The sequence below is a fragment of the Pinus tabuliformis genome, chromosome 9 (assembly GCF_031772625.1).
Source record: "Pinus tabuliformis cultivar Carrire ecotype Pingquan chromosome 9, CPIR1, whole genome shotgun sequence".
In the NCBI taxonomy this organism is placed as follows: domain Eukaryota; kingdom Viridiplantae; phylum Streptophyta; class Pinopsida; order Pinales; family Pinaceae; genus Pinus; species Pinus tabuliformis.
The window spans coordinates 1,515,745,080-1,516,321,795 of record NC_142307.1 but is presented as its reverse complement, the minus strand read 5'-3'; the positions used below and the strand labels follow the sequence as shown (position 1 = coordinate 1,516,321,795).

Below are 576,716 nucleotides of genomic sequence, written 5' to 3'. Positions count from 1 at the left end.
TGTGTTCCTCCTCATTTGAAAAAAAAAGAGAAAGTTATAAGCAAACAGATAAGCGAGTTGTCAACAGTATAAGTGAGAAATCTTCTCATAAATCAGTTGAGGATGTCACTTGTGATATGGAAGCTTCTTTCGCTCCAGAATCATAGCCATTGAGTTACATTGAGTTTAAAACCACAAATGAAAGCTTAGAACCTGAAACATATTATCAATTGATGCAAGATAATTTTGTACCATTAAGTTTTGATTCATTTCAGTTTTTAAAGAAACATTTTGATAATATCTTTGAAGCAAAGAATGACAAGCGTATAGAAAATCATGTAGTCCCATTGGAACCCATGTATAACAAGTTGCAGCATTCTTCTCGGGTTCTCCATGATCCAATAGCTGATGTTTTGGATGATATCTATAGTCAAAGTCCTTCTCCATTAGCTAACTATGAGCTTAAAAATAGAGATGATAAAAACTTGATCAGACAATCAGCTTCATTGTCATGTTCAACAGGAGTTTCATTACAAAGCTCATTCGAAAATGTGCAGTCATATCATGACAATTACAAGTTAGAATTGCATGAGAGTAAGGATGAAACGAAAGTTTACATTCATGGTATAAAGACCACCTAGAGTAGAATTACAATCTGTTGGATGAGCTAAACCTCAACGCACATTTGTTTGAATATCCTTCTGCTAATTTGTTGCAGTCATATGGGAAGATAAATTTTTTTGTATTTATGTATCATGAGCACATGTTCAATGGACATTTTGAGTTGCCTACGTTTTGTTTTCCCTGCCTGCTCAAGGAATGTACAAGCAGGATTCAAGTAGCCATTTGTTGGATTGGTTACATTAGAGGGATCATATCGCATGCTTGTCTATATATCTTCAACAAGTGGGCAGTTATCATCAGAAGTTTGAAGCCCTAGGAGAAGGGCATAAGGCTTCTATGATCAATTGTTGTTTCCTTTTTAAAGTTGTAAAGTTAGTTTTTCGGTCAAGTCAAGTTAGTTTTAGTTTTACTAAATTTTAGTCAGTCATTCAATCAGTTAGTCATTTCAGTATTGAGTTTGGCTTTTTATTTTTTACTCCATCGCCCAATGGATGAGGCTACCTGGTCTACGGTGTTCTTGACACATCCTAAAGGATCTTCCATCCCCAACTGAAGCCAATGTTAGCGTCTGTCAGTCCTATTAGTCACCAGTGGTCAAATGTACTCTTTAAAATTTGTTAATATGGTTATTAGGTCAAATTGTTATATTTTCAAATAAATTTTTGAATAAAATTTGATCATTGGTCAGTTCTAGGTCATTACTACTCTCTCCATTATCAAGGTCAATTAATTCCATCATGTTCTTGTCATCTTTCCTTGTTAATAAATAGTTTCTTGGTCACATCATCAATGAGTTATATAGGGGTCATGTCATCACTTTATGTCATCATTATGGGAGTAGTAATTAGGGGAAAAAATGTTCAAAGAGATTTGATCTTGTTTCAAAATCGTCATTCATATTTCATATCCCTCCCTCAATCTTCCCTCATAAATCCCCTCATTCCCTCTAAAACCCATTTTTCTCCTTTGGAAAAACTCATTTTTAACTCTAGCCTTAATACAAAATCCCTTTGTATATCCCTCTAGCCGCATTTCCATTTTGTTTATACATTGAAACTCTAGCCAAAATCCATTTAATATTCCAACTATAGTTGTGTTCCCCATTCCCCTTTGTTTGTTTTTCATAAAACATGCCCCATTCTTTTATTTATATATATTGCATTATATATAACATAAACCCTGCACTGCTCCCACTACAATAAATCAAGCCCACAGGCCACGTGTCACCATATCATAAGTTTCAATACCATCACGGCCAAACATTTTCCCTTCATCGATTGCAATCACAATCTCATGTTTCACATGTCAAGTCAAATGTAGATCCCCTCTCTGTTTGCGATGAGATCAAGCGAAAGTTAGCAGATGTGATATTTTATACGTTGAATTTGAAAGGTTTCCAGGTCTGGGTTTATGGTTCCACTCCCAATGCAATAGACTCGGGACCCACCAGCCACGTGTTATCGCAATCGGATATCACACGATCCCTCTATCGCATATCACACGATACTGCTATCGCATATCATAAAGTTCTATGTCATAGCCCTTATAACTCCTTCTCATTCCACCAATTGCGATCACAATCGCAATTCCTATACGTCAACAATCTCCGCCAGCCCCCTCCAATTGTGATTGTGATGGATCCAAAATGATTTTATGCTATATTTTAAAGTATTTTGCATCCATCCATCCTATGCCCCCATGTAATACACAGGCCCCTCTCCGATTGCGATGTGATAAAGCCATCAGACACGATATTTTGTATATTGCGGTTTTTGAAGTTTCAGGTCCAACCCATTGGAAAAATAGGAAAAATCATGGTAAAAGGCCCATCCCCTATTGTGATTGTCATAATACAATGGCCTAGATCAATGACCCAGATTTAATCAACCCAAATTAGTAGGCCCAAATCGACAGTTAATAAATCCTCCTGGATGGTCAAATTAGTTCATTTTCTACGCTCTCAACCACTATTTCTTGCTATTTTTCATGTAATTTCCTAATTGAATGATTACGGCCTCCATTCACAGAGCACCAAATCATCCATTCCACCTCCACTCAAAGGACAATGAGGATATTTTCGACGCATATCCATTTCCTCATTCACCACCAGAATGCCTAGAATAGCGCCAGAAACTCAACCGATTGATATTATTAGCAGTAATGATCTATTTTTATAATTTTTGTAACAAATCTTGAATTCTATTTCAAGATATTTATTTTGTAAATAATTGTATAAATACTTCAAATTTCGAAGTATTTTGGGTTGGATGTTTGTGAATCATAGCTTGGATCTAGTGTACATTTTGTAGTAATATAACAGGCAGTTGTAGTTATTATCTTCGAATTCTTGTGGTATGTTTCCGTGACAATGTTTTCTTTGATATTTCTTTTTCCTACCATCTCTATGTTTTCTTGTGATCATCTCATGAGTTCTAAACAGAGTTCATAAGTTATGTGCTCTATTTTGATGATATTTTGATGATAGTGTTCTTTCTTCTTAATGAATGAATTCATGGTTACATGCTCATTCTAAACCTTTTACCTTTTCATCTCTGCACCACCCCGACAACCTATTTCTGTCACTGATCATGCCTATCTTGCCCCATTATATCTCTGCAATTGATCATTAGAAACCTTATCCCAGACCTAGATATATGAGCTTCATCCATCAAACCATAAAATTAAACACCATTGAGCTTAATATCTAGCCTAACATCTTATTCCATGTCCAATCACTTCATTGGCTGTGAGACCTTTAAGAGAGCCCTCTCTAATTTGGTAGGGCTAGCTGCCAGATCTAAATATTGGTTTGAGGTTACCTCCTTGGCTTCCTTTCTCAACCATGGGACATTGAGGAGTGCTAATAGTACCTATGTTATTAAAAATGTTCTTTTATATGACTTCATTATGACTATAGTTAACAACATGTAAAATAGATTATATGTGAAATGCAGTGAAATTCATGGATGTTTATAGAAGTGCTTAATATTTTTGAATTCCCAATGCTATTTGCTTATTGTATTTTTCTTAAAAATAAAAAATAAAAAATAAACAAAAACAAAAAAAACACAGGGTTGGTCCCTACAAAATTCCATGAAGTTTTCCATTTGTCCTTACTAAAGAAGTATGTTAAAGATGTTGATCATGTGATTGACTGGTCTGTATTACAGGTGGAACCAGATGGAGAATTCTAGTGAGAGGCTCAATGTATATTTCAAAAAAATGTTCTCATGCTCTGGAACCAAGCAATCGAGCAAATTAAAGTGCAATGGAAGCATTTTGGGCCCGATGAAGCTACATGGGATATGGCGGATCAGATGTGGGCTATGTATCCTTCCTTGTTTGCCGGTTAAGGCAAAGTAGTTTTGGCTTGGTGTTTTGCTGTGAGTTTGGTATATGCTTTGGTATATGTTTTGATATATGTTTGTTGATGTTGGTTTATGAACATATGTATACAAACTTAAATACCACCATGAGCTATGTTATAAAGCTCCAATAAGCGATATGGGTGCCACGTCATTATGATTTTATGTTGTTATGTTTTCATGTTAGTTTGCTTCTCAATAGGTTGATCATTGTAAATATTGCATGGAGCTAAGTTATAAAGCTCCATCGGAAGTATATTTTTCTTACAATATTTTTGTGGTTATAGGTGTTGTTGAACACCGAGGATGGTATTCCCCTAAGGGGGAGGGTTCTGTAACAGCCCTGGTGAAAATTTCATGTAATATAAGTAAATAAAATAAAAATAATAATCATGGATGATGGGACACTTATTCCAAGCTGAATGTTCGGCAAAATCCTAGTGATGGCAATCACTTGTGATTGAATATGGCTAAGGAAATTGGCAAAGGAAATGTCTAAGACTTTGGAAAGACAAATTGTCATTTTGGCACATTTATTTATGAAAATAATGGAAATTATGAGAAAAGGAGGTGAAAGGTCGCAGGTTGCATGTGAGGAGGGAAATGAAGGAAAGTAATGGAAAATGAAGAAAATAGAGGTCTCATTCAAAGAAAGGCTTTTTAGGATGAGTTGGTAACCTTTTATTAGTTAATATTTGGAACTCTCACATTATTCTCTCTCTCTCTCTCATACTCTTGGTGACTTAGAGTTTTCTTGGAGCACTCTTGGAGGGTGTGTCATCCTTGGATTTTGGAGCAAGAAGGTAGAGGAAGAGCAAGAAACCGCAAGAGGGCATCGGGATTAGTAGCTACATCATATTTTCTTTAAGGTACCGAGTTGCACGTATGTTTCCTTCACTAGTTTTGGCATGCATGGAATATGCATGTGGTTTATTGGTTGTGTTCTTTCATTGGCATCGAGAAAGGCTAGGATTGATAGTGGATTGCTTAGCCTTTCCATTTCTTGGATAGCCATGGTGATTGTGGGTTTATTTTCATTGTTTTATTTTTGGTTGGTTCTCATGTTTCCTTAGCTTAGGTTGAGTTACTAGTCTTGGAGCCTTGGTTGGACAAATGCTCTTGAGCCCTGGAACAGCTTGGGTTGAGTTACTAGTCCTAGAGCTTTGGTTGGTCAAACACTCTAGAGCCCTGGAACAACTTGGGCTGAGTTACTAGTCCTAGAGCCTTGGTTGGGAAAACTCTCTAGAGCATTGGAAGGCTTGGATAGAGACTGATCCGATGATGATTTTGTGATGTCTTACCGTGAAGTGGAATCATTTTTTGATGGGTTGAGGTGGATGGCCTCTGGAAGCCCTGGATTGTTTTTTATTGCTGTGTTTTATGAGATCCCACATTCATGCTTGGAATATGGCATGGGGGTGAATGCCTGAAGATATATTTGGCTCAGCCATCCTATGGCCAGGTGGAATGTGGAAGTCCCATCCCGGGTTTGGATTTTGCATCATTAATGAAAGGTTATTTCTCCTTGTATTTCTATGAGAATTTTGATGGATTATATGTGGTATATATGGTTATACTTTCATGAGTATTTATGCTACTATTATCTTGGTTATGTATGTGTTTTATGACAATAGCCATGTATGCATTTCATCATGTTTTTACCTGTAATTTAATGATAAATGTATCTATGACCTAATGGATGGAATGGTAGTTGATGTGTTGAGGCATCAATGGTTCTTAGTGATTCCTAGCTAAGTATGAGACCCCTATGCTCAAAACTGTTATTTACACCTATAGTTTACATATTCATGATATGTTTGATGAAATGCCTGTCATGGCTAGTATAGGTCCAGTTAAGGTTTCATTCAAGCATCTATGTTAGTATTGTTATTTCCATGTTATTTTACTATTCTGAAGAGATGGTTCAACTCTGGGCAGTGACTTGGGCTCTGGGCCTGAAAAAGTGGCTCAAATCTCAGGGACATTGGCATAGCACTGAAAAATTTAGTCTTTGGTCACTGGCAAGCAATCCTGTGAGAGAGAATTTGGGTTTTTGGACATTGTCATGGCTATGGCCAGAGAGAGACTGAGGCTTAAGTTGTCCAAAAGTTCAATGGGACCCAAGGGCAAGTTGTCTGAAGTATTGGATTGCTTCTTGAGGGTCCTGTGGTTGATGTTGAATGTTTGTATGGTGTGTTTCCGTCAGTTCCATTTCCTTAACATGACTTAGGAGGTCGAATCATATCATAGTGGCCTCTCATCGCATGTTTACCCCGACTGGTCGATTTCTTGGGTAGATGTGGGATGAGAGAGTTACATGAACATACGTGGTTTGCATTTATTAAAGACGCATACACATGCATATTGCAAGAATAACAATAGCGTATATAATTTTGAATGTCAAATTGGAAGTTAAAGTTAATTAAAAATATTGATTCGCCCCCCTCCCCCCATCTCAGTATTTTTATTAACAATTGGTATCATAGGGGATCACTCCAACAAATGATTAACTGCTTGAGAGTGGATCAAGGAGAATGGGAAAGAAGAAAAAGAATAAGGCAGCTCAAATGAAGAATTCAATTCAAGAAAAATGTGGTACTGGAATCGATATATCAGATGCAGTGACAGTTATAAATGTCAGCAAATATTCAACTATATGAACTGTTTGGTAATTTAATTATTACTTTGATAAATTATCAACCGTGGCTAGTAAGTTGATGAAGTGTAAGTGCATTGTATGTGATAGAAGTCCTTGGTTATTCACGCCTCTAAATTAAACTGAGTTATCGAAATATAGGTTCTAAATTAAGTTATTGGAATGCACATGAGTAAAGCAATTATTCCAAGAAAATAAAACGATCACATTGTTTTATCAAAGAATACTTATGGAAAATCTCACACTCCGCTTCAAAAGAAACTTTCACAACTCTGCATAAAAGTAAATCAATCCCACACCTATGAAAATTAATTACACTATTATAAAAATTATATCTAATTATGAAATCCACAAAACCAATAGAAATCTCAGAATTATAAATCAATCTCACACTTGTAAAATGAAATTTAGCTCTAAAACACACACACACACACTCTACTATATGTCTGAATTATGCTTTGAAAGGAACTCAATTTTCTAAAGGAATCAACGTATCTATCATAATAACACACTCTTGCATGAAAAACCAAAATGAATTGAAAATATTTTCTCACTTGCTCAAAATAATAAATCACTCTTGCTTGGAATAAAACCTGTAATTAAATCATTTCTTTTAAGAATTACAACTTTAATCTAAATTCAAACTTCCACTATTGTTATCATTCCTTATTAAACTCAATTCATGTTCTCCTGAATCAATAAATAAATTTAGTTAATAAGACAATCATACTACTGCTATTTAACTCAAAAATCAATAAAGGAAAACATTCTGTAGGATGCATCCAGCGAATAAGATTACGAAATGATATAAGGAAATTCTACTTAAAACCATAAAAGAACCTTACTACTTGAGGGGGGCCTCCACAAGAAGATGGTCACGAGATCCAATTTAACAACCAACCACATATTGAAATAAGAAGGATTCTTTATAATTGAATTGAAAGCAGAGTTTTAATTCTCGCTGCCACATAACAAAAGTCAATGTGTTTATGTTTTCTTACGAAGTCCTTTTATAAAGCTTGCATCATTAAATGTTCAGAGCTTCATGCCTAGCTTCACTTAACAAAATACTAAAAATAACTATGAAAGATATCATAATTAAATTCTCTAACGATTTCCTATTAACAAAGAAAATTGTTAGGCATATATATCATTCCTCACTTGCTTGTTATAGCTGATAGAGTTGACTTTATCTTTGACCGCATAACTGGAAGCTTCCTTTGCTAATCTGGTTCATGAAGATAGGAAGGAATCCTAGAGTTCATTGATCTCTATCTTTCCATATATTTCTCGCTCCAGCTGGCACCTTAGAACCTATGGAACAATGGACTTAGCCAGAGAATCAGACATTCGCTGCAGAATCATCCCAATCTAGTAGCTAAAACAAATATATGACTAATAATAAAGAACATTATTAACTTATGAAATACAAGACTTTTATATACCTGTCTTGTTATAGATTCTATGATTTGTTTCCCATAAAGTGATTATGATGATAAAAAAGGAGTAAAATAGGTGGAAAAGGGGTTTCAAAAGAAAGAAATTATGAGGCTTAATATTCCCCCACATGGAGGTCATTGCATGTCCTCACGCAAAAATTCAAAACTAATAGTATTTCTCTATTACCACACTTCTTCAGAAGCTTGAGCTAGAAAATCCAAGTTTGTTTTCTTTACCTTTTTCTTAGAAATTACCATCCTGGGCTTCTTCATCAAAATTTTGTATTTCAAACTTATAACCTTCCTCTTGAGAGACTTGTTCTTCTCCTTTAACTTTTTTTTCTTTTCATACCATAATCCTAGGTGCAATACAATGTTATCATTTTTGGGTCTTTGAATCTCATTTTGCATCTTTAATGTCTCATGTTCTTGTTTTAAATGTATGTTTAATGTGTCTAATTCAAGAATTTCTTGCTTCAAAGTATTCACAAATAGAGGTTCTTCTGGGCTGTCAGACTGATTTTATTTTTGAATTGAAGAAGAAGATACATTTTCAGTAGCCTTTTTCTCTTGAGACTCAATATAGTCATATATCTCCTTTTGTACTGGATCAATTTCTGGTGTTTTTCTTGTCGGACTAGAGATTGGTGTAAGGATAGTTTGTGATGGAACCTCTGGTTCCTCCTCCTCTTCCAGATTAACAAATTCTATGAATTTTTGAGATGACTCCTTTACCATTTTGTTAAGTCTTGCACTTCTCCTTATGGTAGATGAGAGAGGAGTTTGTTTTTTAGGTTTCTTCTATTTTGCAGTGGCCTTCTTTGTTTCCTCTATGTTCTCAGATTTATTTTCTTCTTTTTCATTGAATTTCTTTCTTCTAACAATTTTTTTCTTTATATTTCCTAAACATTTGCAAGAGGAAGTTCATTTTCTGAATGTTGCTCTGGTTGAGGTGGGTTATCAGTAGGATTTTAAGACAATTTTCTTCTGCTTCTCCTTATCTTATTGCCACTTGGTTCTTCTTGCTGAACGTATTTAAAATGATTTCTAATTAGGAAATTCTCCCAATTATCTCCTAGACTCTCAAGATGGGCTTCAATAAGCATCTTTACAAGGCCATGATGATATAGAGTGTTATCAGTGGACTAGATTTTTCTTTGAGTATTTCTAGACATCTTCCTCGAGCAATTAAGTAGAAAATAGGGTAAATTTATTTCATTTCGTTCAATAAAGTGCATCATTAAATGAACATTGTAGAAAAACATGCTACCAAATATACGCTCACAAATAATGAACTTCTGAATAACTAACAGTAAATTCCTCCATTTACTCTTTAGAGATGTGCTCATAATACCCTTTTTAAAAATAGTGGTATCCATACCTAGAATTTTTAGAAATGCCTTCCATTCATTCCCTTCAATACCCCTATTTTTGAACCATCTTTCGCCAATTCTGGGTAGTCCAGTCACCTTGGCCATGAAGGACTCTGGCACAACAATTTTGATGTCCCCAACTTCTGCTTTATTTCCATCAAAGGCCTAAGAAAAATATTTGGTTACCTCTTTGTCACAGCCATCAATTTTTTCTATAAAATCTATCCACTACACTGACTCTACTCTAACAACGACTCCCAAGTTGACAAATTCTCGCTTCACAATTTCTTCTTTGATAGGGTTTTGGAATGGTATTAGGTTTAGAAATATGAGTATGGATAGGAGAGTGAAATGGAAAATGGAGATGAGTGAAATGACTCAGGGAAATGAGTAAAATAGCTCTTGAGAAATAGAGTATAATGGATACGAGCAAGTAGAATTATCAATGAAGTAGGGTTTCGAAAATGAAGTGTTTGCATGATGATGAATGGAAAATGGGATTTTCGGGCTAACTTCATTGATATAACATGATATTTATAACTCAATCCAAAGTTAGAACATTAATCATTATTTTGAATGGCAGTACAACGTCTATATTATTTCATAATCCTAATGTGTTTACCTTTATTATTAAATCCAATATTTGGATACCTTCGAACTTGTGATTCTAATACTTGATTGTTCTTGTGAATTGTCCTCATGTTCTTCCACTGTGTACTTGATCATTTCCTTCTACTAAAACCTTCAATCATCCAGTCGATGATTCCTGTTAATATTAGCTACAGAATTTCATCAAAGGTGCAAATTCTCAGCAATTATGTAGCTACTTATACTGAAAAGAAAAAGAGGGACATAAAGAAAATGGGAATTAAAATAAGATTGAAAAATAAAATTTAGGGTACCAAAATTACTCGGTTTTCACCCTAAATTTTCTGTATAAACATGCCAACAAAGTTGGTTTTCATGTTTATACAATTTTATATATATATATATATATATATATATATATATATATATATATATATATAGATATACGAAAACAAGTAGCTTTACAAATCAAGTTAGAGAGGAAGGAAAATCATTTCTGGTCATCTTCAAATGAATATTGTCTTGTAGGTTTTTAACAAAATCTTCCTTTGTCAATAGTTTGTGATAAATTCTCAATCGATGACCATTTACAAGGAAGGTCACTCTTTCTTAATCAATGGTTTTGATCCTAACTGCACCATTATCAAAGACAGTTTCAATCTCATAAGGCCCAAGCCAATGAATTTGAAATTTTCCTTGAAAATCTTTAAAATTTGAGACAAAAAGGAATGCCCAATCTCCTGACTGAAATTTTGTTTCCTTTATGTACTTTTCATGCCACATGGATCTTTGTTGTTGAAAGATGTTGTTTCTTTTAATAGCATCCTATTTTATCTCATATAGTTCATTTAGCTGCTCCATTCTTTGTTTCCATTATTCAAATAGATGAAGACCTAATTTAATTGTTGTCTTGAAGGCCTTTACCTGGAACTAAATAGGAAATAAGACTTGCTTCCCATAAAAAAGTTCATAGGGAGAATGTCCTGTAGTGTTTCTCCATATGGTACAGTATGCCCATAAAGCTTCTAGAAGCTTTTCTACCTAGTCTCTTCTATGTAGATGCACAATCTTGGTAAGAATTGCTTCAATTACTTTATTTGTGGATTCCACCTGCCCATTTGTCTGTGGATGATATGGAGTGTACTTCCAATGTTTGATTTTGCATTCCTCCATTATATTTTGTACCAACTTGGATGTAAATTGAGTTCCTTGATCTGTCACAATCTCCCTTGGGACACCAAAACAAGTAAAAATATTCTTGAAAATAAATGAAACTATAGTATTTTCAGTAGCAAAAGAAAGTGTTTTATCTTCTACCCATTTTGTAACATAATCAGTGCAAACAAGAATATACCTTTTTTGTTTGGATGGTGGATTAATTAGACCAACAAAATCTAGAGCCCATTTTTTAGAAGGTTTAATGAGTACCTGAGGTTGCAAAGACATTTCATCTTAAGGAACATGTTTCCCCATTCTCTGAAAACTATCACATCTCTTTACATATTCTTTGGCATCATTGAAAAGGGAAGGCCAATAATATCCTAAGAGAAGAATTTTTTAAACAGATCTTTTATCAGCGAAGTGTCCTCCACATGGTTCATCATGACAAGCCTTTAATATTTCTGGAACTTTTCCTTCTCTAACACATCTTCGAATAATCAAATCTGGGCCTATTTTGTACAATTATCCATTTATCCATGAGTAGGATGCACTAATTTGAATTACCTTTCTTTTCTCTGGAGGAGACAAATATAATGGTAACTTCCTTGTAGCCAAATATTTAGCAATATCTGCAAACCAAGGAGATTTAAGAGATACTCAAAAAGATATTCATCGGGAAAATTATCTTCTAGTTTATCATTATTATCATTTTGAATCCTAGACAAAAAGTCAGCAACTGTATTTTTTTTCCAAGTCGATCCAAAATAGTAATATTGAATTCTTATAACAACAATAACCATCTTGTAATTCTGCCATTAGTAATTGGCTTATTCATTAATTATATAATTGTAGAATGATTTGTATGTACAAAGGTTTCATAGCCAGTGATGTAATGTCTGAATTTTTTGATGGCATGGACAAAAGTTAAAAACTCCTTTTCTGTTACAGTATAGTTTAACTTTGTATGAGTCAAATTTTTACTGGTATAGTAAATGGCATAAGGAGTTAAATCTTTTTGTCCTAGTACAGCTCCTAATGTTTTATCTAAAAAATATGTTGAAATGTGAAAAGGTAATTTCCAATTTGGCCCTCTTAGAATGGGTGCTTCAGAAATATTTTCTTTTAATGTTTCAAAAGATTTTTGCCAATCAGAACTCTAATTGAATTCACAGTATTTTGTGAGCAATTTGAAAATTGGAGATGCAATTTTTGTAAAGTTTTCTATGAATCTTCTATAGTAACCATTAAAACCAAGAAAACTTCTAACATCTCGTTGACAAGTTGGAATTGACAATTTAGAAATAACTTCTAGTTTAGATGTGTCCACTCTAATTGCATTTCCTGAAATATGGTGTCCTAAAATAATTCCCTTAGTAAACATCATAAAACACTTTTCATGGCTTAATGAGAAATTTGCTTCCTTACATCTAATGATAATTTTTTTAAAAATTTTAAGAGCTTCTTCAAAAGAATTTCCATAAACCGTAAAATCATCCATGTAAACTTCCACACAATCATGAATTAGATCAAAACAAATTCCTAAAACTGTCTTTTGGAATGTTGCAGGTGCATTACACAACCCAAAAGGAAGTACTTAGTAGTCATAGGTTCCCCATGGATGGGTAAAAGTGGTTTTATCTTAATCTTCTGGAGCTACCTAGACCTGGTTAAATCCACTAAAACCATCTAGAAATGAGAAATATTTATTTCCTGCCAATGTGTTTAAAACTTTATCTATGAAAGGAAGTGGAAAATGAATTTTTAGGGTAGATTTATTAAATTACCTATAGTCAATTAATACTCTCCATTTTCAATTCTTTTTAGGAACAAATACCAATGGTGAAACCCACTGGCTATCTGATATTGGATAAATGAAATTCACATTTAACAATTTTTGCAATTCCTCTTTAACAATTTCTCTCAAATTTGGATTCATTCTTCTATAAGGTTGTCGGATTTGTTTAACATTTTTTTCAATGTAAATATGATGTATATAAGTATTAGGATCACTTCTTTTCATTTCAGTATATTCCCATGCATAAGGAAATGAATGTTCTTGTAAAATCTTTATTAAATATTTCTTTTGAAATTCTTTCAGATTATTGTTGGGTGTGGAGTATGATTATCTTATTTATTCAAAGGTATCGCTGCATTGGACCCCAGTTCATAATGGGGCGACAATGCCGCCCATTTTTACGCACCTCTAGAACGGTCCAGAGGGGGCCATGATGATTCCTTAGAGCCCCCCCCGCAAGGGATCGAGGGCAGTGCCTGTGACGCTAAAAATAGATGTAAAATTTCCTTGTAAAATGTTGTAATTTCGTAGTCATTCTGGGCCATTCATTAGGCGGAAATATAAATATAGAATTTATGTTTCATTTAGGGTTTTTTTCCCTAAAATACAAGCCCTCGCTATATATGAGCAAATTGTACGGCGACTATGTAGATGTGTATTTTGAGCAAGAAATAGAGAGGATATTGTGTGAGAGAAAAGAGGGAATTACATAGGATCTGTTGTAGGTTGTATCTCTTCATTTTGTTGGATAATATAAAAGGAATGACTAGTTGTTCTCCATGGACGTAGCCCAAATTGGGTGAACCACGTATATCTATGTCTCTCTTGTTTTATGCGTTTTATGTGTTTATATTTCTGCAATATTTTTATGTGTTCCATTGCTCTGTAATATATAATTTGCTAACAATTATTATTGATATTCAAGGTTTTTTCTGCGAAGATTTCTATAATTGCCATTGTTTCCATAGAATGTAAAGATAATTGACGAGATGATAAATATTCAATATTGTATTGTTCTTGAAAACTTTGATTAGATTCACAATATGAGGAAGAATCATTATTTTCCATTAAAATTCAAAATATGATCTTTTTAATCTATTTGTGAAGTAACAAAGATTGGTTGTATATCAATATCATCATCTATCCATTCTTCACTATCTACTTCTATTGTTGTTTTGCAGGAGTATATAATGTGAATTTTTTTGTTGTACTTCCATCGGAAATAAATATATCACCAGACCTACAACTTATAAAAGCATTAGTTGTAGCTAACCATGGTCTTCCTAGAATCAATGGATGTCCTCCTAAGTTACTCTTGGGTGTTAGAATCATAAAATCAATGCGATACTTCCAAGAATATAAGGATACAAATATGTCTTCTAATACACCATCAGGTCTAATAACAGATTTATCTGCTAATTGCAAAAATGTGGGTGTATATTGAAGATTGAAAAGTTTCAATTGATTCATAGTTTGTTTACTCATGACGTTTATAGTTGCTCCTAAATCAATCAATGTATTTGGAATTTCAATACCATTGATACTTGTTTTCACAATGGAACTTCCTGGATCAATGTATTTCTGAATTGTTGTTTTTCCCATCATGATATCTACAATTTTTCCAACTAACTGAATTCATTTTATTTCTTTTCTCTTTCTTCCTGGTCTTTCAATACTCAACTCCATAATTGTCCTTGGAAAATTGGTATTTCCTTAATGGCTTGTAGCAAAGGAATTTTTATACAAACATTCTTCAGTTCATCTAACATATCATAATCAAGAAATAAAATATGTTTTTCTACCCCTTCATCAATTTTTAATCATTCAGGAAAAGGTGGTTTTGAAACAAATACTAAAGGTTGTTCCATAATTGGAGTTGGAATGTTATCAAAATGTGTAGGGGTGACTTGTTTTTGAATTTTTTCTTTTTAATTGAGAGGTTCATCATTTTTAGAGACATTTTCTTTTTCAGATTCCTGAATAACAACTAATGGTGACTTCTTTTCCAATACTCTATCAGATCCAAGTTGAACATTGTTTAGATCTAATGGAGTTATCATGGAAGTTTGGAAATTATGTCCTTCCATATTGTAAACAGGTTGTGAATTTTTATTATTATTTTGATTTGGAAGTGGTTGAATAGGAAATTGATTTGGTCTTTACAAAAATAGTAATGAAAGTTGTGGATTTGGATTCTAAGGTCAAGTTGGTTGAACATGTTGAGGAAAATATTATGGTGGAAAAACAGGACAAGGTTGTTGATATTGAGGATATTTGCCATAATGATTTTTCCATCCTTACGCCCAAGTTTGAGGGCAATATTACCAAGGCATAGGTGCAGTCCAATTGTTTTGTGATGGTTGTGCAAATGCTTGAGTGTTAAATCCCTGAGTCATATTCAATTGTGAATTTTTCCATGGTCTCTTAGTAATAAAACAAAGGGGATCTATTTTATTTGGTATTATTTCCTCTTGATAAACTTCTTTAAGACCCGGTATTGAAGGACATTCTTTTGTATCATGATTTTCTACACATATAACATAGGTTTCTACACTTTTTAAATCAAGAGGGAATTCTCTCAAGGCATCTTTCTTTCTACATTTGGGACAAAAGATTGACAACGCAACATTTTCAGCATTTTTCTTGTTGTGCACTTTAAGGGTATGCATTTGTTCACTAATACTTCCCAAAATTTATGTTTTAAAGTTGTCAATCAAATTACCTATTTCAACCCTACTTACAGTCCCAACTACAGATTTATTAATCCTAGACATGAGGGTATCTCTTGGATTTTTCCTAGTTCTTGCCTTACCTCTTGAAATGTATATGCACAACTCACAAATTTCTCCAAAGATAACTGAGAAATATCTCCCTTACCCATCAAATTGAGAAGATCAATCCACTCATCTCTGATGGATTTTAATAAAGAGATTTCAAGTTTTCTTCATCTAGTTCATGCATTTTAGCCATTTTAACGTTATAAGAAAATATTTCAATGAAATATTCAATATTTTCATCTTCTTTTTGCATCATTTTAAATATTTCATCCTTAAGATTGTAGGGCATACAATAATCCTTATATTTCTCTAAGAATGTGGTTTTCATTTCTTCCCATGTTCTTATAGAATGTAATCCTAAGCCCACAAACCATTTTAATGCTACATCCTTAAGAGTGATGGAAACAATTTCAACTTTTGAGGGTCAAGCAAGTAATCATAATATCTACACAAGACTTCAAACTCAAAGAGAAATGTTTCAAGATCCTCACTTCTTAATCCATCAAGTTTTTGAAGGATATAGGGTGAGATGTTTTTCATTGTGGCTGTTGTACCTTCATCAAGGATAGGAAATCCAAAGGGTTCTGTATCTCCTCTAACTACTCCTCTCCCTCTTCTGCCACCTTTGTCTCCTCCTCTATTTCCTCCTCAAATCCTAGGTTATTTACAATTAACATTATGTACCTCTCTTTCCCCTTCTCCAGCCATTGTAGATTCTTCAGAACTAATATAGGGTTCCAAAATTGGGTTTTTTGGTTCTTTTTCTAGATCTTCAAGCTTTGGTTCTTCTATCAATAGTAAGTTAAAATAAGTTTCTTCCTAATCCTCTTCACTAGGGATATCTAGCTCTTGTCCTAGAAGTATTTCTCCCATTGAATATAGGAACAATACTCCTTCTGTTGGGGATGTAGGATCTTCTTCTTCTATTACTGCTTCGGTTGATCAGTTTGGTGAATCTCTAGGTTGGATTTCAGATCTAAGTACCTCAGGAAATTTATGTTTTCCTGCAAATGATGGAATATGAGTTTGAGTGGGTGGTGTGGCACTACGAGGTCGCGGTGGGGTGAGTGATGATGTTGGATTTAAACTTTTTCCTCTACCTATAAATATACCTCTAGAATCTCTTTCCCTATGCATATCATTTTTGTTTTTTATATATATAAAAAGAAAAGACTCCTATTTACACTTCCCTCACAACAATGCCAAAATGTTTGGTAATTTAATTAACTTTAAATTACTTGCATAAATTATTGACTAGGGTTAGTAAGCTGATGAAGTGGAAGTGCACTATATGTGCTACCAAATTAAAATGAGTTATCAAAATATAGATTCTAAATTAATTTATTGGAATGCACATAAGTAAAGCAATTATTCTTAGAAAATAAAATGGTCACATTGTTTTATCAAAGAATACTTATGGAAAATCTCACACTCTGCTTCAAAAGAAACTTTCACAACTCTGCATAAAAATAAATCAATCCCACACCAATGAAAATTAATTGCACTCTTATAAAAATTATATCTAATTATGAAATCCACACAACCAATAGAAATCTAAGAACTATAAATCAATCTCACAATAGTAAAATGAAATTTAACTCATAAAAACACACACACACACACACACTCTCTCTGCTATATGTTTGAATTATGTTTTGAAAGAAACTCAATTTTCTAAAGGAATCAACTTATATATCATAATAACACACTCTTACATGAAAAAAAAAAAAAATTGAAAATATGTTCTCACTTGCTCAAAATAATAAATCATTCTTGCTTGAAATAAAACCTGTAATCAAAACCCCTATTTTAAGAATCACAACTTTAAGCTAAATCCATACTCTCACTATTGTTATCATTACTTATTAAACTCAATTCATGTGCTCTTGAATCAATAAAGAATATTAGTTAACAAGACAATCATACTACTTCTATTTAACTCAAAAATAAACAAAGGAAAACGTTTTACAACACGCATCCAGAAAATAAGCTTATGAAATGATATAGGAAATTCTACTTAAAACCATAAAAGAACCTTACTACTTGATGCCCCCCACCCACAAGAAAATGGTCACGAGATCCAATTGAACAATCAACCACGCATTGAAATAAGAAGGATTCTTTATAATTGGATTGAAAACAAAGTTTTAATTCTCACTTTCACATAACAAAAATAATTGTGTTTATGTTTGCTTATGAAGTCTTTTTATAAAGCTCATACCATTAAATGTTTAGAGCTTCATGCGTGGCTTCACTTAAAAAAATACTAAACTTAACTATGAAAGATATCATAATGAAAGTTTCTAATGATTTTCTATTAACAAACAAAAACGTTAGGTGTATATATCGTTCCTCGCTCGCCTGTTATAGCTAATAGATTTTACTTTATCCTTGACCACGTAAATGGAAGCTTCCTTTTCCAATCTGTTTCATGAAGATGGGAAGGAATCTTGGAGTGCATTGATCGTTATCTTTCCATATATTTCTCGCTCCAGCTGGCACCTTAGAACCTATGAAACAATGGACTTAGCTGCAAATTTAGACATTAGCTGCAGAATCATCCCAAACTGGTAGCTAAAACAAATATTTGATTAATAATAAAGAACATTATTAACATATGAAATACAATACTTTTATATACCTGCCATGCCATAGATTCTGTGATTTGTTGCCCATTGAGTGATTATGATGATAAAAAAGGAGTAAAATAGATGGAAAAAAGGTGTCAAAAAGAAGAAATTATGAGGCTCAACAGGAACATCCCACTTTCTGGTGATCAAGAATGAAGATAGTGATGAAGAATTATGAGGTACTGGTTTTTATTTTAATTGTAGACGTGATGACTATTGTATAAGTGATTGTCCATTCCCTTGCTTGTCTAGTGATGATGATAATGATTCTACTGAAATTTATCTTATGGGTAGAAGTGAAAATAATCATTCTACAGAGGAAACATATTCAAACATAATTTACCTAGATGCAAATATTAAAAGGCTCACAGATGAAAATAAAGATCAATGAAATCTATTGCAACAGTTTCATGAAAAGGAGTGTGCCTACAAAGAATATATTGTCACATTAAAAACCCAATTGAAAGAAGGAATAAGAAAGTAGTATAAATAAAAATAAGATCATTGTCAAATACTGGATTATGAATTCAGAAAGAAAAGTTCCTAGCTACAACATGCAATTAAAACTAAAAAAGATGCAACAATCAAGAAACTTAAGGAAAGAATCAATTATTATGAAGGATGTGAAGCCAAAATAATCTCTCTCAAATCTGATCTTGAAAAATCAGATAAGTGATATGAGGAGATACTTCAAGTATTTGAAGAATAGAAAATGTGCTCAAGGGAGAGATCATTGAGTTGATAAATAAGCTAGAAAAGGCAAAAAGAGAAAAAGAGGATCAGGGAAGTATTCTAGAAGGTAAGTTAGTAGAAAAGGATAAGAAATTAATATTTCAAGATAACTCAATGATATTGGATAACCTTATTAACATTCAAAGATCTCCCTCTATTAAATTTGGTCTTGGTTTTCATGAAACTGAGAAAGGAGAATCGAGCTCACAAGCTTGTGCAAGAAATCATGCGATTAACAAAGAAAACTTTGAAAAAACTGGGAAAGAATCAAGAAGTCAACCGAATTGACAACCAGAGAAAGAAATTTTTCAAAGGAAATCATTTTCTCCCAATAATAGAAACAACAATCAGTTATTTCCTTTGAACAATGACATTGAATGTTTTATCTGTCATAAATTTGGGCATTTTGTAGCCAATTGCAGAAACAAATTCACAGGAATATCATCAGCTCCCAGGTACTCAAAGCTCTTTAAGGGATATTGTTTTTCTTTAAACATGTTAGGTCACAAAGCTATTAATTGCAATAGAAGGAATATGAAACAAAAGTATTATGATTCTTTTTCTCCCTTCTCTGGTCACGTAAGATGTTATACTTGTAACAAGTTTTGGCATGTAGCAAAAGAATGTAGGAAAAATTCAATGGATTCACACAGACAACAAGTTGATTTCCTCCAAGGCAAGAAATCAGACAAGAATATTGCTACCAAAAGACCTAAGAAATATGGATCCACCAATATTTCTCATATTAAGAAAAAGGAAGAAGAACCAGTTAAATGTGGCCTTGTTCTATGCTCACTTTAAGAAGAAGATGAATGGTACATAGATAGTGGATGCTCTCATCACATGTCTAGACATAAGAAGAAGTTTGAGTCTCTCAAGAAAAACAAAGACGGTAAAGTTATTCTTGGAAATAGTGCACCAGCAAAAGTTCTAGGAAAAGGTAGAGCCAGCCTTGATAAGAATACAAAAGCAACTAATGCATTATTAGTTCAAGGGCTAAAGCAAAACATTCTAAGTGTAGGTCAAATAGCTGATAAGGGACACACAATTTTGTTTACATCAACTAAATGCAAAGTTATAGAAGAAGACACTAAAAAGGTTATAGCAAGAGGATTCAGAAATGCAAACAAGTTATATGTGCTAAAGAAGAATTCAGGGAGAAATAAGAAGTTTAGTTCCTCTTCTTCATATTCAGAGTAAAAGAAGACGGTCCTCACTTCATTTTATTTTATTTAGTACATTCTTCTAACAAAGACTGAAGAAGTTAATGTGAGGTACATAACCTCATGAAGAATAGACGATGACTATCAGGTTCATAGGAGCAATGGTGTATGATCTCAGGGGGAGCTATGCATGTGTGATCATGATTTCATATTTTGTTATTTGTTAGTAATGTTGCATTGATGAAGAGATTGTGTACAAGAATAGACATGACATTTGTACATGGTTCTTGTGAAAGATAGTAGCATGTATGCGTGGTTTTTGACTTAGACAATCATGTATGGTTTCCTATGGTGATAAATGAATGACACATATTCAGGGGGGAAGCTTCTCATATGCTTCCATCGATTCATTATTGACATTTTGGATCTGATATTGATTTTATAGTCTAAATGTATTAAAGGGTATTGGTTCATGATGATTTATGCATTGTTGCGGGTTTTATTACTGCTATTGATTTCTCTCTTTGTTGATTGGTGAGAAAGAAATGATATGATCAGATTTGATGATGAAAATTTGACACGGGTTTAGGGGGAGCATGTGTTATGCTTCTAGTAATTCATTGTTGGAATTATGGTTTCCTTAATACTCCTTGTTGTGTTATGTTGACTATGATTGCTAGTGATTTGATATATGGTTTCCAAACACCAAAGTCAAATGGGGGATTTTGTTGGAATTACGGCTACATTATGGCTAGTGTGTTGTCCTTGATGGCAACCTATTTGAAAAATATGTACTTAATGTCAACTTGATTATAATATGATGATTATTGAACTAATCCAAATGAAAGGAATATTAGTACAGGCATTACAGAAGATGTGGAAAAGAAATGGCAGTTCATTTACAGGTGGATGAAAAATGTGATGTATGAGAAGTATACGCGGTTCCTATGAAGAAGGGTAGCATACAAACGCAAGTTTTGTGAACAAAAGTCATGTACGTAATATGAACTATGGAAAAATGGATAACAGGGGCCATTACCATGGTAATTTCCCATATTAATTGTGGAAAAAATGTCTATTTGATCTCATCAATGAATACTAACAACTTTATCAAAGGATTTTCTTGAGGTATTGGCAAAGGAAATCATTATATAAGGATATGGAGATCAAGGAGTTAAGTGTGTAAGCAAATGGATTACTCATGTGTAATTTGATCTGGAATAGGTGTACACCAAGAAGGAGATGGTTCAGATCTAATAGATATGAGAGTATAATGAAGACTAATGAATACAATTGCTTGATATATTTATGTTTGTAGCTAACAATGTTAGATTTGGAGCTATGATGATGGTATGATATTAATGTAGTGATGTGTGATTGTAACAGTATGTGTGTCAAGATCTTGGTTTAACAAATGTTGTGATTTGCAGTGGAGATCTGATTCAATAGTTCAAGATCTATACACAAGTTTCCTTCAATATGATTGCATACATACACAAATTTGTTGTTGTTTAGTCGCACATATATTCTGAGATAAGTGTTTGGGTATATTTAAATTTGTACGCAAGTGTTGCACATGATAAGTATGTATATACGCAGGTCTTCTTAGTAACAATAATGTATATATCTTGAGTTACATCTAGTTAGGGTTTTCAGTGTTGTTTGATGATGAGGATTGATGAGTTTTGTTTTATTTGTTGTTGTATATCAATGATGTCTTAATCAGGTTGGTTTATATCTATTGTGGTTTGGTTGTGCATTGATTTTATCTAGTTACAGTGGTTGATTCAGTATTCAGTAGCTTGATGTTTCAGTGATTTAGTTGGTTTACAATGCTTCAGTGATTCAAATTTTGAGATTCAGCATTTCAATTTGGCATTTTGGTTTGGGCTTATTGTTGGTGTGGGTCCAGTGTGAAAAGTTGATTAAAGGTAGCCTACATGTTTTGATGTGTATTTGAGACGAGTGAATCTAGTATGAAATATTATGAAAAGTGGTCCATGAGAGGTGTTGAGGGTTGGAACCTCCAGTAAGGGAGTTTAAGCTTCCTTCCAGTTGTAGTTGGTAAATTTGTTCAAGGAGTAGGTTCTCCCTTCTGGTAGGAGCTGATAAATGAGATCAGGGGGTTGTAGCTCCCTTCCAGTGGGTGCTAGAGAGAAAGTGGAGGTTATAGCTTCTTGTAGGTGAGGGTCTACGTGTTGGTAAGAGTCTACATCAGTACAAGATGTAATGAATATTATCTTTATATAATAAGAAAAAAGACAGAGCTAATGACAACAGTGGTTTTCTCCCACATTGGGTTTCCACTTAAAATCATGGTGTTCATATGTGTTGATTATGTGCTATTATTTATTTGTTCTCTATTGCATACTAGATGGCTAATGAACTAATAATGCAATGATTAAGTTAAACATATGATGGAAGTTCTAAAAAATTAAGTAATCTGAACATACACGGTTTGCATTCACTAAAGATGCATACACATGTGGGTTTCATGAATAAAAATAGCATATAGAATTCTGAATGTGAAATTAGAAGTTAAAGTGAATTAAAAATTTTGATTCACGCCCCCAGCCCCCCCCCCCCCCCCCCCTAGTATTTTCCTAACAATAGGTTGGTGCATACAAAGCAACATAGAGTATTAGTGTCTCCTGTAGGTTGGTGCCTATGAAATAACAAAAAGGATTGGTGTCTCTTGTAGGTTTGTGCCTATCAAATAGAAAAGGGGATTGGTGTCCCATGTATTTTGGTTCCTACAATGGTGAGGGGATTGGAGTATCCTAAAGCAAGAATTGAAGGATATCTAGGTAGAACATGATAAGCTAATCTCAATCATCTATGACAACACAAGTGAAATAAACATTTCAAAGCTTCTTTTTATGCTCCTAAAGATGAAGCATATTCCCATCAAATACTACTTCCTAAGAGAACAAGTAGCTAAATAAGGTGTCAAACTAGAATACATTGGAACCAAGGAACATATTGCAAATATTTTTACTGAACCCCTTCTTAGAGAAACATTTGAATATCTCAAACAAAATTTGGGAGTAAAATCTCTCCCATCTCGTCAGTAAAGGGATGTACAAGCTCATGGCGAGAAACCTTTTTCCACTGATGTCAAAGGGGGAGAAGTTGTAGACAAGAAAACAATTGCATATAGAAGGAGAGTGGTAGACAAAGGGAGTACTACAATATTATTGCAAAATTGACTGAGGGTTGCCATAAATAACAAAGGGGGATATTGTTGGAGATATTGTTTTCATTGACATCAAATACATAGTAAGATTATAGTTGTCAAAGACAAAGATTAGAAGATGAAGTTTGTTGGAAATATTGTTTGGATACCCTGTTTGTTTTATGCCTAGTTTGGATACCATATCTTTGAAGGCCTTTACTCTAATTAACTAACTAAAATGGAAACATAGTGTATATGGCTAAAAATCCTATTTTGATAAATTTCCAATGATAAGTTTCACTCCCTCTAATTAGATAGAAATGGGGATATATGAAATACTCTTCCAAGTCAGCCTAGCCAGGAAGTACAAGTCGACCCAGCTAGAATTACATGTTACCCCTATAAGTCAACATAAGAATAATATAAATAACAAATAGATGAGTGAATTTGAAGACCATCCAAGAAAGACGATATTTGAGGTGTACAAGATAATTTGGGGAATACTCTTGGGGTTTTAAAAATGGAGTAAAATGTGATTTGTGGAGTGAATGAACAATCTTGACATTTCTCCTATAACTTTTCTTCTATGATGTTTCACTTTATGAAATTTTTAGGAGAAGGAAATGGGATATTTATGTACATGTAGTAAAAATCTCAAACATTGGTTCTCTATACTTTCTGAGATATTCCCTATGGAAGTTAGGGTTTATGAATATTCTTTAAATTAGTTTCACATTTTTTCCATAATTGATTTTTTATAGTGTTTAGACCGTGAAATATCCAGGGACCTATGGAAAAATACAGAAGTACCTCAGGTAAAAGTGGTTAGACTTTTGTTTCCTATAATTTCAAAGATATACCCTTTGGAAGTTATGGGCTCTAAATAGTTCTTAAATCAATTTTAGATGGGCCAATTTGACATTTTTGTTGTAACTTAATTTCTAGGATTTTTTAGACCATGAAATTTTCATAGACCTATTAAACATATAACAATACTTCAGTAAAAAAATTAAAATTTGACTTGTTATACTTTTGAAGATATGCCTTGTGGAATTTAGGATTTCTAAATGATCCTAAAATTAATTTTGAATAGGTCAGCTTGAAATTATTCCTATAACTTGTTCTTGGGTAATTTTAGTCTATAAAATCTTCAGGTATCAAGGAGACATACAGAAGTGCCTCAAGTAAAATTTTTAGAATCATATTTGCAAAATTGGATATGTGGTATGTTGTACAAGTTCTTCTTGATAATAATGGCTATTGATATATATATTAATTCCTAGTGGTCCACTTGTATTGGTTATCCTTCAAATACATGGGATTGGTGTCCCATGTATTTTGGTTCCTACAATGGTGAGGGGATTGGAGTATCCTAAAGCAAGAATTGAAGGATATCTAGGTAGAACATGATTAGCTAATCTCAATCATCTATGACAACACAAGTGAAATAAACATTTCAAAGCTTCTTGTTATGCTCCTAAAGATGAAGCATATTCCCATCAAATACTACTTCCTAAGAGAACAAGTAGCTAAATAAGGTGTCAAACTAGAATACATTGGCACCAAGGAACATATTGCAAATATTTTTACTGAACCCATTCTTAGAGAAACATTTGAATATCTCAAACAAAATTTGGGAGTAAAATCTCTCCCATCTCGTCAGTAAAGGGATGTACAAGCTCATGGCGAGAAACCTTTTTGCACTGATGTCAAAGGGGGAGAAGTTGTAGACAAGAAAACAATTGCATATATAAGGAGAGTGGTAGACAAAGGGAGTACTACAATATTATTGCAAAATTGACTGAGGGTTACCATAAATAACAAAGGGGGATATTGTTGGAGATATTGTTTTCATTGACATCAAATACATAGTAAGATTATAGTTGTCAAAGACAGATTAGAAGATGAAGATTGTTGGAAATATTGTTTGGATACCCTGTTTGTTTTATGCCTAGTTTGGATACCATATCTTTGAAGGCCTTTACTCTAATTAACTAACTAAAATGGAAACATAGTGTATATGGCTAAAAATCCTATTTTGATCAATTTCCAATGATAAGTTTCACTCCCTATAATTAGATAGGAATGGGGATATATGAAATACTCTTCCAAGTCAGCCTAGCCAGGAAGTACAAGTCGACCCAGCTAGAATTACATGTTACCCCTATAAGTCAACATAAGAATAATATAAATAACAAATAGATGAGTGAATTTGAAGACCATCCAAGAAAGACGATATTTGAGGTGTACAAGATAATTTGGGGAATACTCTTGGGGTTTTAAAAATGGAGTAAAATGTGATTTGTGGAGTGAATGAACAATCTTGACATTTCTCCTATAACTTTTCTTCTATGATGTTTCACTTTATGAAATTTTTAGGAGAAGGAAATGGGATATTTATGTACATGTAGTAAAAATCTCAAACATTGGTTCTCTATACTTTCTGAGATATTCCCTATTGAAGTTAGGGTTTATGAATATTCTTTAAATTAGTTTCACATTTTTTCCATAATTGATTTTTTATAGTGTTTAGACCGTGAAATATCCAGGGACCTATGGAAAAATACAGAAGTACCTCAGGTAAAAGTGTTAGACTTTTGTTTCCTATAATTTCAAAGATATACCCTTTGGAAGTTATGGGCTCTAAATAGTTCTTAAATCAATTTCAGATGGGCCAATTTGACATTTTTGTTGTAACTTAATTTCTAGGATTTTTTAGACCATGAAATTTTCATAGACCTATTAAACATGTAACAATACTTCAGTAAAAAAATTAAAATTTGACTTGTTATACTTTTGAAGATATGCCTTGTGGAATTTAGGGTTTCTAAATGATCCTAAAATTAATTTTGAATAGCTCAGCTTGAAATTATTCCTATAACTTCTTCTTGGGTAATTTTAGTCTATAAAATCTTCAGGTATCAAGGAGACATACAGAAGTGCCTCAAGTAAAATTTTTAGAATCATATTTGCAAAATTGGATATGTGGTATGTTGTACAAGTTCTTCTTGATAATAATGGCTATTGATATATATATTAATTCCTAGTGGTCCACTTGTATTGGTTATCCTTCAAATACATGGGATTGGTGTCCCATGTATTTTGGTTCCTACAATGGTGAGGGGATTGGAGTATCCTAAAGCAAGAATTGAAGGATATCTAGGTAGGACATGATTAGCTAATCTCAATCATCTATGACAACACAAGTGAAATAAACATTTCAAAGCTTCTTGTTATGCTCCTAAAGATGAAGCATATTCCCATCAAATACTACTTCCTAAGAGAACAAGTAGCTAAATAAGGTTTCAAACTAGAATACATTGGCACCAAGGAACATATTGCAAATATTTTTACTGAACCCGTTCTGAGAGAAACATTTGAATATCTCAAACAAAATTTGGGAGTAATATCTCTCCCATCTCGTCAATAAAGGGATGTACAAGCTCATGGCGAGAAACCTTTTTCCACTGATGTCAAATGGGGAGAAGTTGTAGACAAGAAAACAATTGCATATATAAGGAGAGTGGTAGACAAAGGGAGTACTACAATATTATTGCAAAATTGACTGAGGGTTGCCATAAATAACAAAGGGGGATATTGTTGGAGATATTGTTTTCATTGACATCAAATACATAGTAAGATTATAGTTGTCAAAGACAAAGATTAGAAGATGAAGATTGTTGGAAATATTGTTTGGATACCCTGTTTGTTTTATGCCTAGTTTGGATACCATATCTTTGAAGGCCTTTACTCTAATTAACTAACTAAAATGGAAACATAGTGTATATGGCTAAAAATCCTATTTTGATAAATTTCCAATGATAAGTTTCACTCCCTCTAATTAGATAGGAATGGGGATATATGAAATACTCTTCCAAGTCAGCCTAGCCAGGAAGTACAAGTCGACCCAGCTAGAATTACATGTTACCCCTATAAGTCAACATAAGAATAATATAAATAACAAATAGATGAGTGAATTTGAAGACCATCCAAGAAAGACGATATTTGAGGTGTACAAGATAATTTGGGGAATACTCTTGGGGTTTTAAAAATGGAGTAAAATGTGATTTGTGGAGTGAATGAACAATCTTGACATTTCTCCTATAACTTTTCTTCTATAATGTTTCACTTTATGAAATTTTTAGGAGAAGGAAATGGGATATTTATGTACATGTAGTAAAAATCTCAAACATTGGTTCTCTATACTTTCTGAGATATTCCCTATGGAAGTTAGGGTTTATGAATATTCTTTAAATTAGTTTCACATTTTTTCCATAATTGATTTTTTATAGTGTTATACCATGAAATATCCAGGGACCTATGGAAAAATACAGAAGTACCTCAGGTAAAAGTGTTAGACTTTTGTTTCCTATAATTTCAAAGATATACCCTTTGGAAGTTATGGACTCTATATAGTTCTTAAATCAATTTCAGATGGGCCAATTTGACATTTTTGTTGTAACTTAATTTCTAGGATTTTTTAGACCATGAAATTTTCATAGACCTATTAAACATATCACAATACTTCAGTAAAAAAATTAAAATTTGACTTCTTATACTTTTGAAGATATGCCTTGTGGAATTTAGGGTTTCTAAATGATCCTGAAATTAATTTTGAATAGGTCAGCTTGAACTTATTCCTATAACTTGTTCTTGGGTAATTTTAGTCTATAAAATCTTCAGGTATCAAGGAGACATACAGAAGTGCCTCAAGTAAAATTTTTTGAATCATATTTGCAAAATTGGATATGTGGTATGTTGTACAAGTTCTTCTTGATAATAATGACTATGGATATATATATATTAATTCCTAGTGGTCCACTTGTATTGGTTATCCTTCAAATACATGGGATTGGTGTCCCATGTATTTTGGTTCCTACAATGATGAGGGGATTGGAGTATCCTAAAGCAAGAATTGAAGGATATCTAGGTAGAACATGATTAGCTAATCTCAATCATCTATGACAACACAAGTGAAATAAACATTTCAAAGCTTCTTGTTATGCTCCTAAAGATGAAGCATATTCCCATCAAATACTACTTCCTAAGAGAACAAGTAGCTAAGTAAGGTGTCAAACTAGAATACATTGGCACCAAGGAACATATTGCAAATATTTTTACTGAACCCCTTCTTAGAGAAACATTTGAATATCTCAAACAAAATTTGGGAGTAATATCTGTCCCATCTCGTCAGTAAAGGGATGTACAAGCTCATGGCGAGAAACCTTTTTCCACTGATGTCAAAGGGGGAGAAGTTGTAGACAAGAAAACAATTGCATATATAAGGAGAGTGGTAGACAAAGGGAGTACTACAATATTATTGCAAAATTGACTGAGGGTTGCCATAAATAACAAAGGGGGATATTGTTGGAGATATTGTTTTCATTGACCTAAATACATAGTAAGATTATAGTTGTCAAAGACAAATATTAGAAGATGAAGATTGTTGGAAATATTGTTTGGATACCCTGTTTGTTTTATGCCTAGTTTGGATACCATATCTTTGAAGGCCTTTACTCTAATTAACTAACTAAAATGGAAACATAGTGTATATGGCTAAAAATCCTATTTTGATAAATTTCCAATGATAAGTTTCACTCCCTCTAATTAGATAGGAATGGGGATATATGAAATACTCTTCCAAGTCAACCTAGCCAGGAAGTACAAGTCGACCCAGCTAGAATTACATGTTACCCCTATAAGTCAACATAAGAATAATATAAATAACAAATAGATGAGTGAATTTGAAGACCATCCAATAAAGACGATATTTGAGGTGTACAAGATAATTTGGGGAATACTCTTGGGGTTTTAAAAATGGAGTAGAATGTGATTTGTGGTGTGAATGAACAATCTTGACATTTCTCCTATAACTTTTCTTCTATGATGTTTCACTTTATGAAATTTTTAGGAGAAGGAAATGGGATATTTATGTACATGTAGTAAAAATCTCAAACATTGGTTCTCTATACTTTCTGAGATATTCCCTATGGAAGTTAGGTTTTATGAATATTCTTTAAATTAGTTTCACATTTTTTCCATAATTGATTTTTTATAGTGTTTAGACCGTGAAATATCTAGGGACCTATGGAAAAATACAGAAGTACCTCAGGTAAAAGTGTTAGACTTTTGTTTCCTATAATTTCAAAGATATACCCTTTGGAAGTTATGGGCTCTAAATAGTTCTTAAATCAATTTCAGATGGGCCAATTTGACATTTTTGTTGTAACTTAATTTCTAGGATTTTTTAGACCATGAAATTTTCATAGACCTATTAAACATATAACAATACTTCAGTAAAAAAATTAAAATTTGACTTGTTATACTTTTGAAGATATGCCTTGTGGAATTTAGGGTTTCTAAATGATCCTAAAATTAATTTTGAATAGGTCAGCTTGAAATTATTCCTATAACTTCTTCTTGGGTAATTTTAGTCTATAAAATCTTCAGGTATCAAGGAGACATACAGAAGTGCCTCAAGTAAAATTTTTAGAATCATATTTGCAAAATTGGATATGTGGTATGTTGTACAAGTTCGTTCTTAGGAAGAGGACAAAAACATTAATTTTTGGGAGAAATAAACATGGTGAATGAAAAAGTAGTAAGAAGGCTTGGTGAATGAAGAAGCAACTAGCAGAAATGGTGAAGGAAGAAGTAACAAGAAAACTTAGGAAGTAGGTTCGTTCCTACAAATATTTGTAGCACCCAAGATTGATGTCTCTAGTAGGTTGATGCCTATGAATATTTGCAATAGTGGGGATTGGTTTCTACAGTAAGTTGGTGCGTATAAATATTTTCAATAGTGAGGATTAGATTCTCCAATAGGTTGGTATCTATAAAGAATTATATAAGGAATCTTTGTGGTTTTCTCTTGAAATGGTTTTCATGTAAATCTTGTGTTTCGTGTTTTTTAGCTAATAGATCTCATATTTGGTTATTTTCTTATTATTAATAAATGTTTAAATATGTAAAAAATATATTATATTGATTCACCCTGTCCCCCTCTCAGTATACTTGTGTGCTCAATAACCCTAACCAAGTTTCTAAGCCTACAATGGTTGAGTTTTCTTCTTTGTCCCAATTTCCTTGGCATCGGTAGCAAGTGTATAACAATTAGTCTTGGGATATAGGATGAACACCTTCTATAACAACTCACACAACCAGATCAAATATCATAACACCAATATTTTTATGTAGTTTAAATCCTCTAGGAGGGAAACACTCCATGCCCCCATCCAACATAGCCACTTGAAGAAAAATTATTAAAACAAAAGAAAATTTGTACATAAGAGAGTTTTTTATCATCAATAATGACGCTCCATGTTATTTAAATAGATATTGTGGACCACTAGGAATTAATATATATATCAATAGCCATTATTATCAAGAAGAACATGAATTGTTGGATCTCTTTATGTTTAGAACATATCGTGACAATCATATTACAATACAACTAATCCATACTAAAGAAATAAACTTCAACCTAAAGACATTATATACCAAGTTGATATTAATTGACTCCTAAGTGTCTACATATCCTAACAACCACCCCCATAAGAAAAACTTAGGATAGGATTGAAGAATTTACAAAAGTGACACAATAGGGGAAAGAAGGAGGCATTAGAGCCTATCTCCTCTTAATGAAAACTTCCTAAACTCCTAACATAGATAAAATTTTAGAAAAAATTACTCCTATACGAGACTTTGAAAATGTATGTAACTTGATCATTTGTAGGGAAAAAGAGGACTTCAGTAACTCAATCATGAATGAGATTTAAGATGAAGTGCATTTGTAGCTCATTTTTTTTTTTTTTTTTGCATTGATGTTGAATTGGATATTTAACGAGCTTGATGGTACTCTAATTGTAGCAACAAAGGGTCGTGCAATGTTGCTACTTGATCTGGATCTTGGTGGGAGGCCCCCAAGGTCTGAAAAATTGAAATGCCAGAAAAAAATGATAACACACAGTTAACAAAATCATAAGAATTTTTTTATTAAAATAGAGAATAACTGTAAAAACTATATTATGGTGGAAAATCTATCCTTTTACAAAATGTGCTTACTACTTATAGCATTTTTTGGTTACAATACCACAGGGAAATTCCATGGGTGGGTAAATACCATGGATGAATGAATACCATGGGTGGATGTCACTTACGAAACCATGGGTAAATTCTATGCGTGGATAAATATCATGGGAGGATGAATACCAAGGGTGGATGCCACTTACAATGCCATGGGTGAATGAATACTATGGGTGGGTTTCACTTAAAATAACATAGGTAAATTCCATGGGTGGATAAATACCATGGGTGGATGAACACCATGGGTGGATAAATACCATGGGTGGATGAACACCATGGGTGGATGCCACTTACAATACCATGGGTAAATTTCATGGCTGGATGAATACCATGGGTGGATGTCATTTTCCATTCATATCATTCCTCCCTCCTTTAAAAAAAAATGGTCCCCATTGCATGAAGATCCCTCCTAAGAAGCATTTGTTGAATATGAAGAGCCACTAAAGAGAAGATTTGTGTGGTTAACCCATAACCATGATGATAGAAGATCCAAAGATAGAGATATCATGCAATGGTTGTGACCAATTGTGATACTAACAATGTGCGGCCTAGAAAATGGACTTCGATGAAGCGTGGGTTTGTGAATAACCCATAACCATGAAAAATGAAGATCTGAGGATAGAGATATCCTGTAATGTTGGTGACCATATGTGATACTAACCGTATCTAGCCTAGCAAATGGACTTCAATGACAAGGGTTTTATACGGTTGACTCGTAACCTTGATGTTGACTGTTGATGAAGTAGCAGGTGCCTACATAGCCTGGGGTGGGAGGGAACATCTCCAAAGAACCCTAAATGGATGTTGTTATGCTGAAACTGATGAATGTGAAGAAAGATTCTACTAAAGTGGGGTGGGAGGGCATGTCTCCAAAGGGAACCCACTCTGAAGGTTGCTTGAGATATAAAAACTCATGTATCATGGGTGGGGTAAAGAACTAGGCCACACCAGAGATGTATCTGAACTATAAATGCATTGCAAAATTGTAACAAAAGTGGCCATGGGTGTTGTATATTCTCCTACCGAATGAGATGTTGTAAAGGCTTATTCCACATTATAGATCTTTTGCTACAAATTTACTGATAACTTTTGCTACAGTGATGAAATTAAATTCTGTCAAAGACCCATTTGAGGTATTGAAGAGATATTTCCATTGAATTTCATGACTTTTGGAGTGAGAAAATGATTCCAGAAATGCATGGTACACAGCCACACAATGTTCCATACATGTGTAACTCCAATTGTTCGTATCTCTCAAACAGAGAAACAAAATCAAATTCCGTAAAAAACCCATTATGAGATAATAGAAAATTATTTCAAATGATACATTTTGCATCTTCTAAATATATTTATGGAGGGTGTAACACTTGCATGAAGTTTATTGAAGATTGTTGTAAAATATTGAAACTAAAATATGCTTCAAACCCTCATTCCCATGGAGTCATACCCTGAATCTGATACCACTGATCCAAATCTTGGGGAGAGGCACCCAAAATCTGAAAAATTGAAATGCCAGAAAAAAGATGATAACACACACTAAATAAAATCATAGGAATTTTTTTATTAAAATATAGAATAATTGTAAAATCTACATTGTGGTGAACAATCTATCCTTTTACAAAATGTGACTTGTTACTTATATATTTTTTTTGTTACAATACCACAGGTAAATTCCATGGGTGAGTGAATGAATAAAATAGGTGGATGTCACTTACAATACCATGGGTAAATTCCATGGGTGGATAAATATCATGGGAGGATGAATACCAAGGGTGGATGACACTTATAATACCATGAGAAAATACCATGGGTGAATGTCACTTACAATACCATGGGTAAAGTCCATGGGTGGATAAATACCATGGGTGGATGCCACTTACAATACCATGGGTAAATTCCCTGGGTGAATGAATACCATGGGTGGATGCCATTTTCCATTCGGATCACTACTAGAATCAAAACTTTGAAGGTATCTATCAAGGATTATTGACTTGCACTAACCATTTCTTTGTACTCTTCTTTTGTTGAAAACAGAGAAAAATCCTAATGCTTCTTATAATCCCAAGTCATAGGTCTTGAACTAACACTAGAAACATAAACTACAATATACTTTCAATCATTGGGGTCATAAATATAATTGGAATCAATGAAACCAACCAATACATGAATCCCCCTTGAACTATAATGTGTTCTAATTGAATTGTACCACATATATACTAAATGTCATTTTTGTTTCTTAATAGTGACTAGCATTGGATGTTTGCATATGTCAAGAAACAAGGTCAACAACAAAGTAAGTATCAAGACATGTATGAGTAAAATATAAAATGTTATTGACTACCTAATTGTACAAAGTGGCATTAACGTAGTGTAGGTGACAATAATTTTGACTCCATACTAAGAGGGAGAAGAGTCTTATTTACAATCTTTCATGTGAAATTGGAAAACGTGGTCACATGCATTCTCGGATTGGAAAATTCCTTACTTGGTTTGCAATACTTGGAGGTTGAGGAAATAATGCAAATATTATAAGTCGGTCATTTCAAACTTCTTGTTAAGGCTTGATTTCACATGGGTTTAAAATTTTAGGGTCACTACTAATGAGGATAAGGCCATCAAAATAAATAAACAAGGATTATGATATTTATTCCTACTTTCTTGGTGCAAACATTAGATTCAAACTGACATCAATAAAAGACGATGTCAAGAAGATAATAAAAGATTATGGAAAATATAATGACTAAAAGTTATGAAATTTGTACAACCCAGTAATATCATCAACTATTCTAGTGCTATGACATGCTTAGGATCTTTCAAATTCTTGATTACGACTTGGTGAGGTGAAAAATATATTGTTTTACCATCACTTGAATGGGTGTCCTAATAGATCAATAGAAGTTTGCAGGAAAGACTTGGAACACACAATACATCATTGAAATGACTATTGTATACTTAAATGTTGTAGACCCTACAACTCTAAGAAATATATAATCACTAACAAATATTTGTTTGATGTTATAATCATTAAGAGCATAAAAAATGGATTTATCCTTATCCATATGGTAAGATTCTCTACAATCAATAAGCAACTCACTAAAAGAAGAAGTAGAATTTACATTAAAAGAGAAATTAAAAGAAAAAAGTGCATATCCATGAGAACAAGTATTAAAAAATGAATAATCAAGGCCTCCAACATTTTAAAATGTTTGGACTATGGAACATCAACCTTCCCACAAAAATTTCAATCTCTATCAATCTTCTTACTCTTTAATTTTGGTCTTTTATCACCATTGGGAGTAGAATTTGGTTGAGAAGGTTTGGGACCCTCGTTTTGCTTGTATTTGTGATGATGTTTCTTCTTTAAATGCTTGGTTTTACCTTTATTTTGGTCCATTAAGGCCTTGTTATATGTACCTATAGTGCTAACCACTCTAATTTGCAAGAGTTAGTCTTATTATCTAATCACAAAGTCAAAAAAGTGTGGTTTTTATATGTATCCCTAGTGGCATAAAAGGTGGATATCAAAACATAATTTGCACAACCAAGCTTGGAAAGGATAACATATAATCATTGGTTATCCTTCAAATCTACTTGACAATCTTTAAGTAAATGTTTAAGTGTTTTGAACTTAGATAAATAATCTTCAATATAAAATAAATGAGCAAGACTTAAGGTCATTATCTAATTTTCAAGTTGAGGAGATCTAATCACATTAGGCTCACCAAATATCTTTTTTATTTTTTCATAGGCTACATCTAAGGCATTGATTCCTCGAATATGAAATCACAAATCAAGAGAAATGGATATTGTAATTAATCCATGTAATTTGTCATTCTTATTATCCCATTTGGCCTTTTTATTAACATCAATGGGGGATTTTTCTTTTAGCAAGGTAATTCATTATAATCCTTTACCTTTTAGTACATCTCCCATGTGTGATTTCCATGAGAAGTAGTTGGTACTAGAGGAAAAAGTTGAATCAAAGTGGCCATATTAAAGCATTTAACTAATATAGATTCAAGAGCCAATGATGATCATCTTGATGGAAAGTTGTGGAACAAATAGGTTGTTAAAAAAAAAGGAACTAAAAATAAACTTCGAATATCAAAGTTATGCCATTTAAAAAAAAAAAACATAAATGATAATATAGAGCCACATGGTAGGTAGAATTTCCCTACGCATTGATGAATGTTTCCAAGAAACAATTTACTTTACCTCACTAGCTTTACCTAGAAACTCACATTTACAAATAAATTATTGTATGGCGTTACCCACTTTTATAAAACAAGTGATTCATTTTTATAATGAAATTATTTTATAAGTGAGAACTGCATGTGAAAGTATCTCATAAAAATAATATTAAAGTTACTCTATAGTGATTCACTTTTATAATACAAGTGAAATGTAATTTACAATAAAGTTACAAAATGGTTTAAGTTTGTATTAACTCTTTCAAAAAGTTTGAAAATAGAATACTTGAATTAAATGCCTCTTAACAAGTCCAACATAGATCCATTTAAACTTCATGTTTACCAACCAACGAGAGAGATCAAATCTCTCAATCTTTAAACATTTTTCTGAATGCAAAACTTGAGGAAAGGTTTGCACCTTTAGAGATTTGATTCCTCTTATCACTTGCTATATCCAAAGTTAAAATGGATCTATGCTAGTTCTTAATAATATTATTTATATTATATATAAACCTCACATATCTATATATAAAATATACTTATTTTTTAGTTCTTTTAAAACCTTGATAATACATATAATTATATTGGCATTTTATAATTTTATAATTTATTTTTTTAATATGATATGCATAACATGTTAGAATATTCAACAATACCAGGAAGGGGGCAAGAGTTGAATTAGTCATAACAAATTTTATCTTCAAAATCTTGTAAATGCATTCACAAATATAAAGCAAAGCACATAAATATATTGAGCATAGAGACTTTTTACACGGAAGCTCAAAGAAGGAGAAAACCACATAATTCTTTTCTTAATATATATTAAAACTAGATTCAAATTTATTAGCACCAACTAAAAGGAAGTATCAACTCCATGATTTATCAGCACCAAATCCCTGGATTATCAACACCAATTGAAAGGAACAACCAACTCCTTAATTTATCAACACCAAATCCTGCACAAGAACCAATATTGGTAAAGAAATTCTACCCTCATAGTATCTACTCCTTTGTTTTTTACACAAGCACTCAATTTCCCAAACATGACCTTCTTGACAATATAACTTCCCTCAACAAATGATCCTTGAACTCGACCTCCTTAAACTCAACCTCAATAGAACCCAACCCAAGAGTAAAACCTTCAAAAAGTGTGCCCAAAAGCTTTCCCAAATAAGAAAAAATACATTTCCAAAATAAACCACAAACCCTTCAAAAATGTGCCAAAAATCCTTCCTCACAAAGTCTCACCAAATAAACTCCTCTTCACTTCTAGTTCATAAGGTATGAACCATAGAATTCCTTCTTTTCTTCTCTTTTTTTAATAGATTTGAATTTTCTTGGGTGAATGATTTGAAATGCTCCTTCTCTCATATATTTATAGTCCATTCAGGGTCTACACTGGGTAACTTGTCCATTAGTCGGGTCTACTTGTCCATTGGTTGGACTAGCTTGTGCAATTGGAAAAATGTATAGTGAAAACAAACCTTATCCCATGCCACCAAGGCCCACTTTATTTCCTTGGTTAAGCCACCCCAAAGAATAATTCTCTAAAGCTTGTGGATTCTTTTGATAATATTCATGGGAGATGCCAAGAGAGAGAGAATATGTATAGAAGCGTCAAATGAATCACTAATGTGATCAAGATAATTCTACCCAAGAGAGAAAAGAATATGAAAGTCCATATTGAAAATGTTTCCTCCAGTTTTGTCATCAAATCCTCCAGAGATATATTTATAAGAGATTTTTCTAGTAGATGAGGCCCTTAGGTATTTTGAGGGGAGGGTTCTCTTTTGGAAACACAAGATTCAAGTGATGTGCCACTAGATTGAGAGAAGGGATTTAAAGAATAAAAAATTGGATTGGACAAATAAATTAGGATCCCTAATCCTTACATGAACACATCCAAGATATACTTTAATGCTTTGGCCTCCTTGACTAAGAGCTGGCCAAGGAGAAGAGGGTCATCAACAATTTGGTGGTGGGATAGGCGGTGAATTGAGGGATGAAGAGAAACTACTTTGAGGAAACCCTAACTTAAGGCCTTTTTCATGAAGTTCCTCAAACCCTTAGCCAAAATGATGTAGAGAAAAGGGGAGAGAGTGTCCCCTTAATGGATGTCTCAAGACATGAAAAAGGTTTGGGAAGGGGAATCATTCACTAAAATAAACAAAACGTAGGTGAAATCAGATAATGGAACCAAAGGATCCACTTGGGAGAAAAATTCAAATGATTTGAGAACACTTGTTGGATAATATACCAATTCACCCTATCACATGCCTTGGACATATCTAATTTGATTAAAAAACCATGTTTCTCTTATCCATCATGAGAAAATGGATTGATTCAAGTGCTAAGATGATCTCATCCAAAATTTGTTTTCACTCAACAAAGCCACCTTGTTCTAAGGATATGATATTATTCAAGATGGGTTTTAATCTATTGGTTATAACCTTGGTGATGATTTTATAAACTACATTGCATAAAAATATGGAAGAAAACATATTAGCCATATTAGTTTTACAATCTTTCAAAATCACAATGATGAAAGTAAAACTAAAAGCTCAGATAATTGTACCTAAAAATCTAGATTCATACACTACATCCCAGACATTTTGGCTAATAATGTCCCAATAGGTCTGGAAAAAATATTTTGTGAACCCATCAACCCAAGTGATTTCCCCAGTTCCATACCTTTAATTGTGCATTCCACTTCTTCCATTGATATAGATCACATCAGGATCTGATTTTGTTTAGGGGAATCACATTAAGGATTGTTCCTACAACTTTCTATATGGCTAGTTCACAATTCTCCATAAACTCTATCCAAAGGAGTGAGCTAGAGTGATTTGTCAACTCTTTTTTATATGCCTTCTAAATCTTCCACTTCATCACCTATTGGTGTTTTCAGGGAGGTAATCATGTTCTTGTTTCTTCTACTACAAATGAATTTATGAGAAAAAAAAAAAGGTGTTATGACCCTCTCTTTGAGACACTTTATTCATGATTTTTGTTTCCACAATATTTCTCCCTACTTGTCCCTTTGGTGTATTAATGACTTTCATTTTTTCCCCTTCATATTAAGGTTTGTAGATCTACCACTGAGGATGATGATCCACAACACTGATTCCATATCTGACTCTAATTTCCCCCCTATTGAAATATATTCCCAAAGACCTCTTTATTTCACACTTTAATCTTGGTCTTGAGATGCTTTTATTTTCGTTGGAGCTTACACACCTTTGTACCATAAACATCAGAGTGTTCACACCATCATGTTTCAATATGCTAAAGGAAATTTAGATGTTACATCGAAAATTTTTCAAACAAAATTCTTTTTTCATGGCCTAAGAAAACTTTCCCATGAAAATAAAATGGCCAATGATCTAAGCTTGTGAATGGAATGATCTCCACCTAGATGGCATGACTCATTTGGATCAAGGTTTTGAATACTAGGAAACAATCCAAGTGGAATGCAATTTGGTGGATCCCCCTTCTTCCATTGTTCTAGGTAGACGAGCCAATACATGTGGGTATGTCTATGAGGTGTATATATCTGATGGTATTTGTAAAGGCTATATTCATAGGATATAACACTCAGACTCCACCCTTCTTCTCGTCTAAGGAGATAATTGTGTTAAAATCCCTATCATGATCCTAAGACACTAATGCATGGAGGAGCCGACCAAGTGCAACAAGTATATAAATTCCCCTTTTAGAATTGGGATTGGAGAGCCATAGGCATTGGTGATATAGCCTCATTATATAGCTCCTTTAACCTTATATTTGGCATGAATTATTTTGCATGAATTATTCGAAGTGTGATCATCTAGTTTTTCAATTGCACCTTTTTTAGTTATGTTGACGGTGTTGGACCCACAAACATTTAGGGGATCTCCCCGATATGAAGTCCTAACTAGACCTCACACTGTTTAGAGTAGGAGTCCCAACAGTGGGTGATAGTGTAATTCCTTGATCTCGGTAGCATGCAAAGATAAGTATGATAGCTTTGGGTGATAGTAAGTGTGTGACCTTGTGGAGAGTCAAGTGCAATTCATGGAGGTTCTAACACAGGAATGGGAAAAGAGCATGTACCCCTTGGAAGCCTGTAATAGTAAGCAGCTTGAAAGGAACACATGAGCGAAATGACATCAAAAGCTAAAATGCAAGATAGTCTACAAGTTAAAGTGATGATGTAATCCAACAACACGCATTCAACAAGATTCGTACAAATGAATACAAAGTAGTTCATAAGAATATGTGTAAGTTAAATAACATAAATTTCCAACAACAAGAGTAGTCCTACTATATTAACAACATATGCATGAAAGCATGTTGGCTCTGGTTTTATTATTATAAGTGAAAGTTCCATCCATACATACACCATTGATGACCACTAGCCCCAATAGTGGAACATTATAGTCATGAACACCTACTCCTCCAAAGAAATATACTCGCTCTATGCTATGGAGAAGCCAAGGCTCTTCACAATATCCCCAAGTCTTTTCTAAGCCTAAGCCTAGCCAAAATCTTGGCTCTCCAAAATCTTGTTACACGAGTTATGAGGTTCTACTTATAACAAGAGGGGGAGTGACTCCTCAACTCCCCTTTGTGACCTTTGGAATACCTTCATGACTCTTTAACTTCTTCATTAGATGACAAATTACATTACATGGTGACTTTTCATATTCCAATATTGACAATCGGAATTTCACTTACAATATAATTACAAATAATATTACATTTTCCACATGTACCCATATAAGACAAAATAGGGTAGAGACAGCCTAACAAGACAAAACACTATGATTCTAAAGCTTGGGGAAAGTCCACCTCGACATCTTCCACTTGTTGTTGCTCGGTCACATTTTGGTGCTAAGCTTGGTACTGTGTGATGGTATCCCCGAACTACTTGATGGTGTCTTTCTAGAAGCAGACTCTAGCCTCCATGGCATTCGGGTACACTGTCTTGGAACCTGTGTCCAACTCATTTTGAAGCATGCGCAACATTTTCTTGACCTTGATAGGACCACCGATGTACTTTTGCTTGTTGTGTGTGTTTAGATCCAAGTCTTCTCTGGTGGCTTCTTGTCTTAGTTATTCCAAGTACTTATCAATCTCTAATTGACCCTAGTTCTTAGGTTTAGCATCAGTGAGGGAACCGATTGATTGGATCTGATGCTTTATCACCATGACATCCAAAATAATATACAACTGCACATATGAGGCCTATTTGTTGCTGATGAATGAGGCGAGTTGCTCATTGTTCTGAATCAACATTTGGACCTTCGCTTCTCCAGCTCTGCCTGTTGCTTCATCTTCTTCACTAATTTAAACGGGGCCCCTTTATATCGCATTGTCCACTCTTGTACATGGGCAATAACAACATGTATTTTTTTGATAGTTTTAACAAACTCTTTTCTCCGCTATTGTAGGCCATGTAAATGAACAATTGTTTTATGCACAGTGACAAATCCGCCATAAAGCTTTCGCATGGTTTCTACAAGTGATGATACTTAAGAAAGTATCGCTTTCCTCATCTCCCCCATTGTGGAAACTTCATTCTACGTTGTTGCGCGGAGTTTTTTGCCTCTTACCTTGTAGCCTCCAAGTTCTTTGCTAGTTTCTCATTCTCGGCCATCAAATACTTAACATTTGAGCTTATTTCTCCTACATAAGCCACGTTGGCTTCAACAATGGTAGTTGGATGCTTCCTAGTGTCCAACACTATCACCCTTTCCTTGATGAATGCAAGTGATGTGCGATCATCCAAAAAGTGCTTCCTCTGTGCCTATACAATTCTCTTCTGGAACTCATAAAATGATAGATTGTACACATCCATGACCGGATCATTATCAAGGAGAAGAGCATCTCTTTGCTTGATCGGGACTGTCTTTGTTGCTGGAGGTGGTTGAGACTGAGGGATTCCCTGTGGTGCTCTTAGCATCAGTTCAACATATTCATTTTGTGGCTCTTGTTCCAACTCCATGTCTATCACTTCGATATATTGCTCAATCTACTGAGCAAGCTCTTGAACCTGCATCTGCTTACCTTCCTCCTCTATTCCTAGTTATTCCAACTCTTCAACATGTATGGGTTCATTTTCCTCTTTCACTGCGCCTTGCCTTTTCTTCTTCCTGATTCTACTTCTCTTCTCGTTCTCTCCTCCTCAACTCCTATTCTTCCTTCAGCTTATTTTCTGTCTCCTGTAGCTTCAATTTTGCTTCCTGCATCCTTTTCTTTTCTCTCTTCCTTCACTCAGCTCTCCTGATCCACTGCTCCCTCTTTTCTTCCACTGCTAAAGTATCCTTCTCGAGGATAGGATCTGCCTTCATCTTGCAGATTTGTTCTCCCTCTTGATTATTAGCAATCTTCCTCTTTCCCTTGTATTGCACCAGATTGTTGCCTTCTGTTGTTGTTGTTGTTGCTTCTGGAGTTGTTGTTGTCTTTATAGAAGACTTCCAAGTTCTTGCTATACTGACTGGCTCATTGAGTCTAGAGGCATTGTAACAGTACCTCCAAGGGTCCTCCTTTGGCCAATGAAATGTCCAGTGGATCCACGGAAAGTAAACTCTCGTACAATAGTCCTTGCAAATACAGTGAGGATCATATGGATTAAATTCCTTCGTGCCAAACTCGAATTTCACTATTTCCTTAGCCTCGGCATCTATATCTTTCAACCTCTTGATCTTGTATAGTTCGATCCGGAAAGGAAGAGAGGGCCATGGTGCTTTCTTCTTCATATGCAGTATTGCTGACAACGTTGTAGTGAGGTGGTATGAAACTTCTTGCATGACCAGTTTTTTGGTGGCATACCTTTGTAGCACATCCGGAGACTTCTCTCCGCCAAACACTCTGATGAAGGTGCCACCTGGTGAGACATAGCAATTTGCAGTGTCTACTGTTGCCTCCATTGCTTCTCGAGATATGCAAGGTGGATCCTGCTTAAATATAAGATTGTATAATGGGATGATAAATTGGTTAGTTAGCCTTTCCATCACTCCTCGATAACTATAGTTGGAAATAAACTTGCAATAGATGTTCACAATAGAATCATGTGGTGCCCATGTCCATTTCATGCCAGGGAACTGCTGCAGTGCACAGATTGCATCCAGTAAGTATGCAGACATATAAAACCTTGCTTTCTCATTCTTGGGCAGATTCCAAGCCTTAGCTACATGGGACTTTAACAGTTGAGCCAATAGATCTGACCAGTTGAATGGCCTCCCATCATTACCAACTGGTCCAGTAAGAATTCCCACCCTTCAAGAAAGGTTTTTGTGCTCTCTTGACCATATATTCTGCAGGCAAAGATGATCAATAACTGGTAAGCCTTCCTGAGCGAATTTGTCTTAGAAACATGGGTGGGTGTCTGTCTAAACTTCGATGACTCTTTCACTCAATGCTTGAAAATGTCTCTTGCCTTAACATAGATATGGGTGGCATAAAAGAGTGAGTCCATGCGCTTCACTGACTTGGGAAAATGATACATCTGCTGAAATTATTCTACCCCGAAGGTGGCAAGATTCTTCTCGTTGGAACTGCTCAATGTCATAGTGTATTCATCTGTATGCGAGACAATCCAGCTAATGATGTCCGCACACAGGAAGGCGGGATACATCCATGCAACCTTGTATAACCTTGACTGTTGCATACTAACATATACTTGTCATTCTTCCATATCATCCTCAAAGTCTTTTGAAAGATGTCTTTAATCTATTGCCATGTCAGTGTTGTTCCCTTCTCAATAAACAACTGAGTATCTACATACACTAGTAAATCAACTGATATCTGCTCAATTTCTTCCCCATTACTTCTCCTAGAGGCTTCCTTTGATGCAACTCTCTTGGATGCCATGTTAATTATGACTGTTGGAGAGATGCTCAACAATTGTTGTACTTGCAGGGTAGAGAGGACACTCATGGAAAGAAAATGTCGACTTAAAAGAAAAACAACATAAAGGCAAATTCAAACAGCAAGTCGTGCTCTTTCTGGGAAGGATTGCGCGATTTTGACTGATAGGGGTGACTGAATGACTGTGGTAACTGCACACTGCATATTCCCAGCAGTCAAGGTGGAAGCTTGATCACTGGAACTGTGCAATATACAGTTTAGTTTGGGGCAAGGCCCAGGAGAGACCGCGCATTGCGCAATCTCAGTGGCCAAGCTGGGAGACTGGCTCCTGGAACTGCATAGTGCGTAGTTGGAGCCAGCCTAGGCCATGCTCTGTGCAATTCCAAAGGCCAAGCTAGAGGGTTGAGCCTCCAGATTTCACAGTGCAAGTTGTGCATAGTGAGATTCAGGCAAGGGAAACCCAAATCTTCCCGAGTGTGGAAAAACAAGAAGATATAAAAGATAGTGTGAATTTGAGTGGAGATCTAACTAAGTTTAGATGCATGCATGTGAAACAAGTGCAACAATTGATTAAACAAAAGGAAAACAAAGCAAGGAGAGATACTGCAACAGCAACCGTTGGTGCAAAAACAGGAAAACTCATGCAACAGTTGGGAAATACAATATATAACTTGAAACAACACTTCTACAAGTTAAAAAAAGGTTAAAACACCAACTACCATGTAGAGAAACAAGTGAAATAGTACTCACACAAGCCAAACAACAAAAAGTGACAAAAAAAGCAGTAAAAGAGGACAAAAGCAAAACTCACTCAGAAAAGTGACAATGATTGCATTAAGGGCTCCTTGATCTCCTTGGGAATGCTAGAGCTCCAATATTGAATGTGTAAATAAGCTCTAGCAGCATTGATTAAATAGATTTGGACAAATTAGGGTTTATGACGTGCATGCCTAAAATTAAGGAAAAAGCGACAGTTGTTGGAAGTTTCTAAAAATAGCAGAAGTGTCTCCTTCGGGATGCTAAAAATAGATCCCTATTTTTTAGGGATTATTTTTACTTTTTTTCTTTTTCTAGGGAAAATTTCCATGCACACTGCCGAGGAAGAGAACGTAGTTTTGGGAACTGGGCAAATTTCTGGCTCAATGCACTACGCAGTTTCCGAGCTCGATGAGGGTTGCGCAATTTCTATGCTCAGTGTTGGGCTTCCCCTTCATGACTATGCATTTTATGAGCTCAAGTCCCACTGGTATTTAGGACTGTGAAATTCCCAACATAAAGGCTAGTTTCCCTCAAGAATTGCGTAGTTTCTGGGGGCAAGTCCAAAACTATTGTGGGACCAAGTCATAAGATCAACTTTTGGCGTAGAAAATAAACTAAGAAAGAAAAAACAAGCCAAATTGAAAAGATATGTTGGGTACCTATAATACTAGTGACTACCCCATTACTATTGTAGTTGTACCCCTATTATCCCCATATTGTTATTACTGTGCCCCATAGAATCCCTCTATTGTTATTTTTGTGGCTTTCTATTATTATTGTTACGTTGGCTGGGTTATATTGTGACTCCTTAGACTCCTATATATAGAAAGGAGGTTTTTCATTTGAATCATCCAAGAATTGTTCATTTATGTAATGTAAAGGAGGTTACCCCCTCGAAGAGGCTTAATTCTAAGGCGTTGATCTATCTTTTCTATCTTTTTCTTGAGCTGGTTTCATAACATTTGGTATCAAAGCTTTGGATTCTAGGGTTTTGCTGCTCCAAACAGGTCATCGTGGAATTTTCACTAGAACTTTTTTTCTACGATGTTTCAGAAGCTAAAAAAAAAACCCATTTGAGAAGACATCGCTCAGAATCTCGGGTCCAAATTTCAGAGCTTTTCACGCTATATTTGCGGAGATATGATCTGAGGAAGTTGGTCTTTTTGCAAAATCTTGAATTACATTCCAAACAGGTGACCTGGGGAAAATCGTCATAACTTTCTCTCTGAGCATCGGATTGAAATTTTGTAAGAAGCTACAGAAAGAGGACGGACTGTAGCTTCTTATATATCTTTTTCATAGCCAAAGGTCGAAACAGGGACATGTGGCACGTCGTACAAGTTCACTCTACTGAACTAGTCTATAATCAGGTCACTGTGAGAGATTTGACATAACTCTTCCTTGGAGAATCCAATTGGGATCAGACTGGTGGCATTGGAAACAGGACACAGAGGGCTACTACAGGTCGCAATTTCAGAATGGGATGATAAAAAATTACAAAGATACATTAGAGGCAATATCGAGCTCCTACAAAGTGAAAAAAGATGTGTAGATTTTTTTAAATTTTTGCTTAAGCTTGGTTTGAAAAATTATTTTGAAGGAATTCAAAGGGCATAGTAGAGCATTGTTATCAGTAAGTGATGCCCAGAGGAAGGAAAATGCAAACATCTAGTAAGCAACCTAAAAGCAGTAGCATGACTCATGAAGAAGAGGAAGAAATGCTACATGATATATCAAAATTACAAGACCAAGTGCAACAAATGTCAGTCTCACAAAAGCTAAAAGAAGCTAAGATAAATGGCATGGAATCTAAGATAAATGGCGTGGAAGCTAAGATGAATGGCATGGAAGATAAGATGGACAATTGGAAGACAGATTCGAAGACAGACATGGAAGAATTGAAGATAAATATGAATAAGTTGCTACAAGAAATTGTCACTAATGGTGAAAGGGTAGTAAAGGAAACTCATGATGAGAACAAAAGAAATGTTAATCATGATTTCATAGACCCTAATGTTGGATCGAAGACCCACCATATTCCAACAATCGATATGAGGAAGTTTGATGGCAAGGATCCCGCAACATGGATATTACAGATGGAGCAATTTTTCGATCTCAATAATGTGCAAAACACACAAAAGGTACGTATTGCAACTTTATATTTGGAACCAAATAAGTTTGTATGGTATCAATGGCTTTGCTCTCGTAAACAAATTATCACTAGGGAAATTTTTACGGAAGAATTGGCAGCACATTATGAGGATACAAAAAGAAACACTTTTTTTAGCCAATTGATAAGTCTCAAACAAAAGGGTTCAATAATGGAACACATTGAAAAGTTCCAAAAATTGAACATAAGGGTAAAAAATATTCCAGAGAAGCATAGGATTGATGTGTTCATAGGGACTTTAAAGGATAATATCCAACATGATGTTTGCCTTTGGGAACCTGATTCATTAGAGAAGGCATTCAAGTTAGCAAGAAAAATGGAAAGCAAAATTATGGAAACCAGGAAACATACCACTCACAACTATAAAGATGGAAGTGTTGTTGCCCCTAGTCTTCCACAACCTATAAGGTTGACACCACAACAATTGGAAGAAAAAAGAGCAAAAGGACTTTGTTACAGTTGTGATAGCAAATACACTAAAGGTCATAAGTGTGCTGAGAAGAAATTATTCTACATAGATTGTGAAGAGGAAGAAGAAAATGAGCAAGAAAGGTCAAAATAAGAGGATATACTCCAGGAACAAAGCCTAGATAAAGAAGAAATGAATCCGACCATATCTTGTAATGCATTGGCGGGAATTACCACTTCTCGAACCATCACGATAGAAGGACAAATCAAGAAGAAAAATGTAATAGTATTGATTGATTCAGGAAGTACCCACAATTTTATTCATTGTAAGGTAGCAAAAGAATTGAATTGCTTCTTATATCCAGCACCAGAGTGTCAAGTGATGGTTGCAAATGGAGGAACAATACAGCTCGGGAAAGTGCCATAATATAAAGCTATCCATGGGAGAATATGTATTGACTAGCCCAATGCTTTCTATTCCAATGGGACGTGTTGATGTTGTACTAGGAGTCCAATGGCTACAATCCTTGGGTACAATAGCTTTTAATTTTCAAGAACTCTTCATGAAATTTTCTGTGGAAGGAAAGGAAGTTGAATTAAGGGGTATTGCAGGGAAACCGGGAAAGATAATCAGCTCTAACGTTATGACAAAGCTTCTAAAAAAGGAACAAAGAGGTGTAATTGCACAATTATGTTCGCTAGATGTTTCCACATTGGAATCGTCTATTTCTCCAGATCTCCAAAAAGTCTTGGAAAATCATTCCAAGGTATTTGAGACTCCCAAAGGTCTCCCACCTATTCGTGATCATGATCATGCTATTCATCTGATTCTAGGAAGTGTTCCTCCAAACATCAGGGCGTACAGATATCCCTATGCCCAAAAGAGTGAAATTGAACGTATGGTTGCAGAAATGCTAGAGGCTGGTATAATTCAACTGAGTCAAAGTTCTTTCTCTGCTCCAGTAGTATTGGTGCACAAGAAGGATGGATCATAGCGCATGTGTCCGGATTATAGGGAGCTCAACAAGCTCACTATTAAAGATAAGTTTCACATTCCTGTCATTGATGAATTACTGGATGAATTGCATGGATCAATTTACTTCACCAAGTTGGATCTTCGTTCAGGATATCATCAAATCAGAATGAAGACTAAATACATTCTGAAAACAACATTTAGAACTCACGAGGGTCATTATGAATTTTTGGTCATGCCTTTTGGCCTTACCAATTCACCTTCAACATTTCAAGGTTTGATGAATTCAATTTTCAAACCATTCCTTACAAAATTTGTGTTAGTATTTTTTGATGATATACTAATCTACAGCAAGTCTTGGAAGGATCATGTTGAACATGTTGACAGGGTGCTACAACTATTGGATGAGAAACAATTATATGCAAAAAGATCCATATTTCTTTGGAGTACAAGAGGTGGAATATCTAGGTCATATTGTATCTCATGAAGGAGTTAAGGTAGACCCTAGCAAAATTAAAGCCATTAAGGAATGGAAAATTCCCACATCCATAAAGCATCTACGAGGATTTCTCGGGTTGACAGGGTATTATCGCAAGTTTGTTAAGAATTATGGGAGAATAGCAGCACCTCTAAAAACATTATTGAAGAAAGATGCATTTTCATGGACTTCAGAAGCAACAAAGGCATTCAAACATCTTAAATAGGCAATGTGCCAAGCACCGGTCTTAGCTACACCGGACTTCACTAAAACCTTTATTGTGGAATGTGATGCTTCAGGAAATGGAATTGGTGTTGTTTTAATGCAAGATAAAAGACCCATTGCTTTTGAAATTCGTCCAATCAAGGGAAATTTCTTACACAAAGCTATTTATGAGAAGGAAACGTTGGCAATACTCCATGCACTTAAGAAATGGCGACCCTACCTAATGGGAAGACACTTCAAGGTAAAAACAGATCATGATAGCCTTAAATACCTTTTAGAACAAAGATTGTCCTCTGAAGAGCAAAAAAAGTGGGTCACAAAGATGTTGGGTTATGACTTTGAAATCATCTACAAAAAAGGGAAGCAAAATGTGGTGGCAGATGCACTCTCAAGAAAGGATGAGGATGTGGAAGCATTGTTGTGCGCCATTTCTATTATCCAACCAAATTGGATAAACGAAGCAAGGGAGGAATGGAAGAATGACGAAGAAGTGTGGGCACTTATTCGAAAGTTACAACAAGATTCCAGTATGTCTGATACATTTAGCTGGAAAAATGATTCGTTATGGTACAAAGATCGCTTATACCTCTGTAAGAATTCCTAGCTAAAACAAAAGATTCTTATGGAATTGCACACTTCTCCCTTAGGAGGGCACTCAGGATTTTTAAAAACTTACCACAGGGTTAAGAAGGAATTTTTTTTGGATGGCCTTAAATCAGATATTCAAAAGTTTGTGGTGGAATGTTTGGTTTTCCAACAAAATAAAGTTGAAACAATTAAGACACCGGATCTATTACAACCTTTATCCATTCCAAGCCAACGTTGGGAGGAGGTTTCAATGGATTTTATCACAGGTTTACCCAAGTCTGAGGGAAAGAGTGTCATCGTGGTGGTAGTTGATAGACTTACCATGTATGCACACTTTTGTGCATTATCACATCCATTTAAAGCCGGTACAGTTTATACTGCATTTATGGAAACAATTCAAAAGCTACATGGAAACCCAAAGATTATTGTAAGTGACAGAGATCCCATTTTCACTGGAAATTTTTGGACAGAATTATTTTCTTGTCTTGGTACTCAGTTAGCTCATAGCTCATCTTATCATCCTCAATCTGATGGGAAAACTGAGATAGTAAACAAATGTTTGAAAGGATATCTTCGTTGCTTTGTATCTGATAAACAGACACAATGGGTCAAATGGTTGCCTCTGGCTGAATGGTGGTATAACACTTCCTTCCATATAGCAACAAAAATGACCCCATTTATGGAACTTTATGGGTATCAGCCACCATCCATCACATCATATTTAAGAGAAAATTCTAAGGTTCAAGCAATGTAACATCACATCGAACATCAACAACAAGTCCTCCACCTCTTAAAGGATAACCTCGTGTTGGCACAGAATAGAATGAAACAACAGGCAAATCAACATCGTAGCGAAAGAAGTTTTGATGTAGGTGATTGGGTATTCCTACGGCTACAGCCATATAAGCAAATATCCCTCAAGCAAGCTAAGAAGGATAATAAATTATCACCAAAGTATTATGGTCCATACAAGGTGTTGCAAAAGATTGGTACTATGGCATACAAATTGGAGCTTCCTGCAGCTTCTCGATTGCACCCAGTTTTCCATGTTTCATGTTTAAAGAAGGTTATAGGTGACAAGCTCCCAGTTCAAACAATATTGCTAGAACTTGATGAGGAAGTAAAAATTATATTGGAACTAGAAGCAGTCACAGAAACAGGAACTCGACAGCTACGAAATCGATCAATTTCAGAGTATCTTATCAAGTGGAAGAACTTATCCGCTGAAGATTCCACATGGGAGGATGAGAATTTTATACAGAAGCATCCAGAACTTCTCAAGCGTTGAGGACAAAACTTTTTTGAAGGAGAGGGGCATGTTGGGTACCTATAATACTAGTGATTACCCCATTACTATTGTAGTTGTACCCCTTATTAATATTTTTGTGCCCCTATTATCCCCATATTGTTATTATTGTGCCCCATAGAATCCCTCTATTGTTATTTTTGTGGCTTTCTATTATTATTGTTACGTCGGCTGGGTTATATTGTGACTCCTTAGACTCCTATATATAGAAAGGAGGTTTTGTCATTTGAATCATCCAAGAATTGTTCATTTATGTAATGTAAAGGAGGTTGCCCCCTTGAAGAGGCTGAATTCTAAGGTGTTGATCTATCTTTTCTATCTTTTTCTTGAGCTGGTTTCATAACAAGATAAGTCGGAGTCGAAGCATGAACACCTGGGATAGTGTGAGATGAGTTTCCAAGGTTAAGATGGAAGGCTCCAAAATCAAAGCGTAGGCAAAATTTTGGAGGGTGGTTGTAGTCGCTACAATATTGGCGACACACTAGTATAACATCAGCGCTCTGTATGGACCTTGTCTCATGCAAAGTGAGTCTAACTCTTCTAGAATTATTGTTCAACTCTTCGATTATCATAGCTTCTTCACTTAGCTTGAGTTAAAGATGTAATCCCCACCATTCTCTTTATCTGTAGCACACATACCAAGCCAAGTCAAACTGAGTTGTTTTAGTTAGGGATGAGGGGTATATAGATGCACAAGTAAAATAGACTGTCGAGGTTTTAGTTTCATCTTCAGTGTTGCTTCGCTGCCAGCAGGCCTGGATAGTACCCTGACATAATCACTTCAAGAATGCAAGCATTTCTCTGCTACCAGCAAGCCTGGACAGTACCTCGGCAAAGTTACTTGTTTGACCTCTCTGCACAGGAATTTTTTCTATTCTTTCACCCTTTATTCCTTTTTTTTCATTTTTCATTTTATTTGTTCAAAGAACTGTGCATAGGCACTTATTTATTTAATGTGGCAGAAAAGGGATCCCGACTTATTGAGAGCAGAAGAGTTTGTCCCTTCAAAGAAGGATATTTATATATACCTCTGAAATACTTGTTAAGGTTCCCTCCCTCTCCTTACTCTACTAGACTTAGTCGACAAGGGTTAACCGAAAATAGAAGACCTATTAGAGTAGGCGATACTAGTTAAAAGTGAAAGCATCATGATTTGGCCATGACTCTCTTTGAAAGGAACATATTTTCCATCAGGGTATCATCGACTAAAAGAAATGAAAGATTCACATAAAGAGAGGGAATAGACAGATAACCAAGTGTTGATAGAAGTACAAGTTCCTCTTGAACTTCACCTTTCTTGTCAAAGAAGCCAAACACAGTTTCATGCGAAAACTAACCTACAAGTGCAAAAGAAAACAAAGGAAGGAAAGAACCAGGAAAACCAAAACAAAGTAAAGAAAATCAAGAAAAAAACAAGAAAATCAAAACTACTCCTACTCCTAACCTAAGCAAAACATGAGCTAACTCACGTAAAGTGATACTTCCAAAAACTACTCCTACTCCTAACCTAAGCAAAACATGAGCTAACTCACGTAAAGTGATACTTCCAATGCAACCATTGGTGCATTGGTTGACCCATGTAGGCGAGAGCATGAATGTCAACAAATATATAGAAGAAAATCATCAAACAAGAAGGATAAAACAATGCAAACCAGAACGTTCAAAGTTTGAATGTATCCGCAGAAAAGTAATAATGAAAGGCACATGAAAGGCACTTTATGGATGTAACATGGTGTCCTAACACATAGGGAGTGGAAGACAATCATGTACACACTTATGAACTTGAAAAATGAGCAAACATGAAGAAAAAAGAAAACTTTCGGTTTGCAATAGTGCTTGCGACTTACGACTCCTCCAATGATTGAATGATAAGATCATGTGATATAGGTGGAGGATGCGAAAATGGTATGATAAATTAATTTTCAATGTGAACAACATAGTGATGAGGAGCTTGGAGAGATTCAATAAATTTATCTGAAGTAGAACTGACCTCGAGGCTACGAAAACTTGACATAACCATCATCTCGGCTAAAGTGTCTCAACAACTTGGGGAGGCTCCAATTCATCATAAGATGGATCATCAAAGACCAGTGGCTTAGAAATATCGATAATGGACAAATCAGAATCGTGATCGAATGAATGAATGAATGAAAAGAGCATGACAACCACGATCAGAAAGTTCAAGATCATGAACAAAGACATCCTCATGATCTGATGAATCGTATAGAGGGGATAATGTAAAATGAGAAATTTCACCCTCTATGTTTCTGGAAAGGTAAGATGAGAGATTGAGAGGATCCGGGAAGACATATATTTCCTCTCCAAGTTCAAATGAAAAACTGGCATTCCATGTATTCTGCAAATGATCGGAAGTAGAAACATTCGAAAATGAATTTTGACAAGATTGAACAAAAATAACAGTATCATGGAAGATGTCAGCGTAAAGTGGATGAGGTGCAGAAAGAAGGAGGTCATCCTTTACTGCAACTTCTTGTTCAGACTCCCACACATGCTTATAAAAAATAATATCGCACGGTGTTTGTTCAACACCAACTCCATCCAGAGATTGATCCTCGTGAACATCACAAGAGAGATCCAAGATGGATGAACACAACACACCAAAATTCAAAGGATTAAAGGGATTGAAGGAGGAAGGATGAGGAGATATAACTTCAACACAGCCATCGGGGTTACAGTCCACATTTGCATAGAAATTATAAGTGGGGTAGGAGGAGAGGGTGACAAATCAACAGGTGGATTCCCAAATTCTCCCACCTTGACCTGTGGAGCTAGAGTTGTTTGATGAGAAGGGGACATAGGGTCACTTGGGATAGCAACCTTGTGCATCTAATATTTAGGAGCTCTAACATCGAGGTATGTTGGGAGAGGTTCTAAAGAGTCTAACACGTGAATTTTCAGAAATGTGAACAATATATTGAAATATTTCATCCAAGAATTCCTAGTTAAGTTCATCTTCAAGAAATTCAAAACAGTAATGAACTAAACGATCATGAAAATCTTGAAGAGATTCTTCAGATACTTTTCCCAATTTTAATTTTATTTATTAAGGTCTTTTCGGTCATAAAGAATGAAATCACGACATGATTCACCAAAAAACTTCTTGAAATAGTGTATAGAGGTTGCGGGCAATGTGTGACACATTTCTTTGCACGCCCTTCGAATGTGAGAGAAAACAACCCACGGGAAACATCCTCAGACTGGATGGCATGCCTGTCAAGGAAACCAAGAAAAGAAACTATGTGCTTGAGCAACGTTATTCCACCCTCACCATTTAACTTAATTATAGACAAGTCATTTAAAATGCTCGTCATAACTTTGGAATGTGCAAAGCTGTTATAGACATTTTTGTGCCTTGCAGCTATAAGCATGAAATGTCCATAAACCAAGGGATCATAAGTCCCTAAAGATGTTGTTCCAGCTCCTAAAGAAACAAGGTCAACAAATTACAGCTTCTCCCAGAAGTTCTCCACCAGAAACTGCTCAAAACTAGTCAAATCAGGATCAATTCAGATGCTCCACTAGCTGCCTGCGTTGCAAAGCACCCAAATACACTGGATAGGTGCATTGCAACGCAGGTGAATGCACTACCAGGGTGCGTTGAGCGGGAAATGACGAATGGCAAAGTCATTCAACGAGGTGGAAAGACAATGGAAGCTTCTAGAATCTTCTCCAATGACACTTGCCTCACTGAATTCGACCAGTGATGAGTAAGAGGCTCTCAGTCTCCAAGTGGAAGCAAGAACTGACAGAGAGAAGCCACAAGTCAAAACATAAGCTGACTCATCCTCTCTGCTTACATCTATATATGGATCCCTCATCCCAGAGATCCAGAGGCTGGAATTTTGTACTTTGCAGAGAATTGTTGTTGGTTTGAGATTGAGATTAGAGTATTGGGTGATTTATGCTTTGTTGGAGGTGAGGAAGGGATTCCTTGCTGGGAGGTAGATGCTGGATCGGGACTCACTTGGTTGTATCTCCTCTTGGACTTTCTTATCATATCAATAAAACTATTTGAGTTTCTCCTACATGCTGTGTATCAATGATGCTTTGTTATATTTGCATGTTTAGCTTAAATCTGATCCTAAGCTATTTATGAATGTAAATCTATGTCTTTTGTGTAGTTTTCCTCTTCTGTGATCTTGCAGGAACTTAGTGAAGCTGGGCAAGTAAGGGAGCAGGCAGCGGGAAGCGAACAAAGAGGAGAGCGATTGGATCAACAAACTAGCACAAGACACAGGTTAGTTACATCCTTCCTCTTCGTTTACATTTCATAAAGAAGAATACGAAAGTAGTTTTCCTTGTTTGTTGCTAAGGCACTGTCACACCTTAGAGTGGGATAGGGGCGTTCTGAATAGATACTTTTCCCAACAACAAAATGGCGACTCTACTGGGGAACGTGTCTAGTTAGTTTATTTGTGTTTCTATTGTTGTTCATCTCATAAACTCAAGAGTGGCGAATCGAACTGCATTTGCCATTTACAAATGCAAAGTAGAGATCTGCTACTCTAGTCCATTTACTGAGCCTCTTTATGATCTGAACACTTGATTCACAAATGATCTGACAGCCCTTTGTGATAGCTCTTAGTCCTCCTTTAAATCATCCCTCTGATTGTACCTTACTGATTGCTTTTATCCGGCCAAAAACCATAGATTAAACTGCAAACCGTGACCCAGAACCCAGAGACAATTCTCGTTTCTGCTTCAGCGCAGGCTCTGTGAAGAGGTTCTGCATTTCAACGCAGGTCCCGAGAGGGATACCTGCGCTGCAATTCAGTTTCTCTGTACAACAGGTGCGTTGATCAGCCTTTGCCCTGTGCAGCTGAGGTTCTTTGCTTCATTTTGTTCAGTTTTATCTCTGTTTTTTTGCAACCTGTTATCAGTGTGTGTACCTATCTAAAAACCCCTTTTCTTTGCCTTAATTCCGCCTCAGTTGTATAAAAGAAATTGTATTTGTTTTTGTGTATTTGTTACATCATTTACAGTTTCCCATTGCAAAAGTAAACTGGTCATACTGTCGCCCTTAGATCTAGACCTGTCGTAAGTGTCGTTTTGATCTTAGGAGAAAGTTTATTTGCTGTTGACAGTTGATTGCGCTTTTACTTTTGCCTATTGACTTGAATTTGTGAATTTCTAGTGTCGAAACAAGTGTTTACTTCAAAATCATAAAGTGTCGTAATCTTCTCTACCCTTTTGATTTCGAAAGAAGCTTGTTTGTGTTTTTCACTTGAAATCGAATTCAAATTTGTACAACAGCTTTCTTTTTAGGCATCAATATTAAGAAAGCGAAAAACAAATACATGCATATGTGCATTTGCATTTTGACAGTTTGTATGGTTTGATTTAGGAAAAGTGCATTTACAGTGTGCTCTTTGCTCTTTGAGAAAAGATTGTGTCTTTCTTTTCCCCTTGTAGCTAGGATTTTCATTGTTGAAAAGAGATAAAAGCTTGCTTATCATCTTTAGACTGCATTTAGGAATTATATCTACATCTCGTGGTGATCCAAAAAGGCAAACTTCTAAGAAAGATCAACCTAAAATAAATTGAATGAACTTAACAATGCTTTGTAACTTAACGCACAACATAGAGGTCTAGGCTAGAGACGTGTTCCGACGTCGTAAAGCCTGGTAACTGTTGTCCTCACTGTTGGTTGGGTGATTCCTCCACTGTGAGACGATAAGTGCCAGTACGGACTGTGCTCCCACGTACCGTCGAGTATATATTGGGAGACCCCTATAGGCATAAAACCTTTATCCATAGGAAACCGTGTCGGTCGCCCTACTGATCGCAATGCACTGAACACAGCATTCGGGAAGATTGACCGCCCGTACCCTAAAAAGTATTCTGCGGTTTTGCGATTGGTTTGGCACACCCTCTACCTAGAACTCCAGAGCAGTCCCTTTCGTTCCTTTTCAGACTCCTTAACGGAAAAGGTCCATCTGAGCACTTGTCACTTCAGGCTCATTAAAAATCGAAGGAGACTAGAGTCATCTTTTGTTTTTTCTCGACTCTTTAAAATTGAAAAAACAAGTTGTGTCCAAGCGTCGTTAAAATTTATTTTAAACGGAATATTCATACCCTTTTTCCTGCGTTGATCTTTAAGTTGAGAAAATGGAGCCTACCAACCAAGGAATTCCCCTTGGTGGAAATCCTAGTCCCTTCTCCTCTTGTGGAGATGTTGGTGCGCCCCATATGGCCACATTGTCGCTTCCAGGATTGACAATAGGCTTGCCAGTATGGCTCTTCTCGACCAATGTCATTCAGAACACCACTATTCCTGAACAGTCGAATCAACAGTTAGACGAGTCCAAAGTTTCCCACCAACCTTCTACTTCCTCTAATTCTTCCCCTCTTCCTTCCTCTTCGCTTAACGGGACTGGTAAAGCTAAAAACCAAGTTCTTAAGGAGAAGAAGGAAAAGAAGAAGAAAGAGAAAAAGAAGAAGGAGCCAAAGGCAAATAAGGGAAAGCAAGTGTCGTCTAAAGAAAATCCACACACAGCACTGACCAGGCCTAAATCGCCATGTGTCATTTGCAAGGGAGACCACTTTCACAGAGATTGTCCTTGCATCCCTCGGATACTAAGGGACTGGTCTCCCCGTTTGCACAATCCGGTGTCGTCAACCTCTGATGGCCATGTTGAAAGCACACCGTCAACTAGCGAAAGTGAAGTCCCAGGACAAAAAGGGAGAGCTAGACCTCCCTGTAGACTGTGCGAAGGCGACCATGCCCTCCACCGTTGTCCCTTCTTAGACGAAGCTAAAAGAGTTTTGGATGATCGTCCGGTTTCACCGTTACGACTTCCTCCTGGATATAAAAAACTCTTGCCGAGTCCTTCGTTAGTTGAGAATCCAGCTGGCCCGCTCAAGTGGTTGGTTGAAGCGCCTATCATTGAAGATGAACCAGCTGAATCCACACCTGACGAAAGTCAAAAGGTTGAGGCAGCAGTCGACCCGGTCTTGCCTTCAGAAGTTTTATCTTCGAATGACACAGTCACTGAAGAGGATAGGGATGACACCATCCAAATTCTCTTCATCAACACAGACTCCGACGAACACGGGGGCAATCCACCCATTCCTTTATCGCAGGAAGGAAGTTCATCAGAGCCATACCCGGCCGTCTACTCGGTCCCACCACCAAGCAACCTAGTTGTATCCTTCGACTGGAACCAACTAGGCAGACCCCGTTTGCCAGCAAGCATACCATTCCGAATTATCGTTCAAATATACAGAATGGTCATGGCTGGCACCATCATAGATGAGGGGGCATCTGTGAGTATCCTTTCCTCTATTGCTTGGAAAGCGCTTGGTTCGCCATCGCTTTTGCCTGAGATGAGAAATCTGACAGGCTTTGATAAAGGAACTAGTCGACCTTTAGGGATCCTCCCCAATGTACCCATAACATTGAAAGGGAAGACCATTCAAATGAACGTGATGGTCGTTCAAGGACCCTTGGATTATAACCTACTCCTTGGACGAGACTATATTTATTGCATGGGAGCCATCGTCTCCTCACTCTTTAGAGTAATGTGTTTTCCGCACGAAGGAAGAGTGGTCAAGCTCGTGGACCAGCTTTCATTTCCCGGATCACGCATCGCAAATAGTCATATACCATCCCTAAATGGTCTCTTCATGCAAGAAATGTCTCAACCCACAGTCCATCCTCCCGATGAGCGCGAGTAATCCGGAAGGATATGACTGAAACCCAGGGGGCATGCGTCCTGGTCTGCTTCGGCAGGAAAACTTTGGGTATAGGGTAGGTTTCCGCGGGAGAATATGACTAGTCTGTACCCCGCCCATGCTGGAAGAGGGTTATTCTAGAATAAGATTCTCTTGTCAAAGTTATGTAAGCTGGGTCGGTGCCGCTTACCTTTGTTTATCTCGGTAGACATCGTCGAAGAAGCGTTTTGTTTGCACCACAAATAAAACAGCCTTTGAATAACCTGTAAGAGGTAGGCCTTTCCTGGTAGAACAAATGTTTTATCTGCAAATTGAGGGGTAACCTTGAAATCGTACTTTATACCTGGGGGCATGCGAACCTTTTGGAATGCAAGCAAGGGGTGGCTATTTATTTTTTTAAAATTTTTAGGTCCTCCCTTTAAACCTGTAGGCTAACCCTTTAAACTCGTAGGATTAGTCGTCACCAAACTTGCATTAAGAAAGGATGCGGGGCAAAGCTTTGTAAGGTGCAAGCTCCATAAAAAATGGCATCTTCAATGAGACATTCTTATCATATGACTGGATTAATCGAGCAGTTTTAGCACATAGTTCATGCTCGTTAAAAAATAAACATAAGATCGAGCAAGTGTTTCAATCCGCGTTTAAGCTCGTTAAAAAATGAACTACCCTCCGGTAAATAACCACCGTGAATGTAACATTATCAGCCATTAAAGCCTTGGTCGTGTTTGCACCGTCACCTCCACTTTTCCATTGGCCGATCATTCACCTCCATTTGATTGTTTACCCATTTTGAGGAACAGCTGTGAAGAGTGATTTCACTAGCCATCCTTGTGACACTGCCGTGCTTAGAGAATTTCAACCCTTACCTGGAATCTGCTGCTACCCATTTTATCACTCGTTCCTCAAAAGATGAGTCTTCTTTAAGCTCTTTTCATCTGACTCGTAAAATATGAAAAGATTGCCGAGTTTTGGCCTTCCAGCTCGTTAAAGCGACCGGAAGTGCTATCCCTCCTCTAGATTTTAATCTTTTTGGACCTGAGGGATTATTGCACAAAAAGATTGAGCGCTTGTTTTGTTCGGCTCGTTAAAACTATCGAAAATTCATCCCTTCTGTATTATTTTATACTTTTTCGGACTTAAGGGATTAGATGACGAAAAAGGAATTCCGGAGTTACCTTTACGTACCTTTTCAGACTCTCTAAAAATGAAAAGGACCGAGTTATCTTTGTCGTTAAACTCGTTAAAAACATTAATAGCGACAAACTTGTCTTTAGACAAGAACGAGTTTCACTATCGCTAGGCTCGTTAAAACGTAGCGATGGGTTTGCCTGAAGGGAAAATTATAGAACAAGCATATGTTATCCTCCTCAAGCTTGACAAAAATAAAGAGGTACTGGTCAGCAATGACTGGGGAAAAATTGGGAAGAAACTCAAAGAATTTTTATTGGTAGCAAGTCGCTCTTGAACATGACACTTCCACTCCGTGCCTGAGTCAGGTTGGGTTGTTTCATTCACCGGTCACATCGCCATGGTCTCGCCATACCATCCACTTTTGGGGTAAATGCTACCAATCCATCATATAAGTGTCGCCGACATGTTCAAGAGAAGTCATCCAGAGAAGTCACCCGTGTCCCATCCACTACCATACATTATACTTCATTCTTTCATGACCGCCACCCTGAACCATATATCATCAGATCGTTTTCACCTCCATCAAAATCATTTGCTCCGTTCCGTGTCATTGATGTGGGATACATCAAGGCCCTCCTTTGACGGATCGCTTCTTGTCGACATCAACTCATTATCCAAGAAGTTGATCTAGGAACACCCCTTCAGTACTTTGAAGCTTGCATGCCTCATTGGCAAGTTTCTCACTTCCGGCGACAAGTATACATCAATGACCTTCGATCGAAATATTTTGCGTGGTGTTCGACGCCAAGTCCTTTATTCACACCACGTGAATTTTACTGCAGTACCTTGAGGGTCATTATCATTATCGGTGATTCCTCTTGCGCTTGTTAATAGTTTACATCATTGACTGGTAATCAAGCGATGTCTTTCCATGTTCGACTTCAAAGCATTTCTCACATGGATCGACTTGTACTTCGAGTGAAGATCGGACGAGATTGAAGACCCCGGATCTAGTTTCATCCATTCGGGCTGCGATATATATTCAGGAAAAATAAAGACATTGAAATGTACAGCATTGCAACACAGATAATCATCCTACCAAAAGGATGATGACTTCATCAGAATCATCAGTCTACCATCAGACGATTGTCTGTCTTATGTACATGAAAATGAATTTATAAAGCTGAGCATGGGAATGCCCGCCTCAGCTAGATCATGAAAACAATATGAAAATAATGTATTGTATTGTATCTTATTACAGGTCTCCTCCCAGCATTGAAAGAACTTCGGATCCTCCTAATAAAGCATTTCACCCGATAAACGGCCTCATACTTTAGGGGGCAACTGTTATAGACATTTTTGTGCCTTACAGCTATAAGCATGAAATGTCCATAAACCAAGGGATCCTAAGTCCCTAAAGATGTTGTTCCAGCTCCTAAAGAAACAAGGTCAACAAATTACAGCTTCTCCCAGAAGTTCTCCACCAGAAACTGCTCAAAACTAGTCAAATCAGGATCAATTCAGATGCTCCACTAGCTGCCTGCGTTGCAAAGCACCCAAATACACTGGCTAGGTGCGTTGCAATGCAGGTGAATGCACTACCAGGGTGCGTTGAGCGGGAAATGACAAATGGCAAAGTCATTCAACGAGGTGGAAAGACAATGGAAGCTTCCAGAATCTTCTCCAATGACACTTGCCTCACTGAATTCGACCAGTGATGAGTAAGAGGCTCCCAGTCTCCAAGTGGAAGCAAGAACTGACAGAGAGAAGCCACAATTCAAAACATAAGCTGACTCATCCTCTCTGCTTACATCTATATATGGATCCCTCATCCCAGAGATCCAGAGGCTGGAATTTTGTACTTTGCAGAGAATTGTTGTTGGTTTGAGATTGAGATTAGAGTATTGGGTGATTTATGCTTTGTTGGAGGTGAGGAAGGGATTCCTTTGCTGGGAGGTAGATGCTGGATCGGGACTCACTTGGTTGTATCTCCTCTTGGACTTTCTTATCATATCAATAAAACTATTTGAGTTTCTCCTACATGCTGTGTATCAATGATGCTTTGTTATATTTGCATGTTTAGCTTAAATCTGATCCTAAGCTATTTATGAATGTAAATCTATGTCTTTTGTGTAGTTTTCCTCTTCTATGATCTTGCAGGAACTTGGTGAAGCTGAGCAAGTAAGGGAGCAGGCAGCAGGAAGCGAACAAAGAGGAGAGCGATTGGATCAACAAACTAGCGCAAGACACAGGTTAGTTACATCCTTCCTCTTCGTTTACATTTCATAAAGAAGAATACGAAAGTAGTTTTCCTTGTTTGTTGCTAAGGCACTGTCACACCTTAGAGTGGGATAGGGGCATTCTAAATAGATACTTTTCCCAACAACAAAAGCTAGAAAAACAAGTCGGGGTTATGATTTGAAAAGAAGTCATGGAATATGTGCAGAAATTCAAAATAGACTTCATGGGTTCGGCTTGTCATTTGTCCCTCCTTCTAGTGCTAGAAATGTTGACGGTGTTGGACCCTCCAACATTCAGGGGCTATCCCCGATATGAAGTCCCAACTAGACCTCACATTTTTTGGAGTAAGATTCCCAAGCATACGTGAAATTGTAATGCCTTGGCCGCGATAGTGCGCAAAGATAAGTATGATAACTTTGGGTGAGAGTAAGTGTGTGACCCTGCAGAGAGTCAAGTGTGATGCATGGAGGTTCTAACACACAGAGAGGAAAAGAGAGTGTGCCCCTTGGAAGCATGTAATAGTATGTAACTTGAAAAGAACACACGAGCGAAATGACATCATAAGCTAAAATGCGGAATAGTCCACAAGTTAAAGTGATGAATTAATCCAAAAACAAGCATTCAAAAATATTCGTACAAATGCATAAGAATTAGTTCATAAGCATATGCATAAGTTAAATAACATATATTTCCAATAGAACAGGAGCATTCTTACTATATGAACAGCATATGCATGAAAGTGTGTTCGCTTTGGTTTTATTATTATAAGTGAAAGTTTCATCCATACATACACCATTAACAACCACTAGTCCCAATATTGGAACATTACAGTCAAAAACACCTGCTCCTCCAAAGAAATATACTCGCTCTATGCTATGGAGAAGCCAAGGCTCTTCACAATACTCCCAAGCCTTTTCTAAGCCTAGGCCTAGCCAAAAGCTTGGCTCCCCAAAGAGGGGGGGTGACTCTTCAACTCCCCTTTGTGACCTTTGGACTACCCTCATGACTCTTCAACTTCTTCACTAGATGAAAAATTACATTAGATGGTGCCTTTTCATATTCCAATATTAACACTTGGAATTTCACTTACAATATAATTACAAATAATATTGCATTTTCCACATGTACCCATATAAGACAAAGAGGGTAGAGACGGCCTAACAAGACAAAACACTATGACTCTAAAGCTTAGGGAAAGTCAAGCTCGACATCTTCCACTTGTTGTTTCTCGGTCACATATTGATGCCAAGCTTGGTACTATGTGATGGTATCCCCAAACTATTTGACAGTGTATTTTTGGAAGCAGACTCTAGCCTCCATGACATCCAGGTACACTGTCTTGGAACTTGTGTCCAACTCATTCTGAAGCATGAGAAGCAATGCCTTGACCTTGACAGGACCACCGATGTACTTCTGCATGTTGTGTGCATTCAGCTCCAAGTCTTCCTTGGTGGATTCTTATCTTAGCTTCTCCAAGTACTAATTGATCTCCAGTCGGGCTTGGTTCTTGGTTTTAGAATCAGTGAGCGAACCAATTGATGGGATTTGGTTCTTTCTCGCCATGACATTCAAACTACTATAAAACTGCATATATGAGGCATGTGTGATGCCAATGAATGAGGCAATCTGCTTGTTGTTGTCAATCAACATTCAAACCTTTTCTTTCTCCAGCTCTACCTGTGGCTTCATCTTCTTCACTAAGTCAAGTGGGGCCCCTTTGTATGGCATTGTCCACCCTTGTACATGGGCGATGATAACATGTATGTTTCTGAGAGTTTTAACAAACTCTTTGCTCCACTGTTGTAGGCCATGCAAACGGATAACTTCTTTATGCACAGTGATGAATCCGTCATAAATGTTAGGATATTCCGACACATAGGAAATAGTTAAGTATAACTTGGTCTAGTATAGAGTTAGGTAAAGTGTGTTTCTTTACTATGTATTTTTGTAACTTACAATCCAATGGTCACGATATGTTCTAGACATGAAGTGATCTGACGGTTCATTCTCTCCTCAGTATTACCGACAATTGATCCGTGGCTTAACACCCGATTGGTCCATGATCTCTATTTAAAGGGCATGGAGGGTCATTTGTAAGGTGATTGTTCATGAGAAAAGCTTATGTAAATTTTCTTTCTTTTATTAATAAATTGCCTGAAGTTGCCATGTTGGCTCAGGCCGTGGACTGTTTCCCTCTTTGAGGGTTTTAACCATGTCAAGAATACTGGTGTATTGATCTATGATTTGTTTGTGAGCAGTGTCCTTTGGTGTTCTACCTGAGGAACTTACCCTTTAAATTCCTACATGGTATCAGATCTATTTGAGGGCCGCATCCATTAGTGATCCAAATCCGAAGCCGGTACAACTGCATCTGACTGTCATTTCCTAGTTCTCTTGTTTCTTACTAATTTCGGGCCGAGAGGACTACTCTATTGTGTTAGGAGCATATGTTCCAGTGAGGAACCCCTTTCATTTCACACGAAAAGGTTTCTAGTAGACCTAGCTACGTTATTTTTAAGATCTGGAGGTATACAATCTTTATTTGCAGTTCTAGTTATTCATCTCTCTGTTTATTTCGGTTTATTTATCTCTCTGTTTTTTATTACCGGATCTATACCTTTCATTTATGTGTATGCTCTTTGTCCCGCGACTCTGTGCGATCTGGGAAAATCAGAAACAAAAAGGAAGGATTTTTCTCATGTGTATGCTCTTTTCTGTCGCGCCTTAGTGTGGTCTCAGAAAATTAGAAACATTGAGGAAAATATTTAGTTTCCAGTGAAAGCTAACTTCAAGCCATAAGGTTTGGTTTTTTTTGCATGTCTGTGTTGGGTTGTATGGTTTTTTTTTTGTACGAAAAAATAGCTTTTTCAAGTAAGCACACACCCCAAAGCTTTAATGACTACAAAAAAAAAACCTTCCTCTTTTCCAAAAATTACTAACCCTTTAAACTAACTCACTTGGTCCAAAGTTACTTTATGAGAATAGAGGCCTTGGGTTCAAGTTTTTCTTTTTGTTGAGTTATTTTTCCAAAAATCACATGTAACTTATGTTTTAAAGTTACTTGATGTAAAAGTGTTCTCACCCATTATAAAAAGTGAGCCACTTATCATTCTAAAGTCCCTTTATCTTTTATTTAAGTTACAATTTAGTGAGTAGTTCATAAAGTACCATTGTAAGAGTGACTTTCACTTATTTATGATAAAGTCTCTTTATCTTTTATTTAAGTTACAATTTAGTGCGTAACTCATAAAGTACCATTGTAAAAGCGACCTTCACTTATTTATAAAAGTGGGTCACAGATTTTTTTTAAGTGAGCTAATTAAATTAAGTTTGGAAGGGGGTGGGGATTTAAATATAACATTATCATTCACTTCCGCACATTCACGCACTTCGTCTGCATCTTCAACAACTTTTTCTCAAAAATCCATAACTTCTTCATACGGAAGCCGCTTTCAGAGCCGTTTTTTTAATCGGCCTAATTTTTCGAGATCTTCCCATTGGAACACTTAGTTTCAGCATCTACAGCTTCAGTTTTTATTAAAATGGAAAGTCCATGCCAAGTTATTCTTGACAGCACCAACTACTTCCAATGGTGGTCCTACATTGTGGATTTACTTAGAAATAAAGATCTTTACAGAATAGCCTCAGGCCAAGAAACTAAACCTAAAGATGAAGATAAGGCAGCCAAATGGGAAAATAGACAAGATCAAGCACGTGGGTTAATAGGGATGTCTATTTCTCCAGATCTTAGATTCCATATTGCAGAATTTGATACCCTAATGAAGCAATGAAACAACTCACTAATGTTTTTAGAATTAAAAAAGAAATTAGAGCTCATCAACTCGAAAATAAGTTGCTTACGTTGGACCCCAATAATTTTTATTCCATTGAATATTTTTTGTCCAAGTTCAAGACCCTTAGACTTCTCTTGGAAGGTGTTAAGGTTAAGAAAGAAGATGGTAGCCTTATTTATTCCATTCTTACTAAGTTAGGACCAGCCTACTCTATGTTTGTTTCCACCTGCCATTTTACTAGAGAAGCCTTCATTTCGCAAGGACAAGACTACAAGTCCCCCTCTTTTGATGCCTTTTGTGATTCTTTAATAAGAGAATAAAAAAACTCTTACATCTTGGTCTTCTTAATCTTGGAAACTCTTCTAAGAAAGCCTTAGCCGCCCAGCAACAACCAAATTCAAATAATCCTAAGAAACAGTATCCTTAAAAGAATAGTCATAAACCAAACAAGAGTCCTAAGCAATTTCAGTCTCAAAATGAAAAATCATTTCAACAAAATGATAAGGCAAATAAAAACAAAGGGAAGAATACTGATAGACATTGCCGCTTTTGTAATCTAGATGGCCACTTAGAATCCAAATGCTTTAAGAATATGGAAGCCTTGGAAGCAGCAATGAAGAATCATAACATCCATTTGGAGCACTCTTCAACTTCATCTTCAGGAATAGCACCTTCTGCATGTGGTTTTCAAGCATCTCGGTTTGGTTATGCACTAAATGTGTCTTCTTCTTCTCATTCTCATGAGTGGCTCATTGATTCTGGAGCTTCTTATCACATGGCCAAAAACAAATCCATGTTTTCTTCTTTAAATGATTGTAACACCAAAAATATATATGTTGGTGATGATAGATCTCTTAGTGTTGTAGGGACTAGAATTGTTCATCTATGCAATGGTCAATTAATGATGTATTATGTGTTCCAACCTTATCCTGCAACCTTCTATCTATATATCAGATAACTCATTCAGGTGAAGGTAAAACTGTTGAATTTCACCTCATGATGTTGTAATTAAGGATACTAAACAAATTTTACCTACTGGCATTGTTGATGATTCTAAAAGGTTGTATAAGTTTAACAACTTTGGGTCATCAACTCTTCCATCAGTATTTGTTGTCCATAATGATGAAGTGAGCAAACTTTGGCATGAGATATTTGGTCACTTAAACTATTTCCCCCTTCAAAATCTATGTAAAGAAAATATGGTGACAGGTCTTTCTATGGTATCTTGCAGAGATGGCATTTGTTCCGGATGTGTACTTGAAAAACATCATCGAGATAGTTTTGAAAAACGTGCCTCTTGGCACACCTCAACCCATTTACAACTTGTGTGTAGTGATTTATGTGGTTCTCTTTCAGTTGTTTCATTCTCTGGCTACAAGTATTTCTTAACTTTCATTGATGATTTCTCCAGATGCACTTGGGTATACTTCTTAAAACTCAAGAGTGAAGTATTTAACATGTTCTTTGCCTTTAAGGCCTTTGTTGAAAAACAATCTGGACATCAAAGTCTTACGCTAATGATCCGGATTTAAACAGGAACGCAACAAATTACAGAGATAACCATATACACAAAGATGCAGCGGAAATAATCCTTCATTTCATTAATGGAAAATACTGAAATATGCTTACAAACAGAAATGGAAATAAACTAGCTAGGGCAATGGTAGCTTATCTCTGAGAAGAGATGTGATGGCTACATACCTCTGAACTGTGTTACAATGAGGCTCGAAGGCCTATTTATTGTTGAGAAACAATGGAAAAAACCCTTATCATTCCAAAACCTAACCCTAGGAGATGAAACGCCAAACTGTGGGCCCCGTTTGGGGGTAAGTTGGTACATCAACTTCCCGGGGTCGTAACTTTGGCATATGATCTCCGTTTGACGCATACAATAGCTCATTAGAAAGATCTATCCGAGCACTATCATTGTTGGAACAGGCAACACCAGTCCATTCCATGGACTCGTGTTGCCCCCGGATTCCCCAAAAAACGTCGTTTAGGGCCTCAAAACGGCTCCAGAAGTTCAGGACCCGAAATTGCTAAAAATAGTAAGTTGTGGTACAATTAAGGAAACTGAAAATGCTGAGAAAGACAATGGTGGGGGTCCAGGTGGACTTGGCAGGTGGCCACCAATATCCACCTGGATCATTCCTCCCCCCTTAGGAAGCAATGGTCCCCATTGCGTTGAGCTCCTCCATGAGATGAGGAAACTTCTGCTGAACTTGTTCCCTGGTGAGCCACTTGCCCTGCTGAAGGAGTTGGCCCGCTTTGACAACTCGATACAGTTGGATATTCTGTTGGCGAGTGTTCTTGATCTGTGTGTCCATGATCCGATCAGTTGCAGCTTGTTCCATGCAATCTGGATTTAATTCTGTGGGTTTGAGTTGTTCTGCAATGTCGGATGTGTCTAGCAATGGTGGAAAGTATGGCCGAAGGCGGTCCACATTGAATACTGGGTGCAGGCCAAGGAATGGGGGAATGCTGAGCTCAAATGCATTGTCTCCCATAGCCTTAGTAATGGTGTAAGGACCATATCGGAGTGGTCTCAATTTCCGATAGGCTCCAGTAAGGCGTTCCTTTTGCAAATGCAACCAGACTTTGTCGCCCACCTGAAACTTGTGTGGCACCCGATGTTGATCATGTCGCTGCTTGTACTTGGCATTTGATTTCTCAAGAATGTCATGGACCTGCTGGCGAATATGTTGGATGCGCTCAATGAAGCTGGTGGCCTTATCTGTTTCGGACTTGACATGAGCTGAATTCATATGAGTAGCTGCAAGTGGCATGGCCACATCGCTGGAATCCCAAACCCACCTGAAAAGGGCTATGGCCAGTGGAGCTGTGAAGAGCTCGGTTGTAGCTGTGCTGAACGTAGGGGAGGCTCTCGTCCCATGTGCGTGGATGCTTTGAGTTATACATGCGCAGAATGTGCACAATCATCCTATTAACAACCTCTGTCTGGCCATCAGTTTGAGGATGGAAGGCTGTGGACTTCGTGAGTTTGGTGTCCAGCATTGACCAGAGACTGGACCAAAAGGTGCTGAGAAACCGACTGTCCCGATCTGAGATGATAGACTGTGGGATCCCAAAGTGCACCCACACTCGTTCAAAGAAGAGTTTAGCAGTGGCTTCTGCTGTGATATTCTTCTTGCAGGCCATCATAATGGCCATCTTTGAGAACCTGTCGACGACCACAAAAACACAGTCATTTCCATGCTTAGTGGAAGGAAGGCCTGACATGTAATCCATGGAGATGGATTCCCAAGGTCAACTAGGGGTAGGCAATGGGGTATAGAGGCCTTGCTTCTTAATGTTCGGTTTGGCAATGGCACAGGCAGTACATGATCGGATGTACTTCCCAACATCCTGTCGAAGATTCGGCCAATAGAAATAGTTTTGCAGTACTGCCACTGTTTTCTCGACCCCGAAATGCCCAGCAGCCCGACTGTAGTGTGCTTCCCAAATCATCTTGGCACGCTCACTTGAAGGAACACAAAGGTGACCGAGGTGGCATAACAGGGCATCCTGGAGGTGAAAATCTGCAACCTGCCGACCCTCCAAGAGTGTCTGGTATGTGTGGCCGAATTCTGGGTCGCTTTTGTAGAGAAGTGGCCAATCAGAAGTCTCGTGCCCGCAAGAGTTGAGCACGGTGGTTAGCGCCATGATCGGTGGTCGACTGAGGCAATCTGCAACATTATTGGTGCTGCCCTTTTTATACTTGATATTCAAGTGAAACAGTTGCAGGTATGTAGACCACTTCTGATGGCGATCATTCTGCAATTTCCCTTGGGTCTGTATGAACTGCAGAGGTCGGTGGTCTGTGTGGATGACCGTTTCCTTCCCCAAAATGTAATGCTTCCATTGTCGGCAGGCTTGTACAATGGAATACATCTCTTTATCATAAGTGGGGTACTTCCGGACTATGTCTGAAAGTGTTTCACTGTGATATGCCACTGGATGTCCATGTTGAGTAAGGACTGCCCCAATAGCATAGTCAGAGGCATCTGTCTCGACCTCAAATGGTTGTTGTAAATCTGGTAACGCGAGCACTGGTGCCGTGCAGAGGCGATCCTTCAACTCCCTGAATGCCTTCTGTTGAGATTCAGACCAAAAGAATTTTGCTTTCGCCCCGCCCTTGGTGACTTGACTCAAGGGCTAAGAAATATGAGAAAATCCCAACACAAACCTGCGGTAGAAGTTGGCAAGACCTAGAAAGCTGCGGAGCTCTGTTATAGTGGTTGGAGAGGGCCAATCCCGAATGACTTGGACCTTGGCTGGATCAACATGCACCCCCTGTTCATCAATGATGTATCCCAGATACTGAACCTCGGTCATGCCAAAAGTGCATTTCTCCAAATTGGCACATAGCTTGTGTTGCCGCAGTGTTTGGAGAACCTGTCGGATGTGGTGGAGGTGCTCTTCCCAACTCTGGCTGAAGATCAGAATGTCATCCAAGTATACTACTACAAAGGAGTTGGTGAATGGCCGCAAGATGTCATCCATTAGCCTCATAAAGGTTGCAGGAGCATTCGTCAATTCGAAAGGCATGACCAACCATTCGAAGAGGCCCTCCTTGGATTTGAAGGCAGTCTTCCACACATCTGAGGGTTCAATTGGTACCTGGTGATATCCTGACTTCAGATCGATCTTGCTGAAATATTTCGCCCCCTTTAGTTGGTCTAGGAGGTCATCAATCCGCGGGATCGGGTACCTATTACGGACAGTGATCTTGTTCAGCGCCCGATAGTCAATACAGAGTCTCCACGTCCCATCCTTCTTCTGTACCAACACTATCGGGCTCCCACAGGGCGAAGAACTCGGACGGATGTGCCCTTTCTGCAGGAGCTCCTGAATCTGCCTCTTGATTTCATTGTTCTCCAGAATGGAGCGCCGATAAATTGGTCCATTGGGTAGCGGCGCACCTGGGGTCAGATCGATGGAGTGCTTGACTTGACAGTGCAGAGGAACCCCTGCCGGGGAGGTGAAGATGTCTTCGTACTCCTCCACAATCTTGTCCATCTGTAGTTGCCGTGCAGAGGGACCCCGTTTGGAGGCCGCGGCCACTGTCTTCTTCTTCCCTTGAGGGCGTATCATCAGGAAAACAAATTTCCTGGTTTTGGAAATGATCTTACTGCATTGTTTTGCAGTAATCAAAGAGATGGCGGCAGGTGGTGCTACCTCTGGTATCCTGAACAACTTATTTCTCAATGTAATAATAACAGCACGGGGCCTTGATTCATACACAGCATGTCGCTTCCACAAGTATGGTTGTCCTAGTAATACATCACAAACTTCAAGGGGAGCAATGTCACACAATACCTCATCCGTGAAGGGCTTGATGTTGTATGGAAGGCGACACTGCTGGCTCACGCGAAGATCTCGCCCTTGGTGAAGCCACCCAATGGTGTATGGTTGTGGATGTGCTGTGGTCGGTAAGCCCAACCGCTTCACGACCTCTGCCAAAATGAGGTTCTTTTGACTCCCGCTATCAACAATGAACTGTATCGGGGAGCCCTTTACCCACATCTGGGAGTGGAAGAGACGCTCCTCCTCCTCTGGATCTTCGGGTTCATTTTTCTGGATCTTTGCGGTAGCAACAGTGGCGCTGGGATCCGCATCAATGATCTGCTTCCCTTTTTCATACCCCTTATCGGGTTCTGACTCAGAGTCGGAACATGCATCTGATTCTGAAACCTTTAGCTCAGCCACCAGTGACTGCTTGGCTCGACACTCACTTGTGTTGTGAGTGGAGCTCTTATGGAACTCGCACCATTTTCCAGTGTCCTTTCTCGGCTTCGCGGCGTTGCTCTTTGCTTGCAGCTTCGGCTGGTTGTCTTGGGCTGTCCCGCCTTGGCTTTGTCCTTTGTTCTGTGGTTTAGGGGCACCTTTCCCCTGCTTTGGATTCGCAGATCCAAAGTCTCGCTTCTTTTGTTTAAACTTCTGCTCGACCTTGACGGCATACCGGTACCCTGCGCCGAGCGAGGGGATGTTTAGGAACTGTATTTCTTCCTGGATGTACTTGTGCAGGCAGCCACGGTATTTGAGTATCAAATGTTGCTCCGAATCCTTGATACCCAACTTTGTGCGAAGGGTATGGAAAAGATTGGTGAACTCCGGCACGTCTTGGTCCCTTCCCTGCCGCAGCGTGGTCCACTTTATGTATTCATCCTCATAGCTTCCGACAGGGTAGTACTGCTCCTTGATGGCATCCCGGAACGAATCCCAGGTGGGTGCGGCTGAAAATAGTGAGCCAGTACTTTCATCCTTCTGCTCGCAGTAGGTTTCCCACCAGTCCTTGACATGGGGGGCTGCTTTGAGAAGAGCAAAAACAATCTTTTCCCGACTCGAAAATTCATGAACAAAAAAGTAACCCTCTAGCAGATTTAACCATTTATCTACGGCATCGGCGTCTATCTGACCCTCGAATATGGGGATTTCAAAATTAACTTGTACCTTAAAGGGTGTGGCGTTTCCAGAGGAGCTGCTGGAAGCCGATGCGCCGCTTCTGGGTAGCCGCTGAAGGATCTGCGCAAAGCTATCCATCATCGCGTTCCGTTGTCGCTCGAGTGCTTCTTCGAGCAAGATTTTGATGGGATCTCCTGCCCCCTCGTCTTTCTTCTCGTCCGCCATGGGAGGCCGTCGGGATTTGCGAGGCTGGTCTTGCAAAGGTTGAACCAGTTCAAGCCCTAACTCCTTATATCCCGACCTTGTTGGGGACATGCAAAGAAAAACAGAGAAAAAGCAGACCGCTCTGATACCACTGATCCGAATTTAAACAGGAACGCAACAAATTACAGAGATAACCATATACACAAAGATGCAGCGGAAATAATCCTTCATTTCATTAATGGAAAATACTGAAATATGCTTACAAACAGAAATGGAAATAAACTAGCTAGGGCGATGGTAGCTTATCTCTGAGAAGAGATGTGATGGCTACATGCCTCTGAACTGTGTTACAATGAGGCTCGAAGGCCTATTTATTGTTGAGAAACAATGGAAAAAACCCTTATCATTCCAAAACCTAACCCTAGGAGATGAAACGCCAAACTGTGGGCCCCGTTTGGGGGTAAGTTGGTACATCAACTTCCCGGGGTCGTAACTTTGGCATATGATCTCCGTTTGACGCGTACAATAGCTCATTAGAAAGATCTATCCGAGCACTATCATTGTTGGAACGGGCAACACCAGTCCATTCCATGGACTCGTGTTGCCCCCGGATTCCCCAAAAAACGTCGTTTAGGGCCTCAAAACGGCTCCGGAAGTTCAGGACCCGAAAACTGCTAAAAATAGTAAGTTGTGGTACAATTAAGGAAACTGAAAATGCTGAGAAAGACAATGGTGGGGGTCCAGGTGGACTTGGCAGGTGGCCACCAATATCCACCTGGATCAGCTAAGATCTGATAATGGCGGAGAATATGTTAACAACAAATTCATCAACTTTTGCACTGAGCATGGAATTCAAATGCAACATATTGTTCCATATACTCCACAAAAAAATGGTGTAGCTGAAAGGAAGAATCGCACCTTAAAGGAAATGGCTAATTGTATGCTTCAATCTAAAGGACTTAGTCTTAATTTTTGGGCAGAAGCAACTAACTGTGCAAATTAGCCATCGCACTCCTACTAAGGTTTTAAATAATATCACTCTGGAAGAAGCACGAAGCTCAATTAAACTAGATGTAAGTCACTTTCGTGTTTTTGGAAGTGAAGCATGGGCCCATATTCCATATGAGAAACATAAAGATTTAGAACCTAAGAGTGAAAAATGTATTTTTGTTGGATATTCAGAAGATGTCAAAGGATATAGACTTTTTTTAGCTAAGTCCAAAAATGTTATCATTAGAAGAGATGTAAAGTTTGTTGAAAATATATTGGCCTACGAGGCTAGTTCGGTGGATGTGCCACCTCTCTCTATCCCTTCTACTTCTAAAAATATTTCTTTTTTCGGATGATGACAACGAGGATGAAAACCCTCCCCCGCCTTCTCAGGGTCCTCCTTCAGCTCCTCAGCTTCCAAAATGGGTCAATGTTACTCAGGATGCAGGAGGTGCTCTTGCAGGTGATCCTACAAATCAGTGACATACACATTCTTAGTTCGATAGAGCCTCTTCTTTACTAGCTCAAGCTTCAACGAATTGTGATCCTAAAACCTTTGTAGAAACTTCAAGCCATCTAGATTGGGATGCAGCTATGAATGAAGAATATCGTTCATTATTGGCAATTGATACATGGGATCTTGTTCCTCTTCCAAAGGGACGAAGACTTGTTAGATTCAAATGGGTTTACAAAACCAAGTTTGGACTAGATGGAAAAGTTGATAAACATAAATCTCATCTTGTTGCTAAGGGTTTTTCAGAAGTTGAAGGAATTGATTATATTGAACCCTTCTCCCCTGTTGCCGAAATGAACTCTATTCGCCTTGTTCTTTCCCTTGCTACCTCTTTCAAATGGTAAGTCCATCAGATGGATGTTAAATCCACGTTCTTGCATGGGGACTTGCATGAAGAAATATATATGGAACAATCTCCTGGCTCTATACAAACAGACTCCAGCATTGTATGTCGGCTTAAGAAATCCCTTTACGGTCTCAAGCAAGCCCCTCGGGCTTGGTATGCCAAAATGGATAGCTTTCTTTTAGATACTGGCTTTTCTAGGTGTCAGTCTGACAATAATGTCTACACTAAGAAAGTGGGTATGTCATTTATCATTCTTGTTCTTTATGTTGATTATATTATCCTTACTGGTAGTGATCCCAACCTTAAAAACCATGTGAAGTCCAGCCTTAAAAAGCAGTTTGAAATGACAGACTTAGGACACTTGCATTATTTTCTTGGTCTTCAAGTCTTGCAATCCAAGGAAGTATTTCCATTTCCCAGTCCAAGTATGCATGTGATCTTTTACGCCACTTTCACATGGAAGATTGTAAGCCAGCCCCTTCTCCCTTTCAGTCTGGAGCCAAACTTTCAATCACTTGTACTTCACCTGAAGTTGATGCTACCTTATACCATCAGCTTGTAGAAAAACTTTTGTATCTAGCCCATACTCGTCCTGACCTTTCCTTTTTTGTTGGCCTTATTTCTCGGTTCATACAAAACCCACATGAGTCATTGGAAAGTGGCTAAAAGAATACTTCGTTATGTTCGAGGTACAGTTTAGTTTGGATTCATTACAGTGTAGAAGCATCTCCTCTATTAGTTGGTTTCATTGATTCCGATTGGACTGCTGACCCTGATGATCGGAAGTCTACTGCAGGTTATGTCTTCACTCTTGGTTCTGGACCTATTACATGGGCTTGCAAAAAACAAAGTGCCATTTCTCTTTCTTCAACAGAAGCAGAGTATCGTGGCACCGTAGAAGCTAGTAAGGAAGCCCTGTGGCTTTGTCAGATCCTGTCATAGCTTGACTTTCAGCAGCAGCATCCGACTACACTTTGGTGTGATAATAAAAGTTCCATTCAACTATGCAAAGATCTAGTCCAACATCAGCACAAAAAACACATTGAACTACATATGCAATTCATCAAAAAGCTCATTCATGACCATGTTCTTGAAGTGCAATATTGTTCAATTGATGATCAAGTTGCAGACATCTTTACAAAGGCTCTCACAGAGGTGAAGTTTACTAAACTTTGATTTATGGTTGGAGTTCAGGAAGTTGTCACTAAGGGGGGATAGGCTCTAATGCCTCCTTCCTTCTCCTATTGTGTCATATTTGTACATCCTTCAATCCTATCCCAAGTTGTTCTTAAGGGGGGATGTTAGAATATTCTGACACATAGGAAATAGTTAAGTATAACTTGCTCTAGTCGAGAGTTAAGTAAAGTGTGTTTGTTTACTATGTACTTTTGTCACTTACAATCTGATGGTCACGATATGTTCTAGACATGAAGTGATCCTACGGTTCATTCTCTCCTCGGTATTACTGACAATTTATTCGTGGCTTAACACCCGATTGGTCCATGATCTCTATTTAAAGAGCATGGAGGGTCATTTGTAAGGTGACCATTCATGAGAGAAGATTATGTAAATTTTCTTTCTTTTATTGATAAATTGCCTGAAGTGGCCATGTTGGCTCAGGTTGTGGACCGTTTCCCTCTTTGATGGCTTTAACCACGTCAAGAATACTGGTGTATTGATTTGTGATATGTTTGTGAGCAGTGTCCTTTGGTGTTCTATCTGAGGAACTTACCCTCTAAATTCCTACAATATATCTTCCACATGGTTTCTCCAAGTGATGATACTTCAACAAGTATCATTTTCCTCATCTCCCACAATGCGGAAATTGCATTCTGCGTTGTTTCTCAAAGTATTCTGCCTCTTTCCTAGAAGCCTACAAGTTCTTTCCAGTTGATCATTCTCGGTCGTTAGATACTTCACATTTGAGCTTGTTTCTCCTACGCAGGCCAACTTGACTTTGGTAATGGAATTTGGATGCTTCCTAGTGTCTGACACTATCACCATTTCCATGATGAATGCAGGTGATGCATGATCATCCAGAAAGTGATTTCTTCATGCTTGTACAATCCTATTTTGGAACTCATCAAATGATAGATTTTATACATCCATGACCGGATCATCATCAAGGAGAACAACATCTCCTTGCTCACATGGGACTAGCTCTAGTGCTGGAGGTGGTGGAGACTGAGGGATGACCTATGGTGCCCTCATCATCAGGTCAACGTCTTCATTATGTGGCTCTTGTTCCCACTCCATGTCTATTACTTCAATCAATTGCTCAATCTGTTGAGAAAGCTCTCGATCTTGCATCTTCTCACCTTCCTCCTCTTCTCATTATTCTAACTCTTCAACATGTATGTGTGTGGTTTCCTCCATCATTGTGCCTTGCCTTTGTTCTTATTCTTACTTATGCTTCTCTTATCGTTCTCTCCTCTTCAACTCCTTTTATTCCTTCAACTTCTTTTCTATCTCCTGCAACTTCAGTTATTCTTCTTGCAGCCTCTGCTTTTCTCTCTTCCTCCGCTTTGCTCTCCTTATCTGCTACTCCCTCTTTTCTTCCACTGCCAAAGCTGCCTTCTCAAGGATAGGATCTTCCTTCATCTTGCAACTTTGCTCTCCCTCTTGATTGTCAATAATCGTCCTCTTTCCCTTGTCTTAGAATGGATTGCTACATTTTGTTGTTGTTGTTTATGCTTCCAGAGTTGTTGTTGTATTTAGAGCAGCCTTCCAAGTTCTTTCTATACTAATAGGCTCATTAAGTCTGGAGGCATTGCAATAGTACCTCCAAGGGTCCTCCTCTGGCCAATGAAATGTCTCGTGGATCCACGAAAATTAAACTCTTGTATAGTGGTCCTTACAAATACTATGAGAATCATATGGATTAAATTCCTTGATGCCATACTCGAATTTCACTATTTCCTTAGTCTCGAAATCTGCATCTTTCAAGCTCTTAATCTCGTATAATCTGATCCGCAAAGGAAGATCATGCCATGGAACTTTCTTCTTCCTATGCAGTGCTGCTAACAACCTTGTAGCGAGGTGGTATGAAACTTCTTTCATGACCAATTTGTCAGTGGCATCCCTTGGTAGCACATGCAGAGGCTTCTCTCTGACAAACACTCTAATGAAGGTGCCACCCGGTGAGGCATACCAATGTACAATGTCCATTATCGTCTCCATTGCTTCTCGGGACATGTAAGGTGGATTTTGCTCAAAGATAAGCTTGTATAACGAGATGATAAAGTGGTCCATTAGTCTTGCCATCACTTTTCGATAACTGCAGTCGGAAAGAAACTTGAAATAGATGTTCACGATGTTATACTCCTATACCAATAGGTGTCATATTTCATGATTGACCTATTGAGCTCTGTAATATGTTCATCCCTTTCCTTGTTGCAAAGGTTTTCCATATTATCAAAAAATCAAAAAATATAAAAAATGTAAAGAGGGTATGCCCTAAAAAAAATCAAAGGGTAAAAAGAATAAAATGGTCAAAAAAGTGAAAGAAATGAACCCCAAATAAATAAAGACCAGGAAAATGTACAAGTCCAAAATGCCACTACTTTTCATTTTCTGCAAATAAGCATTGTGTGCAGCTTGTTAATTTATGCCACAATGAGTGAATGGCCAAACAGCTTAATCTTGACTAGTTCAAGTTTGAATTTCATGTTTTAGAGATAGAGAATAAAATCTGACCAAACTGTTTAATCTTAGTAGATAAGTAGATAGGTAGAGAAGCAAAGGAACTCGACAGTTCAATCTGAGCCCTTGGATGTTATAAGTGCAGAATTAGGTAGGCTTACCATGAAAAGAAAAGTTGATGAGGATTTGCTAGTCCAAATGCACCCAAAGAAAGAAGGAAAAAATGCTAGGACTAAGATAGGCAGACTAGGTAGATGGTGTTGCAGAATGATACCTGTGATGGATTGTGTTTCTAAAAAGTGTTAACTTTCACTTCCATCACAAGTGCGATGGCGGACATTATACTTGGAGCAGTTCAAGCGATGCAAAGTTTCATGACTAATTCCCCTTCATACTTTTCCCTAAATCATTTACTAATTTCCCCAAAATATTAAGAATATGTTCTGAATATCACTAAAAACACTTATCTCATTTCATAAACGTTTTCCTAAGTGAATTCCCATTTTACTTAGGAAAATACATTATATCACCTCAAAACCCCCTTTTATCTTAAGCCTAAGTTTATAACTTAGCACTTTCATTTACATTTTTTTCATATTAACTATTAACTCTTATTATTTAAATCCCATAAAGCATTACCCTTCCCATACTATGTAAATATAATAAAAAAAACCCCAAAAATATTAATATTCCCACCCCCACTTAAATATAACCATAGCACCGTTTTAACATGGAATTGATAAACTTATTTGAATTTTATTAAGAACCATAACCTTTCCCCCGCCGCTCAAAGGGTTAATTAACTACCTGGTGTTAGCGCTTGAAATTTCACCTCAGGCTGAAAAAGGTAAACTCCAAGGCAACATCAAACCACTTAGCCTCGTAGCTAGCCCTACGGGGCAGGAGAGGGCTCTCTCCGGTCTATCTCGATAAAGATCTTCAACGGGCGAGATAGCCAATGAGGAAACACTGATTTTAGGCTAGTAAACTAATCAAAAGGTTTAATTTGGGATTTTTAGGGTTTTGGTGGAAAGTTGGGGAAGGGCAAATTTTGGTGCGGGGATTGGACACAGTTTTTGTAGGGGGTTCTTTGGGGCGAGGTAGGAAACAGTATTGATGCCTTTGATAGAGGTGGATGGATGAGAATGACCGGTGAGGAGTTAAGGAGAGCAAGCAATAACCTTGAATTCCCCTTAAACAGTTGAAAACATTGATATTAAGCAAACTTAAAAGCAGAGCATGACAGTCATGAATTCTACTTTAACACTTCATTTGCCTAATTTGCAGAAGGAAAAGTAAGGAAATGATTCACATAACACACTTACAAGTACAAAGAGAAACACACCATCAACACATGTGACCACAAGAATCCCAAAAAGGACTGCAAAACCCTGGTCTTCCTTTGCCAAAAATTGCAGAGATACAGTGAGTAATACAATAAGAGCTTCTCCCTCAAGAGTCCAACCATGAAAATGAGCAAGAAAGTACATAATATAGGCCATCTAACATCTTTCCCTGCCTTTAGGGGTCGAGCTCACTATCCTAGGAGCTGTTTCAACCAATTCTAAATTAAGCACTGAAAACTAGGCAATCAAAACAACTTGCCTCTATAAGCTAGGAAACCAATTCATTCATTAAATTTTTGTCTATCTTACGAATGAATCTTCTAGAAGAGATAAATAAGTGTCAAAATATCATAAAATTACATCATTTACAACAAGGAGGATGAAAATCAACTCCAAAAGGTCAAATCCAGTCAAAACTGCGTTTTGCTGAGCTGTAGGTTGAATTCCTGTGCAAACTGCCTGATGGGTCGCGTGCCTTTGGAGGCACTTTTGAGGCACTTCCAGGTGTCCAAATGAGGCAAAAGTGGGCTTGTTGGAAAGGTTTGGATGTCTAATTTCCAACCCAAATGGAATTTCTGAATTTGGTGGTCATTTGCCCCTCCAAAATTGCAATCTCCCAAGACTGCTTCCTGTGTGTCAAAAATGTGGCAGAAAGTCATTTTTTGCTTGTTTTTTGACTTTCTGGAGGCCCAAAACTTGGTGAAATTTCTTGGCAATGGCTGAGAAAGTGTAACTTTTCATGACAAATCCAGAAATGCTGAGTTTTCCCAAAATGGAGTTGCCAAACGAAAGGGTCGCGCGCGACCCATTGGTGGAGAAAACCTGTTTTTTGCCAGAAAAATCACAATTGACCCAAAATGCTCAAATTTTTTTGAAATTTGTGTTGGAGTTGAGTTATTTAGTATCATGCTCCTTCAAAGAAGCCTCAGCCAAGATGTGGAGGGGGTCGGGCCTTTTCCTTCGTTTTTGTGCTTTGGCCAACCGTCTTTGGAGCACTTTCATTCTTGCCTTGCATACGTGCATCCGCGCCCAATAATGATTTTTCATGTTCCTGAGCAAGTCCTTATCTTGGTTGGCCTTGGCCAGCAACCTCTCCAAATGAGCATTGACCCGAAGAAGCATAGCCTCTCGCTCAACGGGTACCAAATCGCCGGGTCTCTTTCGAGCCAAGTTGCGGTCCTCATGGATCCTCCACAACTCATCTAGAGTGTGCTCCTCCTCAAGTTGCTTGTTGCGCTGCTCCAAGTAGGTGATGGTCCAATTTGCCATGTCCAATCTTTGCTGCAATGAGTCATTTTCAGCTCTAAGGTGCTGAATGATCTCCTTTGACTCTAGGCTAGGAGAAATGATGTCAAGATCAACAACCTCTATGCCTGGAACACCTGATGGTCCCTCATCAATCTTGGGCTGTTTGCCTCTCTCTGGTACCTGTGCTGCTAAAGAAGGCGAGGCCCCTTCCACCTGGTGTGGAGATAACACTCGCTGAGCTGATGAAGACGGCGAGACCCCTTCCACCTGATGTGGAGAAAATACTCGCCGAGCTGCTGCAAATAAGGCCCTGTGGCCTCTCTGGTATGTGACCAATGGAGGAGAGCTGACATGTCTGGTCTCAGGAATATCATGCTGCTGTGAAGGCCCTCCCTCCTCATGAACAATCTCAGGATGTGGTGGTGGTGCTGTGAAAAACTCACGAGAGATAAACTCCTCCCATGGGATGCCATGCTGAGCCAACTGATGCATGACCACGAGCTGGATCAAACCATAATGATAGAGGCTCCTATATTGTTGTGCTGGGCTTTTCCTCTGCATCAAGGGCACCATCCTCTCAATATTCTGGCACAAGAAAACAGGGATGTTCATCATCCGTACCCGTGTGAAATGCATCAACAAGCGAATATGGTATGAATACACACGTGAAAATCTGCCCTCACAGGTGAAATAGCGCATGATAAGCCTCATCAAAGGAGCATACTCATTCCTCAAAAATCTGAAAGGAAATACACCTGTCAAGTGTCTCATAAATGCAGGTTTAATGTAAGGCTCGTACTGAAAACTGTCCAATATTTTGTGCTTGTTCCACACTTCTCCAACATTAGGTATCCCTGTTGCTAGAGCAATCATCTCGGGTGTCAATGTAAAATCCACCCCTGCAAGGTTCACATGCCCATCATGCAAATGCAAAACAAACAAGCGAGCCAACTCCCTGTGATGCTGAATCTGAGAGATCCTCTCGCAAAACTCATAACATGACAGATAGCGGAAACATGTGACTGCAATTGGACAAGCCTGCAAATCGGTCAAAGAGGTGGGCTCCTCTCTCCTATGGTGACCGCTCTTACCACCCCTGTGAGGCCTCCTATGTACCTCAAACTCTGAGGCTGACTCATGGTCATCACTTTGCTCATAATCGGTTTCGGTTTCTGACATGGTTTCAGGAGCAAAGTGACTGAAATGTACTGTTGCTTCTGCTTTAAAATCTGCTGTTTTAACTGTTTGAGATGTTGTTTCAAGGGGACAAATAGCACAAGGGAAATGTTAGGGAAGGGAGACTTTGAAGGGAAATTGGGAAAAATATATGAAATAGGGATTTAAGGGGAAGAATCATGACATATACATCATCATACAATTTCATTTGCAAGGATGTTATGGGAGGTAGGGTTTTAGGGCTTGATTCTTGACTTTTTAGGAATAGGGGTAGGGTTTTAGGGCTTTTAGTATTTTTGGTAGGGAAATTAAATAAAAATGATAAGGGAGTAAGAAATGGGATGTAGGAAAATGTAGGAAAAACTAGGAGTGAAAAGGATGACCTTAAAACAGCAAAACAAACCCTAGCACTTTGACATTATTAAGCAAATGCACATGGAGTCCTTATTTTGCAAATGATGGCTTTTTTTTTAAATATTCTCATGCTATTCTCAAGCTCTAGCAAATAATAATCTTGATGATGGGAGGCCTACCTGCAAGCTTGAAAAATTCCGGGGTCGTTTGGCAGCTCACTGGCAAATTTCTGTGGAGAAATCCCCAACGGGTCGCGTGCACTGCCCAACGGGTCGCGCGCCCGTGTAATTTTTGCACTGGCAAAGGCACTCTGATGGGTCGCGCTCACCCAACAGGTCGCGCGCCAGTCTCAATAGGTCGCGCGCACTCAGACTTCACAAATTCGCCCAAATTCTCTTCAACACAATTCTCTCTACTGCTTTGAGGCACAATGAAGACTAATAGAGGGAGAGTGAGGCTTTATATTCTTGTTTTAAATTGATTTCATTTCAAAACCCTCTTTCTAATGTTTATCATGACACTTTTTCAAAATTGGAATGCTATTGACTTTATGGTTTCCTTTTGTCCTGAAATTGGTTGAACTAATGTTTTTTCTTGAAAATTTTTGCAGGGATAGCTTCTGAGGAATCTTGGCAAAGGGGACCAAGGCTGCATGCTGATTTTTGAAGACTTTGAATTTTTACAACTTTTTACAAAAATGAGAAAAATGACCTTGTCTTTAAAAACAGGGTTTTTAAATCCAAGGTAAAAATTAGCTGTACAAGATGAAATCTTTTAAAGAAACACTCTGATAATCATCCCTCTGACCTGCTGGGCATTTATTGACTTTTAGAGACATGACCTTGAAGACAAATTGGACCTAAACCCTAGACCTAGAATTTTGACCTCAAGACAAAACAAGTAACCTTGAAATAGTTTATTGACTGAAACAACTTGATCCAGCAGTGCCAAGAGGGGAGTAAAGACACCAGCTCCTCCATCAGGGTTATGGCATGCCTAATGGAATGCAATAAGATGACACTGATGAGACACCTACTTATGCAAATGCAAAGAGTTTTGATCGCTGACGGAGGGCTACTAGACTGACTCTAACACCTGGGTTAATTAATAACCATCCCGCAGACCAATAGAAACGCGCCCAAAACTATTAAAAACGTTTGAAAAACACATCGGCCCCGCAGGTTAACCTCCCGCCAAGTTCTAAGCCCATCCACCGTTAGATCTCCGCCTATGCATCCGACAATCGATAATCAATATCGCGCCACCCTTCATCACAGTTGTTTAACTCGCGGGGACAGGGTGGTTTTGGCGCCCGTACTCTACCACGCGTCGCTCTCCTGCTATGATCGCTTGCCCTCTACCCGAAACCGCTCAGCCCCAAAAGTGGTGCGGGCAAAACTGCTTACCACCGCCCTCCGCTGACGTCAGCTGTCCTTTGCTGATGTCACCCACCATGTCACCATATGTACTGCCATGTCATCCACCCTTCAAAGCGAAAAATCCTGCCAAAACTTCATTTTGTCAGAAAAAGGGGGTAAAAAGGTCATTTTTGCTATATTTTTCTGCGTATCGCGCTCCAGGCATAAAAAACGACTGAGTTCTCAGTTCCAGTTTCTCGACCTGCCGCCCGACCATAAGTCTACATCGACGAGCTCCTCCGTCCATCAAACCGACCCTCTAGTATACGGTTTTTCTCCTCAATTACAGGTACCTTTTTAGCTATCTCAAAAGCCATGAATTGGTGCGCCGATTGCCGGAGCTTCTCAGCAATCTCCCCAGAAAGATCCAAATGTTATGAATTAGAATGCATAGAACAACCTCCAGTGTCCCACCAATAGGTGTTTATCCATAGCTGCGTTGTTATCCTTGGAAAAAGGGAAATTTTGGGGCTAAATATTAGACGGAGATGAGCAGGAGTCAAAACAGCAATTAAAGAGTATCAGTTCATCATTAAAGAGTATCAGATCAGCGATAAAGAGTGTCAGAGCAAAATTGAAGAGTAGCAGATCAAAATTAAAGTGTATCACATCAGAATTAATGCATCAGTTAAGACAGGCAGCTAGCGCAAAGTTATTGCAGAAGAAAACTGCAAGTCGAACCCTGAAGTCCTGCCTCTAGCACTACATCAGTTAGTTGTTTCTATTTTACTTGTAAATTATTATTAGTAAAAATCTAGATATTATCTCACAACTGTTATGAGATATTTGTTGTACATATTTTGTTGTATAAATACCCCCTCCTGTAGAGTATTGGGGTGTGGTAGATATAGCTAGACTCTGCTATAAATTTGAACTGATGGAATAAAAAAGTTGTTGGAATCAACTATTGTTTGGCCTACTGGATGAAGAATTGAAGCAGAGGACTTATCACAGACTTCTTGAATCAACCACTAGATCAATAAGTCCTCTATATCTTGTGTTTTACAGTTTTCCTTAGTTTATTATATCATCTGTGTTTCATAAATCTGAATGATAAAGAAAAGGTTAACTTCAGAATATGCTTGACTGCACTCTGTTTTCAGTCTTTATTGTTCTCTATGTTTTCTTTAGAATTAATATAAACAGCGAAATCTTAATTGCTCCTGCTTCCTGATTCTTTCATGTTGATTATTTGCTAAAGAATCTTAACTACTCCTTATCAGTAATCATCCATTTTCCCTCTTTCAATAGGTTGAAGGATTCTTAACCGCCCTTCACTCATTTGAGCCCATTCCATCTGTTTTCAGTCTCTATTTGTCCCCTGTTTGACTACCTTGCTCTGTGAAACCATCCTCTGTTAAGAAACCAAATCTAGAAAGCCTTTTCTTTGACTCCATCATGCCTAATGGACTGAACTACTCAGTTTTACCTCTCTGTTCTATCGAATCTCACCACCCAAACTCAAACAAAACCCTTGAACTTCATAACTAGCCTAATACATTTAAAAACAAAGCTAAATCATAAAGAGAGAGCCCTCTCTGGATACGAATTGGCTAGATTTTGTATCTAAAATATTGGTCTGTGGTTACCTCGGCATCCTTCCCTTTCTTACAACTTTGGGAAAACCTGAATGATAACATCATTGGCGACTCCACTGGGGATCTGAATAATTGTTTGTTACTATTGTTTATTTCATAAGCTACAGACGGAGCCTGAAGTTAGCCAGGTAGCCTTTAAAATGCTTTTGCTTTGCAATTGCAGAAGTAAATAAATGTTATTTTCAGTCTATCTCCGGTCTAGCTTATAGATTGGACAGTTGGTTTCAAATACTTGATCAGTTCCTCTTTTCAAATAAGTCTGAAGGAAGTTCAAAATTCCCACATTTAAAAACTTCTTAGAAGAGACTGTTAAAGTTGTATTGTCAAAACTATTTCAAGAAAAAACCAAAAACATACCTAGAAACTGGCTTCAGAAAGGATTCATTACACCAGATCACATCCCGATCCTAATCCCCCACCTGTGTTTGAAGATCCTAATTTGATTCCTAGGATTCTTAGAAGACAAGAGAACCAAGAAAATTCTACTAGTTCTCGGCCTCTATACAGACTAAGATCCTGTCCTGTGAAGTGGACCTACCCTGAGGACGAACCTTTTGATAAATGTTTTGAAAACCCTTTATTTAAGACCTTTTTAGAATATGGGTTAACCCACACAGTTCAAAATCCAATATTCATTGAAAATTTGCAGATTGAAGTTGTTACTTCACACCTTGACAGACATTTGCAGAACTCCATTCAATCTTAGCTCACCTCTGAAAAAACACCAAACCTTTCTGTGATTACTACAGCTTCTTTCAGTTCACCATTAGCACCTCAAACCACCCTTTCCACTCATCCATCTACAACACACATTCCCATTGTTGTCCCTACTCCTCTAGTTGTCACATCTATTTCTGCAACCATGGCAAACCGATATACTCCCCTAAACTTACCTGCCAATCCAAGGGCTATGCCCCAAGACTATCAAAGTAAAATCCCTTCTTTTGAAGGTACTAGCACTTACACAGCTCAACAACATACCAATAAAATGACCAACTATTTTGAAAGTTATGAGATTGATGATGATGATGTTAGAATGAAAGTATTTGTTCAAAGTTTAACTGGAGATGTTAGAACCTGGTTTAGAGCCCTCCCTGCAAACAGTATCAATGACCCACAAGCTCTTTATCAGACCTTCTTGAACAGATGGGAAAAGAAGAAATATCCTCTCCACATTTTATCAGAGTATGAGAACCTAAGAAGAGGAACACAAGAAACTGTCCAAGATTACTGTACCAGATTCAATAATGTCTACAATACTATTCCTCAGAATCTCAGACCTCCTCCAGATTTGGCCTTGATTAAATTTCTTGATGCATTTGATTCTGATATGGCATAACAACTTAGGGAAAGAGCTCCTCGAAACTTGGAAGATATGCAGAGTATAGTTGTCAGTGTTGAAGCCAACCTGATATCTAAACGATCTAGAGCCAGAGCTGAAAGAAGAACACCTTGCAAAGAAGAACCTTCTGCCTTTGAACAGAAATTATATGCATTTATTAAAGGAATGGATAGACTTGGAGATAGAGTAGAAAAAATCGAGAGAAAATCCCCTTGGGATGGCCAACCAAGCAATACTGGGAGAAATCCAAATTTCAGGAAAAACCAAAATCCTAACACTAGAAAGACAAGGCCTGACCAAAATATTAGGCCCCCATTTCAAGAAAATTATGTTGAAGCTTCAACTTCTGATGAACTAACAGAAGACACTCAAATTAATCTGATGGGACTCAGCAATAAACAAGAAGTTTTCTTGACTCAAGAGGATCAAGAAGTTCACATCCTTAAACCATTTCAAACTCAGTCAAGTGAATCATTTGACTTTAGGGAGGGATATGATACAGCCGTTTATGAAGTCCACAAATAATACAATCTGAGGAGCAGAAGGATAGATGTCCCTGAAACTAGTAAACAGAAAGATACCAAGCAAACTAACAAAGGTAAGATCAGTGCCCCCCTGTACACATTCTTTCTAAAACAGATCCTAACCCTAATAACCCAATCGTTGAAGATATATTAGACAATAGCCACCTAATAGACAACCTTCCACTGCTATTCCTTCTAAAGGAAAAGTAGGAGAGCCTCTAGAACTTGATTTGGAAACAACTTCAGCCCATAATCCCACTCCTGAAGAGGAGAGAAACACAGAAAATTCAGTTGTCCGAAATACAAGAACTCAAACCGAAAAACCTTTTAATCTTGAGACAGAAGTAGGCAAACTAAAGATAGTTGTTCCATTATCAGAATTAGCTAAGCATGATGTCTACAGAAGTCAAATAAGTAGATCACTCAAAATTTCTGTGAACAAAGATTCAATAAATGTTTTTGATGACCAGTCTGAATTGATATTTGGCCCTGGAGTAAATGGAAAACCAGTGGAGGGAGAAGTTCCTCATTTCTATGTAGGTTTAAACATACATGATAAAATACTTCATAATGCCATGTTTGATCCGGTGCTTCCCATAACTTAATGCCTAAATCTGTAATGGAGAAGCTTGATCTTGACATCACTAAACCATATAAAGACCTTTTCTCTTTTTATTCAAGTCAGGCAAAATGTTTGGGTTTAATCAAAGACTTATGTGTATAACTAGTCCAATATCCTGCTAAAACCATCTTAATGGACATAGTAGTAGTTGATATTCCACCAAAGTATGCCATGTTATTATCTAGATCTTGGGGTGTAAAGCTTCAAGGATCTCTACAGTTAGACATGTCTTATGCTACTATTTCAGTGTTTGGTCAACCCTAGAGACTATACAGAGAAACCTTAATGAAGTATGTAGTAAGTAGTCAAGAGAAACCTCAAAATTTCCCTATCTACTCAATACATTCAAATATGGATTTTTTTATCCTTTACAATGCTGAAATTGATCCCCCACATGCAATAAAAGTTTTAGCAGATAAAACGGAAGAAATAGCAAATAAAAAGTCTAGTGTTCGAATCCAAGAAATTTCTGAAAATCATGAAACATGAGATAAACCAGAAAAAACTGAAAAACCAAATCTCCCTATTAAACAAATCCCTGAAACTTCGGATACTAATTGTGAACATGAAATCCTATGGTACTTAGAATTTGATGGTTTTGTGAACAAATTAGGAGTAGGAGCAGGTGTCTGGGTGCACAATCTTGAAAACAATCATGCTGAAGGCCATGCCTACAAGTTAAACTTTAAATGCACTAATAATATGGCTGAATATGAAGCTCTATTGCTAGGTCTTAAACTGGTCAAAAAGTTGGGAGCAATTAGGGTGTCAGTCCTAGGAGATTCTGATTTAATCATTCAACAGATAAAAGGGAAGTTCTTAACAAATGATCCCAGATTAAGAGAGTACAGAGGAATAGCTATAGAGATCCTCAATACATTTCTAGAAATTCAGCTTGCCAAAATCCCAAGAAAACATAACTGAAAAGCTCATAGCCTGTCAATATTTGCCAGCACCTGTAAGTTACCATTTGAACCAAATCATCAATTCACAGCTGAAATTAGACATAGGCCAACCATACCTGATAATGTAAAGAACTGGCAAGTGTTTGACAGTGATAATCAGATCAACATTTTTTTAATCCTACGAGAAGAATTTTCTAGTACTAACATAGATGGAGATACAGTTAGTGAGTTTGATCCAACTAATCGGATAGAAATAGAAATTTCAGCAAAAAATGCAACTCAAATGCTTCATCCAACGAAATTTACCAAAAAGGAAATACATGATCTTAAAGAAATAGATGTTGATGAGATTATTGAAGGAGAATTCGAAATTATCAATTTGAAAGACAATCGTTTGCCCAAAGGATTAACTCCTTTGGAAGATCTCTTTGATTTCAACGATATTCCAAAGAAACCCCAGATGGAACCTCTAAAAGCAGATATTGAAGAATACAACATAGGTACTGAAGAGAATCCAAAAATGGTAAAATTGTCCAAATCTTTGCCCCCTGATAAAAAACTTAAGTATGTAGAACTAATCAAAGAATTCCAGGATGTTTTTGCCTAGAGCTATGAAGACCTGAAGTCTTATGACACCTCTATAATTTATCATACAATACCCCTCAAGGAAAATCAAAAACCATTCAAACAAAAGCTCAGAAGAATCAACCATGTACTGCTTCCTTTAATAGAAAAAGAAATCAAACGAATGCATGATGCAGGGATAATTTCTCCAATCAGATTTTTAGAATGGGTGTCTAATTTAGTGCCTACCAGGAAGAAAACAGGAGAAATCAGATTATGTGTTGACTTAAGAAATGTAAACAAGGTTTCTTTGAAGGACAATTACCCTTTACCGAAGATGGATCATATTTTACAAAGAGTAGTAGGTGCTTCTAGGATCTCACTTTTAGATGGGCTTTCAGGTTTTAATCAGATTCTGGTTCATCCTGATGACCAAGAAAAGACTGCATTTACAACACCATGGGGTACATTCAAATATGTTAAAATGCTATTCTGACTTAATAATGCAGGCGCAACCTTTTAGCGAACAATGGACATAACTTTTGCACAAGAAATTCACGATTTTCTGGTTATATATCTAGATGACCTCACTGTGTTTTCTAGATCAGATCAACAACATTTAGGTTATTTGAGACAAGTGCTTTTAAAATGCAGAAAGTATGGTATTTCATTAAATCCTAAAAAGTCTTTGTTTGGTCTAGAGGAAGGCAAACTGTTAGGCCATATCATCTCCAAAGATGGCATCAGAATTGATCATGTTAGAATAGAAGCTATTATGCAAATACCCCACCCCATAAATGTCAAAGAACTTCAAGCTTTCCTAGGAAAGATTAACTTTTTGAGAAGATTCATATTTAATTTGGTTGATATATTAGATTGCTGACCAATATGTTAAAAAAGGATTCAAAGGTTAGATAGACAGTAGAAGCCAAACAAGCATTTGAAGAAATTAAAATGGCTTTGACCAGAACACCAGTCTTTACAAGTCCAAAGTTCGATAGAGACTTTATAATTTTCTCATTTGCATCAGAACACACCATATCAGTGGTTTTACTGTAAAAAGATGATCAAGGATGTGAAAAACCCATAGCCTTTTTCAGTAAAGCACTCAGAGAGGCACCTCTGAATTACAAAATCATGGAAAAACAGGATTTTGCACTTGTGAAAGCTATTAAAGACTTTAGGGTCTATATACTGTACTCCCATGTAGTAGCTTATGTACCAAATGTTGTTGTCAAAGACATCCTGACTCGGGATGGAATTGAAGGCAAACGAGGTAAATGGATAGCTAAAATATTGGAGTATGATATTAAAATAAAACCTACAAAGCTTATAAAAGGACAAGGATTGGCTAAACCCATGACTGAAACAAACTTCCAAGCCATGGATATTAATGAACTAGATAATGAATAGGAGATGGTGACTCCACAAATTAGCCAGGCCTTCTTAGAATCACCTTGGTATGCTAATATAACTCGTGTACTATTGAACCTGTAGGCTCCTCCAGGGTTATCCAAAACAAAGAAAAGGTTTTTAAAGATGAAAGCTTCAAAATTCTGTATTTTAGATAATACTCTTTTTTGGAAAAATCATGAATGTATTCTATTGAATTGTTTAATAAAAGAATAAGCTGACAAAGTTATCAAAGAATTTCATGCAGGGGATTGCAGTGGACACCTTTACTGGAAATCAACTGCAGACAAAATCCTAAGGGCTGGATTTTACTGGCCAACCTTGTTCGCCGATGTAAAGAAGTTTGTCACTACTTGCCACAAATGCCAAATTTTTGAAAGAAAAAGGAAACTGTTACCCTTACCCTTGAGACAAATTTCCACTGAAAAGCCCTTTCAACAATGGGGTTTGGACTTCATTGGAGAAATACACCCTCCCTCTTCTGGCCAACATAAATAGATTCTTACTGCCACAGACTATTTCACCAAATGGATTGAAGCCATTCCTTCTAGACAAGCCAATGATACAGTGATTATAGGATTCTTAGAAACTAACATATTGTCTAGATTTAGTTGTCCTGAAAAGATCATAACTGATAACGCTGATGCCTTCAAGTCCAAGAAAATGATAAATTTCTGTAACAAATACCATATCACTTTAGGCCATTCCACAGCCTATTACCCTCAAAGTAATGGTCTAGCTGAATCCTCCAATAAAAGACTGATCAATATTATTAAAAAATTGTTGGAAGAGAACAAGAAAAACTGGCACAAGAAACTCATAAATGCACTATGGGCAGACAGACTTACTACAAAGAGATCTATTAGAACTAGCCCTTATGAGTTAGTTTATGGCATGGAGGCTGTGTTCCCTTTATCTTTAGGAGTTCCTGTAATGAAATTGTTGCAAGAAGCTCGGGTGGAACCCAATGACATTCAAAGGAGAATAAATCAGACCATCCATTTGCAGCAGACCAAAGAAGAAGTGCACAAAAGATCCCAAGTGTTACAAGAAAAACTCAAGAAAATATTTGATAAAAGGACCAAAGCAGAAGACTTCTACATTGGAGACAAAGTTCTAAGGTGGGATTCCAGGAGAGAAGACAAATGAAAACATGGGAAGTTTGACTTCCTATGGAAAGGGTCATTTATCATCCATGCATTGCAAGGGAACAATACTTACTTTCTGAAGAGCCTGGATGGTACAGAAACAGAAAAAGGACCAGTGAATGGTCGAATGCTAAAACATTACTTTGATTTAGTTTTTTAATGCATTCTGACTCTAACATGTACATACTATATCCTTAATACTGTCACAGTTTGGATTGGATAATACCTTGCTGCAGTTGAAGCCCAAAGAGAAAGCCCTAAGCTTCACAAGTGTGCTATCATACATACAATAAAGCAACCAACAAAGGAAGATTTCAGAGCACAGCAAAAAGTTATTCAAAAGGCCATCTGACCTACTGTTCTTGACTTTCCACCAGGGAAAGCCATCCCTAAGTGGAGCCACTATTATACTCCTATACCAATAGGTGTCATATTTCATGATTGACCTATTGAGCTCTGTAACATGTTCATTCCTTTCCTTGTTGCAATGGTTTTCCATATTATCAAAAAATCAAAAAATATAAAAAATGTAAAGGGGGTATGCCCTAAAAGAAAAATTAAAGGGTAAAAAGAATAAAATGGTCAAAAAAGTGAAAGAAATGAACCCCAAATAAAGAAATACCAGAAAAGTGTGCAAGTCCAAAATGCCACTACTTTTTCATTTTTTGCAAATAAGCATTGTGTGCAGCTTGTTAATTTATGCCACAATGGGTGAATGGCCAAACAACTTAATCTTGGCTAGTTCATGTTTGAATTTCATGTTTTAGAGATAAAGAATAAAATCTAACCAAACTGTTTAATCTTGGCAGATAAGTAGATAGGTAGAGAAACAAAGGAGCTCGATAGTTCAATCTGAGCCCTTGGATGTTATAAGTGCAGACTTAGGTAGGCTTACCATGAAAAGAAAAGTTGATGAGGATTTGCTAGTCCAAATGCACCCAAAGGAAGAAGGAAAAAATGCTAGGACTAAGATAAGCAGGGTAGATAGATGGTGTTGCAGAATGATACTTGTGACGGATTATGTTTCTAAAAAATGTTAACTTTCACTTCTATCACAAGTGCGATGGCGGACATTATACTTGGAGCAGTTCAAGCGATGTAAAGTTTCATGACTAATTCCCCTTCATACTTTTCCCTAAATCATTTACTAATTTCCCCAAAATATTAAGAATTTGTTCTTAATATCACTAAAAACACTCATCTCATTTCATAAACGTTTGCCTAAGTGAATTCCCATTTTACTTAGGAAAATACATTATATCACCTCAAAACCCCTTTTTATCCTAAGCCTAAGTTTATAACTTAACGCTTTCATTTACATTTTTTTCATATTAACTATTAACTTTTATTATTTAAATCCCATAAAGCATTACCCTTCCCATACTATGTAAATATAATAAAAAAAACCCCAAAAATATTAATATTCCCGCCCCCGGTTAAATATAACCATAGCACCGTTTTCAACATGGAATTGATAAACTTATTTGAAGTTTATTAAGAACCATAACCTTTCCCCCGCCACTCAAAAGGTTAATTAACTACCTGGGTTAATTAATAACCATCCCGCAGACGAATAGAAACGCGCCCAAAACTATTAAAAACATTTGAAAAACACATCAGCACCGCAGGTTAACCTCCCACCAAGTTCTAAGCCTGTCCACCGTTAGATCTCCGCCTATGCATCCAACGATCGATAATCAATATCACGCCACCCTTCATCACAGCTGTTTAACTCGCGTGGACAAGGCGATTTTAGCGCCTGTACTCTGCCACGCGTCGCGCTCCCGCTATGATCACTTGCCCTCCGCCCGAAACCGCCTAGCCCCAAAAGCGGTGCGGGAAAAGCCGCTTACCACCGCCCTCCGATGACGTCAACTGTCCTTTGCTGATGTCACCCACCACATCACCATCCATACTGCCATGTCATCCACCCTCCAAAGCAAAAAATCCCGCCAAAACTTCATTTTGTCAGAAAAAAGGGGGTAAAAAGGTCGTTTTTGCTATATTTTTCAGCATATCGTGCTCCAGCCGTAAAAACGACCGAGTTCACAGTTCCAGTTTCTCGACTTGCCACCCGACCATAAGGCTACATCGACGAGCTCCTCCATCTATCAAACCGACCCTCCAATATACAGTTTTTCTCCTCAATTACAGGGACCTTTTAAGCTATCTCAGAAGCCATGAATTCGTGCACCGATTGCCGGAGCTTCTCAGCAATCTCCCCAGAAAGATCCAAATGGTATGAATTAGAAGGCGCAGAACAACCTCCAGTGTCCCACCAATAGGTGTTTATCCATAGCTGCGCTGTTACCCTTGGAAAAAGGGAAATTTTGGAGCTAAATATCAGACGGAGATGAGCAGGAGTCAAAACAACAATTAAAGAGTATCAGTTCAACATTAAAGAGTATCAGATCAGCGATAAAGAGTGTCAGAGCAAAATTGAAGAGTAGCAGGTCAGAATTAAAGTGTATCACATCAAAATTAATGCATCAGTTAAGACAGGCAGCTAGCGCAGAGTTATTGTAGAAGACGGCTACAAGCCGAACCCTGAAGGCCTGCCTCCACCACTACATCAGTTAATTGTTTCTATTTTACTTGTAAATTATTATTAGTAAAAATCTAGATATTATCTCACAGCTGTTATAAGATATTTGTTGTACATATTTTGTTGTATAAATACCCCCTCCATTAGAGTATTGGGGTGTGGTAGATATAGCTAGGCTCTGCTATAAATTTGAACTGTTGGAATAAAAAAGATATTGGAATCAACTGTTGTTTGGCCTACTGGATGAAGAATTGAAGCAGAGGACTTATCACAGACTTCTTGAATCAACCATTGGATCAATAAGTCCTCTATATCTTGTGTTTTACAGTTTTCCTTAGTTTATTATATCATCTGTGTTTCATAAATCTGAATGATAAAGAAAATGTTAACTTCAGAATATGCTTGACTGCACTCTGTTTTCAGTCTTTATTGTTCTTTGTGTTTTCTTCAGAATTAATATAAACAACGAAATCTTAATTGCTTATGTTTCCTGATTCTTTCATGTTGATTATTTGCTAAAGAGTTCTTAACTGCTCCTTATCAGTAATCATCCATTTTCCCTCTTTCAATAGGTTGAAAGATTCTTAACTGCCCTTCACCCATTTGAGCCCATTCCATCTGTTTCCAGTCTCTATTTGTCCCCTGTTTGACTACCTTGCTCTGTGAAACCATCCTCTGTTAAGAAACCAAATCCAAAAAGCCTTTTCTTTCACTCCATCATGCCCAATGGACTTAACTACTCAGTTTTACCTCTATGTTCTATCGAATCTCACCACCCAAACTCAAACAAAACCCTTGAACTTCATAACTAGCCTAATACCTTTAAAAACAAAGCTAAATCATAAAGAGAGAGCCCTCTCTGGATACGGATTGGCTAGATTATGTATCTAAAAGATTGGTCAGTGGTTACCTCGGCATCCTTCCCTTTCTTACAACTTTGGGGAAAACCTGAGTGATAACACACGACAGTCTCTTGTGGTGTCCATGCCCAGTTCATGCCAGGGAACTATTGTTGCGCACATATTGCATCCAGTAATTTTGCGGACATATAAAACATTGATTGCTTATTCTTGGGCGAGTTTGAGCCTTAGCTACATGGGACTTCAACTATTAAGCCAATAGATCCGACGAGTTGAATGGCCTATAATCATTCACCAACTGGTCCAATAAGACTACTCACCATTCAAGAAAGGTTTTTGTTCTCTCTTCACCATATATCCTGTAGGCAAAGATGATCAAGAACTGGTAAGCCTTCCTGAGGGACTTTGTCTTGTAAACATGGGTGGGTGTCTATCTAATCTTTGATGGCTCTTTCAGCCAACACTAGACAATGTCTCTTGTGTTCACATAGATATGGGTGGCATAGAATAGTGAGTCCATGCACTTCACCAGCTTGGGAAAATGATACATCTGTTGAAAGTCTTCTTCCCTGAAGGTGGAAAAATTCTTCCATATGGCACTACAATGTCATAGTCTGTTCATTTGAATGTGAGATAATCCAATTGATGATGTCTGCACTCGGGAAGGAGGGATACCTGCAGGAAACCTTGTATAACCCTAACTGTTGGATACTAACATATACCCATCAGTCTTCTAGATATGGCTCAAAGTATTTTGCAAATATGTCTTTGATATGTTTCCATGTCAATGTTGTTCCATTCTCAATAAATAACTGAGTATTTGCATACACTGTTAAATCAACTGATATATACTGAATTGCTTCCCCAATACTGCTCTCGGAGATTTCCTTTGATGCAATTCTCTTGGATGGCATGTTAACTATGACTATTGGAGAGATGCTCAACAATTTTTGTACCTATGAGATAGAGAGGATACCTCATGACAAGCAAATGTCATTTTAAAATAAAAACAAATTCAAAACAAGTTCAAACTGCAAGTCGAGCTTTTGATGGGGAGGATTGCGTGATTTTGACTAATAGGGGTGATTGATTGACTGTGCGAACTATGCACTGCGTAGTCCCAACAGTCAAGGTGGAATCTTGATTACTGGAATTGCGAAATGCGCGGTTTATTTTGGGCCAAGGCCTGGGAGAGACTGCGCATTGTGCAATCTCAGTGACCAAGCTAGGAGAATGGATCTTGGAACTACCTAGTGCGTAGTTGGAGCCAGCCTAGGCCATGCTCTGTCCAATTCCAGGGGCCAAGCCAAAGGCTTGAGCCTCCATATTGCGCAGTTCAAGTTATGCATAGTGAGATCCGGACAAGGGAAACCCAAATATACCCAAGGGAGTATGGAAAAAAAAGCAGATCTGAAAGATGGTGTGAAGATGAGTGCATATATAACTAAGTGTAGATGCATGCATGTGAAACAAGTGCAGCAATTGATTAAATGGAAGGAAAACAAAGCATGTGAGGAGAGTCGCCGCAATGATGACCATTGGTGCAAAAACATGAAAACTCATGCAACACTTGGGAAAGAAAATCAATAACTTGAAACAACACATGTACAAGTTAAAATGTCATAAACCATGCAGAGAAACAAGTGAAACAACACTCACACGAGCCAAACAATAAAAAGCGACAAAAAAATAGCAAAAGATGACAAAAGCAAAACTCACTCGAAAAAGCAACAATGATCGCACCGAAGGCTCCTTGATCTCCTCAAGAATGCTATAGCTCCAAGATTGAATGTGTAAATGAGCTCTAGCAGTGTCGATTAAATAGATTTAGAAAAATTAAGGTTTATGACATGCATGCTTAAAATCAAGGAAAAAGCGACACTTGTCAGAAGTTTCTAAAAATAGCATAGGTGCCTCCTTTGGGATGCTAAAAATAGGTCCCTATTTTATAGGGATGCTTTTTGCTTTTTTCTTTTTGGTGTAAACTTGCCATGCACACTGTTAGGAAAGACAACACAATTTCGGGAACTGGGCAACTTTTCGGCTCAGTTCACTATGCAATTTCCGAGCTCAGTGAGGTTTGCTCAATTTCTAGGCTCAATGTTGGGCTGCTCCTTCATGACTATGCATTTTATGAGCTCAAGGCTTAATGGTAGTCAGGATTATGCAATTCCCAACAACAAGGCTAGTTTCCCTCAAGAATTGCACAGTTTCTAGGGGAAAACCCAGAGACGAAGTCATGAGATCAGCTTGTGGGTTAGAAAATAAACTAAGTAACCGAATACAAGCCAAACTGAAAATATAAGTCTCAATCGAAGCATGAATACTTGGGACAGTGTGAGATTAGCTGCTAAGGTTAAGAAGGAAGGCTCCAAAATTGAATCATAGGCAAAATTTTGGAGGGTGGTTGTAGCCGCTACAACAAATTCCAAGGCATTTCCAAACCCCCTGAGGCACCATCTACCTATACCACTATTACCTCACTATTTTTCCATATATTTTGAACAATTCCTACCATGCCTACTTTATCACACTTTGTTTCTTGCAACATCAGAATGTCTCTCCTAGTGGATCCTTTAACATAGGAGTCTATGTTTGGATATTTCAATGAAACCCCTAATGTTCCAAGAAATGAAATTCATTTTAAACCTTGCGTTGGGAAAAATAATTTTATGGGATCCCTATGGTCTATATATATTCGACCAAAATATATCCCACTTCTTCATTTGTTTGTGTAGTAGATTTACACCCCCTCCTTTTTTTCATTTATGATTGTTTTTTTTGTAGTTTCAATGGATTGGTATTAAACCCTAATATCCTCTTATCCTTCCCTTGCTAGTTGGAAATGCTTCATTTTCCTTTGTTTTTTATGACCTCCCAATGCAACTATTAATGTTGGTCTTCCAAAGGATCACTTTGATCTAGGTGGATGTTAGTGACTTACCATGGTCAATAATTGTTTTCCACTGTAGGTGGTTTTCAAGCCAATGGTTTTGGTAAACTATGTTATCCACCCATGGTATTTTAAAGGCGGAAGAAAACAAAATAAAAATATAATCATACAATTAGCTTTTACTATATACAACCATTCACTAGTTTTTACCATAGCGATTTATGGTATTCACCGATGGTTTTTTGTAATCCATGGCAATTGAAATATAACAAAAGTTCATGGTTGTAGGTGAAAAAACACCTATAAATATAAATACGCACCTTTGACATTGTAAAAACCATGAAGTTTCTCTTGAGTTAGTCTTATGACACTTTTACCATTCAATAAAAATAATTAATCTCTTTTCCGGTTATTTTTTCCTCTACATTATTTTTTTATGAATTTGTGGCATTTTCTATTATCAATATTTAGTCTTATTCCTCAAATGGCCTCAATGAGTGGTATTAGAGAAATATATCCTTTTCATTTCCCATCACATGTTCTTGACGAGGTTAGGGCATAAAGAGTTGAATCCTAAGCTAGTTTCACTTGATGGAAACCGCTCTCGCCAACCCAATTGATCTCACATGGTGGAAGAAAATAGAGATGAGGAGCAAGAGATCATATCAAGTTGTTTCTCAGGGAAGCACTCGTGCAATAGAGGAATGAGATGATGGAAAATTTTGCCCAAATTCTTTGACAAATACCAAAAACAATTGAGGCACCTTAACAAACAAAAATTTGGGAGGTGCGACACCTTTCGAGGTACACTTTAAATTTGACATCCCCTTATTCAAAGGCCAAATAGATGAAAATTCTTTGGAGAAATGGTTAAATATATTAGAGGGTTATCAATAAATTATATACCTTGTGCTCAAAGTTGGGTATCAAATACTTTGAGCAAAACCTAGTTTTGAAGAACCACAGTGGCCTACATGCGTCCATCCAAACAAATATGGATTTACTAGATATCTCACTAGGAGTCACTTATCGATATGTTGTCAAACTAGAGAAGAAATTGAAGAAAATGAATAAGCAAAAATTTGGGTATGCAAATCCACTCCAACAAAATCCTAAAAAAGGAGGCCCTAACTCACAAATAAAGGGGAAAAGTGAGGAGATCCAACCTCAAGATAACCAACCCAAGTCATAAGAAAAGAAGCATAATGTGAAGTTGTGGAAGGACACTGGAAAGTGGTACGTTGATTTCAAAAAATCCCCTGGCACAACACTAATGAATGTTTCTTGAAACAATCATTGTTAGATGAGATTAAAGAGAAAAAAATAGACTTTAGCTCAAATTCTAATTTAGAACAACATAAAGAAAAGTTTGTCATCGATGCAAAACCCAATGTTGCCATCACAACTACAAAGATCCAACTAGAAGAGTCAAAGGAACCTAAGGAGGGGGATCACGTATTCAATTCACATATGTGGGTGAAGGGAACCCCACTACATTTCATTGTTGATAGTGGGATCTATAATAGGATCATCTTAGCTGAGGTCATAAAGAGATTGAAGTTGCCTGATAGTGTCACATCCCAAACCATACACCCTTATTTGATTGAGCCATGGACGAGAAATTTATGTGAGCTAACAATGATGTTTGTCCTATGACATCAAGCCCTTCAAATATGAGGTACTATGTGATGTTTCCTTGAATAATTAAGAGTCTCAACTTTGTAATGACATCATCACTCTAGGGGATCAACTACACATGATACCAGAATTAGTACCAATTATGGGGAATTCATTAATCTTGGAAAAAAATAACAAAATTTAGTTTCTCATACATCCAAGTTTGTCCTCTTCATGGTTCGAATAGAAGGAGAACAAAAGGTCACTACAACTTCAACACAATTTCTCTATACAGAACATAAACAAGGTACACTTTCACTTTGACATCCCCTTATTCGAAGGCCAAATAGATGAAAATTCTTTGGAGAAATGGTGAAATATATTAGAGGGCTATTACTCTATCCAAAAAATTTCCACAATGAGAAGATCACCTTTGTGCTTTTGAAAACCATTCCCCATGTCAAAGATTGGTGGGAAGGTCACTGTGAGAGACATTGAAGATAATTTTAGGATGTTCAATGCAGGCCCCAATTGTGATTCTTTTATTAATTCCCTCAAGGAGGATTTCTACCCTATAGGGAACTATGATGACCAATACATGAGATAGACAACTCTATGACAAGAAAGAGATCAAAGAGTGCCATAGTACACCAATAAATTATATACCTTATGCTCAAAGTTTGGTATCAAATACTTTGAGCAACACCTAGTTTTGAAGCACCACAGTGGCCTACATGCGTACATCCAAACAAATATGGATTTACTAGATATATCACTAGGAGTCACTTATCGATATGTTGTCAAACTAGAGAAGAAATGGAAGAAAATGAATAAGTAGGAATTTGGGTCTGCAAATCCACTCCAACAAAATCCTAAAAAATGAGGCCCTAACTCACAAATAAAGGGGCAAAGTGAGGAGATCCAACCTCAAGATAACTAGCCCAAGTCACAAGAAAAGAAGCATAATGTGAAGTTGTGGAAGGACACTAGAAAGTGGTACATCGATTTCAGAAAATCCCTTGGAACAACACTAATGAATGTTGCTTGAAAAACTCATTGCTAGTTAAGCTTAAAGAGAAAAAAATAGACTCTAGCTCAGATTCTAATTTAGTACAACATAAATAAAAGTTGGTCATCAACGCAAAACCCAATGTTTCCATCACAACTACAAAGATGCAACTAAGAGTCAAAGGAGCCCGAGTAAGGGGGTCACGTATTTAATTTACATATGTTGGTGAAGGGAACCCCACTACATTTCATTGTTGATAGTGGGATCTATAAGAACATCATCTTAGCCGAGGTCATAAAGAGATTGAAGTTTCCTAACAGTGTCACACCCTAACCATACACCATTATTTGATTGAGCCATGGACAAGAAATTTATGTGAGCTAACAATGATGTTTGTCCTATGACATCAAGCCCTTCAAATATGAGGTACTATATGATGTTTCCTTACTTGAAATTTGTGATGTTCTTCTAGGACAACCTTATATGTGGAAACATTATGTTATTTATGAGTCTCAACTTTGTAATGTCATTATCACTCCAGGGTATCAACTACACGTGATACCAGAAGTAGTTCCAACCATGGGAAATTCATTAATCTTGGCAAAATAATACCAAAATTTAGTTTCTCATACATCCAAGTTTTTCCTCTTCATGGTTCGAATAGAAGGAGAACAAAATCACTACAACCACTACAACTTCAACACAATTTCTCTATACAGAACATAAACAAGTGAACAAACTTGTAGAAGGGTCTAGAGACATATTCACCTCACCTACAAAGTTACCTCTACACCTCCAGGTCAAACATCCACATACATGGGATGACAAACATTCCATATGCTCAACATGGCTACAATAGATCTCTCCACAACCCTATTGGCCATGACACTTTTCAAACATGTTTTGGGTTCCAACTTGTTATCACTCCGTAATTTTTGATGTTGTGGAAAAAATCACAGAGGTAATCACAGAACCATTTTGGAAACTGGGAATCTAGCTTGTCCAATTTCAAAGAGGGATCTCTCTTTATTTTTTAGCTTTGTTTGACTGAAGGTATTAGACTAGCTATTAAGTTCGGGTTTGGGTTTTTTGTGTTGTTGGGTTGAAACTAGGAAGAAAGGTCATTGAGAAAATGGAGTCATATGTTTGGGATGATCAAATGCATAGTTTATAGGCTAAACTTACAAGGCAGTTTAGGCAAATTCATTGGATCCTTTAAGATCTATGGTGTGAAGGAGAGGAAAAGATTTAGAAATCCAATTAAAAACATAGCAGTTAAGAATTCAGATTTTAATCTTCAATGGAAAATATAAAAATTATTATTAAGCCAAAAACAGAGTGTACATTCAAACAAATTATGTTCTTTATATTCTTAGAATAATTCATATTTTAGAATCACATATGAGAATAAAAATAAAACAAATTGACAAAGAGAGATGCACTCCACCAATAAAAATGATACAAGAATCTTGTAGTGATTGTATTACTGAAAATATGATCAATGATGGCTATGTGAGGTGCTTTACAATACAAGTTTTTTCCTTCAAAAAGTCCCAACCACTTATAAGTCTTATTACAACATGTTTATAAATTTTATGCTAAACTAATATCAGATTCCAAAAAGGAATTGATTTACAAAATATTCTCTAATAATTTCTCGAAAAATCTAAATAAAATTTATTACAAACAATATCTACCAAAAACATGTAGATATTTCCAAAATATAACTAAGTAATAGGAATTCCATGCTATTTATGATCTTTCGTTCACACTTTAAAGTGAATAGTTATTGATTGTGGCTATTTCTGGATAAATTCTGCATAATAAATTAAAGATAAAATAATATCTCTAATTTATCTGTTGGAAACTTTGAACTTCCTACAAGTATTGTGCATTGAAATTCTGCATAATAAATTAAAGATAAAATAATATCTCTAATTTATCTGTTGGAAACTTTGAACTTCCTACAAGTATTGTGCATTGAAATATGGAATTGGTTCACTAACGGCTGGAAATTTGTTGTTTGATTTTTAATCTCCTGATTTTTTTATGTTGTCTCTCAAACTGATATTCATGCCCTTATTCATGCCCTTGAAATCTGGAAACAGATTTGAAACTGTCTTTACAAAATCGGCTAATTACCCTCTTAAATCTGGTTGCTTTGGTTGGTTATGCTCTTGGTGTTTGCTTTGGTTGGTTATGCTCTTGGTGTTATAGTGGCAGCGTTGAGGTTTGATCCTGGGTCTCCCTTAGATTAGGCCAGGCAGTTACCGATTCACCATGTTGTAAAAAAAAAAAAATCTGGTTGCTTTGCCTTTGAGTCTATTTCTGTCATTTTTTGGTTTTCATCATCCTTTAAATACTTTATTTTGTAACAAAATATTTGGGAAAAGAAATATATTTTTGAATAATATTTCCAAATATTTTGATGAAATTCATAATTTAAATTTCAAAGTATTTATTTTGAATGATTTATAAAACCAATTTTTAAATCAATGTGTTGATTCTAAAATCCATGGCTTGGTTTCTAAATCCATGGACTTTGAAGCCCATGTGTTATTTTCAAAAACCATGTGTTGTTTCTCCTTTCACCTTCCTTTCATACATGTAATAATATTTGAATGGATTTCCAAAACCATGTGTGGTTTCTCCTTTCACCTTCCTCTGTAAATTCATTTCACATGTACCTGTAAATTCTATTTACACATGTAAGTCCTGTTTTATTTACCCTTCCATCGTAAAAACTCATTTACATTAATGTCATTTTCACTCAACTTCTCAGCCATAAAAATATTTCATAAATGTATGAAATATTTCTTTATATACTTTCCAACTCTGTAAAATTTTGTTTTCACTCATAATTTTCACTCAACTTCACATCCATAAAAATATTTCATTCTGTATATACTTTCCAATAAAATTTTGCTTTTACTCGTAACTTTCTTTACGGGCAACTGTAAATTTACCTGTATAGCTTAAATCCAATTAATTGAATGGCAAATGAGCTTCCCGCCATATATCATAACAATAATTAAATTATTGTGAAAATGGTTTTTCGGAGGGGTAGGTAGGAAGTGGTTTAGGAGGACCCTTAACAAGAGGGTGACAGCTATAAAAAAAAGAAAGTAAAAGTGAAAACAACTTTTTCGGAGCCCCATTCTTGGTTTAATGTCGGAGGGGCTAGGGATTTCTTGGTTTAATGTCAGAGCAACTAGGGATCCTAAATATATTCACAACCATTGCTTTTAATTTGCACCTATCTCCAAGCCTTTTAACATTGGGAGAAAATTAATGCATGAAGTGTGGGGTGGGGCCCTAGGTTTTCACTTTGTGTTTCTAAATAGTTTGTATTTATTTATTATTTTTTAATTTTGATAATGTCAATAAATAATTTCCCATTTAGGCTTACTTTGCTTGTGGTTTTGAGGAGCAGACTTTATCTTGATCTATTTTTTTAATCCGGAAGTTGATTTGAAGCACCAGATATACCCTCTGAGCACTTTACCATGAAAACAATTGCCATATGATCTGACCAGAATTTATATGCAAAAAATCTCCCAAACATCCATACTTTGACTTCAAGAACTAAATGGCTCCTTGGACAAGCAAATGTTTAGGCTATGACACCTAGTGATTCATAGTCTAAACTTTACCGACAAATTTCCAAAATAGATAACTGAACAAACACATTACCTATATTATAAGACCCTAACACAACTAATAGCCCCCATGGATTTCACCGTTCTGGTTGCATCTTCACCTATCACAGATTCCAGATTCCTCCTAAGGTTAGACTGAAGTAGATCGAGTAGCCAAAATTGTTGAATGAATCCAACACCTCTTCACCTATCACAGATTCCTCCTAAGGTTAGACCGAAGTAGATCAAGTAGCCAAAATTGTTGAATGAATCCAGCACCTACAACAACATGTTCATGATGTCTTGCAAAAAGCCAATTCCAAATACAAATAGTGACATGAACAACATCAAGTTCCACACAAGTTTCAGGTTACATTGGATAAATCATGGACACTGAAATAAAAGATATCCATCACTATAACACACAATTCTTCTAGGTTGTCAAAGTAAGGAACCTTTTTCACTAATGAAAATGGCTCACTAGGAGCCAAATTTAGAAGAATTTTCCCCATGTGATGAGGGAACTTAATGTAATGGATACCATTTCTTCATGGGGGTGTGGGGGGAGTTGATCGAGGTGGATGTCGGTGAATCACCATGGTCAATAATTATTTTCTACTATTGGTGGTTTACAAGCCCATGGTTTTGATAAACCATGGTATCCACCCATGATATTTAAATGGTAGAAGAAAACAAAATAAAAATCCAATTGTACAATTAGCTTTTACCATATACAACCATTCATTAGTTTTTATCATAGCGATTTATGGTATTCACCCGTGGGCATGACTCTATGTGAAAAGGCACCCATAAATAATATAAATTTAGGCTTTCACTGTTGTAAAAACCATGGAGTTTCTAATGATGTAGTATTATGAAATTTTTACCATTTAATAAAAATAATTAAGTTCTTTCGATATTTTTTCCCTCTACATTATTTCTTGTATGCACTTGTGACATTCTCTATTATCAATATTTAGTCTCATTCCTCACGGAGGTATCACACTTAGTCCCTATTCTCTATGGATATCCACTAAATTGTGAATGTTGTAATCCTAGTCCTGCTAATCCATATCTTGCATTTCCTAGCCTTCCTCAAGAGGGTGTGGAATCTCTAATGTAGGGCCTCCTAATTACATCTTTGTATTTTCGGTTGGAAAGGTAGGGGTGTCTTGATCGGTGATAATTTTCAGATTCTTTTGGTTATCAAGATCTTGTTTCTCTATGGATATCCATCTTCAACTCTATTTGATATTTTGGATCGACTAGGTTCTTATGTTTTTAAAGCTAGGATTTCAAAACTACTTGTGTTCTTCTCCTCTTGTTGGGTTCCCAATCCATTGGGTTTCTTTCTTGCTTTACTTTTTGTTGATAGCATTGTTAAGCCCTTGTTTGTGACATTTTTGACACCTGAATGGTATATGTTCATAATCCAATGTCTAAACCCACTCCTCATCTTTGTAGGAAATTTCTATTTAGTCTAGTAGTGCACCAACCATGTTCATATTGTGAAAAATTCATTCTATCAGAGCCACAGGAAATTATTTTCCTAATTGTTAATTTATTTAACAATTTATTTGCAGTTTGCTACAACAAATACCAAATAATTCTCACTGTGATTTTCAAAAATAAATATCGCGGAAAAAAAGTAGCACTAGAAACTGAGAAAATCTAGCACACACACACACATAAAAATAACACCATTATTTTTTTCACAATTGTCCCTGGAAAAACCCAATGTGGGAAAACTAATGCAGCAACTAAGGGTTTTATTATTATGTACCAGTGAATTTTGAGTACAATCTATGGATGCCCAACTAGAAATCTAAAAAACAAGAAAATCTAGTCAAAATTATGTAAGTGAATTACCCTTCTTCCACAAGCTACCCCGACACAACTTTCCTTCATAAAACTCATCCTCCTCGACCCTCTGCGCAGTGCTTGTGTAGGCCTTATGGCGTTTAGCCTTTGAACTGCCTTGTATGAAGTTTTTTTTCCTGTCTCTGCTAAGGAAACTGATTCCTGGCCCTCTAGAAGACTTTCTTGGCCTATGGAAGTTGAATCGATTTTTCCTCCAGCCAAATCGAATTTCCCTTCTGAAGCAACTGCGCAATCCTCTATGCTACTTCACTAAGAATAATTTGGCCTCCTTGTTTTTGCCTCTCTCGATGTGTAAAACTTCCTTCGGATCATTGTTTATGCCCCTCACTATCTCTGCTTTGATCTTTGGTTCTCCAACAATTGTTGTTGCTCTCTAGAAATCGATATGCCAAGGAAATCGAACTACTAAAGTGTGTTCTCCATCACCACATAAATCCCTTCTTATATCTTCCTGTTGGGACTCCAACGACCAAGATTAAATCTTAATCGATACCTCAAATCATTTATGCATCGATCGGTGTAGGTTTCTAGAGAATTCTCACATTGACTTAATTAATTCTGATTATTGAATTTAAGCTTCTGTGATCCATACCAAGTTTATTGAGAAGATTTTTGGGCGGAAATCACATTATAATACTTTTGTCGACGCATTTTGAACCAACAAGTGTGGTTCATCATCATGACAAGTTAAAGAATCAGATCATCGCTACATGTTAAATAGGGAGAGAAGATCTTCCAACAGCTATATTTGACTAGGAAACGACTAAATTTGACTGGCCAACTTGACTTGACCGAGCGAAATGGAAAGTTATTTTTGTTATAATTATTACCAAAATTATTGTTATATTTATTACCAACATTTGAATAAAGGTAAAGTTTGTATTTAAAACATAAGAGAATGAATAAATTAGTTATTACTAGGCCTAAATGGTTAGTTAATTATTATGAAAGTTATTTTTTGTTATATTTATTACCAAAAATTGTAATCACTAAATCAAACATTAATCATTAGTAACCTAAAAATAACTAAAATGGAATACTAATTAAATATATATGTATATTATGAAATAGCTATATATCAAAAACCTTAAGTCATTAATATAATATGGAATAATATGTAAATATATACTTTCCCAATTAAATATAAATATATAAATAAATAGTTAATTAGTTATTATGCAAGTTAGTTTCTTGTAATATTATTATCATAAACAGAAATCTCACAAGACCCTAACCTATTAATAAACCTATCTAAAATAAAAACAAAAATCAATGATATATATATATATATATATATATATATATATATATATACTAAAATGGAATACTAATTAAATATATATGTATATTATGAAATAACTATATATCAAAAACCTTAAATTATTAATATAATATGGAATAATATGTAAATATATACTTTCTGAATTAAATATAAATATATAAATAAATAGTTAATTAATTATTATGCAAGTTAGTTCCCTGTAATATTATTATCATAAACACAAATTGTAAGAATTAACTCACGAGATCCTAACTTATTAATAGACCTATCTAAAATAAAAACAAAAATCAACTATATATATATATATATATATATATATATATATATATATCCTAGAGGCTTATTAAAATTAATAAGTTAAATAAAGGACCATTAATTAAGATTAAGGAATCTAGAGAAGAGGCAAAATCCTTAAAATCCTTAAAGAAGAATAGGGTAGGTTAATTCCTAAAAAAGCGAGGCGAGGGGGAAGTGGGGAGGGGGATTTACTAGTTAAAATCAATGTCTAGGAACAAAAAGAATGTTCATAATTCATATGTTCATACAATAAGGTAAATGAAAAGGATTATTCATCTGGAGGGAGTGAAAGAAACTAAAAATAGAGAGTCGAGAAGGGAAAAAAGGAAAACGATTGATCAAGGTGAGGAGGGGGAAAACAAGGAAGAACCGGGCTAGGGGAAGGGGGAACAAGGAATTAACTATAAATAAATAGTTAATTCTGATTAATTAACCATATTCCCTAATTTTAGACTTAGGAAATATTTAAAAAAATCGATTAATAATCTAACTAAGCCATTTCTTGGTGGAATTTTGCGAAACAATTTTTGTGTTTTGGAGATCTCATATATTCTAGCCTCTCCGCCAAATTTCATGGCTATAACACATCTGATGCTACAGAAGCTAACAATCCCTCTTAGCAAGGACTGTGTTCCCTCTAGTGTTGCACATCTCACCACAACACCCTGTCTCTGTGTCACCACCTATCACACTGTTGATGTATGGCTGTTACTGACCACCAACTATTGCACAACTCTGATTCATCTGCCACAACTCTATAATTGAATCTTTGTTGCGTCTGTGTTGTTGTTGACACTGCCATACTATTACCAACAGTGCATCTCCCTCTCATATATTGATGTTGCAACTGCAATTACTATAACTGAGAAGCATCCAAAATACTGAATCATTTGTGTTCAGTATGATGCATATGTCATCTCCCTCTCATCTATTGGTGCTGCAACTGCAACTACTACAACTGAGAAGCATCCAAAACACTGAATCATATGTGTTCAGTATGATGCATCTGAGTCTTAACTGCTACTAACTACTGCACTGTGTAATGAAGTATCTGTGTCGTTGTTGACTCTCCAATGAGCCACCTACTATGTTGTCAACACTGCGCTCCTCGGCATCTGGCTACTGCTAGTCTACAACTATCACTCTAGTACTAACTGCATCAACTGCCACTTATCCATCATGCTATTAAATATTGTGGGCATCTATAGCAAGGCATTGATCCATGAGGAGGACACCTCAAGGATCATGCCCAATCTTTGCAACTCTGACCTCTGATCTACTCATACTGTTGTTGCTACTGCTCTATTGCTGAAACTACTACAATAATTATTTTGATCTCCCTAGATCATAAAGTACTAGCTTCCATAGGGATAATCCCTCTGAAACTAGACTCCCTCTGAGTCTCGATCTCCTAATGGGATATCTCTCTTCTCCCTCCTGGAAACTCGCACTATCGTCCAACATTGAAAACTAGACTGTGTAGTTATGCACTGGGAATCTCTTGGTTGGAACTGCACTTGCATACTGCAATTGGGCAATTCGCATTGCCTATGTCACTGCATCTAACTCTGCAACTGTCTCTCAGGTACTGACTGCAACTATATTTACAACTATCTAATGACAAATTGCATCTACTAACATTGAACCTGCTATTAAGATATTGTGGGCTCCTGTAGCAAAGGTGATGGTCTCACTACAACAATCTGGAACTTATTTGACTGATCTCCTCGTTGCAACTGCATTGGACCCTACCCAATATGACAAACTGGAGTCTTATACTCCTCCTAGATCTAGTGCCCCACTATCTCCTTTCAAGCTTATTCCCTAGCTAGTGCCCTTCCTTTCTTTGCAACTTGCACTTCCTTTGACACTCGTTTCGAGAAACTATAAGTTGAACTACTGCCTAGATTTGCATTTTGGCTAACTCGCACGGCCTCCCCTAGTAATCTTGTATGGTCATCCCTACAGAGCTAGAAAATCTGGAAACTCAAAACTGGAGAAAATAAACCTGTAATTTCCCTCTCTTCCTTGCTCGGTTGTTGAATCTGCTACTCGCACTCCCTTCTGGAGTGAAGAAATCTTCTCACTCCTACTGCCAATCTGCCTAGAAAAATCAAACTTTTGAAACTCGAAGTCCCTTGAGAGAAATTTTCCCTCGTGTGTGCTTCTCTCTTCCACCTAACTTTTATTCTGCTGCTGCAAAACCCTTTGCGTCCAACCAAGGAATATTCTTAGTGAAAATCTGAGTTTTCGCTGCTCCCTCTAACTGTTGGAATCACTAACCCGAGCAACTCGACTTTTCTGCAACCCTGCAACTAAAAATCGAATTCCTACCCCAGAAATTTGACCTACATGTCTAAGAAATGCACTACCCTTAAGATTTCAGCGTGTTGCTCCCTCTGAGCAACGAAATTCTTCCCTTCACTTTTGAGCTTCTCAGCTAATCACTCACGCTCTAATACCATGTGAAAATTTCATTCCGTCATGACAATTGAAAATTATTTTCCTAATTGTTATTTTATTTAACAATTTTATTTTAGTTTTCTATGGCAAATACCAAATAGTTCTCACTGTGATTTTCATAAATAAATATTGCGGATGAAAAATAGCACTGGACACTGAGAAAATATAGCACACACACACACACATAAAAATGACACCGTTATTTTTGGACAATTGTCCCTGGAAAAACCCAAAATGGGAAAATCGGTGCAACAACTGAGGGTTTTATTATTATACGATAGTGAATTTTGAGTACAATCTATGGATTCTCAACTGGAAATCGAAACAACAAGAAAGTCTGGCCAAAATTATGTAAGGGAATTACCCTTCTTCCATAAGCAACCCCAACACAACTTTCCTTCATAAAACTAATCCTCTTGGACACTCTGCGTCAACCTTTGTGCAGTGCTTGCGCGGGCCCTATGATTTCTAACCTCTAAACTGCCTCTAATGAAAGTTGAAAAATCTAGGGCAAAAATAAGAGGTGATTTCTCTTGAATGATAAGTACTTGTGATGCAACTTTACTTAGTCTTTTATTAGATTCTTTCTTTCACTTGATTATGTTAATGTTTTCTATCATCAAATAACTACCAAATCATAAATAGGAATGAGACAAGGAACACAGATGTAGGTGATCAGCTAGGGCCAAAACCTCTCCAACTTGAGAAGCAAACCCAAATAAATTCATCTTCTTATAGAATCTACAAGTGATGAATTCCAAGACCAAGACCCTTGACCTACTAACCTCTCCAAGACCAAGTCACAAGGCTTCCTTGAACGAATTCTTCTTCCTTGAGTCAATGCTAGTTAAACTGCTTGCTTCACCTTAGATCTTAGCTTCCCTTCTGATTTCGGCCTATTGACTCAGACCCGCAACTCTCGGCCTCCTCAGAAACCCTAGTTGCAGCACGTGTGAGGGATCAACATTAATCGTTATCCCTTGATTCTCTTCGCTTAGATGTAATCTCCTCCTTTGGTAATTCGACTTGTAAATTGACATGTTTTTCTTCCCTAATTTGGTCTTCTAAGATGATTATGATGACTTTGTATTCTTCTGCAGTAGATGACACTAGTTTTCCTCACACGTGTGAAAGGTATTTTCTCAAAAATAGAACAAAACTATTTCGGTTTCTTTCCCTCCTTTCTTTGCTTGATGATAGGCTTCTTCTTTTGTGTTTCTCACACTTGATCTCTTGTTTTTGGATTGATCGAATGGAATCCAAGTGAGGCTTATTAATATATATATATATATATATATATATATATATATATATATATATATATATATATATATATATATATATATATATAGTTTACCCATGAAATAAGTCAACGTGTGCAAGTGTGTAGGCCGACATCCTCTTCTCAAATGATCTTCATCTCCTTTTGAAGGCCGACTTGATGGAGTACTTATGGCAAGGTCTTGGAGGGTTTTTTACTCTTCTAATGACTCAAAGAAATTGTCTTTTACAATATGTAAGATGCCCAAATGGGTATTCAATACATAATATTGACTTAATATACTTTATGACTTGATGACCAAACCTAATAGCTAACAATGGGAGCTTCATCTATAAAATAAAATTCCTTGATCATGAAAACCATGATTCAAGCATAAATAATTTTATTTTTCTTCTTTACATCAATTACATAAAATCATGATTACGCATGTGATTATGAAGACCTAACCTAGTTACATATTTCAACACTCCCTCTTAACTAGGGAGGTATTCATGAGATACTTGGACATTCTCAATTTGAAGAATTCTCATAAGAAGGGTTGGATTGATAACCCATATGTTTAGCATCATATCATCCATCAATGTCACATAGCAATGCCTTGACTAACAAATCTATCTCTCCACAAGATCAGAGCCCAATTCTGGCGAGACTAATGATTTATAGACACCCTCATCATTGTCTCTCTCAGAACATACCCCACCCGGGTTCTCTCAGAGTATGTTCCACCAGGACTATTCTTATCTTGGATTCCCAGTCCTCAAATAATATCGGTCCTCTACGACTACTCTTATCTTGGATTCCCTACCACATCCTCAAAGAGTATCGGATGCCAGATCCTTACCCAATCCTCCATTCTATCTTCCCATGTGAAGACAAGAATGATGTGTCTATCTCTCCTCATGGCTTTCATTAATACTTGGTTACTAGTCCTGGTCTAGTGCATGACACATGAAGTAGAGAACCATATTTGTCACTCCCTCTTAACCAGGGATGACCAACCCATTCCATAAAAGGAATGTACCCAAGCTCAGTCTTAATCAGTGTCTTGTCCAAGCTCCCTCTTGACCAAGGACTTGCTTCCAGTAGTTATTTGGGTGGAGTCATGGGACAACCATCTACTTGAATAGCTCCTCCTTTCGATGTCATGGACTTCTTTTTTTATTCAAGAGTCTCCATCTTTTTGGGACTTCTTCTTAGGGCATTGGCCATCCATCACTTTCATTCATTAATCATGTCAATCATGTCATCCTTTCTTTCATGGAAAGTGATCCATTAGTACATATTTGACCTTTCCTTCATGCCTTGCTACCTTATTCGCATCATGTTTCCTTTAGTATTTTTCATCTACCACATGAGTGTTAGTTGTAGATGACATCTACATCTCTTCCTTTGGTAGCTCTGCATTAGTGAATCAAGATATTATTCAAAAATAGAAAATGAACATCAAATCAAAAATACCTTTGTGATGGTCTTTCATCATGACATCTCCTTGTTTGTATCAGCTTCTTGCATATATATTGACACATCTCCAAAAAGATATACAACGTTAAGGGCCCCTTTATTTTTCATACTTTTTCATATCTTTCCCATGGAGATATCATAGTCAAATCTTCTAGTCCTTGGATGTTGATTTCCTTCTCCATAGTTGCATTTTTCATGATCTCTTCCTTTCTTTATTCACACATTTCCTTCCAGTGACTTTCAATCATAGTTCCTTCAACTTTGTCAACCACCTCATATTTCATATGAGGACATATTATGTTGATTTCATCTAGTCATTGTGTGAACCATGCCTTCATGCATCCTTTCACAGGAGGAGATCATTTCTTTTGATCATGCTCTTGAGGTAGATCTCTTATTCATAATATCTGCAGCCATATGACATGACTCTATTTTATCAAGTACGAGCATACATACTTCATCTCTTTCATTTGTTCATCTAGAATTCCTTCGACAACTTCCTTTATTGAAAGAACTTCAATCCCTTGACCTACTACACTTATTTTTGACATCATATCGTCATCCCATGAATCCCATACAAGTTGGAATTCCCAGTGAGACACTTGCTTCTTCCAGAAGGTGAACCTTCCAATGAAGATTCCAACGGAGGATCTTCATCATCCTCATCCTACAAATGCTCCTTTTGAATGATGTATAATGAGCTTTATACTATATGACTTTATTTTTCCCATAAGTACTACTTATGCTTTTAATGAGGTTACCAAGAACTACATCCTTCAATAGTAAACAACAATAGACTTCTATTTCAGTTATCTTTCATGCTTCTTTATGATGATGCCATGAGCTCTTGCCTTCAATCATATGCTTCTATGATGCTATGACGCATCCTATCATGCCTTTAATGATTACTATGATAGTTATATTTTGAAACAAAAGAACTTGAGACATAAACTTGAAAATAATTGGGTGAGGAAGAATATCTCAATCATAGTAGAGATATTTTACTTCCTCTTTCTTGGATTTCTTCTTTTCAACTTCCTCCACGTCTTCAGTGATATGGTCTTCTTACCTCCCTCTTTTTCGTTGTCCTTCTCAAGCTTAGGAAAATCTCTCTTGTAGTGCCCATATTCTTGATATCCATAGCATTGAATCTTTTCCATATTCTTCTTTCATTTTTGAGGACCAAAATCCTAAATTTCTGTTTTCTTTTTGCCATGGCAGCATATGCTTGAGTTTGTATATTTGATCCTACATCAGATTTTTCCTTCAACCTAGTTTCTTGAATTTTGCATAGTGACCACAGATCATTAAATGGAGTAGCTTCCTTTTTCCCATATATACTTGATGTGAAGTTGCCCCATTCTTCTAGTAGTGCATTGAGCACTATGGTAGTAATCTCTTTGTGAGACATTATCTCTCCCAATTCTTGAAGTTGATCCCTTATTTCAGATATCCTCATAAAGTATGAGGCTATTCCTTCTTCTTTTGATATCCTCAACTTGTAGAGTTCTTATCTTAACAATATAACTTCTCCTACACTTCTTACCGAAAAAAACTCTACAAGTTTGTCATATATTTCTTTTGAAGTTTGAAGCTTAGATACATAGGGAATGAGGGGATCCTTGGTGGATTTTATGAGAATCCTTTGAGCCCTTACTTCCCCTTTCATATACATTGCAAGTTGGAGGTTGGTGATGGAACCCTTAACATGTTCCATGACCTCATTTTCTATGAGGTTCAGATCTATCCTTTTCTTCCATTCTAGAAAGTTTGAAGCCCCAACCAACTTGTTGTTTTCCTTGCAAAAAGACATTTTGACAGATTTAGATGTAGACATAAATATACTTACTTGTGAAGATGCCCCTTCAAATCACTGCCTTCTTGACTTTTATGATGATATTGATAATAGAAAACTTCTTCTTGATGAAGATAGTTTTTCTTCGAAAGTGATCCTTGACTCCAAAGAGAGGGAGATCACCTTCGATCTCTTGATGATGATGACAATGTTCTTGATCTTGCCTCCCTTAGATAAGTAGACTTCAAGATACTTTGAACCTTTTATTTTAGTAGAGAAAATATTATTTTGAGGTCTCCTTCCTTGTGATGATGTGATGAGCGAGGATGCCAAGAATGCTTCTAGTGTAGGCCTTTCCTTTGATTGATCTAGGGTTTTAACACTTTTCTTCAACGTGGTGTAACCCTTTGTCTTCAAAATTCCTTGAAGATGAGAGGATCATCTTGATTCTTTGATGCCCTTGATATTCTTCTAGAACCTTAATTTTTGAGAGATTGAGTGTCCCTTATTAAGCTGCCCTTCCTTGTCTTGTCACCTTAGCTCTAATACCATGTTGAAAAATCAAGGGAAAAGATAAGAGGTAATTTCTCTTGAATGACAATTTCTTGTGATGCAACTTTACTTGGTATTTTTATTTTATTAGTTTCTTTCTTTCACTTGATTATGTTAATGTTTAATATCATCAAATAACTACCAAAACATAAATAAGAACAAGACAAGGAACGCAGATGTAGGCGATCAGCCAGGGCCAAAAACTCTCCAACTTGACAGGAAAACCCAAACAAATTCTTCTTCTTATAGAATCTTCAAGTGATGAATTCCAAGACCAAGACCCTTGACCAGCTAACCTCTCCACGACCAAGTCACAAGGCTTCCTTAAACGAATTCTTCTTCCTTGAGTCAATGCTAGTTAAATTGCTTGCTTCACCTTAGATCCCAGCTTCCCTTCTGATTTTGGCCTATTGACTCATACCCCCAACTCTTGGCCTCCTCAAAAACCCCCAAGTTGTAGCACGTGTGAGGGATCAACACTAATCTTTATCCCTTGATTCCCTTCACTTAGATGTAGTCTCCTTCTTCTGTAATTTGGCTTGTAAATTGACTTGTTTTTTCTTCCTTAATTCGGTCTTATAAGATGATTGTGATGACTTCAGCTTCTTCTACAGTAGATGACACTAGTTTTCCTCACATGTGTGAAAGGTATTTTCCCCAAAATATATCAAAAATATTTCAATTTCTTTTCCTCCTTTCTCCGCTTGATGATAGGCTTCTTCTCTTGTGTTTCTTGCACTTGATCTCTTGTTTTTGGATGCTTGATCGAATGGAATCCAAGTGAGGCCAAGCCCTCTATATATATAATAGTCTACGCATGAAATAAGTTGACTTGTGCAAGTGTCTAGGCCGACATCCTCTTCTTGAATGATCTTCATCTCCTTTTGAAGGCCGACTTGATGGAGTACTTGTGGCAAGGTCTTCGAGGGTTTTTGACTCTTCTAATGACTCAAATAAATTGTGTTTTACAATATGTAACATGCCTAAATGGGTCTTTAATACATGGCATTGACTTAATAGACTTTATGACTTGATGACCAAACCTAATAGCTCACAATGGGAGCTTCATCTATAAAATAAAATTCCTTGATCATGAAACCAATGATTCAAGCATAAATACTTTTATTTTTCTTCTTTATATCAATTACATAAAATCATGATTACACATGTCATTATGAAGACCAAACCTAGTTACATATTTCAATAATGAAGTCGTTCAGCTTGTCTTTGCTGAGGAAACTGATTCTCCTTCCCTCTAGAATACTTTCCTGGTTTGTGGAAGCTGAATTGATTTTCCCTCCAGCCAAATTGAATTTCTCTTCTGAAGCAACTGCGCATTCCTCTACACTGCTTCACTCGGAATAATACAACCTCCTTGTTTCCACCTCTTCGGATCTAGAAAACTTCCTCTGGATCACTGCCTCTGCCCCTCGCTATCTCTACTTCAATCTCTAGCTCTCCGCCAACTGTTATTGCTCTCTGGGAATCAATCTGCCAAGCAAATCGAACTACTAAAGTGTGTTCTCCATCACCACATCGATCCCTTCTTATATATTCATGTTGGGATTCCAACGACCAAAATTAAATCTTAATCGATGGCTCATATTATTTCCTGGATCAATCCGTGTGGGTTTCTAGAGAATTCTCACCTTGACTTAATTAATTCTGATTAATTAACCGTATTCCCTAATTTTAGACATAGGAAATATTTAAAAATCGGTTAATAACATAACTAAGCCATTTCTAGGTGGAATTTCCAAAAATGATTTCTGGGTTTTGGAGATCTCATGTATTCTAGCATATCCACCAAATTTTGTAGCTAGAACACATTCGATGCTACAGAAACTAACACATATAGACACATATCCTAGCGTATAAGGTATCTATACCAATCCTGGTTACATATAATATTTTCACAAAGCTTTTTAAAGTATTTCCTAGTCCCATAAGGATTTCTTCATCCCAAAATTCTTGTGGTAGGGAATACATTTAGATCAATACCAGGACTTGCATGAAATCTTCTTTTTCTAATGAAAATATTTTTGACCTGTATCAATATTCAATCCATGTGACTTAAAAAAATAAAATATGACCACCCCTCAAATACACTCTCCTAACCCACTATGCTTACGAATACTACTGTTATAACAACCTTTGTAACACAATTTCAAATCGATCCTTTCTTTTCTTTCGGTTTCCATTGTATCTTGATCTAAGTTACCTAACTTTTTCATAAGGTTATATGCCCATGAACTTTCCAATGATAGTGTAGTCTCTCTTGATAACAAGGTCTCTCCTAAACTATAATTACTATAAACAATATGTAATACATTCAGATCCATATTGAGGCTTGCGTGAAATGTTCCTTTTTCTAATGAAACTCTAACTAGTATCAAAATTCAATCCAACCAACTCAAAAACGAATATTACCACTTGCAAAATACACTCTACTAATTCTCTATGCCCCTATTCCATCTAATTACAAATTGATATTTTCTTTTCTTTCGTTCCTATCATATCTTGATCCAAGCTTCTCGGTTCTTTATGCCCCTATTCCATCTGATTACAAATTGATATTTTCTTTTCTTTCATTCCTGTCATATCTTGATCCAAATTTCTCAGATATTCAATCTAAGTGACAGTATTAAACTGCTAGGAAAATATTTACTTTTCCACATTCTTGTTCGAGCTAATCTAAACCACATTATTAAGCCACTAGGAGATAAAGAAAATGCTTATTTACATTTATTTTAACAATATGATTAATCTCTTATCTGAACTTGTGATGTTCCTTTTTTTGGTTTCCCTTATGGCATGGTTAGGATGGAATTCCAGGGTTTGAGGCACCTAGGTCACAGGAGCAGGTTTATTACATCAGTAGGCCCACGGGCTTCTAGAGGGGTTATGGGTTTTTGAGGAGTTTCTATGGGATATGATGGAATTCGCTCGACATATACCATCATTTGCACAACTTTCCTTTTGTTCTGTTCCATTCCGACAACTTTTGAAAAATGAGGTTATTATTGGCCCTAACTCAATTAATTACGATTAAGGTGGAATTTCGAGAGGAATAATTGATGGAACACCTTAGTGTAATAGCTCGTTGGAACCAAAATAAGAAGATCTACAAGATGGGATGGTGATAAGTGACTTTCAGTGGCCTAAGGAGGGATGGTGGCAAATTTACCATTTTCCCAAATTAAAAATGTATTTTATTTAAAATGAAAGAGGGAGAAATTACCGAGTGATTAAAATAATAACAAAAGAAAGGCTTCTCGAGGGGTCCATCAGATCTATAAAAGAGGAGGAGACCATTGGATAGATCCTTGAGTTAGACATTTTTCTTGTGGAGAGGTTTGGAGAACTGGGAGTTCCCAACTTCAGCAGTAGCCTTAGGACGGAAACCCTCAAGTGATTCAGTGAGAGTGGGTGAGTATCCATCTCTTCCCTTGGTGAATTCATCCAAATTTCATAGGTTGTACTCATCAATTCAGTTATTTTTGGAGGTTGGGTTCAGCTTGTAGCATATATTTGTGGGAGGCTATTCTCTCAGCCATTTCCAACATTTGCATGCATTATCTATATTAATAAAATAATGTTGAGTTCTTCTACATGTTTATCATGTTTATTCTTCAGTTGTAGAATATATTTCCAATTTTTGTCATTAATTTTATAGTGCAATTTCCGCGAATCGTTTATTAAAATTGACAGCATAAATTTTGAAGCAATATCCAACAAATTTATCATTTGGAATATTACAGTAGTATCATAGCCAAGTTCGTACAGTCTGAGGGTCTTAATTGCATATTGTTCGAGGCTTTTATTTTGAATGTGCCAAATTGTTTTGCCATAGAATCCAACTCGTTACTGAAGAACACTTTTATGGCCCGGGTTTATCAAGCTCACATTGATTGCAAATTTGTCACACATGTAGTAAATGTCCTACAAATTTCTAACAACTTGTTGCAGACATAATGATAATTTGACAGATTTGAATCGAATGTTATTGTCGATCAAATTATTAAATAGGGGTGCATCCATTACAAAAAAAATTGTTGGATCCTTTGGCCCAATATATTTTGATTATAAAAGGGACCGTGGGCATTCAAAGTGATTCTGTGAAGGGCGTAACCTTCAAGCAAGAATGAAATTACATGATTTAGAAGGCCGAGAAAATAACTGGAACATTGACCGTGGGTTAAACACCAATTGCACAAAGGCGTTTTCTATCATCGCGCTCAGACAATAGTTTTAATTTAAAAAATCAGAATGCTGGAGTGATTGAATTGGTTTTTTTTATGGTGGAAATGGATTTAGCGAATTTTTAAGGCACACAAAATCCTGAAGTTTGAAAATTGTAACCCAGATTTTCAAAAAAAATTACCAGATTTTAGCATAGTCTTGCCAGAAGTTCCATTATTTTTGGGGTTAATTTGTGAGTGTTTTAGACTATGCTTTGCACAAATCTCTTCTCATATTCAACAGTCCATCATACCTGTGCTTTTTATGTTATAGTTTTGGACAATTTGAGGGTGCACGAGGCCAAGCGGGCATGACATGAACGCAATTCGTGGGAGTGAGCAGTGTTGTGTTTCATCAAGCCGCCATTGCGAAAATAAGATCATGACCAGGCTAAGCATGCCATGACGAGTCCAACGAGTCCATTGCCACATCAAGTGATAAGTTGTTTTTTCCTTCATGTCCATTCGATTGAGATTTTCGGACGGAGCCACGGTCCCAAAATTGCGTCGAGGGCGAGCACCAGTTGCAAATGGTGGGATATTGTGGTCACTTCTAGATTTGGGTCAAGCCAAAACAAAATTTCAAAATAAAAGATCGATAGATGATTATGCCAAGAGCTAAGTTGCATGCATCAACAAGGTTGAGAATCATAGCCATATGAATATGTATGTTGGTGATCTGATTGCGTGTAGAGTGATTGGTAGAGTCCACGACCAGTTCTAACGTGGGTGCACACACAAGATCGAGTTCGTGGAGACTGGTTGCAGTGGTCGTTACCAGATTTGATCAAAGAAATCAACCCATAATCATAGCCATCTGAATATGTATGTTGGTGATTTGATCGCGTGTAGAGTGATTGGTAGAGTCCACAAGCAGCTCTAACGTGGGTGCACACAACAAGATCGGGTTCGTGGAGACCGGATGCAGTGGTCGTTACCAGGTGTTGATCGAAGAAATCAACCCAGATACCATTTGCATTCACCAGTTCAATCTGCATACAGATTGAAGGGTAATTTGAATAGTATCGAGGATCAAATATAGTGGTTATTAGTTGTTGTTGGAACTTGTGTGAATGGTCTGAACAATATTGTGTGAATTAGCCCAGTGTGTTTAAGGCGTGTGACCTGGGAATGCGATGTTGTCTACGTAAAATATTGGTGTTAATTCTCTGGAGTCATGCTTGATGGTCGGAGATATTTCTATTGGGGAATGAGGCCATTGAAAGGGTTGAGTTCCTATCGCAAAGAGGCACTTACCTCTGCCACAATCCATGCAGGAGAATCACACACAGGTCGAGATTCCAGTGACAGTGGTATCAACGTGAACAACTATTGTATTGGAACAAAACCTATTCTATGTGGGATCTTGATCCATCCTCAATCCTAGAACATAATCTACAGGCTTCAACAATTGTATCAGTTTCATGTCCAGTCAACTGAATCCGAGCAAGCCAAAATGTCATCACATTGCAAAGCATTTCCAGGTTCCCTTTCTAAATTCCATTCTTTTGTCATAGCCTAATTTCCAAGTTGGTGGTTTCCCGGTGCTACATCTCATGAAAAATTTGTGCCACAAGTTTTTTGTCGATTTAATACATTTGTAGTGTTGTAATCGTCTTCACGCATTGTTGGGCATATTATTGTCATCATCAGAAGTGTTGTTTGAGTTTGACAGTATTGTATATGTGTTAACAAGGTATGAATTTGGTTGTCCATTGTCTGGTTGTGTGTCCAAAGTCTAGTTTGTATTGCTGAAGGTTTTAATGAGCAATGTAATGGCATTTTACATGTTATTGTTATAAATCATCATTGACGCCAAGTCACTATAAGTGTGAATTTGTTCTTGAGTTGTTGCAGAGAGCATGCACTCACAAAAGGTTGTCACCATAAAGCCTTATATTCAGCTGGCCATGTCATTTGCATAGCGAGTTTGTCGAGGTATGAGTATTTGTTGCTAAGTCAAAATGTTGACCTAGAATCTAATAGTTGGATGCATGTCTAAGAATAGATTTTGTATATAAAGTGTCCAACTATTGTTAGTCTAAGAGGTTTTGTCAGAACCTTGAGTCAGAGTTTGGTTTCGTATAAGCACTGTAAGCCTTGTTGTATATGTTGCTAAAACATGGATCTATAGATTTTTACTGTAGATTCAATAGGTTATGTGATATGCTCAAACACAAGACAAGAATCTACTCTACTCTTCAGCAGAAACAAAAATTGATCAATGAAAACAATAAGGAGAAAAGGAAGAATATCAATCGCCCATAATACAATATTTCTCTGGGGAAAGCAACTGCTAAAAACCCCGACTATCCATATTGCATTAACCAAAAGATCTAAGAAGAAAATACAATGCTTGTTCAACCAGAACAATTCCTGCACAAGTACAATCTATCTTTTTCTCCTACGCTGACTCTGGCCAACACTTAGCCAATTAACTAGCCATCCAATCCCCTACTTCCTTGCACAATTCCCGAGATAATTAGCCCATATTTAATTGGGAAATCTACTCTCCATAACTACACAATCCATCCATAGGCCCTAAACTAATTGCATGCACTATTTGTACAATTCGGAAAATTATGTAACTGATAGTACACTGTCCCTGAACTTTAATCTCAACTATGTCTTCCTCTAAACAGACATGCATGAGTTATTTATGAGTGAATCTTCAGTTAATTGGTGTGGTACTAGTGATGCACTAGTGCACTACTCCACTACTAGACCTCTATTAGCTCCTCCAACAGTTAGAACTAGTTTAAGTGAATATAACTCATGTAGATTGAGTTATCTAATTACAACTCAAAAGAACTCAACCTAGGTCCCTAAAATTTAGGGATCACTCTACATGACTCTATATAGACTTCCAACTCGAATTTCCTAAGTCAATTAAGTAAATTTAACTTAATTAACTATTACAAGTTGCTATGATAATAGAATTTCGATTTAATTCACAATATAATTCAAGGACAAATTAAATTAGAATTTCTAGATGTTAATTTTAACATTTCATGTTGTTATTTTCAACACTCCCTCTCAACAAGAAAGGAATTAAACTCTATCACGATTCGGTACCTTTGGAATGTTTTGCATGCAACACTTGTCACTTTTGTTGTTGCTACTACAACATCTACAACTAAAAAGCATCCAAACTGAATCAGTGTGATGCAATTGTTGCCGGAGTCTCTGACTGCTACTAGCTTTGCCTTTGTCGACTGAAAACTTTGCGCTTTTGCTGACTCTACCTTTGTGCCATCTTCACTGTTGTCAACTTTGCTCCGTACTCTCCAGTATCTGACTACTACTAGCCTCTGCCTCTGTCACTTTGATATTTGACTGCATCAACTGCCACTGATCCATGCTGCTAATGTGTATCGTGGTCTCCCATAGCAAGGTAATGATCCATGAGACAAAACCTCTCAATGGGCCCTGCCCAAATTTCTGCACTCTTGGGACTATTGCTTCACATCGCCCCACCTCTCACCTGGAGGTATGGTTGCATGTGCTTCCTCTACCCACTGGACTCAAAATTCCCCCCTACTGGAGGTCTCTACTTGAGTGGATGTCTCCACTCGGTCTCCTCTCTACTTCTCTAATTTTGGCTGCTCCACAACTTTCTGAGGTTTCTTCTTATCTACTTGAGTGGATCTCTCCACTCGGTCTCCTATCTGCTTCCCTAATTGTGGCTACTCCAAAACTTCTGAGACTGCTTTTGAGGCTGCTTCTGGGGCTGCATGTTGAGAGGTATATCATGCTCCCTCTCAACCACTAAATTTCCAACATTTTCCTTGCTCCTCAAGGCTTTTCATGCATGTTGTATCTCAAGTGCATACAGAGTCATGACTAACACACCAATATGTTTCATATGTCCCACCGTCAAAAAATTTTCTGAAAAAAGTAACTAATTTTAAATCAGCGATATCTCCCTCATTTGAATTTCGATTAGGACGCTTTTTTTTTTTTAATTTGGGTATTGTTTTGCAATGAAACCTATCTGCTATTTGTTTTTAAAAAATTACCCAAAAATTTTCAGATCTGCTCTGCAAACTCGTCGCCCAAAAAATTATTGTTCCGATACCATGTAGATTTTTATTGTAAATTTAACAGCGTATGTGATATGCTAAAACACAAGATAAGAATCTACTCTTGTTATTTTTAGGTATGTCCGATGCTAGAGCAATTTATTTAAATTTTCACAGTTAGCAATCACATCATCATTAAAGTAAACTGTAGATAGAACATAAGTATAAATTGCAAAAGACATGCCAAGACAAGAGGACACAAGATGTGGTGCTAGCCAGGGACAAACCCCACAATGTGTGAGGAAACCCTTGATCAATTCTTCCATTACGTTCTTCAAAGTTCAGCAGAGAAAGAGAGAGAGAGATAGTACATTTACAACAAAAGTCAACACTTTGACTTATCTAGATCTGAGCATAGATCATCTCCTATAATGATGAGATCAGTTGAAGACATTCTGCTTCAACTGATTCTCCAAGGTGACTCCTTCACCTATCATCGTGTTGCATCAGGTCCTCTAGTTGCACCACTGCATACTGCACCATGCTATACTAATCATGATTATCATCATGCTGCCCATGTCCATGATCTTATCCATCATCATGCTACTCAAACTAATGTGCATCATCATCATGCTGCGTCTTCCATGGTCTTATTCATCATCAAGCTGTCCATGCTCATATCATTATGTTGTGCTGCACCCAAATATCACTGAGCTGTTCGGATCTGCACCCATCTGATGTATACTCAATGACTGTTATGCTGCTCTCATCATACAGCATCACATTGCTACCCTAAATCAACAAGTATACTGAGAATGATAGATTCGGTCTTCTCATTGTAATATACTCCTATGCTGAGTTATTACAGCTGTAGGGTTTCATAGATCTTCTTTGCCACAGGAATACCACCTTCAGATCTTAGATACGAGGCTTTTAACTTACTGCATCATACAGGGTTTCATTCACTGCTCCATCTCAAAACCAAACCAGGTGCAGTCAGACCTTACGGCAGCTTGCCCTAACATGGGAAGATCTCAGAGGTATTTGCAAGTTCTGTCCCTTCTTGCTTGCGGATCTTTGCACCCATATTCACATGAAATTACAAGGATGAAACCCGAGTTCTAGCGTATACATGTGCTCATATATGCAAAGTTCTGTGTCTCCTTTTGACAGCGAGAACAGGTCTCCTAGCTGTGCGTAGATGTCTCCATTGACTGCGTTGAAGGAGTCTTCATTAACTGCATAGATTAGGGCCTGTGTGCCTGTGTATATATGTCTTCAGGACAACGTATGTTGATGCGTATGTGTGTTGCCAGATCTATTATGGAGAGTGTCAACCATACCCTACATGCATACATTGATTGCTGTGTGCCATGACTGTGTAGTTACCCATGTTCTGTGTAGTTACCATGACTGCGTAGTTACCGTATGTGACTGCGGTCCAACTGCGTTTCAATTTCATATATGATTGTGTTCCAACTGCGTTCCAATTTCATATATGACTGTGTTCCAACTGCGTTCCAATTTTATATATGACTGCGTTCTACAGCGTGAACCATGCTGCTAGATCTAGGGCTTGCATGATATATATGTGTCCACGCATATTTGCTTGAGTCCTGACTGCGTTTCAATATATATTGCGTGATCTGTCCTTTCCATCATAGCGTATACCTGTACGTGGATGACCTGTGTATAATCTTTCATGCCCTGCGTATATTCCTTTGCCAGCGTTGTTGCTGCCATGACTGCGTTAAGTTTGCTGCCTTGTATGGACTGCGTGGTAATGTCCTTCATTACAGCGTTGAGTCCACTGCGGCTACCCTTCACGTATCATCTCCATTGCTTGTGGATTCATGGTTGTGTTTATCCATTAGGGCATCATCATATTAGGCCAGTATAATTCATAGTGTATCTCCTTCTCCAAAAACCCAGACGTGGAGAGGAGATCACTTGAGGTGAGTTGCCAAATGACTTCAAATCCTCTTCTATTTATACTAACGTGTAGATGATGAATAGACACGACGTTTGGGCTTCTAGAGCCTACGTAAGAGCTGGTCGGCTTGATAATAATTAAATAACCAAAATAAATTCATATCTCCATAAATACTTATCGAAATCGGATGATCTTTAGATCAATCCTACACCTCTTGATGAGAGGGATCCAATAGAAATATCAACTGCCATAAATAAGCTGACCCACATGGAGTTTGGCCCTAGTTCCCAATTTAACACTCCCTCTCAACTAGGGAGAACTCCATCTGGTGATCCATAAGTCTGACTGTACTATCTCTGCCATCAGTGCCATGCACTGCTCTGCCCAACTCTGCTCAGCTCTGTTGTCTCTGTTATTCTTTGCTGGCTCTGTTAGCTCTGCTCTACTCTGCTCAGATCTATGAAGAAGAAGAATTGATCGAGAATGTCTCATACCATTCTCCACTGACCCGAAGTCAATCTCAGAGTGCATACCACTGGTCCCAGACCAGTCTCAATTGACCCAAAGTCAGCGTCATAGTGAGTACCACTCCTACCACTGGTCTCAGACCAATCCACTGACTCAAAGTCAGTCTCAGAGTATGTACCACTGGTCCCAGACCAGTCTCAACCGACCCGAAGTCAGCGTCATAGTAGGTACAACTCCTACCACTGGTCCCAAACCAATATTGCAGGCTCAGAGAGTGTACTACTGGCCCTAGACCAGTCTCAACCAACCCAAAGTCAGTGTCATAGTATGTACCACTCTCACTAGTCCCAGACCAATCCTACACTGACACAAAGTCAGTGTCGGAGTATGTACCACTGGTCCCAGACTAGTCTCAACCGACCCGAAGTCAGCGTCATAGTATGGTACAACTCCTACCACTGGTCCCAGACCAGTATCATTGATCTCAGATCAATGGAGGTCATCCTAGCATAGGGAGTACGGTAGATACAACAATGCATCCATCGGTACTACTATGGTTCCTAACTTCATTTCCCTGCTCATTGATCAAATGAGAGGTACTTCACATGAGTCCCAGACTGCATGGGTAGGATGCCTCGATAGGAGAACTAATCAATCCAGGCCTCACAGGAGAACACATCAATCCTACTACAATCGCCATGGAGAACACATCGATCCAGGCCTCACAGGAGAACACATCAATCCTACTACAATCGCCATGGAGAACACATCAATCCAGGCCTCACAGGAGAACTAATCATCCTGCTACACAGGAGAGTGAATCATCCTGTTCCACAAGAGAGCGAATCATATTGTCCCACAAGAGAGCGAATCATCTTGTTCCAGTGCACACCACCAGGGGAGGGTGAGTCACCCTGTGGTCGTATGTTGCTCCAGTAAGAACCACAAGCCCCCCAGACCTCCCAGAGCTCAACGTATGCAACATGTAGGACCCTTGTACAAGGGTCTCTTGACAAATCCAAGTCGTTCGGGAAAATCACAGATTTGATCTTTCCCCTGGGGCTTTAGCGACTTGTACATCATCTTAGTGCGATGGAGCCTCCTTGCTCATCGACTTACCATATCCCAGATGATGTCTATCTACTGGAGCAATTGTCGAATACGAGATTCCTCAATAATCGGGTCCCACCTTTGGTTGTTACAGAGAATCACAGTGGTATTCATCATGTGTACAAACAGCTCACTGAAGAGCTTCCCAAGACACAAGACAAAAATCTACTCTACTCTTTGACGAAAACCAAAATTGATCAATAAAAACAATAAGCAGAAAAGGAAGAATATCAATCGCACATAACACAATATTTCTCTAGAGAAAGCAACTGCTAAAAACCATGACTATCTCTATTCCATTAACTAGAAGATTTGAGAAGAAAATACAATGCTTGTTCAACCCGAACAATTCCAACACAAGTACAATCTATCTCTCTACTTCCTAGGTTGACTTTGGCCAACACTTAGCCAATTTACTAGCCTTCCAAGCCCCTAATTCTTTGCACAATTCCTGAGAGAATTAACCCATATTTAATCCATCCATAAGCCCTCAACTGATTGCATGCACTATAATTCAAGGACAAATTAAATTGGAATTTCTAGATGTTATTTTTAACATTTCTTGTTATTTTCAACAGGATGAAACCTTCACAAATTCCCTTAATATGTTCGCAGAAACAAACAACAAACCCTTTTCAAAGGGGATACATGTTATTTCTCAATAAGAGCAGCCACATAAAAAACATGAGATGAGATCCAAAATCTTTGCACATGGGACATATTTGAGATTTATAGGGTTTATAGTAAAAGCTCTTCTCAAATTAGAAAAACTTGCCTCACTCATTTCCAAGGTGGACCAGTCAAATGGGAAGAGCTTGATTTGGGCTCTAAAACCAACCATGTTTTCCTTAGTACCACATATGTATTTGGAGCACCCTTGTGAAGGGATGAAACTTCTGGTTGCCTCATATCTTAGCAATATCATGGTGCTAACCACTCCTTTACCCCCTTACAAAGATGGCATTATGAGGAGAATCTTTAGACTGATCGAAGAGACATTTCAGGACTTGGATAACAGTGAGGGCCCTACTTATGCAAAGAAGCTATAAATTTTATAAATCACGGCCATGGTTAAAACATATGAACTCATGTTTGATCTAGAGTGTGATGGTTTGGTCCGACAAATGTTCCAATGCTTCTTTCGCATTAAGGAACATCATCCTGACACGGTTAGAACAAACATGTTGTCCATTTTGTCTTCAATTATGGGAGGTCGTGATGCAATTTGCAAGGAATTGTAGCCTAGATTGTTGGCCATTTGAAGGAGGGAACAATTGGTCTCAATCGTTGCTTATGAACTAGCTGAAAGGTTGGTTGAGCACAACATTGGGTTGTTCAAAAGACAATTGACCAAGAAAGAGCTACTTGAGTTTGGTGGACCATGCAACAAGAATGAGCTAAGGAGAAAGGGTCTTTGCTTCATCTATAAGGAAGCTTGGGGGCCTAACCAATCGTGTTTGGGTGAGACTAAAGAGATGACAAGGGTAGATCAGGTGGAGGTTCCTTATGACTTTCAGGATGTGGATTATTCTTCTATAGTTGATTCCATGGGTTTTTACGAGGATACATTTGAGAAGCATGAGCGGTCATACGGAGTCACTGACAGCAACTTCGGTATGCATCTATGTGAGATGGTGTATGATAAGCAACAGATTGTTTCCATGGGGGAAGACAATCAGGAAGTAGACTAGAAAGATAAGTGACTGATGATTGAGCACGAAGAGCACATAGAGGAGCATGAGTCAGTTGAGAAGGATGATGTGCACAATGTGCATGATGAGCCATTCTTGGAGAGCTAGGTGGAGGCTCATGTGAAGCCCATGATGGAGGAGGATGAGCAATCATCTTTAGGATCAGTCATTGATGAGAAGAAGACAGATGCATAGGCAACTAGCATAGTTGCAGTACAATCAAGCAACAACCCTCTCCAAGAGTACATAGACACGACTTACAACACAACTTGCCCATTTTCGCCCATTATAGAGAGGGGCAGGATTTCTTAGACAAGTCTTGTTGAGTGACTAGGTAGAACAACATGAGTTAGCATGGACCAAGTTCAACATAGTATACTTGTTCCATACACAAGTGTCCATGAATTTGATTCTTTCCACAGGATGGATTGGTGGGAGATCATGAGTTGGTATCCTATTGATGGTGTGATATTCTTAGTCAAGTGCATAGTACAGCAGGGACCCTTAGACATGAGGGATACTACATGCTCTAGTTGGCAGTGTGATTCAAGCCGACATCTCTTCAGCATTGCATCCCAACATCAATAGAGTGGGATTGGCATTAGTTTGTGTTTGGGGTTAGATTGGAGAGAAGTGATGAGTTGGTATTCAATTGAGGGAGCAACATCTAGAGATGGAGACATAACACAACTAGAGCCATGGGATAGGAGTGTTCATAATTGGCTATGGTGGCAATGGGATCCAGGAGGATCTGTTGATGGCAGGACGAGTAAAAGTTTAGTTTGGGATCCAAGCATTAAGGGATCTGTTCATGGTGGGGTGGCACAGAGGCATGGTATCACCCGATGGTTTGTATGGGATCCAGGTATTGGTTCTTTGTTGCATTGGACCATTAGATTGGTCGACATATATGGATTACTTGAGGGCAAGAAATCTTGGGGCAGGAGGATTTGTGATGTTCCTTTTTCTGATTTCCCTTATGGCGTGGTCAGGATGAACTTCCAGGGTTGGAGGCAACTAGGTCACAAGAGAAGGTTTATTCTATTAGTGGGCCCAAGGGCTTCTGGAGGGGATTTATGGGGTTTTGAAGAGTTTCTACGGGATTTGATGGCATTCGCTTGGTATATTCCATCATCCGCACAACTTTCCTTCTGTTTTGTTGCATTCCGACAACATTTTAAAAACATAGTTATTATTGGGCCTAACTCAATTAATTATGCTTAAGGTGTCATTTCGGGAAGAATACTTGACGAAACACCTTGGCGTAATAGCTTGTTGGAACCGAAACGAGAAGATCTATAAGATGAGATGGTGAGAAATGAATTTCAATTCCTTGAGGAGGGATGGTGGTTGATTTACCATTTTCCTGAATTAAAAAGATATTTTAATTAAAATGAAAGCGGGAAAAAATACCAAGTGATTAAAATAATAATAAAATAAAGGCTTCTAGAGGGGTCCATCAGATCTATAAAAGAGGATGATGAGACCATTTGGAGACATCCTTGAGTTGACCATTTTTCTTGTGGAGGCCCTTGGTGAATTCATCCATAGTTCATAGGTTGTACTCAATTTTTTGAGGCAGAGTTCAACTTGTAGCAGATATTTGTGGGAGGCTATTCTCTCACCCATTTCCAGCATTTGCATGTACTATCTATATTAATAAAATAAGGTTGAGTTCTTTTACATGTTTATCCTGTTTATTCTTTAGTTGCAAAATATATTTCCAGTTTTTGTGGTTAATTTTATAGTGCAATTTCTGCAAATAGTTAATTAAATTGCAACATCCAGCAAATTTATCATTTGGAATGTTACAAAACTTTTACTTTCGCTGGTGTTCTATTTCTAGTTTCTCCATCCTCCTCATGAATAGTTCATTATTTCGTAGTTTCTCAATTTCCTTCATGGAAAGTTCATCATTTTGTTAGTTTTCGATGGTTATTTTGATATTCTCTTTTTTTTTGGTCAAGTAAGAGTGGAGCCTTCAATTAACCGATAAAAAGATTACATATGGTGCACGTTTTCACAAGTGTAAAGACCAACAAAGACAGACCCGTTGATGATTAACAGTGAACAGGGTCAACAAAACTCGAAACCTTACACATAAACCTCTGACCATTATACAACCCGATAGCCATTCAATAAGAACCCCAATGATCCGATGGTCCTTAAAGAAATCGCATCGGAAACTTACGCGACCCTTACCCGCTTTACAGAGCCGACAGAGAAAATAAACTAATGGTGTATAAAACTTCGGGTCTGCTCTTGGACTTAACCTCTTCCCATTTTGAAACCCGATATCCTTTCCATCAAGATCTCATATGATCCGACGGTCCTTAATGATGTCGCACCAGAAACATGCACGACTCTTACCCGCATCACAGATCCGATAAGGATTATAAGCCGTTGGTCTATAAAAATTCGGATCTGCTCTAAGACTTAACCTCCGATCATTTTTAAAACCCGATATCCATTCGATCAAGCCCCTTTTGATCCGATGGTCCTCAATGATATCAGATCAGAAACTAGCGCGACATTTACCCGCTTTACGGAGCCGATAAAGATTGTAAACCACTGATCTATAAATCTTCGGGTCCGCTTATAGACTTAACCTTCGATTATTTTCCAACCCGATAGCCATGCGATAACGAAGGCCATCAAAACCTATGGTCAGCGGCCCTTCAACTAACCCGCTATTTACCATGTACTCCTCCCCTGTAGTTAGCTTTGACTTAAGCATTGATTGTGGGATCGACGGTTAGGATTGACTCCTACTTCCACTCTCTCCTGCTTCCACTAGTCTTCTTCCTGCTCATTACTCATGGTCTAGAAGTACTCCATGTCCTTGGCCGCCTGTTGTTGACAATCATCACGCAATTTACCTGAGGGCGTCGAATCCCAAGCGTACCTAATATAACTTTTCTTACAAAACACTCCTTCATTCACCAGACAATCAACTAACATATTGGCTTTTCTTCGCACATGAACGAAGCTGACAGTTCTCAGGGTTTGCAAGTGGGAATGAATACGCTGAAAGACCTGCGATAGCCTCCAATGCTTTGACACTTTTCCAGGTGTCATTCCATTACATATCTTCTTGGCCGCATTAATGACAAATTCAGAGTCTGCTTCAATGATGACGTTGTGTAAATTTGACTCCATCAGGATTTCTAGGCACTGCTCTAAGGCCATGAGCTCTACCATGTTATTAGTGGTAGTCCCCAAATGACTATGAAAGATATCCTTTATGCGCCCCTGCTCATCTCTTATGACCCCGCCAAATCCAGCCATCCCTGGGTTGCCCTTAGAGGCTCTGTCTATATTGATTTTCAAAAAACCATGAGGAGGAGGCTACCAGATATCTTTACCAACAGTTGTTTGGCTCACACCCTTGTTTATGCCCTGGGGAACTAGAGAATGGAGACCCAACTACAGCAGTATGCGAGCATCCTAGGGAAAAGGAGGGTTCTTAGGAAGTTTCCACATAAGGGATCCAACTATATCTTTGAGCTGTCGTAATATTTGTGCAATGATGTTCTGGGTCGAGCCTGTTTTGTTCTTGAAAATCCTACCATTGCATTCTTTCCAGACATCCCAGATAATAAAGCCTGGAACCAGAGTCCAAGCTTTGTTGATGATTTCATTGCCTGAGAAGTCTTTCCTCCAATTCTTCAAGATGTTGGTGACGCTGAGTCTATCCCTGTCACTTTTCCTGAAGACTGAGGCGACCCAATCCCACAAGGTAGAGGTGAATGGGTAGAGGTTGAGTAAGTGTTCCATCGTCTCCTCCTGTAAGCCACATAGATGGCATTTGGATGGGCCAACAAATCCCCTTTTTAGAAGATTCTCCCAAGTTAGAATTTTCTTTTGTTGAACCAACCACATAAACAACTTGATTTTCATCCAATGTAGGTTCTGCCAAAGGTCCTTCCATACCTGATCAGGGTTTTGATAATCAAAACCTAGGGCCATTCGTTTAGCGTCTTTGAGGTTGAAGGCGCCTACGGTGTTTCTTCCCCATCTCAGTTGGTCAGACGAGGATGACACCAAAATCTTCCTCTATTCCAAGTCAAGAGCAAGAGAATCCGCCTGGGCCTTCAAAGGACTCTCTTCACTATAACCAAGATCCTTCCACATTCTCCATTTACCAATGTCCCTTACCTGATCCCAGAAGTCACTTACCATAAGTAAACCTCTGTTGTCAGTGTCATTCTTGAGAGCGGTTAGTTCTTCCCTAAACAAATTTGGTTCCTGCTGCTAGTTATCCTCCCAAAACCGTGCCAGATTCCTAGCTCGAATCTCCCAGAAACTATGTTGCTAGACAATGGCTCTATTCTCCCAAGCAAGGTTCCAAATGTGGGAGCCCTTGATGAGCCCTGACATTCGGATATGATCCCTCTCCTACCAATTATTTGCATATTTTTGTTTCCAAAGCTTGGCCCAAGGGGTTGCTGATTCCTTAAGCCACCTCCACCAAATTTTAGCTCCCGAAACTTTGCTGAGGGTTTCAGGGTCATGAAGCCCCAAACCAACATGGGCCTTAGCTTTGCAGAGCTTGTCCCAAGCTACCAAAGCTGTAATATACCTAATTAGCCATGGCTAATTAGAATATTCAATTTTGCTCAATTTTGCCTTCTATAGTTATTTGTAAATAAAAAGGTAAGGAAAGGGGGACATAACTCACTTTTATAATAAAAAGTCACTTCCTAGTAGCAGAACGTTGTGACTTAAAGGGAAGCCAAGGGGACCAAAGGACCACGCAGAGATGGGGCCCACGCAGACACTTGGAGAGACTGCGCAGATGGAAAGGGAACACGTGGAAAGAGGGGATTACGTTGGAGGAGGTGAGCCTTAGGATTGGGAGAGGCCAATGCTATAAAGGAGAGAGGAGCCCCCTCATTTTGTCATTCGATTATGAGCATTTGAGCTAGTCACTTCGAATTGGAGCAGTTGGCTGTTTAGCTTGTCTGCAGCACTGTTTAGTGCACTAAGTGTCTCCGTTCGGAGATCTCACCCTTAGCCCTGGGGGACTTCGAGTGCCTACTCGGGCAAAGTATTTTCAGCAGTCTTTTTGCAGTAGTTTTGATCTTTTGCATTGAGGTGGAGTTGAGCATTGGAAGACTACGCAGTCTTGAGAGAGAGGGATGCAGTTCTTCTGGGAGCAGTTTCGGGTTGAAGGATTTGTGGAGGAGTTGAGCTTGGATATTGAGCAAGGGATCAGCTCTTGCATATTGGAGGGATTTGGCAGAGTTTCAGGCAGTATTTTGGAAGATTCTACTCAGTGGTAGTGCAAGGCCTTGAGGGATTGCGTGATTCCCCAAGGGGGCAATTTTCGGGGGTCGGCCATTTCAGAAAAGCTTTCTGGGTTTTTCTGGGTTTTCTGAGTAAGGGCGGATTCCAGAGTTTCAGCATTTTATGAGGGGAACAACTCCAAATCATCATTTGATTTCCAGCAGTAGCAACAGCACGACAGTTTTCCAACAGCATCCACGCAGAGGCCATTCCTTTGTTATTTTGAGTGTATTTCTTCACTTGCCTAGTGCAAGTTGAGGTGCCATCCTTCTGATCACCTCCTGTACTCATTCCATTACTTAGTATAATAAAATGGCTTAGCATTTCTCTCTGCATTTCTCGAGTATCTGCTTATATTTCATGCTTATATTATTATATGTTACACCACTGTTATTATTATCATTTTGAGTTTCCCGGTTATTATATTATTTGTGCGTATTTGGTTGGAGTTTACTGGGGTAAAGGGGAAAATCTTTGAAACGGGATATTATAGTTTTATCAGAGCATAGATCTAGCTCAGCCTGTGGAGCTAGAAATCTATGACACCGGGGGAAAAGCCCTACATCTGTTACAGAGGTAGGAGATACAGAGATGCTGGGCATAGGTTGGAGAACACCTACGGAGAGGGAGACTGTGTTCCGGTGGCGGACGCAGAACAGGAGGAGCCTGTGGTGGATGCAGGACAGGAAGAGCCTGTGGTGGACGCAGAGCAAAAGAATCCGATGGCAGATGATGACAGGAGAAATTTGCGGACATGCTCCTCAAATCAGTGCAGGATTTGTCGAGGCAGATCGAGGTGATGGGGCAGAGATTCACGGCAATGGAGGCTAGATAGCGTGAGAGCCCACGAGTTTTTCAGGTTGGAGAGGGATCAAGTGCATCTCACCATTTGCCATAGCAAGGTGCCACTCAGCGTGATACTACTCAGCAAGTGGCCTTACATGCCCCTATATGCTCTACCATGCCCACTTTCCTAGGAGCAAATACAGGGGCTGGAGCACAGCAGGAGGCAGAGCCCGATCATATGGGCGATTATTTTGCAAAGTACCAGGCCTATGGGCAGGAGTTCAGGGATGCTCTCTCATTCAAAGACTTTTTTCAGCGCCAGCGAGATAGTAGACCCCGCGACCATCACATAGGATATCGGCATTATCATGATGGAGACAGTCATCGCACTGCTAGTAGATTTCACTTGGCCACGTTTAATGGCTCATCAAACAGTTCGGCAAGGTCTTGGGTGGAGAAGCTGGACATCTATTTCCAGCTTAACCAGATGTCGGAGACAGAGACCATCAAGGTGGCGACATTACATTTGGATGGTGAGGCCTAGGATTGGTGGTTCCATGGGATGGTTACACTTGGGCATTCCACAGTGACGACGTATGCCAAGTTCACTAGGAGATTGATGGAGAGGTTTGACCGGAGGGATCCAGAATAGCACTTTGTGGAGCTGACGAGGCTCAAACAGACAGGGAGCCCAGAGACCTACATTGCGGACTTTTTGAGGGTTTCAGTGATGGTGCTAGATCTATCCACGACACGGAGGATCTACATGTATGTTGAGGGGTTAGCAGAGCCACTTCGGGGTCTAGTTAGATCAGCTAGACCAACCACCCTTCAGGATGCTATTAGCAAGACCCGGGACTTACAGGATGTCTTACGCAGGACCCGGACACCTTACCCCCAGCGACAGGCTTTTCAGCCTAAGGGGAAGAATGTGAGGATTTTGCCTCCGAAGGGGAATCCAGGACGAGTACAGATTGATGATGATGCCAGGAGGGAGTTGAAGAAAAAGAGGTTGTGCTTCACCTGTCAAGAGCCGTGGGCACCAGGGCATAGATGTGCTGCTAGCAAAGCACATTTTATTGAGGTCTTCTCTAAGAGCAGCAGGGAATAGGATGAGGAGGATGATGTGGAGGTAGGAGATAGTCATGCCATGCAGGGTCCCTTGCCGCCTCCACCACCAGCAGCAGGTGGTGCATCTTTTGCACCTACCGGAGGAGCCCTTGCAGCATTGCGAGGAGTTCCCAAGTATTTGACGTTGTGTGTACGGGGGATAGTACGTGGCTAGCGAGTATTAGTTTTGGTTGATGGTGGGGCCACCCACAACTTCATCGATGCACAAATGGTCGAGCGAAGAGGTATACCGACAGAGAGCTTCGATGGATTTTCAGTTTTGGTCCTAGGAGATCAGACCATGGTGTGTGTTCGTTATGTTCCAGAGTTATCAGTGACGATGGGCACCTACACACTGACTGACCACTTCTTCGTGGTCAATATTTCGGACACCAACATAGTACTGGGTGTTCAGTAGCTCATCACTCTAGGGAAGGTCACTACAGATTGGAAGGCCCTAGAGATGGAGTGGGATGATGAGAAGACAGGGAGGCATGAGAAGATACGGGGACAGCACACATACCCACCTCGACTGTTTCAGCTCATCGGATGGAGGCAGTCTTCCAGAAGGGAGACATAGAGTGGGCAGTGGAGCGGCGTGCATCAGAGGCAGGGACTACAGGGCAGACGATGCACCAAGGATACAGGCCATCCTTGACCAGTATGCCACAGTGTTTGGGGAAATTCCACCGGGACAACCACCAGATCGGGGGTTTGAGCACACCATTGAGCTTGAGCAGGGCATACAGGCAGTTATTACTACTGCCTATAGGCATCCCATGGCCTATCGGGATGAGATTGAGCGGGCCATTCAAGAGTTGCTGGCTCTTGGGCACATTCGGCCGAGCACGAGTCCTTTTGCTTCTTCCGTGGTGTTGGTGAAGAAGAAGGACGGCACATTGAGGATGTGCTTTGACTACAGGGCCCTGAACAAGAAGACCCTCAAGAACAGATACCCCAAACCCAGGATCGATGAGTTGATGGATGAGTTGAGAGGAGCACGGTCCTTCTCAAATATTGATTTGAGATCTGGGTACCATTAGATTCGCGTGAGGGAGCAGGACATTCCCAAGACTGCCTTTAGGTATCACTATGGGCACTTTGAGTTTTTGGTGATGCCCTTCGGGCTAACCAACGCCCTAGCTACATTTCAGTCTTGCATGAATCACATCTTCCGCGGTCACTTAAGGAAGTTTGTGTTGGTGTTCTTTGATGATATCCTCATTTACAGCAGGACTTGGGAGGAGCATCTCCAGCACATTGAGACAGTATTGCGCATCTTGGAGGAACAACAGTTCTATGCCAAGCTCTCCAAATGTGAGTTCAGGTTGACGGAGATGTTATACTTGGGACACATCATAGTAGTGGACGGAGTGAGGGTCCATGAGGAGAAGATCAGGGCCATCAGAGATTGGCCGGAGCCGAGAAACGTGACGGACCTTCGAGGATTCATTCGCATTTGTACTTACTACCGGAAGTTCGTCAAGGGTTTCTCACAGCTTGCTGCACCCCTGACAGATTTGACGAGGAAGGGGGCATTCAGTTGGTTGGATATAGCGCAGCAAGCCTTTGACAGGCTCAAGGAGGTTATGAGCAGCTACCCAGTGCTTGCATTGCCAGATTTTACGCAGCCATTTGTTTTGGAGTGTGATGCATTGGGAGAGGGGATCGACGCAGTGTTGATGCAGGGAGGTCACCCTATAGCCTTTGAGAGCCGGAAGCTCCTTCTGCACGAGAGGTTGTATTTTATATACGACAAGGAGATGCTGGCCATCATGCATGCATTGGCTAAGTACTGGCAGTATTTGGTGGGTAACAGGTTCAGGGTGAGGACTGATCACAACAGCCTCAAGTTCTTTTTGGAGCAGAAGCAGCTATAGGAGAGGCAACAGAAGTGGATCAAGCAAGATCCAAGCATATGACTTTGACATTGAGTATGTCAAGGGTAAGAACAACGTGGTAGCAGATTCCCTTTCACGTAGGCCAACCACGTTGTCTCTTATGAGCTTGGACGCAAACTGGAGGGATTGACTCTTAGTAGAGTACTCCAAGGACAAATTTGCATGTGAGGTTCTAGATGGGCAGGTGGCGGATGATAGGTACAGGGTGGTCGATGAGATCATCTACTACAGGGACCGGATCTTCTTGGCTGAGGGGTCTCAGCTCAAGAAGAAGATACTTTAGGCGTCACATGATTCACCATTGACAAGTCATCAGGGGTTTACCAAAACCTACAAGGCCATTAGAGAGAGGTTCTCATGGAAGCGCCTCAAGGAGGACGTACTCCAGCATGTCCGGGAGTGCGATGTTTGCCAAAGGAACAAGGGGGAGATGAACCATCCAGCAGGACTATTGCAGCCTCTTCCCATTTCGAAGGGGAAATGGGAGTGTATTTCGATGGACTTCATCACAGGGTTGCCCATGGTACAAGGCAAGGATTGCATCTTTGTCGTCGTTGATCGGCTGACAAAGTACTCACACATTTTCGCCATATCCGCACACTACACAACAGCGTAGGTGGCCGAGCTGTTCTTCAAAGAGATTTTCAGGTTACATGGTCTTCCCAAGACCATCACCAATGACAGGGACAGTCGTTTCATGGGCGGATTTTGGCAGGAGCTTTTTCTAGTTGGTGGGGACGGAGTTGACACCGAGTACCAGTTATCACCCACAGATAGACGGGCAGACAGAGATAGTTAACAAGTGGCTGGAGGGCTACTTGCATAATTATGTCAATGGGCAGCAACGAGCATGGCTGAAGTGGCTGCATCTGGGGGAGTACTACTACAACACTACACATTACATGTCCATCGGTATGTCACCATTCTATGCTTTGTATGGATATCATCCTTTATCTTTTGCTGATGTGATGTTTGGTGCTAGCAAGGCTCCGAGAGCCAAGATTTGGATCCAAGAGAGTCAGGATATTCTCCGAGCTCTCAAGGATAACATGGCTAAAGTGCAGAACCAGCAGAAGCTGCATGCTGACAGGGGTTGGGTGGAGAGACATTTTGAGGTAGGAGACTTGGTCTACCTACGATTACAGCCATACCGCCAGTTGTCACTGAAGCAGGAGGGGGCTGAAAAGCTCAAGCCCCACTTTTATGGGCCATACAGGGTGATACGCAGGATTGGACAAGTAGCATATGAGTTGGAGCTGCCCCAAGGTAGCAAGATTCATAACGTTTTCCACGTATCATGCCTGAAGAAGGCGTTGGGACAGCATGTGACAGTGACAGATGAGCTACCACCCACGGATGATGAGGGGCATTTGGTGTTGCAGCCAAAGGTTATTATTGATACCAGGGAGAGACAGCTACGGAGCAGGACGGTCCGAGAATTCTTGGTGAGGTGGAAGAATTTACTGGATGAGGATGCCACTTGGGAGAGTGAGAAAATTTTGTAGCATCCATCACTTCAGTTGCTTAAGGACAAGCAACATTTTGCCGGGGGAGACTGTAATATTCCTAATTAGCCATGGCTAGTTAGAATATTCGATTTTGCTCAATTTTGCCTTCTATTGTTATTTGTAAATAAAAAGGTGAGGAAAAGGGGACAACTCACTTTTAGAATAAAGTCACTTCCTAGTAGCACAACATTGTGACTTAAAGGGGAGCCAAGGGGGCCAAAGGACCACGCAGAGATGGGGCCCACATAGACACTTGGAGAGACTATGCAGATGGAAAGGTAACACGTGGCAAGAGGGGATTATGTTGGAGGAGGTGAGCCTTGGGATTGGGAGAGGCCAATTCTATAAAGGAGAGAGGAGCCCCCTCATTTTGTCATTCGATTATGAGCACTTGAGCTAGTCACTTCGACTTGGAGCACGCTGACTGTTTAGCCTGTCTGCAACACTGTTTAGTGCACTGAGTGTCTCCGTTCAGAGATCTCACCCTTAGCCCCGGGGGACTTCGAGTGCCTACTCGGGCAAGGTATTTTCAGCAGTCCCTTTGCAGTAGTTTTGATCTTTGACATTGAGGTGGAGTTGGGCATTGGAAGACTGCATAGTCTTGAGAGAGAGGGACGCAGTTCTTCTGGGAGCAGTTCCGGGTTGAAGGATTTGTGGAGGAGTTGAGCTGGGATATTGAGCAAGGGATCAACTCTTGCATATTGGAGGGGTTTGGCAGAGTTTCAGGCAGTATTTTGGAGGATTCTACTCAGTGGCAGCGCAAGGCCTTAAGGGATTGCGTGATTCCCCAAGGGGGCGATTTTTGGGGGTCGATCGTTTCTAAAAAGCTTTCTGGGTTTTTCTGGGTTTTCTGAGTAAGGGCAGATTCCAGAGTTTCAGCATTTTCTTAGGAGGGGAACAACCCCAAATCCTCATTTGATTTTGAGCAGTAGCAGCAACACGGCAGTTTTCCAGCAACATCCACGCAGAGGCCATTCCTTTGTTATTCTGAGTGTTTTTCTTCACTTGCCTGGTGCAAGTCGAGGTGCCATCCTTCTGATCACCTCCTGTACTCATTCCATTACTTAGTATAATAAAATGGCTTAGCATTTCTCTCTACATTTCTCGAGTATCTGCTTATATTTCATGCTTATATTATTATATATTACACCACTGTTATTTTTATCATTTTGAGTTTCCCGGTTATTATATTATTTGTGCGTATTTGGTTGGAGTTTACTAGGGTAAAGGGGAAAATCTCTGAAACGGGATATTACAAAAGCCCACTTCTTTTTCTGTTCCCCTTTGCCCCAAAGAAAATCTCGTTGAATACTCCTGATCTGTTGCATAACTCCTTTAAGAGCAGGAAGAGCTGAAAACATGAAAATGGGAATAGCCTACAGGGCAGCGTTTGTAAGCACAAGACGCCCCGCCGAATTCAAAGACATGCAGGTCCATTTCCTGACTTTATCCTGAAGTTTATTAGTTACTGGCTCCCACACTCCCTTGCTTAGAGGTTTGTCCGTAAGAGGCATTCCAAGGTACTTGGAAGGTAACTGATCCCTTTGAAACCCGAGAATTCTGGTGAGGTTCCTCTGAATAGCAATGTCAGTGTTAAAAAAGAAAACCTTTGATTTGTCAAGGCTTACCTTTGTACCAGCGGTCAAAGCAAAGTTGTTCAGGATTTGTTTAAAATCTCTGGCTTCCTTGACCGTGGGAATACCCTGCAGCATTGTGTCATCCACAAATTGTTGATGAGTAGAAGTAGCACCATCCGGGGTAAGTTTCAGACCCTGGATTCTTCCTTCAGCATTTTCCATTTTGATCGCTCTGCCTAGCCCTTCCATCATGAGAACAAAGAGGAAGGGGGAGAGTGGATCCCCTTGTCTAAGACCCCTAGAAGGCATAAAGGTTCTAGAGGGAGAGTCGTTAAGCAGAATGGAGAAGCTAGCCGTGGATATAAAGGCCATAACCCATCTTATCTAGTTGTGGTCGAAGCCATAAGCTCTTAGCACTGACCTAATCTAAGACTAGCTTAGCTTATAATAAGCTTTCGCTAGGTCAAGTTGCATGATCATACCAGCTTGCTTATTGCTCTTAAGAGAGTGTACCACCTTGTGAGCTTGTATGATGTTATTGAGAATCTGTCTTCCTTCCACAAAACCAGTTTGCTCCTCTGAGACGAGAGCTGGAAGAAGGGGCTTTAGTTTGTTAGCGATCACTTTGGAAATAATTTTGTACACCACATTACATAAGGCTATGGGTATGAATATGTCCAGTGTCATAGCTTTTTCCTGCTTTGGAATAAAAGCTACGAAAGAGGCATTAAGAGCCTTCAAAACCGTTTTGGATCTTCTAGAGTCCTCCACAACATCAAGGATATCTTGTTTGACTGTTTTCCAACAAGCTTTGAAGAAGTCCACATTGAACCCATCCGGGCCAGGAGCTTTCCCATTTTTCATCTCATTGATAACTTCACTGACCTCCTCTTCAGACACTGGCCTGTTAAGATTGTGGTTGTCTTCCCTGGTTACAAGCTTAGGAATGTACTTTGTGAATTTGTTAATGAACCGAGATCTGTCGATGAGAGGCTCCTCTGCTATGCTAAGGAAGTGTTGAACTAGGATAGATTCCATTTCTTTGTGAGAGATGAGCTCTTTCCCTTGAGAATCTTTAAGTTTTGAAATTCTGTTATGTGACCTGTGATCCAAGGTTGATTTATGAAAAAACTTCGTGTTTCTTTCTCCTTCTCTAATCCACTGCACCCTCGATTTCTGTCTCTAGAAAATCTCCTCTTGCATGCACCGATCTTCCCATTCGTTCTAAAGAGAGTCAGCTTGAGTTTTTCATTCCTCGGTAAAACCTTCTGTGATGATGATCTGATTAATCCCCTGGAGTTTCTGCTCAACTTCTCTTTTGGCTTTAAAAATATTACCAAACTCTTTTTTGTTCCAATCTTTAAGCCTAGATTTGATGTGTTTAAGTCTTTGTTGTAACATGAACATTTTAGTGCCTTGAATGGGCATATCTTCCATCCACCATTTGTCAATATTGCTAGTGAAGTCAGGGTGAGAGAGCCAGACATTTTCAAACCTAAAAGGTTTGTTCCTCGGTGTACCCATAAAAGTAGCTTCAAGCTAGACAGGCCAGTGGTCTGAGCCTCCAAAGGGAAGGATTAAAGCTGACATATCAAGGCCTGTGAGAAGGAGGTCCTCTGAGATTATGAATCTATCTAGTTTAGAGGCGACTTGAGAAGCCCCTCCCCTCTTATTGTTCCAGGTAAAAGTGCCATTTATTGTTTCAGTGTCCACTAGCCCCATGTTATTTATGAAGTTCTGGAAGGAAATGGAGTCTCTGCCTAGTTTTCTGGTACTGCCTTTTTTCTTTGTAAGAGATCTGATCATATTGAAATCCCCTACCAGAATCCAGGGCATATCAAGAAATCTCTCTCTCAACTCCTTAAGGGAGCTGAGAAGCTTGAGTTTGTCTTCTAGTTTTTGAGGACCATAGACGTTTATGATCATGTAGATCTCCTTATCACCCAAAGGTTGTGTTGACCTCTACTGGTCAACTACCCATGCAGTGCATCCCGTTTTTTTTTGACAGAAAGAAGCAGCACCTGATCAGCATGTCCGTGCCATCCTGCCATCATCAACAGCTTGATCATTTTTGTTGTAAACCCAGTCTGCATGTATAAGTTGTAAATAATCTAAGCAGATCAGAGTCATGTATGTAAAGTTGCCTAGGTGGACCTAACTTTCTAATGATGATCTGCGTCCCGGGAGGTTTTTCGTCTCACCGATCCACGGATCGGCAGAGTTTTCCTTCAAACCTGACCCCAAAGCCGGGATGGATTTCGTCATCAGAACTTTAGGAGAGTCTTATATGTCAATCTGCTAGATTATAGTTGTGTCGCAGAACTGGGTGTTCTATGAGGGTCTGTATTAAGTGGGTTCATCCCTTTGAGATGTAAATTGTAAAAATCATGATGAATTGTGTCTTGAGGGTTGAAAATGTTGTAAATCCCCTCATGAGTCCTAGGTCCTAGGTGATGATCCAAACGGCTTAGTTTGATGATCCATCTTAAAATAAATTAAAAAATTAAAAAAAAATGAATAAAAATAATAAAATAATAAAAAATAATAAAAAATTAAAAAATGAAGCAAAAACCCTAACTAATAAAATAATAATATTTTAAGTTAATAAATCGACGGATGAGATCAAGAGATGTCTTGATCCTCATCAACGGTCGAGATCAGTTCTACATGGATCACCCAAAACTAGCCGTTGGGATCATTTCCTTTATATAGGGTCTTAGGGGGTCATTTCAGATCATCTGATCTGTGAGTCTGTACTGAAAGCTCTCTTGTAATCTGATTTCTGATTAATAAAGAAGACTTTGGGGTTCAAACTGGCTGGTGTTACTCTCTGGAATTGCTGTGAGATTATTGCTTTTCTGCATGTTTTAGTTTTCAGCAGTTAAAATAGCTGGTTTTTCAGAGCATTGTGAGTACAGGTATCTTGCTCACCTGCTAGGGTTTGAGGGCTGCTAGGGTTTCTGAAATAATGGCAGGTATCTCCATTATTTCCTGAGATCTAGCAGCTTTCTCTCTCTCTTTGCTGATGGTTGCTTGAGATGTGCAGGAAAACATTTTTTGAAGGAAATTTTGTGGGCGTTCGGGGAAGTTCTCGGCTGAACCAGCCAACTCCCGCAAGCACTTTCTGTGCAGAGCCCAGCTGATTGTGCCCTGGGTTAATCATTAAGAGTTTCTTTTCTGTTTTACATTGAGAGATTTTCTGTCTGTTCACAGTGAAGTTCAAAAATTTCTGATATATTGAAAAAATTACTGCAATTATTGTCAAATCTGGCTGTTAAAGGGGCCAAATCTGTACATTAATTAGCTAATCTAGGGTTTTGAAAATTTTGCTTTAGGGTTACAAATTTTTCATTAGGGTTTTGATTTTTGTGTTATGTACATATTATTTTTTGGGTGATTTCATCGTTTCAAGTTGCAGGATTTCTTAAGTATCCAAGGGTTTATCAAGGCTGTTCTGCTGTCCTGGCCAGATCTGAGAAAAGTTTTACGCTGATTCTATCAATATCAGTTTCTGAGATCTGCTATTGTTCATACTATCAGTATCCATCATTGACAGACAAATTTGAGCTTCACGGTCCCTGATCAGCGAATTTGAGCTACAGCACTGAGCGTTTCTGGGCGATCCATTTGCATATCGCTGAGCTAAGGCCGTCAGCAGAGGAAGGCCAGAACCTGCAAATCAAAATAAAATAAAATTAAAAATGATGAAATGTGGCTGACCGCATCAAAGCCACCAGCTTCAGTCCTCGGCATACATTTTTGGGTTTCATCATTCCTCTAGACAGCAAACACGCCTCTGTCGAGGGCACCCGCAGACAAAGACGCTCAGTGTGAGAGACCTCAAGCAAATAGAATAAAGTTCTGACATAGTGGGCACACTGAGAAACGTCAGGCAAACAGCGGCTCCAGCGTGGGCAAAATTCATTGATTCACACTCTGCATCGAGTATTACGTTCTGGTAACCCATTGATTTACATTTACGCACATCAGACAGTGTAATTTCGATCCACTGATAGCAAAGGCGTGGTGAAGCGTGGTGATTGCTTGAAAACTGGTTTACGATTCTGCGTCATCGAGCATAGTGCTGTGCCATATCATTTCGAAATCATTTCTGCCTGTAGTCTGGGGTCTATACGTGAAGCCGCCCGCGTTTCTTGGGGTATCAACGCTGCTGTATCCATGTAACTTCGTCCGCCGTCACCTGCATCTTTTATGAGCCCAGGTATCGTATTCCTTGAAAGCACTTGCAAAACCTGCGTATGGGCATCAATGAGAGGTTTAGCGCAGTCAAATATCAGATAACGGAGGCCAGGTAATTCACGCTCAGCGCATCATTGTAAAATTGATCCGTAGACCCCCGTCATTTCCTTTCACGCACTCATCGAAATTGTTTTTTTTTCCTGCCTGCGGTTTTATATGCTGTCGAATGAATCCATTTAACGTTTTGGTTACTTTATGCATAGCGTAGTCGTTCATCTGGTTACGGTTTAGTTAGATTAGATTTCCATTAACTTTCGATGTTAATGCCTTTTGTTTTTATTTCTTAGGTTTCGATTTAAATAAAAAATAAATAGTTATGATTTCATTTTTTAGTTTTAGTTTCATTTGGTTAAATGTACATATGCCTTAGGGTTTAGTTTTTTTAGATTTTGTTAATTGTATTTTGAATATAAAATAAAATAAAAATAAAAAAAAGGGGCTAACGTAGATTTTTATTTATTTATTTAGATTTAAATTTGATTTTTTAGGTTAGTTTAGATCCTAAAATTTGTATAGTTTTATTTTTTAGATTTAATTTTATGTTCTAGATTTAATGTTAATTAGATTTAAAATTTTTAGATTTTTTATTTTTTCATTTTTATAAAAAAAAAAAAAAAAAAAAAATTTGCGGAATTTTTCCTTTTTTGTCAGATCCAGTTATTTTTCGGGAATTGTCTTTCATGCTGAAATCTGAAAATTTTCAATTTGAGATACGAAATATGATATCTGGTTAATAATTTACGATTTTCGTGGTGGTTTTAAGCATTTATCTTTTTGAAGCTTTCAGTTGCTGGATATCGTTTTGAGCATTGTGATCTAGCTGATGGTAGATGATTACTTTTCATGGTTCATTTTTCTGTATCATTTAACAAGTAATCATTTAAATAAAAATCTCTTAAGGCACTGGTCTTTTAACTTCAAATCCATTTTAGTGCTATCGTGTCTCGTGTCTCCCAACCAACTGGTCGACAGTTGGTCTCATCATCTCGCAGGGTCTACCCCCCTTAGCCGCGGGAGACAGGCTTAAACGGAGAGACCGGGGATCAGAGTGACAGCCCCCGGTCTGAGCGTTGTCGTGTCAATCCGCGCGACAACATTTTTTGGCGCCGTTGCCGGGGATAGAGTTTTTCTGTCCTTGGTGTTTCAACGACTTTCAATCATTCATCTTCTCATCTTTCTCATCTCTCGGGTGAGCTGGCAGATTCAATATTTTGGCATCTTTTCATCATATATCAGCTGCATCTCTTCGGTTTTGTTTCTTGTTTGGGTGGCGACTCCACTTTTCTCATTTTTCCCAGACAAGAATCTTTCCTCATATCTGCTTGTGGTTTCTTTTTGGATCCTAGAATCAGATTCGTTGTTCAAGTGGCGACTCCACTTCTCTCATCTCTTAATTTTCTTGAGCAGAAATCTCTTTCTATCATCCATTTGATCCCTTGTTGTTCATCATGGATTATTCATGTAAGCCATGTCATTTTACTAATAATCTCCATGATCTTCCGAGAGAGGCCATTTCTAAATTATTAAAGTTCTCGGGTGATGATCTGGTCGCTGTTAAACGTCATTTAAACATATTTACTTGTGTAAAGATCTTGTATTGTAGATTTCCTCAATATAATCATGAAGACTTCAAGATGCGTCTATTTGTCCATTCTTTAGAGGGTGATGCCTTGAATTGGTTTAATAATTTTCCTAATGATTTTTTCACTTCTTTACAAGACATTCTCGATGCTTTTAAAGATAGATATGATAGTCCAAACAGCTTGCCTTCTACCTCTAAAACTGTGCAAAAAGAAGAAAGTAATCATATTAAAGGTCAAGCTGTTGAAGAAAGAGTTCAAGATCAAAATGTGTCATCCACCGAAAATATTGTAGATCAAGTTCATGATAGTGAAAAATCAGGGACAAATAATAGTGAAAGGCAAGAACAAAAGCAAATTATACAAGATCTAATGATGCTGGTAAGAAACATGGAAAGAAATCAAACTAGTCTTGTCAATGATGTTAAAGCCTTAGGCACCCACCTGGAAAAACGTAATAGGGAGTTGGAGGTCACGCAAAATCAGCATGCTAAGGAAATTGAGGCCATGAAAATTAAGTATGAAACAGAAATTAGAAGCATGCAAAACAAGATGTCAGTCTTAGAGGAAAATATGGTGACCATGAAAACTGATCATGATAGGGAAATTGACTCTATGACATTCAATCATAACAATCAGTTGGCTGACATGCAAGCGAAACATAAAGAAGAAATGAATTTCATGCAACATTGCTTGATGGACATAGAGGAAAAGAATGATAAAGTGATAAAACACATGAAAGAACACCATGCCATACAAATCAGTACTATAAGGGATGAATGCTCTGGTCAGATGGATGCCATTAGAATACAAGTTCAAAAGATTCAACAATGGTCAGATGATAAGAGAAACCAGGAGCCTTCTTATTTGCCGCAACAAGTTCCATCTTACTATGAGGAGGTCATTAGGTGGATAATTGAAGGTGATCCAGATAAGCTTAAAAACGATAAAAATCAGATGCACGACACAAAAGAACTTAGCATGCATATCTTACACACTTCATCTGATAGTTTCGAAACAGAAAGTTCCAGATCATCAGTAATTCATCCTGCCAGAAAGAAGAAGCGCAAGAGGAAGAAGATTAGACGAAGATTTGATGCATCAGACGGCCGTGAGCAGCTTGATTTTCGGATAGGAAGGAGTCCTACCATATGCAAAATTGGACATGGCACATCCGACAAGCAGCCCACAGATTTGCCTGAAAGCAGGCAAATGCTCAGTATGCACTACATTGAACACATCTGATGCCGTAGGGCATCCTTTTGTATCGTATTTCTAACCCTACTCCTTGTTTTTTCCGCATTTTCGTTTCTGTTTTAGATAGTTAATAAATGAAGAGCTTTTATCTTTCCTGTGCTTAATGTATATGCTGATTTTTTGGGATGGACGCTACTTATTTTTGTGTTGTATGGATGCAGATTCTGGATTCTCACATTCCTGCAAGCAGCAACGTGTCCCCAAGTAGAGCCAGAAGTTGACCTCTACTGGTCAACTACCCATGCAGTGCATCCCGTTTTTTTTTGACAGAAAGAAGCAGCACCTGATCAACATGTCCGTGCCATCCTGCCATCATCAGCAACTTGATCATTTTTGTTGTAAACCCAGTCTGCATGTATAAGTTGTAAATAATCTAAGCAGATCAGAGTCATGTATGTAAAGTTGCTTAGGTGGACCTAACTTTCTAATGATGATCTGCGTCCCGGGAGGTTTTTCGTCTCACCGATCCACGGATCGGCAGAGTTTTCCTTCAAACCTGACCCCAAAGCCGGGATGGATTTCGTCATCAGAACTTTAGGAGAGTCTTATATGTCAATCTGCTAGATTATAGTTGTGTCGCAGAACTGGGTGTTCTATGAGGGTCTGTATTAAGTGGGTTCATCCCTTTGAGATGTAAATTGTAAAAATCATGATGAATTGTGTCTTGAGGGTTGAAAATGTTGTAAATCCCCTCATGAGTCCTAGGTCCTAGGTGATGATCCAAACGGCTTAGTTTGATGATCCATCTTAAAATAAATTAAAAAATTAAAAAAAAATGAATAAAAATAATAAAATAATAAAAAATAATAAAAAATTAAAAAATGAAGCAAAAACCCTAACTAATAAAATAATAATATTTTAAGTTAATAAATCGACGGATGAGATCAAGAGATGTCTTGATCCTCATCAACGGTCGAGATCAGTTCTACATGGATCACCCAAAACTAGCCGTTGGGATCATTTCCTTTATATAGGGTCTTAGGGGGTCATTTCAGATCATCTGATCTGTGAGTCTGTACTGAAAGCTCTCTTGTAATCTGATTTCTGATTAATAAAGAAGACTTTGGGGTTCAAACTGGCTGGTGTTACTCTCTGGAATTGCTGTGAGATTATTGCTTTTCTGCATGTTTTAGTTTTCAGCAGTTAAAATAGCTGGTTTTTCAGAGCATTGTGAGTACAGGTATCTTGCTCACCTGCTAGGGTTTGAGGGCTGCTAGGGTTTCTGAAATAATGGCAGGTATCTCCATTATTTCCTGAGATCTAGCAGCTTTCTCTCTCTCTTTGCTGATGGTTGCTTGAGATGTGCAGGAAAACATTTTTTGAAGGAAATTTTGTGGGCGTTCGGGGAAGTTCTCGGCTGAACCAGCCAACTCCCGCAAGCACTTTCTGTGCAGAGCCCAGCTGATTGTGCCCTGGGTTAATCATTAAGAGTTTCTTTTCTGTTTTACATTGAGAGATTTTCTGTCTGTTCACAGTGAAGTTCAAAAATTTCTGATATATTGAAAAAATTACTGCAATTATTGTCAAATCTGGCTGTTAAAGGGGCCAAATCTGTACATTAATTAGCTAATCTAGGGTTTTGAAAATTTTGCTTTAGGGTTACAAATTTTTCATTAGGGTTTTGATTTTTGTGTTATGTACATATTATTTTTTGGGTGATTTCATCGTTTCAAGTTGCAGGATTTCTTAAGTATCCAAGGGTTTATCAAGGCTGTTCTGCTGTCCTGGCCAGATCTGAGAAAAGTTTTACGCTGATTCTATCAATATCAGTTTCTGAGATCTGCTATTGTTCATACTATCAGTATCCATCATTGACAGACAAATTTGAGCTTCACGGTCCCTGATCAGCGAATTTGAGCTACAGCACTGAGCGTTTCTGGGCGATCCATTTGCATATCGCTGAGCTAAGGCCGTCAGCAGAGGAAGGCCAGAACCTGCAAATCAAAATAAAATAAAATTAAAAATGATGAAATGTGGCTGACCACATCAAAGCCACCAGCTTCAGTCCTCGGCATACATTTTTGGGTTTCATCATTCCTCTAGACAGCAAACACGCCTCTGTCGAGGGCACCCGCAGACAAAGACGCTCAGTGTGAGAGACCTCAAGCAAATAGAATAAAGTTCTGACATAGTGGGCACACTGAGAAACGTCAGGCAAACAGCGGCTCCAGCGTGGGCAAAATTCATTGATTCACACTCTGCATCGAGTATTACGTTCTGGTAACCCATTGATTTACATTTACGCACATCAGACAATGTAATTTCGATCCACTGATAGCAAAGGCGTGGTGAAGCGTGGTGATTGCTTGAAAACTGGTTTACGATTCTGCGTCATCAAGCATAGTGCTGTGCCATATCATTTCGAAATCATTTCTGCCTGTAGTCTGGGGTCTATACGTGAAGCCGCCCGCGTTTCTTGGGGTATCAACGCTGCTGTATCCATGTAACTTCGTCCGCCGTCACCTGCATCTTTTATGAGCCCAGGTATCGTATTCCTTGAAAGCACTTGCAAAACCTGCGTATGGGCATCAATGAGAGGTTTAGCGCAGTCAAATATCAGATAACGGAGGCCAGGTAATTCACGCTCAGTGCATCATTGTAAAATTGATCCGTAGACCCCCGTCATTTCCTTTCACGCACTCATCGAAATTGTTTTTTTTCCTGCCTGCGGTTTTATATGCTGTCGAATGAATCCATTTAACGTTTTGGTTACTTTATGCATAGCGTAGTCGTTCATCTGGTTACGGTTTAGTTAGATTAGATTTCCATTAACTTTCGATGTTAATGCCTTTTGTTTTTATTTCTTAGGTTTCGATTTAAATAAAAAATAAATAGTTATGATTTCATTTTTTAGTTTTAGTTTCATTTGGTTAAATGTACATATGCCTTAGGGTTTAGTTTTTTTAGATTTTGTTAATTGTATTTTGAATATAAAATAAAATAAAAATAAAAAAAAGGGGCTAACGTAGATTTTTATTTATTTATTTAGATTTAAATTTGATTTTTTAGGTTAGTTTAGATCCTAAAATTTGTATAGTTTTATTTTTTAGATTTAATTTTATGTTCTAGATTTAATGTTAATTAGATTTAAAATTTTTAGATTTTTTATTTTTTCATTTTTATAAAAAAAAAAAAAAAAAAAAAAATTTGCGGAATTTTTCCTTTTTTGTCAGATCCAGTTATTTTTCGGGAATTGTCTTTCATGCTGAAATCTGAAAATTTTCAATTTGAGATACGAAATATGATATCTGGTTAATAATTTACGATTTTCGTGGTGGTTTTAAGCATTTATCTTTTTGAAGCTTTCAGTTGCTGGATATCGTTTTGAGCATTGTGATCTAGCTGATGGTAGATGATTACTTTTCATGGTTCATTTTTCTGTATCATTTAAATAAAAATCTCTTAAGGCACTGGTCTTTTAACTTCAAATCCATTTTAGTGCTATCGTGTCTCGTGTCTCCCAACCAACTGGTCGACAGTTGGTCTCATCATCTCGCAGGGTCTACCCCCCTTAGCCGCGGGAGACAGGCTTAAATGGAGAGACCGGGGATCAGAGTGACAGCCCCCGGTCTGAGCGTTGTCGTGTCAATCCGCGCGACAACAGGTTGAATCACTAGCGATAGATAGTTCCTAGAAGCTTCAACATCTAGGATTCCAAGTTCTTGACGATCCCATAGCGTAAGAATCGCCCCCGTCGAGTTGTCCACTTTAACCTCTAGATACACATACTTGATTAACCATTTGTTGTGTATCTCTCTGATCTTGTCCATCGAACATTTTGTTTCCTGAATAAAAACCATATCTGGTTTTTCTTCTTTTATTCTACTGCTAAGATTTCTTTGTTTCCTTTTACTTCCTACACCCCTAACGTTCCAGGTTGTAAGCTTCATTAAGAAAGGTTTGTAAAGGAGTAACTGATAAGATCTCTCATCTTACCTGAGTTAATCATGAGTTTCCCACATTCGGTCAACAACTCATTCTGTTTTTTTTCTTCCTTTTTTCCTACCTGGGTTCTTGGAAGAATGCATCAGTGTATCCTCCATCGTTTTCACCCCTTTATTCTCCTGGCTATCACGGTTTCTTTTGACTCTAGAACTCTCAATTGTGATCTCTAGAGGAAGAGCTATTGAACCCTATTAAACTCCTCTTTTGGCAAAGAGTCTACCCCTTTGGTGATTCCCTGCTCCAGAAACTTTTCTAGATCTAAATTCTCCCTCTCTAGAATCTCCTGCAGTCCATGGCCCTCCGTTCCAATCTCACTTGGGCTCATCTCATGGTCCCTACTGAGCTCCATAATGCTCGACAGATCATCCTTTTGTTGTTTGTTCTCTAGTATATCCTCCATGTTAGCATCCCTTTCCTTCTTAGTGGGATTATTCTCCAATTCCTGGTTTGTCCCATTATTTCCAACTTCTTCTTCTAAGATCTTGAAACTATTGTGGCTCAGTTGTCCGTCCTCATTAATTTTCTTTTGGTACCGCTTGCCTCCTTTCCCTTTACCCCCAACCTTAGTAAAACCCTCGGGATCTTTGCCTGTAGTGTCTTTCGTGTTGCTCTCCAGTTTGTTCAATGGGCAATCCCTGTATAGGTGCCCGTGTTCATGGCACTTACGACACCTAAATGGGACATGTTCATAGTCCACCGCCTGCACCCATTCTTCGTCATACACTTCTAAAATGATTGCATCCAGAAGTGCCCTAGATAAATCCATTTCCACACATATCTGGGCGAAGGAAGTGTATTTGCCTCTTAGAGTAGCATCTGATATCTTTATAAAATTCCCTAGCTTGTTGCTGATAGCCTTTAGAGACTCCGACAGCCAATAATCTAAAGGAAGGGAGTAAAGTCTTATCCATACCGGTACCGATGTGAAAGTTTCTCGTTCTGGGACAAAGTTCATCACCCATGGTCGCATGTAAAGGCCTGCAGCAGCATAAAAATAGGGTCCTCCCTCGAACACTCTGTCTTTATCCTCTAAGCTTGTGAACACCACCATGAAGAAGCCCTTGGACCCAAGGTGAAGGTTGATTTCCCCCTTTGGTTTCCAGTGGTTCCTTATCCATGCTTGCAAAGCCTTCTCCATTGGCCAAATCCCCATAAATTTGCAGATAACCGCATATTCCGCCATGTGATCTCTATGCACCTGTAGTGCTGGGTCACTTAAAACGACCCGAGGAATAGTGGTCGACTTGGGTTTACAAACCCTTGTTGTACTCATAGGAGCAACTTTCTGACTGCTAACCTCTGTCCTCTTCTCCTTACTAGCTTCCTCATGATTCTCTTCCTGTCCATGAGGTCTGATATTTTCCAGTTTTTCTGTGTTAATAGCCTCTGTTGCCACCTCCGTTGGTTTCTTGAAGCGGTGCGATCCAGCTCCCTTCTGTCTGCAACCACTTGACTGTAGGAGGGAGCAGAACTCCCTCCTCCGTGCCCCACCATAGTGACCAGCGACAAAACCCTAACGCAAAACCCTAGTTCAGATTGCAGAACCGAGTCGAACCTTCTGTCCTACATATCCTGATAGGTCTAACTTTCAGAAATTATAAATTATTATTCGTTATTTTGATATTCTCTCTGTTTAGTTACATGTGCTATTGTACTTTTGACGTTTTCCTCTTTGGTATATCATTGTCATATAAAGTGTGTACATATTGTAAAATAACTTGTTTACGGTTAACATGATAGAAAAATATATATAGTAATAAAAGTTCAGTAGATTGGTTTATTCAATTTGAATAGACTGTATCAAGGGGGAGATTGTTGTGACGTTTCTCGTTTTAAGTTTGATTCAGATTCAACTTTCACCAAGTCCCACTGGAAAATAATAAATATATAAATAGAGACGATGTACCCTGCCTATAGTCGGCAGTCAGTAATGGAAAAAATGCATGATAAAGATAAATTCCTATTAAATGACATTTTCTGTGACCCTAAATGTATAAGTTTTATCTACCTTTTAAGCGGAACATCGTCCCATATAATTAATTTCACAGATCAATTCAGAGATTTTACATGGTCATTTTAATCACTGGATTGCAGGAGTCCAATATAAATCATTAGTTCCCCTGCAATAATCACAACTTTCTCCCGACAAGTAGATGTAGCATGCTAGTCAAGGTTGGTTGAGCGTTGCCAATACTTAGATGTATTGACTAGATGGCTGTGTATTGAAAAGAAACAACACATTACATACTGTCTCCCACAAACAGACTAGATACTAGATTCTATCTTCATAATTGTGTATTGGATGCCTCAAAAAGAGAATTAAAAGAAAATTTAAAGTCAATGTCATCGTATACATATTTTTACATTGAAACAATAATTCAATGAGCATACAATGCAAGAAAAATAAGCCAGAAACTTTAGGCAAATAATAAGATACCTTCAGGTAAATCTAGAGACAATCAAACAATCAAGATACCTTCAGGTAAATATAGAGACAATCAAACAATCTATGAAGGAGTTCCCTCCGAAGACCTCTGAAGATCTAACTCATGCTCAGCAACCATTATGCAAGAATCCTTCTCCAAAGATGAAGCAGGGTCTGAATCATCTGCTGCTCCACTTCTTACAGTTTTTACCAAGTTTGAATCTATCTTCTCTGGGCTGAGTATGTCTGGCATACACTGGACATCAGGTGAAATACCTACTTGATCAATTTCATGCATCGCTGGAGATATATACTTTGCTACAGTCACAAAGAGAGCTGATCCATCATGTAGCTCGGTTACACTCTGCAGATAACAAGATGATTTCAGCTGCTTAATCAGTAAAAATCTGTTTTTCAAGTCATCACTAACGTTAATTGAAGAAAACCTAGATTCTCACCCACTTGAATGTCTCTTAGGATACTAAGATCACCTGAATTTTTCCTTTGCCAAAAGTCTTATGACCGATAAGTTTGGCACGTCCATTGTCATGCAATGCCCCTGCTAGAATTTCACTTGCACTTGCACTACCTTCATTAACCTAGACAGCACAGTGTTTTCAATAATATGGCTAATAGAGGTGCCAGATCCATTATTTCACTTGGATTGAAAAATTCCATTTTTTAGATACCTTGTCTCTGACAATTAGAACATAATACAAATTTGAAACAATTGAATAGGAATAGAGATCAAATTTCACATGGAAGTCTCAGAAATCAAATGCTGCTACATAAAGACCTCCTCTCTCCTTCCACAAAGGGGAAGAGAAGATAAAGAATCCATGCTAATAGAATATTTACCAGAACAACAAGAGGATCGTGAGTCAAAGCGCGCCCATTAATCATGTTTATGGGCAACATATTACCATCTCGATCAATGGTGTTAACAAGAGTTTCATTTCCATCCAACCATATCTGTGCGACGTCAAGTCCAGCCTTAACTAACCCTCCCTACTAGGTGCAAAAAAAGTAGCGGATAAGAATTAGAAACCACAGTTTCAAATGGACTTATAATGTAATATAGTTGTAAAGTGCGTATAAACTCACAGGATTATTGCGTAAGTCCAAAATGTATGAATGAACATCTTGATCCTCCAATGCAACGATGACATTTTCCATGTCTGTTGCAGCAGTCTATTGCAAACGTAAACAACACATAAGAGTGATTTCCCACACAAGGTTATATCAAAACATTTGATAAATAATAGAAATAAACTTTGCAGAATGATTACAGTAGAAATTTTTTTGCAAATCACATTAGAAGCTTGTTTGGCAAAATTCACTAAAATGCCAAATTTCCTTCAACTCAGTCAACCTTACCGAAAAAAGTCAATAGAATACTCTGCTAAATTAAAAAGGGATGATAGAATATTATATGATCCACGTGTGCAAGATGGCCCTGAAGCTGGTTAGAAAACTTCATGACTAAGTATTCCAACTCCTTGAGCTTTCAAAATATTATAGTCCATCAATTTAATGTACAAGTTCATGGCTATATGTGGAAGTAAATGTCCACAGCTGAAGAAATTAGTCTGCAGTAGATATTGGTCCACAAGTTTTAGTGTAACGGATTGGCTTAGATGTGAGGTTGATTAACTGTTTTTGGTTGTAAATTGTGACAATTAACCTTCGTATGTTAAGTGAAAATGAGGCAATGAATGGCTAAGAAGGTACTGATTAGATGGATAGACTGGTAAGGCATTATAAGAGGTGTTGTAACATCCCATTTTGATCTCCTCTTTTGTATATATTTGGTTATCCAATATTGGATATATGATGTGGCATTTTGCTTGGATCACTAGACAAAGGGCTATATACATGAGGACCCTAATGTAATTATTGTAAATGAGGTCTTGTATGAGAATCGGACTTGTATAGTCACATACACCCACCCACTCAAAGGTACAGTGTGCAGTCCACTCTTTTGATGCATTCATGCATGACCAGTCCAATACAATACCTCGCAAGATTGTTATTCTATGCTGGAGCTAGAGTTCCCCTACATTAGCCTAGATGTGTGACCTCTAGGGATGTCTAGCACTTAGATAGGACCTTTGACTTCCTTCTTTCCTTGATCCCTAGCCTTTGGTCACTAGTTTGTCTCACTTTGACCCTCAAGACATTCATTTGGGGTATTTCCTAGCATTGTAGGTTTAGTTGGGCGAGCAAACCTCCATGGGTCCATCATCACTCAGGATCATTCATTACAAGTCCATGACTACCCAAATCCATTTTGGGTTTCTATTCATCGAGTCAATATGAGTCAAACTTTTGGTGGAAAGTGTGCTATGAGTTTCTAAGAGTCTACTGCATTAGTGTTCAGCAGCATGCATAATGAAGAGATGATGTGGACCTAAAACATGTAGCATTATCTTAACAAAACCATGGTACTAAGTCAACACGCATGGCATCGAGTCAGCAAGCACAATACGACTATTTTGTATGACTTCGACCCTCCAATGGCTAACCTATTATACACCTACACCTTGAGATTACTCCAATGTTCCACCAAGTTTCCGGGACAAGGAGGCGAGGGAGCGGGGATACACAGGAGCGGCCTATGCAAAAGCTCCCCACCAATTTTTAGGAAACGTGGGGGACGTCGGGGTCTTAAAAACTTATAAATATAAAATATAAATCAATGAATCATATAACTAAAACAAATTTAAAATGAAAAGCATGATCATTGATATCATTATCATATAAATTATAATCATACATCATACATGTAAGTTTGTAATTGTACAGTGTAACTACTAGTCTACTAACTTACTAGCAATGCACAATGAAAATAAATTATAAAATTATAAATGTTTAAAGTTTTAAACTTTAATCTTTAAACCATATTGATGTTCCATTTCCAACTATGAACATTGAATACTGAATAATATAAAAATCAAGTCTGATACATCAGCGGCAGCGTTCTGTTCAACGAAGGAGCAGACAAAAGGCTACTTGGTGATGGCATCAGTGTTCAGTTCAACGAAGGAGCAAACAGAAAATGAAATGTGAAATGCACATAACGTAAACCCTTCCCGGTTGGTCAACAAATATTAAAAATTATGATTTTTTTTGTTTCATAAAAAAAAAAAAAATTGTGAATTTTTTCTAGGGAAACTACCCCTCAAGACCCCTTAAGACCCCTTTCGCCTAGGAAACGACCCCAAAAATGGAGGAAATGACCCCTTTCAAGTTTCCTCGCGTACCCTATTTTTTGGGAGCATGGGAAAACAACCCCTCTCGTCCCCTAGTCCCCGGAACACGAGGGAGCTAGGAAACTCGACCCCTAGATGGGGGGCGCAACCCCATGGAACACTGGATTATTCCCTTGCCTATTTATACCATTCAATTCCTCTTTGTAAAGTCCCTTGGAAGCTTCAATCTTTCAAACCCATGCTAGATTGATTTCCAATCTATCTCTCTTCCACCTCTCTCACCCTCTTGGGTTGCCTACACCTATCGTCTTCAACATCTCTAGAAGGATTGTTAGCCCTAATTTCAAAAGGGGTACATATAGACATTTTTTTCACTTTACGTAACACCATTGTAAGCCCATGGATGCAATTTTGAGCCTTGTAGGCCATGTGAGTCTTTGTATTGAGATATATTAGGCCTATTATGGTTGGCCATCATGGCTGCTCAGTTTGGTTCCCGCTCTCAGCTCGTTTTGTCTTCGATAGGATTGGATGAATTAGAGTGAATCACATTGGGACTCATGGTTTATGGCAACATCTAGTTATGTGGGAGTGATCAAAGTTGTAGAGGCTAGCGCAACCCATGTCATGTGCACCTATGTCTTACCACATGGTCATGTGTCATAGAGTCTGCATGCATCCTTGGACTTGGTGTAGCATTTATCATCTAGTTCTCAATATCGCAATCTCATAGTTTTCAGTCATTCACTTTTCCTGAGGTAGTGCACATTTCCCAATGTGTGTGATCCCAAAAGTAAAAAAGTCAACTTGGTCTCAAATTGCTCAAAATAAAACATAGATGACATGTCACGTGGGAAATTTTGCAAAATATGAAGGAATTACTCAAAACACGCAGTTAAAAACGGTCCAGTGACACATGGGAGTTTCAAGTGGTGAAACAGGATCAACTTTGGGCATGAAGAGACAATCTTTATGTCAAAAGTTATCTAAAAAATTGGCTGACAAAGCTCAAGTGGTAGAATCCTTAAATTCCTGGGACGTTGTGTTGAGAAATCTTAAAGGGTAGTAGTTAGGATGATTTATCTTTCTATGATAACTGCTTGTGATATCTTTTTACTTTTTCTTACTTATTAGCTTCTTCTTTTATTATTATTCGTCCTTATCATCAAGCAACTACCAAAACAAGAAGAACAATAGTACACAAGAACACAATATATAGGCTGCAAGCCAAGGCCAAGACCTCTCCACTTGAGAGGAAAACTCGTAAATCTCTTCTCTTCTTATAGATTCTTCAATTGATGAATTCCAAGACCTCTAGACCAACACTGACACCCTTCCAAAACCAAGTCCAACCTTCTTGATGATGTGCTTTCCTTGTCCAAGTCAAACCCAGTTAAATCTCTTCTAGCAACACAACTTCAACCCCTAGCAACAAAATTTCGATCTCTACTACATTTATAAAATTTTCTGAAATTTTTGACCCTCCCAACAACAGTTGCTTCCATATGTGTGAGCATATTTCAGCTTTCCAAGACTTCATCAGACCTTCGCTTGAATTTCTTTCCCTTCTAGGGCTTGAATGAGCCCTCCTTCGATCTTCTTTATGCAGTTCTTCCAAGTTTGATCCTGTAGGAGCAAAACCCTAACCCAACAGGAGAAACCCTAGCTTCCTTCCTTCGCAAGTGTGAAGAGAGAGAGAGAAAGTAGCCCAAACACTTTGATCCTCGTCCTCCTTCCTTCGCTAGCCTCTTTCTTCTTCTTCTTCTTCTTCTTCTTCGCTCACTTGATGAGAGAATGAATTGTCTTTAGGAGGTCGAGTTCCCTCCTATATATAGGCTTCCAAGGAGGATGAAGTTCCTCAAATTAGGTCAACTTCTTTGTTGGCAAGCCGATTTGGTCTTGGAGGGTTTCTTGACATTTTAAAATACAAAAATAATTATTTTTCAAGTTACAATGTGCCTGAAGGGGTCTTCAACATATGAAAATGACTTTTTTGACTTCTTGACCTAGGACAAACTCTAGAAGAACTTAATGGGTGCTTGACCTCTAAAATAAAAGACCTTGAGCATGAAACCCATGCTCCAAAAATAGCAATAATAATTTTTCTTTCATTTTACAAAATACAAGAATCAAAAGTACATTTCATATTTATGAAGATCGAACCTACTTACACAATTTTCAACACTCCCTCTTAACTAGGGAGGTATTCATAAATGGTACATGGACATTCTCAATCTGAAGAGATCTCATAAGAAGAGTTGTATTGGTAACCCATCTGTTTAGCATCATAACAACTAGTATTGTCACATAGCAAGGCCTTGACTAACAACTCTATCTCTCCACAAGATTAGAGCACAATGCTAGCAAGACCAATGATTTATAGACACCATCATCATTGTCTCTCAAGGCACATACCCCACCCAGGTGTTCACAAAGTATGTCCTTCTTGGACTATTCTTATCTTGGATAGCTAGTCCTCAAAGAATATCGATCCTTGACTACTCTTATCTTGGATGCCCTACCTTATCCTCAAAGAGTATCAGATGCCAAATGTTTACCCAATCCTCCATTCTGTCTTCCCAAGTGAAGACAAGAATGATGTGCCTATCTCTCCCTCTCAACTAGGGAGGATATATCAACCAGACCAAACTTGTCTCTCAAATACATAAGCTTCTTATTAGGAAGAGATTTTGTCAATATGTCAGTTACCTGCTCATCGGTGGAGATATACTATAGTTGCAACACGCCATCATGTACTAGCTTTCAAATGTAGTGATACTTGTTGTTTATATGCTTTGTCTTTCCATGAAATACTAGGTCTTTAGGCAATCTTATACAATTGGTGTTATCACAATGTATCACTATAGGGTCCATTGTTCCTTCAAACAAGTCAGATAGCACCTTCCTCAACCAGACAACTTCTCTGCTTACTTCATAGGCTGCAATATATTCAACCTCAACACTACTCAAAGCAATCGAATCTTGCTTTTTGTTCATCCATGAGACCATGGAGGATCCCACACTAAAACATCCTCCACTAGTGCTTCTTCCATACTGCTCACTGCCTCCCCAGTCAGAATTTGTATATCCAATCAAGTGGACATCATTCCTCCTTTCATATTTCAAGCAATAGTGGATTGTACCTTGCAGATATCTCAGAATGTGCTTGGCTTCTATCCAATGATCATGCTTCGGCTCAACTTCGAACTAACTAAGAAAATTTACTGCAAAACATATGTCTGGTCGAGAATTCACCAAGTACATCAATGAGCCAATCAATTGTCTATACTTGGTCGGATCCATTGGGCTCGATTCAAAACTCCATAGTATTCCCAAGTTTGTGATCATCGGGGTTGTCATTGGTTTGCAATCCATCACGTCAAACCTCTTCAAAATCTCGATCACATACTTCCCTTAACCTAGATAAATCTCATCATGTCCTTGCCAGACTTCCAGTCCCAAATAGTGGTGCATCAACCCAAGATCCTTCATATCGAATTTTGCTGCTAGCTACTTCTTGCATTCTTGGATTCGACCTTCCACACCTGTGAAGAGAAGATCATCCACATACAGAAGAATAATCACGAGCTCACCTTGTACCACCTTGATGTAGAGATTTGGATCAACAAAACATTTTGTGAAGCCCAATCTTTGTAGGTATGCATCCATCCTAGCATACCATGCCCTTGTGCTTGCTTAAGACCATATAATGCCTTCTTCAACCTGCAAATATAAGCCTCCCTATCTTTGACTTCAAATCCAAAGGTTTTCTCTATATAGACTTCTTCATCAATTGTGTCATTCAGGAATGCAGTGTTGACATCCATTTGATGTATATTCCATCCCATCAATGTTGCCAAAGAGACTAGTGAGCATATAGTTGTATACCTTGTTGTTGGAGAAAATGTCTCTTCATAATCAATGCCATCCTGTTCAGAGAAGCCCCTAGCCACAAATCTTGCCTTATACTTTTCAATACTTCCATCTGTTGCATGTTTGATCTTGTAAATCCAGTTGGAAGTTACCACAGACTTATCTTCAGGCCCAGGTACGATCTCCCATACCCCATTCTTCATTATCGATTGGTATTCTTCATTTATATCATCTTTCCATTCTTGATGATTGATAGCTTCTTCAAAAGTGGATGGCTCTATTTCTATTAGTTTTGTCATATATACTGCATACCCAGAATAACTCTTGGGCTTCTTTCTTTCTCTAAATGTTCCTTTAGCTGCTCCATGTCGCTCTGCATCTAGTATAGTATATTTCAACCAGTTAGGTCTCTTTCTAGTCTCAGGGATTACCTTCATCTTAATGATTTGATTCTTCTTCCTCCCTAGTAACTACCTCTTCAAATACCGTAAGTTCTTCATCATCAGAGTCCATAGGGAGATCCTTTGATTTCTTGAATGCAATACTTTCGTCAAATATCACATCTCAACTAACTTCTATCCGGTGTCCTTATTTTACGTAGATCCTATAGGCCTTAGAAGAATTATTGTCGCCCTTCATGCTTGATGGATCCAATTTCTTTCTCTTGTCCTTTTGTACATGAATACAGACGGGACAACCAAATATTCAGAGATGATCCACACTTGGTTTCTTCCCAATGAATGCTTCTTCTAGAGTCATGTTATCTAGTGACCTGTGGGGACTTCGATTTTGTATGTATACTGTCTTCGTAGCTTCACCCCACAGAAATATCAGCAAATCTTGATCATGTAGCATAGCTTTTAGACTTTCTTTAATGGACTGATTCTTTTGTTTTGCAACTCCATTTTTCTCTTGATTATACGGGACTATCAACTCCCTCTTAATTTGAGACTCCTTACATAGGGCCATAATTTCCTTGGATGTGTATTCTCCTCCATTATCAGAGCTTAATATCTTGATTCTCCTTTCTGTAAGGTTCTCTACTTCAGCTTTGAATTCTTAAAATTTGACAAAGACTTCATCATTGGATTTCATTATGTAAACCCAAGTTTTCCTTGAATGGTCATCTATAAATATGACATAATATAGATGACCTCCAAGTGACTTTAGAGTCATAGGACCACAAACATCGGATTGAATAAGATCCAATATTTATTTTGACTTTGAAGCAATGCTTCCAAATGGTCTCTTAGTGTTCTTACCCAATGCACATCCCTTGCATACTCCTTCACAAACTTATTTTAGTTCGGGGATGCCATTCACTATTGAATTTAGGGTTGGTAAGACTTTGTAGCAAAGATGACCAAATCTTCTATTCCAAAGTTCACATGGGCTAACTTCAATGTGAACCAAAGCTTGAGCGAGGGGAGTTAAAAATCTATAAAGTCTTCCTTCACGGATCCCAATCATTCTTGCATCTTCTATGCTTGAGTTTTTACCCCATACTACCACCTTTCCATCAATGAAATAAACTCTATCACCCTTGTCTTCTAGACATGAAATGGAAAGTAAATTCTTGTGCAAACTTGGAACAAATAAGATATTGTTGAGATGAATGTTTCCTCCATTCTCCAGCTCGAGTGAAGTTGATCCAATTCCTCTCACAGGGTAGCTTTTATTGTCACCAAGCTCTACGGAGTAAGAGGACTTTCCTTTTGATAATGTCTTTAATTGCTTGTGTTGACCAGTCATATGTCTTGATGCTCCACTGTCGATCACCCAAATATTCTCATCTTGAAATGTGCCAGTGAGTGTTGAGAATAGTCCTTCATCCTTTGTAGATGTCTTGGTCACTTCCTTCTTAGAAGAAAATAGGAGATCCCATACTTCTTTGATGCCCTTCTTGAGTTGACTTGCCACCTTTGTACACTTCTTTAGGAACTTCTTTAGTGTAGTAGAGATCTTCATTATGCCCTTAGCCAACCTTATCTCTGATACCATGTTGAGAAATCTATAGGGCAGTAGTTAGGATGATTTCTCTTTCTATGATAACTGCTTGTGATATCTTTTTACTTTTTCTTACTTATTAGCTTCTTCTCTTATTATTATGTTTGTTCTTATCATCAAACAACTACCAAAACAAGAAGAACAATAGTACACAAGAACACAGGATATAGGCTGCAAGCCAAGGCCAAAACCTCTCCACTTGAGAGGAAAACTTGTAAATCTCTTCTCTTCTTATAGATTCTTCAATTGATGAATTCCAAGACCTCTAGACCAAGACTAACACCCTTCCAAGACCAAGTCCAGCCTTCTTGATGATTTTCTTTCCTTGTCCAAGTCAAACCCAATCAAATCTCTTCCAGCAACACAACTTCGACCCCCAACAACAAAATTTTGGCCTCCATTGCAGGTCTGAAATTTTCGGCCCTCCCAGCGACACAACCTCGATCCCTAACAACAAGATTTTGGCCTCCACTGCAGGTCTGAAATTTTTGGCCCTCCCAGCAACATCTGCTTCCACACGTGTGAGCTTATTTTGGCCTTCCAAGACTTCTTCAGACATTCACTTGACTTTCTTTCTCTTCTAGGGCTTGAGGATGACGTAATGAGCCCTCTTTCGATCTTCTTTCTGCACTTCTTCCAAGTTTGATCCTGCAGTAGCAAAACCCTAACCCAACAGCAGAAACCCTAGCTTCCTTCGCACTTGTGAGGAGAGAGAGAGAAAATATCCCAAACATTTTGATCTTCGTCCTCCTTCCTTCACTAGTCTCTTTCACTCACTTGATGGGAGAATGAATTGTGTCTCTAGGAGGTCGAGTTCCCTCCTATATATAGGCTTCCAAGGTGGACGAAGTTCCTCAAATTAGGCTGACTTCTTTGCTGGTAGGCCGACTTGATATTGGAGGGTTTCTTGACACTTTAAAATACAAAAATAACTCTTTTTACAAGTTACAGTGTGCCCGAAGGGGTCTTCAATAGATGACAATGACTCTTTTGACTTCTTGACCTAGGACAAACCCTAGAAGCACTCAATGGGTGCTTGATCTCTACAATAAAAGACATTGAGCATGAAACCCATGCTCCAAAAATAACAATAATAAATTTTCTTTCATTTTACAAAATACAAGAATCAAAGTACATTTCATATTTAGGAAGACCGAACCTAGTTACACATTTTTCAACACGTTGGAGATCCACATTCCATGCATGATCATTGAGCATGAAACCCATGCTCCAAAAATAACAATAATAAATTTTCTTTCATTTTACAAAATACAAGAATCAAAAGTACATTTCATATTTAGGAAGACCGAACCTAGTTACACATTTTTCAACACGTTGGAGATCCACATTCCACGCATGATGATGTCGTCCATAAATTCCACATGGGAGTCAAGAGATGGTGTAGAGGTCAAACTAGCCATTGGGGTTGTAGGAACATTGAAGATGGTCAAAGATCCCAAGAATAGTCAAGCAAATGAGTCAAAATAAGACAAGGTGTTGGAGATGTAGCCTCATGGACCAAGTCGAGCCCCTTCTAGTCGTTGTTGGAGGTCAATATAGCGGAATGTTTAGTTAGATGTGAGTCAAAGTGGGACGTTAGAATTCTTGTGTACAAAATGTAGTCGTTATGAAGTCAAGTCATCCTCCTTTCCATCAAAGCAAACTTCCTTGGACCAAGTCAAGTTTCTCATGGACCAAATCGAACCAAACAAAGCAAGTCGAACTACCTCATCTAGGTATTGGGTCATCTTGAGCTAGAGGTTGAGCATTCTTGGGCTATTATTCAAAATTTCGTGCCTCTTTGGGGTTAAATCAAATGGAATGTTGCACTTCCAAGGGTCAAATCAAGCCAAGTTGAACTCTTCATGTGGGCAATCTCTATAATAAAAATATTTTATCTTTAATTTATTTAGTCTCTAGGTTGTTGATGACAAGTAAAAAATATTACTTTGAGAGTGAGGTTCAACTAGTTACTAAAGAAGTTATAAAATTCTCAAAGTAAAAAATATTACTTTGAGAGTGAGATCAAATGCCATAATAGAAATTTCATTTGTAAACATTTTGTGTACAATTTGTGGGTTGACTTTTTCTATTCCATTTTTCTTGTCTCTTGTTATAATAATGCTTAATAAGATAGCACTGGTAAATCCCATTTACACAAAAATGGAGGGACAATCCAGTGAGGGCTACATAGTCATGTGGAGAGTTCAACCTGTGAAATTTTTTGAATCTTTACAAACATAAATCCTACTGTTGTTATTGGTTTAGCATCTCCTACTTGTTATTTCATTCAACAAGTTATTTAATTTATAAATAGTGATGAAAAACACTACTATAGACTACACTGACATACAAATCATAAACTGAAACAATATATGAGACAAACACACAAGGGACACTGTTATTTTTGAACAACACATCCTCGGAAAAACCCAATAAACCGGTGTAGCAGATAGAGGGTTTGTATTATTAAGCAAGCAGAATCTGAGTACAACAGGTTGCCTCTCACACTGGCTAACCTTACAGAGAAATCACGACAGCAAGAAATACATACAAGGGTTTACCTCATTCCTCAAGTCACAGCTGATCCAATGAGCGATCTAGCTCCTCCCAACAGATACTGCGAAGTCCCTATGCAATCACTGCGAGGGCCAGCATCTTGCCTCCAGAACACTGTGTCACCCCTTCTCCTGGATCGATTTGCCGGAGGAAGACTGTTGTTTAGCTCTCCTAGCTCAGAACCTCGCTTCTCCAGCAAAATCTCGGACTTCTGACGAATACTCTACACTGCCACTGCAAGAAACCCTCTGGCCTGCGTCAGCTCTACGTGAACCCCTCCTAGGTTGCGTAGGCCTCTGCGTTACCTCTCTGATGCTACCGTTGCCTCTTTGCCACATACTCTTTGGCTCAGAACTCTTTTTCGATCCAAATCCCTGCTTCTGCCCCTCACTGCAACTCAGATCACTGGTTCGATTTTCTTAGCAAATCACGCCCGAGAAAAATCGAACTGATTGATCAACTTGGTGTATCTCCAACTGACCCTCAAGCCTCCTCTTATACTTTTCCTGTTAATGAATCAATGACCAATATTAAGTCCCTAATCAATGGATAAGATTAAACTAGACTTGATTCTCGTCACTTAGAAGCTTCTCACCCATATTTTTATTAATACTCATTAATATTTTAATTTTCCTATGTTTAGACTTAGGAACCCCATTAAAAATATTAATTATTATAATAACTCACAAACCGGGCAGAATTTCACCAAACGATTTCTGGGTCTTGGAGATCTTATGTATTCTAGCCCCTCCACAAAATTTCAGAGCTAGAGCACATCCGATGCTACCCAAAATCAACACTCCCTCTTAGCGAGGAATGTGTTCTAGCAATACTTCCCAATAAAAGCATCACACTGATCCGTGGCATCGATCCTCTATGCTGCTAATGCTTGGCCTGCTGCCCTTCATCCACTGCACTACTGCAACCTGTACTACTACCCATGGAATTTCCATTGTCATTGCTACATCTATACTATATCTCCCTCTCAATATGCTACATGATGTTGCCCATAGCGTTGCCACTGCTAACTGTTGCACTGCAGCTCAGTAACTGAGAAGTAAGCAACTGAAATAGTCACCCAAAAGCTTACATGTTGTTCAGTTCTAGATACCCCGTGATGTTGAAGCTACCTCAGCTGCTAATCTATGCGAACCCTATGATGCTACTGCATTATTGTTGTATCTGCTCTGTACCTCCTGCACTGCTCAACATTCTACTGCGCTACTTCAAACTTTGGCACTCCAGGTCTGCCACTTTCGCTCCATCATCCCTCGCACCAACTGACTCCCGTCATTTTGTGATTGTCATTAAGGGCTCTCATAGCCGTATGTGATCCAAGAATTTGGGCACCTCAAGGATCCTGCCCCTCATGTAGTCCTCCAGACTACAGCTCGATATCACCCCACCTCTTCTCTAGAGGTGCATGAGCACTCATGGCGCAATCCTCATCATTGTCCTCCTTGTCAGCTTTCGCTGGAGCAGCCTTTGAGTCAAACTTCTCTTCCTCGCCCTTGTTTCGAGGGCACTGAGTGGCGAAATGTCCTAATTGCCCACATCTGAAGCGTCTAACTTTGGTTATGTCTTTCTTTTTCCTCTTCTACTGCCCTTGTTGTCTCGCTGATGCGAGAGTTGCATCCTCCTCTTCCTCCTTCTTGACTCTCACTCCTTTGCCACTACTCCCTGCCTTGGTTAACCGCCTGATCTCTTCCTGTCGAAGAGTTGCCCACATCTCCTCCCAACTAGGGAGAGAAGCCCCGTCCGAGATGCTCTGGACAAAGGTATCTTAGTCTTCAGTGACTACATTTAGGGTAGTCCTGACCATGAACTCAAGATCTGGTGTAGACCCTTAGGAAGTCAGCTGGTCTCGAATCCCTTGCAACCTGAGAAGGAAGGGATCGATTTCTTCTCCCTTCTACATCTGATACTATCTTAGCTGGTTCTCAAGCAACATCTTCCGTCAAACGGAAGTTCCCTCATACAAGGTTGTCAAGGCCTCCCACATCTCCCTTGTTGTTTCCTTTTCAACAATATGTGGGACCACATGATCCTTGACCCTGTCCAAGATTATGCACTTCGTCTTTGCTTGAGCCTCCTCGTATTTCTTGAGAGGATTAGCATCGACCAGTACAACAACCACTTTCAAGGCATAATCCTTGATGTGATTCTTGTCCAAGACTGCTAGGATCCTGGCCTTCCAGATGACAAAGTTGGATGCTCCATCCAATCTATCCTGATCCCTCAGTCCATTGGCTACCATCTTTGCTCAAACAAGTATAGAACAGGTTCTCTTCTCCCTCTCTCGCTGCTACCCCAAGGCTCGAATCTAGATTTCTTTGGCGCTAGAAATCCTCTAAGGAACAAGTTCCTTCTGGACTCCATCTGAGTCTTGATTTCCTTCACAGAAATCCTCCCACCAAATAATTTCGAATCACCCCTTCTCCAATCCTCCTTTGTTGTTGCTTAGCAACCCGAACCTAGATTTCTTTGGCAAGAAATCCGTTAAGGCAGTGACTCCCTCTACCTTGGTTTCATCTCCACAGAAATTGCTCTGCAACAATAACAACAACGTCCCACCAGCACCACAAATCGAATCTGCAATGCTCCTACTTCCCTGACAACTAACTGACCTGAGCCCCTCAAGCTCTGCCCTAGCCCAGAGAGCTGACACAATCATTGTGTGAGCTCCTTTTGGCTACTGCGTCTCCTCCTCCTGGTTCAGAAAGTTGACACAGGCACTGCGTGAGCTTCTGCGTCACTCCTTCAGTTGTTCCTCTGGCTCTGAAACAACACTGTCACTCGGGACCGCTGTCTCTTTGCAGTAGATTCGCTGGATCTCTCAGCAGATGGCTTCAGTGTCCTATGATCTGCAATGCTCTGATACCATGTGAAAATTTCTGAATCTTTACAAACAGAAATCCTATTGCAGTTACTGGTTTAGCATCTCCTACTTGTTATTTCATTCAACAAGTTATTTAATTTATAAACAGTGATGAAAAAAATTACTACATACTACACTAGCATACAGATCATAAACTGAAACAATAGATGAGACAAACACACAAGGGACACCATTATTTTTGGACAACATGTCCCCGGAAAAACCCAATGCGGGAAAACCGATGCAGCAGATAGAGGGTTTGTATTACTAACAAGTAGAATCTGAGTACAACAGGTTGCCTCTCACACCGGCTAACCTTACAGAGAAATCACGGCAACAAGAAATAAATACGAGGGTTTACCTTGTTCCTCAAGTCAACGCTGATCCAATGAGTGAACTAGCTCCTCCGGGCAAATACTGCGAAGTCCCTACACAATCACTACGTGGGCCAGCGTCTTGCCTTCAGAAGACTGCATCACCCCTTCTACTGGATCGATTCGCTGGAGGAAGACTATTGTTCAGCTCTCTTGGCTCAGAACCTCGCTTCTCCAGTGAAATCTTGGACTTTTGACGAACACTCTGCATTGCCACTGCAAGAGACCCTCTTGGCCTGCGTCAGCTCTATGTGAGCCCCTCCTGGGTTGCATAGGCCTCTACGTTACCTCTCTGATGCTACTGCTGCCTCTCTGCCACGTACTCTTTGGCTTGAAACTCCTTTCTGATCCAAGTCTCTGCTTTTTCCCCTCTCACTGCAACTCAGATCACTGGTTCGATTTTCTTAGCAAACCACGCCCTAGAAAAATTGAACTGATTGATCAACTTGGTGTATTTCCAACTGACCCTCAAGCCTCCTCTTATACTTTTCTTGTTGATGAATCAACGACCGAGGTTAAGTCCCTAATCAACGGCTAAGATTAAATTAGACTTGATCCTCATCACTTAGATGCTTCTCACCCATATTTTTATTAATACTCATTAATATTTTAATTTTCCTAAGTTTAGACTTAGGAACCCCATTAAAAATATTAAATATTTTAATAACTCACAAACCAGGTGGAATTTCACCAAACGATTTCTGGGTCTTGGGGATCTTATGTATTCTAGCCACTCCACAAAATTTCGGCGCTGGAGCACATCTGATGCTACCCAAAATCAACACAACCAAGGTGATAGTCTTCACTGCAAACTTATTGGAGATTAGATCTATCAGATCCAATGGTTGGACAAACCCTTATTGGGGATATTTTCAACTAGTTGAAGATCTCTTCTAATCCTATCATCAACCTGAAAATCAAAGATACTTCGCTAGAACTCGCTCCTAGTTGAACTTGGGAACATGTGGAGCTATCTTAGACAAAGTTGGGGGCAACGCAATGTTCTTCACTCCGAGCTCATCTCATTGTCCAAAGGCAAGGCCAACTTAAGAGAGTTTGTGATTCACAACCCAACATTTGAGGATAATAATGGACTCAGCAATCATCTTATTCTAAAACTCAAAATCTCATTTTCCTATTTTATAAAAAATAAACATAAAAATATTTACTAGCTTGCACCTTTCAGGATTTTATCTCAGGATTAGATAGTTAACCCTTGTCTTAAGCTATAATTTTTAAATTTTATCCAAGGGAAAGATACGATTTATTTTGGGGCTTCAAGCAAACATATTTCACAAGGTATATTGAGTTAGTATTGCATATCTGCATTAATTTGCAGCAATACATACTTTAGATACAACAAAATTCAAGGCACAAAGGCATTTTCCAAATAAGTATATATCCATAAATCCCTTGCATCAGTTTGAGATTTATTTCTCAAGTTTATATCACAGTTATTGGACTATTTATACCTTATTCCAGTAGTTAGAAAATTAAATTACGAGATGGAATACATTTCTGGGTGTTCACACAGTGGGGATTTGACCCCTAGACATCTGCAACAAGTTTCTAGCTTGCTAGAAACACAGATTTGAATCCTAGGGAGAGTTAAATCGGTACACCATTTGGTGTCCTAGCTTCCCCACCCCTAGATTGTCAATCTAGAGTGTATAGACACTTGTAGGTGGCCATGAAAAGAGATATTGTTTGCTTCTTTCTTTTGCGTTTTTTCAGATCTATAGTCACAAGACAACAAGTAGAAAAAAGCAGGACATCCACTTACCAAAGGCATACTTCAAGAACAACTATTATATTTAGTAAATATATTAAATTTTTAATCTTTTAAACTATTTACACATTTAATATATCAAATTTTGAGTAAATTACCCTGCTGGTCTGCATCGCTTTTCTGCTTAATATCATCTCCTTATCATCTTAATAAGAAAAAAATAACTCCTCTTCACCCAAGACACCACTTAAGACACAGTCTACTAATTTTTGGGTGAAGCATTTGATATAGAGAATCCTCCCATAGCCATTCAAGTAAAAGTTGGGCTTAAAGAGTGGGGACTCATGTCGAGGTGGCAGTGGGAACTTGTCGTGTGTGTGCCATCCTGACAGCTTGCAGGAACCTTGGCAAGCTTGCTAGTTTGGGTGGTAACATCTTTTGGTGTCATTGCCAAGGAGGAGGCCATCTAGCACTAGCTATATAATTACATAACCTTGGTAAGCTTACATTTGTATTTATATTTTGATTGAGATTATTGTTTATAGTACTCATTTGCAAGATCTCATTTGGTGATTCCAATTGAACCCTTAACATCAAAAAGGTACTATTGTCGCAAAATATAGCAGGCCCTCGAGAGGAAAACCCTACAAGGTATGAACTAGACCTATAAGCAACAATGTGGTAGAGGCCCACTATCACCACAACCAAAACCCTCTTCTCTTTATTGACTTTCACTGATTGGAGGAGTCCCAATAGGGAAGAGATCACTTATAATAGGTATTCTAGTGTTAAAGCACGAAATGATCTCTCTAGGAGGTCTTCAAGAAAGACAATTTTGGTTCAAGGCTTCACAAGGAAGCAATTCACTTTCTATGAAGAATCGTAGAAACAAGGTATCAAGACCTAAGGTTTGATTGATTCAACAAGTGTTGGAGTAGCTCAAGGTCAAGGCAAGGAGAAAAGGTTTCTTGTGTTGTATATTAGCTAAGCCAAGGCTCATGAAACCTTCAAGAAAGCCCATAAGTTGAGGGAAGAAAAAATAGGTTTTCCCTCTTTGGGCAAACACCTAGGGCAAGAGAATTTATGGATGAAATTGAAGTGGATGCCCACCAAATTAATAGGTTTTGTGGCAAACCCATCAACTTGATGTTTGGGGTCTCCAACCACCAAAATATTTCCTCCCGAGAAATTCACACCAAGCCCTAGTTCTTTTCACTAGCCTTGAAAGGACCGAATTTAAGATAGAGAAAAGATGGATGAAATATGAGATTTATCACCAACAAGCTGGAATAGTGCCTTGTTCCTTGGGAGAATGGAGTCTAGGATGATTTATGTTAGCTAAACTTATTTTCAAGGAGGCCGAAATTTGATGCCATAGCAAAGCAAATTTCAAGCATTTACCCACTCAATGAAAAATGGATTTTATGGGAGAGCTACAATGATTTCACCACTAGAACTATTCAATACAAGTTATACATGAGTAATGTATGTAATATTCATCTAGATAGCAATTCCATTAATTTTCAATAAATTAGGGAACAATTTTACCAAGATCTAGAATAAATAATTCCATACATTAGACATAGAAAAGTAGATATTCAATCATAAAGAGCAATTACAAAACAACATGCAAGAATTCCTTCAACTATCCAAAGAATAGCTCTAAGAAATATCCAAAAGATCCAAATCTTCCACAAGAGAACAATAGTGAATTCCTCTATGAGGCCGAAATTCTAAGTGTGATGATGATGAGAGATCAAATGAGTGATTTCTAATATATATGTGCTCTAACATAACCCATTTTATCCTACACGCCCTTATAATCATAAAATAATGTGCAAGTAATGGCCTAGGTCACAAGTTGTCCTAGTAGCTTTTTGCAAAGTTAACTTTATCTCCAAAAATGCTAGCCGGAATGTTGATCGTAAGAGCAGTGTGGTGGATCGTAAGAGCGCGTCTGGGTGTTGCTTCTCCTTGGGATTTGCCTCTATATCTTGGATGAGCAGGAAGTGGAAATCGATTGCACTAAGCACTACCAAGGCCGAATACATTGTTGCGAGTATGGCCTTTTGTGAAGCAGTTTGATTGAGGAAGCTCTTCAGTGAGCTATTTGAGCACGTGCTAGATACCACCGTGATCTTCTACGACAACCAGAGTGGGATTCGTCTATCAAAGAATCCCGTGTTCCATGACCGCTCCAAGCACATTGATATCAGGTACCACTTTATCCGAGGTATGGTACAATAGGGAGCAGTTAGGCTCCAACACATCAAGATAGATGAGCAGGTTGCAGACATTCTCACAAAGCCTCTCCGGAAGTTCAAATTCTTAACCTTCTGAGAGAGACTGGGAGTTGTGGAACAACCCTCTTATGAGGGTCCTATATGAGTTGGACACAGAGTTCTGGGAGCTCCTGGGGGCATGGGGTACTTCTTGGAGCTAGCTATGAGCGACCATACGGTGAGTGGTTCACCTTCCTCTAGTGGTGCGCTGGATACAGGGTGAGTAGTTCACCTTCCCCTGTGATACCCCATTATGGTTGACATGTGTGTAGGGTGAGTTGTTCACCTTCCCCTCCTAGACACATGTATGTAGGGTGAGTGGTTCACCTTCTCCTATGATTGACATATGCATACGATGAGTGGTTCACCTTCTCCTGCTGATGCCCCGACACACATCCTACCATAGAGTTCGGGACTCATGGGAAGTACCTCTCATCTGACCAATGGGTTGGGAAAAGATGGTTAGGGACCATAGCACTACCGATGAATGCATCGTGTACTACTGTACTCCCTATGACTAGGATGCATGGTGTTCAACAACTTGATCTGGGATGAAGGACCGACTTTAGTCAGTGGAGAGTGGTATGATAAACTCTCGATCACTTCTTCATTATTACTTCATGGTTCAGTAGAGCATAGCAATACAGGTCAGTGATGACAGGGATGGTACACCATATAGGATGACAAGTTGACATGATGATGGATTGGCAGGTGGAATTCTCCCTAGTTGAGAGGGAGTGCTAAATTGGCAAAAAGGGCCAACTTCCACCTTAGGACAACTCATATGATGGAGATGATTATTGCATTGGATTCCTCTTTCGGAGAGGTACAATTTTGATATAAAGATCATCTCATTCTGACAAGCAGAAATGGAATTTTGAATTTATTCTTTCTCATGGACAAATTGTCAAGGTCGGCCTCAATGAAATGTAGGCTCATGAAGCCCAATGGATGGGTCTCCTCACCCTCAATGAATTGTATAAATAGGAGTGACCCTTCTCTCATTTGGACACTCACTCATCTCATCACATCATCTTCTCTCTCCTCTCTTGATTGGTTTGTACAACTTGGAGGCTCTTTTCTCTTCGCATGTGTGGAAGGAAGACTATTTTTGTTGGCCAAAATTCTTTGTGATTAGGGCAACATTGACTAGTGTCGACTTGGGTACTTTGACTGCAGCATTGACTTCTGTTTTGGGTGAACTTCGATCCTTTTAGGCCGCATTCTTTGGCTCACAACGAGGCATTTGGGGATAGTTTGACCATGTTGACTGTAGCATTGACTTTCTATTTGACTACAAAAATTACAGCAAGCATTGTTTGGGTTGACCGAGCTGTTTTGGGTTGACTTTGACCCTCTCTTGAGGCCATACTATTCTGCTGTTGACCGAGCTGATTACAGTTTGATTTGGGGCAGCTTTGACCATCGTTGAATTTCTAGTTAGCACTACATTGACTACTAATTTGGAAGATTTGTTTTGGGCTTGTACTTATGATATTTGTATACTCTCTCTACTAAACTAGTGAAGAATAATAAGAAGATTTGATCAAAGGGTTTCCCCACATTGGGGTTTGTCCCTAGCATCCGCCACATCTTTTGTCCTCTTGTTTTGGCTTTTCTTCTGCATATGATTTTATGTTCTATCTGCATTTACTATCAATGATTATAAGTTAATGTGATTGCTACTGGATATAATTGGAAATTGTCATTGGGCTACTAAAGGAACATTGAAGTAAATTGTGCTTAAGCATAGAACATACCATTGTTATCTAAAATTAACAATGCAGCCCAAACAAATCTCTGTTAAGTGTTGAACAAGGGTTGGAAATAGCCCTGAACTTCAACATATGGAAGGTGCCTATCCTATGAAGGAACCCATAGCTGTTAGAAGCGCTTAAGTGTTGAAAATAGGGGTTGGATTGGGACTAGTTTCTTGCCCTAACGAGGTTGTGGTCAACAACAGTGGAACCTACCCCAAACATTGAGCAATTAGGTGTGTAAATTGCCTTGTGTTGGGTTTGGAGTTAGACCAATTTGGATCAGTTGTATTGCAGCCTGTGGGAGCCGTGAATTGAAGTTGACTTGGCTGAAAAGAAGACTTCAATTAGGAGCAGATTTCACAATGATTGGATTGGGCACTTAGTAGTTGGTGAAGGACAACAAGAAAGTGACCAAAATAGCCCTAGACAAGCAAGCTTGAAGTGACGAAGATCGCTGAAGATTGGGTAAAGTTTGTAGCCTTATGAGTATCTCTTTGATGGATGAAAGAGGCTACTAGAAGGCAGATTGGAGCTCAGATATTGGCCAGCCTAGAGAGTAGATTGGATCAGCCCATGAAAATGCCGCAGAAGTGACTTGTAGCAGTGCTAGGTGGCAGCGCTCCTAGAGTCTCTATGTGCTGTCATTTGAAGGACTAAGGAGCAGCTAGAGAGCAGTATGGAAGCGAAGGACTGACAAGACAAGATACGACATAGAAGCTGCAACGAAGATTGTCATTGTATCTTGTATTCCATAGACTGTTGTATTATTCAGATTGGTTTAATACAACGAAGATTGGGTTGTACATTATTGTACAATATTTTGTTAAAAATTGTGTATACTTGTGCATATGTGATTTACTCATTTATATTTTTTGTTGTGCAAGGTACTTCTTGTTGAGATTCTTGGTTTGGTAGCGTCAAAGATTCTAAGATTCTAACCGAGACCCAAGATGGTGGAAATTCAACATGGTATCAGAGCATGTCTGAGCTATTTTGGAAGTCAGTGAATCCAATTTGTGCACAACGAAGTACAACTTAAGAGGGAGTTGGTCACATTGTAGGTGACAATGTCGAAGTTGCAGGTTGGTATCCAGTATGACAACAGGTTGGATAGGTTGTCCAACTATAGTCCATGGAAGGAAAGGATCAAGTTGGTCTTGCAGGTCAACAGGATCTGTGAGTTCATCGAGAAAGCCATCAAGAAGCTAGCTGAACCAAAGAAGCTGGAAGTGTACAAGGATTTGGATACGAGGGCGAGATTGATCATCCTTGATGGTGTGAAGGATTCCCTAATACCTCATTTGTCCGGGAACAACACAGCACATGAAATGTGGATGGTTCTTCAGAATTTGTTCGAAAATAAGTACGAGAATCGGGTATTGGTATTGGAGGATAAGTTGAAGTCCACCAAGATGATACAGGGTGAAGGAGTGACTTCGTATCTTACGAGATTGTCTCAGGTTAAAGATGAGCTTGCTGTCGTCAGTGTGACTATTTCATATTCAGATATGGTGAGGATTACTTTGAAAGGGTTCACCGAGGAATGGAAGATCTTCATCAAAGGGATTGTTGCCAGAGGGAAGTTACGAGACTGGAGTTGGTTGTGGGACGACTTCATTCAGGAAGAGTTGCATGCCGAGGATCTTCATCTGAAGAAAAGGGCTTCAAAGGAAGCCATGGCACTTGCAGCACGAAAAAAGGGTAAGCAGAAGAAGGACTTGAGTAAAGTCAAGTGTTTCAACTGTGGCAAGATGGGTCATTTTTCGTCGAGATGTACAATGAAGAAAAAGGGAGATGAAGAGAAGAAGAAAGCGAAGCAGGTCGCTGGTGTTGCCACTTCTGTTGAGATAGATGCTCTCACCAAGAGATTGGAGGAGGAGGACTTTTCTATGATCTCTCATTTCTCATAGGGTACTATCAATGAAGATGGATGGTACGTGGATAGTGGTGCGTCAAAACATATGATAGGGTCACATGAGGTTTTTGAGACTCTAGCTAAATGGGACTTGAAGTTGCACATGGTGTTGGGCAACAAGAGTCAGAGGGAGATCCAAGGATCGAGAGTCGTGCCATTCAGAATGGAGACATGACGTGTGATGCAGGTCCAGGATGTATTGTTTGTACCAGGACTCAGATATAGCGTGATATCTGTCTCAATAATCAAGAAGAAGGGGTTTGAGGTCTTGTTCCAGGATGGGAAGGCAAGAGGCTCTAGCTTCGATGGGATTGTGCTTGGAGTTAGAGTGCATGGTGTATACAGGCTGATGGGCAAGCCTATGGATCATGGGAAGAAGCAGGTGGAGCAGGTGCAGATTCCAGAGAAGCAGGCTTCAGAGGTACAGGTACAGGTTCCCGAGAAGAAGATCTAGGTTCCAGAGGCTCAGAGGGAGTCGAGTTCTAGCAGGAGCTTGCAGATTCAGAGAGAGACTTTGTAGACCAAGAAGAGCGCGTGCTCAGTGGGAAGCAAGGGTGCTTCCACATCTGGAAAGGAGGAATCATGGAGGGGTTGGAAAGTGATACAAGAGAAGAAGAAGAAACATGATGCTTCCAGTGACAGTGACACTTCTGAGAGAAGCATAGTTCATGCTTTAGGGATTGCTGCAGTAGCAAGTGCCAGAGTTGGGCAATTGTTTTGAGTAGTGATGATGATGATGAGTTACTTCCTAGTCTTGGAAGTACCTCTCTCACTAAGAGGGAGTGTTGATTTTTTAGTAGCTTGGGAGGTACTCCAAGCCCTAGGGTTTGGGGTTTGGAGGAAAAAGCGCCACAAGAGTCACTTGTGGGCTTGGAACTCAAGCTTGGGGTTCTTCACCCATCATGATTTGGGCCAAAACCATGAGCCCATTTTGACATGTGATGGATGAGGATGATAGCTTTCGTCGAGACGAATCCGACGCAATGAATATCACCCGATACCTAGTTGTAGAAATGGAGTTATGAATTTTTGAAGTTATGGAGTGGGTTTGCACCATATGTGTCAAGGTCGGCTTGACTTAAATAAGCTCCCTAATAGTTGGACAAGCCCTTGTTGGACGTTCTGAGAAGCCCTTCTTATGTGTATATATAGAAGGTGATGGAGGACACTTAAGGGCATCCAAAAGTGCAAACATGACAAAGAAGGAGCTCGTTGAGGAGGACATCTCTTTGTTTTGGGCCACAGATAAGAAAGGAGAAGAAGGTTGTTAGGAAATGTCTTTATGACTGTTTAGGGACCGAAGTTATCTAGTAGCAGGGCCGCATTCAAGAGAGGTAAGTCTGGACTGTTTTTGGGTAACTTTGTGTGTCAATAATCCTATAAAGGTAGGTTGCAATTCTGTACAGGATCCTGAAGGAGGGACGCAACCCAAAACATAGGTTTTTTAGGTGTTGAACAAGAGTTGGAAATAGCCCAGAACCTCAGCATATGAAAGGTTCTTATCCTATGAAGGAACCCACAGTTGTTAGGAGGGCGTATGTGCTGAAAACAGGGGCTAGATTGGGACTAGTTTCTTGCCCTAACCAGGCCGTGGTCAACAACAGCGCAACCTACCCCAAACAGTGACCAGTTAGGTGTGTAAAATGCCTTATGTTGGGTCTGGAGTTAGACCAGTTTGGATCAGTTGTATTGCAACCTTTGGGAGCCGTGAATTGAAGTTGACTTGGGTGAAAAGAAGACTTCAATTAGGAGCAGATTTCACAATGATTGGATTGGGCACTTAGTGGTTGGTGGAGGGCAACAAGAAAGTGACCAAAGTAGCCCTAGACAAGCAATGTTGAAGTGACGAAGATAACTAAAGATTGGGTGAAGTTTGTAGCCTTATGAGTAGCTCTTTGATGGACGAAAGAGACTACTAGAAGGCAGATTGGAGGTCAGGTATTGGCCAACCTAGAAAGCAGATTGGATCAGCCCATGTACAAGCAGCAGAAGTGACTTGTAGTAGTGTTAGGTGGCAACCCTCCTGGAGTCTCTATGTGTTGTCATTTGAAGGACTAAGGGGCAACTAGAGATCAGTACAGAAGCAAAGGACTGGCAGGACAAGATACGACATAGAAGTTGCAGCGAAGATTGTCATTGTATCTTGTATTCCATGGACTATTGTATTATTCAGATTGGTATAATATAACAAATAATTATTGTACAATATTTTGTTAAAAATTGTGTATACTTGTGCATATGTGAGTTACTGCTTTATATTTTCCGCTGTGAAAAGTAGTTCTTGTTGAGATTCTTGGTTTGGTAGCGTCAGAGATTCTAAGATTCTAACCTACACCCAAGATCATGGAAATTCAACAGATTTTACCATCCATAAGAAGTTCCAACCTAGATGCTTATCAAATCCCTCAGACTCCATTCTTTCTTTATGGCCTTCACTGAGACTTAAGACTGTTAGTCCTAGTCTAGTGCCTGACCCATAAAGACAAGAACTATCTAATATCACTCCCTCTCAATCAGGGAATAGATATCCACCAAACCAAGCTTACCTCTCAGGTACTCAAGCTTCTTATTTGGTAACGCTTTAGTAAGTATGTGTTCTACGTGTTCATCTGTAGGTAGATAGTGCAGTGCCACAACCCCATCTCGTACCAAGTTTCTGATGTAGTGGTACTTGTTGTTTATATGCTTTGTCTTAACATGAAACGTCAGGTCTTCTGTCAATCTCATGCAACTGTGATTATCACAATGCATCTATGTAGGGCTAAGTAGTCCTTCAAACAACTATGATAGTAACCCCCTAAGCCAAACTGCTTCCCGACATACCTCGCTTGCAGCGACATATTCAGCTTCAACACTACTCAATGCAAGTGTATCCTGCTTTTCGTTCATCCATGAGACCATGAAAGATCCTAGGCTGAAGCATCCACCTGTTGTGCTTTTTCTATCTGTCTTACTACCACCCCAATCTGAATTTGTGTAACCCATAAGTTGGATTTCATTAACAATGTACCGAAGGCAATGATATATAGTCCCACATAAATATCTTAGGATATGCTTGGCTGCAATCCAATGATCATGTTTTGGCTCCATCTGAAACTGACTTAGGACATTTATTGAAAAAAAATGTCCGGTCTAGTATTTACTAGATACATCAAGCCCCCAATCAATTGTCTATAGCAAGTAGGATCCACCAGACTAGATTTTGAACTCCTCAATTTCTTTAAATTGGTAATCATAGGAGTCATGATAGGCTTGCAATCCATTATGCCATCCTTTTGAAGCATCTTGATTACATATTTGCCTTGACCAAGATATATCTCTCTTGGCTTCCGCCATACCTCTAGTCCCAGATAATAATGCTTGATCCCAATATCTTTCACATATAATTTTGTTGCTAACTGCTTCTTACATTCATGAATCCGATGCACCTGTGACTAGTAGATCATCCACATACAAGAGTATGATAACTGGTTCATCTTGGACCACTCTGATATATAGGTTAGGATCTGCAGTACTCTTGGTAAAACCAAGTCTCAATAGATATGCATCCATCCTTGCATACTAGGCCCTAGGTGCTTGCTTTAAGCCATATAGAGCCTTCTTCAATCTACAGACATGAGTCTCCCTCTAATTTATTTCAAATCCTTGAGGTTGCTCAATGTAAACCTCCTCATCAATGGTCCCATTCAGAAAAGTTGGTTTGACATCCATTTGATGAATGTTCTATCCCATAATAGTAGCGGCCAACGAAACAAGCAATCTTATTGTTGTATACCTAGTTGTGGGAGAAAAGGTTTCCTCATAGTCAATTCCTTCCTTTTGTGAGAAGTCTCTTGCTACAAACCTTGCTTTGTACTTGTCAATGTTCCCATCTTTAGCATGCTTTATCTTGTAAATCCACTTTGAAGTGATTGTAGATTTGTCACTTGGCCTGGGGACAATTTCCTAGACATCATTCTTCATTATGGATTGGTATTCTTCCTGCATAGCACTTCTCCACTCTTGATGCTTCCTTGCATCCTCATAGGAGGAAGGTTTTGTTTCAATAAGCCTTGCCATGTATGCAGCATATCTAGAATACCTCCTTGGTCTCTTACTTTTCGTGGATGTCCATGATGTTGTATGTTCTTTTGCCTCTTGAAGAGTAGTTTTTAACCAAATAGGCCTCTTCCGATTTTATGGAACAATTACTTATTGTATAGGTTCACAAGGACCTTAAACATCTTCTTGAGCAGGTCCTGGTTGTTGATTTTGGGTAACATCAGATGTGCTCTAGCCATGAAAATTGGTGGAGATGTTAAAGCACATGAGATCTCCAAGACCCAGAAATGGTTTGGAAAAATTGTACTCGATTTGGGAGATATTAAAATAATTAATAGTTTTAATGGAGTTCCTAAGTTTAAACTTAGGAAAAATAAAATATTAATGGGTATTAATATAAAACTGGGTTAGAAGGTTCCAAAATTCATGGATCAAGCCAAATCTAATCATAGTCGTTGATTAGAGATTTAATCTCGGTCGTTGAAGGACCAACAGGGAAAGTATAAGAGGAGGCTTGAGGGTCAGTTGGAAGATACACCAGAGTGATCAGTGATTCGATTTGCTAGAGTGGGGTTGCTAAGCAAAGTTGAATCTGTGATCAACAGTGAGAAGCAGTGAGTACTAGATAGAGAGGCAAAGATAGTTCTGAGAGACCAACGCAGAGGCAGAGAGCGAAACACAACAGCCAGAGCAGGCCACGCAGAGCCCAACAAAGACAGCGCAGAGGCCAGAGGGCCTGCATCATCCACGCAAAGGGCAATAGGAGTGGCGTAGAGGGTCCCAGAGGCTGTGCAGTGCCTCAGAGGGCCGACGTAGAGGGTTCTGAGGCTAACGCAGTGCTTCAGAGTTGTTGGAGAGGGTTTTGTGGGATAGATTTTTTGAATACCTGTTTCCAAATAGAGAGGTATTACTGATGATTGTTTTTCTTTGTCGAGTGAGCCAATTTGGACCCAGTTGTACTCAAGGATATACTACATAATAATAAATCCTCAGAAATGCTGCACCGGTTTTCCTGCATTGGGTTTTTCCAGGGACGAGTTGTCCAAAAATAATAGTGTCACTTGTGTGTTTCTTTTCTTTCAACTGTTGATCTGTAGATGTTGAGACTGTATTGTGTTTATTTCGTTATTTATATGTTTTAAATAACTTGTTCGAAATTAACAAGTAGAAGAAATAAACTAGAAGAATACAAATTAAATTTCTAATGAATAGACTTAGAAATTTCAACATGGTATCAGAGCGTGGTTGCAGATCACAGGAGAGCTAAAGGCATCAGCTAAGCAGAGCATTTGCAGCAGAATCAGTTGTCCTGAGTGACAAAAGTTGATCCTTGCAGAAAGCAACAGAAGAAGGGTTGACGCAGAGGGACTGCGTCATCAGTCTGGGCCAGAGAGAGGCCAGCACAGAGGCTGAGGAAGGTAGAAAAGGGCTCACGTAGAGCCACGCAGAGACCACGAGGGTTGACGCAGTTGGCTGAGGGAGCAGTTTTTCCAGTGCCGGGATTGCGCAGAGCCTAGAGGCTCAGTCCTTCAGTTGTTGGGGCATAGGAAGTTGTGGGCAGTTTGCGGGAGCGAAGCTGGTGGGGTACTATGGGCAGAACAGTACCTAACAGGGCAAAACCAAGGTAGAGGGAATTGCTACTGAGGTGGAATTCTAGCCAAGGAATCCGGATCAGCATTGCAGGTGCACAAAAGATCAGAGAGGTACAGCTTGATGATTGGAAAGAGGATTCTAGAAGGGAAATCGAGACTCAGAGAGAGTCCAGTAGAGAACTTCCAGGCGGGAAGTAGAGAGACTTAGCAGGAGTCGAAAAGAGAACTTCGAGAGGGAAGTAGAGAGACTCGGAGGAGTCGATGAAAAGAGCAGAGAGATGGCCATGAATGGGTTGAGGGATCAGGACAAGTTGTACGGGGCATCCAACTTTGTGGTCTAGAAGGCCAGGGTCCTGTCCATTCTAGATAGACATCGCCTCAAGCCGAACAATGGCAATCCCAGTTGACCAGGATGATAATGAGAAGTATGAGGAGGAAATGGCCAAGGCGAAATGCATCATCCTTGATGGGGTTAAGGATCATGTGGTCCAACATATTGCCGAGAAGGAGACGACAAAGGAAATGTGGTATGCCCTAAAGAAATTGTACCAGCATACTTCCGTGCAGAGGAAGATGTTACTTGAGAATCAGCGGCAGTCATACCAGATGCAGAAGGAGGAGCAGATAGATCACTTCCTCGGTCGGTTGAAGGAGATTCGGAACCAACTGACTTCCCAAGGGGCCATGCAAGATGAGGAGATGTTGGTGAGGACCGCATTTAACGCAGTCTCCGAGGAGTGGGAGACATTTGTCCAAAGCATACTAGGTAGGGCAGATCTTCCAGATTGGGAAGAATTGTGGGCAACTCTTCGCCAAGAGGAGATCAGGTAGTTGAACAAGACAGGAAGTAGTAGCAAAGGAGTCCGGACCAAGAAGGAAGAGGAAGAGGATGCAGCTCTGGGCCCTGGCATCTGCGGGAAAGCATGAGAAGAGGAAGAAAAAGGACCTCTCCAAAGTCAAGTGCTTCAAATGTGGGAAACTGGGTCATTATGCGAACCAGTGTCCAAAGAATAAGAGTAAGGGAGAGGCGTCTGACTCTAAGGCAGCGCCAGCAAAGGTAGAGAAGGAGGTCAAGGAGGATGACGATTGTGCCATGAGTGCTCATGTACCTCTAGAGAAGAGGTGGGGAGACATCGAGCTGTAGTCAGGAAGACTACAGGCGATGAGGAGTAGGATCCTTAAGGTACCCAACCTTTTGGATTATACCTTGTTACGGGAGCCCCAAAGAGAGTAGTAGGACTGGCGGATGTCAGTATAGACCGATACAGATGAAACAGCAGAGAGTGCTACAGTGTAGGAGTCCCCGGGCAACGCGAGGCTAGTAGGTTAAAACAATGCGAGAGGCACGGAGAATGTTGCAACAGTGCAAGATGGCACAAAGAGGTTTGCAGCAGTGCGAGATGCAGGGAATTGTTGCAGCAGTGCAAAGGTCAATAGAGGGAGCACTTGTTAGCGATAGAGAGAGCTTCAGCATCGGGAGTGTTTCTAGCCTGACAGGGATGTCAGAAGTTGGGTGGATCAGTTACTTCTCAATAACTGAGTTGCAGTGCAATAGCAGTTGGCAGTAGCACAATGCAACATGATGAGAAGGGGTTGCAGTGCAGATGTAGTGTTGGGAAAAAGGACCAGCAACAGCACAGATGCAGGGGCAGTAGTACAGGATGCAACAGTGCAGAGGATGTTGGGCGGGGAGGCCTAGCATCAGCACAGGTACTGGTGTCGAATAATCAGAGTGATGCTCAGTAAGGAGTATTACTAGAGCACAATCCTCGCTAAGAGGGAGTGTTGATTTGGTGTAGCATCGGATGTGCTCTAGCCATGAAAATTGGTGGAGAGGCTAAGGCACATGAGATCTCGAAGACCCAGAAATGGTTTGGACAAATTGTACCCGATTTGGGAGATATTAAAATAACTAATATTTTTAATGGAGTTCCTAAGTCTAAACTTAGGAAAAATAAAATATTAATGGGTATTAGAAGGTTCCAAAAATCATGGATCAAGCCAAATCTAATCTTAGCCGTTGATTAGAGATTTAATCTCGGCTGTTGAAGGACCAACAGGAAAAGTATAAGAGGAGGCTTGAGGGTCAGTTGGAAGATACACCAGAGTGATCAGTCATTCGATTTGCTAGAACGGGGTTGCTAAGCAAAGTCGAATCAATGATCAACATCGAGGGGCAGTGAGTACTTGACAGAGAGGCAGAGATAGTGTCGAGAGACCAACGTAGAGGCAGAGAGCAAGACGCAGCAGCCAAAGCAGGCCACGCAGAGCCCAGCAGAGACAGCGTAGAGGCCAGAGGGCCTGCGTCATCCACGCAGAGGGCAGCAGGAGTGATGCAGAGGGTCCTAGAGGCTCCGCAGTGCCTCAGAGGTCTGACACAGAGGGTTTTGAGGCTGACACAGAGCAGCAAGAGGTTGACGCAGTTCCTCAAAGTTGTTGGAGAGGGTTTCATGGGACAGGTTTTCTGAATACCTGTTTTTGAATAGAAAGGTATTACTGCCGATTGTTTTTCTCTGTCGGGTGAGCCATTTTGGCACCCAATTGTACTAAAGGATACACTGTATAATAATAAACCCTCAAAATTGTTGCACCGGTTTTCCCGCATTGGGTTTTTCCGGGGACGAATTGTCCAAAAACGGTGTCACTTGTGTGTTTGTTTTCTTTCAGTTGTTGATCTATAGATGTTGAGACTGTATTGTGTTTATTTCGTTATTTATATGTTTTAAATAACTTGTTCGAAATTAACAAGTAGAAGAAATAAACCAAAAGAACACAGATTAAATTTCTAATGGATAGACTTAGAAATTTCAACACTGGTTCTTGACCATCATTATCCCTAGCGATATTCTCAAAGATAGGTATCTATTTATCATCAGAGTCAACCAGAACATCCCTTGACTTCTTGTAAGCTATGCTCTTATCAAAGATGACATCCCTGCTCACCTCAATTCGACGATCCTCCTAGATATAAATTCTATATGCTTTTGATGAAGCACTATATCCCACAAAGATACCCTTTAGACTAGTAGGATCCAGATTCTTCCTCTTGTCCTTGGGTATATGAATATACACAGGACACCCAAATATTTAAAGATGATCTACACTTTCCCTTCTTGTAAATGCTTCTTCTGGAGTCATGTTGTTAAGAATCTCGTGAGGATTTCGATTCTGTAAGTAGATAGTTGGCATGCATGCCTCTCCCCATAGAAATTGAGGGAGATCTTCATCATGTAGCATAGCCTTGACACATTTTTTAATAGTACGGTTCTTCCTTTTTGCCACACCATTTCGTTCAGAATTATAGGGAAAAATGAGCTCCCTCTTGGTTCCTACTTCCTTGCAGAAAGCTATTAACTCTTTGGAGGTGTATTCTCGGTTAGGTTTTTCACTTCATTCTTGAATTCCTGAAATTTTTTGAATACCTCATCCTTGTTCTTGAGAAGGTATAACCAAGTCTTCCTTGAGTAATCATTAATGAAGGTTACATAATACTAATGCCCACCAAGATACTTTATAGCCATAGGTCCACAGACATCCGAGTGTATGAGATCTAAAATTTCCTTAGATTTGGTATCATTACTTGCAAATGGCTTCTTTACATTATTTCCTAGAGAACATCCCTTGTAGATCCCTTCATGATCTTCCTTTATTTCTGGGATGCCATTGACCATTTGACTCAGAGATGGTAGAATCTTACAATGAAAGTGTCCATACCTTTTATGCCATAGTTCAGAAGGACTCACCTCTAAGTGAACTAGGGCTTGGGTTAGAGGTGTATAGAGTCTATACATGTCTCCTCATAGGTCCCAATCACCCTTGCTTCGTTAATACTAGAGCCCTTACCCCAAACCAAAATCTTTCCATCAACAAAAGAAACTCTATCACGCTTATCCTCTAGGAAAGAAATAGAAAATAAGTTTTTCTTCAAACATGGAACATATAAGATGTTGAGGTGAATTCTTCCACCTGACTCGAGCTCCAATGATGTAGATCCAATGCCTTTCACTGGATAGCTCTTGTTGTCTCCAAGTTCGATAGAGTGAGATGAGTTTCCCTTAGATAGGGTTTGGAGTTGATTGCATTCTCCCGTCATATGTTTGGAGGCACCACTGTCAATAACCCATACATTCTCGTCCTTGAATGTGCCGAATAAAGTGGAGAACAAGCTTCCATCTATTACTTCCTTTGCGAGCTTGGAGATGATCTTCAATAGACAATTCTTGATAGATGTAGCGATATTTCCAAGAACCTTGAAACCCTTCCTTATAACCCTTGCCATAGTGCTAACAAAGATGTGATCTTCAGTCTCCTTGCACCTTAGCTCTAATACCATGTTGGAAAATATGGAGACTTGTAGATTAGAACTTATTTTCCTTATCATGATAATTACTTGTGATGTTATTTGGTTCTTTATTACTTCTTTAGTTTTGTTCATCAAACAATTACCAAAACAATGAAGATCACAGAGAGAGAGTACACAAGATATAGGCTCCAAGCCAGGGCAAAACCCCTCCAAGGGAAAACCCAGAAAATGTTTCTCTTCTTCTTTAGAATATGCTCACAAAAGAGACTTACAAGCCCTAAAGACCAAATCCAACAAACCCTCCAAGCCCCAAGCCAGCCTCCAGCAAGATCTTCCTTGAGAAAACTTCCAAAACTTCGATATTGCTACTGTAACTTCGACCACTACAACAGAATTTTGGCCCTGCAACTGCTACAAAATTTTGTCCTTCTACAATTGGTAGCTTCACAAACCCTAGCGAGACGAGAAAAGCTTCCTTGACAAAATTTCGACTTCTGCTCTTCTTCTTTGTCCTTCCAGCTACTCTTCTCTCCTTCGCTATTGCATATCGAACTTGCTTGATATGTGTGTCCAAATGAGGTCGAAATCCCTTGTATTTATATTCTTTCTTGAGAGTTGAATAGCCCTCCTCTAGGCCGACCTAATCTTGCTCTTGGGCCGACTTCGTGTTGGGCTTATCCATGGCTTTTCCTTGTTAAAATAAATATTTTCCTTCATTACAATGAGTCCAAATGGGACTATGACACATGACCAATATTATTCATTATCCTAGAAAGAACTAGAAAGACATAGAAGACCTAAAAGCACGAAGAACATGCTTTTGACTCAAACTTGAGAATGAAACCCATACTCCAAAAATAAAATATAATTTCCTCTTCTCTTTCTTTCTTTCTTTATAAAGAATATAGAATGTCATTATTACAATTACATCATAATGAAGACCGAACCTAGTTATAATTTTCAACACAAACATGATAACTTACTGTGATCTATCCACATTTACAAATGATAAGAAGAAGGCGTGTCACAACTGGATAACTTGGGAATTTTGACAATGGAGACCGACTAAAGTAGGATGAACATATTAAGCAATGAAAAATCAAAGTCTTAAAAACAATATCTCCACAACATGAATGGTGTTAAAAATTACAATCCTATTTAGCCAATGTTCAACTTCCTGATAAGGCATATCCAAAGGTAACCTTACACATATTATCCATGTCCCATATCAATAGATTGTTAATTTTTCTTATAGATATATTGTTCTTTGCTTTGATAATTGCATTTCTTCATTTACATATTAAATTCACCTCACACTATCATAACATTATTCAAATCTACATCATTATTCTCACACTATCATAACATTATTCAAATCTACATCATTATTCAGCAACATATGCAACTATGTAGAAAGAACAATATCATCATCATCAATGCAGCAGAACATAAAGGAATAATAGAAGAAAATCATTCACACGTAGAGACACCAAGATTTCTTAGAGACCAAGGCAAAACCCACTATGGGGAAAACCCTTTCAAATTCTTCTTCTTATTAGATTGTCATTGAATGATTCAGTAAAAGAGAGTACAATGATCCATATATTCATCCATACAACTATCTAGCAAAAATCAACTAAACAATATCCATGAGATGAACCCAATCATACTTATACTCAAAAACCCTAATTCTAAAGCTTGCAATGAACTGTAATTGTTTGCGATCAACTGTCGAACACTGGGGTGAACATGCGAAAACTTCGGATAACTGAAAAATCAAACTGTAGATGTTGGTCGGATGGAGGACATGTTGTGCGTGCCACTGAAAGGCTCAGTCACACAGATGAGCCTGGCAATGAACGATTGTAGTCAGGATCTCTCTATGGCATGCCTGCGACTGAGGCCCAAAACCCTAAAACAGATATGCGAGCTTCAGACCCTGCAATTTCATCTTCGTGCGAACCCATTCCTCAGCGGATCTACCTCAAATGTGTGCAAGCAAAAAACAAGAAAGAGAATAGAAGAATGATCCAAGATGATGTCCAAATGAGGTTGAGGTCACTTGTATTTATAGCCTTCCAAGGGTGTCCAATTTGCTTTAGGGCCGACCTAATCAAATATGCACATGTGGGCTCATAATTCAAAAATATACTTTCCCTTGTCCAAATTAGATGATCTTTAGGTCGATTTTGGTCCTCTCAAAAAGAGGAATTCAATGCAATCATCATCTCCATCAAATGAGTTGTCCAAAGTGGAATTTGGACCTAGTTGCCAATTTTAACACTCCCTCTCAACTAGGGAAAATTCCACCTGCATCATGTCATGTGTATCTTGTCATCAAATCATATCCAATCTCAAGTATCTCATCATCACGTATCGTCGCTGTTCATCTCGATTCATCTCTTGCTTATTCTTGCTTATCTTTTGATTGTCCCTGCTCATATGCTGAACATTCTCGAATCTAAGAGAAGAAGAGTTTGACATTGGAGGGGGGGCCTAAGCTACAACCCTCTATTCATCAGGGAGCCACTGCTACCTCCCACAATCTCTTTCTGCGAGGAGCCCAATGCTACCATGTGAGAAACATCAGTGGGGAGCCAATTCTACAACCCACATCATCATCAAAGAGCATATCATTAGGGAGCACATCTCAATTTGGAACCACATCGGGGAGCACATCTCAATTTGGAACCACATCGGGGAGCACATCTCAATCTGGAACCACATCGGGGAGCACTTCTCAACCTGGAATCTCATGGGGGAGCTAAACCTCTATGACCCCATATCGAGCAATAGGTGATATAGGGGAGCACATCTCAACCCATCCTATTGCCTACCAATCTTCCCAACAATGACCCTCAAGAGTCATGTGGTATCATAATCCGAACTTGGGTTAGATACCCGACTTACCAAAAGGTAAGGATCACATGCCCCAAGCCTCCTCAACCCATTGACGAGACGGGGAGGGACAATCCCAACAAGCCCGACTTGTGGGTATGATGCTAAGAGGGGTATATGTAACGACCCAACTAAATTGATCCATTATATAAAGTTTTAAACTTTATAATAAAACAAATGTGATGAAATTTAAATAATAAATATGTTAAGTTTTATAAATACAACTTAAATTTATAAACATATATAAGTTAAATTTTATAAAATATATAATTAAACTTTATAATATATATATATTAAATTTACAAAATATATAATTGAACTTTATAAAATAAATTTTATAAACTATATAATGGAACTTTATAATATATATATATATATATTTAAATGTTATAAGATATATAGCTGAACTTATAAATATACATATGCTAAGCGTAAAACACAATCATATGCTATATCATACCTAAAAATCATTACAGGATCCATTAAAAGGGGGCGCGTCCAACCAACTGAAAATTTATAACAGAGCGCCTTTTGCCAGGAAAATATCTGAGGGTTAAATTGCATGGAGGGCGTGTCAAGTCGAGGGAAGGCGGTGGCTGTAGGTAGGAGGGCGGCCACCGCCAGGCCCGTAGATAAAAACCGGCAGCCTGGATCGAGAGGGGGGAAAAAAAAACCAGAGAGGGGCAGAGAGAACCAGAAGCAGAAATTCACCAGGAGAAAACCAGGAGAAGATAATTATCCATTGGAAGAGCCTTAAGCCGTCTGAGGTTCTGGGCACGGAGGGACAGAGAGCTTCTGTGAGCAGCTTTCTGGATTGAGCAGCTAGGTTTGCTCAGTCTGGTTGGGTGGTATTGGTCTCCCGGAGATTGGATCAACATAGCCACGGCATCACCAGCAGCAAAATCACCAGTTCAGTAGCAGAATCAACAGCAGTTAAGGTAAGTACAAATTAATTCTTCAGGCTTCTGTATTTCAGATTTTAGTTATTGTGTGTGAATGGTTATTACAGATGGTATCAGAGCCAATTTTTAACTCTGCGGTACCTTATTGGCCCTACACCTGTAAACACACTCTTAAGGTTTATGATTCTGTTCTGTTTTAGAAAGAAAACATTGTCGTAGAACACCTGTAAACACACTCTTAAGGTTTATGATAGTTGATTTCCATTTTGTGTCTCTGGTTCTTACATAAACCCGCGACCTCCTATCCAACACCCTTCATATTCATTCGATGCGGTGGAAATGGCGGATTCAATGAACGGACTCTGAATCCTCGGTATTCAATACGAAATTTTTCCGTTTATTCCGCATTTGGAAATGATCCAAATTTGGCTGATGTAAATTTGAGTACATCAGCGTTTTTTTTGTTTTAGTATACACTGCCCGATTTCAGAGGCTTAAGAAAGCTTCAGAAGGCAGCCTAGAGTTTCTGCACATTTTATTTAAGTGCCAAAGAATTTAGGCCGGGTGACTTCTTAGTTTTCTTCATCTGGAGTCTTTTACCCGTTCAAAAATCGGGGTCGCTTCCTCAGACATGGCCGCACTGCCCTTGTCTACACACAAATTTAGAAAGTTGTTACCGCTTTCCCTCTATTGGAGTTGTGGTGGTGGGGATTGAACTTGGAACTTTTGTCTTTCAAAAACCACATTCCTCTATTCATGAAACTACTTTCCTTTCTGTTTATTTATTTTAGCTGACGCGACCGATAAACATACGTGGTATAATCGAACACGGTGTGTCGAGCTTCATTTTTATCTGACGTGTACAGTAAGACCTGGTAACGAGCCACGTGTTCAAGAAGCGAAGTGTTCGATGTGTTGGTTTATTCGTCTGACGTTTACGGCAATTGGCTAGATCGAGCCTCAATAAATGCGAGCTACAGCAAAGAAGTGTCACTGTAATGTGTTAATGTGATGCAATATTAACGCCACAAAGCGATGTCATTGTAAATCCAAAAAGTGACCCTACAAAGTATGACGTGCCACAGAGAACCGATTTCGATGTCACAGAGTACATGATGTGTTGTTACGTTTATTACGCTGCCAGTGTGTCGTTGTAATTTCTACTAATCATAAGAGCGATGACAACACATCTAGATAAGAGTCGCTTTAAAATGTGATCCATTAACAAGCCACAGTGAATATAATGTAGGTCATAACAAAATGCAAGCTACGGAGAACAGAGCGGACCACATATAAATGCAAGAACCACAGGAATAATATATGTGAACCATAGACATAAAGAAATGTGAGCCACAAAGCGCGAATTACAGGGAATATAAGTAGGAGCCATGGTGATTATCAAATGTCAGCCACAGATCATGAAACAAGCCATAGTTTATAATATGGAGCACAGAGATCATCGAGCCTCAAATATGTGAGTCATTGTAATGCAATAAAAGCAATCCATATCAAAAGAGTAGAACCAAGCCACCATAGTGAACTATATCGCAGAAGCATGCTACAGGAGTATAGAGCGAGCTTTCATATCGTGGAGTTACGTTTTTTTCTTGCATCAGTATAGATAGCAGTCTATTAATTGAGGTAGGAGATCATATGCCCAAAATTCAATAAAAACCAGAGAGAGATCCAATTGACAACAGAATGTGATCTTCAAGCCTCTTTCTTCAAACCTTTGCTCTGCAGTTGCTGGCATGGTATCTCATTAAATACCTGGGAACCAAGTTAATGATTCTGGGGACATCATTTATTATCCTTATTTTGCTTGAGGTGAATTGCTTTTGCTAAAACTGATAAGTACCTACTCCTCATTCTTTGCACCAGACTCTCTTAAAATAAGACTCAGTAGCTCTTTGGATTAAATCCATATCCAAGTAATATATTAGGGAGATAGATATATATGACCGCCCTTAAATGTAATAGTCAGATTGAGGTATGACAAGTATGTTACCAATGAACATTATAAACGAGACATCTAACATTTTCATTTTGTGAATGTTATTAGGTAAATAAACTTTAGATGTCTTACCTTAGGAGCTAATAACCATACACTTCTGCATTAGTCATATTAGGATAGAATACCCTGCATTAGGACAAGGAGGTCGTGAGACCACCCTCCTTGATCTCGGTACCAGTAAGATCCGCCTAGCGGGTAAAAATAGCAAAACTATACCCGTTTATAAATGTGAAGTTGCAAAGAAAATTGTGTGTTAAAATTCGGTTATCCACCTCAAATTTTTTTTTATATATATAAATTTTATTGTGTGTTCAGGGACCATTACCATGGTAAGGACGTATGAGCGACGACGACGTGACCGGGCAACATCATCACCATTAATGCCGCCACCGTCACCATCATCATCCCCATCACCTTCGTCACCACCAAGACCACCGTCAACATCAAACGCTCCAACGCCAGAGTTGACTGTGATAATGAACTCTTTGGAAGCCTTATTGGAGACATTAAAGGAATCAACTAAGGCTAAAAACAAAGAGGAATTTCAGCATGTAGCCACCAGTTCAGCGGAACCAAATAATTTGGAGCCCAGAAGATCGAGAGAAGACATCTCTAGAGAGCTTCAGAAGATTAGACTCCCAGAATTTTCGGGAGGTCGAGCTGGTGAACGCGCTGAGGCATGGTTGGAAGGGATGAACCGGTGCTTTAGGTTAAGAGAATATTCGCCTTCAGCAAAAACAAAGATTGCCGTGTTTCAACTAAAGGAAAGTGCCTTGATTTGGTGGGGAAATCTGGAAAAGCAGCTGCACCTTACATCGGATAATGTTTCTTGGGAACTATTTGAGGAAAGGTACCGTCCAAAGTATTTACCTCCATACTTTCAACAACAGCAAGCCAGAGCCTTTCATACACTAATTCAGGGAAGTAAAACGGTGGAGGAGTACGAAATAAGGTTTATGGAGCTGGTAAAATACATTCACTACTTAGACTCTGATGAACGTCAAGCTGAACGCTTCATATTTGGGTTAAATCCTCGCATCAGAGCCTTGGTAAGTATGTGGAAACCATCATCTGTAGCCGAGGTAGTCGAATGTGGCCGTTATGCAGAAGAACACCTTGGAATCAAAAAGGATATGGGGCCAGCAGGGCCTTTACAATCAGGATTTCCAGGGAAGGCTCCCCGGAACTTTTCAGAGGAGGTAGCTCGAGGCCACCTTACGGTAACAGGTTTACCCCAAGTGTGGGGACAAGAGTTCCCATGGCAGTAAACACTATAGCCGCGGAATCGTCCAACACCAGACCATGGGCATCGCAAGGGACTACCGGTAGAGGAAGGAGTGCGAGAGGAATCAACATGGGAGGACGCGGCTCGTTCTCTAGAAATTCACACCTTGATTCAAGAGGATCAGCGCAGCTCAATTGTTGGGGATGTGGGGGGCCGCATTTCCAGCATAACTGCCCTGAAGTTTCATCAAATATATTGCAAAGGACTGGGAAGGAGCCGATATCAGCCAATCGAAGTAATCATAGAATTCATGCAGTAGTCAACCACGACCAAGCAGCCCATCAATCCACTGTAGTGGAATCTTCAGGTATTATCAATGGCATAAAACTCAAAATCTTATTTGATACTGGTGCCACAGATAGTTTCATTTCGTCATATGCATTAAACAGATGTGGGTTGGCAGCTCGTAGACAAAATGATTTCCACCAAGTAGAAATGGCCTCAGGAGAACTCCAAACCGTGGGCTTGAGTGTGGATCAATGCAAAATTGACCTAGGGGTCTGTTCGACTAAACTAAAAGTCTATGTCACAGCCTTAGGAACGTATGATCTTATCATAGGTATGGATTGGCTGGAAGCTCACCAAGCTTGGGTGGACTGTTATGGAAAAAGGATTTTGGGCATAAATGATGAGGGAGAAGTAATCCAAATTCAAGGAATCAAGAGGGAAGTTTCTTTACGCTACATTTCGGCAATGCAGGTGAAGCGTTGTTTAAGAAAGGGTTGTCAGGCTTATGCAATTCACGAAGTAAGCCAAGAAAAAGGGCCATCCTTAGAACAATATCCGGTGTTAGCCGAGTTCCCGGATGTATTTCCAAAGGAACTACCTGGATTACCCCCGGTAAGAGAATTGGATCTCACTATTGAATTAAAGCCAGGTACCCAACCGATCTCTAAAACGCCTTATAGAATGACAGCTCCAGAACTTCAGGAATTGCAAATCCAGTTGAAGGAACTACTCGATATAGGGCATATTCGGCCCAGTACCTCACCTTGGGGCGCTCCTGTAATTTTTGTGAAGAAGAAAGATGGATCCTTAAGATTATGCATAGACTATCGAGACTTGAATCGAGCTACAGTAAAGAATCAATACCCTATGCCGCGAATCGATGATCTTTTCGACCAAATGAAAGGAGCTGCTGTCTTTTCAAAAATTGATCTTCGATCAGGGTATCGTCAGCTAAGGATTTCTGAAAATGATATCTCTAAGACTGCATTCCGGACACGTTTTGGGCACTATGAATTTACTGTAGTACCATTTGGGTTAACAAATGCGCCAGCCGTATTCATGAATCTTATGAACAGTGTTTTCCGTCAGTATCTTGATAAATTTGTACAAGTCTTTTTAGATGATATTGTCATCTATTCCAAGAATGAAGAAGAGCATGAAGATCATTTGCGGATAGTATTGACCTGCCTTAGAGAACGTCAGTTATATGGAAAACTATCCAAGTGTTCTTTTTTTCAGGAAAAGATTCATTATTTGGGTCACATCATATCAGGTGAAGGGATTTCAGTAGATACTGAGAAGGTAAAAGCGATCATGGAATGGCCAATACCGAAAAATGCACATGAGATACGAAGCTTTATGGGTTTAGCAGGTTATTACCGGAGATTTGTGGAGGGATTCTCCAAAATCGCAAAGCCAATCACAACCCTCCAGCGTAAAGGTGTTAAGTATGAGTGGACCGAGGAATGTAATAAAGCATTCTCTGAACTCAAAAGACTACTCACCAGTGCACCAATCCTAAGAGTCCCTGATATGGGCAAAGACTTTACGGTATGTATTGATGCATCCAAGCAGGGGCTGGGTGCAGTGTTGATGCAGGATAAGGGAGTGATAGCTTATGCTTCCAGAAAGCTAAAACCTCATGAAGAACTCTATGCTACTCACGATTTAGAATTGGCCGCTGTAATGCTAGCTTTAAAGATCTAGAGACACTATCTGGTGGGACGAAATTTTACACTTAAAAGCGACCATCAAAGTCTACAATATTTGTTCACCCAAAGAGACTTAAATGCCAGGCAAAGACGATGGAATGAATTCCTAAGTGAATATGACTTCGGAATATCATATATTAAGGGAAAAGAAAATGTAGTAGCCGATGCCTTAAGCAGGAGACCCCGGATATTTTCTCTCATACCCATTAAAGTGGACTTAAGACAACGAGTACTGGATCGTCTTATAAAAGACAGTTGGTATTTAAAGGTGAGGGCAAGTCTTGAGGGAATTAAGGCAAAAGAATCTAAATTTGAGGGTTATGAATTAGAAAACGATGGGATCCTACGATTCCATGGAAGGATGTACATTCCTGATGATAAAGATCTTCGAGATACCATCCTTGGGGAAGCTCACAAAGCAGTATATTGTGCTCATCCTGGAGTAGGGAAAATGTATGCGAATACCAAGAAACTCTTCTTTTGGGCAGGCATGAAGCGTGATATCACTCAATTTGTTGCAAAATGTTTGGAATGTCAGCAAGTAAAGGCAGATCATTGTCACCCAGCGGGCCTCTTACACCCCCACGACATTCCTATGTCTAAATGGGAGACCATTTCTATGGATTTTATCACTGGACTACCTCTTACTTCTCAAAGACACAATGCCATTCTGGTAGTGGTGGATAAATTAACAAAAACCGCCCATTTCATTCCGGTACGAGATACTTATGATGTTGCTGACGTAGCTCGAGTATTCATAAATGAAATTATCAGATTTCATGGAGTACCTAAGAAGATTATATCCGATAGAGATTCGCGATTCACTTCCAGATTCTGGACTTGCATGCAGACAGTCTTAGGTACTCAGCTAAATTTAAGCACTGCTTACCATCCTGAGACTGATGGGCAAACTGAAAGAGTAAATCAAGTACTTGAAGACATGTTGCGAATGTATGTAATGGATCAGCAATCACACTGGGAAAAGTATTTACCCTTAGTCGAATTCGCATACAACAGTTACCACAGTTCGATTGGGATGCCTCCATTTGAAGCTTTATATGGCAGACCTTGCAGAACACCGTTAAGTTGGGACAGGTTAGAAGATCGAGTGGTAATAGGACTAGAATTAATCCATGAAATGGAAGCGCAGGTCAGACAGATTAGACAACGATTAAAGGAAGCCCAGGATAGACAAAAGAGTTATGCTGATGCTCACCAAACTGATAGGAGGTATGAAGTAGGGGATCAGGTCTTCGTCCGCATCAAACCAAATAAAAGTACTATTCGATTCGGAAAAGGGACAAAGTTGTCACCCCGATTTATAGGACCGTTTAAAGTCGTGGAAAGAGTTGGACCTGTTGCCTATCGTCTTGCCCTGCCACCTCACCTGCATAGAATTCATAATGTATTTCATGTTTCTGTATTAAGACATTATATAGTTGATCTATCTCATAACATCCAGTGGAAAGAATTGCAGGTATCGGACGAGGGAGTCATAACGGTCGAACCATTACGTATACTGGAACGTAGAGTTCGACAGCTGCGGAACCGTCTGGTGGACCAAGTTAAGGTCCAATGGGACAAGTATAGTCCTGGATCAGCAACTTGGGAGAATACAGAGGACATATGCCAGAGATACCCTAATTTATGTCCATTTTGAAGAACCTTACACTATGTTTAGTATATATTTACTTCACTACAATCAGGCACTCAAAAACATTTTTGAATGATTATGGATAAACATGAAATTTTGTGGCATAATATATGTTTAATTCCTGCTGGTACATGGATACCAAAATAATATATGTTTAATTCCTGCTGGTACATGGATACCAAAACAATATATGTGATTTATTTTACTAAATTATAAATGTTGAAGTAAAGTTAAGACAGTTGAATAAGTTTTCTTCTGATAAAAATTAAGATATTATAGATCTGATTTATTTTATTTTAGTATGATCAATGGGATAGAAATCAAGAAGTGAATACATTCTAGATGAACGCCAAAAGACGTGCTTGGAATATGGCAAAATATGTTATGCTGTAGTGACATATGTAAATAATACATGAGTTATTTTGAATATGCTGATGCACATTTTACAAATGCATGGGTAAGTGTATGATTGCAGATAAATGATCCAATTTCCGAGATGACCACGTGATGACAGAACCTCATAACAATTAAAGCTCAAAGTGATCCTATGATAGGGTAGTAGCCCTAATTCTACTGGGAGGGGTGGAGGTGTTACCCACCGTTTATCCTCCGAACCCTGGAGTCATGGGAGGACTGTGCGAGTCACGCTCCCCTAGACGTGTGATGATGACTGCCGGATGCCTACTGGGAATCAGGTCGGTGTAACCGACGCTGTCACCTTAGTGTTTATGAATGGTTAGGTCAGTAAAATTGACGCCATGGCATACTCCAGTAGAGGACGGATAGGATGGGAGCAGAAGAGATTAGGGAGGATAGGATGATTTTGAATAGCTTGGGGACCTGGATAGAAAAGGTCATGTCCATTAAAACCTTGAACCTAAAACTCTAAACTTCGGGACGAAGTTCTCAGAAGGGGGGGTGTATGTAACGACCCAGCTAAATTGATCCATTATATAAAGTTTTAAACTTTATAATAAAACAAATGTGATGAAATTTAAACAATAAATATGTTAAGTTTTATAAATACAACTTAAATTTATAAACATATATAAGTTAAATTTTATAAAATATATAATTAAACTTTATAATATATATATATATATATATATATTAAATTTACAAAATATATAATTGAACTTTATAATATAAATTTTATAAACTATATAATGGAACTTTATAATATATATATATATATATATATAGTTAAATGTTATAAGATATATAGCTGAACTTATAAATATACATATGCTAAGCGTAAAACACAACCATATGCTATATCATACCTAAAAATCATTACAGGATCCATTAAAAGGGGGCGCGTCCAACCAACTGAAAATTTATAACAGAGCGCCTTTTGCCAGGAAAATATCTGAGGGTTAAATTGCATGGAGGGCGTGTCAAGTCGAGGGAAGGCGGTGGCTGCAGGTAGGAGGGCGGCCACCGCCAGGCCCGTAGATAAAAACCGGCAGCCTGGATCGAGAGGGGGGAAGAAAAAAAATCAGAGAGGGGCAGAGAGAACCAGAAGCAGAAATTCACCAGGAGAAAACCAGGAGAAGATAATTATCCATTGGAAGAGCTTTAAGCCGTCTGAGGTTCTGGGCACGGAGGGACAGAGAGCTTTTGTGAGCAACTTTCTGGATTGAGCAGCTAGGTTTGCTCAGTCTGGTTGGGTGGTATTGGTCTCCCGGAGATTGGATCAACATAGCCACGGCATCACCAGCAGCATAATCACCAGTTCAGTAGCAGAATCAACAGCAGTTAAGGTAAGTACAAATTAATTCTTCAGGCTTCTGTATTTCAGATTTTAGTCACTGTGTGTGAATGGTTATTACAGTATACTCAGCAAAGAACAAGCTAGGGGAGCAACATCTTCAGCCCTATGGGTAACAGATAGTGGTGATACCCTATTGTCCAGAGATCCCTCAACTCCAAGAGCCCCCCATCTCAATTCCACACCCTGGGAGCTCAAACAGGGTGGAAGAGCTGGCTCAGTATCCTCGATCAGCAATGCTCTCTTTAGATCAACAACATATCATCGCACTCATATCTGGTAATCATCATGTCTCAATAGAATTTATCTCTTGTTCATAAAAGACATAAAATCAAATACCATATTAGAACAAAAATATATATATCACAAAAAGGATACCATAGTCATTCTCCCTCTCACGAAGGTACAAGCCTAAGCTTGTCTTGTAGAGCAGCACTATCTCAATATATGAGGGCATCTCAGTCCAGCTATATATGGGATTCTCTGCCAATCAAATCCCACTCAGTATTATCGCAATGTATCTGTATCATATCCAGAACTTGTTCAAACAACTCTCCACAAAGCTTCTTCATCCTGCTTCATAGCTAGCCATGCTAACAACATCGTACTCAACCTCGATCGTCTTAGAAGCTATGGACTTCTCATCAAAATATCATGGCAGATCTCATGCTAAGCAGCACCTAGATGCGCTCATCAATAATAATCCAAACATCATCAGTACATCTATGCAGACACATATCGTAGGATGAACATCTTAGATCAAAAATTGATTGTCTCATGTAAATATCTCGAAGGGTGTTGGGCGACAACTCAATGTGTATGAAGTGGCTCAATCATGAATTTGCTCAGGATCTATGCACAACATATATATATATATATATATATATATATACAAACGGGTGTTCAAACGGAATATCAGTGCTTCAATCAATTGTCGTTTTCCAAATCAAGTTCAATAATATTTCTTCACAACTTCTTGAAATTCAATCAGAGTGTCCAAGGATTTGCATTTCCACTTCCAAAACCTTTTCAATAGCTTCGCAATATAGATTTTTGTTAATTTAAGATAACAATGGTATGTTTTATGCTTAGAGCAATTTTACTTCAATTTCTTTATTAGCCCAATATCAATATCCTGTTTAAAAATCACATCAACATGATAGTAAAATGCAGATAGAACATAAACAGTAACAGTAGAAGATAATCCAACACAAGAGGACACAAGATATGGCACCAGCCAAGGACAAACCCCAATGTGGGGAAACCCTTGATCAATTCTTCTTATAATTCTTCAAAAGTTCAGCACAGAGAGAGTACAATGTACAATATTCACTTGCGCAATCACAGTGAAATCTGATCAGTCAAACAGCAGAAACAAAAATCCCTAACTGGAAAGTCAACATTGGTCAACAGGGCAGATTTTGACCTCCAAAACAGCTTGGTCAAACTCAGTCAACTCAGCCTCCAACAAAAAGTCAAATCAGCCCAAAAATAGTTCGAAAAAGTCCAGTCAAATCTGGTCAACAAAAGTCAACGCAACAAGCCCTAGCACAGTCAACGTTGGTCAAACAGAGGTCAAGCAACCTTGGATTTCGTGCCCAAAACTGTGGCCTACCCGAACAGAAATTCCTCACACAAAACCACAGTCAAAGATGGTCAACGATGGTCAAGACAACTTCTTGCAACTTTCAATCAACACAAGGAGAGCAAAAGAACAGTCCCTTCTTGTTAACATTGGAAACTAGGGCCAAAGTCCACATGGGTCATCTTATTTATGACATCTTATATTTTTCTTGGATTCCTCTCTCCAAGAGGTGTAGGATTGATCTAAAGATCGTCTGATTCCGACATGTACAAATGAAGTTATGAATTTATTTTGATTATGGACAAATTGTCAAGGTCGGCCAGCAGACTTATGTAGGCTCAGAAGCCCAACAATCACGTCCTTTCATCCTCAACGTTTGCTATAAATTCATGATGCCTGAGCCTCATTTGGACATCACTCATTCACTCACATCTCTCTCTCTCCTCATCTAATTGGGTACGCATTTTCTGGGCAGCTTTCTCTCTCACACATGCGAAGGAAAGGAGGATGATTTTCTGTTTTAGGCATTGACCAGTTTGACCGAATTTTAGAGGTTGTTTTCTTGGGCTGCGTTGACCAGCGTTGACCTTCCTTGACTGCGGATTTGGGTGAGGAATTTCTGTCCTAGCAGGCCGCAGATATGGGCACAAAAATCAAGGCAATTTGACCTCTGTTTTGACTAGCGTTCAGTGTACTAGCGCTGACCGCAGGGTTGACTTTTGTTGACTAGTTTTGACTAAACTTTTTCAGACTGTTTTGGGCTGATTAGTCTTGCTATTGGAGGCCGAAGTTGACTAGGTTTGACCAAGCTGAATTGAGGAAGGATTCTGCCCTATTGACCAGCGTTGACTTTTCTGGTCAGGGCTCTTTTGCTGTTGTCATAAATTATCGGATTTGTAAATTGTACACTCTCTGCTAAACTATTGAAGAATATAAGAAGAATTGATCAAGGGTTTCCCCACATTGGGGTTTGTCCCTAACTGGTGCCACATCTTGTATCATCTTGTCTTGGCTTGTCTTCTACTGTTTATATTTATGTTCTATCTGCATTTTACTATCATGTTGATATGATTGCTAAACTGGCTATTGATATTGGGCTAATAAAGAAATTGAAGTAAAATTGCTCTAAAGCATAGAACATACCATTGTTGCCTAAACTTAACATGGTATCAGAAGTGAGGTGAAGACAAAAACCAAGCAAGAGTGAAAGCGAAATCACCAAAGATAGTTGGACAAGGACAAAAGGCTCAATGGGTTCCTCATCCCACTTCCTAGCTGAAGAAAAGCTCTTGATTTGACTATCATGGATGGAAGATGTCTCTTGATTTGACCTTGGAAGAATATGAAGTGATGGATTATGTGAAGGGTAAAATTCCTGAGCCTCCTTGAAATGCATCGGCTGCTACGAAGACCAAGTACAATAGGGTTGAAGTCAAAGCAAAGAAGATTATCAGAGATTCCATTGACAAGCGTCTGGTGGCCTACATCTCCGAATTGAAGACCTCCAAGGAGATCAACGACAAATTGATCAGCATGTTCAAGGTTAGTAATGCTAATCAAATTTTATTTCTCAATAATAAGTTGAAGGATATTAAGAAGGGCAAGGACGAGGATATTCAATCCTACTTTTTAAGGATTACTGAGATCAAGAATGATCTACTTTCGATTGGAGAGGTCATTCTTGACATGGAATTTACTCTCACCACCCTTGGAGGACTCCCACCTGAGTGGTATGTATTTAGAACCACTATACTCAACAATGATAGAATTCCAGGGTTTGAAGAATTGATGTTGAGATGCATTCAAGAAGAAACAAGAATGGTGGAGCAAGAAATGCCTTCTAATAGGAGCAACGCCACTGCATTCTTTGCTCATGCCAAAAGGAGAAATAATGCACGGGCTAAAGGTCATTTCAATGGAAATCCTGGATCCAAGGGAGGAAGGAAGGGTAGGTGCTTTGTTTGCAATAAGTTTGGCCACTATGCAAGGGAGTGTCCAAATAGAAGTGACACATCGCATGATGATGATCACAATCATTCCAGGGGCAACTTCAACAACAACGATCAAAGGAATGGCAGGTCCAATGGCAAGGGAAAAAGGAATGCGGGACATCAAGGAAATGGTCGACCCTCCAAGAAAGCAAGGAACTCCAGGTATGAAGAATCAAATGTTGTTAACAATAAGCAAAAGGAGTACTATCTTATATCGGCCCTCTCCACTACCTCTCCACCGAACACTTTGGGGAATTGGCTAATTGATAGTGGTGCCTCAAGGCACTTCACCGGATACAAGGAAGCTCTCTCTAATTTGATAGAAAAGGAGACAAACTTGGAGATCATCCTTGGAGACGATGCCACCTATCCCGTGAAGGGAGTAGGGAATGTTACCCTTCAATTGAATCAAGACAACACTATTCATTTACTTGAAGTACTATATGTAACTGATCTCAAGAAGAACCTGGTGTCCATTTCGACAATGGAAGACAAAGGATTCAAGGTGGCATTCATTGATGGAAAGGTATGTGTTTGAAAAAGAAATTTCAAAGATGCGTTTACTCTTGGGTTCAGGGTTGACACTTTGTATCAAGTTGGAGGAAGTCCATTAGGAGCCATGTCTTGCGACACATCTCTACAATTTGAACTATGGCACCGAAGGTTTGCTGATATTCATTATAAGGCCCTACCCGATGTGAGATAGATGGTGACAAGTATGACCAAGTTTAAAGTAGAGCATGAAGGTGTATGTCCGAAATGTGCAGAAAGAAAACTTACAAGGGGACCATTCCCCTCAAGTAATAGCAAGACCACAGATATATTGCAATTGATCCACTCCAACATATCTGGTATGATGCCCGTAAACTCTTTGGGAGGATACTTATATTATCTCACTTTTACAGATGATTATTCTCGCAAGACCTGGATCTACTTCTTGAAAAAGAAGGATGAAGTGTTCCCCTGGTTCCGACACTTCAAAGCCTTGATTGAAAACCAATCCAAGAAGAAAATCGAGATATTGAGGCTTGATAATGGGATTGAGTACAAATCCAATGAATTCCAAGATTATCGCAGAGAAGCTGGCATTAAGAGGGAGACTCCAATGCCATCCACTCCTAAGAAAAATGGTGTGGCTGAAAGGAAGAATCGCACTATTGTAGAAGTTGTTCGTGCCATGCTTCATGATGAAGGGCTTCTGAAGTTCCTATGGGCTGAAGTTGCAAACACTGCCGTGTATGTTCAAAACCGATGCCCTCATCAAGAATTGGACTCCAAGACTCCCGAAGAAATGTTCACTGGTAAGAAACCCGATGTATCTCATTTTAGAATTTTCGGAATCCCCGTATATTTTCATGTACCAAAAGAGAAAAGAAGCAAATTGGGTATATCTGGTAAGAAAGGAATCTTTGTGGGCTATAGTGAAAATTCTAAGGGATATAGAATTTATGTGACTGGTCAAAGGGAAGTTGAGATAATTCATGATGTCACCTTCGACAAAGATATAGCCCTAAACAAGATCAACAACCTTCCTATCCCAAGGAAGGACAAAGAAGCTAACATCGGAAAACAAGGTGCTAAAGAAGATGAACCAATGCTAGATATTGATGAACCTATGGATCCTATTGATCCTCCTCCTCAAGAGCCCTCCTCCTCCAAGAGGAGACCCTCATGGCTTAGGGAGACTCTTGAAGATGCCAAGAGAAATATTGCACCAAGGGGGACTTTCCATGAAAGCAAGAAGCCAAACAGGTATCAAGGATACTTGACTGTCATGAGCACTATCATTCAAAATGAGCCTTTATCATTTGAAGAAGTCGTGAAGCAACAAGTACGGAAGGATGCTATGAATGAAGAATATGAGTAAATTATGAAGAATGATGTTTGGGATGTGGTCCCTAGACCCCAAGACAAATCAGTTGTCACCTCTAAGTGGCTCTTCAAATCAAGCATGAAGCTGATGGAAGTGCAAAAAAGTTCAAGGCTCGCTTTGTTGCTCGAGGCATCTCTCAAAAGGAAGGAGTAGATCATGAGGAGATATTTTCACCTGTTGCCCGATACACCACCATCTGCTCAATCATAGCCCTTGCCACCTCGCAAGGATGGAACCTACATTAGATGGATGTCAAGACCTCTTTCTTACATGGTTCAATCAAAGAGGAAGTCTATGTGGAACAACCCGAGGGGTTTGATGTTCATGACCGGGAATCTCATGTATGCAGGTTGAAGAAAACTCTCTATGGTTTGAAACAAGCACCTTGGGCTTAGTATGAGAGGATTGATAGCTATCTGATGAAGCTGAGATTCACTAGAAGTGAATCTGATACGAACCTCTACTTTAAGGTTGAAAATGATAAACCTCTCATTCTAGTACTTTATGTGGATGACCTCTTTATGACAGGTGCAGACCCTCTCATTCACAAATGTAAGAGGGAGTTGGCTTCTTAATTTGATGTGAAGGAACTAGGACTGATGCACTACTTCCTACGGTTGGAAGTTTGGCAAAAGCCAGGAGAAATTTTCCTATTTCAAGGAAAATATGTTGTGAAGATATTGGAAAGATTTGGGATGGTAGACTGCAAGCCTGTGACTACCCCGATGGAACTTAACTTTAAGAAGTTATTTGGTAGTGTTTCCAAACCTGAATTGGGAAATGCTTCTGAGTATCGTCAACTCATAGGAGCACTAATGTTCTTGGTGAACTCCTGTCCGGACGTATGTTTGCAGTTAACACATTGAGCCAATATTTGGTTGAGCCTCATCATATACATTGGATTGGTGCCAAGAATCTTCTAAGATATCTTCGGGACACAATCACTCATGTACTGAGATATACTACTGGAGATGTGAGGCTGCATGGTTATTTTGATGCTGATTGGGCTGGCAGTGTGGTGGATCGCAAGAGCACTTCTGGATATTGATTTTCTTTGGGTTCTGCTTTGATATCCTAGATGAGCAAGAAGCAGAAATGGGTTGGCTTGAGAACTGCTGAGGCCGAATACGTAGCTGCTAGTATGGCCTACTGTGAAACTGTCTAGTTGACGAAGCTCTTCAATGCACTGTTTGGACATGTGCTGGATACCACTGTGATCCTCTATGAAAACTAGAGTGGGATCCAATTATCAAAGAATCTTGTGTTTCATGATCGCTCCAAGCATATAGATATCAGGTACCACTTTATCCGGGATATGGTACAACAAGGAGCAATAAGGCTCCATCACATTGGGACTGATGAGCAGGTCGTCGATATTCTGACAAAGCCCCTGGGGAAGGTCAAGTTCTTGGCCTTCCAAGAACAACTTGGAGTCGTGGAGAGTGTTGATTTTTGGTAGTATCGGACGTGCTCTAACCATGAAAATTGGTGGAGAGGCTAAGGCAGATGAGATCTCCAAGACCCAGAAATCGTTTGGGGAAATTCCACCCGGATGGAGAGATATTAAAATAATTAATATTTTTAATGAGACCCTAAATCTAAACTTAAGAAAATTAAAATATATGTGTATTAATATAATATGGGTGAGAAATTTCTAACTAACGAGGATCAAGCCAGACCTAATCTTAGTCGTTGATTAGGGACTTAATCTCGACCATTGAATCGTCAACAGGAAAAGTATAAGAGAAGGCTTGAGGGTCATTTGGAGATACACCAAGTTGATTAGTCAATTCGATTTTTTGGGGCTATTCAGAAGAGAGCTGAGAATACATAGCAAAGAGACAGGGAGAGTGCCCAAGAGACAGCGCTAAGCCTAGGAAGGCTAACGCAGAGGCTGAGGAGGCCAGCACAGAAGACGCAGAGGGCAAAGAGGCTGACGCAAAGGCAGTAGAGGCTAACATAGGCAGCGCAGAGGGATCTAGAGTTGACACTAGGCTGAAGAGGCAGCATTGAGGAATTTTTGTGGGGTAGACTGGGAGCTGACAGGCAGATGCAGAGTCGTAGAGGGTTACGCAGTCCTTGGAGGGTGACGCGGTTCCGAAAGGAAGCTTGGAGCAGCTTTCGTTGTCCAGTTGAGGAACAGTCGAGGTCACTATGGGGTTCATAATCTGGTTGCCGATTCGCCGGAATATCTGTCTCTGAAGAAAGGTACTTCTGCCAAGGAAAATCTATGAAGGGTGAGCCATTTCTGGCACCCTAGTTGTATTCAAACACTGCATAATAATAAAAACCTCATCTGTTGCACCAGTTTTCCGCATTGGGCTTTTTTGGGGGCGATTGTCCAAAAATAACGGTGTCCCTTGTGTGATTGTCTTAGTTATTTCAGTTGTTGATCTGTTTATGTGTGAAGGCTACATTTGTGTTTATTTTGATATTTATATTTATAAATAACTTGTTAATGGAAAGAACAAGTAGGAGATAATAAACCAGATAATGCAGTAGGGATTTCGGATGTGTTAGACTTAGAAATTTCGATAGAGACCCTCTTATGAGGGTCCTGTATGATATGGACATTGAGCTTTGGGAGTTCCGGGGGGCTTGGGGTACTTCTTAGAGCGATGAGTAACCATAGGGTGTTGATTTGGGGTAGCATCGAATGTGCTCTAGCCATGAAAATTGGTGGAGAGGGAAGAGCACATAAGATCTCCAAGACCCAGTAATGGTTTGGACAGATTGTACCTGGTTTGGGAGATTTTAAAATAATTAATATTTTTAATGGAGTTCCTAAGTCTAAACTTAGAAAAAATAAAATATTAATGGGTATTAATATAAAACTGGGTTAGAAGGTTACAAAGTCATGGATCAAGCCAAATCTAATCTTAGGTGTTGATTAGAGATTTAATCATGACCATTGAAGGGCCAACGAGAAAATTATAAGAAGAGGCTTGAGGGTCAGTTGGAGAACACACCCGAGTGATCAGTCATTCATTTTGCTAGAGTGGGGTTGCTAAGCAAAGTCGAATTAGTGATCACCAGCGAGGGGAAGTGAGTACTGGGCAGAGAGGCAAAGACAATGCTGAGAGACCTGCGCAGAGGCAAAGAGCCAGAGCAGGTCATGTAGAGCCCAACAGAGCCCAGAGGGACTGCGTCATCCACGCAGAAGGCAAAGGGAGTGACGCAGAGGGTCCCAGAGGCTGCGCAATGCCTCAGAGGGTTGACGTAGAGCAGCAGGAGGCTGACATAGAGACCAAAAGGGCTAGTGCAGAGCTTCAAAGTCGTTGGAGAGGGTTTCGTGGGATAGGTTTTCTGAATACCTATTTCCAAATAGAGAGGTATTGTTGCTGTGTATTTTTCTCTGTCGGGTGAGCCAGTTTGGCACCCAGTTGTACTCAAGGAAATATTGCATAATAATAAACCCTCAAAATAACTGCACCGGTTTTCCCGCATTGGGTTTTTCCAAGGACATTTGTCGAAAAATAACGGTGTCACTTGTGTGTTTGTTTTCTTTCAGCGGATGATTTGTAGATGTTGAGACTGTATTGTGTTTATTTCGTTATTTATATGTTTTAAATAACTTGTTCGAATTTAACAAGTAGAAGAAATAAACCAGAAGAATACAAATTAAAATTCTAATGGATAGACTTAGAAATTTCAACACAAGGTGAGTGGTTTAGCCTTCCCCTAGTGGTTTGTTATGTACAAGGTGGGTGGTTTAGCCTTCCCCTGTGATACCCCGTGATGACATGTAGGTAGGATGAGTGGTTCATCCTTCTCCTGCTGAGACATCCTACCCATGCAGTCTAGGACTCATGGGAAGTACCTTTCATCTGGCCAATGAATAGGGAAATGAGGATAGGGACCATAGTACTATTGATGGACGCATCGTGTACTACTGTACTCCCTATGCTAGGATGACCGTTATTGATCTAGGATCAATTGAAACTGACTTTGGGTCAGTAAGAGTGGTATGCGACACTCTCTTTTGATTGGAACTGACTTCAGGTCAATAGGAATGGTATGAGACACTCTTTTATTTGGGACTGACTTCGGGTCAGTAGAGAATGGTATGATACATTCTCGATCACTTCTTTTTCTTCATAGTTCAGCAGAGCAAAGAAGAGCACTGCATTGATGGCAGAGATAGTACAGATTGGTAGATGGATTAGTAGATGGAGTTCTCCCTAGTTGAGAGGGAGTGTTAAAATTGGAAACTAGAGCCAAACTCCACATGGGTCATCTTATTTATGATCGCTGATATTTTTCTTGGATTCCTCTCTCTGAGAGGTGTAGGATTGATCTAAAGATCATTCGATTCCGACATGTACAAATGAAGTTATGAATTTATTTTGATTATGGACAAATTGCGAAGGTCGGCGAGCAAACTTATGTAGGCTCAAAAGCCCAATAGTCACGTCCTTTCATCCTCAAAGTTTGCTATAAATTCATGATGCCTAAGCCTCATTTGGACATCACCAACATGTTAGGGGATCTCCCTAGTAAGAAGTCCCAAGCAGACCTCAGACCATTTGGTGTAGCAGTCCTAGCAGTGGGTTGTACAATATCGCCTTGACTGCGGTTGCACGCAGAGGAAAGTAAGATGTCCCTGTTGGTAGCAAGGTTGTGACATGTGCAGCAAGCCAAGGAAGGTTCATGAGCGGTTCTAACACATGGAAAGTGAGGTGAGTGCGCCCCTTGGAAACCTGTGGAAGCATGTGGCTTGGAAGGGAACACACGAACGGAGATGCATCACAAACTGGAAAGCGAGTAAGCTAGCAATCCAAAGTGATGGTTAAACCAGCAACACATCTCAGTAAGATTCATACATACTTATATAGAAAGATTCCATACATGCATGCGTAAGCAAACAGATACATATATCATTAGCGTAAACAAGATAACTAAAATACAATAACAACATGTGCATGAGACATACTAGCTCTATTATATTAAGAAGTGAAAGTTCCAATCATACAGTACAACCATGACCAACCACTAGTCCCGATAGCGGAATATTACAGTCATTGCCGCTTGCTCCTCCAAAGAGATATACTAGCTCTGCACTGTGGAGAAGCCAAGGCTCGTTACAATACTCTCCAAGCTTTCTCTAAGATACTCCTATCGGAAGCTTGGCTGACCAAAAAGCCCCTACAATGTGTTATGAGGTTACTATATATAGCAAAGGGTGGGGTGACCCTTGACATTCCCCTTTGTGACTATTCGCCTACCCTCATGACTCTTCAACTACTCTGACTGTTACATTCAACTATCGAGACTTGAACTTCCCCTTGACAAGATGTTACATACAATCTGCACATGTACCCATGTGAAACAAAATAGGCTTGGGCAAGCCATGCAAGACATCACTAACACTCGGACAATTGTGGTAAGACCAACTCTTCAACATCCTTGCGATGATCAACGGTGGCGAACTGATGCCAAGCTTGGTCGTCCATGATGGTGTCCGTGCGCTTCAATGGTGACATCTTGTTGAAATCGAACTCTTGCCTCCGTTGCATTCGGGTACACTGATATGGCTCCTCTGTCCAACTCGTCTGATAACATGCGCATCATCGTCTTGAGTGTAGTTGGACCAACAACATACTGATGCATAGTGTCTGTGCTGATCTCCGAGTGTGTGTTGGTGACCATGCACATCAACTTGTCAAAATACATGTTCAGCTCCAGTCGGACTTGCTTCTTGTCTTTGCCTCAGTGAGTGTGCCAAATGGGTGGGATCGCATGCGCGCGTATAATGACATCCATGCTCGTGAATACCCTTTGCATGCTATAGACAACACTGCTCACCCTATCTTCTCCATGCCGGCTGTTGAATGGATCTATAGCCTGTATGGGTGCAGTTTCATCAGTCTGTGGATGTTGCGCCTCCTGTTGTACCTGTTCCTACTGCAACTCCTTCTCTCGTCTGTGCAACTCCTATTCTTCCTTGAGTTGCTACTTCAGCACCTGCAACTCCTTCTCTGTTTCTCTCTCTGCCTTCGCGCGATCCTCTTGTTGCGTCATTGCCTCATAGCCTCAATCTCCAAAGCTGCTTTCATCACAGGTGGATCTGCTTGAGCTTGCAACTTTGTTCCGCCTCTGCATTGTCAACAACCTTCCTCTTGCATTTGTCGCATGCAGGTGTGCTACCTTCTGCTGTTGCTGATGGTGCTACTCGCTGTGACGCCACTATTATTTCATCTTGATATCCTTGTCCATGAACAACTTGATGTCTTCATAGATAGGCAAGTTCATAGACACTTGATCGATTGCATCCCCAGTTGTGCTCTGAACGATGTCTTCAACTCTGCTCTCCTAGAAGCCATTGTACCTGTGCTGCTGAGAGGCAGACAAACACCTGTGATACCTGGAGACATAGCAACACTCATGACAAGCAATCTATCAGTCGAAAACAAAAACAAGTTGAAGGACTGACATGCAACATACATGTGTGACTGTCTGTGAAGATTGCACAATTTTCACCGGGACGCTGGGAGACTGACTACGAAAACTGCGTAAGGCACAATCTGGGTTGTCGGGATGCTGACTGACTACTGGAACTGCGCAATGCACAGTCCAGCCTGGCCTGCTGAGGACTGAAACTACGCAATGCACAATTTCAGTCAGCAGTGACATGCAAACCAGCAAACTGCATTTCGCAGTTTCTGGGGCCAACAAGGCACTGCCTCCCAGAATTGCGCAATGCAAGCCTGGAGGTCAATACTGGGCCATATTTGCGCAATTTATGGAGGGAAGGCAGAGTCTTCACTTCCAAAAATGCGCAATGCTAGCCAGGCAAGGCAAGGTCCGGGCTAAGGCAACCCAGACCCACCGACGGGCGACTGAAAACACGAGAAGTTTGAATGCATGGTGAAGTTGAGTGTAAACAAGAGTGAATGATCATGCATGCAAACAGCAAGCGCAGGATTCAGAAACCGGGAAAATATGCATGTGTGCAAGACGGGTCGCCGCAACGACGACTGTCGGTGCAAAAACAATGTCATGCATGCGACAACAGTGAGATGCGAATGAAAACTAAAACGATGCTTCTACAAGCTAACATACATTAAAACAACAGAAAACGCTCATTGAAATCAAGCAAACAACACTCACACAAAGCGAAACACAAAAAACGACAAAAACGCAACGCAAGACATGAAAAGCAGACTTACCCTTAAACAACTAAGCTGAAAGTGTCGAAGACTCCTGGATGTAATGTGGGGTGTGAGAGCTGCAAGATTTATATGAGGAATGAGCTCTGCATCATCCGGATCATAAGTTTTGATAAGATCGAGGTTATGACGCGCATGCCAGAAATCTAGGAAAAGGCGACACTTGGCGAGAGGTTTCTAAAATGAGCTTTGCATGCAACCTCCAACTGCTAAGAATAAATCCCTAGATCTAGGCATGCCTTTTGCATGCTGCCTTTTGCTATTTCAGAAAGAGCAGCCCATGCATGCAAATAAGTTTTGCTTGGTCCCGGAGGGACCCAGTCAACCTAAAGGCACATGCAACAGCCTACTTGACTAAGAGAGGGATTTGCGCAATTTCTGAGAGGAACTGCGCTGGTTGTCCCAGAGGGATTGTGCAATTTTTGGGAGGGGTAGTTGGCTGCTGCCTAGAATTGCGCAATTTCTAGGAGGAGCAGGTGACTGTTGCCCAGAATTGCACAATTTCTGGGCTGAGCTGCAGTGCTGGCCAGATTGCGCAGTTTTTCCAAGGAAGCCTGTGTGACTGCTCTGCCCAATTTTGGAGCTCAGTAGTCTGCCCAACTAATTTTTGCAATTTCTGGACTGAGCTGCAGTGCTGAGCCAGATTGCGCAATTTTCCCAAGGAAGACTATCTGACTACATTGTGCAATTTCTGAGCCCAACAAGCTACCCAACAGATTTGCGCAATTTCTGGATGGAAGGTTGGTTCCCCTCCAGGATTGCGTGATTTTCTGAGGGAGTTGCTCAGCCAGCAACTAGCTCAAGTCCTAAGTGGCAACCTGTGAGGAGAGTGAAGCAAACTAACATGCACAAGTTGGCAAGCTGCTGAAAAACCATTGAAGCCTATGTACTTGACAGTGCAAGACATGCTATGAAGATGGTTGGTAGGGAGGCTCCAAAATGAAGCTAAAGAAAAATTTTGGAGGGTGGTTGTAACCACTACAACACGTCATCATTAATGCAGCGAAACATAAAGGAACAATAAAAGAAAAACATTCACACATAGAGACACCAGGATTGGTCGGAGACCAAGGAAAACCCACTATGGGGAAAACCTTTTCAAATTCTTCTTCTTATTAGATTTGTCATTGAATGATTCAACAAAAGGGAGTACAATGATCCATATATTCATCCATACAACTATCCAACAAAAACCAACTAAACAATATCCAAGAGATGAACCCAACCATGCTTATACTCAAAAACCCTAATTTCGAAACCTATAATGAACTGTTACTGTCTGCGGTCAACGTGCGAAAACTTCAAATAACTAAAAAACGAAACCATAGATGTTGGTCACATGGAGGACATATTGTGCGTGCAATTGAAAGGATTCTTTTGCACGGATGAGCCTAGCAGTGAGCGACCGTAGTTGGGATCTCTTTGCGGCATGCCTGCGACTAAGGTCCAAAACCCTAAAACAAAGATGCGAGCTTCAGACCCTGCCATTTCATCTTCGCGTGATCCCATTCCTCCATTGATTTGCCTCAGACCTGTGCGAGCCACAAAAAAGAAAGAGAATAGAAGAATGATCCATGATGATGTCCAAATGAGGTTGAGGTCAGTTGTATTTATAGCCTTCCAAGGGTGTCCAATTTGCTTTAGGGCCGGCCTGATCAAATATGCACATGTGGGCTCATAATTCAAAAATATACTTTCCCTTGTCCAAATTAGATGATCTTTAGGTCGATTTTGGTCCTCTCAAAAAGAGGAATTAAATGCAATCATCATCTCCATCAAATGAGCTGTCCAAAGTGAAATTAGGACCTAGTTTCCAATTTTAACATAGATAAATAAATAATTTCATGCTAAAGGAAAATGCTACAATTGCTATAAAATTGTTGCTCAAAGTTCAATAATAATGTTGGTTAGATCAACTCTACTGCTAGGTTCCAAATTTGTCCAGCTAGCATAAAGTTGCATTTTGATCCTAAATAAAACCCATTTGCGCCACAAAACAACTATAATCCTTTTCAATGAAGCCAGAGTATATTTATTGTCTTTAGCTTTTGTTATTCCCAAAGGATAACCTAATGAACTCCTACTTCTTATACTCACGATGTTTCTCAGATTACTGCTTGCAATCAAACAATGGATAATATGACACACTCATATGAGCAACTGCAAAATTCGAAGTGTTCACAACAGAACGTAGGATTTGCAAACATGAAGTGAAAGAGAATGGAAATAAAATAACCACCTGAGAGAATGCAGATAGTCGGACATATCCTGTCTTCATAAGCTGACCATCTTTTGTTTTGTGAGGGATTATGGAACTGGAAACAGGTGAAAGTAAAATGGTCTCCCGTGATAGATTAACCTTCCAAAAAATTATTCCGTCAGAAAAAGTTTATAAAGAGCCAATATATATACCATAAAGAGAAGCCTATTCATATTAACCTTCCAACAAATATTTTTTCAGGAAATATTTATAAGGGCCCATTAATATACCATGAAGAAAAAACGCATAAATAATCCTTAGGGCAAAAGCAAGATTCCTTCAGGCAATATATAGTCATCCCTCTCATGTATTCTGAAGAAGCATTATTGGGCACAGACAAGAAGCAAGAAGTATTTTCTGATGCTTTATGTTCTGAGACAAAAAAAAGAGGACTTATAATTCAAAAGCATATATTATATTACACACCAAGTCATTAGGAGTTCCAAGTGAGTTATAAATGACTGTGCTATGACTTGTTCTTCTTAGTACAATCAAAATAGTAAATCGGTAACTTATTTGCATTTAGATAGGGAGGCCCATTTATGACCTTCAGACAATAGCAGTAAATAGATTCCGTTCAGTAGGTAGCATTTGGCAAGTACCCATCATATCAATCCCTATGAACAAAGCAATGAAAAGATCACAATCCTAGGCTTCATATCAAGCAGCACGCACAATATACCTAAAATACTCTCACCATACCACCTTGGTGGACAACAGGGGCACTAGAAGGGTCTACACAGAGGGAAAGAACTGCAAGAAGGAAGAAATAAGGTCCAGATATATCCCACTCATCTAATTATTACCCACAGGGAAATGGTTTATCTGAATTGAGTAACAAGAACACGATGATGATAACTAAAAAGACAGTGCGGGGTAACCAGAAATACTGGGAATTTGGGGTAGCATGACAATAATTAACAAGACAATGTGTGGTAACCAGAAATATTGGAATAACAAGCTCAAGCATGCTTCATGTGCAGATCAAATCACAAAGAAATAAGCTACAGCAAAGAGCCCACTTGAATTAGTATATGGGATGGGTGCCACTGTTCCTATACATTAGAAGATTCTGGTATATCAGTTATTCCAGCACCTCATAACAAATCAATGAGCAGTTTGAGCAAGAGTGAATCAATGGGTGGAGCTCGATAATATATGAAAGAAAGCATTCGATCATCGGGTGGAAAATCAAGAAACTTCAAAGGAACACTTCACAAGGCATGTTAAAGGATTCGAAAGAAAGAAGACCTAGTCCTTATGTGGAACAGAAAGAAAGAAATGCAAGGCAAACATGGTAAATTTGATAGCCTATGGTTGGGCCCGTACAAGATTGAAGAGGCTGTTGGTTCAAACTCATTTACCTCAGTCATCTGAATGGAGAAAAGCTATCACTGCCTGTGAACGGGCAATTTCTGAAGTTATATTATTCTAATGGCATTTAATGCCATAATAGTATAGAATGAATCAGCTCTAACGAGCATTAGAATAGGAAGAATAAGCTCCTTTTGTGCACTTGATTATAAGTACTCATTTCATTTCTGATTCCTTTTAGTATTTTAGCTCATGCCTTGTTTTAGAATTGATTTTAATCTATTAGACTTTATGGACATAATATTGGTTTCATCATTATATTCTATCTGTGGTTATGGGATGAAAATATGGACCTATCCGGCCACATTTTCTCACCTTTCATTGGCAAACTTTTTGCAAGTACATGCAGACTCTGGAGTTCTCAAGCACTCTTCATAAAGTGTTTGCCTCCATATGGAGTCAAGTGTTACCCCCTCATGTAGCATGAGGAATGTCTAATTTTAAGACCCTCCCAGAGTAAGTTGTATTTGGAGAGTGTTTGCTTTTAGGCATGTTAGCCAGCTAGATACATGGGTAACACTAGGAGAAAATTTTCCCCTACATTTTAGCTTGCCAGCTAGCAGCACTACCATGATCCACATATAGCCAGCCTCAGATGCCTTTCATCCTTTCTCCAGTCAGTGTATTCATTGATCTAGCTTACTTATCCAATGAAGGTGGGTCATCTATTGTAAGGAACTTTAACCATTGTTGCATTCAATTTCTTTCATTTAGTGTTTGAGAGACTCTAGTATGGATCACAGGTTGAAATTGGATTATTGAATGCTATCAATTGTGCACTTGTTCCCTTACTTCACCTTAGGGGTTATCATGTCTTCATAGTCTAGTGTGACCTTTATTAGAGTCTTTCTTTCACTGTTTAGGAGGCACAAAAATTGGAGGCTCTAATGGTGGTAGTGCTCCATGTGCTTCATACGTAACACTTATCATCATTCCCCTATTTCCTTTATCCCATCCTTTTGATTGGTTGTTGTTAGTCGCTCATACTAGTTCCCTGTCGACCTTTCCCTATGAGAAGAAGGGGTTGATGCAGTTGTAAGAAAAGAAAGAAAATAAGCCAAATGTTAAAATGCAAAAGAATGGAAAGGGATGTAAAGCAAGGAAAACCCAATTCTAACTTGAGCTCTACCCCCTCTTGTGAAAATTTCATCTATTGTAACTACAAATGTAATTATGTAGTTTATTTGCTATGGCAAACAATGAATAAAATCACAACTGCAATTTTCAACATAAAAATACTGTGGAAAACAAAATACCAAAAACTGAGAAATTCTAGCACACACACAAGAATTTTGACCCCATTATTTTTGGACAATTGTCCCTGAAAAACCCAACTTGGGAAAACCAGTGTAGCAGATGAGTGTTTTATTATTATTCTTCAGTAGTAAATCTGAGTACAATAATTTGGATGCCAAACTAGCAATCCAATCTGAGAGAATCACTGGCAAAATTATTCCGAGTATTTTTCCTCACCCCACAACTAATTTCAAATCCCGAGACTGACCCCTCAGCAATTCGTACTGCTTTCTGTGTAAACCTTTGTGCGGGCCTTGTCGCTACTACCATTGGAAACTTCTGATATTTATAGCTCTCCTCCATGGCTCTGGAACTGATTCACTATTCCTAATCAAAATCCCAACCACCAGCTACTGAATCGACTGCTCCTCTAGCTAGATCTAACTGCTCCGCTATCGCTGCCTGCGCAGTCCCTCTGGGCAAACTCACACTCCCTCAATCTGACTCTTCTGATACTGAGAACCTCCACCCGAATTTTTCTTTGTGTTGAAATTTCTAAGTATTACCCATTAGAAATTTTATCTGTATTCTCTGGTTTATTTTGCCTACTTGTTTAATTACTAACAAGTTATTTAACCATATAAACACTAAAATGAACACAATACAGTCCCAACCATCTACAGATCAACAGCTGAAAGAAATAGACAAACACACAAGTGACACCGTTATTTTTGGACAATCGTCCCTGGAAAAAGCCAACTTGGGAAAACCAGTGCAAAAATTCTGAGGGTTATATTATTATGCAGTCTTTCTGAGTACAGTTGGGTGCCAAAATGGCTCACCCAACAGAGAAAATAATCTGGCAATAATAGCTCTCTATTCGGAAGTAGATATTCTGAAAGTCTGCCCCACAAAACCCTCTCTAGCACAATCTGAAGCTCTATGTCAGCCCTCCTGGCCTCCGAGTCAGCCTGAAACCCTCTGCGTCATCCCTATAAGGCTCTGTGCAGCCTCTCTGGCCCTGTGCGTCACTCCTGCAGCCTCTGTGTGGGTGATGCAGGCCCTTTTGGCCTCTGTGCAGTCCCTACTAGCCTCTGCGTGGCTCCCTCTGGCTCTACGTCTGCCTCTGCATTGGTCTTCTAGCACTATCTCTGCCTCTCTGCCTTGTACTCACTGCCCCTTGCTACAACTCTGATCACTGATTCGATTTCTCTTAGCAAACCCCGCTCTAGAAAATCGAATGATTGATCACTTTGGTGTCTTCTCTAACTGACCCTCAAGCCTCCTCTTATACTTTTCCTGTTGGTCCTTCAACGGCCGAGATTACATCTCTAATCAAGGCCTAAGATTAGATTTGGCTTGATCCATGTCATTTAGAACCTTCTAAACCAGTTTTATATTAATACCCATTAATATTTTTATTTTCCTAAGTTTAAACTTAGAAACCCATTAAAATATTAATTATTTTAATATCTCCTTAACCGGGTAGAATCTGCCCAAACCATTTCCGGGACTTGGAAATCTCACGTGCTTTAGCCTCTCCACCAATTTTCATGGCTAGAGCATATCCGATGCTACCCCAAATCAACACGTCACTCTGCCACTTGCTACTCGATCTCTGGCTCAATTTCACCTACTGAATTACTCTGCTACTGGAAAATCGATCTACCTAGATCACTGAGTGTCTACTCTCGTGTATCTTCTCCAAGTGCCCATCGACTTCTTCTAATCCTCTGTTGAGACTCCAACGACCAAGATTAAAACTTAATCAAGGGCTAGGATCATCTTGAAGTCGATCTGTGTGAGTTTCTAGACTATTTTCACCTTGACTTAATTAATTCTAATTAATTAACCAATTCCCTAAGTTTAGACTTGGGAAATATTTAAAAACTGGTTAATAATCTAATTAAGCCATCTCTAGGTGGAATTTCCATAAATGATTTATGGGTTTTGGAAATCTCATGTATTTTAGCCTCTCCACCAAATTTCGTGGCTAGAACACATCTGATACTACAAAAACTAACACTCCCTCTTAGCGAGGACTTTGTTCTCTCTAGTGTTGCACATTCTGCCACAACACCCTGTATAGGCATCACCTACTGCCACACTATTGATGTCTGGCCATACTGCCCACCAACCATTGCACAACTCTAACGCTGCATTTGTGTTGCTGCTGACACTACCATACTGCTGCCAACACTGCATCTGCACTACAAACTCCTCATCTGTTGTTGCTCCAACTGCAACTACTGCAACTGAGAAGCATCCAAAATAATATGTCCTTGCTGCTAAAATGGGTTCTCCACCATACCCATATGTTCTCTAAAATAGACGAACTTAGCTCTCTCTGGAGCTTTTGCGAGTATATCTGCAAACTGCTCTTCTGTGGGAACATATTGTAGTTGCACCGCACCATGTTGTACACAATCTCTGATGAAAAGACATCGAATATCTATATGCTTCGACCTATCATTAAACATTGGATTCTCAAAGAGCTTGATGCAACTTTGATTATCACAGTAGACATTGGTCGCTTCCATCCTTTGCCTAAACAAGATTACTAGTAGCTTCCGAAGCCATATAGCTTCACATGTAGTTGTGCTTGCTGCCATGCTTCTGCAGAGCTCAATGCTACTGACTTATGCTTCTTGCTGCACCACGAAACCATCCCTGATCCAACGGTGAAGCAATACCCAAAGTACTTTTCCTGTCTACTAAATTGCCTACTCAATTTGCATCTATGAACCCACATAATCTGACGTCATTCCCTTGGGTATATCTCAACTCATATTTGACTGTGTTGCGCACATACATTAGAATATGCCTCGCTGTTGCCCAATGTACCCTCTTCGGCTCTACCATAAACTAACTAAGGGTATTGACTGCGAAGCAAATATCTGGCCTAGTGTTGACCAGATACATGAGAGACCCAATAAGCTATCTATACAAGGTGAGGTCGACATCCTTGTCATCTGATGCATCTATCTTCTTCCAGTTGGTGATCATGGGAGTAGACATGGGTCTACAATCCTACATTCTAAACCTCTTCAGAATATCTGTGTGTATCTTCCCTGCCTAAGGAATATCTCCCCATCCTTCTGCCACACTTCCAATTGTAGGAAATAATGCATCAACCCCAAATCCTTCATATCAAACTCTATTGCCAGGTTCCTCTTGTAGTCCTCTATGAGCCCTGATGATCTTGTCAATAAGAGATCATCCACATACAATACTAGGATGAGTGGCTCACCGTCTACCATCAAATAGTAAAGGTTGGAATCTACGTCACTCTTGAAAAATCCCATCTGCTACAAGTAGTTGTCAATCTGAGTCTATATAGATTTTTCTTCAGTCTCATGAGTTTCAAAGCCCTCTGGTTGTTCTATGTACACTTCCTCCTTTATCACCCCGTTCAAGAATGTTGCTTGATGTCCATATGGTGAATTTTCCATCCCATTTGATCTGTTATGGATATAACTGACCAGATAGAAGTGTATCTGGAAACTGAGGCGAAGGTCTCCTCATAATCTATCCCTTCTTTCTATGCATACCCCTTTGCCACAAACCTAGCCTTGTACTTTTCCACACTGCCATCTGCAACATACTTGATCTTGTAGATCCATCTAGAACCTACAACTGACCTGTCTTCAGGCCTTGGCACCACCTCCCAAACATCATTCGTCATGATAGAGATATACTCTTCTACCATGGCATCTACCCACACCTGATGCTGTGACTCGTGAGGCCTCCTGAAAGCTGGAAGGTTCTATAACCTGAGCCACTAATGCTTGGTACCTGTTAGGTTGTCTGTGTTGTCTCTTGGTCGTCCTAGGAGTTCAAAGAAACTCCTTTGCATCTCTCAATGTCTAACGAACCTCTCTACTAGCTCGACCACTAGTGGTGGGAGGTTCAACTCAATTTGCTATGAACTCCCAAGATCTCCTTCACCTGAGGAAATACTGGTACTAGTCACTGTACTCGATCCCTGTGATTGTCCTACTGTCGATCCCACTAGCTGCCCCTGTGGCTGGACCAAAGGGGGTTTTGCTGACTAATTCTGATCACCTACAGGCATCTCACAAGATCTCCTAAAAGCTCGGTCCTCCATGAACTCTTGTCTCACCACAATCTTCCTACTACTAGGAATGTAGATCATGTATTCCTTTGAGGTTTCGCTATCCCCAACAAGAAACCCCTTCTCTGCAGTCTGATCCAATTTAGTACACTTTTCATCTGGCATGTGGCAATAAGAAACACTGCCAAAGATCCCGAAGTGACTAACTTATGGCCTCTTCCCAGTGAAGACCCCTTCTGGCGTTTTGTTCCCCAATGCTCTATGAGGAGTCCTGTTTTGAATATACATTGTCGTGTTACACGTCTCTGCCCATAAAAACCTGGGCAATTCCTGGTCATACAACATAGCTTTTGAAACCCCAACTATGGTTATGTTTTTCCGCTCAGCTAACCCATTTTGTTGTGGATTATATGGAGCTATCCATTCTCTTCTTGATGCCTTCCTTCGCGCAAAAATCTCTTAAGTCTTTATCAATATATTCTCCACCATTATCTGAGCGAAGCACCTTGATCTTCTTCTCTGACGCATTCTCCACGAGAGCCTTAAACTCTCTGAAACGATCGAAGACCTCATCTTTGGTCTTCAAGAAGTAGATCCAGGTTTTCTTGGAATGGTCATCAATAAAGGTGACGAAGTATTTGGCACCACTGAGAGCTCTAGTGGACATCGGGCCACAAATATCTGAATGTATAAGTCCTAATATGCCATCTGCTTTGTTGTCACTTCTTGGGAATGCTGCCTTAGCATACTTCCCAAGTACGCATCCTCTGCATACATCATCGTGTTCTGTGCTAAGTTCTGGAACCCTTGTTACTGTTTCTCTGAGCATATTGAGTGCCCCATGGTGTAGATGTCCCATTCTTCTATGCCAAAACTCATTCATTTCCTTTCCACTGCTACTGTCACTACTTATTAATGCCATTGGAGAGTTGAGTTGCAACCTGTACAATCTGTTGCTTCAAACTCCAATCTGTCTTACCCTCTTCCAGCTTGAGTGTTTGACAAACACTTTCTTCTTACAAAGTGGATATCATATCCCTTATCCTATAACCGGGATACTGAAATCAGGTTCATACCCAATCCTAGCACATGCAATACATCTATAGCGCTGGTGTTTGCTCTTGACTCCCTCTGAAAATCGATGGTACCTCTCCCTACTGGAGTACACTTTGTTCTGTTTCCCATCGTAATCTAGAAGTCCATCCGCTCATCATTGTAGCTAGAGAAATATTCTCTAACCTCTGTCATAAGAGCTGATGATCCACTGTCTATATACCAGACACCTGTGAAGTTGATCCTGACAAGCAAGCAAATTCGTCCTCCAACTTGGAAGACAAATTTGAAGCCTCCTGAATGTCAATTTTGTCCATGGTCATACTGAAGAATTTACAATGTGTTATTCCTCTTTCCACCCGACGTTGATTCTGCAACTCCAAACTGCTGCAAAACCCTTTGTGTCCAACCAGAAATTTGCTCAGTGAAAATCTGAGCTGCTGCTGCTGCTCCCTCTGATTGTTGGAATCACCGTCCTAGGGAAATCGAATTTTCCTACCAATCCTACAATGAAAAATCAAACTCCTATCTCAGCAATTCAAACTGCTTATCCTGGGCTCTCGCAATCTCTTTGGGAATTTCGATCTGTTGCTCCCTCTGAACAAGGAAATTCCTTTCTCCACTACTAAGCTTCCCGGCTGATAACCTGGCTCTGATACATTGTGAAAATTTCATCTATTGCAGTAACTAGAAATTATTCTCCTAACTATAAATTTAATTTTGCAATTTATTTGCTATGACAAATAATGAATAAAAGCACAACTGCAATTTTCATCATAAAAATACTGCGGAAAACAAAATACTGGAAACTAAGAAATTCTAGCACACACGCAAGAATTTTGACACCATTAGTTTTGGACAATTGTCCCCGGAAAAACCCAACTTGGGAAAACTGGTGCAGCAGATGAGGGTTTTATTATTATTCTTCAGCAACAAACCTGAGTAGAAGAATTTGGATGCCAAACTAGCAATCCAATCTGAGAGAATCACCGGAAAAATTATTCTGAGGATTTTTCCTCACCCCACAGTTGATTTCAGTTCCCAAGACTGGCCCCTCAAGAATTCATACTACTTTCTACAGCAACCTTTGTGCAAGACTTGTTGCTGCTGCCATTCGTAATTTCTGAAATTTACAGTTCTCCTTCTCTCTAGCTCTAGAACTGATTCATTGGTCTTGATCAAAATCCTTGCCACCAACTACTAAATCGACAATTCCTCCAGCTAGATCGAAATGCTCTGTTGCTGCTACCTATGCAGTCCTTGCGCAGTCCCTCTAGGCAAACTTGCACTCCCTCAATTTGACTCTTCCGATACTGAGAACCTCCACCGGAATACTGCTTCACTCCTCTATCACCTGCTACTCGATCTCTGGCTTGAATCCTCCTACTGAATTACTTTGCTACTGGAAAATCGATCTGTGTAGATCACGGAGTGTCTGCTTTGGTGTATTTTCTCTAAGTGCCCATCGATTTCTTCTTATAATCCTTTGTTGGGACTCCAACGGCCAAGATTAAAACTTAATCAAGGGCTAGGATCATCTTGAAGTCGATCTGTGTGAGTTTCTAGACTATTTTTACCTTGACTTAATTAATTCTGATTAATTAACCATATTCTCTAAGCTTAGACTTAGGAAATATTTAAAAACTGATTAATAATCTAATTAAGCCATCTCTAAGTGGAATTTCTAGAAATGATTTATGGGTTTTGGAGATCTCATGTATTCTATCCTCTCCACCAAATTTCGTAGCTAGAACACATCTGATGCTACAAAAACCAACACCTCTTATATAGTCACTCAACCCTGACAGTATCCATCAATATCATGCCTAGGAAAGTAAAAGGAACTCTCTGTAAACATCTTGACCCTGATGAAGTGATAAACTGTCCATCATTAGAAGGGGATTGTATGATCATTATCACTTGATAAATCCATAAAGGTTGTTGAGCAAGCCATATCAAAGCGAGAAAAAAAAAAGGCAAATTTGGGAGCTTAGAAAAACAAAGGTAAGGGAAGGTAATTGAAGCAACTAACCACTCCCTCTACAAAGGCACTAATTAACAATGGTTTGCATAACCTAGTATAAGATTATTACGTCTTTCATGAAAAAAAACCCAAGTCATAACACCTTTAACTTGCACCTATCATTTGAAAGGGTCGACCTATGAATTGTTCCTCCCCTTGGGGTTGGAAGCACCTAATAAGGTCATATGATAAAACTACATAATTGGTAACTTGTGCACAATTTAACATTAAGATGATGCTTGTGTGAAGTACCATTAAATATGGTCCACCTCAATGCTTTTATGGTTCTTGTACCCATGATGTTGGTCTCACTTGATTCCTTAAGTATGTGTTAGGTGACTCACAAGTGTGGCCAAAATCCCTTGAGGGATAAGTGATATTTCTTCAATGCTTTATAGAGCATCTCCATCCCCATTCCATGATGATGCAAGACACTTGATGAAGGATGTTGGAGACCCTTTGAGGAGTGTTGCCATTGATGATGTGACCCTCATACAACTGCAATACATTGGATGCTTATCTTTGGTGTCCAAACATTGACTTAAAAGATGGTGCAGCTTTGATGTGACCGGACACCCCCAAACTAGCTTTATACTTTCTTGATGGAAATTGCACTTCTCTTGATGATGATTGATGGTCTTGATTACTTGGGACCCTTTGGAAGGGTATATGCATCCTCTACCTTGATGACATCATGCAATAACTTGAAGACGGCATCCTAGTTTCTTATTTGATGATGATGTGAGCCTTTTTGAGGAAGGCATAGGATTTGGAAGGTCATTTTGGTGATATTCCACCTCTTCCTGAAGATCCTTGACTTATGGGATAACATAGATCCCTTGCGTTATTCTTTGCACTTTTTCATGGAGAGACCATAATATCCCTCCTGAAGGGATTACGCACAGGATGCAATTCTTAGACAGGGATTTTGGTAAACACATGAAAGATTTGTATTTCATAACAATGTTGCAGTATTCATCAATCTATTAAATGGTGAGGATATTTATTGAATACATAAGTAGCATAAAAAAGGATTCAAACAATAGTTGATTCCACAAGTAACCACTATAAGTAGGGTTGATTCAACAAACAAATCGCAGACTATAAAGATCAATAGTCTCCCAATAGGATTATCATAACATAGTTTTTATGTTTACAAATTATAGTCGTCCCCCTTGTTGCCACAAAATCATATTAACAACCCTCATTATTTCCTTGTACCCTTATTCACCCTTGCTGGCTCAATCTCTAGTGAAGCCAACACCCTGAATTTTCCCTTAAACCCTAATTGTCTCCCAATCGTAGCCCTTTAGGCCACTTGTTACCTCAAAAGAAGGCTTCTTGGCCTTTCACTCCCCCAAAAAGTCAAATCTCAACCCTCTATTGCCTCATGAAACATATACCAACCTTTTGCTACCTCAAAAAGGTGAATTCCAGCCCTCTACTACCTTTGGAATATATACCAACCCTTCGATGCCTCAATAAGGTAAATGTCATCCCTTCGCTGCTTCAGGAAGACAAACTCCAACCCTTCGCTACCTCAGAAAGGTAGATTTCAGCCCTTCGCTGCCTCAAAAAGACAATATCTAGCTCTCATTGCCTCAAAAAATAGCCTTTATTGCCTCAAAAGGTTAATTCTCTAGCTAAAATTTAGTATTATAACAAGAAAAGATAGAAGGGTTGGCTAGGGTGGAATATTTCACCACCGAAAGCAATCAGGAAAAGGGGTCTTGAGACCCTCCGAGGAAGAAGGGACCAACATCCGAGCCACCAATTTTCTGCATGTCCCAGGATTATGAATGAATCTGATTTCAGTGTCCCAGTTACAAGAGAAGGGATACGATGTATACTTGATAGGAAAGAAAGTATACGTCAAGCATCCAAGCTGGAAGAAGAAGAGACAAATTGGGACTTGAAGCAACAAATTATATAGGTTGCAGCTTGAGTCTCCAATGGCAGTGATAGGCAACAACTATAATGGTGAAAAGGAACGAAATGAATTATGGAACAGGAAAATGGGACACTTACACCATGGAGCACTGAGGATGCTCAAAGAGACTGTTACAGGAGTACCAACCCTTACTAGTCATCATGATGTCTTATGTCGAGGATGCGTGCCAGGGAAGTATGCTAAAGAAGATTTTTCCAAAAGTAAAAATAGAGCAGAATGTGTATTGGGATTGATACACTCAGATATCTGTGGTCCAATGTCCAGAAGATCTCTTAGAGGTGGCGAATACTTCGTTACCTTTATTAATGATCACTTTAGAAAAACTGGATCTATTTCTTAAAGACCAAGGATGAGGTCTTTGGTCGATTCAGAGAGTTTAAGGTCCTCGTTTAAAATATGACAAGGAAAAAGATAAAGGTATTGCGTTCAGATAATGGTGGAGAATATACAGACAGAGACTTCACAAACTTCTACGCAAAGGAGGGCATCAAAAGAGAGTGGACAACTCCATATAATCCGGAGCAGAATGGAGTAGCAAAGCGGAAAAATAGAACTATTGTTGGGGCAGCCAAAGCTATGTTGCATGATCAAGATCTACCTAAGTTCTTATGGGCAGAAGGTTGCAACCCAAAGGAGTCTTCATAGGGAAGAAGCTGGAAGTCAGTCATCTCAAGATATTTGGAAGCGTGACATATTGTCACATTTCAGACGAGAAGCGCAGTAAATTGGATCAGACTGCAAAAAAGAGGTATCTCATAGGATAAAGAAAGACCTCAAAGGCATACAGAATCTACATTCCTAGAAGCAGGAAGATTGTAGTGGGACAAAATGCAAAGTTCATGGAGGATAGAGGTTTCAGGAAATCTCGAGAGATGCCAGCAGAAGGTTAATCACCTGGATCGAGTACAGTGACCAGTACTAGTATTTCCTCAAAATAAGAAAATCCAGATAGTTTTCAACAGCTAGGAGGACAAACACCTGGATCGAGTACAGTGACTAGTACTAGTATTTCCTCAAAAGAAGGAAATCCAAATAGTTCTCAGCAAATGGAACGATAGGATCAGGAGGAGGAGTTGATTGAGCCTCCCACCACCAATGGTAGAACCAGCAGAGAAGTACGACAGACAATGAGGGACGAAGAGGAGTTTGTTGGAGCTCCTAGAACTGAGAAAAGGCAGCGTAGACAACCTGACAGATACTAGGAATTGGTAGCTCAGGTTGGAGAACCCTCTAGCTTTTAGGAAGTCATTCAACACCAAGTTTGGCTGGATGCCATGGTAGAAGAGTACACCTCTATCATGACGAACGTTGTCTGGGAAGTAGTAACTAGACCATAGGATAGATCAGTTGTAGGATCAAGATGGATCTACAAGATCAAGTATGTTGCAGATGGTAGTATAGAGAAGTACAAGGCCAAGTTCGTGGCAAAGGGGTACGCACAGAAAGAAAGAATAGACTATGAAGAGACCTTCGCCCCAGTTGCCCATTATACCTCTATCAGATCCGTTATATCCCCAGCAGCTCAAATGGGATGGGAGATTCACCAGATAGATGTCAAGACAAAATTCTTGAACGTGGTCATAGAAAAGGAGGTGTATATAGAACAACCCAAAGGCTTCGAAACCCATGAGAAGAGAACTCATGTATGCAGATTAAAGAAAGCCCTGTATGGGCTCAATTAGGTAACCAGAGCATGGTATGGTCAGATTGATAGTTACTTGCAGCAGTTGGGATTTGTCAAGATTGATGTTGATCTCAATCTCTACTAATTGATGGTAGAGAATGAGCCACTTATTCTGGTATTATATGTGGATGACTTGTTTATAACAGGGTCATTCATGCTCATACAGGATTGCAAGAAAAATCTTGAAGCTGAATTCGACATGAAGGATATGGGGTTGATGCATTATTTTCTAGGGTTGAAAGTTTGGCAAAAGTATGGGGAGATCTTCCTTGGGCAAGGAAGATATGCTACATGTGAAAATTCTATCACTACAACAACTGATTTATTTTACCTACTTATTTCCCAATAAGTTATTTATGAAAATCCTTCAGTAAACATTAAAATAAATTCTGCTGTAGATATCACATCATAATACAGAAACAAACACATGCACAAGGATCAACACATCGACACAAATATTTTGGACAACAGTCCCCGGAAAAACCCAATGTGGGAAAACCGGTGCAACAGGAGAGGATTTTATTATTCAACAATTCTTCAGTACAACTGGGTGCCAAACTGGCCTACCCAACAAACAGAAAATTCTCTAGCACTTCTCCCAATCTCAGCGTCAGGCTAGCTGACCTCTGCGTAGCTCCCAGATCCTCTGCGTCAACTCCTGCCTCTCTGCATCAGCACTGGGCCTCTCTGCATCACCCACGCAAGCCCTCCAGTGACTGTGCAGTCTGCTCCCTGAGCGTCTGCCTAAGAGGCTCTGCGTCTACCTCTCCAACCTCTGCGCTGGTCTTCTGGTGTTGTTCCCGACTCTCTGTTCCATACTTGCTACCTCCTACTACTATCCAGACCACTAGTTCAAATTTCTCAGCTAACCCCGCTCCAGAAATCGAACTAACTGATCTCCCTCACTGTGTTGTCCAACTGACCCTCAAGCCTCTTCTTATACTTTTCCTATTGGACCTTTAATGGCCGAGATTAAATCTCTAATCAATGACTAAGAGTAGATTTGGCTTGATCCATGACTTTTGGAACCTTCTAACCCAGTTTTATATTAATACCCATTAACATTTTATTTTTCCTAAGTTTAGACTTAGGAACTCCATTAAAAATATTAATTATTTTAATATCTCCCAAACCAGGTACAATCTGCCAAACCATTTCTGGGTCTTGGAGATCTCATGTGCTTTAGCCTCTCCACCAATTTTCATGTCTAGAGCACATTCGATGCTACCCCAAATCAACACTCCCTCTTAGCGAGCACTGTGCTCTAGTAATACTCCTTACTGAGCATCACTCTAATTATCTGGCACCGGTACCTGTGCTAATGCTAGGCCTCCCTGCCTAACATCCTCTGCACTGCTGCACCCTGTACTGCTGCCCATGGCTCTACCTCTGCCACTGCTGCATCCGTACGGCAACTTCCTCTGCATCCTTACTGCTGCTGGTCCTTTCTCCCAACAATGCATCTGCACTGCAATTCCCTCTGCATCCATGCTATTGTTGGTCCTTCTTCCCAACAATGCATCTACACTACATCCTCTTCTCATCATGCTATTGCATTGCAACATCACACCCATTTCTACTACTGAAATGGATTCTTTATCATCCTCGTCTTTTCCTTGAAGTAATCAAACTTTGTTCTTCCAAGGGCCTTGGTGAGGATGTCTGCACCTGTTCTTCTGTAGGAGTGTAGCTCAACTGTACAGCTCCTCGTTTGACACAGTCTCTGACAAAGTGACACCGGATATCAATATGCTTTGACCGATCATGAAATACTGGATTCTTAGAGAGCTTGATGCAACTCTGATTATCACACATGATCCTATCGCCTCCATCTTTCTTCCAAATAGGTTCACAAGCAATTTTCTAAGCCATATGGCCTCACACGAAGCTGTGCTCACAACGATATATTCTGCCTTAGCTGAGCTCAGAGCCACGAATTTCTGTTTCCTACTGCACTAGGAGGTCAGTCCTGATCCAATGTTGAAACAGTACCCAAAGGTACTTTTCCCATCCACTAAACTTCCTACCCAATCTGCATCAGTAAATCCACTCAATCTGATATCCTTACTCTTGGCGTACAAGAGTCCATAATCGACTATTCCCTGTAAATAATTGAGAACATGTTTGGCTGCTACCCAATGCGCCCTCTTCGGCTCCACCATGAACTGACTGAGGGTGTTGACAGCGTAACAAATGTCTGGCCTGGTATTGACCAGACACATTAGGGACCCTATGAGTTGCCTATATAAGGTGGGATCAACATCCTTGTCTTCTGATGCATCAATCTTCTTCTAGTTGGTGATCATTGGACTAGCCATGTGTCTACAGTCCTCCATCCTGAATCTCTTCAGGATTTCTGTAGCATATCTCCCTTGCCCAAGGAAGAATTCCCCCTTTTGCTGCCAAACTTCCAACCCCAGGATATAATGCATTCGTCCCCAATCCTTCATGTCGAATTCTGTGGCTAGATTCTTCTTGTAGTCCCTGATGAACCTGGATGATCCTGTCAGGGAGAGATCATCCACATATAATACTAAGATTAGAGGCTCATTCTCTGCAACCAAATAGTAGAGATTTGGATCTGCATCACTCTCGACAAATCCCATTTTCTGCAAGTAGCCATCATTTTGACCATACCATGTTCTAGGTGCCTATTTCAGACCACACAAGGCTTTTTTCAATCTGCATACATGAGACTTCTTCTCATATGTCTCAAAGCCCTCTAGTTGTTTAATGTATACCTCTTCTTCTATCACTCCATTCAAAAATGCCATTTTGACATCCATCTGATGAATCTCCCATGCCCTCTATGCTGCAAGAGATATCATGGTTCTAATAAATGTATACCTGGCTACCGGGGCGAAGGTCTCTTCGTAGTCAATTCCTTCCTTCTGAGCATACCCCTTAGCCACAAACCTGGCTTTGTATTTCTTAACACTGTCGTCTGCAACATATTTGATCTTATAGATCCATCTAGAACCTACCACTGATCTGTCTTAAGGCCTTGGCACTACCTCCCAGACATCGTTTACCATTATGGAGTTTTACTCCTCTACCATCACATCCAACCAAACCTGATGTTGAGCTGCCTCCTGAAAGCTGGCAGGTTCCCCATCCTGAGCTACTAATGCCTGATATCTATCTCGTTGTTTTCGCTCCCTCTTATTGTTCCTTGGCACACCGATGAAGTCCTTTGCATCTCGCAAAACCTGACGAAGTTCCCTGCTCATTCTTCCTCTGCCAGCAGGTGCTTCTGTTAGCTCCTCCTCATCCTGTGATTCTTCCTAACCCGGGAAGAATTCTTTTCTTCCGTTGGTTGAAGAGGTTTGACCAACAGCTCCTCGTTTGATTGCTCCTCAAAAGGCATTTCTCGAGATTTATTTTACCTACTTATTTCCCAATACGTTATTTATGAAAATCCTTTAGTAAACATTAAAGTAAATTCTGCTGCAGATATCACATCATAATACAGAAACAAACACATGCACAAGAATCAACACGTCGACACATATATTTTGGACAACAATCCCTGGATAAACCCAATGTGAGAAAACTAGTGCAGCAACGGAGGATTTTATTATTCAGCAAGTCTTCAGCACAACTGGGTGCCAAATTGGCGTACCCAACGGAGAGAAAATTATCCAGCACTTCTCCCAATCCCATCGTCAGGCTAGCTGACCTCTACGTAGCTCCCAGATCCTCTGCGTCAGCTCCTGCCTCTCTGCGTCAGCATTGGGCCTCTCTGCGTCACCCATGCAGGCCCTCTAGTGACTCCGTAGTCTGTTGCCTCAGCGTCTGCCTCTCCAACCTCTACGCTAGTCTTCTGGTGTTGTTCCTGACTCTTTGTTTCGTACTTGCTGCCTCCTGCTGCTCTCAGACCACTAGTTCGAATTTCTCAACTAACCCCGCTCCAGAAATCGAACTAACTAGTCTCCCTTAGTGTGTTCTCCAATTGACCCTCAAGCCTCTTGTTATACTTTTCTTGTTGGTTCTTCAACAGCCGAGATTAAATCTATAATCAATAGCTAAGATTAGCTAACCCAGTTTTATATTAATCCCCATTAATATTTTATTTTTCCTAAGTTTAGACTTAGGAACTCCATTAAAAATATTAATTATTTTAATATCTCTCAAACCATGTACAATCTGTCCAAACCATTTATAGGTCTTGGAGATCTCATGTGCTTTAGCGTCTCCACAAATTTTCATGGCTAGAGCACATCCGATGCTACCCCAAATCAACACTATAGAGATTCTGAAGAGATTCAAAATGCAAGATTGCCAACCCATCGCTACTCCCATGATCACCAACTAAAAGAAAATAGATGCATCAAGAGACAAGGAAGTGGACCCCACCTTGTATAGACAGCTCGTTGGGTCGCTCATGTATCTGGTCAACACTAGGCCAAACATTTGCTTTGCTATAAACACTCTTAATCAGTTCATGGTGGAACCAAAAAGGGTGCATTGGGCAGCAGCTAGACACATTCTTAGGTATGTGCGTGGAACAATCAGAAATGGGTTGAAATACTCACGAGGGGAGGACGTTAGATTGAATGGGTTCATAGATGCAGATTGGGCAAGTAGTTCAGTAGACCGAAAAAGTACCTTTGGGTACTGCTTCAGTGTTGGATCAAGGATGATATCTTGGTGCAGCAGGAAGCAGAAGTCGGTAGCTCTGAGCTCAGCGAAAGCAAAATATATGGTAGCCAGGAAAGCTACGTGCGAAGCTATATGGCTTAGAAAATTGCTTGTGAGTTTGTTTAGAAAAAGGGTGGAAGCAACCAGGGTTTACTGTGATAATCAAAGTTGTATCAAACTCTCTAAGAATCCAATATTTCATGATCGGTCGAAACACATTGATATCAGATGTCACTTTATCAGAGACTATGTTCACCGTGGGGCAGTATAGCTGCAGTATGTCACCACAAAAGTTTAGGTAGCAAACATACTCACAAAGGCTCTAGTAAGAGCTAAGTTCATTCAGTTTAGAGAGCAGATGGGTATGGTAGAAAGATGTTTCAATAGCAGAAACAGGTGATTTCTCAGTTACAGTGGGAGAGGGAGTTGCAGTATAGATGTAGTGTTGACAAGTGGCAGGGTCAGTAGTAGTATAGATGCAGTGTTTGCGCAGTAGTTGGTGCGCAGAATGTCAGACATCAGCAACAGTATAGATGCAGTATTTGTGCAGTAGTTGGTGGGCAGGATGTCAGACATCAGCAAGCGCAGCGGAAGATGTTACAGAACAAGGTGATGCTTTCACAGGTTGCATTACTAGAGCACATTCCCTAAATATAGGGCAGAGATCAATATAGACGCAACAAAATCTATGTGTTGGGTATATAGATGAAGTCGCAGTGCAACGCAGTCATGGTCCTGGAGATACTTACACGGAGATAATGGAGACACATTTATATAGTGTTCATGGTTACGTTCATATGTTGGGTATAGACTGTTCATGATGAAGCCGCAGTTGGAAGGAGCACTGTCACCGTTATACCCATGGCATAGAGATAGTTCAAGAAGACTCGTTATCCGCAGTGAATACGCTGTACAAAGGAGGGCTAATGAGGAGCCCTAATCCGCCAAGATACGCAATAAAAGGAACGCTGCTTGTAGAAGCCTAATCGCAGTCCTCTAACGCAGCTAATGAACCTGTTCACGCAATCAATGATGGAAGAACCGCAGTGATAATCGCTGTCAAGTGAGGTAACCGCAGATCATACATGAAGGAGCCAACATAACTGTAGAAGTATGTGATCTGGGCACATCTATCTTGGATAGATGAAGCATACTTCGGATAAGGATACAGTGAATGAATCACCCTCAGTATACTTGTTGCAGTCTTGATGTGATATGATCACAACAGACATCTTGGTTTCGGTTGGATGAAGAACCTTAGTATATGGATCTCGGTGACTTACATCTTGTACAGCAGCGACTTAATATATGTAGTCACATAACAAGGATCATAAGCAGTAATGTCTATGATGATTACAGTCTCAACATCTTGAGAATGATAAGGATGAACAATTATGGTGTATAATCCTCTCATCAAAGCCTTGAGGTATGATGATGAATGAAACAGTGGACATGATAAATAATGAACAGTAGGAGCAGCTCAGTTATCAAGGTTCAACACATGTGACAGTACAACATGGTGCTACACGGTAAGGTGTAGCAAATGGACGAAATGGATAGGTGAAGTCGTCACCTTGGAGAATCAGTTGAAGCAGAATGTCTTCAACTAATCTCATGTATCATCGTTATAGGAGATGATCTATGCTGTAATCTAGATAAGTCAAAGGGTTGACTTCTGTTGTAAATGTACTATCTCTCTCACTTTCTCTGCTGAACTTTGAAGAACATAAAAGAAGAATTGATCATGGGTTTCCCCACATTGTGGGGTTTGTCCCTGGCAAGCGCCACATCTTGTGTCCTCTTGTCTTGGCTTGTCTTCTACAATTTATATTTATGTTCTATCTGCAGTTTACTTTAATGCTGATGTGATTGCTAATCTGGAAAAGATATTGAGCTAAGTATGAAAATTGAAATAAATTGCTCTAGCATAGAACATACCTAATCTTAACATGGTATCAGAGCTGAGGTGAAGACAATGCCCAAGCAAGAGTGAAAGAGCAACCACCAAAGACAGTTGGGACAGGACAAAAGGATCAATGGGTTCCTCATCCCTCTTCTAATTCACCAAGGGTGAAGTCGAAGTAGAGAATATTATCAGAATAGCGCAGCGGAAGTTTCTGATGGCCTACCTAAAGATCACTTCATTGGGAAGTTCGGATCTCAGGGTGGAAGGAAAAGTAGATATCTTGATTGCAATAAGTTCAGCCATCATGCGAAGGAGTGTCTGAATGGTAGTGACACTTCTCTTGATGAAGATAAACAAATCATTCTAGGGCCAAGAGAATGATAGGTAATACAGTTCATCAAGGAGAAATGGTCGACTCTTCAAAAAAAAAAAAAAAAAGCAAGGAACCCTAGGCACTTCATCGGATAGATGGGTGCACTCTCTAATTTGATAGAGATGGAAACAATCGTGGAATTATACTTGGAACCAATGCCACCTATCCCAGAAAGGGTGTAGGGAATGTTACCTCTCAATTGAATGAGGGTAACTCGATTCATTTATAGAATCTCTTTTATGTACCTGATCGCTAGAAGAACCTGATGTCCATTTCAATAATGGAAGTCAAAGGTTACAGGGCGGCACTCATCGATGGAAAGATGATGACACAGATGCCTGAATTCAAAAGGAGCATGAAGGTACATGTCTGAAATGTACCGAAGGAAAATATTATGAGGCAGACCATTCCCCTCATGCAGGAGGTCCACAGGTTTGAAACAACCCGAGGAGTTTGAAATTCATGATCGGGAATCTCATGTATACAGGTGGAAGAAAGCCCTCTATGGCTTAACACCTCGGGCATAGTATGGGAGGATTGATAGCTGTCTAATGAAGCTGAGATTCACTAGGAGTGAAATCGATCCAAACCATTACTCAAAGGTTGTGGATGATAGACCTCTCATAACAGCACATATGTCTGACAGGTGTAGACCCTCTCATTTGTAGGAGACAGAGGGAGTTGGATTCCAAATGTGGAAAGATAAACTACAAGCCTGTGACTACCTCAAGGATCTTAACTTTCAAAAGTTACATGGTTGTGATGTCGGACCAGATTTGGGAAATGCCTCCGAGTTTCATAAACTCATTCGCGTTGATATGTTTTGCAGTTAGTATGGTGAGCTCATATTTGGTTGAGCTTCACTGGAGGTGCCTAGAATCTTCTGAGATATCTTCAGGGCACAATCTCTCATGGATTGAGATACACTGCCGAAATATTTCAAATTATGAGTGTGCAGGCAGTGTGGAGGATCACTAGAGCACTTCTCAGTGCTGATTCTCCTTGGGATCTGCTTTGATATCCTGGTTGGGCAGGAAGCAGAAGTCGGTGGCTTTGAGCACCGCCAAGGCAAATTATATTGTTGCTAGCATGGCTACCTAAGAGGCAGTATGGTTGCGGAAGCTCTTCATTGAGTTGTTTGTACACATGATGAATACCACTGTGATTCTCTGTAACAACCAGAGGTGGGATTCGATTATAAAGGAATCCTGTATTCGATGATTGCTCCAATAGATAAACATCAGATGCCGCCTTATCTGGGATATGGTAAGTCGATGAGCAAGGAGGCTCCATCGCATTAACACTGATGTACAGGTCGCTGACATTTTGACAAATCCCCGAGGAAAGATCAAATCTGTGATTTTCCCGTATGACTTGGAGTCGTCGAGAGACCCTTGTAAAAGGGTCCTGCATGTTGCATACATTGAGCTCTGGGAGCTCTGGGGGCTTGCGATTCTTACTGGAGCAACATACGACCACAGGGTGACTCACCCTCCCCTGGTGGTGCGCACTGGAACAAGATGATTCGCTCTCTTGTGGGACAAGATGATTCGCTCTCTTGTGGGACAGGATGATTCGCTCTCCTATGTAGCAGGATGATTAGTTCTCCTGTGAGGTCTGGATGATGTGTTCTCCATGACAAAATGTAGCAGGATGATTAGTTCTCCTGTGAGGTCTGGATGATGTGTTCTCCATGACAAAATGTAGCAGGATGATTAGTTCTCCTGTGAGGTCTGGATGATGTGTTCTCCATGACTATTGTAGCAGGATGATTAGTTCTCCTGTGAGGACGGGATTGATTAAATTCTCCTGTCGAGGCATTCTACCTGTTAGTGTCAGTCTTTCCAGCCTTCCTCCAGTGATCAAATATGCTCTTACAAAGTGGTCTCAGAGTGTCAAGGTCAAATTTTGTCATTTCAAAGAGTCTTCAAGCAAAATTTGGTCACTAGGCATTAGGTCTAGAGTTTGCTTTCACTCCTTCTAAAGTTGTCCAAATGTCGGTCCATGTCATCATTTAGCTGAGTCTATCATCATTCATAGGGTTTTCCTCATCATGTGAGTGTCTAATGAGTCATTTTACACCTTGTTCATGCTTCAGTTGCGCCTAGGCAAGGTCATTTCCCTCTCCTAGGGTTTTGAAGGCAATTTCTCTTAGACGGTCAAATCATCAGCAAAACTTATATCCTGACGTTCATACACCTTCCCCTATCCTTAAAGTACCTTATCAAACACTTCCCATCACTGAGATTCCCCAAATTCCTCATTTTTGCAAAAACCCTAGTTTCTTGCCACAACTTGGCAATTTTCTAGGCTAGGCCTGTGTTTTGCCCTTTTGGACCCCTTCCCCTCGCTCGATCTCTGAGATTCCACTTTCCCCTGCTTCCTAACATCCCTCCCTACTTCCAAAAATTTCCCCAAGAATTTAGAAGCCCCTTATCCCCTTCATTTCGCTTCATTTCGACAAAATCCCTTGTTCCACACATCGGGATAAGTTTCACTCAAAAGATGTTTCAGAGAAATCAAAGATGAATTTTGGAAAACTGAGAGAGGTTTTTGTCCACAACATGCCAAAGAAGAAAAACCTCCTTCACTTTTTACACAGGTGTCATGGTTTTAGAGAAATGTCAAAAATACAATCGCCTCGGGAGAATTGATGCACCTCTGAAGTGACCTTGGGAAAATCAAGTTTTCTCCTAGATTGGTTGGCCAAATGACTTTCTTGATAAGTCAAATGATAACTAGACAAAAATATCTTTCCAATGAGCTATCATGAGCTCAATTTGGAGTTGAGGAAGGCATTCAAAATTTGACTGCAACAGCACTCTGCCTTGAGGCAGCCTCATTTGGCACATTTTGACCAGTCTTGGGAGATTTGATTTTTGACAAGGAAAATCAACTCCAAATTGAAAAATTCCAGTTGTGTTGGAAAGTAGACTCAAAGACCTTTCCAACGAGCTATCCTGCGCCCGATTTCGACACCAGGAAGGCCTCCAAAAGCCTACTGCAAAATGCACTATGTAGCTGGCTGCACGCTACGCATCAGGGTGGGCGCGCTACGCATCAGGCCACACTTTGCAGTGTAATTTTGCACGGGCGCTACGCGTCAGGGGCGCGCTACGCGTTGGGTGAGGCGCGCTACGCGTTGGAGTTTATGCCTAGACTTTGCCCGAAACATATTCAAACACCTCTTCTCATGCATCAAATCACAGATACAATTGAAGAACATGAAGAGGAGGCTTTGGAGGTAGACTTTGCTAATGCATACCTTGGAGGTGGTGCACTTAGTATGGGAAAGGTTTTCAAAATATGAAGGATATGCTTCAGGATTCCGTTTGCTGGTGACTATGTTGATACAAGGTGTCATGATTTCTGTGGTAGGCGAGAAACAAGGATAGTAGCAATTGATGCATTAGGTCATCCTGGGGAGGGACAATTCAGATATCAAAAACTTATTCGAAATTCATGGCTATTCAAATTTCATCGATAAGTTTGGTATTGACACATAGCAACAATCTTGGAGCTGAAGAGGATGAAGAATGCTCAGGCAGTGACAAGAATGCTATCAGCAACAGGTTCAGTCAACAAATAGAAATTGCAGATGGTTAAGTGGGTGATCAACTACTTGGAGCAGCGCAACAAATAGTTGGAAGATGAACACACACTTTATAAGCTGCGGCAAATCCGGGAAGACCGAGGATTGGCCCGCAAGAGACCCGGTGATTTGACACCTATTGAGCGAGAGTCTATGCTAATCCGGGTGAACACTCATTTAGAGAAATTGTTAGTCAAGGCAAACAGAGACAAAGATATGCTCCGCCATATGAAGAATCATTACTGGGCCCGCATGCATGTTTGCAAAGCGAAACTGAAGATCCTTAAAGGGCGATTGAGCAAGGCACTAAAACGGAGAAAAAGGCCCGATCCACTCCAAATTTTGGCCGAAGCCTCTTTGAAGGAGCATGGTACTTGATGAGACACCCCCAGCTCAAATTTCAAAAAATTTGAAGTTTTTGTCAATTTTGAAATTTTTGTATTAAAAACAGGTTTTTGCCCTAACCGCGTAGCGCGCCGCGCGCTACCCTGAAGATGGGGAGGTCCAATTCAAGAAAGGTTTGCATTTTTGGATTTGTCATGATGAAATACATCTGCTCAGCCACTGCCAAGGCATTTCATCAAGTTTTGGGTCCCCAAAAGGTCAAAAAACATGCAAAAAATGACCTCACTGCCCCTTTTTGGACACACAGGAAGCAGTCTTGGGAGAATGCATTTTTGGAGGGGCAAATGGGCACCAAATTGAAAAATTCCACTTGGGTTGGAAAGCAGACATCCAGACCTTTCCAACAAGCCCACCTGAGCCCAATTTGAATGCCGGGAAGTGCCCCAAAAGTGGGTGGAAAGGCGCGCTACGCGTAGGGTTTTGGCGCACTACGCATCAGGATATTTTCCAAAATTTTCATCTTCAGCTCAGGAAAACGCAGCCAGTTTGACCAGTTTTGACTTGTGGTGGGATTTTTCACCCTCCTTGATGTAATTAATGAAATTTTATGTTGACATGACACTTATTTACCTATTCTAGAAGATTCATTCATAAAATAGCAAAAAATTAATGAATGAATTGGTTTCCTAGCTTATAGAGGCAAGTTGTTTTGATTGCCTAGATTGTAGTGCTTTGTTTAGAATTGGTTGAAACAGCTCCTAGGATGATGAGCTCGACCCCTAAAGGCAAGGAAATGTGTTAGCTTGCCTATATTATGTATCTTCTTAGTCATTTTCATGGTTGGACTCTTGGGGGATAAGCTTAGACTGTATTACACATTGTATCTCAGCAATTTTGGCAAAGGAAAAACCAAGGTTTTGTAGCACTATTTGGGATTCCTGTGGTTATTTGTGTTGATGGTGTGTTACTCTCATGTACTTGTAAGTTTGTTATGTGTATCATTTTCCTACTATTCTCTTTTGCAAATTAAGTGTTAAGGTAGAATTCATGGTTTTCTATGCTCTACCTTTAAGTTTGCTTAATATCTATGTTTTCATCTATTTAAGGAGAACTCCTGAAAGTTTCTTGCTCTCCTTAGCTCCTCACCAGTCATACCTTTCCATTCAATTCCTTTAAAGGCATCAAAACAATCACCTACCTTGCCCCAAAAAGACCTCTGCAAAAAACTGTCTCATCCCCGCACCCAAAATTGCCTTGCCCTGTTGTCCAACAAAACCCTAAAAATTTGAAATCAAACTTTCCATATCAATTTACTAGCCTAAAATCAGTATTCTTTATTGGTCATCTCAGCCCCTTTGAAGACCTTTTGCCGAGATAGACCCGGAGAGAGCCCTCTCCTGTCCTCGTAGGGCTAGCTACGAGGCTGAGCTTGGTTTGATGTTGCCTTGAGTTTTTGCCTTCCTTAGCCTGAGGCAGATTCGAGCGCTAACATAGTGGCGACCATACTGGGGAAGAACAAATGGTTTACTTGTTGATGTCATTTGTTTTATAAGCTACAGACGGAGCCTGAAGTTATGCCAGGTAGCCTTCGAAACGCTTTTGCTTTGCATTAGCGGAAGTAGATAAACGCTGCTTCAGTCAATCTCCGGTCTAACTTGTAAACGTAACATCTAACTTGTTAATTACCCCAGTACATGTATCAAGTGCAGATCTGCTTGTTGATGGTGGACAACGATCAGACACTGGCAAGGCTGAAATCATTCACCTGGCGACTCTAAATTAATTTTGAGATCAGATCTAAAGACTCCACTGGAGGATGCTCCCGATCAGCAAAAACATGAAAGGACAACATGGACAGATCAGGTATTCAGGTTGGAATTTCATCCAAGACATTTTGTTCTTTGTCATAAATTATTTCTTCTCTTTTCCCAAGAATATCAAGAAGGCTTTGCAAAGTATACTATGCTTGAGAAAAGATCCTCGGCCTGCAGTTGATTCTTTCCCTTTGAAGATTGTGAATACCAAAGATTTGCATGCCTTTGAGCTTGATCAGGATCATTTTTCCGAATTTTGTGATGACCATCTTCAAATTGATGAACCTCAAGAGACCAAGACTGATTCTATACCTGTTGTACATACCCCTACACCTTGTAAAATTCCAGATCGATATAAACCTCTTGTTTTACCTTCTGTTCTTCACGCTTTCCCCCAAAACTATGATCTATACTTGCTGAGGTTTGATCGTGAAAGTAAGAATGTCAACGCTGAGCAACATGTGCAGAATTTTGAGTCTTTTCTAGACCTTTTTGAAGTTGATAGCGAAGATGTTAGTATAAGGCTTTTTGCTCTTTCTTTGCAAGCCAAAGTGAAGAGTTGGTTCAAAGCCCTGCCTGATGCAAGCATTTCAGATTTCCAGCAGTTTGTCAAAGTTTTTCTCGACAGGTGGATGATCGGGCAGAACCTTTTCTTGATTGTAGAAGAGTATAACTAGCTGAAAAGATTGCCAGGGGAGACAATACAACAGTTTTCAGCCAGATTTAACCAAGTTTATTATTCGATGCCAGTTGATATAAGACCTTCTCCTAGATCTGCTCTCTTGCACTATCCGGGTGCCTTTGATCTGGAGATGGAGTTTCAGCTGAAGAGAAAGGAATATTGCAACACTTCACGAGATGCAGAACAGTGCAGTAAATGTAGAGGCTCATCTGCTGATCCGAAGGGCAAGGATGAAGGAAGAAGAGATGAAAAACATAGATCCGGAAAAATTGACATCTCTAGAGGTAAAGCTTGACATTTTGGTAAGTGCAGTAGAAGAGATGATGCAAAGGATCACCCCAAGGAATGATTATAATGTTCAAGCTCATGGCACGCTGATTGAAGAAGAACAAGTTGTTGATCCAAAACATTTTGTTTCTTATCCTAGTTGTCATAGATCTGATAATGATTGTTTTATAGATCACCTTGGCGAAGAAAGAACTGTTGATATGACCTGCATGCTTGATGATATGTTTTATACCGATGATTTGCCTCAGTTTGATCAGTATGATGATGATTATGTTCTCCAAACAGAAGTTACTATTGCAGACAAACCAGCAGCTAGTTTGTGGGAGGAAGAGGTTCACTTACAGCAGCTCGAGTACAATGATCAAATGATGCATATCAGCTATGACATTGACGAGGAAAGTGTAGCAAAGTTTGAAGTAAGTGAAGGATCTTTGCCTTTTTGTTTTGATTCGTTTCAGTTCATCAGAGATAACTACCATGCAATCAGAAATCAAATGTCAACAAGTCTTGATTTGAATCATCTTGAGAGCAATGAAAATTTTGTTCAAGACTTCTCATATTCAAATTTGCAACCCCCAAAAGCCATTGATTGTCAAGTTGCAGCTGAAGACTTGGAAGTGGACACACATGATTTAATGATTCAAGGTGACTCCGTACCATTCTGTTTCGAATCATTTCAATTTTTGAAGGGTAGATTGCATAGTAAATCTTCAAATGAACAGCCTATAACAAATCAGCAATCTCTCAGTGTTAATGTTGAGGATGAGACAGATAACAAAATTCTTGAGTAGCCTGTAGCATCAGATTTGCAACCACCAAATGAAATTGAAGGGCAGATTACAGATGAAGCTGTGGAAGACGGAATACATGATTTGATGATGCAGGAAGATTCTATACCCTTTTGTTTCGAAGCATTTAAGTTTATAAGGCAGAATCTTCATAAAATCTCTCAAGAAAAAGATGAACAGCTAGAAGGATGTCATACATTTTCAATGGATACATTACAACAGTCTTTTCAAGTTTTTCATGATCCAATAGCTGATGTTTTGGATGAGGTTTGCAGTCAAAGTCTTTCTCCATTGACTACATGTGAGCTTGAAACATGTGCTGATATGAATTTGATCCGGCAACCGGTTTCTTTGTCATTTTCAGCAGAGGTCTCGTCACAAGGCTCAGATCAAAGTTTGCATTCATGGTATGAGGAAAAGAGAAGTAATCCATTGGATGAGCTAAGTTCCAGTGTGCTTGAATTTCAAGATCCTTATGCAGTGTTTTTGGAGGTGGAGAGAGAATTCATATCATTCTACGGATCTGTTCCCAAGTTGTCATGGGAGTTTCCTTTGAGTAGTTCTCTCTTGTTGTTCATAAGTGAGCACTTGCGGAGAATTCGAACAGCAAACGGGATACTTACTTGGTTGCATTGGTTGTTTCATTTCACTTGATTAGGTGATGAATGAAAACTGTTAGAGTAGGTTTTGATGAATAAGCTCCACTTTGAGCATCATTTCCAGTTTGTCAGTTGTGTTTCAGTATTGAGTCAGTTTTTAGTTGAGTGAGAGTCAATTTGTGTTGTCAAGTCATCAGTTTTCAGTCATGCATTTCAGCTTGAGTTTTTGACTCCATTGCCCAATGGGTAAGGCGTTGGTCTGCTCTCCCAAAGATCTGCCGTTCTTGGCACCTCCAAGGAGCTACCATCCCCATTGGAGCAAATGTTAGTGTCAGTCTTTCCAGCCTTCCTCCAGTGATCAAATATGCTCTTACAAAGTGGTCTCAGAGTGTCAAGGTCAAATTTTGTCATTTCAAAGAGTCTTCAAGCAAAATTTGGTCACTAGGCATTAGGTCTAAGGTTTGCTTTCACTCCTTCTAAAGTTGTCCAAATGTCGGTCCATGTCATCATTCAGCTGAGTCTATCATCATTCATAGGGTTGTCCTCATCATGTGAGTGTCTAATGAGTCATTTTACACCTTGTTCATGCTTCAGTTGCGCCTAGGCAAGGTCATTTCCCTCTCCTAGGGTTTTGAAGGCAATTTCTCTTGGACGGTCAAATCATCAGCAAAACTTATATCCTGATGTTCATACACCTTCCCCTATCCTTAAAGTACCTTATCAAACACTTCCCATCACTGAGATTCCCCAAATTCCTCATTTTTGCACAAACCCTAGTTTCTTGCCACAACTTGGCAATTTTCTAGGCTAGGCCTGTGTTTTGCCCTTTTGGACCCCTTCCCCTCGCTCGATTTCTGAGATTCCACTTTCCCCTGCTTCCTACCATCCCTCCCTACTTCTAAAAATTTCCCCAAGAATTTAGAAGCCCCTTATCCCCTTCATTTCACTTCATTTCGACAAAATCCCTTGTTCCACACATCGGGATAAGTTTCACTCAAAAGATGTTTCAGAGCAATCAAAGATGAATTTTGGAAAACTGAGAGAGGTTTTTGTCCACAACATGCCAAAGAAGAAAAACCTCCTTCACTTTTTACACAGGTGTCATGGTTTTAGAGAAATGTCAAAAATACAATCGCCTCGGGAGAATTGATGCACCTCTGAAGTGACCTTGGGAAAATCAAGTTTTCTCCTAGATTGGTTGGCCAAATGACTTTCTTGATAAGTCAAATGATAACTAGACAAAAATATCTTTCCAATGAGCTATCATGAGCTCAATTTGGAGTTGAGGAAGGCATTCAAAAGTTGACTGCAACAGCACTCTGCCTTGAGGCACCCTCATTTGGCACATTTTGACCAGTCTTGGGAGATTTGATTTTTGACAAGGCAAATGAACTCCAAATTGAAAAATTCCAGTTGTGTTGGAAAGTAGACTCAAAGACCTTTCGAATGAGCTATCTTGCGCCCGATTGCGACACCAGGAAGGCCTCCAAAAGCCTACTGCAAAATGCACTATGTAGCTGGGTGCGCGCTACGCATCAGGGTGGGCGCGCTACGCACCAGGAGCGCGCTACGCATCAGGCCACACTTTGCAGTGTAATTTTGCACGGGCGCTACGCGTCAGGGGCGCGCTACGCGTTGGGTGAGGCGCGCTACGCGTTGGAGTTTATGCCCAGACTTTGCCCGAAACATATTCAAACACCTCTTCTCACGCATCAAATCACAGGTACAATTGAAGAACATGAAGAGGAGGCTTTGGAGGTAGACTTTGCTAATGCATACCTTGGAGGTGGTGCACTTAGTATGGGAAAGGTTTTCAAAATATGAAGGATATGCTTCAGGATTCCGTTTGCTGGTGACTATGTTGATACAAGGTGTCACGATTTCTGTGGTAGGCGAGAAACAAGGATAGTAGCAATTGATGCATTAGGTCATCCTGGGGAGGGACAATTCAGATATCAAAAACTTATTCGAAATTCATGGCTATTCAAATTTCATCGATAAGTTTGGTATTGACACACAGCAACAATCTTGGAGCTGAAGAGGATGAAGAATGCTCAGGCAGTGACAAGAATGCTATTAGCAACAGGTTCAGTCAACAAATAGAAATTGCAGATGGTTAAGTGGGTGATCAACTACTTGGAGCAGCGCAACAAACAACTAGAAGATGAACACACACTTTATAAGCTGCAGCAAATCCGGGAAGACCGAGGATTGGCCTGCAAGAGACCCGGTGATTTGACACCTATTGAGCGAGAGTCTATGCTCATCCGGGTGAACACTCATTTAGAGAAATTTTTAGCCAAGGCAAACAGAGACAAAGATATGCTCCGCCATATGAAGAATCATTACTGGGCCCGCATGCATGTTTGCAAAGCGAAACTGAAGATCCTTAAAGGGCAATTGAGCAAGGCACTAAAACGGAGAAAAAGGCCCGATCCACTCCAAATTTTGGCCGAAGCCTCTTTGAAAGAGCATGGTACTTGATGAGACACTCCCAGCTCAAATTTCAAAAAAATTGGAGAAGTTTTTGTCAATTTTGAAATTTTTGTATTAAAAACAGGTTTTTGCCCTCAACGCGTAGCGCGCTGCGCGCTACCCTAAAGATGGGGAGGTCCAATTCAAGAAAGGTTTGCATTTTTGGATTTGTCATGATGAAATACATCTGCTCAGCCACTGCCAAGGCATTTCATCAAGTTTTGGGTCCCTAAAAGGTCAAAAAACATGCAAAAAATGACCTCACTGCCCCTTTTTGGACACACAAGAAACAGTCTTGGGAGAATGCATTTTTGGAGGGGAAAATGGGCACCAAATTGAAAAATTCCACTTGGGTTGGAAAGCAGACATCCAGACCTTTCCAACAAGCCCACCTGAGCCCAATTTGGATGCCGGGAAGTGCCCCAAAAGTGGGTGGAAAGGCACGCTACGCGTAGGGTTTTGGCGCGCTACGCATCAGGATATTTTCCAAAATTTTCATCTTCAGCTCAGGAAAACGCAGCCAGTTTGACCAGTTTTGACTTGTGGTGGGATTTTTCACCCACCTTGATGTAATTAATGAAATTTTATGTTGGCATGACACTTATTTACCTATTCTAGAAGATTCATTCATAAAATAGCAAAAAATTAATGAATGAATTGGTTTCCTAGCTTATAGAGGCAAGTTGTTTTGATTGCCTAGATTGTAGTGCTTTGTTTAGAATTGGTTGAAACAGCTCCTAGGATGATGAGCTCGACCCCTAAAGGCAAGGAAATGTGTTAGCTTGCCTATATTATGTATCTTCTTAGTCATTTTCATGGTTGGACTCTTGGGGGATAAGCTTAGACTGTATTACACATTGTATCTCAGCAATTTTGGCAAAGGAAAGACCAGGGTTTTGCAGCACTATTTGGGATTCCTGTGGTTATTTGTGTTGATGGTGTGTTACTCTCATGTACTTGTAAGTTTGTTATGTGTATCATTTTCCTACTATTCTCTTTTGCAAATTAAGCAAATGAAGTGTTAAAGTAGAATTCATGGTTTTCTATGCTCTGCCTTTAAGTTTGCTTAATATCTATGTTTTCATCTGTTTAAGGAGAACTCCTGAAAGTTTCTTGCTCTCCTTAGCTCCTCACCAGTCATACCTTTCCATTCAATTCCTTTAAAGGCATCAAAACAATCACCTACCTTGCCCCAAAAAGACCTCTGCAAAAAACTGTGTCTCATCCCCGCACCCAAAATTGCCTTGCCCTATTGTCCAACGAAACCCTAAAAATTTGAAATCAAACTTTCCCTATCAATTTACTAGCCTAAAATCAGTATTCCTTATTGGTCATCTCAGCCCCTTTGAAGACCTTTTGCCGAGATAGACCCGGAGAGAGCCCTCTCCTGTCCTCGTAGGGCTAGCTACGAGGCTGAGCTTGGTTTGATGTTGCCTTGAGTTTTTGCCTTCCTCAGCCTGAGGCAGATTCGAGCGCTAACACTACCCATGCAGTCAGGGATTCATGGGAAATACATCTCATCTGATCAATGAAGAAGGAAATGAAGATAGGGACCATAGTAGTACCGATGGACGCATCGCTGTATCTATCGTACTCCCTACGCTAGGATGACCTTCATTGATCTGGGATCAATGATACTAGTCTGGGACTAGTGGTAGGAGTTGCACCTTCTATGACGCTGACTTCGGGTCGGTTGAGACTGGTCTGGGACCAGTGGTACATACTCTGACACTGACCTCAGGCCAGTGCAGGACTGGTCTGGGACCAGTGAGAGTGGTACATACTATGATGTTGACTTCGGGTCGGTTGAGACTGGTCTGGGACCAGTGGTACACTCTCTGAGACTGATGATACTGGTCCGGGACCAATGGTGTGAGTGGTACCCACTATGACGCTAACTTTGGGTCGGTTGAGACTGGTTTAGGACCAGTGGTACGCACTCTGAGACTGACTTCGGGTCAGTGGAGAATGGTATGAGACATTCTTGATCAATTCTTCTTCTTCATATTTCAGCAAGAGCTAAGTTGAGCAGAGCCAGCAGAGCCGAGCAGAGCCAACAAAACCAGTAGGGCTAAGCAGAGCAGAACAGAGCTAGTAGAGCAGAGCAGAGCCAGCAGAGCTGAGCAGAGCTAAGCAAAGCTGGGCAAAGCAGTGCAGGGCACTGATGGCAGAGATAGTACAGTTGGTCATATGGATCAGCAGATGGAGTTTTCCCTAGTTGAGAGGGAGTGTTAAAATTTGCAACTAGGGCCAAAATCCATGTGGGTCAGCTTATTTATGGCAACTGATATTTTTATTGGATCCGTCTCATCGAGAGGTGTAGGATTGATCTAAAGATCATCCGATTCCGATAAGTATTTATGGAGAGATGAATTAATTTTGACTATGGAATTATTATCAAGCTAACCAACAACTTGAGTAGGCTCAAAAGCCCAACAGTCGTGTCTATTCATCATCTATGTTTCAGTATAAATAGAAGAAGATTTGAAGTCATTTGGCAACTCTCTTCAAGTGATCTCCTCTCCACGTCTTGGGCTTTTGGAGAAGGAGATACACTATGGATTACGCTGGCCTAGTATGAGGATGCCCTAATGGAGAACGCAGTCATGAACTAATACGTTGTTCTAAGCAGCTCTAAACGAAGTCAATGGATGCCTTTATATGCTGTACAAATACACTGTACATAGAGGATCATATACGTTGTTCATGAAGGATGATATACGCTGTTGTCAAAGCGCAATTCATAGAGACACTTACACGCAAATCATATGGCCAACGTGATGCCCTAAACACAACACAAAGATCAATATAGACGCAGCAAAATCTATGTGTTGGGTATATATATGAAGCCACAGTACAACGCAGTCATGGTCCTGGAGATACTTACATGCAGATAATGTAGACACACTTATATAGTGTTCATGGTTACATTCATATGCTGGGTATAGACTGTTCATGATGAAGTCGCAGTTGGAAGGAGCACTGTCACTGTTATACGCATGGCATAGAGACAGTTCAAGAAGACTCATTATCCAAAGTGAATACATTGTACAAAGGAGGGCTAATGAGGAGCCCTAATCCACCAAGATACGCAGTCAAAGGAATGCTACCTGTAGAAGCCTAATCGCAGTCCTCTAACGCAGCTAATGAACCTGTTCACGCAATCAATGATGGAAGAACTGCAGTCATTACAACGGTGACTTAACCGTAGTCATAATCGCTGTCAAGTGAGGTAGCCGCAGATCATACATGAAGGAGCCAACATAACTGTAGAAGTATGTGATTTGGGCACATCTATCTTGGATAGATGAAGCATACTTCGGATAAGGATACAATGAATGAATCACCTTCGGCATACTTCTTGCAGTCTTGATGTGATATGATCACAACAGCCATCTCGGTTTCGGCTGGATGAAGAACCTTAGTATATGGATCTCGGTGACTTACATCTTGTACAACAATAACTTAATATATGCAGTCACATAACAAGGATCATAAGCAGTAATGTCTATGATGATTACAGTCTCAACATCTTGAGAATGATAAGGATGAATAGTTATGGTGTATAATCCTCTCATCAAAGCAGTGAGGTATGATGATGAATGAAACAGTGGGCATGATAAATAATGAACAGTAGGAGCAGCTCAGTCATCAAGGTTCAACACATGTGACAGTACAACATGGTGCTACACGGTAAGGTGTAGCAAATGGACGAAATGGATAGGTGAAGCCGTCACCTTGGAGAATCAGTTGAAGCGTAATGTCTTCCACTGATCTCATGTATCATCATTATAGGAGATGATCTATGCTCTGATCTAGATAAGTCAAAGGGTTGACTTCTGTTGTAAATGTACTATCTCTGTCACTTTCTCTGCTAAACTTTGAAAAACATAAAAGAAGAATTGATCAAGGGTTTCCCCACATTGTGGGGTTTGTCCCTGGCTAGCGCCACATCTTGTGTCCTCTTGTCTTGGCTTGTCTTCTGCAATTTATTTATGTTCTATCTGCAGTTTACTTTAATGTTGATGTGATTGCTAATCTGGAAAAGATATTGAGCTAACTGTGAAAATTGAAATAAATTGCTCTAGCATAGAACATACCTAATCTTAACACTATGTTCACCGTGGGGTAGTATAGTTGCAGTATGTCACCACAGGAGATTAGGTAGCAAACATGCTCACAAAGGCTCTAGTAAGAACTAAGTTCATTCAGTTTAGAGAGTAGATGGGTATGGTAGAAAATTCATTTCAGTAGCAGAAACAGGTGATTTCTCAGTTACAGTGGGAGAGGGAGTTGCAGTACAGATGTAGTGTTGACAAGTGGCAGGGTCAGCAGTAGTACAAATGCAGTATTTGCGCAGTAGTTGGTGGGCAGAATGTCAGACATTAGTAGCAGTACAGATGCAGTGTTTGTGTAGTAGTTGGTGGGCAGGATGTCAAACATCAGCGAGCGCAGCGGAACATGTTACAGAACAGGGTGATGCTTTCGCAAGTTGCATTACTAGAGCACATTCCACGCTGAGTGTTGATTTCTGGTAGCATCGGATGTAATCCAAGTCTCAAATTTTGCAAGGAGGCTTGGACACATGCATTCTCCAATACTTAGAAATCGTTTTGAGAAATTCCACCCGAAGACATTTTTATTAAAATAATTAATTATTTTTAATGGGTTCCTAAGTCTAAACATAGGAAATTAAAATAATTAATGGGTATTAATCTAAACTGTGGGTGTAACTTCTAAAAAAAGGCGAAGATCAAGTCAATATGATCCTAGCCATTGATTACGATCTAATCTGGCCTGTTGATTGATCAACGAGAGGGTTATAAGAGGAGGCTTGATGGGCACTTGCAGAGCACACCAGAGGTAGATACTCAATTACCCGAGTAATATCGATTTTCTCACTGGTCGAAGTTTGGCAAGAGAAAATCGAATCAGAGTGAGAGTTGCACGTGGAAAATAGAGTGAGGGTAATCAACATCAGTTGGGAGTGCAAGGGAAGAAGACTAACGCAAAGGGAGGACAGCGCAAAAGCTGTGATGCAGGGAGAGACAGTGCAAGGGCAGTTTGACGTTGGGACTGTGTGGGCAGTTTAACGCTGGGACAACGTGGCAAAGTTGATGCTAGGACGCAGTTAGACGCAGGGGGAAGAGAAGCACTTCTCCTGGATCAGAAACTGGTCAGGAAGCATCTATAAATTCTCATAGAGAATCCTCTTCTATTATGCTGGTTGTAGCTTGTACATGAGTTTTTTGCTAAAGAATAATAAGGAAACCCTCATGTGCTCCACCAATTTTCCCACATTGGTTTTTCCAGGGACGATTGTCCAAAAATAATTGTGTCATCGTGGTTGTATTTGTGCCAGTATTTTTCTTTGCATTTTCTTTCCGCAGTATTTTAATTGTGAAGGCTGCAGTAGAATTTATTTTGATATTTTCCGTAAGAACATTGTGAATAACTTATTTTTGAGTTAATAAGTAGAAGAAATAATATTAATCACTGCAGTTGGATTTCTATTTAGAAATTTTCACATTTTTGCCCTCTTGCTAGCTCCCCCAAGATGTATAAGGGGTTAATCTCAGGTCGCTGCTCTTCCCTATCTTCCGTGACTGATTGTTGCTACCCTTCTTTTTCTTGATAGTAACATTTTCCCTATCCTTTGAGAGCATCCATAAATCATATACTCGCAAGCTAGAAACATGCACGAATTCGATACCACTATAATATAACTCTTGGAGAGATTAACCTCAGGATGCCATTTTGAGTTAGGGATTTTAGTAAACACATGAAATAGTTTTATTTTATAATAGTATTGCAATACTCATAAAGATATTAAATAATGAGAATATTTATTGAATACATAAGTAGTATAACAAAGAATTCAAACAACATTTGAATCCACAAGTAACCACTATAAGTAGGGCTGATTTGAAAAACAAATCATAGACTAAAAAATCAATAGACTCCCAATAGGGTTATCAGGATTCACAACATAGCTTCTAGGATTACAAATTGTAGTCGTCCCACTTGCTACCACAAAATCATATCAACAAGCTTCATTGTTGCCTTGCACCCTTATTCAACCTCCCTGCCTCAGTCTCTAGTGTAACTAGCACCCTGAATTTTCCCTTACACCCTCGTTTTCTCCTGATCATGACCCTTTAGGCCACTCGTTGCCTTAGAAGAAGGCTTCTTAGCTCTCAAAAAGTCAAATCTTAGCCCTCTGCTACCTCAAGAAGACATATACCAACCTTTCGCTACTTCAGAAAGGTGCATACCAACCCTCTATTGCCTCAGGAAGATATATGCCAACCCTTCGCTATCCCAACAAGGTAAATGTTAGCCCTTCACTACTTTAGGAAGACAAACTCCAGCCCTTTGTTGCCTCAAAAAGTTAGACTTTATCCCTTCATTGCCTCAGAAAGACAATCTCTAGCCCTTCACTGCCTCAAAAGATAGTCTCCAGCCTTCGCTATCTGGGAAGGGTAATTCTCTAGCAAAAATTTAGTCCTATAGCAAGAAAAGATAGAAAGGTTGGCTAGGGTGGACTCTTTCACCATGGAAACATAAAAAAAAGGGGTCTTAAAACCCTCCACGAGCCTCAACCCAAGATCAAGAAGAATAAAATCCATCATGATCATAACTTGAGATATATGAAGAGATATGAGTGAATCCAAGGTCAAGGTAGACAAGAGAAAAGGCAATGTGAGATTTAATTGAACAAGTACTAAAGCACATGCCTTCAAAGAATCCCCAAGTTGAAGGATTAGCTTCTAGGGTTCCCTTTTGATGTAATGGCTAGAGCATCAAATTTCCAAAAATTCCACTGTGGGAATTCCACAAAAACTTGATCACTAGAGGACATACAAGGGAAGAGTTATTTCCAAACGAAATTCAAAACGTCCTCCTCCAAAAGATTATGCACCAAGCCCTAGTGGAGCCCACTTGTCGTTAAGGGGACGAAGAATGAAGGTGAAAGAGAGATAATTCTTTGAGTTTGAGTGATCATCAAGGATTTAGGATCAATGCCAAACCATTGGGAGGCTGTGGAGTCAAGGATAATCTCAAGACTGGCAACTCGCTCTTTTAAGGAGACATAAAGGAAGCAGATTCGCTACCCTTAATGGAAGCATCTTCACTACACCTTTAGATATTTACACTTCGATGACACTTGTTGAAGGAGTTTCAAGGATGTAAATGCAATAAATCCCCTAGGAACATTCATTGATTCACTATCTATGAGTAATACATGAAAAATTTCTCAATAATTACAATTTTTAGACAATATTTCATCAATTAGGGCACATTAATAACCATGGGACAATATTCCATGCATTAGAAATTAACAAAATCAGAAATTCATCAATAAAAAGCACTTACAAGATAGTGAAGAACATATCCATCCATAACAATGCCAAATAGAAGCTCCAAGAGAGATAGTGAAATTATCCAAACATCAAAATTCATCCAAAATCTCCAAAAACCGTCCACAAATTGCAGGTATGAAAATCTCTAATGAGGTATCGAAAATCCCAAGTGTGATGCTAGGATGAGACTAGGTCTCTCCTATTTATAAAATAGTTATGAGTTCAAATTCTAAAAGACAAAGCCCCTCCAAATGCCTAAGATGTTAAGTAGTGTTAAGTTATGATATGTTCTATGCTTATAACAGTTTACTTCTTTTTCTTATTATATTCCACCGATTAGCAATCACATGTACATAAAGTAAAGTGCAGATTGAACATTAAACGATCGACAGAAAACAAGCCAAGACAAGAGACACAAGATGTGGCGGCTAGCTAGGGACAAACCCCACAATGTGTGGGGAAACCCTTTGATCAAATCTTCTTTTATCTTCAATAATTCAGCAGAGAGAAATAGTACAATAAATCTGATTCATATCAGCAGTAGCAAACCCTAGATCAGTAGCATCAGCATTAGCGGCTTCATTATCAAACTAGCGTAGACCATATCTCACAAACCGACAGTTGGATTGACTTCATTCCACCACCAAAAGTTTCGGCTTCCAGAGGAGGTTCAGATGAACGTGCAACGCAGTTCAGATGAGGAGATCTTCTAGGCCACGCAAGTCAATCTTTACTTCTGCAGTTGCAGCTTCAGTTTCAGCGGTTTCCGGCTTCAAACTAGGGCAGTCGATATCTTGTAAACCGTTCGTCAGATTGACTTCATTCTACCACCAAAAGTTGTGGCTTTCAAAGGAGGTTCAGATGAACCTACAGCGCAGTTCCAAAGAGGAGATCTTCTAGGCCACGCAAGTCAATCTTTACTTCTGCAGTTGCAGCTTCAATTTCAGCAGTTTCCGGCTTCAAACTAGGGCAATCGATATCTTGCAAACCGTTCGTCAGATTGACTTCATTCCACCACCAAAAGTTGCGGCTTTCAAAGGAGGTTCAGATGAACCTACAACGCAGTTCCAAAGAGGAGATCTTCTAGGCCACGCAAGTCAATCTTTACTTCTGCAGTTGCAGCTTCAGTTTCAGCAGCTTCCGACTTCACATGTGAGAGAGAGAGAGACCCATTTCAGCGCAGTAGAGAAGAGACTCATATCTGCGCAGTAGAGAGAGAGATGTGATGAGATGAGTGAGTCTAAATGAGGAAAAGTCCTCTTATATTTATACACAACGTTGGTGGGTGAATAGATGCGACTGTTGGGCTTCTGAGCCTACATGAGTTGTAGGTCGGCTTGATAATAATTCCATAATCAAAATAAATTCATATCTCCATGAATACTTATCGGAATTGGATGATCTTTATATCAATCCTACACCTCTCGACGAGAGGAATCTAATAAAAATATTATTAGCCATGAATAAGATGACCCACATGAAGTTTTGCCCTGGTTGCCAATTTTAACACTCCCTCTCAACCATGGAGAACTTCATCTGCAATCTGTCTATCGGTCGTTACTATTCATCCATCAAATGCACTGCCTTGTACAGCCTGACCCTTGCCCTGCTCTACTCTATTTTGCCTGTTCTGCTTTGTCTTGTTCTGCCCTGCACTGATCTGTACTGTTTTGTTCTGTTCTGCTCTGCTCTTGCATTGTTCTGTTCTACTCTGCTTTTGTCCGAATTATGAAGAAGAAGAAATGATCGAGGATGTATCATACTGACTCAAAGTCAGTCTCAGAGTATGTACCACTGGTCCCAGACCAGTCTCAACCAACCCAAAGTCAGCGTCATAGTGAGTACAACTCCAATGGTACCAGACCAATATCATCCTCCACTGACTCAAAGTCAGTCTCAGAGTATGTACCACTGATCCTAGACCAGTCTCAACCGACCCGAAGTCAGCGTCAAAGTATGGTACAACTCCTACCACTGGTCCCAGACCAGTATCATTGATCCCAGATCAATGGAGGTCATCCTAGCGTAGGGAGTACGGTAGTTAGAACGATGCGTCCATCGGTACTACTATGGTCCCTAACTTCATTTCCCTGCTCATTGATCAGATGAGAGGTACTTCCCATGAGTCTTGTTGACCTCTAGCGGTCAACTACCCATGCAGTACACGCCCTTTTTTCTTTGCAAGAAAGGGGCAGCACCTGATCAGCATGTCCGTGCCATCCAGCAGTCATCAGCAACTTGATCAATCTAATTGTAAACCCAGTCTGCATGTATTAATTGTAAATAATCTTAGCAGATATGAGTCGTGTATGTGAATTGCCTAGGTGGACCTAACTTTCTAGTGGTAATCTACGTCCCGGAAGGTTTTTCGTCTCACCGATCCATGGATCGGCAGAGTTTTCCTTCAAACCTGACCCCAAAGCCGGGATGCATTTTGTCATTAGAACTTTAGGAGAATCCTAGTGTGTTGATCTGCTAGATTATAGTTGTGTCGCAGAACTGGGTGATTTGTGAGGGTCTGTATTAAGTGGGTTTGTCCTCTTAAGATGTAAATTGTAAAAGTCATGATGTAATGTGTCCTGAGGGTCGAAAAATGTTTTAAATCCCCTCATGAGTCCTAAGTCCTAGGTCCTAGGTGATGTTTCCGAAGGCTTAGTTCAATGATCCATTTTAAAATGAATTAAGAAATTAAAAAATAATAAAAAATTTAAAAAAATAAAGCAAAAACCCTAACTAATAAAATAATAATATTTTAAGTGAATAAATCGACGGATGAGATCAAGAGATGTCTTGATCCTCATCAACGGTCGAGATCATTTCTACATGGATCACTCGAACTAGCCGTTGGGATCATTTCCTTTAAATAGGGTGCTAGGAGTCATTTCAGATAATTCGATCTGTGAGTCTAAGACTGAAGAAGCTCTCTTGTAAATCTGTTTCTGGTTAATAAAAGAAGACTTTGGGGTCCATATCTTGTTGGTGTTACTCTCTTGAAATGCTGTGAGATTGTTTAATTTTTCTGCATATGTTATTTTCAGCCATTAATAATAGCTTTTTGTAGAGTATTGTGAGCACAGGTATCTTGTTCACTTGCTAGGGTTTGAGTGCTGTTAGGGTTTCTGAAGTAATGGCAGGTATCTCCATTACTGTTTGAGATCTAGCAGCATTTTTGCCCTCTTTATTGACGGTTGTCTTGAGCTGTGCAGAAAACATTTTCTGAAGGAAGATTGTAGGCGTTAGGGGAAGTTCTCGGCTGAACCAGCCAATTCCCGCAAGCATTTTTTGTTGAGCCCAGTTGGATTTGATCCTGGGTCTATCATTCGTTTTATTTCTCTAAGTTGCATGAGAGATTTTCTGAAGTTCTTCACAGTGAAAACCTAAAATTTCTGTTTCTTTAAAATATTTCCGTGCTTATTGCCGAATCTGGCTGTTAAGGGGCCAAAAAATTTGTACATTAATCAGCTGTCTAGGGTTTTAAATTTCTGCTTTATACAGTCCTCATTAGGGTTTTGTTTTTCTTTTGCAGGTATAGGGTTTTGTCTTTGCAAGACTAGTTTAAAACATGTTGTCATCAAGGACGTTTGGGGATTTACGTGTCTGTGGTATAAATCAGTTTATCAGCAGCTGTGGCTTTCCGTTTTACCAGCAAATCGGAGCTCCCCCTTCCGCATTGATTCTTACCAAAACATCACAGTCCAAATCAGCGCACGAAAGCACCCATCCTGAGGTTTATTTTTCCGAATCGAGCTCCACTGGCAATAACGCTTTTCTGCCAGCAATCTCTTTGCAAAATCAGAGACAGAGGATAAATTTTCGTCCAGTTAACGGCGTCCTTTATTCCTCTGCGTACAGACAAGGGATTCACGTTTGAGTTTTATTGCATTCTCCTGACGACAGCTACTTCGTGCTCTCACCTGTGATAAGAACTATAGAGATAGTAAGACTGCGTGCAGCTGCCCTATTTGTAAATCGATCAGGGTATATTTTTTCCCCGTCAAAAGACAACCGCAGACAGACCCGAGCCCAGCTAACGTGCGGTTTTCATTTTTCACTCCTGCTCCTGAGATAAGCTGCGTTGAATTGATTCCTTGTCTGCCGTCGAAAATCTGCAGCTAAATCACTGTCACGCTGCTCAGGTAATAACATAAATCCCTTTCGAATTTTGCTGAGGGAGATCACGTGGTTCATCAAGCGTAAGTCTATCTGCACCTTTGGGTTTACGGTTCTTTGTTCGAATAACTGATTTTGGTTCATGCGTAAGTCATTTCGGCCTCAAATTTTTTTTTAAGGGGTTCTCAAGCGTAGTCCTTTGTTAGTTTAGGTTTTAATTTATTTATTAAGTTTTGTATAGTTTAGTTTCATAGACTTTACGTTGGTTCTTTTAGATTTTAACATATTTAGATTTTAATTCTTTTAATATAGTTAAATATAGATTCATAAAAAATCAAATAAAAAATGTTTTTGTTAGATATTTAGACTTTAATTTATTTCTTTAGTTATAGTTTTTTATTTTTAGATTTAAAATTTTGTTTTATTTTGGTTTTATGATAAAAAATATAAAAAGATTTTTTTATATAGTTTAGTTTTAATATAATTTAGTTTTAGAATAGATTTTAAATTTTAAATTTTTAGATTTTTAATTTTCATTTTTATAATATTGAAAAATAAAAATTGAAAAAAGATTTAAAAAATTTTAAAAAATATTAAAATTTTGTGGAAAATTAGTTTTGCCAGTTTCAGTGGTTTTTCATGTTATATCTTTCATGCTGAGATCTGAATTTTTTTCAAGTCGAGATGCGAATATGATATCTAGTTAATGGTTTAGGATTTTCGTGGTGGTTTAAAGCATTTATCTTTTCGAAATTCTCAATTGCTGGATATCGTTTTCATCATTCTAAGAGCATTGTGATTTCGCTGATGATAGATGATTGCTGTTCATGGTCCATGTTTTTATATTATTTAACAAGTAATCGTTTTAACCACAATCTCTTAAGGCACTGGTCTGCTAAATTAATCAAATCCATCGAGTGTTTTTTATATCGTATCTCGTGTCTCCCAGCCAACTGGTCGACAGTTGGTCTCATCATCTCACAGGGACTACCCCCCTTAGCCGCAGGAGACAGGCTTAAACGGAGGGATCGGGGATCAGAGTGACAGCCCTCGGTCTGAGGGTTGTCGTGTCAATCTGCGCGACAACATTTTTTGGCGCCGTTGCCGGGGAAACTGTTTTCTCGGCGTTTCAACGACAGTCTTCCTTCTCATTTTTTATCTTTTCATCTGGCCCGGCAACGCCAACATTTTTTGGCGCCGTTGCCGGGGAGAGAGTTTTTCTGTTCCTGGAGTTTCATCGACATTCACCTTCTTATCTTTCTCATCTCTCATTTGAGCTGGCAGATTCAACCTTTGGAGTTATTATTTGGATCTTTTATTGCCTTTTTTTTCGCCATATCAATAGCATCTCTTCGGTTTGTTTCTTGTTTGGGTGGCGACTCCACTTTCTCATTTTTCCCAGACAAGAAGCTTTCCTCATATCTACTTGTGGTTACTTTTTGGATCCTAGAATCAGATTTATTGTTCAAGTGGCGACTCCACTTCTTTCATCTTTTGATTTTCTTGAGCAGAGATCTAGTTCTATTATCCATTTCATCCCTTATTATTCATCATGGATTATTCATGTAAACCATGTCATTTTACGGACAATCTCCATGATCTTCCGAAAGAGGCCATTTCCAAATTATTTAAGTTCTCAGGTGGTGATTCGGTCGTTGTTAGACATCATTTAAACATGTTTACTTGTGTAATGATCATATATTGTAGACTTCCTCAATATAATCATGAAGATTTCAAGATGCGTCTATTTGTCCATTCTTTAGAGGGTGATGCCTTGAATTGGTTTAATAATTTTCCTAATGATTTTTTCACTTCTTTACAAGACATTCTCAATGTTTTTAAAGATAGATATGATAGTCCAAACATCTTGCCTTCTACCTCTAAAATTGTGCAAAAGGAAGAAAGTAATCATATTAAAGGACAAGCTGTTGAAGAAAGATTTCAAGATCAGAATGTGTCATCCACCAGTACTAATGCAGATCAAGTCCATGATAGTGGAAAATCAGGGACAAATGACAATGAAAAGGAAGAGAAAAAGCAAATTATACAAGAACTAATGATGCTGGTAAAAAATATGGAGGCTAATCAAGCTAGATATGTCAATGACGTGAGAACTTTGTGCACCCACCTTGAAAAACGTAATAGGGAGATAGAGATTATGCAAAATCAGCATGCTAAAGAAATTGAGGTCATGAAGACTAATCATGAAACAGAAATTAGATTCATGCAAAGCAAAATGTCGACCATGAAAGCTGATCATGATAGGGAAATTGATTCTATGCAAAACAAGTTATTAATTATGGATCATCAGTTGGCCACCATGCAAGCAAATCATAAAGAAGAAATAAACTCTATACAGCATTGCTTGATGAACATAAAGGAAGAAAATGTTAAAGTAATAAAAGACATGGAAGAACATCATGCCAGACAAATTAGTGCTATAAAGGATGAATGCTCTAGTCAGATGGATGCCATTAGAATACAAGTTCAAAAGATTCAACAATGGTCAGATGATAAGAGAAACCAGGAGCCTTCTCATTTGCCGCAACAAGTTCCATCTTATTATGAGGAGGTCATTAGGTGGTTAATTGAAGATGATCCAGATAAGCTTAAAAACGATAAAAATCAGATGCAAGACACAAAAAGACTTAGCATGCATATCTTACACACTTCATCTGATAGTTTTGAAACAGAAAGTACCAGATCATCAGTAATTCAACCTGCCAGAAAGAAAAAGCGCAAGAGAAAGAAAATAAGAAGAAGATTTGACGCATCAGACGGCCGTGAGCAGCTTGATTTTCGGATAGGAAAAAGTCCTACCATATGCAAAATTGGACGTGGTACATCCGACAAGCAGCCGACAGATTTGCCTAAAAGCAGGCAAATGCTCAGTATGCACTATATTGAACACATCTGATGCCATGGGGCATCTTTTGTATCGTATTTCTAACCCTACTCCTTGTTTTTTCCGCATTTTTATTTCTGTTTTAGGATTAGATTTGCTTTTCTAGATTAGTTAATAAATGAAGAACTTTTATCTTTCTTGTGCTTAATGTATATGATGATTTTTGGATGGACGCTACTTATTTTTGTGTTGTATGGATGCAGATTCTGGATTCTCACATTCCTGCAAGCAGCAACGTGTCCCCAAGTAGAGCCAGATGTTGACCTCTACCGGTCAACTACCCATGCAGTACACCCCCTTTTTTCTTTGCAAGAAAGGGGCAGCACCTGATCAGCGTGTCCGTGCCATCCAACAGTCATCAACAGCTTGATCAATCTAATTTTAAACCCAGTCTGCATGTATTAATTGTAAATAATCTTAGCAGATATGAGTCGTGTATGTGAATTGCCTAGGTGGACCTAACTTTCTAGTGGTAATCTACGTCCCGGAAGGTTTTTCGTCTCACCGATCCATGGATCGGCAGAGTTTTCCTTCAAACCTAACCCCAAAGCCGGGATGCATTTTGTCATTAGAACTTTAGGAGAATCCTAGTGTGTTGATCTGCTAGATTATAGTTGTGTCGTAGAACTGGGTGATTTGTGAGGGTCTGTATTAAGTGGGTTTGTCCTCTTAAGATGTAAATTGTAAAAGTCATGATGTAATGTGTCCTGAGGGTCGAAAAATGTTTTAAATCCCCTCATGAGTCCTAAGTCCTAGGTCCTAGGTGATGTTTCCGAAGGCTTAGTTCGATGATCCATTTTAAAATGAATTAAGAAATTAAAAAATAATAAAAAATTAAAAAAATAAAGCAAAAACCCTAACTAATAAAATAATAATATTTTAAGTGAATAAATCGACGGATAAGATCAAGAGATGTCTTGATCCTCATCAACGGTCGAGATCATTTCTACATGGATCACTCGAACTAGCCGTTGGGATCATTTCCTTTAAATAGGGTGCTAGGAGTCATTTCAGATAATTCGATCTGTGAGTCTAAGACTGAAGAAGCTCTCTTGTAAATCTGTTTCTGGTTAATAAAAGAAGACTTTCGGGTCCATATCTTGTTGGTGTTACTCTCTTGAAATGCTGTGAGATTGTTTAGTTTTTCTGCATCTGTTATTTTCAGCCATTAATAATAGCTTTTTGTAGAGTATTGTGAGCACAGGTATCTTGTTCACTTGCTAGGGTTTGAGTGCTGTTAGGGTTTCTGAAGTAATGGCAGGTATCTCCATTACTGTTTGAGATCTAGCAGCATTTTTGCCCTCTTTATTGACGGTTGTCTTGAGCTGTGCAGAAAACATTTTCTGAAGGAAGATTGTGGGCGTTAGGGGAAGTTCTCGGCTAAACCAGCCAATTCCCGCAAGCATTTTTTGTTGAGCCCAATTGGATTTGATCCTGGGTCTATCATTCGTTTTATTTCTCTAAGTTGCATGAGAGATTTTCTGAAGTTCTTCACAGTGAAAACCTAAAATTTCTGTTTCTTTAAAATATTTCCGTGCTTATTGCCGAATCTGGCTGTTAAGGGGCCAAAAAATTTGTACATTAATCAGCTGTCTAGGGTTTTAAATTTCTGCTTTATACAGTCCTCATTAGGGTTTTGTTTTTCTTTTGCAGGTATAGGGTTTTGTCTTTGCAAGACCAGTTTAAAACACGTTGTCATCAAGGACGTTTGGGGATTTACGTGTCTGTGGTATAAATCAGTTTATCAGCAGCTGTGGCTTTCCGTTTTACCAGCAAATCGGAGCTCCCCCTTCCGCATTGATTCTTACCAAAACATCACAGTCCAAATCAGCGCACGAAAGCACCCATCCTGAGGTTTATTTTTCCGAATCGAGCTCCACTGGCAATAACGCTTTTCTGCCGGCAATCTCTTTGCAAAATCAGAGACAGAGGATAAATTTTCGTCCAATTAACGGCGTCCTTTATTCCTCTGCGTACAGACAATGGATTCACGTTTGAGTTTTATTGCATTCTCCTGACGGCAGCTACTTCGTGCTCTCACCTGTGATAAGAACTATAGAGATAGTAAGACTGCGTGCAGCTGCCCTATTTGTAAATCGATCAGGGTATATTTTTTCCCCGTCAAAAGACAACCGCAGACAGACCCGAGCCCAGCTAACGTGCGGTTTTCATTTTTCACTCCTGCTCCTGAGATAAGCTGCGTTGAATTGATTCCTTGTCTGCCGTCGAAAATCTGCAGCTAAATCACTGTCACGCTGCTCAAGTAATAACATAAATCCCTTTCGAATTTTGCTGAGGGAGATCACGTGGTTCATCAAGCGTAAGTCTATCTGCGCCTTTGGGTTTACGGTTCTCTGTTCGAATAACTGATTTTGGTTCATGCGTAAGTCATTTCGGCCTCAAATTTTTTTTTTAGGGGTTCTCAAGCGTAGTCCTTTGTTAGTTTAGGTTTTAATTTATTTATTAAGTTTTGTATAGTTTAGTTTCATAGACTTTACGTTGGTTCTTTTAGATTTTAACATATTTAGATTTTAATTCTTTTAATATAGTTAAATATAGATTCATAAAAAATCAAATAAAAAATGTTTTTGTTAGATATTTAGACTTTAATTTATTTCTTTAGTTATAGTTTTTTATTTTTAGATTTAAAATTTTGTTTTATTTTGGTTTTATGATAAAAAATATAAAAAGATTTATTTAGGTTTTGTTTTATTTTTTATATAGTTTAGTTTTAATATAATTTAGTTTTAGAATAGATTTTAAATTTTAAATTTTTAGATTTTTAATTTTCATTTTTATAATATTGAAAAATAAAAATTGAAAAAAGATTTAAAAAATTTTAAAAATATTAAAATTTTGTGGAAAATTAGTTTTGCCAGTTTCAGTGGTTTTTCATGTTATATCTTTCATGCTGAGATCTGAATTTTTTTCAAGTCGAGATGCGAATATGATATCTAGTTAATGGTTTAGGATTTTCGTGGTGGTTTAAAGCATTTATCTTTTCGAAATTCTCAATTGCTGGATATCGTTTTCATCATTCTAAGAGCATTGTGATTTAGCTGATGATAGATGATTGTTGTTCATGGTCCATGTTTTTATATCATTTAACAAGTAATCGTTTTAACCACAATCTCTTAAGGCACTGGTCTGCTAAATTAATCAAATCCATCGAGTGTTTTTTATATCGTATCTCGTGTCTCCCAGCCAACTGGTCGACAGTTGGTCTCATCATCTCACAGGGACTACCCCCCTTAGCCGCGGGAGACAGGCTTAAACGGAGGGATCGGGGATCAGAGTGACAGCCCCCGGTCTGAGGGTTGTCGTGTCAATCTGCGCGACAACAAGTCCCAGACTGCATGGGTAGGATGCCTCGACAGGAGAACTAATCAATCCTGTCCTCACAGGAGAACACATCAATCCTGCTACAATTGCCATGGAGAACACATCAATCCAGGCCGCCATGGAGAACACATCAATCCAGGCCTCACATGAGAACACATCAATCCTGCTACAATCGCCATGGAGAACACATCAATCCTGCTACAATCGCCATGGAGAACACATCAATCCAGGCCTCACAGGAGAACACATCAATCTTGCTACAATCGCCATGGAGAACACATCAATCCAGGCCTCACAGGAGAACTAATCATCCTGCTACACAGGAGAGCGAATCATCCTGTTCCACAAGAGAGCGAATCATCTTGTCCCACAAGAGAGCGAATCATCTTGTTCTAGTGTGCACCACCAGGGGAGGGTGAGTCACCCTGTGCTCGTATGTTGCTCCAGTAATAACCGCAAGCCCTCAGAGCTCCCAAAGCTCAATGTATGCAACATGCAGGACCCTTGTACAAGGGTTTCTTACCGACTCCAAGTTGTTTGGGAAAATCATAGATTAGATCTTTCCTCGGGGCTTTGACAAGGTGTATCAACCTCTACATCATCTTAATGCGATGGAGCCTCCTTGCTCATCAACTTATCATATCCAAGATGATGTCTATCTGCTGGAGCAATCGACAAATACGGGATTCCTCAATAATCGAATCCCACCTCTGGTTGTTATAGAGAATCACAGTGGTATCCAATGTAAATCCAAACAGCTCACTGAAGAGCTTTCGCAACCAGACTACCTCACACGAGGTTATGCTAGCAACAATATATCCTGCTTCGGCGGTGCTCAAAGCCACCGACTTTTGCTTCCTGCTCATCCAGGATATCGAAGCAGATCCCAAGGTGAAACAGCTTCCGGAAGTGCTCTTACGGTCCACCACATTGCCTGCCCAATCAACATCAGTATATCCAAGTAGTCTCACATCTCCGGCAGTGTATCTTAATCCATGAGTGATTGTGTCCTGAAGACATCTCAGAAGATTCCTGGCATCAATCCAGTGAGGCTCAACCAAATATGAGCTCACAATGCTAACTGCAAAAAATATGTTCGGACGTAGGTTCACCAAGAACATCAATGCGAATGAGTTTATGAAACTCAGAGGCATTTCCCAAATCTGGTCTGGTCCGACATCACTACCATATAACTTCTAAAAGTTAAGATCCTCGAGGTAGTCACAGGCTTGCAGTCCATCATACCAAATCTTTTCAATATCTTTACCACATATTTCCCTTGAGATAGGAAAATTTCCCTTGGCTTCTGCCATACTTCAAGTCCTAGGAAGTAGTGCATCAGTCCTAGATCTTTCATTTCAAATTCAGAGGCCAGCTCCCTCTTACATTTGTGAATGAGAGGGTCTGCACCTGTTAGAAAGAGGTCATCCACATACAATACCAGTATGAGAGACTTGTCATCTTCAACCTTAAAGTAAAGGTTAGGATCGGCTTCACTCCTAGTGAATCCCAGCTTCATCAAGTAGCTATCGATCCTCTCATACCATGCTCGGGGTGCTTGCTTCAGCCCATAGAGAGCTTTCTTCAACCTGCATACATGAGATTTTCGATCATAAATCTCAAATCCTTCGGGTTGCTCCACGTAGACCTCTTCTTTGATCGAGCCATGCAAGAACGCAGTCTTGACATCCATCTGATGTAGGTTCCATCCTTGTGAAGCGGCAAGGGCTATGATCGAGCGGATGGTCGTATATCTGGCAACAGGTGCAAATATCTCATCATAGTCTATACCTTCCTTTTGGGAGAAACCTCGAGCAACAAAACGAGCCTTATACTTTTCCGTGCTTCCATCTGCTGCATGCTTTATCTTGTAAAGCCATTTTGAAGTAACAATTGTCTTGTCCAGGGTCTGGGAACTACTTCCCAGACATCATTCTCCATAATAGACTCATATTCTACGGTCATAGCATCCTTCCATACTTGATGCTTGACGGCATCTGAGAATGACGAAGGCTCATCTTGTATGATCGTGCTCATGATGGTCAGGTATCCTTGATACTTATTAAGTTTCTTACTTTGACAGAAGGTTCCTCAGGGTGCAGCATGTCCTTTAGCATCATCAAGTATCCCCCTAAGCCATGAAGGCCTCTTCCTAGAAGAGGAAGGCTCATCTGGATGAGAATCTATCAGATCCATGGGTTCTTCTACATCAGGCATTGATTCATCATCCTTTTCTTTCGGTTCCCTGGTGTTGGCTTCTTGAGAGCTCCTCAAAGTCGAAAGATTGTCCACCTTGCAGTGAACTTTTCTTTAGGAGTCTTGGAACCCAATGCTTGATGAGGGCATCGATTTTGTACATATACGACGGTGATTGTAGTTTCAGCCCATAGAAACATTAGAAGTCTTTGATCATGTAGCATGGCCCAGACAACTTCCATCATCGTGCGGTTCTTCCTTCCCACCACACCATTCTGCTCAAGAGTATGTGGTGTAGTAGTCTCCCTCTTAATGCCAACCTCAGGTATGCCTGAGTGAACCAATTGTAATATATCAGAGGTCTTGCTTTGGCTTGAGGGGAATGGTCCCCTTTTGAGCTTTCCTTCAGCACATCCTGGACATACACCTTCATTCTCTATTCAGAATTCGGGCATCCCTATCACCATGTGTCTTACACCGAGTATAGCTTTATAATGAAGGGGGAAAACCTCTAATGCCAAAGTTCGGACTGAAGAGATGTGTCATAAGACATGACACCTAGCAGACTTCCATCGACCTGATATAATGAATCACTAAACCCAAGAGTAAAGGCATCTTTAACATTATTTTTCCATATACATACCTTGCCATCGCTGAAGGTTACCTTGTAGCCTTTGTCTTCCGTTCCCGAGATGGACACTAGGTTCTTTTTTGAGGTCAGGTGCATTTAATACATCCTGGAATTTCTTGCCTTCTTGAATGCTTGTCCTCTTCCTTGATTCCCAGCTCTCCTCTTACCTTTGCTATTGAATTTGTCATTCCTTTGATTGCCATCAGAGGGATTTTGATCATCGTCCTAGAGTGAGTCCTTTCTATCAGGGCACTCCCTTGCATAGTGACTTGCTTTATCGCAAATGTAACATCGTCATTTTCTTCTAGCCTTAGGTCCAGCCTTTCCTTTTGATTTAGTCCCGGAATTATTTCTTTTCTTTGCATGAAAAGAAAAGGCAGCAGGAGGACCTTTAGGCATGGGCATTTCTTACACTTCTTCCCTTGTTTCTTCTTGAATGCATCTAGCCATTAATTCCTCGAAGCCAGGAATTACATTATAGTTCAGAAGAGTAGTCCTGAACACATACCATTCAGATGGTAATCCTTCAAGAGTTGTGAGTGCCATTTCTCTGTCAGTAATAGTTTCCCCAATAGATAGGAGATCGTTCTTGATCTCGGTGATTCTTAAGAAGTATGCTTGCATACTTTCATCTTTACCCTTCTTGATTTTCCTCAGCTTATTTCTAAGAAACAAAACTTGATTTGCATCATTAACTTTAAATAAACTCACCAGTCTGTCGTAGATTTCCTTGGAGGTGTCTAGATCAGAGATGTAGGCCACCAAGCGCTTGTCGATAGAGTCCTGGATGATCTTCTTTGTTTTGACTTCTCCATTTTTCCATTTGCTCCAGGCAGCAGCAGATGCATTTGATGAAGGTTCAACAATATTGCCTCGGTCCATCACTCCTTGATCTGCAAGGGTTAGATCGATAGACATCTTTCATCCGTGATAGTCAGCTTTCTCACGGAGCTTGTCTTCGGCAGGAAAGAGTGTTGAGGACCCCATAGTTCTTTTAGGATAGCCTTGCCAATCTTCTCTTCAATGATTGCTCTTGCTCTTGCTCGGGCTTTGTCTTCACCTCAGCTCCGATACCATGTTAAGTTATGGTATGTTCTATGCTTATAACAGTTTACTTCTTTTTCTTATTATATTCCACCGATTAGCAATCACATGTACATAAAGTAAAGTGCAGATAGAACATTAAACGATCGACAGAAAACAAGCCAAGACAAGAGACACAAGATGTGGCGGCTAGCCAGGGACAAACCCCACAATGTGTGGGGAAACCCTTTGATCAAATCTTCTTATATCTTCAATAATTCAGCAGAGAGAAATAGTACAAATAATCTGATTCATATCAGCAGTAGCAAACCCTAGATCAGTAGCATCAGCGCTAGCGGCTTCATTATCAAACTAGGGCAGACCATATCTCACAAACCGACAGTCGGATTGACTTCATTCCACCACCAAAAGTTTCGGCTTCCAGAGGAGGTTCAGATGAACCTACAGCGCAGTTCAGATGAGGAGATCTTCTAGGCCACGCAAGTCAATCTTTACTTCTGCAGTTGCAGCTTCAGTTTCAGCAGTTTCCGACTTCAAACTAGAGCAGTCGATATCTTGTAAACCGTTCGTCGGATTGACTTCATTCCACCACCAAAAGTTGCGGCTTTCAAAGGAGGTTCAGATGAACCTACAACGCAGTTCCAAAGAGGAGATCTTCTAGGCCACGCAAGTCAATCTTTACTTCTGCAGTTGCAGCTTCAATTTCAGCAGTTTCCGGCTTCAAACTAGGGCAGTCGATATCTTGCAAACCGTTCGTCGGATTGACTTCATTCCACCACCAAAAGTTGCGGCTTTCAAAGGAGGTTCAGATGAACCTACAGCGCAGTTCCAAAGAGGAGATCTTCTAGGCCACGCAAGTCAATCTTTACTTCTGCAGTTGCAGCTTCAGTTTCAGCAGCTTCCGGCTTCACATGTGTGAGAGAGAGAGACCCATTTCAGCGCAGTAGAGAAGAGACTCATATTTGCGCAGTAGAGAGAGAGAGATGTGATGAGATGAGTGAGTCTAAATGAGGAAAAGTCCTCTTATATTTATACACAACGTTGGTGGGTGAATAGATGCGACTGTTGGGCTTCTGAGCCTACATGAGTTGTAGGTCGGCTTGATAATAATTCCATAATCAAAATAAATTCATATCTCCATGAATACTTATCGGAATTGGATGATCTTTATATCAATCCTACACCTCTCGACGAGAGGAATCTAATAAAAATATTATTAGCCATGAATAAGATGACCCACATGAAGTTTTGCCCTGGTTGCCAATTTTAACAAGTAGCCCACCCATGGTTACAAGCCAACCATGATAACTCAAAAATTAAATTGAATTTACTTCTTAAGCCCATGCAAGGCTGACGTCATGCATGTGTGGAAGCCTAAAGGGCTAGCAATGAGGCCTCATGTGCCAAGAATGTGAGAGAGGCCCTCAAAAATCATGATGAAGGGGGATACCCTCCATATGTTACAAAACATCTCCAAACCCATATCTGGGCTTTCTGGGCTCCAAATGGGTTTGATGGGTCTCCAAGTGGCTGAAGATCAAGTCACTTCTCCATTAATGAGGGCTAGAAGATGACACATGTTCTCCCATGTCTTGCTAGAAAAGACATAACCTCCTCTGGGCCTTACAAAAGTTAGCAAGTGTCAAGTGCAATGTGTCGCCAGCTGGGGCAACGTGGTCCAAGTGCATCATCATCTCTAAATAATTGGGGCACGAGCAAGCAAATGGTGGTGTTGAAGAATCCCATGATGTGGCAATTGTGAAAATTCTATCACTGCAGCAACTGATTTATTTTTCCTACTTATTTCACCATAAGTTATTCATGAAATTACTTCAACAAACATTAAAATAAATACTGCTGCAAATATCACACCGTAATACAGAAACAAACATATGCACAAGAATCAACACATTAACACAGTTATTTTTGACTAATGTCCCCGGAAAAATCCAATGTGGGAAAACCGGTGTAGCAAGGGAGGATTTTATTATTCAACAATTTTCTAGTACAACAGGGTGCCAAACTAGCTTACCCATAGATAGACAAATTCTCCAGCACTTCTACTGAACCCAGTGTAGGCCCTACTGACCTCTGCATTAGCCTAAAACCCTATGCGTCAGCCTGAAACCCTCTGCATCAGCCTAATGAGGCTCTACACCGCCTCTCTGGCCTTCTGCGTCACTCCTGTAGCCTCTGCGTGGATGATGCAGGCCTTGCTGGCTTTGCACAGTCTCTACTGCCTCTGCATGGCTTCCTCTGGCCCCTACATCTACCTCTTTTTCCTTTGCGCTGATCTCCCGTCTCTCAGCTAGCCCCGCTCCAAAAATTGAACTAACTGGTCTCCCTCAGTATATTCTCCAAGTGACCCTCAAACCTCCTCTTATACTTTTCTCATTGACAAATCAACCACCGAGATTAAGTCCCTAATCAACAGCTAAGATTAGATCTGGCTTGATCCATGTCTTTTGGACCATTCTAACGCAATTTCATATTAATACACATTAAAATTTTATTTTCCCTAAGTTTAGACTTAGGGACTCCATTCAAAATATTAATTATTTTAATATCTCCTGAACTGTTTAGAATCTACCCAAACCCTTTCTAGGTTTTGGAGATCTCATGTGCCCCAACCTCTCCACCAAATTTTGTGGCTAGAGCACATCTGATGCTACTCCAAATCAACACTCCCCCTTAGCGAGGACTGTGCTCTAGTAATATTCCTCACTGAGTATCACCCTGATCATCCGACATCAGTCCCTGCGTTGGTGTTAAGCCTCCCTGCCCAACATCCTCTGCACTGTTGCATCCTATACTGTTGACCATGACTCTGCTACTGTCGCTGCTGCATCTGTACGACAATTCCCTCTGCATCTGTGTTGTTGATGGTCCTTTCTCCCAACATTGCATTTGCACTGCAACTCCCTCTGCATCTGTGTTGCTGCTGGTCCTTTCTCCCAACACTGCAACTCCCTCTTCATTCATGCTGCTGACACACTACTTTTCAAAAGGGTTCTTTACCATCCCCATCTTTTCCTTGAAGTAGTCAAATTTTGACTTTACAAGGGCCTTGTGAGGATATCTGCCACTTGTTCTCCTGTAGGAGTGTAGCTCAACTGTACAACTCCTCGTTGGACACAGTCTCTAACAAAGTGACACCAGATATCAATATGCTTCGACCTATCATGGAACACTGGATTCTCAGAGAGTTTGATGCAACTTTGATTATCACACATGATCCTGGTCGCCTCCATATTTCTTCTGAATAGGTTCACCAACAGTTTTCTAAGCCATATGGCCTCACACGAAGCTGTGCTTACTGCCATATATTCTGCCTCAGATGAGCTCAGAGCCACGTATTTTTGTTTCCTACTACACCAGGAGGTCATTCCTGATCCAATGTTGAAACAGTAACCCAGAGGTACTTTTCTGATCCAATGAGCTTCCTGCCTAATCTACATCAGTAAATCCACTCAACCTAATATCCTTCCCCTTGGTGTATAAGAGCCCATAATCAACTGTTCCCTGTAAATACCTGAGAACGTGTTTGGTTGTTGCCCAGTGTGCCCTCTTTGGTTCCATCATGCATGACTGAGCGTGTTGACAGCGTAGCAAATATCTGGCCTGGTATTGACCAGATACATCAGGGACCCTATGAGATGTCGGTATAGGGTGGGATCGACATCCTTGTCTTCTGATGCATCAATCTTTTTTCCAGTTGGTGATCATTGGCGTAGCCATAGGTCTACAATCTCCCATCCCGAACCTTTTCAGGATCTCTGTAGCATACCTCCCTTGCCCAAGGAGGATATCTCCTTTCTGCTGCCAAACTTCTAACCCTAGGAAGTAGTGCATTCGTCCCATATCCTTCATATCGAAGTCTTTGGCTAGATTCTTCTTACAGTCCTCAATAAGTCTGGATGATCCTATCAGAAATAGATCATCCACATATAATACTAAGATAAGTGGCTCGTTCTCTACGACCAGATAGTAGAGATTCAAATCTACGTCACTCTTGACAAACCCCATCTTCTGCAAGTAGCCATCTATTCAACCATGCCACGCTCTCGGTGCCTGTTTCAGCCCATACAAGGCTTTCTTCAGTCTACATACACGAGACTTCTTCTCATGAGTTTCAAAGCCCTTTGGTTGTTCAATGTATACCTCTTCCTCTATTACCCCATTTAGAAATGTCGTCTTGACATCCATCTGATGGATCTCCCATCCCATCTGGGCTGCAAGAGATATCACGGTCCTAATAGATGTATACCTGGCTGTCGGGGCGAAGGTTTCCTCATAGTCAATCCCTTCCTTTTGGACATACCACTTTGCCACAAACCTGGCCTTATATTTCTCAAAACTGCCATCCGCAGCATATTTGATCTTGTAGATCCATCTTGAACCTACCGCAGATCTGTCTTGAGGCCTTGACACCACCTCTTAGACATCGTTCACCATTATGGAGTTATACTCCTCCACCATCGCATCTAGCCAAACCTGATGCTGAGTTGCCTCCTTGAAACTGGCAAGCTCCCCATCCTGAGCTACTAACGCCTGATACCTATCTAGCTGTTTTCGCTCCCTCTTACTGTTCCTTGGCTCACCGATGAAGTTCTCTGCATCACACAGAATCTAACGAAGTTCTCTGCTAGTTCTTCCTCTGCCAGCAGGTGCTTTTGTTCACTCCTCCTCCTCATCTTGAGAATCTTCCTGACCTGAGGAAGGATTCTTCACTTCCGTTGGTTGAAGAGGCATGACCAACAGATCCTCTTTCGACTGCTCCTTGGAAGGCATTTCGTGAGATCTTCTGAAAGCTTTGTCCTCCATGAACTTTACATCTCGTCGTACTACTACCTTCCTGCTCCCTGGAAGATAGATTTTGTATGCCTTAGCGTTCTCGCTATATCCCACCAGATACCCCTTTTCTGCAATCTGATCCAGCTTCTTCCTCTTTTCTTCGGGTATGAGGCAATATGCTAAACTCCCAAATATCCTGAAATGACTGACTTCAGGCGTCTTCCCAGTGAAGACTTTCTCTGGAGTAATCTTGTCCAATGCCCGATGAGGAGTCCTGTTCTGAACGTAGACAACTGCGTTGCATGCTTTCGCCCATAGGAATTTTGGCATATCCTAATCATACAGCATGGCCCTAGCTGCTTCTACAATGGTTCTGTTTTTCCTTTCTGCCACCCCATTCTGCTCCAGATTGTAGGGAGTTGTCCACTCTCTTCTAATGCCCTCCTTAGCACAATAATCAGTAAAGTCCTTATCAATATACTCTCCACCATTATCTGAGCGCAAGACTTTTATTTTCTTACCAGTCAGATTCTCCACTAGATCCTTGAACTCCTTGAATCGACAAGACCTCATCCTTGGTTTTCAGAAAATAGATCCAAGTTTTCCTCAAGTGGTCATCAATGAAGGTACGAAAAAAATTAGCACCACAGAGAGATTTGATGGACATAGGTCCGCCGATATCCGAGTGTATCAATCCTAGTACACTCTTGGCCCTGTGTTTGCTCCTAGGAAATGCTGCCTTGGCATACTTTCCTAGAGTGCATCCCCGGCATACATCATCCTGTTTCGTACTCAGATCCGGAACTCCTGTTACAGTGCTCCTGAGATTTCTTAGAGCTCCATGGTGCAAGTGACCCATCCTTCTATGCCATAGTTCGTTCAAGTCCTTGTCCTTATGACTGCCTATTAGTGCCATTGGAGATTCCATTTGTAATCTATACAACCGATTACTTTTGATCCTGATCTGCACTTTCGTTTTCCAGCTCGGGTGTTTGACATATACCTTTTCCTTGATGAAGTAGACGTCATAGCCCTTGCCTTGTAGTTGTGACATAGAAAGTAAGTTCATCCCCAACCCCGGTACATGCAGCACATTTGTGGCACAGAACTGCTCTCCCGATTCTGTCTGAAAAACTATGGTACCCTTTCCTACTGGAGTACACTTTTCTTTATTCCCCATGGTGATTTGAAAGTTCATCTTCTCTTCTCGATATTCTGAGAAACACTCCCTGATTCATGTCATATGCCACGAGGCTCCATTGTCTATATACCATACTTCTGATGATGTAGCACTAGTCATGCATGCCACTTCTTCTTCCAACCTGGAAGCGAACATAGAGAAATCGAAATCTCTTCCTCTTGTACAATCTTCTAAAAATCTGCATGAGTCCCCTGAGGTAGATGCCTCTGCATTGTGATCTTGACCCATAACTGATTTTCCCTTTTTGTCTCTGATTACTTGCTCCAATACCATGTGAAAATTCTATCACTTCAGCACCTGATTTATTTTTCCTACTTATTTCACCATAAGTTATTCATGAAATTACTTCAACAAACATTAAAATAAACACTGCTGCAGATATCACACCGTAATACAGAAACAAACATATGCACAAGAATCAACACATTGACATAGTTATTTTGGTCTAATGTCCTCGGAAAAACCCAATGTGGGAAAACCGGTGCAGCAAGGGAAGATTTTATTATTCAGCAATTTTCTAGTACAACAGGGTGCCAAACTGGCTTACCCACAGATAGACAAATTCTCCAGCACTTCTACTGAACCCAGCGTAGGCCCTACTAACCTCTGCGTCAGCCTCTCTGACCTTCTGCGTCACTCCTACAGCCTCTGCGTGGATGATGCGGGCCTTGCTGGCTCTGCGCAGTCTCTGCTGCCTCTGCATGGCTTCCTTTGGCCCCTACGTCTACCTCTTTTGCCTCTGCACTAATCTTCCATCTCTCTGTTTCATACTTGCTGCCTCCTGACTGCTCTCCAAACCACTAGTTTAATTTCTTAGCTAACCCCGCTCCAAAAATTGAACTGACTGGTCTCCCTCAGTATATTCACCAAGTGACCCTCAAGCCTCCTCTTACACTTTTCTCGTTGACAAATCAACAGCCGAGATTAAGTCCCTAATCAACGACTAAGATTAGATCTGGCTTGATCCATGTCTTTTGGACCATTCTAACACAGTTTCATATTAATACACATTAATATTTTATTTTCCCTAAGTTTAGACTTAGGGACTCCATTAAAAATATTAATTATTTTAATATCTCCTGAACTGTTTAGAATCTACCCAAACTCTTTTTTGGTATTGGAGATCTCATGTACCCCAACCTCCACCAAATTTCGTGGCTAGAGCATATCCGATGCTACTCCAAATCAACAACAATTAATGTTTTGCATGGATGGAGGCCCATGGCTCTCAACACAATCTTGCAAAAGGGAGGCCCGTGAAAACCCACCTGCAATCCTGTATAAGATCCAATGTGTCTCTTCGCCTTCCAATACAATGATTCATTAGTGCAATTGAGTAAATAACCCTGTTAATGAAGGGAAAAAGTGAGAACTTCGTAGTGGGTTTCCTTTCCAAATTTGGGGCTTTGAACATGTGCTAATGTTACCTTCCTAGTAGGAGAGGTTAACCAAGGATCCTATTAGGTAGTTTCAACCTCTAAAGGAATGACAGGTCCAAGGTACACCCTTTAGATGGAATGGGTCATGTGAAATAATGATGAAACAAAGTAGGGAAAAAGGGGAGGCTCCAAGCCACATGCCATGGTACAAGGGTATGAGGAAAGCCCAAACGTTGGGTATATGAATTTAAGGAGGGAGTAAATGTGGTACATGAGTTACCCCAGCCTTTGTTTTTCCACCCTTCTTAATTTGCCTTTTTCCTTTTAATATTTTTTCTTCATTTTTATTGCTCGGGGCTCCAGGGGATGAAATCATGTGTAAGATATAACAATGGTTACCCCTTTAAGGTATGGTAGTTCATCGCCCACCAGGGGTTGGGACATTCATTGGTTCCTTAATGGCGCAAGGGGCACTCATAGGGGCCCTAGGAAACATGGTGATGGCCATAATGATATGGGGTAGAGCTCATGTTTGGCTTTTGTCCACGTGCTAAATTTTATTGTCTCAACCATCATTTGGATTTTGTGGTACATTTCTTGTTGTATGTGGCCATGTTATGCTTTATCATTTTTGTAGTTGCATCAACCTCCAGGGCATCGTTCCACACCCGACCCAAGGTGTGGACAAGGGGGAGGGAAGGCCAACACCTTGTGGATCCAATGGACAAATGTGGACCCAAATAAGGAAAATGTGAAAGGGGCTTGTAATGAGCAAAGGGGAGTGAGATATATGGTATAGGAAAGTGGGACCACACAAACAAAATCAGGGTTTCCCATGTAGTGACCTTCCTAAAGCTAATAGCCAATAAAGGAGATCCCACATGACTAGGATTCGAGATGAACCCCCCAGTTGAGGTAAGGGAAAAAGATTACAGTCAAATCCCTCCTTCCAAGTCACTCACAAGAAAAATAAGCATAAACACGCAATTACATAATGAAAAAGCATACCTTTGGGATTAAATGACCCACCTTCAAACATACAATCATGACAGATGAGCAAGGGTACACAATGGTTGGCTTTGGTGGTGAAGATAAGTAGCACATCAAAGTTATCAGGTGGATGGCAAGGGGTTGCTGGTTGTTGGTTGAAGACAGATCTAGGAGAAATTTTCTCTTATGGCAGTCACCCACTGGTGGTGGATAACATCTATCTCCAACTGGGACATGAGCTCTCAGTAGAGTGCACGAACCATGGACTTGAACAAGGAGGTCATGAGAACACCAACAATCCTTTGGAACCGCTGATCTGTTACCTGCACATCACATACAAGCAAACAAAAGAAGCATGTGTCCTAGGTGTACTTTGATCGCCCATGTTTTCATCAAATAAAAATAAACCAAACAGGAAATAAAATCTACTCTAAATGCAATTCTATTTTGAATGCATCTAATCTAACATGAAAACATGATATGATATTAAATCCTAATGCAAAAATCAATATGCACTGCATCCTACTCTAACATGCATATGATACAATGTCAAGCGTCAAGGAAAGGGGTGATGCGACTAACTTTGACTAGGTTTAGCCAAATTTTGTCGTCAAGTCTAGCAATATCGTAATATCCCTTAACAACCTTACTATGAATATTGACGGGCATAGGATTCTTGTCTATCTACAGTACACCCCATCCTTGAATTCCTTCCTAGGCTTCGTTGATTTTTGTAGCATTGGATGTGTTTTAGCCATGAAAATTTGTGGAGAGGCTAGAATACATGTATTCTCCAAAACCCATAAATCGTTTCTGGAAATTCCACCTAGAGACGACTTAATTAAAATAATTATTTTTTTTAATGGTTCCTAAGTCTAAACTTAGGAAATCTGGTTAATTAAAGGGTATTAATTAAGTCATGGTGAGAATCTTCTGAAAAAAGACATGGATTGATTTCTAGTTAATCTTAGCCATCGATTATGTTTTAATCTTAACTGTTGGTGCTCCAACAAAAGACTATAGGAAGAATCCGATGGGTAGATGGAGAATACACCAAGGAAGATACTCAATTGCTCAAGAAAATCGATTTTCTCAGTGGCTGAAGTTTGGCAAGAGAAAATCGAGTCAGAGAGAGTGCATCAGCATAGTCTGTGAGTGCAGGACAAATCTGGAGGGGGTAGCACAGAGGAGGGATACAAATCATCAGCACAGAAGCCTTAGAAGCCTCAGAATTATCTTCTAGATTGCAGGATGAGTTTGCGTGTCTGTCAGGATCGGCTTCAGCTGCTGTCTGGTATATTGATAGCGAAGCTTCAGGTCACATGACTAGAGTAAGGGAATATTTCTCGAGCTATCAAGAGGAGCAAATGGACTTCCATATCACTATGGGCAACAAAACTAAGTGTACTCCAGTAGGGAGAGGCACCATAGATTTTCAGACAGAAGCAGGAACCAGTACTAGTGCCACAAATGTGCTGCATGTGCCAAGATTGGGTATGAACCTAATTTTAGTGTCCAAGTTGAAGGACAAGGGATACGATGTATACTTTGTGGGAAAGAAAGTATATGTCAAGCATCTTACTAGGAAGAAGGTGAGACATATTGGAGCTCGAAGCAACAGGCTATATAGATTGTAGATCGATTCTCCAATGTCACTGATAGGCAGTGATAACAACAATAACAAGAAGCTGAATGAACTATGGCACAGAAGACTGGGACACTTGCACCATGGACCACTCAGGATGCTCAGAGAGACTATAACTGGAGTTCCATCTCTCAGCACCGAGCACCATAATCTATGCCGCGGATGTGTACTTGGAAAGTACGGAAAAGCAATGTTTCCTAATAGTGATAGTAGAGCCAATGGCGTATTGGGATTGATACACTCAGATATTTGCAGCCCTATGTCCACCAGAGCTCTTAGCGGTGGCGAGTATTTCGTCACCTTCATTGATGACCATTCCAGAAAACCCTAGATCTACTTCTTAAAGACCAAGGATGAGGTCTTTGATTGGTTTCAAGAGTTCAAGGCTCTCGTAGAAAACATGAAAAGGAAAAATATTAAGGTACTACGTTCAGATAATGGTGGAAAATACACGAATAAAGACTTCACAAATTTCTGCACAAAGGAAGGTATCAAAAGATAGTGGACAGCTCCCTACAATCCACATCAGAATAGAGTAGTGGAGCAGAAGAACAGAACTATAGTCGGGGCAGCAAAGGCCATGTTGTATGATCAGGATTTGCCTAGATTCCTATGGGTAGAAGCATGCAACACAACAGTGTACATTCAAAACCAGACACCTCACAGAGCTGTGGGGAAGAAAATGCCAGAGGGAGTCTTCACCAGGAAGAAACCTAAGGAAAGTCATTTGAGGATATTCGAGAGTGTGCCCTACTGTCACATTCTAGATGAGAAGTGTAGTAAGTTGGATCAGACTGCAGAAAAGGGGTATCTCGTAGGATATAGCGAGACCTCAAAGGCATACAGAATCTATGTTCATGGCAACAAGAAGATTGTAGTGAGGCGAGATGTAAAATTCATGGAAGGCAGAGCTTTCAAAAAATCTCGAGAGATGTCTATAGGAGATCAATCATCTGATGTTCCTTTAGTCCAGTAGCAGAAGGGACCGCAAGTAGAACAAGCAAGGGGACAAACACAGGATTCAAGTACAGTGACTAGTACCAGCATCTCCTCAGGAGCAGGAGATCCAAGAAGTTCTCAACAGACAAAGCTGCAGATATAGGTAGAGGAACAAATTGAACCTCCCACCACCAGTGGTAGGACTAGTAGGGAAGTGCATCAGACCTTGAAGGACGCAGAAGAGTTTGTCGGAGCTCCTAGAACTGATAAGAGGCAGCACAGGCAACCCGACAGATACCAGGCCTTGGTGGCTCAGGTTGCATAACCCTCCAGTTTTCAGGAAGCCACACGACATCAAGTGTGGGTGGATGCCACGGTAGAAGAATACAGTTCTATCATGACAAATGATGTTTGGGAGGTAGTGCCTAGACTAGAGGATAGATCAGTGGTGGGTTCTAGATGGATCTACAAGATCAAGTACGCTACAGATGTGAGTGTGGAGAAGTAAATGGCTAGATTCTGTTGATTTGGGGTAGCATCGGATGTGCTCTAGCCATGAAAATTGGTGGAGAGGCTAAAGCACATGAGATCTCCAAGACCCAAAAATGGTTTCGACAGATTGTACCCAGTTTGGGAGATATTAAAATAATTAATATTTTTAATGGAGTTCCTAAGTCTAAACTTAGGGAAAATAAAATATTAATGGGTATTAATATAAAGCTGGGTTAGAAGGTTCCAAAAGTCATGGATCAAGCCAAATCTAATCTTAGCCGTTGATTAGAGATTTAATTTTGGTCGTTGAAGGACCAACAGGAAAAGTATAAGAAGAGGCTTGAGGGTCAGTTGGAGAATACACCAGAGTGATCAATCATTTGATTTGCTAGAGCGAGGTTACTAAGCAAAGTCGAATGAGTGATCAGCAGCAAGGGGCAGTGAGTATTGTATAGAGAGGTAGAGATAGTGCCGAGAGACCAGTGCAGAGGCAGAGAGCAAGAAGCAGCAGCCAGAGCAGGCCACATAGAGCCCAGTAGAGACAGTGCAAAGGCCAGAGGGCTTGCGTCATCCACACAGAAGGCAGCAGGAGTGACGCAGAGGGTCCCAGAGGCTGTGCAGTGCCTCAAAGGACTGACGCGAAGGGTTTTGAGGCTAACGCAGAGCAACAGGGGGCTGACGTAGAGCAACAGGAGGCTGACGCAAAGGAACAAGAGGCTAACACAATGCTTCAGAGTTGCTAGAGAGGGTTTCGTGGGACAAGTTTTCTGAATACCTGTTTCCGAATAGAGAGGCATTACTGTCGGTTGTTTTTCTCTGTCGGGTGAGTCAGTTTGGCACCTAGTTGTACTCAAGGAAATACTCATAATAATAAACCCTCAGAATAGTTGCACCGATTTTCCCGCATTGGGTTTTTCCGGGGACGATTGTCCAAAAATAATGGTGTCACTTGTGTGTTTGTTTTCTTTCAATTGTTGATCTATAGATGTTGAGACTGTATTGTGTTTATTTCGTTATTTATATGTTTTAAATAACTTTTTCATAATTAACAAGTGGAAGAAATAAACCAGAAGAATACAAATTAAATTTCTAACAGATAGACTTAGAAATTTCGACAAATTCGTGGCAAAGGGGTATGCACAAAAAGAAGGAATAGACAATGAGGAGACCTTCGCCCCAATTTGCAGATATACCTCTATCACATCTGTCATATCCCTAGCAATGCAGATGGGATGGGATATTCACCAGATGGATGTCAAGACAACATTCTTGAACGGGGTGATAGAAAAAGAGGTGTACATAAAGCAGCCTAAAGGCTTTGAAACTCATGAGAAGCACACTCATGTATGCAGATTGAAGAAAGCCCTATATGGGCTCAAGTAGGCACCCAAGGCATGGTACGGTCATATTAACAGTTACTTGTAGCAGTTGGTATTCATCAAGAGTGATGCAGATCCCAATCTCTACTATCTGAAGGTGGAGAATAAGCCTCTCATTCTAGTTTTATATGTAGATGATCTGATTTTGACAGGATCATCAAGGCTCATAGAGGACTGCAAAAGGAACATTGCAGCAGAATTCGACATGAAGGATATGGGCTAATGCACTATTTTTTGGGGTTGGAAGTATGGCAAAAGAATGGGGAAATCATCTTTGGGAAAGGGATATATGCTACAGAAATTCTGAAGAGATTCAGAATGCAGGATTGCAGACCCATGGCAACATCCATGATTACAAACTGGAAAAATATAGATGCCTCAAGGGACAGGGTGGTCGACCCCACCTTGTACATACAACTAATTGGGTCACTCATGTATCTAGTCAACACCAGGCCAGACATTTGCTTCGTTGTCAATACCCTTAGTCAATTCATGGTGGTATCGAAAAGGGTACATTGGACAGCAGCTAGGAACATTCTCTGATATATGGGGGGAACAGTCAGGCTCGGGTTGAAATATACTCGAGGAGATGACGTCAATTTGAGCGGATTCACAGACGTAGATTAGGCAAGTAGCTCAGTGGACAGGAAAAGTACCTCTGGGTACTGCTTCAGCGTTGGATCAGGGATGATCTCTTGGTGCAGCAGGAAGCAAAAGTCAGTAGCACTGAGCTCAGCAGAAGCAGAATATATGGCGGCTAGCACAGCTACGTGCGAAGCCATATGGCTTAGGAAATTGCTGGTGAGTTTGTTCAAGAAGAAAATGGGAGCAACCAATGTTTACTGTGATAATCAGAGTTGCATAAAACTCTCTAAGAATCCAGTATTTCATGATAGGTCGAAGCACATTGATATCAGATGTCATTTCATCAGGGATTGTGTTCGATGTGGAGCAGTTCAGTTGCGGTATGTCCCCACAGGCGATCAGGTAGAAGACATACTCACAAAAGCTCTAGGGAGAGCCAAGTTCATCTAGTTCAGAGAACAGATGGGTATGGTGGAGAATTCATTTTAATAGATTCTCATCAGCAATAGTTGAGAGGGAGTTGCAATGCAGATGCAATAGTTGACAACAGTTCAGCAAGGTTAGCAGTAGCACAGATGCAACACATATCAGAGTTACGTAGTTGTTGGTGGGAAACAACAGTCAAACATCAGCAACGTGACAAGAGATGGTGCAGAGATAGAGTGATGCTTCAGTGGGTTGTAGCACTAGAACACATTCCTCGCTAAGGGGGAGTGTTGATTTTTGTAGCATCGGATGTATTCTAGCCACGAAATTTTGTGGAGAGGCTAGAATACATGAATTCTCCAAAACCCAGAAATCGTTTCTGGAAATTCCACATAGAGATGACTTAATTAAATAATTAACCTTTTTTTAATGGTTCCTAAATCTAAACTTAGGAAATCTGGTTAATTAAAGGGTATTAATTAAGTCATAGTGAGAAGCTTCTAGAAGAAGACATGGATTGATTTCTAAGTTATCTTAGCCATCGATTATGCTTTAATCTTGGTCGTTGGTGCTCCAATAGAAGATTATAAGAAGAAGTCGATGGGTAGATGGAGAATACACCAGGGCAGATACTCAGTTGCTCAAGCAGATCAATTTTCTCAGTGGCGAAGTTTGGCAAGAGAAAATCGGGTCAGAGAGTGAGCTGCAAGTGGGAGAGAGAGGGCATCATATTAATTTGTGAGTGCAAGACAAATATGGAGGGAGCAGCACAAAGGAGGGACAAAGATCATCAGCGCAAATGGGTTGATGCAGGGCCTCCGCAATCACTGCACAGAGGGTGACGCAAAAAGGCCAACGAAAGGGGCAGGAGATCCTCTTCGGGGTCAGAAAAACGCTGTCGAGTGTGATAAATTCACCAATAAATTTCTCTCAGTGATTCTTCCTCTATTTTGTCTTGTACAGAAATTATTGTTGAAGATTAATAAAATAAACCCTCATCTGCTACATCGATTTTCCCACATTGGGTTTTTCCGAGGAAAATTGTCCAAAAATAACTATCGCAGTGATTATATATGTGCTAGTATTTTCCTTGTATTTACTTTCTGCGGAATTTTATTTGTGAAGCCTGCAATGTATATATTTTGATATTTTCTGTAGAAAACTGCAAATGATTTGTTTAAGTAATTTAACAAATAGAAGAAATATTATCAGTTACTGCAGTAGGATTCAGGATCACCGAATTTTCAAAGGCTTTTGCACCCACTTCTTATTTTGCTTGTGATCCTTTTGCTTAGGTCTTTTAAGGATACGAATTTCCTGGGAAGGAAGAATGGGGGTAGGGTCCTTAGTCTCAAATATCTCTTTATAATATGGGATGAGACCAAGTTTTATCACATGAGTTGGATATAAAGGCTCTCTATAAAGAATGAATGGGGTTCTATTAGGCTGCGGGATAGTGACATAAGATAAATCCATTTGGAGTTTTCCTCCCACATTAGCACCCCATTTCCTAGACAATAACATCCCCCACACATTAGGTATATCGATAACTACAACGTCCATGAGCAATGATATGTCCTTATTCATAACTAATGATACCTTAAGATCTTTAATGAGGCCTTCAACATCGACAGATCTAGAATCAAATCCCCATACATTTTTATCCTTACAAATAATACTTAGATTGAATTGCTTCATGACCTTCAATGGCATAATATTTGCAGAAGCCCTAAAATCTAATATGTAGTTATGGAGGAGAAGGTCATTAATGGCTAATTTCAATAGGAATGATTCATGACCAGGATTAGTATTAGTGAGGTGTATGTTTTGTAACATGATAGGTGGGTCATCTTCCTCAAGTCCTAATGCTCTTTTTACTCGCCATTTTTGGGATTGGAGCTTCATAATCTCCTTTATAGGAACCTGCATAGTCATCTTTCCTATAGCAGCACCCACATCAATGTCTAGCTCAACTTCCTTATCTTTGGTTTTGTGCTTGGGTTCCCCTTTGGGAGGATCCTTTTTGGTGTTATCTTTCTTGGGAGGATCTTTCCTTGGGGGTTCCTTAGGAGGAGGCTCCTTTTCCTTTGATTCATTAGAGCTTGAGGAGGGATCTTTGTCATTTTTCCTAGAATATTGGACCCCTTTGAATCTTCCACTATCATCAACATTTAATATAGGCTCATCCTTTTCATCTTTGAGTTTTACTTCACTAATCAGAGGATGTGTATATGTACCACCTAACATAATGTTGAAGGCTTGGGTTTCACCAACTACATTCATTTGCTCACCACCCTCCTCATCTTCACTTTCTTCTCCAACACTATCACTTTTCTCATCCTTGGAAGATGATTCTTCTTGTCCCATAGCATTGGTTGGAGCTAAGGTGTTGGGGACATGGGGTGGAACTTGCTTGCCGTATTCATTAGGTTTCTTGACAAAGGGTTTATTCTTTGGAATAAAATTTGATTTTTGTGTCGTTTTAAGAGTAGTGAATTTGTTCTTATACAACATGTACCTAGTATTGAGGTCCTCAGATAATTTGTCAATTTTCTTAAGGACCATGATTAGGGTTTCCTCAACCTGATCCAATTCCTTAGGCTTGCTCCTTTTGGTCTCAACCTTAGCCCAAGGGAGATCAAATATTTCAACTTTAGTAGCATTTAGGTTTTGTTTGACATCTATGACTATCTCCTTTGCTTCAGCGAATGTCTTAGGTTTCTTATTCCTGAGTTGATAAGTCAAGTGCCCCCTGACACCCTTAATGAATTTGTCTAATATTTGAGCATCAATGGGTTTAAGGCAATCAAGGACGTTCTTGAAAATTCTATCAAGGATATGGATGAATTCCCTAATAGTTTCATTGTTTTTCTTTCCTATGTGGTAAAAATTCTCAAGGATATAGGCTCCATTAGCATCAGGTGCCCATATTTTCTTAAAAACATCTTCAAATTGGTTGAAGTCACCAATATTGGCTGGAGGGAGACTTAGGAAACATTCCCTAACATTTTGTTGAGAAATCAATGCTTATAGGAATTAGGGTTTGATTCCTCTTTCTTGATAATTACTTGTGAATTATGTTGGTGTCTTTTACTTCTTTATTAGTTTATCTTTTCATCATGCAATTACCAAATTATATGTATATGAAGATCTCAAGAACAAGAGACATAAGATGTAGGCGCTCAGCTAGGGAAAAACCCCTATAAGGGGAAAACCCAATCAAACTCTTCCTTTAGTAGATTCAAATCAAGATGAGACACTTCTAGACTTGTTAGACCTAGACAAAGACCTCCTCCAACCACCAAGTCAGTGCTTCACTTCAATAGATGATTCTTGTCAAAGTCTCCAAGTGACAGCTTCCCAGCAACAACTTCAGTCCAGAATTTTGACCCTCCACCAGCGGAACTTTGACCCCAGCAACAAAATTCCGGACCTGCAATAGACACAGAATTTTGGCCCCAACAACTGCCCAGAAACTTCACACGTGTGAGAGACAGATAGCCCAAAAATTTAGATTAGGTCTTCCCAACAAATTTCATCCTTCTCCAACTACTTCGCTCTCTTTTCTGCCTCTCTTCCTTGAAGATCGAACTTGTTGAGTGAATGCTCCAAATAAATCAAACTGCCTCTCTATAGTAGCCTTTCTGTTGGGTCAAATTTCCCTAACATAGGTTGACTTCATGGAGCTAGGGTTGACTTGGTGTGGAGGTGAAAAATAACCTTTTTTACTTAAGAAAAATTATTTTTACATGATACATAAGCCCAAGAAGGGTCTAATAAAAAAGACAATGACTCTAATGACTCAAGACAAAACCTAGAAGCCTTCAATGGAGGCTTTGACCTAGAAAACATTGACCCAAACATGAAACCCATGCTTTAATAAGTCATTTTGTTTAAAAATAAAATTTCTTTAGAAAAGTACAATTATGAAGACCAAATCTAGTTACATTCTTCAACACTCCCTCATAACTAGGGAGGTATTCATAATTACATACATATAAGAGTACATGGAAGATTTCAAAATGAAATGAACTGTGAAGAGTTCTAGCACACTCAGTGTTGCGGACTAGATACCTGACCAGAGTATTCTATTCAAGTGGGACTAAGTGGACTCAAGCTTTAGCCATTCTAGGTACCATCAAGCTTTTAAGATCTACCACCAACCTAGGGATCTATTTACGTATCCAAGGTCGGAGCTCCATGACCAACGCTACCCTCCCTCTTCGGGATCTAGACATCAACACATAGGCTAGCCAGATGTCCTCCCAAGCATCTTGCCATAAGATGCTTCATCTCTCCTTATCAAATAAATCTGTAACATCAACCACCCCAAGCATGCTCGTAAAATATTCAAACTTCATATTTGGAAGAGATTTTGTCAGCACATCAGCTACCTGTTCATTAGTCGGGATAAATTGTAGCTTCACGACCCCATCTTGTATCGAACTCCTAATGTAGTGGTACTTGTTGTTGATATGCTTCGTCCTTGCATGGAATATGGGGTGCTCAGACATCTTGATGTTGCTTTGATTATCACAATTTATCACTGTAGGATCCAAAGGCTTTCCAAACAAATCTGACAAGAGTTTTCTTAACCAAACAACTTCCTTTCCTACTTCACATGCAGCAACATATTCTGCTTCAGCACTACTTAACGCAACAGGATCTTGTTTTCTACTTGTGAAAATTTGGATGCCCAAATTTCTATTGCAGAAACTAATTAAGTTTCTCCTACTTGTTAATTTATGAATCAAGTTACTTACTGTTTCCTACAGTAAATAGCGAAACTAATACACCGCAGTCTACACCATTTAAATTATAAGCGGAGACAAGAAAATGAACAGGAAAGATATACAACACATCTACACAACTATTTTTGGATAAATATCCACAGAAAAACCCAATGCAGGAAAACCGGTGCAATAGCTGACTGTTTACTATTAAGCAATAGTAATTTCTAAGTACAATTTGTTGGCTGCCCAACTGGCAATCTGATACTGAGAAAAACTAGACAAAACAAGTAGGGAGATGCTCTCACCCTGTCACTAGAAGAATCTAACTTTGATCTCGCTGGAAAGAGGCTCTGCTTCCCTTCTATGTCGGCCTCTACGCAGAACTGCATCAACCCTACATAGTCTCTGCATCACCTTTGCCGGGGACTGCACTGCTCTTCCTTCTAATCCTCTGCTGCCCAGAAACTTCGATTTTCAGCCTCCCGGTCTCACACCTCAGCTCCCAGCTTCTGAAACTCGATTTCCTCAACAGGAAATTCGATCTCCCTCTAGGCTCTGCGCTACCACTGCGTGGGCCAGCGTTAGCCTCTCTCTGGACATCGTTCTATCCTCTCTGCCTTGTACTCTCTGGCCCAGAAAAAGACTCCTCACCAGATACTATCCCTGCTCTGCAAAAGATCACTATCGACTAGGATATTTGAGAGATTTGACTAGTATATCTCCATGAAAGATATGAAGACTTTGATGAAGTCTGAAAAAGAAAGAGACCCTTGACAGTATATATCTTTTGGAGATGTGTCAATGTGTATGCAGGATGCTGATGTGAACTAGAAGATGTCATGATAAAAGACCATCACAAAGGAAATTTTGATTTAATGTTCATTCCTTAATTTTTGAATGATATCTGGATAGGCTTATGCAGGGCTACCAAGGGAAGAGCTATGGATATCTTCCAACAATGATGTCCATGTAGTAGCATGAAAGATCCTTAAGGAAACATGGCATGAATAAGGCAACATCGCATGAAGGAAGGCCAAATATGGACTAATGGATCACTTTTTGATGAAAAGAATGATGACATGACTCATGAATGAAAATGATGGATGGTCTATGTGTTAAAATTGGCAACTAAGGCCAAACTCCATGTGGATCAACTTATTTATGGCAGTTGATATTTTTCCTAGATTCCTCTTGTCAAGAGGTGCAGGATTGATCTAAAGATCATCCAATTCCGACAAGTATTTATGGAGATATGAATTTATTTGTATTTACTTGACAAGTTGTGAAGGTCGACCAGCAGCTAAATACGTGGCACACATGCCCAGCAAATCATATAAGTACAAGTGAGGTTGAGTCATTATCAACTCATCTCCTCTCACATCTTCTCTCTCCCCTACGCATTAGAAGAGCCTCTCTCTCTCACACGTGTGGCTGAAGAAGGAAGACGCTAATTTCTGGTTAGGGCAGCGTTGACTTGAGTTGACCTAGCTGCAGGTGGGCAGATTGGATTTCATTGACCAGTGTGGAGGCCTTCTTGACTGCGATTTGGGTTGGGCAGCCTCTCCTAGGCTAGCCGCAATTTTGTTCAGCTCTTTTGATCGGGTTTGACTACTCCTTTGACTTGTGTTGACTATCAAGAAGCTGCCGCAGGTTTGACCAGATGTTGACTGTTGTTTCACTGAGTATTGTGGACTGTTTCGGGCTATTGAAGTTGGTTGTTGATGACAAAGTTCTTCAAGGTTGACTAGAAGTCAATCCAAGGCTGTTTTGACCAAGTTTGACTTTGTTGATTTAGGGTTTGCTGCTGTTGTTATAAAATTACAGTATTCTGAATTGTACTATTTCTCTCTACTAAACTATTGAAGATTAAAGAAGAATTGATCAAAGGGTTTCCCCACATTGAGGTTTGTCCCTGGCTAGCTGCCACATCTTGTGTCTCTTGTTTTGGCTTGTTTTCTGTCGATTGTTTAATGTTCTATTTGCACTTTACTTTATATTTATGTGATTGCTAAATAGTGGCTAATAAAAATATTTGAAGCAAACTGCTCTAGGCATAGAACATACCATAATTTAACATGGTATCGGAGCTGAGGTGAAGACAAAGCCAAAGCAAGAGCAAGAGCAATCACCGAAGGCTATTGAAGCTATCTCAAAGACTTCATGGGGTCGTCATCACACTTCCCTGCTAAATACAAGCTCCGTGAGAAGTCTGACTATCACGGATGGAAGATGTCTCTCAATCTGACATTAGAAGAGCAGGAAGTGTTGGACCATGTGAGAGGCAGAATCGTTGAGCCTCCATCAAATGCATTCATTGCTGCTAGGAACAAGTGGACCAGGGCAGAAGTCAAAGCAAAGAAGATCATCCGGGACTCTATTGACAAGCGCCTTGTGGCCTATGTTTCTGAGCTGACCACCTCCAAGGAAATATACGATAGACTGGTGAGTTTATTTAAAGTTAATGATGCAAATCAAGTTTTGTTCCTCAAAAACAAGCTTAAGGAAATTAAGAAGGGCAAAGATGAGAGTATGCAAGCATCTTTCTTAAGGATCACCAAGATCAAGAATGATCCCCCATCAATTGGGGAAGTAGTTCTTGACAGAGAAATGACTATCACAACTCTCGGAGGGCTCCCATCTGAATGGTATATATTCAGAACCACTCTCCTCAACAATAATGTAATTCCTGGATTTGAGGAATTGATGGTGAGATGCATTCAAGAAGAAACAAGGATGGAAGAATAGGAAATGCTTGCACTTAGAGGCAATCCCTTTGCTTTCTCCTCTCATGCTAAAAGGAGAAACTATTCCGGGGCTAAATCCAAAGGAAAGGCCGGACCGAAGGGTGGAAGAAAAGGACGATGTTACAATTGCAACAAAATGGGCCACTATGTGAGGGAGTGCCCTGATAAAAGGGACTCACATCATGACAATGATCAAAATCACTCCCGTGGCAATCAAAGGAATGGCAGGTTCAATGGCAAAAGGAATGTCGAAAATCAAGGAAGAGGTTAACCCTCCAAGAAGGAAAGAAACTCCAGGTACGAATCTAACATTGTTAACAATAAGAAAGATGAATATTATCTACCAGCAGCACTCTCTACAACTGCTCCCCCGGACTCGTTGGAAAATTGGATTATTGATAGTGGTGCCTCAAGACACTTCACTGGTTACAAAGAAGCTCTCTTTAATTTGATAGAGAAGGAGACCAACCTGGAAATTGTTCTTGGGGACAACTCCAAATATCCCGTGAAAGGCGTAGGGAATGTCACTCTGCAATTGAATTAGGGTAATACAATTCATTTACAAGAAACCCTATATGTACCTGATCTCAAAAAGAACCTGGTGTCCATTTCGGCAATGGAAGACAAAGGCTACAAGGTGGCCTTCATCAGTGGCAAGGTACGTGTATGGAAAAAGAATTTCAAATATGCTTTCACTCTTGGGTTTCAAGTTGATTCATTATATCAGGTCAAAGGAAGTCCACTAGGTGTCATGTCTTGCGACACATCTCTTCAGTCCGAACTATGGCATCGGAGGTTTTCTCACCTTCATTATAAAGCTCTACCCAATGTGAGACAAATGGTGACAGGGATGCCCGAGTTCAAAGTAGAGCAAGAAGGTGTATGTGCGGGATGTGCCGAAGGAAAGCTCAAAAGGGAACCATTCCCTCAAGCCATAGCAAGACCTCTGATATATTTCAATTGGTTCACTCATATATATCTGGTATGATGCCTGTGAACTCCTTGGGAGGATATTTATATTACCTTCACTTTTACAGATTATTATTCTCGCAAGACTTGGATATACTTCTTGAAAAAGAAGCATGAAGTGTTCTCCTGGTTTCGTCACTTCAAAGCCTTGATCGAGAATCAAACCAAAAAGAAGATCAAGATCTTAAGGACTGATAATGGGACTGAGTATGAATCCAATGAGTTCGATGACTTTTGCAAAGAGGTTGTCATTAAGAGGGAGACTACAACACCATATACTCCTGAGAAAAATGGTGTGGTGGAAAGGAAGAATTGTACGATTGTGGAAGTTGTCTGTGCTATGCTCCATGATCAAAGACTTCCGAAGTGTCTATGGGCCGAAGCTGCGAATACAACTATATATGTGCAAAACTGATGCCCTCATCAAGAATTGGGTTCCAAGACTCTCGAAGAAATGCTCACTGGTAAGAAACCTGACGTATCTCATTTTACAATTTTTGGAAGTCCTGTATATTTTCATGTGCCAAAGGAGAAAAGGAATAAATTGGGTGCATCTGGAAAGAAAGGAATCTTCGTGGGCTATAGCGAAAATACTAAGGGCTATAGAATCTATGTGGTTGGTCAAAGGGAAGTCGAGATTAGCCATGATGTCACCTTTGACAAAGATATGGCTCTTACAAAAGTTGACAATCTTCCTACTCTAAGGGGATCTAAAGAAGCTGACACCAAGGAACCGAAGGAAAAGGGAGATGAGACAATGCCCGATGTGGAAGAACCTATGGATCCTATTGATCCCCCTCCACAAGAGGCTTCCTCTTCTAGGAAGAGGCCTTCATGGCTGGGGGGACACTTGATGATGCTGAAGGAGACGTTGCACCCAGGGGGGCTTTCCGGGAAAGTAAGAAGCCAACCAGGTATCAGGGATACTTGATTATCATGAGCACAATCATCCAAAATGAGCCTTCATCATTTGCAGAAGGTGTCAAGCATCAAGTCTGGAAGGATACTATGACTGAGAAATATGAGTCCATCATGAAAAACGATGTCTGGGATGTGGTCCCCAGACCCCTGGACAAAGTTGTTTTCACTTCAAAATGGCTTATAAGATAAAGCATGGAGCTGATGGAAGTGCTGAAAAGTATAAGGCTAGTTTTGTCACTCGTGACTTCTCTTAGAAGGAAGGCATAGACTATGACAAGATATTTGCACCTGTTTCCTGATACACCACCATCCGCTCGATCATATCCCTTACTGCTTTGCAAGGATGGAAGCTACATCAGATGGATGTCAAGACCGCATTCTTGCATGGTTCGATCAAAGAGGAAATCTATGTGGAACAACCTGAAGGATTTGAGATTCATGACTGGGAATCTCACATGTGCAGGTTGAAGAAATCCCTCTATGGGCTGAAGCAAGCACCCCGAGCGTGGTATGAGAGGATCGATAGCTACTTGATGAAGCTGGGATTCACTAGGAGTGAAGCCGACCCTAACCTTTACTTTAAGGTTGAAGATGACAAACCTCTCATACTAGTGTTGTACATTGACGACCTCTTTCTAACAGGTGCAGACCCTCTCATTCACAAATGTAAGAGGGAGTTGGCTTCTGAGTTTGAGATGAAGGACTTAGGACTGATGCATTATTTCCTAGGACTAGAAGTCTGGCAGAAGCCAGGGGAGATTTTCCTATCTCAAGGAAAATATGTGGTGAAGATATTGGAGAGATTCGGTATGGTGGACTACAAGCCTGTGACTACCCCGATGGAGCTTGACTTCAAGAAGTTAAGCGACAATATTGCCAGACCTGTTTTACAAAATGCTACCGAGTATCGTCAACTCATCGGAGCATTGATGTTCTTGGTGAACTCCCGTCCGGATATATGTTTTGCAGTCAACACGTTGAGTCAACATATGGTTGAGCCTCACCACACACATTGGATTGGTGCCAAGAATCTGTTGAGATATCTTCGTGGCACAATCACTCATGGGTTGAGATACACTGTCGGAGATGTGAGACTACATGGATATACCGATGTTGATTGGGCAGGTAGTGTGGTGGACCGAAAGAGCACTTCTAGGTGTTGTTTCTCTTTGGGATCTGCCTCGATATCCTGGATGAGCAGGAAGCAGAAGTCAGTGGCTTTGAGCACCGCCGAGGCAGAGTACATTGCTTCTAGTATGGCCTCTTATGAGGCGGTCTGGTTGCGGAAGCTCTTCAATGAGCTGTTTGGATTTACATTGGATACTACCGTGATCCTGTGTGACAACCAGAGCGGGATTCATTTATCAGAAAATCCCGTATTTCATGATCGCTCCAAGCATATCGATATCAGGTACCGCTATATCCGGGATATGGTGCAACGGGGAGCAATAAGGCTCCAACATACCGATACAGATGAACAGGTTGCCGACATTTTGACGAAAGCCCCTGGGAAAGGTCAAGTTCTTGACTTTCCGAGAACGACTTGGTGTCGTTCAGAGACCCTCTTATGAGGGTCGAGTATGATGCATACATTGAGCTCTGGGAGCTCCAAGGGGGAGCGGGGTACTCCTTGGAGCGACATGCGACCACAGGGCGACTCACCCTCCCCTGGTGGTGCGCTATATACAGGGTGAAAGGTTCAACCTTCCCCTGTGACACCTCGTGGCGACTGTGGGACAGGATGATTAGTTCTCCTGTGGGCCAAGATGATTACTTCTTCCATGGCAAATGTTGGACAAGATGATTCGTTCACCTGTGGACAAGATGATTAGTTCTCCTGTTGACGCATCCTACCCATGCAGTCTGGGACTCATGGGAAGTACCTCTCATCTAATCAATGAGTAGGGAAATGGGGTTAGGGACCACTAGTAGTACTATCAATGGACGCATCATTGTATCTACCGTACTCCCTATGCTAGGATGACCTCCATCGATCTGGGATTAGTGAGAATGGTATGACACACTCTGAGACTGACTTCGGGTCAGTGGAGGATGGTATGATACATCCTCGATCTTTTCTTCTTCTTCATAGTTCAGTAGAGCAGAGCAGAGCCAAGTAGTGCAAGGCAATGCATTTGATGGCAGAGATAGTACCGACGGTTTGACAGATTAGCAGATGGAGTTCTCCCTAGTTGAGAGGGAGTGTTAAAATTGGAAACTAGGGCCAAACTCCATGTGGGTCACCTTATTTATGGCAGCTGATATTTTTCCTAGATTCCTCTTGTCGAGAGGTGTAGGATTGATCTAAAGATCATCCGATTCTGACAAGTAATTATGGAGATATGAATTTATTTGTATTTACTTGACAAATTGTCAAGGTCGGCCAGCAGCGAAATGTGTGGCACACATGCCCAGCAAATCATACAAGTACAAGTGAGGTTGAGTCATTATCAACTCATCTCATCTCACATCTTCTTTCTCTCCTACGCACTAGAAGAGCCTCTCTCTCTCACTTGTGTGGCTAAAGAAGGAAGACATTGATTTATGGTTAGCGCAGCGTTGACTTGGGTTGACCTAGCTGCAGGTGGGCAGATTGGATTGCGTTGACCAGCGTGGAGACCTTGACTACGATTTGGGTTGGGCAGCCTCTCCTAAGCTAGCCGCAATTCTGTTCAGCTCTTTTGACTGGGTTTGACCACTCCTTTGACTTGTGTTGACTGTCAAGAAGCTACCGCAGGTTTGACCAGATGTTGATTGTTGTTTGACTGAGTATTGTGGACTGTTTCCGGCTGCTGAAGTTGGTTGTTGAAGATAGAGTTCTTCAAGGTTGAATAGAAGTCAATCTGGGGCTGTTTTGACCAAGTTTGACTTTGTTGATTTAGGGTTTGCTGCTGCTGTTATAAAATTACAGAATTCTGAATTGTACTATTTCTCTCTGCTGAACTATTGAAGATTAAAGAAGAATTGATCAAAGGGTTTCCCCGCATTGGGGTTTGTCCCTGGCTAGCCGCCACATCTTGTGTCTCTTGTCTTGGCTTGTTTTCTGTCAATCGTTTAATGTTCTATCTGCACTTTACTTTATGTTTATGTGATTGCTAAACAATGGCTAATAAAAAGATTTGAAGTAAACTGCTCTAAGCATAGAACATACCATAATTTAACACTGTGCCCTATGAAGAACTCCCAAAAACATGAAAACTCCTGAATAAAGAAATGAAGTTCATGACATCGTGAGGAGTTCTTCAAGCAACTGGTTGTCCCATCATCTCCACCTAAAGAGCTAATGTAGGTCCCTAATTAAGAGGGACCCTGGAAACAAGTTTCTAACTTGGTAGAAACTTGGAAGCAAATTCCTAAGCCAAGGGGGAGCATAGGTACATTTCTTCTGTAGGAATGAGTACATTCCTTCATTGGAATAGGTATGTCCTCTCTAATTAAGAGGGAGAGATAGACACATCATTCTTGTCTTCACTTGGGAAGACAAATGGAGGATTGGGTAAACATTTGGCATCCGATGCTCTTTGAGGATGAGTTAGGGCATCCAAGATAAGAGTATTTGTAGAGGACAGATATTCTTTGAGGACTGGGAATCCAATATTAGAATAGTCTTGGTGGAACATACTCTAAGAGAACCTGGGTGGGGTATGTTCTGAGAGAGACAATGATGAGGGTGTCTATACGCCATTGGTCTCACCAGCATTGAGCTCTGATCTTGTGGAGAGATAGAGCTGTTAGTCAAAGCCTTGCTATGTGACAATGTTGGTTGATATGATGCTATATAGATGGATTACCAATCCAACGCTTCTTATGAGAATTCTTCAGATTGAGAATGTCCAAGTACCTTGTATGGATTATGAATACCTCCCTAGTTAAGAGGGAGTGTTTAAAAGTGTAACTAGGTTTGATCTTCATAATGACGTGTAATTATGATTTTACATAATTCATGTAAAGAAGAAAATAAAATTAATTTTTGTAATGTTTGTCTAATGGGTTTCATGAACAAGGAATTTGATTTAAGGCTCCCATTGTGAGCCTTTGGGGTTAGTCATCATGTCATAAAATTCTATAGAGTCAATGTCAAAGATGAAAGGTCCACTTGGGTATGTTACACATTGTAAAAGAGAATTTATTTGTTATAAGCCCTCCATGACGTTGTCACAAACATCCCTTGAAGTCAGCCTACAAAAAGAGAGTAAGATTATTTCCAAAAGGCATGTCAACCTAGTATCCAAGTCAAGTTGGCTAACTTACATGGGAAAACCACTATTAATAGGTAGCTCGGCCTTCATCCTACAGGCAAAATTGACAAAATTCAGTCATGCCTCTGAAATACATCAGAAAGTGCGAGAAAGGGAGATATAAAAACCTCTCATCTAACGCAAGGAGGAGAATCCGGACTATTTTGGCACTATTCTTGGCCACATTTCCTCACACATGTAACAGGTATTAGGGTTTTGCAGTAGGGTTTTTGCAGCCAGCGAAGAAGCCAAAAAGAAGGTCTCTATATCAGCGTACTTACTAGCCAAGGTCACAAGGATAAGACTATTAGTCAAGAGAAGAAGGACGACATCTCCAAACCACTCCAAATCAGCTCATATGTGTGAATTGCAAGGGTACACATAGGCCGAGAGTTGCAGGTCTGTGGAAGAAGGCCAAGATTGAGAATAGCTGAAATAAGCAGTGCTAGTAATCAGTTTGACTATTGTTGACTTGATCAAGAAGAAGAAGCAGTATAGAAGGGTTTGTGACTTGGTCTTGGAGAGGTTGTGTCAAGGGTCTTGGTCTTGGTATTCATCAATTGAAGTCTCTATAAGAAGAAGAATTCGTTTGGGTTTTCCTCTCAAGTTGGAGAGATTTTGGCCCTAGTTGGTCGCCTATATTTTGTGTCTCTTATTTCTTTATTGTTTTTTCATTGGTTGTTGTTTGATGAAGAAGAACACTATAATAATCTAAGTAAACAGAAGATCCTAATCTAAAGAAGTAAAAAGCATTCACAAACAGTTATCATTAGAAGAGAAATCACCTAATTGTTATGCCCTAGATTTCTCAACAGGTACCAGAGGCAACACCAGCATCAAAGAAAGGCACCATACAGGATGAGCACACCAGAGTTAGTAGATTTGAAGTTACAATTGAAGGAAATGCTTGACAAGGGATACGTTAGGCCAAGTGTATCACCTTAGGGTGCACCGTATTGTTTGTGAAGAAGAAGGATGGTGCTCTTAGGCTATGCATTGATTACAAGAAGTTGAACAAGGTGGCCATCAAGAACAGCTATCTGTTTCAGAGGATTGATGACTTGTTTGATCAGTTGAAGGGAGAGCAGTGTTCTCAAAGATCAATCTGAAATCCAGATATCATCAGGTATGCATTAAGGAAGAGGACATTTACAAGACAACTTTCTAGACCAAGTATGGGCATTATGAGTTTGTGGTAGTTCCATTTGGTTTGACTAATGCTCCAGCTACTTTTATGTGCTTGATGAAAAGTGTGTTGTGTCCTTATTTGGACAAGTTTGTTATTGTATTCATTGATGACATCTTGATATATTCTTAAAATGAGGAAGAGCATGTCGAGCACTTAGCAACAATTTTGAGATCACTGAGAGGGCATCAATTGTATGCCAAGCTCAGTAAATATAGTTTCTTTCAAACAGAGGTACATTACTTGGGACATGTTGTTTCCAAGGAAGGCATAGCAATGGATCCAGAGAAGATAAGGGCTATCATGGAGTGGGAAGCTCCTAGAAATGTGGATGAGGTAAGATCATTTATGGGGCTAGTAGGTTATTATAGGAGGTTCATCAAGAACTTCTCTCGCATTGCATATCCTATTACGTCACTGCAGAGGCAAGGTAAGAAATTTGAATGGACAGAGGAATGTGCAGCCAGTTTTGAACAATTGAAGCAACTGTTGACGAGTGCTCCAGTGTTAAATATTGCAAATCCGTGGTGTGCATAGATGCTTGCAAGAGAGGACTTGGTGGAGTCCTTATGCAGGAAGGATAAGTAGTATGCTATGAGTCACAGAAACTGAATGAGCATGAGCAGAATTATCTAACACGTGATCTTGAATTGGCAGTGATCATCCATAAATTGAAGATGTGGAAGCATTATCTTCTTGGAAGGAGGTTCATATTGATGAGCGATCACAGTGGATTGAGGTTTTTATTTGACCAACCAAATCTGAATGTTAGGAAAACTAGATGGTTGGCCACGATTTGTGAGTTCGACTTTGAGAGCAAGTACATCAAGGGTAAGGATAACAGGGTTGCAGATTCTCTTAGCTGGAGGATACAATTGAATCATATAACAGCTATGAGTTCTTATGGGATAGGCTTACAGGATCAAATCTTACAAGTAGGACAATAGGATGGAAGGTACATGGAGCTCATGCACATGTTACAAAAGTGTACAGGTGGTTATGATGTGAACTATCGTCTTACAGCAAATGGTTTGGTCAAATTTAGGGACAGGATATATGTGTCGAATGATAGTGAGATCAAGAAGACTATCTTGCAAGAGTCTCATGCAAAAACCATATTCAGGTCACCTAGGATACCAGAAGACATTGACAACAGTGAAGAAGTTTAATCATTGGCCGAATCTAAAGAAGGAAGTGGCAGAGTTTGTGGCTATATGTTTGGATTGTTAGCTGTGAAAATTCCTAAACCAGGAATCCCCACTGCAACAAACTGATGTTACTTCTCCTATTTGTTAATCCATACAAGTTATTTACTGTGTTCTACAGTAAATATCGAAGTAAATACTACTGCAGCCTTCACTTAATTAAAAATAATATGCCGAAACAAGAAACTGAACAGAAAAAGATACAACACAAGTGATAGTTATTTTTCAACAAATGTCCCCGGAAAAACCCAATGAGGGAAAATCGGTGCAGCAGACCTGAGGGTTTTTATTATTATGCAGTAATAATTTCTGAATACAAACTTTGGATGCCTTCCCAATAGTCCAGTTATAGAGAATATCACTGACAGAGAGATTTGTGAGATTACCTCACACTATCACTGGAAATTCTGGTTGATCCAGCTCCTGAATGACTGCCCCTGGCTGCCTCCGCATAGTGACTGTGTCAACCCAGCTTCAAACCCTCTCGGGACAACGTCACTCCTCCAGATGATCAATCTGTTGCCCAGGAACTTTGATTTCTACTTCGTGGTCTAACACCTCGGCTTCCAGCTCAGAAATCGATCTCCCTAGGAAATTTTCGGACTTCCTTTTGGCTTCTACACTGCCTCTGCATCAACCTACGCTGCCTCTCCATGGGCCTATGTAGCTCTACGTCAACCCTTCTGGCTCTGCGCTGCCACTGTTGGATCTCCCTCTGCCTTCTTTGCTGAGTATTCTCCAACCGAGAAATATTTCCCTTCAAAGACTATCCCTGCCCCTCACTGCAAAATCTCACTTCGAATTTCTCTCCGGTAGCTGCTCTGCTTAAAAAATTTGATCTTCTGAACTCTCTCTGTGTATCTTCCAAATGACCCTCAAGCCTCTTTAAATAATCTTTTGGTTGACATTCAATGACCCAGATTAGAAGCTAATCAATGGCTAAGATCATTTGTGCTTGATCCTCGTCTTCTTCTAGAAGTTACACCCACAGTTAGATTAATACCCATTAATTATTTTAATTTCCTAAGTTTAAACTTAGGGTCCCATTAAAAATATTTAATTATTTTAATAAAACTGTCTCAGGGTGGAATTTCCCAAAACGCTTTCTAGGTCCTTTGGAATACATGTGCCCAAGCCTCCTTGCAAAATTTGAGACTTAGAGCATATCCGATGCTACCAGAAATCAACATTAGCAGGTGAAAGTCGAATGTAAGCATCTAGGTGGACTACTACAGCAGATTCCAATTCCAAAGTGGAATTGGGAGGTTATTTTCATGGACTTCATAAAAGGTCTGCCGAGGACATCTAGACAACATGATTCCATCATGGTTGTGGTGGACAGGTTGACTAAGGTAGTGCACTTCATTCCAGTGAAGTCTACTTATTCAGCTAATGATGTGGCACAAGTATTCATCAGAGATGTAGTGAGGTTGCATGGTGTTCGAAGAAATATTGTGTCAGAAAGGGATGCTAAGTTCACTTCTAAGTTTTGGAAGGAGCTATTTGCAATTTTGGGGACAGAGTTGGCCTTCAGCACAACTTATCATCCGCAGACAAATGGATAAACAAAAAGGGCCAACAGAATATTGGAGGACATGTTGAGGATGTATGTGATGCATCAACAAAGGAGATGGGAGGAGTACCTTTCAGTTGATTTTGCTTATAATAATGGGTATCAAGAATCACTAAGGATGAGTCTGTTTGAGGCACTATACGGGCAGAGTTGTAATACTCCCATCAGTTGGAGTGATCAAGTTAATAGGGTATTGATAGGACTGGACATGTTGGCAGAGATGGAACAGGAAATGCAGGTAATAAAAAAAAAACTAAAGGCAACACAGGACAGACAAAAAAGTTATGCAGATCAGAGCAAATTATTTAAGGAGTTTCTGTTAGATTTTGGTAGCATCGGATGTGCTCTAGCCATGAAAATTGGTGGAGAGGCTAAGGAACATGATTTCTAAAGAACCCAGAAACCGTTTGGTGAAATTCCATCCAGATTTTATTTTATTAAAATAATTAATATTTTTAATGGGGTTCCTAAGTCTAAACTTAGGAAAATTGAAGTATTAATGGGTATTAATCAAAATATGGGTGAGAATGATCTAGAAGGCGGATCAAGTCAAGTTTTAATCTTAACCATTGATTAGAGACTTAATCTCGGTCGTTGAAGTCTCAACGAGAAAAGTATAAGAAGGAGGCTTGGGGTTCATTTAGAAAGACACAGAGAGAACGAATTGATCTGGAGTTCGATTTTTGGGGCTAGGAAGCTGAGAATTCAAACCGAGTGATATTTCTGTAGCAGAGGGGCAGGGATAGTTCGAGAGTACTAACAGAGAGGCGAAGAGACGCTAGTGGAGGCAGCACAGCAACTAGAAGGACTGACGTTGGGCCAATCTGGGCCCACGCAGGCCTAACGCAGAGCCAGAAGAGCCAGCGCAAAAGCAAAAGTTTCCCTCACGCAAAAAGTCGGAAACTGCTAGAACAGCCAGGAAGATTGACGCATAAGGCAGAAGAGACAGCGCAAGGCTGACACAGAGCCTGTAAGGCTGATGCAGGGCCAGCGCAGAGATAGTCGGGGTTAGCCAGTTTTGCTATCGGATCAGCCGGAATCTACCGGGTGAAGTGAGGTAATCTCACTCAGTTTTCTGCCATTATATTTTCTCTGTCATTGGATTGTCGGGAGGGCATCCAACATTGTATTCAAAACTACTGCTTAATAATATAAAACCCTCAAAATTGTTGCACCGGTTTTCCTGCATTGGGTTTTTCCAGGGACTATTTTGTCCAAAAATAACTGTCTATGTATGTTGTTCTTTGCTCAGTTTTCTGTTTCATGTAATCAAATTTAAAGTAGTGTAGGCTGCAGAAGTAATTTACTTCAATAAATAAAATCACATAGGAGAAGTAAATTCGGTTTTGCTGCAGTAGGGATTCCTTGGACTAGGAATTTTCACAGTTTCAGGTTGGGGAACAAGTGTATTTGTGCATCAAGCCCAAGAAGAGCTCCTTGAGGATTGGATCATGTGCCAAGCTGGCACCTCAATTTGTGCACCTTTCAATATCCTTGAGAGGATTGGACCTGTTGTCGCACAGATTGACACGACAACGCTCAGACCGGGGGCTGTCACTCTGATCCCCGATCTCTCCGTTTAAGCCTGTCTCCCGCGGCTAAGGGGGGTAGACCTTATGATATAACGAAGACCAACTGTCGACCAGTTGGTGGGAGACGCGATATGAAAAGCACTAAATGGATTTAGAAGTTAAAAGACCAGTGCCTTGTGGAATTAATGTTTAATCGATTAATTATCAGATGCTGAGGAATATAAACCATGTAGAGCAATCAATAAAGTTTAACTTGAACGATGCAAGATATCCAAGATTACCAAAACGAGAGAAGATACTTAAACGACGATCCAGCGATTAAAGCTTCAAAAGATAGAATTCGATTTTAAATGCTAACCAGATATCACATTTACGCAGCTAAAAATTTTTAAATGATCACTCAAGCACATTTAACCACATGCAAATGATAAACATTAATCCCACATCAAAAAATTTAGCCTCAGCATAAAAGATGAAACCTAGGTAATTCCCTGAGGAAAACCACTGAATCTGGCAAAAATTTCCACTATGTTTTTTATGCTTTTCAAATTTTTTTTATTTTTTTTTTTAAAGTAAAATTAAAACTAAATTAAAATCTGAATAAAATACAAAAAAAACTAAAGCTAAAACCCTAAAATCCCTTTTTATGAATTTTTATTTATAAACTTTAAACAAAGCCTAAAAAATTTAAAAAAAATCTAAATTTAAATTTAATCTAAAACTCAACTAAACGTAAAGCCTAAAAATAAAAAAAAATTATAAATAAATCCTTTTATTTTTTATTTTTTATTAACTTAAATCTAACGTTAGACTAAAAATATACCTAAGCTTAAACAAAATGATGCTAAAGCAAAATCTAAATTACGGGCTATATGTATATAAAAAAATAAATAATAATAATAATAAAATCGTGATATCAAACATTAAAACAATAAGTCTACCAAAAAATTTAAAACGAAACCTAAATGAAACTCAGTTTTAAGATCAGAACGAATTCACTGAGCCTCGGATGGAAGATTTACCAGCGTAACAGACCTGGTCATTTTCCACACATGTCCGCGGAACGTCGGCCAGCACAAGAGGAGGAGAACTTACGCCAAAATTCGTGAGATATCTGGCCTGCATGGACTGATAATACGCAGTAGACTCAAGAAATTACATGGGCGATTTCGGTTGAGCTCATTCGATGGAGGAAAACACACGTTCAGAAATCTCCTCACGCAAACCCGTGAGTCACGATGATTCTGCCACTAAACGAATCTATTGGTCAAGGTTCTGCTACTCACTGTATCTATTGCTGCCGCTTCACAGAGTACTGTTCAACAATCAATCTCATTTCAAGGTTATTTACTGATAACGCTGGGGAAGACTATGGAAAACTCCCTGAGAATTCATTATTCAGTCCCGCAGGCCCCCCACTAAACCAGACAGCTCTTAAATGCGATAAATAAGGAGCGTGTAACCTTGGTAAGACCAATGCGGTGATCTGGAGGAATTGACGCAGGTTTCTAACACTGGATAGGACGCGAGCAGAGATGATATCCGTAGGTAATGAAGGATTTCAGATACAAATGCAGGCTGGCCTGTACAGGAATGCAGATCTGAAAACTTTCTGATGGTGGCAGCGAAACCCGAGCGTGGGAGAACTGTATTTGCTGGCGAAATAGGGTGAGGGGCTTTGGAAAACTTCAAAAATCCTGCAACCTGAAATAGAGCAGATCACCCAAAAATGATATATACATAGAACCAAAACTGAAAACCCTAATTAAAGTTGTATAAAGCAAAAATTTGAAACCCCAGATCAACTTGATTAATTTACAGATTTTGGCCCCTTAACAGCCAGATTTAGCAATAAGAACAGAAATATTTTAAAGAAAATTTCAGATTTTAATGTAGAACGCTTCAGAAAACCCTGCATGCGTTCATAAAAAATATATTTCGAATGATAAGCCCGGGATCAAGAACTGGCTGGGCTCTTTCAGAAAACACAACCCGGAAGTTGGCTGGTTCAGCCGAGAACTTCCCCTAACGCCCGGTAATCTAAAAAAAAAAAATTCCTGCACAGCTTAAAATCAACCATCAACATAGAAGGAGAAAACAATAGTGAAACCCCGATCAAATGGAGATACCTGCCAATATATTTCAGGATCTAAACCATCATTTAAACCTCAAAGATCAGACAAGATACCTGTGCCTAAATCAATCTTCATTAAGCTATCATCAATGGCTGAAAATAAAATTATGCAGAACAAATGGAACAATCTTACAGCATTTTCAGAAGAGTAACACCAGCAAGATTTTTAACCCCAAAGTCTTCTTTATTGCACAAAAAATGAACTACAAGAGAGCTTCTTCAGCACAAGACTCACAGATCCAATGATCTGAAATGACCCCTAGCACCCTATTTAAAGGAAATGATCCCAACGGCTAGTTCGAGTGATCCATGTTGAAATGATCTCGACCGTCGATGAGGATCAAGACATCTCTTAATCTCATCCGTCGAAATTGTTAACTTATTATTAAAAATAATATTTTGCATGCATTCACTCAAAATATTATTATTTTATTATTTTATTTATTTTCTTAAATGGATCATTGAACTAAGCCTTTGGAAACATCACCTAGGACCTAGGACTTAGGACTCATGAGGGGATTTAAAACATTTTTCAGCCCTCAAGACACATTACATCATGACTTTTACAATTTACATCTTAAGGGGACAAACCCACTTAACATAGACCCTCATAAACCACCCAGTTTCTACGACACAACTATAATCTAGCAGATTAACACACTAGGATTCTCCTAAAGTTCTAATAACAAAATGCATCCCGGATTTGGGGTCAGGCTGAAGGAAAACTCTGTCGATCATAGATCGGTGAGACGAAAAACCTTCCGGGACGTTGATTATCATTAGAAAGTTAGGTCCACCTAGGCAATTTTACATAAACGACTCATATCTGCTAAGATTATTTACAATTCATACATGCAGACTGGGTTTACAATTAAAAAGATCAAGCTGCTGATGACTGCAGGCTGGCACAGACATGTCGATCAGGTGCTACCCCTTTTTGCAAAGAAAAAGGGGGTGTACTGCAGAGGTAGTTGACCGGTAGTGGTCAACATCTGGCTCTACTTGGGGACATTTTGCTGCACTGTAGGAATGTGAGAATCCAGAATCTGCATCCATGCAACACACAACAAAATATAAGTAGCGTCCGTCCAAAAATCATCATATAACATTAAGCACAGGAAAGATATAAGCTCTTCATTTATTAACTAATCTAGAAAAGCAAATCTAATCCTAAAACCGAAATGAAAATGCTGAAATGACAAGTAGGTTTAGAAATACAATACAAAGGATGCCCCATGGCATCAGATGTGTTCAATATAGTGTATACTGAGCATTTTCCTGCTTTCAGGAAAATCAGTCGGCTGCTTGTCGGATGTGCCATGTCCAATTTTGCATATGGTAGGACTTTTTCCTATCCGAAAATCAAGCTGCTCACGGCCGTCTGATGCATCAAATCTTCTTCTCATTCTCTTTCTCTTGCACTTTTTCTTTGTGGCAGGTTGTATTACTGATGACATGCAACTTTCTGTTTCAAAGCTATCAAATGAAGTATGTAAGATATGCGTGACATGTCTTTCTTTATCCTGTATCTGAACTTTATCATTTTTAAGTCTATCTGGATCACCTTCAATTAACCATCTTTCAATCGAACCAATGACCTCCTCATAATAGGATGGAACTTGTTGCGACAAATGAGAAGGCTCCTGATCTGTTGATGTCCCCTGGTTTCTCTTATCCTCTGACCATTGTTGAAACTTTTGAACCTGTATTTTAATGGCATCCATCTGACTAGAGTGTTCAACCTTTATATCACTGATTTCCCTGGCATGGTGCTCTTCCATATCTTTTATTACTTTATCGTTCTTTTCCTTTATGTCCATCAAGCAATGCTGCATGGAGTTTATTTCTTCTTTGTGATTTGCTTTCATGGTGGCCAACTGATTATTATGATTGAACGTCATGATAGTCATTTCTTCATCCATAATTAATAACTTGTTTTGCATAGAATCAATTTCCCTATCATGATCAGCTTTCATGGTCGCCATATTTTCCTCTAAGCCTGACATCTTGCTTTGCATGAATCTAATTTCTGTGTCATGATTAGTCTTCATGGCCTCAATTTCTTTGGCATGCTGATTTTGCATAATCTCTATCTCTCTATTACGTTTTTCAAGGTGTGTGCATAAAGTTTTCACATCATTGACATAATTATTTTGATTGCTCTCCATATTTTTCACCAGCAGCATTAGTTCTTGTATAATTTGCTTTTGCTCTTCCTTTTCATTGTCATTTGTCCCTGATTTTCCACTATCATGGACTTGATCTGCAATAGTACTGGTGGATGACACATTCTGATATGAAGAATCATCTTGGAATCTTTCACCGACAGCTGGACCTTTTATCAAATTACCTTCATTCTGTTGCACAATTTTAGGGGCAAAAGGCAAGCTGTTTGGACTATCATATCTATCTTTAAAAGCATTAAGAATGTCTTGTAAAGAAGTGAAAAAATCCTTAGGAAAATTATTAAACCAATTCAAGGCATCACCCTCTAAAGAAAAGACAAAAAGACGCATTTTGATATCTTCATGATTAAACTGAGGGGGTCTACAATATATGATCATTATACAAGCCAACAAGCCTAGATGCCTTTTAACAGCGATTGAATCACCACCCGAGAATATAGGTAATTTAGAAATGGCCTCCTCCGGAAAATCATGGAGACGGTCAGTAAAATGACATGGTTTAAATGAATAATCCATGATGAATAATAAGGGATCAGATGGATGATAGAAATAGATCTCTGCTCAAGAAAATCAAGAGATGAAAGAAGTGGAGTCGCCACTTGAACAATGAATCTGATTCTAGGATCCAAAAAGTAACCACAAGCAGATATGAGGAAAGCTTCTTGTTTGGGAAAAATGAGAAAATGGAGTCACCACCCATACAAGAAATAAACCGAAGAGATGCTACTGGTATGACGAAAGATAAGGCAATAAAAGATCCAATTGAATCTGCAAGCGCAAATGAGAGATGAGAAAGATGAGAAGATGAATGTCGATGAAACTCCAGGAACAGAAGAACTCTGTCCCCGGCAACGACGCCAAAAAATGTTGGCGTTGCCGGGTCAGATGAAGAGATAAAAAATGAGAAGGATGATTGTCGTTGAAATGCTGAGAATAAAATGATCCCCGGCAACGGCGCCAAAAAATGTTGTCGCACAGATTGACACGACAATGCTCAGACCGGGGGCTGTCACTCTGATCCCCGATCTCTCCGTTTAAGCCTGTCCCCTGCGGCTAAGGGGGGTAGACCCTATGATATAACGAAGACCAACTGTCGACCAGTTGGTGGGAGACACGATATGAAAAGCACTAAATGGATTTAGAAGTTAAAAGACCAGTGCCTTGTGGAATTAATGTTTAATCGATTAATTATCAGATGCTTCAGGAATATAAACCATGTAGAGCAATCATCAAAGTTTAACTTGAACGATGCAAGATATCCAATAAAACCACAATGATTACCAAAACGAGAGAAGATGCTTAAACGATGATCCAACGATTAAAACTTCAAAAGATAAAATTCGATTTTAAACGCTAACCCGATATCACATTTATGCAGCTGAAAATTTTTAAATGATCACTCAAGCACATTTAACCACATGCAAATGATAAACATTAATCCCACATCAAAAAATTTAGCCTCAGCATAAAAGATGAAACCTAGGTAATTCCCTGAGGAAAACAACTGAATCTGGCAAAAATTTCCACTATGTTTTTTATGCTTTTCAATTTTTTTTTTTTTTTTTAAAGTAAAATTAAAACTAAATTAAAATCTGAATAAAATACAAAAAAAACTAAAGCTAAAACCCTAAAATCCCTTTTTATGAATTTTTATTTATAAACTTTAAACAAAGCCTAAATTTTTTTTTTTAAATCTAAATTTAAATTTAATCTAAAACTCAACTAAACGTAAAGCCTAAAAATAAAAATAAAAATTATAAATAAATCCTTTTATTTTTTATTTTTTATTAACTTAAATCTAACGTTAGACTAAAAATATACCTAAGCTTAAACAAAATGATGCTAAAGCAAAATCTAAATTACGGGCTATATGTATATTAAAAAAAAATAATAATAATAATAAAATCGTGATATCAAACATTAAAACAATAAGTCTACCAAAAAATTTAAAACGAAACCTAAATGAAACTCAGTTTTAAGATCAGAACGAATTCACTGAGCCTCGGATGGAAGATTTACCAGCGTAACAGACCTGGTCATTTTCCACGCATGTCCGCAGAACCTCGGCCAGCACAAGAGGAGAACTTACGCCAAAACTCGTGAGATATCTGGCCTACATGGACTGATAATACGCAGTAGACTCAAGAAATTACATGGGCGATTTCGGTTGAGCTCATTCGATGGAGGAAAACACACGTTCAGAAATCTCCTCACGCAAACCCATGAGTCACGACGATTCTGCCACTCAACGCATCTATTGGTCAAGGTTCTGCTACTCATTGTATCTATTGTTGCCGCTTCACAGAGTACTGTTCAACGATCAATCTCATTTCAAGGTTATTTACTGATAACGCTGGGGAAGACTATGGAAAACTCCCTGAGAATTCATTATTCAGTCCCGCAGGCCCCCCACTAAACCAGACAGCTGTTAAATGCGATAAATAAGGAGCGTGTAACCTTGGTAAGACCAATGCGGTGATCTGGAGGAATTGACACAGGTTTCTAACACTGGATAGGACGCGAGCAGAGATGATATCCGTAGGTAATGAAGGATTTCAAATACAAATGCAGGTTGGCCTGTACAGGAATGCAGATCTGAAAACTTTCTGATGGTGGCAGTGAAACCCGAGCGTGGGAGAACTGTATTTGCTTGCGAAATAGGGTGAGGGGCTTTGGAAAACTTCAAAAATCCTGCAACCTGAAATAGAGCGGATCACCCAAAATGATATATACATAGAACCAAAACTGAAAACCCTAATTAAAGCTGTATAAAGAAAAAATTTGAAACCCCAGATCAGCTTGATTAATTTACAGATTTTGGCCCCTTAACAGCCAGATTCAGCAATAAGAACAGAAATATTTTAAAGAAAATTTCAGATTTTAATGTAAAACGCTTCAGAAAACCCTGCATGCGTTCATAAAAAATATATTTCGAATGATAAGCCCGGGATCAAGAACTGGCTGGGCTCTTTCAGAAAACACAACCCAGGAGTTGGCTGGTTCAGCCGAGAACTTCCCCTAACGCCCGGTAATCTAAAAAAAAAAATTTCCTGCACAGCTTAAAATCAACCATCAACATAGAAGGAAAAAACAATAGTGAAACCCCGATCAAATGGAGATACCTGCCAATATATTTCAAGATCTAAACCATCATTTAAACCTCAAAAATCAGACAAGATACCTGTGCCTAAATCAATCTTCATTAAGCTATCATCAATGGCTGAAAATAAAATTATGCAGAACAAATGGAACAATCTTACAGCATTTTCAGAAGAGTAACACCAGCAAGATTTTTAACCCCAAAGTCTTCTTTATTGCACAAAAAATGAACTACAAGAGAGCTTCTTCAGCACAAGACTCACAGATCCAATGATCTGAAATGACCCCTAGCACCCTATTTAAAGGAAATGATCCCAACGGCTAGTTCGAGTGATCCATGTCGAAATGATCTCGACCGTCGATGAGGATCAAGACATCTCTTAATCTCATCCGTCGAAATTGTTAACTTATTATTAAAAATAATATTTTGCATGCATTCACTCAAAACATTATTATTTTATTATTTTATTTATTTTCTTAAATGGATCATCGAACTAAGCCTTTGGAAACATCACCTAGGACCTAGGACTTAGGACTCATGAGGGGATTTAAAACATTTTTCAACCCTCAAGACACATTACATCATGACTTTTACAATTTACATCTTAAGGGGACAAACCCACTTAACATAGACCCTCATAAACCACCCAGTTTCTGCGACACAACTATAATCTAGCAGATTAACACACTAGGATTCTCCTAAAGTTCTAATAAAAAAATGCATCCCGGCTTTGGGGTCAGGCTGAAGGAAAACTCTGCCGATCATAGATCGGTGAGACGAAAAACCTTCCGGGACGTAGATTATCATTAGAAAGTTAGGTCCACCTAGGCAATTTTACATAAACGACTCATATCTGCTAAGATTATTTACAATTCATACATGCAGACTGGGTTTACAATTAAAAAGATCAAGCTGCTGATGACTGCAGGCTGGCACAGACACATCGATCAGGTGCTACCCCTTTTTGCAAAGAAAAAGGGGGTGTACTGCAGAGGTAGTTGACCGGTAGTGGTCAACAAGACCAATAGCTTATCGACTTACACTGCCTTCGACAGTGAAAGTCCATGATATTTTCCATGTGTCATTTCTTAAGAAGTATGTTAAAGATGTTGATCATGTGATTGACTGGTTTGTATTGCAGGTGGAGCTAGATGGATAATTCCAGTCAGAACCTCAGTGTATATAACAAAAAAAGATGCTCATGCTCCAGAATCGAGCAAGTTAAAGTGTTGTGGAAGCACTTTGGGCCCGATGAAGCTACATGGGAGATGGCGAATCAAATGTGGGCTATGTATCCTTCTCTATTCGCTGGTTGAGCCAACGTTTTTGGTATATGTTTTGGTGTGATGTTTTGGTATATGTACATATGTATATGGATATAAATATCGCCATGAGTTGTGCTATAAAGCTCCAATAAGCGGTATGGGAGTCAGGTTGTTATGGTTGTGATATGGGGAGTTGAATCACGTCATAGTAGCCTCTCGTCACATGTTTACCCCAGCGGACTGGTTAACTTGGGTAAATGTGGGAGGAGGGTGTTACACCTTTTATGGGTTTTGGAGATCTCGTGTTCCATAACCTCTTAGACATCATCAGATACTAGAACAAATGTCCACTGCTACCAAACTCAAAAACTAACAATTAATTCTCTCTCTCTAACATACTTCTTGAAGGAAAGTGGGACATCTATCAAAAGGTACACTAACCATTTCTGTAATCATGTGCTTTCATTTAATGTGTAGAGCAATCTATTGTGGATCACTGGTTGAGTTGGATGATTGACCGCTCTTGATTGTACCCTTAAACCCATACTTCACTTGGGAGATTATCATTCACCCCTAGTCCAATCTCACCTCCCTTGAGGCCCCTCCTTTCCACTATTCAGGAGCGGCAAAGATAGGAAGCACTAGTTGATATAGTGTGCCCTGTTACCCCTCTTATTAGGAGGGGTGCACACAATTTTTTAGTACAACATTCACCACCATTGGAAACCCAAGGTCACAAGTCAGAAACCATGTAAAAACCATGTGAGACCTTGTATTAGGCATCTTATACCTATGTCTTGTAAGTTTGAGTATGTAATTTAGTTGTTTGGTGGGACCATGCTCTATCCCTTGAAAACATTACCTAAGTACTCTCGTACCTAACTAGATTGGAGGGTTTTTGGTGGACTCTCTTGAGGGTTGTTTGTGACATGCATAACATCAAAAGTGATCTACTCATTGAGATGAACAAAACCAATGTTTTATATTTGCAAATCTTCAAGGGCATTAGAGATCATCTACTCGGGCGTAATTATGTGGCAAGATGGGTTTGTAGGAGGCTTAACAGGGGAAAATCTTCACAGAATTTCACGTTTAATATGTCAAAATTGGTCTATAGAATGAGAGGAACAAAACTCATGTCTCAGTGTCTCCAAATCCCCAAGGGCGTTAGTTCCAGCAAGGCATGATGACATGGCAAGAAAAAGATGATGTGGCAATGTTAAAAAGGATATGAAGATTCCCAAAGATACAAAGTTCGGATCCAAGCCAGTTTCAACATACCCAAGTGAGGGAATTGTCAAAAATTCAAGGGCGTTGGAGATCCAACTTCTATGTGGCTAAGTCAAATCACTAAAGGGAAAATTCAAGTCAAAAGTAGTCATTGGTGAAGTCAACTAGCCGTTAGAGGGTCTAACTAGCCATTGGAGACCTAGTGGACCAATTAATTGGACAATGGACCATGAGAAAAGGGAATCTTGAACTAAATTGTGAAAAATTGTCCAATACGATACCTTTGTGGATGAATTAAAAATTTTATGTAATATTTTATGAATTAATCTACTAAGTCTACAACTTGTGGACAACTAGGAAATAATTTATTAAGGAAGAGTGAAACTAGCTGTTATAATTTTTTCTATAAAGGCTAGCCTTTCTTCATTTCTAAATTGTTGTTGCTTATTTCAGACAAGTGTTATAACAATAAAGAGCTCATTTATTGCAAGCCTTGTATAATTTCTTATGCATTGGAGTAGCTTTTGTTCTATTTTCTTTCTTGCTATATGTATCGGGCATTATAATTCTAATTCTTATTATTTATGAGTAAAATCATCCTAATACCAGCGTCCCTTTCTATTGAGGAACTACATAGTTACTTGGAAGAGAACAACCAGAGGGAGAATCCCAATTGTTTCTTCTGTTTTGCATGTAGTATCAATCCAATATTTTGAACTACTTCATGAGAAGGATTCACTATTCTTTGTGATTTCATATTTCACCGCATACGGAAGACAAAGTTGGAGATTCCACTAAGAGGAGAGGCCATTACTAGGGAGGTTCAAAAATATTCAAGAATATTAAGCAAAGATGGAAGTGAATTCCGGAAGGACCAAACCCATTCCCTTGATCAAAGACATCCACAGCTACTTAATAAAATAGCCACTTCACACCCCAGCAAGAGGTGTGATTCCAAGGGAACAAGTATTATTGCAACAACCATAAAATTCAAAAATACTTCCTTTATTTTCTGCAGTTATTTTAGAAAATTGACTTGTTGGTTTTTAGTTTTACATCTATTTATCAAATTATAATCTTGAAAAAAGTACCATAACTGTGTGATCTAGTCAAAGATTTGATAAAAAGTTTTTATTACTCTATATTTTACACTTTTATCTAACTATCTATGTTGCAAATATGCAGGTTTACAAGGTTGTACTTCACTGTATCTACATTTTACAGTCATTTATAGCAAGTTCTACAAGGTTCCAGGTAAGTTATCTCACCCTAGAACTTAGCAAAAAGCTCTAAATTATTTTCAAATTCATATTTTTATCATTTAGAGCCATTTTTGTTCAATTTCCAGCCAATATTAATCATATAAATCAAATTTGGAATTTTCTGAATGCATAAACATATTTTTATTTAACCCAAATTTCTGAAATTTAATTTCCAACTAGCTGGAAATTGAGTTTTCAGTCACTATCGGTAGAGGGGAGGCCCCAAAAAGCCTCCACATAAACCCTCTTGCTTTTCAACCCCCTAGACTAACCCTCAAGGAATGTTTTAACACTAGTTGGGTGGTTGTTAAGACTAAATCAGGTTGTTGCCCCTTTTATGCAGACTTTACAGTCTCTCACACAATACAGCAAATTGTTTTCATCCATATCTCCTCAACTAGTCACTTAAACTGAAATATATTAGTATTTTTGGTTCGAATTTTCAGAGTAGGGTTGCATGCTATATGTCTATTGAGTTTTGAGAGTTTTGACTACTAATATCAGCTATCTAGAATTCTGCTACTACAATGGCAATTTTATAGCTAGGCAGCAGGTACAAATTGAACACCTACCCCGATTTGACTCTACATAAGGCACTGGTCTTGTACCAGAGTTGTTGGGGACTATTTAGGGACTCCTCACTTGGTTCTTTAGGAGGTGGTGAACCTAAATAGCGGGGGCTTGGGCCAAGGTGACAGTGAGTCCCTTCCCTGTGTGTGCCGATCTAGCAACGTTGCATGGACCTTACCAACGTTGTTAATCTGATCGGAAACATGTCAGTGAGGAAATCAATCACTCAGGAATAAACCAGAAAACATAATTTATTGTAATTTTCTAAAACTGCTCCATAATAAAATCACATTTTGCGGTCACCAAATACCAAAAAGAAAATACCTCTCTAGTTTGCGGTTCTTCCATTGAATACCCTCCCTGGAAAAAGAGAAAAGAAAAGGACATTTTAGTAGAACCACAAACGTTATAAGTAGTATCTGCATTCAGTATTGAATAAAATGTTTCTTTAATGTTTTAAACAAGATTCCAAAAAAATTGGTTCTCGAATTTCATCAACTATAATGGGTCGTTTAATATGTCACTCTACATCTATTTTAGTTAACCAGTGAATACAACATAATATCAACTCTAAACTATTTATGAATCGTTTAATTTTCACATTTCAGTACCTGGGCCAAAGAATTTTGAGAATGTTTATTACGCTGTCAAAATCCAAGAATTTTAAGCAAATTGGTACACTCCATGTTCAGCAATTTGGTGACCTATATTTATGTTATGTCTAGCCTAATTTAATTCAGAGAATAATATCCTTAGATAAGGAATCAGGATTGAGGATATAAATGCCTGCATCTCAACAAGAACACATTGTATCATGAAATGCAGACCTACACAACAAGTACAATTACATTTTATTTGACATCTGAATAAAAATGGTCAAATGGAAATATGTTTCAAAGATATACATTTCATCAATCACCTCATCTAGCTGAATGAGATTGCAAAGTTTTCCTGTTGGTCAATGCATGTCTCAATTCAGTGATGCCAAAAGGTCAAATTTTCATATACAATTAGATGGACTCGATATTTTCAATGTGTTACTCTTTCAAATATATAATACAGAGAAATGTCATTATAAACCAATTGGTTACCAGCCATCAATTGTGTTGAAAACAATATGTGGAGGAATGAATTCAAAGAGAAACGTCTTGCTAGTCCTTTGACTAATTGCTTGTAGATGGGAATACCAAAAGAAGTTACTTATGAAAAGAAAAGAATCTACTTGTCAATCATACTATGTTGCAAAACAAGAACAAATTCCCACAACCTCCATAGTGAAATAGGGTGTTCGACAATTCCCAAAATGTTGTGGGCCGAAATAATTTGTCATATTTGTGACACCAAGAGTTGAAAATGAAAAACACTTTCTTAAAATGTCTAATATACAACCATATTAAATCAAAATTTTAAAATATTTGCTACAATATCAATCTTCCTATTTGTTTAACTCATTAAAGCTATGGTGATATATGAATGCTTCATTAAAGCTTTTCAAATATAAAAATAAAATTCCAAAGCAAGCCAAGTAATTCCTTACTTTTCTTAAAATTTGAAAAATCAAATTTGATTTCAGTAGACTTTAATCATCATCATCATCATAACAATAAACATGATTTAAAATATATAATATAACATAATATATTAGATAATAGATTATTTTAACATAATAATATAAAATTCTTTGCATCACTCTTGTTCTTCTTTGTTTACCTTTTCTATCTTTACATCCCATGGTCACTCATGCTAACCCTTTTTCACCCCATAGTCACTCATGTTAACCCTTTTTCACTGTGCGTTGCACATTTCCTCTTATCCAATCTAGTTTTCCTGATTCAAGTTCGAACTGAATTTGGCACAAGACAACTCTTTTTAAAAAATTGGCCAAAAGAAAAGAAAAGGAAAAAAATATATAATTTCATATTTTTCAACTAAAAAAAATATATATATTTTTATAACTTCAAATTTGATAAAAATATTCCTAACTTCTTAATCGACTTTTTTTTTCTTTTAATTTCATTTATTGTTTTAAATTGGATGAAAATTTGAAATTTGATTTGACTCAATTTAGTTCATTCCATTCCATGCAATTTTGGGCAAGTAGATTTCTCAACTCTAGTCATTTTTTAAAATATTTCTTATATTATATTTGATAATATAATATAAGAGTATATACAATAGGTGAAGATGAAAAACAAATCAAAATTTCTTCCTTAATGCTACTAAAACAAAAAATAAAATCAGAATAGGTTAAAACATCAAGATCCTTGGCATCCCTGAATTGGAGATAGCCCTCAGCATGGAGCTAGGTCAAGTAAATTCATCAAATCTAGCAAAAGTTTTTTGAAAAAATACTTTTTATATTACATTGAGAATATTTACACAAGGAAGAAATTTTGACTAGTATATATTGTTTCATTAAATGTCAGAATAATAATGGTCAATTAGACATTTGACATAGGCATTAATAAAATCATTTTGAATTTAAGTTATATATGTAAGATTGGCGATTTTTCTACTCTGCAACTTGATCTAGGGTTGGCATTAGGGTTTGATGTTGGGTACCATGGCGGGAGGCGCAGGGGGGACTGTTGCTCCCTCCTACAGTCAAGTAGTCACAGATAGAAGCAAGGACGCAGGAAAGTAGCGTTTTAAGAAACCTCTGGAGAAGACAACAAAGGCAAGTAACACGGAAATATTGGGAAGAAACAGACCTCATGAACAGGAAGGGGATCAGCAGGAAGCCAGTAAGGAGAAGGAGAAAGAGGGTAGCAGTCAAAAACCTACTTCTATAAGGACAACTGGGGTATGCAAACCCAAGTCGAACATCATTCCCAGGGTCGTCTTAAGCGAGCCAGCGCTACAAGCACATAGGGATCATATGACGGAATATGTGGTTATATGCAAATTCATGGGGTTATGGCCGACAGAGAGGGCGTTGCACATATGGATAAGGAGCCATTGGAAACCAAAGGGGGATAAAGATAGAGTATTCAAAGGAGGACCATATTTCTACGCGGCTGTAGGCCTTTACATGCGGCCATGGATGATGAACTTTGTCCCAGAACATGAAACATTCACATCGGTACCGGTATGGATTAGACTATACTCCCTTCCTCTGGATTATTGGCTACCGGATCACTAAAAACAATAGGCAATAAACTGGGGCATTTTCTAAAGATCTCAGATGCGACTCTGAAAGGAAAATACACCTCCTTCGCCTGGATATGTGTGGAAATGGACTTATCCATAGCACTTCCAGAGGTGATAATTTTAGAAGTTTATGATGAAGAATGGGTGCAGGCAGTGGACTATGAGCACATCCCATTTAGGTGCTGCAAATGCCATGAACACGGGGGTCTATACAGAGATTGCCCAACAAACAATATGGAGAGAAATGTGAAAACAACGACGGATAAAAATCCTGAGGGTTTCACTAAAGTTGGGGGCAAAGGGAAAGGCAGGAAGAGGCCACAAAAAAAGATCAATGAGGAAAGACAGCCGAGCCACAATAGCTTTAAGATCCTAGAAGAAGAAGATGGAAATAAAGAAACAAACCAGGAAACGGAGAACATTATCACTGAGAAGGAAAGGGATGCTAGCATGGAAGATATCATAGAAAACAGCCAGCAAAAGGAGGATCTGCCAAGCATTATGGAGATAAGTAGGGACCATGAGATGACTCCAAGTGAGGCAGGAACGGAGGACCATGAACTGCAGGAGATTCTAGAAAGGGAAAATCTAGATCTAGAGAAATTTCTAGAACAAGGGACGACCAAAGGAGTGGACTCCCTGCCAAAAGAGGAATATGATAGGGTTCAACAACTCTTCCTATGGAGATCACAACCGAAGGGCTCTGGAGTCAAAAGAAATCATGAAATCCAGGAGCATAGAGGGGTCAAAATGATGGAGGAGATATAGGCACAATCTCCAAAGAACCCAGGCAGGAAAAGAGGAAGAAAAAGACAGAAGGAGTTGCTGAATGAATGTGGGAAACTCTTGATCAACTCAGGTAAGATGAAATATCTCACCAGTTATTCCTTTACAAACCTTTCTTAATGAAGCTCACAACCTAGAATATTAAAGGCATAGGAAATAGAAGGAAACAAAGAAATCTCAGTAATAGAATAAAATAAGAAAAACCAGATATGGTTTTTATTTAGGAGACAAAATGTTCGATGGATAATATTAGAGAAATTCATAATAAATGGCTAATCAAGTATGAGTATCTATAGGTTAAAGCAAATAACTCAGCGGGGGGGATTTGCTCTGGGATCCCCAGAAATTTGGAATCATAGATGCTTAAGCGTCCAGGAACTATCTTACTTTGGTATGCCAACCTTTAGGTGATTAGAAGATATACATGATCACAAATGTCTATGGACCTCAAAAGCTAGAAGATAAACTAAAGCTTCTCACCTCCCTTGAGGAACTGAGAGCAAGACACCCTAATATGCCCCAGATCGTTGCAGGAGATTTCAATATGATCAGATCTCTTACAGAGAAAAGGGCGGTATCAGACAACTAGGCAGAGACTCCATGGCCTTCCAGAACTTCATAAGGAACATGGAGTTAGTGGACACTAAAACAATCAATGGGACCTTCACCTGGAACAACAAGAGGGGAGGGGCTTCACAAGTTTCCTATAAACTCGATAGATTTATTATCTCAAAGGACCTCTTTCTATCAGGCCCTGCCATGTCAGCTTCTATTCTTCCCTTTGGAGGTTTGGACCATTGGCTTGTACAACTGGAAGCTACTTTTATGGGTACACCAAGAAAAAAACCCTTCAGATTTGAAAATGCCTGGCTATCTCACCCTGAATTCACCAGCAATATTGACAAATGGTGGAGAGAGGATATGAACATTCAAGGCACTAGAATGTTCCTGCTCCAACAGAAACTTAAACATATCAAATCCAGGCTTAAAGATTGGAACAAAAAGGAATTTGGCAATATATTCAAAGCCAAAAGAGAAGCTGAGCAGAAACTCCAGGAGATCAATCAGATCAGCATCACAAATGGCTTTACCGAGGAGCAGAAAAAGCTAGCTGACTCTCTGTAGGAAGAATGGGAAAATCGGTGCATGCAAGAGGAAATTTTCTGGAGACAGAAATCAAGGGTGCAATGGATTAGAGAGGGAGAAAGAAACATGAAGTTCTTTCATAAATCCACCATGGATCACAGGGCACACAACAGAATCACAAAGCTCAAAGATTCTCAAGGGATAGAACTCGTCTCTCACAAAGATATGGAATCTGTCCTTGTTCAACACTTCCTCAGTATGGCAAAGGAGCCTCTAGCGGATAGATCCAGGTTCATCAACAATTTCACTCAATACATCCCTCAACTGGTTACCAGAGAGGACAACCACAATCTTAACAGGCCAGTGTCGGAAGAGGAGGTCAATGAAGTGATTAATGAAATGCAAAATGGAAAAGCTCCAGGCCCGGATGGGTTCAATGTAGACTTCTTCAAAGCCTGCTGGAAAACAGTCAAACAGGATATCCTTGAGGTGGTGGAAGACTCAAGAAGATCCAAAAAGGTTCTGAAGGCTCTTAATGCTTCCTTCATAGCTTTGATCCCAAAACAGGAAAAAGCCATGACTCCGGATGGCTTCAGACCCATAGCTTTATGTAATGTGGTGTACAAAATTATTTCCAAGGTGATCGCCAATAGACTCAAGCCCCTCTTACTAACTCTCATCTCAGAGGAGCAAACGGGCTATGTGGAAGGAAGACAAATCCTCAATAACATCATCCAAGCTCACAAGGTGGTACACTCTCTCAAAAGCAACAAACAAGCTGGTATGATCATTCAGCTGGACCTAGTGAAAGCTTACGACAAGCTAAGTTGGTCTTATATAAGGGCAGTTCTAAGAGCATATGGCTTCGACCAAAACTGGATAAGATGGGTTATGGCACTAGTTACCACGACCAGTTTTTCCATCCTGCTCAATGGCGCTCCTTCAAGAACCTTCACACCCTACAAAGGTCTCAGACAAGGGGATCTTCTCTCACCCTTCCTCTTTGTTCTCATGATGGAAGGGCTTGGTAGAGCGATTAAAATGGCAAATGATGAAGGAAGAATCCAGGCTATCAAACTCACCTTGGATGGAGAGGCAAATACTCATCAACAATTTGTGGATGATACAATGTTGCAAGGCATACCCACAGTGAGGGAAGCCAGAGCGATCAAACAAATCTTAATGACTTTGCTATGGCAGCCGGCACAGAGGTAAGCCTCAACAAATCAAAAGTTTTTTTCTTTAACACTGACATTGCTATTCAGAGAAACATCACCAGGATTCTTGGGTTTCAAAGGGACAGGTTACCTTCTAAGTATCTGGGCATACCTCTCACAGATAAGCCTCTAAGCAAGGGAGTATGGGAGCCAATAATAAATAAACTTCAGGACAAGATAAGAAAATGACATGCAGGTCTTTAAATTTGGCGGGGCGCCTTGTGCTCACAAAGGCGGTCTTGTTGGCAATTCCCATTTTCATGTTCTTAGCTCTTCCTGCTCCTAAAGGAGTTCAACAACAGATCAAGAACATACAAAGGGATTTTCTATGGGGCAGAGGAGAAGAGAAAAAGAAATGGGCTCTAGTGGCCTGGGACAAGATCTGCAAACCCAAGAGCCATGGTGGTTTGGGGCTTCATGACCCTGAAACCCTCAGCAGAGTTTCGGGAGCTAAACTCTGGTGGAGGTGGATCAAGGAATCGGCAACCCCCTGGGCCAAGCTTTGGAAACAAAAATATGCCAAGAATTGGTAGGAGAAGGATCACATTCGAATGTCAGGGCATATTAAGGGCTCCCACATTTGGAACCTTGCCTGGGAAAATAAAGGTATTGTTCAGCAGCATAGTTTCTGGGAGATCCGAGATGGGAACCTGGCTCGGTTTTGGGAGGATAACTGGCAACAGGAACCCAACGTGTATAAGGATGAATTAGCAGCTCTCAAGCATGATACCGATAACAAAGGTCTACTCATGGTAAATGACTTCTGGGACCAGGTAAGGAACAATGGAAAATGGAGAATTTGGAAGGATCTAGGCCACAGTGAAGAGAGCCCTCTAAAGGCCCAGGTAGACTCTCTTGCTCAGGAGCTAGAACATAGGAGGATTTTGGTATCCTCCTTGCCTGACCAACTAAGATGGGGAAGGAACACCGAAGGAAACTTCAACCTCAAAGAAGCTAAACAGGTAGTAACAAGGTTTAACTACCAAAACCCTGATCAAGTATGGAAGAATCTTTGGCAGAGCCCCCACTGGATGAAAATAAAGTTATTCATTTGGCTAGTTCATCAAAGGAAAATTTTAACTTGGGAGAATCTCCTGAAAAAAGGCTTCACTGGCCCATCCAAATGTTATCTATGTGGCTTACAAGAGGAGACGATGGATCACCTTCTCAACCTCTGCCCTTTCACCTCTACTGTTTGGGAATGGGTGGCTTTAATCTTTAGGCGCACTGATAGGGATAGACTCAGCATCTCCAACACTTTGAAGAATTGGAGGAAAAACTTCTCAAGGAATGAAATCATCAATCAAGCCTCGACTCTGGTCCCAGGCTTTGTTATCTGGGATGTTTGGAAAGAACATAATAGTAGAATCTTCAAGAACAAAGCAAACAAGCCCCAGCACATAATTGATCAAATTTTAAGGCAGCTCAAAGACACAGTCAGAAACCTGTTGTGGAAACTTCCCAAGGACCCTCCTCTGGCCCAAGATGCATGTATACTACTACATCTGGGTCTCCAGTCTATAGGCCTACAAGGCATAATCAAGGATGTGAGCCAAATAAATGCAGATAAAAATATTTGGAAGCCTCCTCCACATGGTTTCTTAAAAGCCAATATAGATGGAGCGTCTAAGGGCAACCCAAGGTTAGCTAGTTTTGGGGGTGTTATAAGAGATGAACAAGGACGAATAAAGGAGATCTTTCATGGCCACTTAGGGAAGGCCACCAATAACATGGCGAAACTCATGGCCTTAGAGGAATGCCTAGAAATCTTGGTGGACTCTAATTCACACAATGTCATCATTGAAGCAGATCCAGAATTGATTATTAGAGCGGCCAATGGAATATGCAATGGTACGGCACTGGATAAAGTGTTGAAACATTGGAGGCTATCACAGGTCTTTCTCCGTATTTATACCCACCTGCAAACCTTAAAAACTGTACACTTTGTCCATGTGAAAAGAAAAGCTAATATGTTAGCTGATCGTCTGGCGAGCGAAGGAGTGATTAGTAAGAAAAGGGACACTCGGCACGTTTGGGAGTTGATACCCCCAGGCAAACTGTTAAAGGATTGCCTCTGTGAGGCTACCAAAGATAGGGATTGTTGGAGCGCTAGTTTGGATCGATGAGGCTCAGGAGACAAGTGGGAGTACATGGATGCCTAAACTGTTTGCTTGTTGTTTGGCAGCAGTTCGCAGATTGTATTGGCATCAGTATTCCAACGAAGTTGAGCAAATGGTCGAGATCAGCGGAGGAAGACCAAGGACGCAGTGGCATGGAGATTGATTTTGGACCGTTGGATCTCGATTGAGTCAGATCTATGGTGTTTGGGCGAGGGAGTTACCCGACAGATAACGAGAAGAAGTGGGTTGGAGAAACCCACAAGTGGATTTCGGGCGGAGGAAAGCTTGTAAGCGGTAATTCCTCGTTGGCTCCAATTCCATACACACAGTGACACGTAACAGCGAGATGAGAGAGGGAAACCGCTTTTCGGGTGGATTTGGAGGGTGCAAGTTAACCGGCCAAAATAGACGTGAACCGTTAGATCTAATGGAGCACGATCGACAGTTGACAGTCGAGGAGCTTGTTTCGAAGTCGGGAAGTGTTGTGAGCATTGGATCTTGAATAGATCAACAGTGTAGAAGTGCGGATTTCAAACTTTATAAATTTTGGTTTGAGATACCGTCGGGTCCGGATTTGTAGAAACGGGTTGGGAAACCCACAAGTGGATTTCAAGTGGAGGAAAAGCCGTAAATGGTATTTCCCAGTTGACTCCAATTCCACTCACTCAGTGACATGTATCAACGAGGTGAGAGAGGGAAACCAATTTTCAAGCGGATTTGAAGAGCGCAAGTTGACTAGCCAAAATACGTGTGAGCCATCAGATCTGGTGGCGCGAGATCGACGGTTGACAGACGAGGAGAATATTTTGACATCAAGATGTGCTGTGATCTTTGGATCTTGGTTAGATCAACGGTGATATTTAGAGGGGTGGATTTAATTTTTTTTAAATTGTGGTTTGTGTTACCGTCGAGTCTGGATTAGTGGAAGTTTAGCGGAGCTCTGCGTCTTTAGGAAGGGTCTGTCGGCTTAGCAGAAGCTCCAAAGTTGGCAATGGATGATAGAGAGCCCTTGGGAGTTTAACACTCCTTCCTATTTACAAGTTTTTGGAAATCCGTGAGATTTGGTTTGATCTTGGCTTTTGTTTTTCCTGTTGATGGCATTCCCACAACAGGCTGGTTCCTGTTTGGGTCTTTGCACTTGCAAAGACGTGTAACATATGTAATGTACTTGTACAGTTAATAGAAGGCTCCATTCTTACTTGACCAAAAAAAAAGTTATATATGTAAGTTATGCTTCACTTTTTTGTGTTACTCCCTCTATCCGAGATTCATGAAGTACACTGACTTAACTACAGTGTGACACTTTATAAGGTTTTCACTTTTCAGTGTCCCTTTCCAGTCCATAGAAGCATAAAAGGGTTGGATTCATAGCTAACTAGATGTCATGGGCTACTGATAGAAAATAAGGGGGTCACCAAAATAAAATAAATAATAATTAGATAAAGGTGGTAAAAATTCACTTTAGGAAAAAATAGTGATGCATGGTTTTTGTTTACCACCAATGGTTTTCAGAGGAGGAAAATATTATTAAAAGAAGGAGATTCAAGGGAAGGCATGCCAAGAATTATTAGTTAATTTGTTAAGTAGATCAAGTAGCTTGTTGAGAGAGGTGGAAACCCTCGTTGGTTCCTAGTTTTGGTGTTGAGATATACACCCTAGTTAGTGGCATTGGTTTGGTGGTGTTATCGCTCAAATTATACACAAAAGTGTGAAAACACTCAGGGCAGAGGCTGTCACTCTGATCCCTACCCTCTCCATTTAAGTTGTCTCCCTACAACAGGCTAAGGGGGGTAGTCCCTATGGATGAGATGATGAATTCGAGAGACACAACTAAATGGCCTAGCAACTTGGTTAAGGATGATTGGCAAGTTCAATTATTTAGCACAACTTGATTAGATTTAAGAATTTCTTAATTAGCGACTAGTGCCTTCGAAGTCAAATTATTTGCACAATATGAATTAAGATACCAAGTTATCGGATGAACAATTGCTGCTAGGATGAAAACTATCCTATATGAGATGTGACACCTAGAACTAAGTGAAACACAAACTCTTCGTTAATTTTAGATTAAATGTGTATTCTAAGTGAATCCTTTCCCTTAATTGTTTTGAGGTTAGCCTCAAATGTAAGTTGTGGAGAGAAACCCAGGGGAAGAAAGCTATGGCTTTGTTAACGATACCTACTCTGGGGTTCTAACCACTCGAATGCCTCTAGCGCTGCAGTGACTATGACCCTGACAACCGTAGGTCACTGTGTTAACCACAAGTGAGGATCTACACTTCGCAAGTTGGGTGAGAAAGGTGGTCCTATCTTCATTCAACCAAGCTTATGCTTGGAGGTAAATTAATTAATGCACAACTAATCATAAGATGAAGTGCGAGTTATGAGTGAATGCCTTAAATGAAATTATTAGATGATCCTTAAGTACTTTAAGTTGAATTTCAACGCTTATGATGTTCAACACAAGAGCACAAATAAATAGTTAAAGAGAGAAATTTATAGAAACAATCTCAACTAAGTCAATGTGCGGCAAATAAACAAAATTACTAGAGTGCCAAATCGAAATCACTTCAAGGTCTATCCAATGATTAGCAATCTTAAAAAAAATAACATGTGCTCTGAATAAATAACCATTGAGAAGCAAGGAGCACTAAATTAATGAATCTTTTACACTTGATATGCAAATTAGGAACAAGAGGAAACAATACCAATGAAACAAGATTAGCAATAGCATTATTCAATTGATCTCACAACATTGCTCAAAGAAGATGATATCACAAGATTGTTATAAGATCACAACGTTGTTAAACAAGATAATGCTCTTAATTAGCAACCAATTCCTTATGTTACAAAAGTATTTTAATTTCTTTACAAGAGAATTAGCAAATAAGTGGCATCAATATCATTAGCTTTCACAATTAGCCACTTTAGAATATTAGCAATTTCACAATAAGCCAATACAATGCCAATGTTAAGTTAATTAGAGCACAATCTTCTTTGAGATGAGATTACTAACAGTGACTTCAAGAAGTGAAATGCACTATGAAAATGTAAAAATGCAAGATGAACACTGATCTTTTATGTTTATCAATCAGCCCAAAACAAGCCACCAAAAAACTATAAGAGCAGTCTACTTATTTTTTGCAGATGAGGACAAAATGAAATATAGGAACACCTAAGCTATGAAAATGAATTCTTATGACCTTTTAGCATTTTTTAAGGTATTTCCTTACTGTTGTAGCATGTGACCCAATCAATTTTCAAACTTGATTGATATGTTTTAGAAGCAATATGTTCCTTATTTTTCTCTTTATCTTTTTGACGATAAGTATATCCCTTACTTCTTGTGATTTCCAAGATTTGTTCCTGGGATGGCTTCTCTCCATACAATTCTGTAATAGGATCTCTTTCATCGCTGAAATTATTGATGGAAAAGGAATATCAGAGAATTTCGATATCATGATCTTCTTCTTCAGCTGACAAGTGAGAATCTTGATTGATTACATTTATCTGTTCACTTGTTCCTTCATCCAAGATTCTTCTAGCAAAAGCACAAGATATTTCTTTGTGAAAAATCTCACATGGTCTGCAGAATGGCAAAGGCTGATCAACAACATTCTCGGATTCAAGTGGATTCAACAGTCTCTGCTTGTTTGGAGGATTCTTCTTTTGCCATGGAATATTGTTCTTGTTATTATTATTTCTAGGTTGAATACTCTGAGCTTGTGATCTTTCCATCTGAATCAACCTAGCTTGCATAGCACTCATCTCCCTAGAATGTTCAATTTTCATATCCTTGATTAACTGAGTCAACTCTTTAATAGGGTCATGGTCAACCTCTTTGACTTATTTTACTTTAGGCTCACGAGATCGAGTTGGACCTCTTTCAAAACCAGGAATCTTAGACTTTCCAGATGCTTTATTATCTTTTTCCAACTCTTCAGCTAAGGTCTGAGCAGTCATTGTGTCAATTGGCTTAGCAGGTCTCAACTCATAAGAAGTATCAATACTAAATGCATCTAGATAGTATTCCAACAAAGATTTATCAATGGGCTTATAATCTTGATGCATGTCTTTAACAATACCATTAAACTTCTTATTAAATTCATCAATGGTCTCATTTTCCTTTTTCTTGATATCACTGATGGCTTTGAGTAAATATCTTCCTTCTCTCTTATCCCCATATTTATCTTTGAAGGCATTGAAAATGGCTTGCAGAGAGTCAAAAGAATTATTAGGCTTGTCTAAGAACCAATCCAATGCATCTTCTTCCAAGGAAATGACAAAGAGATTCATCTTGACATCTTCATGATTGTAAGCTGCTCTATTAGCATGTTTCATCAAGAAAGTTGAAAAGGCTTTGATATGAGCTTCAACACTGATTGCATTGTTCCCTTGGAAAGAAGGAATTTTGTCCAAACCATTTTCTAGAAGATCATGAGGTTGACCCTATATATTACCAAAGTTACAAGGAGCAAAAAAATCCATGGTGTCTTGCCTGACGGGTAGGGCTTCCTATCCGAGAAAGATAAGATGTTTGCTAGAATGTGATTTGTTTAATCGAGTTCTAAGGGCCTTTTTCAAGGTCTGGAGCAAGATTAATCAAACTACCAAGATTTCTTCTAGTACACACTCTTGTGAAAAGATGAATAAGTGGATTTTCCACCCAAACAGGAAACTAACCCAAATGCCAAGATGTCAAGGTGTTGAGAACAAGAAACTTGTCCCCGACAACGACACAAGAAAATGTTGTCGCTCAAATTGTACACATAATTGTGACAACGCTCGGGGCAAGGGTTGTCACTTTGATCCCTGCCCTTTCCATTCAAGTTGTCTCCTAAATGCAGGCTAAGGGGGGTAGTCCCTATGTGTGAGATGATGAGAAACTTGCTGGAAACCAACAAGTCCAGGAGACACAACTGAATGGCCTAGCAACTTGGGTTAAAATTAAATGGCAAGTGAGATTATTAAGCACAATTTGATTAGATTCTTAAGATTAGAGATGAGAGACCAATTCCTTAAAATCAATTACTTGCTCAATATAGATTAATATTTCAAGTTACCAGATGAACAGTTGTTCCAAGATGCAAATTCTATCATAAATGAAGTGTAGGACCTAGGTCTAATGTGTGATGTAGGATCTTGGTAAATTTTAATTAGATGCCCTATCTAGGTGAATCCTTCTCCTCAATTCTTTTGAAACTAGTCTCAAACACAAGTTGTAGAAAGAATGATCTGGATCCTGGGGTGGGGGCAAGATATAAAAAATTGAAATCCTAGAACAAAAGAGGAGAACACACAGTAAACAAAACCACCAAGAAACTTTTACTAAAATAGAGAATAACTGTAAAAATTACATTGTAGTGGACAATCTGTTCTTTTACAAAATGCGACTTGTTACTTATAGCCTTTTTTAGTTACAATATTATGGGTAAATTCCATGGGTGGGTAAATAACCATGGGTAGATGTCACTTACAATACCATGGGTAATTACCATGGGTGGATGAATACCATGTGTAGATGCCACTTACAATACCATGGGTAAATTCCATGTGTGGATGAATACCATGTGTAGATACCACTTACAATACCATGAGTGAATGCCATGGGTGAATTAATACCATGGATAAATGTCACTTACAATACCATGGGTGAATGCCACATTCCATTCAGATCTCCCCCCTTAAGAAGCAATGGTCTCCATTGCGTGAAGTTCCCTCCTGAGAAGCTTTTGTTGAATATGAAGAGCCACTGAAGATAAGGGTTTTGCGTGGTTAACCCATAACCGTGATGAATGAATATACGAGGATATAGATACCCTGTAATGGTTGTGACCAACGGTGATATTGACAGTGTGCGACCTAGCAAATGGACATCGATGAAGCGTGGGCTTGTGGATGACCCATAACCATGACAAACGAAGATCTGAGGATAGAGATACCCTGTAATGGTTGTGACCAACTATGATACTAGCAGTGTGCGGCCTAAAAAATTGACTTTGATGACAAAGTTTTCGTGCATTTGACCCATAACCTTGGATTTGTGGGTGACCCATAACCATGCAACTTGTCAAACTGCTTGGTAAAAGCATGGTGGCTTGTCGAGTAGATTCTCCTATCCAACGAGATGTTGTAAAGGCTTCTTTCACATTATAGACCACTTGCTGCAACTTTGTTGATAACTTCTGCTACTTGTGATGAAATCAAATTCTGTCAAAGGCACAATTGAAGTATTGAAGATATATCTCTATTGATGTAAGAAACTTGAACTTTAGTGACCTTTGGAGTGAGAAAATTATTCCAGAAACTCATGGTATGCATGGCCGCACAATGTTCAAGACATGTGTAACTTCAATTGCTCATATCTCTCAAACCGAGAAACGAAATAAAATTCCATAAAAAACCCATTTGAGCTAACAAAAAATACTTTCAAATGAGCTATTTTGTACCTTCTAGAATTCTCTATGGAGGTCGTAGCACTTTCATGAAGTTTGCTGAAGATTTCTGCAAAACTTTGAAACTAAAATATGCTTCCAACCCTCATTCCCGTGGAGCCGTAACTCGAATCTGATACCACTAATTCGAATCTTTGGGGGAGGTCCCAAAGATATAAAAAGTTGAATTTCCAGAAGAAAATAGGAGAACACATAGTAAACAAAACCACCAAAAAACTTCTATTAAAATAGAGAATAACTATAAAAGCTACATTGTGGTGGACAATCTGTCATTTTACAAAATGCGACTTGTTACTTATAGCATTTTTTTAGTTACAATACCACGGGTATATTCCATGGGTGGGTAAATACAATGGGTGAATGAATACCATGGGTAGATGTCACTTACAACACCATGGGTAATTACCATGGGTAGATAAATACCATGGGTGGATGAATACCATGGGTGGATGCCACTTACAATACCATGGGTAAATTCCATGTGTGGATGAATACCATGGGTGGATAAATACCATGGGTGAATGAATACCATGGGTGGATAAATACCATGGGTGAATGAATACCATGGATAGATGCCACTTACAATACCACGGGTGGATAAATACCATGGGTGGATGCCACTTACAATACCACGGGTGGATAAATACCATGGGCTGATGCCACTTTCCATTTGGATCAGAGAATCCCAAAGGAAGGAGGCTAAGGCTTCATTAACGATACCTCCCATGGAGTTCTAACCACCTAGGTTCCTCTGTTCATACAAGGGATTCCCATAAGAGAACTGCAAGATCACCTATGTTAACTATGAATGAAGATCTAGACTTCTCAAATTGTGTGGGGAAGGTGGTCCTATCTGTGAAAATTCAGAAACCCGAATCCTATTGCAGCAACTGAAAATAATTCTCCTAATTATTATATTATTTTTTAACAATTTATTTACTGTTCACTGCAGCAAACACTGAATCAATCACACTACAACCTACACAAATAAACTGCGCAAGAAGTAAACGTTGGAAGAAAGACTAGCACACACACATAAAATGACAGTTATTTTTTGTTGATTTGGGATAGCATCAGATGTGCTCTAGCCATGAAAATTTGTGGAGATGCTAAAGCATGTGAGATCTCCAAGACCTAGAAATGGTTTGGGCAGATTCTCACCGATTTGGAAGATATTAAAATAATTAATATTTTTAATGGAGTTCCTAAGTCTAAACTTACGAAAAATAAAATATTAATGGGTATTAATATAAAAACAACTTAAAAGGGTCCAAAATTAATGGATCAAGCCAAATCTAATCTTAGTCGTTGATTAGAGATTTAATCTCTACTGTTGACGGACCAACGAGAAAAGTATAAGAGGAGGCTTGAGGGTCAGTTGGAAAATACACCAAGAGAGATCAAGAACTCGATTTTCTGGGGCAGGGTTTGCTAAGGAAATTGAGTGAGTGATCTGAGTTGCAACTGAGGGGCAATGAATACATAGCAGAAAGGCAGAGTTAGTACCAGGAGGATCAGCGTAGAGCTGGGAGAGGGACGCAGAGCCAGCTAGAGGCCACGCAGAGGCAGCCAGGAGCTGTGCAGAGCCCGAGAGCCAGTGTGTGAGAAGCAGAGGCTCCAGAAGCTGACGCAGAGGCTCCAGAAGCTGACACAGAGGCTCCAGAAGCTGACACAGAGCCCAGAAAGGCTGACGCTGGGCCAGAGAGGCTGACATTGGGCCTAGAAGCAACACTGGGAGCATTTCGTGGGACAGACTAAGAGTTGGAGAGCCAGATAGGGTGACGCAGTCCCTATCAGGGTGACACAAAGCAGCAGAAGTTGCATTGTTGCTATGGGATCGTTCATCCGGTGTTTTAGCCGGAATATCTGTCTCCGACTAAGAGGTACTACTTCCAAGGGCATTCTCTGTTGGGTGAGCCATTTCTCGCACCCAAGTTGTATTCTGAAACTGCATAATAATAAAACCCTCTGAATAGCTGCACCGGTTTTCCCACATTGGGTTTTTCCAGGGACATTAGTCCAAAAACAACGATGTCACTTGTGTGCTCGTTTACTTTCAGTTGATGATCTATATGTGTTGATACTGTACTTGTCTATGAAACCGGATTCGTCCAAACCCCTGGACGAATCCCGAATCGGACACGATTCTGTCCTGACACGTGTCATGTTGCAAGGACTCGTCGTGTCATATTCGGGTACGTCGTGTCATGGGCGTGTTCAAAAAATGAATAACGTGTCACGAATTTTGGAATCGAGTCCTGGTTTCGGATTCGTTTTTCGGGCTGCTGCTAGGTTTAAATGCCTGTTGTCTCTCCCATTTGACGGCATTTGCAAAGGAAACAGGCACAGCGATTTGGCATTTGCGATCAGGTTTCATTCACCGTTCACGGAATCACCAGTTGCAGCGAGGAGCGGAATACACTTGCAGGTTAGTTTGCTGAGCGGACCGCATTGTAACCGTTAAAACATGTTTTACGATGACCCAAGACCTGTAGGTTTTAAGTTTCAGTGTATTACATAGCAACACTGAGACTTGTGACTGAGATGTCATGTGACTATGTTCAGTACAAGACTGCATTTTGTATGCCAAGGATATATCTCACATGATTGTGTTTGTATTCACAAGACCGTGTTTTGTATGTTATACAACTACCCGAGACTATATTACGTGATCCTTCTTCGACGGCAATAAACCACAGATTGACGTTACAGAAATTTGTATCTTCTTTGCTCTAGAAGATCCAAAAGAATATTGATAATTTAACCCTTCACAACAGAAAGGCATTATTATAGCTCACTATTGGTAGATTGGCCTCTGAATTTGGTGTGTTTATCTATGGCTAACTGCAAAAAAGAATACAGAATTCTTCTTGTTTGTTACTTTGTAAAGTAATGGAATTCCTGGGACAGGCTCAGGTCAAACCCAGGTATGCTGACTGATTCCTTATAAGAATTGATTAAGAAAATCAAATTGGGCAGAAGACCTATAGAAATTCTTCGCTCTGACCAGCTGAATAAACTTTTAGTATTAGAATATATTTAGCTAAAGTTTTCGTCATAGCCTTTTAACTGTATTCCTATTGCGATAAGTGTATAGAACCCTTATCACAGCAATACTGTAGTCTGTAATCATCAAATGATTCCAAACTCTGTCTTGAGTTCTGTTCTCTCATCCAAATCACAGAGATACCCGGCGTGAAAACTTGTTTACTGCTCCAGTTTATTACAGCAAGGCTGTTGAGTGTTGACCCATGTCATTTGCATGAGTTCATCTCATCTCACAAAAGAGAAAAGCCTTCTTTGTATCCTTTAATGAGGACCTTATTGTGATTGAGATAGTGAAGGTCATGGTGAAAATACTAGTATGTGGACTAAACAACCTTGTGAAGACATCCATTTGTCAATTTCCGTAGGTAGAAAATAAGAAGGAACAAGCTGGTGTGAAGGAAGATGGATTAATCATGGCCTAAATGTGCACAACCTTGGGTGTTGTAGTGATATTGCTGCACAAAATTTTGGTGACACTGAGGATATTACTAATTTTGAGATGTCTGAGGGTGCTGTTAATAATTGTTCTCTTGTTTTTTGAAATCAATAAATTTGTATCATTAATTAAAATTTGTGTAAGAAATATGCTAATAACTAATTTTTAAGATATATATATATATATTTTTTAAATATATATATATATATATATATATATTTTTTTTAATAAAATAATATATAACGTGTCCTAACGTGTCTTGTTCCGGGGGTCAGCGTGTCCCGAATCCGACACCACGAATCCCGAATCCTACGTGTCCCGAATCCCCGTGCCAGGTGACTTAGGTACTTGTATTTATTTTCAGTATTTACATGGTAAAGAACTTGTTAAGTAATTGAACAAGTAGGAAGAAATAAATCAAATAGTACAGGAAGAATTTCTAATAGGTTAAACTTAGAAATTCAAACATTTTTTGACCAATGTCCCTGGAAAAACCCAACTTGGGAAAACCGATGGAACAGATGAGGGTTTTATTATTATGCAGCAGTGAAATAAACTGAGTACAACTGGATGCCGAACTGGCAATCCTACAAAGAAATACTGGAGAAAATCTAAAGAGGAATTTTCCTCACCCCACAGGCAATTTCCCAGCACCACTTTCCTTCAGAAATTCGGCCTTCTAAGGCACTGCGTCATCCTCTGCGTAGCTGGCTGGATGGCTTGCCTTCTACTGGATTCGAATGAAGTCATTATGCCTTTTGCTCACCAGAAAGGCGCTTCTCTGCCACTCTAGGACACCTTCGCAACCTCTGGAACTAAAAACGCCCGTCTCTCCCAGCAAATCGACTTTGCCTCAAGAGGCTACTGCATAGCTCTGTGTCAACCTCATTGTTGCTCACTTGCCTCTCTGCAAATGCACTCACCAGATCTGTAATCCTTCCTCCGGATTCACTATCCCTGCCCCTCTCTCACTGCTTCGATCTCGCTGCCTCTCTCTCCGACAACTAACTGTTGCTACTCTGGAAATCGATCTGCTCATTAAATCGAACTACTCAAGTTTCTTCTCCAAGTGCCCATCGACTTCTTCTTATAATCCTCTGTTGGGACTCCAACGGCTAAGATTAAAACTTACTTGATGGCTAGGATTAGCTTGAAGTCGATCCGCGTGAGTTTCTAGATCATTCACGCCTTGACTTAATTAATTCTGATTAATTAACCATATTCCCTAAGTTTAGACTTAAGAAATATTTGAAAACTAGGTAATAATCTAATTAAGTCATTTCTAAGCGGAATTTCCAGAAACGATTTCTGGGTTTTGGAGATCTCATGTATTCTAGCTTCTCCACAAAATTTTGTGGCTAGAACACATCTAATGATACAAATACTAGCACTCCCTCTTAGCAAGGAAAGTGTTATAGTGCTCTACTGCACGTCCTGTGATAGTACCCTATCTCTGCATCATCCCCTGTCGTGTTGCTGATGCCTGGCCATACTGCCCACCAACCATTGCACAACTCTGATATATGTTGCATTTGTGATGCTGTTGAAACTGCTACCAACGCTGCATCTGCACTGCAACTCCCTTTCATCCATTGTTGTTGCAACTGCAACAACTGCAACTGAGAAGCATCCTAAATACTGAATCAATTGTGATCAGTACAATGCATCTGTCTCCCGAGTTCTAACTACTACTAGCTACCGCTCTGTCTACTGAAGACTCTGTGTTGCTGCTGACTCTGCACTACGCTCCCCAGCATCTGACTGCTACTAGTCTGTAACCTTCACTCGGGTATCTAACTGCATCTACTGCCACTGGTCCATCCTGCTACTGAATACTATGGGCCCCCGTAGCAAGGTATTGATTCAAGAGGTGGACCTCCTCAAGAATCCCACCCATCTGTAGCACTGTGGGGCTACAACACCAAATCACCCCATTTCACTCTAGGGGGTATATCAGCAAGCATGGCGAAGTCTTCCTCTAGCCTGGAGGACAACCTATTGATCTCTGTTAATGCGTCCTGTTGGTCCTGCTTCTCCTACTTGTCCTTCTTCCTGAGAAGACACTAGGTGTTGTAGTGACCAAGCTCACCACATCTAAAGCACTTGACCTTTGACAGATCCTTCTTCTTCTTTTGCTGCTCACCCTGTCCCTGACTTGGACCCTTTGATGTGAGGGCCACATTCTTCTCCTCCTTCACTTGCTTCGATCCATTGCTGCTGCCACTGATGGAGCTCTCCACTAAGTCTCGTCTTAACTCCCCCTTCTGCAAATCGACCCAAATCCTGTCCCACCTTGGAAAGGTGTCTCTACCCAAGATACTTTGGACAAATACCTGTCACTCCTCTGAAACACTGTTGAGTGCCAGTCGCACTAGCTCTGTGGGTTGAGGCGCTACCCCAACAGCTGCAAGCTGGTCCCGGATCTCCTAAATCCTGGTGAGGAAGGGGTCTATGCATTCCTCTTTCTGCATCCTGGTGCATCTCAGCTTCTCCTCTAAGTACATCTTCCGCTGCTCAGAAGTGCCCTTCATACAACGTGGAAAGTGTATCCCACATCTCCTTAAAAGTGCCTTTCCCAGCTATGTGAGAAATAATGTGATCCCGAACACCATCAAGGATCAACCTCTTCACCCGCGCCATCTCCTTTCTGTACTCTTTTAGCTGATCTGCATCCATAGGGATAGCTACCACTGCATCTATGAATGGTTTCAGGCCATATTCATCTAGAAGGAAGGACATCCTTGCCTTCGAGATGACATAGTTGGAAGCACCATCCAACCTGTCTTGATCTCGAAGTCCAGCAGTGGCCATCTCAAACAATGTTGAAATTTCCTCTTCCCTTCTGCTCAGTTGCTGCTAGGCTATTCGCACACCCTTCTGGAGTAAGAAACTTTTCTCACAACTACTGTTGATCTATAAGGGAAATCGAACTTCTTGAGACTATAAGTTCCATAAGGAAAAATTTCCCTTAGTGTGTGCTCTTCTTCCACCCGACGCTAGTTCTACTCTAGCAAACTACTGCAAAACTATTGCGTCCAGCTAGGGATCTGCTCTGCGAAAAATACTAGTTGCTCCCCCTACCTCTGGAATCCCTCGATCTGGAGAGATCTAATATTTTTGTCCCTCTCTCAGAAAAATCGATTCTCAAGAAATTCGACCTCTTGGCCAAGGTGATTGCGTTGCCTCTAGGGTTTCGATCTGATGCCCCTCAATGAACAACAAAACTCCCTCTTCCTTCGCTATTGAGCTCTCTAGATGATCATCTGTTACATTAGTACCATGTGAAAATTCGGAAATCTAAATCCCATTGCAGCAACTGGAAATAATTCTCCTAATTGTTAAATTAATTTTTAACAATTTATTTATTGTTTGCTACAGCAAATATTGAATCAATCACACTGCAACCTACACAAATAAATTGTGGAAGAAATACTAGCACACACACACAAAATGAAAATTATTTTTTGACCAATGTCCCCGGAAAAACCCAACTTTGGAAAACCGGTGCAGCAGCTAAGGGTTTTATTATTATGCAGCAGTGAAATAATATGAGTACAACTAGATGCTGAAACTAGAAATCCTAGAGAGAAATACTGGCAAAAATCTGGAGAGGAATTTTCCTCACCCCACAGGAAATTTCCCGACACCATTTTCCTTCAGAAATTTGGCCTTCTAAGGCATTGCGTCAACCTCTGCACTGCTCTGCGTAGTTGGCTGGATGGCTTGCCTTCTGCTGGATTCTGATGAAGTCTTTTTTTCTTCTTCTGAATAGGAAGACACTTCTCTGGCAGTTTGGGACAACTTCTCAGCCTTTAGAACTGAAAACATCAGTCTCTCCCAGCAAATCGGCTTTGCCTCTAGAGGCTACTGCACAACTCTAGATCAGCCTCACTGTGGCTCACTTGCCTCTCTGCAAATGCACTCACCGGATCTGGAATCCTTCCTCCAACTTCACTATCCCTACCCCTCTCTCACTGCTTTGATCTCACTGGCTCTCTCTCCGGCAACTGACTGCTGCTACTCTGGAAATCGAACTGCTCAAGTGTCTTCTCCAAGTGTCCATCAAATTCTTCTTATAATCCTTTGTTGGGACTCCAACGACCAAGATTAATTAACTTGAATTCGATCTATGCGAGTTTTTAGATCATTCACACCTTGACTTAATTAATTCTGATTAATTAACCATATTCCCTAAGTTTAGACTTAGGAAATATTTAAACACTGGCCAATAATCTAATTAAGTCATTTCTTGGCGGTATTTCAAAAAACGATTTCTGAGTTATGAATATCTCATGTATTCTAGCCTCTCCACAAAATTTCGTGGCTAGAACACACCCGCTGCTACAAAAACTAACACTATCTTTCTTTCAGCCAAGCTTATGCTTGGAGGTAAATTTGACAAATGCACTTGTAACTTAGAATGAAGGTGCAAGATATGAGTGGTTGCTTCAATGAGATTACAAATAAATTAAATGCTTCAATATGACAAAAGTAAGCCACTTGGTCACAATGTTATAGGATTACAAGATGACAATATCAAATGAGTGAAGCACCTAAATAATACTTTAACAATTATCACAATGAAGCAATATTAGTAATATCAACCATCCAAGGTGCTTATTAGAGTCAATTAGATCTCATTTAATTTCTCTTATGCAATGAGGAACCAGAGCAACTTTAGAGCACAATGATGAGATAATGTCTACTTATGACCTAGATCATGAACCAATTAGGCACAAGAAAAGATTTGCAATTTATCTCTTAAGCACAAATGTAACCAAAATCAATGAGCACAAGGAGAAATGAGATTGCTAACAGTGATTTGCAATACAAGAGAAGACTAACAAATGTATTCAACTACTAATGCGATGCAACCCAATGCAATGATGCAAAATGCAAAGAGGCAATGGAATTATTTTAGCAATGAAAGTGCAAGAATGCAAGAGACAAGTTAATGAGCTAACTAGCTATCCTCAACAAGCAAGACTCATGCATTTAATTCACCAATGATTCTTCACAATGCTATCACTTTGAAAATGGACCAGACTTTAACAAATCAGATCAGATTCCCTTAACAATGAAATCAGTCCCAAAACTTGAATGAGAAGCATGCAAAAAACAAGTTATTTAAGCCCTTAGTTGATGTGTGTTACTTCTTAGAGTTATTAGGCTTACTTGGAGATGCTTTTAGGCTTCTTTAGAGTGATTAACACTTGATTATGCCACTGTTAGATTAGTCTTCAGATCTGGCTACTTACGAGTCAAAACAATCAAAAAGGGAGAGGAAAGGAGAGAGGATCAAACCCTTTAGGCCTATCGGTGTAGCTTCAATGGAAAATTTGTCTTGTTGAGGCACCAAAAATATGACGTTTGAGTTATATAACACCTGCAACCACAAATGATTAGCCCTAAACATAATTCAGATGATAAATCAAGCAAATGGATAGGGTTTAGAGCCCTTTAGGGATGCGGTTAGGGCTAGAAGCCCTAGAAGCCCTTGCGGTTAAGTGAGAGAAGGCCCTTTAGGCCTACGACTAGGCTTCAAAGGCCCTTGGATGACGAAACAAATGAACCTTGAGCCCTTGAAACCCTTCTTTAAATGGATAGTGAACCTGCAAAACCAAGATTATTCCACTAGACAAGAAATTTCACGAATTAATGGCAAAAATACAATGAGAAAACACTACATAGTACAAACCCTTGCCAAAAATCACTTTAGGCTTGCAAAACAAATTATTAGCCCTCAAAATTGATTCCAAAGATGAAATTAAGCTCCTCTAGGGTTGCAGCTCAGTCAACAAGGCCTAATTAGGCCTCCAGTTAAGTCTTATAGGCAAAAATAAGGTTGCGGATAGCCTTGAGAAACCCTCTAGGGGTTGCGGCTAGGCCTCAAAGGCCTCCAAACCCTTGCGGCCACCTCCTGGAAGCAAAAATCGTCACTTTCAAGCCCAAAATGACCTTAACCTCAAAGAAACCACTTGAAAAATCACTTCAGAAGTTAATATTTAAGAAAAACACCAATTTATGGAGCAAACAAGCCCTCTAGGGCTAGCGGCTTCCTTTGGAAGGCAAGGCGTTAACTTTCTATCACTTGGGTCTTGAAGTTTAGGGCTTCTAGATCCCAAATCATCCCTCCTTGGCAGAACACACTTCTTCTCATGGATGGACGACTCCTACTTATGTGAAAATAGGCCCAAACCCTAGCCATCTAGGCTAGATGAGGGTTTCAAACTTCTCACTTCAGATTTGTCTTTGAATCTTTGAGCTAATGGCACCTGCATATCAAATAAATAGAGCCAAGCCACAAGATCTAGAAAACTCTAAAATAAAAACGCCAAAAATATTATTTTACAAAATGAGAAAAATAATATACAAGGGTTACAATAATCTACAATGAAATATTAGCTCTAATTAGCAAATAATTTATTTATAGCCCAAGTAGATTTTGAAAATAAGTGAGAGAAATATTTTTTATTTAATGTCCAAGCTAAGACCCTACACCAATAATTGTTAGAGAAGCTCAAAGTACAAACAAGATGTGATCACCTCAAAGTCCATGAAATTGGGGCATGCCCAAGGGGCTGAATATCTGAAGATATCTACACAAAAGATAGACTATTAGGTCCATAGGGGTTCAATTCACACAAATACACTAGAGATCTAGAGATACCTGCTAGATCTACCAACTTCAATGTGTTTACTCTAGCCTAATACCTAAAGCAAGATCCCTGTGCTAATAGATAATCCAACCATTGGCTATGGAACAATAATTTTTAGTTAAAGATAATTAGAGCATTAAGATCAATTCAACACATACCATGAATCATCAAGCGAGAGACACCTTGAATTGAAACCCCAAATAATTTTTATTAAAACTATTCTAGCAGAGTTTACTCAGTATAAAATATTTTCAATCTAGTTCCAAACCCTATTACAATGAGGAGCTTGAAAGCTTCCTTATATAGAAAAAATGAGGGATTAACCCCTCCAAGTGGAAATAACGGCTAGTTGCATCGATCCATGGCTTGATCCTTGTGGAAAAAAGTCGATCCCTTGATTAGTTGGCACAAAACTCCAAAAAATTTCGATCTTCCTTGTTCATTGTGTTGGAGGATCAAAATTGTTAGTTTTTGTAGCATTGGATATGTTCTAACCATGAAATTTGGTGGAGAGGCTAGAATACATGAGATCGTCAAAACCCAGAAATTGTTTCAGGAAATTCCGCCTAGAAGTGTCTCAATTAGATTATAAAACGATTTTTAAATATTTCCTAAGTCTAAAATTAGGGAATATGGTTAATTAATCAGCATTAATTGAGATAAGTTGAGAATCATCTAGAAACACACGCAGATCGATACAGAGATGATCCTAGCCATTGATTAAGTTTTAATCTTGGTCATTGGTGTTCAACAGTGGATTATAAGAGGAGATCGATGTGGTGATGGCGAATATACCAGTGTAGATACTCAGTTGCCCAGGTAGTTCAATTTTCTCAGAGACAACAACTTAGCAGAGAAGATAGAGCCAGACAGTGAGCAACAGGTGGAAGAGGAGGGAAGCAGTTTCCCGAAAGGAAGGTTTCTAGTCCCCGGAAGAAGCAAAGGAAGGAAGGCCGAAATTCTCAAAGGGCCAGTGTAAGCTCTGCGCAGAGGGTGACGCAAGGAGCTCAGCGCAGAGGCTGGGGAGGCAATTTTGGAGGCAAAAAATAGTTGTGGGGTGAGAGAAAATTCTCACGATGATTTTGTCAGTATTTTCCTCAGATTAGATTGCCAGTTGGGCATCTAAATTATTGTATTCAGAATTGTTTTTGAAGAATAATAATAAAACCCTCATCTATTGCACCGGTTTTCCCACATTGGGTTTTTCCGGGGACAATTGTCCAAAAATAACTGTGTCAAAATTCTTGTGTGTGTGGTAGAATTTCTCAGTTTTCAGTATTTTATTTTCTGCGGTATTTTTATGGTGAAAATTACAGTTGTGATTTTATTCGTTATTTGTCGTAGCAAATAAACTGCATAATTAAATGTTCAGTTAGAAGAATAATTTCCAGTTGCTACAATAGATACAAATTTCACATGGTATCAGAGCAAAGTTGATCAACCGGAGAGCTCAAGAAAACGAAAGAAAAGGACTTTTGCTGCTCAGCAAGCACAGCAGGCTGAAATTTCCAAAGGCAACACAGTGTTTTGCCAAGGGGTCTAGTTGCTTGAGGAAAAACCGATTTTTCTGAGGGGCAGAAAAATTTGATCCTTCCAAATCGAGTGATTCCATAGGCAGAGGAGCAGCTCAGTACCTTCGTTGGGCAGATCTCTAGTTGGACGCAGAGGGTTTTGCAGTAGTTTTCTAGAACACAGCGAGCGTCGAGGTGGAAAAGAGGATTAGCACACTATAAATTCTTCGGCATAGCCATGGACAGAAGTAACATTCAGGAGACTTCAGATTTGTCTTCCAGGTTGGAGGACGAATTTGCTTGCTTAGCAGGATGAACTTCATAGGGAGTCTGGTATATAGACAATGGAGCATCAACTCACATGACAAGGGTTAGATAATATTTCTCTAGCTACAAAGAGGACTAGGTCCTTTTGCCTTGGAAATGAAGCATTTTATCTTTGACTTGAATTTTTCTTTTGACAATAGCCTCCAATAATTTTTTGATAAATTTTCTGCTTGGAGGGTAATCAATTTTCCCTTCATTTTATTTTTTGGATAATTTCTAGCTAATTTTATTTTTATTTTTGCTAGAAATTAAAATTAATAGACTCAAGAGGGGATTTTTATATTTTTCCACCCTCTAAGTGTATCTAAAAAATATTTTGGTAATGGTATTCTAATTATGAGGAACCATTCAACAAATATATTCTTAAATACTTTTACATCAAGATATTACAAATTCAACCCTTAGAAGGGGAAATACACATAGACACAGGCTCTTAAGACTCAACCAAATTCTGCGACTCAAGACACATGATCTAGTATGATAAATCATAAAACTACATAGACTTGATAACACTAAGACTCACCTAAGACCTTGTCAATGAGCTCCACCCTAGATTTGGCGCACGCCGCATATATAGGAGAAAAACACTACCAATTATTCGTGTTTACAAACACAGATAATTTGGTGAGGTTAAAAAAATCCTTAGAATGAAACCCTTTGAGAAGAACATAGGCTTACCTAGGTGTTGTTACATGGCTTAATAGTCATACTAGAATCATTCTTACAATATAAAAGCAAAATTTGCATTTACAAAGATGATAATGACTAGAAATTTTTATTCCGCTGTTGTATACTCAGCTTCTTGGACTGTTGACATGTACATTGTCAACAGGCCCCATTGGGGTTAGTTGGTACACTAACTTCCTAGGGTCATAACTTTGGCATATGATCTTCATTTGATGGGTACAATGCCTCGTTAGAAAGATTTATCTGAGGACTACAACTTTTGACTGCAAACCCCTATTATATGTTAGGATATTCCGACACATAGGAAATAGTTAAGTTCAACTTGGTCTAGTATAGAGTTAGGTATAGAGTTAGGTAAAGTGTGTTTCTTTACCGTTGTACATTTTGTAACTTACAATCCGACGGTCACGATATGTAGTGATCCGACGGTTCATTCTCTCCTCGGTATTACCGACACTTGATCCGTGGCTTGACACCCGATTGGTCCATGAGTTCTATTTAAAGCGCATGGAGGGTCATTGTTCGAGTAATCCGTGCATGAGAGAAGCTTATGTAAATTTTCATTCTTTGATTAATAAATTGCCTGTAGTACCCACGTTGGGACAGGCCGTGGACTGTTTCCCTCTTTGAGGGTTTTAACCACGTCAAAAATACTGGTGTATTGATCTGTGATCTGGTTGTGAGCGGTGTCCTTTTGGTATTCTTTCTGAGGAACTTACCCTGTAAATTTCTACATGGTATCAGAGCTATTTGAGGGCCGCGTCCGTTGGTGATCCAAATCTGAAGCCGGTAGAACCAGTGTTGCACACATCGCGATCGGGATTTAATCGGCGCCGGGAAAAAAGCGGAAAAAATCGTTAAAATCGGGAAAAAAGCGGAAAAAATCGTTTGGCACAAAAATATTCATTTTTTTTCATTTTTTTTCAATTTTTTTAATATCTAAACCATCTACAACATAAAATAAATACATTGACACATAAATATGATAAAAAAACTAATATATAAGATGTTTAATATCATTTCTAGCGCTAAAATCACACATAACATTGAATCATGTCCTGAATAGTAAGTCCCAACTCAGCCTCAAAATATCAACAAAAAATATGATAATGTATCTCATCATGTCATAATGTCATATACAATAAAATGAAAGTCTAATCCTATTGATTTCCTCTGCCCCTCTTGCGAGAAAATGCCACAGCTTTCCCTTTCCCTCTAGATGTAGATGCTGGTGCCCGTGCAGGTGGAAATGGCAGTGGAGTCTGATGTGATCTAGACGTTGAAGAACTAGAAGTAGGAGCTATAGGAGGTAGACCACGTCCTCTACTGGTGGCAGGGGTAGCCCGGGCAGGTGGTGTCACCTGGAAACATTACAATCTCCCAATCCTGAAATCCTGAAAAACTGATAAGTCTGCTGGATTTTAAATGAAATCTAAAATTCTACTTTCTCCATATGAAATCCAATGAGGCTGGAACCACTCTCAAACATCCTGAGTCATTTCATGGTAATGTTAAAAATTTAAGTAAAAGGATGAAAATGAAGATTAAGGAGAATGTCACTTTTACTTTAAGAATTTAACATTACCATGAATAGCATATCCATACTAGGGCCTAGACTTGATCATTAAGCTACCCCACTCAAAAATTATTTGTTTCTTTCAAAAAACATTGCATGAAAAAACCCAAAAAAAGTTATAAAACTATGCTGTCCTGATCCCCCACGATTTTTTCAGTAAAAATCGGCAAAAAAAAAGTAGGCGATTTTTTCGTATAAAAATCGCGATTTGATCGGCAAGATGAAAAAATCGCGATTTTCCGATAAAATCGCGATTTTATCGCGATTTTAACAACACTGGGTAGAACTGCATGCGGCTGTCGTTTCCTAGATCTGCTGTTTCTGACTGCTTTCGGGCCGAGAGGACTGCTCTGTTGCGTTCGGAGCATCTGTTCCAGTGAAGAACCCCTTTCGTTTCACGCGAAAAGGTTTCCGGTAGCCCTAGCTGCGTCATTTTTCAGATCGGGAGGTATACAGTGTTTTTTGCAGTTTACTGTTATTTTCTCTCTGCTTATTTCGGTTTCGGTTTATTTAGCCTTTTTTTTAACCGGATCTATACCTTTCATTTCTGCGTATGCTCTTTGCCCTGCGACTCTGTGCGATCTGGGCAAATCAGAAACAGAAAGGAAGGATTTTTCTCATGCGTATGCTCTTTTCCCTGCACCTTAGTGTGATCTCGGAAAATCAGAAACATTGAGAAAAATATTTAGTTTTTCGGCTAAAGCTAACTTCGAGCCGCAAGGTTCGTTTTTCTTTGCATATTCGTGTTGGGTTTTGTGTTTTGTGTTTTGTAGGGAAAAAGAGCTTTCTCAAGGCAAGCACGCAAACCAAGGCCCCCCCCCCCCTCTCTCTCTCTCAAATTTTTTGTATAGATCAATTGGTTCAAAGCTATTTTAAGAGAGTAGAGGTCTTGGGTTCAAGTCTCCATTTTGTGGGGGCGGATTTTTTCATTCCCGCACATTCGCGCACTTTGCCGGCAACGTCAACAATTTTTTTTCAAAAAGCCATAACTTCTTCATCCGGAAGCCTTTTTCAGAGCCGTTTTTTTTAAAACCGCCTATTTTTTCGAGATCTATCCATTGGAACACTTACTTTCAGCATCTTTGGCTTCAGTTTTTTTAAAAAAATGGAAAGTCCATGCCAAGTCATTCTTGACAGCACTAACTACTTCCAATGGGTAGCCTACATGGAAGATTTACTTAGAAGTAAAGGTCTCTTCAGAATAGCCACAGACCAAGAGAAGAAACCAAAAGATGAAGACAAGGCTGCAAAATGGGAAAATAGACAAGATCAAGCACGTGGTTTGATAGGGATGTCTATTTCTCCTGATCTTAGATTCCACATTGCAGAACTTGAGACTCCTCATGAAGCATTAGAAAAACTCGCTAAAGTTTTTGGGATTAAAAATGAAATTAGAGCCCATCAACTTGAAAATGAGTTGCTTACTTTGGATCCTAATAATTTTTCTTGCATTGAAGATTTCTTGTCCAAATTCAAGACCCTTAGATATCTCTTAGAAGGTGTTAAAGTTAAGAAAGAAGATGGTAACCTTATTTATTCCATCCTTACTAAGTTGGGACCAGCCTACTCTGTATTTGTTTCCACTTTCCATTCTACAAGGGAAGCTTTCATTTGTCAAGGAAAAGACTACAAGGCCCCTTCCTTTGATTCCTTTTGTGATTCCTTAATAAGAGAACAAGAAAAACTCTTACACCTTGGTCTTCTTAATCTTGGAAACTCTTCCACGAAAGCGTTAGCCGCCCAGCAGCAACCAAATTCAAAGAATCCTAAGAAGTCATATCCTCAAAAGAATGGTCCTAAACCAACTCAGCCTCAAAATGAAAGATCATTTCAGCAAAATGATGAGACCAATAAAAACAAATGGAAGAAGACTGATAGACATTGTAACTTTTGTAATCGAGATGGCCACTTAGAATCTAAATGCTTTAAGAAGATGGAAGCCTTGGAAGCCGCAATGAAGAAACATAACATCCATGTGGAGCCTACTTCAACTTCAACTTCCGGAATGGCACTTTCTGCATGTCGTTGTCAATCATCTCAGTCTGGTTATGCATTAAATGTATCTTCTTCTTCTTCTCATTCTCATGAGTGGCTCATTGATTCTGGAGCCTCTTATCACATGGCCAAAAACCAAGCCATGTTTTCTTCTTTAAATGATTGTAACACCAAAAATATATATGTTGGTGATGATAGATCTCTTAATGTTGTAGGGACTGGAACTGTTCATCTAGACAATGGTCAGTTTAATGATGTATTATGTGTTCCAACCTTATCCTGCAACCTTCTATCTGTCTATCAGATAACTCATTCAGGTGAAGGTAAAATTGTTGAATTTTCACCTCATGATGTTGTAATCAAGGATCTAAAAGATCCTAAAAAGATTCTAGCTACTGGTCTTGCTGATGATTCCACAAGGTTGTATAAGTTTCACAACTTTGGGTCATCCAATCTTCCCTCAGTATTTGTTGCTCATAATGATGAAGTGAGCAAACTTTGGCATGAGCGATTTGGTCACTTAAACTATCGCTCCCTTCAGCATCTATGTAAAGAAAATATGGTGACAGGTCTTCCTATGGTATCTTGCAGAGATGGTGTTTGTTCCGGATGTGTACTCGAAAAACATCATCGGGACAGTTTTGACAAACGTGCCTCTTGGCACGCCTCAGCCCCTTTACAGCTTGTGCACAGTGATTTATGTGGTCCTCTTCCTGTTGCTTCATTCTCTGGCTGCAAGTACTTCTTAACTTTCATTGATGATTTCTCCAGACGCACTTGGGTATACTTCTTAAAACTCAAGAGCGAAGTATTTAACACATTTTTGGCCTTCAAAGCCTTTGTTGAAAAACAATCTGGACATCAAATTCTTAAGCTAAGAACTGATAATGGTGGAGAATATGTTAAAAACACATTCATCAACTTTTGCACCGAAAATGGAATTCAAATGCAACATACTGTTCCATACACTCCACAACAAAATGGTGTAGCTGAAAGGAAAAATCGCACCTTAAAGGAAATGGCTAATTGTATGCTGCAATCTAAAGGACTCAGTCTTAGTTTTTGGGCCGAAGCAATTAATTGTGCAAATTATATAATCAATCGCACTCCTACTAAGGTTCTAGAGAATATCACTCCAGAAGAAGCTTGGAGTTCCATTAAACCAGATGTAAGTCACTTTCGTGTGTTTGGAAGTGAAGCATGGGCCCATATTCCAGATGAAAAGCATAAAGCTTTAGAACCTAAGAGTGAGAAATGTACTTTTGTTGGATATTCTGAAGATGTAAAAGGTTATAGACTTATTCCATTTAAGTCCAAAAATGTTATCATTAGAAGAGATGTAAAATTTGATGAAAATAAATCGGCCTGCGAGCCTAGTCCGGCGGATGTGCCACCTCTTCCTATCTCTTCTACTTTTGAAAACATTTCTTCTTCAGATGATGAAAGCGAGGATGATAATCCTCCCCCACCTTCTCAGGATCCTCAACTTCCAAGATGGGTCCGTGCTACTCGGGATGCAGCAGGTGATCTTGCCGGTGATCCTACAGATCAGCGACGTACACGTTCTCAGTTTGAAAGAGCCTCTTCTTTACTGGCTCAAGCTCCAGTAAATCATGATCCTGACACTTTTGCAGAAGCTTCAGGCCATCCACATTGGGAAGCAGCTATGAATGAAGAATATCATTCATTGATGACAAATGATACATGGGATCTTGTTCCTCTACCAAAGGGACGCAAACTTGTTAGATGTAAATGGGTTTACAGAACCAAGTATGGACCAGATGGGAAAGTTGATAAACATAAAGCTCGTCTCGTTGCTAAGAGCTTTTCACAGGTTGAAGGCATTGACTACACTGAAACCTTCTCCCCTGTTGCCAAAATGAACTCTATCCGCCTTGTTCTTTCCCTTGCTGCCTCTTTAAAATGGGAAGTCCATCAGATGGATGTTAAATCTGCCTTCTTGCATGGGGACTTGCAGGAAGAAATCTATATGGAACAACCCATTGGCTTCATACAAACAGACTCTAGCCTTGTTTGTCGACTTAAGAAATCCCTTTATGGCCTCAAGCAAGCTCCTCGGGCTTGGTATGCCAAAATGGATAGCTTTCTTTTAGAATCTGGCTTTTCTAGGTGTCATTCTGACAATACTGTCTACACCAAGAAAGTGGGCAACTCTCTTATCATCCTTGTTCTTTATGTTGATGATCTTATTCTTACTGGTAGTGATCCCAACCTTATAAACCATGTGAAGTCCAGCCTTAAAAAGAAATTTGAAATGACAGACTTAGGACACTTACACTATTTTCTCGGTCTTCAAGTCTTGCAATCCAAGGAGGGTATTTTCCTTTCCCAGTCCAAGTATGCTTGTGATATTCTTCGTCATTTTCACATGGAAGACTGTAAGCCAGCCCCTTCTCCCTTTCAGTCTGGAGTCAAACTTTCAGTCTCTTGTACTTCTCCTGAAGTTGATGCTACCTTATACCGTCAACTTGTAGGAAAACTCTTGTATTTAACCCATACTCGTCCTGATCTTTCCTTTGTTGTTGGCCTTGTTGCTCGTTTTATGCAAAACCCCCGTGAAAGTCATTGGAAAGCAGCTAAAAGAATACTTCGTTATGTTCGAGGTACAGTACAGTTTGGGATTCATTACAGTGCCAAAGCAGCTCCTCTGTTAGTTGGTTTCACTGATTCTGATTGGGCTGGTGACCCTGATGATCGGAAGTCTACTGCCGGTTATGTCTTCACTCTTGGTTCAGGACCTATTACATGGGCTTGTAAGAAACAGGCTGCCATTTCTCTTTCGTCAGCAGAAGCAGAGTATCGTGGTGCCGTGGAAGCTAGTAAGGAAGCCTTGTGGCTTCGTCAGATCCTATCAGAGTTTGGCTTTGAGCAGCAGCATCCAACCACACTTTGGTGTGATAATCAAAGTGCCATTCAGCTATGCAAAGATCCAGTCCAACATCAGCGCAGCAAACACATTGAACTACACATGCACTTCATCAGAAAGCTCATTCATGACCATGTTCTTGAAGTGCAATATTGTTCAACAGATGATCAGGTTGCAGACATCTTCACAAAGGCTCTCACAGAGGCGAAGTTCACTAAACTTCGATATATGCTTGGAGTTCAGGAAGTTGTCACTAAGGGGGGATAGGCTCTAGTGCCTCCTTCCTTCTCCTATTGTGTCATATTTGTAAATCCTTCAATCCTATCCCAAGTTGTTCTTAAGGGGGGATGTTAGGATATTCCGACACATAGGAAATAGTTAAGTTCAACTTGGTCTAGTATAGAGTTAGGTATAGAGTTAGGTAAAGTGTGTTTCTTTACCGTTGTACATTTTGTAACTTACAATCCGACGGTCACGATATGTAGTGATCCGACGGTTCATTCTCTCCTCGGTATTACCGACACTTGATCCGTGGCTTGACACCCGATTGGTCCATGAGTTCTATTTAAAGCGCATGGAGGGTCATTGTTCGAGTAATCTGTGCATGAGAGAAGCTTATGTAAATTTTCATTCTTTGATTAATAAATTGCCTGTAGTACCCACGTTGGGACAGGCCGTGGACTGTTTCCCTCTTTGAGGGTTTTAACCACGTCAAAAATACTGGTGTATTGATCTGTGATCTGGTTGTGAGCGGTGTCCTTTTGGTATTCTTTCTGAGGAACTTACCCTGTAAATTCCTACATTATAGGCTATGAGTTTGCCCGTTTTCCAAAAAAAATGCCATTTAGGACCTCAAACAAATCCGGAAGTTCAGGCCCCGAAAAACTGCCAAAAATATAAATTGTGCTACAATTCAGGAAACTAAAAGAAATAGTGGTGGGGGTCCAAGTGGAATAGGCGGGTGGCCACCAATGTCCACCTAGATCAGTTCCTAATATTATTAGTGAAAATTTCAGTAGTGATTTTATTCATTATTTGCCATAATTAATTTCTGAAGACAAATAATTTGCATAAGGTAGCAGAATAATTTCCAGTAACTGCAATTAAGGAAATTTCACAAGGAGAATGGATAATGACACATAGGATAAAGCTATCCTAGATCTTTTGCACATGATGAGCCTATAAAAACTTGCATGTCAATAAAATCTACCTAGTTGAACCTTCCAAGTACCTCACAATCCATTTCATTGCTAAAACCCTATCTTGAACTACCACATCAAACAATCCGAAGCCACCTTCCTCGGGCTAATGGTCGCCTGGTATGTTTAAATCTTGCAAAATTTTGAATTTTTTGGAAGAGACTCGTCAAATGCAATTATATAGCAACAAATAAAAATTCAAGAACGAGATACATCATAAGTTGAAGCACATTCATATGGCTCTTACATGGTATGGGATCAAATGATTTCCCCTTGGATATTCTACCTTATTTGAGCATAAGTGATGTGGTGAATGTTAGATATCTAGAATTATATGAACCACCACTTCTAGATAATGAAGTATAGGTAGTAAATCCAAGAGATGCTAACCCCAAGTTTCTACATCAACTCTAAAAATATACATTGTTGGACATCTAGACCTAAACTTCATGGAAGGAAATGAATCACTATATTCTTGGTTTTCCTAATTAAGCTTAAAACGAAGGAAAACAAAAATGTACTTAAGATAACAAAATAGAAGTAGTACATCCAAGAGATGCAAAGCCTGAGTTTCTACATTAACTCAAAATATACATTGTTGGACATCTAGACCTAAACTACATGGAAGAAAATGAATCACTATATACTTGGTTTTCCTAATTATAACATCCACTTAATCTATCTTAAGTACCCTTTTGTTTTCCTTCATTTTAAGTTTTTGAGGTAGCTGAGGGCATCCCTACAGATGGATATCATCAATTGTATTTTCTAGTCCCATTGACCTTTGTTTTCGTCATTTGTTGAATATTACTAAGATTCTTTTTTCTTATCTATAGATGTGAACTGACTTGTGCTTTGTACCCTTTTTGTTAATATAAGTGACATTTTTCACAATAAAATGGAAAGGGAGTTTACCTTCACTATCCAAGGGATTCTTAAACCACTTTTGAACAACAGAGCCCCAAATTCCATTTTTAGTGGCTTCTTATTCTGTTATATAGTAATATTTATTTCAGTGCTCCTTACATGAGAAAAGCTAAAGGGGCTACCTTTTACAAGTTAAACTATCCTAGCTAAATACATAAAAGATGGAAATTTATTTTTACCCTTAGTGCTCGATATATGTGTGTGCATTATTCTGGAATGGAAAGAAATGTAAGTTTAACTGATTGCCTCTCCTATTCATGGTTTCTGCAGTGCTTCCCATAGGGTCCATTTTATGGTTTTGATCTCACACATCACTCAAGGGACCTCATAAGCTTTAGGATCCACAACAAGCATATTGATGTTTGGCTCCCCAATCTACAAGTCGGTTCAAAAAAGAAAAACCATTTTCCAGATCTGATATCCAACTTTACAAGTCGTTTTCAGTCATTTTGATCTTCCTTTTTTCCAAATTCTAACACGTCCTTATGATTTATTGGATAACATTCACTTGTCTACCAGATCTTGTTTAAATATTTCCACTTTTACGTTCATTTTCAGCAATTTTTATGCTCAAAAGACAAGCTTACAAAATAATACAATACAGGAAAAATGTAGCTTTCTTATTTTGGAAACATGGCCCAATCCATGGATTTCTGATAATATGGAATGTTCATTCACACGAAGTATAAATTCTCATTGGCTATTTCAGTAAAAAGTGACAAAAAGAGAATTAAGTTTTTACATTCCGAAGCTTAATTGTAACAGAAGTGCCAACAGGCCCCCTAAGCTTCTGTGCTGCTTCCTCTCCACTCTTTCCAGTAAGGGGTTCACCTGCAAGAATCAAGAACAAGAATTTCAATGTCTTTGGAGTTTATTTGCATCAGACTTTCAAATGCATTTTCTACATAAAAATGTTGAATTATACGTCATTCTCGAGTACAAATTCAGTCAGTTCAATAATGCTTGGATGGGAAACATACTTTTTAATGTCGACCAAGATTGGTCAATGGGATTAGTACGATTATGAGCAAGCAACAACAAATAGTGCTTTCAACATCTATGCCCTTATAGTTTTTAATAATTGAGAAAAGAATGCCATTCTTTGTATCCCTTCGTCCTTTCCTAAAAGATTTGACTCCATGACAAAATAGTCCTCTTAGAAGCAGACATGCATGTAACATCTCTAACTTGTGCATGAATTAAGGGTGAAAAGTAATGCCAAGTAATGCCTTCAAGTCCCTGTCACCCACCAAAAGTGGGTAACCCATAGGAGAAAAACTTTCTCCTAATTTGTCATCCAGCCAACTAGCAGCCCTATGATGGCCCACAGATATCTTTACATCAGAGCTCTCCACCTTTGCTCCAGTCAATGCTCTCCCCCATCTGGGGTGCTTCTTAAAGGAGGGCGGTTCATCAATCAGAAGTCATACAAACCATTTTTGCAATCATGTGCTTTCATTTAATGTTTCAAGGCACACTAATATGGATCATAGGCCAAGCTAGATGATTGACCGCTCTTGATTGTACCATTGTTCCCATGCTACATTTGGGAGGTTATCCTTTTCACTAATCCAATATGACCTCCCCTAAGGTCCTCCCAGCCCCTAGTTGGCAATGAACTGCCCCACCTTAAGGTGGTAATCACTACTTATAACATAAACTGTTGATTTTTGGGTAGCATCGGATGTGCTCTAGCTCTGAAATTTTGTGGAGGGGCTAGAACACATGAGATCTCCAAGACCTAGAAATCGTTTGGTGAAATTCCACCCAAATTGTATTTTATTAAAATAATTAATATTTTTAATGGGGTTACTAAGTTTAAACTTAAGAAATTAAAATATTAATGGGTACTAATGAAAATATGGGTGAGAAGCTTCTAAGAGATGAGGATCAAGTCTAATTTAATCTTAGCCGTTGATTAGAGACTTAATTTCGGCCGTTGATTTCTCAACAGGAAAAGTATAAATGGAGGCTTGGTGTCAGTTGGAAAACACACACGGAGAGATTGAGGAAATCGATTTTCGAAGGTGAGAAGTTCTCAGGAGGGAAATCAATTGGGGAGATCTCGCAGCCGAGGGGAAGTGATAGTTCGGGAATATAGATAGAGAGGTGGAGAGAAGCTTGTGGAGGCAACGCAGTAGCTAGGAAAGCTGACATTGGGCCAGTCTGGGCCCACGCAGCCTTGATGCAGAGCCAGAAGGGCCAGCGCAGAGGGAGAGAGTTTCCTTCCATGAAGAGAGCCGGAACTGCCAGACCAGTCAGGAAAACTGACGCAGTGGGCAGAAGAGCTGACACAGAGCCTCAGAGAGCTCCACGCAGCCCCACATAGTTACTGTGAAGGGGCAGCGTAGTTGTAGCCAGGGCCAACCAGTTTTGCTCTTGAATCAGCCAAAATCTGTCGGGTAAAGTGAGGTAAAACTCACTCAGGTTTTCCACCATTGTATCTCTGTCACTAGTTTGCCGGAAGGGCAACCAGCATTTGTATTCAGAACTTTTGCTTAATAATAGAAAACCTTCAAAGCTACTGCACCAATTTTCCCACAATGGGTTTTTTCGGGGACGTTTAGTCCAAAAATAAGTGTCCTTTGTGTGATTGTCTCATGTATTTTTCAGTACTTAATCTGTATAGTGGTGTAGGCTGCAGTGTATTTACATTAATATTTTCTGAAGAATTCTGAAAATAACTTGTTAAACTGAAGAACACAAGTAGGTAATGCAAATCAGTTTACTACAATAGGATTTATGGTTCATTAGATTCAGAAATTTTCACATACACAACATGCTCTCATCTTCTGGAGCCCTGAGCAGTAATAATAAAGAAAAATCAAGAAAAGGAAAAAGGCAAATGAAGAAGAGTGGAAAAACAAAGGTCAGGGTAACTCATGTACCACGATTGCTCCCTCCTACATCTATACACCTAAATATGTGGGTATCCCTCATCATTACCACCCTTGAACCCATGGCGTTTGGCCTTGAAACCCCTGTGTCCCAATGTAATGTGCCCAATTTCGATTTTTCCATTTGAGAAGGTCAACGAAGATTTTGTGGGTGGTGCTAAGCATAGCACAATTTTGAAATTCAGGAATTGGAGGCAATTTTGATATGGGAGGCATGAAGGACTTAGGAGAATAGGAGAAATTTCAGCCTTGGTGGAATGTGGGGACCACAAAAAGGAGGCAATTCGACCCTTGGAGATAATTCGCACTTGTGGAGGAAGAGAGAGAAAGAAAGGGGGTGTGAGTTAGTGGAAAATGGGGTCCACCAAGAGAAAGAGGGCCAGCTTCTATAAATAAGGCAAGGAGGCCTCCATTTGGTATCTTTTGACAATCTAACTTTTGAACACAAGTTTTCTTGAGTTGTTTAGCCAAGTAAACCAGTGTTGTTTAGCACAAGGAATTCCCAAGCGGGAATTCCACCTCTACCTTCAGTGAACTTCGAGTGTCGCCCTAAGAGAGTATTTCAAAACTTAGTGGGGAGAGATTTGCTGGAGTTCGTGGGATACATCAGCTCTTGCTTCAGCTAGTTCGAACTTCTAGGCGGACACAGAGACAAAAATCAAACCACTGAGTTGAGGGAGTTTCAAGGGGAATTTAGGCCAGCGAATTTAGGAGAAATTTTCATGAAGGGTGGACCAGCATTTCTGGAGAATTTCGGGGCTGGAAATTGTTGCTCCTGAGAGAGCCAAACTCGCCATTTCAGGGCCTGCGCAGAAGTATTACTGGGCTGAATTTGTGGGGCTGGATTCATCTTATTTGTGTCAGGTTTTGGAAGGAATTTCACGCACATCTTCCGGAGGAAATTTGCAGGGCAATCCTATAGCTAATTGAGAAGGAATTGGTGACATATCCAATAGTTTGAATTGTGGGGGACGCAGAAACTGTCAAGGAGGGCGTAACACCAAATTTGGGTAATTTCGAGAGGTCGAAATTAGCACAAATCCTTTCTGGCTTTTGCTGGACTAACCTTGGGGAGTTTGCTCCTAATTGTGCATAATTTTTGGAGGATTTTTGGTGCCCCAAAACAACACGATTATTTAGTAGAGAGTTAGGAAGAGTGAGCTTAAATTTTGGGTCTTGGGTGGTCGATAGAATTTGCCAAAACCCTTTCTAGGTTTTTTCTGGGTTTTTGGCAAGGATTCGAGTCCTAATTTTATAGAATTTTCCAGGCAGATTTGAGGGGTTGGATCAGGGTCTCAAAACGACTAGCAATGTAGAAAAATTGGGTCAGCGCAGAATTTTGGAGGACGAATTTCTACAGCAGTTGGGCATTGACATATTGATCACCTGAGGCTTGTAGCTTGCCTTGTGCAAGCCCAGGTGCACTCTTTCTATTTCCTATTGTACTCCAGCAACTGAATATTAATAAAATTGCCCATTTTGGCATTTGAGGAGCATTTTCTGTCTTATGGGTATTTACTGACATATTTTTGTGCTATATTTATTACATATCTTTGGTTATTCACTGTTAATTTCCTATTAGGAACATTATAGTGGTATCAGAGCATGATCTTGGCCAGTTGCGGGGAGGGGCTAGCAAGATCATGGAGGAGTTGATGAGGCAGAGCCAACAATTGGTGAGGCAAAACCAACAAATTCTAGAGGGGATGCAACGAATGATACATAACCAACACAAAAGCCAAGCACATACATGCACATCCCCGCAATACAACACCCACACATATCACCAGTCTGACCGTCTCACCATGCCTCATTCCTTGGATCAAACAAGAATGAGAAGTATATTTCAGGGGTCGGATCATCATGTAGAGGTGGGTAGTTAGAGGATGAGACCAAGAGGCATTTCTACTGGTGGATACCAGGCTTTAGATGTCAGAAGCTCGAGGAGGAGGTTGAGCAGGACACGCAGGATGGTGAGGGGCACATCGATATATACCCTGTGTAGCACAGGAGTCACCATTGTTGGAGACCGCTTTGATAGCACCAGTTGGCACCTTGACGGAGAAACTGGAGCATACACCCATAGAGCTATCTGATGATGTGGTGTCCGTCATTGATGAGGTGCTATCCATTGTTGAGGTATCCATTGATGAAGTGTCCAGGACTGTGTCGAATTTTCAAGTGATGGCAGCCCATAACAGTTTAGGGAGGTGCCATGAGACACATCTGTTAGTGAGGTGGTAATGGGCACAAAGGCACCCAAAGTCATGAAAGAATTCTCAGGCGACATTTACCTACAACAGCTTAGAGAGCACCTTGAGTAGCGTGAGCTAGATGAGGATGTTATGCTCGATGAGCTACATGTGGAGGGACAACTCGGGACTCCTCTTGTGCCCATGGTAGAGGAGGATGGGAAATCATTATTTAGACCTGCCATCGACAGGGAGCAGATAGATACACAGGCAGCGAGCAAAGTTGCAGTACTTCTAGTCAATAGCTCTCTTCAAGCTTACATAGACGGGCCTGCAGTATTGTTAGGTAACCTCTGCACGTTGGAGGGAGAGTGGCTAAGTTACCTAGACATATCGTATATGTTGACCAGGATAGTGAGACGAGGAAACATGAGTTGCACAGGGCGTAGCGCTCGCAGGGTGGAGTTGTTACGTATACTGATGCTCTTGCATTTCAGCCCTCTCATGGGATTGGGTGGCAAGAGGTATTGAGTTGGTGCATGATAGGGTTGAATAGGTTTTTGGATACATCAATGGTCGGGAGCATAGTTCAGCAGGGGTCGTGGTTTGCCGGAGGGGATCGAGGGCTGGATCATCATTGGGACCTAGGTGGGACTCCCCATTATGAAAATTCCTAGTCTCAAGGAACCCCTACTGCAACAAATCTGAATCTACTTCACCTACTTGATTTTAATTACATTCATCAAGTTATTCTTCTGAATACTAAAGCAAATTACTTCTGCGGCCTAGACTACTTAAATTTGATTTCATGAAACAAGGAAAGTGAGCAAAGAACAAGATACATAGGACACACTTATTTTTTGACACAATAGTCCCCGGAAAAACCCAATGCGGGAAAACCAGTGCAGCAGCTCTGAGGGTTTATTATTATGCAGGAAAAATATCTTAATACAAATCTAGGATGTTCATCTAGTAATCCTTTATAGAGAAAATACTAGCGGAAAATCTGAGTGAGTTTTACCTCACTTCATCCGACAGAATTCCAGTTGATCCGGCACAAGACTGGCTAACCCCGGCTATTTCTGCGCTGGCTCTGCGTCAGCCCTGCGTCACCTTCTTTGCCCTCTGCGTCAGCTCCCCCTACTGTTCCAACAGTTCCCGGCAGTTTCGACAGTTATGGAATCTGCGTGATAGACAACTTTTCTGTGTCGGCTCTTTGAGCTGATGCGCTGCCTCTGCATCAGCTCTCCCAGCAGTTCTCAGCAGTTCTCGACAGTTTCAGCTATCCCTGACAGTTCTGGAATTTGTGTGACAAGCAAATTTTCTGCGTCAGCTCTCTCGGCTACTGTGTCGCCTCTGCAAGCTCTCTCCGCCTCTTTGTTCTCTATTCTCTAGAAAGTCCTTCTCCTAGATTCTCTTTGCCCCTCAGCTGTAAGATCTCCCCAATCGATTTCCCTCCTAAGAACTTCTCACCTTGGAAAATTGATTTCCTCAATCTCTCTGTGTGTGTTTCCAAATGAACCCCAAGCCTCCATTTTATACTTTTCTTGTTGAGTCTTCAACGGTCAAGATTAAGTCTCTAATCAACAGCCAAGATTAAAGCATGACTTGATTCTCCTTCTAGATCATTCTCACCCATATTTTGATTAATACACATTAATATTTCAATTTCCCTAAGTTTTGACTTAGGAACTCCATTAAAAATATTAATTATTTTAATAAAATACAATGCGGGTGGAATTTTGCCTAACGGTTTTTGGGTCCTTTTAGAACTCATGTACCTTAGCCTCTCCACCAATTTTCAAGGCTAGAGCACTTCCGATGCTACGAAAAACTAACACCCACCACTCCATGGATTGGGTCAGTCATGGTATTAGCACAATGGTGGATTCAGTGATTGGACTCACCCCCATTTTCATATTCCCACCAGAGTTTTGGACAACACCCGTGACAGGTCGAGCTGACAGAGGAGCAGGCAGACTCCATGAGTTGTCTTGGCATGTTGGTCGTGTGTGGGGGCATAGGATGATCAGTGTACCTTGGCAGGAGGTTGTCAGAGGAGGTGGCATCGGCAGGCCACCAGATAGTTCCTTGTATGGAGAGGATTTCCCATTGATATACGAGGCACAGGGGTCACCGAGGAGCAGCACCTTAGGGACAGCCCCACAGGTACATAGGGATATTTGCATGTCAGATCTCTCAAGGAGGATCGGGAGGGGAGGTCCACTTATCTGAGGTTATGGAGATCAGAGAGTGGATACGGTGATACTAACAGGATGCAGACTGATACTTACTGACTTTGTTTTAGATCATGGCATCCAGGGATGTATAGGGACATGCAGCAGTGTGCAGCGATATGCAGAGGGGCACAGTGGTGTGTATTGGTGTGCATGGTCGCACAATGGTGTAGGAGGAGCGGTTCACATCGCAGTGCATTTCCTTATAGTGTGATGGACACCTCGATACAATAGGGATACTAGCTGACCCGGGGCGATACGGCAACATGTAGCGGGGCCCAGCAGTGCACAAAGATGCGCAACAAGGTGCAGTTGTATGCTAAGGGGCATGAGGATACATGTTTATATGCAGTCGTGTGCGGGGTTGCACTACGAACTGGGAGAGTGTTACTAGCAAGGAGACTACTTGACAAGGGCATTAGGCATGCCATTGAGGGGGACATACCTAGGTTTGGAGAGTGGTTCGGTCATGGGGCTAGTCAAGAGTTTCCACATGGGTTCTCGACCACACCCATCAGAGCCCATGCATCTCTCACTCACTGGACTTGCAGGTAGTCAAGGGGAGCCTTTTTGTGTCCAATCGAGGCCTACATTGTGGGTAGCGAGACTTGGGAGACTTGCTTGAGATGACTTTATGAGATTCAGTGCATTAGGGGTAAGATAGGGATTCCCCAGTGGAGGAACAAGGTCGGTATGCGAGTTGGCAGCCACAGGCTAGGAGATGAGATAATCTTTTGCATGGGTAGTATACCGGTCATCTCTAAGCCCACACTTAGGGAGATGATCATAGGGGAGACATGTGCCTCTACTTCAGTAGTTAGGATTCTACATGAGTAAGGGATACCATGTGTAGTTGAGGCAATTTTCTAGTGGGTATGAGGGCTTTAGACATTGTATTGGCACATTACCGATGGTGCAGATGGCAGACTTAATGGTGATGATTGGTTGGAGCAGGACAGGTCTGCATACACTGAGACGATCGCGAGCATCAGACATTTTTCTATTAGCAGCATTCAGGGATTAGTGTGAAAATTCAGAAACACCGAATCGTACTGTAGCAACTGATAATATTTCTTCTATTTATTAAATTAACTGAACAAATTATTTGTAGTTTTCTACAACAAATATCGAAACATATACACTACAGCCTTCACATAATAAATACTGCGGAAGAAATAAAAACACTGGAAGAATAGATGCACACAATAATACACCATTATTTTTGGACTAATGTCCTCGGAAAATCCCAACTTGGGAAAACCGACACAGCAGCTGACTGTTTTATTTAGTATGCAATAGTAAATCTGAGTACAAATCTATGGAGCTCAAATCTAGCTTTCCATACAGAGAAATAACTAATAGGAGATCTAATGAGAAAAATATCACTCCAACTGGTGATCCGACACTGACCTTGGCTCAAGATGAGCTGCCCCTTGCTACCTCCGCGTCAGCCTATGCAAATCTGTGTCCCACAACTCAGACCAGTGTCTCTCTCGCTAACTGATCAGCTGTTATCTGAAAAATCGATCCGCCTAGCCTCCAGGTTCCCACTCCGGCTTCTGGCATTGAATTTCGACTTCTCCTCAGGAAAATACGAATCTCCCTCTGAAAATTTGCGTTGCCTCTCTACTCTACGCTGCCTCTCTGTGGCACTCACTGTCTCTCCGTTATGCACTCACCAAACTGGAGAAACTTCCTTCCGGTCTTACTATCCCTGCCCCTCTCTCACTGCTTCGATCTTACTGAATCACTTCCGCCAACACACAGTTGCTACTCTGAAGATTGATTTCCCAACAAAATCAAATTCCTTGGTGTCTCAAGTGTGTTCTCCAACTCCCATCGAATTTCTTATTATAATCTCTCGTTGAGGCTTCAACGACCAAGATTAAAACATAATTGATGGCTAAGATTAACTAGAACTTGATCCATGTCTTCTTTTAGAAGATTTTCACCATGACTTAATTAATACCCTTTAATTAATCAATTTTCTAAGTTTAGACTTAAGCACCATTAAAAAAGATTACTTATTTTAATTAAGTCGTCTCTAGGTGGAATTTCCAGAAACCATTTCTGGGCTTTGGAGAATACATGTATTCTAGCTTCTCCACCAAATTTCGTGCCTAGAACACAATTGATGCTACAAAAAATAACACTCCCTCTTAGCAAGGAATGTGTTCTAGTGCTGCAACCCACTGTAGCAACACCCTATCTCTGCACCACCTCCTGTCACGTTGTTGATGTTTGGTTGCTGCTACCCAGGAACTAATGTGCAACTCCGATAAATGTTGCATCCATGTTGTTGTTGGCCTTGCTGAACTATTGCCAACACTGCATCTGCACTGCAACTCCCTCTCCATCTACTGCTGATGTAACTGCAACAACTGCAACTGAAAAGCATCCAAACTATTGATTCAACTGTGGTCAGTATGATGCATCTGTCACCTGAGTCCTGACTGTTGCTAGACTCTGCGCTGTCACTGAAGCCTTTGGGCTACTACTAACTCTGCTTTGTGCCAACTGCACTGCTACCAACTCTGCACTGCACTGCCTAGTATCTGACTGCTACTAGCCACTACATATGTCCCTCTAGCATCTTACTGCACCATCTGCCATTGATCCATCCTGCTACTCATGCTTTGGGCTCCCGTAGCAAGGTATTGATTCATGAGGTGGACCTCCTCAAGAATCCTGCCCATCTTGTATCTCTCTGGGGCTACAAAAACCAAATCACCCTAGCTCACTCTTGGAGGTATATTGGTGATCATGGCAAACTCTTCCTCCAATCTGGACGACAGCATGCCAATCTCCCCGGATGCAGCTTGTTGATCCTGCTTCTCCACCTTGTCCTTCTTTCTGATCGGACATTGAGTGTTGTAGTGACCAAGCTCACCACATCTGAAGCATTTCACCTTGGAAATGTCCTCCTTCCTCCTACGCTGCTCCTGCTGCCCCTTTGATGCGAGGGCCGCATCCTCCTCTTCTTTTACTTGCTTCGTCCCACTGTTGCTGTTGCTGCCAGTGATGGTGGTCTTCACCAAATTTCGCCTCATCTCCTCCTGCTGCATTCTGCCCACATACGGTCCCAGTCTGGCAATTTTTCTCTGCCCATAATACTCTGGACAAAGACTTGCCACTCTTCAGAAACATTGTTTATAGAAAACCGTGCCAACTCAGTAGGCTGAGGCGCTAACCATACTGCAGACAGTTGATCTCGAATATCCTGAAGCCTAGTAAGGAATGGGTCTATATGCTCCCGTTTTTGCATCCTCGTGCATCTCAGATTCTCCTCAAGATGCATCTTTCGCTACTCAGAAGATTCCTCATATAGCGTAGCAAGTGCTTCCCACATCTCTTGGACAATATCTTTCCTAGCTATGTGAGACACCACGTGATCTCAAACTACATCGAGAATCAACCTCTTTGCCTTCGCCATCTCCTTCTTGTAGGCCTTAAGTGAATATACATCTATGGGTACAGCTACCACGCCATTGATATAAGCTTTGAGATCATACTCATCCAGAAGACAGGAAATTCTTGCCTTCAGATCACATAGTTGGAGGTTCCCTCCAATCAATCCTAATCTCTCAACCCTGCTGAAGCCACCTCTGCAAAAATGTTGAATTCCTCCTTTTTCCTCTACACAGTTGTTGTCTGGGTTTTCGCACTCCCTGCCGAAGTGGTCAAATCTACTCACAACTATTGCTGCTCTGTTAGGAAAATCGAACTTCTGGGTTAGAAGTCCCCTGAGAAAAGAGTTCCCTTAGTGTGTGCTCTTCCTTCCTCCTAACGTTATTTTGCACTAGCAAACTACTGCAAAATAACTGTCAAGGCTAAAGATCTGCTCTGCAAGGAAAATATTGCGTCTCCCTCTGCCTCTGGTAAACTTGGATCTGGAAAATATAATTTCTCTGCCAACTCTCTCAGAGAAATAAATTTTCCTCAAAAGCTGACCCTCCTGGCCCAAGGACTATGTTGCCTCTTGAGGGTTTCGAACTGCTACCTCTGTAGAGATTCGAATTCCTCCTCCCTTCTGCTACTGAGCTCTCCGGCTTCTATCTGTGCTTTGATACCATGTGAAAATTTGAAAACCCTGAATCCTACTGCAGCAACTGATAATATTTATTTTATTTGTTAAATTAACTAAACAAATTATTTGCAGTTTTATACGGCAAATATCGAAACATATACGCTACAGCCTTCACAGAGTAAACACTGCGGAAGAAATACAAGCATGAGAAGAATAGATGCATACACAATGATACACTATTATTTTTGGACTAATTTCCCTGGAAAAACCCAACTTGGGAAAACCAATGCAGTAGCTAAGGGTTTTATTTATTATGCAATAGTAAATCTAAGTACAAATCTATGGAAGCTCAAATCTAGCTTTCCATACAAAGAGATAACTGATAGGAGATCTAGTGAGAAAAATCACACTCCCACTGGTGATCCGACACTAACCTTGGCTCAAGATGAGTTGCCCCTTGCTGCCTCTGCGTCAGCCTACGCAAATCTATCTTCCACATCTCGTACCAGCATCTCTCTCGCTCTAACTGATCAGCTGCTATCTAAAAATGCGATCCCCTTGGCCTCCGAGCTCCCACTCCGGGCTTCTGGCACTAAATTTCGACTTCTCCTCAACAAAATACGAATCTCCCTCTGAAGCTTTGTGCTGCCTCTTTGCGGCACTCACTGTCTCTCGGCTATGCACTCACCGAACTGGAGAAACTTCCTTTTGGTCTTACTATCCCTGCCCCTCTCTCACTACTTCGATCTTACTAAATCACCTCCGGCAACACACAGTTGCTACTCTGAAAATCGATTTCCCAGCAAAATCAAATTCCTTCGTGTCTCAAGTGTACTCTCCAACCCCCATCGAATTTCTTCTTATAATCTCTCGTTGAGGCTTCAACGACCAAGATTAAAACATAATTGATGGTTAAGATTAACTAGAACTCGATCCATGTCTTCTTCTAGAAGATTCTCACCATGACTTAATTAATACCCTTTAATTAATCAGTTTTCCTAAGTTTAGACTTAGGCACCATTAAAAAAATATTAATTATTTTAATTAAGTCGTCTCTAGGTGGAATTTCCAGAAACGATTTCTGGGTTTTGGAGAATACATGTATTCTAGCCTCTCCACCAAATTTCATGGCTAGAACACAAATGATGCTACAAAAAGTAACAATTAGTTGTATGGCACATGGAGTTCCCAGTGGACATCGATACTACACAGTGGCATTCAAAAATAATTGGAAGAAATGGGCTTTCAATTTGGCTTTGGGTTCTAGGGATCCATTGGGGCAATAGATCACCTTTCTCCGGAGGTATCACATAGATGATAGTGACAAGACAACATCTCCCTTGGGAGGTCAGGTTGGGGATTGTCAGGATTATTACTCTAGGCCGAGGAACTTTCCCTACTATTGTTTCGGCTAGAGACTGAACGCAGATTGATAGATGGTGGCTTTGACGGGATTCCCTTGCAAGATCGTCTTCAGTACTATAGAGTTGTCCTTTATTGGGGTTATGATAGAGGATTATGTGAGTGGATGGATCTGCAGGAGCATGAGGGGGTCGCAGTTATGCCCAGACTGGTGCAACACCTACACATTAACCTCACTTCAAGATTAGTATGGGGCCATGGAGTTACAAGGCAGAGCAGTTGGATCACAGACTTAGGAGGGAGGGTACCCACCAAGGAATGACATCTAGGTATTTTGTTGGGTCTCAGTTTGGCAGCAGGCATGATACCTCTCAGGGACTTCCCACGATGGGATAACACTTCACATGGGTGGTCTTATGACCAATGGGATGTGCATGGCCCCCACAAATACTATGCCATCAAGTTCCAGGGGGGAGGATATGGTATCTGTACTATGGGCAGTTGACCATAGTCAAATTGGCGCAGTGTCGACATGGTGGCATCCTTTTGCGATTAGCATGGAACCCAGGTATTACAAGGTTTGGCAATTCAACCACCTTTAGGGACAAGTTGGTCTCTACAGGGGGGGTCATGCGGATCTTCCATTAGGGTTCAATTCTACGGAGAGTATTTAGGTCCCTAAAGATTCGTTGATTACTCAGTGGCACATTTGGGACACTGGTATTGTTTGTAGTGATAGTTGGGTCAGCAGGGAGATAGAGCTTGTTCGAGCATTGCTTGAGGACAAGCAATTTTTGGCGGGGAGGACTGTAAAGTCCCCAATTTCGATGTTCCCATTTGAGGAGGTCACGAAGATTTTGTGGGTGGTGCTAAGCCTAACACAATTTTAAATTCAGGAATTGGAGGCCATTTTGATATGGGAGGCATGAAGGACTTGGGAGAATAGGATAAATTTCAGCCTTGGTGGAATGTGGGGACCACAAAAAGGAGGCAATTCAACCCTCGGAGATAACTCACACTGTTATGTAACCAGCTCACAAAATAGAAGAAAAAATAGATCAACGACTTCAAAATCAGTCTCTTTGAGGGGGAAACCTCCTTTACATTACACAAATGAACAATTCTTGGATGATACAAATGACAAGACCTCCTTTCTATATATAGGAGTTTAAGGGGTCACAATATAATCAAAGTCGACATAACAATAATAATATAATGGCACAACAATAACAATAGTGGGCTTCTATGGGGCACAATAATAACAATATGGAGACAATAGGGGCACAATAATAACAATAAGGGCTACAATGACAATAGTAATGGGGAATCACTAGTATTCTAGGGACCTAACATGCCCCTCTCCTTCAAAAAAGTGTTGTCTTCAACGCTTGAGTAGTTCTGGATGCTTCTGTATAAAATTCTCATCCTCCCATGTGGAATCTTTAGTGGGTAAGTTCTTCCACTTAATGAGATACTCCGAAATTGATCGATTTTGTAGTTGTCAAGTTCTTGGTTCTATGACTACTTCAGGTTTCAATATGATTTTTCCTTCGTCGTCAAGTTATGGCAATATTGAAGTGGGAGCTTGTCACCTATAACCTTCTTTAAGCATGAAACATGGAAAACTGGGTGCACTCGGGAAGCTGAAGGAATTTGTATGTCATAGTACCAATATTTTGCAACACCTTGTACGAACCATAATATTTTGGTGATAATTTATTATCTTTCTTAGCTTGCTTGAGAGACATCTGTTTATATGGTTGTAGCCGTAAGAATACCCAGTCACCTACATCAAAACTTCTTTTGTTGCAATGTTGATCTGCCTGTTGTTTCATTCTATTCTACGCCAAAGTGAGGTTATCCTTTAAGAGTTGGATGCTCGATGTGATCTTCCCTTGCTTGAACCTTAGAATTTTCTCTTAAATATGATGCGATGGACAATGGATGATATCCATAAAGAGCCATAAATGGGGTCATTTTTGCTGCAGTATGGAAGGAAGTGTTATACCACCATTCAGCAAGAGGTAACCATTTGACCCATTGTGTCTATTTATCAGATACAAAGCAACAAAAATATGCTTCCAAACATTTGTTTACTATCTCAGTTTGCCCATCAGATTGAGGATGATAAGATAAGCTATGAGCTAACTGAGTACCAAGACAATAAAATAATTCTGTCCAAAAATTTCCAGTGAAAATGGGATCTTTGTCGCTTACAATAATCTTTGGGTTTCCATGTAGCTTTTGAATTGTTTCCATAAATGCAGTAGAAACAGTACTGGCTTTAAATGGATGAGATAATGCACAAAAGTGTGCATACTTGGTAAGTTTGTCAACTACCACCACGATGACATTCTTTCCTTCGGACTTGGGTAAACCTGTGATAAAATCCATTGAAACCTCCTCCCAACTTTGGCTTGGAATGGATAAAGGTTGTAATAGACCTGAGGTCTTAATTGTTTCAACTTTATTTTGTTGTCAAACCAAACATTCCGCCACAAACTTTTGAATATCCGATTTAAGGTCATCCCAAAAAAATTCCGATTTAAGGTCATCCCAAAAAAATTCCTTCTTAACCCTGTGGTAAGTTTTTAAAAATCTTGAGTGCCCTTCTAAGGGAGAGGTGTGCAATTCCATAAGAATCTTTTGTTTGAGTTGGGAATTCTTACATAGGTATAAGCAATCTTTGTACCATAACGAATCATTTTATCAGCTAAATGTATCAGATGTACTGGGATCTTGTTGTATCTTTTGAATGAGTGCCCACACTTCTTCGTCATTCTTCCATTCATCACTTGCTTCGTTTATCTAATCTGGTTGGATAATAGAAATGGCGCAAAACAATGCTTCTACATCCTCATCCTTTCTTGAGAGTGCATCTACCACAACATTTTGCTTCCCTTTTTTGTAGATGATTTCAAAGTCATAAACCAACATCTTTGTGACCCACTTTTGTTGCTCTTCTGAAGATAATCTTTGTTCTAAAAAGTATTTAAGACTATCATGATCCGTCTTTACCTTGAAGTGTCTTCCCATTAGGTAGGGTCGCCATTTCTTAAATGCATGTAGTATTGCAAACATTTCCTTCTCATAAATAGCTTTGTGTAAATACTTTCCTTTGATTGGACGACTTTCGAAAGCAATGGGTCTTTCTTCTTGCATTAAAACAACACCAATTCCATTTCCTAAGGCATCACATTCCATAATAAAGGTTCTTGTGAAGTCTGGCGTAGCTAAGACCGATGCTTGACACATTGCCTTTTTAAGATGTTCAAAGGTCTTCGTTGCTTCTAGAGTCCATGAAAATGCATCTTTCTTCAATAATGTTGTTAGAGGTGTTGTTATTCTCCCATAATTCTTAACAAATTTGCAATAATACCCTGTCAACCCAAGAAATCCTCGCAGATGCTTTATGGATGTGGGGATTTTCCATTCCTTAATGGCTTTAATCTTTCTAGGGTCTACCTTAACACCTTCATAAGATACAATATGACCCAAATATTCCACCTCTTGTACTCCAAAGAAACATTTGGAGTTTTTTGCATATAATTGTTTCTCCTCCAATAGTTTGAGCACCCTGTCAACATGTTGAACATGATCCTTCCAAGACTTTTTGTAGATTAGTATATCATCAAAAAATACTAACACAAATTTTCTTTGAGAATGGAATTCATCAAACCTTGAAATGTAGAAGGTGCATTGGTAAGGCCAAAAGGCATGACCAAAAATTCATAATGACCCTCATGAGTTCTAAATGTTGTTTCCGAAATGTCTTCAGTCTTCATTCTGATTTGATGATACCCTGAACGAAGATCCAACTTGTTGAAGTAAATTGATCCATGCAATCCATCAAATAATTCATCAATGACAGGAATGGGAAATTTATCTTTAATAGTGAGCTTGTTGAGCTCCCTATAATCTGGACACATGCACCATGATCCATCCTTCTTGTGCACCAATACTACTAGAGCAAAGAAAGAACTTTGGCTAGGTTGAATTATACTAGACTCTAGCATTTATGCAACCATACGTTCAATTTCACTATTTTGGGCATAGGGATATCTGTAAGACCTGATGTTTGGAGGAACACTTCTTGGAATCAAATGAATAGCATGATGTTAAGTTATGGTATGTTCTATGCTTATAGCAATTTACTTATCTTTCTTATTATTATCCACAAATTAGCAATCACATGTACATAAAGTAAAGTGCAAATAGAACATTAAACGATCGACAAAAAACAAGCCAAGACAAGAGACACAAGATGTGGCGGCTAGCCAGGGACAAACCCCAATGTGGGGAAACCCTTTGATCAAATCTTCCTTTATCTTCAATAATTCAGCAGAGAGAAATAGTACATAAATCTGATTTACATCAGCAACAGCAAACCCTAGATCAACCAAACTAGGGCAGACAATATCTTACAAACCAACCGTCGGATCAGATTGATTCCTTCACCCAAAAATGTGGCCTTCAGAGGAGATCCAGATTCACCTACAGCGCAGTTCTGAGGAGGGAGTCTAATGGTCAACGCTGGTCAAACTACTGATCTACAGTTGTAGCTCTAAATTTTGCACCTTCCTTCCACACGTGTGAGAGAAGAGTCTCTTTCTGCACAATAGGAGAAGAGCCTCTTTTCTGTGCAGGAGAGAGAGAGAGAGATGTGATGAGTTGAGTGAGTCCAAATGAGGAAAAGGCCTCCTGTATTTATAAACAATTGTTGATGATTGAATAGATGTCACTGTTGGGCTTCTGAGCCTACATGAGTTGTAGGTCGGCTTGATAATTATTCCATAATCAAAATAAATTCATATCTCCATAAATACTTATCGGAATCGGATGATCTTTAGATCAATCCTACACCTCTCAACGAGAGGAATCTAATAAAAAGATTATCAGCCATGAATAAGATGACCCACATGGAGTTTGGCCCTAGTTGCCAATTTTAACACTCCCTCTCAACTAGGGAGAACTCCATCTACAATCTGTCTGTCGGTCGCTACTATTCATCCATCAAATGCACTGCCCTGTACAGCTTGACCCCTACTCTGCTCTGCTCTATCCTGGCTGCTATGCTCTGTTTTGTTCTGCCCTGTTCTGATCTGCTCTGCTCTACTTTGTCCGAATTATGAAGAGGAAGAAATGATCGAGGATGTATCGTACTAACTCAAAGTCAATCTCAGAATGTGTACCACTGGTCCCAGACCAATCCTCAACTGACCCGAAGTCAGTGTCATAGTGGGTACAACTCCTACCACTTGTCCCAAACCAGTATCATCCTCCACTGACTCAAATTCAGTCTCAGAGGATGTACCACTGGTCCCAGACCAGTCCTCAACCGACCTGAAGTCAGTGTCATAGTGGGTACAACTCCTACCACTGGTCCAAGACCAGTATCATTGATCCCAGATCAATGAAGGTCATCCTAGCATAAGGAGTACGGTAGATACAGCGATGCGTCCATCGGTACTACTATGGTCCCTATCCTCATTTCCCTGCTCATTGATCAGATGAGAGGTACTTCCCATGAGTCCCAGACTGCATGGGTAGGATGCCTCGACAGGAGAACTAATCAATCCTGTCCTCACAGGAGAACTAATCATACTGCTACACAATTGTCATGGAGAACACATCATCCAAACCTCACAAGAGAACTAATCATCCTGCTACATAATCGTCATGGAGAACACATCATCCAGACCTCACAAGAGAACTAATCATCTTGCTACGTAATCACCACGGGGTGTTACAGGGAAAGTTTTGATTCTTCTACCCTGTGGTCATATGTCGCTCCAAGAAGTACCCTGCACCTCGCCCCCGAAGCTACAAGAGCTCCATACATCATACAGAACCCTCATCAGGGGGTTTCTGAACGACACCAAGTTGTTCTCAGAAAGTCAAAAATTTGACCTTTCCTAGGGGCTTTGTCAGAATGTCGACGACTTGTTCATCTATAGCAATATGTTGGAGCCTTATAGCTCCCCGCTGCACCATATCTCGAATATAGTGGTACCAAATATCGATATGCTTGAAGCGATCATAAAATACGGGATTCTCTGACAAACGAATCCCACTCTAGTTGTCACATAGGATCACAGTGGTATCCGGTGTAAATCCAAACAGCTCATTGAAGAGCTTCTGCAACCAGACTACCTCACAGGAGGCCATGCTAGCAGCAATATACTCTGCCTCGGCGATGCTCAAAGCCACCGACTTCTGCTTCCTGCTCATCCAGGATATCGAAGCAGATCCCAAGGAGAAACAACACCCAAAAGTGCTCTTACGATCCACCACACTGCCTGCCTAATCAGCATCTGTGTATCCAAGTAGTCTCACATCTCCGGCAGTGTATCTTAGCCCATATGTAATTGTGCCACGAAGATATCTTAATAGATTCTTGGCACCAATCCAATGTATGTGATGAGGTTCAACCATATGATGACTTAATGTGTTGACTGCAAAGCATATATCTGGACAGGAGTTCACTAAGAACATTAATGCTCCGATGAGTTGCCAATACTCGGTAGCATTTCGTAAAATAGGTCCAACAACACTACCGCTTAACTTCTTGAAGTCAAGCTCCATCGGGGTAGTTGCAGGCCTACAGTCTACCATACCGAGTCTTTCCAATATCTTCACCACATACTTTCCTTGAGATAGAAAAATTCCCCTTGGCTTCTGCCAGACTTCAAGTCCTAGGAAATAGTGCATCAGTCCTAGGTACTTCATTTCAAATTCAGAAGCCAACTCCCTCTTACATTTGTGAATGAGAGGGTCTGCACCTGTTAGGAAGAGGTCATCCACATACAGCACCAGTATGAAAGGTTTGTCATCTTCAACCTTAAAGTAGAAGTTAGGGTCGGCTTCACTCCTAGTGAATCCCAGCTTCATCAAGTAGTTGTCGATCCTCTCATACCATGCTCGGGGTGCTTGCTTCAGCCCATAGAGAGCTTTCTTCAACCTGCATACATGAGATTTTCGATCATAAATCTCAAATCCTTCGAGTTACTCCACATAGACCTCTTCTTTGATCGAACGATGCAAGAACGCGGTCTTGACATCCATCTGATGTAGGTTCCATCCTTGTAAATCCACAAGGGATATGATCGAGCGGATGGTGGTATATCTGGCAACAGGTGCAAATATCTCATCATAGTCTATACCTTCCTTCTGGGAGAAGCCACGAGCGACAAAACGAGCCTTATATTTTTTCGTACTTCCATCTGCTGCATGCTTTATCTTGTAAAGCCATTTAGAAGTGACAACTGTCTTGTCCTGGGGTCTGGGAACTACTTCCCAAACATCATTCTTCATAATAGACTCATACTCTTCGGTCATAGCATCCTTCCATACTTGATGCTTGATGGCATCTAAGAATGATGAAGGCTCATTTTGTATGATCGTGCTCATCATGGTCAGGTATCCCTGATACCTGTTAGGTTCGGTCATAGCATCCTTCCATACTTGATGCTTGACGACATCTGAGAATGATGAAGGCTCATTTTGTATGATCGTGCTCATGATGGTCAGGTATCCCTGATACCTGTTGGGTTTCTTACTTTCACGGAAGGTTCCTCAGGGTGCAGTGTGTCCTTCAGCATCATCAAGTAGCCCCCTAAGCCAAGAGGGCCTCTTCCTAGAAAAGGAAGGCTCAGGTGGATCAATAGGATCCATGGGTTCTTCCACATCAAGCATTGTTTCATCATCCTTTTCTTTTGGTTCCCTGGAGTCGGCTTCTTGAGAGCTCCTCAATGTTGGAAGATTGTCCACCTTGTTGAGGGCCATATCTTCATCAAAGGTGACATCATGACTAATCACACTTCCCTTTGACCGACTACATAGATTCTATAGCCCTTAGTATCTTTACCATAGCCCATGAAGATTCCTTTCTCTCTAGATGCACCCAATTTATTCCTTTTCTCTTTCGGCACATGAAAATATACAGGGCTTCCAAAAATTCTAAAATGAGATACGTCAGGTTTCTTACCGGTGAACATTTCTTCAGGAGTCTTGGAACCCAATGCTTGATGAGGGCATCGGTTCTGTACATATACGGCGGTGTTTGCAGCTTCGGCCCATAGAAACTTTGGAAGTCTTTGATCATGGAGCATGGCACGGACCATAGTTGCAGGAATCGCCCCCCCCCCCCCCCCCCCGGATCCTAAGCCGGAATCGCGTCCCGTACGGAAGCGTTCCGGAACCTCCAGGCGAAGCGCGATTCCGGTTTTCATGAAGCGCGATTCCTAAATTTTAAAACGATTCCTGGAATATGGGTTGCGTTGCCCCGGATCCGCGCTTCGGAGGGCGCTTCGGGCCTCCGGAAGCGCCACGCTTCGGGCCCGGAAGCGCACGCTTCGAACTGGCAGGCTCTTTGTCAAGGATTCTAATTAATATGGGATGCAGGCCGCTATAACATTGCTCGAATTATGGCAATGCTCGACACAGGAAACGATGGTCAATGGTGTGGATAGGTAATGCAAATCATCTTGCAAATTTGACATTATTGTCATCAAAACGTATGTATGTATTGAAACCTGAAACTCGTCAATGGAAAACTCCGTGAAGCTACTGCTATATGTGTCTTCTTCAACCTTCGTGAGAATGTGTGGTCGGTCGTCGAAATGGACTGGGCACTGGAATATCCTCTGACTTCTTCTACAAGTCCTAAATAGGTAGTTTGGATCATAGTAGTGAAGTTCCAATTCGAATTTTGGTACGAAAATTCTTTAAAAACCAGTAAGGAAAGTTCTGGAGTATACATCTTATAAATACTTAATTTGTTTTTAGGAAATGGAAAAGAAAACTTATGAATAGTGTTTAAAATGTTTTAGATATTTTTAATTTAAAATAATCTAAAATATTGAAAAAAATATATATTAGAAGGGACAAATATATATAATATAAAAATTATTATTTACAATAACAAAATCTCAAAAATTAAATGTAAATATAAAAAATATGTTTGAAATAATCTCCCAGGTTCAAAAATTTATCTAGTAAATATTAAATAAATTTATAAAAAACTAAAACTATTTATAAAATTTAATATCATTTATTTATATGATAACAAATAATTTTTTAAAATTGTGATCAATTAAAAATAGATTTCTATTTTCTATAATCTATTTCTATTAAAAATAGATTTCTATTAACTGAGAGGGCGCTTCGGGCCTCCGGAAGCGCCACGCTTCGGGCCCGGAAGAGACTTGTAGACTTGTGAATTTGAATTTTGAACCTTTTTGGCTTGGCAGTGACCAAGTGACATATTTTGTAAACATTATTATTTGAATTTTGGACGTGACAAACGTTGACAGTTGCTCACTTGCTAGATAAATCATAATATGCTCTATGTTTTATGTTTTATAATATGCTTAAATGTTTTATGTTTTATAATATGCTTAAAAATTTGATGTATGTTTGTAATAGCTAGAATATAGATGATTGTTGTACATACTAGTAACTACAATGGAATCATGGATGCCATATCTATCTTGATTTATGCAAAAATATGCATGTTTTCATGTCTTCTACAATTAATTTGGTATTTGGGATGTTTGTTTTGAGTATAAATGCAAAAAAATAAAAAAAAATATATATATATATAGCAGACGCTTCCGCGGACGCTTCGCTTCCTAGATTTTTGGAAAATGACGCTTCCGCGCTCCCGCTTCGTGCAACATTGGCACGGGCAACTTCCACAATCGTACGGTTCTTCCTTTCCGCCACACCATTCTGTTCAGGAGTATATGGTGTAGTAGTCTCCCTCTTGATGCCAGCCTCTTTACAAAAGTCATGAAACTCGTTAGATTCATATTCAGTCCCATTATCAGTCCTTAAGATCTTGATCTTCTTTTCGGTTTGATTCTCGATCAAGGCTTTGAAGTGTCAAAACCAAGAGAACACTTCATCCTTCTTTTTCAAGAAGTATATCCAAGTCTTTCGAGAATAGTCATCTGTAAAAGTAAGGTAATATAAATATCCTCCCAAGGAGTTCACAAGCATCATACCAGATATGTCTGAGTGAACCAGTTGTAATATATCAGAGGTCTTGCTTTGGCTTGAGGGGAATGGTCCCCTTTTGAGCTTTCCTTCGGCACATCCCAGACATACACCTTCTTTCTCTACTTGGAATTCAAGAATCCTTGTTACCATTTGTCTTACATCGGGTAGAGCTTTATAATGAAGGTGGGCAAACCTCCGATGCCAAAGTTCAGACTGAAGAGATGTGTCACAAGACATGACACCTAGTGGACTTCCACCGACCTGATATAATGAATCAACTTGAAACCCAAGAGTGAAGGCATCTTTAACTTTAATTTTCCATATACGTACCTTGCCATCGTTGAAGGTCACCTTGTAGCCTTTGTCTTCCATTGCCGAGATGGACACCAGGTCTTTTTGAGGTCAGGTACATATAATACATCCTGTAAGTGGATCGTATTGCCTTGATTCAATTTGAGAGAGACATTGCCTACACCTTTCACGGGATATTTCATATTATCTCCAAGGACAATGTCCAAGTTAGTTTCTTTCTCTATCAGATTATGGAGAACTTCTTTGTAACCAGTAAAGTGCCTTGAGGCACCACTATCAATGAGCCAAATTCCCATTGAGTCCAAAGGAGTAGAGGTAGATAGAGCAGCTGGTAGATAATATTCATCCTGCTTATTTTCAACAGTGTTGGATTCATACCTGGAATTTCTAGCCTTCTTGAATGGTTGTCCTCTTCCTTGATTTCCAGCACTCCTTTTACCTTTGCTATTAAATTTGTCATTCCTTTGATTGCCATGAGAGGGATTTTGATCATCATCCTGGTGTGAGTCCTTTCTATCAGGGCACTCCCTTGCATAGTGACCTGCTTTATTGCAAATATAACATCGTCCTTTTCTTCCACCCTTAGGTCCAGCCTTTCTTTTTTATTTAGTCCCGGAATTATTTATTTTCTTAGCATGAGAAGAAAAGGCAGCAGGAGGACCTTTAGGCATGGGCATTTCTTGCTCTTCTACTCGTGTTTCTTCTTGAATGCATCTAGCCATTAATTCCTCGAAACCAGGAATTACATTATTGTTCAGAAGAGTAGTCATGAATACGTACCATTTGGATGGTAATCCTCCAAGAGTCGTGAGTGCCATTTCCCTATCAGTAATAGTCTCCCCAATAGATAGGAGATCGTTCCTGATCTTGGTGATTCTTAAGAAGTATGCTTGCATACTCTCATCTTTGCCCTTCTTGATTTCCTTCAGCTTATTTCTAAGAAGCAAAACTTGATTTGCATCATTAACTTTAAATAAACTCACCAGTCTATCGTAGATTTCCTTGGAGGTGTTCAGGTCGGAGATGTAGGCCACCAAGTTCTTGTCGATAGAGTCCCGGATGATCATTTTTGTTTTGACTTCACCAATTTTCCATTTGTTCTTGGCAACGGCGGGTGCATTTCATGGAGGGTCAATAATATTGCCTCTCACATGGTCCAACACTCCTTGATCTTCTAAGGTTAGATCGATAGACATCTTCCATCCATGATTGTCAGCTTTCTCACGGAGCTTGTCTTCGGCAGGGAAGAGTGTTGAGGACCCTATAGTTCTTTTAGGATAGCCTTGCCAATCTTTTCTTCGGTGATTGCTCTTGCTCTTGCTCCGGCTTTGTCTTCACCTTAGCTCTAATACCATGTTAAGTTATGGTATGTTCTATGCTTATAGCAGTTTACTTATCTTTCTTATTATTATCCACAGATTAGCAATCACATGTACATAAAGTAAAGTGCAAATAGAACATTAAACGATCAACAGAAAACAAGCCAAGACAAGAGACACAAGATGTGGTGGCTAGCCAAGGACAAACCCCAATGTGGGGAAACCCTTTGATCAAATCTTCCTTTATCTTCAATAATTCAGCAGAGAGAAATAGTACATAAATCTGATTTACATCAGCAGCAGCAAACCCTAGATCAACCAAACTAGGGCAGACAATATCTTGCAAACCGACCGTTGGATCGGCTTGATTCCTTCACCAAAAAATGCAGCCTTCAGAGGAGATCCAGATTCACCTACAACACAGTTCTGAGGAGAGAGTCTGATGGTCAACGCTGGTCAAACTTCTAATTTGCAGTTGCAGCCCTAAATTCTGCACCTTCCTTCCACATGTGTGAGAGAAGAGTCTCTTTCTGCACAATAGGAGAAGAGCCTCTTTTCTGCGCAGGAGAGAGAGAGAGAGATGTGATGAGTTGAGTGAGTCCAAATGAGGAAAAGACCTCCTGTATTTATACACAACTGTTGATGATTGAATAGATGTGATTGTTGGGCTTCTGAGCCTACATGAGTTGTATGTCGGCTTGATAATTATTCCATAATCAAAATAAATTCATATCTCCATAAATACTTATCGGAACCGAATGATCTTTAGATCAATCCTACACCTCTTGACGAGAGGAATCTAATAAAAATATTATCAGCCATGAATAAGATGACCCACATGGAGTTTGGCCCTAGTTGCCAATTTTAACACATGATCATGATTACGAATAGGTGGGTGCAATGTTGCACGAAGCAGGGACGAAGCGAGGATGTTTTTTCGAAGCGGGGACGCGGAAGCGTCATTTTCCAAAAATCTAGGAAGCGAAGCGTCTGCGGAAGCGTCTGCTATATATATATATATTTGCATTTATACTCAAAACAAACATCCCAAATACCAAATTAGTTGTAGAAGACATGAAAACATGCATATTTTTGCATAAATCAAGATAGATATAACATCCATTGTACATTAATGATTAATTATTCGAGCATCAACCATTTAGATGCATCAACCATCTAGAATCTAGATTCTTCTCCTCTTGTCTAGCCTTTGCCTCTACCTCGATTGTCTAGGGATATTAGTCAACATTGCCCAATTTTGATCAAACTACCTAATTCAAGACTTAAAATATGGTAGAAAAAGCTTAACATGCTTGATCGATGATTTTGACTTGATTAAAAGGTAATTTTTTTCTAAGGGCGTGCCGCGTGACAAAGGAGTTCAACAATTAACACCACCAACACTAGGGTATATATAGGGCTTAGTGCTCTTGATTAAATGCTAATCGCATACCTTCATACTTGATATAATCTAATCAAATGCCACAATCCCATTGATCCTGAATTCCTGAAAACTGTTAAGTCTGCTGAATTTTGAATAGGATATGAAATTCTATTTTCTCCATATGAAGTCCAATGAGGCTGGAACCACTCTCAAACATCTTGAGTCATTCCATGGTAATGTTAAAAATTTAAGTAAAAGGATGAAAATGAAAAATAAAGGAGAATGTCACTTTTACTTTAAAAATTTAACATTACCATGAGGGAGCATCTGCTATATTTATATTTTTTTTTGCCTTCATTTGTCACCCTAACCCAAGGTGGACCCACCCCCAACAAGCAAACTCACCTAAAATTAAAAAAAAAAAATTGAAAAAAAAACGATTATCTAAACGCTTTTCCAGAAGCGTACGGGAAGCGTACGCTTCCTCCTCCGAAGCGCCACGCCTCCGACGCCCGAAGCACCGTACGAAGCGCGCTTCAGTGCTTCGGAAGCGGCGCTTCCGTACCACGCTTCCAAATTTCCAGGAAGCGGCAAAAAATTCGAAAGCGGCGCTTCCGAATTTTGAAAGCACACTTCCGGCCAAGCTTCCTAGGCGCTTCTGTACGGGATGCGCTTCGGGGCTTGGAACCGGGGGGGCGCTTCATGCAACATTGGGTGGGAGGCCTTTGAGAGTCTCAAATACCTTGGAATGATTGTCCAAGGATTTTTGGATATCTGGAGAAATAGATGATTTCAATGTGGGAACCTCTAGCGAACATAATTGTGCAATTATACCCCATTGTTCTTTCTTTAGAAGTTGTCATTCCATTAGAGCTGATTATCTTTCCCGATTTCCCTGCGATACTCTTTAATTCAACTTCTTTTCCTTCCGAAAAAAATTTATTGAAAATTAAAAGATATTGTACCCAAGGATTGTAGCCATTGGACTCCTAGTACAACATTAGCACCACCCATTGGAATAGAAAGCATTGGGCTATTCAATACATATTCTCCCATGGATAGCTTGATATTATGGCACTTTACAAAGCAATTTATGGTTCCTCCACTTGCAACCATCACTTGACACTCTGGTGATGGATATAGGAAGCAATTCAATTCCTTGGCCATCTTACAATGAATAAAATTATGGGTACTGCCCGAATCAATCAACACTATTACCTTTTTCTTCTTGATATGTTCTTCTATTTTGATAGTTTGATGAGTGGTAATTTCGGCCAATGCATTACAAGATATAGTCAGATTCATTTCTTCTTTCTCTAGGGTTTGTTCCTAGTGTATATCCTCTTCTTTTGACGTTTCTTGTTCCTTTTCTTTCTCCTCTTCACAATCTATGTAAAATAATTTATTCTCAGCACACTTATGACCTTTAGTGTATTTTCTATCACAACTGTAACAAAGCCCTTTTGCTCTTTTTTCTTCCAATTGTTGTGGTGTCAACATTGTAGGTTGTGGAAGGCTATGGGCAACAATACTTCCATCTTTATAGTTGTGAGTGGTAGGTTTCCTTGTTGCCATAATTTTGCTTTCCATTTTTCTTGCCAACCTGAATGCCTTCTCCAATGAATCAAGTTCCCAAAGGCGCACCTCATGTTGGATGTTATCCTTTAAAGTCCCTATGAACACATAAATCCTATGCTCCTCTGGAATATCTTTTACCCTTATATTCAATTTTTGGAAGTCCTCAATGTGCTCCAGCATTGAGACTTTTTGTTTGAGATTTATCAATTAGCTAAAAAAGGTGTTGTTTTTTGTATCCTCATAATGTGCTATCATTTCTTCCATAAAACTTGCCCAAGTGACAATTTGTTTATGAGAGAAAAGTCATCGATACGATACAAACTGATTTGGTTCCAAATATAAAGTTGCAATGCATACCTTTTGTGTGTTTTGCACATTATGGAGATCGAAATATTGCTCCATTTGTAGTATCCATGTTACGGGATCCTTTCCATCAAACTTCCTCATATCGATCTTTGAAACATGGTGGGTCTTCAATCCAACGTTAGAGTCTATGAAATCATGATTAACATTTTTTTTTGGTCTCATCATGAGTTTCCTTTACTACCCTTTCACCATTAGTAAGCATTTCTTGTAGCAACTTTGTCAAATCTGTCTTCAAATCTTCCATGTTGCCTTTATGTTTTTCTTCTATACCATCCATCTTAGCTTCCATGTCATTGATCTTAGCTTCCACAACTTTCTTTAAACCATCCATCTTAGCTTCCATGCCTTTCTTTAAACCATCCATCTTAGCTTCTATTACTTTTTCTGAGCGTGAATTTTGTTGCACTTGGTCTCGTAATTTTGATATATCATATTGTATTTCTTCCTCGTCTTCATGAGTCGTGCTAGAGCATCAATTAATGATAATTATGCTTCATTATGCTTTTTGAATTCCTTCAAACAAATTTTTCAAACCAAACTTATGCAAAGTTTAAAAAAAAACTACACACATTTTTTCACTTTGTAGGAGCTCGATATTGAATCTGCTGTATCTTTGTAATTTCGGATCTCCAAGGTCTGAAATTGCATCTTGCAGTAGCCCTCTGAGTCCTCTTTCCAACCCCGCAAGTTCAATCAAGATTGGATTCTCCAAGGAAACGTTATGCCAAATCTTCCATGATGACCTGATTATAGACTGGTTCAGTAGAGCGAACTTGTACAAAGTGTCACATGTCATTGTTTAACCCTTAGGACCTGAAACCGATACACCGAAATCTACAGGCCGTCCTAGTTCTGTAACTTTTGACGAAATTTCAATTCGATGCTCAGAGACAAAGTTATGACTATTTTTCTCAGGTCACCTGTTTGAGATATAATTCGGGAGCCTGCAAAAACCCTAACTTCCTTGGATCCTATCTCCGAAAATATAGCAAGAAAAGATCTGAAATTCGGACCCAAGGTTCATCGAGCGTTCGGCTCAGATGGGTTTTGATTTCAACTTCTGAAACGTCGTAGAGAAAAAGTTATGGCGGAAATGCGACGATGGCCTGTTTGGAGCAGTCAAACCCTAGAATCCAAAGCTTTGATACCAAATGTTATGTAACCAGCTCACAAAATAGAAGAAAAGATAGATCAACGACTTCAAAATCAGCCTTTTCGAGAGGGAAACATCCTTGACATTACACAAATGAACAATTCTTGGATGATACAAATGACAAAACCTCCTTTCTATATATAGGAGTCTAAGGGGTCACAATATAATCAAAGCTGACATAACAATAATAATACAAGGGCACAACAATAACAATAGTGGGCTTCTATGCGGCACAATAATAACAATATGGGAACATTAGGGGCACAATAATAACAATAAGGTCTACAATGACAATAGTAATGGGGAATCACTAGTATTATAGGGGCCTAACACGCACTTGTAGAGTAAGGGAGAGAAAGAAAGGGAGTGTGAGTTAGTGGAAAATGGGGTCCACCAAGAGAAAGAGGGTTAGCTTCTATAAATAAGGCAATGAGGCCTCCATTTGGTATCTTTTGACAATCTAACTTTTGAACGCGAGTTTTCTTGAGTTGTTTAGCCAAGTAAACCAGTGTTGTTTAACACAAGGAATTCCCAAGCGCGAATTCCACCTCTACCTTCAATGAACTTCGAGTGTCATCCTAGGAGAGTATTTCAGAACTTAGTGGGGAGATATTTGTTGGAGTTCATGGGATACATCAGCTTTTTCTTCAGCTAGTTCGAACTTCTAGGCAGACGCAGGGACAAAAATCGAACCACTAAGTTGAGGGAGTTTCAACGGGAATTGTGGCCAACGAATTTAGGAGAAATTTTCATTAAGGGTGGACCAGCATTTATGGAGAATTTCGAGGCTGGAAGTTGCTGCTCATGAGAGAGCCAAACTCGCCATTTCAAGGCCTGCGCAGAAGTATTACTGGGTTGAATTTGTGGGGCTGGATTCATCTTATTTGTGCCAAGTTTTGGAAGGAATTTCACTCACATCTTCCAGAGGAAATTTGCAGGGCAATCCTACAACTAATTGAGAAGGAATTGGTGATATATCCGACAGTTTGAATTGTGGCGGACGCAGAAACTGTCAAGGAGGGCGTAGCACTGAATTTGGGTAATTCCAGGAGGTCAGAATTAGCCCAAATCCTTTCTGGGTTTTGTTGGACTAACCTCAGGGAGTCTACTACTAATTTTGCATAATTTTTGGAGGAGTTTTGATGCCCCTAAACAGCAGGATTATTTAGCAACGAGTTGGGAGGACTCGGAGTGAGCTTAAATTTTGGGTCTTGGGCGGTCAGTAGAATTTGCCAAAAACCTTTCTTGGTTTTTTCTGGGTTTTTTGCAAGGATTCCAGCCCTAATTTTACAGAATTTTTTGGGCAGATTTGAGGGGTTGGATCAGGGTCTCAAGATAGCTAGCAATGCAGAAAAACTGGGCCAGCGCAGAATTTTGGAGGACGAATTTCTACAGCAAACATTGATCACCTGAGGCTTGTAGCTTGCCTTGTGCAAGCTCAGGTGCACTGTTTCTATTTCCTATTGTACTCTAACCTCTGAATATTAATAAAATTGCCCATTTTGGCGTTTGAGGAGCATTTTCTATCTTATGGGTGTTTACTGAAATTTTCTGTGTTATATTTATTGCATGTCTTCAATTATTCATTGTTAATTTCCTATTATGAGCATTAAACCCGATCCACCTCATCATCATCCACATGACCCCTATCACTTGAAGGATGTACCTTATACATGTCTTTCCCTTTAGGGGCTGGGAACACCTAACAAGGTTGTTCATTAGGCAAATACTTCAATTGCACTGGTTTGTCTGGTATTTTGCATGCAATGGAAGATAGAGACAGATTTGATGCTCTCACATGGTGGGAAGCATATGGCAGCATGGGACTTTTGCCAAAATTGGCAAAAGAAGTTCTCTCACAGGTTGTAAATACTTCTTCTGCAGAGAGGTGTTGGAGCACCTACAGCTTCATACATAATGTGAGAACAAATAGACTCAATGAAAACCGAGCAGAAAGCTTGGTTTATGTGCACTACAACTTGAGGTTGTTAAGTCATTAATGTGATTGGGCTTATGAGGATCCAACATATATAATTTGGGACAACCACCCAAAGGACGATAATTTGAAGGATGGCACTATACATCTTGAAGAACTGGAAGCAGAACTTATGAGAGAGGAAGATGAAGCAACAACCATGCCACCCCCACCATCCAATACCAGTGCTCGAGTTCCAACTTCCAAGTCGTGCTCCTTTGTTGTCGTCGCCTCCATGTACATCCTCATGTGGAGGGCATGTGCCTTCTGGTTCTAGTCGTGGGACTGTGTAGGAGGAGACTCCTAGAAGACCACCCCGACCTGCTCAGAAATTAGACATTATTCGTGGTGGCAAGAGGAGGATGTAGATGATAGATTTACTTGTCTTTTCTAGTTTCTAGTATTTTTTATAACTGTTAACTCTTTCATATTTATTATGATATTTTTTGTAAACAATATATGACAATTTAAGTTTGAAGTTTGAAGTTGGCAATTATAACTCATTGGTAATGAATTATGAATATGATGCTTCATGAAAGTTGAAAGTTTTTTCATTTCATTTCATTTTATAACATTTCATTTCATGATAGATATTATTTGTTGTAATGATTACATTTAGCTTACAAGTACAACTTTGGTGATCAATGATGATAAATGTTATATATTGAATCTTGAAAGCTTGAAAATTTAAGATTGATGAATCATAATTCATGAGACTCAATATGTTGTATGTTACTAACTTGTGGACGTGGTTGATGAAGATTATAACTTCTAGATGATTGTTGTTATATGATTCAATCTATGTTTTTTATGTTTTTTATATCTAATTCATCATTCTACATGTTTTTGTTGACATATATGCATCAAAATATAAAAATATATATATATATTATATAAAAAAACGCTCCGAGACTCACTCCCAAACCGGGAGCTTCTGAAAATGTTGCTCCCACTCCCATTTTCACTCCCACTCCCAAGTAACCTTGCCTCTGCTACCCAGAAACTTCAATTTTCAACCTCCTTGTCTCACTCTCTGGCTCTCGGCTTCTGAAACTTGATTTCCTCAGTAGGAAATTCGATCTCCCTCTAGGCATTGCATTGCCACTGCGTCAGCACTGCGTGGGCCAGTGTCAACCTCTCTGTAGACAACATTCTGACCTCTCTGCCTTGTACTCTCTGGCCCAGGAAAAGACTCCTCACCAAATACTATCCCTGCCCCCTCTCTGCAAAAGATCACTATCAAAAATCTCTCCGACCATTGTTCTGCTTCAGAAAATCGAACTTATGATCTCCCCTCTGTTTGTTCTCCAAGATCCCCTCAAGACTCTTCTTATATCTTTCAGTTGGACAACCAACGACCTATGAAAATTTCTAAAATAGAAATCCTACTGCAGTGATTAATATGATTTCTTCTACTTATTACCTCATAAATAAGTTATCTACTGTATTCTTACGGCAAATATCGAAACATATTCCACTGCAACCTTCACAATTAAAACATTGCAGAAAGTAAATGTAAGTAAAATGTTGGCACATATACAAACACAAGAACAGTTATTTTTGGACAATTGTCCCTAGAAAATCCCAGTGCGGGAAAACCGGTGTAGCAGATGAGGGTTTTATTATTCTTCAGCAAAAATCATCATGTACAAATTACACCCAGTAGTATAAAACAAGGCTTTCTGAGAAAAATTTACAGACGTTCCTGATCAAGTATCTGACCACAGAGAGAGGTTCCTTCACCCTCCGCGTCTCTTTGGCTTGCCCAACATCACTTTCTCTGGCCTCTGGACTGGCTTGCGCAATGCCTGCATCACTCAAGCTAGCGCTGCCTCTCCCAGCATCAATCTGCCCAGCGTTGTCCCTTCTACTGCTCTGCGTCTTCGTCCTTGTCTCCCTGACTGATGTTGAACCCTCTCTATCTCTCCTCCGCCTGCAACTCTCCCTCTAAATCGATTTTCTCTTGCTAAACTTCAACCAGTGAGAAAGTCGATTTTACTTGGGCAATTGAGTTTCTACCCGGTGTTTCATCCAAATGACCCTCAAGCCCCTTCTTATATCATCATGTTGGATAAACAACGACAAGATTTAATCAAAGGTTCATATCGTTTTGGCTTGATCCGTGTCTTTCTAGAAGTTTCACCCATGATTAGATTAATAGCCATTAATATTTTAATTTTCCTAAGTTTAGACTTAGGAACCCCATTAAAAATATTAATTATTTTAATGAAATCACTTCTGGGTCGAATTTCCCAAAACACTTTCTAGGTTCTTTGGAATACATGTGCTCAAGCCTCCCCGCAAAATTTGAGGATAGCACATCCAATGCTACCGCAAATCAACACTCCCTCTTAGCGAGGAATGTGCTTTAGCAATATTCTGCTACTGCATACTTCTCTGACTCTGAAGCATCGTCCTCTGCGCTGCTAATATCTAACATGCTGTCCACAAACTACTGCGTTGTTGCTGCAACTGTACTGCTGCCTTTGACACTGCGACTGCCAATGCTACATCTGTACTACAACTCCCTCTGAATTGTTGCATTTGTGCTGTTGTTGGCACTGCCACTGCCAACCGTCCCTACACTACAACCTGTTGCTGCTATTGAAACGGATCTTCAACCATACCCAACTGCTCTTTGAACTGAGTAAACTTAGCTCTTCTAAGAACCTTTGTGAGTATATCGGCCACCTGCTCTCTTGTGGGAACATACTATAGTTGTACTTCCCCACGCTGAACACAGTCTCTGATAAAGTGACAATGGATATCCATATGTTTTGACCGATCATGAAATAATGGATTCTCAGAGAGTTTGATGCAATTCTGATTATCGCTATAAACCTTGGTCGCCTCCATCCTTTTTCTGAATAGGCTCACAAGAAATTTTCTGAGCCATATGGCTTCGCATGTAGCTGTGCTGGCTTCCATATATTCTACTTCTGTTGAACTCAGAGCTACCAATTTCTGCTTCCTACTGGACCAAGATATCATCCCTAATCCAACACTAGAGCAGTACCTTGAGGTAATTTTTCGGTCTACTGAATTACCTGCCCAATATGCATCGGTGAATACATTCAAGCTGATATCCTCCCCTCTAAAATACTTCAACCCATATCCAACTGTTCAACGTACGTACCTAAGTATGTGTCTTACTGCTTCCCAATGCACCCTTTTTGGTTCCATCATGAACTGACTAAGAGTGTTGACAGCAAAACAAATGTCTGGCATAGTGTTGACTAGATACATAAGCGACCCAATGAGTTGTCTGTAAAAAGTGGGATCTACTTCTTTATCCACTGATGCATCTATTTTCTTCCAATTGGTGATCATGGGAGTAGCCATGGGTCGGCAATCCTGCATTCTGAATCTCTTCAGAATCTTTGTAGCATACCTTCCTTGTCCAAGGAAGATCTCCCCATTCTTTTGCCAAACTTCCAACCCCAGAAAATAATGCATCAATCCCAAGTCCTTCATGTCGAATTTGACTTCAAGATTCTTCTTGTAGTCCTGGATGAGCCTAGATGATCCAGTTAGGAACAGGTCATCTACATATAGTACCAAAATAAGTGGCTCATTCTCTACCAGTAAATAGTAGAGATTGGGATCAACATCACTCTTGACAAATCCCAACTGCTGCAAGTAACTATCAATTCGACCATACCATGCTCTAGGTGCCTGCTTGAGCCCGTACAAGGCTTTCTTTAACCTACAAACATGAGACTTCTTCTCATGAGTTTCGAAGCCTTCGGGTTGTTCTATATACACCTCTTCTTCTATCACTTCGTTCAAGAATGTTGTCTTGACATCCATCTGGTGAATCTCCCATCCCATTTGAGCTGCTAAGGATATAATAGATCAGATAGAGGTGTAACAAACAACTGGGGCGAAGGACTCTTCATAGTTTATCCCTTCTTTCTAAGCAGACCCCTTTGCTACGAACCTTGCCTTGTACTTCTCTATGTTGTCGTCTACAGCATACTTGATCTTGTAGATCCATCGTGTTCCTACAACTAATCTATTTTCTGGTCTAGGTACTACTTCCCAAACATCATTCATCATGATGGAGTCGTACTCTTCCACCATGGCATCCACCCATACTTGGTCTTGAACAAATTCCTGAAAGCTAGAGGGTTCTCCCACTTGAGATACTAATGCTTGGTATCTATCTGGTTGTCTACTCTTCTCGGCTCTAGGAGCTCCAACAAATTCCTTTGTGTCCCTCTGTGTCTGTCGCACCTCTCTGCTTGTTTACCACTAGTGGTTGGAGGCTCAACCAACTCTTCCTCCTGATCCTGTTGTTCCGTCTGTTGAGAAGCATCTGCATTTCCTCCCTCTGAGGAAATACTGGTACTGGTCACTGTACTCGACCCAGGTGTATGCTCTCCTGCCTGTCCTTCTTGTTGCCCCTGCTGCTCTTGGACTAACAGAATGTCTCTTAACTGATCTTCTGCAAGCATTTCACAAGATTTCTTGAAAGCTCTATCTTCCATGAACTTTGCATCCCGTCTTACTACAATCTTCCTGCTGCCTAGAATGTAGATTCTATATGCATTTGAGGTCTTGTTGTATCCTACGAGATACCCCTTCTGTGCAATCTGATCCAATTTGTTGTGCTTCCCGTTTGGAATGTGGCAATAAGCCATGCTTTCGAATATCCTAAGATGACTAACTTATGGTTTCTTCCCTGTGAATACTACTTTGGGCATTCTCTTCCCCAATGCTCTATGAGGAGTTCTATTTTGGATATATATTGTCGTGTTACAACCTTCTGCCCATAGATACTTAGGTAGATCCTGATCATGTAACATGGCTTTGGCTACCCCAACAATAGTTCGATTCCTCTGTTCTGCCAGTCCATTCAGCTCCAAATTATATGGAGTTGTCCACTCTCTTTTGATGCCCTCCTTTGCGCAGAAATCTGTGAAATCTTTGTCTATATATTATCCACCATTATCTGAACGCAATACCTTTATCTTTTTCCCTGTCATATTTTCAACAAGAGCCTTAAACTCTCAGAAATGATCAAAGACCTCATCTTTGGTCTTTATGAAATAGATCCAGATTTTTTTCTGGAGTGATCATCGATAAAAGTGAAAGTATTTGCCACCACTAAGATCCCTTGTGGACATAGGACCACAGATATCTGAGTGTATTGATCCTAATACATCCTTTGCTCTATTGTTACTTCTGGAAAAGGTTGCTTTAGCATACTTTCCAAGCACACATTCTCTGCACAAGTCATCATGTTCACTACTTAGGACTAGTACCCCTGTAACAGTCTCTCTAAGCATCCTCAGTGCTCCATTGTGTAATTGCCCCATTCGCTTGTGCCATAGTTCATTTCGCTCCTTCTCACCATTATAGTTGTTGCCTATTAGTGCCATTGGCGATTCAAGCTACAACTTATACAACTTGTTGCTTCGAACCCCAATTTGCTTTTTCTTCTTCCAACTTGGATGCTTAACATATACTTTCTTCCCGATGAAGTGTACATCATATCCTTGTCCTGTAACTGGGACACTGAAATTAAATTCATCCTAATCCTGGCACATGCAGAACATTGGTGGCTCGAATGTTGGTCCTTGCTTATGTCTGAAAATCTATGGTGCCTCTCCCTACTGGAGTACATTTTATTCTGTTTCCTATAGTTATTTGTAAGTCCATCTGTTCTTCTTGATATCTCGAGAAATGTTCTCGTATTCCAATCATATGAGTTGAAACCCTGCTATCAATGTACCAAAAATCCGTTGATGCTGAATTAGCTAGGCATGTGAATTCTTCATCTAATCTGGTAGATAAATCTGAGACACTTTGAGTATCCATATTGTGCCAATTTATGACACTAACCTATCCCAACAACTGTTGTAAGAAAAATTGCGTCCCCCCTAAAATAATCCTCCTTGCTGAATCTTCTGTTGCGCTATCCCTTCCACCACTGATAAATTTCAATTGGAAAAGACTTATCTCTCTGTCGACACACTCAGAGAGAGTTTTCCCACAAAAACCAATCTCCTTGGTTTGAACTGCACAATCCTCTGGGAGATTTGAATTTCTGCCCTTGCAGGAATTTCGAATTCCCTTCTCTTCTCAACATTGGATCCTCCGAATTCTCTTCTACTTCCCTGTAGCTCTGATACCATGTGAAAATTTCTAAAATAGAAATCCTATTGCAGTGATTACTTCTACTTATTACCTCATAAATAAGTTATCTACTATATTCTTATGACAAATATCGAACCATATTCCTCTGCAGCCTTCACAATTAAAACATTGCAGAAAGTAAATGTAAGTAAAATGCTGGCACATATACGAACACAATGACACAGTTATTTTTGGACAATTGTCCCTGGAGAAACCCAATGCGGGAAAACTAGTGTAGCAAATGAATGTTTTATTATTCTTCACCAAAAATCATCATGTACAAAATTACAAATTACACCCAGCAGTATAGAACAAGGCTTTCTGAGAAAAATTTACAGACACTCCTAAACAAGTATCTGACCCGAGAGAGAGGTTCCTCCACCCTTTGCGTCTCTCTGGCTTGCCCAACATCACTTTTTCTGGCCTCTGGACTGGCTTGCGCAATGCCTGCGTCACTCAAGCCAGCGCTACCTCTCCCAGCGTCAATCTGCCCAGCGCTGCCCCTTCTACTACTCTGCTTCTTCGTCCCTGTCTCCCTGACTGATGTTGAACCCTCTCTATCTCTCCTCCACCTGCAACTCTCCCTTTGAATCGATTTTCTCTTGCCGAACTTCAACTAGTGAGAAAATCAATTTTACTTGGGCAACTGTGTTTCTCCCTGGTGTTTCTTCGAAATGACCCTTAAGCCCCTTCTTATATCATCCTGTTGGATAACCAACGACATAGATTAAATCTTAATCAAAGGCTCAAATCGTTTCGGCTTGATTCGTGTCCTTTTCTAGAAGTTTCACGCATGATTAGATTAATACCCATTAATATTTTAATTTTTCTAAGTTTAGACTTAGGAACCCCATTAAAAATATTAATTATTTTAATAAAAACACTTTTGGGTGGAATTTCCCAAAACACTTTCTGGGTTCTTTGGAATACATGTGCTCAAGCCTCCCTGCAAAATTTGAGGCCTAGAGCACATCCAATGCTACCCCAAATCAAAACAACCCAGATTAACTTCTAATCAATGGCTTAGATCATTTTGGCTTGATCCTCGTCTTCTTCTAGAAGTTTCAACCACAGTTAGATTAATACCCTTTAATTATTTTATTTCCTAAGTTTAGACGTAAGATCCCATTAAAAATAATTAATTATTTTAATAAAATTGTCTCTGGGTGGAATTTCCGAAAACAATTTCTGGGTATTGGAGAATGCATGTGTCTTAGCCTCCCAACAAATTTTGAGACTTAGAGCACATCTAATGCTAGCAGAAATCAACACTCCCTCTTAGCAAGGAATGTGCTCTAGCAATGCAACCTGTTGAAGCATCACTCTGTTCTGTAACATCTCCTCCTACGCTGCTAATGTCTGACATCCTATCCACCAACTACTGCGCAAATGTTGCATCTGTACTGTTGCTAACGCTGCCACTATGAACACTACATCCGTACTACAAATCCCTCTCAATTCTGCATCTGTGTTGCTACTGGCACTGCCACTGCCAACTGCATATGCATTGCAACCTTCTCCAACTATTGCTGCTACTGCACCAGCAACGAAAAAGTATCCCACATTATTGAACTGGGGTTCAGTACGATGTATCTCATTTCAGGAGTTCTAATTGCTGCTAGTCTCTGTGCTGACCCTCTGAAGCCTGTGTTGTTGTTGGCCTCTGCTCTGTGTCATCTACACTGCTGCCAACTTTGCTATGCACTGCTCAGTCTCTGGCGCTGCTAGCCTACAACTGTCACTCCGACACTCCTCTGCACCAACTGACATTGGTCCATCCTGCTACTTTTGATCTGGGCTCCTGTAGCAAGGAATTGATCCAAGAGGTGGGCTCCTCAAGGATCCTGCCCAACTGTAGCTCTTTCGAACTACAACTCTAAATCATCCCACCTTCCTCCTAGAGGTATCTCGGCTGTCATGGAAAACTCATTCTCCTCGATCTTTGTGGCTGCAACTTTTGGATCATGCTTCTCATCTTTGTCCTTCTTTCTGAGAGAACACTGCATTGTGTAGTGTTCGAGTTCACCACACCTGAAGCATTTGATCTTCGAAACATATTTCTTCTTCTTCTGATGCTCTTGCTGCCCCTTGGATGTGAGGACTGCATTTTCTTCCTCCTCCTTGGGCTTCGACCCACTATTGTTGGTTCCATCAAGTTTACACTTGACCAAGTCCCTCCTTAACTCCATCCTGCTACTTTTGATTTGGGCTCCTATAGCAAGGAATTGATCCAAGAGGTGGGCTCCTCAAGGATCCTGCCCAACTGTAGCTCTTTCGAACTACAACTCTAAATCATCCCACCTCCCTCCTGGAGGTATCTCGGCTGTCATGGAAAACTCATCCTCCTCGATCTTTGTGGCTGCAACTTTTGGATCATGCTTCTCATCTTTGTCCTTCTTTCTGAGAGAACACTGCATTGCGTAGTGTTCGAGTTCACCACACCTGAAGCATTTGATCTTCGAAACATATTTCTTCTTCTTTTGATGCTCTTGCTGCCCCTTGGATGTGAGGACTGCATTCTCTTCCTCCTCCTTGGGCTTCGACCCACTATTGTTGGTTCCGTCAAGTTTACACTTGACCAAGTCCCTCCTTAACTCCTCTTGCTTAAGAGTTGCCCACATCTCATCCCAGTTTGGCAAAGTCACTCTACCCAGGATGCTCTAGACAAAGACTTGCCACTCCTTAGATACTGAATTTAGGGCCAGTCTTACCATCTCGGAACCTTGAGGTGTTGACCCCACAACTGCCAACTCATCTCAAGTCTCCTGAAGCTTTGCAAGGAACGGATCAATGCGTTCCCCCTTCTGCATCTGCGTGGATCTCATCTTCTGCTCCAAGTACATCTTTCGTTGCTTGGAAGATCCTTGATACAACATCGACAATGCATCCCACATCTCCTTGGCAGTGTTTCTACCAGCGATGTGACAGACTATATGATCCTTCACTCCGTCGAGGATCATTCTTTTTGTCTTCGCCATTTCTCCCTTGTACTTCTTGAGTGGATCTGGATCTGCGAGCTCAACTACCACGCTGTCGACGTAGACTTTGAGAAAATGCTCATCCAAAAGGCATGACATCCTTGCCTTCCAGATCACATAGTTGGATGCCCCATCCAACCTATCCTAATCTCTCAGTCCACTGGCTGCCATCTCTGCCAATCAAAAAAGTCGACTGGCCTCCTCTCTCCTCTGTGCTACACTAGACTGGCCTACGCACTCCGTGTTGGAGCTTGTAGATCTGCCCCTCCGCTGCTTCTCAGCTAGTGAGAATTCAGACTCCTTGGTTGCAATTCCTCTGAGGAAGAATTCCATCAAATGTGTCTCTCTCTTCCCTCTGACACCTTTTTGCCTAGAAACTGCCTGCAAAAAAATTGTGTCCCACCAGAATTTCCTCTTCGCTGAGGCTTTCACTGCGCTGCTCCCTCTGCCGCTGACAGATTTCAATTTGGAAATCCTACCCCTCTGTCGACTCACTCAGAGAGAGATTTTGCCACGAAAATCTAGCCCTCCTGGCCTGAATTGCGCAATCCCTCTAGGGATTTGGATTGCTACCTCTGCAAGAATTTTGAATTCCCTTCTTCCTTCAACGTTGGGTCTTCTGGCACTGCTCTTCTTGTTTCACTTGTAACTCTTATACCATGTGGAAATTTGGATGCCCAAATTTCTACTGCAGCAACGAATTAAGTTTCTCCTACTTGTTAATTTCTGAATCAAGTTACTTACTATTTCCTACAGTGAATAGAGAAACTAATAAACTGCAGTCGACACCATTTAAATTATAAGCAAAAACAAGAAACTGAACAGGAAAGAAATACAACACATCTACACAGCTTTTTTTGGACAAGTCCACAGAAAAACCCAATGCGGGAAAACCCGTGCAGCAACTGAGGGTTTATTATTAACTAGTAGTAATTTCTGAGTACAATTTGTTGGATGCCCAACTGGTTATCCTATACAGAGAAAAACTGGACAAAACAAGTAGTGAAATGCTCTCACCCTGTCATTGGAAGAATCTGACCCTAATATCACTGGAAAGAGGCTTTGCGTCCCTTTTGTGTCAGCCTCTGCGCAGAACTGCATCAACCCTACACAGTCTCTGCGTCACCTTTGCTAGGGACTGCGCTGCTCTTTCTTCTGATCCTCTGCTACCCAAAAACTTCGATTTTTAGCCTCTCAGTCTCACACCCCGGCGCGCCGCTTCTGAAACTCGATTTCCTCGACAGGAAATTCGATCTCCCTCTAGGCTCTGCGCTACTACTACGTCAACACTGTGTGGGCCAGTGTAAGCCTCTCTCTGGACGTCGTTCTGTCCTCTCTTCCTTGTACTCTCTGGCCCACGAAAAGACTCCTCACCAGATACTATCCCTGCCCTCTCTGCAAAAGATCACTATCTAAAATCTCTCCGGCAGCTGCTTTTCTCCAGAAAATCAAACTTTTGATCTCCCCTCTATATGTTCTCCAAGTGCTCCTCAAGCCTCTTCTTATATCTTTCTGTTGGACAACCAATGACCCAAATTAACTTCTAATCAATAGCTTAAATCATTTTGGCTTGATCCTCGTCTTCTTTTAGAAGCTTCATCCACAGTTAGATTGATACCCTTTAACTATTTTAATTTCATAAGTTTAGACTTAAGGTCCCATTAAAAATAATTAATTATATTAATAAAATTGTCTCCAAGTGGAATTTCCCAAAACGATATATGAGTATTGGAGAATGCATGTGTTTAAGCCTCCCTGCAAATTTTGAGACTTAGAGCACATCCGATGCTACAATAAATGAACAGGAAACCCTTGGGTGATGTAGTGAGAGTGGGTGAGCACCCATCTCTTCCCTTGGTGAATCCATTCAAGGTTCACGGGTTGCAGTTATTTGATTTCATGTTTCAGTTTGGAGGCCAGTTTCGGTATTATTATCTTGGAGGGCCGTTTCCAGCTATTGTATTGGCATATATATTATATATAATAATGTTGGATTTTGTTGCTACATTTCTCATTGTTCTTTACATTGTGATTTTTAATGAGATTTTTATGCAATTTATGGATTTATGGTTTGGGTTTTACATGACAATCTTCTATTAGGTAGATGATAATTTTATGTGAAGGGTTTGTTCCAAATTTTCTTCATTTGGGACATTAGAAAGGGGGTGACATGTCCATGGTACATCCGTCAAGTGGTAAGTGGCATGTGATATAATGATGGAATAGATTGGGGATCAAGGGAAGGCTCCAAGCCACATGCCATGGTACAAGGGTAGAAATAATAGGGAAGCCCACACTTAGGTATATGAATGTAAGGGGTGAATCGTGGTACATGAGTTACCTTAACCTTTGTTTTTCCACCCTTCTTCATATGCCTTTTGCCTTTGATTGATTTTTCTTCATAGCTATTTGGGGCTCCAGGGAATGAGGATGTGTAGGATACAACAGTAGATACCCCTTTAAGGTGGGGTAGTTCATCTCCCACTAGGGATTGGGTCAATCATGGGTTCCTTAATGATGGAGGGGTCTCATATAGGGCCCATAGGAACCAGGGTGATGGTCGTAGATAAGGGGTAGAGCTCATGTTTGGATTTTTCCCACATGCTAAATGTGTATGTCCTGGCCATCTTTTGCATTTTATGGTACAATTTCCTGTTGAGTGTGGCCAAGTATGCTTTTTCTTTTCTTTTTCACAGCATCAACCTCCAGGGCATCATTCCAGGCCCAACCCAAGGTGTGGGAAAGGAGAGGGAGAAGCTAACTCCTTGTGTACCCAGTGGCCAAATGTGGATCCAGATGGGACAAGAGATAAATGGGGTCAAAATGAGCAAAGGGGAATGATGTATATGGTGTCGGGAAGTGGGACCATGCAACCAAAATCGGAATTTCCCATGTAGTGCCAGCCCTAAAGCTAATAGACAGTAAAAGAGATCCCACGAGACTAAGACACAAGGCTAACCACCAAATCAGGCAGAGGGGACAAGATTACAAACCTAGCCCACTCTTTCCACCGAATACCCCCACCAATCCATGCCCAAAAATGTCCATGATAAGTAAGCAAAATTACTCAACTATACCAATGAAAAGCCATACCTTTGGGGTCGGGAGGTCCACCTTCAAACATATGATCATAACAGATGGGCGAGGGACCACATGGCTGGCTCAAGTGGCGGAGATAGTGACACATCGAGCTATTTAGTGGCTTTAAGGGTCTACTGGTTGTCAGCCGAGGACCATCTAGGAAAAACTCTTCTCCTATGGATATCATTCACAAAGTGGTGGGTAACAATCTGAAATCCATCTCCAGACCTCAAAATCCATGCAAATCCTTTAGACTCAACATTACAACTACAATTGGTCTTATAACTTTGATATATGTGACTTTTAACTACAATAAATGAAAACGTCAAACACCCTACAAACCCTAAAGACCCAAAAGCACAGGATAACCCACATAAGGGGTTGAGGGAACTTACCAGAGTAACCACTGCGTAAATCCAATTCACACTCTCCCCTCGTTCGTCGAATTCAATTGTCGCCACACCAAGACTGGGTACTCCTAGCTTCAACCAGCTACCTCTCCCGGGTCCTAGACATGGTGCTCCTTTCCTCCAGCGACACCACCAAAGAATTCCAACTTGCATTCAAAGTTTTCCTTCACAAGACAACATACCCTAAGGCACAAGCACGAGGTGTCATCCTACGTATACAGAGCAAATTCCTCACCACCCTTGTAATCACGCATGACCAGACTTGCTAACACTGCGAACAACCTTACCAACTCACGCATATGCATAATGCCCAGGCTTTGGAAAGTTTTGTTCCTAATCGAATGAATGACGCCAAAATGACAGTTGTGACAGGGTACTAATTAAAATAGAGTGGTGATATTCCCCCCCCTTTCTCTATAGTGACTTTGTTCTCCCACCCCCATCGGGGTTACATTTGCATAGTCTTAATAGTTTGTCTAACATTCATCAATCACCTAATTTCACGTGCAAGTATTGAGTCTTACAACCATTCACTTGTCCTGTAGAAATTTCTCATTTCCCACCCCGGTTTTCAGTTTCACCTTATTTCTCCAAAATATTTAAATGCCCTTTCCCATATCCATATATTCAACAACTAGAAAATAAATTTTGCTGAAAACACAAATTCTAAAAATGTAACAGAATGTTGGAAAATGCAGAAATAAATATCAGCACATACAAACAGCCATTTAACACATTTAAACACAGTGATTTTTGGTCAAGGTGACCCTGGAAAAACCCCCTACAACTCTTGGGGAAAACCAGTTTGAAAGCTCCTTCTTATTTCTGGAAAATGCTTTTACAGTAAGACAAATATTCAGCAAAAAATCAGCAAGCAAACTTTTACAACTTATCTCGTTTTCCGTGCCTCTCAGCGAACTGGAAAAACTTGCAAACAACAAAACAGAACAGCAATAAATGTTGTACGGCCTCCTCGATTTTTGTGCCCAAATTTCAGCCTTAAATGCTGCTGTACGGACTGCCTAGAAAAGTGTGCATGCTGCCATAAATGCTGCTATACAGTTTTCCTCGATTTCTGTGCAGAAAACAGCAGTACAGTTGTACGGATTTCTGCCTAGAAAAGCGTGCCAAGGTACAGCCACTTGTTGTATGGCCTCCCTTGAAAAATGTGCCAGCAACCTACAGATTTTCTGCTCCTCGATTTCTGTGCTAACTTGCTGTATGACCTCCTTGGAATCTGAACCAAAACTGTTGTACGGCCTTTCTAGAAAATCGTGCCCAAAACCTGTCTTTCACTGTGTGCTAACTCAGCTGTACGGACTTGCTGAAACGCTGCCTTGGAATGTGTGCCAAGCTACTGCCTCCTTCTCCTCACTGTCCAGAAATCTCCCTTGCTCTCTTGCTCTCCTTCTCTCAATCTGCTCATGAAAGAATGAATGACCTTTTCCTCCTTTTCCTCCTTTAATCTAACCCTAAGTGATTTTTGGGGAATCCCTAAATCCAATGGCTGAAATAGATTGAAATCTAGGGCTGAGATTAAATGCTCATTTAAATCTCACTTTCTATTTTTTAATTCACCCCACTTTAATAAAGACCCACTTAGTCATTTATTTCCAAAGTCACTTTTCCTTTCTAATTTCACATTGACTTTATTAAAGTCACTTTAAAATTAGACTTTAGTAACTTTATTACTTAAAGTCACTTTTAAATTAGATTTAACTTTATAAAAATTATAAAGTCACTTTAGGAGAAAAATAAAATTCTTTTGGACACTTTTCCCTAGGCCAAAGATTAAAGCCTTAGGGAACCACCTGTCCTCCGGTACCAAATTTCAACATGTCCAAATATATTTTAGATCATCATAAGCACCACACCATAAGGGAGGAATTTTTGCATGGCACCCTCAGTGCCATGCCAAACCCCAACTTTCCTCAAGGTTCTCTCCACTCCACTCACCCAGTGAACATCTACTCCATGCCAAGTCCCATTGATAATACTATTGACTATATCCTTGATATCGAAATAATATCAACAATGTAAAAGGATATTCACACACAAGAAAGCACAAGAGAAAAAGCATGCAAGTATGAGAGAAGATTGTAAAATTATACATATAGGGTGCAATCTTCATTAGATTATTATAGAGTACAAAACTGTGGAGAGAGTGATCAAAGTTGATTAAGTCTCCCTAATAAAATACAAACAAATGGGTGAGTGATCAGTTTAGACCATGTCACCTCAAAGAAATAAGGTATCACGTGTACTAAGAACAAAACATAAAATTACAAATTTAATACATGTTCAGTAGACTAACTACAAATATCACACACGTTCACCCACCAACAAGAAGCTTGCATTGTATTAACCTTTGTTAATTCCTTCCAAATCTTGGAAATCCATTATTGTGGGTTTCGTCAATGGTATACCCACCTCTCAATAGAAGAATGATTGCATGGTAGTATGTAAATTTACCAAGACGGTAGTTGTCAATAAAAAAACCTATTGGTACTCCTTGAGCTGCATAATTTTCCTTCCAACATGTTTGCAGCCTTTTTTTATTATTATTAACCATTGTTCCTAATCATGGCTCCAAGTTTCTCTGTCACTTTTGGAAATCCTTATGGAAGCCCTTATGTTGTCAGCTTTGATTCTCTAGTACACTACATGCATAAACTAATGGTGAAACCAAGGTAGTGAACAAAGCCTTGGTTCATGCCAATGTTGCAAAATTCGAATTTGGGAATAAATCGGCAGGGGTCCAAAAATTGAAAAAGTCGTAAAAGTCTGGAGAAAATCAGAAAAATTGGCAAAAACTTAGAAAATTAAAAAAGTACAAAAATATCCTTTCTTGTTTTTGAAAAGCTCCTGACCTTTTACGATTTAATCTTGATTTTTACAGTTTAATCCCAATTTTTACAATTTAATCTAGGGTTCGCAAAACCCACCACTATATTTTCATTTGACTCGTGATAATATCGCAATTTTATCAATTTTATAAGGATTTTTTCAAATTTGAAAAAGTCGCGAAAATTTTGACAGATAAAATTGGCAAGCTGAAAAAATCGCAATTTGCCAATTTTATCAGGATTTTATCGTGATGTTGGTAACAGAGGTTCATGCTCTTTGCATCTACCACTAGCAGAGCAAATAGTGGGATCAGTGCATGCCTGTTTTGTAGCACAACTATAACAGAGCCATTCACGCTTCTACAACATACTCTCCTTTCGAGGTGTGTTTTCGCTGTGACCCTATTGCACTTTATGTCATCCCTATTTCACTCAGCACCATCCACATCCCACCAACTGAAAGAGGAGAGAAACCTTCTTCTTTTGGGAAACACATGGCCATGATCCACAGCAAGGTTCATGACATTTTCGACAAAGACGAGCCCAGTATAAGGCACTTCAAGATCAAGAATGAATTGCTCCACATTCTCAGATTGGCGACCAAGTTTGGCTGTGTTTGAATAAGTAGCTCTTCAAAAATCAACATCACAAGATCAAGCTCATACTGCTAATGGCTTGTAATGTCTTCAAGTTTGACTTCACACCTCAATTTGGCATCCATGATTTGATGAATGTAAGCAATTGAGCTTATATGAGCCACCTCAAAGGTTTGAGCCAGCCATATAGATTTCCCTAATCATGCAAGGACTTCCCAATGTGTGGAAAATGCAACTTGAACATAATCTCACTGTTCAGTAAGTAGGCATGCATTGCATTGTAACCACCTCAACTATCTCTTTCTTCTTTATTCTTGTGTTTTGAGCCTTTAGAACCAATCTATAAGAGATATCTTCACATGTTAACATTTTTTCTTGAAACCTATCCATGACATATTTCAGCAGTCCATTTTAATTGAAGGAGCTCAGTAATTATAAACTTGAACAGCTGCAATCAGAGTAAGAAAGAAAACAAGGACCTAGAAAAAAGTTTGAACATTCAGAAATATATATTGTATAAAGGGCATGAAAAGATAAATTAGATTCTTCTACGAAGGAAACATCAACTGCTATCAATGGAAAGGATGCATGCTGACTAAAGCAAAAAAGTAACACAAATGCAGCCTTACCATCAATTTCTACCAGTTCATCCCCTGTATGTATGTCAGCTCGTGCACCAGGACTGCCATCTACTGAAGACAACACGATCTGTGATTTTACATAATACAATGAGGACATAATATTAATCTGAGACTTGAAAATTACCAACTTTCAGTTTATTAATTCCAAAATAAACTAACTCCTATCTATTACAATTTTGTCACTTCCAAATTACAGAAAGTACAATAAAATACATGCCTGGGACTTTAAAACTAAATTAATGCAACCAAACAAAATGATTTATCATCTCTAAGTTACATCGCTCAAGCCTGCAGGTTCTTGTATAAAGGTCATTCCTAAGAAAAAGGAATATAAGGATTGTATTCATCTTGGCCGGCTTTTAGGGACATACAATCTATAAGAGATATCTTCACATATTAATTTATTGTCTTTTATCCTATCCATGGCATATTTCAGCAGTCCATTTTAATAGAAGGAACTCAGCAATTATGAACATGAACATCTGTAATCACAGTAAGAAAGAAAACAAGGACCTAGAAAAAAATTTGAACACTCAGAAATATATATTGTATGAATGAAATGAAAAGATAAATTAGATTTTTCTACAAAAGAAACATCAACTGCTATGGACATTAAATCTTGAGAAGTGAACAAAATAAATGACCAAGCAGGAATTCAATCTACAGCTGTAAATCTAGTGTCTACAGTATTCATCCTTTTCCTTATGCTGACTTGCAAATTAATAGACGATTGAAGGAGTAAAAGCCATCTTTATATTATGTTTATTATGGTGATTATGGTTTCCGTTTATTATTTTAAATTTATGTAGCTGTATGAAACCAAATTATGATATCCTTTCATCTTTCATAATAATCAATGCACTTTTTCAGGCTTAAGCTTGTGGACAAATTACAACTGTACCCATTTCCACAACTAGGACTGTCCCAAGTGACACAGCCAGTGACATATGGGCCTTGAATCGAGTACCTGAACCAAGTTCCTCGTGTGGATAGACATCCCACGCTACAGACTTACAGATAGCCTATCAGATTCTAGCCACATAGTATGAATGGAGAAAGGAAACACAAAGATGAATTCACAAACAATAGCAGGATATTAGGCAGTCAAACCACTGGTCTACTCATCTTACTACAAAAGTTTTGTTAACACTTGAAACCATCCAGTAACAAGTTAACTAGGGATCAGATCATTGTCACCACAAGCTGGTTCCTCTATGCACGCTAGACATGGCAGGGGCTCCCTCAACGATCTCAGATTAAAAAAATATAATGTCCAACCCGCAAAACCAATCTCAGATCTGTAAAAATATCTCACTGGTATTATAAGACTGCATGTAAATAAATGGACAGCAAGGCTAAAAATACAGATTTAATCATAAAATAGCCTTTCAAGTTTCAACCTTCTTACCCATCCACATACATGGGTAACCCTGGGAGAAAATCTCTCCTTTGATGCAGCTTGACAGCCATCAGCCCCTGCCATGATCCACAGATAGCCAAACTCAGATGTCTTTCACCCATTCTTCATTCAGTACATTCATATATCTAGCATATTGATCCAATGGAGGTGGGGTCATCTATTGTAAGGTACATCAATCATTTTTGCATGCAAATGCTTTAGTTTAATGTCTTTGTCATTCTAGTATGGATCATCGGTTGAAATTGGATTATAGACCATGATGCTTTGGTTGTATCCTTGTTCCCTTGCTTCACCTTGGTGGCTATTGTTACCGCTCAATATAGTAGGGGTCCTAGGAGGGGTTCCAAAGGGACTGCTATAGGACAACAATGGGACAACTACCCATTGTCACCTCAGTCGATGTCCCCTGCTCTTTACGAACTTTCACCGATGTGAGGAGTCCCAGTATGAAGGAAATCACTTGAATGATAGGATCAATGGCAAGGTATAACGTGATTTCCTAGGCCCATTCAAAGGAGAGGCTCAATTAATGGTTCAAATACTTAAAGAAAATCTGAAAGGCTCCCCAAGAAATACCTATGAAGGATGACCTTGGGCTTAGGAATATTCAAAAATGATGAACGCCGAAGATCAAAACTTCCAAAATCCCTCACTTGTGATTGATGGGTTTATACCAAGGTTCCAAGTGAGGCAAGGATGGTTCACTCAATGGAAAGATTCAATTAAAGTGTGAACTTTGGGAGAAGCTAGGGTGACTTTCCACGAAATACCCCTTGAGAAAAATACTATAAGAGATCAAGGGTTGAGAGATATACCATGGTAAAGGCTCATCCAATGATCACCTACAGTTAAGAGAAAAGGTTTTGAATGATGAACTACAGAGTGCAAACCTTCAAGAAATCCCTAAATCAAAGCAGCTTCAAGGGTTCCCTTTTGCTGTGATAGCTAGGGCATCAATTTATTTGAAAATTCACCATTGGAATTCGTTCAAAGCTGGAGGATGCCTAGAGGAGACATAAATGTAGAAACTTGTCCAGACGAAATCCTAAAATTCCTCCTCCCTAAAATTTCGCACCAAGCCCTAGATAATCTCCTCATCTTTAGGGGACGAAGAAAAGAGGAAGAAAAGAAGTGAAAGAATGATATTTCGTTAAGTTAATGTGATCACCTAGGATCTAGGACTAGTGCCTGGCTGTTGGGAAGGTTGGAGTCAAAATGATCAAGATTTAGGAACTTCGCTCTTCAAGGAGGCATAAAGACGCAACTACGCTCTTTGTGGATGCAACTTCACAACAACTTTAGACTTTTATACTTTGATATGACAGATTTGATGGAGTTTCAAGGTAAAAGGTGCATAACCTACCCATCGGAAAATCCACTCTTCTTGCCAAAATGAATAATATTGCAATGAGCCAAGATTACAAGTGTTTTATAAATTCGCAATAGTTTTTAGGGCACAAGTCATGACATAGCATTCCATACATTAGAAATGAAACATTATGAAATTTGCATGAAAAGAGCACTTACATGACAAAAAGAGTATATCCATCCATGAACTTGCCAAATAGAATCTCCAAGAGAGATAGCGAAAATTTTCCACACATCAAAATGCATTTAATCATCCAAATCATTTCACAAGGTGCAGGTTCGAAATATTTAGAAAAATATATCCCAAATCCAAGTGATGATGAGAGATCAAATGAACCTCTCTTATATTTATATGATCCACCAAGGGATTTGAATGGCCTAATAATGCCCTTACAATAAAAATAATGTGCAAAATAACATCCTTTTGGTGACAAGCCTACCAAATAGCTCCACAATAAGAATAATTAGCCTCTCAAGAGAGATGAAATGATAGACAAGTAGCTAATAAGGCTATTGGAAGGCCAAATGAAATCCAACATGTGCCCAAATGAATAGAAGGGCTCCAAATATAGTGATGAAGGGGATAACCCCTTGATCTCCAAGCAAATGACCTGTGGTGCCCCTAAGTGGCTATGGGGGCACAAAATCATCCTCGTGGGTCTCCAACTGAATCAAACAAGCATGTATTCCATCCGCAAGGGTTGGAACAATGATGCAAGCCGTCCCTTTGTCTCCCATGGTGAGACACAACCCCATCTGGGCCCTAGACCAACTACCAAGTGTGTGGTGCAAGAGTGTAGTTGGTTGGGCAAGGTCGTCCAGGTGCATCATTATCATCAAATAAGTGGGACATGAGCAAGCAATGAATGGTGTTGAAGGATCCCATGGCTCTCAACGCACCGTCACACACCCTATAAATGTCAATATGACCCTCTAGAGGGCTTGGACCCCATATAGGGAAACCAAACCCCAATGCATCTTCCCACCTTCCAATACAACAAATAATTAATGTGTGAGAATTTCTAAATCTACACATCAGAAATCCTACTGCAGTTACTGGTTTATCATCTCCTACTTGTTCTTTACATTCAACAAGTTATTTAATTATTTAAACAACGATGAAAACACTATTGCAAACTACACATACATACAAATCATGAACTGATATAAAATGAGACAATCACACAAGGGACACCATTATTTTTCGACAATCGTCCCCGGAAAAACCTAATCTGGTAAAACCGGTGCAACATATAGAGGGTTTGTATTATTAAACAGATTTCTGAATACAACTAGGGTGCCAAAGCTAGCTCACCCAACAAAGAATAAACCTGGCATAAGTACCTCTATTCAGAGACAGATATTTTGGCAAATCCAGCAACTGGATGATCAAACCCCACAGATGACAATGATGTTCCCAGTGTTGGGCAGCAATGGTTGCTCCAAGCTCTGCGCTGGAACTGCGTCCCCTCCCAGTGAGCCTTCCTTGCTCAGAAATCGATATGTTGAACTGTTGTTCTCTCTGCCTCACAAAAACCCCAGCGTTGCCTCTAAATGACTGCGTCAACCCCTCTAGCTTCTGCATCACCCTCTTTGGAGTTGCGTTGTCTCTCCTGATGTTGCTCTGCCTCTCTGCTATGTATTCTCAGCCTTGGACTGAAGTCCCTCTGCCGAACTGCCCCTCTCACTGCAACTCAGATCACTAGCTCGATTTTCTCAGCAAACCATGCCCCAGAAAAATCGAACTCTTTGATCTCTCAAGTGTATCTCCAACTGACCCTCAAGCCTCCTCTTATACTTTTCCTGTTGATGAATCAACGGCCGAGATTAAGTCCCTAATCAACGGCTAAGATTAAAACAGACTTGATCCTCGTCACTTAGAAGTTTCTCACCCATATTCTTATTAATACCCATTAATATTTTTATTTTCCTAAGTTTTGACTTAGGAACCCATTAAAAATATTAATTATTTTAATAACTCCTCATCCGGGTAGAATTTCTCCAAACGATTTCTGGGTTCTGTAGATCTCATGTGTTCTAGCTCCTCAAAATTTCGGAGCTAGAGCACATCTGATGCTATCCAAAATCAACACTCCCTCTTAGCAAGGAATGTGCTCTAATAACACTTCTCAAGAGAAAAACTACAATGATCCACTGCATCGGTTCTCTGTGCTGCTGATGCTTGGCCTGATGCCCTTCATCCACTGCACTACTGCTTCTTGTACTGCTGCCCATGACTCTGCCACTGTCACTGCTATATTTGTACTACAACTCCCTCTTAGAATGTTGCATCATGTTGCCCATAGCACTGCCACTGCTAACTGCTGCACTGCAACTCAGTTGCTGAGAAGCAACTGAAACTTCATCCAAATACTGACATGTTAGTCAGTATGGATACCTAATGATGGTGAAGCTACCTCTACTGCTAATCTGTGCTAACCCCTTGCTGCTACTGCGTTGCTTCAAAGTGCTCTGTGCCTCTCACACTGCTACAACATCCACTGCGTTGCCTCAGACTTTGGCACTCTAGCAATGCCATTGTCGCTCCAACTGACACCCGTCACTTTGCTACTGTCGTTAAGGGTTCCCATAGTCGTATGTGATCCAAGAGATTGGGCACATCAAGGATCCTACCCTAGTCATGTAGTCATCTCGACTACAACTCCATGTCGCCCCACCTCTTCTCCAGAGGCACATGAGCACTCATGGCACAATCGTCATCCTCGCCTTCCTTGTCAGCTTTCGCTGGAGCAACCTTTGAGTCAGAAGCCTCCCCCTTGCCCTTCTTCCAGGGGCACTAAGTGGCATAATGTCCCAGTTTCCCACAATTGAAGCATCTGACATTAGTTATGTCCTTCTTTCTATTCTGCTTCCCTTTTTGTCCCGATGATCCGAGAGCTGCATCCTCCTCCTCCTTCTTAACCTGGGCTCCCTTACCGCTACTCCCTGTCTTGGTCAACCTCCTAAGCTCTTCTTGTCAAAGAGCTGCCCACATCTCCTCCCATCTGGGGAGAGTCACTCTGCCCAAGATATTTTGGAAAAAAGTCTCCTAGTCCTTGATGACTGCATTTAGGGCAGTCCTGAGCATGAAATCAGGATCTGGTGTAGACCCCACGGAAGTCAATTGGTCGTGAATCCCTTATAACCTGAGAAGGAAGGGATCAATCTCCTCTCCCTTCTGCATCTGGTACTGTCTCAGTTGATTTTCTAATAGCATCTTTCGTTGGACGGAAGAGCCCTGATACAAGGTGGTCAGCGCCTTCCACATCTCCCTTGCTGTGTCCTTCTCAGCAAGGTGTGGTACTGCATGATCTTTGACCTTGTCTAGGATCATGCACTTGGCTTTAGCCTGGGCCTCCTCGTACTTCTTCAATTGTTCAACATCGACCAGCACAACAACTACCTTCAAGCCATAGTCCTTGATGCGATGTTTGTCTAGGATTGCCAGGATCCTGGCCTTCCAGATGACAAAATTGGAGGCTCCATCCAATCTATCCTAATCACTCAACCCATTCACTGTCATCTCCGCTCAAAAATAAGACCGGTTCTCTTCTCCCTGTCCTGCTGTCAATCTAGCAAGACTTGGATCTGGATTTCTTTGGTGCAAGAAATGTTAATTTTAGGTATGTTCTATGCTTAGAGCAATTTATTTCAATTTTCACAGTTAGCTAAATATCTTTTCCAGATTAGCAATCACATCAGCATTAAAGTAAACTGCAAATAGAACATAAACATAAATCGCAGAAGACAAGCCAATACAAGAGGACACAAGATGTGGCGCTAGCCAGGGACAAACCCCAATGTGGGGAAAACCTTGATCAATTCTTCTTATATGTTCTTCAATAGTTCAGCGGAGAGAGAGATAGTACGTTTACAACGGAAGTCAACACTTTGACTTATCTAGGTAAGAGCATAGATCATCTCTAAGAAGATGATACATGAGATCAGTTGAAGACATGTTGCTTCAACTGATTCTCGAAGGTGACTCCTTCACCTATCATTGTGCTGCATTTCGTCATCATGCTACACCTCATCGTATTGCACCATGCTGCACCCATCATCACTATGTTGCATCTCAACATGCTTCATTAATCATGACTGTACCGATCATTGTATTGCATTATGTTCCACTGCTGCACCATGTTGCCATACTGACCTATGTGTTGGCTGCATCTTGCTTGCTTGTTGTCCCTAGCTTGCTTGTTGTCCTTTGCATGCTTATTGTTGTATGCTAGCTGTCCCTTGCATGCTAGCTGTAACATTGCATGCTTGGTGTATTTGTTGCTAAGTACCATACAACTGTCCCAATTTTAGTCAGTTGTCCCTTGTATGCTGCTCTCCTTCGGAGACAGATGCTTTGGTTGTTCCTGCAGTTCCCGACAGTTTCGGTAGTTCCAGTTGTTCCCAGCAGTTCCGGCAGTTCCCAGCAGTTCAGGTAGTTCTGGCAGTTCCAGTAGTTCCGGCAATTCCAGCTATTCACAAAATTTCCAGCAATTCTGGCTATTCCCGGCAATTCCGGCTTCTGCCCTCTGCGTCAGCTTTCCCGCCTGTTCTGGCAGTTCTTGGCAGTTCCGACAATTCCGGCTGTTCCCGGCAGTTCCGGCTATTCTAGCAATTCCGGCTTTTCCCGGTAGTTCCATAAGTTCTGGCTTTTCTCGGCAATTCCGGCTTCTGCCCTCGGATTAGGGCAGCGTTATCCCTTAGGATCTCTCCTCCTACTAAAACCCAAAGACAAGTAGAGAAAAAGAGATCCCAAGTGTGTTGAAATGACTTGAAGGCCACCTCTATTTATACTAAAACATTGAGCACAAGTGGGATTTATTTGGTTGTTGGCCGACCTTGACGAATTGTCCCATAACACAAATAAATTCATATCTCCATGAATACTTATCGGAATCGGATGATCTTTAGATCAATCCTACACCTCTCGATGAGAGTGATCCAACAAAAATATTAACGTCCATTAATAAGATGATCCACATGGAGTTTGGCCCTAGTTGCCAATTTTAACACTCCCTCTCAACTAGGGAGAACTCCATCTGCTGATCCATATGTCCGACTATACTATCTCTGCCATCAGTGCCCTGCACTGCTCTGCTCTGTTGAGCTCTGCTTTGCTCTGCTCTGCTGAACCATGAAGAAGAAGAATTGATTGACAATGTCTCATACCATTTTCCACTGACCTGAAGTCAGTTTCATCTGAAGAGAGTGTGTCACATCACTCTTACTGGCCCAAAGTCAGTTTTATTGATCCCAGATCAATATCACAAGAGAGTGTCTCAAACCACTCATACTGATCCCAGATCAATGGAGGTCATCCTAGCATAGGGAGTACGGTAGATACATCGATGCGTCCATCGATAGTACTACTATGGTCCCTAACCCCATTTCCCTGCGCATTGATCAGATGAGAGGTACTTCCCATGAGTCCCACACTACATGGGTAGGATGCCTCGACAAGAGAACTAATCATCTTATCCACAAGGGAATGAATCATCCTGCCCCACAGCTGCCACAGGAGAACTAATCATCCTTTTTCACAGTTGCCATGGGAGAACTAATCATCCCGACCCATGGGAGAACTAATCATCATGTTCCACAGTTGCCACGGGAGAACTAATCAACCCGACCCACAGGAGAACTAACCATCCTGTTCCACAGTTGCCACGAGAGAACTAATCATCCCGGCCCACAGGAGAACTAATGATCCTATTCCACAGTTGCCACGGGAGAACTAATCATCCCGACTCACAAGAAAACTAATCATCTTGTTCCACAGTTGCCACGGGAGAACTAATCATCTCGACCCACAGGAGAACTAATCATCCTGTTCCACAGTCGCCATGGGAGAACTAATCATCCCGGCCCACAGGAGAATTAATCATCTTGTTCCACAGTCACCACAGGAGAACTAATCATCCCAGCCCACAGGAGAACTAATCATCCTGTTCCACAGTTGCCACGGGAGAACTAATCATCCCGACCCACAGGACAACTAATCATCCTATTCCACAGTTGCCACGGGAAAACTAATCATCCCGGCCCACAGGAGAACTAATCATCCTGGCCCACAGGAGAACTAATCATCCCGGCCCACAGGAGAACTAATCATCCTGTTCCACAGTTGCCACGGGAGAACTAATCATCCCAGCCCACAGGAGAACTAATCTTGTTCCACAGTCGCCACAGGGTATCATAGGGGAAGGTTGAACCTGTCATCTTGTACATAGCGCACCACCGAGGGAGGGTGAGTCGCCCTGTGGTCGTATGTTCCTCCAGTAAGTACCCCAAGCCCTCCAGAGCTCCCAGAGCTCAATGCATGCAACATGCAGGACCCTTATAAGAAGGTCTCTCAACAACTCCAAGTCGTTCAGGTAAGTCACAGATTTGACCTTTCCCCGGGGCTTTGACAAAATATCTACGACCTGTACATCAATCTCAATGCGATGGAGCCTCCTCGCTCATCGACCTACCATATCCCAGATAAGGCAGTGTCTGATGTCTATCTGCTGGAGCAATCATCAAATACGGGATTCCTCAATAATTGAATCCCCCCTCTGGTTGTCAGAAAGAATCACAGTGGTATTCATCATGTGTACAAACAACTCACTTAAGAGCTTCTGCAACCATGCAGCTTCACACGAGATCATACTCGTAGCTATGTATTCGGTCTCGGCGACGCTTATAGCAACCAACTTCTGCGTCCTGCTCATCCATGATATCGAAGCAGAATCCAAAGAGAACCAACACTGAGAAGTGCTCTAGTGATCCTCCACACTGCCTGCCCAATCAGTGTTCGAATAATCATGCAGTTTCATATTTCCGACAGTGTATCTCAATCCATGAGAGATTGTGCCCCGAAGATATCTCAAAAGATTCTTGGCACCAATCTAGTGAGGCTCAACCAAATATGAGCTCATCATGCTCACTGCAAAACATATGTTCGGATGGAAGTTCACCAAGAACATCAACACGAATGAGTTTATGAAACTCAGAGGCATTTCCCAAATCTGGTCCGACATCACTACCATATAACTTCTGAAAGTTAAGATCCTCGAGGTAGTCACAGGCTTGCAGTTTATCATTCCACATCCGGAATCCAACTCCCTCTTACTTCTGCAAACGAGAGGGTCTACACCTGTCAGAAATAGGTCGTCCTCATAAGGTGCTGGTATGAGAGGTCTATCATCCACAACCTTCAGGTCATGGTTTGGATCGGTTTCACTCCTAGTGAATCTCAGCTTCATCAGGCAGCTATCAATCCTCTTATACTACGCCCAGGGTGTTTTGCTTCAAGCCATAGAGGGCTTTCTTCCACCTGTATACATGAGATTCCCAACCATGAATCTCAAACTCCTCGGGTTGTTCCAAACCTGTGGACCTGCTGCATGAGGGGAACGGTCCCCTTATAAGATTTTCCTTCGGTACTTCTCAGACATATACCTTCATGCTCTTCTTGAATTCAGGCATCCCTATCACCATCTAACTTACATCGAGTAGGGCCCCATAGGTAGACCTCTAGTGTTATAGATGCAATATGTCAATTGACATGATCCCCAATGGACCATCCTGCAACTTGATACAAATTGCCAACCCTGAACCCATGAGAAAAAGCATCTTTGAAATTTCTATTTTTTAACACGTACCATTCCATCGATGAATGCCACCCTAAAACCTTTGACTTCCATTTCCAAGATGGACACCAAGTTCTTCTTGTGATTAGATACATAAAAGAGATTCTTGTAAATGAATAGAGTTACCCTCATTCAATTGAGGGTTAACATTCCCTACACCCTTTCCGGGATAGGTGGCATCGACTCCAAGTATAATCCCACAGTTGTTTCCGTCTCTACCAAATTCGAGAGAGCACCCTTCTATCCGATGAGGTGCCTTGAAGCACTACGATCAATAAGCCAGATTCCCAAAGAATCTGAAGGAGAGGGCCAATACAAGATAACGCTTCTTTATCTTATCAAAAACAACATTTGATTCTTCATACCTAGGGTTCCTTGCTTTCTTTGAAGAGTCGGCCATTTCCTTGATGACCTACATTACCTGTCATTCCTTTGATCATTGAAGATGTCCCTGGAATGATTGTTATCTTCATCAAGAGATGTGTCTCTGCCATTCGGACACTCCTTCGCATAATGGCTGAACTTATTGCAACCAAGGCATTTGCCTTTCCTTCCACCCTTAGATCCGGACTTCCCAATGAAGTGATCTTTAGGTAGGCCATCAGAAACTTCCACTGTGCCATTCTGATAATATTCTCTGCTTCGACTTCACCCTCAGTGAATTTGAAGAGGGATGAGGAATCCACTGATCCTTTTGTCCTTTCCAAAATCTCTTCGGTGATTGCACTTTCACTCTTGCTTGGGCATTGTCTTCACCTCAGCTCCCATACCATGTTAATTTTAGGTATGTTCTATGCTTAGAGCAATTTATTTCAATTTTCACAGTTAGCTCAATATCTTTTCCAGATTAGCAATCACATCAGCATTAAAGTAAACTGCAGATAGAACATAAACATAAATCGCAGAAGACAAGCCAAGACAAGAGGACACAAGATGTGGCGCTAGCCAGGGACGAACCCCAATGTGGGGAAACCCTTGATCAATTCTTCTTATATGTTCTTCAATAGTTCAACAGAGAGAGAGAGAGAGAGATAATACGTTTACAACGGAAGTCAGCACTTTGACTTATCTAGATAAGAGCATAGATTATCTCTAAGAAGATGATACATGAGATCAGTTGAAGACATGATGCTTCAACTGATACTCCAAGGTGACTCCTTCACCTATCGTTGTGCTGCATTTCGTCATCATGCTGCACCTCACCGCGCGCACCATGCTGCACCCATCATCACTATGCTGCATCTCATCATGCTTCATTAATCATGACTGTACTCATCACTGTACTGCATTATGTGCCATTGTTGCACCATGTTGCCATACTAACCTATGTGCTGGTTGCATCTTGCTTGCTTCTTGTCCTTAGCTTGCTTATTGTCCCTAGCATGCTTGTTGTCCTTTGCATGCTTGCTGTTGTGTGCTAATTGTCCCTTGCATGCTAGCTGCAATATTGCATGCTTGGTGTATTTGTTTCTAAGTACCATACAATTATCCCAATGTTTGTTAGTTGTCCCTTGCATGCTGCTCTCCTTCAAAGACAGATGCTTTGGTTGTTCCGGCAGTTTCAGCAATCCCAGCTATTCCCTGCAGTTCCAGCAGTTCTCGACAGTTCTGGTAGTTCCGGCAGTTCCGACAATTCCAGCTGTTCCCAGAAGTTCCGGCTATTCCTGGGAGTTCCGGCTTCTGCCCTCTGCGTCAGCTTTCTTGCCTGTTCCAGCAGTTCCGGCAATTCTGGCTGTTCCCAGCAATTCCGACAATTCCAGCTATTCTGGCAATTCCGGCAGTTCTGGCTTTTCCCGACTATTCCCCGTAGTTCCGGCAGTTCCAGCTTTTCCCGACAGTTCCGGTTATTCTCGGCAGTTCTGGCAATCCCTGCTTTTCCTGGCAGTTCCCGACAGTTATGGCTTCTGCGCTCGGATTAGGGCAGCGTTATCCCTTAGAATCTCCCCTCCTACTAAAACCCAAAGACAAGTAGAGAGGAAGAGATGCCAAGTGTGTTGAAATGACTTGAAGTCCACCTCTATTTATACTAAAACGTTGAGCACAAGTGGGGTTTATTTGGCTGCTGGCCGACCTTGACAAATTCTTCCATAACACAAATAAATTCATATCTCCATGAATACTTATCGGAATTGGATTATCTTTAGAGCAATCCTACACATCTCGATGAGAGGGATCCAAGAAAAATATCAGCTTCCATTAATAAGATGACCCACATGGAGTTCGGCCCTAGTTGCTAATTTTAACAAGCAACCCTTTAAGGAACAAGCTCCTCTAGACTCCCTCTGAGTTTTGATTTCCTTCACAGAAATCCTCCCGCCAAATGTCGAATCACTTCCTCTCCAATCCTCCTTTGCTGCTACAACCCGGATCTAGATTTCTTTGGCTAGAAATTTGTCAAGGAAGTGACTCCCTCTACCTCGGCTTTGTCTCCACAGACACTATTCTACACCAACAAAAACAGCATCCCACCAGCTCCTCAAATCGAATCTGCACTGCTCCTCCAACCCCGACAACTAGTTGATTCGAACCTTTTAGGCTTTGCGCTGGCCCAGAGAGCTGGGGCAGTCACTGCGTGGGCTCCTCTCTGGCTCTGTCTCACCCTCTACAGGCTCGAAATGCTGACACAGACACTGTGTGAGCCTCTGCATCACTCCTCTGGCTCTACGTCACTCTTGCAGCTGCTCCTTTGCCTCTGAAACAACGTTGTTACTCGGGACAGCTGCTTTTCTGCAGGAAATTCTTTGGATCTCTCAGCTGGTGTGTTCAGTGTCTTATGATCTGCAATGCTCTGATACCATGTGAGAATTTCTGAATCTACACATCAAAAATCCTACAGCAATTATTGGTTTATCATCTCCTACTTGTTCATTACATTCAACAAGTTATTTAATTATTTAAACAACGATGAAAACACTATTGCAGACTACACATACATACAGATCATGAACTGAAATAAAATGAGACAATCACACAAGGGACATCGTTATTTTTGGACAATCGTCCTCGGAAAAACTCAATTCAGGAAAACCGTTGCAGCATATAGAGGGTTTGTAACTTTGTATTATTAAGCAGATTTTTGAATACAACTAGGGTACCAAATCCGACTAACCCAACAGAGAATAAACTTGGCAGAAGTAACTCTATCCAGAGACAGATATTTTGGCAAATCCAACAACTAGATGATCAAACCCCACAAATGACAATGTTGTTCCCAGTGCTGGGTAGCGATGGCTGCTCCAAGCTCTGCGCTGGAACTGCGTCACCTTCTCTAGGAGCTGTGTCACCCTCCCAGTGAGCCTTCCTTGCTCAGAAATAGATATGCTAAACTGCTGCTCTCTCTGCCTCACAGAAATCCCAAAACTGCCTATAATGACTGCATCAGCCACTTTGGCTTCTGCGTCACCCTCTCTGGAGCTGCGTTGTCTCTCCTAATGTTGCTCTGCCTCTCTGCTATGTATTCTCAGCCTTGGATTGAAGTCCCTCTGCTAAAGTGCCCCTTTCACTGCAACTCAGATCACTAGCTCGATTTTCTCAACAAACCACGCCCCAGAAAAATCGATCTCTTTGATCTCTCAAGTGTATCTCCAACTGACCCTCAAGCCTCCTCTTATACTTTTCGTGTTGATGAATCAACAGTCGAGATTAAGTCCCTAATCAACGGTTAAGATTAAAACAGACTTGATCCTCGTCACTTAGAAGTTTCTCACCCATATTCTTATTAATACCCATTAATATTTTTATTTTCCTAAGTTTTGACTTAAGAACCCATTAAAAATATTAATTAATTTAATAACTCCTCATCTGTGTGGAATTTTTCCAAACGATTTATGGATTCTGGAGATCTCATGTGTTCTGGCCCATCCACAAGATTTCTGAGCTAGAGCACATCCAATGCTAACCAAAATCAACATAATGTAATTGAGCAAATGAGCTTACAAGTCACGGAACCAAGTGGGAACTTCATAGAGGCATGCCCTTCCATAATGTGCTATAGAGTATATAGGTGCCTCCAAGTCCAAGAAGGAAGTTAAACAAGGACCCTATTAGGTGGTTTCAACCTCAAGGGATTAGCAGGTCCATGGTACATCCATCATATGGCAGGTGTCATGTGATATAATGATGGAATGGAGTGGGGCATCAAGGGAAGGCTACAAGCCACATGTTGTCAAAATTTTACAAACTGGAATCCTATTGCAGCAACTGGTATTATTTCTTCTAACTAATAAATTATATTTAGTTTATTGCTATGGCAACATCAAAATAAACACACTGCAACCTTCACAAATAAAAATGCAAAAAATAAGTATCACTGGAACTGAGAAAATACTAGCACACACACAATAAAAATTACACCATTATTCTTGGACAAAAGTCCCCAGAAAAGCCCAATGCGGGAAAACCGGTGCAGCAAATGAGGGTTTTATTTTATTATGCAGCGGTGAAATCTGAGTACAATCTATGGATGCCCGACTGGCAATCCAAACAGCAAGTAAATCTGGCCAAAACTATTTTAAGGGCATTACCCTTCTTCCACAAGCAATCCCAGCACAACTTCCTTCAAAAAACTCGGTATTCTGGACCCTCTGCATCAGCCTCTACACAGACCCTATGACGTCAAGCCCCTGAACTGCCTCTGATGAAGTCGTTCTGCCTATCTTTGTTGAGGAAATCATCTCTCTGGCACTCTAGACCCTCTTCCCGACCTCTGGAACTGAGAACGAATTTCTCTCCAGCAAAATCGAGTTGCTTCTGAAGAAAATACGCAGTCCTCTGCGTTGCCTCACTGGGAATAACTCGGCTTCCTTGTTGCCTCTCCGGATCTAGAAAACTTCCTCCGGATCACTGTCTCTGCCCCTCACTGACCCTACTTCAATATTTGGCTCTCCAGCCACTGTTGTTGCTCTCTGGAAATCAATCTACCAGTAAAATCGAACTACAGAATTGTCTTCTCCAAGTGCCCATCGACTTCTTATAATTCTCTGTCGGGACTCCAACAACCAAGATTAAATTTTAATCAATGTTTAGGATCATCTTGAAGTCTATCCGTATGAGTTTCTAGATGATTCTCACCTTGACTTAATTAATTCTAATTAATTAACCATATTCCCTAAGTTTAGACTTAGGAAATATTTAAAAATCTGGTTAATAATCTAATTAAGTCACTTCTAGGTGAAATTTCCATAAACAATTTCTAGGTTTTGGAGATCTCATGTATTCTAGCCTCTCCACCAAATTTCATGGCTAGAACACATTCAATGCTACAGAAACTAACACTCCCTCTTAGCGAGGACTGTGTTCTCTCTCTAGTGCTGCACATCCTACCACAACACCCTGTCTCTATATCACCTCTATCACGCTACTGATGTCTGGCTGTTGTTGCCTACCAACTACTGTGCAACTTTGATGTTGCATCAGTGTTGTTGCTGACACTGCCATATTGTTGCCAACACTGCAACTTCCTCTCATTTGTTATTGCTGCAACTGCAACTACTACAAATAAAAAGCATCCAAAATACTTAATCAATTGTGTTTAGTATGATGCATCTGCCTCCCGAGTCTCTGACAGCTACTAGCATCTGCATTGTCACTGAAGAATCTGCGTTGCTGCCAACTCTACACTGAGCCACCTGCTCTGCTGTCAACACTGCACTACGCTCCTCAGCATCTAACTACTACTAGTCTACAACTGTCACTTTGGTACTGACTACGTCAACTACCACTAGTCCATCTTGCCACTGAATATTGTGGGCCCCTATAGCCAGGTAATGATCCATGAGGTGGACTCCTCAAGAAACCTGCCCAATCTCTATAGCTCTCTATGGCTACAACTCCAAGTCATCCCACCTCACTCCTGGAGGTATGGCTACCAACGTCGCGAAGTCTTCCTCCAATCTGAAGGACCACTGGTCGATCTCAGTTAACGTTGCCTGCTGGTCCTGCTTCTCCGACTTGTCCTTTTTCCTTATATGATACTGTTGATTTGGGGTAGCATCGGATGTGCTCTAGCCATGAAAATTGGTGGAGAAGCTAAAGAAAATGAGATCTCTAAGACCCAGAAATGGTTTGGGCAGATTCTAACCGGTTTGGGAGATATTAAAATAATTAATACTTTTAATGGAGTTCCTAAGTCTAAACTTAGGAAAAATAAAATATTAATGGGTATTAATATAAAATTGGGTTAGAAGGTTCCAAAAGTCATGGATCAAGCCAAATCTAATCTTAGCTGTTGATTAGAGATTTAATCTCAGCTGTTGAAGGACCAACATAAAAAGTATAAGAGGAGGCATGAGGGTCAGTTGGAGAAAACACAAGTGTGATCAGTCATTCTTTTTGCTAGAGCAGGGTTGCTAAGCAAAGTCGAATCAATGATTAGTAGCGAGGGACAATGAGTACTGGACAAAGAGGTAGAGATAGTGCCGAGAGACCAACGCAGAGGCAGAGAGCGAGAAGCAGCAAACAGAGCAAGCCACGCAGAGCCTAGCAGAGATAGCGCAGAGCCCAAAGGGACTGCGTCATCCACGCAAAGGGCAGAGGAAGTGATGCAAATGGTTCCAGAGGCTGTGCAGTGCCTCAAAGGGCTGACGCAGAGCAGCAGGAGGCTGTCACAGAGGCCAGAAGGGCCAACGCAGAGCTTCAGAGACGCTGGAGAGGGTTTCATGGGACAGATTTGTTGAATACTTGTTTCCGAATAGAGAGGTATTTCTGCCAGTTAGTTTTTTCTATCGGGTGAGCCAGTTTGGCACCCAGTTGTACTCAAGGAAATACTGCATAATAATATACCCTCAGAATAAGCTGCATTGGTTTTCCCGCATTGGGTTTTTCCGAGGATATTTGTCCAAAAATAACAGTGTCACTTGTGTGTTTGTTTTCTTTCAGCTGTCGATCTATAGATGTTGTGATATATTGTGTTTATTTCAATGTTTAAATGTTTTAAATAACTTTTTTGAATTTAAACAAGTAGAAGAAATAAACCAGCAGAATACAGATTAATTTTCTAACAGATAGACTTAGAAAATTCAACATGGTATCAGAGCATGGTTGCAGATCACAAGAGAGCTGAAGGCATCAGCTGAGCAAAGCATTTGTAGCAGAATCAATTGTCTCGAGTGACAGAAAGTTGATCCTTGCAGAAGCGACAGAGGAGGGGTTGACACAGAGGGACTGCATCATCTGTCCGGGCCAGAGAGAGGCCAATGTAGAGGCTGAGGAGGGCAGAGAGAGGCTCATGCATAGCCCCGCAGAAACCAAGAGGGTTGACGCAGTGGTTGAGGGAGCTATTTTTGCCAGTCTTGGGATTGCGCAGAGCCTAGATGCTCAGTCCTTCAGTTGTTGGGGCATAAGAAGTTGTGGGCAGTTTGCGGGAGCAAAGATACTGTGGTTAGAATAAAACCTAACAGGGAAAAACCAAGGTAGAGGGAGTTGCTACCGAGGTGGATTTCTAGCCAAGGAATCCGGATCAGTGTTGCAGTTGCATAGACGATCGGAGAGGGGCAACTTGACGATTGGCAGAAGGATTTCCAGAAGAGAAATCGAGACTGAGAGGGAGTCGAACAGAGACCTTCTAGAGGGAAGTAGAGAGACTCAGTGGGAGTCGAACAGAGAACTTCCAGGCTGGAAGTAGAGAGACTCGGAGGAGACGACAAAGAAGAGCAGAGCGATGGTCGTGAATGGGCTGAGGGATCAAGACAGACTAAGCGAAGCATCCAACTTTGTGGTTTGGAAGGCCAGGATCCTGTCCATTCTATACAGACATCGCATTAAGGCCTTCGCCTTCAAAGTAGTGGCGATCCCAGTTGACCCAGCTGAAAATGAGAAGTATGAGGAGGTAATGGCCAGGGTGAAGTGCATCATCCTTGATGGAGTCAAGGATCATGTGGTCCAACATATTGTCGAGAAGGACACGACAAATGAGATGTGGGAAGCCTTGAAGAAATTGTACCAACATACTTCCGCAGAGGAAGATGTTACTTGAGAATCAGTTGCGGTCATACTAGATGCAAAAGGGGGAGCAGATAGATCACTTCCTCAGTCGATTGAAGGAGATCCGGGACCAGCTAACTTCCAGAGGGACCACACTGGATGAGGAGATGTTGGAGAGGACCGCACTTAACTCAGTCTCCGAGGAGTGGGAGACATTTATCCAAAGTATACTGGGTCAGGTGGATCTTCCAGATTGGGAAGAATTGTGGGCAACTCTTCGTCAAGATGACATCATGTGGTTGAGCAAGACAGGGAGTCGCAGGAATGGAGTTAGCATCAGGAAGGAAGAGGAAGAGGATGCGGCTCTAGCATCTGCGGGAAAGCGGGAGAAGAGGAAGAAGAAGGACCTCTCCAAGGTCAAGTGCTTCCATTGTGGGGAACTAGGTCACTATGCGAACCAGTGTCCGAGGAAGAAGAGTAAGGGAGAGGCTTCTGACTCTAAGGCAGCACCAGCGAAGGCAGAGAAGGAGGTCGAAGAGGATGACGATTGTGCCACGAGTGCTCATGTGCCTCTAGAGAAGAGGTGGGGAGACATCGAGTTGTAGTCAGGAGGACTACAAGCGATGAGGGGCAAGATCCTTGAGGTACCCAACCTCTTGGATTATACCTTGCTACGGGAGCCCCGAAGAGAGAGTAGCAGGATTGGCGGATGTCAGTAGAGACAGATGCGAATGAAGTGGCAGAGAGTGCTCCAGTGCAGGAGTCCCCCAGCAGCGCGAGGCTAGCAGGCTGTAACAATGCGAGAGGCACGAAGAGTGTTGCAACAGTGCAGGATGCCACATAGAGGTTTGCAGCGGTGCGAGATGCAGGGAGTTGTTACAGCAGCGCAGAGGTCAGTAGAGGGAGCACTTGTTAGTGGCAGAGAGAGCTTCAACATCGGGAGTGTTTCTAGCCTGACAGGGATGTCAGAAATTGGGTGGATTAGTTACTTACTTCTCAGTAATTGAGTTGCAGTGCAGTAGCACGAAGCAGCATGATGAGAGGGGGACGCAGTGCAGATGCAGTGTTGGGAGGATAGACCAGCAATAACACGGATGCAGTGGGAGCTGCCGTACGGATGCAGCAATGGCAGTGGCAAGGCCCTGGGCAGCAGTACAGGATGCAGCAGTGCAAAGGATGTTGGGCGGGGAGACCTAGCATCAGCACAGGTACCGATGCCAGATAATCAGAGTGATACTCAGTGAGGAGTATTACTAGAGCACAATCCTCGCTAAGAGGGAGTGTTGATTTGGGGTAGCATCAGATGTGCTCTAGCCATGAAAATTGGTGAAAAGGCTAAAGCACATGAGATCTCCAAGACCCAAAAATGGTTTGGGCAGGTTCTAATCGGTTTGGGAGATATTAAAATAATTAATATTTTTAATGGAGTTCCTAAGTCTAAACTTAGGAAAAATTAAATATTAATGGGTATTAATATAAAACTGGGTTAGAAGGTTCCAAAAGTCACGGATCAAGCCAAATCTAATCTTAGCCGTTGATTAGAGATTTAATCTCGACCGTTGAAGGACCAACAGGAAAAGTATAAGAGGAAGTTGGAGGGTCAGTTGGAGAAAACACCAAAGTGATCAGTCATTCATTTTGCTAGAGCAGGGTTTCTAAGCAAAGTCGAATAAGTGATCAACAGCGAGGGGCAGTGAGTATTGGACAGAGAGGCAGAGATAGTGCCGAGAGACCAGCGTAGAGGCAGAAAGCGAGAAGCAGTAGCCAGAGCAGGGCACGCAGAGCCCAGCAGAGATAGTGTAGAGCCCAGAGGGACTGCGTCATCCATGCAAAGGGCAGAGGGAGTGACGCAGAGGGTCTCAAAAGCTGCGCAGTGCCTCAGAGGGCTTACGCAAAGGAGTCTGAGGCTGACGCAGAGCAGCAAGAGGCTGACGCAGAGACCAGAAGGGCTAGCACAGAGCTTCAGAGACGCTGGAGAGGGTTTCGTGGGACAGGTTTTCTGAATACCTGTTTCCAAATAGAGAGTTATTGCTGCCAGTTAGTTTTCTCTGTCGGGTGAGCCAATTTGGCACCTAGTTGTACTCAAGGAAATACTGCATAATAATATACCCTCAAAATAAGCTGCACCGGTTTTCCCGCATTGGGTTTTTCCGGGGACATTTGTCCAAAAATAACGGTGTCACTTGTGTGTTTGTTTTCTTTCAGCTATTGATCTGTAAATGTTGTGACTGTATTGTGTTTATTTCGGTATTTAAATTTTTTAAATAACTTGTTCGAATTTAAACAAGTAGAAGAAATAAACTAGCAGAATACAACTTAATTTTCTAACGGATAGACTTAGAAAATTCAACAAACACTGCGTGTTGTAGTGACTGAGCTCACCACACCTGAAGCACTTGACCTTTGACAGGTCCTTTTTCTTTCTCTGCTCCCTCTATCCCTGATTGGTACCCTTTGATGCGAGGGCCACATTTTCCTCCTTCACCACCTTCAATCCGCTGCCACTGATGGAGCTCTTCAACAAAGCTTGTCTCAACTCCTCCTGCAGCAAATCGGCCCACATTTTATCCCATCCTGGTAGCGTGTCTCTGCCCAATATACTCTTGACGAAGACCTACCAATTCTCTGAAACACTATAAAGTGCCAAGCGTATTAACTCTGAAGGTTGAGGTGCTGCCCCAACAACTAACAGTTGGTCTCAAACCTCTTGAATCTTGGTGAGGGAGGGATCTATTCCTTCCCCCTTCTGCATCCTGATGCATTTCAGCTTCTCCTCTAGGAACATCTTCCGCTGCTCGGAAGTACCCTAGTATAACATGGAGAGAGCATCTTGCCACTATATGTGAGACTATATGATCCCGGACTCCATCCAGGATCAACCGCTTTGCCCGCGCCATCTCCTTCCTATATTCCTTGAGCTGGTCTGCATCCTAAGGAACTGTCACTACAGTATCAATGTAGGATTTCAGGCCATATTCATCTAGAAGGAAAGACATTTTACCCTTCCAGATGACATAGTTGGATGATCCATTCAACCTATCCTGATCTCTAAGCCCTATAGTGGCCATTTCGAAAACTGTCGAAAATCCCATCTTTCATTTTGCTTGGCTATTGTTCTACTACTCGTACTCCCTTCTGGAGTGAGAAGATTTGCTCACAACTATTGCCAATCTAAAAGGAAAAATCGAACTTCTGAGACTCAAAGTTCCCTGAGAGAAACTTTCCCTCTGTTGTGTGTGCTTTCTCTTCCACCCAACATTGTTTCTGTTGCCGCAAAAACCCTCGACGTCCAACCAGAAATTTTCTCAGCGAAAATCTAAGCTATAGTTGCTCCCTCTCATAGTTGGAATCACTTTCCTAGGCAAATCGATTTTTCTGCACCCTTGAAACTGAAAATCAAACTGTTGGCCCAACAAATTGAGCCTACCTATCTGAGCACTGCGTTGCCTCAAGAATTTTGGCCTGCTGCTCCCTCTGAGCAGCAAAATTATTTTCTTCGCTTCTAAGCTTCCGGCTGATCACTTACGCTCTAATACCATGTGAAAATTCCAAAAACTAGAATCCTATTACAACGACTCGTATTATTTCTTCTAACTGGTAAATTAATTATTCAGTTTATTGGTACAACAACATCGAAATAAGCACACTGCAACCTTCACAAATAAAACTGCGGAAAGTAAATATTGTTGGAACTGAGAAAATACTAACACGCACACACAAAAAAATTACACCATTATTTTTGGACAAAAGTCCTTGGAAAAACCCAATGCAAGAAAACTCCTTCAGCAAATGAGGGTTTTATTTTATTATGCAATAGTGAAATCTAAGTACAATCTATGGATGCCCAACTGGCAATCCAAACAGCAAGTAAATCTGGTCAAAATTATTTTAAGGGGATTACCCTTCTTCCACAAGCAATCCTGACACAACTTCCTTCAGAAAAATCAGTCTTTTGGACCCTCTGCATCAACCTCTATGCAGACCCTATGACGTCAAACCCCTCAACTGCCTCTGATGAAGTCGTTATGCATGTCTCTGCTGAGAAAATTGTCTCTTTGACACTCTGGACACTCTGCCCAACCTCTGGAACTGAGAACGAATTTCTCTCCAGCGAAATCGAGTTGCTTCTGAAGCAACTGCGTAGTCCTCTGCGCTACCTCACTGGGAATAACTCAGCCTCCTTGCTGCTGCCTCTCTGAATCTCGAAAACTTCCTCAGGATCACTATCTCTACCCCTCACTGACCCTGCTTCGATCTTTGGCTCTCCGGAAGCTATTGTCGCTCTCTGGAAATCGATCTGCCAATAAAATCGAACTGTAGAGGTGTTTTCTCCAACTGCCGATCGACTTCTTCTTATAATCCTATGTTGGGACTCCAACGGCCAAGATTAAATTATAATCAATGGCTAGGATCATCGTGAAGTCGATCTATGTGAGTTTCTAAATGATTCTCACCTTGACTTAATTAATTTTGATTAATTAACCATATTCCCTGAGTTTAGACTTAGGAAATATTTTAAAAATTGGTTAATAATCTAATTAAGTCAGTTCTAAGTGGAATTTCCATAAACAATTTCTGAGTTTTGAAGATCTCATGTATTCTAACCTCTCCACCAAATTTCGTCGCTAGAACACATCTGATGCTAAAAAATTAACACATGCATATGGTACAAGGATAACTATGATGAGGGAGGCCCACACTTGGGTGTATAGATGTAAGATGGAGCAATCATGGTACATGAGTTACCCCGACCTTTGTTTTTCCACCCTTTTTCATATGCCTTTTTCCTTTTATTGATTTTTCTTTTATTGAAGCAACAGTTGTTGTTTTTCCACCGGATTGAGCAAAAGAATTAATTTTAAATTAGATGCCTAACTGGATGAATCCTTTCGTTCAACTATTTTGAAACCAGTGTCTAGTGTAGGTTGTGAGAGAGAAACCCAAGGGAAGATAGCAAAGGCTATATTAACAATACCTCTCCTGGAGTTCTAACCACCTCGTGTGCTACAGACACTATGGCTCTGACAACTGCAAGGTCACCATGTCAACCACAAAAGAGCGTCTAGGCTTCACAAGCTGGGTGAGAAAGGTGATCCTATCTTTCTATCAACCAAGCTTATGCTTGGAGGTAACTTAATTAGTGCAAGACTAATCCTAGAATGCAAGTGAAAATTATGAGATATTATCTTTAGGTGAAGTTATTAAGGGTCTTAAGTACTTAGAGACAAATTACAATGATATTCAATTTAGAACAATGAAGTACTTAACAATGTATAATGACAATCTTCACCAAAAGAAAAGTGCTCAATGAACACAATAGATGGTGCTAGAAAATGCTATCAAGATCACAATATACAATTTCTCATGAAATGACCATGAATAAACAAATCCAATGCTTCTTTCAACAATGCTAGAATGCCAATTAGATAATTATGATTAGCACTTCTTAGATCATAACAATAAAATGTCAATGTGCCAATTAGATACAAATGAGAGAACTTAAATTCCTTATGAACACAATTAGCAATTCTTTAGATTACCTCAAGATTACTCCTATCACAAATATGATTATACAAGTGCTTTGAGAGTGACTTAATTTGCAAGATTACAATGTTAGCAATATAATCACTTATCCAATAATCAATTCCTCTGGCAATGATAACACTTGACAAGTAGGAAATCGCTTCAAAGATCAATGTCACAACAATGTTAGCTATCAATGAGAGAAAGAGAGCATTAATCCACAATATTATTCTTTATAGGAATAAGCCAATCCTATCAAGTTAATTATCCCTTTAGAGCACTTATGTTTGTCAATGAGAATGCAAATAATGATATGCTTAAGTGCAATAATGTAAATGGATGTAAGTGCAAACAATGGTATGCCAATGTATGCAAGAGATGCAAAAATGCAATGAAATGCAAGATGGGGTAGTTAAGAGACCATTGATTTACCAATGATGAAATATGCTTGCAATTTAATTATTATGCCAATTTTATGTGAATTTATCACTGCTGTAGGTGATTTTAGATGGTTATAGCAAACATATCAGGTCTTGAATTTCACCCACGGTCCTCCAAATTTCACTTATATGCAATCAATTTAACCACAAGTTTAGTGTTTAATGCCATAAGTGATTAATTAATGAGAGTAGGACTATTTTATATGTGTTTAGGCCCTGAATACATCGCTGTCATAAAATGCTTCAAAATTTAAATGAAATAGTGATGAGAGAAAGGGGGTTAAAGGGAAAACCACTAGGCCTAATGGCCTTATAGATGACTAAAGGTTCTTCCAATGAACTTCCCCACCTGCACCCACCAAGTTAGCTCCAAAATCGCTGCAATACAAGATGTTAGAGACAACAAACCAATGGCAACCAACCCAATGACTGAAGAATGGTTGAATGAGGGTTAGAATGATATGCTAGGGCTAGAAGAGGGGCTATTAGTTTTTGTTGCATCAGAAGTGTTCTAATCTCGAAACTTTGTAGAGAGTCTAAAACACAGGAGTTCTCCATAACTCAAAAATCGTTTCTGGAAATTCCACCTAGAAGTGTCTCAATTAAATTATTAGCTTATTTTTAAATATTTCATCTAGTAATCAGTTCTAGTTAATAAATATTAATTGAGAAATGTGAGAATCATCTAGAAATTCACACAGATTGACCAAGAAATAATCCTAACCATCGATTAAGATTTAATCTTGGTCGTTGTGTGAAAATTCCGAGAAATGAAATCCTATTGCAACAACTGGTATTATTTCTTCTAACTGGTAAATTAATTATTCAGTTTATTGCTACGACAACATCGAAATAAACACACTACAACCTTCACAAATAAAATTGTGCAAAATAAATAGCACTGGAACTGAGAAAATACTAGCACACATAAAAATTAACACGGCTGTTTTTGGAAAAAAGTCCCCGGAAAAAAACCCAATGTGGGAAAACAGGTGCAGCAAATGAGGGTTTTATTTTATTATGCAGCGGTGAAAATCTGAGTACAATTTAGATGCCTAAAATTGGCAATCCACAGCAAGAAAATCTGGGAAAAATTATTGAAGGGAATTACCCTTCCTCCACAAGCAACCCCGACACAACCTAGATGAAATTGGAATGAATGCCCACCAAGTGGAATGATTTTGAGGCAACCACTACAAACCTCAATGTTTAGACTTTCAAAGACCAAAAATTTCCCTTCCTAGTCAATTTGCACTAATCCCTAGTTGGTCGCTTGACCTTAAGAGGGCCAAATTAGAGAGAGAGAAAGAAAATTCAAATTTATGGATAAAAGTTGTTTTGATCACCAACAAGACTTGGCCAATGCGTAGTCCTTGGGTTGATGGAGTCTATGGATGCTTGAGATTAGCTAGATCTTGCAAAGGAGTAAGGATATTTTGATGCCCTAGCCACCAAAACCCTAACTATTACCTTTGTGAGGGATCAAAGGCACTTGGGAGAGCTACAACATGAGTTCCCAAAGGGACTACCATTCACATTCCATGTATGAGTAATGCACAAAATGAGGCTATATAGATCCTATGCAATTGATTTTCAACAAATTAGGGTACAATGGAAAAAAACCCTAGATAACCATTACATTCCATACATTAGATATCAAATGAAAATTTCTTCAACGAAAAAGCTTAATTACAAGATGAAATGCATAAATAATCCATCATTGATCCAAGATAACTTCTTCAAATTCAAGAAAATAGCTCCAACATGAAAAGTACATTCCATAGATCACATCTTGCCAAGATACAAGAGGCCAAAATTCTCCTAAGAGTGGCCGAAATGTCGAAGTGATGACAATGAGAAATGAAAAACTCCTCTCCTCTATTTATATGAGGACAAATCTCTAATTAGCCTAAAAGCCCGTAAAAGAGAAGTAAAATCACAATAGAGCCTTGGGTTACAACCCAACCCAACTAGCTTAGACATAAAATCAAATGAAAGCTCGCATGTGTGAACCAAGAGGCCTCATAAGGATGAGGTCATCCATGAAATGAGCTCCAAGTGGCAAGTGTTGAGGCTTTTGAATCTCGTGTTCCATGACAGGTCGAAGCACACTGAAATCAAGTACCACTACATCTATGACATGGTGCAAAAGAGAGCAATAAGGCTCGACTACATCTCCACTGATGAGTAGATACCTAATATTTTGATGAAGCCTCCGTCCAGAGAGAAGTTCATATACTTCAAGGACAAGCTAGGGATTGTGGAGATTTCCCCTCTAGTTTAGAGGGAGTGTTGATATGATATCATCATGGACAGTCATTCTCCATGTGTCAAAGATGTTGACCAGTACAGGAGAATGGTCCGGAAGAGGACAGTCTTTCTCCCTTTGTCAAAGATGTTGACCAGTTGGGAAGAATGGTCCTAGAAGCCCAGGTTCACTCAGTTAAGTGTGTTGGCTTTCAACATCAGGCTCGGTCTCTCCAGATAGGATGAGGAGGTCATTTAGCATCAGGACCAGTTTCTCATGTAGAGTGTAGCCTTTGGAGTTTCACCACGAGTCAAAGAGTTTGACCAGGATGGTGAACCAAGACTAGTCCAGGTCAGGAGTACCGACCAAGATTATAGGTAAGTGGTACTGACCAAAGTTAAGATGACTAGTTGATGCTCAATACTATGCCATGTTTCAGGAGTACCGACCAGGATTATGGGTCAATGGTACCGACCAGTTGTGGCAACTAGTTGAGGTTGATGTCAGATATGATAACTAGATGATGTGGATGATTTACCTTATGTCAGAGATGCTAACAAGGTTGATGATGATTTGTTATAACCTTTTCATAGAGAAATTTTTCAACTTAAGAATATCTAAGACAGTCATTATGACTACTTCCCTAGTTAAGAGAGAGTGTTGAATTTTGTAACTATGGTCGGTCTTCATAATGTGTATTTTGGCCCTTGATGTATTTTATTAATCATTGTAAAGCATATTCTTCATGCTAGAATCAAAGGAAAAATATATTTTTGAGTCATGTCCTTATGGACTTTTAAAAGAGAAATATTTGAATTTTTGAAATCGAATTTTTGGCTCCAAAAATATTCAATCGGCCCAAGTAGAAGACAACCATTCGACCCAGTAGATCACTATATAAAGACAGTTCAACCTCCTCCACAAGGTAGCAATTCGATCTCTCTCAAGCAAGAACCTTTTCAGCATCCAAGTGAAGTACAAAAAGGGTAACGAGGACGAAGAAGAAGGATGAATTCAACTCTTTCTCTCTCTATCTATCTCAAATGTGTGGAATTCTTCTCTCTCTAGTTCCAATATTTTTCTGGGAAATTGTAGTTGTAGGGCCAAAATTTTATGGGCAGTTGCATGGGCCGAAATTCTAGGATTCTGGCCAGTTTCTAGGAGGCCGAAATTCAGCTCAGGAAAGAACATAAGGACGAGTTGCAAGGTAGATTGGAGGCTTGACTTGGAGGGTCTTGACCAGGTTTGAAAATAGATTTGTTGAAGGTTAGTTTGACCTAGTTGTTGACTAGAGGTCTAGGTGTGTCTCACATTGAAAAGAAGAATTTCTCTATTGAAAGGGTTGTTGGGTTTTCCCCCTAGTGGGTTTTCCCAGGGTAAATCTTGTGCTTTTGGTGCAAACGCGCTCAACAATTGACAGAAGAAATAATTTTATTAACATTTGAATGAATGAATGATCTTTACAATTGTGGGAGGCCCTGGCTTAAATACAACCTAGAGTGCCTCTTGGTGAATGGGCATGATCTTTGATCATGCCCTTTGCCTAATTACTTACTAATTACACACTTGTTTAATTTTATATGGCATTGCCTTCCTCTTGAAAATATGCTTTGTCCTCAAAGCATACGTAACAATGGGCGTTGTTGACAAAACACTTTTGTCTCCCAAGACGCTTCTTCTCCTGGTAAGTCCTTCCACTTGTTCAGGTATTTTTTGATTACTCATGATCACAACCTTTTTCCTTGATGGAGATAATACCTTCTAGTTCTAGAATGACCCTTCCTTCGTCATCTAAAGTCGAAGGTGTTGTTTGTGTTGATTGATGTTCACCAAGTGCCTTTCTAAGGAAAGATCCATCGAAAACGTTGTGAATACAACTTTTATCAGGAAGGCTTAAACTGTAGGCTACTTGGTTGATCTTCTTGTTGATCTGGTACAGTCCATAAAACCTTGGTGCCAATTTGTTTTTTCCCTTTTGTTTTAAGGAAAACTACTTGTAAGGCTGAAGTTTAACAAATACCCATTCTCCAACTTCAAATTCTCTCTCTGTTCTATTTCGGTCAACTTGCTGCTTCATACGATTTCTTGCATTATTTAGATTTTCTTTTAGAGTTTGGACAACTTTTTGGGTTTCTTCTAACTGGTCTTTAACAGCTGGAATTTTCGTCTTGATGATAGCAAAGTCCTTCCATTTCGGAGGTTCATAACTATACAGAGCTTGAAATGGAGTCATTTTCGCTGACGTGTGGTAAGTAGAATTGTACCACCATTCAACAAGATGTAACCACTGAGCCCACTTATTTTGTTTGTCTGTGGCATAACAACATAGGTAGGTTTCTAAACATTATGGTTTTGAAAAGATTGGAGTTGCCAATACAGGGGCATTAGACATAACTTCCTTCAAGTCTTCAAAACACCTTTTTTCTTCATCATTCCATCGAAATGAGTTCTTCTTTAGAAGGTTCGTTAGGGGTGCGGTCATATGGAAATAGTTTTTTATAATCTTTGATAATACCCGATCAATCCTGAGAATCCTCTTAGCTTGGAGATATTAATTGGTTTGAGTCATTCCCTTATAGCCTTGATCTTATTAGGATCTACTTTAACTCCTTTGGATATTATATGTCTAAGATTGTTACAGGTCTATTTGGGCACATCAATCCCATCATTCAAATCAGTACTTTTAGGGCTCATCAAACCCTAATTCAGTTGCTATAAGCCCTAGACAAGTCATCACATCGAATGCCATCATTCCTGAGAGTTTCCTGGCCTGAAGACATCCTGAAATGACTCCTTGAGGGACCAGTGCAGCCTTGGTCAGGGGTAAATGTGTTGCAGAGCACTTAGGCCCATTCAAGCCTGCTCTGCAGAGCACCTAGGCCCACTTTGACCTGCGCTGGGCGAGATTGAGCGAAATCTTCATAGGGTTCTGGGAATATTCTTTCATTCTAGAAGATTCCCACCTCTTATCCTCTCCTATGAGATCAAAATTGGATAGGGAATGAATCAAATAACCTCCTATCCTCTCATCCCTTCCTCCATGGAAACTAACTCCCAAATTGGAAAGCCATTCAATGCCCAATTTATGACAAAACTATCTCCATTTCCCTATAAATTGAGCACTCATCATAGTGATTAGGGGCTAGACTTTGAGAATTTGTAAGGAGATACTATTGGTTTGAGGTTTGAGATTGTAAGCAAGTATTGTTATGCTGCCGGAGTGTTGTGCTTTTGGTGTGATGAAGGATGGAACTCAAGCTGGATGAGTGACATGGGATCGGACTTCTTTGGTTGTAACTCTTCCTTCTACTTAATAAAGTTGTTTACACATTTTCCCATATTCTTGTCTTTATGTATGATGATTATATGTGTAAATGCTTTCAATTCCATTTGCTTATAGTAGATAGATCTCTTGCTTTGATTGGTTTTTGTCCTCTGTTTATGATTGCAGGTACTTATCGAGTGGATTCAGTTCGAGAAGGAGCGATGGGAGCTATTCAAAGGAGACAAAGGGAAGCGAAAGATAACAAGTAGGTCCCTTGTCTTATTTATCTTCTATAGGAAAAGGTTAAACTCTTTAAATCTGTTGTTCTAGGTGTAGCTACCCACCTAGGGAAGTTGTGTTTATCCATAGATGCAAAATTCCACATAACAAATTGGCGACCATACTGGGGAACGATCATCGTTTCGGGTAGTTTATCTTCATCCTAGTACACCCTAGTAGACTTTACTTGCCTCCGTTGATCTTATTTCAGCCTTTTTGAAGTGTTTTTTGGTAAAAATTGTGCTTGACTATCCCTTGAATGGCCTCTCTAGCACTAGCGCATGCTTGGTCAGGACACAGTGCGCTGCAGAGCACCCTTGGCTTGATGACAGTGCTCTGAAGCGCACTGTCTCCCATTCAGGGCTGCGCTAATCCTCCGTAGGTCAAAAATCCAACCTTTGACTTGGTTTTTTTCAAATTTCCTTCTGTTTTTGCTTACTGAAAGATCAATGATTGTTGTGTCTCTGAAATCAATTTGTATTTCCTTTTCTAGCCCTACTTTGACCTTGATTGTTTAGTGTTTCTTAAATGATTTCTTTATCATTATCAATTCATTGTCAAAGTTAGCTTATAGTCGATTAATCTTTGCTGAAAGGAAAGTGTCATAAAAGTATTCATTTCTTTCGAAAGGAACTGTCGTAAAGCCTTCGTTCTTGCAAAAAGATTGATTGATTGTATGTGCATTAGTTTCCTTTTGTTTATTTCAACATTAAGGGAATTGAAAAGAAAAACTTGCATCGTGCATTGAAAAAGTTTGAGTGTGCTTATAGGAATAGTTTAGGGAAATTGCATTAGATGTGCTCTTTGTTCTTTGATCAAACATTATGATTGCTCTATCCCTATTAGCTAAGGTTTCGCTGTTCAAATTGAATGAAAAGAATGCTTATCATAATAGTTGCATTCTAGGAATTTCAAAGACATCACACGGTGAACCTTGAAAGGCAAATTCTTAATCAAGATCAACTTAAAATTAATCTCAATTAACCTAATGGAGCATTGTCACCTAACGCAAAACATTTAGAGGTTCTAGGCTAGAGACGTGTTCCGGCGTCGTAAAACATAGCAGCGGTCGCTAACTTGTCTGCAATACATTCCGAGTGTGATACCTCATTCCACGTACATGAGTCTATCGTAGCTCATCCACATACCTTCGAGTATATAGGACGGTGTTATAGTATGTAAAGTATAAAGGAATGCTCTCACTGTGCGGTTTTGCATTAGATAGCGCTAACACGGATTGGGCCTCCACGTACTTTCGGGTATATATGGGAGGACTACATTAGGTTGTTATCCATCCTTAGGTAACTAAGTCGGCCGCCTTGTACACTATGATACACTGAACACAGCATTCGGGGAGATTTCCTGCTCGTACTTCTCAGCTCGCCGAAAGGTATTCTGCAGTTCACAGTTGCTTGTAATGCTTTTGCCTAGCTTACCCCTTTTTGTTTATTTCTTTTTTGTAATAAAATCATTCAACAATCGTGGAGGAACATCAACCCTTACCCTGTAGTTCGCAGAGGGTAGCGAGTAAACTGCGTTTACCACCTGAAGCTACACCTATCCGGTCAAAGTGGTCTCGTTTGACTGAATCCAGTACCTCACAAACTTCTGGTCCTTCATCTAAATTACCAGAAACACCTATACCAATAAGTACTGTGACTCCAGTTACTCCTACAATCACTGGTACATCTATTATTGAAGTAGAATCTCCACAATTACCTGAGGACACTAGAACTGAATCTAGTGAAACGGTAACCCAAGTTGTCCAACAAGAAGTTGATTCTCAACCCAAAGTTGTTCAACAAGAAATTACTTCTGAACCTGAATCTATTCAACCAGAAGTTGATCCTGAACCTATCACTGTTCAATCAAAAGTTACTTCTGAACCAGAAGTTGTTCAAGAAGCCCAACCTGAACCTGTTGTTCTTTTACCAGAACACTTGGATCTTTTACCAGAACACTTGGATCTTGAAGTTGAACAATCAGAAGTTGTTACCATACCAGAAGAAGATTGACCGGTACATCCTCAGACATCCGTAATTGTTGAGACTTCCCCTTTACCTCAGGAACAAATACCAGAAATCTATTACGGACCTAACGGTGAAATCCTTCCACCTGGTTTGATTTTGATAAAAGAGGAACTTGAGGAAGAAACACCCAGAACTCCATTTCATTTTGGAACTAGACTTTATCTTTATCCTCATACTCCTCATTTTACTACTCCTTTTGATCTTGATTACTTTCAGACACCCGTTGATTCGTTAGGAAATTTATTTGGACATTTGACTATGGCAGAGTCAACATCCCAGACTGTACCATCTATTACAGCTACGACAGAATCTTCTGTCGCAACCTCTTCGATGTTTACTACGACACCTAAGTCACATTTGTATGGTGTTCTGTCCGTCCCATCGGGTTACCAATCTTTATCTGGAACCCACTCAGGTGTTGCTTCTAGCCCTTGGTCTTCACCCATGTCCTCTACAGGAATTTTATCTGGTTCTTCATTAACGGATACTGAACAACTTGACCCATCAAGTCAATATCAAGCTGGTTCATCTAGTTACCGTCCAATGTATCCGCTTTACACTGGATTACCCCCATACGAAGAACAATATGCACAATCTCCTTATCCTCCATTTTCTGGGGGGCAACCATATGGCGGTATGCCGTCGTCTTTAGGTCAGCCTAGAATCACTGTCTGTCAGTGGCATCCAACAATGCCCATTCAACCTAGGCTTGTGTATCCATCACAACCTATGCAATCTGTCTCATCCATTCCTACTACGCCTGTAGTTACAGCATTACCGCAATCGCAAGCTCAGGTAGTTGTATCTCAACCTGTGCAAGCTGGTCCTTCAACCTCAGACCCCCAAGTTTCAGGTTTACAGATTCAGCCTTCTCAGGCAGTTTTACAACAACCGCTTGTGCCTGGAGTCCAACAACCTCAGGCTAGTTTACCTTTTACTAGAATGACTCAGACTTACACTGGTTTAGTGTATTCACAACCTGGTCAAGCTTATATTGGTGGGCAACAACCGTTGTATCAACAACAACAACAGTTGCTCCAACAGCGTTGGCAGCCCCAATATCAACAACAACAATGCCAGCAGTACCAGCCTCATCCTGGACTTGGTCAACAAGCCTATGCTGGGTTTGGTCAACAAGAAGTTTACCCAGATCCTGGTCAACAAGCCTATGCTGGATTTGGACAACAGCAAATGTATCCTGGTGCTCAACAACCACCTTATACCGAATTTGCTCAACAAACTTACCCCTATCAAGGTTACCAGCAGCAGATGCATTATGCTGGTATGCAAAGGCCTATTGCCCAGGCAATCCCATTTTACCCTGGTTATGCTCAACCTGACCTCAATAGTCAGTTGCCTTTTGTGGCAACACTTGAATAACCAGATCTAAATCGGCTTACCAATGACCCAATTCTTTATGCACCTTGGTGGCCGGTGATTCTTCATAAATTACCTTCCGATATTCCGATATTCAATGGAAACCTTGGAGAAGACCTGTCCAACCATGTTCTGACTTTTCATTTATGGTGTTCATCAAACTCCCTGAATGATGATTCAGTTAAACTACGTCTTTTCCAGAGAACGCTTACTGGTTCGACTGTGAAGTGGTACATTGAGTTACCACGAGCTTCTTTTGATAACTTTACATCCTTAGCTACCACGTTTTTAACCCACTTCCAATTACCCATATGATATGAAACTGGAACGAAACTATTGACCAACTTTAAATAGACTACTGCTACTCATATCTCTGATCATATTCATGAGTGGCGTCGTCGTCGTCGAATGGTCAAAACTTATGTTCCTGATCAGCTTTTAGCTAAGTGGTTTATAAAATCCTTGTTGCCATCTATCACCGAGGATGTGGCAAAAGGTGGAGTTGTCACTGAAGAGCAAGTAATTGCTCGTGCCCAATATTTGGACTTGATTTATACACAATCTGGCACGCTCTATGACAAGATCCCGAATGCACCAAGGCCAGCTTATACTGTTCCTCCCCCACCATCGAATAAGGACTCTCATGCCGGTGACGGTGTGATTGGTTCTTCGAGCACACAAATGGCAGGTAGACCATCTGGTCAAACACTTGCCATTTCCAATCAAACTTCAAATGCATCTAATAACATTCTTGCTTCCGAAATTAATGTCGTGTCATCTGACAAGGACAAGAATGAAAAGCAACCAGGAAGCAAGAAGAAAGGGAAAAAAAAGAAGAAACAAAATAATCCCCCTCAAGAGAAATCATCTGATTCCTCTCCTTCGACTAGGAAACCTCGTTACCCATGTTTAATCTGTAATGATGAGCACTTTACACGAGATTGTCCTCACTGCTCTAAAGTCTCAAAGCTACTTAAGACTTCTAGTACATCCGCAGTGTTAACTGATCCTTTTCTGATCCCAGAGACACATATGGTTACTACAGAATACAGATCATGCTTCCACTTCCCAAGTGCTTATGCTATCTGCCTCTAAGCCTAAAATTGATGTTTTGGTGTCAACATGAAGTAAAGATTATGGAAATCAACCGTCGTCGTCGAATAACCAGGCCACTGATCAACCTAATCCTTCGACTTTGACTTCGTCTGATCCTATTCCACCACCTATTGCACCAGAGTTAACAATAAAACCACCTAAGGGAGTTGTACATAAATCAACATTTAACCCTCGAGCTCGAGCAGCACAGAACTATAACATAGTAGAAGATCTATGTCAACGCTTGCAGTGCTTCAAAATTGTCCCTCCTAGAAGCAGGCTTTGTTGTCATCAATTGGTGGAATCGATCCAACAGATTCCAATCTTGTGGTTTTCAACCATGCGAGTTATACGCCAGAGTTACCAGCACAATTAGCATTCCTAATTCAAGTAAATGCCTTGAATAAACTTATCCACCCAACCATTATTGACGAGGGGGCATCTACTTGTATTATGTCAATGAATTGCTGGAAAACACTTGGCTCACCGCCTTTGTCATGATCACCAACAACGTTAAAATCTTTTGACAGTCGCACATATATGCCTTGTGGAATTTTAAGTAATTTGCAAACTAAAATAGGGGGAAAAACAGTAACTGTTGAAGTTGAGGTTGTTGACAGAGCCCTTGACTACAACATTTTGCTAGGAAGATCGTGGGTATATGCTATGGCTACTGTGGTTTCGACATACTTTTGTATGATTGCATTCCCTCATAAAGGCAGAATCACAGTTATCGATCAACTCGCCTTCTTCGCCTCTAGTTCACAGGCTACTGGAAGCATTCCATTAGTTCACGGACCCCCGCTATCTCTTCAAAACATTGGTGTAGGTCTCTTCAAGGATTCTTCCCTAATGGGTACTTTTTCACTACCGTCACCATCAAACATGGCGGAAGTGGCAAAAGTTGAGACTTGCAACATGATATCTTCCACTTCATCTGATTTAAGGAAGATTACCAATAGTTCTGAAGTTGATAGTAGTAATGAAATCATGTCGCTAAGCCCCATTGAGCTTGCATAACAATCAATCTTTCTGGCTTGCGCGGCGAACCCAAATCCATTTTTGCCAATTGTATGGGTAGATCGTTCATTAGAATATGGTACTTCTTCTGATCCTTTTTCACATATATTTTCTACTGATGAAGGAATCATCCAATCAATGATGACAAAAGAAGAACCATGGGAAGATTATCATCATCATTCCCATCTTCCAGATCACATAGAAGATTTTTCAAATGAACTTAATCACCCTTCAGTTGTTGATTTTCTTTCGAATTCTGTTTTTATAGATACAGTAGATTTCGAGCGAAACTTGTCAAATATCGAAGAAACTATTTCTATCAATATTTCGATCAAACCTAAAGTTGTAGAAAGCATTCATGTTGGCAAATCTTGTTCTCCACCAGAACTTGATATTTACCGTGCTCTTTTTCGTGAATTTTGAGATATATTTGAATGTTCATATGAGGAGATGCCAGGCATTCACTCTAGCATAGTTGAACATGAAATTAAAATGTATCCTCATGTCAAACTAGTACAATAGAGCCTCCGTCCTGTTCATCCAAAGAAGGTTGCTGCCATTAAAACAGAAGTTGAAAAACTTTTGCATGTTGGTTTCATATACCCTATTCCTCTTATTGATTGGGTTTCCAATATTGTTCTTGTCATGAAGAAACAAGGGACAATACGAGTGTGCGTCGATTATAGGGATGTTAATCAGGCTTGTCCAAAAGACAATTATCCCACTCCCTTTATCGACCAAATTATTGATGAATGTGCCGGATGTGAAATATTTTCATTTATGGATGGCTTTTCTGGCTATAATCAGATCAATATCTGCCCAGAGGACCAATCTAAAACTGCTTTTATTTGTCCATGGGGCACATTCGCTTACAAGAAACTCCCTTTTGGTTTGAAGAATTGTTAAGTTATGGTATGTTCTATGCTTATAACAGTTTACTTCTTTTTCTTATTATATTCCACCGATTAGCAATCACATGTACATAAAGTAAAGTGCAGATAGAACATTAAACGATCGACAGAAAACAAGCCAAGACAAGAGACACAAGATGTGGCGGCTAGCCAGGGACAAACTCCACAATGTGTGGGGAAACCCTTTGATCAAATCTTCTTTTATCTTCAATAATTCAGCAGAGAGAAATAGTACAATAAATCTGATTCATATCAGCAGTAGCAAACCCTAGATCAGTAGCATCAACATTAGCGGCTTCATTATCAAACTAGGGCAGACCATATCTCACAAACCGACAGTCGGATTGACTTCATTCCACCACCAAAAGTTTCGGCTTCCAGAGGAGGTTCAGATGAACCTACAGCACAGTTCAGATGAGGAGATCTTCTAGGCCACGCAAGTCAATCTTTGCTTCTGCAGTTGCAGCTTCAGTTTCAGCAGTTTCGGGCTTCAAACTAGGCCAGTCGATATCTTGCAAACCGTTCATCGGATTGACTTCATTCCACCACCAAAAGTTGTGGCTTTCAGAGGAGGTTCAGATGAACCTACAGCGCAGTTCAGATGAGGAGATCTTCTAGGCCACGCAAGTCAATCTTTACTTCTGCAGTTGCAGCTTCAGTTTCAGCAGTTTCCGGCTTCAAACTAGGGCAGTCGATATCTTGCAAACCGTTTGTCGGATTGACTTCATTCCACCACCAAAAGTTGCGGCTTTCAGAGGAGGTTCAGAGGAACCTACAGTGCAGTTCAGATGAGGAGATCTTCTAGGCCACACAAGTCAATCTTTACTTCTGCAGTTGCAGCTTCAGATTCAACAGCTTCCGGCTTCACATGTGTGAGAGAGAGAGACCCATTTCAGCGCAGTAGAGAAGAGACTCATATCTGCGCAGTAGAGAGAGAGAGATGTGATGAGATGAGTGAGTCTAAATGAAGAAAAGTCCTCTTATATTTATACACAACGTTGGTGGGTGAATAGATGCGACTGTTGGGCTTCTGAGCCTACATGAGTTGTAGGTCGGCTTGATAATAATTCCATAATCAAAATAAATTCATATCTCCATGAATACTTATCGGCATTGGATGATCTTTATATCAATCCTACACCTCTCGACGAGAGGACTCTAATAAAAATATTATTAGCCATGAATAAGATGACCCACATGAAGTTTTGCCCTAGTTGCCAATTTTAACACTCCCTCTCAACCATGGAGAACTTTATCTGCAATCTGTCTATCGGTCGTTACTATTCATCCATCAAATGCACTGCCTTGTACAGCCTGACCCTTGCCCTGCTCTACTCTATTTTGCCTGTTCTGCTTTGTCTTGTTCTGCCCTGCACTGATCTGTACTGTTTTGTTCTGTTCTGCTCTGCTCTTGCATTGTTCTGTTCTACTCTACTTTTGTCCGAATTATGAAGAAGAAGAAATGATCGAGGATGTATCATACTGACTCAAAGTCAATCTCAGAGTATGTACCACTGGTCCCAAACCAGTCTCAACCAACCCAAAGTCAGCGTCATAGTGAGTACAACTCCAATGGTCCCAAACCAATATCATCCTCCACTGACTCAAAGTCAGTCTCAGAGTATGTACCACTGATCCCAGACCAGTCTCAACCGACCCGAAGTCAGCGTCATAGTATGGTACAACTCCTACCACTGGTCCCAGACCAGTATCATTGATCCCAGATCAATGGAGGTCATCCTAGCGTAGGGAGTACGGTAGTTACAACGATGCGTCCATCGGTACTACTATGGTCCCTAACTTCATTTCCCTGCTCATTGATCAGATGAGAGGTGCTTCCCATGAGTCCCAGACTGCATGGGTAGGATGCCTCGACAGGAGAACTAATCAATCCTGTCCTCACAGGAGAACACATCAATCCTGCTACAATTGCCATGGAGAACACATCAATCCAGGCCGCCATGGAGAACACATCAATCCAGGCCTCACAGGAAAACACATCAATCCTGCTACAATCGCCATGGAGAACACATCAGTCCAGGCCTCACAGGAGAACACATCAATCCTGCTACAATCGCCATGGAGAACACATCAATCCAGGCCTCACAGGAGAACTAATCATCCTGCTACACAGGAGAGCGAATCATCCTGTTCCACAAGAGAGCGAATCATCTTGTCCCACAAGAGAGCGAATCATCTTGTTCCAGTGTGCACCACCAAGGGAGGGTGAGTCACCCTGTGGTCGTATGTTGCTCCAGTAATAACCGCAAGCCCTCAGAGCTCCCAGAGCTCAATGTATGCAACATGCAGGACCCTTGTACAAGGGTTTCTTACCGACTCCAATTCGTTTGGGAAAATCACAAATTAGATCTTTCCTCAGGGCTTTGACAAGGTGTATCAACATGTACATCATCTTAATGCGATGGAGCCTCCTTGCTCATCAACTTACCATATCCAAGATGATGTCTATCTGCTGGAGCAATCGACGAATACGGGATTCCTCAATAATCGAATCCCACCTCTGGTTGTTATAGAGAATCACAGTGGTATCCAATGTAAATCCAAACAGCTCACTGAAGAGCTTTCGCAACCAGACTACCTCACACGAGGTTATGCTAGCAACAATATATCCTGCTTCGGCGGTGCTCAAAGCCACCGACTTCTGCTTCCTGCTCATCCAGGATATCGAAGCAGATCCCAAGGTGAAACAGCACCCGGAAGTGCTCTTACGGTCCATCACACTGCCTGCCCAATCAACATCAGTATATCCAAGTAGTCTCACATCTCCGACAGTGTATCTTAATCCATGAGAGATTGTGTCCTGAAGACATCTCAGAAGATTCTGGCATCAATCCAGTGAGGCTCAACCAAATATGAGCTCACAATGCTAACTGCAAAAAAATATGTTCGGACGGAGGTTCACCAAGAACATCAATGCGAATGAGTTTATGAAACTCAGAGGCATTTCCCAAATCTGGTCCGACATCACTACCATATAACTTCTAAAAGTTAAGATCCTCGAGGTAGTCACAGGCTTGCAGTCCATCATACCAAATCTTTCCAATATCTTTACCACATATTTCCCTTGAGATAGGAAAATTTCCCTTGGCTTCTACTATACTTCAAGTACTAGGAAGTAGTGCATCAGTCCTAGGTCTTTCATTTCAAATTCAGAGGCTAGCTCCCTCTTACATTTGTGAATGAGAGGGTCTGCACCTACTAGAAAGAGGTCATCCACATACAATACCAGTATGAGAGGCTTGTCATCTTCAACCTTAAAGTAAAGGTTAGGATCGGCTTCACTCCTAGTGAATCCCAGCTTCATCAAGTAGCTATCGATCCTCTCATACCATGCTCGGGGTGCTTGCTTCAGCCCATAGAGAGCTTTCTTCAACCTGCATACATGAGATTTTCGATCATAAATCTCAAATCCTTCGGGTTGCTCCACGTAGACCTCTTCTTTGATCGAGCCATGCAAGAACGCAGTCTTGACATCCATCTGATGTAGGTTCCATCCTAGTGAAGCGGCAAGGGCTATGATCGAGCGGATGGTCGTATATCTGACAACAGGTGCAAATATCTCATCATAGTCTATACCTTCCTTTTGGGAGAAACCTCGAGCAACAAAACAAGCCTTATACTTTTCCGTGCTTCCATCTGCTGCATGCTTTATCTTGTAAAACCATTTTGAAGTAACAATTGTCTTGTCCAGGGTCTGGGAACTACTTCCCAGACATCATTCTCCATAATAGACTCATATTCTACGGTCATAGCATCCTTCCATACTTGATGCTTGACGGCATCTGAGAATGACGAAGGCTCATTTTGTATGATCGTGCTCATGATGGTCAGGTATCCTTGATACCTATTAAGTTTCTTACTTTGATGGAAGGTCCCTCAGGGTGCAGCATGTCCTTTAGCATCATCAAGTATCCCCCTAAGCCATGAAGGCCTCTTCCTAGAAGAGGAAGGCTCATGTGGATGAGAATCTATCAGATCCATGGGTTCTTCTACATCAGGCATTGATTCATCATCCTTTTCTTTCGGTTCCCTGGTGTTGGCTTCTTGAGAGCTCCTCAAAGTCGAAAGATTGTTCACCTTGCGGTGAACTTTTCTTTAGGAGTCTTGGAACCCAATGCTTGATGAGGGCATCAATTTTGTACATATACGACGGTGATTGTAGTTTCAGCCCATAGAAACATCAGAAGTCTTTGATCATGTAGCATGGCCCAGACAGCTTCCATCATCGTGCGGTTCTTCCTTCCCACCACACCATTCTGCTCAGGAGTATGTGGTGTAGTAGTCTCCCTCTTAATGCCAACCTCAGGTATGCCTGAGTGAACCAATTGTAATATATCAGAGGTCTTGCTTTGGCTTGAGGGGAATGGTCCCCTTTTGAGCTTTCCTTCAGCACATCCTGGACATACACCTTCATTCTCTATTCAGAATTCGGGCATCCCTATCACCATTTGTCTTACACCGAGTATAGCTTTATAATGAAGGGGGGAAAACCTCTAATGCCAAAGTTCGGACTGAAGAGATGTGTCATAAGACATGACATCTAGCAGACTTCCATCGACCTGATATAATGAATCACTAAACCCAAGAGTAAAGGCATCTTTAACATTATTTTTCCATATACATACCTTGCCATCGCTGAAGGTTACCTTGTAGCCTTTGTCTTCCGTTCCCGAGATGGACACTAGGTTCTTTTTGAGGTCAGGTGCATTTAATACATCCTGGAATTTTTGGCCTTCTTGAATGCTTGTCCTCTTCCTTGATTCCCAGCTCTCCACTTACCTTTGTTGTTGAATTTGTCATTCCTTTGATTGCCATCAGAGGGATTTTGATCATCGTCCTAGAGTGAGTCCTTTCTATCAGGGCACTCCCTTGCATAGTGACTTGCTTTATCGCAAATGTAACATCGTCATTTTCTTCTAGCCTTAGGTCCAGCCTTTCCTTTTGATTTAGTCCCGGAATTATTTCTTTTCTTCGCATGAAAAGAAAAGGCAGCAGGAGGACCTTTAGGCATGGGCATTTCTTACACTTCTTCCCTTGTTTCTTCTTGAATGCATCTAGCCATTAATTCCTCGAAACCAGGAATTACATTATAGTTCAGAAGAGTAGTCCTGAACACATACCATTCAGATGGTAATCCTTCAAGAGTTGTGAGTGCCATTTCTCTGTCAGTAATAGTTTCCCCAATAGATAGGAGATCGTTCTTGATCTCGGTGATTCTTAAGAAGTATGCTTGCATACTTTCATCTTTACCCTTCTTGATTTCCCTCAGCTTATTTCTAAGAAACAAAACTTGATTTGCATCATTAACTTTAAATAAACTCACCAGTCTGTCGTAGATTTCCTTGGAGGTGTCTAGATCAGAGATGTAGGCCACCAAGCGCTTGTCGATAGAGTCCTGGATGATCTTCTTTGTTTTGACTTCTTCATTTTTCCATTTGTTCCAGGCAGCAGCAGATGCATTTGAGGAAGGCTCAACAATATTGCCTCTTACATGGTCCAGCACTCCTTGATCTTCAAGGGTTAGATCGATAGACATCTTCCATCCGTGATAGTCAACTTTCTCACGGAGCTTGTCTTCGGCAGGAAAGAGTGTTGAGGACCCCATAGTTCTTTTAGGATAGCCTTGCCAATCTTCTCTTCAATGATTGCTCTTGCTCTTGCTCGGGCTTTGTCTTCACCTCAGCTCCGATACCATGTTAAGTTATGGTATGTTCTATGCTTATAACAGTTTACTTCTTTTTCTTATTATATTCCACCGATTAGCAATCACATGTACATAAAGTAAAGTGCAGATAGAACATTAAACGATCGACAGAAAACAAGCCAAGACAAGAGACACAAGATGTGGCGGCTAGCCAGGGACAAACCCCACAATGTGTGGGGAAACCCTTTGATCAAATCTTCTTTTATCTTCAATAATTCAGCAGAGAGAAATAGTACAATAATCTGATTCATATCAGCAGTAGCAAACCCTAGATCAGTAGCATCAGCATTAGCGGCTTCATTATCAAACTAGGGCAGACCATATCTCACAAACCGACAGTCGGATTGACTTCATTCCACCACCAAAAGTTTCGGCTTCCAAAGGAGGTTCAGATGAACCTACAGCGCAGTTCAGATGAGGAGATCTTCTAGGCCATGCAAGTCAATCTTTGCTTCTGCAGTTGCAGCTTCAGTTTCAGTAGTTTCGGGCTTCAAACTAGGCCAGTTGATATCTTGCAAACCGTTCATCGGATTGACTTCATTCCACCACCAAAAGTTGCGGCTTTCAGAGGAGGTTCAGATGAACCTACAGCGCAGTTCAGATGAGGAGATCTTCTAGGCCACGCAAGTCAATCTTTACTTCTGCAGTTGCAGCTTCAGTTTCAGCAGTTTCCAGCTTCAAACTAGGGCAGTCGATATCTTGCAAACCGTTCGTCGGATTGACTTCATTCCACCACCAAAAGTTGCGGCTTTCAGAGGAGGTTCAGATGAACCTACAGCGCAGTTCAGATGAGGAGATCTTCTAGGCCACGCAAGTCAATCTTTACTTCTGCAGTTGCAGCTTCAGATTCAACAGCTTCCGACTTCACATGTGTGAGAGAGAGAGACCCATTTCAGCGCAGTAGAGAAGAGACTCATATCTGCGCAGTAGAGAGAGAGAGAGATGTGATGAGATGAGTGAGTCTAAATGAGGAAAAGACCTCTTATTTTTATACACAACGTTGGTGGGTGAATAGATGTGACTGTTGGGCTTCTGAGCCTACATGAGTTGTAGGTCGGCTTGATAATAATTCCATAATCAAAATAAATTCATATCTCCATGAATACTTATCGGAATTGGATGATCTTTATATCAATCCTACACCTCTCGACGAGAGGAATCTAATAAAAATATTATTAGCCATGAATAAGATGACCCACATGAAGTTTTGCCCTGGTTGCCAATTTTAACAAGAATGCAGGAGCCACTTTTCAGAAGGCAATGAACTATGCCTTCCATGACATCAAACATATTGTTCAACCATATCTTGATGATTTACCTTCTCATTCACAAACGCGAACTAATTACTCGCAGCATTTGAGAGCTATATTTTTATAGTGTTGACACTACAAAATACGACTCAATCCACACAAGTGTGTGTTTGTGTTGGTTCTGGTCGTTTGCTTGGTTTCGTAGTGTCTAAGGAAGGAATTCAACTCGACCCTCTTAAGGTTCAGGCAATTCTTGACTTGCCTCCACCTTCTAATCTACTACAGTTACAGAGACTCAAAGGGAAGGCTAACTTTCTGAGGAGGTTTATTCCCAATTATGCTGAAATGGCTAAAGGATTTACTTGTCTTTTGAAAAAGGGGATACCCTTCCAATGGGATTAGGTTGTATAAGCTTCCTTTGATGCTCTTAAAGATACCTTGATTAGAGTGTCATTAATGTATCCCCGAATTATCAAAACAACTACTTCCAATATCTCGTCGCTGCAGATACAACCATTGCGATGGTTTTAGTCCAAGAGGAAGATGGGATTGAACATCCGATATATTATTTGAGTCGCAATCTCAATGATACAGAAGTTAAGTACTCTTATGTCGAAAAGCTAGCTTTGGCTGTTGTTCAAGCTGTACAGATATTTCGCCACTATATCCTGCTCTGAAAGACCACTGTCATTTCAGATTGCAACCCTATGACATATATTTTGTCACGTCAATTGCTGGGGGGAAAATACTCAAAATGGATCGTCATTTTGCAGGAATTTGATTTGGAATTTATCAAATACAAATCAAAGAAATCTCTAGTTTTTGTCGAGCTTCTTTGCGATCTTCCCTCGAATGCCATTGATTCAACATCAGAACCATCAATTCTGAATGAGTCTCTGTTCCTGATTTCGTCATCTCACCCGTGCTATGGAGATATACTGATTTATCTGCAAACCCCAACTTTCTGACCCAATACCTCTCGCTTGCAACAGCGATGTATCTGATACCAAGCCCAAGATTATCTGATCATTGGTGACACTCTTTACCGTCATGGTATTGATACGATTTTATGGAGGTGCCTCACATATGAGGAAGCCGAGAAAGTTTTGAATGATTGCCATTCAGGTACTTGTGGTGGACACTTATCTGGTTATGCTACCACACAGAGAATTCTCCGTGTTGGTTACTTCTGGCCTACCATATTCAAAGATTGCATTATTGCTCTCAGAAGCTGTCATGCATGCCATATCTATGACCGTAAAGCTAGATTACCACCTACATCGTTGCATCCTGTCGTCGCGGTTGGACCATTTTCCAAATGGGGCATTGACTTCATAACATGTAACCCTCACTCAACCGGGGGGCATGGGTACATTATAGTCGTCGTTGACTATTTCACAAAATGGGTCGAGGCAATGCCTACATTAAACAATAGTGGCGAGACGGCTGCACTTTTCTTTTTCAACCATGTGGTTGCCCGGTTTGGTGTACCACAGGCTATAGTTACAGATCATGGGTTGCATTTTCGCAATCATGTGATGACTAAGTTCACTGCTAAGTTACGACTTTCACATGATAGTTCTACTCCTTATTATCCGCAAGCTAATGGACAAGTTGAGGCCATCAACAAAGTCCTTAAGCGAATGCTTCAAAGAATGATAGGGGTTCATAAACGAAACTGGCATTTAATCCTGTACTCTGCTTTGTGGGCATACCGAACCTCGGTAAGGAATGCAACTGGATTCACACCCTTTCAATTGGTGTATGGTCTGGAGGCAATCTTGCTGATACAATGTGAAATTTCATCTCTTAAACTCGCAATTGACCTGTTACCTGACACTTCTGATGAAGAAGCGCATTTCTTAGAACTCATCCATCTGGATGAAACTCGTCGTGAAGCCGCATCGGCTAACGAAGCACATAAGAAACGAATCAAGGCGCAATACGACCGAAATGTCAAGCCTCGCATTTTCTCAGAAGGAGACATGGTCTTGCTTTATGATCAGGAAGCTAATAAACTAGGAGCAGGAAAATTTGAATGGATGGGCCCTTACATTGTCAAACGTGTTTTGGCAAAAGGTGCCTACGAGTTGGTGGATTATGATGGAATTCCATTGTCGTAGCCCCGAAACAGGTTGTATCTCAAACGTTACTATGCTTAATTGAGTGTAGTAAAATCACTGTATATATGCTTTAATTGCATGTGTGTGTGTCAGTGTGTCTTTTAGAGTTTTTATGTGGTTAGTAATCCGCTTTGCATTTGTTGCAGATGTCGGAATCTTTGGAACCATTTGTTGGTTACGTCGATGGTGCTAGTCGTAGTACGCAGAACCTATCTTCTGCAGCATGGGCCATTTTCGCTCCAAGTGGCGAGTTAGTGAGTTTTCAAGGGATTTGTATCAGTTGTTCTACGAACAATATCGTTGAGTATAACGCATTGTTCGAACTTCTCTCTGATGCCATTTCACTTGGCATTCACTGAATCATCATTAGGCTGGACTCACAACTCATTGTACTGCAACTAACAAGTGTTTATACCGTCCGAAACCCAACTATTCTTCATATGTTCCTTAGAGTTCATCTTTTGGAAAGACATTTTGAGTACATCCAATATCAACATATTTCCAGAAATTTTAACACATTAACTAATTCATTAGCGAACTATGTGTTAAACAGACATTTGCGACACATGTAAAAGTAAATTTTCAATTCACATAATTTGTTGAATAGGATTGCACATAACCATATATAAAAACTCTGAAAGTAAAAATGGATATGTGTTTTAAAGTTTTTACAAAATTTGTGTCCAAGACATGTTTGGTCATCTGACCTCAAAACTCAAAATGCATACAAAAATCATCCTAAATAGACCTAGTGATGCTCATGATAACAGGTCACAGCCTGAGCTATCATGCACAATAGCCTCATCCAACGGCTAGGAACACCAATAGTATGGCGTTGCAGCCTCATAGGTAACTCCTCGATCCAGACATCCGGAATATCGAGGGTTAACCCCTCTACATGATCCTACAACTCTGCCAGTGTCTCGGTCAAATCCAAATCCTGGAGAACTACTCTCCCGACATTTCTCTACGCTGGTCCACCTGCCTCCTGTTGATGTCCCATAGGTCGAACAGTACCAACATCTGTATGCATGAGAACGATTTTAGTTTAGTCTTGGAAACATCAAAAACAGAAAAACATGTAGAAACTTAAAAATCAAAAACATTTGGTTAAAAACAATTTACCTATAGCACCCCATTGAGCACCCACTGGTAAACTCAAATCTGGATCTCCACGAAAATCCATCCCTGTGTATGGATGCTCCTCAATGAAAATGTGTTGCCGATCGAGCCAACTGAAGAATGTAGTAGAAAATGTGATTGATGACAGACCAGCATGTCTAGCCATCAATTTGACCTACCTCTGCATCCGTGGATCTCTAGGACCAGCTATACCCAGTGTTACATGCCGAGGTTGCATCAATGGAATTCTCTCTAAGGTAAAAGCGATTAAGATCAATCCATAGCTAAAATTATTCGTCTTACCGCTCTTTACCTTTGTCAATTGCTCTTTCATCGAAGAAAGTACGACCTCACACAAGTTGAATACAGTTGGCTCAAGACATTCAAGCGCATACTGCATGTATGATCTATTCGCCAGATGAAGTGTCACACTGCCTGCCAACTTTGCAATAGTGAAAAGGATTGTTCTCAAAGGCAAATCACGTACATCCCTGATGTTTATTTTCCCATCCTTGCTAGGCTGTGTACCTAGCCGACAAAACTGTCAAATGTAGTCCCTCACCGATTCACCCCCACAGGCAAATCCTGAAAGAGAAATGGGGGCACCATGTCTCGACAACCCAGTAAGAAAGTAAACATCATCGATCATAATAGGGACCACTTTGTCCCTTATGTGAAAAGCCTGATCCGTTGGATCCCATGCATGAACTAAGAACTGCAATAGTTCTAATTGTTGCCTCATCCCGGACAACCTGAAGTATTTGAGCAACCCACAGTTTTTGAGGGCCTCAACAATACCCGGATCATTTAGGGCAACCATGTCTTGTTCTTCATGCTCTCTTTCTTGCCAAGTAATAGACATTTTGATCCGATCAAAGCATGAAATCAAACCATAAGCTTAGTTAGGATCCATTTCATGCAAAAAACTGGAGAAATTTTGGGGCAAACAGGTGAAACAAATTTGTGAAACTCGCCCAGCGCAGCCCAGGCAAGGAGACAATGCGCTGCAGAGCTGGTACCCTTTTGTTTGGATGCTCTGCAGCGCAGTTTTTGATGTGGAAGGCTGCGTTGATCCCAGGGCGAAATATACTAAACCCAGGGGCCATAAAAACCTAAAAAAAATTACCTGAAACTGTAAAAGAAAGACATGAAAAGAAAGAGAAGGGGTAGATCTTCTACCTGGTCCAAACAGCACGAGAAATGATCCACAAAATCTCTCGCAATTAGCTGTTGAAGTTCAAGGTAAAAAACTGGTTCAGAGCACAAAACTGAATGGTAAATACCAAACGGTGAAAATGACATGGTAAATTCTTGTTTTATGTTTATTTCATGATCATTAAATGAATAAACTTTAGTATTTACCTATTTTTACCAATGAAATAGGTATGTTTGATCTGTTTGGTGTTGCTTTGAACAAATTTACAGCTGACTTATTGAATTTGACGTGCACGATCGTGAATTGTACTTTGACCACAGAGCATACTTTTATCTCTTTTTCGAGCTCTGTTAAACATCGAAAAAGGAACCCCCTTGGAGTCCTCTTTAAGCTCTTTTCAGACTCTTGAAATATGAAAAGATTTCCGAGCACTTGTCCTTTTCAGCTCGTTAACGGATTGGAAACGACATCTACTCAGTATAAGTTTAACCCTTTTCTGGACTGAGATAGATTATTTACGAAAAAGGAATACATTGATCGAACATGATCAATAGGTTCTCTCTCGTATTATTTTACGTTTTTTCGGACTTGAGAGACAAATTTACAAAAAAGAACTTGTGGAGTTTTCTTTTTGTCCCTTTTCAAACTCTCTAAACATGAAAAGGACTGAGTTATCATTGTCATTAAACTCGTTAAAACATCAAATAGCGACAAACTTGTCCATCATGACAAGACCGAGTTTCACCTTCGCTAGACTCGTTAAAACATCACATAGCGATGGATTCACCCGAAGGGTGGAATTATACAACAAGCATATGTTATCCTCCTCAAGCTTGATAAAAAATAAAGAGATATTGGTCAGCAATGACTTGGGAAAATGGGAAAAGGGGCAAACCACTTTATGGCAGCAGGTCGCTCTTGAACATGACACTTTCACTTCATCACTGTGACTATTTGGGTTGGGTTACCTGCTTGATGGTTATCACACCTATGGTCTATCATACCATCCGTTACTTTGATTTTGGGTCAATGTTGCCAATTCATTCAATGTCGCCGACATGTTCAAGAGAAGTCACTCAGTTAAAATTCATCCTTTGCAATACTCATAAACCTTCATTTTCATGACCGCCATTCCTGAACCTTGTGTCGTCAGTCACATTCCGTCTCCAAAAATCATTACACTCGTTTCATGTCGTTGATGTGGGATACATCAAGGCCCTCCTGCGATGAGTCACTTCTTTTCAACATCAACACATTATCCAAGAAGTTGACTTAGAAACACCCTTTCAGTACCTTGAGGCTTGCATACATTAATGGCAAGTTTCTCACTTCCGGCGACAGGTTGACATCACTGACCTTCGACCGAAAGACTTTGTATGGTGTTCGACATCAAAACATCCATTCACGCCATGCAGAATGTACTGCAGTACCTTGAGGATCATTACCATTATCAGTGATTTCTCTCGCTTCTGTTAACAACTTACATCATTGGCTAGTAATCAGACAGTGTCTTCCCATGTTCAACTTTAGATCACATATTCACATGGTTAGACTCGTACTTGAGTGAACAATTGGACGAGATAGAAGACCCCGGATCTAGTTTCATCCATCCGGACTGTGATTTCAGGAGAGTACTAAATCATCTGTACGATGGCTTTACACTGATGGTCATCCCATCATGGGTCTATATCTGTAGACGACTATGTACATGTAATGAAAGTTTATATGCTGAGCATGGGTATGCTTTCCCTCATCGATTCATGAAAAATCCAAAATATCATTATATTATGTATGCAATTGATGCACGTCACCATCCGCTTCAAAACCACCTCATCACATCGTAAAGCATATCACTCGACATTATCATTTTCGACTTCATTCTTTAGGGGGCAACTGCTACAGGTCTATTTGGGCACATCACTCCCATCATTTAGATAAGTACTTTTAGGGCTCATCAAACCCTAATTCAATTGTTATATGCCCCAGACAAGTCATCACATTGAATGCCATCATTCCTGAGTTTCCTGGCCCGAAGACATCCTGAAATGACTCCTTGAGGGACCAGTGCAGCCTTGGTCAGGGGTAAGTGCACTACAGAGCACTTAGGCCCATTCAAGCCTGCTCTACAGAGCACCTAGGCCCACTTTGACCTGCATTGGGCGAGATTGAGCGAAATCTTCATAGGGTTTTGGGAATATTCTTTCATTCTAGATCGTTCTATATCATTCCAGAAGATTCTCACCTCTTATCCTCTCCTATGAGCTCGAAATTGGATAAGGAATGAATCAAATAACCTCCTATCCTCTCATCCCTTCCTCCAAGGAAACTAACTCCCAAATTGGAAAGCCATTCAATGCCCAATTTATGACAAAACTACCTCCATTTCCCTATAAATTGAGCGCTCATCATAGTGATCAGGGGCTGGACTTTGAGAATTTGTAAGGAGATACTATTAGTTTGAGGTTTGAGATTGTAAGCAAGTATTGTTATGCTGTCGAAGTGTTGTGCTTGTGGTGTGATGAAGGATGGAACTCAAGCTAGAGGAGTGACATGGGATCAGACTTCTTTGGTTGTAACTCTTCCTTCTACTTAATAACATTGTTTACACCTTTTCCCATATTCTTGTCTTTATGTATGATGATTATATGTGTAAATGTTTTCGATTCCATTTGCTTATAGTAGACAGATCTCTTGCTTTGATTGCTTTTTGTCCTTTTTTTATGATTGCCGGTCCTTATCAAGCGGATTCAATTCGAGAAGGAGCGACGGGAGCTATTCAAAGGAGGCAAGGGAAGCGAAAGATAAAAAGTAGGTCCCTTGTCTTATTTATCTTCTATAGGAAAAGGTTAAACTCTTTAAATTTGTTGTTCTGGGTGTATCTACCCACCTAGGGAAGTTGTGTTTATCCGTAGATGCAAAATTCCACATAACAGAGATAATCTACTTCTTTCCCAAAAGTGCAATTGGACTTCTTGGCATAGAACTGATGCTCTTCTAATACAACAAGGACTTGCTCCAAATGTTGTAGGTGCTCCTTCCATGTTTTACTATAAATTAGAATGTCATCAAAGAACACTAACAAAAATTTCCTTACATATGGACGAAATAGCCCATTCATAGTAGCTTGGAATGTTGTCGGTGCATCAGTTAAACCAAAAGGCATTACTTTAAACTTGTAATGACCTTCATGTTTCGGAATGCAGTTTTTGCTATGTCTTCCAACCTTATTCTAATTTGGTAATACCATGACGTTAAGTCCAATTTTGAGAAGTATTTAGCTCCATGTAGTTCATCCAACATTTCATCGATAAAAGGGATTGGAAACTTGTTTTTAATTGTTATTTTGTTTAGTCCTTGATAATCGATGCATAATCTGAACAACCCATCTTTCTTTCGAACTAATACAACTGGAGCAACATATGAACTTCTACTTTTGTGATAATGCCACATTTTAAAAGATCCTGGACTAATCTTTCAATTTCGGTTTTTTGATGATGTGGATATTGATACGGCTTGATGTTGATGGGATTTGATCCTGATTTGACTTCGATTATATGCTCGATTTCTCTTTTAGGGAGCAACTTCATTGGAAGATCTTGGAATACTTTTTCATGCTTTTGATTTAGCTCTTGGACCTCTGGTGCTTATTCGTTGATCAGATTTGAAGTTAACATTTCTAATTGATGACACTACTAAATAAGTTGGTGCTCCCTTCCGGATCATTTTCATCATCTGGGATGATGATACAATTTGATTCTAGGGGGATGGAACCCATATAGCTTGTATTTCTTCCCTTCCCATTTAAATTTAATAAATTGCTTTTAATGGTTGGTAGAGTAAGTACCTAGGGTTTGAAGCCATTGGATAGCTAGGACCACATCCACTCCTCCTAATGGTACAGTGTAGAACGGATTTTCCAAATTATAGTCTTGAATCTGTAATTTGACTTTATGGCATTTCTCTACTTTTTCAATTTTCTTACCATCAGCTACCATAACCTTCATGTTGGGCATGGGAAATGTGAAAATGTTGAGTCATTTTGCCATAGTTGAGTCCAAAAAGTTCTGGGTGCTACCAATATCAATCAGAACCATTACATTGCTCTTCTTGGTATGTCCTTTAACTTTAATATCTGGGGTTGCGATATACCTATCATGGCCGATAATGACACTTGCAGAATATTATCGTTATCTAGTTTTGGAGAGAATTCTGGAGAATCTTCGATTTCTTCTACATCTCATTCATCATTTTCTGAATCATTAGTTGCTTCACATTTATACAAGTTCTTGGTCTCTTTTCCTTTAGCACACCTTGTTGATTTATGGTAGCATCGGATGTGCTCTAAGTCTCAAATTTTGCAAGGAGGCTTGGGCACATGTATTCCGAAGAACCCAGAAAGTGTTTTGGGAAATTCCATCACGAGACAGTTTTATTAAAATAATTAATTATTTTTAATGGGTCCCTAAGTCTAAACTTAGGATTATTTAAAAATTAATGGGTATTAATCTAACTGTGGGTGTAACTTCTAGAAGAAGATGAGGATCAAGCAGAAATGAGCCATTGATTAGCTTCTAATCTGGGTAGTTGAATGTCAACAAGAAGATTATTTAAGGAGGCTTGAGGATCATTGGAAAGACACACAGAGAGTTGATCAGTCAGATCGAATTGCTAAGCTAGAGGACAGCACAGTGATTTCGTGGTGATCACACAAAGAGGGGCAGAGATAGTTTTGGTTGGAGAATCTTCTCTGGAGCCAAGAATACACAACAGAGAGGCAAAGAAAGACGCAGAGGAGGCAACGCAGTGCCTAGTGAGGGTGACGCAAAGCCAGGAAGGGCTCACGCAGAGCAGTGCAGTGCCTTCCAAGTAGAAGTCCGAAATTTTGTTGGGGATTTGACGTTCTGAGCTGGGAGGGTTGAAGTCGAAGCCCCTGAGAGCAAATCAATCTAGTAGAGAGGTGACGCATTGCCTTAAAGGCAGTGACGCAGGCCCAGCAGAGAGGTGACGCATTGCCTTAAAGGCAGTGACACAGGCCCACGCAGTGACTGCGTAGGGGTAATGCAGAGGTAGCCGGGGACTCGTTGGTTCAGCTGCTGGATCAGCCGAGACTTGTAGTGTAGAGTGAGGTAATCTCACAAATTTCTTCTGCTGAGTGATATTGTCTGTACTGGATTGCTAGCAAGGCATCCAAAGTTTGTATTCAAAAATAACTTTTGCTTAATAATAAAAACCCTCAAATCTGTTGCACCGGTTTTCCTACATTGGGTTTTTCCGGGGAAATTTGTCCAAAAATAACGATGTCATTGTGTTGTATTTTCTTTCTTGCTCGGTTTCCTGTTTCCGTATTATATTAAATTAAGTGAAGGTTGCTGTGTATGTATTTCGATATTTGTCATAGGAAACTGCAAGTAATTTTCTAAAAGGAATCTAACAAATAGGAGAAATATCATTAGTTGCTGCACTAGGGATTCTAGTTTAGGAATTGTCACACACCTATGCTTAGGGTCCCACTTTTCGCCCCAACATTTGCACTTGCCCTCTTTCATTCTTTGCATTTCCAAGTTAGGTTTTTCTCCTTCACGAAGATGTGGTGGAACATATTTTGTGTTATCCATGTTCACAACTTGAGAAAATCTTCGTCTCTAATATACTCTTTCAACTTTCGGCCACTACATCTTCTCGTGCTTCTTTTCAGCAGCTTTTGCCTTCTGTCTGGCTACCTCTATAGAAGTGATGTCATGAAGCTCAAGCTCAGCTTGGAGATGGGGTTTAAGTCCCGTGGTGTATGATTGAATGAGATGAGTTTCTAATAATCCAGGTACTCGTGTAGCTAAAGTTTCCCATTCTCAAGTGTATTCGTCCACATCTCCTTTTTGTTGCAGTCTGGTGAGTGCCGAGAAGAACTCTTCTTCCTTGACACCTTGGAACCTTTTAAAGAATGCATTTTTGAATTTCCTCCAACTAATAGCAAGTGTCGTCTTTTTCCACCACATATACCAATTATATGCTTCGCCTTCCATTTGCATGGATGCATGCCTGATCTTTTCATCATCATTGTCAATACCGTAAATCTCGAAATATTCTTCTGCTTTATTGAACCATGCAACACTACACTTCTCATTACCATCAAATTTGGAGAGTTCAAGTTTTGCTCTTCATTGATATGTCGCAACTGTTGGAGTAAAGAGAGGGTATTGATTCGCAAGCTGCATATTTGAGAATTGATTCTAGAGCTGCATATTTTGAAAATTTGTGTTACTAATTTGTTGAAGGGTTATGGACAATGATTTTGGAGACTCGGGTTTCTCATGTAATTCTGGTGAGTTTGACAAATCCGGCAAATTGAGATGTTGAGTAGCTTCATTATTCTAGGGTATTTGATTGGGTGTAATCTTCAACTTGTCACAAATATAGGTCAAGATCACCATTGCTTGACTATGATTTAGATTCACTGTATTTGAAAGGATTGAACGATACCTTTTAAATTCATTATCGTTTTGCTCGAGCTAACTTTCTATTCTCTTTGATGTATTCTGGAGCTCCTCGATTTTTTCGTCGTGTCCAGTGACCTTAGTTTCAAGGTCTATTATTTTTTTATTAAAATCAACAATCGTCATGGATGAAGACATTGATCGGATATGAGGTGGAGTATACTTATCCATCTTCAATCTTTTTCTTAACTTGATCCTAATTTTTTTTATATACTATATAATATATTATATATATTAATTTAATTAACTATATATATATATATAGATATATATATATATATATATATATATATATATATGTATAACTATTACAACTAATTTATAATGCGATTTTTGTCACTTAATGGTATCGAACCGAACCGCATTGGATGTAATGAAAACCCAAAGGAACCCACCCAACGAACCTACGCATCGGTGGTTTACCTTGTTTGATCGGCGTAAAGGGTGTTGGGGATTGCGGCTAGAGCAGAAGACACACAACAGACATTCAACAAGATGAATTGCGGCTGGGATTCAAACAGTGACAATGACGACTGGGATTCGACAATGATAACGGCGGGCGAAAGTCAAGGGAAAGGAATGGGTCGGGAATAAGACAGACTGTGGCTGGGATTCAAACGGTGACAACAGCCGCTGGGATTCGAACAATGATAACGGCGGGCGGAAGTCAAGGGCACGAAGGTGGAAAGAACGACAACAAAGGACGAGGTCTGGACGTGACTTGTTGCAGAGGGTGACAATAGCAGAATAGTGCTATTGCAGGCCAAGGATCGCTTGCTTTGATACCACCTGGTGCAAACACGCTCAACAATTGAAAAAAGAAATAATTTTATTAATATTTGAATGAATGAATGATCTTTACAATTATGGGAGGCTTAAATACAGCCTAGGGTGCCTCTTGGTGAATGGGCATGATCTTTGATCATGCCCTTTGCCTAATTACTTACTAATTACAAGATCATGCCCTTTGCCTAATTACTTACTAATTACACACTTGTTTAATTTTATATAACAACTTTCTTTATGCACTGTGATCTCTACTATTCTACTACTTTTATATGGTTGAATTTCTCAAGTATAAGTGCTTAATGTTATACTGGAAAAATTCAGAAGAAGATCAACATTATAAGAAGCAATTATCAGTTCTCATAAATATTGTGCTTGTATCTATTGCACTTGAAAAATCAGCAAACCCTAACAAAAAATTAAATATTTCGAGTGTTATAGCATATTATTAAATTATACTAATGTCAAATCGCATTCACAACCCACATATGAAGCATCAACACTATGTCTAAGTAGGAAACCCATTCATGAAATCATAGTAGAGCAATTGAAGTGAGAAAACTAAGCCAAGAGAAGATAGCACTGTGAAAATTTCTGAATCGAACAAGTCAGAAATCCTACTGCAGTAAATTGATTTGCATTACCTATTTGTGTTCTTCATTTAACAAGTTATTTTCAGAAATACTCGGAAAATATTAATGTAAATAGTAAATACACCGTAGCCTACACCAATATACAGATCAAGTATTGAAAAATAAATGAGACAACCAGACAAAGGACACACTTATTTTTGGATTAAATGTCCCCAGAAAAACCCAATGCGGGAAAACCGGTGCAGCAGCTATGAGGGTTTTATTATTAAGTAGATTTTTTAATACAACTAGAGTGCCAAATCTAGCTCACCCAACAGAGGATAAACCCGACAGAAGTACCTCTATCCGAAGACAAATATTTTGGCGAATCCAGCAACTGGATGAACAAACCCCACAAATGACTGTGTTGTCCCCAGTGCTGAGCAGCGATGGTTGCTCCAAGCTCTGCGTTGGAACTGTGTCACCTCCTCTAGGCGCTGCGTCACCCTCCCAGTGAGCCTTCCCAACTCAAAAATCGATTTGTTGAACTGCTGCTCTCTCTGCCTCACAAAAACCCCAACGTTGCCTCTAAGTGCCTGCGTCAGCTCCTCTAGCCTCTAAGTCACCCTTTCTGGAGTTGCGTTGTCTCTCCTAGGTGTTGCTATGCCTCTTTGCTATGTATTCTCGACCTTGGACTAAAGTCCCTCTGTCGAACTGCCCCTCTCTACAAGATCTCCCCAATCAATTTTCCTCCTGAGAACTTCTCACCTCAGAAAAATCGATTTCCTCAATCTCTCTGTGTGTCTTCTCCTACTAACCCCAAGCCTCCATTTATACTTTTCCTGTTGAGAAATCAATGGTCGAGATTAAGTCTCTAATCAACGACTAAGATTAAATTAGACTTGATCCTCGTCTCTTAGAAGCTTATCACCCATATTTTCATTAATACTATTTTAATTTTGCTAAGTTTAGACTTAGGAACACCATTAAAAATATTAATTATTTTAATAAAATACAATCCGGGTGGAATTTCTCCAAACGATTTCTAGGTCTTGGAAATATCATGTGTTCTAGCCCCTCTACAAAATTTCGGAGCTAGAGCACATCTGATGCTACCCAAAAGTCAACACTCCCTCTTAGCGAGGAATGTGCTCTAGCAATAGTAAATACTTCCCATCAGAAGTATCACACTAATCCATGGCATCGATCCTCTGCGCTATTGATGCTTAGCCTGCTGCCCTTCATCCACTGCACTGCTGCAACTTGTACTGCTACCCATGACACTGCCACTATCACTGTTGCATCTATACTGCAACTCCCTCTTAATATGCTGCATCGTGCTGCCCATAGCATTACCACTACTAACTGTTGCACTGCAACTCAGTGGCTGAGAAGTAAGCAACTAAAAAGTCACCCAAAAGTTGACATGTTGGTCAGTCTGGATGCCCCGTGATGCTGAAGCTACCTCTGCTGCTAATTTGTGCTGACTCTCTAATGCTACTGCGTTGTTGTTGTATCTGCTCTGTGCCTCCCGCACTGTTGCAACATTCCACTACATTTCTTCAGACTTTGGCACTCTAGCTTTGCCATTGACGCTCCATCATCCCTCGCACCAACTGACTCCCGTCATTCTGCTACTATGATTAAGGGCTCCCGTAGCTGTAGGTGATCCAAGAGTTTGGGCACCTCAAGGATCCTGCGCTTTCTTCTGTAGTCCTCCCGGCTACATCTCAATATCGCCCCACCTCTTCTCTAGAGGTGCATGAGCACTCATGGCGCAATCATCATCATTGCCCTCTTTATCAGCTAGCACTAGAGCAACCTTTGAGTCAGGCTTCTCTTCTTTGCCCTTCTTCCGAGGGAACTATGTGGCAAAATGACCCATTTCTCCACATCTGAAGCATCTGACTTTGGATATGTTCTTCTTCTTCCTCTTCTGCTGCCCTTGGTGTCCCATTGATACGAGAGTTGCATCCTCCTTCTTGACTCTGATCCCTTTGTTGCTTCCCACCTTGGTCAACCGTCTGATCTCTTCATGTCAAAGAGCTGCCCACATCACCTCCCAACTGGGAAGAGAAGCCCAATCCAAGATGCTTTGGAAAAAGGTTTTCCAGTCTTCAATGACTGCATTCAGGGCAGTCCTGACCATAAATTCAGGATCTGGTGTAGCCCCTACGGAAGTTAGCTGGTCATGGATCGTTTGCAACCTCAGAAGGAAGGGATCGATTTCTTCTCCCTTCTACATCTGAAACTGTCTCAATTGACTCTCAAGCAACATCTTCCACTGAACGAAAGTTCCCTCGTACAATTTGGTCAAGGCCTTCCACATTTCCCTTGCTGTGTCCTTCTCAGCAATATGTGGGATCACATGATCCTTGACCCCGTCAAGCTCATGCACTTTGCTTTTGCCTGAGCCTCCTCATACTTCTTGAGAGGATTAGCATCAACCAGAACAACAACCGTCTTCAAGGAATAATCCTTGATGCGATTTTTGTCCAAAACTGCTAGGATCCTAGCCTTCCAGATGACGAAATTGGATGCTCCATCCAACCTGTCCTGATCCCTCAATCCGTTAACAGCCATCATTGCTTAAAAGAATGTCGAACTAGTTCTCTTCTCCCTCTTTCGCTGCTACCCCAACAAAACTCGGATCTGGATTTCTTTGGCGCTAGAAATCCTCTATGGAACAAGCTCCCTCTGAATTTCGATTTCCTTCACGAAAATCCTTTTGCCAGCCACTGTTGAATCATTCCTATCTGATCTCTCTTTGTTGCTGCTCAGCGCTGGATCTAGATTTCTTGGCAAGAAATATTATGAGGAACTGATTCCCTCTACTTTGCTTCTACCCCACTAAGTATTGTCCTGCACCAACAGAATCAGCACCCCACCAGCAACTCCAGATGAAGTCTGTGTTGCACCTCTAGCCCCAGCAATCGGAAAAACAAAACTCAACAGACTCTGCGCTAGCCCAGTAATCAATATGTTGCCCTCTACAGCGACAACATCACCCAATCAGGCTGATGCAGGCTCTGCATGAGCCTCCCTTGGTGATTGTGTCACCCCTCCTCTGCTCTTTCAGCCAGAAATTGCATTGTCTCTTGGGACAACTATCTTCAGAATAGATTTTCCTCGATCCTTTCGCTAATGGCTTCTGTCCACCTTGATCTACAATCGCTCTGATACCATGTGAAAATTTCTGAATCGAACAAGTTAGAAATCCTACTGCAGTAAACTTATTTGCATTACCTACTTGTGTTCTTCATTTAACAAGTTATTTTCAGAAATATTCGGAAAATATTAATGTAAATATACTGCAACCTACACCAATATACCGATCAAGTACTAAAAAATAAATGAGACAACCATACAAAGAACACACTTATTTTTGGACTAAACGTCCCTGAAAAAACCCAATGCGGGAAAACCAGTGTAGCAGATATGAGAGTTTTATTATTAAGTATATTTCTGAATATAGATAGGGTGCCAAATCCAGCTCACCCAACAGAGAATAAACCTGACAGAAGTACCTCTATTCGGAGACAGATATTTTGTCGAATCCAACAATTGGATGAACAAACCCCACAGGTGACTGTGCTGTCCCTAGTGCTGGGCAGCGATGGCTGCTCCAAGATTTGCGCTAGAACTGCGTCACCTCTTCTAAGAGCTGCATCACCCTCCTAGTGAGCCTTCCTGGCTCAGGAATCGATTTGTTGAACTGCTCCTCTCTCTGCCTCACAAAAACCCCAGCGCTGCCTCTAAGTGCCTACGTCAGCTCCTCTAGCCTCTGCGTCACCCTTTCTGGAGTTGCAATATCTCTCCCATTTGCTGCTCTGCCTCTCTGCTATGCATTCTCAGCCTTGGACTGAATCCCTCTGCCAAACTGCCCCTCTCTGCAAGATCTCCCCAATCAATTTTCCTTCTGAGAACTTCTCAACTCAGAAAAATCGATTTTCCTCCTGAGAACTTCTCACCTCAGAAAAATCGATTTCCTCAATCTCTCTGTGTGTCTTCTCCAACTGGCCCCAAGCCTCCATTTATACTTTTCCTATTGCGAAATCAACGGCCGAGATTAAGTCTCTAATCAACAGCCGAGATTAAATTAGACTTGATCCTCGTCTCTTAGAAGCTTCTCACCCATAGTTTCATTAATACCCATTAATATTTTAATTTTCCTAAGTTTAGACTTAGGAATGTTCATTTTGGGTAGCATCGGATGTACTCTAGCTCCGAAATTTTGTGAATGTAAATTTTGGGTAGCATCGGATGTACTCTAGCTCCGAAATTTTGTGGAAGGACTAGAACACATGAGATCTCCAAAACCCAGAAATCATTTGGAGAAATTCCACCCGAATGAGGAGTTATTAAAATAATTAATATTTTTAATGGGTTCCTAAGTCTAACCTTAGGAAAATAAAAATATTAATGGGTATTAATAAGAATATGGATGAGAAACTTCTAAGTGACGAGGATCAAGTCTGTTTTAATCTTAGTCGTTGATTAGGGACTTAATCTTGGTCGTTGATTCATCAACAGGAAAAGTATAAGAGGAGACTTGAGGGTCAGTTGAAAATCCACTTGAGCGATCAGTCAGTTCGATTTTTTTGGGGCATGGTTTGCTGAGAAAATCGAACAAGTGATCTGTTACAATGAGAGAGGAAGTAGCAGAGAGTTGGATCGGAAGGGAGTTCCGAGACAACCAGTACCAGGCAGAGAGGCAACAATAGCATTAGAGAGGTAGCGCAGAGGCCTACGCAGACAGGAAGGGGCTCATGCAAAGCTGACGCAGGCCAAGAGAGTTCTTGCAGTGGCAGTGCGAGATAATCGAAGGAAGTTTGAGATTTTGCTTGGAGTTGGATGTTCTGAGCTGAGAGGGCTGAAGTCGAAGCTCCTGAGAGCAAATCGATCCAACAGAGAAGTGACGCAGTCTCCCAAAGGCAAGACGTTGGCCCAAATAGAGCATATTGTGCTGAGATTTTCGTAGCACTTGCCGGAGTTAGCCATTCAGTGGATCAGTTGAGACTTGGAGAACGAGGTAAACCCTCGTATGTATTTCTTGTTGCCGTAATATCTCTGAAAGGTTAACCGGTGTGAGAGGCAACCTATTGTACTTAGATTATGCTTGCTTAATAATACAAACCCTTTATATGCTCACCGGTTTTCCCAAATTGGGTTTTTCTGGGGACGATTGTCCAAAAATAACGGTGTCCCTTCTGTATTTGTCTCATTTTATTTCAGTTCAAGATCTGTATGTATGTGTAGTCTACAATAGTGTTTTCATCGCTATTTAAATAATTAAATAACTTGTTGAATGTGAAAACAAGTAGGAAACTAGTGATTGCAGTAGGATTTCTCATGTGTAGATTCAGAAATTCTCACATGGTATCAAAGCATTGCAGATCATAGAAGACTGAAGACACTAACCGGGAGATCCAAAGAATTTGATGCAGAGAAGCAGTTGTCCCGAGTGACAACGTAGTTTCAGAGGCAGAGGAGCAGCTGCAGGAGTGATGTAGAAGCTCACGCAGTGCCTGCATCAGCATTCCGAGCCTATAGAGGGTGACGAAGTACCCGAGTGGAGCTCACGCAGTGACTGCATTAGCTCTCCTGAGCCAGCGTAGAGCTTGAGAAGCTCAATTCAGTCAGTTGTGGGGGCTGAAGAAGCAGTGCATATTCGATCAGTGGAGCTAGTGGGATGTTGTTACTGTTGGTACAATACAGTGTCTGTGGAGACAAAGTCGAGGTAGTGGGAGTCACTGCCTTGACAAATTTCTAGCCAAAGAAATCTAGATCCGGGTTGCAGCAGCAAAGGAGGATTGGAGAGGAGCGATTTGACATTTGGTCGGAAGATTTCCGTGAAGCAAATCAGGACTCAGAGGGAGTCTAGAGGAGCTTGTTCCTTAGAGGGTTTCTTGGGCCAAAGAAATCCACATCCGAGTCTTACTGGATTAGCAGCAGGAGAGGGAGAAGAGAACCAGTCCTATATTTTTTAGTAGAGATGGTAGTCAATGGACTGAGAGATCAGGACAGATTGGATGGAGCATCCAATTTTGTCATCTGGAAGGCCAAGATCCTGGAAATCCTAAACAAACATCGCATCAAGGACTATGCTTTGAAAGCAATTGTTGTTTCAGTGGACATTGATCCGCTGCAGAAGTATGGGGAGGCCCAGGCAAAGGAAAAACGCATGATTCTTAACAGGGTCAAAGATCATGTGGTCCCACACATTGCTGAGAAGGACACAACAAGGGAGATGTGGAAAATGCTGACCACCTTGTACCAGGGCACTTCCGTCCAACAGAAGATGCTATTAGAAAATTAACTGAGATAGTACCAAATGTAGAAGGGAGAAGAGATCGGTCCCTTCCTCCTCAGGTTGCAAGGGATTCGCGATCAGTTGACTTCCTTGGAGTCTACACCAGATCATGAGTTCATGGTTAGGACTGCGTTGAATGCAGTCACCGAGGACTGGAAGACATTTATCCAAAGTATCTTGGATAGAGTGACTCTCCCCAGTTGGGAGGAGATGTGGGCAGCTCTTCAACAAGAAGAGATCAAAAGGTTGACCAAGGCATGGAGTAGCAGCGAAGGAACCCGGGCCAAGAAGGAAGAGGAGGAGGATGTAGCTCTCACATCATCGGGACAGCAAGGGCAGCAAAAGAGAAAGAAGATGGATATTTCCAAGGTCAAATGCTTCAAGTGTAGGGAAATTGGACATTTCGCCACTTAGTGCCCCAGGAAGAAGGACCAGTGTTGCGGGGAGTGCTCCCCCCCCCCTCCCGCTCCCAATTCGCGCTCCGGGCGGGAGCGGCTCGGGAGCGCGCTCCCGATAAAAAAATTTGCGCTCCCTGCCAATTTAGGGAACGACATCGAGAGCGTTCGCTCCCGGAGCGAATTTTAACGCTCGGGAGCGATCGGGGAGCGAATGCTCCCGATCGCTCCCGAACGTTAAAAAATCGCTCCAGGAGCGAATCACCCGACGTCGGGAGCGATCCAGGCAGAAAAAATGTCACGAACGCGAAATTTTTTTCCAATTTTTAAAAAAAAAAATTGTTTTAAAAGCCCAATGGGGCAAACAAAGAGTTCATTATCACTTGTATGAGAGCCAGAGCAAGGAGAGAAAGAGTAAAGGAGCGAGGAGAAGCGAGGAGCAAGTGCTAAAGAGCGAGGAGCAAGCCTGCAGAGAGATAAGTAACTTAGTAATTTAGTTAGTTTAGTTAGTTTAATTTAGTTAGGTAGTAATTTAGGTAGTTTAATTTAGTTTATTAACTATATTTAGTAAAAAAATTATGAATCTAAATTAAATTAATAGATTAAAATTATTAAATTAATTAATCTAAATTAATTAAATTAATTTGCAGATTCAAAACCCTACAAATATCAAACATCATGGACCTGGCTATATTTCTTGGGATTTTCCTCTTCTTGGTCCCTTTTATGGTTATTATGGTACTGGAGAGTAGGAAACGGAGGGGCCAAAATGAAGAGGGGGATGAAGAAGCTGGAGAAAGTGGATTTGATGAAAACCCTGCTAAGGAGGAGCTGGAGCAGGAGGAGGGTGAACATGACTCTCATAAAACTAAACAAAACCAAACCCCATTGTGGAAATATGTTAACAGGCCTGAAGCAGGGAAAGGGGGTGGAACCACTAAATTTCATTGCCCCCATTGCAACAATGATTACACAGGTTCATACACCCGTGCCAGAAAACACCTCTGCGGGAAAAGGCCATGGGATGGAGACAAACAAATAGGAATCAAAACTTGTCCAGTGGTGTCAGTAGCGGATAGAGCCAAATACATAAGGGAAGAGGAGGAAGCCCAATACAAATCAAAAAAATCAAGGGGTTTCTTTGAACCAAGCTCACAATCACAAGCACAAAGAACTCCTTCAGCATCCTCCCAAGGCAGTGGATATGGAGGCACAGGGTCATCAGGTTTAAGGCGTAGAACCATATCAGATTTCCTTGATGAGGGGTGTAGGAATGATGTGGATTCTAAGGTTTACAGGTTTCTCTATGCATGTGGGATACCATTCAATGTTCTTCGCTCACCTTATTGGCACGAAATGGTTTCTGCCATAAATGATGCCCCTAAAGGATACAAGAGCCCTGGGTATGACAAGGCAAGAACTGTTGGACTTGATCATGAAAAAGCAAAAATATCACATTCTTTGAATAGAATGACAAGTTCTTGGACTGACCATGGGGTGTCCATTGTATCTGATGGATGGACAAATGTAAAAGGCAAGCCATTGATAAGTGTTCTCGCTGTGTCTGTTAGTGGTGCCATCTTTCTAACTGCACATGATTACTCAGACAAGTTCAGGACCGGCATCAACATTGCAGAAGCACTACTTGAAACAATTGACCGTATTGGGCCATACAATGTCATCCAAGTCATCACTGATAATGCTCCTAATTGTAAGGCAGCGGGAGCAATTATTGAGGATAAATACCCCAACATATTTTGGTATGGATGTTTAGTTCACACATTGAACCTTCTGATGCATGATGTTATCAAAAACAAAAATGCACAATACCAATGGATTGGTGATTTGTACAAAAAAGGCAAACAAATGATAAAATTTATTACAAATCATAGCAATACACATGGCCTTTTCCGCAGTCACTCAAGATTGGAGTTGTTGAAGATTGGAAAGACCAGATTTGGTAGCTATTACCTCACCTTCAGGCACCTTTTGAAGGTAAGAGAGTCATTAGCTAGCATGGTATCAAGTCCACATTGGCAAGTATTAAAGGAAAGGGCTACAAATGCAGCTGACAGGGAAGGTTTTGAATTGGTGGAGGAGGCCGCTCTTGATGGTCAGTTTTGGACAAGTGTGAGGCAAGTGTTGGATTTCACCAAGCCCATTTATCACATGATTCGATTTGCAAATACAGAAAAACCAGTGATTGGCGAGGTGTATGAGCAAATGGATACCATGTTGGGGCAAATAAAAGATATTGTTCATAACAGAGATCCCGACTTGTACAAAATGATTCACGATTTTGTGTGTGTACGGTGGAATAAACTTAATCTTCCACTACATTGCTTGGCGTATATCCTTATGCCAAAATACTACTCTACATCTTGGTTGGGCCAACCTGCACTAGGGGGTGAGATTAGGACCAAACCCCATTTAGATGCAGAGGTAACTAGTGGATACTTGCAAGCATTGGAAAAGTTGATACCTTACAGGGAGGAATGTGCAGCTGTGCACTTTGAAATAGGCAGATACTTCAGTGGCACTGGTTTGTTTGGTACCTTCCATGCAATGGAAGACAGAGACAGATTTGATGCTCTCACATGGTGGGAAACATATGGTGGCCATGGACTTTTGACAAAATTGGCAAAAAAAGTTCTATCACAGGTTGTGAATACTTCTTCTGCAGAGAGGTGTTGGAGCACCTACAACTTCATACACAATGTGAAAAGAAACAGACTCAATGAAAACCGAGCAGAAAGCTTGGTTTATGTGCACTACAACTTGAGGTTGTTGAGTCATTACTGTGATCGGGCTTATGAGGATCCCACATATAGAATTTGGGACAATCACCCAGAGGATGACAATTTGGAGGACGGTATAGTGCATCTTGAAGAACTGGAAGAGGAACTTATAAGGGATGAAGATGAAGCAGCTGCAGCTACTGCAGCAGCCATGCCACCTCCACCTCCACCATCCAGTAGCAGTGCTCAAGGTCCGAGTCTTGTTCCTTTGCTGTCACCACCTCCATCTACACCCTTACGTGGAGGTTCTAGTTCTAGTCGTCGGTCTGTGCGGGAGACTCCTAGAAGATCACCACGACCTGCTTCTACTCCTGGAGATTCTCGTGGCAAGGGCCACATGTAGATTTACAGTTTACTTGTCTTTTCTAGTTTCTATTAGACTTTAGTTTTCATAACTGTTGAGTTTTGAGTCCTTGACTCTTGACTCTTGACTCTTTCATATCATAATGATATTTTTTGTAAACAATATATGACTGTGACAATGAAAATTTGAAGTTTGAAGTTGGCAATTATAACTCATTGGTAATGATTGTGAATTATGAATATGATGCTTCGTGAAAGACTAAAGTTGTTTCATTTCATTTCATTATTCATGTTTCATTTTATAACATTTCATTTCATGTTAACAGTTAGAAGTTAGGACTTAGAAATATCTAAGATATTACTTCTTGTAATGGTTAACCGTTAAACTTAGCTTACAAGTACAACTTTGGTGATCAATGATGATAAATGTTATATATTGAATTTTCAATTTTGAAAGCTTGAAGTTGAAACTTTAAGATTGAATTTGATGAATCATGATTCACGAGACTCATTATGTTGCAGTTGTAATATTTATTTTACTAACTTCTGGACATGGTTGATGAAAATTATAATTTCTAGAATCTAGATGATTGATGTGATATGGTTCAATGATCAATCTATGTTTTTTTATGTTTTTTTATGTTTTTTATATCTAATTCATCATTCTACATGTTTTTGTTGACATATATGCATCAAAAATTAAAAAATATAAAAAAATATATATATTTTTAAAAAATCGCTCCCGTATTCGCTCCCAAACCGGGAGCTTCTGAAAATGGTCGCTCCCACTCCCAAGTAACATTGAGAAGGACAAGGAGGAGGCTTCTGACTCAAAGGCTGCTCCAGCGAAAGCTGACAGGGAAGGCGAGGATTATGATTGTGCCATGAGTGCTCATGCACCTCTGGAGAGAAGGTGGGGTGACATGGAGTTGTAGTCGAGAGGACTACATGAGGGGCATGATCCTTTAGGTTCCCAAACTCTTGGATCACATACGATTATGGGAGCCCTTAATGACAATAGCAAAACGACGGGTGTCTGTTGGAGTGAGGTATGATGGAGTGACAGTTGCAGAGCTAGAGTGCTAAAGTCTGAGGCAACGCAGTGGATGTTGTAACAATGCGAGAGGCACAGAGCATTTTGTAGCAGTGCAGTAGTAGTAGAGGTAGCTTCAGCATCACGGGGCATCCAGATTAACCAGCATGTTCAGTTTTTGGGTGAATTTTCAGTTGCTTATTTCTCAGCAACTGAGTTGCAATGCAGCAGCTAGCAGTGGTAGTGCTATGGGCAGCATGATGCAGCATATTGAGAGGGAGTTGTAGTACAAATGTAGCAATGGCAGTGGCAGAGTCATGGGCAACAGTACAGGAAGCAGCAGTGCGATGGATGAAGGACATCAGGCCAAGCATTAACAGCACAAAGGACCAATGCAGTGGATCAATGTAGTACTTATGTTGAGAAGTGTTACTAGAGCACATTCCTCGCTAAGAGGGAGTGTTGATTTTGGGTAACATCGGATGTGCTCTAGCTCCGAAATTTTGTGGAAGGGCTAGAACACATGAGATTTCCAGAACCCATAAATCGTTTGGAGAAATTCCACCCGGATGAGGAGTTATTAAAATAATTAATATTTTTAATGGGTTCCTAAGTCTAAACTTAGGAAAATAAAAATATCAATGGGTATTAATAAGAATATGGGTGAGAAACTTCTAAGTGACGAGGATCAAGTCTGTTTTAATCCTAGCCGTTGATTAGGGACTTAATCTCGGCCTTTGATTCATTAACAGGAAAAATATAAGAGGAGGCTTGAGGGTCAGTTGGAGATACACTTGATAGATCAGTCAATTCAATTTTTTTGGGGCGTGGTTTGTTGAGAAAATCGAACAAGTGATCTATTGCAGTGAGAGGGGCAGTAGCAGAGAGTTGGATCGAAAGGGAGTCCCGAGACAATGAGTACCAAGCAGAGAGACAACAACAACATCAGAGACGCAGCGCAGAGGCCTACGCAGCCCAAGAAGGGGCTCATGCAGAGATGACACAGGCCAAGAGGGTTCTTGCAGTGGCAGTGCGAGATAATCGAAGGAAGTTCGAGATTTTGCTGGGAGTTCGATTTTCTGAGTCGAGAGGGCTGAATACGAAGCTCTTGAGAGCAAATCGATCCAGCAGAGAAGTGACGCAGTCTCCCAGAGGCAAGACGCTGGCCCACACAAAGCAGATTGCGCTAGGATTTTCGCAGTGCTTGCCGGAGTCAGCCATTCAGTGGACCAGTTGAGACTTGGAGAACGAGGTAAACCCTCATATGCATTTCTTGTTGTCGTAATATCTCTAAAAGGTTAGCCGGTGTGAGAGACAACCTGTTGTACTCAGATTCTGCTTGCTTAATAATATAAACCCTCTATATGTTGCACCAGTTTTTCCGAATTGGGTTTTTCCAGGGACGATTGTCCAAAAATAACGGTGTCCCTTGTGTATTTGTCTTGTTCTATTTGAGTTCATGATCTGTATTTATGTGTAGTATACAATAGTGTTTTCATCATTATTTAAATAATTAAATAACTTGTTGAATGTAAAAACAAGTGGGAGATGATAAACCAGTGATTGCAGTAGGATTTCTGATGTGTAGAATCAGAAATTCTCAGAAGGAACCCCATTAAAAATATTAATTATTTTAATAAAATACAGTCCGGGTGGAATTTCTCCAAATGATTTCTAGGTCTTGGAGATCTCATATGTTGTAGCCCTCCAAAAAATTTCAGAGCTAAAGCACATCCGATGCTACCCAAAAATTAACAAGCACCATGTGTGTGAAAGCGTAGTATACCATCTGTAAGTGCATGTATCATCTAGGGTGTAAGAGATAGAAGTTGATATAGCATGGATGAGGCATCTAAGAACAACTAAGCATAGACCATTGTGAGGCGAGATCATCATGTAACTAAAGGAGAACTAGAAAGAATGAGTCTAACTGTAAGTGAAATATGCAAGAGTGTTCATGTGAACTGGAACACCACACTACTGGAAATGTGGTTTGGGGATTAGTTGCCCACGCAAAATCCTCACGTCATATGAAGGGGCAACAAGCCTCAAATTAGGAACTTGATGGAAGTTCCTCTTGTGGATAAACAATCCATGCTATAGGCTTACAAGCAACCTATCTTCCATGGGATTCTAGCTATGAATAGAGGAAGGAAACACAATGAGACATTCACAGACAAAGGAAGAATACTATACAATCAAAAAACATATACTCCTCTTATTATAGAGGTATAAAATGCATAGGTATCTATGTTTGAGTGATTCTTTCTTGTTGTACAACTTCTCCGCTATCTCAATGATCCTTTCTTCAATTGAATAACTTCCACAAACTCAACCATCTCCCTCTTTATGCTTTCAATGGCTGCCTAACTGATCCGACTTCCATCTCTTTGCTGCCTTCAACTAAAGGTCTTCCATGTGAAAAATATCCATTCCCCTTCCTGACCTTTACAAGTTTACTCTTCTCACTCCACTTTGTTTGCCCACATCAACATATTCCCTATCAGCGTCTTCATCTCTTCTAGCATTATCTGCTATATTCTCATCAACAACTTCCAAATCATTGTTTGCACATGTTATGCCATCATTTTCTTCATTTTTCAAGTTTTCAACTTCTCACTCATCATCTACCAATGCCCCCATCAACAATCCCTTCAACACTTATCAACGTTGACTTTGCAAAGTCACCTACATTGATATACCCATTGCCAATGAGATGCATGTGAAAGGTGCATTGACAACGCTATTGTCAATCACCCTGCTGCCAGTCACTCCTCTATGAGAGGTACAACGATGACCTCCTTGTTAATGGCCATGTCATAAATGCTTTTCATGTCAACTGCTACCCCATCAATGCTCTTATTGTTAACCATAGTTTGCTTACCAAAACTAGAAAAGGTTGATCCAGCATCAACAGATGTAGTTAGGTTCTATCATAACGAAGACTTAAACTAGTGCTCTTGTGGGCGAGCCATAATAAGTAGTATTATGCATATATGTTCTGAGAGTTGATCCCCACGCATTTTTATTTCACGAGGAAATGTAGGAAACACTCAATATAAGATTCAAGCACTCTTTTCTTTGTTTACTTTAGTGTTCCTGCATTATAGGACATATAGTGAGCAGCTTAAATAATTTATATGATACATGCAACCATGAAAATTGATTTAAAATACGATAGGAAGCAAAACTAGCAATGTAACACACATTTTGTAAAGCAATCAAGCAAAACAAATTCAAGAAAAGAAAGATGAAAGTTAACCCAGGTAAGTTTAACCAGCACTAACCAAGCGGCCTGAATGAGGTTCAGTGCCAATGAAGAGACCAACACCTTGCAAATTACCATCACTGCCTATTCTGAAACTCTGATACTCCTGCAAAAATAATATGTATTTTAAATATCTCAGAAACTAAGAATTGTTTGTGAAGAGCGTAATAACTCATAGACAGTATTTATTTCAAATAACAAGTATTAAAATGTGAATTAAAATCAGTGAACACAAGAAGTTAAAACATGTGTCTCATAGACAGTATCTATTTTAAATATCTCAGAAACTAAGAATTCTTTGTGAAGAGCGTAATAACTCATAGACAGTATTTATTTGAATAACAAGTATTAAAATGTGAATTAAAATCAGTGAACACAAGAAGTTAAAACATGTGTCTCATAGACAGTATTTATTTGAATAAAAAGTATTAAAATGTGAATTAAAATCAGTGAACACAAGAAGTTAAAACAGAGGTTGAAAATGCACTTTCTAATATGTTCCTCGAAGCCAATTCACTGATAAGGTAAGAGGACAATAAATATCATGAAACAAAGCACAGATTAATTCAAGGTAATGTGAAAATGAAACTATATAAGATCACTTACTATGGCACAAGTGAGACAGTATCTGACCAGCCACAAGAGAGTCATTCCCAGATTATGTTTTAACAAAAAAGAAAATGCTACAAAATGTGCTTCATCAATACATATGACATTTGATACAAAAGAAGGGAACTTCATAAAACCATCCAGTTATCAATATAGGACATCTTCTAAAGTACAAATACAAGAATTCCATCCAATTGCAACACCAAAAATTAAGGTGGTAATAAGTAATAACTATTTCTTTTTGCTAGCTCCGGGGGCAGCTCAAGTGGTGATCGCTGTGATAATGAAGTGTTATGTACCATGAGATTCAAGGTTCAAATCCCATTGATTTACCTGTGTCTGCAGAAGAGACGTACATTAGCCACCTAGACGTTATAGTGGTAGCGATCAGAATTGAACCCATGTCACACAAGTATGAAACCGACCCAGTTGCCAATTTCTCTTGTCAAAAAAAAAAAAACTATTTCTTTTTTGCTTTTATTTTCAGAATTGACTGCTTATAAAAGAAATGAATATGTACAAATAAAGTAGTTACGTTACTGCACAACATATTACTTTGTTATAAATCATTATGTTCTTGTCACTTAAGTTTTGTTGTCAAATTAATGCGATTCAGGTAACCGATTAGATGTCTATATAATATACAGTTATGTCTATAGGAAAAGAAAGGGGAATATTTGTAATACAATTGCCTAACATCTCACATGATAATATTCCTGAAATCTGATAATAGTTTAACGTTGTCTTGATATGTCTGCAATAGTATGTTAAGCAAGAAGAAAGCGTGTTATTTATTGGTAAGCAGAGATATTGAGATAAATGTCATTCTTAGAAGATCCCAAAACCAAACTTGCCATAAAATGGAGACATACTCAGAAAAGTCAGATTGCAAATTGGGAAGATCCCATATGGGGCTACAGTTACCCAGTGGAAAAGGTTAACTTCCTCTCTGGATCTATGTTTTGAGACTTTTGGGTTGGGATATTTGCTTTTCTGATAACATGGTTATAAAAATTCTTGTTGAAGTTATCATCTAACTAATTTTCGTCTGGTTGTTGATTTTGAAGAGTGCATGCACATTCAAGCTAAACACAAGAGTGGAGAGAATATGAAACAATATTATATTCATACTGTAGCGAGTATATAAAACAGGGCTAGCCCGAGGTGGGCTTCATACCACACTCTTTTGAATACATCCGCCTGGATGCATTATTAATAGTATCGTACCCATTTATGGTGGCTTAAAACTTTCACCATATAGCACTAACCTCTAACTTTTAATAGTTACATATTGGTCATGTTTTGTACTTAACCCCAACATCTTTATTATGCATTAGACTTTGTGCATGAGTTGTTTTGTGTGTAATACCATAATTTTGTAATAATGTTTGTGTCTTGGGTTTTTATGTTATCATATTTCATATTTCAGTATTTGTAATAGGCCACCTTTATGTAATAAAGGTCTCAATCACTTTTATGCATTTAATTTGGTATTTTTCTTTCTTTCCATAAATAGGGGTTTCCCCCTCTTTTGTAATTTTTAACATTTCAAAGATATGATCCACAAAGATTCATTGAAGTCATCCTTTGTCAATGCGGATTTGTAGGGGCAATCACTCATGGGTGTGCAGGTACCCCAACATTTTGTGCATGATGTTGTTCTTTCTTGTCAATTGAGCTTCACTACAATTACATTTCTTGTTATTATTTTTAGTTACTTACGTAGTTGCAGTAGTCTTGTTTGAAATAAAGGAACACTAGAAGTTGATGTCAAAGTGCTGGTTCAAGATCTAGATAAATACTCATGAGGATGCCAAACACCAAGAGTCACAAGGGAGGTAATAGCATAGATGAAAATATTGCAATTGATAATTAATTGGAATGGATCCCAAAAGATTAAATTTACAATAATCAGGAAGTAATCAAGAAAAAATAGCAGATCTTAGTGTGCCTATAGTGTTTAACGAAATAATCAAGCTTATTTGAAAAAATTGTTTCATTGTTTGCATTGAGATAAATTTGATTAATTGGAGTTTATTTCATCTATGGTAACAGAGACAATGATGCTTAAAACTAATAGAACGAATAAGTGACCAAGGTAGAATTTAAATATGTGTTTGTAGAATTCACTAAGTACATCAAAGAAATCATGAAGGAAGGGGGTCGATACCCTCCTCAAAACAAATGTCTCTCTTCACATATCACCCGTGAAGAATTTGGGGAAGGTGAAGCCATGATTGAAAGAGGAAAAGTTTATCCAAACCACTCCTACAACCTTCAAATGAAGATCCTCAATATAAATTTGGAGGTGATGTTAAAGTACATGTGTAGCCGAGCAAAGCCAAGCTAGTCTTCCTAACAAGGGAATAAGTTATAAAAATTTCCTTTAGCACCTAGAAGGATCGACATGTACAGGAGGAGAGAGACGTGTTGTCGCTCAAATTGTACACATGAATGTGACAATGCTCAAGGCAGGGGTTGTCACTCTGATCTCGGCCCTCTCCATTTAAGTTGTCTCCCTACAGTAGGCTAAGGGGGGTAGTCCCTATGGATGAAATGATGAGATCGAGAGACACAAATGAATGGCCTAGCAACTTGGTTGAAGATGTTGGCAAGTTTAATTATTTAGTACAATTTGATTAGAGTTATTTCTTAAGTATGATACCAGTGCCTTAGGAGTCAAATTACTTGTGCAATATGAATTAAGAGAAATCAAATTACCAAATGAACAATCGTTGCTAGGATGAGAACTATTATATATAAAATGCGACACCTAGAACTAAGTGAAATGCAAACTCTTGGCTAATTTTAGATTAAATGCCTATTCTAAGTGAATCATTTCTCTCAATTGTTTTGAAATTAATCTCAAATGTAGGTTGTGGAGAGAAACCCAGGGGAAGAAAGCTATGGCTTTATTAATGATACCTCCTGTTGACCCTGTCGCCTACACCTACCTACAAGTCAGTGAGAAAAACCTTCAACCCCACAAGGTGTGGTTGATGATAGGGAACTAAGAAAAGGGGTGGTCCCTAATGAAAAGTTAAGTTAAAGAGATGTGAGTTTCTAGGAGAATTGGAGTTAAATAGATTATTTCTTTAAGATTTATAAACAGAAACTGATATGAGCAATAACCATCAATGCGCAAGATAAGCCTGAAATACAAAAACAACCAGTGCCTTCAAAGTATTGCTCTTTAAGAAATGAAATTGTATTTAATTAAAATGAAGTGAAATGCTTTCAAATGGAAAGCCAAAATAATCCTGAAAAGTGAAACAATAAATTGTTAGCACAAGATATTATAAATGCTTTCAAGATGAATAAGTCTACAAATCAAAGCATGAAAACTATCTTTCTCAAAAGGATACAAAAATAACTCAAATGTTAGACCAAGATGACAACATGCAATTAATTTTGCAACCCAAAATAATAGTACTTGAAAGTGAAATCAACAATTCAGGACCATATGAAATTAAACCACAAGGTGATTCAATTTCCAAGTACAAGAAAAATTAAACTTGTTGCAAAATTAAAAGGAACTACAATGCTTGCATCCAAAGTGTCTCTTAAAATAAGATTTGCATGAGAGACTTTAAATCATCAAGATAGCAAGAAATTTAAGAACTTTGCAAACAAAGAAAATGTGATGGAATAAGTTCTTGGTTTTTTTTATTGATTAGTGCTAAGACAAAGTTACAATTGAACTCTAGTCCTCAGACCTCATCCTTGCCCAAATGTTTGGATCTCACAATGAGGAGTCAATAGAGTAGAGGGTCCCTAAAAAGTTTTTTCAATCAACTTAAGTTGGAGGTAAGTTTTAGCGATGCTTAGGGCATGTAAATAAATTAACCAAACAATTAGAATTAACTTCTACTTGAAATGTACTTGCTTGACACGAAATAAAATGTTACTTTTTGGAGAAAATTTGTCCAAATACTTTATGCATGTAAAATGTGCTTAATGGTGAAACATAAGTAAACTTGAAACTATGTTCGAGCCAAATAAGATCAAGTAAAAAGTGTTTGCATGCAAAAAATCTGAACTTGTTATGGATTTAAAACATGTAGTAAGTTCAAATAAAGTGCATGCAAAATGGGTGTGATGCATGTTGTGTTAATTTATCAATTAGATGATATGCATGCAAAATGAAATAAACCAACAAAGTCAGATCGCCAAGCCTTTTCAAAAGGTGGAGAGATAGGAATACCAATAGGTAAAACCCACGCTCCCAAAATCAAAAATTTTATTAATTGTTACAAGAAAGAAAAAACAATGAAGTCTTCTCTTAAATCCAAGGAAAGTCTTAACAAATTGACATCAAACCATGGACCTTTCCTCGTTGAAAATTTATGCAATTTGAGGCCCACAAAGGCTCAACAAAATGCAATTTATTTTTGAAGAAGAAGAGACTCGAGAAGATAAGCCTTCTCTATGGCCACAACCAAGAGAGAGAAAAATATGGCCAAAATGAAATCAGCTTCCCTCAAGAAGAACACGGCCTTATCCAAGATGAATTCAGCCTAAAGGTGGAAATAATCACTAAATCTGAGCCCCAAGGTCCTGCATGCAAACTTTTAAGTAATTTTTTAATGATGAATCCTGTAAGTAGCTGCAAGAAAACATGTTAAAAAAAATCTACAACAACAAATGTTAGCTCAAGATAATTACAAAGTATGTTGCAAAAAATAATCTACAAGAGACTAGGCCAAAAAGTATGAGCAAGCCCTCCTCTTTGACTAGCCATGACTTAGCTCTTTGAAATAGCTAGATATTGATAAATGAAGTACAACATGTAAAAATAAATTTTTCCAAGTTTGATATTTTGATGCAAGAAATAAAAGCTTTAAGAAATTTGAAAAAATCTCTGCAAGACACAAATAAGATATAGATGAGACTTTGGAATTCAAAACATGCAGGTTCTCTTTAAATATTTTTCAAGAATGGGTTGATTCCTCTAAGAATTCCCCTCACTCTTGAAAAGCTTGACCAAATAATGATTCATCTACAAAACTTCACCACAAATCATTATATCGACATGAAATTAAATAAATGCAGTGGAAAGAACTCCTAGAGATACATCTATTATCCACTAGAAGATTTCTTTTCCTAAAGCAAATAATTAATTCTTATGCTAATATGAGATAGTTGCATACAAACATAACTTGAAACAAGCATGAAAGAAATAATGACATAAGGAAATAAATAGAAGCATAACAACAAGTCAAGAATTTACCACACATGCAAGGAGAAGAACACTGTCGCGTTTTACCCCAAACATTGTTGTATTATATTGCAAATAGTGAATACAATCTCGCAGAGTCTTCTCAAGCACAATAGTTCATATTACATGATACAATATGAGAGCCCATGGATCTATTATATGGAGAGTTGGGAGCAAATCCCAATGAAAAATGACAATGACAAATGGCATTGGAGCCAATCCCAATGTAGAAGTGATTGAACAAATGGCATGAGGTGACAATCCCAAAGAGAAATTCAAATTTGTTGAATGGAGCTCCAATGCCAAGTGTAAAAATCAAATTTTGGCAAGTGGACATCATTTTCTTCTTCCCTTATGTGCCAAATTCAAATTTTATGATAGAATGACAAGTGTATATTGGTGGTAACCCATGTGGGGGCAATTTTCCACAAAAATCTCCACCAAATATTCTCCCAAATCCTCCCAAATGTGCATTAACTTCACAATTCGAATTTCCAAGTAAGTAGTTTTCTCCTTTAATACCAGAAATCCAAATTTATTTGAGCACGTCCTTTCCTTGATTTTAGGAGTCCACATCACCTTGGGACTTCACTTTAACTCCCCCATAATTTTCCACCTCATTTCCACAACATTTAGCATGTGTGGATATTTATTTTTCTCTATTTATTTAATTTTTGGCTTAATTAATTCCCAAATTTCCCACTAAAATTTAAAAAAGTGGGTTTTGAGAGTCCAAAACACATTATTAACCCCTCAAAGTGTGTCGTAGTAGAAATTTGAGGGTGAAAGTTGTAATTTTAATTACTCATGCCCCATACAAATTCTCTAGGCTACACTTATTACAATTTAAATACAATTTTATTTGCAATTTTTGACATGCAGGAAATCTAAAAAATTAAAAAATGACTACCTAGACCTAACCAAATTCCTCGAAATTTTTTGTGTGATCTAGTATGGTAATATACATTGACTCTATACACTAAGATGTGTTAGGGGCTCAACCTTCAAACTGTCACCCCAGCTTTGGGGTAAAAAGTGAGTGAAAAATCCCAGAAAATCATCTGCCTCTGAAAAAGAATGGATAATTAACTAGATTAAAAAAAATACTCCAAGGTGTACTCATTTGTTGATCGAATCGCAACATCCTATGTCTGTTACAGACTCAAAAAACTCATCATTATTAGTATCACTTATTACAATTCCCCGTAGGGTGTGGAATCTGGGTACAGGAAAGATGATGAGAAGATAGAAATAGAGTTAAAAAACTACGTTGACTAATGTTATATGATGGTACAACTGTATTCTGGATCATCCTTGGGCATGGAGTCTTCATATAATCATCAAGTGCCACTCCAGTGGTCAACACCTCCCTTGGAGTTCTAACCACTCGAATGCCTCAGGCGTTGCAGGGACTGTGGCCCTGACCAATGCAAGGTCACCGTGTGAACCACAAGTGACAATCTAAACTTCACAAGCTAGGTGAGAAGGTGGTCCTATCTTTATTTCAATCAAGCTTATGCTTGGAGGTAAATTAATTAATGCACAACTAATCCTAGGATGAAGTACAAGTTATGAGTGATAGCCTTAGATGAGATTTATTAAATGGCCTCTCAAGTACTTAAATTTAAATTACTTAGGATTAGGTGCTTATGATGTTCAATACAAAGTACTTAGAGAGTAATATTATGAACAATCTCAATTAACACAATGTGCTAATGAAAAAAGATCACTAGAGTGCCAAATAGAAATCACTTCAAGATCTATCTAATGATTAGCAATCTCAAAATGACGAGTGGTATAAATAGATAACCAATGAAAAGCAAGGTGCATCAAATTAATGAATCCTTTACACTTGATATGCAAAATAGGAAATAGTACCAATGGAAACAAGATTAGCAATAGGATTATCCAATCGAGATCACAATATTACTCAAAGAAGATGATGTCACAAGATTATTATAAGATCACAATGTTGTTGAACCATGAAACAAGATAATGCTCTTATCCAATTAGCAACCAATTCTTTATGTCACTTATCAATTAGAAGCAATAGCCTACAAGAGTATTCTAATAATGAACCAATACAATGCCAATGTCAAGTTAATTAAAACACAATCTTCTTTGAGATGAGATTGCTAACAGTGACTTTTTAGAAGTGAAATGGACTAACGAAAATGCCAAGAATGTAAGAGAGTGAAATGATGCAAGATGAAGAATGATATTTTTTATCAATCAGCCCAACACAAGACACGAAAGAATTATAAGAGCAATCCACTTATCATTTGCAAATGAGGACAAAATGAAAGGTAGGTGCACCTTAAGCTATGACAATGAAATCATATGACTTTGTAGTGTGAAAATTCCTAAACTGGAATCCCTATTGCAGCAACTGATGATATTTCTTCCTAAACTGGAGTCGGCTCCGAATCGGCCGAGCCAGACCCCCAGTTAGTCCGGCTCGACAGAAAAAATGGCCCGGTGACCGGTTTGTTACCGAACCAGCTGAGCCGGTCATCGACTCAGCTAGTTCAATAACAAACCGGCCGGCTCAGCCGAGCCCGAGTTAAACCGACCGGTTCGGCTAGCCACGCCCAGCGAACCGTTTTGGGGGGGAAAACGGACCCCTAAGTTGATTGTAATTGGGTTTTAGGTGTTTTTGAAGTCCATTTACCTCTCCCAAGCCTATAAAAGATACCCAAACACCTCACATTTCCTAATAGTTATCTCATTGCATTGTGTGAGAATTTGTGAGGAGTTTGTGAAGAGTTGTGGAGTTTGTTTCTGGAGCAGCACTGAAGAGTCTTGAGCAATCATTGGAGCAGCAGTGAGGAGCTTCTTGGGCAGCTATTGGAGTAGCATTGAGGAGTTGGTTTGTTGGAGCAGCATTGAGGAGGCGGTTTGTGCCTAGAGGTATTTTTTTTCACTTCTAAAATCTGTTTTAGCTTCTTTTTTTGTGCAAATCTGGAAATTGAAAAGAGTCTTTTTTGTAAAAGAAATGAACATTGAAGCAATTTTTTTTCATTTTCAGAGTTTTTCCTTTCATTTCCAAGTCCAAATGTCAGAAAATGGCTCCTAGAATGAAAGATGTTGCTTGGGCATACGCTGAAATGATTGATAATCAAATGCATTGCAAATTTTGTCATAGAAAAATTAAGGAGGGTGGAGGGGGCATTCATAGGCTGAAACAACACTTGGCTAGTATTAAAGGTCAAATTACTCCATGTAAAGCACCATCAACACAAATTGGGGATATTAGGAAGGAGTTGCTAGATAACTTTGAGAAGTTTGAGAAAGAAAAAGCTAGGCAAAAGAAATAGAGGTTGGAATTGGGAAGAAGAGGAGTATACAACAAATGATGGCTGCCAACCCCAATTTTGATTATGAGGGCTCTTCATCTATCCCTTGCACAGATGCATCCAACCCCTTTCTCTATGTTCCTACCTCTTTGGAATATATTCGAGAAAAGGGTAAGGGTAAAATGAAAAAGAAGGGTGATATCAAAAGTTATTTCACACCCTCTTCTCCATTAGATGCACATGGTCCTCAAGCTAGTAGAAGTCAAATGCAGCCCACTTTAGATGACCATTGGAAGAAAGAATTGAGAGAGATTGCTTGTGATTACATAACTAGATGGTGGTATGGTTCTGATATCCCCTTCAATGCTTCTCGTTCACCATATTATGAACCTATGTTTGATGCCATATTTGCTGTTGGAAAGGGCTTCAAAGGCCCTACTATGCATGAGTTAAGGGGATCTCTTTTGCAAAAGGAAGTTTCCTCCATTGATGAATATTTGAAAGATTTCAAAAGCTCATGGGAAAAAACAGGATGTACCATCATGTCAGATGGATGGACTAATCAAAGGAACCGTACCTTCATAAACTTTCTTATCTTTTGCCCACAGGGAACCATGTTTCTAAAATTAATGGATGCATCTGATAGGGTGAAAAATGCACATTTGTTGTTTCAGCTTTTGGATGAGGTTGTTGAAGAGGTGGGGGTGGCTAATGTTGTTCCAATCATCACAGATAATGCCTCTAACTATGTTCTTGCTGGTAAAATGTTAGAGGAAAAACACAAAACCATATTTTGGACCCCATGTGTTGCACATTGCATAGACTTCATGCTTGATGATATTGGCAAAATAAATTGGGTCAAGAACACTATAAAGCATGCCAAAGGCATAACAAAATATATCTACAATCGCTCATGGATTTTGAGCCTGATGAGGACACACATAGGGGGCAGGGATATTATTAGGCCTACCATCACTAGATTTGCAACTCATTTTTTGACATTGCAATTTATGCTTTCCCCATAGAAACTTGAAAAGGGTGTTTTCCAGTGATGAATGGAATGAATGCCAATGGTCTCGCAAATAGGATGGCAAAGATGTGAAAAAGAAAGTTAATGAAGAAATATTTTGGAAAAAGGCAGCAGAGATTGTGAAGGAGATTGAGCCATTGGTTAAGGTGTTGCGGTTGGTGGATGGGGAAAGATTGGCTATGGGCTTAATTTATGAGGTTATGGATCAAGAAAAGGAGCAAATAAAGGCAATATACAAGGATAGAGTGGCTAAGTATGGGTCCATTTGGGCAATCATTGATGAAAGATGGCACAATCAACTCCATCGCCCTATACATGCAGCTGGTTTTTTCTGAACCCAAGGTATCATTATAAAGCTCTGGAGGCAGAAGCTTTGACTGGGGAGGTTAGAGATGGATTGATTGACTGCATTGACCATATGATCCCTAAGGAGAGTGATCAACAGGAGATACACCGACAGATCACTTGTTTCAGTAGAGCCACGGGTACCTTTGACAAAAACTAGCAAGGATTCCAAGGGAAGCAGATGAGCCATGTAAACAGACAATTTCAATTTTCAAATACTTATTTTGTTAAATTGTTTATAATTTGAAAGTTGGATATAATTTGTTGAGCTAACTCATTACACAACTATGTTTTTTGCAACATAATGGTGGGAGGCATTTGGTAGCCATTGTCCTCAATTACAAAAGTTAGCAATCCATATTTTGAGTCAAACTTCCAGTGCTACTGGGTGTGGGCGCAATTGGTCTGTCTTTGAGAGGATTTACACAAAGAAGAGAAACTGTTTGGAACAAAAACGGTTAAATGATCTAGTCTATGTCCAATACAACCTCCGACTAAGGCACAACCAATTGCTGAACAAAATACCTGATATAGATCCCATTGTGTTGGAAGATATTGATCCAGCGTCAGATTCGGTAGTGGAGAGTCATCCAATAGAGTTTGATTCTCACAAGGATTTTGGTATTGATTTGGATTTACAGACAAAGGCATTAGCTGAAGTTGTTGCTGAACGTAATGTTCAGTTGAATGCAGATCCATTTGTACCAGGTCCAACCCCAAGTCCTCCAGTTGTAGGTGTTATCACTCCTCCAGATCTCCAAGGCTGAGGAAGAGTCCAACTGAGGTAACCACAGACCAACCTTTTGACTTGGTAGCTATCCCTACCAAGCCGAAGAGGGCTCTCTCCAATGAATCACAGTCAGGAGGGTTGGATAGATAAGGGTTTTAGGCTAGGTATAAAGTGTAGAGGTTGTTTGATTTGATTTGATTGGGGTAGTCACTAGATGAGTGAATTAGGTCAGAGAGTAAACTAGGTCAGGGCAAAAGAAAATCAGAATTGCAGACATCTGATGGGGCAAGGTAGGCAAGTACTTTAACACTTTTTAGTATATTGATGGAATGGTTTACACTGATGAGATGCTAAAAAGAGCATGAAAATGATGAATTATTTTTAAACTGAAGAATTGAAACAAATTATGATGATTTTCCCAAAACAGAGCATAGAAGATGAATTTTGCTTATCCCCCTTGAAAAGCAAATATATTTAGAAGTGAAATGGATCATGGAAAATACAAAACATTCACACACATGTAACTGAAGAAGAAACAATGTCAAAATACCATGCCATAGGAATCCCACCAAAATAGTTGCAACTCATCCAATATATTCCATGCCAAAGTCTAAAACACTAGTACAACATCCAATGGAGTCCAACCTCTCAAAAAAGTGAAGAAAGGGAAGATATAGACCTCAAAACAAACTCCTCCCAACCTCAGGGGTCAAATCCATGAGAAGAGGAGCAATTCCACCAAAATCTAAATTGATAGCTAGAGTGTAGGGTGGTCAAAGTGACTCATCCCTAATTACATTGCAACTGATTCATCTGAATTGATGAAGACTATTAACCTAATGTATTTACCCCTAGGTAATAGTAAAAGACCATAATTACATCTATCATATCAATTACATCAGTAAAATGTTGATTTCCCATAGGTAAAAATCAAATCTGGAGAAGAACAGTGAAAAACTAGGCCAACTGTCAAGTGTGCAGCGCCTGTGGCAAGTGCGCAACACCATCTTCAAACCCACTTTTGCCTGCCTTCCTGGTGTCCAAATTGAGCCCAGGATAGCTCATTGGAAATCTTATCCTGTCTAGTTTCCAAATCTGCCTTTAGTTTTCAAAATGGGCTTGATTTGACCCTCCAAAACTTCATTCTCCCAAGACTGGTCAAGTGCGCAGCGCCTAGCTGAAAAAGAGGGCAGAAACATGATTTTTAGCTAGTTTTTTGCCCTTTTCACCTACCAGTTTTGCAATCCAGGGCTGGAAACATGGTTTTCTTAGATGTATTGGTCCTTCTGCATCCATTGGTGGCTTCCTTTTCTCCAAAAAGTGTCCCAAAAAAGTTGGGCGCTGCGTGTTTGACCATGCAGCTGATATTTAATTTGCCTAAAAAACACAGAAAACATATCTTGGCCAAAATATGCTAAGAGACTTCAAAATTGGTCCAGGAGCTAATGTTTGGTGTAGCTAGGCTTGGAGTGAAGCCTTTGCAAGTATGTCAAGCTTCTCCTTCTCTTTTTGGTGAGTTAGGGCTTCAATTTTTGCCTTTGCAGCTTTGAGTTTTGCCCTGGCATTCCTTTCTCTATTGGCATAGTGTTTTGCCATCTTCTTCTGAATTTCATTTTGCTGGTTAGCTTTGTCTAGGAGCTTCTCTAAATGCTGATTGACCTTATCAAGCCAACACTCTCGGTTCTTATTGATCAAGATGGAAAATTGCTCATTCCATGTGAGCTTATTAGCAAGTTCAGCCTCCTTTTGTTTTTCTAGTTCTAGAGCTCTTTTTAGTCCTCTAGTTCTAGGTCTTTTTCTATGTTCTTGCTCTTCTTCAGGTTCACCATACCTGTCACAGGCCTCATCTAGAAATGCCTTGGCTTTCATTGCTTCCCTCTTTGACTTGACGAGCTTAATTTCCATGACATCATGTTTGGCTTCAAGCTGCTTATTCTCCTACTCATAATATGAGAAGATGTACTTTTCTCTCTCTAGGTTAATCTAGAGCTCCCTGATGAGTGCATCTTTTCTTTGATGACAATGCGTGTGCTCTCATTGTCATCATGCTCACCTAGGTCAACCAAGTCAAAATCTTGCTCCATGAACTTGTTGGAAAGCTTTCTCGACTTTGTTTTCCATAAATGCAAGCTTCACATTTTGCATTTTCCTTTATGAAAGTGGGAAGTCCTTTAACCATCCCTTGTTTCTGCAATTGAGAAAGACTATCAAAATTTAAATGTCCATATCTTACACGCCATAATCTTATAGGTGAAATTCCTGTAGTCACTACCGCTGCAAAATTAGAATGCCTTGGAATAACTGTCCCTTTCATCCTTAACAATTTTCCATCTTCATAACCTGTCATCACAGTTTTCAAGCTCTGTTTGACTGAATTAATCTTAACTAAGCCATCTTCCATAATTACCTGATGTCCTGCTTGTCGAATCGTGACTAAAGATAGCAAATTTTTCTTAAAGGTTGGTACATACCATACATTTGAAATCATTTTTTCTCCAATGCCAGGGAGAAAAACTTTAACTGCTCCTTTTCCATAACGAGTATGTTTTGTATCATCTGCAAGAAAAATGGAATTAAGTTGGCAATCTTGAAAATTCCAAAAAAATCACGTCGACAAGTCATGCGCTGAGTTGCCCCTGAATCCAAGGTCCAGGCATCTTCATAATCACTTCTAAGATGGGATGAAAGTTGTAATGCCGGCGGGGAAGTAAAAACATATTCTGAGTTATCATCATCTTGATCATTTACAAATTGTGTTGAGTGCTGATGAAACTTGCGAATTTTATTAAGAGAAGTTCACCAATCTTCAGCATAATGTCCAACTTTGTTACATCTTCGACACATAATTTGACTTAAGTCTCTTCCTCCTCCTGAAGATTGTCCTCTGCCTCTGCTTTGACTTTTGTTTTGAGGTTGTCCTCTACCTTGATTATTATTTCCTCGTCCTTGAAAATAGCCTCTTCCTTGATTATTTCCCTTGCCTTGAAAATTACTCTTTTGTTAGCGCGCCATGAACTTGTTGGAAAGCTTTCTCGACTTTGAATAATTGTCCCTTTGTTAGCACGCCATGAACTTGTTGGAAAGCTTTCTCGACTTTGTTTTCCATAAATGCAAGCTTCACATTTTTCATAATGTCCAACTTTGTTACATCTTCGACACACAATTTGACTTAAGTCTCTTCCTCTTCCTAAAGATTGTCCTCTGCCTCTGCTTTGACTTCTGTTTTGAGGTTGTCCTCTACCTTGATTATTATTTCCTCGTCCTTGAAAATAGCCTCTTCCTTGATTGTTTCCCCTGCCTTGAAAATTACTCCTGCCTGAACTGTTGCCACTGTTAAAGTTGTTTCCTCTGCTTTGGCTTCGACCTCGACTTTGTACATTATGTGTTGCTTGATTCTAATTGAAATTCCCTCTGCCTCTGCTTCGAGAACTGTCAGTTGATGATTTACTAGTGCTGGCCTCCGTGAAAAAGACATCTTCACCAAATTTCTTTTTCTTCCCAAAGATTTTATCATGTTGGGTCAACATTTCGCAGAGCTCATCAAACTTTAGTTTCTCTAACTTACCAGTTAATTGTAGAGTCTCCAAAAAACGTGTGTAGGAAGAAGGAAGTCCAGCAATTAAAATTGTGACCATAAAACTATCATCTACTGCTGGAAAACCAGCATTAATGATTTCCTGCCTAATATTTTTAAGTCTTGAGATATATTCAAGAACATCACCTCCTTCAGTCAATTTTTGTTGCAATAATTTTAATTGTAGATCAACTTTCTTTGATTCAGGCCGAGTATCGAAGAATTCTTTAAAAGTTCTCAAATCAGACCATGCATCTGTAGCATTTTCTATATGGACATACCACAATAATGGCAGAATAAAATTTACTAAGTTCAGGGATGAACTTGGTATCTGTTGTAATGTATCTTTGGATCATAGGGGGGAACGTTAGATGATCCAAAAATAAATATTATCATAGGTTATTAAGTTAGAATAAAATAATTATTAATTTAAGATATTAAATTAATAATTATTAATCTAGAACATTTAATTATTTAATGGAGACATTTAGAATTAATATATTGTTGTAAAAGATATGACTCTACAAATGTGTCGTATCTTAGGCTCTATTTTAGGAGAATTGTTAGTAAGTTGTTTGAATAGCTTTTATTGTAAGTGGACACTTGTTATTTCATAAGTGATCCATAATTAGAGGTAGTTAGGACATTGAGCTTATAAATAGCTCATTGCAAGAATGTTTGGTTGTTCAGGTGTAAACTCTTGCAAAATTCCAGATGTAATTGTTTTTTCTCATTAATAAAATTACGTGTCTGAGGACACTTCTGCCATTATTATGGTATCAGAGTTCCAGTAATGCTGCAGCTAATGTGAGGAAGAGATTCCAGCTCTACAGGCGCATGGAAAACTCCATTAATTGGGTTAGTTAATATTTGGTATCTATTTTTTTTATTTAGCATATTTAGCATATTTTAAAAAAAAAAAAAAAAATTTGCTTCAGCAAAAATGCAAAATTGCTTCAGCATAAATGGGAAATTACTTAAATTGTTTGTGGCGTGAGCGTGAGCGTCACATTGGCTCATGAGTGGTTCAATAAATTTACACAAAAAAATTACATTAATTGGAGGTTCTCTGGGCATTCCAAGAAACGTTTTGGCGGAATTTGTATAACGGAGCCTCAATGGAACTGTCTTGACCTAAAGCTGCGATGGATCCACTACTGGAAGAGCTTACAGCACAGAGAAAATGTGATTTCTTGGCACTCTGTTATTTGATGTTGATCTGTCTCAAGTTCTTTTCACCTCGTGCAAAGGTCCAAATTACACACGGAAGCTTTGTTGTACTACATTCACGGATTTTGCATGCCCCTTTGCTCAAAATATAAATAATCTGTCGACTGATTGCTCAAAAACAATGTTCAGCTACATAAATTTATATGGAAAATGTACCAGATCGAAAATTCAAGCTTGGATCGCCTGATCATCGCCTCTTGCATTTTTTGTTTAGCTGTAGCTTGTTGCGGATTCCGGCTTGCTTCTAGAGCATTTTTACATTTCCCGGTAGCTTGATGAGGCTATTCCAGATAAATAAGTGACCTGTACTGTAATGTCGGCTTGCTAGAAAGGGTATACACAGTTGGATTTCACTTGGATTGGGTGCACTTGCAAGACTAAGAATCAGGCATGTTCTTCTAGTTTGTAAAACTCATTATGATCCCCTAAATCGTAGCAGTAAAGCCATTAACATTTTTTTTGCGGGTTCAGAAAGATTCACTGAATCGCGTATTGAAGCAGGTGCAGATACCTAAATGTGGTCAGAAAAAATCTAACTGTTCGGAGGAATCTGTTAATTTAGTGTTTCGTTTGGGCTGTAGCGTTTCGATATACATATTTTTTTCCCATGTATCTTATATGTTTTATGGTACATCTATTAAAGATCTGTTTCAGGAATGGCAACAGGAGGAGGAGCGTTGCATCTAGCCTCCTGAATGGGAAGGTTGCCATCAGTCCAACAATCACAAAGAAAGCAGCGCCACCACGTTCCAACAAAGACGGGGTTTTTGTTGATCACTAATTTGTTTGCAGCATCCAGAGAGAAAAGTTGTGGATTTTATAATTTGGAGAGATAAGAAAACAAATTATTTTTAATATGGAGATATAAGGAATTTACTATTATTTGTAATCTTTTTTTAAGGGTTATTTGAAAATGTTAGCGACAGTAAATTTTGTAAATTTTGGAGTAATAAGGAGATCTTATTTGTAATTTTTTGTTTGGAGGGATAAGTGTGGCAATGTAACTCAAAGTATTTTTACTTTGAGGGGGGGGTAATTTTGTTTTACCAGGATTTGCAAGAGCATTGTAAAAGTCAAATTTCGAAAGTTACCTTGTAAATTTTTGAGAAATTGACTAGAGCCAAGTGCAAAGCTCAGTCATTTTTCTCCTGTTTCAACGACTATACAAGGGTCAAGGCCAAGCCCTAATAGATCGTTTTTGCGTCGTGTGTTGCATGTTGTGTTGCCCATCTTTTTTTTTGAGCTTGATTCTTGGTGCGAAGCTTCAACACTACAATGTCAAAGTTGATTAATTTGTTTTCTGATTCCGACAAACTTGAAGGTACAAAATCTTATAAAACATGGCAACGCCTCATCGAAAGCACTCTCATTTATAATGAATTGTGGCAGGGTATATGTGATGGTGATATTAAGCCAAATAAACCCACAGATGCAGCTGCACTAGCAAAATGGGAAGTTAAGAATGCCAAAGCATTAGCTCTCATTAAATCTTTTGTCAATGACGAAATATATGTCCTAACTACCTCTAATTATGGATCACTTATGAAATAACAAGTGTTCACTTACAATAAAAGCTATTCAAACAACTTACTAACAATTCTCCTAAAATAGAGCCTAAGATACGACACATTTGTAGAGTCATATCTTTTACAACAATATACTAATTCTAAATGTCTCCATTAAATAATTAAATGTTCTAGATTAATAATTATTAATTTAATATCTTAAATTAATAATTATTTATTCTAACTTAATAACCTATGATAATATTTATTTTTGGATCATCTAACATGGAGGTCCTCCTCCTCATGCTGAATCTTTGTCTCTGTCATCTTTTCCTTGCCCTTTTGTACCTGCTTTGCTGATGAAGAAGGCAAGGCTCCTCCCACAATTTGTGGGGCAAATACCTACCTATGGCCTCTCTGATAAATGTGTGTCAAAGTGCCCAAATCAACCCCTTTAGGCTTGATGACCTCAACCTGTCTAATCTGCTCCTGCTCTCTAATTTCATCTTTGTTAGGTGAATGGAAATGCTCATGAAATGGTGATGATGGAGGTGAGGGTGAGGATGACTGATCAGATCTATGGGCTGAGATGGAGGAATGGAGGTGGAAGGGTGAGATGATGAAGGGATACTTTGAACATTCTGAGTAGATGAATCAGTGAATATGGGATTGGCTGTGAAGGTACTCCAGGCAATGTTGAGCTCTTTGAGATGATAAAGGACTATGATTTTAATGAGGGAATGATGAAAGAGACTCTTCATTTGATGTTCATACTCCCTTTATTGGACAATGTAGGCCATCTTATCAATGCTCCGGAACAGATAGTAGGGTGTATTGAGCATTTTTACCCTAGTAAGATGCATTAAAAGTCAAATGTGATAGGAATAAAGCCTAGAAAATCTACCTTCACATGAAAAGTATTTCATGATAATTTTCATCATGGGAGTATATTTGTCTAGTAGGTGAGAAAAGGGAAAATAGCCCTTTATTTCATTTCTGTGCCTTGGTTTTATGAAAGGCTCATAATAATGTCTCTCCAACTCACCTTGTTTAAACCATTTCTCCCTAACATTTGGGATTCCAATGGTAGCTGATATAATGGCAGTAGATAAAGTAAAAGTGACACCTACTAAAGTGACTTGGTTGTCTTGGAGTTTAGATATGAAGAGCCTAGTCAACATAGGATGGTGTTGGACTGCCTGAACTTGCTCACATAAATCATAACAACCTAGATATTTGAAGGATGTCACAGCCATAGGAGATGCCAAGAGTTCCCTGAGATTTGTTGGCTCAAATCTAAGTATCTTGCCTCCTTTGTGTGTTTTCTTGACCTTTGTTTCTTCTCCCTCTATTTCTTCTTTCTCACTGTATGGTTTATATTCCTCTTCTGCCATAATGTTGTAATATCAAACCCTAGGGAGGTATAAGGTAGTTGGAATGTGGTTTTTTGGGAATAGGAAACGGGGAAAGGGGAATATGAAGGAGATGGGTGAAGGGATGTATGTAATGGAGGAGGATATGGGGTATTAATATGATAGATTTTTGGGATGGGGAAATTGTTTGCAATGTAGGGGGTTTGGGAGCCTAGGTAGTTGTAACACCTAGGACTTAGGGTTTAGGTACAAAGGTTTAGAGAGTATTTGGGATAAAAGGGTTTAGGGAAAGGGAATAAAGGTGTAGGGGGTGTATGAAAGTGTAGGGGAGTTAAAATTTAGGAATTGAGAGTGCAAGGGTAGTTTTTAGGGAGATACTAGGGTTTAGATGTGAAAATAACACCAAGTCTTCAACAAACTTTCAAAACACCATGAGAAAGATTTTAGGAGGAAGAAACATGTAGTCTTCAGCATTTACTTACTTGTGGGAGGTCGAATGCAACTTTGGTGGAGCTGAGGAGGCGATTTTAGCTCTTCTAGACAAACGTGCAGCGCCTGTGGTAAGTGCGTAGCGCCTCTGGTAAGCACGCAGCACCTGAAAGGAACGCGCAACACTCGTGGCAAGTGAGCAACATCGATCAAGTGCGCTGCGCCTGTGGAGAATGCGCAGCACTAGAAGAGAACGCACGGAGCTTGCTCTGTTTTGCTGATTTTTGCCCAGAATTGTGAAAAATGGTCTCTTGGGGGTCTTCTCAAGAAATGATAAGAAACAAATGGAGTTGAGTTAGATGCTAGGAAGGCCTTTATACTCAAATGAATTTGATCTTTTAGCTTTAAAACCCACTTTCTAATGTTTCATTTCTCCTTTTTGAAAAGCTTGCTAATTTCCCTTTACTTTCTGATTTTCTTTTTGCAGGTTGATGATGCATGGAGTTTTGGCATTCTTCACATTTGAATTTGCTTGGATGAAGTTGGCACATAGTTCTTTGAGTTGACAGCTTTAGGAACAGTAACTTATTACATATAATGAACATAAAATTACATAATGAAATAAGCATTTCTCTTCACAAATCATCTTCACATGGTGAAGAGATGTTATTTGATCACCCTTTACTTGTTGGTCTTATGCAATGGAATGGAGTTTTATTGGAACCTTAGAAACCCTAATGACCTAATGAAACCTTGAAAAACCCTAAAAGACCTAATGAGACCTTGAAGGATTGAATTTCAAGATCACATGATTGATGTGACAGTGATGGCATGATGTCATTAACTTTATGGACAATGGATACTCAGCAAGGTTGAAATGAACCAGCAAGGGGTAAATTTCTAAAAGGAGTAAAGGAAACCCTAATTCAACCTTCAATGACCAAATTTTTGCATGACGACCTAGTGGAATGACAAATTTCAGAATGGGACCCTAATATGATATGAAAAGAGGATTTTTTATCACTGATGGCAATATGCAAATACTGACACTAACAGTATGCACTTCCTCTACTCAGCCACGACGAAAGCGCATATCTCGTCTATCTTAGCATGCAGCTGCTATGCCTGCTAGTGCTACTACTTCTACAATTGCAGTTGGAGATGGTGATGAGGAGGAGCCATGGGTTTCCTTGTCTGACTCTGATTCAGAGTCTGAGCCAGATGATGTTGGCTTCTCTAGCAGTAGCCAGTAGTACTGGTGACTAGTGATGTTTTACAGTTTACTTTTGTTGTAGAGGCCATTTAGAGCCTCCTTGGTTATGTGTTTTTGTTTTGATCTCTATATCATGTATGTATTGGACAGTGCACTGGGTGCCATTTTGATATAATGGATATATTCATGAGCCTACTTTGATCATATGTTGTCTTCTCTCTATATTCTAATGCTTTGTGTTTGGAAACATGAATGAAAATCTTTAAAATTATGTTTTTTCATAAAAAAATAAATAGTTTATGTATTTTTTACAATGACCGACTCATTGAAATCAAACCGGCCAAGTCAATACCGAGTCGGAGTCGACCCTCGGTCGGTTCCGAACCCAAGTCGAAGTTTTAAAACATTGATTGACAGGGAATTAATTTGGGTGATTGATTAAGTTTTAATCTTGGTCGTTGCAGGTTCAAAAGAGGATTATAAGAAGAAGTCGATGGGTAGATGGAGAATACACTTGAGATCGATTTCCCTGGAGAGTTCGATTTTCCAGAGGCAGTAGCCGGAAGAGTTCGAGCCAGAAGGGAAGCAAAGACAGAGAGGGGCAGGGACAGTGATCCGGAAAAAGTTTTCCAGTTTTGGAGAGGCAGCAAAAAGAGGCCGAGTTATTCCCAGTGAGGCAGCGCAGAGGTTTCCGTAGTCAACTTTAGAGGGCAATTCGATTTAGCTGGGGCGGGGGAATCGATTCAGCTTCCATAGGCCTGGAAAGTATTTCAAAAGGCTGGAGAATCATTTTCCTCAGCAAATACAAGGAGAACAACTTGATTAGAGGCAGTTTCGGGCTAGAAATCCAAGGGTCTGTGTAAGCACTGCATAGAAGCCAGCTTGAGGGGTCCAGGAGGACGAGTTTCTGAAGTGAAGTTGTGTCGGGGTTGCTTGTGGAGGAAGGGATATTCCCTTAGATAATTTCGACCAGATTTACTTGTTGTGGATTGCCAATTTTCGACATCGAGATCGTACTCAGAATTTCACTGTTGCTTAATAATATAAAACCTTCAACTGCTACACCGGTTTTCCCAAGTCGGGTTTTTCCGAGGACATTTGTCCAAAAAATAACTATGTTAACTTTGTATGTGTGCGCTAGCATATTTATCAGTTTCTAGTGTTATTATTTTTTGCAATTTTATTTGTGAAGGTTGCAGTGTGATTTATTCAGTATTTTCCGTAGCAAATAAATTGTTAAATTAATTGACAATTAGAAGAAAAATTTCCAGTTGTTGCAATGGGATTTCATTGGTGAAATTTTCACATGGTATCAGAGCATGATTGATCAGACGTGGAAGCTCAGAAGTGAAAGCATAAATTCGTTGTTCAGAGGGAGCAGCTGGACAAATTTCTTGAGCCTGCACAGAGCTCAAGCCAAGCAGTTCGAATTGCTAGGCAGATCGATTTTTCAGTACAGATTGGCAAAAAATTCGGCTTGCCAGATTCAATAATTCCAACAAGCAGAGGTAGCAACAACTTCGATTTTTCGCCGAGTAGATTCCTTGTTTGGGCGCAGAGGGTTTTGCAGTAGTTTGCAGAATCAGAATCAATGCCAGATGGAGGAAAAATAGCACACACAGAGGGAATACTTCTCTCAGGGGATCCTAGGTTTTGGAGATCTAATTTTTCTAGTTGTAGATTGGCAGTAGCTGTGAGCAAATTTCCTCACTCCAAAAGGGAGTGCGAGTAGCAGATTCAACAACCAAGAAAAGGGAAAGATGGAGATTTTCAACCAGATTTAGAGATGGCCACAGTTGGGCTTAAAGATCAGGATAGGTTGGAGGGAGCCTCCAACTATGTCATCTGGAAGGCTAGGATGTCCTTCCTTCTAGATGAATATGGCCTAAAAGCCTATGTGGAGAATGTGGTAGCAGTACCCCAGGATGTCGATCAGCTCAAGGAGTACAAAAAGGAAATGGCGAAGGTGAAGTGAATGATTTTGGATGGAGTTCGAGATCATCTAGTCTCACATGTGGCAGACAAAGGTACAACCAAGGAGATGTGGGATGCTCTCTCTGAGCTATTTCAGAGTTCTTTTGAGCAATGGAAGATGTTTCTCCAGGAGAAGTTGAGGAGCATAAGGATGCAGAAGGGAAAAAGCATAGATGGCTTCCTCACCAGGATTCAAGAAGTCTAAGATCAATTATTAGTTGTTGGGGAGACACCTCAACCCACAGAGTTTGTACTGTTGGCACTGAATAATGTCTCAGATGACTAGCAGGTATTTATCCAAAGTATCTTGGGTAGAGACACATTGCCTAAATGGGACAGGATGTGGTCCAATCTACAGCAAGAGGAGTTGAGGCAGGCTTTAGTAAAGAGTACCATCAGTCGCAGCAACAGCAAGGGCGTGAAGGGTGAGAAGGAAGAGGAAAATGTGGCCCTAACATTTAAGGGTCCCAGTCAGGGGTAGGGGGAAAAGAATAATAAGAAGGACGAGAGGTAGGGAGATGTAGAGATATAGTCCCAGAGCAGCGCAGACATGGGCGAGGTCCATTGAGGTGTCCTCCTCATGGATCATTACCTTGCTATGGGGGCCCACAATATTCAGTAGCAGGATGGATCGTGGTCAGTTGATGCAGTCAGATTCCAGGGTGACAGTTGTAGACTAGTAGCAGTCAGGTGTTGAGTAGCGCAGTACAATGTTCGCAGCAGTGCAGAGTGGCACAGTGCAAAGTCAGCAGTAGCGCAAATTCTTCAATGGACAGTGCAGTAGCTAGTGGCAGTCAGGACTCGGAGACAGATGCATCTTACTAAACACAGTTGATTCAGTATTTAGGATGCTTCTCAGTTGCAGCAACAACAATTGAGAGGGAGTTGCAGTGCAGATGCAGAGTTGGCAACAGTATGCCAGTGTCAGCAACAGCATAGATGCAGCATTAGAGTTGCGTAGCAGTTGGTGGGAAGTAGTCAGACATCAGCAGCGTGACAGAGGGCAGTACAGAGACAAAGTGTCGTAGCAGAGTGTGCAGCACTAGAGAGAACACCTTCCTCGCTAAGAGGGAGTGTTATTTTTTGTAGTGTCGGAGATGTTCTAGTCTTGAAACTTCGTGGAGAGGCTAAAACACAAGATTTCTCCATAACCCAGAAATCATTTCTCGAAATTCCACCTAGAAGTGTCTCAATTAGATTATTATGCTATTTTTAATTATTTCCTAAGTCTTAACTTAGGAAAAGGGGTTAATTAATCAAAATTTATGAAATAAGGTATAAATCATCTAGAAACTCACAGGATCGACACGGAATTAATCTGGGCCCTTGATTAAGTTTTAATCTTGGTCGTTGGAGGTCCAACGGAGGATTATAAGAAGTCGATGGGTAGATGGAGAATACACTTGAGATCGATTTACTTGGAGAGTTCAATTTTCCAGAGGCAGCAGCTGGAAGAGTTCGAGCCAGAAGGGAAGCAAAGACAGAGGGGCAGGGACAGTGATCCAAAGGAATTTTTCCAATTCCAAAGTGGTAGCGGCAAGAGGCCGAGTTATTCCTAGTGAGGCAACGCAGAGGACTGCGCAGTCAGCTTCAGAGGGCAATTCGATTTAGCTGGGGGAAAAATCAATTCAGCTTCCAGAGGCCTGGAAAGTCTTCCAGAAGGCCAAAGAATCATTTTCCTCAGTAGAGACAGGCAAAACGACTTGATCAGAGGCAATTTCGGGCTAGACGTCCAGGGTTTGCACAAGCACTGCGCAGAAGCCAACGTGAGGGGTCCAGGAGGATGATTTTCTGAAGCGAAGTTGTGTCGGGGTTGCTTGTGGAGGAAGGGAAATTCCCGTAGATAATTTCGGCCGGATTTTCTTGTTGTGGATTGCCAATTTTCGACATCCAGATTGTACTCAGAATTTCACTGCTGCTTAATAAATAAAACCCTCAGCAATTACATCGGTTTTGCCAAGTTGGATTTTTCCGAGGACATTTGTCCAAAAAATAACTCTGTTAATTTTTTTGTGTGTGTGCTAGCATATTTCTCAGTTTCGAGCACTATTATTTTCTGCAGTTTTATTTGTGAAGGTTGTAGAGTGATTCTTCAGTATTTGTTGTAGCAAATAAATTGTTAAATTAGTTAAGAAATAGAAGAATAATTTCCAGTTGCTGTAATAGGATTTCAGTGGTGAAATTTTCACAAAGTCTTCCAGTGATAAAATACTTGTCAAAAGCCCCAGTTGCAATAGCAAACAAGCCCTCTAGGGCTAGCGGTTCCCTCTTAGAGGCTAGGCGTTGAGAATTTGGGAGCTGAGTCTTGTAGATCGTGGTCTCTAAGCCCTAGATCCACCCTCCACCCTCAAATGTTGAATGCTCTCCTTCGTTGGGCTAGACGGCTCCTCCTTAGGTGAATATAGGCCCAAACCTAGCCATCTAGGCTAGGTGAGGGTCTCAAGCCTCTTGCTTTAGATTTTTCTATGAATCCTTGAGCTAATGGCACCTGTAAGTCAAATAGATATAGCCATCCACGAGATCTAGAAGAAATTTGAAAAATAAAACCCCAAAAAATTATATAGAAAATAGAAAATAATTGCAAGGGTTAGTAGGAAAATATTTAGAAATTATTTACAATATCTACAAGAAAATATTAGCTCTAATTAGCAGGTAGATCATTTATAGCCCAAATAGATTTTTGAAAATAAGTAAGAGAAATATTTTGTATTTTAATGTACTAGCCAAAACCCTGCACCCAAAAATCGTTAGATAAGCTCAGAGTCCAAACAAGTTGTGGTCACCTCAAAGTCCATGTACTTGGGCAATGCCCAAGGGCTGAATACCTGAAGATATCTACACAAAAGATAGATTATTAGTTCCAAAGGTTTTGATTCACACATATAGACTAGAGCTTTAGAGATACCTACTAGATCTACCAGCTTCAATGTGTTTACTCTAGCCCAATACCTAAAGCAAGATACCTATGCTAATAGATAATCCAACCACTGGCTATGAAACAATAATCTTCAATGATAAACACAATTAGAGCATTAAAATTATTCAATGCATACCATGAATCATCAAGCAAGAGACACTTTGAATTGAAACCCCAAAGACTTTTTATTAATGAAAAAATATTCCAGCAGAGCTTAGCTCAGTACAAAAAATTCTGATGATCTCATGAGGAACAAAATGCTTCCTTATATAGCAAATTAGAGAGGGAGCAACCCCTCCAAGTGGAAAATAACAACAAGTAGCATCGATCCATGGCTTGATCCTTGTGGAAAAAATTCAATCGTTTGATTAGCTGGCACAAATCTCCAAAAGATTTCGATTTTCCTTGTTAAGTGTGCTGTAGGGTCAAAATTTGAATCAAGACCACTGGAGGACCTTCGAAAAAAATAATTATCATTGCTTGTGCAAAATAATTCACCATTTCGCCCAAGAAATTCGATTCGCTGGGAAAATAGTCTATTGTGTCCCAATGAATTTCTGGACTAGTCCATCCTACCTTGGAAATGAGGCCTTTTATTTTTTACTTGAATATTTTCCTTTGAAAATAGCCTCAATAATTTTTTGGATAATTTTTCCACTTGGAGGGTAATTAATTTTCCCTTCATTTTGTTTTTGTGATAAATTTTGACTAATTTATATTTTATTTTTGCCAGAAAATAAAATTAATAGACTGAAGAGCGTATTAAATATTTTTCCACCCTCTAAGTGTATCTAAAAAATATTTTGGTAATGGTGTTCTAATTATATGGAACCATTCACCAAAAATATTCCTAGCACACTTTTACATCAAAATATTACAATAATTCAACCCTTAGAAGAAAAATTAAACAGACTCAGACTCTTAAGACTCCAAATTCTGCGAGAATCAAGACAGATGATCTAGTGTGATAAAAATGCATAGACTTGATAACAATAAGACTCACCTAAGACCTTGTCAACGAGCTCCACCCTAGCTTTGGGGTATATCTAGGAGAAAATATATGCCAATTATTCGCGTTTATAAACACAAATAATTTGGTGGGGTTAAAAAGCTCCCTAGAGTGAAACCCTTTGAGGAGAATCATAGGCTTACCTAGGTGTTGTTATATGGCTTAATAGTCATAATAAAATCATTTTTACAATACAAAGTAGAATTTGGGATTACAATGATGATAATGACACAAAAAAATTATTCCACTGCTTTATACTCTGCTTCTTGGACTGCTGACATGTACATGGTCAACAGGGTCGACAGCATGGAGGATGATATTGTCTTCTACTAGGTTATGAAGTTCACAACATCCTTGAAGATTATAATGTAAAGAGGGATTAATCATGGGGGCTTGAGTTACCCCTTTCTCAGCCTATATTTACCACCCCTAGCGTGTTCCTTTTTCATCATTATTTTACATAAATAGCTTAGATTACAAGCTTTCATTGATTCATGATAATCATTATTGACCCCTTCAAGATGAAATGGTTCCTTGTTTATCGAGGTTGGTATATTCAAAGTTCTTTCTATTTATATATATCATGATTTAGCCAAGAACTGAGCAAGGGGTATGAGGGGGGTAGAGCTCAGGCTAGGATTTTGTCCATGCACTTTCTTTTATCCCTACCACTTTTTGCATTTAAACATTTGGCTCATGTTTTTTCTTTTCTTTTTGTTGCATCAACCTCTTAGGACAAAGTTTCTAGGCCCCTACTCAAAGGATGAGGAAAACAGGGAAGCAATAAAAAAATAACAAGCAATTCAAGGATGGGATATGGATGCGTAGGAAGAACGGAAGGTATTAAGTATGGAAGTCATGGAAGGCTGCCATCATCAAAGCCTCCTATTTGTGCACCTCCTAGATAGTGAAAGAAAGACCTCAAGGAAGGTCACACTGGACTAGGGGCAAGTGATAACCACCAAGGTGAAGCATGGGAACAAGTATACAACCAATAGCGATATATCGTCCAATTCAACCAGTGATCCATACAAGAATGCCCCTAATAATAGATGACCCAACTTCATTGGATGAGAAGGTTATATGAAAGACTGCACTGACCGATGAGTGGATGAGAGGCATCTAAGGATAGCTATTTTTAGCTCATGATAGGGCTACTAGCTGGCAAGCTGAAACAATAGGAGAAAAGTTTTCTCCTAGGGTTTACCCACATGTGTGGGTAACAGTGCCTGTGCCAACTTATTTAAAACATCAAATAGCAACAATGGTTGAAGTCATTCACCAAGAGAAATCAAACTTGAAATCCTAGACTCAGTTGAGTCAAAATAACAAGCCATACTTTAGATAAGCTACGTACTCGTTTTACCAGTCTGGTGATTTTTGGACTATAGATTCTAGAGGCCAATAAGAGCCTCAATGTTTATGTATTTTCATTCAAAACATCAATTATATGTATTGTGAAACTTATATTCCAATAGCATTTTTTAAATTCACCCTTATATTCTAATAAATGATCAAACATTACATATTTAATGCCTAATGGTTTGAATTTACATTGATGTAAATAGATTATGAGTTATGTAAAAAAAAACTATTTTTTGAAATATAAATATTTACATTCTTTGTATTTTTTAAACAATGTAACTCCTTATTTCTGAAATTTTGAGAGCTCACGCTTCCATGTCGTATATGTGCCCACATTTCATGCAACTTAGGTATATATGCATATATCTTACATCGTAACTCTTATGATCACGGGTGTTCAAGACCTGTCTATAACAAAATGATCAACCAATCATTTTTTATTGCAACAAAATGAGTCATGGCCTACCATGGGGAGCATGATAAATAACCAAGATGGAAATAATTATTAGGTGCTGAAAGGTATGTTGCTCCATGAACCTTCAAAAACATGTAAAAATAGATCGTTAATATGAAACTCTAACTAGTCCTTCCTGTGAGAAAATTCATGTTGAACTTCCCTAGACAAGGGAGCTCTTTGTAATTTATGGCATTATGCCTCTCCCACAAACATTTCATAAGATTCCGTTTCTTATTCAGAATCTAATTGAATCACTAAAAGTTTTATCCTTTTTGTCAGATAACGTAGATTCCCAGCTTCTCTAAGATTTAAATGAACAGTACAAAAACTGAAAAAAAAAAACACATTTGTATTCATGAAAAAGGCTTGTTTCTATTTCTTCCAAAAACCTTTGATGGGACACCTTCTGGAAAAGAACCAAAGTTGTCTTCCATTTTCAGTCCAGCATCAGATAAATAACCTCTTTGATTTTGATAATAATCTGGAACCTGGTCGCCATACCTTGGGACTAATAAGGCGAGTAAAAGGATCTCCCAATGTTGCAATCATGCTACTAATCTTGTTGTAAGCAGCATCTTCCGTCTTCAATGGAAACATTTCAACCAGTGTTTGTTGTAACTTCAAGTCCCAATCTGCAATCAGAGCAGTAGCACATTGCATTCAAGTTTTGAAAACACAACTATCTAAGAACAAAACCAGCCACAGAAACCTCATTAGTCTATTTATTACATCCCAACAGTCCTTCCATGCCCTTGCCATAGATTCCCGTGTCTGCTTACATTATATAATTCTTAGAACTCATGTTGCAGATGAGAGAATTAGTACACAATCACTTGAGTTTACCTAAAGAAATCCACACCCAAAATTCAATTGAACCCAAGAACTTATCCTTGCTGCCATTTGATTCAACAATTCTGCATTCAGTCCTTCTCAGAAGGGAACTTGAGGAGAAGAAAGGGGAAGCAGCAATAAGCTCTCAAACTTTTCAATGTAACAGGCAAAAGTTCAGAAGTTTTTGTGGTACACCTGAGATTTGTTGTGTGTTTTCCAGCTAAACCTCCTAAAGGGATGAGAATTGTGGCACAAAGTTTGATATTGAAAACACCAACCACTACACGGAAAACTGGAACTAGCTTCAAAAAGAGGATATGAATTAATCTTACCCTGGTGATTATAAGTAGGGTCTACAAAAGTTTCCCGAATCACTCCCCATGCTTCGACTAGAGTTCTTTGAACTATATTAACCTGCATCACCAACACACAACAGAATACTACAACTTAACTATCCTTTCACTAATAAGCAATAATATACAAGAAGATTGCAGCCAATTCAATAACACAGAAAGATATTTCAAATTGTAGCTTCACCTCCTAGTACAAATAGTCCACAAGCTGACTTCCACCTCATTGATATAAAATGACAAACAGAAAGTTAACCACCACTTGACTAATACAAAGCAAGCTACAATTTAAACCCCATTCAATTGATTCATAACTGTACTACGATTTTTTTTTCTTTTGGACAGGAGCCAAGTCTTGTATTACAACAAAAATACAGACTACACGAAGAGGACCCTCAAAAAGCAGAACCTATTCTTCCCACCGAAGAAGGGATGGCAAACGTCTCCAATTGAGCTCCCATATCAGAAGAAAAGATGTACTTAATAACTAAAAGATACTTGGAACAAATTTGAATTCCTGTCATCCAAAACATTATGAATATCTATTCTACTAAAATGTTTCCTCAAACACTCTCATAAGGTAGCTTTACATGTCACTTTTCCACAAATGCAAGAGAGTAATGAACCAAACGAAAAATTAATAATGATAATACTGCACCTTAACCCCTGATCCATGACAAAAAAATTAATATTTTTATGAATCAGCCTCTACTTTACCAATATACATCTACATTGGCTTGCTTCTTTCTAGCTTGATTTCCAGAATAAGGCCCTTGGGGTAAAATTCACAAAGCTCAAGCTGTGAGAACCCAAAGGAAACTTAGACAAGCTACCCATTGACACCTTACTAGCCTTGCCTTTCTCTCTTTAAACTAGATGAACTCTAGTCGAGTGGGGAATCCCTATGGCTAACTAACCTCAAGATGTTTTAGTATAAAGTGAGAGAAAAGTGTTGAGAAATCTATAGGGCTACAATTAGGATGATTTCTCCTAAACTTGATAACTGCTTGTGATGTATTTTTACTTTTTTTTTTATTATTAGCTTCTGTTAAAATTGGCAACTAGGGCCAAACTCCATGTGGGTCATCTTATTCATGGCTGATAATATTTTTATTAGATTCCTCTCATCGAGAGGTGTAGGATTGATCTAAAGATCATCCAATTCCGATAAGTATTTATGGAGATATGAATTTATTTTGATTATGGAATAATTATCAAGCCGACCAGCAACTCATGTAGGCTCAGAAGCCCAACAGTCGCATCTATTCAATCATCAACAATTGTGTATAAATACAGGAGTTCTTTCCTCATTTGGACACACACTGATCATCACATCTCTCTCTCTCTAGTGCGTGGCGAAATCTTGCACTGGTGTGCGGCGAAATCTTGGACTAGTGTGTGACGAAAACTTGCACTGGTGCGCAGCGAAAACTTGCACTAGTGCGCAGCGAAATCTTGCACTGGTGCGCGGCGAAATCTTGCACTGGTGCGCAGCGAAAACTTGCACTGGTGCGCAGCGAAAACTTGCACTGGTGCGCCGCGAAATCTTGCACTAGTGCGCGGCGAAATCTTGGACTGGTGCGCGGCGAAGTCTTGGACTGGTGCGCGGCAAAGTCTTGAACTGGTGCGCGACGAAGTCTTGGACTGGTGCACGGTGAACGACTCACTGGTGGAGACTTGACAAGTTCGATCTAGGGTTTGCTGCCCTAGTTTAGGGCTGATCTAGGGTTTGTTGTCGCTGATATAAATCAGATCCTTGTACTATTTCTCTCTGCTGAATTATTGAAGATAAAAGAAGATTTGATCAAAGGGTTTCCCCATATTGGGGTTTGTCCCTGGCTAGCCGCCACATCTTGTGTCTCTTGTCTTGGCTTGTTTTCTGTCGATCGTTTAATGTTCTATCTGCACTTTACTTAATGTACATGTGATTGCTAATCTGTGGATAATAATAAGAAAAAGAAGTAAATTGCTCTAAGCATAGAACATATCATAATTTAACTTGGGATCAGAGTGAGGTGAAGACAAAGCCCGAGCAAGAGCAGGAGCAATCACTGAAGAGAAGATTGGCAGGCTATCCAAAAAGAATTCATGGGGTCCTCAACACACTTCCCTGCTGAAGACAAGCTCCGTGAGAAGTCTGACTACCACGGATGGAAGATGTCTCTTGATCTAACATTAGAAGAATGGGAAGTGTTGGACCATGTGAAAGGCGCAATCGCTGAGCCTCCATCAAATGCATCTGCTGCTGTTAGGAACAAATGGACCTAAGGGTGGAAGAAAAGAACGATGTTACATTTGCGATAAAGTAGGTCACTATGCAAGGGAGTTCCCTGCTAGAAGGGACTCACACCGGGACGATGATCAAAATCCCTCTCATGGCAATCAAAGGAATGGCAAATCTAATAGCAGAGGAAAAAGGAGTGTTGGAAATCAAGGAAGAGGACAACCATTCAAGAAGGCTAGAAATTCCAGGTATGAATTGAAAATAAGCAGGATGAATATTATCTACCAGCTGCTCTATCTACCTCTGCTCCTTCGGACTCAATGGGAATTTGGCTCATTGATAGTGATGCCTCAAGGCACTTCACTGGTTACAAAGAAGTTCTCCATAATCTGGTGAAAGAAACTAACCTAGAAATTGTCCTTGGAGATAATATGAAATATCCCGTGAAAGGTGTCGGCAATGTCTCTCTTAAATTGAATCAAGGTAATATGATCCACTTACAGGATGTATTATATGTACCTGACCTTAAAAAGAACCTGGTGTCCATCTTGGCAATGGAAGACAAAGGCTACAAGGTGACCTTCAGCAATGGCAAGGTACATATATGGAAAAATAATGTTAAAGATGCCTTCATTCTTGGGTTTCGAGTTGATTCATTATATCAGGTCAGTGGAAGTCCGCTAGGTGTCATGTCTTGTGACACATCTCTTTAGTCCGAACTTTGGCATCGGAGGTTTGCCCACCTTCATTATAAAGCTCTACCCAATGTAAGATAGATGGTAACAGGGATGCCCAAATTCCAAGTAGAGAAAGAAGGTGTTTGTCCGGGATGTGCCAAAGGAAAGCTAAAAAGGGGACCATTCCCCTCAAGCCAAAGCAAGACCTCCGATATATTACAACTGGTTCACTTAGACATATCTGGTATGATGCCTGTGAACTCCTTGGGAGGATATTTATATTACCTTACTTTTACAGATGACTATTCTTGAAAGACTTGGATATACTTCTTGAAAAAGAAGGATGAAGTGTTCTCTTGGTTTCGACACTTCAAAGCCTTGATCGAGAATCAAACCAAAAAGAAGATCAAGATCTTAAGGACTGATAATGGGACTGAATATGAATCTAACGAGTTTCATTACTTTTATAAAGAGGCTAGCATCAAGAGGGAGACTACTACACCATATACTCCTGAATAGAATGGTGTGGCAGAAAGAAAGAACCGTACGATTGTGGAAGCTGTCCATGCCAAGCTCCATGATCAAAGACTTCCGAAGTTTCTTTGGGCGGAAGCTGCAAGCACTGCCATATATGTACAAAACCGAAGCCCTCATCAAGCATTGGGTTCCAAGACTCTTGAAGAAATGTTCACTGGTGAACAATCTTCCTACAATGAGGAGCTCTCTAGAAGCTAACACCAGGGAACCGAAAGAAAAAGAGTATGACGAGATATTTGCACCTATTACCAGATATACCACCATCCGCTCGATCATAGCCCTTGCGGCTTCACAAGGATGGAACCTACATCAGATGGATGTCAAGACCGCATTCTTGCATGGTTCGATCAAAGAAGAGGTCTACGTGGAGCAACCCGAAGGATTTGAGATTTATGATCGAAAATTTCATGTATGCAGGTTGAAGAAGGCTCTCTATGGGCTGAAGCAAGCACCCCGAGCATGGTATGAGAGGATCGACAGCTACTTGATGAAGCTGGGATTCACTAGGAGTGAAGCCGACCCTAACCTCTACTTTAAGGTTGAAGATGACAAACCTCTCATACTGGTGCTATATGTGGATGACCTCTTCCTAACAGGTGCAGACCTTCTCATTCACAAATGTAAGAGGGAGTTGGCTTCTAAATTTGAAATGAAGGACCTAGGACAGATGCAATATTTCCTAGGACTTGAAGTCTGGCAGAAGCCAAGGGAAATTTTCCTATCTCAAGGAAAATATGTGGTGAAGATATTGGAAAGATTCGGTATGGTGGACTGCAAGCCTGTTACTACCCCGATGGAGCTTGACTTCAAGAAGTTAAGCAGTAGTGCTGCTGGACCTGTTTTACGAAATGCTACCGAGTATCGGCAACTCGTCGGAGCATTAATGTTCTTAGTGAACTCCCGTCCAGATATATGCTTTGCAGTCAACACATTAAGTCAACATATGGTTGAACCTCATCACATACATTGGATTGGTGCCAAGAATCTGTTAAGATATCTTCGTGGCACAATTACAGATAGGCTAAGATACACTGCCGGAGATGTGAGACTAATTGGATACACAAATGTTAATTGGGCAAGCAGTGTGATGGATCGTAAGAGCACTTCTGGGTGCTGTTTCTCCTTGGGATCTCTACTTCGATATCCTGGATGAGCAGGAAGCAGAAGTCGGTGGCTTTGAGCACCATCGAGGCAGAGTATATTGCTGCTAGCATGGCCTCATGTGAGACAGTCTGGTTGCGGAAGCTCTTCAGTGAGCTGTTTGGATTTATACTGGATATCACCGTGATCCTATGTGACAACCAAAGTGGGATTCGTTTGTCAGAGAATCTTGTATTTCATGATCGCTCCAAGCATATCAATATCAGGTACCACTATATTTGGGATATGGTGCAACGGGGAGCTATAAGGCTCCAACATATCGGTACAGATGAACAAGTCGCCAACATTCTGACAAAGCCCCTAGGAAAGGTCAAATTTTTGACTTTCCGAGAACGACTTGGTGTCGTTCAGAAACCCTCTGATGAGGGTCCTATATGATGTATGGAGCTCTTGTAGCTCCGGGGAGGGGTGCGGGGTACTTCTTGGAGCGACATATGACCACAAGGTAAAAGAATCAAAACTTTCCCTATAACACCCCGTGGCGACTATGTAGCAGGATGATTAGTTCTCCTGTGAGGTCTGGATGATGTGTTCTCCATGACGATTATGTAGCAGGATGATTAGTTCTCCTGTGAGGTCTGGATGATGTGTTCTCCATGACGATTATGTAGCAGGATGATTAGTTCTCCTGTGAGGTCTGGATGATGTGTTATCCATGACGATTGTGTAGCAATATGATTAGTTCTCCTGTGAGGACAGGATTGATTAGTTCTCCTGTCGAGGCATCCTACCCATGCAGTCTGGGACTCATGGGAAGTACCTCTCATCTAATCAATGAGCAGGGAAATGAGGATATGGACCATAGTAGTACAGATGGATGCATTGCTGTATCTACCGTAGTCCCTATGCTAGGATGACCTTCATTGATCTGGGATCAATGATACTGGTTTGGGCCCAGTGGTAGGAGTTGTACCTACTATGACGCTGACTTCGGGTCAGTGGAGATTGGTCTGGGACCAGTGGTACATACTCTGAAACTGACTTCGGGACAGTGGAGAACTGGTCTGGGACCAGTGGTAGGAGTTGTACCCACTATGACGCTAACTTCGGGTCGGTTGAGACTGGTCTGGGACCAGTGGTACATACTTTGAGACTGACTTCGGGTCAGTGGAGGACTAGTCTGGGACCAGTAGTAGGAGTGGTACCTACTATGATGCTAACTTCAGGTCGGTTGAGACTGATCTGGGACCAGTGGTACACACTCTGAGACTGACTTTGAGTCAGTGGAGGATGATACTGGTCTGGGACCAGTGGTAGGAGTTGTACCCACTATGACACTAACTTCGGGTCGGTTGAGGACTAGTCTGGGACCAGTGGTACACACTCTGAGACTGACTTTGAGTCAATATGATACATCCTCGATCATTTCTTCTTCTTCATAATTCGGAAAAAGCAGAGCAGAGAAGAACAAAGCAGAGCAGAGCAGATCAGAACAGGGCAGAATAGAACAGAGCGGTGCAGGCAAAATAGAGCAGAACAGAGCAGGGGTCAAGCTGTATAGGGCAGTGCATTTGATGGATGAATAGTAGCAACAGATAGACGAATTGTTGATGGAGTTCTCTCTAGTTGAGAGGGAGTGTTAAAATTGGCAACTAGGGCCAAACTACATGTGGGTCATCTTATTCATGGATGATAATATTTTTATTAGATTCCTCTCGTCGAGAGGTGTAGGATTGATCTAAAGATCATCCAATTCCGATAATTATTTATGGAAATATGAATTTATTTTGATTATGGAATAATTATCAAGCCGACCAGCAACTCATGTAGGCTCAGAAGCCCAACAGTCGCATCTATTCAATCATCAACAATTGTGTATAAATACAGGAGGTCTTTTCCTCATTTGGACACACATTAATCATCACATCTCTCTCTCTCTGGTGCGCGGCGAAATCTTACACTGGTGCGCGGCGAAATCTTGCACTGGTGCGAGGCGAAATCTTGCACTGGTGTGCGGCGAAAACTTGCACTGGTGTGCGGCGAAATCTTGCACTGGTGCGTAGCGAAATCTTGCACTGGTGCGCAGCGAAATCTTGCACTGGAGCACAGCAAAATCTTGGACTGGAGCGCGGCAAATCTTGGACTAGTGCACAGCAAAGTCTTGGACTGGTGCACGGTGAACGACTCACCGATGGAGACTTGACAAGTTCGATCTAGGGTTTGCTGCCCTACTTTAGGGCTGGTCTGGGGCTGCTGCTGATATAAATCAGATCCTTGTACTATTTCTTTCTGCTGAATTATTGAAGAAAAAAGAAGATTTGATCAAAGGGTTTCCCCATATTGGGGTTTGTCCCTGGCTAGCCGCCACATCTTGTGTCTCTTGTCTTGGCTTGTTTTCTGTCGATCGTTTAATGTTCTATCTGCACTTTACTTAATGTACATGTGATTGCTAATATGTGGATAATAATAAGAAAAAGAAGTAAATTGCTCTAAGCATAGAACATACATCATCAAACAACTACCAAAACAAGAAGATCAACAATGCACAAGAACACAGGATGTAGGCTGCAAGCCAGGGCCAAAACATCTCCACTTCAGAGGAAAAACCCACAAATATCTTCTCTTCTTATAGATTCTTCAAATGACGAATTCCAAGACCTCTAGACCAAGACCAAGCCATACCTTCTTGATGACGTGTTTTTTCTATCCAAGTCAAATCTCTTCCAGTTGCACAATTTCGACCCCAGCTATAGACTTTCAGCCTCCACTACAGGTCTGAAATTTTCAGCCCCTGCAACAGTTGTTACTTCCACACGAGTGAGCAATTTTAGGGATTCCAAGGCTTCCTTTGATCTTCGCTTGGGTTACTCCTCCTTCTAGGGCTTGTAGGTGACCTTAGAGTCCATTCATCGACGTTATTTCTGCAACTTTGACAACTTCGAACTTGCAACTGCAAAACCCTAGCCTTTCCTTCCCAAATGTGAGAGAGAGAGAGATAACCCAAGAACTTTGTCCTTTGTCCTTTTCTTCTTCTCTTGCCTTTCTTATGCTTCTCCTTCACTTGAATGATGAGAAGTGGGTGAGTGTCCATAGGAGGTCGAGTTCCCTCCTATATATAGGCTTCCAAGGAGGACGACATGCCTTAATGAGACTGACTTCTTAGCTGCCATACCAACTTGGTCTTGGAGGGTATTTTATACTTTTAAATACAAAAATAATTCTTTTGACATGTTACAATGTGCCCAATGGGGTCTTCTTCATATGACAATGACTCTATTGACTTCTTGACACTAGGACAAACCCTAGAAGCACTCAATGGGTGCTTGACCTCTAAATAAAATGACCTTGAGCATGAAACCCATGCTACAAAAAAAATGATAAAAAATATATTTCTTTTTACAAGAATCAAAAGTACATTTCATATTTATGAAGACCCGACCTAGTTACACATTTCAACACAAAGGAGCATAGAAAATAGAAACAGAAATGAAAAAAACTGTATTTTTGGCGATGGATGTAAAGGAAAGAGCAATGCCTTATTTACTTTGGGCTATGGGGTCTGTTAGCTCTGCTACAAACTTCAGCGTTTGAGGGTCAAATTCGGATCTAGTGGTGGGTTCATACCAAAAAAGAAGCTCACAACAGTCTATTTTTCCCTCCTCCTTCAGCTTCCTCATTTTTCTACACTCTTATAACCTCTCCGCTAGCTCTGTTTTCCTTAAAAACCCTGTATAAACCCATGTTTCCCTCGGGGCCCAGGTGCAAAGTTTAAGTCCATACCACCGTAACCATGTGACCGCGTGCCTTCATAACCCTTTTGTCGTTTTTAATTCCGAGCCGTCGATCGCATCTGCCACAATCCAACGGTCTCTACAAGCCCTAGACACAGTAGGGAAGGAGCCCTAGCATGAAGTTCAAAACGCAGTCCTAGATGATCTACGCATGACCTAGAAGAGATGCCCTAGCTCCTAACGCAATTATGGAGTAAGGCCTAAGTGTTGTCCACAAGGGGTCATGACAAGAAGGGTTAGGTGCCCTAGGTAATGAGGGAAGTTCAGCAATTCCTTACGTTGTCCTAACACTAAAGCCTAGCCGCAATTAAGAAGGCAGAGGAGATTATAGGACAGTGTGATGTGGAGGAGAACAAGAGGCAACTACAGCAAGGAAAAGAAGGCAGCATGGAGCCTTCTAAGGGTTGGATGCCATTGCAAGAAGGTCGAGTATGTTCAGGGCTAAACGCAGGTCATAGTCAAGTCAGTTGGGCAGCAAACGAGGTAAGGAGTTCTGTTTTGGAGAAGGTTGTAGGTGACAGCAAGGACTGTGGTAGGCCGCAGGCCTAACCACCTCAAAACAGGGACAACGTGAAAGGGTTTAGGGTTGTACAGTTCTCAGAACAGTAACTCGAAAGGAGAGAAGCCTTACTAGCCTAGGCCACAGAAATTAAGGGCTGATTTGAGTGTGATGTGTGGACCATAAAGCTACAGCAAGGTTGTGTGGTAGGCTGCAGGCCATACCATCACAGCAAGGTTGTGTGGTAGGCTGCAGGCCATACCATCACAGCAAGGGATTGCATGGAGACTAAGGGCTGCCTAGGTGACTGTTTGAGGGCTGTGGCAGCAACTTGAAGTGCCCTAACCAGTCTATATCACAACAGCAGCAATAGCATGGTGCATTGGGACAGCAGCAAGGTACAACAAGGCTACAATGGGACAGCAGCAAGCATAGTGCTGCAAACTCATTAGGACAGCAGTGCTAGCAGTGCAGTGATGGTATATTTGGGATGGTAAGCTATGATGGGACAACAGCAATACAAATGGGACAGCAAGGCTATGATGCTTGGTGGAGCAAGCAAATGGGACAACAGTGGTTAGCATGGGACAACAGTGGCAGCATAAGGTGCAACGTATGATGTGTGCAAAATGGTTATGAAGTCCAGCATAATGATGATGGGTGCAGCATGGTGCAACACGGTGAGGTGCAGCATGATGACAAAGTGCAGCACAATGATAGGTGAAGGAGTCACCTTGGAAAATCAGTTGAAGTAGCATGTCTTCAACTGAGTTCAGCGATCACATGTATCATCTTCTTAGAGATGATCTATGCTCTTATGTAGATAAGTCCAAAGTGTTGACTTATGTTGTAAATGTACTATCTCTCTCTCTCTCTCCTAAACTATTGAAGAACCTGTAAGAAAAATTGATCAAGGGTTTCCCCACATTGGGAATTGTCCCTGGCTCATGCCACATCTTGTGTCCTCGTCTTAGCTTGTCTTCTGTGATCTATGTTTATGTTCTATCTGCAATTTACTTTAATGCTGATGTGATTGCTAATCTGGAAAAGATATTGAGCTAACTGTGAAAATTGAAATAAATTGCTCTAAGCATAGAACATACCTAAAATTAACATTCTCCATCACATTGCTAATGTCTGGCCACTGTGACTAACTCCCACTGCCCACTAACCACTGTGTAACTCTAATGTTGCATATATGTTGTCGTTGACACTGCTATACTGCTGCCAACTCTGCATTTGCATTGCAACTCCCTCTCATCTGTTATTGTTGAAATTGCAACAAATGCAACTAAGAAACATCCTAAATACTAAATCATCTATGTCTGTTGCATTTGTCTCCGGGGTTTTGACTGCTACTAGTCACTGCACTGTGTAGTGTCCACTGAAGAATCTGCGTTGCTGCTAACTCTGCACTACTGCCAACACTGCACTGCACTCCTCAACCCCTGACTGCCACTAGTCTGGAACTGTCACTCCGAAATCTGACTGCATCAACTAACACTGATCCGCCCTGCTACTGAATAATTGTTGAAATTTCTAAGTCTATCCATTAGAAATTTAATCTGTATTCTTCTGGTTTATTTCTTCTACTTGTTAAATTCAAACAAGTTATTTAAAACATATAAATAACGAAATAAAGACAATACAGTCTCCACATCTACAGATCATCAGCTAAAAGAAAACAAACACACAAGTGACACCGTTATTTTTGGACAAATGTCCATGGAAAAACCCAATGCGGGAAAACCGGTGCAACTATTCTGAGGGTTTATTATCCTGCACTGGTGCAACACTCTCCGCACCTCTCGCATTGTTGCAGCCTGCTAGCCTCGCACTGCCCGAGGACTCCTGCACTGTAGCACTCTCCGCTGCTTCATCCACATCTGTCTCTACTGACATCCGCCAGTCCTACTACTCTCTCTTCAGAGCTCCCGTAGCAAGGTATAATCCAAGAGGTTGGGTACCTGAAGGATCCTGCCCCTCATCGCCTGTAGTCCTCCTAACTACAGCTCGATGTCTCCCCACCTCTTCTCTTGAGATACATGAGCACTCATGGCACAATCGTCATCCTCTGCGACCTCCTTCTCTGAATTCGCTGACTTTGCCTTAGAGTCAGACGCCTCTCCCTTACTCTTCTTCTTCGAACACTGGTTCGCATAATGACTCAATTCCCCATAGTGGAAGCACTTGACCTTAGAGAGCTCCTTCTTCTTCCTCTTCTCCTACTTTCCCGCAGATGCTAAAGCTGCATCCTCTTCCTCTTCCTTCTTGATTCAGACTCCTTTGGTTCTACTTCCCGTCTTGCTCAGTCGTCTGATCTCCTCTTGGCGAAGAGCCGCCAACATTTCTTCCCAATCTGGAAGACTCGCCCTTCCCAATATGCTCTGGGCAAATGTCTCCCACTCCTTGGAGACTGCGTTAAGTGCGGTCCTCACCATCAACTCCTGATCCGGCGTGGCTCCTATGGAAATCAGTTGGTCCCGAATCTCCTTCAACCGACCGAGGAAGTGATCTATCTGCTCCCCCTTCTGCATCTGGTATGACCACAGTTGATTCTCAAGTAACATCTTCCTCTTCGGAAGTATGCTGGTACAACGTCTTCAAGGTGTCCCCCATTTCCTTTGCCATATCCTTCTCAGCAATATGTTGGACCACATGATCCTTGACCCCATCAAAGGATGATGCATTTCGCCTTGGCCATTGCCTCCTCGAACTTTTCATTTTCAGTCGGGTCAACTGGGATCACCATAGTTCTCAAGGCGAAGGCCTTGATGCGATGCCTATCTAGAATGGACAGGATCCTAGGCTTCCAGACCACAAAGTTGGGCGCCCCGTCTAGCATGTCCTGATCCCTCAGCCCATTCATGGCCATCTCTCTACTCTTCTGTCAACTCCTCCGAGTCTCTCTACTTCCCTCTGGAAGTTTTCTCTTTGACTCCTGTTGAGTCTCTCTACTTCCTGCCTGGAAGTTCTCTGCTGGACTCCCTCTGAGTCACGATTTCCCTTTTGGAAATCCTCCTGCCAATCGTCAAGTTGCACCTCTCCGATCTTCTGTGCACTTGCAACACTGATCTGGATTCCTTGGCTAGAAATACGCCTCGTTAGAAGCTCCCTCTACCTTGGTTTTGCCTTGTTAGGTATTGTTCTGCGCATAGTACCCCACCGGCTTTGCTCCCGCAAACTGCCCACAGGTTCGCTCCCGCAAACTTCCCGCAGCTTCCTATGCCCCAGCAACTGAAGGACTGAGCCTCTAGGCTCTGTGCAGCCCCGACACTGGCTAAACATCTCCCTCAGCCAACTGTGTCAACCCTCCTGGTCTCTGCGTGGCTCTGCATGAGCCTCTTTCTGCCCTCCTCAGCTTATGCGCTAGCCTTTCTCTGGCCTGGATTGATGACGCAGTCCCTCTGCATCAACCCTTCTTTTGTTGCTTCTACAAGGATCAGCTTCTGTCACTTGGGACAGCTAATTCTCCTACAAATGCTCTGCTTAGCCGATGCCTTCAGCTCTCCTGTGATCTGTAACCACGCTCCGATACCATGTTGAAATTTCTAAGTCTATTCGTTAGAAATTTAATATGTATTCTTCTGGTTTATTTCTACTTGTTAAATTCGAACAAGTTATTTAAAACATATAAATAACAAAATAAACACAATACAGTCTCAACATCTACAAATCATTAGCTGAAAGAAAACAAACACACAAGTGACACCGTTATTTTTGGACAAATGTCCACGGAAAAACCCAGTGCGGGAAAACCAGTGAAACTATTGTAAGGGTTTATTATTATGCATTATTTCCTTGAGTACAATTGGGTGCCAAACTGGCTCACCCGACAGAGAAAAATAACTGGGAACAATACCTCTCTATTCGGAAACAGGTATTCAGAAAACCTGTCCCACGAAACCCTCTCCAGCGACTCTGAAGCACTGCGCTAGCCCTTTTGGCCTCTGTGTCAGCGCCAAACCCCTTTGCGTCAGCCCTCTGAGGCACTGCGCAGCCTCTGGGACCCTCTGTGTCACTCTAGCTGATCTCTGCGTGGATGACACAGTGCCTCTGGCATCTGTGTTGTCTCTGTTGGCCTCTGCGTGGCCTACTCTCGCTGCTGCTTCTCACTCTCTGCCTCTGCGCTGGTCTCTTGGCACTGTCTCTGCCTCTCTATCCAGTACTCACTGCCCCTCGTTGTTGATCACTAATTCGACTTTGCTTAATAACCCCGATCTAGCAAATCGAATGACTAATCACTCTGGTGTATTCTCCAACTGACCCTCAAGCCTCCTCTTATAATTTTCCTTTTAGTCCTTCAACGACCGAGATTAAATCTCTAATCAATGGCTAAGATTAGATTTGGATTGACCCATGACTTTTGGAACCTTCTAACCCAGTTTTATATTAATACCCATTAATATTTTATCTTTCCTAAGTTTAGACTTAGGAGCTCCATTAAAAATATTAATTATTTTAATATCTCCCAAACTGGGTACAATCTGTCCAAACCATTTCTGGGTCTTGGAGATCTCATGTGCTTTAGTCTCTACACCAATTTTCATGGCTAGAGCACATTCGATGCTACCCCAAATCAACACTCCATCTTAGCGAGGACTATGCTCTAGTAATACTCCTTATTGAGTATCACACTGATTATCCGGCACCAGTACATGTGCTGATTCTAGGCCTCCTCGCCCAACATCCTCTGCACTATTGCATCATGTACTACTGCCCATGGCCCTCCCACTGCCACTACTACATCCGTACAGCAGCTCCCTTTGCATTCGTGCTGCTGCTGGTCCATCCTCCCAACACTACATCCCCTCTCATCATGTTGCATCATGCTATTGCACTGCAACTTAGTTACTGATAAGTAAGTAACTGATCCACCCAACTTCTGACATCCCTGTCAGGCTAGAAACACTCCCGATGCTGAAGCTCCCTCTGTCACTAACAAGTGCTCCCTCTACTGACCTCTGCGCTGCTACAACAACTCCCTGCATCTCGCACCGTTGCACACCTCTCTGTGCCATCTTGCACTAGTGCAACACTCTCCGTGCCTCTCGCATTGTTGCAGCCTGCTAGCCTCGCGCTGCCTGGGGACTCCTACACTGTAGCACTCTCCGCCGCTTCATCCACATCTGTCTCTACTAACATCCGCCAGTCTTGCTACTCTCTCTTCGGGGCTTCCGTAGCAAGGTATAATCCAAGAGGTTGGGTACCTCAAAAATCCTGCCCCTCATCGCCTGTAGTCCTCCTAACTACAGCTCGATGTCTCCCCACCTCTTCTCTAGAGGTACATGAGCACTCATGGCACAATCGTCATCCTCCTCGACCTCCTCCTCTGCGTTCGCTGGCGTTGCCTTAGAGTCAAACGCCTCTCCCTTACTCTTCTTCTTCGAACACTGGTTCGCATAATGACTCAGTTCCCCACAGTGGAAGCACTTGACCTTAGAGAGCTCCTTCTTCTTCCTCTTCTCCTACTTTCCCACAGATGCCAGAGCTGCATCCTCTTCCTCTTCCTTCTTGATCCAGACTCCTTTGGTGCTACTTCTCGTCTTGCTCAGTCGTCTGATCTCCTCTTAGAGAAGAGCCGCCCACATTTCTTCCTAATCTGGAAGACTCACCCTGCCCAATATACTCTGGACAAATGTCTCCCACTCCTCGAAGACTGCGTTAAGTGCGGCATCACCATCAACTCCTGATCCGGCGTGGATCCTATGGAAGTCAGTTAGTCCCGGATCTCCTTCAACCGACCGAGGAAGTGATTTATCTGCTCCCCCTTTTGCATCTGGTATGACCGCAGTTGATTCTCAAGTAACATCTTCCTCTACACAGAAGTATGCTGGTACAACATCTTCAAGGTGTCCCACATTTCCTTTGCTGTATCCTTCTTGGCAATATGTTGGACCACATGATCCTTGACCCCATCAAGGATTGATGCATTTCGCCTTGGCTATTGCCTCCTTGAACTTTTCATTTTCAGTCGGGTCAACTGGGATCGCCATAGTTCTCAAGGCGAAGGCCTTGATGCGATGTCTATCTAGAATGGACAGGATCCTGGGCTTCCAGACCACAAAGTTAGACGCCCCGTCCAGCATGTCTTGATCCCTCAGCCCATTCATGGCCATCTCTCTGCTCTTCTGTCAACTCCTGCGAGTCTCTCTACTTCCCTCTGGAATTTTTCTCTTCGACTCCTGTTGAGTCTCTCTACTTCCCTCCTGGAAGTTCTCTGCTAGACTCCCTCTAAGTCACAATTTCCTTCTGGAAATCCTCCTGTCAATCGTCAAGTTGCACCTCTCCAATCTTCTGTGCACCTGCAAAACTGATCTGGATTCCTTGGCTAGAAATCCGCTTCGTTAGCAACTCCCTCTACCTTGGTTTTGCCCTGTTAGGTATTGTTCTGCCCACAGTACCCCACTAGCTTTGCTCCCACAAACTGCCCACAGCTTCACTCCCGCAAACTGCCCACAGCTTCCTATGCCCCAGCAACTGAAGGACTGAGCCTCTAGGCTCTGCACAGCCCCGACACTAGCTAAACAGCTCCCTCAGCAAACTGTGTTAACCCTCCTAGTATCTGCGTGGCTCTGCATGAGCCTCTTTCTGCCCTCCTCAGCCTCTGCGTTGGCCTTTCTCTGGCCTGGACTGATGATGCAGTCCCTCTGCATCAACCCTTCTTCTGTTGCTTCTGCAAGGATCAGCTTCTATCACTCGGGATAGCTAATTCTGCTACAAATGCTCTGCTTAGCTAATGCCTTCAGCTCTCCTGTGATCTATAACCACGCTCCGATACCATGTTGAAATTTCTAAGTCTATCCGTTAGAAATTTAATCTGTATTCTTCTGGTTTATTTCTTCTATTTGTTAAATTCGAACAAGTTATTTAAAACATATAAATAACGAAATAAACACAATACTGTCTCAACATCTATAGATCATCAGCTAAAAGAAAACAAACACACAAGTGACACCATTAGTTTTGGACAAATGTCCACGGAAAAACCCAATGCGGGAAAACAGACGCAACTATTATGAGGGTTTATTATTATGCATTATTTCCTTGAGTACAATTGGGTGCCAAATTGGCTCACCCGACAGAGAAAATTAACTGGCAGCAATACCTCTCTATTCGGAAACAGGTATTCAGAAAACCTGTCCCACGAAACCCTCTCTAGCGACTCTGAAGCACTGCGCTGGCCCTTCTGGCCTCTACGTCAGCCCTCTAAGGCACTACGTAGCCTCTGGGACCCTCTGTGTCACTCTAGTTGCTCTCTGCGTGGATGACGCAGTCCCTCTGGCCTCTGCGCTATCTCTGTTGGGCTCTGCGCAGCCTACTCTGGCTGTTGCTTCTCACTCTCTGCCTCTGCGCTAGTCTCTTGGCACTACCTCTGCCTCTCTGTCTAGTACTCACTGCCCCTCGTTGTTGATCACTGATTCGACTTTGCTTAGCAACCCCACTTTAGAAAATCGAATGAGTGATCACTCTAGTGTATGCTCCAATTGATCCTCAAACCTCCTCTTATACTTTTCCTGTTAGTCCTTCAACGACCAAGATTAAATCTCTAATCAACGGCTAAGATTAGATTTGGCTTGATCCATGACTTTTGGAACCTTGTAACCCAGTTTTATATTAATACCCATTAATATTTTATTTTTCCTAAGTTTAGACTTAGGAACTCCATTAAAAATATTAATTATTTTAATATCTCCCAAACAAGGTACAATCTGTCCAAACCATTTCTCGGTCTTGGAGATCTCATGTGCTTTAACCTCTCCACCAATTGGCTAGAGCACATTCGATGCTACTCCAAATCAACAATAATGTGGGCCCTGTAGCAAGGTAATGATCCACGAGGAGGATACCTCAATGGATCCTGCCCAAACCTCTGCAACTCTGGGACTATGGCTCCATCTCACCCCACCTCTCTCCTGGAGGTATAGTTGCAAACATGGCGAAATTTGATCTACTCATAATGTCATTGCTACCACTCTGTTGATGCTTCAACTCTGTTGTTGCAACTACTGCAATAATGAGTCTGATCTCCCCAGGTCCTGAAGCGCTAGATTCGATAGGGATGCTCCCTCTGAGTCTCGATCTTCCTATGGGAAATTTCTTTGCTCCCTCCTGGCAACTCGCACTGTCCTCCTGTATTGGAAACTGGATTGTGTAGCTCTGCGCTGGGAAGCTCTACTACTGGAACTACACCTGCATCCTGCCACTAGGCAATTCTCACTGTCTGTGTCATTGCATCTAGCTCTGTAAGTGTCTCACGTGTACTGATTGCAACTAGATCTGCAGCTGCCATCTAAATGATTCACAATGCCTGCTGACACTGAATCCTGCTACTATGGTACTATGGGCTCCTGTAGCAAAGGTGATGGTCCCGCTACAACAATCTGGAACTGATCTGACCAATCTCCTTGTTGCAACTGTGTTGGACCCTACCCATATGGCACACTGGATTCTCATACTCCACCTCCTGGATCTTGTGCCCAACTATCTCCTTTCAAGCCTAGTCCCTCGCACTAGATAGCTCATACTTCCTCTGGTACCTATTTTTGACAACAGGAAGTCAATCTACTGCCCAAATCTGCATTCTGGCTCACTCGAACGACCTCTGGAAATCTCGTATGGCCACCTCTGCAAAGTTGCAAAATTTGCGAAACTCAAAAACTGATAAAAAAAATTAAAAATTAAAAATTAAAACATCTCCTTCTATTTCCATGCTCGGCTACCTATTCTGAAACTCACACTCTCTCCTCGAATGTGCAGAACTACTCTGTCTTCCTTGCTCTGCCTTCAACTTCTTTCTGGGACTATTCACTAAGCCTTTCCAAATGTCCTTCTCCGGAAAAATGGCACATGCACTGTAACCCGAGCAACTCGAACTGGATGCTTCTAGCAAATTCACACTGCCTTCTACAACTGGAAAATTATAGATCTCCTCGAGAAAAATGGAACTGTGATGCCAGCCTAAGCTGCATATACCCCAATGGTGCAACCTAAGCTGCATATACCCACAATATGCAATTAAGATTGCATGTCGCACTATGTGTGTACATGTCCCAAGAATTTCTAAAGCTCCTTTATTAAACTCTACACTGAAACATTCATTTAACTGTCCACAGGTTATAACTTTGGGTTACTTTTCACCTCCGGCGCTTATCAACCATACCCTAGTCTTTAGACTTTGGTTAAACTCAAACTTAACCCATAAAACATTAATCCGCTTATTTCTATTATAATTTCCGTATAATAGAAATATCTCATAAACCACGCTTAAACCTTACCTTTCCGCCATTCCACAAACCTTTGCACATACATCGATGCTCTCCTTAACGCGTTAAATCTCCGCCGTCGATCTTATTCCTCAATCCGACGACTATCGCGTCACCCAATCGCTAACTAGCTTAGCTGATCTCCACCGTTGATCTGTCTCATCCGATCCAACGGCTATCACATCATCCGCTCGCCAACAAACTTGGTTGATCACCACCGTTGATCAATCCCGCTCGATCCAACGGTAATCACGCAATCTTGCGCAGATATTTGCATCGTTTGCTACGTTTCATCCGCTAAAGGTAATCGCGTGAAATTTTGAAAGACCGCTTACCACCTTTAGGGCGCGCGAGAAACTGCTTACCCCTTGCGAATACCACTCCGTCCTTCTACTAACACGTGGTGTTAATCTCCGCCATTCATCTTCTTGACTTTATTTCGCGTGACTTAATCTTATCCGTCTATCGCACACAATCTCATATGTTGATCTGATGGATCCAACGGTTCCTGAACATTGTTATGTTCTTTTGGTTCTTAATGTGTAATCGCCCATTCGGCTTTCTACCTGTGTATTTGTCTTCGCCTCACGATCTTCACTTGTTCTGATATCGATCTCCGCTCGCGCCTTTATGCTTCCTTCACTTTCGCTGTAACCTTAAAGGCTAAATAAACTCAGAATACACATCACACAAACTCAGAATCGAGTTATCTGTATTAATAAACAACCATTTACACAGGAATTTCTTCCTCGGCCTAATTTTCAATATCAATGGCCTTTCCTTTCCTGCCCGTAGGCCTAAATGACTGACTCTCTGACTCCTGACTGACTGACTGACTCTCTACCTCCTTACTCTGCCTTTTAGGCTTACATTTATACAAAAGGTTCTGTTTAACCAATTCTGGTTCAGATCCTTAATCTGCTGAACTAAATCCTGAATATCCTCTAAGTCCACTTTGAACTCCAGTAATCCCTAAGAATCCTCTCTAGTTCCACGAATCATGACACCACTTCTAGTCTAAGACTCATAATTGATTTCTAACTCTCTCGTCATCACTCATCATCACTCATGTTCTCCTACATTCGAGAGCATTTACAAACATCCTCACAATATCTAATTAATTCATATTCCAATCACTCAAAACATTAATAATTACATACATAGGAATCCAACTTCCTTGAAAACACAAGACCCCCCAAGTTAACTAGAACATAATGAAATTGCTGAGCTGTATGCTCCTGCATCAAACTAGAAACCCTCTAGGGAAATCTAGAAATTCCTCCCTTTGTGTGTGCACTTTTCTCTTCCACCCAGCACTGATTCTGCTCTAGCAACTACTGCAAAACCCTTTTGCGCCCAAACAAGGAATCTTCCCAGCGAAAATATGAGTTGTTGTTGCTCCCTCTACCTGCTAGAATCACTATTCCGAACAATTCGGATTTTCTTCCACCTAGCAACTGAAAATCGAACCCTTGCCTAGCAATTCGTATTCCCTGGCTAGGCACTGCGGAGCCCCAAAAAAATTCGGCCAGCTACTCCCCCTAAACAGCGAAATTATCTTCTTTCACCTCTGAGTTTCCCATCTGATCAAACTCACTCTGAAACCATGTGAAAATTTCACTACTGAAATCCTGTTGTAGCAACTGGAATTAATTCTTCTAATTGTTAATTAATTAACAATTTATTTGCTACGGCAAATATCGAATAAATCACACTGCAACCTTCACAAATAAAATTGTGCAAAATAATAGCGCTGGAAACTGAGAAATATGCTAGCACGCACACGTAAATTTGACAAAAGTCCCCGAAAAAACCCAACTTGGGAAAATCAGTGCAGCAACTGAGGGTTTTATATTATTATGCAGCAGTGAGAAATTCTGAGTAAAACTAGATGTCGAAATTTGGCAATCCTACAGAGAAAAATACTAGCAAAAATCTAATGAGGAATTTTCCTCACCCGACAAGCAATTTCAGCTCTGACTGTTAGCTCCAAGTGAGTCATCCAAACTGCTTCTATGCAAGCTTGCGTCACCCTAGCGCAGTCCCTTCCACGCTCAACCTGAATGAACTGCTCCTCAAGCCGTCTAGTCTGATTCTAACAAGGAAAATGCCTCTCCTGGCCTTTAGAAAGTCTTTCCGACCTCTGAAACTGAAACTCAGCTTCTCCCCAGCAGAATCGAATTGCCTCTTAGAGGCTTCGGCACAACCCCTCTGTGGCTATCTCTGCCTCTCTGCAATGTACTCATCGGAATTGGAAAATCTCCCCTCCGGACTCACTGTCCCTGCCCCTCTCTGTATCTGCTTCCTTTTGAAGCTCAAACTCTTCCGGCTACTGCCTCTGGAAAATCGAACTCTCCAAGGAAATCAATCTTTGTGTGTCTCACGAGTGTGTTATGAATCTACCCATCGACTTCTTCTTATAATCTTTTGTTGGACCTCCAACGACCAAGATTAAAACTTAATCAAGGGCCCAGATTATTTCCTAGTCGATCTGTGTCAGTTTTTAGATGATTCGCACCTTATCTCAATTAATTCTCATTAATTAACCAATTTTCGTAAGTTTAGACTTAGGAAATATTTTAAAATAAGTTAATAATCTAATTGAAACACCTTTAGGTAGAATTTCCATAAACAATTTCTAGGTTATGGAGAACTCATGTGTTTTAGCCTCTCCACAAAATTTCGATACTAGAACACCTCCAATTCTACAAAAAATAACACATTCCCTTCAAGAAGAACAAAAATTAGTCAAGAACTTCAGCTCATACATTCTGATTTATGTGGACCTATGTCTCTTACTTCTCTTGGTGGCTACTTGTATTTCATGATTTTTGTTGATGATTTTCTCGCAATACATGGATATTCAATTTGAAAAAGAAAGGGGAAGCATTTGACATGTTCAAATATTTCAAGGCTCTAATTGAAAATCAAACTGGAAAGTTGATCAAAGCTTTCAGATCTGATAATGGAGGAGATTTCATCTCCAATGATTTTAATGATCTTTGCAAAGATGCCGAAATAAAGAAAGAGACCACTGTGTTGTACAATCCACAACAAAATGGTGTGGCTGGGAGGAAGAATAGAGCCATTATGGAAGCAGTTAAAGCCATGCTGCATGATCAAAAGCTACCAAAGTTTCTGTGGGAATTGTTGTTTATGTGCAAAACAAAACTCCTCATCGGGCCTTAAACAATAAGACTCCTGAAGAAATCTTCACTAGTAAAAGGCCTTAGGTGAATCATTTGGTTGTCCTGTATACTTCCATGTGCCAAAAGAGAAAGGGAACAAACTGGAAGCTTCAGGTAAGAAAGGTACATTTGTTGGTTATTGTGATAATTCAAAAGCTTATATAATTTATGTACCTGGTCAAAGAACTATAGAGTTTAGCAGATACGTGACATTTGATGTAGATGCAACTCTTAGAAAAGCAAGAGACTCTCCTCCTCTTGCCATTGCTGAAAGACAAGTTGTTAATGAAAAAGAGGCTGCATTTGAGTTTGAATCATATCTTGAGAATGAGCTTGTTGATAATCCAATGGGTTTCATGGATCCTCTAAATCCTCCACCACATGATCCTCCTACCAGAAAGAGACCATTATGGCTGCGAGATACCTTGCAAGATGTTGAACAACATGCTACCCCAAGAGGAACGTTCAGAGAAAGTAAGAAGCCAAGTCGGTTTCAAGGGTTTGTTGTTGCCATGAGCAACATCATTTAGGCAGAACCATGCACCTTTGAAGAAGCTGCAAAAAAACAAGTCTGAAAAGATGCCACGACTGAAGAATACGAGTCCATCATCCAGAATGATGTATGGGATGTGGTTCCTAGACCTCAAGGTAAATCTGTTGTCACTTCCAAATGGTTGTTTAAGATTGAACATGGTGCAGATGGTAGTATTAAAAAATATAAGGCTAGATTTGTAGCTAGAGGTTTCTCTCAGAAAGAGGGAATAGATTATGATGAGATTTTTGAACCAGTAGCTCGATACACTACTATTTGATCTATTTTGCCTTAGCTGCTAGCCAGGGATGGACTCTTCACCAAATGGATGTGAACACTGCTTTCTTGCATGGCTTCCTCAAGGAAGAGGTATTTGTGGAACAACCACAAGGCTTTGAAGAGAATGACAAAGAAACTCATGTATGCAAACTAAAGAAAGCTTTATATGGGCTAAAGCAAACTCTAAGAGCTTGATATGCTCGCATTGATAGCTACCTGATAAAGCTTGGTTTCACAAAAAGCAGTGCAAACCCAAACCTCTACTTCAAGACAGTCCAAGGTATACCTTTGATTTTGGTATTTTATGTTGATGATTTATTCTTAACTGGAGGAGAACCTCTTATCCTCCAGTGTCAGAGAGAGTTAGTTTCTAAATTTGAAATGAAAGACTTTGGTTTGATACATTACTCTCTGAATCTACAGTTCTAGCAAAGATCTGGTGAAATTTCTCTCAGATTGGATAGCCAGTTGGGCATCCAAATTTATTGTACTCCGAATTCACTGTTGCTTAATGATAAAAACCCTCAGTTGTTACACTAGTTTTCCCACATTGGGTTTTTCCGGGGACATTTGTCCAAAAATAACTATGTCAATTTTTATGTGTGTGTGCTAGCATTTCTCAGTTCCTATTTTTGTTTCCGCGGTGTTTTATTTGGTGAACAAAATTGCAATGTGAATAATTTGTTATTTTGCTGTAAACAAAATAAACTGCATAATTAATTTATCCGTTAGAAGAATTAATTCCAGTTGCTACATTTCAAAGAATTTTCACACTTCAAACTCTATCATAAAACTGTACATATATTTTATACCAAAAAATGGGTCGCATAATGCAATTGTCATGAAAAAAACCAAGTATCTAGCACACACCCAAGGGGCTACTTCATAAAAGATAAAAAGTCCATGCCCAACGGGCTTACAGGTCCAAGAAAAACCAACAATCATATAGCCTCGGGTTAGAAAATAGAAAACAAATATTAATGCCAGTTAACCAAAACAAAGATAATTCATAAAGATTAAGCAACAATAGATCCAATGTTGAAAGTAGGGTCACAGTGATCATGATTCAGGCTGCACCTATTAACTAGTGGTGCATCAACAGGCAGGAAGGGGTCCCATCATCATCATTCTATTGCTCAAGACACTTCTCCATCAATATGGAGGTTAAGCCAATGGAACTTGTCGTCCTAAGGTCAAGGAGGAGGAAACCAACTATATCATTCTTATTTTTGGCATTTGTTGTGTTCTCTAACCAAGCGACCTGCTCTAGCGATGCAACCTGTTGTCGAACTAGTAAGAGTGAGAGGAACTAGATGGGGGATGAACCCTTGAAAGGACTCGTCATGCCTAAAGCCAACCCCCAGATTCCTAGAGTCCAACATAGATGCACCACGCCGGGGTCCACCTTGAAGGTCAGCACAAATTTAGAGCCCCATCATACAAATTAGAGATTATCTTGGACATGTAAATCATGATGATGCCACCAATAGTATGTTGGTCCCTTCAAGAGTAGTGATGCAAACTAAATATTTTCCAAATTAAAATCATCCATTTGGATTCATGCTGAAATAAACATCAAGTTTATGAATCCAAACCCATGCTCCAGTTTTACCTGATCCATCAAATTCAAGAATGTCAATTTTTGGCATCCAGGGCCAATTTTCAGCTCTAGGACAGTTATATTTTGCTTGCAGCACCCATCAATATGAAGTCATCATATAAGCTCTCCATAACCTTCTAATTAGATATTTATTATCCCTATCCTTTCTTCATTTATCCTTCCGTTTATGAGGAGGAAACTGTAACAGCTCAAAAGAAGTCTCTCTTCTTGGTGTACTCTGACAACTATGTGAAGTTTCAGCACTAGATCCTTGATTTCTTTTAGTAGCCCTATGTGAAGAGTAATGAGAAGGTTTATTGCTCATGTGGAGCAATAGTTGCATGGTTTGTGTCATTTCCCTCGCATCCTTGCCCATGCTATCCATTTTATGAGACACAGGCTAGAAACTTTCTTCCACATCTTGTTTTAGGGATCTTTCTTGTTTGGGTTCATTCTAGATTTGTTGTGTGAAACCTTGGGAAGACAACTTAGAATGAAAATTCTTGGCAAATTAAGACAAGCCAAAGCTACCAATCACATACCAATATACAGAACAGCCAAATTTCTCAGGTGAGCCACTCCCAGTAGTGAAGATAAACCAATATTCAATGAACAAACTTCTCGTTCAACTAGAACACAAGTTTTTTGCATGACACACAAAGAAAGTTATTCCCAAGAAGCAAAAGCAAGCTCAAGGTACTTCGTTGGATTCAAGATCCACAATTCTGGTTCTAATTTGAGAAAAAGCTTTGTCTTTCACTTCATGGAGCTATGTTGAGATTCAATATCTGCAATTTTATCTCAAATTTTAAGAAAGACTTGCATTTTACCTCATGGAAGAGGTACGAAATTCTTGGACGAACTAATAAAATCCACTAAGTCTATTGACCAAAACAAAAGTTATATAACTAACTTGATATAACTTAACATGACATGAAACTAGTATATTCTTTGACTCTTTTTGCTGATGAAATGAACTGGGCTTATTACACATTTTGATATGAAGGATCGTTTGGCAATGAAGAACCTAGAATCAAGCCAATACGGTGTTGAATAGCCCAAAAGGGTGGAAGCACCATGGGTACATCAAAGATGTAGATGCGAGAGTATACAAGAGTCTGAATATCAGATGGAGGGAGTATGTCAAGTAGCCAAGGAGATGAATCCACTGGATTACAGCAGGAAAGTCTATACATCTACAAACCAGAACTTTGGCACCACGAGGCAAAAGGCACAAGTGTGGCAGAAAATCTACGGTATTGTGATTCCAAAATCCACAGTAAGATGGATTGTCTTAGAAAAACTGTGGGAATGCTTTAGAAAATCTGCAGGATGGTTGCAAAAGCTGTACTGCTAGTCACAATAGGGATGTTGTGGCTCAATGAAAAGATTCAGAAAATACTGGTAGGGCTTGGGCTATATATTGTCATTGTGTGCCCACAGCCTCAAAATAGTTGGAACCGGGTTTGCTGAGCTGTAAATCACTCAATCAGACTTCAAATTTGATGGAAGATAAGAGCATGCGGGAAAGTTTAGCATAAGGGAGACCCCAATGAGGCCAGAATCGCAAAACTGCCCCACAAGCCCTAGTTGGCCTTATAACAGTTAATATATGCACAAACAATGACAATAGAAACACGCATTAGAAGCAAACGTGCAGGGAAAAGTACACTCTATATTTCATGAGAGAAGTGGGATAACGGGCACTCAAACCACACCCCACAACTTCCAAAGAGTTGGAATCGGTGTTGCTGAGTACGGGATCACTCAAACAATCTTCAAATTTGATGCAACATGAGAACATGCAGAAAATTTCAAATGAGGGAATTTTCAAATAAGAGAGACTCCAATGAAGCCAGTATTGTAGAGCTACTGCACAACCCCTCTCTGGCTTTGTACCAATTGATATGTCTACGAAAAGAAAAACAATAGAATCACTCACATAAGGAGCACTCGAACTGCTCCCATTTCATGTGAATTTTCTGATCTAAATCGCACCAAAATTCCAATGGAAATCATAGTTATAATCTATGGTGGTTCAAGTTCAGCCAATCGAGGAACTCTGCCCATGAAATTTTGGCCATCTCTAAATCAACCCATATCTTTTAACATTAAAAAGAAAAAGAAAAATAATAATGAATCAAACAGAAAAGCACAAGGAAAAAAAAAAAGAAATGAGTAGATGAAACCGGCAAAGTTCGTTTGTGATGTTTGGCCAAATTCTGGCATAAATTGTTGGAAATGAGGCTTCTTAAGTGCCCCTTATCAAGAACCGCTCTTACATACATAGAAATATTAAAATTGATAAATAAAGATATTAATAAAGAATAGATGAGATGAACTGAGTGGTAGGTTATTGAGCAAAATTTTGAAAAACAATATCAATACTATATAATATTATATATTTAAATAAATTTACTAATCAAAAATCTGATCTTAAATTAAATTATATTATTATTATCTAATATTAATTTTAAAATCACATCTTATAGACACTAAATTTATTTATAAAACTTCCTGATTTATGAAATTTCATTTCGGAAATATTCATTGCTTAGCCCTAATGAAACCTGCAACCTCAAAGGAGTAAACACACGAGGCCACTCTGACCATTTTTTACCCATTACCACGACTAACCATATCAAAACGCCACTCAGAAATAAAGTTTCGCCTATATTAAACATATTTATGCAATTTCATTTCGGAAATATCCATAGCTTAGCCCTAATGAACCTGCAACCTCAAAGGAGTAAACACATGAGGCCACTCTGACCATTTTTAACCATATGCCATTTTTTACCAATTACCACGACTAATCATGTCAAAACGCCACTCAGCATTAAAGTTTCTCCTATATTAAACATAACCAAAGTTCCAATTACTTCTACTTCTCTCTCAGCAGTTGAAAAGATGATTTATTACCTCGAGAGCTTGGGAAGCAGGAAAGGCAACAGTGAGATATTCTGCCGAGGCGGGACAGTTGCTACATAACAGAGCCGCAGCTGTTATGGCACACAAACCTGTGCGAATGCCTGCTGTCAAATTCTCGATTAAATCATTATTCTTCTTCCTCCCATCACTCATTGGCGACTCTTTCGTCTTAAAGGCCATGAGAATTGTCTTCCTTGCAGTGTTTGGTAATAAGCGAGATTGCCCACGAAAAGGAAAACATGGCTTGGAAGAGCAAGAGCACTCATTCGACAGTCTGACATTAAGACTTAATTTACCGTATAGTGTCTTCATTTCACCTCAATTTGCTGAAAGAAAATCACAAGACCTCGACAATTCGCTCGTGTAAAAAGCGGAAGAGATTCGAAACTTGAAAAAACTGAAAACTTATCTGTGGGCGTAATTTATAGTCATGTCAGTAGTCATCGTATATGTCATGCAAATGGCTGCTTCGGATTCCCTCTCCCGCTTAATCTCAAGGTCCGGACTGGGGATGAGGGAGTGGGAGCCGAGAGGAAGTATTCCCTCTGCTGCAATTGCAATTGCAATTGCGAGCATGAGAGCAATATGGTAATGCAGAGTATCATTTGAGGAGAGAATTCACGAGTGGGGTCTCATTCGAGCTGGCGTTTTCGAATAGTCATTCAATCAAAGAAGTTGGGCGTTGTGGCTGTGCTTCGAGTTTGCGTTTTTGGTTTGTTTTCAAATACAACCTGAAAATTATTGATCTGTTTGCTGGTGGTGATTTGCCTTTAAATTCAATTTTATTTATTAATTTATTTAGATAATGTTATATGTTAGAATCTTGCCACGTAAATTTATAATGAATCCTTTAAAGAAAAGGAGATTAAGTGATGTAAGTTTACTTTTACATGACATTTAACTTTATAGGTTAGAACTACATGACATTTAACTTTATAGGTTAGAATTAGAATGATGTTATGTAAATTTTGGAAAGGGAAAAAAATTGTTTTAGATTTAGTAAAAGATAAAGAATATTTTTATTTGATATTTCGGTTTATATTGATATTTAGTTTTATGTCACTATTTTTGGGTTGATTATATGGTTTTAGATTTTAAAAAAATCAAATTAATTTAATTAATGTACTTATATAAATTAATTTAATTAATAAATATTGATAGACATTAATTCAACAAAAATATCAAAATACTTACTTTATGATATATCTTATATTTAAGCAAAGTCTTTCTGTAGAAATCACATCAGAGAATTTTATTTTTTTTTGGGCCAAAATAAAAAATCTTTTATGTGATTTCTACCAAAAAATTTGCTTAATTCATTATGGATCACAAAAACCTTAACACAGAAAATATCTTATATTATCTGAATAAATAAATAAATAAAGTAAACAAGGAGCAACTGTTGTGGAGCTAGTCCCTGCCGCTTAACAGAACAATTTGGTCAGTTATTATTATGAGATTTAAATTGCGTTATCATGAGAGCTGGTTTCCATTACTAGTGTGTTGTAGGCATGCTTACTTGTATTAAGATCTAATGAATTGGATGGCCAATTGTTGTATGAACTTTTTGACTTTATGCGAAGAGTGAAATATAATGAACTTTGCCTTTGTTAAGTAAGAATTGTCATAAATGTCATTGAAGTGATAAATCCTTGTAATGTTGAGTTTGTATTTCTTAAAATAAGATTAGTTTTAGATATAATTTTCCAATGTCTCATGATTTAAAAAATGCTTAGATTAATAATTAAAATATAATAAAATTTAATAGTGAATCATAGAAAACTTGAGGGAAAAAAACTATAAAACCTAATATTAATGCATTATAATGTACGAAGAATTAGAGAGTGTTAAAGTAAGTTATGTATTTTAATAACCACGGGGTATAAAATATATTTAAATGCATAATAATGAATTATAATGTACGAAGAATTGGAAAGTGTTAAAGTGAGTTATGTATTTTAATAACCACGGGGTATAAAATATATTTAAATTCATAATGAATGACTAATAGGAAGGTGTTAAAGTAAGTTATGTATTTTAACAACCATGGTGCACAAAACATATTAAAATAATAGGAAGGTGTTAAAGTAAGTTATGTATTTTAATAGCCATGGTGCACAAAACATATTAAAATAAATATGTATCAAAATGTAATAGGTAAATTTTCTTATTTTCTTACATTTGAATATTATGGAAATATTCATAAAATGATAATGACCAAATAAACATTATTATGAATATAAATTTGTTAATTAAATTCGCGGTGGAGAGTGTTCAATATTTACATAGATCATTCTCGAAGGTCAAAGAAGAACTTAAGCATTTAAAAATTATAGCTATGGAGTCTTGAACCCATGATTGAAAGATTACATATCTAGTAACATGTTTGGACATAAATGATACCATTCAGGTTAATCTCAATGATTGAGGAATTATTCCATGGTCAAAAGAACAAAAGATATATTTATTCAAAAATATTGTTTATCATAACTTTAGTGTGAACTTTAAATTTGTCCAATTACTAATTAGCAAAGAAAATAAACCCTGCATCTAATTTCTAATTAGTAATTTGTTGCATCTAATTAATAATTTGTTGTCATACAAAAGGACATGACTTTTGGCCTTTTTTATAGTTTTGGGTTAGTAAATATACCATCTAACTACAATAATAAAATAATTTTGATAAGTTTATTTTATAAATTAAAAATTAAAATAAACAAATTAAAATTAAAAAAAACATTTAAACTTTACCAGTTGAAATCTAAATTGATCATGATCTCCAAGAAAAAATTCATTATCTTTTGGTGTTCTATACTCTTCCTTTCTGCAATATCATAATATTCAAATTAAAAAATATAATTTATAATTTAAACTGATAAGCTAATACATTGTTTAATAATATATTGAATATATATAAAAATATATATTTTTTACACAGAGAACATTGGTTTTGGAGCATAAGCAGTGGCAGTAGAATCCAAATTCAAAATATAATCCAGTTCCTGTTTATCAAAATCGTTCTGTCATTTTTGTTGCAAAATACATTTATGTCAAGTCAAAGAAATGGCACTTTATAAGCTGGATAAAGAAGTATTCTGTCAGTACAATGTCAAATTTTGTGCTGTAACATTTTGTCATTCTGTCAGTACAATGTCATTCTGTCAGCAATCACAGCACTTCATTCCAAGTCTCCACGTTTCAAAAATTTCAGTTGAAGGGGATCCCATGGAATTTGCAGAAATTTATGCTTCTTTATATGAGCTTAGCTGCTGAATTTTAACAACACCATTTCCAGACTTTCCTAGAATGGCTGCAACTGCGCGTTCAGATATTACAACTTCAACTGTAGTTTTTGTGATAAGCTCACCAGCTGCTGTGACACTGCCAAAGATGATATACAATGTCAGGGACATTAGTACAGAAATGGTGATCAGCAAAACCCCCATGATAGCAGCAATCGACAAAGTTTTGCAAATCTTGTGTACCTTGCAAATCGGCAGAACTCCCTTGACGAAGAATTGGCTCCTCAAACTCAGAGAAATTGCCAATACTGTTTATATCCCGATTTGACTGAATTTTGAAACAAAGCATATAGTTAGTACTACAGGGGTTGGTGTTTGCAGACAGATTTATGCTTAATTATCTTAAATAGAAATTTAATTGCAGCAAAGAATCTGCTTTTATTCTAAGAAATCAAAATCAAAAAGTAGCAACAGAGGGACAGTAGAGGAATTCTTGGCAAATGTTGGAAAATGTCAGAGGGAAATCAAAAACTGCATACAAAATGGGTGCACTTGTTTGCTGTGGAGTGCCTGAAATTTCAACCACTGCTTCAGATGTTCCTGGTCTAACTTCAAGAAGATTAACTTTGGCATGAGAAATCTAACCATACAAAGAAAACATGATTAGTAAATAAAGGGTCTTCATAGCAAGGTATCAACAGTTGAGCTTGAATCACTAGCCATTTAACACATTGTTATTTCCTCTAGCATTGAAGCTAAATTTATCGTTAATCTCATACTGTTGCCATGTTATGTCATTGCGGCAAAATGTGGCAACAGTTTTAAATATACAGAACAGGTCCCGTCAAAAATTGATCCAGTACAAATACCAGAGCAGAAATAATGTCGAATAGTTGATAACAGTCGTCAAAGACAAAAAACCTTGTTTTAATTAACAGTGGATGAAAATAAATAAAAATGTTTAAACAAAGCTGACCTTTGATGACCATGGGGCTGGTGAAGACTGCATAGTCGGATAGCTTGATGATGAATGGCCAGAATCTTGAAACGGGATGCTAGAAGAGAAAGATGTACGAGGAGAGCGGTGTTCAAACCTTGTTCTAGTACTTGATGGTGCCAGAGACGAAGAAACCATAGCTGCAGTACTGTACTTGTCATGGTTTAAATTTTCTTGCAGTCTTGAAGTTATCTGAACTAAAGGTTCTCGTGCAACCTTTATATCATGTACAATGTGCCAAAAGCTTGTTTAACATTAAAAATAGTATTTGATTGACTAAAGCTGTATAAGAGTAAGAGACATCCCTAACATGACTTGTCTAACTTCAAGGAGATTAGCTTTGGCACGAGAAATCTGAACATACAAAGAAAACATGATCAATAAAGGATCTTCATAGCAAGGTATCAACAATCGAGCTTCAATCACTAGCCATTTAACACATTGTTATTTGCTCTAGCATTGAAGCCAAATTTATCGTTAATCTCATACTGCTGCCATGTTATTTCATTGGGGCAAAAGAATATTCAAAATAGAAAACTCATAAGGTATACAGGAACCAGTATGTGGCAATAGTTTTAAATATACAGAACAGGTCCTGTCAAAAATTGATCCACTACAAAATTCTGAAAATGACAGAAACTCCCATTTGCTAAAATTCTGAAATTGAAACATGATGCATTGAAGCATAGTAGAGCAGAAATAATGTTGAATAGTTGATAACAGTCGTCAAAGACGGAAAAAACCTTGTTTTAATCAACAGTGGATGAAAATAAATAAAAATGTTTAAACAAAGCTGACCTTTGATGACCAAGGGATTATAACCTAAGTCGAACCAAAGTTTTGGGGTGGAAAGGTTTTGGGGTCTTATTGCGGGTTTCGCATTGTTCGAGGTGAATGGCAGGCTTCGGCTCAGTGTTTGACGTTACTGCGGTACACATGGGAGTCCTTTTCAACGCAGACGGATGTACATTCCCACGGCTACATAGGTACATCACTAAGCTGGAGTATGTATGTGCCGCATATTGTGTTTTTAATGGAATGTATTATGGTTTGGAGAAAGGAATAAAGACCTGAAAGTATTTTTCGAGGGCCTTCTGGAGACTTCGTTAACCAATTTCGTCATTTGCACATTTGTTGTTTTTGTTTTTGGGTGGGAGTGTGAGGATTTTTACAGAAGCTGTCCTGTTTCTTCGAAGCCTGAGCGAAGTCTGGCCAGCTTTAGCTGAAGAAACCATTGGTACACCATTGTAGGGTTTCTTTTTTCTTCTTTTCGGGTGAAACTGTGATTCTTGGTACAGATTGAGCGGCAATCTTTTGTAATTTGAACTGTTTTTGCACATGAAGATCTAAATAAATTGGGGTTCATGGGTATTTAGATTGAAGCTGGAGTATGTATGTGCCGCATATTGGCTTTTTAATGGAATGTATTGTGGTTTGGAGAAAGGAATAACTGGACTTTTCATGGTTTAAATTTTCGGGCAGTGTTGAAGTTATCTGAACTAAAGCTTCTCGTGCAACTCTTATATCACATACAATGTGCCAAAATCTTGTTTAAGATTAAAAAGAGTATTTGATTGACTAAAGCTGTATAAGAGTAAAACACATCCCTAACATGGCTTGTTGCAGCTTTGCAATCTTGACGAGATCTCTTTTGATTTGCAAAAACAATTTATTAGAAAGTGAGTATTGTATATACCTGAACCAACTGATCAGTTTCGAAAGCACACCGAGGAAGGTCTTCTCTTTGTAATATTCTAATATTGGCAGCTGTTGTGTACCTCATTTCAGAAGTCACTGCAGCACCCCTGCCAATTAGACAACAAAATTTCAAAATAAGATCAAGCTGCTGAAAGGTACTTTATCACATGCAATCCTATTACTGGTTACAGAACTGTATCTGCCATCAAACTTCAGATTCACGCTAACTAGCTAAACATGACAATGCAGAAGGAGAGATCAAAACCGTGAGGCTACAAAGTCATAAACTTCTGGAACAAGGCTTGCAGCGCCTGCTTTTCAATGAGATCTAATACAAACATTGGCTGAAAATATTCCACAGTGCTGAGGATGTAGGCAATTATGAGATTGCCATTGTCTTAGTATACAACAAAGGGGCAAAATGGTGCAAGAAAATGCAAACAACCGACTAGAAATTTTAGGCACGGGTTTCATAAAAACCTTTAAGTCCCCTTGCCGAAGTACTCCAAAGGTAGCTTCTGCATACACGACACTGTGTGTGAAGTGGACTTCAAATCATATAAAAAATGAAATGGGTTGAGATAAACTTACTGCTTTGAAATCGAGCATTGAGTCCGAGGAAGAATACCAATGGAATGAGTGGAAGCTACCAGAAATGTATATCGGCCATTGTGTCCTTCGTCCTTTGTAGATTGGAAACCATGTGACCATTCTTCAGATTGTAAATTGCAAACCATGTCAGCACTCTTCAGATATATGGCATATTCAGATGGTCTCTGGGATAAATTCTTTCCTGGTAGTGTTAGCAGATTTTATGCAAAGCAGTTACCCTGTAGCATTCGTTTCGAAAATATAACTCTACGTTTGACTTTGAATCAGATGTATTTAGGAACATGCAAAAAATTTAAGCAAATTGTAGAGGTAACAGTAAACAGAAACATAGGTAAAATAAAACAAAACCTTTCCATCCCAAAACTTTCGTTCGACATAGGTTATAATGCTATTATAATGAAAAATCATGTCGGTCAAGCAACGGCCAGCAATTGATCGATCCCATATAGTCGCAGGGAGGTACTAATAATACCAAATGCATTATGCCATAATTCCATTTTCAAACAACATATATTCATTTTAAAGTCCATATAGTTTGGTGCTATTTATAAAGTCTAGCTTCAAGCATGTTGCAGAATGCGTTCGATCTCAAATACAAGAAAGAAACACAAACAGTACAAACAGACATGTATAAAGACTTTCTAGCTCTCTTTCCTGAATCGTTACCTACACTATGCAAGAAACAAAAACTAACATAGCATTCAGCCATAACATAGGAAGAAACAAAAATGAGTAATCGATTCAATATACAATTTGTCATTTAACTTGAGTGGATAATAAGTGCCATGTTTAATCAATCTATGGAATCTTTGGTGTTTGCATTCAGCAGCTGTAGATACAAAATTATTGCTCATCTGATGTTGCATTCGCTGTATTCAATGATATAATTTAAACCAAACATGGTACTTTTTAAGATGGAGCAAAAATATAAATAAAAAAGGTGGCAAGACAATCTCTGGTTGTCAAGCTTGAAGCATGATGCAGAATGCGTTCCATTCGAGATACAGAACAGAAACAGAAACAGTACAAACACAGATGCATAAAGACTTTGTAGCCTTTTTTGGTCAACTGTTGCGTTACATGTTCTTTGTAAATGAGTCAAAATTGCAAGTCAAATACTTGTATTACAGTGAGAGCATAATATGAAGAAACATATTCATATTACTTTTGCATTTGTTCTGGACGTGAAGGCCACCATGTTCCTGCATTTTGTAATCTGTATAACAAATAGTTAGTTAGAATAAAATGATAACATTGTAAATTGAAGAGAGGACATATGTGAGACAAAACATGTTAAGGAGTTATGTGAACTAATGCTTCTTGTGCAACCCTTATATCATGTACAATGTGCCAAAAGCTTGTTTAACATTAAAAAGAGTATTTGATTGACTAAAGCTGTATAAGAGTAAAACACATCTCTAACATGGCTTGTTCCAGCTTTCCAATCTTGACGAGATCTCTTTTAATTTGCAAAAACAATTTATTAGAAACTGAGTATTGTATATACCTAAACCAACTAATCAGTTTCGAAAGCACACCCAGGAAGGTCTTCTCTTGGTAATATTCTAATATTGGCAGCTGTTGTGTGCATCATTTCAGAAGTCACTGCAGCACCCCTGCCAATTAGACAACAAAATTTCAAAATAAGATCAAGCTGCTCAAAGGTACTTTATCACATGCAATCCTATTACTGGTTACAGAACTGTATGTGTCATCAAACTTCACATTCACGCTAACTAGCTAAACATGACAATGCAGAAGGAGAGATCAAAACTGTGAGGCTACAAAATCATAAACTTCTGAAATAAGGCTTGCAGTGCCTGCTTTTCAACGAGATCTAATACAAACATTGGCTCAAAATATTCCACAGTGCTGAGGATGTAGGCAATTATGAGATTGCCATTGTCTTAGTATACAACAAAGGGGCAAAATGGTGCAAGAAAATGCAAACAACCGACTAGAAATTCTAGGCACGGGTTTCATAAAAACCTTTAAGTCCCCTTGCCGAAGAACTCCAAAGGTAGTTTCTCCATACACGACACTCTGTGTGAAGTGGACTTCAAATCATATAAAAAATGAAATGGGTTGAGATAAACTTACTGCTTTGAAATTCAGCATTGAGTCCGAGCAAGAATACCAATGGAATGAGTGGAAGCTACCAGAAATGTATATCAGCCATTGTGTCCTTCGTGCTTTGTAGATTGGAAACCATGTGACCATTCTTCAGATTGTAAATTGCAAATCATGTCAGCACTCTCCAGATATATGGCATATTCAGATGGTCTGTGGGATAAATTCTTTCCTGGTAGTGTTACCAGATTTTATGCAAAGCAGTTAGCCTGTAGCATTTGTTTCGAAAATATAACTCTACGTTTGACTTTGAATCAGATGTGTTTAGGAACATGGAAAAAATTTAAGCAAATTGTACAGGTAACAGTAAACAGAAACATAGGTAAAATAAAACAAAACCTTTCGAGCCCAAAACTTTCGTTCGACTTAGGTTATAATGCTATTATAATGAAAAATCATGTCGGTCAACCAACGGTCAGCAATTGATCGATTGCATATAGTCCCAGGGAGGGACTAATAATACCAAATGCATTATGCCATAATTCCATTTTCAAACAACATATATTCATTTTAAAGTCCATATAGTTTGCTGCTATTTATAAAGTCTAGCTTCAAGCATGTTGCAGAATGCGTTCGATCTCAAATACAGGACAGAAACAGAAACAGTACAAACAGACATGTATAAAGACTTTCTAGCCCTCTTTCCTGAATCGTTACCTACACTATGCAAGAAACAAAAACTAACATAGCATTTAGCCATAACATAGGAAGAAACAGAAATGAGTAGCCGATTCAATATACAATTTGTCATTTAACTTGAGTGGATAATAAGTGCCATGTTTAATCAATCTATGGAATCTTTGGTGTTTGCATTCAGCAGCTGTAGATACAAAATTATTGCTGATCTGATGTTGCATTTGCTGTATTCAATGATATAATTTAAACCAAACATGGTACTTTTTAAGATGGAGCAAAAATATAAATACAAAAGGTGGCAAGACAATCTCTGGTTGTCAAGCTTGAAGCATGATGCAGAATGCGTTCCATTCGAGATAGAGAACAGAAACAGAAACAATACAAACACAGATGCATAAAGACTTTCTAGCCTTTTTTCATCAACCGTTGTGTTACATATTCTTTGTAAATGAGTCAAAATTGCAAGTCAAATACTTGTATTATAGTAAGAGCATAATATGAAGAAACATATTCATATTACTTTTGCATTTGTTGTGGACGTGAAGGCTGCCATGTTCCTGGATTTTGTAATCTGTATAACAAATGGTTAGTTAGAACAAAATGATAACATTGTAAATTGAAGAGAGGACATATTTGAGAGAAAACATGTTAAGGCATATGTTGATGTACCTTCCATTTGTTAGTTGACATGTAATAGCTCACTATCTTCATTGAGTGTGAACTTGCTCTGAATTTTGAAGTCACGTAACATGTAAACAGTGGTAGCTTTCTGTTGCAAATATGTTTCATATGACATTGATTTTAAATCAGGAAGTAAGTCATGTAATAAGGGCTCCCTGATAATGCACTGGACAAAGTTATTTGTAATGGATTCTATTACAACATTTATACAATGCTTGTAGAGGAAAGGGCAATTATCATTGCATTGTGAACAGAAAATTGTTGCATTGGCTATTGCTACGGGTGAATTCACTGGGGAGTTACAAATTGCACAAACAGGTTCGAAAGGAGTTGAATATGGATTTGTTGCGATCAGAATACCTTCGACCTGTTTATAAAACATTCAAACGTTAATTTACATTGTTACATGGCAAATGCAAAGGCAGCAAAAACATTATTATTGCTATACTTACAGCATAGGTAGATGTAGTTAGTTTTCTGAGATTGTTCAGTGCATCTGTGTTAAGTTCAGTCATGAACGTTGACTTTGATGCTCTGAATATTGTTTCTTTTGTGTTTACCTTTTTTGTTAAATTTTTGAAAAGGATGAGCGGAAAGTGTCCTTTTTGCAATTGTTTTTCCATTGAAAGGAAAAATTGTTCATATGTGTCAAACAGTTGCAACTGCAAAACAGAAATTGTTATCTATTGAAAAATACAAAAAGTAATATGCAAATACATTGTTCGTATGCATTGAAAAATTGCAATTGCAGCAGACAAATTACAAAAACTATAGACAAATTACAACAACTATATATTGAAGTGATGCATGTTATCTACTGAAAATTAGTAATAAGTAACATCTGAATACATACAGTTGCATTGTCGTTTTCAGAATCTTCATCTTTGATATGGAGTATGTAATGCAATCCAACTCGTTTGGCAAGTGTAACGGCGACAGCGATTGTGCCAATTGGGTACATTTCTTTTTTGTTTGCAAATTGCCTAATGGTTGTATTGGGAATGAAGCAATATTCTTTGCAAACTTCAGGTACAGTTTCTATGATACTTGATTCATTAAGCAAAATTATTTTGTCACAGTCACCGCGATCATAAACAGTTTTAGGCAATATCCTGAAATTTGTAATTGAGATGCTGTTGCCTTGCAAAATTTTCTGTTCATGTCGCTCCACCAAATGTGCAGGTACACTCAACGTTATAGTCATCATTCCTTGAGCATCTGTCAAATCAGCTCGCAATACTTGACGTGATTTGTTTGCTTTATCAAGGAATGCAGTATAGACAACCATTATGTCTCCAACAAATAGCTGCCCAATTTTACGACTATTGAGATCTTCAATTGATACTTTAATTGGCAGTATCTGTTTTTGCCTATTAAAATTGCTTAGTTAGAAATTGCTATAAACATTTGTAGAATGGTATGTTTCTTCTAAAAACTGAATAAGTAGAAATAGATTAGAGTGTTGTGTTTCATATGCATACCTTTTTGATGTATCATTTTGTACATTTGTTGAATGAAGTTTGGCTGCGATTGTTTCAGTTGGACTAACATAGGCAAACGCACAGTTCAATATGATGTGGATATTATCACATGTATTTTGTGATAAGCAATCAATAAAGAAATTGTGATATGTAACCTGTACATGTCTTCTTGCTGCATTGTTTGGGGGGGCTTACTACTAGTGCTTTCTTCACTCGTCCAAGATTTTCTAATTTATATACATTTAAATATAGATATGTAAAAAGAGAAGATATAAATAGTAAACATTAATCTGATTTATATACATTTAAATATAGATATGTAAAAAGACAAGATATATATAGTAAACATTAATATTTTAAATAGAAAATAGCATATTTGTATAGTTGTCATACATACCTTTTCAAAGCAAGTGGTTGGTTTGCCTTTTCTAATTGAGTTATGCACTCTATTTCTTCAATTGTTTGTTTTCCTTTTTCAGGATTTATGCTATGTTATAGAATAGCAACATATATTTAGTTCAATTTGAAAGAGCATATAGAAGTAAACAGTTAACAAGGAACATTAAAACCATAGAACCATACATATGTAAAGATAGAATGCATATATAGTAAACATTAATATTCTAAATACAAATTGGCATATTTGTATAGTTGTCATAGACATACCTTAGTGAACATTATTATTCTAAATACAAATTAGCATATTTGTATAGTTGTCATAGACATACCTTTGCAAAACAAGTGGTTGGCTTGCCCTTTCTAATTGGGTTATGCATTCTATTTCTTCAATTGTTTCTTTTCGTCTTTGAAGATTTAGGCTATGTTATAGAATAGTAACATATATTTAGTGCAAATTAGAAGTAAAAAGTGAACAAGAACATTAAAACCATAGAACCATACATATGTAAAAATAGAATGCATATATAGTAAACATTAATATTCTAAATACAAATTAGCATATTTGTGTAGTTCTCATAGACATACCTTTGCAAAACAAGTGGTTGGCTTGCGCTTTCTAATTGGCTTATGCATTCTATTTCTTCAATTGTTTCATTTCCTTTTTCAAGATTTATGCTATGTTATAGAATAGTAAGACATATTTAGTGCAAGTCAAAAGAACATATAAAAGTAAAAGTTGAACAAGAACAGAAGATCCATAGGAAAGGAAAGGCAAAAAGAATATACTCTGTTTGTTTATGTTGCATGTTGTTGTTCTTTTTTCTTGGTCATTCTGTTCAATTGAAAAGGGTTTTACTAGCAGAATCTGCATCCATAAATAGATGAGCTCATATGTGCAAATTTATGATAGGATACTTGTGTTGGTTAATTGAAAAGGCTGTCTTTGGCATAACTTGCATTGATCAATACAGAACACCATATATGTAAATGTACAATAGAATGCATAGTATGTATGCTGTTATCATTTCGTTTAGTACAAAAAGAATATTGTAGTATGCTTTAGTAAAATAGAAATGGTAAAACCAATGAGGTATTGCAAAAATGTCAAAATTTGCAATTTTGTAAACTGTTTCATGTGTATATCATAGCTGAAGGACAAGAGATATTGTATCATGGTCAGACCAATATGTATCCAATACGAAAATTCTATATTTTATATTAGCTAGATTTGCCCAAATATGGTCAATCAATGATTTGTGCATGCTATTACTTTTGTCAACTAGGAAATGAAGATTGTAGTTTTGCATGTAGGTTTCTAGCTGCTTTGTTTTTTGATTGCAATGTACCATATCAATATTGAAGTCCCCTAATATAACTATGATATTGTTTAGATCTAAGTGGTATAAAGCTTTTGCAATGACATTGAGGATATTGTTTAGGTTTGCATGTGGCGATGCATATATATTGAGTATTGCAATTTGTAATGTGTGAACTTTTATTTTTGCGAGCAATGCTTCTACAAAGCAGTCTTCAAAATGGATATGTTCAAGGATAATGATATTTTTCTTTATCAATATCATTACTCCATGCTTAATGCAACTTGAGATGCAATTGAAAATTTTGAAGTATTCATTTTCCATACACAGCGACATATGTGTTTCTTGTAAGCACAAGATATCAGATTGCATTGTGTCATAATCATTGCATACGTCAGTAAGATGCGCATGAAGATTGCGAGTGTTCAATGAAAGAATAAAGATGGATCGCAATGATTGTATTGATGAAGAGTCATATTCTAATTGCCATTTTGCAGTGGTTTGCAAACGTTGCATTTCACAATTTACTTTTTGCTTGACCTTGAAATTATTGTTTTAAGAGGATTAAGCAAATACAATGATTCTATGTTTCTGACACGTGATAGTGCTGTGTATACTAGGCCATGCACTTGTACTCCAGTAGGGTCGAATGCAAGCCTATCCAAGGTTAAGCCTTGTGATCTATGTATTGTGTGTGCACATGCAAGTTGAATTGGAAATTGTTTTCGTATTTTCAATGGGGCCATCTTTGATGTCATAGGCATTGCTTTTGATATTCGCAATATTGGTGTCCAATCATGTGCTATCTCTGAAGTATACAAATGAGCTAGTTTTCTAGATTGTCGGTGACCAATATTAGGGTCATGGAACTTAATCCATAGAACATCGACCTTATCTGTATGGGTATATGCTTTAACTATTCCATCTGCACCATTCACTAGCCCATCTGGTGCATCATAATTGCAAGCATACATTTCAACTAACATGTTCAACTTTATCAGAAGGTGCGGAGGCAAAATAGCCGTATGTTGATGGGTTGGGAAATTGTCGTTATTCTCCTCATTTTCATCAATTGCATTAATTAAAATTTCTTTGCCAGGCATCAGCATCAACATTTTCTTGTTATGCATTGCAACATCTTTGTTTTTGTAAAATAAATAGGGAAATGTTGGATCATTTGGTACAGGGCGCATGCAACTTGTATTCATATATGTTATATCGTCAGATGTTTGACAATTTGTTCGCATTCTATTTAACACTGATATGAATCTCTTATTTGTTTGTCGCATCGTCATATGCAATTGGAAGCACTTGACATTATCCTTCCAGAAATCATGTGTTATTGTTTGATTGTTGATTGTTGGTTGTTCAAAAATAAGAGAGTCTTGAATAGGTTGTGCTTGATAGAAATCACCACAAAATATGATGTCAATGTTCCCAAAGTATTTCGTTTGGACATGTTTTATGTTTCTGAATCTATTGTCAATAGAATATAAGAACCGACTTCCAATCATCGAGATCTCATCTATGAAAGCTACTTGCAATTCTTGATATAGCTTTGATAAGTTGTCCAATACTTCTTTGCTCAGTGAGAACAATTGAGACTTGTTAAAATGCATTAGCAATGCAGAATGGATTGTTGTTCCACCTACATTATATGCAGCTTTTCCTGTGTATGCTAATATTAGACCTTTTGGTTTCATAGGGTCAGTTGTGTTTTGTGAATCATAAATTCGTATAAGCATTTGGAAAATCGCTTTTGCTGTGAGTGTTTTACCTACACCTGCTCCACCTGTGATAAAAAGGTAAATTGGTTCCTTGGGGTTTTTTTTTTTTTTAATTGCAATGTCTTTTACAATTGCTTGTTGCTCTTTGTTCAAGATTCTTCTAAGTTTGTAATATTCATTGTTCTCCATTAAAAATGGATGGGCAGTAATTTGAAATCCAAGATTGATTTTTTTCTTCATTTCAAATTGTTTTGGAAATTGCAAGTCCGATTGCAAATCATATTCCTCATAATGGGAATTCTTCTCATGGTTTCGCATATTCATTTGGTTAGTATTCAAAGAACTAATTTGCTCATTTGTTGCAGTCTCTAAATCACCCCATGTTGGATTGATGTTATATGTAAATTTGGCTTCATTGACTTGAATTGCTTTTTCATGTAATGTATATGCAGAGAGCCATGTAGGCAATTCTTGTTTCAATGTATCTTCAGAATTTTCAAATGGCATATATAACAATAATTTCTCTCGACAGAAGTTTTCAATATCATTGTGTTTGTTATATTTGACAAATCGTATAACATTTGGTTTTTTCCTTTTAGATATGGGTCTGCCATCTTTCTTGTAATTTGATACAAATTCTGCAAGGCAGATTTTGCTAATGGAACTTGGCCATCCAATGTAGTAGTCAACAATGGAATGGCACATAACATCTTCTGAATCATCAGGTTCTTGTTTCAAAAGAATAGGCGGTTTAAGCATAAATGTGCGTTCATCAACTGGAGACGTGTTTACAAATATACATTCCCTTGAACTACAACTCAATGGCAATGAAAGTGCTATATGCACTGCTTGTTGAGCTGACATTTGCTGTAGATTGAGTAATGTATTTCCAAGTTTACGAATCATTTGCATAGCATCAATTTCATCTTTCTGATGCTCTTTGCGTATTCTTCTAAATGCATTTGTCATAGACTTGTCAATTTTGGTCATATATGAACTACAATATGACGCTGCAGCATATGCATTTAGCACAAATTGTGCATCTGTATTTGCATTCCATAAAGTAGGCATAGCCTTTGCAAAATTGTTATTCCAAATGTGAGAAGGTTTTCGTTTCAGGAAAATTGTTGGTTGCTTTATTGTATGTTGTAATAGTTCTTTGTACTCATTTTCTAGTAGCCCTATTTCTAGGAGAAAATTGTCATGTGTTATTGAATCATTGTAATTTGTTTGCTCCAAGAATGCAAAAAACGATATTGATTTCTCTACGATTTTTTTATTTTCTGCATTGGTTGGTTCAATGATCATTGTTGATTTCATTGGTGGCATGGGGAAGTTGTATCTGCAATTTGAATTTTTTCGCTTCTTACAACTTTTTGTATGGTGATGTTTATGCAATTTAGCAACATCTGGCTCCAAATGATCTGTATTACAAGTGATGTAATTGTCAAGAAACCTCTCAATTTATGAATTGCTTTCTTTTCCATATATTGGAGCATTCTCTATCCATAACAATCCATGTTCATGTTCAGTTCCTCTATTTTGGAATTCTGTTACGAAATAGTAATCCGATATTTTTCCAAAGAATGTAGTATCTTGACATATCAATCGCTTTATAGCATTAATTCTATGTCTATAGTATTGGCTACATGTGACTGGATATTTTCTTATAAGGTAGTCAATGTCATCATCTTCTAATATATCAATATCATTTTTATTTGCTTTATTTCTAAACAATGTGACGAGTGTATCTACTAATGGTTTCCATCGATGTTCTGCACTTGTGAATGTCACAAAGAAAGTTGGAGGCCCCAATTGTCGTATCATTGCAAATATGTTTTTCCTAATTTGTTCCAAATGATCAGAAGATATGCGAATGTTTTTGAAATCTATGTATCCAATGTCAGACTTCAATAACTTTTCCAAATTTGGTCGATACTTGACATCTTTTGCTAATATTTTCCTGCCTTTTAGTTGTCCTTTTCTTATTCGTATCCATATGCAAGAAAGCACTTTATCAATTATTATTCGCATTGTCTTGAAAAACAAATTTGTTGTATGATATTGGAAGTCACCACTTGCTTGTAACAATTCCCATTGTACAATTTTTTGGTAACTAAACCTATTTGTGATGTCATGATCACGTGCATTGCCATAAAATAATGTTGGAAAGTTCATTTCTTCTGCATATTTGTCCTTGAAAATGCCTAATGGTCGTTGTCCTTCAGCAGGTGCCAATTCAATAATCTTGTCTTGCAAATCGTAGGTGCGTTGTGATTCTATTAATCCATGCACCAATGTTTTAGTAGGTGTTTCATTATTTGCATCACTATCTGTATCACTTTCATTGTCACTGTTTGAATTTTGTACAATGTATTCATTATTCTCTTGCAAAACATGGGCCCAATTCTCATTTATACAAATGTTGCTAGCTTTATAAAGACTTCTAGAACATAGTTCGTTCAATGCTTTCATGACAATAATTGGACGTACTTTACCTGTTTGGTATGCATTTTTGTATTGCAATCGTCTTTTCAATGCAACTGCAATTGTCATTGTATCATTTAGATATTGTGGCAATGCTTTTTGCACAATGTCCATATGAACTGGTACATTGATAATTGATCTTGTTAAGCCAATTTGTGATCGTCTATGTCCCCATTGTCTGATTTGTGCAAATGCAATTCTCAATGACACAAGTCTTTCTTCTAGGTCTGAAAGTATATTTACAGTTGGCAATGAAATGTTACGTCTTATTTGTTCAGGTGTTGCAAATTGTGGTAGCTTTCCATTCTCGAGCACTTTTTTGCAAGAAACACATATGTTTTCATTGCTAAAGGTCCTATTGTTCAACGTCAAATTCATATGCTTTTCTTGCAAATCTATAGTGAAGAATCTAATATTTTTTGCAAAATGCAATTTGTTGCAAACTGCACATGTATTCCTAGGCGTGTCTTCGACTTTTTCCATATAAATTTGTATTGCATTTTTCTTGCTTGTAATTCTTGACTTCTTATTAGAAAATGGTTTTTTGCATTTGTCATTGCATTTGCGTTTTGTACGTATGAATTGCTTTAGCTTGTGATAATTCAGCCTACAATCCTTAGTTGGTTGCATTTGATCCAAATGACATGCTATCTCAAATGCAATATCATTGCTAAAATGTACTTGAGATATACATTGCTCTTTTTCTAGTATATGCTTATGACGCAATTGATTACAAACATCATTTGCTTCCATGTGCAGTTGTTGAGAATTGTGAACATGTTCTTGTATCATTGCGTGGTAGTGAATATGTGATGTATTTGTCCTGAATGACAAGATGTTAACAATATCATTGCATCTCGAATAAGCGGAACTGTAATTGACAAAGTTATTAGCAACAGAGGACCATACTTGGATATTGACTTTGAATATCACAGATATCCATTGTAGACAGAATGGTCCGCCTTCCACCTGTCCTTTTTCATATGGCATTGCCATATTTATCAGATATTGTTGCCAGTTGCTATTCATTGTATAGTGTATCGCATCAACCACTAGGTATTTCTCTAAACAATGCAATGCCTCTTGATTCTTATGCATAAGTGCATTGCAAAAAGATTGCACAATGTAAAGTCGCAAACACTCTGCATTGAATTCTGTTGCTACTAAATAGCAAATTGCATTAAAGAGACTGTCACCACAATTAGATGTCACTTGCTTTGCAATTGCTAGTCCATTTAAAAGCATATTATTTGCAATATGCATCCAATGGCTTTCAATATCTTTGCAAATAGGTGACAGGTAGATATTAGCCTGGTTGCAAATGCAAATTGGAAACTTTTGGTAAATCAATGGTTCATAATGACCACTAACAGGATTTGCATCATGAAAGAGAATGCAATATGGAATTGCATTTTCATGTTGATTAAAGAGCAAATATCTCGTTTTTCTTGTCAATAACCAAACTGCAATTGATATCTCTAGCCATTTAGCTAACCAACGTATGCAAAAGGTATCACCCCATAAACCTCGGTCAGACTCCTTTATATTTGTAGATGCAGAACAACGCATTTTATGAAGATATGTACCAATATCATTAACACCATGTAACTCGTATAGGAAGTCAGGTGCTAGTTCATACTCATATGACTGTATTGCTTCAACGTCATTGTTCTTTAAGCAAAAAAGAAAGTGGTCTATTAACCCATTTCGCAATTCATTTGAAGTATAACGAAAATGTAGAAGCATTTCGAATGAGTCAAATAGACAATCTCCTACAGTATATGAAAATGCATTTAGTCTAAAAAGACCATTTCTTTTTAATACAATATCAATGTTCTCAGGCAAAATGCTTTGCAATCTGAATTTGTAATTGTCAACATCTATTATTTCTTCCATCATTTGCAATTGCTTACCAGAGTTGCCTTTTGCAATTGTCTTGTACAGCTTTGCAAAAAATATTGATGAAGTTAGCAAAAAGTGAAGATGATTGTTTTGAACAAAATGTATATATATTAAAAAAATAGACTATTGCATTATGTTGCTAAACAAATATCAAATTTCTAGCAAGAAGCCATATTTGTAAATAACAAAGAAATTGGAAATGGAAACAATGCAAAGACATAATGAAAAAATGGAGCATAACTTTAAGAATATTTGTGCAAGTTAACAAAAGGAAGCAATGGAAAGACAAAATGAAGAAATGCACCATAACTTTAAGAATATTTCTGAAAGTTAACATCATTGTCAATTGCATTTGTGAAATAAAATAACTGTGAGGCTATTTATGAGTTTTACATAAGTGGTGCAGCAATTCAACTGTCAAAATATAAAAAGTATTGTCTCCAATTTGTGCTAGGTTGCAACTCCAATATATTTCAAGGTAAAAAGTTTCCTGCTATTCGGTATGAGAGTATGGTTATACTATATGGATCTAAACAGAATTCAAGGATCAAGGAACCCAAACAAGGCATTGAGAAGCAGATACGAGTAGTGCATAAGCGTACTTCCATAAGGCTTGTCAAGAAGATCCATCATTATGTGATGCTGGAGGTATGATTCATATAAATGATCAACATGTAATATGTTCAAAGGACAGCTTTGGCAAACACAGCAACAATCTGCCTGAGCAAATTGTCCCAAGACTGTTGCCAATTGTGGCACCTGAAAAAAGATGCCCAAAAATTACAGATCTTTGATGATTCACAAATTGTGGTGAATTGGATGAATGGAACAAATTCATTGGATAATTATAAATTTCAGCCTATATTTGAGCAGATTCAACTTGCTTGAACAGAGTATTTAACACATTATCTTTCAACATGTGTATAAAGACAGGAACATGGAAACTGATGGACTGTCAAAAGCTAGATTACACTCGGTAGCACGAGCTTGGATCATTCAAAAGAAAGTGGAAGGGCAGCTCATGGAATGTCTTGACACACTTTTCATATAATCATGGGACTGTTTAAATGTGAATATCTATATGTATATTTTTTTATGGGACTGTTTATGAACATATCTAGGAGCTAATTTTTTATGAGACAAAACTGGTTTCAAACCTGCGATATATGTCAGAATGACCATGATAGGGCTGTCATATTGACATTTTTGAAAACTGTTTATGAAGCAAGATATCTTCTCAGCCATACTTTTATCACTTCCTATGCTTAAGGACATCTCTATATGTATATTTTTTTATGGGACTGTTTATGGACATATCTAGGAGCTAATTTCTTATGAGACAAAACTGGCTTCAAAGCTGTGATATATGTTAGAATGACTATGATAGGGCTGTCATATTGACATTTTTGAAAACTGTTTGTGAAGCAAGATATCTTCTCAACGATACTTTTATCACTTCCTATGCTTAAGGATATCTGTGAAATGCAGAAACATATATAGTAAATGTAATTTTGTTTTCATAATAAAATTATTTTTTCTCTCTGAGGAGAATAAGGTAGTTGAACATCATATCAGAACCAATCTGGTTATAACTAGCTAACATGGGATTTTAATCTAAGGGTTAAATAGACAAAATGTCTTGATACATCATTATACAGAGCTAGTTGGATGCATTACCCAACTTCTACTTGTTGGGATCATCTCAAATAATATTATTGTTATGATTATAATAATTAATAATATTAATATTAATATTAATGTAAACACAGAATAATCACTTTTTTTATAATATTAATAATAAAAAATATAATATTGCTATTAACAAGACTTCCAGTGTAAATTGACATCTAACTTTAACATGGTCAACTGTTTGTCTAACATTGTACCTTAAAGTTAAGATATACTTTGCCAACATAAGATAGTAGAAATCATTAGAATCGAGAATAATTCCTTAATTAATTATATGAAGTGCTCTGAAACTGGAAAGTTGAAACATATGCCAATTCAAGTTGTCTGCGGCACTGACGCCAATTAACATGATCGCAATACATCCACTTTGTCATGGATGATAAAAGTACAAAATGGTTATGCGGAATGACCCCTTCTCAACTACAGGGTTTACCAGGACTATGGCACAAATATGTATTTTGAAATAGCAGAAGAAATACCAGGAGGAACTATTAAGAGAAAAAGATAATTAGAACACTGAAAGCATAAGGATTTTATTTGCAAAATCATTTAACACTAATTTCAAGTTTCAATCTAAATACCCATGAACCCTAATTTATTTGGATCTTCATGTGCAAAAACAGTTCAAATTACAAAAGATTGCCACTCGATCTGTACCAAGAATCATAGTTTCACCCGAAAAGAAGAAAAAAGAAACCGTACAACCCTGTACCAATGGTTTCTTCAGCTAAAGCTGGCCAGACTTCGCTCAATTTGTATAAATTTCCACCGATATGAATTGTTCTAAAGTTTCGAACAGCCACGGAGACGCCGTACAAACTTCTAGATCTTTGATACTTTTCGGCTTCGAAGAAACAGGACAGCTTGTGTAAAAATCCTCACACTCCCACGCAAAAATAAAAAGGCAATATGCGGCACATACATAAATACTTGCAGGTCTTTATTCCTTTCTCCAAACCACAATACATTCCATTAAAAAGGCAATATGCGGCACAAACAGTTCAAACAGTTCAAAAACCCCAATTTATTTAGATCTTCATGTGCAAAAACAGTTCAAACTACAAAAGATTGCCGCTCAATCTGTACCAAGAATCACAGCTTCACCCGAAAAGAAGAAAAAAGAAACCCTACAACGCTGTACCAATGGTTTCTTCAGCTAAAGCTGGCCAGACTTCGCTCAGCCTTCGAAGAAATAGGACAACTTCTGTAAAAATCCTCACACTCCCACCCAAAAACAGAAACAAGAAATGTGCAAATGACGAAATTGGTTAACGAAGTCTCCAGAAGGCCCTGGAAAAATACTTGCAGGTATTTATTCCTTTCTCCAAACCATAATACATTCCATTAACAATACATTCCATTAATAAACAAGAAATGTGGAAATGACGAAATTGGTTAACGAAGTCTGCACAAGCCCCTGGAAAAATACTTGCAGGTATTTATTCCTTTCTCCAAACCATAATACATTCCATTAAAAAGGCAATATGCGGCACATACATACTCCAGCTTACTGATGTACCTATGTAGGCGTGGGAATGTACATCCGTCTGTGTTGAAAAGGACTCGCATGTCGTATGGCTCGGCATTACAGAAGGAATTTCAGATATTTTTGCTTTCTGAAAAGCGCAGTAAAAATCACTTATGGAAAGCAATTTCATTCTTGCATATATGGTACGAGGCCAAATAAAAATTACTCTTCGATTTGGAAGCAAACAATGATGCTAGTCTTTGAGTGAGCAATAATATACACTATGCAAATCTCCTACAGTTATTAAAGGTCAAAGTGCAAACCAGAACAGGTGATGAAACTTATTTCGTTATACGAGTCATTTGTCAACTGTTACTTCCATTCTAAAACATAAGTAATATATCATTGTAAAGAGCACTGGCAGCAGAAGTCAATTCGAACCAAAAGCATAAAATCAGGACAGAATACACGCATATCTATTATTATTTTTCAGTTGTTTCGCCTCAGTTGTTTGCCCTAAACCCTGGTTCCTTTAAATCCAAATACTGGTATTATTTATGGAATCATAACATGTTTAAGCCAATCGATATTTAGCTACAGAAGCCTACATATTTTACGAATAAACCCAATTGAGTATGGTCGGACAAAACACTTGAAAATTCAACGCCCTGAGCCTGCGATTTTCACTTAGGAAAATGAAACTCTTATGCTCGGCGATTTTTCATTTGGCTTTGGCCAAAAACCCTAAATAAAACTCTTTTGAACAGCAAACTCCCAGCTACTAAATTCAACGCCCTGAGCCTGCCATTTTCAGTTAGGATGGCTTTGGCCAAAAACCCTAAATAAACATTTTTAGCGAACAAATACCCAAATAAACAGAACACCCATTCGCAATGGTTCCACTAATTTACATTTGTGGATTTAACCACCAAAACTATTCGATATTCACAGTCGGCGACATGCATATCAAAGGAAGAGTTATTTCTCATTACAGGCTTTTGAAGACAGCACCCATGGCGATTCTTACCTGGACTTGAAAGCAGATAACGCGCTTTTGCAGCAAATGCAGAGGAAACTCGCAGCTCGTTCCGCGTAAGGGCTAAACAGAACGCTGTCTTAGCTTCCAGTAAAATGATAAACCCTAGCCGATTCGACAACTCTTAAACAGGTCCAACCTGCAATAACAGAGCTAATTTTCGTTACCTTGATAATAAATACAACAGCCATTCGCAATGCTTCCCCTAATTTACATTTGAACCTTTAACCACCAAAACTATTCGATATTCAGAGTCGCCGATTCTAACCTCGACTTGAAACCAGGTAACGCGCTTTTGCAGCAAATGCACAGGAAACTCGCAGGTCATTCCGCAGAGAGAAGGGTTAAACAGAACGCTCTCCCAGTTTCCACTAAAATGATAAACCCTAACATCTGCTTTTGCAGCAAATGCACAGGAAACTCGCAGGTCGTTCCGCAGAGAGAAGTTTGCCAAACTCGCAGCTTTGGCAAACCGCAGCTTTGGCAGCTCGTTCCGCAGGGGTTAAACAGAACGCTCTCCCAGCTTCTACTAAAATGATAAACCCTAACATGCCGACACAACAGCGCCATGCTAGTCCCCAGGTGTACCGCACTAACGTCAAACATTGAGCCGAAGCATGCCATCTGGTACCAGCCACTTAATTCCTTACAGACGCATTCACCTCGAACGATGCGAAGCCCGTAATAAGACCCCAAAACCTTTCCACCCCAAAACTTTGGTTCGACTTAGGTTATAATGTTAGTCGGTCAATGAACGGTCAGCGATCGATCGATCGCATATAGTCGCCGGCAGGGACTAAAAACTTACAACAATGTATATCGCGCAAAATTAGAGATAAAACCCTACCTACATTAATACAAAAAATATTCAAATTTTATTATAATAAAAAGAATTTTAATGTTATTTCAATGAAAAATTGAAGATATACCTTCGTTGTCAGTTTTTACTTTCAAATTTGAAAAAAGAGTTTCATCATTAATAGTTATTAATTATGTAATTAATTTCATTTGTAATTATTTTCTAATACAGACAGCCGTAACATACAAATGTATCAGTATTAAAATCTAAACAACGACGATTCCAGATTTGAATTCCAATATAATTGAATGAGAGAAAAAATATATATAAGCCAATACGGCTTAAATATCTATATTTTTTAAAACAATCACGGAGTAACTCGACTATAAACCTAGAGTAACTGGACCATAAACCTACACAATGCAAAAATTAAAAGCCTAACAAATTGACAAAAAGCAATTAATAGAAAAATTGACAAAAAGCAATTAATAGAATAACGCCGTACCTGCAACGAAGCCGAGGGTTCGAATTCCTTCTCGTCTAGACCATATTCATGCACAACCCAGCCTGTGCGAGTACCATGAGAAACAAAAGCGTCTTCCAGTGGCCTTCCACTAACCAGCTTCCGTCGCTGGGTTTGTTCTTAACCCGTTTGGATACTTCCTGTCCCTTGGGCTGAAAAAATACCATTCCAGATCTCTTCCAGGCAAAAAGGACTTCTCTGCGTATCAGAAGAAATACCAGAGATAATTAGAACACTGAAAGCATAAGGATTTTATTTGCAAAATCATTTAACACTAATTTCAAGCTTCAATCTAAATACCCATGAACCCCAATTTATTTAGATCTTCATGTGCAAAAACAGTTCAAATTACAAAAGATTGCCGCTCAATCTGTACCAAGAATCACAGTTTCACCCGAAAAGAAGAAAAAAGAAACCCTACAACGGTGTACCAATGGTTTCTTCAGCCAAAAAAGAAGAAAAAAGAAACCCTACAACAGTGTACCAATGGTTTCTTCAGCTAAAGCTGGCCAGACTTCGCTCAGCCTTCGAAGAAACAGGACAACTTCTGTAAAAATCCTCGCACCCCCACCCAAAAACAAAAACAAGAAATGTGCAAATGACGAAATTGGTTAACGAAGTCTCCAGAAGGCCCTGGAAAAATACTTGCAGGTCTTTATTCCTTTCTCCAAACCACAATACATTCCATTAAAAAGGCAATATGCGGCACATACATACTCCAGCTTGAATCTAAATACGCATGAACCCCAATTTATTTAGATCTTCATGTGCAAAAACACTTCAAACTACAAAAGATTGCCGCTCAATCTGTACCAAGAACCACAATTTCACCCGAAAAGAAGAAAAAAGAAACCCTACAACGCTGTACCAATGGTTTCTTCAGCTAAAGCTGGCCAGACTTCGCTCAGCCTTCGAAGAAACAGGACAGCTTCTGTAAAAATCCTCACACTCCCACCCAAAAACAAAAACAAGAAATGTGCAAATGACGAAATTGGTTAATGAAGTCTCCAGAAGGCCCTGGAAAAATACTTGCAGGTCTTTATTCCTTTCTCCAAACCATAATACATTCCATTAATAAAAAGGCAATATGCGGCACATACATAAATACTTGCAGGTCTTTATTCCTTTCTCCAAACCACAATACATTCCATTAAAAAGGCAATATGCGGCACAAACAATTCAAACAGTTCAAAAACCCCAATTTATTTACATCTTCATGTGCAAAAACAGTTCAAACTACAAAAGGTTGCTGCTCAATCTGTACCAAGAATCACAGCTTCACCCGAAAAGAAGAAAAAAGAAACCCTACAACGCTGTACCAATGGTTTCTTCAGCTAAAGCTGGCCAGACTTCGCTCAGCCTTCGAAGAAACAGGACAGCTTCTGTAAAAATCCTCACACTCCCACCCAAAAACAGAAACAAGAAATGTGCAAATGACGAAATTGGTTAACGAAGTCTCCAGAAGGCCCTGGAAAAATACTTGCAGGCCTTTATTCCTTTCTCCAAACCATAATACATTCCATTAACAATACATTCCATTAATAAAAAAGGCAATATGCGGCACATACATACTCCAGCTTAGCCGCGGGAATGTACATCTGTCTGCGTTGAAAAGGACTCGCGTCTGTACCGCAGTAACGTCAAACAGTGAGCCGAAGCGTGCCATTCACCTCGAACGATGCGAAGCCCGCAATAAGACCCCAAAACCTTTCCACCCCCAAAACTTTGGTTCGACTTAGGTTATAATCTTAATATAATGAAAAATCACGTCGGTCAACCAACGGTCAGCGATCGATCGATCGCATATAGTCCCCGGCAGGGACTAATAAGAACTTTAATTTAAATTATTATTAATTATAAAAATAATTAATAGATGAGTCAACCATATAAACATTTTTAAAACCATATAACAATATTTTTAACTATGAGATTCACTTCCATTTTACCATGAAGTATATATAGTCTTTGATATTAATATCATGGTTAATTACTACCACATGCTCAGTGACACATGTTGATATGACATTTTTTAATTAATTAATTTGAGTTAAATTAATTAAAAAGGCATAACTAACTTTGATACAAATGTTAACCCTTGATGTATGAATACTATTATGAATATTTTGACATATTCTATGGAGGTTAAATATCTAGCATCCATCTAATAATTAATGATAACTAAATTATAAATATAAAAGACCTATTGTGAAATGGACATGCCAATGTATTTGTTTAGCATATTACATAATAAAAAAGACTTTTTGAATAAATTGATTAATTAAAATATTGTTAAAGAACCATTTTTTTGTGTATTTGGATTAATTAAACTATTATTAAATAACATTTTTTTTGTTTATTTAGATTAATTAAAATATTATCAAAAAGGGATTTTGCATATGTAAATCAATTAGGATTTTTTAAATGAGGGTGACACTTGCAAGTTATGGTAATGCTACAACCATATAACCAACTTCATTGTTACACTTTGAGCTACTCTCATAACATTGAGCTTTAATATGATTGTGTAAAGGAGTGGTCATTGTGAAAAGTTATTATTTTGCATTTTTCTTTGATGATATGTTTCAATCTTGATCTAATAAAAATATATTTGGGGCATTATTAAAAGATATTTATTTGTTATTAATATTGACAAAATGTCATGTAGATTGGAATCCAATACAAGAAGGAAGTTAACCTCAAGAAGGGTCACTTTTCAGAATACAGATTAGGTGAGATGACTACGAAATTCTCTACTTAATGCCATGCAAATTTGGAGAAATGATAGAACAATGTAATGTTTAAGTAAGGGACACTTAACTAGGAAATCCTAAATGAATGAGATGATGGTCATCAACAATGAATCCTAAGATGAGGGATTAGGCAAAGATGTTTTTTTGGGCTTTAAAAAGTATTTTTAGGCACTCATTAACCTAAAAAGCTATAATGCCTATTTTGACTTGAGCCTCAAGAGTTTATCCAAATGAACATATAAAATTAGCCTTCATGTTAAGCAATGATAGCCATTGGTAGGTTTATATTTAAAATGTATTTATTAATGTTTCTCTTTTGATATTTCCACTCATTTGTAGTGGAGTAAAGACCTAGTTTATAAAGAATGGAGTTTGGAACCAAACTCTTAATTTTTTCCAATGTCAATCTATCAACATTATTTAATTTAAGTCTTTCTTTGACATCAAAGAAGTTATTTATAGCCTTCTTCGTCTCTTGAAACCATCCTATCAACATAATTAAATTAAAACTTCCTTTAACATCAAAGAAGTTAGTTATACTCATATGCACCTTTTAGAAAACCTTAGGGATAAAATCTAGGGAATCTCAACTAATGGTTTGTTGTCTTCTAACAACACTAGTGATTGTTGATTTTTGAAGTGCAATAGATATAAGCACAATTCTGAAACTAATAATTACTTCTAATGATATTGAATATTATCTTAACACTTCCATATTACCATTAAGCAAATTTGTTTCAAAAATTCAACCATTAAATGCAATAGGACAGTAGAGATCACAATAGAACAATGATGCACAAAGACACTACAAATTTTACCCTAGGAAAACCCAACAATCTTTTCTTAGAGAAATTATCCAATACAACAAGAGATACAATATGATTCTTCAATCAAACTTGGTCAATATGACCGTACAAACTAGTTAGGTAAAACCTAGTCCAAATTTCCCAGAATATGAATCAAACATCTTCTCAAGAATCTTGTTCAACTCTAGCCAACCTCGGTCAAACACTGCCCAAAAATATTTGTTAAATCAACCTTAGAAAATCTCAGTCAACTGTAGTCAAATTTGCCTCAAAAGGTTTGGTAAAACTGCCTCAGATAACCTTCAGTTAACTTTGAATTTTAGTCAACAATGTGCCTCGGAGGTTTGGTCAACTCTGCAGTCAACTTAACAAGAAGAAAGCTTGTTCAACCCTCCAAAAACTCGGTCAAAAAAAGCAATCAAGGAATCAGTCAAATAGAGAAGATAATACTTGGTCAGTGTTGGTCAACTTTATATCCTTCCTTATCCTTCACATGTGTGAACAAAAGACTTGATTGATGATTTGAATTGGATTAGGTGCCAAATGGAGAGGTCGAATGGTGTTTTTATAGAGGTAAAACAATGTGGGTTTTGACCAAGGGTCAAGTCAAGTCAACTAGTGGGGCCGACCTATCCTCCTAGAACCGACATGAACTCAAGAAAAAAATATTTTTCTTTGTTTTTGAAGACCAAACGTAGTTACAAAAATCAACACTCCTCTTAGCTAGGGAGGTATATTCATAATAACTTCTTCAATGATCTCTTGTAGAAAATTTTCTCTATCCCAAGAAAAGGTTGTATGAGCTAGCTATGTTGATATATCCATCCTTTGAAAATTCCTTGAAATGCAACAACTGGAATTAATTCTCCTAACTAATTACAATTTATTAATTTTCTTATTAATACTGAATTAATCACACTGCAATTTCTTCAAAAAAAATTTATGGAAGATTCGCTGGAAACTAAGAAAATACTGGCACACACACATAAAAATGACACAATTGCTTTTGGAAAAATGTCCTTGTAAAATCCCAATGCGGAAAAACCGGTGCAGTAGCTGAGGGTTTTATTATTAAGAAGTAGTGAGAAATTCTGAGTATAATCTCTAGATGCCCAACTGGCAATCCAATTAGAAAAATAATCTGGCCAAAATATGTGTGAGGCAAACACCTCAACACTAGGCTTGATCAAAATCCAACAATTGAAAAATCTAGTTGTTCATACAGCCTCTACGTGAGCCTCTGCGTAGAGATTGTGTAGGCTCTAACTCGCTATGCCCCAGAACTGCTAGAAAGTTGACGTCCTGGCTGAATTTCCCTCTAGAAGTGACTTTCTTGCCCTCCTAGAGATTTTTCGGACCAACTGCAACTGAATCACCCTTCCTCTTAGCAAAATCGATCTCCCTATGAAGTTATTTGTGCAACCTCTCTGGGAAATGAAACCCTTCTGTTGTTGAATCTCTAAAATTGGAAAAATTCCTCTGGTCTCACTGTCTCTGCCCCTCTTTATCTCTGCATCCCTTCTCTGGCTCGAAATCTTCCAGCAAGATGTTGCTCTCTAGAAAATCAAACCGCCCAAGGAAACTCACTCTCCAAGTAAATTTATCCATCTACCCATCGATCGCTTTTTACGATCTCCAATTGGGACTCCAACGACCAAGATTAAAACTTAATCAATAGCTAAGATCACCTCCAAGTCGATCCGTGTGATTTTCTAGATAATTCTCACCTTTCTCAATTAATTACTATTAATTAACCATTTTTCCTAAGTTAGACTTAGAAATTTTTTAATTATGGTCAATTAATTTAATTGAGCCATCTCTAGGTGGAATTTCCAGAAACGATTTATGGGTTTTGGAGAACTCATGTGTTTTAGCCTCTCCACAAAGTTTTGAGACTAGAACACCATTCGATGATATAAAAATTAACACTCCCTCTTAGCGAGGAAGGTGTTCTCTCCAACTAGTGTTGCACAACTGTCGCAACACCCTATATATACAACATTCTCCAACCACATTGTTGACGTCTGACAACTGTAGCTGCTTACCACTATCCACAAACTATGGCGCTTTCTCTAGTTCATTTGCCACTGATTGTAGTTGAACCAAATTGTTGCATCTATGTTGTTGTTGACATTGCACTACACATCTTATGTTGTTTCCAACTCTGCATATACACTAAAACTCAACTCCCTCTCAACTATTTCTACTGCTATTGCAACTACTGCAATTAAGAAGCATCCAAAATACTAAATCAATTGTCTTTGTGCTACAATTGTCCCCTGAGTCTCTAACTCCTACTAGCCTTTGTGTTGTCTACTTAGAAATTTGCATTGTTGTTGACTTTGCTATTGAGCCTCGTGCTTTGCTATTAGCATTGCTATACGCTCTTCAGCATCTGATTTCCACTAGTCTACAACTATCATACTGGAACTGACTGCATCAACTAACATTGATCCTCCTACTATTGAATATTGTGGGACCCTGTAGTGAGGGTAATGATCTATGAGGAAACATCATCTGATGCTCACCTCACTGGACCCTGCCCATATATATGTGCAACTCTGGGACTAAAGCTCCATATCACCCTACCTCACTCCTGGAGGAATAACTGCAAACATAGTGAAATCTTCCTCTATCCTAGAGGACAACTTGTCTATCTTTGCAGATGTTTCCACCTGATCTTGCTTCTCTTGCTTGTCCTTCTTTCTTTGAGGACATTAAGTACTATAATGGCAAAACTCACCAACCTGAAGCACTTGACCTTAGATATATCCTTCTTTTCCTTCTTCTCCCATTGCAAACCTTGTCCCTATCTGGGAGCCTTTGATGCAAAGGCCACATTATCTTCCTCCTTTGCACCTTTCGATCCCTTATTGTTGTTGTCATTAATGGAGGTCTTTACTAGTGCTCACCTCATCTCCTCCTATTGCAAATTTGACCACATCTTGTCCCACCTTGGTAATGTACCTCATACCAAAATACCTTTGACAAATATTTCCCAATCCTCTAAGACATTGTTCAGGGCCAAACACACAAGATCTGTATCTTTAGGCACTTCTCCTATGGCTGCAAGTTGATCCAGATATCCTAAATTTTGGTGAGAAAGGGATCAATGCCTTCACCCTTCTGCATCCTAATGTTCCACAACTTCTCCTTCAAAAACATCTTCCACTACTCGGAAGAATTATGGTATAGCCCTATGAGAGCATCCCACATCTCCTTGATATTGTTCTTGCCAGATATATGTGAGATTATATGGTCCCGAACTCCATCAAGAATCATCTTCTTTGCCTTGGCCATTTCCTTTCTGAAGTTCACTAGCTATTGCTAATTAGTAGGTTCTTCCACAACGTTTTTTGCATAAGTCTTCAGGCCATGATCATCAAGGAGAAAGGACATTTTGGCCTTCCAAATGACATTGTTGGAGGCACCGTCCAATCTATCTTGATCTTTGAGCCTGATTATGGGCATCTATGCCAAAACTAGAACCAAAGATGAAATCTCCCTCTTTCTCTTGTTTGGCTACTAGGTCTGCTATTCGCACCCCCTTCTAGAGTGAGAAAAAATCCCTACTACTACTGCCTGATGCAACTAGAAAAATTATATTTCTGAACTAGAAACCCTCTAAGAGAAATTCCCTCTGTGTGTGCACTTTCTCTTCCACTCAGTGTTGATTATGCTCTAGAAATCTGCTACAAAACCCTTTTGAGCCCAAACAATAACTCTTCTCAGCGAAAAATATTGATCTGCTTCACCGGAATTTCTTCCTAGATTCACCACTGCCTATTGGAACTGTTATGGGGCTTTGTGAATTTTTCTTGGCACTTACATTAGAAAAATGGAACCCTCTTCCCATCAGTTTGAACTGCATAGCCAACCTCTGCAAAATCTGGAAATTGAACTATCATACTCCCTCTGAATCTGGACGATTTCTTCCTTCAAACTCTAAGTTTCCTGTCTAATCAAATGTGCCTTGATACCATGTGAAAATTCCTTGAAATGCAACAACTGGAATTAATTCTCCTAATTGATTACAATGTGTTAACTTTCTGATTAATACTAAATTAATCACACTGTAATTTCTTCACAAAAGAATATTGTGGAAGATAATCTGGAAACTGAGAAAATACTAAATTAATTCTCCTAACTTATTACACACATAAAAATGACACAAATAGTTTTAGAAAAATGTCCCCAGAAATACGGGAAAATGAGTGCAGTTGTTAAGGGTTTTATTATTAAGCAGCAGGGAGAAATTTTGAGTACAATCTCTAAATGCCCAGCTGGAAATCCAATCAGCAAAATAATCTGACCAAAATATTTGTGAGGAAAATACCTCAACTCATTGCCTGATCCATCTCTGACAACTGGAAACTCTAGTTATTCGTACAACCTTTGTGTGATCCTCTATGCAGTGCTTGCACATGCTCTAACTTGCTATGCCCCAGAACTACTAGAAAGATGACGTCCTAACTGACTTTGTCTCTAGAAATGACTCGCTTGGCCTCCTGGATATTTTCTGAACCAACTGCAAACGAATCACCTTTCCTCTCAGCAAAATCGATATCTCTATGAAGTTATTTGTGTAGGCTCTGTGCAGCCTCTCTAGGAAATATGACCCTTCTGGTGTTGACTCTCTGGAATTGGAAAACCTCCTCCATACTCACTGTCTTTGACCCTCTCTGTCTCTGCTTCTCCTCTCTGGCTCGAACTCTTCCGAGAAGATGTTTCTTTCTGGAAAATCAAATTGCCTAAGGAAACTCGCTCTCCAAGTATATTTATCCATCTACCCATCAACCACTTCTTATAATCTCTAGTTAGGACTCCAATGACCAAGATTAAAATTAAACAATGGTTGAGATCATCTCTAAGTCGATATTTGTGAGTTTCTAGAGAATTCTCACATTTCTAGATTAATTACTATTAATTAAGCATTTTTCCTAAGTTATGGTTAATTAATTTAATTGAGCCATCTCTAGGTGGAATTTCCATAAACAGTTCTGGGTTTTGGAGAACTCTGTGTTTTAGCCTCTCAACAAATTTTCGAGACTAGAACACCATTTGATGCTACAAAAACTAACACATCCACATGTGGAAAGCATCCTACATTAACATCATGCTCAACAAATCATCACTTGGAGCAAAGTCACCAATATCTAATTCGTCACTTCGAACCTAGTCAACACCTGTGACCTATGGTGACACCTTGGGCTATTACCATTCCTAAATGCCAATTGAATGGTAGCATACATGCCCGATGCTAAAGGCACTCACTCTACTACTAGCCAAGTACCTCTTGGAAATCTAGGTGAGCACTCTAGGCCTAGATGCTCTCTGGGCCAATCTCCCTAACCACATTACATGGTTGTTAGTTAATACCTTTGACCCATCGATATCCTGACCTAGGGAGAATGTATGCCCTTTGATGCTACAACATCAACACCCACTCTCAACCAAGGAGGCATTCTCAACCATTCTAAGCTTGTCCCTAAAGTATGCTAACTTTTCCATGGTTAGAGTCTTGGTGAGAATGTCAGTGACCTACTCGTCTATAGAAATGTATTGGAGCTTCATTGCTCCCTTATGTATCGTGCCCCATATGTATGATATTAGATCTCTATGTGCTTCGACCTGTCATGGAAAATTTGATTTTATGAAAGCTTTACACAACTTTTGTTGTCACAATGTATCATAGTCGAATCTTGCACCTAATCAAGTAATCCTACAAGTAGCTTTTGAAACCATACTTCTTCACAACTTTTCAAACTGGAAGAACCCAAACTTGCCACTCTGCAGTGCTAAGTGCAACAAATGTTTGATTTCTTCTCATCCAAGATATCATAGCAGAACCAAAACTGAAACAAAATCCTAATGTGCTCTTACCATCTTCTGCACTCCCTTCCCAATCAAAATTTGAGAATCCCTGTAGTTGTACTCCACCATTTGAGACATATCTCAAACCATAAATGACTATGCCATGTAGATATCTCAACACATGCGTTGTCACAATCCAATGCGCATGCCTTGGTTCCACCTAGAACTGACTCAGAGTGTTCATTGAAAGAAAATATCTAGTCTAGTATTAACCAAATACATTAATGAACCAATCAATCATTGATACATAAAGGGATCTACCAAATATGACTCAGAGTCTCTCATCTTCTTCAGGTTCATCACAATGGGAGTAGTCACGGACTTGCATTCTATCATCCCAAACCTATTAAGGATCATAATGATACACTTCTCTTGACTAAGGAAGATCTCTCTTAGCTTCTTCCATACTTCTAATCCCAAGTAGTAATGCATCAAGCCTAGATCCTTCATATCAAACTCAAAAATGAACTCCTTCTTACATTGATCAATGAGATTCTTTCATCCTATCATAAACAAGTCATCAACATATAATAATAAATTCACAGGCTCACCTCTAGCAACTTTGTAGTAAAGGTTGGGATCACCATCACTCATGGTGAAACCAAGACTCATCAAATATCCATCAATCTAAAAATACCAAGCTCGAGGTGCCTACTTGAGTCCATACAAAGATTTTTTCAATTTACAAACATGAGTCTCCCTCTCATGTACTTCAAAAACTTGAGGTTGTTCTATGTATATTTCTTCCTCAATCACTCCATTGAGGAAAGTTGTCTTCGCGCCCATCTGATGCAATTTCGAATCCATAACAGAAGCAATAGGAATAATAGTTCAAATTAGAGTGTACCTGACAACTAGAGAAAATGTCTCCTCATAGTACTCTCCCTCTTTCAAGGAGAATCCTCTTGCCACAAATATTGCTTTGTACTTCTTTATGTTTCCATCTACTGTATGCTTGGTCTTGTAGATCCACTTGGAAGTCACCATTGACTTCCATTCAAGTTTTGGAACAATATCCCACACATCATTCTTCATGATGGACTGACATTTTTTCTTCATTGAATCCTTCCAAACTTGTCGACATGTTGCCTCCGTAGAGTTGGATGGCTCGAAATCAATTATGTGACTCATCAATGCTAGTGTTAGAAATATGTTGCATTGACATCAAAGGAAGTTTCATGAAGTGGCATTGATCATATGGTTGCAGGCATGTCAGTGAACATGAGAAATTGGTGTCTAAAGGGTAATTATCTTCAAATCAATTGTGGCATTAGATATTCAGTTCAAATGCTCTTGGAACCTACTTATATGGATAGAGCTCAAAAAATCATTTCCAACAGTATATGAAAGTCTAAAAAGACCTCCCAAATCAAAATTTATGAGAAAAATGAGTTCATAGGTGAAAGGCATAATCAACTAGTTTATTCAACTAAAAGTCTATTTGACTACTAGTCTATTCGACTTGAAGTTTATTCGACTGGAAGACTGTAATTCTATTATTCTAGTAGTGTATTAGACTGGTATTGTATTAGGCTAGTCGTCTATTATATTGGTAGTCTATTAGACTGGTCATCTATTAGACTGGAAGTCTATTAGACTGGTCATCTATTAGACTGGAAGTCTATTAGACTATAATTCTATTAGACTATAATTCTATTAGACTAGAAGTCTAGAATTTATTAGTCTACGCCAGAAGTTTGGAATTTATCAGTCTAGGCTAGAAGTCTAAAATTTATTAGTCTAGACCAGAAGTCTAATCAGGCAGACTAGACTAGTTTGATGGTATATTTGGCAGTTTTCCTAAATTTGGTAGTTCGCTAAAGTTGGAATTGCAACTAAAACCTTTGCTAAATCTTGCAACTCACCATAATTGAAGAAAACAAAAGTTTAACTCATAATTTCATAGAACAACATATCAGTGATTGAAGATAGTTTGCGCACATCAATACCAATTAACAGAAGTGGAATTCAAGTGATAAACAAGTCAAGATAAGGATTTGATGACCTGAAGATAACCAAAGTTAGAAACTAAAAATATCATCTCATATTCTTTATAAGAAGAATTGAACAACCAAGTTGGTGGTTGTTGGAGCAACAAGATGTGTATTGTAGTATGCAGCAGAGGGCAAAATGGTTGAGGCAAGGATAAGGATGTTCTATTTGTTGATGGTATGAAGCACAACTTACTCAGTGTTTCCCATATGTGTGACCAAGGATATGATGTATTATTTAGATCCAAGAACTATTAAATCAAATCTGCAGGCACAACTGAGGTAGTAGTTGAAGTCGTTAGGACGTAAAACAATGTTTATGTTCTAAAAGCAAAGTCATAGAAATGTTGTCTAACTAGGATTAATGAGAGATGACAGAGAACAACATTTTCAAATCTTGTTAGATTAGAAAACAAGTGCATGTACCATTCAAATCCAAGGAGAACTCAACAAACAAACCTTTAAAATTGGTACACATGGATTTGTGTGGTCCTTCAAGAACTCAATCACCCTCAGGTAAAGTGTATTTCATGCTTATCATTAATGATTTTAGCAGAATGAAATGGGTAGCATTTTTAAGAGAAAAATCATAGTCCATTGAAATTTTTAAGAATTTTAGGGCCATGGCTGAGAATGAGACAGGCTATAAAATCAAAGGCATAAGGCCTGACAATGGTGGTGAGTTTACCTCCAAGGATTTTGATTTTTTTTGCAAAGAATAGGGCATCAAAAGACAACTTACAATAGTAGAGACTCCACTGCAAAATGGAGTAGTAGAGAGAGCCAACAGATATGTCCAGTAGTTGGCCACAACCATGATGAGAGAAAGAAGTATACAATAGATATTTTGGGCTGAAACCGTTCACACAACAATGGTGATTTTAAACAAGACATACTTCAGACTAAACAATGATAAAAAACCATATGAGCTCTATTATGGTAGGTCTACTACAATCAAACATTTTAGAGTATTTGGAAGCAATTGTTATATCAAGAAGAACGATGAAAATCTTGGTAAGTTCGATGCAAGAGATGATGAAGGTATTTTTCTTAGGTACTCTTAGAATCTCAAGGGCTATAAATGTTATAATAAGAGTACAAGGAAAATAATAGATTGCATTGATGTTAAAGTTGATGAGCACATTGAATTTGAAGACAAAAAGCCAAAAAATGTCAGTACTAACGATCGAGTAAGAAATTATGAGAATGTTGATGAGCCATTTACAGATTAAGACATTGAAGAACCCCTCACTCCACAATCCAAATTTCCTGCAAGGTATTTGCAAAAACACCACCCAACTAATCAAATTGTAGGTGAATTGCATGCAGGTGTTCAAACAAGAAGAAGGTTAATAAATCCCCCTACACAAGCACATGTAGCCTTGTTGTCCATGATAGAACCAAAGGATTTTTCTTAGGAAAACCAAGATGACAATTGGATAAAATTAATGAACAAAGATCTTGATCAGATTGAGAAAAATTAGACATGGGAGCTAGTTCCAAGACCAATAGATAAGAATGTTATTGACACAAAGTGGGTCTTTAGGAACAAATTGAATGAAAATGGTGAAGTGGTAAGAAATAAGGCAAGGTTAGTTTGCAAATTTTATGCATAAATTGAAGGTTTAGATTTTGATGAGGCCTTTGCTCTTGTTGCACGATTAGAGGTAATTTAAATGTTCTTGGCTTTTGCTAGTTTCAAGAAATTTAAAATATTTCAGATGGATGTCAAATTTACCTTTTTAAATGGTGAGTTTGATCTAGTTAATAATATTAGTTTTTTGTGCTAAGATCCTCAGATTAGAAACAAAATGTTATTCATGTGCTTAAGGATTCATGAGTTTTGCAAGTGAAAAATGAGTTTTTTTTTGTTAAAGAGAAACTTTAACATAAATAAGAGACTGAATAACAACATAAAAATGTACAGAGCATCACCAAAAACACATCACAACAGTAACATGATGAAGGAGTTCACCCCTCCTAGGCTACGTCTCCTTGGTCCAGCTTACAATGGCTTGGGCCTCTCTATTAGGCTCAAATGTGTAAAAATATGTGTTTACAATGCTCAAATGCTTCTGAAACCTTCTCCAATGAGTCCAGAATGTCAAAACATGGCTACCTAGCCTCTTTCTGCACCCCATTTGGTTGAAAACTGGAGAAGTTATGACATCTAGTTTTCCCACTATTCGTTCTACGTTTTCCCCAAAATCCGGCATCATCCTACAATTTCGCCCACCAAGCGCTCTAACGGGGCGACAATTTCACCGAAAATGGGTGAAATTGTCGAATCATTAAAACGTCCTCTAACGCTTAACTTCCGAAAATTTTGGCCACGTTGGGGGGGGGGCATGTGCTTGACGGCTAAGGCCAACGACCCGCCCCAGTTGGCTGGGCCCCCCACTCCACCTCCGTCTTTCTGTTCACATGGTTGGTCAACTGTTTTGGTTATCATCGGAGGTTTGTTTGGGGCCATGGTTAGCCCCTAACCATGGTCCATGGACCGGGGTCGGGGGTTAACCACGGTCCCCATCCCCCATGGATATAACATATAAACGTTAAATAAATGTGCCTCCCCTTATGGTTAAGAACCAATGGGTATGCAGTGTGGTAAGGCTCCGCATTATGTGTTTAGAGGTGTGAGTTTCAAATCATGTGGCCTCTAGCTCGGTCATTGAACCAATTTTTAGTGGCCTCCCGGGCTACCACGTGGCGGCCTCTGGTTGGGCCACGTGTTAGCCTGTGGTTGGCCACTATACCAACCAATAAAAACACACCATTTCTAACCAATACCAAAGTGCCACTTGGCATGATTTGATTCGCTGAGAGAACATTAACCAGTCAACTGCCACATAACCTGCCCAATCAGCGCCACGTCAACAATATGGACTGTTGATTGGGTTGTCCATTTTTTTGAAAATTTGTCTATTTGACAAAGTGAACAAAACACGTTTCTGGGAGCATATGGTGTCTGTTTCGCGCAAAACGAGTTGTGTCAGATTCAGGATGACGAGAACTACATGGTCATTTAGGTTCCACACCATTCTGATGACTTTGATTTTTTAGCATAATTTTGAGCACCTAATCATTTCTCCCCACTAAAAGCCTTTTGGACCCCAAAAGATCACTTTCATTTGTCCAACAAGTGAGGGTACAGTTCCCTCACCTTTCCAATCTCTATCCATTTGGATTTTGAAGGATTTGTTCCCTTGAGCCCCACTCAAAGATAATTGACACTTCCCCTTTTCGATGTCCTTGTTCTTCTATCAAGTATATTGTCTTGTTGAAGCTCATCAAGGAATTCTAGAGAAAAGTCTTCAATAGATGGAATTTTAACATTCTCTCCTTGGTCTTCAATCAAAGGAGGCTCATACAACCTTAAATTCTCAACCTTAACAACAAGATAAATTTGCATATATGAAGGCAAATCCAACCTGAAGGCATTGTTACCAATCTTTTTCAAAATTTTGAATGGACCATATCTAATTGGTTTTAGTTTTTCACCTTCTCCTTGGAGTCTCTCTTTGCTAATGTGAAGCCAAACTTCATCACCGACTTGGAACTTGTGATCTACACAATGCTTGTCATGCCTTGCTTTGTACTTTCCTTAGTTCTTTTCAAGTTGTTCTTGAACTTTTTGGTGTACCAATTGGATTTGTTCAATGAACTTTCTTGCTTTGTCTATGTCGTTATGACCATCAATAGAAACATCATTGCCAAAAATGAAATCCAAACGAGATTGAGGCAAGTATCCCGATGATGTTTGAGTTGAAGAATGCTTGGCCCGGTTGTAAGCATGTTGAATATAGTGAAAATGTTCATCCCACAACTTAGGATGCTTGCTGCAATACCCATGAAGAAGATGTATCACTATTTTGTTCACCACCTCTGTTTGACCATCTATTTGTGGATGAAAATTTGTACTCTTTTTCAGTTTGGTGTCCATGAATCCCCACAAGCTTGACCAAAAATTCCCAACAAACCGAGAATCTCGAACATTAACAATGGATGCGGGCAATCCAAAATGTACCCATACATTCTGAAAGAATAACTGAGCAGTTTGTTCAGTTGTAACTTGCTTTTTCCATGGCATCAAAATACACATTTTGATTAAACTATCTGCAACGACATATAAATAATCACGACCTCTTTTTGACAATGGAAGACCTCCTACAAAATCCATATAAACACTCTCCCACGGCCGTGAAAGAACCAGAAGTGGTATGTACAATCCTAACTTCCTATTGTTAGGCTTACTGACTGCACATAATGAACATCCTTTAATAAAACGTGACACACTTTCAAGCATACGAGGCCAATAACAATACCTCTGTAGATGTGCCACTGTCTTACTTACACTGAAATGACCAACAATAAGAGAAGTATGTGCCTCTCTTATGATGTTAACTCTTTCTCCCCATGGAATACAAAGCTTGTCAAGATGGTACAACAAGTTATCATGCAAATGATAATCCAATTCCTCTACTTGGTTACCTTGACTCAAGCTTGCATAAACATCTTGAAATTCATTGTCTAATGCATATTTCTCAATATAAATTTCATGCAAAACATAATTATGCTTGATTAAGGTAGTTGCACTAAAAATAGGCCTAGAAAGCATATCAACAACTTTATTGTAGATACCTTTCTTATACCTGATTACCAAGTGGAATTGTTGAAGAGAACCCATCCATCAAAAGTGCCTTGATTGCTACAAATTTGATTGAGATTGCAAGTATTGCAATGGTTGATGATCAATGTGAATGATTGTTTCCTTACCCATCAAGTAGTGTTTCCACTTTTTCACTCTCTGCACTAATGCGTACAATTCCTTGTCATATGTAGGATGGTTAATCATTGCACCATTAAAAGTTTCTGAATGAAAACAGATAGGCTTACCATGTTGCATGAGGACTGCACCCATGGCATAGTCACTAGCATTAGTATGAATCTCAAATGATTGTCTCAAGTTTGGAAGTGCAAGTACTGGAGTTAACTGATCTTTTCCTTCAATGCATCAAAGGTCTTTTCTGTTTGCCTCCGCACTGAAAAACCTTTTTCACACTTGTCAATGCATGCAAAGGAGCTGCTATAGAAGAAAAGTTAGCAATGAATTTCCTCCAATATTGGGTTGCTCCCAAAAAAAAATCTTACCTCAGTAAATGTCTTGGGCCTTGGCCAATTCAAAATGACATCAACCTTGGAGGGATCTATTTTCAACTCACCTCCTCCAACAATATGACCCAAGTAAACTAAAGAAGTTTTTCCAAACTCACACTTTGACATCTTAAGATACAACTGTTGTTTCTTCAATACATTAAGTACTTTTCTTACATGCATGACATGTTCATCACGAGATTTATTGAAAATTAAGATGTCATCTAAGTAGACTATAACAAACTCATCAAGAAATGGCCTCAACACATCATTCATCACACACATGAATGTAGCAGGAGCATTACATAAACTAAAAGGCATATTTAGCCATTCAAACAAACCTTGTTTTGTTTTGAATGATGTCTTCCAAATGTCTCCTTCAGCTATTCTAATTTGATGGTAGCCACTCCTTAAGTCCAACTTTGTAAGATACTTTGCATCTTTCAATTGATCAAGTGAATCATCTATTCTAGGCAGTGGGTAACTGTTCTTTACTGTAATTTTGTTCAATGCACGGAAGTCCACACACATGCACCATGTTCCATCCTTCTTTGGCAGACAATAGGTGAACGACATGGCGAGGAAAATGTCCTTATGATCCCTTTATCCAACAACTCTTGAATTTGCTTCTTAATTTCTTCACTTTCCATCACTGACATCCTGTACATGCCAATGTTAGGAACAGGACAATCTTGCTGCAACTATATCTCATGTTGGATTCCTCTCTTGGGAGGTCACCCCTTTGGTTCCTGAAACATCTCATCATATAGGTTAACTACATCAACCAATTCAGATTTAAATTTTGAATCACAACCTTTAAAAGCTTCATTATCAACATCATTCTTGGGCTTGATCATTAATAGCACAAAATTCTTGCTTGAATTCACTAGTCTTTTCATCTACCCCGCATTAACAAGTGAAAGATTTAGTTTCTCGCTATGAGCTCTCACAATATAATCTACTCCATCTTTGAACAAATGGTATTTTTTTTCATGTCTATGGAAGATAGACTTTCTGTCATAGAGGTATGGGCTGCCCAAAACCATGCCACATATGTCTAATGGCATAACATCAAGCTCCACTTCATCTATGAAATTTGCAGTAATGGCGAATTTCAGTTTACACTTTCTAGTAACCTGCAATTGTGCATTGTCACACACCCATCCAAGTGGATATGGTTTATGATGTGGAATGGTTTCCAAGTTTAAATTTTTGACAATGTTTTCAGAGATAAGATTGGATTGAGAACCACTGTCGAAAAGTGTATCAATATTGATATGTTTTGAGATCACCCTTATGTGAAAAAGTTCTATCTTCTTCTTTTCATTTGGAGTTTCATTTTGTGAATTTTAAGAACTAGTGCTAGCAATGGATTTCTTTCCTTTTATACCCATGGCTGTAATTTTAGTTTCATCACCCGAATCAGATCCCAAATCCTGTTGAGTGGTTGCAGTTGTCTTTTGTTTTCCCTTGTTGTTGAATTTTTTTGGTTTCATTTTGGGATGAAGCTTCCAATAATGAGCTTCATCATGACCCTCTTTGGAACAATGTTTGTATGTTAATTTCTCTCCTTCTTTTTTGATAGATGCATTTTTCTTTCCCTTCCCTTTGAAACCCTTTTCTTTTCCTTTACTCTTAAATGGATTTTTACTACCTTCTTCTGGAGTGTTTTTCCCTCTTGCCTCAAGATGAGTGGCTTGCACACACACACCATCTAGATTATTGGGATTAAACATTAAGATAGTACTCCTAAGGTATCTGTGTAAACCCCATATATACTTCAACAACATGTCTTGTGATTGCAAATCTACACCTAACATTAAAAACCTTTTTCTGAATTCTTGGGTGTAATCTTGCACATTTTGACCTTTAAGTTGTCTAAAGTTTTGCCAATTCATGATGGCTTTCTGCATATAATCTAGAGGGTAGAATTATCTTTTGATTGCAACAATGAAATCAGACCAAGAAATTGAGATCTTACCATGTTTTTTTATCTCCTCTTGTGTCTTTGATTCCCACCATACTAGTGTTGCACCCTCCATTCTCAGCAAGCTAACTGAATCTTTATGTCACCCTCTTGAAGGTTTTGAATTCCACAATAGACCTCCAACTGACAAATCCAGTTATCAAGATTCTTTGCATTCACTTCACCATTATACATGGACAACTCAAATTTAACATCAAGTTTTAAGAAGGGTGATTTACCAATTCCTTTTGAGGTATGTTGATGAGTATGAGTAAGGGTTGTGTTAGTGGAAGAGGGTGAAGATGTTTGTGAATAAGAAGATGAAGAATATGGTGGAGAGGGTGGAGGTTTGTCTCCATTTCCATTACCTCCACTTGAAGAACCTTCTCCTTGGGGAGGTTTGGAACTTTCACCTTGCAGCCTGGTATTCCTCTCCTCATAGAGGACCTTCACCATCTCTGTCATATCAAAGAAAACCTTTCTGAAGACCTTCTCATCTTTTGTCATGTTTGTAGGTTCTCTTTCATGAGACATTATATCTAGAGTCTCAACTGCAACTTGAGGATGAACTGGTGTTGGAGATTGTGGCAACTTTGACCGCCTTCCCCTTGACCCAACTTCAGGGCTTCCAACCAACTTCCCTTCTCCTCTTTTGAGTTTTAACCTTGTAAGCATGACATAAACTTGAAAACAGTTAAGTCCTTCTTACATAAAGAAAACCTTGTGCTCTGATACCAAAATGATCTGATTAAGAATATTAGTTTGTTGTGGTAAGATCCTCCTCATATTAGAAACAAAATGTTATTCATGTGCTTAAGGATTCATGAGTTTTGCAAGTGAAAAATGAGTTTTTTTTTTTAAGAAAAAATTTAACATAAATAAGAGACTAAACAATAGCATAAAAATGTACAAAATTCACCAAAAACACATCACAACAGGAACATGATGAAGGAGTTCACCCCTCCTGGGCTATGTCTCCGTGGTCCAGCTTTCAGTGGCTTGGGCCTCTCTATTATGCTCAAATGTGTAAACATGTGTTTACGATGTTCAAATGCTTCTGAAACCTACTCCAATGAGTCCAAAATGTCCAAAAATGGCTACCTAGCTTCTTTTTACACACCATTTGGTCGAAAACTGGAGACGCTATGACCTATCCTAGTTTTGCCACTATTCGCTCTACATTTTCACCAAAATCAGACATCATCCTACAATTTCTCCCGCCAAGCGCTCTAACGGAGTGACAATTTCACCAAAAACTGGGTGAAATTGTCAGATCCTTAAAACGTCCTCTAACGATTAACTTCCAAAAATTTTGGCCATGTGCCCAAGGGCTAAGGCCAACGATCTGCCTGCGCTGGCCGGGGCCCCCACTCCACCTCCGTCTTTCTGTTCACATGAGCAGTGAACTATTTTGGTTATCGTCGGCGATTTGTTTGGGGATGTGGTTAGCCCCTAACCATGGTCCTTAGACCGGGGTCGGGGGTTAACCACGGTCCCCATCCCCCATGCATATAACATATAAACGTTAAATAAATGCGCCTGCCCTTATGGTTAAGAACCAACGAGTAGGCGGTGTGGTAAGGCTCTGTGCTATGTGTTGAGAGGTGCCAGTTTCGAATCCTATGGCCTCCGGCTCGGTCTCCCGGGCTGCCACGTGGTAGCCTCCGGCTGGGCCATGTGTCAGCCCGTGGTTGGCCACTGTACCAACCAATAAAAACACACCATTTCTAACCAATAAAAAAGTGCCACTTGGCACGATTTGATTGGCTGAGAGAACATTGACCAGTCAGCTGCCACATAACATGCCCAGTCAGCACCACGTCAACAGTACGAATTGCTGACCGGGCTATCCATTTTTTTGAAAATTTTCCTGTTTAACAAATATGAGCAAGAAAGAAGATTCAATTTCTCTTTCTACCACTAAAGCAGGAAATATAGCAACAACTTCTTGATGTACTAATCTATTATGGATAAAGCATACTTTACAAGATGTGCAGGTGATATATGAAGAACCCATACCAATCATCTGTGATAACACAAGTGTTATCAGCATGTCCAAAAACCCTATTTTCCATTCCAAGACAAAGCATATTCCAATAAAGTACCATTTTCTTCGAGAGCAAGTTGCAAATCAGATTTTCAAGTTGGAGTATGTACCTACAAAAGAATAGGTAGCTGATATCTTCACCAGACCTCTCCCAAGAGATCAATTTGAGTACTTATGACAAAGATTGGGTGTAGTTCCTCTTACCTCCCTCCACTATTTTTTTCTCCAAGAAGGGAATTTGTCCAATTGGTCTAGCATTGAGAATATCCAAAAGAAGATGCTATGTCCACAAGAACGTAGTAAGACAGAGGGGGGTCAATTTTAGGGGGAGCTCTTTTGCCATTGATGTCAAAGGTGGAGAGAATGTACAAAACATTGCATTAGTTTATAAGAAGGGATAATTTCTAAACATTTAACACTTTATGTCTTTTGTATGACAGGTGAATGCAACTTTTTAGAAGAAGAGGTAGAGATAAAGGAAACTATTGAATGTCAAGGAGTTTACTCGGTTGTCATGATAAATCACGTGTCATTGCTTTATTTTGTTGTTGATTTCCCTTGATGATTAGTAATAGTTTTTTGGTGTTGCCATAAATTCCAAATGGGGAGAATATTAGAAATATGTTAACATTGATGTCAAAGGAAGTGTCATGAAGTGGAATTGATCATATGGTTGTAGGCAGGTCAGTGAACAAGTGAAATTGGTGTTTAGAGGAGCATTATCTTCAAATCGAATTTTGACTTATATATTCAACTCAAATTCTCTTGGGACCTAATTATATGGATAGAGATCAAAAAATCATTTTCAATGGTATATGGGAGTCTGAAAAATACCTTATGGATCAAAAGTTATGAACAAAACAAGTTACAGGCCAAAGGCAAAATAAACGAGTCTATTTGTCTGGACTATTAGAAGTCTAGTAGATTGTTCATCTATTAGAATGGTAGTCTATTAGACTGGTCGTCTAGTAGACTCATAGTCTATTAGATTAGAAGTTTATTAGATCGACGGTCTGTTAGATTGGCATTCTATTAGGTTGGTCGTCTATTGGACTAGAAGTCTATTAGACTGGCCATCTATTAGATTATTTTTCTATTATATTGGAAGTTTATTAGACTGGTCATCTATTAGATTGGTCATCTATTAGACTGGTAGTCTAGTAGGATGAAGTCTATTAGACCTTCAAGTCTATTAGACCAGAAGACTGGAATTTATCAGTCTAGACCAGAAGTTTAAAATTTATCAGTCTAGACCAAATGTCTAATCAAACAATCTAGACTAGTTTGGTGGATATTTTGCAGTTTTTCTAAATTTGGAAGTTTTCTTAAGTTGGAACTACAACTAAAACCTCTGTTAAAACATGTAACTCACTAGAGTTGAAGAAAACAATAGTTTAACTAAAAATTTCATAACAAAACAACAAATCAATGATTGAATATAGTTTGTACACATCATGACCAGTTAACAAAAATGCAATTCAAGTGATGAAAAAATCAAGATAAGGATTTGATGAGGTGAAGATAACCAAAGTTAGAAACTAAAATTATCAGCTCAAATTCGTTATAAGCATAATTGAACAATCAAGTTGGTGGATGTTGGAGAAACAAGATGCATACTATAGTATGCAATAGAGGGTCAACCATAGATGCATTAGGGTGTTAATGCATCATATTTGGTGTCAGAAAGGTGTGTAAGAATGCAAAGAATGCATTGGTGATATTGGTGATTATGGTGTGTGTTCAACAAATATTAGAAATAAATGAATAGTATTTGTTGAAGGTGTTTTTTGGTGGCAAAGGTATTGAGATAGGTGATTGAGGTGTGTTAAAGAGAGAGGGGACATTATGTTGAAGAAATAAATTCTTGTTGATATGAGTTTGAAAATAGTATGAAAGATGGATCAACATGGCTAGCAAGTTGGATCTTGCATTTCAGGGGTTGTAGCTCCTTTCAGTAGTGGTTAGTAAAAAATCAAGGGTTGGAGATCCTTTCAGTAGCAGCTGATAAATCAGGGGTAGAATCTTGTTTTAGTGGTAGCTGATAAATCAAGGGTAGCAACTCCTTTCAGTAAAAACTGATAAATCCGGGGTAGTGGCTCCTTTCAGTGGTAGTTGATAAATCAAGGGCAGCAACTCCATTCATTGGTAGATGATAAAACTAGGGGTAGTAGCTCCTTTCAATGGTATTTAATAAGTTTAGTATTGGTAGATTTATTCAAGTGGCATCTTGAGGAACCTGTAAGTAGAAGCTTACAGGAAGTGATGTAATAGAAAGTTGTAGCTTGTCTTTGCAAAAGGAACAAAGAAGAATATTGGTGTCTTTATATGTTGCATATGTGCATGATTACATGTTGATTTATGATGTTTATTACATGAATGATTACTAAGTGGATTGAAAATTTTAATTTGGCAATAGTTTTAGAATTTGGTTGCGCTACTGATTCAACCCCACTCTCAGTAGTGTCCTGGTTTCTAACAACTACATATCCTGAGTAGGTCTTGGGACACTTTCTTTCTATAAAAGTTCCATAAGGAGTTGCATGTCCCTTTGCTTCCCAAAATGTACTTTGAAGCCAAGATGGTCTCTTCTTTGGTTCTGGAACAATAACCCTAGGCAGGTCCATTAGATCATTTAGCCCTTCTACTCTTCCTGATGATCTAAAGGATGTTCCATAGGCTCAAATGGCCCTGAACCTACGTCCTTAGGAGCTTCATGTTCTTCATCATCATTAGCATTCTTATACTTCCTGAAGGTTGCATCCTCAATCTTCCAATTGTAATTTTGTAAGCCTTTGATGACTCACTGTACTTAACAAATGTTCCTTTCTTTCCAGAAGGCCCCAACTTTGTTCTTTTCTCCTTGGGTACATGAATATAGACAGGACAACCAAAGATCCTCAAATCCCCAACCTTTGGTTTCTCACTTGTGAAAACTTCTTTAGGAGTCTTTAATTCCAAAATCTAGTGAGGACTTCTATTTTGAACATAAATTGTTGTTTTGGATGCTTCTCTCCATAAGAGCATGGGAAAATCTTGATCGTGAACCATTGCCTTATAAGCTTCCACAATATTCCTATTATTCCCTTCGACAACCCCATTATATTGAGGGTTGTAAGGTACTATCAACTCCCTCTCAATCCCATCTTCTTTGCAAAAAGAAATGAGTTCCTTGGAATTGTATTCTCCTCCATTATCTAATCTTAGAGTCTTGATCTTTTTCACTATTGAGTTCTCTACATGAGCCTTGAATTCTTGAAGCCTACTAAAGATCTCACATTTTTTCTTCATGAAGTAGATCCATGTTTTTCGATAGAAATCATCAATAAAAGTCACATACTATAAGAAATCACCCAACGAAGTTGTTGTCATTGTTATGCATACATCTGAATGAATTAGATCCAAGATTCATTTGGATCTACTGCCATGGATTGGAAAGTATCCCTTGGCATTATTGCTAAGTGCACAACCTTTGCAAACTTCTTCATGTTATACATGAAACTCTAGAAGATATGTAACAACATTCCTTAATGTTGACAAAGCCGTATAATGAATGTGACCAAATCTACAGTGCCATAGCTCACATAGATTAGTGTCATTATGTACCAATGCTTGAGATAATTTTCCTAGGAATCTGTACAAGCCTCCCTCTCGAACACCAATCACTTTAGCATAACCTATGCTTGAGCCTTTTTTACATACAAGAATGAGTCCATCAACAAATGCAACTCTATACTCTTTGTCTTCCAAAGATGAAGTAGAGACTAAGTTATTTTTTAAACCTAGAACATACAATTAATTATTTAAATAAATATTTTCTCTTGACTCCAGTTGGAAGGATGTTGACCCAACACCTTTTACTTCATACTTGTAATTTTCACCAAGTTCAACCTTTAGTGTTGACCTATTCTCTTCTTATTTTGTGAGACTATTACAATTACTTGTCATATTTCTAGAATAACCATTGTCTACTAACCATATATAACTTTTATCTACAATAGTACCTGAAAAAGCAGAAAAGAAAACAAAATATTCTCCATTTTCATTCTTGAATTTCTTTTCATTTGGATGTTCATCATCATCAATGGCTATTGTTGAAGCATGTTGCTTGCCTTTCCTCTTCTTATCATCTTTCATGTTAGTGCATTGATTTTTATAATGACCAAATTTGTGGTAAAAAAACATTGAATATTTGAAAAATATTTCTTCTTTTGATCATGATTCAAAGCAAGTCTTCTACTTGTATTCTTTTTCTAAAATGTTCCAAAATTCCTTCTTTTACCATTCTTTGCATGAGTTTCAAATGCTTGAGATTCACCATCTTGAGGTATCTGAATCTTCCCTTTTGATATCCGTCTATATTCTTCTCGAGTACATGAGGTCCATAGTTTATCAAACTTAGGAATTTGTGTTTTGCAATAAATGTTAGATGCAAATGCATCCCATGAATCAGGTATGCCATTAATATCTGTAGTCACAATTTTTGTTTCTTCAACATTTTCTCCAATAGCCTCGACTTGATCTCTCAATTAGAAATCTCCATGAAGTAGGAAGACATTTTATCATCTCTAGTCATATGAATATCATGAATTTAGTTACTCAAACTCATTTTTTAACCAATGCTGTTGATTTTATACAATCCTACTAAGGCATCATACATCTTCTTTGAAGTGTCTATCCCTGAAACATATGGAATCAAGTGACCTTTGATGGATTCAACAAGAATCCTCTTGGATGTAATTTCAGACTTCATGTACCTAGCTTTTCCTTCATTATCTTGAGGTTTAGTAACCTTTTAGTTCACATAATCCATAACATCATTTTCTTCAAGGATGAGATCAATCCTTGTCTCTCATGCCCTAAAATTTGCAGCACCTTCCAATTTGTTCTCTGTCTTAGTGGAAGAACCCATGGTCAAAGATATGATCCAAAATTAAATTTTCATAAGTAGGTGCCTTCAAAACTGATCTCAATGACCTTTCCCCTTCACCAAAGCTCTAATACCATGTTGATTTTTCAAGTGCAATAGATACAAGCACAATTCCTGAAATTGATAATTACTTATAATGATATTGAATATTATCTTAGCACTTCCAAATGATCATTAACCAATTATACTTCAGAAATTCAACCATAAAATGTAGTAGGACAATATAGATCATAATAGAATAATGATGCACAAAGACACAAAAAACTTTACCCTCGAAAAATCGTCTTCTAGGGAAAAACCCTACAACCTTTTCTTAGAGAAATTATCCAATTCAATAATAAATAAAATCCGATTCTTTAGTCAAACTTGGCCAATTTGAACATACAAGATGGCTAGGTCAAACATGGTCCAAATTTACTAGAATATTTGTTGAGTGTCCAAAATGTCATTCATTTTCACCTTCATTTCCATCATTTTACCCTCATTCTGTAACTCTATAGCCCCATAACCTTACATTAAGTAACCATTTTCATTATCATATGGATTTAACATTAATATTTTCCAAGTCATTAATTTTAAGTATTTTAAGTGAATTTGTGATTAAATGTTAGGAAATTAACATATTTTCATATATATCTAAAAGTGTTATGAGTTTTGTGACATTGTAGGGCTACATGGAGATTCTAGAAGGGTCCTACTTGGCCACCCAACCAAAAATTCAAATTTCAAATTCCAACTCATGAAGATTTGTGGAGTAATTATAGAAGATGGGGATCATTAACTATGCACATTCAAAGGAGAAGAATCATGGATAAGAGGATTTGTATCTTACATTTCTAGGTGATTGGTTGTAACCTTAAAGAGATTAATGTGGATTTAGGAGAGATCCAAGGATCTATATTTATTGTATAATTATCCTCAATTTTTGTATAAATAAGAGTACACCCTTCATACGAAGGGTTGTTAATGGTTAGATACAAGTTAGAGGTTGTGAGTGTTAGTGTTAGTTGCTAGTTGGAGGTTCCAAGTTCTAGATGTAATTTGTAAAGTGAGGATAAAGAATTCTTGTGATATCTTGTAACTTCATTTTTATGAAATACGTACTTCCACTTTGATCTTCAAGATGTGATAATTGATTCAGTGTGCTTGCTGAGGAATGGAGGCCCTCCATCAACCACAGTTTGTGCACCTTTGTATATATTGGTAACATAGTATTTATTTCATTTCTTTTCATGCAAGTGTGATTTTACTTTCAGCAAGTGTGATTTCATTTCAGCATGTGTGATTTACTTTCCAAGCAGTGTGATTTCAATTCTACAAGTGTGATTTCATTTATGAAAGCGTGATTTCATTTTCAAGCAAGTGTGATTTCCTTTATGCAACCGTGATTTCAATTTCTTTATGTTTGGTTTAGTTTGGATTAGATTGATTTAACTTGTTTGGTAATTAGGTTTAACTGCATTAGATTAATCTATTCTAATAAATAACCATCTAGTACATATATTACAGGTATACCTCGTCAGTTCTACAAACCCTGGGTTGACAATTAGTGACAGGGATTTAATTTACAATTAAATCACCCAACATTTTGGCGTCATTGCCAGGGAGGTATACATAGGTGTTTATTTTGAAGTTTATATAACTCATTATAGTTGCATTCATTATTAGATGCATGGTTAAAAGCATATTAAAATCATTTAGGATGAATATTAAATTTTCAAAAATTTGTACTAATCTGTGTGAATGACAGGAAGTATCAATTAGTTGGAATAATTCACAGACAAGCAAGAGTTTGAAGAATTTCCTTCCAAGAAATTTCTCAAATCTTAACAATAGTTGGGATATCTACCTCTTAGGAAGAGTTTATTTTAACTGCATATAGAAACTTGTCTGATTCCTCTTATCAATCTGTTGAAGAGACTCAAGAATCATGAAATACTTCTGATGGGGAGAAACCACTAGAATCTAAGATTGAGGAATTTATAATAAAGGAGGATATTCAATGTGATCTAAACCAAGAAAGGAATCAGTAATTTCAAGACCTTATTGGAAGATGGTTCCAATCAAGGATCAAGTCACATCAATCTTCCATTCTTCCTTACTTCTTAATCGCATTATCGAAACAACTGGTTTTTCATGCTTTGATGTATTTTAATGCGTATTTTTCAGAACTAAGCATGAATATATTTTTACTCTTGTTACACACATGGTTACACTGGAAATATGAATACACTTGAAACAAATTTTCTATTTCCAGTAGAGTAGAGTAGGGTAGAATCAATGAATAAAAAACCAAGTTTGGTGTTGTGTTTAAAAAAAGAAGGTATTTTTAAGTTAGATTTCATTTCATTTACAATTTTGGTTTTGGTGGTATAGTAAGAGCCACCCAACTCACTAATCAATTGCAGAAAGATGTAGAAAGAGAAGAAATATTTGAGAAGAAGGAGAATAAATAAGAGTTTTGAGAGCCACAATTTGAATTTAGAGATCAAATCCTTTTGCTTTGTCTTTCAATTTAACATTCTAAATGAATAAAGAGCTTCAATATTGTTGAGTATGCTCTCTTTGTGTGCTCTCGGCGATCTGGAAGAGCAGAAAAGACAATTGAACAAACTTAGTTTTTAAAATTTTGCAATAAAAACTGGATAAGAAATCTAAATTCATACTCAAAAGTATAATAATAGGATTTTAGAAAGTTCAAACAGAAAAAATAATACCTCCAATGGATCCATCGTTGTCGAAAACCCCTGTTTTGACTCTTTTTGCACCTCATTTGGCCAAAAATTGAGAAAGAGATCACTATTTTAAGTTCTTTCCCAATTCTATTGTTAATAAGCCTACAATTCGACCCAAACCCAGTTTGTGCACCCAGAAAACGAGAATGGTATGCAAATATGGCCTTCTTGATTGACGGTCAAAATTGTAGGATGGTTAAAACCGCCCCCAGATCCTTCGCGCTTGTGGTCATATTACACTGCATACGACCAGGGGCTAGGGCTTAGCCCCGGCCCCTTTCTCCAAATGTGTGCATGTTAAACTTAAATACATATTCGGGTCTTATTGTTAACAAGAATCAACGTGGGTGGATTGGTAAAGTCACTTTGATTGTATACATGAGGTCTCAGTTTCAAGTCTTGTGGAGGTTGTTCAATCACATGAAAGTTTTAGCCCACCATGAGGATTCCATGTGGCAACTAATGGTTGGTCCACATGGAACTTCCTCGTTGGCTCACCGCAACAAAACCTTTGACCAATCAAAAACAACCACGTGTCAACTAATAAACAGTGGCAAGTGTCAAATTCCCATTGGCCAATGAAGGTCCAATAAAAACTTGCCAAGTATCATGACCCAGTTAGCGTACAGACTGTTGACTGGGCATTCCTGCAACTCAAAAATTCATTTTTTTCGTTGTTTCACAAAATAATCAGAACGCAATTTTGGGAGCATCCGAAGTCAAATTTCAGTGAAACGAAGTGTGTTGGATTCAGGGTGACGAGATATATTCTTTGACTTTGGTTTCAAGCTAATCCAAGAATTTTGAATTTTGAGCATTTTCTTGATCCACAAGATCATGGACAAGGGTGGAGCGCTAGAGAAAAAGGAAAAATGCAGTTACAGACTTAGAATTTCATAAAAACCTGCAAATATTTAAAAATCTAACTACAATAATTGAAAAACCACCATCCAAGTCTAATTGCAAGTTGTAAAGTGACAAGGCAGTGCAACGATCCATATTTTTGGTAGCTGCAGAATCGACACAATTCAATAGCTTATGAAAATTTGGTTTGTGGTCTATTGATGAAGCATTAAGTGTGTGGAGAAGAGGTCTCAAGCTCAAAATTGGTTAGAAACATAATGAAGAAGTCACCAACAAAACAATAACAGGTGATCCATGGTACTGATCAAGTAAAAGTGCATTTAATTTTTCGTTCTTGAATTTGTTTTATTAGTATTATTTCTGAGTTTTTTGTGTATATATCAAATGAAGAGGGACTAATCACCTCTCTCTTTTGATAGTCTTACATTTTATTGTAGAAATTGCTAAGTTTGTGCAGGTTCTAGGACAATGAAAGAAGAGCACCATATGCATGAGTACCTTTTTAAAGACCAAGTTTCCAAAGAGCATGATCATTCAATGTAAAATCAGGTCCATTACACTATTGCTACTGAATAGATACCAATTTTACAATTGCTACACATTTTAAGCCTGTAGTCGATCCATAAGTGTCCATCTCCCTACTACCAAAAACTCATTTCCCTTTGCAATCTTCATATTTTCCTGCCCAATTTTCACTCACCCTTAACCCAAAAATAAATTCATTCAACTCCATTACAAAGTTGAATCATCCCATTTTCCATTTAGTTCCTATCAAATAAACCTTGCTTCAATGCAAAATTTTCATCTATAGTTCTTAAAATTATTATTTCATACTCACGTTAGATGATGGAGGATTCACTAAGGCATTCCTTCTAAATTTTTGACCCATCGACTCTAATACATCATCTGAGATCAAAACTAGAGATCATTCAATTATCATGAGGCTTTCATGCCTTAATGGCAATTTCTCTTGCCAATAAATAGTGGGAATACATAAATGTCCCCTATTTTTTGGATCTTCTTGGTGACTCGACTATGACACATATATTCGTACCTAGTAAGATGTACTTAGGAATCTTGACTTTCATTGACATCAATGGTGAGTAGTCTCATGTTGGTTAATGGCATTCATTAGTGGCCAGTAATCCAACAATTTATTTTCTATGTTTGACAATGACACATTTATTCACATAGATAAGAATTATGCCATCGAGTGGGAACAAATGATGACTACATGATTTCAACAGTTTGCAGCAGGACTCAATTCAACAACCATATCAATAAAGATTCCAATCTCATCCTCAATTCATACAACCAACAGAAAGAATAAGCCATATCAGATTCTTTTACTTCATATTCCATGATCCAGCAGCAACAACCACACTTTTCAATATGCATAGCTTGTCTACTTTTCAGGTAAGAGAAGGTATGTAATTTTCTAATATTTAATAATGTAATTCCTTAAATGCTGAAACTATGATTTTGGAAAATCCATCACCACATTCATATTTCCTTTCTCATTTGCAAGAAAACTGAAAACACCTTAAGTTGGGGGGAAGGGATATTCATATTTCATGCCACATGTCACAGTTCATTTCATCCTAACCAACATATTTTTCCCAAATAGACTATTATTGTGTTTTTTATTAAAAACATTTATATGTTTTGCAATGATCAATTGATGAGCACAATAAAGCTGATAGTCACCATGGGACTTAAAAAGGAATTCTCAATGTTTTCAAGTATTTTGATGCAACAAAAATAATAAAAGTATTGTTACACAAGAACCAATACTCATAAAATTTTGGTTGTCACACAAGAACCAACCATAAAAAATATATGTTGCAATCAAATGTATTTCAAAGTACACTTTGCAAAAAGAATAAAATTGTCAAATGATATGATTATGCAAAGTTAAAAGAGAATCAATACAAATCCAAAGCTCATAAAGAATTAAAACATTTCAAGGCGATCAACTTATGATTATGTGAATCAATGCAATATTTGCATGAGGACATGCAACATCTTCAATTGGGGGGTATGTTGAGTGTCCAAAATGTCATCCATTTTCACCTTCATTTCCATCGTTTTACCCTCATTATGTAACTCTATAGCTCCATAACCTTACATTAAGTAACCATTTTCATTATCATACAGGTTTAACATTAATATTTTCTAAGTCATTTATTTTAAGTATTTTAAGTGAATTTGCGATTAAATGTTAGGAAATTAACATATTTTCATATATATATATATATATATATATATATATATATATATCTATCTAAAAGTGTTATGAGTTTTTTGATATTGTAGGGCTACATGGAGATTCTAGAAGGATCCAACATGGCCACCCAACCACAAATTCGAATTTCAAATTCCAACTCATGAATATTTGTGGAGTAATTATAGAAGATGTGGATCATTAACTATGCACATTCAAAGGA

At 39.4% G+C, this 576,716-nt stretch overlaps 1 protein-coding gene across 2 annotated transcripts; it reads right to left on the bottom strand.

The window, feature by feature from the left end:
• Positions 1-153,675: 153,675 nt before the first annotated feature.
• Positions 153,676-521,056, bottom strand: LOC149154354 (Peptidase S41 family protein). Of its 2 annotated transcripts, none has more exons than XM_089437782.1 (12): positions 520,324-521,055; positions 493,690-493,771; positions 493,028-493,158; positions 464,272-464,358; positions 394,376-394,454; positions 347,633-347,721; positions 311,149-311,184; positions 213,635-213,754; positions 154,893-154,979; positions 154,647-154,796; positions 154,280-154,387; positions 153,676-154,152 (listed from the first exon to the last, which is right to left on the bottom strand). In XM_089437782.1, the coding sequence occupies exons 1-12, from the start codon at positions 520,642-520,644 to the stop codon at positions 153,871-153,873; spliced, it is 1,572 nt and encodes a 523-aa protein (XP_089293908.1). In that variant the 5' UTR covers positions 520,645-521,055; the 3' UTR covers positions 153,676-153,870. The 2 variants fall into 2 exon arrangements, with proteins under 2 accessions (XP_089293908.1, XP_089293909.1); XM_089437783.1 differs by having other exon boundaries at positions 154,062-154,152; positions 154,247-154,387; positions 520,324-521,056.
• Between the last annotated feature and the right edge of the window lie 55,660 nt (positions 521,057-576,716).

Coding starts and splice junctions, on each gene's coding strand:
- LOC149154354 (XM_089437782.1), bottom strand. CDS start 520,644: ATGAAGACACTATACGGTAAATTAAGTCTTAATGTCAGACTGTCGAAT. Junction 213,755..311,148: donor AAGAACCGCAAACTAGAGAG/GTATTTTCTTTT, acceptor ATTTTTTGGAAG/GTTAATCTATCACGGGAGAC. Junction 154,797..154,892: donor TGGACTTACGCAATAATCCT/GTGAGTTTATAC, acceptor TGCACCTAGTAG/GGAGGGTTAGTTAAGGCTGG.